Raw genomic sequence first — 576,716 nt, 5'->3', positions numbered from 1 at the left:
AAGAGGAAGCCGTATACCAAATTTGGTGGTCCTAGCTCTTATAGTTTAGGAGGGGTTCTTGAATAAATGGACTTACAGATGGACAGACAGACAGATACATATTTCTAAAATATATAGATAGATTTGTACATATATATAGTGACATTCAGTTCAAAACCTTCTATACAATTAGGGCCTTATTTTTCACTGGCTTGCACATTGCACAATTATTCACATTAGCCAAAATGGGTTAAAAAAGCTACCAAATCACAATTCAACCTTCAGTTACATTGATAGTAATAGCTCATAAACAAAAAGTTAAAATGCATGGGAGAGTCAGATCTTTCAACTGGTATAAAAGCTACATACAGGTATGAGTTCAACAATTACTCAAGTGCAGCAACCTCCTTAGTGAAATATAGCAGATGCTTAACAGTGCACAACACTACACAATGTTTAGGACAGGAAATACAGAATACAGAATACGCTACCTAAAAACACCACAAAATATTTAGGCCTGATAGTTAGTAATAGTCTGAATCTGTTGATGATAAAAATATAGCTATATATCTACTAGTCAAAAAATAACTAATGAGAGGAGTTAATTTTAACATAGGAGTGATTGTTATGCTAGGTGTTAATGGCTATCATCAAGTAAACCTTTGATCTACAGACAGTCACAGAGCAGGTTAAACCTGATGGGTGCACTAAACACCTTTCTTTCAGACTAAATAGAAGGTGCAATTAAGCCCATTATGGCGTGAGAGCTGTAAATTGCAGAAGTCACTATCCAAGGCTATGAGCAGTATGATGAGGTCTGACCAGCTGCCAAGCCATGTGGGCTGAGGGTCTTATCCCCACCTCCTTCAGTATGGGGTATGCCCTCCCCATCACACATGCCTTTTACTGATGTGGCTATGAATTTCATACATACATTTCATATACGTTGGTTCACAACCATACACAATTTACAGCAGCTAATGCAGTAGCAATGATCCTTCAGTGAAAAGATTCTTTGCACCCTTTAAAAGTAGCATTAGTGATTATTTTGAGAGCATTATGATTTATTCCGGGAGTATGGTTCTTGACATCTGTGCATTCATTTTAATCCACCCGAGAGATTTGCCTTGGATGTAATGTTTAGAGAATGGTTTTTAGGTTTGAAATCATAGCTTTAAAACAAAAGAAAAACACCAGACTCCAGCAGACATCAGATTTTATTTGCAATTTGTGCAGAATACTTCTGCTGTCCCTGCTGTTTCTTTTCAGAACTCTATGTCATCACATATAAAAAAGCTTGTTTACATCACTGTTTGTAGAAAAAGAAAATCTTTGGTCCCTACTGTAAAGTGTTTCTGCACATCTTTATCTGATAAATCAGCCATACAAAGTCTTCATATTGGATTCTCATCCTACTTAGACAGGTGTATATTTGGAGTAACTCCAGAGAGTCAGTGTAGTTACTTTAGATTTACAACAGTGTAAATGTAATACAAAGATGGCTCTTTGAGAGTTTTTTTTAAAGTCCTGAATGAAACTAGTGTGAAGGTGACAAAAAAAATCAAAAAGTGTCAGTTCAGAAGAAAAAAGGCACCATTTCTGAGGCAGAAGTTAATCCTAATTCTACATTATTATCCCAGCCAATTTTGTAATCCAGTTAACAGACCTTTTGGTACAGAGGCCATCCTCACACTGCTGGGGATTTGTCTTAATGCCGACCAATAGTATAGCTCAAACCCCCAGTGAACATTTTGTACCAGTGGATCTTGTCCCTCTTTAAACTCTGGGTAAATTGTGCAGATGCAAGGCAGGGCTTAGAGCAGTTTACCCTCTCTCTGCTAGGCATTTGCACTGGTATCCTGCCACTGATAGCTGACAAATCCCCAGGTAGGACAAAGCTCAAGAGGACTATGATATTTGGAATGTTCTTAATTGGTGAAATTTGCCCCTTTGGAGAGGACTAGCAAGTAGGCTATGAATGACTTAAGTCTCACTGAGAGCATAACACATGGCATAAGTGGTGCATTGACCTTTTGCTGCCTCTTTGCACAGGGGTAAATTGCACTCAGTGTCTAATCATGAGTAAAGCTATAATTTAGTCACGGGTATTTTTAGTTCAAGTCATAGACAGGTCATGGGCAATAAATAAAAATTCATAGGCCTGTGACCTATCCATGACTTGTACTAAAAATACCCCTAACTAAATCTTAGCTGGGGGAGAGCAGGCTGCTCGAGGGCTGCTTTGTTGCTACTTGAGGGACCCCAAGGAGATACTGATGAGGGGAGGCCCTGGGACCAGTGGCACCAGCTCCTGGGAGCTGTCAAGTATCAGATGCTCCAGCCACCTCTAGGGCTGCCTACCCACCGCTGCTCCTATCGCCCCTGTGAATGCAGTTCAGGTGGTCCCTGGGACCAGCCCCACCACTGCTCAGGAAGGCCCCAGGGCTAGCAGCATCAACTGCTGTGTGAGTGCGTCTCTGGGCCTGCTGCCCAGGACCACCCAACAGTGGCTAGTGTGGCTGGCCTTGAGGTCACTCCAGCAATGGCGGGTGCAGCTGGCCGTGGGATTGCTTGAATAGCTGTTCTGAGGACCAGCTGCTTTGGTGGCCTTGGGACCAGCCACACTAGCTGCTACAGAAGTCATTAAAGTCACGGAAAGTCACAGAATCTGCCATATACATATCCACAATGGAAGTAAAAGTTCTCCAAGTTATATTTCAAAACATGACTATACAATATATTCAGTGGGTTTTTTAATGTCTCACTAGTTCACTATTTTCCATTTTCAGTGTGGTCCCCCTGGAGTTTATACCAGTCTACATAGAAGCTGTATATTGTCATAATATGAAAGGCATAAACATCATGCTAAATGTTCCAATGTGAGGGGCAATGATACTTTTCTAACGGAGACAGACAGCAGTTTTCTTATTTATGTAAATAGGACTCAAATTCTGCAAAAGAACTACAAAAATAGTCAAGTATCAGAGGGGTAGCCGTGTTAGTCTGAATCTGCAAAAGCAACGAGGAGTCCTGTGGCACCTTATAGACTAACTGAAGTGTAGGAGCATAAGCTTTCGTGGGCAAAGACCCACTTCGTCAGATGCATGCATCTGACGAAGTGGGTCTTTGCCCACGAAAGCTTATGCTCCTACACTTCAGTTAGTCTATAAGGTGCCACAGGACTCCTCGTCGCTTTTACAAAAATAGTGTTTCTCTTGTGTCTCCAGTGGTTGGCTCTAAACCAGCTCTTATTAGCTAGTCAAACAATAATTGCATGTGTCTAAAGAAGGGATAGATTGACCCATTTTATTTGGAAATAATAATAGTAAAAAAAAAAATAGCAAGCCACCAGAGCTAATAATTTCCAGATCAGTTTTGCTTGGTCTTATTAACAAATTAGCTTAAAACACACGATGAATAATGGATAAGTCTCAAAATAATTAGGTAATAACTATAAAAATATGTAATGAATTCCATGTGCTTAATAAAATGTTCAAAAATGGAAAGGCAAAGAAGTAACCTGAAAGAATTAAGACAGTGTGTGTATTTGCCTGGAATGGCATAAAAGGCCAAGATAGGATCAGGATTTAATCTTCTGAATGTTTCACTGCACAGATGAGAAGCCAATTTAACAATATGTCTCTCAGTACTTAATCCTGTTCTAATAAGTTAATAGCAAAACTCCCATTGATTACCCTGAAAATAGGCTCAAAACTTTAAAGAAGCACATTGCAAAATGAAATTATATTTCCAGGGCTCTAACCTCCTGCACACAAAGACATGGGCAGAAAAACTGTAAGGAATTCCCTACTGCATTTCTTTTAAATAACTCCATGTACAGCAGGGCTGCCCATGCTCGTCCAAGTCATATTTCTACCCCCTACTGATCCCCAGATTATGTGTTTGAACCAGCCAGAATTCCAGACCTTCATAATAGAGCTCAATTTATGCCAGGGTTTAACAGGGCTGAGCCCTGGTATCTCTAGGGTTGGCGATTTATAGCCCTAGCACCTCTGGACTTGCTGCATCAGATATAAATGTAAAAAAAATTACTTGAGCCTCACTACTTCTTTCCTTATGGGCTAGGGATTGTTTATCTGAAAAAGACTTTGTTACCTCCTGCCTTGGATGGGGAAACTGTGTAGTGACCTGGTAAGGGGGCTGAGTTCTGAAGAGGAGGCTGCATGGTTCCTGGAGTGAAAGGATGGTGGGAATGACACTGCCAGAGGAGGCTGGCCAGAGCTAATCCAGCAGGAAGTGCCACCCGCAGTGAGTGAACCCCGTGTCAGATAGGTTGGTAGCAGAGTTGAGGCAGGAACCTGCCCAGGGAGAAAGGATGGAGATTGTGGATTGGCTGGGAGTTCTTTCCCCTGGTAGAAGGGAACAAGATTAAGAAGAGATCAAGAGGCTGTGGGATAGAGAATAAGAGACAGAACAGGGAAAGGGAGGACTGAAGAATTCGAATCAAGTTTACTTGTCATCATAGTTCTCTAGAGATTGGTTCATTCAGCCTCAGTGTTGTAAGGGTTAGATTAAGTACCTATTACAGACTCAGAGCCTCTCTGGAGTCTAGATACCTTGTTAGGTTCCCTGCAGAAAAGTTTAAACTTCAGAGTGCTTCTAGTGCCTAGTTTCTTCCTCATTCCTTCTACAAAATGATCATGTTTCCTCTCCAACTACGTGACTTTATGTGACATTTGTAGAGTGGATAGTATTATGAATTTGAGCAGTTCGCATGACTACATGAAATTGAAGAGCATTTGGGACTTTCAGATGAGCAGTCCCAGTACCTGATGTTTGACATATTTTGTGGCTGAATATTTCTGAAAGTTATTGCCTATGAAATGTGACAGTTATAAATACCAAAATTTTTGTCCACATTCTGAACAACCTATATTTTTCAAAGCTTTTCCCAGGGGAAGAAGACAGCAATGCATACCCATAATTACCATAAAAAGATAAGAGGTTCATTAAAGTAATCACTGATTCAGGAAAAGTGATGAATTCATTAACAAGATAAAACAAGGATCCTAATTTGTTACTATTGTTGTTTTAGAACAGTGGCCTCTATCATTGTCCTATTATTAGAAAGCTTTCTATGGCTCTGTGTTTATAACAAGTATCTAAATGAGACAAAACACCCAGATAATTTAAGGAGTGGAAGATAATGGTTTGTTTATTTTACTTCTACACTTGTTAGTGATGGTAATTATTTCTTACTGTTTCACAGCTTTAGTTAGTTATAGTATTCAATGTGCTTTAGTATAATTTCTTATTCAAATGAGGCATTCTTCCAGAAGGAAAAAAAACCACTTCAAAATACTTCTATTTTGTTTACTTAGATTAAGCTTGTTTTTAGGGAGAAAGAAAATGTAAACGAACATACTAATGTTACAAAAGATTACAGAATAAGCCATCTAATCAGACAAATTTACTCTAGTAAATTTACTCCACACTCTTCAATGGATTTACAAGTATCAAAGTCAGGTCTAGTTTTTTTTTTAAATCCCACTATTTGTTTTGGAAAATAGTACCCTCCCCCCCAAATAAAAACAAAATATCTAAAAAAGAATCTCTTTCAAGTTGTATAACTGCCTCAGTTATAATTTGTTTGTTGAAAGTGTTGGTTATTTTCCATACTTTAGTGTTTGTGTCAGGTAAGTGAAGGTGTTAACATGCCTCTGTCCAATTGCTTTTGATCAATTAGTTATCTTAGGCCAGGTCCACACTAAATAGATAGGTTGACCCAGCTAGGAAAAATCCATATCCTAGTTAATCTTTCCTAACTCCTGGCGTAGATAGCTGTAGATTGGCAGAATTCTTTCCGCAACCTAGCTACTGCCTGTCAGGGAGGTGGATTAACTACAGCGATGGGAGAAATCCTAGTCTGATCTCCTGTATAACACAGGAAAAGAACCTCACAGTAATTTCTTCATAATTTCTGTTTGAAATATAGGTGAACACATCCCTTGCAAATAGTACAAACTAGACATACAAATGTGAGCATGTGTGACCACATATCACTGCTTTCCCTCGGAGATAGTTAAAAATATATACACAGAATACATTGCTGTGAAACTGGACTATTCCTTTTTGAATATCCTACAGACAACAAATTATTTAGTAGACTGTAAAAGGGAACAAAATTGCCAATCTGTGTACAGCTAGAATGCTGTGACACTCTCCCCACCAAAAAGAAACATTCCAAGCAACAATAGCATAACAGCAATATTTCAAGATGGCCCTCTAAAGTAGGTTTAACACAACACTGAATTGTCACAGAAGAAAAGTATCTGTCAAATGCTGGCTGGGAAGGCAGAAGTGGTGTCATTTTTCTGATTCTGTAGTGGAAATAAAGCAGCTGTGTGGCATAACTGTGGTACTTTCTGAGGAGGACAGCACTAGTGTGCACTGAAGAGTGAGATAGTAAAGCTGTTCTCCTAATTAGCCAGGTACATTACTAAAGCTAAAAGGGCTACACTCTCTTTTGTCCCTTTCTCATCGGTTAGAAATGTGGCAAGTTTGACAACCTTATAATAATCCTGTCTACTCCTAATGCCAGAGAAAAAGCTTGGGTGATAACAAAAACCTGTATGTGGTTGGTAGCTGCAGGAATTATATCAGAGGTTCATTTGAATGTGTCAAGAGTACCTTAAAGAGCTGCCATAAAATATTGGTGATTATGTTTAAGCATTACCTCTAGTCATAATATGATTAGAGAGAGTCACAGAATACTATATTCCAACCTAGATTGTGAGGTTAGTGACAGGGACTGTGTTTTTATTAGGTATCTATACACAAAACTAGCACAACAGGACTCTGATCCTTGATTGGTGTCCCTCGATACTTGTGCAGCACATAAAATAAATTATTGTAAAGAATGATAATCTCTTTTAAGAGATAGCATGGAAAGTGTGCTTATTTGCTTTTTAGCATATTCCTTTTCCTCAAAAATTGGTGTTGGTAGATAAGGGAGAAAAAAATAGGAGTGATTTGCAGAGAGATGCTTAATCTCCTTCCCTCTTTTCTTTTTGGTAGACAGAAGTGAATTAGATGGTGTTTCTTCTTGCTCATTACAAATGCAATGTAAGGATTTGTTCCCACTGATGTTAATAGGAGCATTTCTTTAATGAGAGCAAATCAGACCCAAATTCATGACTTTTTAGGATATGCCTATTCTGCAGAAATGAAGTGTGATTGCCAATTGTGTAGACATACCTGAGCTAGTTCTAATCTATACAAGCCTGCCCAGAGCCCTTTTTGTTAGGATTGACTTTCTCTCTCACATACTGTGGGCCAGATTGGTCCTGGACCTTGTGTGACTAGTACAGAGGTGAGCAAAAGGGCATCCGCGTACTGGATCCGGCCCATCAAGCAGGTGAATCTGGCCCACAGAGGCCCTGCGGCTCCCCCACCCCTAGGCCAACTAGGGCCTGGGGGCGGGGGGAGCTCACAAAGTTTTCTCCACCCTCCCAGGAGCACGCATCACTTGAAAGTGCCAGGTGCTCCTGACAGGGCTGGAGGAAGCTTTGTGTGCCACCCCCCAATCTCCAGCCTAGTTATGGTCTAGGGGTGGGAAACACGGAAGTATCCCACTCCTGCACCTTCCGCTCAAGGCCCCTCCGCTTCCAATGCGGCTTGGGGCAACTTCAGAAATTTTTGAAGTAGCCCCCCCAAAAAAATTATTGCGCATCCCTGGGATAGGATGAGTGGTGCAAGGAACCTTTTTCACCATCCACATGTTGTCTACAGGCCAGATAGTTGCAGAATTGTGGGAAATGTTCTTGTCCCCTCTGGTAGTATCAGACTTAGTATGAGTATGTCTCCTCACACACAGGGAATCACCCCTACTCCCTCCAGCACGAAACACAGACATAACCTGGGTTCACATCTCCAGCATTTGCACAATTAAATCATAAATCTCTTCACATGGCTGGGACCCCACACTAGCTCAAATTTTCAAACTATTTGCAGTAGACTGCTTGTTTGAGGGGAGAGGGTTCTGCCTTTAAAATACCCAGCCAGGCTGGCCAGAAACTAAGGACTCCTTTTTGCAAAAAATTGTGATGTTTACAGTTTGGTTTTGTTCCACACTGGAACAAAATGAAAATTATTATGAAAAAAAAATTAGTCAGAGAGAGTAACAGTCCAGGATTGCCAGATCCATAGTGGTTAAGGCCAGGCCGAAGTCTCCATTCCAAATCAGAGAATTGAACCTGGCTTATCTACATCAGAATGTCTTAACCATTAGGCAATCATTGAAAACACCCCTCCAGCTCTAGCACCTAATTTTAATAGTTATCTAGATAAGTTTACAGCTCTCACCAGCTTAGTATTTGAGCCTCTTTTCCTCTCCTTTCTCATCACTCCAGAGTCTGCCATTTATGCAAATATACTATCATGACTACATCAAGCTCATCAAATTCATCTTGGCTTGTGGCTTTGCAAAAGAACTGGTTTATTTTAAACAGTAGCACAATATTCAAGCTGAAACAAAATACAGGACTATGTAGCACTTTAAAGACTAACAAGATAGTTTATTAGATGATGAGCTTCCGTGGGCCAGACCCACTTCCTCAGATCAAATAGTGGAAGAAAATAGTCACAACCATATACAATTTTAAAAAATGAACACATATGAAAAGGACAAATCACATTTCAGAACAGAAGGGAGATGCGGGGGGAGGGGGAGGTAAATGTCTGTGAGCTAATGGTATTAGAGGTGATAATTGGGGAAGCTATCTTTGTAATGGATAAGATAGCTAGAGTCTTTGTTGAGACCCCCGCGTAGAGTGTCGAATTTTAGCATGAATGACAGTTCAGAGGATTCCCTTTCAAGTGCAGATTTAAAAGGCTTCTGAAGCAGGATGCATTGAGTCATTAAGTCATTGAGATAGTGTCCTTTCTGGTTGAAATGGCAAGAAACTGTTTTTTCTTTGTGATCCTGTCTAAGGGTACGTCTAGACTACATGCCTCTGGCGACAGAGGCATGTAGATTAGGCTACCGAACATAGTAAAATGAAGCGGCGATTTAAATAATCGCCGCTTCATTTAAATTTACATGGCTGCCGCGCTGAGTCTGGACGCTCCCCTGCCGACATCAAAGGTATCTGTTGACCACCCAGGTATGCCTCCTGGGATGAGGTTTACCTGGGTGGTCGACAAATACCTTTGATGTCGGCAGGGGAGCGTCCAGACTATTGCGCTGAGCCGACAAACAGCTGATTAGCTGTTTGTCGGCTCAGCGCAGCAGCCATGTAAATTTAAATGAAGCGGCTATTATTTAAATCGCCGCTTCATTTTACTATGTCCGGTAGCCTAATCTACATGCCTCTGTCGCCAGAGGCATGTAGTCTAGACGTATCCTAATATCTAGTTTGTGGGCATTGATCCTTTGGCGAAGTGTCTGAGATGTTTGTCCAATGTACAAAGCAGATGGACACTTTCGGCACATGATAGCATAAATTATATTTCTGGATGCGCAGGAATATGGGTTCTTGATCTTATAACTCACTTCGTTAGGTCCAATAATGGCATCAGCAGAGTGAATATGTGGACAAAGCTGGCAATGGGGTTTGTTGCAAGGGAAGGTACCAGGGTTGGTATTAGTGTGGTATGTCCTGTGGTTGTTGGTAAGAATCATCTTGAAGTTAGGTGGTTGTCTATAGGAGACTATGGGTCTGTCTCCCAGAGCCTCTTGGAATTTAATATCCTGTTCCAGTATAGGCTGTAGTTTATTGATAATGTGTTGGACAGGTTTAAGTTGGGGGCTGTAGGTGATGACAAGTGGTATTCTATTGTTGGTTTTCTTGGGGCTGTCTTGAAGTAAATGGTTTCTAGGTATTCATCTGGCTCTTTCAATTTGCTTTTTTATTTCTCCGGGTGGGTAGTTGAGGTTTATAAATGCTTGGTAGGGATCCTGAAGTTTCTGGTCTCTGTCAGTGGGATTAGAGCAGATGCGGTTGTATCGAAGGGCTTTTCTATAGATGATGGATCGTATGGTGTGTGATGGATGGGAGCTAGAAGCATGTAGGTAACTGTATGAGTCAGTGGGTTTTCTGTAGAGGGTGGTGTCTAATTTTCCATTGTTGATTTGTCCTGTGGTGTCCAAGAAATGAATCTTTCGTGTAGAATGGAGCAAATTGAAAGCAAATTGAAAGAGCCAGATGAATACCTAGAAACCATCTACTTCAAGACAGCCCCAAAAAAACCAACAATAGAACACCACTTGTCATCACCTACAGCCCCTAACTTAAACCTATCCAAAGTTACTCAAAAGGCATCAGAGCCAGAATTGAAACTCAGAAGTTGCTGAAAGCAAGTTCTGTGCTTAAACCCTGGTGCACCCGTCTCCCCAGTAATGGCTGGTAGATTTCCTGCCAAACAATGGCCTTGCCATGGATAGGTGTGATACAATAGTTTTATCCTTTATAGCACTCTCTGCTGATGATCATCATTCCACTTCTGCACATCAGCCTTCTGGCCAAGTCACATTTTCATCCCACCCCTTCTGAGGCAACAAAAAGTCCAAAAGAAAATCCAGAAACCTCATGTCTAGTTTTCAGTCACATGGGCCTGACATCGTTTGCTCAGGGTTGTAAACTATCCTTATGCCACTATTGTCCATCTTAGAAATTACCAAATATAAGAACTGAGGAAACCAAGAGAGTCCAAATGGAGTATTTGAACCTGATTGTCTCAGCCTCCAAGTGACAAAACCTTTTCTTTTTAGGTGCATAGCAGTTTAATGGTTTTTTTGCTTCCTGGTAATAAAATCTGTGAGACAACTGCAAATAAAATTACTTCTGATTTTCCTTTTTTCATTTATTATATATTGATTTTCTTCACTCTTCTGTTCCTAATGTAACTCTAAATTAATGGAACTTATTTTATGTTTCCATAGACTTGTTCCTCATGCACAATTTGGGATTAGAGATAATTACAAAAGATCACAAAATGCTGCCTGGTCTTTTTCCTACCACAAGACTTCCTTAATGTTATTTTAAAAATTATAACAAAAATGATTCAAATTATAGTCTCTAGAAATTATAGTAATTTAAAAACGTACTAAATTTTCAGACAGTCAACTCAATACTTTTTCTTTACAGTTGCAATATAACTGTACCTTTGAAATATAATGGGAGTCCTGGTATCCGGGGCTATGTCTACACTACAATGCTATTTTGGCATACCACAGTATCCCAAAATAACTATCCTGCATCTTCACAGCAAGCCTGTTATTTTGGGTTCTCTAGCCCAACATCCCCGTAAACCTCATTCCACGGGGAGTAAGGAAAAGTGGGTTATTTTGAAATTTGGCGCTGTGTAGACAGTGCCAAATTATGAAATAAGCTATTTTGGAATAAGATTGAAATAAGATATGCAACTTGCATAGCTCAAATTGTGTAACTTATTTCAAGCTCCAGTGCAGTGTAGACGCATTCCGAGTGGGGACTGTAAGTGCTAATGCAAATAATAAACACCAATATGTTTAACCTGGCTACTGAATAAAAAAATATTATATATATAGAGAGAGACAAGAAGAAATGAAGACATGAAGGTTAGAAAAATCTATATGCCCTACACCAGGCACGTCCAAAGTCCGGCCTGCGGGCCAATTGCGGCCCGTGTTCTGGTTTAATAAGGCCCCACAGGTAATTTGGCAATATCTATCTTTTATGGCCCCCAACGAATCCATATGTATTGAGATGAATACATTGTAAAATCTCAGTTAATGTCAGTTGGTCTAAATCAGTTATAAATATATTTGGACACAACATGTATACTTGGTGTTATGTTCCTGTTCATATTTTTTGAACTTAAAAGTTGACAGACAATCTTTATTACCAATAATATGTAATGTACTTTACAATGTTCCTGACATATATTTCAGCTTCCTGGATTTTTTTTTCATCTGGCCTTCAGATATGAAAGGCAGAGTGATTTAACACCTGTTTAGATTTGTCATCCATGTGACAAAATGAAAAGTATGCCGTTTGCAATAAACTTTGCATAAAATAGTTAATTTGCGTTTAATTTTAATGGTTCAAAGAATGTCAGGCAAAATGGTCGGCCCTCATGCATGTTCACTTCATAAAATCTGGCCCTCTTTGAAAAAAGTTTGGACACCCCTGCCCTACACAGTACCATCCTTATTGTATTTCATATAATTTTAAAACCAGATGATTGCCTATTCAATAAAACCTTGTAGAACTTACTCCCCTCCTTACCCATGCCTCATCAGGGGTTATGTTTAGGACTGAGGCTCTCCTGTGTGCCCATTGGGTCCAACCCTTTTCCTCCCAGAAGTACGTGTTTTATGCAGTAGAGAAGGGATAGTGAGTAGGAAAATACTGACTGAGTATGTGATTTTTTTTTTGCCAGGCTATGGCCTGAGGCAACCCTTAAAAAGGCAACAATCAGCAGTCGGAAGGGAGAAGGAGGATTAAAACTCAACTTTGGAAGCCTGGGGGCCACAATGATACTCAGAGCACATGCCGAGGGCCACAACTTAAGTGTAGTTGCATATACATGCAAATATATATGCAAATATATGAAAATAGCTTCTTTCACACTGACAGGCATGAGTACAAAGATTAAGGCAAGACTACACAACACACAGGCCCCATTTAAGTCTGTTCTGCTGATATTAATAAAACGCAACATTTACCTGATTTCCACCCAAATGACGGTGCTTTTAATGAGCAATGACTGTCCAGGAATGTAACTACTAAAACGCATAGCAACAGAAGACCATTATATTGACTCACCGTTGTGGAGTGTGTTCCTAGTGGAGGCCATGTTCAAAGGATCCCACCTGCGGGCTGAGTAGCCCTGGATTTTGACTTTCCAGAGTCATTCTGATATAATTCTGTTGGGTTGTTTCGTGGTGGCTGTTTGATTCCTTGAATACTGTAACTAGGGCTCCTTAGAAAACAAGAACTGGTTCATGAAAAATGTCAAGGTTTTAACATTCAGTTTCATTCTGCATTGGAGGGGGAGGGAAGAAGGGAGACATCCACCCCTGAATACCCAGTATAGCTCAGTGATTGCAGTACTTAGCTGCGAGGAAAACACCAAACATTATTCCAAAATAGCCCAATGGCCATGTCATTAGGGCACTCACTTTGGTCTGGAGGAGAGATTAAGATTCAAGTCCTTGTTCTTCCTGATTTGGAGCAGGGACTTGACCGTGGATTTGCCTCATCTCAGGTGAACGCCCCCAACTGTTCGGCTAATCGGGATTATCACTTTACTTTCTCTGCTTTTGACTAGATAGAAATTCCATCCTGCACCAGAAAAATGGTTTCAATGAATTGTATTTGTAGGGGAAAAAAATCATGAAATATTTCCCAACCAGCTTTAAGCATCACTGATTTATTATTTAAATAAGGCACTTTTCTTTTTGTCTCTGGCAACCAGCTGAAGTGGGGTCCTTTAGATTTTCAATTTATACTTAAAATATTCCCTCCTTATAGACCGGAGTGTCCTTAGTTAAAAGTTTTAACTATCTTTGAATAAGAACCAATATTACTCCAATGTGCGTGAATATCCAGCAAAAATCCTTTTTAAAAACCGAATGCATCACTTATTCCAACATTGACTCCCATGACAAACATATTTATATGTGCAGAAAAGGAGCATTCATTTTTGGGTATAGAAGATCCAAAGTCACATGCAGTTTTTGGATATTTAACTCTACACAGATTTCCTACCAATTGTTTTAATTGGTAATGTATATTATAGAAAATATTTATCTTAAGCAGTATCACCGCTATTATTACTTCCTTTGGAATCCAGTATAGTAGAAACATTTATCACAATGCATGGATGTGGCAAGAAGGAAGCTGAAATGTACTTTTTCAAAATTGCCATTAAAAATTTGCCATTAATTATATCAGCTGATGACATTTTGCTGTCCAAAGCCTGGCTAAACATTATTATTATTAGTGACTGATGCTGGCATCCCTGCTAAGCTATTTAACTTCAGAAGGGTTATAACAAAGCCAATAAACATACATATTCTTATGCAATATATGGGAACAGCACTAAAGATTTTGTCTCATCCTGTTAACATCACAAGTATCTTTGCTTGTAGTAAGGATGCCATTATACTCATTGAAAGCAAGTTGCCTTTAGCCATGAGATTAAGTAACTTCCATTCATAAACTCAGTTTCTGTTTAGTTTTTTCAACAAATTAATTTCTGCAGTGCACAGATTAATTTTTTCGTTGACGCAAAGCCTGAAATTAATGTAACAATTATCCACCTAGCATACAAAAATAAAGTATTTTAAATATGTCATCTAATATTATTTTAATACTATGAAATTTACGTAGAGTTTCATAAAGCAATTACAGGAATGATTTGAGAATTCTAATTGTAATGTATGACAGACAGGATTTTTTTTTCAAAACCAACTTTCTAACTAGTAAAATAAAGTCAAATGTAGACAACTTTGACAAACATAACTGTAATATTTACTAGTTAAAGATTTGACATATTTTAGAAAAGATTATGAATGACAAAACTGAAGTGCACATACAATGTCAAGATTTGTCAGTCCTGGCTTTCTACTGTATTTATAATGGTACATCAATAAACAAACAAACAAATAAATAACATACTGTGACACTGAGCCAAAAAGAGCTAAGCAACCAACAGGCTAAAGTGCCCAAGCTCAACCTTTAAAAATATATTAGGAAAGTATGGAAATTGTAAACAGGGCCATCTCTTGTAAATAGCTAACAATCATGTTAGATAGACCAGTGTCTGAAATGTTAGCCTGTATGCTCAGAGAATTAGAAGTAAATACTAATTATATTTGTGTTTACCCGTATCTGTTAGAAGCTTCACAATGTGATCTCATTAGCTGGTAGATGATAAACCTCTTTTCCTGTCTGTTACTACATTCTATGGATTGAGAGATCAAAAGGGAATATTAGCAATTAGATTAAATGTGTGATATAATAATATCATAGTCTTTATTTCTCTTTGAAGTTTATAGTAAACTACTGTGTGAACTTTTAAATTGCCAATACACTGTGTCCCATAAAACAGGTTTAGGGGAATTCTTCAGTCTCCTCACAGTCTTCTCTAATCTTGTTTAACCTAAATTGTACATCATTTGCAAATGTTGACACCTAACTGTTCACTCCATTCCAGGTCATGAATAAATATAGCAAACAGCACTGGTCCCACTAAGAAATGCCAAAGCACTCCATGGCTACTCTTTGCTATGTTGAAATTGACCATTTGCTTCTACTCTTTGTTTTCTATCTTGATCAGCAGTGGAAAGGTTAAGGTAAAAGTAAAATACTTCCTTCTCCAACACCAGCCTGCCCGATTCATTCAGAGATGGCTCCACGTAGTGCTGGAGGTAAAGCCACTTACCATGGCAGCAAAGCCACTGCTTCCCTCTGCTTAGCTCACTTATACCATATGATTGGCAATGGTTTCTCAGGCTTTGAAGAAACTTTCCTCTTGGAAAGCATGTGACATGACAGCCTAGAAAGACAAGGGTTAGAAAGCCCTTTTGAGTCCAATAGTGCCACTCCTTGGTTATCCATAGTGACTAAGACTACGTCTCCCCTTAAAAAACATAATGTGTGTTTTCACAGAGCTAACCCAAGATTAATGTAAAGTCCTAGTAAAGACAAGGCACAGGTGGTAAGTAGTTTTAACCTCAGTATATACATACAGTATCATGAACTTTCCTGGACAAAATCCATTTCTTCAGATTAGATGATCTTGAGGGGGAGAGGTACGCTGTTTAATTCAACTATCTACACATCAAAGTAAAAACTAGCCTCATCTTCAGCTGGATTCTACACTAAGGATACGTCTACACTACGCAGCTATTTTGGAATTATTCCAAAAAAGTTACCCCGCATCTTAACAAGCTGCCCATTATTTCGAAATATTTTTCAAAATTACAGGCACACTATTTCAGCATTCCTGTAACCCTCGTTTCACGAGGGCTAAGGGATGTCTTGAAATATTGCATTATTTCAAAATTTGGTGGTGTGTAGACGCACCAAATTTCAAAATAGAATTGAAATAAGATATGCAATTTGCATAGCACAAATTATGTATCTTATTTTGACTTTAGGGTGCAGTGTAGATGTACCCTGAGGGAGCTGCTAACTCTTCTTTTGTTACTGAAGATGTAGCCTGATACTGAGTTTTGCAAGGCATTCCCTACAGGTATATCTACACTGCAATAAGAGACCTGCCCCAGGGCTGCAACTAGCCTGGATCAGTTGACTTAGTGGGGCTGTAAAATTGCATTGTAGATGTTTGGGTTCTAGATGGAGCCTGGGCATTGAAACCCTGCGAGGAGGCTCTGGCCTGAGCTGGAACATCTACACTGCAATTTTTAGCCCAGGTCAGCTGACCTGGGCTATGAGACTTGGTGTCTTGGGTTTTTATTGCACGGCCTTTGAGGACTTCCAACTTGTTTTATTCTTCTTGATAGCCCCTTAAAAGGCAACATCCAAGAACAATAAGCCCTTCAGTTTAGCTGCACACAGCAACATTTAGGACAATGAAGCAAATTGTGTTTTATAGCACTTGAGAGCTCCCCAAAATCAAGAAAGCTGCTTTTATGTTCAAGGAGTAAATCTTGCAGAATAACTATTAAAAATACTGAAGATGAATAACTGTAGATGACTGTAAACTAGAAAGCTCACAGGGTAATAAATTCATCTTATATGAGAATTAAGTCAATTCAAAGCAGTAGTTCTTTTCAATTAATTTTTAGTGCTTACGAAAAGTGCTGAATTGGCAGTGCTGGAAACTGAACTGGAACTGCAGAATCTAGTAAGCTGTCCCATTAGCATCTTAGTTTTTATCTGGAAAGGCCACAGCCAGGGGGTGAGGGAGTTCCCTCTCCAGGTTCATCCAGCATTGGCTTTGCTGCTCGGGCGTTGGATAAATGGTGCCAGTAATGACATGGATGTGGAACCTTGGCTAGGAACTGGATGCAAACACATTAAATCCACATAAGTGACCAAAGAGGCTCATATGGTAACCACTGGGGACTCAAATAGTGACTTAGAAGTGAAGTGCATCATTTCCCATTCTTTGAGCCATCCACTGCTCATGTCACTCACTGGGGTTTCCAGTTTATTGTTAACCACCCTTCTTCATTATAACATATTGGACATAGTTTCTATATATCCTATTTTTCTCAAGAGAAGTACAAAATAACAGTAAAGAGATATGATACTCAAAGTTACCCTTTCTTATTGTACAAATAGCTGATCTGAAAGACTCAGCTATAAGAAGGCGATCCATGGGGAGGAAAAAAAAGAAACAGATGAAATGAACAGGAGAAAATAACAAAAATGGGGGTGAGGTGGGGAAATGGGAGGAAGAAAAGGATTACAGAAATTAATATGGTAGCAACTAAGAGACTTAATCATGTAGAAAACCTCTCAAATGGAAACTGAAAATGGAATTTGTGTGTGTCACAAAATTATGCTAACTCTTTTTCTTCTAAGAGGAGACCCCTTTCAACTAAGTGGAGACATTAACTTCAGTATTATTGAAGCTGGATCTGGAAAAGGCCACCTTAATGAGTTGAAATCACAAGAAAAAAATTATTTAAAATAATTTCTGGAGTGTCTGCGGTATAGAAAGGAGTGTTGTAGCTTTGATGTTCTCTCTCTCTTTTTGAGGTAGCCAGGCTATTTGTAACTGTCCTGGCAAAAGACACATGTGATGCTCCTCCATGGGGAAGGGGCCAGTAAAGGGGGCAATTGTCCAGGGACCCAAGTGATTTAGAAGGGCCCAGCAGCCCCTCAGCCACCACCACCAAGCACATTGGGACTCAGGCAATCTTGTTCCATTTCACTCCCAGAAGTGGATGGTATCATTCCTACAGCCACAGAAGGAGGGGATAGGGTGTCTCTGTGCTCTGACCCCACCCCAAGCACTGACTCCACAGCTCCCAATGGCTGGAAACTGACCAATTAAAACTGTGGGGGCAGTATCTGTGTACAGCAGAGCACAGAGACCCCACATAGGAGCTACTGCCAGAGGGGTGTGCTAGTCACTTTTGGGAGTCATCCGGGGTACACACCATCCTTCGATTCCCTCCTGCACCTCAACCCCATTCCCCAGCCCAGAGCCAGCACCAAAACTACCTCACAGAGCCTGCACCTTGTATCCAATCTCCCTTCCCAGCTTATTGAAAATGAGTGGTGAGGGGAGAGTGAGCAAGGGAAAGAGGGGGGAATAGAATGAGTGGGGGTGGGGCTTTGAAGAAGGGGCAGGACAGGGCATGGCCTCAGGAAAGGGGTGCAGCCAGGGTCTTTGGGTTTGTGGCAATTAGACAATTGGCAACCCTATCGGGTGGGCATATGATAGCCCTGGCTGTGCCAGAAGAGTGCACCGAACAGCGCAACCCAGCCAGTACAGACACAGCACCAGCCAAATGTCACATAGAGCATATCCACAGGAGCTTGTGCGTGTGTGGGGGTTGATTGACTGTTCTCACCTGGGGCCCGGAATTGCTGTCAGTGGGCCTGCATATGTATATTGCATATCTAACCTGTGGACTGTGTTGCAAATGTGCTTGTGAAAGTGAACAAATGAACAGTCATGTGAGTGACAGGAACGTATACAGGTCAAAACAGAAAGAAACTCATAAAAAAGTGCTGTTCCATTGCAACCTAATACACACAAAACTACTGAAGAGTTCCAATACTTCTCTGAGGCAGGAACAGTCTCCTCATTCTATTTGCCCAGCACCCAGCACAGTGTGGTCCATGTCTGTGCCAGGTGCTACAGCAAGACAAAAAAAATAATACTGTTTTGACATATGTCTTATCAAAGAGAGTTCACCTCTCTCTATAAGGGCCTGCAGTCCTGGTAGGGCCAGTGTGTTTTGAGAAGATTAACATCTGAGGCGGTGTGTCTACACAGTACCCAAAACTCGAAATAAGATATGCAATTTGAGCAATGCAAATTGTGTATCGTATCTTGAATCTATTTTGAAATAGCTTATTTTGAAATTTGGCACATATACACAGTGCCAAATTTTGAAATAATGTGCTATTTCAAGCCATCCCTTATCCCTCATGCAACAAGGTTTACCAGCATGGTGAAATAGCATGCCAGTTATTTTGAAAAATATTTTGAAATAATGGGTGGCTTGTGTAGACATGGAGTAGCTCCAGTATCCCAAAATAGCTATGCAGTGTAGATGTCCCCAGGGCAGGCATATGGTGTTTACAACACTGCCTCCCATCCGTCTCTCCCCACAACATCAATCATACAAGGAAAAATGCAGACTAATGACTAGCTGTGTCGTGCCTATCCTGTCATCTGGGGTATCCTTTACAATGTCTTGCTGCTATAGCCTTTATCCTGAACTGTTCACAAAATAGCCTCCAGCATGAAAGTGATTCCCAGTTGTGTTTATGTGCTGCAACCAGCCAGACCTTAGTTTTTACTAGCCTTGGTTATGTTGCTGGGTCACCCCAACACACCACCAGTACTAGATGTCTGCCAGAAACATGCCCTACACAGCCCAGCCTTCTCTGGACAGCACAAATATACTGACTACATTATTCCTTTAAAAGAATAATATGGTTACAACTGGATACCCCAAATGGAGTTACTCAGACACTTCAATCTGAAAACACTGGATTTGATAAAACATGTTTAACTACAGAAAGAGATTTTAAAAGAGTACAAGTAATAAGACGTAAAAAAGTCAGAAATGATCAGAAGAACAATGAAGGTAAGAACGTAAGACTGGCAATACAGGGTCAGACCAAAGGTCCATCTAGCCCAATATTCTGCCTTTCGATAGTGGCCAGTGCTAGGTGCCCCAGAAAGAATGAACAGAACAAGTAATCATCAAGTGATCCATCTCATGTCACCCATTCCCAGCTTCTGGCAAACTGAGATCAGGGACAACATCACTGTCCACCCTGGCTAATAGTCATTGATGGACCTTCCAAGATTGCATCTTCCAAGATTGCATCCAGTTCTTTTTTTAACTCTGTTGTAGATGAAATACTTGATGGTGTTTAACTTAAACCACATTGGATTCAAAGCAAAGTTTTCTAGCCACATGCTTAGAGCATCTTACTGACTCAACTCTGCAGAACAGGAGCCCCTTCTCCACAGTCCAATGGCTGCATCCTTTTTCTCTTCAGATTCAGTGAAAGTGATGGACAGGGACAGAAAGGAGGGGTGCCTTGGTGTCTGTCCCTCTTATTTATAGTGTCAGTCCCCCTCTTGAAAAACATTTTCAGCTGGGACCCAGGAAACAAAGAACATAATAAGAACATAAGAATGGCCATACTAGGGGCAATACTATGTAGAGGCAATAAGATATTCTGTGTCTTATTCTCTATCCTTTTTTTAATGATTCCTTGCTGTTGGCTTTTTTGACTGCTGCTGCACACTGAGTGGATGTTTTCAGAGAACTATCCACAATGACTCCAAGGTCTCTCTCTCGAGTAGTTGTGGCCAAAAAAGTCCCCATCATATTGTATGTATAGTTGGGATTATTTTTTCCAACGTGCATTACTTTAGATTTATCAACATTAAATTTCATTCACCATTTTGTTGCCCAATCACTTAGTTTGATGAGATCTTTTTTAAGCTATTCACAGTCTGCTTTGATCTTAATTACCTTGAGCAGTTTGGTATCATCTGCAAATTTTGCTACCTAAATGTTTACCCCTTTCTCCAGATCATTTATAAATAAGTGGAATAGGATTGGTCCCAGCACAGACCCTTAGGGGACACTACTAGTTTCCTCTCTCCGTTCTGAAATATTACCATTTATTCTACCCTTTTTTCCTGTCTTTTAACCAGTTATCAGTCTATGAAAGGACCTTTCCTCTTCTCCCATGAGAACTTACTTTACTTAAGAGCCTTTCATGAGGGACCTTGTCAAAGACTTTCTGGAAATCTAAGGATACTATATCCACTGGATCCCCCGTGTCCCCATGTTTGTTGACCCCCTCAAAGAACTCTAGTAGATTAGTAAAGCATGATTTCCCTTTACAAAAACCTTGTTGATTTCCCCCCCACAAATCAAGTTCATCTATGTGTCTGACAATTTTATTCTTTACTATAGTTTCAACTAATTTGCCTACACAAGGACGGGAACAAATCGACACACCCTTAGAGCCCCGACCAGGGTTGTTCTATCTATTACCCAAGATCCACAAACCTGGAAATCCCAGACGCCCCATCATCTCGGGCATTGGCACTCTCACTGAAGGACTGTCTGGATATGTGGACTCTCTACTCAGACCCTATGCCACTAGCACTCCCAGTTACCTCCGTGACACTACTGATTTCCTGAGAAAACTAGAATGCATTGGTGATCTTCCAGAAAACACCATCCTAGCCACCATGGATGTAGAGGCTCTCTACACAAACATCCCACATGCAGACGGAATACAAGCTGTCAGGAACAGTATCCCTGATGATGCCACAGCACAAATGGTGGCTAAACTCTGAGAATTTATCCTCTCACACAACTATTTCAGATTTGGTGACAATATAGATCTCCAGACCAGTGGTGCTGCTATGGGCACCCGCATGGCCCCACAATACGCCAACATTTTTATGGCTGACCTGGAACAACACTTTCTCAATCTCGTCCACTTACGCCTCTTCTCTACCTATGCTACATCGATGACATCTTCATCATCTGGACCCATGGGAAGGAGACTCTGGAAGAGTTTCACCACGATTTCAACAGCTTTCACCCCACCATCAACTTCAGCATGGACCAGTCTACACGGGAGGTCCATTTCCTGGACACCATGGTGCAAATAAGTGACAGTCGCATAAACACCACCCTATACCGAAAGCCTACTGACCGCTATGTTTACCTGCATGCCTCCAGCTTCCATTCCGGACACACCACACGATCCATCGTTTACAGCCAAGCACGGAGGTACAACCGCATATGCTCCAACCCCTCAGACAGAGACCTACACCTACAAGATCTTCAAAAGTCATTCTGCAAACTACGATACGCACACGAGGAAGTGAGGAGATGGATTGACAGAGTCAGACGTGTACCCAGAAGCCTCCTGCTATGGGACAAGCCCAAGAAAGAAACCAACAGAACATCACTGGCCATCACCTACAGTCCTTAGCTAAAACCTCTCCAACTCATCATTAGTGATCTACAACCCATCCTGGACAATGATCCCTCGCTTTCACAGGCCTTGAGAGGCAGACCAGTCCTTGCCCATAGACAACCCTCCAACCTGAAGCATATTCTTACCAGCAACTATACACCGCACCATAATAACTAAATCAGGAACCAATCCATGCAATAAACCTCGGTGCCAAATCTGCCCACATATATACACCAGCAACACCATCACAGGACCTAACCAGATCAGCCATACTGTCACTGGTTCATTCTCCTGCACATCTACTAATGTTATATATGCCATCATGTGTCAACAATGCCCCACTGCTATATACATCGGCCAAACTGGAGAGTCCCTACATAAAAGAATCAATGGACACAAATCAGATATTAGGAATGGCAACATACAAAAACCTGTAGGGAAACACTTCAATCTCCCTGGACACACAATTGCAGATCTAAAGGTAGCCATCCTGCAGCAAAAAAACTTCAGAACCCGACTTCAAAGAGAAACTGCTGAGCTGTGGTTCATCTTCAAGTTTGACACAATCAACTCAGGATTAAACAAAGACTGTGAATGGCTAGCTAACTACAAAAGCAGCTTCTCCTGTCTTGGAATTCACACCTCCTGATCAGCTACTAGAAGTGGGCCTCATCCTCCCTGATTGGATCCACGTCATCATCTCCAGCCTGGTTCTGACCTGCATATTTATACCTGCCTCTGGAAATTTCCACTACATGCATCTGACGAAGTGGGTCTTTGCCCACGAAAGCTTATGCTCCAACACTTCGGTTAGTCTATAAGGTGCCACAGGACTCCTTGCCGCTTTTGCAGATTCAGACTAACATGGCTACCCCTCTGATACTGGCCTGGTACTGACATTATACTTAAAAGTCTGTAATTGCCAGGATCACCTCTAGAGCCCTTTTTAAATATTGGCATCATGTTATCTATCTTCCAGTCATTAGGTACAGAAGCTGATTTAAACGATAGCTTACAAACCACAGTTAATAGTTCCACAATTTCACATTTGAGTTCTTTCAGAACTCTTGGGTGAACGCCATCTGGTACCGAGTGACTTGTTACTGTTAAGTTTATCCATTTGTTCCAGTATCTCCTCTAATGACATCTCATCTGGGACAATTCCTCAGATTTGTCACCTAAAAATTGTCTCAGGTTTGGGAATCTCCCTAATATTCTCAACCCTGAAGACGGAAGCAAAGAATTCATTTAGCTTCTCCTGAATGACTTTATCATCTCTGAGTGCTCCTTTAGCATCTCGATCGTCCAAGGGCCCCCACTGGTTGTTTAGTAGGCTTCCTGCTTCTGATGTACTTAAAAACATTTTGCTCTTACTTTTTGAGTTTTTGGATAGCTGCTCTGAAAACTTCTTTTTGGCTTTTCTTATTATATTTTTAAACTTAATTTGACAAAGTTTATGCTATTTTCTATTTTCCTCACTAGAATTTGACTTCCACTTTTTAAAAGATGTCTTTCTCTCTCACTACTTCTTTTATTTGGTTGTTAAGCCATGGTGGCACTTCTTTGGTTCTCTTACTGTGTTTTTTAATTTGGGGTGTACATTTAAGTTGTTGAGCTTCTATTATGGTGTCTTTAAAAAATTTTCATGCAGCTTGCAGGGAATTTACTTTTGTCACTGTGCCTTTTAATTTCTATTCAACTAACCTCATTTTTGTGTAGTTCCCCTTTCTAAAATTAAATGCCACAGTGTTAGCTGTTGAGGTGTTTTCCCCACCACAGGGATGTTAAATTTTATTACATTATGATCACTATTTCTAAGTGGACCAGTTACATTTACCTCTTGGACCAAATCCTGCGCTCCATTTAGAACTCCTCTTGTGGGTTCCAGAACCAGTTGCTTCAAGAAGCAGTCATTTAAGGTACCAAGAAATTTTATCTCTGCGTCCCGTCCTGACATGACGTGTACCTAGTCAATATGGGGACAGTTGAAATCATCTTCTATTATTGAGTTCTTCATTTTGATAGCCTCTCTAATCTCCCTTAGCATTTACATAAGAACATAAGAACAGCCGTACTGGGTCAGACCAAAGGTCCATCTAGCCCAGTATCCTGTCTGCTGACAGTGGCCAGCACCAGGTGCCCCAGAGAGGGTGGACCGAAGACAATGTTCAAGCGATTTGTCTCCTGCCATTCCTCTCCAGCCTCTGACAAACAGAGGCCAAGGACACCATTTTATCCCCTGGCTAATAGCCTTTTATGGATCTAACCTCCATGAAATTATCTAGCTTCTCTTTAAACTCTATTATAGTCCTAGCCTTCACAGCCTCCTCTGGCAAGGAGTTCCACAGGTTGACTACACGCTGTGTGAAGAAGAACTTTCTTTTATTAGTTTTAAACCTGCTACCCATTAATTTCATAGTCACTATTACTGTCCTGGTCAGGTGATTGATAATATATCCCTACTGCTGTATTTTTTATTAGTAAAGCTTGGAATTACTATCCACAGAGATTCTATGGAACATTTTGGCTCATTTAAGATTTTTACTTCATTTGATTCTACATTTTCTGTCACGTATAGTGCCACTCCCCCAACAGCACAGCCTGTTCTACCCTTGCCACTCCCCCACCAGCATGACCCCTTCTGTCCTGTCCAAATCAGTTCCCCCCTCCCACCTTTCTAGACTTCTTCACCCCTTTCAGGAGTCTGATTTGCCTTGCATGTCCCATTTAAAAACTACTTGCTTACAAAATCAGATTTAAAAATACAGAATTGTCATAGCACATTAGTACTGAAACAGTGTATAGTATATGGCACAGTATAAACAAGTTATTGTCTATATGAAGGTTTAGTTTGTAATGACATCACTAGTGCTTTTTATGTAGCCTGTTGTAAAACTGTAAATATCTAAATAAGCTGATGTAGACCTTTGTGTATTCTCTTCCCCCCTCTCCCCCAAGAGTACACATACCCCTGGTTGAGAACCACTAGTATCTAGTTGAAAGGATAGTTGTTTTTTTATATATATTAAACTTCCTTTTTTCCCCCACCCTGCCTGAAGACTGTTAACCGTTTAAATGCAAATTAAGGCAAACACATATTCTCTGTTAGGACAAATCTGTCTGCCAACCTCTGTTTGGACAGAGCTGTGTGGTTTGGAACATGTAGTAATGACAACATATGGGGGAATCTCGATTTCATGTATATTGTTGACACACATTTTACTACACAATACAAATGAACAAGTTATGAGTTTTGAAATAACATTTTACAAGGAATACCTTGTACCAACATTTTTAAATAGTGTTGTGGGCCTTCACAATAAAAGCATAATCTAGAATGAGAAAGGATACGTATGCTTACACATCTAGTTCATATTCATGAGGTATATATTTACCTAGCAGTGCAGAGGAGCTGCATGACAAAAAACTCTCAATTCAGCTGCAACAATCCTTTTAAAAAAATCTTTCCTAATGAAAATGCAGTCATATAAATTTTGTGAAATAAATTGCTCCTGGAAAGGGAATGTAAGAGCCAAATTTCAACCGTGAAAATATATATTTTAATGTAGGCAATCATCAACAACAAAAAAGATACTGTTGAGAAAACAAGCTGATCACTAAATACAAAATAATGACAAGGGCTGTACCTTTGCATACACTGATCTTATTTTTCATTTATACATTAATCTTGTACGTGTTAATATTTTGTTTTGCTATGTATTTATAGTGAGTAGTGCTAAACAAAAACTGAAAACATGCAGTGCTATTTCTCTTTCTTCTGAGCTAAGTATTCATTTTCTTGAAAACCCTATTAAAAAACTAATTTAGAAAAATCATATTAATTCTCATAGATATGGTATAAACTGAACAATATCATTTGAGTGAAGCAAAAGCTTCTGAGCAACACTGCAATGTGTGGAAGACACTGGAGCAAATTGTACAAAGACAAGGCAATATCTCCATAGGCAAAACACTCACAGTATCTTGATTACTGCTCAACTATTCCTCCTGAAGAGAAAAACACTCTGCCTGTAGTAAACTGTTAATCGATATCTGCTACAGTATAAATAAAGATGATGTTATCAAAAACTATACTTTAAGAACCATGCAAAGTGGATCTCAGAGCATAATTTGATCTAAACCCACTTTAAGTAATCAACTGTAATATAATTAGAATTCAGACATTACAATAAATACTTCTGTTTAGTTGCAATACAACTGTAGTAGGCTAATTAAATTGCTTGATTAAAAACATTTAAGGGTTAAGAACTGTCACAAATTATGTATTTTATAATTCTTATTCCTCAATGAGTTTGCAAATCAGTTGGTATTTAATTAATCTTGCACTGCTGTCCCATTACATCAAAAACTAAATGTACTTAGAATATTTAAGTCAATGTCTTAACACACGTTACACCTCCAAGTCTATATTTACTAGCAGAAGTTCCTAGAAACACATTTTATTCCTAAACTGGATACTTATGTTATGAAATTGTTCCAGTATTGACCATGTTAAAGTTACTGTTGATCTGCATTTGTTTTCATCTTTACAGAATCTCTCTGGCACAGAAAGAGAATTTTCAACACTGTTTTTCACTGTTGCAGGGACCCAATTCACCTGTAATGAACCATCTCATTCTCTCTACTGAAAAGTAAAAACATGCAAATTAAGCAGTTGGAATTCACCTTCTGAATAAAATAGCATCACAGTACAACATTAAACAACAACTTGTAACACTGATAAATCAATGCCAGGAACTATATCGGCATACACTTTCATATATGGGCCAATTAGGAACACCTTTGCAGCACAACATATAGCTATGAATTGCAAAGCCAGTTTCAAGTAAGGTAGGAATCACTATCTCAGGAATAATCTTAATATGCAACACCAGGCATCAGTATGATTCAGTATCATCAGCTAAAGCTTTTCAGCGGGAATTTGAGAAGGTTAGTGCAATACATGAGATATTAGACTGAAGCGTCTCATGTGAGGGGTGTCCTCTGTGAGTGACTCACTTCATGTATTTTCCCTTAACTCACCACACTCCCTATATTCCACATAAAAATTGGATCATGGACGTATCTGGCAATTCCTAATGTATTGCCTCATCTCAAAATCCTTAAAAAAATCCCTAGAAAAGGGCTGGGGCTTACAGTACCCATCAGGAGCAAGTTTCATATAGCTTAAAGATGTACAAATATATAAATAAAAATGTCCTGACTTCAAGTACAAGCCACTTTTGCAACAGTAACAGCCATCCTCTCACAATCTATTTTTTCTCTCAGTTACGAAGAACAATTCAAACTGCAAAAATAAAACTGGGAATGTAAATTCACATGAACCAGATGTTGTCGCTGCTGACCAAAGGCTGATGATGTGAGGACCTATGCTCAGTCTGCAGCTAGCTTGTTAGGGGATGGAGGCACTCTATAAACACAGCCAAAGAATTAAAAAAAACAGACTTTTGTTTTATTTTCTTGAGGAAAATGTTTATAAATAGCCCCAAGACATAATAAGTGGAGGCTATAAAATCAGACCATTATGTTTGGAATAAGTAAATTTCAAAAAATGTTGAGGACTGTGTCTCTGTATATGATTGGGGGAGTGACTACACTCAGAGGCAACTGGTCAGCGGGAATCCCAGAGGTCATCAGCCACACGAACCCCACCCCCAGAGTGGGAAAGGGCCAGGACAACCCCCCCCCCCTGCCCAGTCCCCGCCTCTCCCCCGTCATGTCCCTTCCCCGCCCTTGCTCCGCCAATACTCTGCTTTCTTCTTGCCCTTACTCCATCCCCTGCCCACTCTTGGGGTACGTCTAGACTACATGCCTCTGGCGACAGAGGCATGTAGATTAGGCTACCCGACAGAGTAAAATGAAGCGGCGATTTAAATAATCGCCGCTTCATTTAAATTTACATGGCTGCCGCTTTGAGCCGACAAACAGCTGATCAGCTGTTTGTCGGCTCAGCGCGATAGTCTGGACGCTCCCCTGCCGACATCAAAGGGAGTTGTCGACAACCCAGGTATGCCTACTGGGATGAGGCATACCTGGGTTGTCGACAACTCCCTTTGATGTCGGCAGGGGAGCGTCCAGACTATCGCGCTGAGCCGACAAACAGCTGATCAGCTGTTTGTCGGCTCAACGCGGCAGCCATGTAAATTTAAATGAAGCGGCGATTATTTAAATCGCCGCTTCATTTTACTCTGTCGGGTAGCCTAATCTACATGCCTCTGTCGCCAGAGGCATGTAGTCTAGACGTACCCTTGCTCTGCCCGCATCCCACCTTGTCTCCCAGGGTCCACCCCCTCACTCACCAGCAGGGCCATGGGAACTGGAGTAAGGTTCTGCTCCCCCAGCTGTGTTCCTCCACTACACACCAGGGAGCATAAGGATGGGTGGTCCCACCCCATCCCCATTCCGGCGCAGCTGGGAGAGTGAAGCAACTAGGACTGCCTTGCTCTGCTTCCCCTGCCACTGCTGGTGAGTGTGTGGAGGGGCAGATTCCTGCTGCCAGCGCTTGGTGCCCTATTTCCCCCCGCCCCCAACCGCTAGTCTTCCTGCAAGCTGCTAGCCAGCCCCTCCTACCCACAGCACTCCTGCCAATGCCAGTACTCCACTGGAGCAAGACGTGCAAGGGGAGTCCATGGGAGAGCATCTCCTGTCGATACACTGCAGTGAAGACACTGCAGGAAGTAGATCTGAGTACATGGACTTCAGCTACACTTTTTACACAGCTGAAGTTGCATAACTGAGCTCATCTCCCCTTCCCCCCTCCCCGAATGTACACCAGGCCTGGAAAGAAAGATTAACCCAGGCTACATCTAGACTGCAGGCTTCTTTGGAAGAAACTTTTCCGGAAGAGATCTTCCAAAAAAAACTTCTGAAAGAGAGCGTCCACACTGCCAGAGCGCATTGAAAAAGCCATCTGCTTTTTTGAAAGATAGTATCCACACTCAATGGACGTTCTCTCACATTTAGGCTGTGATTGCTATGAATGGAATGGCCATGAGGGCATCTGTGCTTTTTCCTCTTTCCTCTTCTTCCAAAAGAATTCCCTCTTCCCCGTCCACTTACGCCTTTTTGAGAAAAAGCTCTTTCGGAAAAAGGCTTTTTCTACATAGAAAGAGGTTTACCAATGTCAGAAAATCTCCTCTGGGTGGACATAAATGAATTTTTTTCAGGAAAATGGCCGTTTTTCAAAAAAAATTCTGTAATGTAGACATAGCCTCAGTGATAGTGTACAGCATTGGGTCTCCTTTTGACACTATTTCCTGTGGATATGCTGACCATACATCCCAAATTTTCTGGGACAGACCCGATTTTAAGGACTCTGTCCTGGTGTCTCCATCAAGCAGTGAAATGTCCTGGGAAGCCTCACTGGACATTTCACTACTTAATGTGGACACCAGCTTGCAGGAAGAAGTGACTGAGTCCATGCACTGCCATTGCTCCTTGCATGGTGCAGCAGCAACAGTGACCTCCCTCGCCCCACTGGTCCCCCCTGCAGAGTGTGTAGGCGGCTCCATTGGAGTTTTGCCTGCTGGGACGGGCTTCTGGTGACATGTGGTTTCTGGCCACTCTGCCACCCACTGCCCCACCACTGAGCACTTCACTGTCCCCTTCCTCCCCCATGAGGCCCCCCCTTCCTCCTGGCCAGAGACCCTACCCCCACCCTGCCTCTGCACCCTACCTCCCACCCAGACCTTGCAACATCTACCCCTTTTGCACTCCACCTCCCACCCAGATCCTGCACTCCATCCCTATCCCACACATTGGCAGCCCTATCACACTGAACCTCTCTTTTTTCTCCCCACACCAGAGCCTAAGGGGGTCCATAAAATCCACTAACTCTGAAACCCCAGAAAAGTAAATCTGGTCTATGGGAAGCTCTGAACTAGGGATGTTAGGGAGTAGTTGACTACCCAATAAGCAAAAGTTTATTGGATCGTTGGGCAGAGTATCGACTACTTGCTTACCCCCCCTCCCCCCATCTAATTTTTCCTTGCTCTCCTTTCTCAGTGATACTTGCTGCCAATTAGACAATCATATATCAATACATTCCTGTCCTAGGCTGGATGTTTCATTTTCATCAGTCCTCCTGAGCAGCAGTAACTACAGTCACTGGTGAAGAGCCTCTCTTTACAGTGCACTAGGAACCTGAGAAACCTACTACGAATATATGGGTTGTGAAAGTGACAATATGTGCCTCAGGTACTGCTTGTATTTAGTGTAAGAAGGTAAGGCAATAGCAGACTGACAGTATTAGTCAGTCTGATGCATGGGGATGGGGGAACCCTATATACTTACTCTGAGAACCAGGCAAAGAGCCAAAGGCTCAAAACCCCATAACTTGTCAACAATGTTCTTTTACCCAAGAAGGCCACTCAGAACCAAATCTTTTACCTGTTCTGTGGTTTATGAAATACGAGTAAAGATTAGGCCAGGAAGATAAAGCAGCTGGCTTTTAGATTCAATCAGATAATGGAGCAAAAGTAGGAAGACAACCTTCTGTTACCATCATAACACAGAATATGTACCAGCAGAACCATAACCATAACTGGCTGTTACATAAAGTCCTGCATTTCCTGCTTAGACCAACTAGCTAAAGGGCTGTTATCAGTCTGCCACTACATACCTTTTCTCCTCATTAGAGCCCTCATATTGTCTGACACACTTTCTATGTTTACCCAATGGGGCTTCATCTTCCATAAGGGTACGTCCATACTGTGCGACTATTTAGGATACTGGAGGAATCACAAAAAGGCTACCCCATATCTTAACAAGCCGCCCATTATTTCAAAATATTTTTCGAAATAATGGGCGTGCTATTTCAGCATTCCTTTAACCCTCATTCCACGAGGGTTAAGGGAAGTCTCGAAATAGTGTGTTATTCTGAAATTTGACACTGTGTAGATGTGCCAAATTTCAAATTTCAAAATAGAATCGAAATAGGATATGCAATTTGCATAGATGCACCCCAAGAGTCCAAGGCTGTCTGCAAAGACAAGAGCTTAGTACAAATATAATTGTTATCCTTGAATTTCAGTTCCAGACTTTTGTGGCAGCCGAACCAAGGAATCCTACAGAACTTCTACAGCTAGATTCTTGGCGTTGCAGTTTTTAATAAAATGTTCCAAATTACCCAGTTTCAGTATATACCAATTTAATTTAATATCTGGTGTAAACTATACTACTTACCTAAGCACCAATGTGTCACAAATATCCAGCCTGCTAGAGCACTAGCCCTAATAAAAAGACAGACTTTCAGGAATTTGATCCCACATGACTTTATTCCTTCATGTCCCTGGAATATGCCAAAGAGAAAACATGCTTTTTTGCTTGCCTTCATTTTTTTCTTACTTTATCTGAGGTTTATTGTCATGTAGGCAGATTTTTTTTATTTAACTTAAAATACTTGCATTTGCTTTGAGTATTTTAATTTATAAGGTTGAGATAGAGTTTCTTATAAATGGTATACAATTGGATTCAGGAAACCATATATATTTAAGAATTCCAACCAATGTATTTTCATTGGAATCTGACTATATTTAGGTGATTATCTATCATTAGTGAAACACTGACCGTATGCTTTCTGCTGTACAAAGTACAAACAACACATGGACCCTACAGTCCTACAAAACCTTATGCATAAATTTAAATTTGAGCACAAGTGTTTGCAGGATCAGTAGTTTACAATCCAAACATCCAATCCTTCAATTAACAGTCCACTCATACACAGTCAATTGCAGGATAGGTGCCTGAAATGTATTTCTAAAAATCAGACAAGACTAGAGAACTCAGAAAATAATGATGACACTTCCTTAGTATTTCATATATACACACACAATATATTAGGTTCTGATGACATTACAGTGATATATGCTAGTGTATATGGGCTTCATAGCTGAATAGATTTTCTGGAAAGATTAACAGAGCGGGAGACAGATGCACTAGTATAAGCAATTTGTTCCAGGCATGAGTCAGCACGAAAGAAGACCTACATGACCTTATCCTGCGCTACTGATGGGACCTGTGACATTGACTTCCCCAAGTGGGAGAGAAAGAGAGAGAAAGAAACAAAGAGAGAGATGAGGTGACATCACTAGTAGAGTGAAGGCATTATTATTTTCAGCTGATTAGCCCTAGTACATGGTTTAAAAGGAAAAAGTTCAGGTTAGTCAGTAACTAGTTTGTGCCCATAGGACAAAATTAATTACTTCTAATGAAATTCAAAGCACACACTGGATAAGTCTCACCTGGCAGTATCACATTAGCACAACCAGCCTAAAATTCAAATATAATTCCCACACATCAAAACTAAAGGTAAAGCCAGTTAGCTCAGACTGTGAAGCACACACAGATCCTTTAGGCTTCTCATCTTTTGCAATGGTTGAAGGGACTTGCTCATGCAATTATCCTTTCTCCAATAATTTGGGGGCCGAGTTACATCTTAATTTAGATGGAGTATATAGGTCAAAGGTACTAACATATCCCAGTCACTGTCCAACATTAAGCAATTTTAATCATGTATACTGAGGTTTGGTATACACAGACCTTAGCCTTCCTAGTATCACAATCACACTGTTAAACATGCTTTTTGCCTAGTAAAATAACAGGAAAGAAGAACAAACAGTTAAAGCATTTGAAATCTAAAATAAGATTTTCATTTTAACATCCCTTGTTCCTTCCCTCTTTAGATGGAGAGTATTAGAAGGAAAAACCCCCTTGTTTAACAGTCTTTTAGATGGTATCAAAGATGGAAATAGCTGTCCAGTTAGTTGAGCTGGGCTGGGGACTCCTTTGTTGCCATTGTTAAAAGCTAGTTTCATTTCCTAGAAGACAAATCGGGGAGGGAGGGGGAGAGGGGGAAGAGAGAAACACACACAAAATGGGGAGAGAAAAGAACAGTCAAGATAGAAAATGCAGCTTCTCCCTCTTGTGCAGAGTCTCACTTGTGACCTTGCTGCTGGGGAAATTAACACAGGCAGAGCACACCTTCTTAGCAGCCACTCAGAGATCTAGAAAACTTACACCAGCATTAGGTTTCTTGAGGCATTGCTTCAGTTATCTCTTCCTGGTCACAGGCTTACGTCAGAGTTGCAAATATACAGTCTTGGTCGGGTAAGCCAGAAGTTTGTTAGACAGAAGGAACAAGGACAGGAATGGGAAAAAGGAAGGAATAAAGTGGTGTAGGAAAAGGACACACCGGGGCTGGGAGAAAGAAAGAGAGATTGGGAATAAGCCAGAGCTAGTGGAGATGGTGGTGTGATCTCCATCTCTCTCTCTCTCACTCTCTTTCTGGTCTGATCTGATCAGGACAAGACTATCAGAAGGCTCAGTGTCCTAAGGGAAGCTTGATCCAGTAACCAATTTCTCACCCTTCCCCCTAAAAATTTAAGGACACCAGAAGGGAGCAATGGGTAGCCCACCCCTGTTATTTTGTCCACCAACTAGGACTGGTTTCTGACACATCAATTTTGATTCACTGATTTCTGGTTCCATGCTTCTCCTGTATCTCAGGCATGATTTCAATACAGTCCTTCAATTATATCAGCAGGTTTTGTTTGAACTAATTTAGCCTGTCTTCCTTTTGCAACTTTTCTCAATAAACTTTTGTTGTGACAGATAACAGCAACACCTTATGATTTACCCTCACTTCTTACAGTTGAACTCAGAAATAGGGTAAAGTTTTAGACCCAGTTAGCTCAACAATCATCACCCTCAAAAAAATACTCTGTGATATTTTACAGAAAGTTTGCCTCAGAAGAAAACTGCTGCTTCTATTCCCTCACATTGAACATTATTTTGAGTGGCACAAGAAACCAACATTTTGCTCAGGACCAGAGCAAGTAGAATCTTATGAGTCCTTCTTTAAATTCTAGGAGAAGGCGTGGGGGAGCTTGCTCTAGGTTATGCTGGCATTTGCAACTCTCAGAACTCTGGTAACTAGGAGCTCCTGCCAGCAAATTCCACACATTCAACTAAGAAGAACAATAAGTAAGTGTCATATTGGCAATATAATTTGTGTTTTACCTACTGGTGTAGCACCATAATCTAAACTATGCTAATCAAAATGTAATCTGTTATGCCTGAAATATAAAGTTAAAAAGGGGAAATGTAGTTCCAGTTGGGATCATATATCAAATCCCAGCAGAGTAAGTCCTTGAATCGCAAAGGACAAATTTACAACAATGCTACTAGACTATTGCCGCATCTTCAGTCTTGGCCAGTCAAAACTATACATTTCATCTCTATCAGTATATATATACGCAGTAAAAGTTCTGTTATCTGGCACTTAATTAACTAGAAAGCTCAATTAACAGGCATTTCTGATATTCCCCAATACAAATCTTTGATCTGGTAACCAGGACTAGTATACTGCCCAGCACATTAAGTAAGCACATAGTCTTCCCTCTACTTTTATGTAAAAGAGGCACAAGATAAGTAATCTAGCTGATATCAGAGTTTTTATTCAAAAATGTGTCATAAGGTCATTGCAGATTCAGCGTAGTCTCTTACACTTTCTATATATACAATGATAATGGATGTTGATAATGATGACCCTGAAGCACTTCAAGATACTGAAGTGCCTTCTGAATCAAAGGAAGATTAAATCATGTGCAGTATAGTTTTAGTGTGAAATATATTTTTAGTGATCTGGGTGTACGCCCCTAGTGATATTTAGTATCATAAGATAAGCTACTATGTAGAAAACTTTACCAGGATACACCTCAGTGCTTTAAAAAACCAGCTACTCTGCAGTGCAGTACTACTACTGGATTGGTGAGTGCCTGCAAAATATTTTATACTGTATTTATTTGTATTGTATTCTAATTTTATGAAAATTGGTATTTCATCAATAAAATATAACTAAGATAACCAGAATATTGGGCATCCCCCATTCTTCCAACATGCAGTAGAGCACATGATTTCAGAAAGGAAAAAATAATTATGCTACATTTCAGGTAGGACAAACTCTGGGGCTGAATTTTTAGTTAGAAAAAGATACATGACTAGTGGGAAAATTAAACATTGAGGGAATATTATATACTGTCTACAGCAAATGACAGGAAAGGCTACTGGGTTTTATTCCCAGCTCTACCATTGACCTTTTACCTTCAGCAAATCACTCTCAGTTAAGCCATCTGTAAATTTAGCTACAACATCCCATGAAAAGAATTGTTAATGCTCAATGAATTTTTAAAGTGAATGTTAAACCAGATTGCTTTTAAAAAGGAATTTGTTTTAATAGTAAATAACAATAACAATAAAATAGTATTTTAAGTGTTGAATTTCAGTGTAGAAAAATAATAGTTATTTTGTGCTACAAAAAATCCTAATAGGAAAAAAGACAAATAATATGGAATCCAAATGTCTGAAGGACATACATAGGAGTGGGTGTTGATTTTTTAAATACAATGCTAGCAAAGTATATGATTTTAAGCAGCAAAATATTCATCTTTTGTCAAGATAAATCTCACAAAAGTGTCCTGATAGGATACACATGGAATTGATTTCACAGTGGGAACAATATCCATGAATCATTTTGCTAGTTAAATAGAACACACACAATTTATCTAGCTGATCCTATTACTTCACTACCAATTTTCTATCAGAGCTGACTCAAAACACAAGGAAGTCAGATGTTTACTAAAGGTTACTCAGTGTGCAAATATTTCAGTGCAGATTAGTACCCAGAATCCTTTGTGGTCCTGGAAACCTTTGAGTTAGACAACATGGTATCTTCTTGACAGTGCAAACATATAGCATGGCTTACATCTTACCTAGATATACTTACCATATGTGATTCCTGGCAGCATGCAATTCATAAGAGGGAAAGCTTGTTTTTAATTCCAAGTGAACAAAAGTAAATTATTCCTGGCAGGATATAGAAGATGGATGTTCATATACAGCACATGGATGTTCTATATAACTGTTTGTAGAGCTGTTGAGTAGCAGGACAAATGTAATGGAGAAAAAACTGATACAGGCAGTCCCCGAGTTACGCGGATCCGACTTATGTTGGATCCGCAGTTATGAACGGGGCCCGTCTCCCTGGTCTCCAGCAGACCAGGGAGAGGAAGCAAAGCGGCGGAGCACGCGGGCAGCGGACAGCCCAGACGCATCTGGGCTGCCCGCGTGTTCCGCGGCTTTGCTCCCCGTCCCCCTGGTCTGCAGACCAGGGAGACGGGGAACAAAGCAGAGCAAAGTCACGGAGCACGCGGGCAGCGGACAGCCCAGATGCGTCTGGGCTGTCCGCTGCCCGCGTGTTCCGCTGCTTTGCTCCCCGTCCCCCTGGTCTGCAGACCAGGGAGACGGCAAGCAAAGCAGAGCAAAGCCGTGGAGCCCGAGGGCAGCAGGACAGCCACGGCGTGTCTGGGCTGTCCCGCTGCCCCCGTGCTCTGCGGCTTTGCTCCGGACGCCTGTGGTACAGCAGCTGGGGCGCTGCCGGTTGGTCCCGTAGCGCCGCTCTGGGCGCTACTGGACCAACCCGGCAGCACCCCAGCTGCTCTGCCCCAGGCGTCCTGATTCAGCCACTGCTGGTCAGTTTCAGCAGCGGCTGAATCAGGACGCCTGGGGCAGAGCAGCTTGGGTGCTGCTGGGTTGGTCCAGTAGCGCCGAGGAGCGGCGGCGCTACTGGACCAACCCAGCAGCACCCCAGCTGCTCTGCCCCAGGCGTCCCCAAGTCAGCCGCTGCTGAAACTGACCAGTGGCTGACTACAGGAAGCCCCTGCCCCGGGCTTCCTGGAATCAGCCGCTGATCAGTTTCAGCAGCAGCTGACTTGGGGATGCCTGGGGTTCTTAAATTGAATCTGTATGTAAGTCAGAACTGGCGTCCAGATTCAGCCGCTGTTGAAACTGATCAGTTTCAGCAGCGGCTGAATCTGGATGCCAGTTCCAACTTACATACAGATTCAACTTAAGAACAAACCCACAGTCCCTATCTTGTACGTAACCCGGGGACTGCCTGTATTTAATAGAGATGAGGGCAGATATAGACAAGATAAAACTTCAGGAGATCTAACAATTTTTGGCAGGAACATGCTGAGTGTTGAATTACCATGTAGAAAGAAATATAGATTCCTAGAAGAAAAATCCTTCATGGCAATAATATCAGGTTAAATTTGTCAGCCTGTATATAATCTTGCTCCAGACAGAACTGACATTGGGCTGAAAAGTCCTTGTAGAGCAAATCCTTATAATTCCTGGAAGTGACTAAATACCATGACTATCCTAATAATGGTAACACAAAACAACAGGATTTGTGGTAAAGCATATATATGGAATAGCCCAGTGTGAATCTCACAGGGCAGAAACTAGACCCAGCAGTTGATTTGCAAAGGTTGATAGCGAACTCTACCATGCAACTCCACTTTTAAGTTCAAGTTTAAGCAGCAAGCAGGATCTCACAACCATCAGCTCTTATTCCCAAAGTTTCAATTTCTCTTCATACTGAATGTTGTCTTACATGTGTTCATGGAGATGAAACAAAGGAGGCCATCAATGATGAGGGAACTTTGCCAGCTTTCCATCTTTATGGAAAATTTTTGTCCACATTCCCTGAATTTTCATGAGCATGCAATGAGATTCTTGAACTCAGATCAGTTGCAAATCTCAGATGATTCTGTGCTTAAAAGTTCTGAAAGTCTGGAAGGTTCCCTGAAATTCTATAAAGATCCAGAATATTCTAGGAAGATAGTGAAAAATGAACCCATATATGGAATACTTTTACTATAGATATTTTCCCTTCTCTCAGTAACAATAGCAACAACAAAACAAACCAGCACTCCAAGCCTGGTGCCCCTCAAACCTGACACCCCAAGTGGTCATCTGGGTCACCTGCCCCTGCTCCTGACCCCTCATTTTTCTTGACAGTGTTGCCATCTCTTCCCCACTCCCCGATTTCTTGCTGCTCTCTTAAAAGGGCTAGCTAATTAAGTTCCAGCTCTTTTCTCACAATCAGCAGTTCGGGGCTAATCAGCTAGCTGCAGGCCTCTGACCTCAGAACAATGGCATCTCTTCCCTTCTACCTTCACACTATCCAGAGCTTCTCTTCTCAAATAGTCCTCTCAGTCTGCATGAGGCCTGTAGGAAAATGGAATCTGGGTGATGAAGAAAACTGAAACATCCTTTAAAATGACTCTAAAGAAGGTTGTACTGCATGGCCCTGATCCCATTCCCATTCAAGTCAGCGGCAAAACTTCCAGTAACTTCATTTTTGTGTAGGACCAAGCCAAATGTACATGTACATGGACAGCTAATTTAATTTAGTTGCTAACTGCTTTCCAGCCCTGAATTGCTGCTCAGGCTGGTTCTGCTGCTGGTTGAAACAAAATGCATAGTGCACAAGTACTTACAGAGAGTTATTCAAATGTACCCCTTTGAGAGAAGAGAACTGATTGTGAAGATTTACGTCTATGAAGATTAGCTACCATAATAAACTAGCATGTGTGTGCAAGTAGATATGAAACAAAAAATTTCAAGATATTATACCTGGCATATAAATTGTATATTAAACTATATTATGTGAGAAATTGTATGTGAATGAGCAGTTAACTAATGTAATACACGCAACTGGTCAAAATTAAAGTTGCGCATGCACCCCTAACTATTCCATTTTCTGTTGTGTTACCTTAACAGTATAACCTTAACAGTTAAGTTAATGGTCCCCATGGAATCACCACTCAAATGTACTTTTGATTCCTGCATAACTCCTTTTAGTGTTCAACTGAAAATATATTTGAGTGCTATTCCTTTAAGAGTAGCAGCAGTAACTCCCACTCCTGTTAATCGTAACAAATTTCACCTATGTTTGTCAGTCAGGTTCACAGATTGCAAAGGGAAGCAGCAATTGTACCTGGTAAGAGCAAGCCACTACACTGAAGAATAGTTTACAGATAGATTTGCTGAAGGGAAATGTGTTTCTTTTTGTTGAGGATGTTATGGAGAGTGTATAAGATGGAGAGAAGTGTCTCAGACAAATAGGGTACATCTAGACTACAAGCCTTTTTCGAAATAAGCTTTTTTGAAAGAGCTCTTTTGAAAGATCATGTAGACAGCCACAAGGGTTTCAAAAAAGTGATCTACTTTTTCAAAAGAGAGCACCCAGGCAATCTGGATGCTCTCTTTCGAAAAAGCCCTTTTTGTGTTCAAGAGCACCTTTTTTTGAAAGAGGCAAAAGTAGGTTTACCAATTTTGAAAAAACCACCACATTCTTTTGATTTAATTTTGAAAGAATGCGACAGCAGTCTAAATGCAAGTGAAGTATTTTTGAAAAAAAGGCCACTTTTTAAAAAAACTCAGTAGTCTAGACACACCCTTAGAAAAGCAATCTTCATGTGCATGAGCAAATCAGGACATCTAGACTGCAAGCTTCTTTCGAAAGAAGCTTTTTTTGGAAGAGATCTTCTGAAAAAACTTATTTCGAAAGAGAGCATCCACACTGCAAAAGCGCTTTGATTTCAAAAGATAATGTCCACACTTAATGGACACTATCTCACATTTAAGCTGTGATTACTATGGGCGGAGTGGCCACCAGAGCACCTGTGCTTTTTCCTGAAGGCCTCTTCTTTCAAAAAAAACCCTCCCTCTTCTGCATTCTCACATGCCTTTTTCCGAAAGAGTTCTTTCAGAAAAAGCATTCTTCCTCATAGAATTAGATTTACCAATGTCAGAAAAACCCCTGCGTTCTTTTGATTTTCTTTTGAAAGAACGCAATAGCAGTGTGGCTGTAAGTGAAGGTTTTTTTGAAAAAAGGCCATTTTTCAAAAAAAAAACCTGAAGTCTAGATACACCCTAAGACTGACACAGTAGGAGCACCAGGAAACAGACTTGTACATAGATATAAGGCTCAATTCCAGTTAAATCATTAAACAAGACACATGTTTAAATCGTAAGTATATATAGAGTTTTCCACAATGCTATTTTAAAACGCTTTATGTATATTTAATAATACTTACCTCTAGGGCTGTCAAACTATTTAAAAACTGACTAATTCCAGTTTTGATTGCACTGGTAAGCAATCATAAAATCAGAGGGTTGGAAGAGACTTCAAGGTGTCATTGAGTCCAACCCACTGCTCAAAGCAGGACCAACCCCAACTAAATAATCCTAGCCAGGACTTTGTCAAGCCAGGACTTAAAAACCTCTAGACAATAATAGAACACCATTTATTGTAATACTTTGAGATGTTTTTCTATATTCTCAAATATATTGATTTCAGTTACAACACAGAATACAAAGTGCACAGTGCTCACTTCATATTATTCTTTTTTATTACAAATATTTGCACTGTAAAAAGGATAAACAAAATAGTATATTTCAATTCACCTCACACAAAAAATGTAGTGCGATTTCTTTGTTGTGCAAGTGCAACTTACAAATGTCAAATTATTTGAGGTAAAATAATTATGTTGACTGGAGAGTGTTCTCCTGTTGACATAGTGTGTCTTCATGAGACGCACTACATTAGCAGAGCTGCATTGGTGTAGCATGATAATGAAGACAAGCCCTAATTCACAGTCCAGGGCTCTTTCTACTTGACTGTGATTCACTATAAGGAGTCAAAGGAAAAACTTGAATACCTGTTCTATGATGATAGATAATCAGGGTTACTTGAGTTCAGACAAAGCCCTGAACTTACACACTTAAGTGCATGCATGATTTTACTGAAGTTAGTAATTTCATTGCCTCGTTGGGACTGTTCACAAGGTAAAGTTACACTCTAGGTTTAATTCTTGAAATTTTGAGTTCTGTGAAAACTTTAAACAATTACATTTCGGGATTTGTTAAACTCTGGAGTTTTACAAAATGCTTTTTCCCTTTAATCATTCTTTTTTCAAACGCTATTAAATAAATAAAACCATACTTTAACTACATTGAAGCTTGGAACATGTAAAGAAAGATTCTTGTTTGAAAATAACTCATGTGTAATGCAGCCCTCATCACACATTTGTTGTTTTTTAAAGTTTAACTGTTCAAAAGTAGGACCCTGAAAAAGGCACAGCTCAAAAAGGGAGGGAAAAACCCCATTAATACTGTTTTTATTACTTTGAACTTAAAACATTTGTTGAGAGAATTTACAGTCAATCAAAGATTCACATTTTCTTTAGACTATGGAAGTACTGGGCTAGAAATGTAAACAACTATTCTCCAAAAATTTTTCAAAATATAAGAGATTTCTTTAAAGGAGACTTGTGTTCTTCAGCTACATACAAGTTTTTAAAACCACCCCTTTAAGCCTACAGAGAATTTGGATGACCTGAACTCCTCTTTATCTGTAGGCTAATGGTGGAGATTTCTGTAATGGCTATTGAGTAGTCCCCACCATTACTGTAATGCAGCCTTATTTTCCCATGCTGTACTATGAGGGTTAGAGACCTAAGAATCAACTTTGAAAAATGTTTATATTTTATTATAAATGAAAATATAAATGAGCCTTATTGAGAATCATGTTGGAGCAGGAGCATTCCTGTAAATCTGCTATAAATGAAAGTCTTAAATTTTCAGTAAAACATACCTGACAGAGTCTTTTAACGGGATTAGGGAACCTGCTGTTATTCATTCAGGTAAAAAATTATATTTTAAGACACATCTGTGGTAGGTCAGGATAGCAAAGTAGTAAATTCAGGATTCACTGGTGTGGTGTCCTGACAGGTCTCCTGCTCTGTCAGTGATGATAAATGTTCAGCCGCTTGTATTTTTGTATGTTTCCTCAATATATCATGCCAGCTCTGCGCAGGTAGCTAGTACAATAGACTTCATGAGAGCCCCCAAAGACCACAGACTCAGATAAGATACAAAGGCACCCGAGTCAGGTTTATTGCCAAATGAAGTACATTAATAGTTGTCGGTAGCCAGACATCCCCCAAACCTCTATGCATTTGTACCTGTGACAATGGACACGGCTCAGTCAATAGTATGGATTTCCCTATTGTCCTCTATGCTGGACAAAGAGTTAAGTCTAGGTACTCCAACATTTATAGACAGAGACAATCAATCTATGATACACACCTTACACATCATCGTATGCATTAATGACATGTCCGGTACCTCCCCTTGTGCTTTTCTCCAAAGCACTTCTATTCACCACCTATTGTTATGCTTTCACTCCTGTTGTTTTCAGACACAATATCACTATTCAAACTATTTTATCATGTGCTAAGTTGGGGTGTCCTTGTACTGTCCCGAAAGAATGCATGTACATATTTCATGTGCTTTTAGCAGTGCTAGCAATTCTAGTGCCGAGTTCACATCCCAGACACTGACTTTTGTAATCAAACATCTGCTTTTGATAAGTCCTGTCTATAACTCATAGTCTAAGTCTTGATTACTTTGGTTCAGGGCTTATGTCTTACAGCAGGCCCATGCTTGAGGCTCTTTCTTTCGCCTACAATATAAAAACTCCCCCGCTCTTAAATCCAGAGTCTTCTTTATTCCAGGGACTTCTGAAGACTGTAACTTCAAACAGACATTAGTTGAACATTGTATTAATATGCTTTAGCACCATCTAGCTTGCATCTAAGGTAACAAAAGCCCATGTTTTCTTCTACCAATGCCTAGTTCCATATTTCTGTACAACTATGATTTATTATTAATAATTATTTGGGGAGGAGGGTTTACAACTTTTTATTAAGGCAGTATTATTACTTTACGAGACCAGTCCATTTTTATTAAACCATAGTTCCATAGGAAGAGGACAGATTTTTCTAATAAAGTGCAATACAAAGTCTTTTGGCTAACAATAATAAATAAATACATTTGTTGTTCTGTTTAAAATTTAGATTTTTCATTGGGGGCATTAAGTGACCAGGTCAAGGAATCTCTGGAATGCTGGCATTTTATTATAAAACGAATCCCTAATGAGTTCCTCCCAAAATTAGCTAATTCCTGGACACAACCACCATACTTGCAAGTATGTTCTCCTTTTCCTACAATCTTTCAAAAGGGTGCCTCCCTAGTAGCAAAAATATGATGGGATTTAACTAGAATCAAATGCAATCTGTACAGTAATTTATAACAATTGTAATTATGAGCTAAACTGGCTGAAGATGACTGTCCACTCATCCAGATCAGCTTCTTTGCCCAAATCTAGGATGACCAGATGTCCTATTTTTAAAGAGACAGTCCAGTATTTAAGCTTTCCTGCAGGTGTCCCTACTTTTTATTAAAAATGGGCAAATTGTCCCATATTTGTTGTCTTTCTCCTCCCATCAGTGCTGATGAGTTCTACTGTTTACCAGATCCTTGCTTGCCACCCACCCACCAGCAGTGAACAATGGGGGTCCAGTAGCTGACAATAGTGGTGGGTGTGCAAAGCCAGTTGTCAAGCAAAGCTGCAGCATGTGGGGCCGACCGCTCCCCCCGATAACCTATCAGTGCAGTCCCTGCTGTGTGCCAGCTCTTGGCCAGCAGGCCTCCCCCATCCGCTACCCCATTTCCAACCAGCACTGGCTGCTTAATGCAGTGACTGGTGACTGCAGGCAGGTAGTGGCCAATTATCTGTTACTTCTGCTGCCCACCCACTGACCCTTTACTTGCCCCCCTCACTGCCCTTCCCTGCTTTGCCCCTTCACCTCCATATCCCCCTTTCACTTCCATTGGGGCATGTCCCACTCCCAGCACTGTGCGGAGAATAGGCCTCTGGCAAGATCATTCAGCTCACTAATGCCCGGCTGGCAGGCTCCTTCCTTCCCCCATTGCCTCTGGCTGGGCAGGCGGCCATGGAAAGGTCAAGAACTTCAGGTGTGGGGAGAAGCCAAGCCCTGCACATGCCAAAGCCCCTCACAGTGCTGGCTTGGGAAAGCTTCTCTGTCCCTCCCCTAAGCTCTGGAGTGGTGGGGAGGAAGCTATTTCCAGCCTGTTAATGTCCCAATCCTGCAGCAGCCTCTTAGCAGGGGCACTTAGAACCCCACCCCCACAAAGTGCAGAGCTGCTAAATCCCCTAGGCACCCTCCTGTGGTGAACTGTCTAGTTCACCGAAGACCCTGCAGTCAGGTTCCCTGCATCCTTAGAGCTTATGTCATGGCTAGCAGCAGCTTGGAGGTATTAGCTGCCTTTCTATGAGCAGGAAGGGCCAAGCTGCTTCTAGGCACAGGAGATGGGTGTAAAGAGGGAAGAGATGACCTCTGCAAAGACATGGGCCAAGTCATCCCACCACCACTACCTCCGTCCCCTTGCAGCTGGAAGTCCTTCCCTCCAACACACACAGTGCTGTAAGGCTGCAGCTGGCCATGTTCTGGTGCGAACCCTCTGGGGCGAGGAACCTGTGACCCTGCATGCCCACCATATGTTGCCTCAAGAAAATGCAGAACCTGGTACTAGGAGAGCCAGGTCCAGCTTGGGAACCCAGTCAGGTTTGGACAGTGGAGAGCACTGGGCAGGGAAGGTTGGGTCAGGTTGTTCAGCCATCCCCATTCTCATGAAAGAGAGGTGAACTGTGTGTGTGTGTGTGTGTGTGTGTGTGTGCGCGCGCGCGTGCGCGTGCGAGAGAGAGAGAGAGAGAGAGAGGATGATGAAGAAGAAAAGACTCCAGCTACACAGTATTTCACAGGGGCTCAGTCAACTTGATGTTAACGTTTGAATATTTGTACTGGATAGTTCTAATTGCTGTTGAACTTGCTTGACTATGAGTAATTTTACCATTTATCCTGTATTCCACATAGGGAAATATGGCCACCAAAATCCCCCTCTCATTTTTTCATCGGGATTATTTTCTTATCAATATATTTTTCAATCAGAATTGTATAGATTTTAGAAATTAAAAACCTTTTGTTCCAGCTTGCTCGAATCAGCTCCTCCAATGTGCATTAAAGATCTGGAGAGAGTTATCTTGTATCCAGATTTCATAATGAAATGTTTGACTTGTACTTTTTGAAAATATGGGATCTTTATATTATTGTGAATTTTTTGGGCTGATTTCAATTCAGGGCCCAGGAACAGTTTATCTAAACTGAGGAACCTTGGCTCATACCCACAATGAATAGTCACTTTGCTGTTCCCCTGGGATAAATTCCTTATTAATGTAACTAGCCAAGGGAAAGATCATCAGCAACAGGAAATTTTATAAACTTATCCAAAGCTCCCCAGGTGGTTTGGAGGAATAGATTATTTCTTCTTTTTTAATATTAGGTAGACCTATATTTCTTTTTAGCCCTACAATTACTATAAATCTCTTTATTTGGGCTCTAGTCTTGTTTAAGTTTTACTGAGTGTTTGGATGGTAATTTGTTAACTCAGTGAGTCACATCTCTTGATAGTGATACATAATAACAAGATCCCAAATCAGGGAAAGCTATTTCTCTACCCCCACTTTGTAGACTTATGTAGAACTTAAAAAAAGGGGGTGAGTTCTAATGTTTCCATAAGAATTTTAATAGCACATCCTGCCATATTTTTGTGTCATGACAGGGATACCAACAGAGATTCACTAATGTGTTTTTAAAAGTATAGCTGTTATGTTGGCCATTCTGGATACCTTGAAACTATAATCCAAATTCCAATAAAAATAAATTAGATATTCTTCCACTCTCTCTTCACACGCAAATCCATCTTCAAAACCCACTCCTACCACTATGCCTCTGAAAAATAACAGGTAATAACAGCAGTATAAGGGAGCAATTGAGGACAATCTAATACACACTTTTAAATATTAGAGAGCTAACAAGACATGAGCCAATCATCATCTAATTCACTGTGCTTGTATGTCACATCCCTTTCCCTACCCTTTTTGTGTCTTTTTAGGCTTTGATCCTGCAAAGGTAGAGAGGGTGTGTGTGTGTGTGTGTGTGTGCGCGCGCGCACAATCCACACAGTCAAATAGATTTTCAAGCCCTTTATTTTTAAATAATGTTCTTTATAGGAAGTTAAGGAAAAGCAGTAGCTTGAGGTTAAGCACAAACTCTTGTTCTAGGTTAAAAGCAGACCAAGTGATAGGAAGTTTGTCAGTGGCAAACAACAGAGCTTCGCTGCACAATGGGTTACTTTTCAGCAAACTAGGGTATTTATATATGGAATACCAGTTTGCCATGCAATAACAACCCACATAGACACTGCTACTGTGCACTGAGCAGCCTAGAAAGCAGCGTGGCACACTGTGTAAGTAGTAGTAAGCCAGTCACACTCTGTGATTTCCACGGCACTGTCATGGGCTCCATATGGGACATTACTTCATAGCAACCAGTGCGCTGTAGATTTATGCCCTGGCTTGCCATGCAGTAATTTTCCCTGTAGACAAGTGCTGAGTTGTTACTAAAAGCTATAGAATACTTGGAGAAACTTTAAACCAGATTTAAACAGATTGGTCTGCAGAAAAGCTGATGATATAGTATTTGGATAAATGTATAATTAGCTCATACAAAGAGAGTCAGCCCATTAGATTTACTTCTTAGATACTAATAATATAGTGGTGGGATTTTAAAAAGAGCTAACAAATTTAATGATAAGTTGAATAACTACAAATATTGTCAGTGACAAAAAGAAAGGCAACTTTATAACATATATTTCAATAAGCAGATCATTTAGTATGTTGCCACGGATGCACAGGATCAGCGCTATGCCCCTAGCTTTGGAATTCTCTGTAATAGGAACAACTTCAATCCCTCTAGGATCAGCCACGCAAATTCACTGCTAGACCTGAACCTCTAGCCATTCAGCACTTGTGTGTCCACCATGAGCTCTGTCCAGTGAATCCAACTTATATAGACTGATGACAGAAACTTGGAGACTCGTAGGGGATTAAGACACCTCACAAAGCATTTGCAGTGATGCTCAAAGCATTGTCAAAATAGTAGGGTTTATAAGCTGAGGTGGGATTCATATTTCTCAGGTGAGGACACTGAACCAAAAGTTTTAAAAAGAAACTTGACACTTTTACTCTGGAGGAAGACAATGCGCTGGCTCAGTACTCTCAGAACACTGAGTCACGGCATTTTCTTTCTCCGATGTGTGAACTGTGTGTGTCTGTTTTACTTTGTCATGTGATGCTGATACTCTGTGCTGTTAAGGGAAGTAAAAAATGCTTTGTTAGCACATTTGAAAATGATAGATTCCCAGCGGAAGGCAATAATTGAAGAAATGACAGCTTTTAAAGCCTCTGAGAACCTACCAACTCCAAGCTAAATAGGTAGCAGAAGAGTTTGGAAGAAATGGACAGGTATCTCAGGAAGAAAAAGCAGAGTTTAAGAGATCAGAATATTAAAAGGTTATATGAACTCCTTCAATCCAAAATGAAGAATCTTGCAAATTGGAGTAACTCTTGCAAATTGGAGTAACTCCAACTTTCTATGGAGGCACAGAGAGGAGGGGCACAGATGTGTTGACTTGTCCTTTTTGACCTTAAGTAAGAGGAAGAAATCTAATAACTACGGTAAGCCTTATGGCTATTTTCTGACAGTAAATAACAACCTTGGTTGGTGAATGTACGTGCATGCTGCAGGGCACTAATCTTGCAGATAGCATGTGTGGTGCAGCCCTCACTCCGTACCTTTGGGTGGACTCCGCTGTGCCTTCACCAGTGAACATGCCAACAACCAGTCCATTAGCCTGCTGAGAAAAGATGCAAACCTACACTTTTTATTTCTTTAATTGGAACACACCATGCAGAAACTCAGCAGTCCTAGCCTAGTGACTTCATGAAAAGTTTGTGCAGACAAATAATGGTCAACGCTTTATTAATATGCTCAATTCTCCTTGCTTGGCAAGAGAGGAAATGAAGTTTACAGGATCTTGCACAAAAGGTTTTTTTTTAACAAAACGAACCCGTCTACACAGCTTTTTTTGTGCAAAAATCTCTTGCACAAAAAGCATCAGAAGAGAATATGCAAATAAGTGCAAGAAGTTGCTAACGAGCACTTCATTTGCTTTGCCTCTTCGGCAAAAAGGAGGCAGTGTAAACATAGCATAGGTGTGCAGGAGATCTGCTTCGTTACTCCTCCTCCTGCTCTTAGGGCCACTGGCTCTATGGAAAAAGCCACCGTTTAGGAACTACTCTTCTCTTCTCTCCCCCCTCTCCCCTCCATTTTGTGAACAATGTAATGGCTACAACCACTTTGCTTCTTGCTCCCCGTCTCCCCCAGCTCCTGCCAAAGATTAAGTGACTTTTAGGTCTCTGTTATCTCTCCTCTCAGAAAATGACTAGCAGGGTTTATATATGCATCTCCTTTCAGCTCTCTAAAGAAGGGTCTAAGTGACTGAACCAAGTCAAAATTTCAGATCATCTAAGTTTTTTTGCCCACACTTTTGAGAAGCATAAATATAACTAAGCCCAACCTGGGTGCCCATCATCACAGGTTTCATAGCTTGTGAAAATCATCCCAGGCTTTGGAAAAGGAGGTACATTTCCCTTCTGAGGCTAGGTCTACTCTACAGAGTTTTTGCGCAAAAACTCACGGAGCGTCCACACCTCAAGTGCATTTTTGCGCAAGTAAAATGAAAGTGGTTTTTCCAGTGTAGGTATTCCTCTTTCTATGAGGAATAACTCCTTTTTGTACACGAGTTCTTGCGCAAAACGGTGTGTGTGTGTACAGGGACCAGGGATTTTTTGCTCAAAAGAGGCAATCGAAAAAAGCACGGGTGTCCTGGTGGCTATTCTTTAAATAGCAATCAGAGTTTCCTTTCGAGAGAGCATTCAGGCAGTCTGGATGCTCTCTTTCACAAAAGTGCATCATTTTTTCGATGCGTTTTTGCAGTGTGGACACTCTCTTGCGCAAGAAGTTTTTGTGGAAGATCTCTTCTGCAAAAAATTTCTTGCACAAGAAGCCTGAAGTGTAGACATATCCTGAGATACAGTCAGTTAAACTCAAAACCTTCACATATACCTGCATGACTTGGTGTGACCCTAGCCGTCCCTGTAGTCACACTCTAGACACTTGCAGCAACTTTGTACAAAAAGTGTCTTGTGAGTGTGGCAAAGCTCCAACTGTGCCCCATGGGTCCTGCGCTTCTTAGGTGGTTATTATGTGCCTCAGAGGCTCACTGATCTTCTACACAGCCTGTTTTTCTAGAGGTCAGGATTACAGCTTATTGAGCCATTTTCATCATTGTCTAGATCAATAAATGGGGAGAGGGGATCTTTCCATAATTCCTGGACCTCCTTTTCACAGACTTAGGTCTCTCTGTGGTGCAGGGAGGTTGGGGGAAACCCGGCCCCACACATTATTCTGGATTCTGGCCCAGGGATGTAGGCAGCAGCAACTACTGGAGTTTTTCTCTCTAGCTCCAAGATAGCAGCCTTCTCCCAGGGCTACTTCCCCAAATGCTCCCCTAGTACCTTTCTTCTGGTATCTGACTGAATTTTTCCCTTCTCAGCTTCTCCACAAACCCACTTCCTCCTCTCAGTCTGTCCCTCTTCTTCCCCTGTTCTTACCTGAGGGAAAGCAGCACCCCAGGCTTAAATTGGCTGCAGGTGTCTGATTAACCTGCTCCCTCAGGCCAGCTATTAACTAGCTTCAGGATTTAATTACAGGGCAGCAGACTCTGGGAACTTATTCAGGGAACAGAAACATGTTTATCCTGTGCCCTTGTATGTCTGTCCTCCATTAGACTGTGGCAGCCATCTAGTCCGGGTCTGTCACATGAGGTATCATATGAAAGCGAATGCACAATGACCAAAAATATCATTGTGAAATGTGTGTGATAGTGCTGTATGTGGAATTAGCACTGCTCACCGATGTTATACTTCGAAGACTGACACTGAAAGGTGTGTAAATCAGCATGTCAGGGGAGATTATTTGTTCTCCACACAAAAGAAAGAGGCCAGCATCTCAAACCAGCTGTGGCCAAATTCATTATGCTATTTATTTATATCACAGGTTGCAGGAACAGAGCAGTGTTTAGCAGATCTTCACTAGAAGATTGACCCCGGGTAGATCTATAGCCACAACATCGATCCACCTTGTAGAGGAGACAAGCCCAGAGAGTCAAATCTCTGCTTCTCTTGTGTAAAATCAACATCCATTCAGAGTCTCTCTTTGTGCAGAAGTGCAGCTAGGTAGCCCATTTGTTTCAGACATGATGCCATTCAGCTCAGTGGAGACAAGAGGCTGAATGTATTCACTTTTAATAGCGTAGAAAAAGGCTTTCCATAAAACTTTACACATTGAAAAGAGTAAAAAGGTTCATTCTGGACTGATTTGCTGACTTTTACAGTACACAATTATACAAGTACTGAAGCATTTTGTGCTCTTAAAAGAAAATCAAGCCCAGAGAATGACATGCCCAATTAAGCCATCACATATAACCACAGCCCTGTAAATTGCATACTCTGCGGGATAGTGAAGTTAAGTAAGGTCAGGCAGAGTTGAAGCAGCTGGGCTTATTTATCAGTTCGGCAGAGAGTGCCTGTCCTCTAGAGGTGGCAAACTCAAGGAATTTTATTATTTACTAATGTATATAGTCCCTTTCACAAGCCTCAGAATACTCTGTGAAACTAAGTATGTAACTGTTCACCCACCATCAAAACACAGTCAGCCCACGACTAGATTGGGGGCAGCCATTACAAAAACATTGGCAGTGCTACACAAGAGTTTAGAGACAGGAAGAGAAGGAAGTCTCTTATCCATCTAAAGCATAAGAGGAATTTGTCTGCACTCCATAGAGACCTCAGGAACAGCACCTCTCAGATACTAAACCTAGCCGGTTTGCAAGCTAACACAACTGTGTGAAATAGCAGAACTTCTGTTGATGTAGGAGTCACGTAGTGCTTTAAACAGTCGTCCTTTCTCCATGGTCTCATCCACCAATAGGCATAGTGTTAGCAACTGTGCCTGGAGTTGCTGAGCAACACCTGAGCTCATCAGCCATCGATGATTCAGCATGGCACACAAGTGTCATAAAGTGAATTGTGGCAATTGAAACAGTAATCATGCCCACTATGGCTAAAAATAGGCTATGTGGTCCTGTGTGGAGAGGGCCTATATTGATTTGTTTCACCCTGCGGCCTCCCTGCCCTTACAGGACATTACCGATGGATGCTGGATAAGCTACAGCAATCCAGACAAATGCTATACAACAGGTGTATCTAGAGACCCAAGCAAGACCATATCCTATATTTCAGCCAACTAAACAGCTATGTAGCTGTCCTGTGTTAAGGTAACCCCCTAAGATGGTCAGCTAGTGACCTCAAATATCATTTTGTACAAATACAATACACCTCCAAGGTTTGATTCCTGAATCAAATGTGACAAAGTCATGGTGCCCTCCAACTTGATGGAAATCTTCCTTCATGACAATTAAAAAACCCTAATGTTTCTGCACAAACTATTTTTGAAAATGCATCTGAAGGCTGCAGGATGAGAGAAATTTAAAGCCTAAGCCCAAATGTCTTCACAGCTGTTTCTAGTGCCATACTGCAAGCTTCACAAATCTGAGAATGAAGACTTGGGCGTTGAGACTCATTGCTGGAGTCTTTAAAACACAATGTAAATGTACTGACAGTGGACCAGAGCTTATGATTGGCTCTTCTTTAAAGCCTATCCTCCCTAATTTCTTATCGTTATATAATATCCAGATAGGCAAAAACACACAGGCATGTACTTAGTGAGAATTCACACTCCCCTATGCTCCCTTCTGAACATTTCCTTCCTAAATAAACACACACACACACACACACACACACACACACACACACACACAGCTGACATTCATTGTTAATAGAGCACATGGTGGGAGCATGTGCAGGATGATAGACAGCTCATGTCCTGATGGCTTTTGGCAAAGCTGTGTTATTTCACATAGGACACTCCATCTGTCACTATATTCAGAAACAGAAACTGACCTCAGTAGCACTAAGGAAGCCCCAGCAGATTAACATTTAATGATGCTTTCAGCCCTTATAATTTTTCATCTTCCAGATGACGGACACAGAGGAGGACGGAATCTATGTACAGTATGTGAGTCTGAGCCATCTAATTTGATGCAGTTGACTTTGTAATGTTTTTTTGCTAATCCTATGGGAGGGAGCTATTCTATATATGCATTTAACCTGGACTGACAATCAGTCAAATGTATACACACAGCTTCTATTCTGACCTGTAGAACAGGCTTATCCAAACCAATTCCAATAATGAAAACCAAGGGGAAATGACTTTTGAAACCTACATAGAAGCAGCAAAGTACTGAAGTGCTTAAATGTGCAAACTGTTATTAAAATAAATTATCCTTGGCTTCCAAATAGAGGAATTAAGGGAGATCTGCAAAGCCCTAATATTTTTGTAGTATTGGTGAGCACTTAATTATCTTACTATATATTTTAGAAATTTTATGTCTGTCTGCCTGTCTGTCCATTAGTCAGTCTGTTCAAGAACAGCTCCTGAACAGTAAGAGAGAGAAGACCACCAAATTTGGCAGGCACCCACCTTTTAAGAACTTTAAGCAAAGTCAGGGTCTGCATCCTTTGCCTTAACTTGTCCCAGCACATTTATATGATTTGCTGAGTGTTACAGGTGTTGTCGGGGCTATGCAGTACACAGATATGAGTAGACCTGGCCCAGAGAAATTTCAGCTCAGATACTTATAGATATTTAAGTATCTAATGCCCATGAAATTGAAATCAATGGGAGCTAGGCATCTAAAAACCTTTGAGGATCTGGGCTTTGAAGCTTAAGGGCCAGATTCCAAAGCTGCATCTTAAGGAAGGACCTGATTGTCACATTAGAGCCTCAGAGAAGTCAACAAGCCTCCACACAGGCACAGCAGCCAGTTCGTACAGGTGCAGTTGTAGGATTAGGTTCTAAGAAAAACATCAGGTGTAAACCCACTTGGAGACCCAGGGGAAGCACTCTGTTAGCTTAGCATTTGTTGGCTAAATGTCGATGTGGATTACTGGGGGGTGGAGGGGAGGTGCTCAGGGACATAGAGGGTTTTAAAGAAGAGTTTACATGGAGATGGAAGAGGTTGGCACCTGGGAAATCTGTGCCTGAAAGAAGCCACAGATAAAAGTGAACTAATGGGCTAACAAGACCTGCCCATGAGGGTGAGGAAGGATGTTACGAAACAAGAGCAGATATGCAGGCAGAGGCACTACCATACGGTGCTGAAGAGTTCAATATTCCTGAATGTGGTTTGGAAGGAAATGAAGAGCTAGAAGAGAGATTGAAATGGGTGTGAACACATATGTCAGATGGATTCTGCAGGACCTATTGCAGAAAACATGGATTGAATTGCCATGCATGTGATGGAGCAGAGATGGGGAACCCCAGGCCCAGTGGCCGGATGCCTGACTTTCCTGGATCTGGCCTCTGACGCTCAGGCCTCCCCCAATATTGCCCAAACGAGGCTCGAGCACACAAAAGCTACTAGCCCGGGCACCCGGCCATGATGTAATGAGTGTCTTTCTCCTTCCCAGTCAGGTTAATATGGTCAGTGAGGGGTGGTTTTTTTGTGCTTCTCACTTGTGTGTGGCCCCCAATTGATTTTTCTGTGAGTCAGTGGCCCCCGATCCAAAAAAAGGTTCCCACCCCTGGACTAAAGTGAAACAAACTGGGAATTAAGTGGGCCACAGGGGATTCCAAATTGCAGGCAGTTCTGGGTAATGGACCAGATTATGATCCCCAAAATAGGTGGGTATGCTGATGCACATATACATCAGCTGAGATGTGAGATGACCCACTTGAAGTAACAGATACATAGCTCAATAGCTCTCTCTACTATTGATAGTCTGAGCAAAAATAGTGAGGCACTTGATATCTAGTAAGATAAAACTTGATATCTGGTAACATTTTTTTAATGAAAGGGGTACTCAGGCTCCTGTGGGATCCAGACAGTCAACACTCAGCAGCCAGTGAGATGGTTACCATGGCAACCCAGCTAATGCATGCTTCTGTGCCCAAAGAAATTAAACCTTTCAAAAATGATTATGGATAGATACTACTACAACTGAAATAAAAGAACTGGGAAAAGGAAAGCAGAAATGACTTCTCTGGTTCCAAGACTTCCTGAAATGGAGGAAAGAATGGGTGGAACAACTAAGATGCCACAGATTCCAGACCATTTTAGAAAATTAGATAAGGGGCCTAGAGAGCAGTGTTTCTCAACTACCAGTCTGGACTAGCACACATCCCTGATGTCTCCCTGACACAATTTAGGAAAGCAGCTTGCTGGACACTGGTATCAAAAATTTTGAGAAGCGTTGACCTATAGCACACATTGCAGCAACCTAAGGCACTGGCTGCAAAGAAATTCCACATCCAAAAGGTTGCATTTCCAAACTGGCAGAACAGGCATTTGACAAAAACTTTAGTTCTAATCATCGTACCATTCAAGTTTAACAAGAGGCATGTACCCCTGGCCCATTTCTACTTCTCCATTCCTTTCCAGGAAAAGATTAAACACTATTGCAAACAGACTGCTGAAAGACACTTCAAACTACCAAGTTCCTTGCAATGAGAGAAAATGCCAGTAAAAATTCTGAGGCCCAGGACTCATCACTCAGGGTTTCTCCTGAAGTTTCAAAAAGTCTTCCATGATCCAGAATCATTACAGTAATATATTTTGACTAATGAAAGAAAGGAAATGGAAACTTCATATTAATGCAGCCACAGAGAAAAAAAGAAGGGACAGATCTGGCTTCAACGTTCCATTATTAATATATATAAGTATCTATGTTGTAGGAGCATCCAAAGTCACAATCATAATTGTAGCCCCGTTGGGTTAGCTCCATCCAGTACAGTCCCTGCACAAAAGTATCTTGCCTTAAATTAGGCTGTAATCTAATTGGACTGTAAGTTAATGTGAGTGTAAAACAACAGAAGAGAAAGAGAGGAGAAGGGTGAGGAAAAAATAATTACATGTGGCTATATGGCCATAGGAAGAGCACGTGAGACGGTCTGAGGACTTTGTAATTTTTCCACTGAAAACAGCTAGAGTTTCACCATTCAATGAGAGCAGAATCAGAACCTTAGGCCAAAACAGAGGTGGTGGAACTACAACATTATGTTTATTCTAATGATCCCAGGGTATGTCTACACTAGAAAGTTAGTTCGAACTAACGGACGTTAGTTCGAACTAACTTTCCTATGCGCTACACTAGCGCTCCGCTAGTTCGAATTTGAATCGAACTAGCGGAGCGCTTAGTTCGAACTAGGAAAACCTCATTTTACGAGGACTAACGCCTAGTTCGAACTAGCTAGTTCGAACTAAGGGCTGTGTAGCCCTTTAGTTCGAACTAGTGGGAGGCTAGTCCTCCCCAGGTTTCCCTGGTGGCCACTCTGGCCAACACCAGGGAAACTCTATGCCCCCCTCCCGGCCCCGGACCCCTTAAAGGGGCACGGGCTGGCTACGGTGCCCGTGCCAGGTGCAAGCCTGCCAGCACCCAGCTAGCAGACCCTGCACCTGGCACGGCACAGAGCCACCCACCCGATGCCCCCCAGCCCACCCCCTCTTGCCGGGACCAGGCTGGCGGCTCCCGGGAGCTTGCCCTGGACCGCAAGAGGCGGGCACCTTCCTGGGCTAGTGTGGACATCGTGGACCTCGTCCACGATCTCCGCACTAGGCACAGGAAAGTGGCCGTCTAGGGCAGGAGAGCTGCCAGCCTGGCCACCCAGGAGCAGGTTGGCATGAAAATCAAGGGGGTCCACTGAGACCCCCGACACTGAGCCCTGAGCTTACAATGGCCATCCTGGGTCAGACCAAAGGTCCATCTAGCCCAGTAGCCTGTCTGCCGACAGAGGCCAACCCTAGGGACCCTGGAGGGGATGGACCGAAGACAATGACCAAGCCATTTGTCTCGTGCCATCCCTCTCCAGCCTTCCACAAACTTTGGGCAGGGACACCACTCCTACCCTCTGGCTAATAGGACTCCATGGACCCAACCTCCATCACTTTATCTCACTTCCCTTTAAACTCTGTTCTAGTTGTAGCCTTCACAGCCTCCTGCAGCAAGGAGTTCCACAGGTTAACTATTTGCTTTGTCAACAACAACAACTTTCTCTTACTAGTTTCAAGCCTGCTACCCATTCCTTTCCTTTGGTGTCCTCTAGTCCTTCTTGATGGGAACTCAGGAAGAACTTTTATGAATGCACCCTCTCCACCCAACCCCTGCTTTTAGAGACCTCTATCCTGTCCCCCCTCCGTCTCCTCTTTTCTAAGCTGAACAGTCCCAGTCTCTGTAGCCTCTCTTCATCTGGGACCTGTTCCCAACCCCTGATCATGTTAGTTGCCCTCCCCTCTCCCAGCCTTTCTCTTCCCCTCTCCCACCTCCTTTTCCCAGTCTCCCCCAGTTTTTTTCAATAAAGACAGAGTCAATGTTGGAAGAAACGTTATCTTTATTTTGTACATCAATAAGAAGGGGGGCTAGGGAAGGGTAAGTGGAAGGAGGTGAGGGAGGAATGGGGTACGAGCCCCCGATGGGGAGGACTGGGCTGGCTCTGCGGGCTTCTGGGGGTGGAAGCTCTCCTGCAGCCCCCCAATTACTCCCTCTCCCCAGATGGCAGCCTGCGGCAAGTGCAGCCGGGCTGATGGCCGAGTGGTGTGATGTGCCCAGTGTGAGCACTCAGGGCACTCCAAGCCAGAACTTCTTTGCAAGCGGGGCACCCCTTAGAACTGTGTGTCCGGGTCGGGACCCTTTAAGCGCAGCCCTCGGCTAGCCTGAGACAGCATCTCCATGCTCTAAGTCCTCCTTTTATGCCCTGCCGGCACTGCTTCCGGCCATCCTTAAGCCCTGTTCAGAGTCCACTCAATGTGGACTTGCTAGTTCGAACTAGCAAAACGCTAGTTCGAACTAGTTTTTAGTTCTAGACGCGTTAGTTCGAACTAGCTTAGTTCGAATTAACTAATTCGAACTAAGTTAGTTCGAACTAACTTTGTAGTGTAGACATACCCCCAGTTAGTCCAACAAATGTTAAGAGATAAATGACTCTAAATCACTATAAAAAAAAGTCTCGGGGTATAAATTATCCTTCATGAGAGACCAGGAAAATATAATTATGTTTAGCTAATGCCTTAATTTGTTTCTGGAAAAAACACACATTAAAATGATTGCCTATCACATCAAGTTAGGTGTTGAAATCAAATCACCACAATATAATGGGTTTTGCTGAAACATGACAGTATTGATATGGCAAAGATGCTCAGGATTCATTTAGGGTGAATTTTACCCTGCCTGTGCAAACTGCTTTTGTGCAGGGAACTTATCTGAGTTTGGATAGAATTCTTTCCTCAGCCTTTGGGCACCTCACAGGGCTTCTCTAGAGCTGCTTTGCAGTTTATGAACTAGAACAGTGGTTCCCAACCTTTTCGAGCATATGGACCCCTTTTCAATCTATTAACATTTCACAGAGAAATCCTTCACTGGGGAAGAAAAAAAGAAAAAAGAAAAAGCAAGCATTTAAAAATGCTTATTTTAAAATTTTCCACAGAGCCCCTGCAGTACCATTGCAGACCACCAGGGGTATGGGGACCACAGGTTGGGAACTACTCAAGGAGCAGAGCACCACCTACCTACAAATACACATTAGTAGAAGACTTACCCAGGCCACTCATTCGTTTGTCCCTCTGGCACTGGGGACCATGCTGCCCACCCACTGGTTTCTCCTCAGGGCCAGCCCAGGACAGGAGGGGCCACACAGGCTGCTCCAACTTCTTCCCAGGGCCAGCCCAGGGTCATGGGGGCTATGTGACAAAGTGGGTCACTGCTCCTCAGGGACAACCCAGTGCAGTGGGGGTTGTGCTGCCTGACATTGGCTGCTCCCCAGGGCTGGGGTTCTTGTTGCCCCCCTGTGGTCTTTCATGAGTATAATTGGCCCTGATGCTTGCTGACCCCTGTGGTCATTCAGGAGTATAACTGTCCCGGCTCTCACACTTGAACCTTGTCCCTGACCTTGGTTGTAACTTCTGATAAGAGGAAGCTACATACCAAATTTGATGGTTCTATCTCTTACTGTTTAGGAGTTCTTGAAAGAGAGGGATTCATAGATGGCTGGAGGGACACACAGATGCACCAACTTTCTAAAATATATAGTAGATTTGAGAATTTGGGGCAGTTGAACCTGCCCAACATCATGGCCCCCTCCATGCTAATGTTGCAGGAGAATTTAATATGATGGTAATCCATGCATAGAACTTACATGACCAGTCCCCCTGAGTAAGAATGGCAGGATTTGGCACATAGTCCAGAGAATGAAATTTTATCTGGCTCCTAATGGTGTTTCTTAATTTGTTTTCACCAATGAATATCAAGAGAATTGCCAAACAATGCATCAAGGAAGTACATGCAAATTGCTTTGAAATAATCTAGTCTGAGTGTTTTATCCCAGACATCTATGAATATAATGGAGCTATATCTCAGCCATCTATGGATACAACAGTGTGTTCACAAATCATCTTATTTTAGGAATCCGAAATATGCTTTAGGCAGAAGCCCTGACTTGTAAATACCATATTTTGCTTGAACACATTTTTCTCATAAACCATGACCACTTCATAATTATAGAATAGGACTATGAAGATTAATAAAAACACATATCAGGGTTATTAGTCAATACAGCCAGTTGCTCTACTATTTAGATTATTTTGTGGTGAGGCCTAGAAAGGCAAAGCGTTTACCCAGCTGCAACGTAAATTGACATGAAATGTGAAGCTGTAAATTCAGAGCTTGCAGTACAGTGTATCAGCACTGATTAATTATATTTTACATTAACTTAAAACTAAAGAATCTGCCCCTTAACAAAAGAAGTTTTGTGCCAAGCACCGTTCTTAAAAAGCAGTTTCCCTTATATACATCACTAAGATGACCTATTTTAAATCTCATCATATAAAAGCATTGTAACGATTCCATTCATTGGATGGGATAAAGCAGGAGCCAAGAATGATTAGGAAAGGCTCTGTCTGGTTAGAGGATGTGTAGTCAAATAAGTCCCAGAAGTAAGAGGCTAGCAGGTCGGAAGCCTTTCCTACTTAAAGATAAATAATCCAGAGAGAGGGTGGGTGGGTTTTAGGAGTATAAGAATGACTGCAATCAGAGGTACTGGAACTCAGGGTATGGGGGAGCTGCAGCATACCCTGGCTTGAAGTAGTTTCCATCGTACTCAGGGGTTACAGTTTGGTTCAACGGCTGTCTGCACTAGGGATGTTAAAGACTAGTTGGCTAGTCAACTATCCAATAAGCATTTGCTTATCAGATAGTCTTTTGACTAGTTGACTAGTCGATTCCCTGCCCCCTCCCTTGCTGCCTCTATAAAATAAGGGCAGCAAAGGGGGGAGAAGGGGTACTTCTAAGTGGCAGTGCTGCACAGCTGCGGCTTTGAAAACCCAAGGTCGGCGTTACAAAGGGGGCAGCTGCTGTGGAGCCCGGGGAGGGTTCTGGGGAAATGCTGCATGGAGGCCAGGGTCAGCTGAGGAGTCCTCAGCTGACCCTGGGCGCCTAGTGGTATGCAGCATAGCACGGAACCTGGGGTCAGCAGGGGACTCTGAGTCCTCCACTGACCCTGGACTCAATGGCTTTGAAATGCACAAGAGTCCTTGCTGGGAACTCTTATGCATTTCAAAGCAGGCATGCCTGTGTGCAGCCCGGAGTCAGTGAGACTTCCCACTGATGTGGAGTTCTGCATTCCTCCTTTGAAATGTACAAGAGCTCCAGCAGGGACTCTTGTACACTTCAAAGGAGGAATGTCGAAGTACCTATCGAAATTCCATCAACTGGTCAACTAGTCCATTAACCACATTTTAACATCCTTAGTCTGCATCCCCATCATACAAATTGTTTCAGCACCGTTAGCAGAAACCAGAAAAGATTCCTGATCTGAGGAACTGATCTTCTTGAAGAGCCAAGTGAGGATGTAACCCAGGGGTGGGCAAGATATGGCCCACAGGCTGGATTCAGCCCGCAAAGATATATGAGACCCACAGACAGGGGAGCACACGAAGTCTCCTACTCCTGCCAGGGCACGTGAGACCAGAGAGAACTGCCAGGTTTTCAAAAGGCTTGCAGTTCCCTCTAAGCACTGAACCCCACTGGCAGGACAGGGGTGGGTACGAGACACTTCGTGGTCCCCCATTCCCAGGCCCCAATTGACCAGGGGTGGGGAGCACACAAAGTCTCCTCCCGCCCGATCCTGAGCACATGGCACCTAAAGGGAACCGCCCCTTTTGCCCACAGGCCCCCACTTTCACCTGAGGCCCCACCCCTTCTGAGGGCTAGAGCAGGCCTGAGACCACTCCCAAAATTGGTCTCAAGTGGCCCCCCCTGCAAAAATTACTGCCCACCTCGATGTAACCTCAATTCCTTTCCAGCACTGTGGCTGTGGTCAGCTGTTAGGAGACAGGCTCTTCGAATGCAGGACAAATAGTAATAAGATGCTTATGTTCCATTGACTGGCCTTCTGTAGATTATTCTGCTTGTTCCAGGACTACAGCAAGGAAAGTTAAAACTGGGTCAGGATTTCTATTATCAGATCTATTATTTTAAATCAGCAGTCCTTTGATGGAAAATGCCAATTCGTATGAAATTTGGGCAAAGAAATCGAAAGCCAGAAAAACAAGCGATTTTTTTTTAGAGCTAGATGGAGAAAGAGAGATTATGTTTACAAAAGTCAGTTTGACTACTTTAAGCTATAGGAGAGCATTAAAAATGGTTATTTGTGTTTGAATCCATAGCAAATTGACTCATTTTATACTAGCCTGCCTTGTTGACATTTTTAAACTCACTGTCAGTCTAGTCACATATTAGCACCTATTGGACATTCTGACAGTTTGTTTAAGGTTATCAAGGCTGGGACCAGGACTCCCTGAATGTCTTGTATGGACTCAGACTGCCACTGGTCTGAGTGCTAAGAATGAAAGGGTTTTGGAATTCCCTGTTGCTTCGTTTGAGAGGCAGCAGCAATGTTTACCAGTGTGATAGGATTAATGAAAAATTGGGGGGGGGGGGGGAAATCCATAAAAAATATTTATTTTTATGTTTACATTGTACATTTTGAATGCTAAGTAAATAAAAAATAAAATTTCATTCTAGACTTCTCATTTTTTCCCTATATTGAATGGTGGGAGGTGCCAAAGTCATATTTCATGCAGTTCTGGGCCAGTTCTGCTGGGTTTGCATTAAACAAATTTTAAAAGTACATTTTATACAATAGACTGAAAGTGATACCGGGCAAATCGCAGGGCTTTGCTGCATCTTCCCAACCTGCCATTCCTATTTTGGATTCTTTCCTCTGAAAAGCAAGCCTCCCCTGGCCCTGTTGGAAGATAGAAGAATTTGGCTTTAGTTTTAACATGGTTCCAGTGCAGCTAGAATAGATACATGACATTCAATGGAGATAGTCCAAGATGGAAATCATAATCAGTATAAGAGACTTTCTATAATGTGAGTTTTCATGGTATGTCTGTACTGCTGCTTCGTAAGCACAGGACTCCACATTTTAAAAGAATTAGGTCATCAGATAAGGGAATAAATACCATGAAATTCAGCCACAAAATCTTGCATTGCACATGAAATGCAATTCTGATTTCTCATACCATTTTGCTGTTTACCTTGAAGCAGCAGCTACTGTAAAGAATAGCTGATCTGTTTTTAAGTTTCACTGATAAATACACAATTCAATAAGAAGACCAAAAAATAAACCCAATATAGATTAGATATTCGTGTCACAATTATCTTTTGGTCATTCAGAAGCACTTACTGTATTCCAATGATAATAGTACAGCTAACATAAAAAACAATGTTTACTGTGTTCATAGAGAAGTCCATAGAGCCAAATGCATGAAGCTTGAGACATACATAAGGCATATGTAAGAAACTGTGTTTACAGAAAATAGCCAAAAACCACCTCACAGCAGAAGAATAGTGCAGCACTTATTGTAAATTGCCATGGATTTCACAACCAGAGTGAGAAACCTGAGGCCTGATGTGAAAAGGTGGGAGGGAAAGTTACTCACCTGGGCACTAGACAGAGCTACTCTCCTATCCAGTCCTATCTGCTCTCTTATGTGAGTAAGTTCAGCTACTCCTGCTTTGGGTTACTCTTGCTGACAAATCCAATCTCCAAACTTGAGTAGAGCGGCCAGAACTGAGTACAAGCACTGGACTCATGCACATCATCTTCCTTGACACAGGGCAAGAGATTCAGAGGCATGAGTGAAACAGAATTATCATGCCCCACGGACATTCCTGTGCTCATGGACTAATATGCACAACCTCTACTCACCTGACTTCCATGTTGTGCAAAGTGATTATGCACTAATACGTACAGTATTCAAGTTCCACCTATAGAATGGAAAAATGAGGTGACATTTATAAGCTAAAATGTGGACAGTTCTCTCACATTTTTAAGTGCTGAGTTCAGTTTATTTTGATAATGATGCTCAATGGGAATCTTGTCTGAATCAGAACGGAGGAGCCTAAAAAATTTGATCAGGCATTAGCTTTTGGTACAGTCTTGTCTAATGTATGCAGGTGATGCCCACTAGCCCCCAATTCCAGAGGAATGTGTGTGAATGTTTCCAAGGGACCTACAATCTGCCTTCAGTTCTGTACAGAGCAGTTTGCCAAACACCACTTTGAAATCACACAGGGAGGGAAATCCTGACTTGTCCATAAGCAGATAAGACATCCAGTTTGGTGGTGCCACGTGAATATGTGCTTGTCCCAATTTTCCAGCTGTGGTCACCGTCCCTCAATCCAATTCATTTCATTGCTATAGCTGCAAGAACATTTCTCTGTATTCATTCTTGGTTTTCATGGATCATTGTGCCTGATTCTTCTTTTTAGTCCAACTAATTTTCAGTTAGTCTATATGCTAGACTACAGTGCTTAAATTACAGTGCTGCTGCTGCCACCAGACCTAGGCTGAGTCAGAACTGAGGCTATGCAATTTATGTCAAAGTCAAGTAAAAATGTAATTATGTAATGAGTGTTATGTATGAAAGTGACTTACTTGACTAGGGATTACAACCCCCTTGATACAGAGGGCTAAATGGGTGGAATGAACAGATCATCAATGACAAGCTGAACCTGACCCATATGTATGGAAGAAAAATAATGGTAACTCAATTAATACCTAACAACTGGAAACTCTGGCAGGTAGAATATGTGAACTTAGGAAAGGATCAGCAGCTGACCTTTGGAGACACACAGCAGGTCTGACCTGTGACTGACAGACAAAGGGACATAGCCAGACAGAAAGGAATCCAAGATGGTTCCTAGAGCATCATAGCTCAAAGAAATGCAGGCTAAGGCAATATCTTAACCCTGGCTTCTCTAAGCTAACCCAAAGCCTTCCTAATGCTGTATTCTAGTTGCCAAATAAACCCTACTCTGTTCTGAAAAGGTTTCATGGTGTCACTGCAAATAGTTGCTGACATGAATTGATCCCTGATGAGAACAAAATGTATATGAATGCAGAGTCTGTCTCAGTTGGATTCGCTGGCCAGTTCTCTCAGTGAAAACCATACAACTTAGCCTCTGAGGCATTGAGGCTTAGTGGCTTGCCCTGGCAAAAGAGGGGAAACTTTCGGGGGACATGGCACATTGAAGGAACAGTTTAAAAGCTGGGGCACAGCACAGATCTTGTGGATCCGTGACATGCTCCAAAAATATCCAAGGATATATTCTGCTGAACAGATCAAAACAAAATATCATGTCTAAAACATACACTCCATTCTAGTAATGACATCATTGTTAAAGTTGCACATTTGTTGCTGAGAGTGATGTTAGCAGGGTGTACTAGCCCATATGACACAGAAATGAGGATGCACCATGGAATGAGGGGTTCACTGACAATTTCCTAAACTTGTCGTTATTACATCAATGACATTTTGCACTTGTACAACCTTCACCATAACAAGGGTTTTGTTATGTAGAAATCATACACTCTATAAAGAAGGTGGCACACAATAGATAGATGTTTGTAGGACAAAAACAAGTCTTTATAGCAACTGATATTTTTATTATCTCAAAGTCTTCTGAACAGTCTAAAGCATATTAGAATGCCACTATTTTTTCTCCATCTATCGTATCTTATGATGTTACTAGAGCTGAACCCTTTAATATCTACACATCAAGCTCTCCATTGATTTTCAGAAATCATGTCCTTTTACAAGTAATGACCGGACATGCAGAGCCTGGACTACAGACAAATATTTATTTTTGCCCACTTGTCTAAAAGTCAATGGTAAAACAAAAACTAGGAAACATTCTGTACATCACATTTCATTTGCAAACTTTTACTAAGACAAAACTCTTTTTAGTACCATGAGTATTATCTTCTCTCCGCCTCCACACCCTCCCCTCAGCCCCCAATAAACAGAATGATCAGCAATATTTTAGTTACAGTGTCGATAGAAGTAGAAGTAGTAATCAGTAAAAAAGATCCCGGCATAATTTGGATCTGTGGAGCAATCCGCAAGATCCTGCAGGAGAAAAATAAAGCAGATTAATGTAAAAATTAATCAGAGCTATAATGTCATTTTTCTTTTGGTGTATTTCCCATTTGAAAAAGGCTTACCGGTGCAGCTACACGGAAATGATATGCACTGTCATACCACCAAGTCACAGGAAGAATCCAAATATGCTGATATCCCTAGACAATGAATTATAGAAAGAGATAAATTTGATAACCTCATTTTACATTCAGTTATAGAGGATAGGCAATGAAAGCATTTCACTGTCAGATGAAGTATAAGTCATTGTGATAACAAGGCTGGATAGCCACAGTAAAAGAATTCAATACTTTTTAAAGAAAAAAGGAAAGTGCTGACTTTTAATGATCTGAACGGATTTTGTTCCAATCAGCTCAGAACTGGAATTGACAGACATCTGGCTCCCAGCATTCTCAGATGACCGTGAATAACTGAGCTTCTCTAGACTCCTCTAGGATGCATCTGCACAGCAGGGATTAACTTGAAATAAGCTATACAAGTTGAGCTATGGCAATTACATAGCTTATATCGAAATAGCTAATTTCAAAATTGGGAGCATCTACACAGCACTTATTTCAAAATAGAGCACTCTTCCTCCGACTTCCCTTACTCCTCATACAATGAAGGTTACAGGAGTTGGAATAAGAAGTCCTCCAGCTTGACAGTATTTCGAAATAAGGCTAGTTATTTTGAAATAATGTTGCTGCCTAGACATACTTAAGGAGCTAGAATTGTTACAGATGTGCTAAAATGCTCTGCAACGTGTAAAGTGCAGTAGTGATAAACACTGTGATTCTGCTGACTAATAAGCCACAGCATGATTAATACTCTGGGTGTGCCCAAGCTTCTATGTATTCTTAACCCTGTGCTTCTATGAATAAGGCAGTTTCTTCATTCTAGACTTTTGCAAGAAGATGTTTTGATTTTACCTGTGATGTAACATTCCACCACATACAAACGCTAGTCACGTATTTTGGCTCTAACACTTTTACCTGAGATTGTACAGGGACAATTCCTTTCCAGCAAGAATAATGTAATGATCTGACTTGGCACTCACATGCTGTCTTTCATTCAAGGATCTAATAGACATTAAAAATATCAATAAAGTCCCAGCTTCCTCTCTTGCTCTGGTGCAGAGGTAGCACATTATGCACAATATAAATTTTAGGCAGAAATCATTCAAACTAACTGCTGGTCTACGAAGCACTGGGGAATAAAATCTTGCTACCTTCAGAAAAATAAGTTTAAAAGCAAATACTTTCAATGGCAGTATTTTTATTCTGACTCATGCCAACCTTGAATGACTCAATGTTACTGCTGCTAGAAGCAGTTTCTTACCTGAGGGTCAAACTAGTTAGCTTCAGTCCTATGATGTGAATGTCAAGTTGACACATGACGCCTGACTACCTTTGTTAGCAGTCAGTCTCAGTGACAGCCTTACATGGGCAGATTTGGAGACTCTCTAGGTCTGACTCAGAGATTCAGGGACTGCTGGAATTACAGCTGGAGGTCAAAAGATCTTCATTGCCAATGCCTGATGATCTTGCTGTGTAGTCACAGCAACCAACACTTTTTTCAATGATATTTGAAAGTCATCTTGGGCACATTTGGGAGGAGAAAGACAGGGCTCCAGATGATTAGCACAGCAGCCAGTATGCAATTTAATAACACTTAAGAATTCAGGATGTGAAGAGCATTTATGTTCCACCGGCTAAAATTAGATGTTCAGTAGGCCCACTATGACTCTTAAGTGTTCATTACATGTAGGTTTGCCCTTGAATTTTTTCCAAATTTTCTGTCCTTTATTCCCCCACACCCACCCTTTTTTAAGCTAGAAGACACACTTCCAAGCAAGTATAATGAAGACTATAAAACCATTCCTGCAAGGTATTCTAGCTATCTATTAGTCCTTTGGACTCTTAATGGAGCATAGGGTCTCCACAATCATTCTCCATCTCTTGCAATCCTTAGCGATAGTCTTGATTTGACCCCATGTTAAACCAGCTGCTTTTACTTCATCCAGGCAGCTTCGTCGCCCTATTGGTTTGGGATGTCCCCTTTTCCTCTTTCCCTTTGGATTCCATTCTAACACTTGTCTTGTGATACATTCCTGCAAGGTACTGAGCTGCCTCAATTCTCATGGAAGTTAATGGGAAGTTCAAGGTACTGTACTCTTTCCTGGATGTGAGTGCAGAATCAGATCTCCAACTGGCTGGAATGGTGGGAAAAGCCCCCAGAGAATACATGGAAATAATTCTTCCCTAGACACAGTAAACTTCTTTCCAGATTGCTTTATAAGTGAAATCCCGGCCGAGCTGAACTAAATGGCAGTTTTATCTTTGTTTTTAGTGGAGCCAGGATTTCAGCATAAAGCCATAATTCACTAGTAGTAGAAGCAGTAGCATGGACAGAGTCGGGGGAGAGGGTAGGGCTCACCACCATGTGGGACTCTGATTTGCTACCATGACCATCATGTTACATCTTCCTCCATAGGTATCTACCACTGACAGAGCTGCACCAGTGGTGAGTTATAGCTCAGATGCTGGTAGCTGGTAATATAATGTGCATTTCATGCAAGAGTGAGTCTACAGAGGCCAGAGGAAAAATGAAGACAGAAAAAAGCCACCCTCCCCAAAAGGCCAATGGAAGCTTTAAAGCATCATTAGTTTAGTTTTTGCAACAGGCCATAGCAAACCGATTCACCCTAAAGAGTTAAGTTCTACTCTCATTTACACCAGTGGAAATGCAAACTAACGCTATTAGATTTGTGAGCAGAATTTGACCTAATGTGTTTTCCAGAATCATTTGAGGGTGATGATCCTGTGAAATCAAGAAGCAATGAGACCACTGGGGAGAGCGAAGTCTGCTCTACAGCCTGAGCTAAGAGCCAGCTATCTTTTAGCTATTAAGTTTCCAGGTTTAATCCCACTTGCCAAGGGCCAGGGTCTGTTGGTTTACACTTATATCAGTTTTTCATTGGTATTTTTCAAGCACCACAAGTGGAGACTTGACTGAGCCTAGAGATTCATTGATTTGCATTTGTTGCCCTCCTCAACTCACTCTGGAGTTCCTAAGTGTAGGTCTTCCTGTCCCTGCCCCCACTACATGTCTCCATGCTTTGATCACCACAGGATGGCCTTCTGCTGGAGAAGGGAGGCAAGCACCCCACTTTCACAGAATTAGAACCCAAATATTCCCATCATCTGTACTGGGGAGAGACATCCAGGAGACACGTGAGTTATGACTAAGTTTTTCAAAGTTTTATTGTCTCATCTATAACATATACTGGCACTTCCTAAAGACATTTCTGAATGCATCACCGAGACCAGTAGTCTATGTGATTTTGGTATCAAGGTTGTCTCAGAAAGATGCATGCAGGGATGTCTGTAAGAAGTGCCAAATGATTTGACAGGGCTAAAACTAATTACAAATTATTTCTCTGCTTAACACCTCTCAGGATCAGGTTCACAAGGATATTCAACATGCATTCCTGAGTTTGCCTCAATTTTCATTTTAGCCTTACAATTCAGAAAAGCATTACCTGGCTGGTTTCCTGGAAAGCCTCCCTTTTGTTTCTGTTTCGTGACTGATGGGAACAAATATTTCCAAGAGTGACTTTGCATTCAAAGACTATTAATGGCTCCGTAGTGCTTCAAGAGAAAGAAAGAATCCAAGGTTCTACTCTTCTATTTTTACCGGTCACCCTCCACCCCCAGAAATATATCATTTAAGCTGTGACCCATGGCATAGAAAAGAACAAAGACTATTTTATAGTTAATTACAATTTTCTATATTAAAAATCACAATAAATTATTCTATTTATTCTCTCTGGGGCACCTGGCATTGGCCACTGCCAGAAAACAGGGTACTGGGCTAGATGGACTTTTTGTCTGACCAATATAGGCATTCTTATGTTCTTAAGAAGGTCCCAATCCTTCAAATGCTTATGTGCAGTGAGTAAAGTTATTCATATGCTTCAGTATCTATTGAATTTGGACCCAATGGTTGAAATTCAGCCTTGTGCGTAATGCCAGTACTAGTCTGATGAATATATCCCGCTGTTGTGCTATTTTAAAGACTAAGTTATGCCTTGCCTTTGTCCTAGCTTCCATACAGGTATGAGTTTCATCTGGGGTACAGAAAAATCAGGCAGAAGCAACTTCAATATAAAACGTAGAGCGCATTTTGTTACAAACACACTTCCATACACTGTACTCACTTGATTTCCAAGGAGAGTTTTACATTGATGGGTGTGTATTTGTTAACAGGAATAACATAGCTGTAATTTCCAGACCTAAATGTTGGCAACAGTAAAGGGACAATATTAACACCAAAGAGTTAATGAAGTTTGTCTGCATAAATTTGAACTTATATATGTATTAAGAAAAAAATCATAGATTATCTTGTAAAAGTCTCATTTAAACTATAATATTTGCAATGGATATTCATCAAAATACGTGAAAGGACAGGCAATCACCAACCTTAATGACCTTCATACCTCATTACACTAATAAAATGTAAAAAATGCTTTACACACCTGCACTGTAGACCTTTACTACAATAGCGACGGTCAATTTTTTGTTGTGTCTCCAAAATCTGCATAGAACTGACTGTTGTATCAATCCCTAAAAACATTGGGAACATTTTTTTCTGGATTACTTCAGGAGTTTGGAATAAGAGAGTAATAACATTGCAGTTAACTCAGTAGTTCCCAGCCCCTTATTATTCATGGTAGAAGTTCATGCAGGTCTCAGTTCACCAGCAATAGAAACCTTCAGCTGATGAGCTTTATCCTTGTTCTGCAGTTAAGAGGAAATTCCACGGGCAACAGAATTCCACAGGCAACATATTGGGCACCTCATATTAAAACATTTTCCTAGAACAGCATCTGAGGTAGAGTTGTTCAGGCAGTGCAAGTAATAAAAAAGTGAATCTGCATATTTATTTTCCCTTACAGGAACCGCTTATGCACAGATACAGCTGACACACACCAGCCCTTAATTTAAAAATCATTTCCTTTTCCTACAGAAATGATCCAGAATGGAATGGAATTTCTTTTCTAAGAATCCCCACAGAAAATGTTTCATTCTATAGTATCTGATACTATATTTAACCTATCTGACAGAACATAGGTACATATTCATTGAGGTCATGTCTACACTACACAGAAGATCGACATTGCTGCAGTCGATCTTCTGGAGTTCAATTTAGTAGGTCTAGTTAAGACCAGCTAATTCAAACTGAGAGGGCTTCTCTGTTGGCACTGGTAGTCCTGCTCCTCACGAGGAGTAAGGGATGTTAATGGGAGTGTTTGCTCCCATCGACCTCTCACTGTGTGGCTGGCGAGAAAATGTAATTTAAGATACGTTGACTCTAGCTATGTAATTAACAAAGCTGGAGTTGTGAATCTTTACCCTTTAGTGTAGACCTGGCCTGACATACTAATTAAACTGTGGTTCTAAAAACATATCAGCTAAAATTTAAAAATTTAGGACAAACTGGAACACTAAATCAACCCCTCCAGGTCTCACTCCTGAGATTTTGGGGAATTCACATCTCAGCTTTGTGACTCTTCCTCTTCTTTAGAATGTGTTGAACTGAAACATGTGGTCAAACCAACCTCCCCCGACTTTGTGGCAGTTTAAACTTGGTTAAGATTCTGGATCTGAATTGCATATTTTAGGGGTGACAGGCAATGTAGTAAGATCTTGAGACAGAATTTAAACAAAATTCTGGTCATTGAACAAACGTCAAAAATTACATCACATAAGCCATGACAGATATGACAATAACCTGCAATATCCTGGACAAAACTTTACTGAATTAAGTTAAACTATCTTAGAAGTTTATTGTACTAAAGATACAAGTATTTATGTATTATTATGGGATGGTATGTAACTTCTTTTAATTGCAAGGGAGGAGACCAGGACTAACGTAATATTGGGAAATATTATGTGCTTCCAAGAACTCTTTTAAAACAATAGACAAATCAAGTCCAATTTTTTGGTCAAGGGGGGGGTTCCTAGAAAACACTTGTGAAAACGGGGTGTACAAATTATTTACCTTCTGAGTCATCCTTTTTGAAGAAAAGCCTATTGTCTGTCTGATTACCTCTTCAAAAGCCACAGCTGGAAAAAGGAGGCACTTACCAACTCATAAGGGAGCTGAGTATTGAATGGTAGGGCTTGGCAATTGGTGATCACAAGAAAATCTCTTGTGTGGGGTTTGAAGGACTAATCACCAATCAGAGACCTTGTTGGAGTCAGGGGGTGATCTCAGGTGTGCTTATTAGCACACACGTAGGTTCTTTTATATTTTACAAGATGTTTTCTCTGTAATGCTTTGACCATAAGAATAAAGTGCTTACTTAGAGAGCCGTGGGTAATTTGTAACTGTGGCAATTACATTGTTTCCTGTCTCTCTGGAGTCTCTCTCACAGTCACTGACTGTGCTGGGGAGGAATAGGCAGGGAACAGTGTAGCCTGGAAAATATACCCAGATTCGGAGGGAGAGACATGCAGATCTCTATCAAAGAGAAGTGAAAGCTGAGGAGCCTTGAGCCTAGAGTGTGCGAGCTGTTGGGGGTGGGGAAGGGGAAACACAGGTGCTTTGTACTGTGACAACTGCCACTACCAGAAAGGTTGAGGAAGAAAGCCGATATCAGACAGGAGGGAAAGTCCATTGTCAGACCGCTAGCCTGAGACTTGGTATACGTGGGCTCAATTCCCTGCTCCACCATAGGGTTCCTGGAGGAAACTGAGGTAGTCATTTAGTGTCATCATGCCTCCGCTTCCCATCTGTAAAATGGGGATATCAGTACTTCCCTCACTCACAGGGGTGTCATGAGGACTAAGGACTGTGAGGTGTTCAGATACTATGGCAATAGATGGCATACGTAACTTAGCTAGATTGTCCAAGATTTTGCCTTAAAGAACTAGCGGAGTAGTAACCATCCCTTCATTATGATTTGTATTACAGCAGTGCTGGAGACCACAACCAAGATCAGGGTCTCAATTGTAGTAGGCACTGTACATACACGCATCACGCTGTCCATAACCCAAATAACTTACCACTAAGCAGACAAGTCACAGGATGGGAGGGGACAGCCTCAGAGAGGTGAAGGATTTGTCAAGGTCCCACAGTAAGTCTAGGAGAGACCAGGTCTCCTGACATGAATGTCAGTGCTTCCTCACACTGATTCCTATTTAAACAAGCTGTTGCTAGAAACAAAACACCATCTAACTTCAACACAAGTACTGATGCTCTTCATGCTTCACAAATGCCAGTGTGCAGTCTCATATTATTTGCCACTATGAGCTGCAAGCACAGGGATTCCTTCGTGGAGAATGGATCGATTGTGTTGTGCAACCATGAAAAAGGGGCATTAGTTACATTAAGAGATTTGACCTTTATCTTCATCATAAAGTTTTGCACAAATTCCCCAACTCTTTCAAACAGCAGTTAGTCTCCACTAGTGTTGGAGATGGGACACCAGCAGCAGCCAACCTAGCTCACCTACACTTCAGCAGGAATTTAACATAAGCATGATTGGTCCCTTTGCTGCAAATGAGCTTATTCAGTAGCTTATGTTCTTTGTTGCATTGGGCCCAGTGCTCAGGATCTCAGGGGATCAAGCCTCTATTAAGAGTAGTCATTTGCATTGTGGAGAGAGGGGAAAACAACTGCGTATAACACACATTTCATTAATTTGACTTGTCGTCAAGTCCTTTGCCTCCTTAAGTAAACGGAGAAAGCAATGCAAGAGAACTTCTGAAAAGAGTTCATCATATGCAGGCCTACCTTTATGCAAGTCATGCCCAGTGCTAAGATAAAGACATCATTAGAGGGGCTTTCATGGAGATCTGGAAAAGTCTAATGAATACTTCTACGCAATTTAATTCAATGAGAAAATTACAGTGGACTATAGATATTTTTACAGATTCCCAAGTGCCTATTTCCTATAATAACCTGCTATAAATACAAATCCCATAAACCAGGCCATCAGGAATTCAAACAAAAGCAGTCTAATTTTTTTAATTATGTATTTAAAGTATTTCTGTTAAATGGAGGACTTACAGTCAATTCCAAGGTCAGGTTTTTCCATCAATCTTCTCCCTTGTGGTGCGTTATTTTTGTTTCTTGTCAGAGAGGACAATATTACTGATTTCCCTGTACAAATGATTCTGATATTAAAAATGGATAGAAAAACATCAACACAAGACAGATAGCAACATTTTCCATCTCAAATGACAGACCACCAAAGTACATGTACCATGAATGACAGATTCATTTAAAATGCAAACCAGCTTCATTCAGAGCAAGGTGCATACAAAGGAAAAGGAACGGTAGACAGTAGAATGAAATGAGCTTTTGAAACTCTACAGTATGTAAGAAAAAAAATCAAACATAACCAAGTGGGAGAGATTTTCTCCACTAAGCATGGAATATTTTTGTAGGTTGTAGCAGAGAAAGTAGAAGATATTAATTCACTTCCCAACACAGTGCAACTGTGCAGATGTGATTAGCAAGGGTGCCCTCCTAGCTATTACGACAATTGGTACTGCAAGAGCATCACCTGTGGGTATGGGTAGCAGACATAGCCTTCTCGGCTGCTCCTGTGCCAAGCAGCCACAGGGACATGTCGCTGTTTCCTGGGAGCTGCCTGAGGTAAGTGCCACCCAGCACCTGAGGTTCCCCAAGCCTCTACCCCAATCCTGAGTCCCCTTCCAGATCTCACATTCCCCCTACCTCCTGCCTGTGGTCAAAACCCCCTTCCTCACTCAAACTCTTTCCTGAAATCCATACCCTGCACTTCCTCCTGCACCACATCCCAAAGCTCCCTCCTACAGTACAGCTCCTCATTCCCAGACCTACCTGCCGCCAGAGACTTCACCTCCTGCCTCATCCCAGAGCCTCCTCCTGCACCCTCATATCTGACCCCACCTCAGAGCCCATACCCCCTCCTACATGCCAACCTCCTGGCTCAGCACTACATAAGCTGGAACTCTGGAGCAGTTCCACCATGGACTGTGTAGGTAGGAGATGATGAAAGCATTAGATTTTTCAGTTAAGCAGGTGAATGATACATAGAATTAGGACAACGGTGAATTTATTTGCCTTAGTTTTCACTATTTTGAGGGGGTCCGTTTATGTTGTTGGGAACCTATGTCTTCTAGTTTTTTGGTGCTCTGCCTACATTATATACAGAAATGAGAAAGGGCCCCGTGTACCTCCGAAGCTTGTCTCTCTCTCCAACAGATGTTGGTTCAATACAAAGAAAAATTACCTCACCCACTGAAGTTACTGTTTTATTCTGTGTGTGGGTGGAATCAGAATGAAATGCAGAAAAAAGGATTCTAAAGTTACGTTTGGAGGCATAGAACATCATTCCAAAGAATCAGAAATTACCAAGAAGTGCATCTGCACTTGAAAGGGAATCCTCTGAACTGTCATTCATGTTAAAATTCGACACTTGCCAACAAGGACTTAAACATTTGAACTATCTCACCCATTACCAAGACAGTTTCCCCAATTATCACCCTAATACCATTAACTCACAAACATCCCACTCTCCCTACCTCTAATATCATCAATTCACAGACACTTACCTTCCTTCCTTCCCCCCCCCCCCCGCATCCCCCTCCTGTTCTGCAATGTGATTTGTCCTTTTCATATTTGTTCATTTTTTTTAATTGTATCCTTTGGTATATATGGTTGTGACTACTTTCTTCCACTATTTGATCTGAGGAAGTGGGTCTGGCCCACGAAAGCTCATCATCTAATAAACCATCTTGTTAGTCTTTAAAGTGCTACATTGTCCTGCATTTTGGTATTCACTGGGATTTCCAAAATCTTCTGATGTTCTGGGATATTCACTAAATTAATTCACAGAGCATGAAAAACATTATTATGGTGAGCTAATGCTGCCCATTGCTATGAATCCATAAATGACAACATTTGAAGGAAACTAATAGGGTCAGATACAGATAAAAATTGTGGTTCACCTTTTGCACAGACTGAGCTCTGTGAGGAGCAATTATCTTTTGATAAGAACAGAGGAAATGACAACATTATGTTAAAAAATAAGAACAGTCCCTCTTCCTGAGGAATAGTTAGCATGAATAGATATGCCATAGCAGCTGCTAGGCTGGAAACAATAAGGAACTACGGTCCTATTCGACTAAATGCACCAAAAAATAAATCAAGTTCAGCTAGAGAAGCAAATACCATAAAACATAATCTGTGAATATCTGCTGTCATTGTTTATGAATTGGTTTGGCTTTGCTTGGACATGCTTTTGTTTCTGCTGTCCACAAACATTCAAGGAATTGAATCTCACTAGCACAAATATTCATTTTAAGCAAATCTGAGATGTACATAGATAGTATATGTGTTGAAAGCATTTGTGCATTCAGCAGTGTATGCACTGCTGTTGGCACCCACAAAGTGTTGGTATACCTGTGGACCAGGGAAAGGCCCCACTGAAATGCACTCCAGATACGTTCAGTTCTACTGTTTTTGTAAACAGCTGTCACTTTCAGTGACTATTGTCTTACACTGCTGAAATATCTCCTTTTAAAATATACAATATTTGTTTTGATTATTTCCCCATGTTTAGTTTTCAGATGTTTGGTCTTTTCAACTTCTTCCTTCTAGTTTTGGATACAGCTACATTAAGCTGCTTGTTGATTTTCTCTACAGTTGGATGGATTATTGACATTATTACGATCCATTTGGGAAATCCATTCAGCCCCATTAAGTTAGCTGCAGATTTGAGATATTTGAGTAGCTTGTGTGCTGAGCAGATTTTCACTCTTGGAGCCACACTTCATGCTATTTAGAGCATGAGATTCCCACAGTAGGTATTGTTCTGTGCATCTTTTTTTTTTTTTTCCTGCGGTATGAATGTGATCTCATCACTTAATGTGAAAGATACCCAGATGGGGATGATAGTTTTTTCTTTTTCTCTCATTTTTAAATTAGATTTGTGTATTTTCATTAAGGAAATTTTGATACTCATTCAAGCTTCAAAGTAATACAAATCATTCAGAGTTGTCCTTCGGAATGTAGTGTTTTGAGCTAAGGCTTTTAGAGGACTTAGCCTAGCTGGAATCATAAGATCCAGAACCTTCTAGCAGCAATGATTTGAAAACAACAGGGCTGTCAAATGTCTAAAAAAATAATCTTGATTAACTGCAAAATTAAAAAAAAATCAAAATTAATCACACTGGTAAACAAAAATAGAATACAATTTATTTAAATATTTTGAATGTTTCCAAAATTTTCAAATATGCAGATTTCTGTTACAGCACAGAACAAAGAGCATACAATGCTCATTTTATATTATTTTTATTGCAAATATTTGTACTGTAAAAAGAAACAAAAGAATTAGTTTTTTCAATTCCTCTCAAACAAGTTCTGTATTGCAGTTTCGAAATCATGAAAGAGCAATTTACAAATGTAGATTTTTTTAATATAATTGCAGTCAAAAATAAAAAAAGGAAAATTTAATGGCTTACAAGTCCACTCAGTCCTACTTCTTTTTTAGCCAATCACTAAGACAAATAAGTTTCAGATCAGCAAAAGGGGAAGAAAGGAGAATGAATGTTTGGTTTAAAAGTACCAACATTCTCTTTTAAGTGTTGATGATTTTAAGGTCTGGAAGTAAAGAGAAAATCAAGTCTTCAAACTTTGCCAGGTTAAGGCCTTGTTTACATGTTACAGCGTCAGCAGCTACCAAATGCCACTTTTTCTTGCTACCTATCCTTCCAGGCTTTATTGCTTATATATAGTAGAAATCTATTTTAGTACCAAGCATTACTTCATTGTACAGCTCAGTGTCTCAGAATCCCAGCTCTGAGATGAGAGCTCATGGGAAACTCTGTCTGTGGAGTAAACTCTTTTGTTTTTATTACTTTACATTTCACTTTTGTGGCAGTGAAATTACTATCCATGCCCTGGGAAAAATATCACATTGGAACCGTATCAGTTCTGTATCAGTGAGTTACTTCACTCTCACCACCACATGCTGGTAATTCTTTGTCAAAAGTATCTGATGAACTTTTAAAAGTGAAACTGCTCTCAGCTTCACTTTGGGACATTAACTAAGTATAACTGGCTAGTAAGAAGTGTTCTCAGTTTGATGTTATAGATTAGCGCCTAAAGATGCAGACAGACAAGTCCACTGACGGAGAGGGGCAAACAGGGCAGTTGCCGTGGGGCCTAGGGCTCCCAGCCACTGCTGCAGTAGCAGCGGTGGTGCTAGAGCCCTGTTACCTTTAAATTGGTGCTGGAGCATTGAGGCAGGTGCTCCACACTGCTCTGAGAGCTGGGGGGGACGGGGGAGGAGGGGGATTCCGGATAGTACAGAGGACTGGCTGCACCTAGCCCAACCCCTTCCACTTGAGGCCTCCACCCCTTCCAGGAGCAAAGGCTGTCAGCTCCCCTGCAATTAGGTCATCCAGTAGGATTTTCAAATGAGCTAATCACAATTCATCTTAAGATAGGACAGGACATTGATTTTGAAATCTCAAAAAAAATGTACAAGAATAATTGTAATAAGAATTCACGTTTCAACTTACTTTCCTCCTTTGCGGTCATTGACTGATATCTCAGGTTTTTCCCATGTGTTTGATGAATTGGACAGCAATAGGTCTTGTCACAAGGCAAGATGTCACAGAAATTCACTTCGGGGATTGGAATGCTGGGTGTCATAGCTGAGGAAGCTGTGCTGTCACTGAGCGCTGCAAAGAACAACGAACTCCTCAGTTGTGCTGTTTGTCTCTTGACTTTTTGCAGCAGCACAGAAATTGCAGGCATAGCATATGTAAGAGTAACAGATACAGTACCTGCAGTGGTGGTGTAGAGAGGGTGTGTAATGGAACTTGTAGCATTGCTGGTGAAGAAGAAAGATGATTAGTTACAAAATATCTACAAATGCTGTTTATTGAAACAGAAATTCTAATAATTGGACTACTTGCCTGACAATGGGACTTGGGTTAACCTCTTGCTCTTCTATGCTAAGTATGTAAAGAGTGGATATTGCCATGGCACTGTGAAAAGATAATTAGTCAGTAGATTCATACCCATCACTTGATGCACACACAGTATTAACAGGATCTAAACAGCATGCACAACCTATTCCAAAGCCTACTGAAATTAATGGAAAGGTTCTCATTGACTCAATTTAGATCAGGCTTTTAGTTGGCATAAGAGACCCTGCACATTTTGATATGTTCCTTTCAGAATATGGGATGAAGGGTTGTAATGTGGGAAGATCACTTTTAAGGTAACAGTACGTTCATAAATGCAGTAGAACATCTGCTCAACTTCCCCTTGTCAAAAGTACTACAGCATAGGCTGAGCACACTGCAGTAATAATATTCTTATATTCTTGACCCTTTTCTAGGACTGTACAGTCAGAATACTTTTAGAATAAAAAAGCAGAAAGTTCAACCTTTATACAAGAGACAAATATGCTGATTTTGCCACACTGACAGTCACATGTATTATCAGCTTACTAAATTGAGTGTATTCTATACACTCAGTATTAGCAGGGAAGAGGAAGCATTTTTTACAACTGATCTTGCAAGAAGTTTCAAATTCTAATTGAAAATGTTTATTTCAACCCTCTGTTTATGGACAACCAGAATCTGATTTTACAGGGAGAAAAGAAGAAACAAAATGTATGATTAATATATTTCTTACCATAGTGCCATTACAGAAACCAAAGCTATTACAGTGATCTGGAAAATTCTGTTGGACCATGACTGTTTTTCCTTGGAAAAACAAACCTAGAGAAAAAGCACTCAGTTGATATAACATAGCCAGTAATTTGTTGGTTGATAAATAACTAATCAAGCTAATTTTGCCTAAAATGGTGTCCCATGGCTCCTGATGGACTGGTGGCAGGTATATCACAGAAGTCACTAGCTCAGGGAAATGAAAAGATGGAGAACGGGAAAGATGGTTGTCCCAATAAAGGATTAGCATTGGTAATAATCACAGAAAATGCCAATATCTTTGGCTGCTACCTTCATCTCTGGAGAAAATGCCTACAAAATCCCTTTGTTGAAACCAATGACATTAATTAGCGATGACCACATCTAAGGCAGCAGGAACCTCCAGTATGTGCCCAGGACTAGACTGAATGTGATATAAATACAGAAAGAAAGCACACTTGAGATAAATGGAAAAATGGTCTCAGAATATGGAGAGATTGAGGATTATCATTACTGGATACAGAATGTTTTGTCCCATCACCTGTGAGCACATTGTGGCACCCACAGTAGTGATAGGTGATATGAAATGGCAGGACCAAGAGGTATCAGCTTGGGAAGAATGCAGGAAAGTAGTTCAAGCCATGTATTTTAATCCTTTCAGTGCCAGTGCAAGGGAAGTTTCTTTTCTGTATCAGAATACAGTGAACTCTGCTGTTACAGAGGGATTCCCCAGGGCTATATCTGAGACTTCCTGTTGCATGTTCTAATTTTTCCACCCCAATAGTTTTGGAATCTGGAGGAGGAAACACAGTACAATACAGGTGTAACCCCTGAGCCATATAGAAATGGTAAGTAGGCATAAACTAAGGCTCAAATACATTGTCAGGATGTATTACAAGACTTCAGACAGACTTCTTCCTTATTAGAGCCACAAATTTCAGGCCTCAAGAGGAAGTTCCCTCATGTCTTGCTTGCCCTAGTGAACTATTCCTGATTTTCAAGGGGTGCCATTTTTCCCAAAAATTATCAATTGTTTTGTTACATTCATACATACTTTTGGTTAGATTTATTTTCTTGCTCCTCTGCTGCACTTTGGTCTGATTACAACCAATTCATATTGCACTAAACAAACATGGAAGTGGAATTCTGATTTCATGTAATTCTATTCATGAATATAATTTTTCATGCAATCTGAAAAAAATGCATTTCAACGGGGTTTAACATATAGTGGATATAACTATTTCCACCACATCTTATAGCATCTAAGAACCTAAGAATAGTCATACTGTATCAGACCAAAAGTCCATCTAGCCCCGTATTCTGTCTTTCAACAGTGGCAAATGCCGGGTGCCCCAGAGAGAATGAATTTACATTTAAGGGCAGAGCTTACTACAAAATGAAGTCTACCACTAATGCACAGTCACTGCAGTATTTCAGTTGGTTTTACATGTTCACACTACACTCCTTTGTTGGCAGTGTGCGTCCTTATCAGGAGCACTTGCACCAATTTAAGTGCCAGGGCTGGGCATTACGAGATGGTTTCTGAAAGGCAACAACAGTTAACATAAGTAACACAGTGTCTACGCTGACCCTGCATCAACCTAACTACATCAATTTAAGTACTACACCTTTTGTGGAGATAGTGGGCTAATGATATTGGTATGAGCTATATACTTTAGTGTGCATGTTTACAGAGTTAGGAGTATATAAGCTGCCTTACATCACCCTAACTCTGTAGTGTAGACCAGGCCTAACCCTTCCCCTCTCCCTCCCCCAATCCCTTTCCTTCTCGCATGCACAAACACACCCTTTATATATTACATTTCACTCACCTTACTGTGCTGTACAGGGGCTGGTTTTTTTGGTGGTAAAAGACTAGCAGCTCGACTACATTTGCTGTATAATTTAAAAAAAACTCATTACCACTCAAGTGTTTTAGCAATAATAAAAGGAAAGGGATATTTTCTGATTAGAATTTTAATGTTATATGCCTTTGGGATAGCAAAATTTTAAAAGAAAAAAAACAGAGGAGCAATAGCTTCTTTTTCAACAAGAAACAGCGCTAGTCAATTTGCTTAGGTAAAAGCTATTAAATGCTGCATTTATTTTCAAAGAAAATTTGAAAGGGAGATTTAGAAATATGAAATGCTCATCAATTTCATGCAGAAGTTGTAAAGAAGATTTTCTTCATCAAAGAGGTTTTTGTGGATTTCCCGTAACTTGGAAATTGCTGTTACATCCCTATAACTGGAGTCATTCAGGCCTTATTTTATTAGACTGCTGAGCTGCCTGAAGTGATTGCTACTGAACTGCTGTTTTTTAAACATGCATATATTAAATTCTGGGGAAAAAAGAAGTTACTTAAGAAATATGAAAGTTTTGTATTTATTATGCATGATTTTAATTAAGAAATTGTTACAAAATTCCCACATAAGAGTACCTGGAAATGAAAAGAACCCCCCAATAGACTAATGTGGAAGAAAACTGCCTCCACACTAACTTAGTTCCAACTTTTATCACACAGGCTGTTTCATCATTTCCTGTATCAGAATCATCAGATAGCTCTGGGATACCTGAATGTGCTCTTTTCACTGACTGTTGAATTTAAACTGCTTATCCGTTTGAGCCTGGCCAGCTTTCTATTCCACACTTCTAATTCTTCTATCCTGATTTCAAGGTTGTTAGTTAGTTTGCAGAGCTGCTTAACTGCACCAATATTCTCCATAAAGATCTGATCCTGAGGAGTGAAGGAGAAAAAACATACTGTATTAATCAATGAGCTTTGACAACCATGTATGTCTACCGAATTTACCCATCCAAAAATGGTTTGAGCATTAAAGATGCAAACACAAGTTAATCTTACTATATATTTTAGAAATGTGCATCTTCTGTCTGTCTATCTGTCCAACTATCTGCAAGTCTGTTTGTTCAAGAACTCCTCCTAAATGGCATGAGCTTAGACCACCAAATTTGGTTTGTAGCTTCCTCTTATAACTAAAAGGAAGGTCAGGGTTTTGTTGTGCCAAGATAATGGGATGTGCATGGAATTCGACTGTTTCTCATAAAAGGGAAAGGGAAAGGTCTGGTGGGAGGAGGTTATATTGCAGAATGACCACAGGGGTCAGCAAGGAGCCAGAGATGGGGACCCAGCTAGCTATAATCCCAGTGGACCAGAAGGGATCATGGTGGAGAAAGGGACAGCTATCTACTATATATTTCAGAGAGTTTGTCTGTGTGTCTGTTCCCCAGCTGGGGGATCATGCACTCCCCTCCTCCCCCCACCCCAAGTTGTGCCCGCTGCAGCTGCATTGGCCATGGACAGGAGTGTCTCACCTGGCCCCAAGGTGCTGCAATGAGAGAGAGCTGGGGTTGTCTTTTCTCCCTGGGGCAGCCTGCATACTGAACCCCTCATCTCCAGCCACCCCAGAACAATGATTTAAATGTAGAAAACAAAACTTATTTGAGTTAAGGAACCAAGCAACACCAGGTAAATCTTCTAATTTAAAATAAACGATAGGCCACTTGGGACTATAATATCCTTTTGCTGAATTGCTGACTGTTGAGAAAGTGCTTATTTTCAATTTGCAGTAAATTGGAAATAAGCACTTGTATAAGAAAGATAGTGACTGAACTGAAGAACTACGCAGACCAGAATCCAAAATCTGTTTTTAATTAACCCAGTGCTGAAATGTTAAGTACTAGAAGGGTCAAGGCAGGCATCTACATTTCATTTATACCATTGCAACTGAAAACAGTCTCAAGGATTTACATATTCATTGGATTGTATAGCTCTGGGATGGGTTAACTAGCTCAGATGCCAATCCCATGAACCAAACATGAACTTCCAAGGGAATGAGAGAGAGATGGAAAAGAGGGTCCCTAGTTCTGACACCCAGTTTATTTCATCTGAACTATTTTCACCCAGCACGAGGCCCACATAGTCATTGGTACCCAGCATGTATGTCACCATCTACAAATCTCATTTCTAATTGTCCATTTTTTGCCAAAGGGCGATGACTTACTCCAATGTGTTCAAGCCAGGCAGAAATGGAATATACACAGAGATTTATCTTTTTCACTGAAAATACCATGTACCACAGCTAGGATGGAGAAGGTAAGTCACACACTGAATTATTAGTATGTTTATTAATAAGTAGTTAAAATGCAACTCCACTGAGAATTCAATAGGAATCCTTTCTTATTAAAAAAAACCTCTTGCACATGGGGGATCAATTCAAATTTGAAAGACTGATATTTTCATCCTGACAAAAACAAAACATGTGGTCCAGCTGAAATTTCTTATTTATTTTTTAGGCTTAATAATCAGCAATCAAGTCAGTGTGATGAGATTTAATGCCCTTGGCTGACCAAAATATACCTGATTGATGGAAGTATATTAGGCCCTGCCTGAATATTAGCTCCATATGGGCGGACTCCTGTGCCTGTGTTGATCTCCACTGACTAGGTCCAGCGTATGGGCTGGGCTCCATAAGCATGCAACATTATGAAGGATCAGGGCCTTACTGTCCACATAGGCCTCTTGATGTCTCCTTACATAGAACCGAAGGTAGCAATTTTGAATCAGACAGCCGCAACTACCATTAACGAACAGACAATTATTTAAAGAATCCAAAAGAACTATTTACTTGTGACTGGCTTTAACTATATTATCTGTTCTAATGTATTTTGCCTCAAGACCCTAAAAAAATTTCTGCTCTATATTACTAAATTATTAAGTAAAGGAAATTAATTTTTGTTGGCCAGCAAACAGTTTAATTGGTACTGATTTACTAGACAGCCAGGATCTTCATAAAGTCTGATAGCTAGACTAGTAAAATAAAATATGGCTCAAGTGCACAGCTTCCATTCCCCCAAAAGGGGGGAAAAAAGCAAATTCGTTCTGAATGCCAAAACCTATGGGGCTGACCCCGGGCTGATTCTTGAATTTGCTACTGAAATTTTTCAAATCTAAAAGTGTTTCATGTCATAAGAACATAAGAATGGCCATACTGGGTCAGACCAAAGGTCCAGCTAGCCCAGTATCCTGTCTGCCAACAGTGGCCAATACCAGATGCCCAGAAGGAGGGAACACAACTGGTAATCATCACGTGATCTCTCGCCAGTCATCCATTTCCAGACAAACAGAGGCTAAAGACACCATTCATACTCATTCTGACTAATAGCCATTGATGGACCTAACCTCCATGAATTTATCTAGCTCTTTTTTTAACCCTGTTAAAGTCTTAGTCTTCACAACCTCCTCTGGCAAGGAGTTCCACAAGTTGACTGTGTGCTGCATGAAGAAAAACTTCCTTTTGTTTGTTTTAAACCTGCTATCTATTAATTTCATTTGGTGACCCCTAGTTCTTATATTATGGGAACAAGTAAATAACTTTTCCTTATTCACTTTTTCCACATCCATCATGATTTTATAGACCTCTCTCATATCTCCCCCTTAGTCTCATCTGTTCTAGGCTGAAAAGTCCAAGTCTTTTAAATCTCTCTTCATATGGGACCTGTTGCAAACCTCTATGTCCAGTACTATAACACTATCTGAGTGGCAGTAAACCAATAATATACCTTATCAACCATGAGGAAGTTCTCTACTTTTTCTCCATTTTCACAGGTAACATCTCCAACTTCTTTAACAGCTGCAGGTAAAAGCTCTTTCAGCTCCTGGGCAATTATTCCTGTTTTCAAAACAATGAAAACTAGTGTAAGGGAAACCGGCATAAGGGATGTGGGGTTCAGGATGCAGGCTGCCCGAGGAGAGAGGACAACCCCAGCCTTCTATCACCACAGCAGCTTGAGGTCAGGTGTGAGGTTCCTATCCATGGCTGCTGCAGCTCCAGCAAGCACAGGCCGAGGAGAGGGGATCATGTCTCCTGGCTGGGGCAAGTCCAGGTTTGTCTGCCCCTGCACTCCCCGGCCAGAGTAAGGAATGCAGCAAACTGTGCACTTTCGGGGGAACACACAGAAATGGTCCCATATGAATTGGGAGTAAAGAGCACTAAAGAGCACCTGGGAGTGGGAGGCTTGGAGTTGGGGCAATCCCCAACAGACAGTGGAGGCACGCCTCCAGCCAGCTGCCGCAGCCGGCCTCGAGCTACTCCTGCTACCTTGACAAAAAATCTCCAGTGACAGAGATTTCACAACCTCCTTAGGTAATTTATTCCAGTGCTTACTCACCCTGACAGCAAGTTTCCTCAGCAAATTCTAGGTATGCACAGTTAGCAAACTGCTCTATCCCAGGAGACCACCATGATTATGACAATCTTGCAGCCCACTAAGGGTATGTCCACACTACAGAGTTTTGTTGGAAAAACAGCCGACAAAACTTGAACGTCCACACTGCAATTACGTTCTTCGCAAGAAAATTGAAAGAACAGAGGGGTTTTTCCGGCATTGGTAATCCTCAATCTATGAGGAAGAAGCCTTTTTGCAAAAGAGCTCTTTTGCAAAAAGGCAAGTGTGGATAGTGAAGAGAGAGTTATTTCAGAAGAAGAGGAAAGAGGAAAAAGCACAGATGCCCTGGTGGCCATTCCGTCCATATCAATCACAGCTTACATGTGAGAGAGCATCCATTCAATCTGGACGCCCTCTTTTGAGGAAGCAGATCGCTTTTTCGATGCACTTTTGCAGTGTGGACGTGGTCTTTTGGAAGAAGTTTTTCTGGAAGATCTCTTCTGAAAAAAGTTTCTTCCGAAAGAAGCCTGTAGTCTAGATGTAGCCTAAAGTGAAGGAGGGCCATTCTTGTGGCTCACTCACTAGCCTAGGTTGCTCATTGCTGATCTAGGTTGTATTTCCCTAGTGTGTTAATGAGATCATGCAAGTCAATATCAAAAAACCTTACTGAAGTCAAGATATGCCACATCTACCACTTCCCATCCACTCGCATATCTTGTTACCCTGTCAAAGAAAGCTACTGAGCTTGTTTGACATGATTTGTTCTCAACAAATCCATGCTGACTGTTACTTATCATCTATAGACAAAGGGAAAAAAGACAAAGGTATTCAACCTGTCTTGGCCCTTTCATCTCCCAACATTTACAAAAGAAGCTGTGTCTCAATAGGTCTTTGTTTTGTTTTAAGCACAAATTTTCAGCCCACATGTTTAAGGCAGCATGCAGCACAATGAGATCCTGGTCCATGACGAAGGATCCTTGGCACCATGGTTATACTGATAAATAATAATATGGATTAATATTTTCAATGCTTGAATATACAAAAAATGGTTGAACCTATTTGGCTAAAGCTTTTTAAAAAAGTATTATATTTAGGCTGAGACCAATCATGGAAAATGTCGGCTGATTGCACCTACTAAAATGAAGACACAGTCAGATATCCACATATTTTCATACACATCCATTTTAACAAAAAACTTACCGCAGAGACCCTTAGGCTCCTCAAAATGAGATTGCAATGCCAAGGAATTAATCTTTATGATGCAACATGCAAATATAAAATGACAGACTACAGAGCAGAAGAAGAGTTGATTGAATACCTGTTTCATGGGTACTGTTTATTCCCATTACAGATGCAAATTCAGGCTTGTAGTCGTACTCAACCAGCCTCATTTGCGCTATTCTTCTCAGCTGCTCCGTTGTATCAACCTAATTGCACAAAGACCAGGTCATACAGGTTCCAGTATTAAAGATCAGAGTCATGTCAGGGGTTTAATTACCATATGGAGAAGGATGACACAGCTGCCTTCAAACATCTCCTTATTCATCATTAACCAGTTATTTTAACTTGTATTCCCAGCTACATTTGAGTCAAACCATTTCATTTATAGACACACATCTGCACCCAAGTTCAAAGTTCTCCCAATTTCAAATAAGATGGCTCTACAAAGCACGGCAGCGCATCCGTTTTCCTAAGGCCAACATTCCAATGTGTCTCGGGTAACAGCATCTATGCCCTGTGTGTCAGAATGATAATTTATACATATTCTGTGGTATAAATGTAAATGCCCTAAACACTCCACAGCACTCACCTCCTGGATATTCTGTTTTGCTCGACTGTCAGATGGATGCATGACTGTCCCCATCACTTTCACATTTCCACAGACAACCAGTGCTTCATCTGGTGCATCTGTGTTAATTCCTACTCGACCATGGCAGACTATGGTCTCCGGAACATGTCCTCGCTGCCACAACACATCAGTATCATTCTCAAACTGCCCAGGGTTAGATGCCTGAAAATATTTGTTACAGTCAAAGACACAGTAGCAAGGATTTACTATTGCTTTATCCAATTTACCAGAAGAATATGAAATGCCATACAAATCTTCCACCTTTAAACTACATTTTTGAACTTTTTTGACACATCAAAATGGATAACCTCTAAGCAAATGTTTTCCACCTAGAACATGTACAGCGCCCACAAAGCCTTTTCTTGTATTATATTTTACTATAATGTTGAGAAAGATGGTCAACTTCAAAGCTTTTCATGTTATCAGGTTTGCAATCAGACTCGCTTCTAATTTGCCAACAAACTGTCTTCTGGCCTGCTAGTGTAACCCACACACCTAGTGTGAGTACTGCAAGTGGCACTTAGACCACTGCAACAGTTAAGATCAAGAGACCTCTACAACATGGGCTAGGAGCCAGCTGGCTTTTAGTTCAGAGGGTAGAGGCTCCTATAGTCAGCTTCCGAGGTTCAAATCCGCCTTGGTGGCGGTTACACTAGCTCACTAAGGACAGACTGGATATTGGATAAGAGAAAGAAGGGCAGATTTTAACACGTCTCACACTAAAGATTTTTATTTGAAATCCATTGAACACACAGATTTCTCTCTTATTTTTTACCCATTTTCAGAGACTCTCCTTGTATTTTGTCCCTGAGGTTCACACTGGCCAGATAAGAGGTGGGTTAGGGCTTGAATACATGCATACTGCATTCCTAACATGCATACGCTCTGGACTTTAAATCAAATTTAAGGTACATTGTGTCCACATTGTGGCTGCCTAGGAATAGTTTTTGTATTTACAAAATTATCTTACAACTCTATTACCTGAAGTGGCCAATTACCACTTCTTTATTGTAAGCTGTGTGGGGCAAGGACTATCTTTTTGTTGTGTGTTTGTCCATTACTCAGCACAATGGGGTCCTAGCCCCACACTTTACTAAAAACATTGTGCCAATTTCTTCTTCCCTTTGTTTGTTTCAGTCTTTTAGGACAAAGGGTCTTTTGACTGAGATTCAGCCTTCTTTTAAGTTTCAAACACATTTAGCATCTTGAGCGTATTTCCAGAAACAAAAACTCAGCAATTAAGCAGTTTATTGAACCCAAGATCTTTATGTGCTTAGAACAACCTAAACCTTATTAAGATGCCTCAGGAAAAGAAAAGAACCATGACATTTTCTAATGGTTTAACTTTTCATTTTTTAAGGATAATAATATTGCTGACTAAAGTGCATATAGTTAAATTGACTTTGTAACTGCAGTTGCAACAAATCAAAGCTACTGGAAGAATTCCACTTTCATTTATCAACTGAGACATGGAAATTTCCATCATATTCAAAACATATTTGCACAGGTTCAGAGACATGCAAGGATTAAAACCAGCAGTTCCTGGAGAAGTGACCATCTTTAATACAAATACATTTTGCACTCTTAGGATAAGTCAGCTGTCATTTTCAGTGAGGAATCCCTAAATAAGCATGCCCATACATTCTACAAAATACTGCCCCTTGTCTGAACTCTATTACTTAACATTAGAGCCATCAAATGAAAATGATGAGAGGGAAGAAACTTAATAAACAAAAATCCTAATGCCTTTTTTGTTTAATTCTTTTTTATAAATGAACAATTAACACTGAATTCAAGCATAAAAAGGTGGAGCTAAACAAACTACCAATGACAGAAACTCAGCTTTCCTTTATGAGGTCTTGTGTTTTCATCAAGCTACACAATCTGTGATATGGAGAATTGTGCACTTATCACAATTATAGCATGATCTGATATGCCTGCTAACCACTATTCCATTTGTGGTTCTTTCTTCTTTCATTCTGCAGTATGGCAGACCAGAGTTTATGCTTTTCCTATCACAATGCATTCAGGAAGTTTTGCCACACTTCAGTAAATGATGTCATATATATATGACCCCGTCTTCCATTCCAAACATATCAGACCAGAACACCACTATAGTCCCATTTATTGGTATGATCACTGTTTAAATTCTCAGTCCTCTACTTTTGTCTATTCAATCATTTATTTATTTGACTGGTATCATGAGCACAAATGCTAAAAACTTTACTTCCATTCAGTAGTAGTAACTGATGTGCTTCCTCTAATGGGTATGGGAGCCTAAATCATTGACTTCTGCAGAACATAAGCTTTCATTTAAAACAAAAAGTAACTTACTTGCCCTTATGGTTCATAAGTCAATGATCTAAATGTGACTTGTATTCAAACATGCAGTTGTCTTCCTGAAACTGTAAAAAGCTCCAAGAGCTCAGCTTTACAGCAACAAAGTGAAATTATAGCACTGCGGTCAGTTTTACAGCTACTGTTCAAAATCATTTGGGCAATAGTAAAACTGCCAAGATTCAGATCAGTTTCATGATGCTGGTGCTTGGAAAAGCTATGAGCAGTAGTAGAGGGAGACATGGGAGTTATTCTTGGGAGCAGAAAACTAAAAATGGAGGCTGCAGTAGAGATAAAAAACTTCCTAACTGTCAGGATAGCCAGGCACTGGAATAAACTGCCTAAGAAGGTTATGGAATCTCCAGATTAGACAAACACCTGTCAGGGATGGTCTAGGTGGAACCTGACCGTGTCAGTTTAAAAATAAATAATTTCCAGATGAACCAAAACCACTTTTTGTTGTTGTTTTCTTGGCATTGCTAGGGAATTGCAAAATCTATTATTTATCAGTTCTACGTGTTAGTGCTATTTCACCTTATTTAACAACACAATATTTCTACAAAAAATACAAACTTTTCCTTTAAAGTGAAGTCCAATGATAATTTTTTAAAAATAGCTTATTTTTATTTAGCATATGTATTTGTTTGTGTAGTGAGAGTCAAATATATTTTACTACAATGAGAAAAATAAAAGTTTACTGTTTTTCACTCCTTTTAACCCTGCAGAGTCAACACAATTACAACAACATGGACTGTGGGCTCTATTTTACTGTGCACTTCATCAGCACAGTTGAGGTACGTCTATACGGCAGGGCTAAAGTCAAATTAAGCTACTCAATTGTGTAGCTTAAGTCAAAATAGCTTAACTCAGCTTTTGGCATTGTCTACACAGCAGGAAGTCGAAGGAAGAACACTCTTCCTTCGACTTCCCTCACTCTTCGTGAAATGAGGGTTACAGGAGTTGGAATAAGAAGTCCTCCAACTCTCCATTATTTCAGAATAACGGCTTGCTGTGTAGACGTGCTCTTTGTTATTTTGGAATAACATCAGTTACTCCAAAATAATGCTGTAGTGTAGACATAGGCTTGTTTACTAAGTTCCAGCACTAAGCTTGCTGAAAGCAATGGGATGACTTAAGGGTCATAAAGGTGACATAAAGGGCATAAATTGGCCTGCAGAATATTTGACATGGGTGATGAGACAAGCTCAGACAGTTTGCCAGCCTAGAAGTTAGAACTTATTACTGTATTTGTAAACTGAGCACAAAAATAATCAAGAGGTGGTAAGTATGGGCACTCAGAGTGCCATTTTAAGTTACTTTTCAGAAAATAGAACTGCACTGTAAAAATCATGGGGAGACTACTGTCCTGGGCCCAATCCTGTAAACATTTCTCACACAGATAGTCAATTTAGCGAGATTCCTTGCATGCATAAAAATAAACACATTTGGGTCCATTTGGCTCTGCCCTAAACATTGTATTCAAAAGAACAGCACAAAAGACCTCCCTTCATCTAAACTCCTTTCCCTAAATGTGATACACACATACTAATTCAAAAATTATCAGGTGCCTACAAACAATCCAAGAGCTTTATAAAATTTCCCATATTCTTGTAAGTCTTCTCTCTCCCCATATGCACCTCTCAAAATGTGTCCATCTTTCACACATGCACACACAGATATACAGAAATATTTATAGCCTTACAATAAGCCCTCAAAATATTAAGATCCTTAAATCACCATGGGAACTAAACATAATACAATCAATGCTACAAACAATAAAATATACACTGCCCAACAATTATCAGAAAGTTCCCTTGTGAAAAGAAAATATGAATATGGTTCAAACGAAAGTAATATAAACTTATACCTACCCTCACAATGATCCTTTCAGAGACTTGTGCCGACAATAAATAGTATTGGTCTTGACTGACAGCATGTAGTCCAACCACCAGCATGAAGTATCTGATATGAAATTAATATCAATGATTTAACAATGAAGCTGAAAAAATTTCCTCTCAGGCATAATGTACTTATAACTTTAGGACAATGATTCTCAAACTTTCTGCTCTGTGGTCCACATGGCTCAATGCAAACCTTTCTGCGGATCACCAGTAGCTAATGGAAACTCGCCATTAATTACATAATTATGCTCGAGCCATTTTGCTAGTGCTGCAACTAGGGAGAATGATTTAATTTAAATTATTACACAGATTAAGCATTTTAACTCTCTCATGTTAGTCCATCAAACTTCATTTTAAATAAAGTAAAATATTAATTGATGTCCAACAGAAAAGGTTTCAATGTTTTCTTTATTTATGGCAAGGGACCAATGTTTTATTTATTTATGGGGGACCTTTTTTGGAATGGGGGCCACTGACCCACACATAAAAATCAGTTGGGGACCACACAAGTGAAAAGCAAAAAAACTCCTCCCAAAACTCCCAACCCTCACTCATGTGGCTCCCAACAGAGAGACCTTACTCCTCTGGCACTTTATCCCCATGAGCTGAGGGGGAGGAAAAGGGAGAACTAAGGTTCAGGCTTCCCATAGCCCAGATTTACTCTTCTAGGGTTAGTTGATTTTGTGGACCCCTCAGACTCTGGGGTGGGGACAAAAATGAGGGGTTGAGTGTGGAAGACAGTGCTGATAGGGATGGGAGTGCAGAATCTGGGTGGGAGGTGAGGTGAAGGAGGGAGTGAGGATGCGAGGTTTGGGTCGAGGCTGGGTACAGGAGCAGGCTGGGAGTAGGGTGTCTGGGGCAAGAACAAGGGAAGGTGCAGTATATGGCCAGGAGGCAGGGTGCAAAAACAAGGGTAAGTGCAGGAGCAAGGTGGAGACGGGTGTCTAGCCAGGAGAGAGGGTGCAGGAGTTGGGTGGGGTTGGTGTCTGGTCAAGGAGGAGGGAACAGGAGCAGGTTGTCGGTGCAGGATCTTGGTGGGGCAGGGAGTGTGTGAGGGAGGGTGGTGGTTTCGGCATGAGAGGAAGGGGGGCACTTACTTGCTTTTGTGCCCTGAGCCATTCTCAGGCCCGGTGTCCCAGGCACGGCCTCCCGCTGCTCCCATTGGCTGGGTTCTGGCCAATGTGAACAGCAGGGAAAGCCTCTAGGATCTAAACTCTGACTATCACACTATTTCTCTGGCCAAATTATTCATACCGATAATAGTTATTGCATTTTAAACCTTGTATTTTAAACACAACTTATTTTGCATTATGGACAGAAAATTAACTCTTCTTACTCTGTTTCATTCACTGGTTATTAAATGTTCTTTGGATCCAAAGCTCACTGAAGGCAATAGAAATACTTTGGTATCACCCACTCCAACCATTCAGGAAATCATGCAACAGGCCCCCCCCCCCCCAAAAAAAATCAGGAATTTGGCCACAAACAAATAAGAGAAGGGTGTATGTGGGTGTGTTTCTCTATTTTTATTTACATTCTGGTTTCTGAGACATTAAGATACATTCTGGGTCATGTTTTCCAGCTTTGTGCTGCAACCATGAGAACTAGAGCCACTTTTTTTTTTTTTTTAGCGGGGAGGAGGAATGAAATTAACTCTCACATAATTCTAAAGTTTCAGGAGCTGGGTCTTTCAGAAAGACACCAAAGAAAACGCAAGATGAAATCAGGAGAATTGACAACACCAGCTTTCACTGACTTCAGCGCATCTGCCTCATTGTAAGCTAAATCACTTTCCCTTTACAGACACCCCCATTGCAATACCTTTGGTCAGGGTTAGGCTTCCCTTTTTTTCTCATGTTATTTGCTGTTGTTTCACTGAAATGTAATCTTCCCAGTGTCACTTTGGTTACCTGGTCTCCTGGTAGATCAAGTCTAAAACAGAAAAAGGAAACAAGTTAAAGGGCAAACAACCATGTTCCACCTGGACCACTTCTAATTTTCTAGTAGATTTCCTCAAGTTCATTAATATGCTTCACTCTTCTGATTTGATATACTGAGATGACCACAAAGGCATCTCAGTGCATGTGGAATGCTCCCCACTTAAAAGAAGAAAATGTGACTCTTCATATATGAGCCATTTCAACATAAGTTGCCAAAACATGTCAGCCTCCCATTAACCAATAGATCACAACATCCTGTCAGGAAGTTAAATAAGGGGGTGAATGTACTCAATCATATACTCTCATCCACACAAGAGTTGGAATATTTGGGTTTTTCATAACATTCATATACTCTATCTCCGCACCAAGAGCCATACATAGCTACACATGGTAGGCTCACTGACATATTAATTAGCTGCTAATTTAGGGCACTACCATGTCATTAATGCTACAGTAACACATTAACGAGCCTTAACCTCTCTCCTGTTTGTTTTTACCTATATCTAATTTATATTTCCGTGTCTACTGTGGTATGTAATGATTATCCGATAAAGCTTTTTTCCTTTTTCATAGACAAAAACAGTTCAACCATCCACTTTTCATTTGGTATAAATCAGTGTTACTCCCTGAGGATATTTTTTACCCTGGTATCCAGAAAAAAAAAACACAGCAGAAAAGATTTAGGACTAATCTGTTCCTGCTTCCCAATTCAGAGTTCACTTCTGTGGATTTTTGAATAGGATACGTAACCTTTTCTGAAACATAAGATGGCAATTTTTCTCTGTGTCATTTATATATATATATATATATATATATGATATGCAGTGTTGTAGTAGCCACTTAGGTCATATATGATATGCAGTGTTGTAGTAGCCACTTAGGTCCCAGGATATTAGACACACAAAATGGGTGATGTAATATCTTGTACTGAACCAATGTCTGTTGATAAGAGACAGAAGCTTTTGAGCTACACAGAGTTCTTCTATATTATGGAATTTTGCTGCTTTTCTCTTGACATGTTGTACTTACAAAATGTTTTTAATCCAATGTTTCTTTCTATGTAGAAAATTGGTAAGAATTTACCTATAAATCTCACCAATGGGTGAAAGAGTTGTTTTAATCAAAATTTCTAACCCCACAAGCAAACAGGATAAAATTGTTGAGTATTAAATATTTACGTTAATAACAAAAGAGGAGTGTTTAACAGACATCAACCTACTAAGGTGCATGTGATATAATCAGACTGATCCCTGGGCAATATTTTCTATAGAATTTTTTGTTTAGTTTTGCTGTACATTATATTTTGCTTCTACCATTAAACAGGATTTGTATTTTATTTTTACTTATTCAAAATGTACATACAAATGTTTAGTGATCCATCTGACAGAGAAAAATTTTGAGCAAACGCAGACAATAGGATCTAAACTGAAAAATAAAGCAGATTGTGTATTCACTAGGCCTACACATTAGATTAATATTATGGAACCAGATTTTTCTGCCTTTCATTATTCTAAAAAAATAAAATTAAACAAATAACAACTGGACATACAGGAGGAAGCCAGAGGAAAGGAAATCCTTGCAGAACTTCCTCCACATTAGAACTTAGGGTTCGACACGCACACTTCCCCTAGCCCTTTTTCTTAACCATCCCCCTGTACGTCAGATGGGACAGGCAGTTCTGAGTGCTTGGAACATGCAGACCTTTCAGAGCCCTGGAGCTTTCACAGCCATCTGTGCCCTATATTTCTGAATCAACTCCATTGCCCTCTTTTCTGCTACTGGTTCTCTAGTGTTTTGGGGTTCTACTGGAGCCCTGCTGCCAGGGTTTCATTTAAGCACTGTTGTTCTTATTGAGCTCTCAGAGTTGGGGAGTTCAGCATATAAATTAAAAGTCTCAGGGTCTCTCTGCTTTTTGTTGGACAGGTTGATGATATGGAATGTGCACATCTGTACAATCATTGACACCTGCTGCAATAAAGACATATATGTTGTTAAAATTCAAGGAATTCTCTAGCAAACATCGTCTAGCAAAAAAAAAAAAAAGCCAAAAAAATAATTTCTTACTTAACAGGATTGAAAGATTTTTTGCTTCGATCCGACTGAGACTGTTCAATGGCGATTATCTGATTTGGGGCATCCACCTATAATTAAAGGGCAATACATGTTTCAAATACAAGTCTGAAAGCATGACAGGTTAATCTTTGAAAATGTTAATTTTTTCATAAATAAACATAAAGGGTTGTAATGAAAATAGAGCCAGAGTCAATATGCAAATTAGCTAGAAACCAAACTCTCTCTCAATTGCTGTGAAACCACATATAGCAACATAGGAATTGCCACCTGTTCAGAGCAGTGTTTCACTAGTACATAACTGACATTTCAAAAGAAAGTGCAAAGCCTCCATCATGGACAATTACGCTATAATATGTCAAGGGGAAAGTTTCTTCCTGATCCCAAGTTGTTAAAGGTTAATTTATGTCCTGTAGCATGAGTGTGGAGATCTTTTAGGAATATTTATACTAACTAGGGAATTCCAGAAGTTATTTTTAGACATGTATATACATGTCAAGCTTTTTTTCAATACCCCGTGATGAAGTTCCACCTGTTAACTATGCATTAGAATTCTAAGAACATGAAGCAAAGCAAAGTTCTTAACAATGCTGTAAAAATACCTATACAAATATTTCAAGCCACTACCCTTTTCTGGTAAATAAAACCTAGAGCTAATCTTTCTGATGGAGAGGAAGTTGAATATAAAAGCATTGCTACACACAAAAGGCATCAGAGGATGAAAGATGAAATTTTGGGTCCCACTTTTTACTGGCTGGAGAGAGTTTAGTTAAATTTCATAGATCCTGAATTACGGCAGATGCCTAAGATGACTTCCACTTCTGCTTTGCAGAAATCCCCATTTAAACTATCATTCCACATCCAAACCACGAACCTTCTCTTACCACCCTACACTGTTTACATATACAGTAAGCCTGATTAGGTCATTCTGAAACTCAGCATGGCTTGTTAGCCTTTCTCTTTTTGTGGATTGTATGGGAATAAAATTAGATTTTTACCACTTCTGTAAACTACAGTGTACTTGTTTCAATTATTCCGTATTCATGATATGTGATTGACCACCTAAGTCACATAGTCCCACCTGCATTTTCTGATTGGATGACAATCTTTAATAGGAGGGAAATCTGTGTCAACATGATAGCGGTGCAAATTTTATGCCCTTCATCATACAACTGCACAAGGATGCACAAAAATCTTACTATTTGCACACATCCCAATGAACAAAAATGTTGCTCATTCTATCATTCATCAAAAAACTAACAAAAAGCATGATCAGTAATTACATGAATTATGTTTTTATTAGGATGACAAAGGTTTTTTGCTCTATTCCTCTGGCTCTGTTGATAATCATGTACTTATAATGAAGTAGAATTAAAAGCACTGGGAGACTTACCTTAATTCCAAAAGTTTTCAAGTAAAACTTTTCAATGGGTTTCAATCCCAGGTGAGTTTTGACATATTTTGGATTCCCAACAACACTAATATGGACTGAGATCTGGAAATGGTTCTTCTTCTGGCATACAAAAGCATCATCTGTTGCTGAAAAATTAAATCCTTTGTCTGTGACAATGTGGTATCCTACATCAGGGCTATGGAAACAAGAGTAAAAAGCAGCAGCAGTAAGCAACCATACATTCAGTGACAAATGATGTTTATGTTCCTTTGGATAAAGTTAAATAAATTTGATTCCTACTAATGAAATCTAAGTGGGAATATATACAATCTCAAGCAATGGATCTATATATGTACTGCTTTTATCGTCACAGGACAAGAATAGGGAATTCTTTAAAAATTGACTTATAATTCCACTCTGGCACCTTACTCATATGGAGGTTAAGAGTGGGGGAAGCTTACACAATTCTTGCTTACAAATCATATAAAAAGCACTCCCCAAATTACAGCAATTTATTCTCAGAGCTCAAAAAGCACTACTATAAGTAACTGAGCTGAAAATGCATTGTGTTCAGTGATGTGCAAATGAGTCATGTTCACTTCTTGCTTTGTTCCAGAATTATTATAGCCAATCACTTCCTCAGTAGCTGTTGAGGTGGAGCAAGGTTTTAATCAGGATAAACATACAACATATGCATTCTAGAATGAACGATCACTGTTTTAAAGCACTGTTTTTGAATGATGTTCTTCATCTACAAAGTAATGGAATCTTATTTTGTCTCCCTTTATAATTGGGTTTTGAAAATCTTTTGTAGAAGAATGGCTACCTTTAAATACATTGTTGAATGTCCAGGAAGGTTAAAGTGTTCTCCTACAGGTTTATGAATGTTACCATTCCTGATGTATGATTTGTGTCCATTTATCCTTTAGCATAGAGACTGTCTGGTTGGCAGAGGGGCACTGGTATTAAATGGCATAGATCACATTAGTAGAGGCAGATGAACCCCTTACACCCTGACTTGATTAACCTAATTTACACTAGTACCCTCTTTCTTTTGTTGTCCTTATATATACCCATGCCTTTGTAAACCTCAACACATCTGATGAAGTGGATTTTACCCACAAAAAGGTATGTCCTATTAAATCAATTCATCTTTAAGATTCCATAAGACTCCTCGTTTTTCCTCATTAATGAGGGATTTGATTATAATGATCAAATTCCAATATGGAATCCCTCAGTAGCATAGCCCTTAATGACAGCTTCTCAAGACTAATCTATTCATTTATCCTTGTAAGTTGGAAGGATTTAGTATAAAGATTTTACAAAAGATTTATAAAGACAAAATTATTTTTGAACAAACTTTAAATCATGATTTTTGGCAAAGAGAGCAAAGCTAAATAGACTTCATAAACTACCATATTGCTTCTGAATTCACTTATTTTTAATGATGATCATAATAATGAGTAGGTCAGGTGTTAAAAGCATCATCGCTGAAGAAACTCCTTACGTCTCTATATAAATCTAGAGATTTCTTCTCTGTAAGGGCAATGCCAATTTATAAACTGATGATTTAAAAGCAGTTTCTGAACATTTGCTTAAATGCAGACATGTGGGTCAAGAAAGAGACATACAGTGCTGCCTGTCCCAAGAGGAATGATTTGGGTTGAAGGTTATTCTGAAGAGTACTGTCATGTTTGGATTCTTACCCACTGTACATCTGCATAAAGCAATTAAGAAACAAAATCTAGGACTGATTTTACAAGGAGCTTCTCTGGGAGTGTTCTCCGCTTTTTCCTTTACTTAGCTAATCTAACTAGACCATCTAGGGCTCAGTTATGTTTCTTATGAGTCTGAGCCATGGTGCAGCTGGGAAGGAAGCAGACCACTGGTGTGCCGGAATGAGACAACAGCATGCTTCACTTATCTATCTCTGATGTTGACAGTGCTTCTTCAGTGCAACTCTCCTAGAATACAGGAGAGGAGGGGAGGAGTCTGTTTCTTTCATAACACTGGGAGGGTACGTCTAAACGACACTAAACTTTCGAAAGAGGATATGCAAATTCTGTGGGAATTTGCATATCTTCTTCTGATCGCATTTTCAAAAATGAAAGTAGTCTAGGTGCAGGGGCTTTTGGAGAAAAACCATTTTTTTAAAGAACTGTGTAAACCTCGCATAGCAGGTTTTTTTTGAAAAGGGGTATTTTTCGAAAAAAATGCATCTAGACTACTTTCATTTTCGAAAGATCATCTTTCGAATATGCGATTGGAAGAAGATATGCAAATTCCTGAAGAGACTTAGTGTGTGGACTCTATGCTGCAGCCCAAGGTGTATGGGAAGAGAAGAGAAAAGCTCTCTCATGCCTTTCTTCCTACTCCTATAGGGGCAGGTGTAATTTGATCCACAGAGTTAAATCACAGACTGAGAGCCCCAATCCTTCAAACTCTTCACACAAGAAGGTGCCACTGAAATCAATATCAGTTCTCTGGTCAGCGGTGTTGCAGGATTGGACCCTTCAGGGTCCAAACATTTGTGCACATATGGTCCAACTGATGTCAGTAAGGCTGCTCACATTAAAAGGATAATCATGTCCATAAAATATGAGAGGATCATGCCCTACAAGTGTTCTATGAAAGCAGCCAATCATGGTATGAAGCCATTTCTTCTGCACTGATTAACCGTGCTTTACACATCTCTTTAAAATGTAGCTATAGATAAATCTGTTAGCAGCAGCAGAAAATTAAATAGATACAGGGCAAGTGGGGGAGAGTTTAACCTATGGATTTAAATGTTTAAAGTGTGTAAAACATAAAATAAACAGAGTAGGACTTTTAAAAAATAAATACATAATTCTGTTTCTCCTAAATAAATACTGAATTACTTTTTCCCCCTTCTAATTTTTGTACTTGTAGCTAGGAATTACAAATACATTTATTCTCATTTTCTTGATGTAAAGTTTCCACAGGCAGCTTCATAATGATGGTAAAGAAGAATCAAAATATTAATTTCACAGAACATAAGATTTTAAGATTACATGAACTAGGTTGCAGCAGTCAGGACTGATTTCTCATAAATATACATTGGCCATGATCCTAGAAAAATGCATGCACGTGTTTACATTTATGCATACAAATAGCTCCATTGATCTTAATGTGACTTCTAATGCGTATAACATTAAGAACATGCCTAAGTGTTTGCACATGCCTGATTTTAATTAGTATTTATGTTCTGACTGCAGAAGGCTGAAAAAACACTCAATAGCCAGAATTTTCAGAAATAACTAACAATTTTGGGTGTCCAAATTGAGATACCATAAAGGAGCCTGCTTTTCTGAAAGTGCTAAGTATCCACTCTCAAAAACTTGGGCCCTTTTAACGAGTTTAACGAGATATGGTAAAACCGGGCCCCCCCAAAAATCAGCCATTACTTTTGAAAATTTTAATCCATAACTTAAGAGTTTGCAGAAATTTGAGAAGTTTTTATATTGAAACAGGACTAAGCCACACAGATCAGATTTAAACTTTCCCAGAAATGAGAAATTTTCAAATCTAGAATTTTAGTTTCATCTCCTCTTAGCTTTTATAACTAGAACAGACTGGCACTTGAGACAACAGGCTTCAGAATGGAATTCCTCTCCCTCCCCTCCGGTTTACACTGTGACAATGAAAACACTAAAGATTAAAAAGAAAACGATATTTTTTCTTAGAAACAAAATTACAGCATTCTAAAAAGGAAGAAATGACTTAGCAGACTTAGACTTAGCAGTAATGTTCTTTTGACACACATAGGAGATAATATAATCAAGTAGAGAAATTCTGTACTATGATCATAACTACAATGCATCATACAATGGTACTCAAAGCCATTTCCCAAATAATGGTCATAATTTATCTATTGAGGTACTTTTATGGCAATCTCATAGAATCCGTTCTTTGATACAATGCACGAAAAAAAGAACATCAGATTTAAGTTTTGAACAAAAGGAGGATTCAATTGCTCATAGGCTCTGTATTCTGTCACCTCTAATTGACAGCTGAAATGTAGCCATTGACCAAAAGTTGTTGTGCAGTATATTGGAGGAGGCAGGCCACTTCCTCATGGAGAGGTATCCAGGACACAATCACCTCTCTAAGCTGGCTGGGAAGCTTGCTGACTTTCCCAGCAAAGACATAAAGATTTGAAAAGCAGAGACATTGAACTATTGGCTCACCCGGAAGAAAGTCTTTTTAGAGGTGGGTTGGAGGGGATGGGGGGACGACCAAAACAAATACTAAAATCACCTCATTCTGCTGCTCCAGTATTGTCTATGCATAAATGGGAGACATTAATGTTCAGATCTGAACATGATGCACACGAATTAGCCTTTTTTGGAAAGTGTTCTTTTTGCTGAGTGGTGGTGGTGTTTTTTGTTTGTTTGTTTGTTTAAATATTGAGGGTCAGAAGAATGTGGAGGAAAGTACAAATTAACCCTATAACTGAAAAGGCTTCTCTACTGCTCACAGTGAGTAATTTCTTACTTCAGCTCTATGGGATAAACAAGCCAACATGGAAGATCTCTGTTAAAAAATATTAAGCATAGAAAACTGTGTGATGGAAAGGTGGATTGAACTTGGAGTGATCTTTTCCAAGGTAGTGTGTTGATTTTGAGGAGATTTTTTTTCCCCTCTTTTGTTATTGCTGCTGCATAAGTTCTATTTCACAACTGTGTGTCTGTATAGGCAAACCTCTAAGGCAAGGACACTGTTGTATTACACTGTATAGCCTAAGCAGCAATGACAAGAGGCCTTTATAAGCCATGGGAGGGTGATGTGCAGAATGTACAATAGTTACTTGTTCCCATCTGAAACAAAGACAGAACTATGTAGCACTTTAAAGACTAACAAGATGGTTTATTAGGTGATGAGCTTTTGCGGACCAGACCCACTTCCTCAGATCAATATGTGGAAGAAAATCGGCACAACCATATATACCAAAGTGATACAATCACACATTCATTTTTTTGATTGTATCACTTTGGTATATATGGTTGTGCCGATTTTCTTCCACATATTGATCTGAGGAAGTGGGTCTGGCCCACGAAAGCTCATCACCTAATAAACCATCTTGTTAGTCTTTAAAGTGCTACATAGTTCTGTCTTTTGTTTCAGCTAGACCAGACTAACACGGCTGCATCTCTATCATTGTTCCCATCTGTTTTGCCAAAAGGAGAAAAAAATCAAATAGATGTAAGTTAGCTTGGAAGTGTTCTCATGCCTGAGTCTCCTGATTGAGAGACCATCTGCTGTGGGTTTTGTTGTTTGTTTGTTTTTTTAATACCAGAATGCTTGGCATGAAAATCCAGCAATTCCTTAAAATTTGGTTATCAGATCTCTCTGCAACTTCATCCTCACATCTCTCTGTCACATTTTGCCTCCTCCAGTTTCAATGTACCATGGATTTCAGCAGCTTAATGCAAACAAACAAAAATAAATCCAAGTGCAAACATTTGTGCTTACAGCTTTTCATAATTATAGTTAAATAAGCTGCTCCAGTGAGAAGTTTGGTATGGCTGCCACGTTAGCGCCTGATAACATTTGTCCACAGCAGCTATGTTCTGTCCGTCACTGTCATAGTCCTGCATTTCAGTGGCACAGTCCTTCGCTGTCACTGTGAAGAGACAAAATCGACAGCTTATTTGCTACATACCAAGCTAGCTAGTAACACTGCAGAAAACCAGCAAATAAAAATGTTGGCTACCTTTGTAGCTATTCCAAAAATATTTCCTGCCTTATTTTATTGTCACAGAGCATTTGTTTTTGTTTTACTTTTCATGCTCTGCAAGGTACCACTTAGTTAATATTGCTTTTTAATTCCTCTACCAACCCCTCTCCCCTTTTACATGGCAAAAAAATCATTTGTCAGCTAAACGCTTTAATTTTTGAAACAATTATTTTGTGATGAGATCTAGCAAAGAAAGAAGAAATACCAGAATTATCAATTCCCTTCTCCCACATGTAATAAGCTTAAAATAAAACAACCCACCAATCCAAATGAACAAGTATTTAGTTCTATAATCAAAAAAGCAATGTTGAGCCTGATTGGCTGAACACTGTTTAATGCTTTATAATGAGAAACATCCCACAATACTGATTACAACAGCTTGAAGTAGCTAGGGTCAGTGGTGATGCTTGAGATACTACACGTCATAAAGGCTGAAGGAGCATTTCATATAGGAGACAAACAAATGGAGTGCAGTGTGGGAAAATACACTACACAACAGTAAGCAAGAAATCTAAGAATCCTTACATGGCTTGAGGCTGAGTACAGCACTGTTGAAATAATTGCAGCCCAGAACCCCTAGCTGCAGTAACTGTGTTTCTGACAGACAGCAATGTGAATACTACAAACAACTTCTCTGGTTACTCATTTTGATTTTTAAACTAATTTCCTTCTGCCATGTTTGAGCCCCTTGCATGTTCACAGTCCACTAATGTTAAGCCACTGAGTTTTACTGATGTAAATGTTTGCACAGAGCAAATTTCAAAGCTGTATCACCATTATTAAACCCCAACACTTCACATTCATGAGGCAAGCATCCATAACCAACTGCACGTTTATCCATTCCGTGAGGGACGGTGGCAATACCATGTGACCCATCTAACCAATCACAATTTACCAACACAGCTTAAATCACAGATACTCAAAGAAAGGTTTCTGGACAATCCATATGCTATTTGATTTTTTAAAAACCTACAAAAATCCATCTAATACTTTCAAATAACTTGTTAGTCTGAAGGAGTGACAGGCTTCTCACTCTGTAGAGATGTTGTAGTCATTTCAGTCCCAGGATATTAGAAAGACAAAGAGGCTGAGGCAATATTTTTTATTGGATTAAATTTGTGTTGGAGAGAGAAACAAGATTTCACGCTATCCAGAGCTCTTCTTCAGGTCTGGGAAATGTACACAATGTGTCACAGTTCACAAGTTTCTCACTGACGATATGCCAACAGAAAAAAAGGCTTTAATTAATCAGATAAATTGTTCATTGTGAACTAACTATTCAGTCTCATGCAACCTTTTGTTATACAGGCAGTCCCCGGGTTACGTACAAGATAGGAACTGTAGGTTTGTTCTTAAGTTGAATTTGTATGTAAGTCGGAACTGGCGTCCAGATTCAGCCGCTGTTGAAACTGACCAGCAGTGGCTGAATCGGACACGCCTGGGGCAGAGCAGCTGGGGTGCTGCTGGATTGGTCCTGCAGCACCACTCCTCGGCGCTATTGGACCAACCCGGCAGCATCCCAGCTGCTCTGCCCCAGGTGTTCCCAAGTCAGCCGCTGCTGAAACTGACCAGCGGCTGACTACAGGAAGCCCGAGGCAGAGCTGCTCTGCCCCGGGCTTCCTTGAATCAGCCGCTGATCAGTTTCAACAGTGGCTGAATCTGGATGCGTGGGACAGAGCAGCTGGGGTGCTGCTGGGTTGGTTCAGTAGCGCCACAACTCGGTGCTGTGGGACCAACCCGGAAGCCCCCCAGCTGCTCTACCCCAGGCGTCGGCGAGAAAAGCTGCTCTGCGTCTCCCTGGTCTGCTGGGGGCGGGGCGCTAGCTCCACGTCTCCCTGGTCTGCTGGGGGGAAGCATCCCCCACGCCGCCGGAGGCGACAACAGTGGGGGAGGCACCCCGCACTAGCGGGCCCCCCCACGGTTCGTAACTAGGGGTCCGACTTAAGTCGGATTGACGTAACTCGGGGACTGCCTGTATATGGAATATTATAGACTCAGCATTTTCTTCTTAATAAAACCTTGAATTACATTAATATTGGGGGGAGGGAACAATAAAGACCTTTTTTTTCCAGACCTTCATATGGATACTGAGCTGTCAGATCAGATGGTTAGAGAAGCTGAAATGTGTTCTCTTCCTTCCTTCCTTCCCCAACATTAATCAACAGTTAAGATGACCCAAGATGGTTGTGTCAATTAGGTCAGCAGAGAACAAAATTCCCTATGTTCCACAGGCTCATGCATGTAAGGGCAGAACTCTTTGGCTGAAGAGTACACTCAGTCAGTGTGAACACTTAATGCTGGATATGTTACCTGAAATATTAGAGTTTCTTCCTTTTGAAAAGCCAGAGAATTGTTTGAAGGTACCTGCCCTGTCCTAGCAGGTTTAATACTGATATCTTTTCTGAGCCAGCGCTAGCGTGACTGTCAAAATATCCTGGCAGTCAACAATATGAAACACGTACCCTGCTGAGAGGAGTTAGTCCATGCTGGAGAATCAATGGTATCTTCTAACAATTGTGAGTGTCTTCTCTTTTTAGCTGATGCCAGGGAAATGCTTTAAAACATAACGTTGTACATTATTACGCCACAGAATATAAAGCTTAAGTGCCTGATTTCTAACAGATTTTTACTTCAAGTTCTGGTTTTGTTTTATTTTAACTGAATGAAATGGTTTATGCTTTTGAGTCTTAAATACCAGCATCCTTTTTATTCCACGTGACTAAGGAATTCACCTTTTTTAAAGCAAGTTTTACACAGTCAGCATATTATAGAGATAGCATTAATTTTGACTCAGTAGTACTAAAATCCCAGCTTTATTCTTGAATGGGTTTAGTCAGACATGATGAACTCTGTTCCTTCCTTCATGGATAAGAGAAAAAGCCATTTAAAGTGATGTTGCAGTGTGAGGAGGGGAGACCCCTGTAGGGTGTTTGCATCTCTTAAGCAGCATGGAGTCTAGTTCAACATGGGTGAAGGGACAGGACTGGAGGACCTACTATTATACAGATCCTTGAGGTCTTTTATTTACCAGACAGCTGTAGGGGAGAGAGTTATAAATAAAAATAGGATCCAATCCACAACCTGGGAGATGTTTAGCTTTTTCCTTTGCCTGTCAAGGTATTTAGATTAGGCACTGTAGGTAAAGGGTTTTGCCTTTTATCTCTATTTGTTTTATTAAATACCCAATACCTTTTGGTGGCTGAAAACTATATGAAATATATAGTGAACATTTTGTTTTATCACTTGAGTAAAAGAAACTTATTTTTCTCATGCCTTATGTCAGACTGCTCACTCATGAAAACAAAGTCCCTTGAAATGGGTGTTATAAAATATCATGGATATTTCTACCATCCCAGTTACTCTTTAGTAACTCTAACTTTAGTAATCTCTCTAACCATGTAACTTTTTTATTGAATTGATTTGCTTTTGATTTTAACCTGACTTTTAATCTTTAAAATATGGTGCTTAAAGAACAATAGCTGATAACGATCCCATAAATGTCTAAACAGAGCCACCATGTGGAGAAATGTGCACCCACAGGTATTTTTCTACACCTGGTTCTTTCCATTCTGAACCATATAGCTCTTAAGAGCAGCTGCCACCTTCCCTTTCTGTATCTTCCTTTCTTCCTTCCTACATAATAGAATTATACCTTACCCAGAACTATGGGAGATCCGAGGCTGAAGGTACGGATAATTTAAATCCAAACAGCTGGAGGATGTAGAAGTATTCCAGGGAGACATGGCATTATCTGTCTTGAGACAGCAGTCTTGGAAAATACTGCAGGGATGTCCATTGGTGTTCATGTCAGAGAAACTCTCAGGGTATCTAAAAGGAAATGTATCGGGAGCCCCTGCTGTAGGGAAGGAAAGTGACGGCCGCAGTCCAGTGGACCCTGCAGCATCATAATGTAAAGCTGTCAGGAACAACAAATGAAACAGTTTGGTCATAAACAGAATAAGAAGAATGCTAATAGTACAGTAAGATTAGAACTCACACAACCCACCCTTCAGCTTCGGTGGAGAATATGGTTCTGAGCCCGAGTCTGGTGGGGACTCTGGTAACTGGCTTTGCCTGGAGATGAAAAGGATAATTTCATTTCACTATGAAAAAAAATGTATAATAACCATAAGCCAATCTTTACCTCAAACCACATGAGCGAGTGGACCCAGTTGTCTTAAAAGCTTGCTCTGCCTATAAGACTTTTTAATTCCCCACTTGCTAGACTCCGGATGGGAGAGTCAGTATCTTTAGCAGCAGAAGGTGCCAGCTGGAGACAGATTGTTCCGGCTAATGCTTTGGCCTCTAGAACTTCAGCACTGTGGAGCCCAAGAGACACAAGGTAGGAATAGTGGCGAGGAAGGGGGTGGGACACAATGGACGAGGATTGAATTTGCATTGGTCTAATTCAAACAGAACCTAGAGCTAGGCCCTTGCAAGCTCACCAGGAAAGGGGGAATTCACAGAAGGGTTTCCAGGTAAGACTTGGGCTTCCTCAGTGCCCCCAGGCAGTGCATTTTGACTCATTTTTCATCCCTGTGAATTTTTTCAGCTCAGTCTGGAACCCCTTAAGAGGGGAACAATATCTGAATTTTTTATAGCTAACTCCCAAAATGCAGAGGATTGGTAGACTTTTTTTGAAGCACACAGCCCTGTTGAAGTACAACCACAAAAGCCTTATCATTTAAGACCGTCTATTCATTCCATGCACTAACCTCACTCCCACTTCTTTGTTCAATATATGGGGTAGCTGCCCAGAGCAGTCTTGGAACCTATTCTTGTCTTTTAGAAATCTGAACGAACAACTAAAATACATTGTAGATGAAGTTTTCATTAGGCTCATAGACATGCAAGGTGGTCTCTGACATCACACTACATTAAAATGTATCTTTTACTGTGTGGACACAAAGCTATGTCACCTAATGGATAACTCACAGTAAATATATGTTTACTGATAATTAGATGCACCTTTCTTTCCACAGGTAAATCCCACACTCACTAATGCACAGCATAAGTCAATCAATTTTTGTTCTAATTCTGTTTAGAGAAGCACCTTTTAAACCCCATGAGGTTTCCCATTTAGAGTGATGAGTTCAGCACAGTTGTACAATGACTGTACGGAAACAAACAATTATGCACTCAGTAGTGATTGTAAATATTTAGGACGTCAGAGCCTTGAGAGTAATGCTGGCTAGAAGCCAAAGAGAAAGCCCTGGAATGTATAATTTCCTATTAGACAGGCATCATAGATAAGCAGAAGGGAATTCTGTTGTATCTTGCCGTTTGTAGAGGGGCCCGAGAAAGTCTGGTAAGTTCCATGCAGAACTTTGTGATTTGAAATGTTGCCACAGAGATGTTTGTGGACTGTCTCCTATTAGTAACAAACTTTTATTTTATTGATGATGTTATTTGATTTACTTCTAGTTTCATTTCAAGTTCAGAACAATTTTTAAGGGAGTGCTACATAACAGAGTGCAAAACATGGCTCAGAGTTTAGGAAAGAAGCCATCCATCTCTCTTCTGTGAGACAGAGCCTCATAGCTCACTTACAAACCCAGTTTCTCCTCACTAAAGGAAGAAAGAACTTCATGTGTAACCTGCTGGTCAGTGTATTGTGTGTCCACTCCCGGCGTAGTCAACACTAAGAGGTTGGCTCTTCAAACTGCAGTGATTGGAGACCTGCCCTCTCTCCGCTCACCCCCACCTTCATTCAATTCCTGATGTTGGCCGAGAGGCAGCCCTCATGTATACACTCCAGCTGGCACTTTCAAAGGAGCCCCAGGAAGGGAATTGCCTATGTAGTGACATTAACAAATTGTCCAGAACTGGAAGAAACCCTCAGTTCAAGGTTGGAATTATTTAAACCCAAATGGAAATGGAAATTCAGTCAGAACACACTTTTGTAAATTTCAGCCTCCAGGTCTGATTTGAAACACTGCCTGAAGAATTGATGCTTAGGATTTATAATGAGACAGATTAATAACAAAACGCTAATGGCAAAGGATTTTTTTGGGCGGGGGAGGGGTCGAGCACAATTTGCTTGTATGACACCCGCTGCCCTGCTACAAGGTTAAACTGAAAACAATTATTTAAAGGGATGCTGTTAAGTTAAAAATATAAACACAAAATGACCTTACCTTCGTTGCAAAGACTTTTATGATTAAACTACAGTTTAATCTATTATTTAAACTATTTAATTTTATATGTCTTAGATTGCACTCTGTGAAAGACAAGTCAGTTTCACTTTTGTTTGTAACCCATTCCATACATGTTCTGGTACATTTCAACATTCTGGGCTTTAAGAAGTTAGTGTATGAACAACGTTTAAAGTTTTCTTCAGAGTAATGATATATTTCTACAGCTTTTCAAACTACGTTTAAGATTTTAAATGTTGTTTTTTGAGAAACTAAACTTAGGAAAGTGATTTGCCTCAAAATTTGAACTGTACATCTATAAAAACCTGCAACTTCCTTTCAATACACTATATGCATATTTCCTGGTTTCAAACACTGCCTCAGATACCCTCTTGGTTTCAGTTTAAATTAAGATATTTCAAATAAAAGTCCAACAACGTATTTTAAACACTACTATAGAAAGAAAATAAATGTTCATTGAAAGGAGAAAAACTAGATTCATGTTGGAAAAATACCATTGTTTGTGTTTTAAGAAAGTAAAGTATAAGTTTGAATTAAAACTTGGTACATCCACTAATTAGCAACTTGAAGAACAAAAATTTCAACATTTTACTTTTCATTCATCCCCTCCTCTCCCCCCCACCCCCAAACACTTTTAGCCTTTACTTTGGGAAGAAGTAGGGGAAACTACATATTGCTTCAGCTTCACTGTGTAAAAGAAATGCAGATGTGTTCCATACCACTCACAGTTAAATATATAATAGCAACACAGTGAGATTCTACTCTGTGTTTGTGCCTGCAGCATAATATGCTTTCTTTCTAAATAGCATTTAAAATATAATTCCAGTTTTTATATACACTACACCACGGATGATATCTGCTGTATTAGTGATGTATACTTGTCCCTTCTTATTAATATGAGTATCTTCATTTGAAGAAAATTAATTTTCTTGTATCTGTACTTTAAATATAGCAGGGTTCTTTATGTGGATTTATCCATAAGATTTTTTTTCCTGCTTGTTATGCTTCAATACAGATAATTGTAATTTTAGTTATATAATTTTGACATGAATAGTTATTTAACTGTTAATCGAATAATAAAATATCACTATACTTCATTACAATTGAAATCAGTTAAGCCTCAAAAATAGGACACATTTTATTGTGATACATCTGGTATTTTGCATGTATCTAAGAATTACATAATTATACAGCAATTACCTACAGGTTTACAGTACTATATATCCTGTAAATTAATAGTGATAGATGTGTTGTAGGTTTTTTTCTATTTAACAAGTTAACTGTCAAGACAATATTGTCACAAGAAGTGAAGCCTCATCTTGAAGGAGGTTTAATAATCTGAAATCTGGTTCTTTTTATATGCTTAGTGATACTGAAAACTAAGACCATAAGTATCCAAGTAAATCATTGCTTAGATTCTTATTTTTCTTTTCCTGTGAACTGAGATCTAGCTTTTCATAATTCATGAATGAAAAAGGGTCAGTAATAGTTCCCTTAACCCATTGTAAATAAGTTCAGTGCATGCATACGTCCAGAGTGAGAAGTGCTGTGAGGTTTTATACACATATATACCCACACATTCTTTCACCAGGTGTTGGCAGGTTTCCAGTTTTGAACAATAATCTTTTGTATTTAATGATAGTCATCTGGAAGTTAGAATGAATTATCTGTGTTTTATGGTCTGATGGATTTGTGGTTCATAGTAAGTTGTCCTCGATTATGCCCTGTTTGATGGTATATCACTGTAATTTATACTTTTTTTTAAACGGAGATAAGTGCTTCGTTTCTTAATTATTAAAGGGACACGAGGATGAAAGAGGTAGATTTTAATCAACAAAGAGTAATAGGTTTGATATCTTTAAACTGACCACAATAACTAATGTGAAATTTGTAAATAAACCTCCCGCTCTTTTAAACCTACTGGATCTTATTAGAAAATCATGTTTCAATTGCCATCTCCTAACTCTTTCTTCAAGCCACATAGCTTCCAGGAAGGATCAGGGCTTCTGTCTGATCAAATTACTTTCTGCAGAACACAGATGTGAATGGAACTTGAGGCGTGATTCCTGTGTTCAGACAGTAGTAATGTCATGATAACATAACCCAGGAAATGTGCTAACTAGTTCTGTTCTATTGCTAATACTTACAGTGCTCCAAATTCCAAGTCACTGCCAAGGAATTCTTCCAACATACTTGTATCCACCATCGCATTCTCCAGAGCTCCATGCACATCTTGCCCTTCAATTCAAAACAAAGGAAGCTTGAAATTCAGATCACGGCTACCCCAAACCCTAATACTCCAGACTGCGGCACATGAAAATACCTGCTTTCTCATGTGTACAAAAGACCACCACATTCCCCCTCCTTTCAGATAAAACCCTCCTTAGGTGGGCTACATTTTCATGTGCAAATCTAGCCCCAGTATAAGAGAAGGGATGGGAAATGGAGGAAGTAGTGGACAGCATGCAAGAGGTAATGAGAGGTGACAAAGCAGCTGTAGACGTGAGACGTTTTCCTCACATCACAGTTTGAGAACCAAAGGTTGTGTGCATTATTCAATGAAACAAATGTAAAGCAGGTAGATGTAGGTCTATATTTTGCATCCTATAAATTAAGGTCTAGAAGACTATTTCATTTCCTAGTCATCTGCTTGCTGGGATCAGTACAAAGCACTAGTTTAGAAGTGAGGTGTTCTGTTTACCAGACTTGGGCTGTCAAACTGGATTTGAAACCCTTTGAAACACATAAAATCTGCTTTCCTTTTAATTGGTTTAACTTCTTAGAACAGAACAAAATATTAGAAATCTGATGCTAGATGTTGTCTTGCTGATATTTTCTTTACAAGATCAGAGCACTAACACATAGAATTTAGTAATGAGTAAAAAGGTTCAGTACTTTGTCCTTCGTTGCTTAGTAACTAAAGGCTATAAATGGATTTTATGATTAAAAGGTCTATAGCATTAACAAGGACTTTTGAAAAAGTCAGCGGGAACTCCCCAGAAAGATAAACAATCTTACTTTTAAAAAAATACTTTGTGGCCTTTCTAGTTTTATAATAAATCTATTATATATTTGAGAGAGTTTGTTCATCTGTTTGTCCATCCATCCGTGAGTTACCTAAATGGTAAGAACTAGGATCACCAAATTTGGTATGCAGTTTCCTCTTATCATAACTTAAAGCAAGGTCAAGGTTTGGTTGTACAGGACAATGGAATGTGCATGGAATGCAATTGTCTCTCATCAAACAGAATGTTAGGGCTATGATAGCAAGGACAGTTATTCTCCAGAATGACCACGGGAGCAGTAAGTGCCCCAGTCCCAGAGAGCAGCCACTAGCCAGATCCTGAGCTTCACCACACCCATCTCCATCCTCTTCCCTGAGCTCCTCCTAATCCCTTCCCTGACTTCTGCATCCCATGCCCTTTGGCCTGAGCCCCTGATTCTGCACCCCCCACACCTCCAGTCTGCTGCCCTGATTCCCTCCTCATCCCCCAATCCAGACTCCTACACCCGCACGGCTCCCAGCTCCCTAGGATCCAAGCAACAACAAGTACATCTTCTAATACACTATAAGTAAGGCTGCATGGAGAACACTTGATAGGCATCTGCATGTGTAAATGGCTATGTGTCCTTAAGTTCCATTCTGCTCTACTCTGTTCTCTTCTCAGCCTGAGATGACTCACTGCTTGTAGCTTTGGACATCATTTAACTGCAAACACCATCCAAATCTGCATATGTCAGTTTACACAGCTTCTTTCTATGTACCTGCCAGCACCTTCATGCAGCATAACTTCCCACTGCTAATATGTTTAGAGATCTCAAAACAATTTATGGTGTGTGTATTTAGGAATTACTCACCCATTACCAAAATGGCATTACCTCTGTTTGCTATTGAATCCCAACTTGACTGCCCTCAACACAAAAGATAACAATAGGGAAGAGTTTGAAGAGGTCTGATCAGCATTCCTTTTCACCACAGTCAAATTTTTAAAAACAAAACCCAATGGAAATCATGAGCATTTCAATCAAGTAAGGTAAACACACAGAACAAAAAACTTTTGCAACTACTTCATTGTACAGGTTTAACTTGGACTTTTAAAAATGACAGTCAAGGTCTTAAAGGTGCCTATTCCCAGACTTACTGTACAATCAAGATTTGTTCTCAGAGAGCAAATTTGGTATCTACCTTTTCTAAAGTATCCCAAATACGATTTTCCAGTTTAAGGAAAATATTTACCTCAGTCATCTTTCTGTTGTTGGTGGGTTTTTGTTTTTTTGTGGGGTTTTTTTTTCCATTTTCCAATCTCTCATTCAAGTAGAAATTGTGCTTTATTCCACCTGCAAAGACTGATTTTTTTTTTTGTAACTAGCAAAAGTGTGCTACAAATGTCTGCAACTCCACCCTCATAGCAATCTAGAAATATAGCACTCATCTGAAGAGATCCAAGAATGGGAAACGCACACACTTTTAATAAGTGTTTGGAATAATATCTGCCTACATTAAAGAGAAAAACAAATTTGTCTTTGACGGAAACACCCTGGTATTTACACCCTACATGCTACTGTAATAAGCCTTGTACAAAGTATGCCTTGTAAAGCATCATCTGAAAACTCAATTTTCTGGTTAGTATTGCCCTGGTAAAATTTGTATGTCAATACTGTTTGTGGTGACAAAGTTTGCTTTGCAACTAAGATCGTTTTTTAAAGTAGATGCTTAAAAAGCATCTACTTTCATGCTGGAAGGGCATAACAAATGGGGTCCCGCAGAGCCAGTTTTGGGGCCAGTTCTGTTCAATATCTTCATCAATGATCTAGATGATGGCATAGAGAGTATGATTATTAAGTTTGCAGATGATACCAAGCTAGGAAGGGTTGCAAGTGCTTTGGAGGATAGGGTCAAAATTCAAAATGATCTGGACAAACTAGAGAAATGGTCTGAGGTAAATAGGATGAAGTTTAATAAGGACAAATGCAAAGTGCTCCACTTGGGAAGGAACAATCAGTTTCACACATTCAGAATAGGAAAAGACTGTCTAGGAAGAGGAACTGAAGAAAAGGATTTAGGGGTCATAGTGGACCACAAGTTAAACATGAGTCAACAGTGTGAAAGTGGTGCAAAAAAAAAAAAAAAAAAAAAGCAAACATGATTCTGGGATGCATTAACAGGAGTGTTGTGAGCAAGACATGAGAAGTCACGTCTACTCTGCGCTGATTAGGCCTCAATTGGAGTATTGTGTCCAGTTCTGGGCACCACATTTCAAGAAAGATGTGGAGAAATTGGAAAAGGTCCAGAGAAGAGCAAGAAAATGATTAAAGGACTAGAAAACATGAGCTATGAGGGAAGACTGAAAGAATTGGGCTTGTTTAGTTTAGAAAAGAGAAAACTGAGAGGGGACATAATAGCGGTTTTCAAGTATCTAAAAGGGTGTTATAAGGAGGAGTGAGAAAAATTGTTCTCTTGGGCCTCTGAGGATAGGGCCAGAAGCAATGGGCTTAAATTGCAGCAGGGAGGTTTAGGTTGGACATTAGGAAAAACTTTCTGTCAGGGTGGTTAAACACTAGAATAAATTGCCTAGGTTAGACAGACACCCATCAGGGATGATCTAGACCAGGGGTGTCCAAACTTTTTTCAAAGAGGGCCAGATTTGATGAAGTGAACATGCGTGAGGGCCGACCATTTTGCCTGACATTCTTTGAACCATTAAAATTAAATGCAAATTAACTATTTTATGCAAAGTTTATTGCAAACGGCAAACGACATAACACCAACTATACATGTTGTGTCCAAATATATTTATAACTGATTTAGACCAACTGACATTAACTGAGATTTTACAATGTATTCATCTCAATTGAAAAAAAAAAACTTGCCTACACTAATGTGAAGGGTGAAACTGAGATCTGGACTGCAGTACATAGGCTAGGTCTGGTTCAAAGGCAGTGGTTTTGATGCGCAAAATGTCACGCAGGTGAGAGTCACTTAGTCTTGTCCTCACGCAGTTCTTGTTAAAGTTCATAGCAGAGAATGTCTTCTCACACATATATGTTGAGCCAAACAAGCTCAGCATTTTCTTAGCCAATGTTCGAATCTCTTGAAACTGGCTCTTATCCAGTTGGCGGTAAAAGTTCACAAGAGAGAGCTGTTGGTGACGACTGCGTAACTCGCTGTCACAATGCAGCTCAATGAGCTCGAGCTGCAGCTGATCTGGAGCATCCTCGGGGTCAACAGAGAATGGAGAGGAGAAAAGGCTGATCTCCTTTTCAATAGCTGCAAAGTCCTGAAAGCGCCGTTTAAACTCCCCAGCCGGAGATGCAATGTCTGCTGCATACCTGCTCGTTTGCGCACTGATATTGTCCTGTGGAAAACTGTTCATTATTTCCTGCAACGCTGAAAAATGTATGGTATTGGGCTGTGTTTGTGACAACTGCCTTATGAAAAGTTGCAGCTTTGTCCCAAAGGCTTTGAGGTGTGAATAAAGCTGGTTCACCGCTGCATCTTTCCCCTGAAGACTCGTGTTCAGTACATTCAGATGCTTTGTTATGTCAACTAGAAACCCCAAATCAGCCAGCCAAATAGGATCAGATAGTTCTCGCATTGGTTGTCCCTTTGTTTCCAAGAATTCTCCGATTTCCTTTCTGAGAGAGTAGAAACGCTGCAGTGCAGACCCCCGACTGAGCCATCTTACATCGTTGTGATATAAAACATCTTCGTATTCAGCCTGGATGTCCAGTAGAAACTGTTTAAACTGGCGGTGGCACAGGGCTTTAGAGCGAATAAAATTAATAGTCTTTAGCACCGGTTTCATAACATGATCATATTTGAGATGTTTAGCACAGAGAACTTGTTGATGAATGATACAATGGAGTTTAATAGCTTTGCCTCCTTCTTCGATCACCTTGTTACAGATTAGGGTTGATAATCCACTTCGTTCACCAACCATGGCAGGTGCCCCATCAGTAATAATCCCAGTAACTTTGTTCCAAGGCAGTTTCATGTCATCTATGGCGGAACTAACAGAAACAAATAAATCTTTTCCTCTTGTTTGGTCCGAAAGGCTCTGGAGGTCAAGTAGCTCTTCAGTCACATTCATTTCATCGTCCACCCCTCTCATAAAAATCAGCAACTGAGCTGTGTCAGATAGGTCCGTGCTTTCATCACAGGCTATTGAAAAGAAGTCAAAATCCACTCCTTTGGATGTCAACTGTCTCTTAATATCTGATGAAATCTCTTCAATTCTCCGTGCTACAGTGTTACGAGCCAGGCAAATGTTGGAAAACTCTTGCTTCTTCTCGGGACAGATATTCTCAACCATTTTCATAACGCATTCTTTGATAAAGTCACCCTCAGCAAAAGATTTGCAATTTTTAGCAATTAACGTTGCCACCTCATAGCTCGCCCTTCTGGCATTTTCATTTGACTCACGGGCTCTTATGAAAAATTTCTGTTGTGACATTAAAACAGCTTCAAGTTGCTTCAACTTTTCACTGCGGTCGTGCCCTGTAAGCTTGTCGTATGTGCTATGTTTCGACTGGTAGTGTCTCTTGACATTAAATTCCTTATAAACAGCCACAGTCTCTTGGCATATCAGACAAACACAGTGATTCTCTATTTCAGTGAAGAAATATTCCACTTTCCACCTGTCCTGGAAGCAGCGGCCCCTCACTGTCAACTTTCCTTCTCTTATTTACAGTCGCCATTTTTTTAAATTGACCAGAAGGGGAAGGGATCATGTGAGCGCAGTGCCAGAGGTTTAATACACTGCCCAAGTAATACACTGCACTAATACACTGCCCAACAAGAATTCTCTTGCCTTTGTGGCTGTTTGTGGCGAAGTCTCTAATGATGAGCTCCACGTGCCTGAGCCCGTTTGTGGCGAAGTCTCTAATGTTCGCAGCTCCACGTGCCTGAGCCCGCCAGGAAGCTGACAGTGCGCAGGGCCAATCACAGATACTGAGCTTGAGCAGCTGCGGAGTCCGTCCCTGATCTCAGCAGCTGCGGAGTCTGTCCCTGCACTCTCAGCCCCAAGGTAGAGGGCTTGCAGGGTCAGAGGCGGGCGGAGAGCGCAGGGCACGCTGGCCTCACGGCGGCCCGGGGGCAGGGCGAACCCGTAGCCAAGCGGGGGAGCGGGGCTGTGGACGTGCCCTACATGGAGGGCTTTAGGACCGCAGCGGCTGCCATGGACGGCGGCGGCGCGGCCGGAAGCGGCGCCAGTCAGAGGAGCTCCGGGGAGCCAGGAGAGGGGGAGGAAGCGGGGGCTGTCCCTGCACTCTCAGCCCCAAAGCGGAGTGCAGGGGCAGGGTTTGGGACCGCGGCGGCGGCGGCGGCCCGAAGCGGCGCGCTGAGCGCGCCAGTTAAAAAAGCACCGGGGAGCCGGGAGAAGCGGGGGGCCGTATTAAATCCGACCGCGGGCCGCATTTGGCCCGCGGGCCGGACTTTGGACATGCCTGATCTAGACAGTGCTTGGTCCTGCTGTGAGGGCAGGGGACTGGACTCAATGACCTCTCGAGGTCCCTTCCAGTTCTAGTGTTCTGTGAATCTATGATTCCAGATGCTAATAAGCATTTTCTCTTTGTATTTCTTGTAACTGTTTCTGATTTTTATACGCCTCATTACTTATACTAATTTAAAATCTCTCTCTGCAGTTAATAAAGTTGTTTCCCTGTTTTATTGAATTCAGTGGGTTTAAACTGAAGTGTCTGGGTAATACTAATAAGACAATATTATTCCCTTAGGAATAACAGACGTAATACATTTGTACCGTGCAGAAGAGGGCTGGGCAGCACAAGACATACATTTCTTGAGGAAGACCTGAGACTGTGATTATGTGGGGGTCACCCTGAAGTATAACCAAGAATGGTAAGAGCCAGGATGTGGTTGGCAGGCTGTAGTTACATGCAGACATTGGTGTGGCTTGCATGTGGAAAGTCTGTTTGTGAGCATATTGTGAGAGAGGTACAACAGCAAGGGATTGAAAAGCACCCACAGATTCAGGACAGAGGTGACACAATCCCTGCCTGGTCTGGATTATGCCCCAGTATATCACAGTACTACTTTTTAACTCAGTGAGAAGCTAATACAACTGTGGAATAAGAAGTTGGACTCTTCTCAAGAATTCCTAACCAAGTTCCAACTGCAGAATCTTTACTGCAGATGATGATGTGCAAACCAGAACACAGCTTGGACTTCAGATTCGTCGTTGAGTGCCAGGTCCAACTAACCCTTTGTTCCACTGGTTAACTACCCTCACTGTTAAAAATTTATACCCTATTTCCATTCTGAATTTGCCTAGTCATTGGATCATGTCATACCTTTACTCTGCTAGACTGAAGAGTCCATTGCTAAATATTTGTTCCCCATACAAGTACTCTTTGTTAAGCTATATCAATGGAGCTCTTTGACACTATCCCTATAAGATATATTTTCTAATTCTCTAATCATTTTTGTGGGTCTTCTCTATATTCTCCCCACTTACCAACATCCCTTTTGAATTGTGGGCACCAGAACCAGACAGAGCATACAGGCGCAGTCTCACCACTGCCAATCAGAGAGAGGCATAAATGTCTCTCTACACCCTTTCGAGATTCCCATTTAATGCATCCCAGAATCACGCTAGGCCTTTTGGCCACAGCATTGCACCAGGAGTTCATGTTTAGCATCTTTCTTCAGAGTCCCCCATCCTATAAGTATGACCTAAGGTCTTTGTTCTGAGATATGGCCAAATGTAAATGTACCTATTAAAAACATATTAATGGTGGTAAAGAAGACAAACAGTGGAGACTATGGTGGCGTCTGGCTGATGATGAGATCAGCATGAAATCTGGCAAGACATTTTTACAGAAGGAAAATTAGACAGAGTTGAAGATCAGATTGCAGCCTTTGAGAGGAGTAAAAACACCAAGAAAATGGTGTTCTGTCAGCTTCAATAGCTGAGCAGGGTTAGACTCTCACTCTGATAGGGAGGAACGGTTCTCAAGCTCCATGACATTGCCATATCCTGGGAATTTTCTTAAAAGAGCTCTGGAGATGTACTAGGAGACCCAGCCAATCCCTGGTACTTTCCTCCCTGTCATTCATCACTGGGAACTCCTGGGAATTATGGTTTCCTTTATTCCTATCTCTGCTGTACAAAGGAGAGCATAAAGGAATCCTTCCAGGGCTCTTATGTCTTAGCCCTCATTTACTCTTGCATTCTGTTCCTTGGAACTACTGTGTAAATACCAGAGTATTTACCATTTCCATGTATTTTTTACCCAAACTAAAAATTCACATTAAAAAATACTAAGTATGCCTTAAGACACACATGCCATCGGCAATAGTTTCACTTTCTAAAATCGTTTAGTCGCTTTAGGAACTATACTCTTACCTTCAAAGAACTGCTGCAGGGCCTCATTTTCTCCCACCACATCCATGGCAAAAGTAGAAGTTATTTTTCTCTTCACAAGCTTAGGAACATCAGATTATGAAACAGTTGCACCGTCCTCTCTTTTCCAGCTGATGTATTTTTGAATACGTTCATTTTCATGTCATCATGTTCTCAACCAACTGATTGCCTTTGCTCCACGGAGGAGGATTCTTTCAAAACTAATGCCAAGCAATGGACTCAAAGCTTCTACCACATATAGGGAAGAACTTGACAAGATTTTAGGAGGAAAATTGTAGAAGGCATATTTTTCTTACTTCATGTGGAAAACTGTAAAATATGTCTATCATCTTCCTTGTTTTAAGAACCTTTGCCCCCAAGTAAGGCCCATAGCCACACATGCGCAAACAAGAAGGCAATAAAAATTACTTATCTTGTATTTGGCCTTCCACACTGGTATACTGTGTGTAAATGAGTAAGTACTATAGATGAAAATTGATGTGGATGATTAAATATAACAGAAAAACACCACTAATTACTAGAATTGTGCATTATCTAGGGGTTTTTTGCGGATCCCTGCATTATACTCGAGTGTTCCATACATATGAATTTAACCTCAAAATATGCCTTTGGGTAGCAATCCTATTTAACAGTCATGAAATTAAGGCACAGAGAGATATTGCTTTTTTCTATCTCAAAGTTTATCATGCAGGTTTTCTTTGCCAGAGAGGGGGGAGGAGAGGAAGGGGAAGAGAGGGATTTTTTTTGCAGTCAGGGATTACAAAGCTTTATACTGTGGGCTCTGCTCCAAGAGGCAGTGACCATGGCTGTTATTCTGGTCTTAATAAATCACCACCTTTAAGACTGATTTGCTATTCTCTTGTAATTTCCCTTCAGTCCCTTAAAATCTATTTCCTCTCTAAGCAGCTGTTATATTATACATTTTATGGTTAAGAGACCAACCTCTTAGGAGACACTATGCAGCTCTGTGACTGGATGTAAACGGAGTACATAATAGCAATTAAACAATTGTTGCTTCTACAGTGATGTTGACTTCTCCACATCTAGTCTTCTTGCAGGATTATTGAGTTTGCATTCAAACCTCGATATTCCAAGTCAAATGCTTCTTGGAGGTACCCCCCATTTGTGGATATGACAGATTTCTCCATCTCACCCTAAGGACAAATAGAAAACTACTTGGAGCGTATATAGTGTTTTCATTTCAAATGAAGGAAGGTGGACTGATGGTAATGCACTGGATTCAGGAGATCTTAGGTCAGCTCCCAGCTCTGATGCAGACATCATGTGACCTTCAGCATGTTTAATTCTGTGCCAGATACCAAACCAACTTCTCTGCTGGGATGAGCATTATAATCAATTCGTAAATTGTAGAGCATTATCAGGTATCATTCAGTTACAGAAAAAGTAACTCTGAAAATGGTTTGATTTTAACCACAGAGAAGTTTAATCTTTCAAATGCTCAAAATAAGAAGTAATGTAAGATCTTTAGCAAGCATTTATGCGTATTATCGAGAAAGAGAACCATAAATATATTGTCATTTTCCACTGAAAATAGCAGGTAAATGAAATACACCTTTAGACTATATTGCTTTAACAGATTATTAACCTTTTGACCCTGGATGCCAAAATTCAGCTTTCTACAGTGGAATCCATTGAATTAATGGTAGGATATAAAAAAATCCTTTCACACAATTGTTTCAAAGAATACACTGCAGGCAACAGAGTTTTACTGGGGAGAAATGGACGTTTCTAACATACTGTGTGTTTGTGATGGGATACACCAACCCTGCACTGGGCCAGCAAGAGTTAACCAGGCCTATATGGCCAAGAGAGCCCTACCCCCACAGCCCCACTGGATATGCACCAACTGGAAGACCCGTATAAAAGCCAGGGGAGCAGCTCAGTCAGAGCTGACCACCGCAGGGGAAGGAGCTGCCACCAGAGCTCTGAAGCAGGAACAGCAGTTGGATGCCGTGGCAGAGACCAGCCAGCAGAGACCAGTCAGGGAAGGGCCCAGCTTGGAGGACACAGGTGGGGAAGATGCTGGCAATCCTGAACAGGGTAGGAAGTAGCCCAGGGCGGGAAATTGGACTCGCCAAGAGCTCAGCATGTTTCAGGCAGACTCTCTGCTGAGCTAGTGGTGAGACATGCCCACCACTGACTGGGCCCTGGGCTGGACCTGACGGAGAGGGAGGGCTCAGGCCCCCTTGACCCATCTCCATTAGCTCCCCAAAGGGGACACTACACCTGGACTGCTGATTTGTCAGCGGGGCAAGAGTCCAGCTGCCAGGTGCTGCTACTGGCCTGGGGATGGTAACAATTACATGTTGAAGCAACCCAGATGGGGCCTAAGAGGCTCTGTGCCCTGCCTCTGGGGGTGGGGGAGCTGGGCTTGTCACCCGGTGACATTACACACATTTGTTCCATTAAATCTTGCAGCTCATTCCATTTACTACTGTAAAAAAGAAGTGAGGCATCTACCTTTTTGCAAAAATAAACTTAGTGGTTCAAAGACATAACCTGGAAATTATGTTTGTTTGGAATCTTTGGTAAAAATTATTATTAGATCAACAGTGTACTTTTGTCTCTACATTTTAATTTGATAAGACTATTGGTGGATAAATCAATAATGATATCTGTAAAGAAAAGCTGCTGTCAGGATCAAAGACAAGCTAGTTGTCCCCCCCCCCCAAAGTGCTTGTGTGAGAAATCTGTTACGCACTTCTGGCTCTGTTTCATATATCCTGATCAGCTGGTCTGCCTCTAGAGCAGGCAAAGTGCCACTTGAGCAAGGAAACATTTTTCTTAAGGAGCCATGATCATCTTTCTTCAGTTTCCCTTTGCAAGCAGTTCTACATGTGAGGAGATCAACAGCAATTAACTGATTAATCTTAGTTTTCCATCCAGGAAGGCATGCAGAAGTGATTGAATGTTCAATAGCAGTTGACAGAAACTGGTGTATAAAAAATTACTGATTGGATGCTCTTAATATAATATAGAAGACTAAAACAGATAAATGCAAACAGAATGCATTTGCCATGGCTGCATCCCCTGGCTTGCCTGAATCCAGCCCTCAAGGCTCAGGGCTCTGCCCCAAGCATTGGGGAGACCACGCTGGCACTCTAGTCCCCCTGCCACCCTTCCACTGGGCTGGAATACACAAAATGTACTAGCCTAGTGCATAGGCGTGCGCAGCACATTTCATTAGGTTGTGCACCCAAAGAATTTTTTTAAAATGTACTCTTTGACCCACATTAGCCACACCTCTGACCACCCCCCCTCATTAGCCACGCCTCTGAAGGCAACACTCAAGGCAAGATGGACACATGACCAGAAGTAAAAGGTGTCACGTGACACCCGCCCGCCCCCAGGACTTTTCCCACCATCCTACCACAAACTGGGATTAGTTTGGCCACCACCAAACCCCCAACGTGCAACTATCCTGCAATTGCATTAACCCAGTGTGTGAGACATTAACTCAGGGCGGAGAGGCTGGGGGAAGTGTTCCCTCTAAGAGTTTCCTCCCATGAGCAGAATGAATTTTGTGTTGTGCACCAGTACTGAGTTCATGTGGCTTGTTTGGATGTTCCACTGTGGTGTGGCCAGACAGACTATAACCCCATATCATCCATCTTATTTGCCTCTCTGAAGCACAGGGCAGAGAAGGAGCAATAATATCAGCATAGTCTATGCTGGCTCATCTGATCCTGAGAAGCTGAAACACAGATATGTGGATAGAGAAGCAGCTAAGTCAATAAGCTGGCCTCGAGGCTGCGGCTGGCATCTATGTTGATTCGAACACACACAGTCCCAGGAAGAGGAATTTCCCACTGAGAAAACAATGTCCTGTACTTCAAAATTTAATCACCTCAAATCTCTCTTACAAGTGTAAATTAAGTTCACAACTCCCTTGTAAGAACTGGTCTCACAGCAGACAGACCAGCATCAATTGGCAATTAAGATAAGAAAGAGAAATACGTGACCCCATGATTATAAAAGATGGGCCCAGCACACACTCACTTTGAGTGTCATTCTACCCTCTACCTGCTGGTCAGGTTAGGTGTTTGACCTCCCGAGGTTCTATGGGGACGCCCACCTCGTATTTTCGTCTTTCCTAGGAATTGAGGGACCGGCCCTGGCCTGACATGCTGGAGTCGAGAGGCACAGAAGGGGGTAAAAATGGTACCTGGATGTGGTCCTCTGTCTTAAGTGTACACATAGAAAGAGTAAGCTGTTACTTGGTACCATTATTTCTATTTTTCTATCTTTATCTTCTTTGTAACCATTTTTAAGACCTATATTTTGCTAATAGTTAAGAAATAGAGCAATAGCCATTGTAACCATATGATTTATAAGCTTCTTTAATAAACCTGTAACTGTTTAAGCTTTAACCTGACTCCTTCAGTTGCTGTAACAGAACCAAGCACAATTTAAAAGAACTTCAGCCGGTCATAAAGGGACAGTTATAGGAAGAGCTTGGGCGTTTGGATTTGTGTCACACCCAGGTGGCAAAATTCAGTTGGGGCGCTTCTCAGTCTCCCCGAGGCTGCCCGCTGCGAAGGAATTATGAAATTCTAGCAGCTAAAATCTGAAGCGTAATAAGCTCTTCCTATAAACTCGGGGCGTCTGTTGGCCTGCTGGCCACCCTCTGCGATGGGACCCCGGTCCTAGCAGTAAAGGCACGGACGTTAAACCTTTTCTCGGAAACATACACACACACACTGCCCTGACCGTCGGCTGACATGTGGCACCCATTATTAATGAATATCTTATAAAAGTCTACTTTTCCCTCTGCTGCCATGTCTCCTCCCCTTCCTCCATCAGCTCCCCTGGTGCCTGCTGCCCCCAACCCCTCACCATCCTCTGCTGTCCTGACTCCTGCCCTTCTCACTGCCCTCAGCCTTCCTGAGACCTGCCCCCCTCCACCAGCCCTTCTCTCCCTCCTGTGCCCACTGCTCCAGTAGCCCCACTCTGATCATGTGAGCTACCCCTCCTAATCCCCTCTCAACACCTCCCTCTACACACCTGCCCTGCCTCTCTCCTCTGGTGCTGGTCCCTCCCTTGCAGGTGTCTGCCCTTCTGCTTCACCCCTAGAATGCCCTGGCACCTGCACCTTCCCTTACTCCTGCATTCTCCTGGTGCCTCCCCCTTCCCTCACTGCCCCTGCCCCCTTTGCCCTCTTTTCCCGATGCCCACCCCCTCACCACCCTTTGCCCCCGTTCCCCTCATGCCCCTATGCCCTCACACATGCCTTGCTCCATCCCCACCTCTCTCATGCCCACCCCTTCTTTCAAGCCTTCTCCCAGCACCCCCCCCCCCGCTCTAGCCCCCAATGCCCCTACCCTCTCCTCTCCAGGCATCACCCTGTCCCCCCTTCCACTGACACCTCCCCTCCTGGCTCCTGCCCTTTTCCTCATTGTCTCCACTTACCACCCTCCCCCCGCATTTGTCTCTCCTCCACCCTATCCCTTGGTGCCTTCCCCTTTCTTTTCCTGACCTGCCCCCCTCCCATCAGCACAAGCCCCTTCCTCTCCCACCCCTTCTCCCTATCTTTCCCCCATCCCCTCCCCTCCTCTCCTCACCTACCTTCTGCCTTCCAATTTGCAGGGCTGGAGTCTGCTGCGATCGGACCCCAGAAGTCCCCACAGCTCAGGCTCCAGACAACGTACCAGACCCAGAGCTGGGCCGCTTGGCATTTACAGCCCCGGCCCAGCCGCCATTCTGCCTCTAGCCAGGCTGTGCTCCCCCGCGCGTCTTCTTCCACAATCCGCGGCTTGGCCATTTTAAAAAATGGAGCTGCAATGCCACGCCAGTGTGGCACTGCCCCCTCCAGCGCACTGCATGTGACGCCACCTCCTGCGCAGCCCCGGCTCCTCCCGATGCTGCCGCCTGGGTTGACGGCTTCCCTTCCCTCGGCCTGGTACCTTCCCCAGCCGGAGTCAACTTGCTGGCCTCCTTGCCGGCACCCCTACCGGCTCTGGTGCAGGGGTGCGGAGCTCGGTGGCTCCGTCCCACCGGGCCAGTCCGCCTCTGTATTAGGGTGTGCCTAGGCACACCCGGCCCACCCTGTGCATGCCTATGGCCTAGTGTGCAAGGGGAATGTGGGTAGTGTTTTTCTAATTCTCATTTAGGGTCATCAGTGAGGGTTTGTTTTGGCTTCTCATTTGTGTGTGGCCCCCCGACTGGATTTTCTGTGGGTCAGCGGCCTCTGATGCCAAAAAGGTTGCTCACCTTGGATTAGGACAAGATTAGAAATAGCAGCAGTGTTCTAACACTGAAAACCATAGCATTGTCTCTTTGAGCACAGTAGTGTGGAGCACCAAGGTTTAAAGGTGAGCTACCTGAACATACATCACATTAGAATACTACACCGTACAATTGTTTTTCCATATCAACTAGTCTTAAGAACAAGTAATTCAATGCGAGAGCCCAAGTGCAATGCTGTGGTAAAAGGGACTAATGTGATCCTTAGATGTATAAACAGGGGGGAATGAGAAGAAGGGCGTTGATTTTACCTTTGTATATTCAGGATGGGGAAGACAGATCCTAGAATACTGCATAAAGTTCTGGTGTCCATATTTATAAAAGGAGGTGAAAAACTTAGAGGAGGGTTTAGAAGAGAAGCACAAAAATGATGTGAAGACCGGAATAAACGCTTTATGTGGGAACCTGAAATCTCAATCTGTTTAGTTTATCAAAATGAAGATTGAGAACTGACTAGATTAGTGTCCAAGTACCTTCTCAAGGAATAAATATTGGGTATTAAGAAGTCTCTTTAGGAGAGAAAGCATAATCTCTTACCTCTTCATATCAAGACTGAATGCCTTTCTGTGAGATTTGCTTTAGCAAAAATACAAGTTGGGATTTAATCAACAAGTGACTTGGCTCAGTGAAGAGTCACTGGATGAAATGTAAGGGTCTGCTATACATAGGTCAGACTAGATGATCCTTTCTGGCCTTAAACTCAACAAATTTATAAATGAGGAAAGTAGGGAGATAGCAAAGTATTTGAGAACCCCAAACCTTCCTAGATATTTCCTGCTGTGCTGATGATCAAGCATCTAGATTCTGCACTAAGGTGACCATTAGCAGTGTCTAAGATACTTAATCTTGCCTGTTAATAAAATTCTGAGGTGTACTTCAAACCAATTTTTTTAAATGGGTCAATGCTATGCTGTTACAGAGTTTAGAGTGACTATTGTGAAGGGGTTCACACAGCATTCTGCATCGTAACAAACAGACAATAAAACATCTTCAATCCAACATTTATTTAATCAGAGGTTTTGTTCTCAACTGTAAATTACAATAACAAGTACTTGCCACATTTTGGTTCAACTAAAGTATTGTATCTAAGCATACACAGCATAGGAGAATTTAAAACAATCACAGTACTTTTTAGTGCAATTTGCAAAAAGGAGAAAATCTTGGACCCACTTGTAGGAAATAAATATTAAGTGACAAAAAATTTCAGCCAGTTTAGAATTATCTTTACTGAAAGTCACACATGCACCAGAGTGTAAAGAATTAGAGTTCTTCCTTGTAATATCCAAGTTTTGCCAGTGACATCTCTTTTCTCAGCTGCATAACTTCCCAGAACATCTGATCCACTACAAAATAGAAAAGGTATAGAAAAGTTACTGTAACTAAATCACCATCCTCCTTTATTCGGGGTATTTAACTGAGAAATGTAGGCTACCTCATTCAAACAGTAGTTTTACACCTTTTAGAAACATTTTACAAAGTGGTATGATTTCAAAGCTAATTTTCCCAATTTCAAAGACCCATCCTTGTATTTTGTGCAAAGGAACATGCAATATTTATGATTTTTTTTAAACATCCCTTCAAAAGACTGAAATCATCCCAGTTCCAGGAGTGGGTACTCTATTCACTTTTAAAGCTGTAAAAAAGTAAGAATTTAAAATACCATCTACGGGCAGTATCTAGTCCAGAGGTCCTGCCACTGATATGCAATACTAGTGTATTAAAGAAACCTTCAATCATCACAAATGAATTAAGCTATTAAATCTTCTTAATCCTTGATTGCTGGTGTGCCTGTTGTCAAAAATGGATTTCCTCCAGGGTAATCCATAGCAATCTTGCTGGCATCACTGCATCTAACCAGATCATTAACACATGGAAGTTTGGCAGTCAGATGCATAGTTGTTAGTCGCTTTACTGCATGTTTGCAATGCGGTTGCTGTATGAGGATATGAGACACATGGGTGGAAGACAGACTAGTTTTGGAACTACACAGACTGCCAAAGAAAAGCTCTATGTAGCTTAAAATCTTGTTTCCCATTTCTAACAGAAGTTGGTCCAACGAAAGATTGGTCCTACCGTCTTTATTGCTCTAATTTTACTGGATGTTAGTTTAAATTTTCCATATGAAAATATCTTCACACTAAACATGGCCTTTAAAAATTAGAAATGTTCATAAAAATATTGGGAGGGCTAATCACCTCCCCCCTTTCTCCACCCCGCCCCTCCCCCAGATTAGGGAACAAGAACTAAGCTGCTTTTTCAGTTCAATCAATTTTCATCTCTCCCATTTCTTCTGACTTTTTTCAGTAGTAAAAAAAGAAGGGGAAAAAGAAAAAGATTTTTGGATATTGAAAAAGAGTTCCATTTCAAAATCTGGGAATGAAGACTAAACTGTAACTTTTCATACACCTCTACCACCACACTCACTTTCACAACCAGTTACAGTAATTGCCTGCTTAACACATTTTCTCAATAGCACAATTTTTTTTAGGGAACTTTATCGAATAACATGACTGTCCCCGAAATAACACAAAAATAATCAAGTGGCAGACTACTTCATGCAGCAGTATAAGTTGGTGAAAACAGTGGTAATACGCATGAGCGGATGAATACACACGGTCACAGCGCTCCTCTGCTCACTCACTTATCTTTGTGTTTTAACAAACCATGATGACTTGTGTTGCTAGTTATCTAATGTTGACGTTGATGACACAGCAACAACAAAAAACTGATTTTGCCACCACCACCTAAAACGCAACCCCCACCTTTTCCATTATTTTTAAGGGAAAAATTGACCCCGCATAGCACGTTTTCACTTAGCACGAACATTTTCAGAAACGCATCTATAGTGTAAATGAGGAATTACTGTATACTATAAACAGTAATCAAATTACACCAAAGATTCATGATTTTATGTAAGAAAAATATTAGCAAAGAAGAGTCTTTGTTCTATGTTTGTATAGCCCCTAGCACAAGATGGTTAATGTAATGACTTGAGTGCCTATGCATTATAGTAATACATGTCATAAGCATAATGGATTACATGGTTAAACAATTAAGATAACAATAGATAAAAGTAGTGTATGTCATACGTTTTCCTTAGGATCACAGTCCTGGCTGTAAGTGATTTGAAAGGAATTGCTCAAATTAAAACTAAAAACTCAGTAAAATGTTTTTTTTCCACTGGGTTTCAGAAGTTCTTGAAGAAATCTAAGATCTACAGGGTATATCTAAAATAAAAGATAGCACCAGTGCAAACAAACGTAGAATACAATATATGGATGACCTCTGTAAAAGCCTATATCATCCTAACTCATAATTACTTTATATAAGCATTTTCTCAGATAATTTAAAAGGTCCAATTTACATTACAACACCCACCCCCACACACACCCCCACATACCCCACACCCCTTTTCCTAAAAGTGTCATGTATCTGAAAAAAGCCAAAATACTGAGTTCAGAGAAGTGTTTTTAAACATTAACAATTCTGGTAAATAGGAAATGTTTCCAATTTTTATCTATGATAATCTCTCAGTCTTTTAATCTTCATAGTATTGTGGCAAATATTATATCACAAACTGGGATAAATATAAACATTTCTAAACACAACAATACCCACTCTCTACACAACCCCTTATTTTGATATAACTAGTGTCATTGAGGGCTGTGAATAAGCACCCCCAATGGCAAGTTACACCACCATAAGTGCCGGTGCAGAAAGTACTATGTTTGTGGGAGAGCTTCTCTTGCCAACTTAACTACCACCGCTCATTGGGGACTGATTAAGTTGACAAGTGAGCTCTCTCCTGCTTTCTTAGAGTTGTTACACTAGAGCACTTACTTACTGCAGTGCCACTAAGATCTCTAAAACAGCCAAATAACCATAGCCTCAAATGGAAGCTGTCTTCATGTCAATTTACTAAAAATAACTCAATTTGCCAGGTAGAGATTAGAAATGTTGGATTTATTTGGGGAATTTTGAGCTAGACTCCAAGTCCACTTTCATTACTTTCACTATTTGTTTCAAAATGCTCGTATCTGCAGGAGCCATTCCCTTTAAAAACTAGCTCCTTGAACAGACCGACTTCCACCCGGCGCCCAGTGCTGCTGCCTCTCTGACATAGAGGCAGCAGCGCAGGGTGAGAAGGAGCTCCCCGGGAGTGGGGCTGGGAGCACGCTGCTTGCTGACCCCACCCCTGGGGACTAGCAAATAGTTGTATAACTGCTAAAATTTGATGAGGTTACACGATTATTCAATCAACATCTAACATTTCTACTTTGAGCCTCTCTAATCTAGTACTCTCAGAATTTGACTGGTTCTGAACAAGAGATTTTTCCAGACAACGGGAGGTCAATTTTGTTTAGCAGTATTACCTAACACTTTCACTGTTTACTGGGCTGTTATAGAACATTTAGGGGTAAATTAGAGCTGAATAACAGCACAGAACATTGAGAACTAGGACTGGTGATTGTAAACAAACTTTATGGAACTCCAGGAAACTTGGCCACACCCATGAAATGTGGACATCCGGCTAGATAACACCATTCCGGATGAAGAATGTTTCCAGACCAGAGAGTTCTGGACTATACATATTCAACCTGTATATGATTAGCTATGAAAATCTGGCAGCTGAAGCACAAGGCAAAGTTTACTCTGATAATAGAAAGAAAATTAATAGATGGTGAAAGATGTAGGATCTCCCTGTAATATTTTATGGTTATTTTACATTCCAATCTATTGATTTGCTACATGATTACTAAGCTCTGAGAGTTAGTTTGCTTCTAGACAGGAAAGCAGACAAACATTTTGATATCCCTCTATTCACTGATACTTAAACAATGCAGAAATCAATTCCCCTGAAGTTTCACCTCCACCATGCTGGGATCACCAGTCTGGATGGTGGGGAGGGGATCAGCTTGAAACTTCAGGGAAACTCCAATGCTCTCTCTACACTGCCCAGTATAAGGTGCTGCCACAGAAAAGCTTTAAGCAGCAGGGTTGAGTGTGTTCTCCTAGCACTCCAAGTAAACCCCTAAGGAGATCTCAGTGCTGGGAGCCTGTTCACACTGCTGTTTTACAGTGCAGTAACTTCTTGCGACTGGGGAGGTGTTTTTTCACACCCAAGTAAGAAAGTTACAGTGTAGTAAAGTGGCAATGTAGATAAGCCCCAGTGAAAAAGAGAAACAAAGCTATTGGGAGTGGTTACAAATCTTGAGCCTCTGAAGTTCAAGAAGAGGGCGACAGACTGCAAAGGTGCAGCCAGCGATAGTTATGTCTGAGTAAGACAGGCCTACCAAGGCATCAGATAAAACAGATGCATGTAGACTTGTCTTGAAAATCCTTTTTCTTGTTATGTTTCATTACTGCTGTTAAGATTAAACAATGTTTTGTTTTAAACAAGCTGTTTTGTGTATTTCAACACTAGTTATAGTTCCCAAAGGGAGAATCACTAGGGCTCAAATCCAGTCAGGCTGCTGTGGAATCAGAAACAAGTCTGAATGTAGGAAAATTGCAAGACTCCACCCTGAGAGAGGTGAAGGCAAGAGCCAGTCTCCTAAAGAGAACACTAAGACGAGAAGTGACAATATTATTTTATTCTTCCATAAAAAAATGTCATTTGCCTCAAACATGTCAGCAAAACATAACAGTGAGGATAATCAATAACTGGAGGTTACCAAGGGTATGTCTACACTAGCCCCCTCGTTCGAACTACGGAAGCTAATGTAGGCATTCGAAGTTGCAAATCAAGCCCGGGATTTAAATATCCCGCGCTTGATTTGCATCTTCCCGGCCAGTCGCTATTTTTGAAATTTACAAGTCCGGACTAACGGCCCGCGTCTACACGTGGCAGGGACCCGGTAGTTCGAATTAAAGCCGTAGTTTGAACTACCTGTTAAACCTCATTCCAGGAGGAATAGCAGGTAGTTTGAACTAGGGCCTTAATTTGAACTACAGGGTCCCTGCCGCGTGTAGACGCAGGCCGTTAGTCCGGACTTGTAAATTTCAAAAATAGCGACTGGCCGGGAAGATGCAAATCAAGCGCGGGATATTTAAATCCCGGGCTTGATTTGCAACTTCGAATGCCTACATTAGCCTCCCTAGTTTGAACTAGGGGGCTAGTGTAGACATACCCTAAGGGATTTAGTACATTATCCATCACCTGAAATCTTTCAATACAGTCTATATGGCTTTCTAAGGCAATGGTCCCCAAACTTTTTTTGTCTGTGTGTCTTACTCCCTTTGATCTGTGCACCCTGACCCCAGGAGCCATGATCAGAATCATGACCGACAGCAGGTCCAGCACTGCAGCTGGGGCCTTCATCCCAGAGTGGGGCCATGGTCAGATCAGGGGCCTCAAGTCAAGAGCAGGCCCATGGTCAGGGCTGGGGAGCAGGTTGCTGCAGCTGGTGCTGATGTGGAGCTGGAGGCAGAGCAAGGTTGGGTATCACTCCCGCTATACCCCTGTGAGAGCTGGCCCAGGTCCCGTCACACTCCCCAAAATGCTCCTGTATTTAATAGGACGTGCCCCATAGCTTGGGGACCAATGCTGAAGGGATATGCTCTAATTCAATCGCAAATTTACTTGTCTGGAGGCAAACACTGCTGGGTGCTATTATGTGATATTTCTGGGATATACAAGTCAGAATACATCAACATAATGGTCCCTCCAACTAAAACAAAACTTTGCAAGGCTAGTGCACTTAAACATTGAAGTTCAAGGCATACTCCAAAAGCAGTAAGTTTATAAAATGTCTCAAATTTTATAAATCTAAATTGTGGGCTGCAGTGTCTTCAAAGACAGCTCTGTGTATCCATTTTATCGTAATGAAACAATAAAAGGATTGTTAGGAAGAGATGAGATCTACCTAACCACAAGAGGAAAGAGCATCTTCGCGGGCAGGCTTGCAAACCTAGTGAGGAGGGCTTTAAACTAGATTTTTTGGAGGATGGCGAACAAAGCCCTAAGTTAAGTAGGGAAGCTGGATACCGGGAAGAAACACAAGGAGAAATGAGCAACAAAGGAGGATGCCTGATTTGAATGGAGAAAGTAGGGCAATCAACTGGTTATTTAAGGTGTTTGTACACAAATGAAAGAAGCCTGGGAAACAAACAGGAAGAATTAGAAGACCTGGCCCAGTCAAAGAACTATGATTTGATTGGAATTACAGAGACTTCGTGGGATGACTCATATGACTGGAGCACTGTCATGGAAGGGTATAAACTGTTCAGGAGGAACAGGTGGGGGTGAAAAAGACAAGGCGTTTCACTGTATGTAAGAGAGCAGTATAATTGCTCAGAGCTCCAGTATATAGAGGGAGAAAAGCCTGTTGAGAGTCTATGGGTTAAGTTTAGAGGTGGAAGCAACAGGGTGATGTTGTGGTTGGTGTCTGCTATAGACCGGTGGATGAGGTAGATGAGGCTTTCTTCAGAAGCTTCCAGATCACAGGCCCTGGTTCTCACAGGGGACTTTAATCACCCTGACATCTGTTGGGAGACCAATACAGCAGTACACAGACAATCCAGGACGTTTTTGGAGAATGCTGAGGATAACTTCTTGGTACAAGTGCTGAAGGAACCGACCAGGGACTATGCGCAGCTTGACCTGCTGCTCATAAACAGTAAGGAGGAACCAGTAAGGGAAGTAGAGGTGGGTGACAACTATGAAGAAGTGATCATGAGATGGTAGATTTCATGATCCTGACAAAAGGAAGAAAGAAGAGTAGCAAAATACACACCCTGGACTTGAGAAAAGCAGACTTGGACTCCCTCAGAGAACTGATGGGCAGGATCCCCTGGGATGCTTACATGAAGGGGAAAGGAGTCCAGGACAGCTGGCAGTATTTTAAAGAAGCCTTATTAAAGCCACAGGAACAAACCATTCCGATGCACAGTAAGAAAAGCAAACATGGTAGGCGAACAGATTGGCTTACCGGGGAAATCCTTGGTGAGCTTAAACACAAAAAGGAAGCTTACAAGAAGTGGAAACTTGGACCGATAACTAGGGAGGAGTATAAATATATTGCTCGAGAATTCACGGGAGTTTTCAGGAAGATGAAAGCACAATTGGAACTGCAGCTAGCAAGGAATGTGAAGGGTAACAAGAAAAGTTTCCACAGACATGTTAGCAATAAGAGGGTGATCAGAGAGGGCGTGGAGCCCTTACTGGATGAGGGAGATAACCAAGTGACACATGATGTGGGAAAAGCTGAAGTACTCAATGCTTCCTTTGCCTCTGTTTTCACAGACAAGGTCACCTCTCAGACTACTGCACTAGGCAATGCACTATGGGTTGGAGGTAGACAGCCCTTGCTGGAGAAAGAACAGGTTAGGAACTATTTAGAAAAGCTAAACAAACAAATCCATGGGTCCGGATTTAATGCATCCGAGGGTACTGGGGGAGATAGTAAATGTCATTGCAGGGTCTTTGGCCATTATCTTTGAAAACTCGTGGAGATCGGGAGATATCCTGGATGACTGGAAAAAGGCAAATGTAGTGACCATCTTTAAAAAAAAGGGAAGAAAGAATCCTTGGAGCTACAGACCAGACAGCCTTACCTCAGTCCCTGGAAATATCACGGAGGGGATCCTCAAGGAATCTATTTTGATGCACTTGGAAGAGAGGAAGTGATCAGGAATAGTCAACAAGGATTCACCAAGGGCAAGCCATGCCTGACCAATATCATTAGCTTCTATGATGAGGTAACTGGCTCTGTGGATATGGGAAAGTAGGTGGATGTGATACACCTTGACTTTAGCAAAGATTTTGATATGGTCTTCCACAATATTCTTGCCAGCAAGTTAAGGAAGAATAGACTGGATAAATGGACTGTAAGACAGACAGAAACCTGGCTAGACTGTAGGGTCCAACAGGTAGTGATCAACGGCTCAATGTCAGGTTGGCGGTCGGTTTCTAGTGGAGTGCTCCAAGGATCGGTTCCAGGGCCGGTTTTGTTCAACATCGTTATTAATAACCTGAATGAAGGGATGAATTGCACCCTCAGCAAGTCTGCAGATGACACTAATCTAGGGGGAGATGTAGATATGCTGGACGGCAGGGATAAGGTCCAGAGTGACTTAGACTGATTAGAGGATTGGGCCAAAAGAAATCTGATGAGGTTCAACAAGGACAACTGTAGAATCCTGCACTTGGGATGGAAGAATCCCAAGCATTGTTACAGGCTGGGGACTGACTGGTTAAGTAACAGTTCAGCAGAAAAGGACCTGGGGATTACAGTGGATGAGAAGCTGGATATGAGTCAACAGTGTGCCCTCGGATATTTACATCTGTGCCAAACTACAATTCTCCACTTACCATCCTGCTGCTTCACAAGTCCTTGTTGGATATATCGAATGTATGTAAAGAAGTTACACACAGAAGTGATCTAAACCAATGAAAAAAACTGTTATTCTCATGCATTACATATCTGCATGGAAACAGTGAGGTCAAAATGAAATCAAGATAAAAGTAGATACTTACTCTGTATCGGCAAAAAGGAGAAATATAGTAATAACTACTTGAGTCCCCTAACTTGATTCTATGCTTGCATGATTTACTTTGACCACTGAGAGCACATTTCCTGGAAAACATAACATTTGCTTATTTTGCTTTAAAAATGGCATTTCAAAAATTCAATAAGGACATAAGATGCTATTTCAGTTGCTTTAAACAAAATGAATACTAATAGCTACTTGAATTCCTCTTCTAGCCTCTCAATTTGTATTTTGCAATTACTATTCTATGTTGCCAACTATTCTCATTTATAGTAAGTATTCTGCTTTTACATTCATGCTTCATTAAATTTTACTAATTGTAACATCTTCTTCAAGACCATTAAGGCAGAAGCTAAACAAAGTTGATCATCTTTAGCCTGATATTCCCTCATTTACTAAATCTCAAGTTGGTTGATTATAACTTGAAACAATGAGCTAGGGATTTGTCCAAAAGCAGTCCTCATCTGTGGAATACACTATTATATTTTGAGATGTCAATTATTTTAAAATCGGTTAAAGAATTATGCTTGAAGGTACAGGTTTGTCCTAACACACCAATATTTTATGCTATACTGCTCAAGCCTGAAACATGTGTGTAAGCTGTATTTCTGTAAGATTAATTTCACTTTTATGATGAAGAAGTTTATATTGCATTTTGTACTTGAGATACTATAAAAATCCTAAATAGAGGGACTGAGGTAAAAGCCTGGTAGCAATGTTTTGGACTATCTTATAGAAAATGACAGTTAAATGGACAGGTCCATTCCTCTTCCCTTCTTGCCCTCCCCGCCCTCCGAGTTGTGTGCATCTAAGTATAACCATGCTGGCAGATAGAATACATTCTGTCCTGAGGAAGAGTCAAGGTAGCCAATGATGTAACCTAAACAATAACAGGTAGGCACTAAGTTAAAAGGGATTTTCTCCTACATTCCTTAACAGCAGAAATGTGGGTGTTTACAATTTGGAATAATTCATCTTCTTTATCTAATGGAAGTAAAATATGAAAAGTGTAATAAAACACAGAAATCAATATGGAATATTTTATTCTGATTACTTGTGAGTTAAGGAACTAAACTTTTTTGGGGGAAAATAAATGAAAGCAGGTAGGGGACATCTTTTTATTCTGTTTGCACCATGTCTAACATTGTTTTAGGATTTTGTATCTTGGTCGATGATTAAGGATCCTACTTACAATGGTAATACTACTACTAATTACAGGTAGAGTAACACTGCAAAAAATCCTAGAAGAGGAATTTCATAAACTTTTCGTACTGTACTAAAGTAAAGCACATAAGAGTGAGTAACATTTAAGTCATTAAAATGATCCAGTCATTAACTTAAGGCTTCAATTTTCTCTGCTGCTCTTTTGGGTTCTAAAGTGACATACTTAAAAATAAACCCTCACAAGGTCTCCTTCCTGAAGAGTGTTTGATATAACATCAGATAGGTAAGTTACATGCAATAAGTTAAAATTCAAGAGCATCTGAATGTGGACACTGTCTGAGGGGACGCTATCCATTTAAAAACTTCATGAAAGAAATAGGTATGATAAAATGGAGAGTGAGTATAGAATAGAATGAGTCATGTCCCCAGGGAAGGAGTGGGAGGGAAGTAATAGGAGAGATTCTTATAGTACAGAGAATGCTCTGATGTGCCCCATCCAGGACTGCAATAAAGCGGCAGACAGCTTGATTACTCCCCACAGGATTCAAATAATTATCAGCACAAGGTACTCAGTACTAAGCAACATGTATTCTATACCACACAGCACTGACGTAAATATAACACCAGCAATTAACATGGTATAGTGGAACCCATTGATTTGTGCGGTCTTGTGAGTCCTGGTAGTAATAATACAGTTATGGTTGAGGGAATAAAAGTCCATGCTGAAGAATAAGCAAACCCTTTAATGATTTTCAGGTTTTATATGCATGGTTATTAGTAGTAGCATTACCCTAGTACCTAAGAACCTTAATCACACCTCAGGACACCATTATGTTAAATGCTGTGAAAATAGAACACAAAGATTATCCATATCCTCGTTTATTTTTCCCCTAACAAAGTTCAGCACAGCTTCCTAATATTTAGAGCTGTGGTGGGGAACCTCTGGCCCATAGCCTGCATGCACTTCATCAGGGTTAGCTGCTGGCGGGCTGCAAGATGGTTTGTTTACTGAGTATCCACAGACACAGAGCTTTGTAGCTCTCAGTTGGTGTTGTTCAATATTGCCAGCCAATGGGAACTGTGGGAAGTGGTAGCCTGGCCTGCAGGTTCCTCTTTCCTGATTTAGATGCAGAGGCTATAAATAAAAGGTTAACACACACCCATTTTTCTAGGGTCATGTGACAGTTACAAGGGTTCTACCAAATCAAGAACCATTCAAATGCCCAACGAAAAATAATATGCCTCTCGTATGACTGAGAGGTTTAACTTACTTTGGTCCCCCACATTCAACTGCAGAAGCTTTCACAAATCGAACAGGTTGCAGGCCAACTGGTTCAATGCTCAGGGTGTTATTTTCAACAGCCTCCAGAACAGCTGAAGCTAGCTACAAAAGGATTGCAAAGAAAGTAATAAGTAGTTTGGCATTATCTATTGCGCTTGAGTACAAGGTTCACATTAATGAAAGTATGAGGTTCACATTAATGAAAGCAAGGTCTAAACTTGAAAACTCAACTCCCCAGGTCAGTACACTGAATTACAGATGGGTTAAGAATTTGCTCTCTATGTCAATGTAAATAAAACCAAAAGGTCCTAGCTCCGAGGCACCTCTCCAAATAACCCTGAACTTCAAGCTGTGAGGAAACTACATTTAGAACAAAACAAAAAAATTGAGTCGTTTGTTTTCTTTTTAGTAATTGACAAATAGTGAAATTATTCTTAAGCTGAAATCAAATATGCTTTTAAGCAAAGAGTGTTTCAGTTCAACTATCTGGATACTGATTTCAACTTTTTTAAGCCAATTATTTAAAAGATGCTCAGGAAGGAATAAAACTGATTCACGTATAGAATATCTAAAAATAGTACATCATTATCAATGTTGCCAAAGTAGGATTGGTTATATTGGAGATATGCTATCCAAGATGGGTGTAACTCAAGCCCATATAACATTTAAATAGACTCAACAGCTCTATTTGACTAATACAGTCCATTAAATGATTATATTATTCAATAGTTTCCACTAAACTCCTAATTGCATCATTAAAATTATTCTGTACTAATAAAAAATTAACGCATTAATCCTGCCTTGTGTTAATCGCAGGTGTTAACACAGATCAGTTGATATCCCTAGTTTAAATAGAATATTCCTTGTTTGCCCTTCCCCCAAGGAAAAAAAGAAATCAATTCACTTTCACAACATAGTTACACAAGCAAGAATTTATAGAACACAACTAATCAAGTATGTGCAATTTTCAATTAAATCAAATAAATAGCACAAGTACAACTTAAACTAGTTACTATTTAGTTTCCATATTTAGTTAGTATAGTTATGCTCAAGGGAAAATAAATATTGGTCATTCCATGTATGGTGTCATTTATGCACAGACACATGGTAGTGCTGTGTTCTGGCCTTTTCAGACAACAGGTAAGTCTACAGTAACAATTTAACAGAAGAAGGGGGCTACAGGAGGAAAACAATAAGATGGCCTAGTCTCATAAATTAGAGACAAACACAACTACAGGAGCATAAAAATGAAACATTGCATTTGAAGACGTTATTACATTGGAAATATCCAAATAGCTACCCAGACTGTGTGCCAATGGCCATTTGAAAGAGGAAATTATAAATTATGATAGCGTGATACACCAATCAAGTGAAGGCAGGAGACTGCTGCATGAAGAAGAAAAATGTAGCTCTCTACTAGGGCTGTGTCTAGACTGCAGGGTTATTTCGAAAAAGTGTAGCCTTTTTTCGAAAAAACTTCACCTGCATCTAGACTACAACCGCGTTCTTTCGAAATTAAATCGAAAGAATGCGGCTTTTCTTTCAACGGCGGTACTCCTCATATCATGAGGAATAACGCCTTTTTTCGAAAGTGCTCTTTCGAAAAAAGACTTTCTTGAATGCAAACAGGGCTTTTTCGAAAGAGAGCATCCAGACTACCTGGGTGCTCTCTTTCAAAAAAACGGCTTGCTTTTTCAAAAGTACTGCTTGCAGTCTAGACTCTCTTTTTTGAAATAGGCTTTTTCAAAAGTATCTTTCGAAAAAGCCTCTTTCGAAAGAGGCTTGCAGTCTAGACGTAGCCTAGGAGAAGCTGTCAATGCTTACATTCTTCAAACAAATTAATCTCTGAAGGCTTAAAAGAATAGAATCTTCCTAATATACAAGAAGCAAGATTAAGAATACATTTCTTTTACTGTACTCTTAGGACTGAATCTTCAACTGTATCATACCCAGTAAGTACTGTGTGCAGCTGACAGGGGGAAAGCTCACAAAGAAGGAAAGACCAGGTAGGGCCAGTTCTGTGCTATCCCTAACATATCTTAGGACACTCTTAGAGCTGCTTTAAACAATGGAGGTATATAATGAGCTCTCATGCTGATAGTGATCCTAGGAGAGTAGCATGCTCCAACCATACCTCTTCCTGATCCCACAGCACCACTGGCAAACCTGGGGTTGGGAGTGGTGTAGAGCTAACCATAAATTCCCCCCGTGATAGCAACTACACAAGTATCAGAGGGGTAGCCGTGTTAGTCTGAACACGGCTACCCCTCTGATACTTGACACCATGCAAGGCACTGCATTTAGCCGTATGGAGTGGAAATCTATCAACCTCATGAAGAAACTTGCACAAGTACAAACTGATATCATCTTTCTCTCCAAATGCAAACGGATGGACATTACACCAAATGGACTGAAGGTGAAAAATCCATTGCTATCTACATACTGCACAGACTACAGTGAGAGATTATGCCATATACTATCCAAAAAACTGAGGAACCACCTGATCAGCATCCTGTACAGCAAACAGGAAAACATCAAAAAAGAGCTCTCCAATCTGGAGTCTCTCATAAAACACCAACCTTCTGCACAAGTGGACTTTACTAAAACAAGACAGGAGATCTACATTACACACTTCACTTCTCTACAGAGGAAAAAGGACTGTAAGCTGTCTAAAATCCTACCTGCCACATGGGGCCACAACAATGGTACCCCTAACTCACCCATCAATATCGTCAATCTCTCCAACTACACACTCAGCTCGGCAGAAGAATCTGTTCTATCTCCGGGACTCTCTTTTTGCCCCGCCACCCCCACTAACATGATACAGTTCTGCGGTGATCTGGAAGCCTACTTTCGCCGTCTCCGTCTCAAGGAATACTTCCAACACGACACTGAACAGTGCACTGACACATAGATACCTTCCCACCAACAGCACAAGAAGAAGAACTCCACATGGACTCCTCCTGAGGGCCGAAATGACAGTCTGGACCTCTACATAGAATGCTTCCGCCGACGTGCACAGGCAGAAATTGTGGAAAAACAGCATCGCTTGCCTGGTAACCTCAGTCGTGCAGAACGCAATGCCATCCACAGCCTCCGGAACAACTCTGACATTATAATCAAAGAGACTGACAAAGGAGGTGCTGTTGTCATCATGAACAGGCCTGACTACCTAAAGGAGGCTGCCAGACAACTCTCCAATACCAAATTCTACAGGCCACTTTCCTCAGATCCCACTAAGGAATATACTAAGAAACTGCACCATCTGCTCAGGACACTCCCTAAACAAACACAGGAACAAATCGACACACCTTTAGAGCCCCGACCAGGGTTGTTCTATTACCCAAGATCCACAAACCTGGAAATCCCGGACGCCCCATCATCTCGGGCATTGGCTCTCTTACTGAAGGACTGTCTGGCTATGTGGACTCTCTGCTCAGACCCTACGCCACCAGCACTCCCAGTTACCTTCGTGACACTACGGATTTCCTGAGAAAACTACAATGCATAGGTGATCTTCCAGAAAACACCATCCTAGCCACCATGGATGTAGAGGCTCTCTACACAAACATCCCACATGCAGATGGAGTACAAGCTGTCAGGAACAGTATTCCTGATGATGCCACAGCACAACTGGTGGCTGAACTCTGTGAATTTATCCCCTCACACAACTATTTCAGATTTGGTGACAACATATACCTCCAGACCAGTGGCACTGCTATGGGCACCCGCATGGCCCCACAATACGCCAACATTTTTATGGCTGACCTGGAACAACGCTTCCTCAGCTCTCGTCCACTTACACCCCTTCTCTACCTACGCTACATCGATGACATCTTCATCATCTGGACCCATGGGAAGGAGACTCTGGAAGAATTTCACCATGATTTCAACAGCTTCCACCCCACCATCAACCTCAGCATGGACCAATCTACACGGGAGGTCCATTTCCTGGACACCACGATACAAATAAGTGACGGTCATATCAATACCACCCTATACCGAAAACCTACCGACCGCTATACTTACCTGCATGCCTCCAGTTTCCATCCCGGACACACCACACGATCCATTGTTTACAGCCAAGCACTGAGGTACATCTGCATATGCTCCAACCCCTCAGACAGAGACCTACACCTACAAGACCTTCAACAAGCATTCTGTAAACTGCGATACCCACACAAGGAAGTGAGGAGACAGATTGACAGAGCCAGACGTGTACCCAGAAGCCTCCTGCTATGGGACAAGCCCAAGAAAGAAACCAACAGAACACCACTGGCCATCACCTACAGTCCCCAGCTAAAACCTCTCCAACGCATCATTAGTGACCTTCAACCCATCCTGGACAATGATCCCTCGCTTTCACAAGCCTTGGGAGGTAGGCCGGTCCTTGCCCACAGACAACCCACCAACCTGAAGCATATTCTCACCAGCAACTACACACCGCACCATAATAACTCGAATTCAGGAACCAATCCTTGCAACAAACCTCGGTGCCAACTCTGCCCACATATATACACCAGCAACACCATCACAGGACCTAACCAGATCAGCCATACTGTCACTGGTACATTCTCCTGCACATCCACCAACGTAATATATGCCATCATGTGCCAACAATGCCCCACTGCTATATACATCGGCCAAACAGGACAGTCCCTACGTAAAAGAATCAATGGACACAAATCTGATATTAGGAATGGCAACATACAAAAACCTGTAGGGGAACACTTCAATCTGCCTGGACACACAATTGCAGATCTAAAAGTAGCCATCCTGCAGCAAAAAAACTTCAGGACCAGACTTCAAAGAGAAACTGCTGAGCTACAGTTCATCTTTAAGTTTGACACAATCAACTCTGGATTAAACAAAGACTGTGAATGGCTTGCTAACTACAAAAGCAGCTTCTATTCTCTTGGAATTCACACCTCCAGATCAGCTGCTAGAAGTGGGCCTCATCCTCCTTGATTGGATCCACCTGGTCATCTCCAGCCTGATCCTGGCCTGTATATTTATTCCTGCCTCTGGAAATTTCCACTACATGCATCTGACGAAGTGGGTCTTTGCCCACGAAAGCTTATGCTCCTACACTTCAGTTAGTCTATAAGGTGCCACAGGACTCCTCGTCGCAACTACACAACTGGCTGCTTACCAGCTGCAACAGCTTCCCATCCCTTTTATCCCACCAGAGGACTTGATCTCATTTACAATTTAAGTAGAAAGTTATGTTTCTTCCGTCAGGGTTGGGGCAGGAAGAAGTTAGGAATCAAAATGAATATCCCCTTTCATTTCTTCACCCAAACAATACCTCTCCTATTGGAAAGATAAGACTTCTTCCTGTTTTTTAAATTCTGAATCTCACCATACTCATTTGGAACTTTTTTGCATCTTACTGTAAAATTGATAGGCAAGACTTGGGGTGGGAAGTAATGCACATTTAAGCCCTGTAGAATATTCTCTAACCAGTTAATCACCTAGGGGATGTCTACACTAGCTACCCTAGTTCGAACGAGGGTGGTTAATGTTGTCATTCGAACTTTCAAATGACGCCCGGGATTAAAATATCCCGGGCTTTATTTGCATGTTCCCGGGAGCCGCCATTTTTAAATGCCCGGTAGTTCGGACTCCCTGCCCGTGGCTACACGCGGTATGGGCTAGGTAGTTCAAACTAAAGCCCCTAATTCGGACTACCGTTACTCCTCCTGCTTTAGTTTGAACTACCTAGCCCGTGCCGCGTGCAGCCACGGTCAGGGAGTCTGAACTACCAGGCATTTAAAAATGGCGGCGCCCGGGAACATGGAAATAAAGCCCAGGATGTTTTAATCCCGGGCTTCATTTGAAAGTTTGAATGACTACATTATCTACCCTAGTTCCAACTACCGGGCATACCCCTATAGGGGAACCTTGATGGCCCTGCCTTGAAAATAAATAGTGATGTCTGTTTTGACTACAGTGCAGATCTCCAAAAATCACAAAACCCAGGTCTCTCTCAAGTCTGGTGCATGTAAACACAAGAATGTTTTGCATAATAATGCAGATGGCACAGCAAGACTGTGTCAAGAACACATGACAATCAACTTTGTACTGGTACTTTTCTTTCTGATAAGCAAAAGTTATAGATGCAGCCATAAAACTTTTAACTATGCACATAGTTTTTGCAACATCCTGAGTAGCAGGATATACCCCAAATAAGGGTTTCGGGCATTTTACATATCCTACACAATACGTAATCAATTGGTAAATATTATTAGAACAACCAAGTCTCGCTTTGCTATAAAATGGGCTTAGTAAGAGCAATTGATTGGAGGGAAGGGGCAGGATTGACCCACAGGTCCTGCTCAAGGTAACTAGAAGTAAATAGGCCCTTCACACTGGCGACCCAGTGCATGGCTTCCCATTGCATGGGAAGAAAAGGAACCACAACTTTCTGCCTGGTACTGTAGGTAGCATATGGGTGAAGTGTAAGTGAATTAGGCTTTATTATTGTATTATAGATTTATTAATTGCTTTTGCATTGCTTTGCACTGTATTAATTGCTTTAGAATTTATAGTATTTAAGGTTTAAACTGTATAGTAATTGTTTTCAAGACTTGTAAAACTTGAACAACTGTATTAACTGCTTAAAGCTTGCAATAAATAAGGAAGTGGTTAAGTATCCCTGGAGTATCCTGGTTTTCCTTGGATCTAAAATAAATCAAATCACACGACAAACAGTAAAATGACATTACACACATTTATAGGGAACACACCCTAAGTATATGGGGCAGGATGGGAGAAAGCACAAAAATGAAAATTTAACAGGTGAGCTATTTATTTAACAAAGGTTGGCATCATGGACCAATCAAAAGTATCAACAGCTTGGTAGTGAATAATAATAGATAGGGTGGGCACAGGCCATTGGCGAACCTTGAAAGTGCTGACAAATACATTAGGTTTGATATATAGAAAAGAGAGGACAGCAGAAAGATGACATGGTGAAAGCAACAGACTAGAAAAATACTGACACTAACAAATGAAAATTCAAAATGCAGAAAACCAAGGAGAAATACACACTGTTTTAATCTAAAGTCAATTATGTTCTCAGCTCTTTTACCTGTCTCTCAGCCTAGTCTTTCCATCTAAGGCGTCCATCCTCAAAGAAAATAGACTGCATCAATGCTTAAGTTGCCTGCTCCCAAGACTGACCTTATATGCTGCTCTGATAGTCTGGGAGAGGAGAAGACAATGTGTCTGCTGAGTAAAGGGTGTTATTCCTTTATGTAGATGGCCACAAAGGTCACAAGTAAGAGAGACAGTACATGGACAGTATGTCCCTCCCAAAAGGTCCCATGAGAGGATAAGAGAACTAAGCTCAACCATCACCAATCCCCAATTCCTGAGGATACCAGAGTCTGAAGGAGGGAAGAGAAAAAATGAAAGTATCTAATGGAAATGGTCATGTCTGGAATTGTAAGAGAACTGCAAGTTAGTACTGGATATAGTGACAGACATAGGGAAAGGAGATTCTGGACATCTCAGCATTCTAAATTCAGCTTCAGACCTTCACTTTGGCTAATGCAAATTTTTTTATAATGAGGCAAATAGCTAAATATTACGTAATTTTGTGAAGAAATAATTTTTATAGCCTTCAGGTGCTGCGTAAAACATATGGAAACAACGATTCTTAACGTTTCTATGTACATTACATAAAGACAGCATAAACATTACCTCACTTTTCGAGAAGGTTAAACATGGGAAGATATCTTCCTGATAGATTTTGTCTAAGAAAGGGCATGTTCTGTCCATAGTTGGTTCATCCTTCCAGGATCTGAATTCATTATACAGAGATAAGTCAGCCTAACAAACAAACCCAGAAAGATACTTTTTAAACAAAAAAAAGTTATATTCTAATGATAAACTTTACGGATTACAGCAATTGTGCTAAAATTTAATGGTTTATAACACTTGCATTTCAAATAAAAATAATTAGAACTACCACTATTACACATTATTTTAAAACTAGCAGCTGCACATTAATCACACTTTTATTTTTCATCTCTATTTTGCCTAAGTAGACAAAAATAAGCAATTTAAGTTGTTTTTTTATGTACCTTGACTTACTGCAGTATTAGGGCTCTGAGATATTAAAAAAATAAGACAAGAGGAAATTACCACATCACTGAAGTCAGTATACCCTTGGCAACGTAAGAGCAACCGTTTAATTGGAAGAAGTTTCTAATGCTTTTATATCTTTGCATTTGTTATATCCTTTTTGTCTGCCCACTGCTTGTTTTTTTTTTTTTTTGAATTTGAAAAAGCTTATAAGGCAACCAAACCTAAGTGATCTGTTAATATTTTTATTTTATTTCCTGGCATCACATTTTGGTGCATGCTGGATGCCACAGCAGGACAAGCCAGCCAAGCAGATGGACTTCACATCATCAGTCACCTTTAAAGTCATGATGAAAGCAGAGTTCTGCATGTTCTGAGAACCCAGTCTGGCTTTTAAAACGTATCTTTCCAGAGATCTTAAAGTGCAACTCATGAAGCTAACTTTCTCTAGTATATTTTATTATTTAGAAGCTATAACAATGCATAAAACAAGAACAGAAACCCTCCCTAACAAGCTTACCATTTAAGAGAAAGAAAAGAAACAGAGCATGGGAAAGTGTGAATGGGAAATGATTGATAGGGTTTTGGGGAAAGGGTGGAAGTTGATGCAGTTTTCATTATTAATTCACTTCTTGATTAAACTGATTGAGCACATGCTTAGAAGAGTGCTGAATGAGAGAGACTGTCTTGATGAAATGGGATTGGAATGGTATTCTATTCGTAGGCAACAGGACTAAAGGATACAGAAGCAGGAGAAAGAGAAACAAATAAATGGGATGTCAAGGATGGATCACAAATTTGTTCTATTGTCCTACAAACCTCCCTGAAATGATTCACAAGACAACTACCCTCTCCTGACAATCATTCAAGATCCACACATGCCTACAGAAAAATAAAATAAAAATAGCTACATAGAGTTCCAATGAGGACTAACATCCATCTACTTATTTAATTTGAAAAGGAAAAAAAGGTTTTAGATTTGAAGTTATGATGTCATTAACTAGTCTAACTGAGTGACCTTATTACCATTACAACCCTCATCCTCTTTCCTGCTGTTTTGTACACTCATAGGTATCATATTAAGAGTATAAATTCAACCATGTCTTTCTTGATAGGTTGGTGTACTATCAAGCACCAAAGGGCCCTTGCACACTACTGCCATAATGTAAATGAAGATTTAGGAAATGGTCTTGGTTTTGTATGTAAATTAATCCACAGTCAAAGGTCAAATGAGAAGGTATGTGTAAGGGAAGCAGGAGAGAAAGAGGTGGATAGGTAGGTCAACGTGAAAGCTGAAGACGACAGAGGACTGTGTAGTGAGAAAAGCTGAAAACCATTTAAGTAAGTAAGGGTATGTCTACACTACCCCGCTAGTTCGAACTAGCGGTGGTAATGTAGTCATCCGCAATTGCAAATGAAGCCCGGGATTTGAATTTCCCGGGCTTCATTTGCATGAAGCCGGCCGGCGCCATTTTTAAATGCCGGCTAGTTCGAACCCCGTGCCGCGCGGCTACGGAGTAACTAGTTCGGATTAGGCTTCCTCCATTCCACGAGGAGTACAGCTAGTTCGAACTAGCTACTCCGTGCCGCGTGTAGCCGCGCGGCACAGGGTTCGAACTAGCCGGCATTTAAAAATGGCGCCGGCTGGCTTCATGCAAATGAAGCCCGGGAAATTCAAATCCCGGGCTTCATTTGCAATTGCGGATGACTACATTGCCCCCGCTAGTTCGAACTAGCGGGGTAGTGTAAACATACCCTAAGAAATGGGAGAGATGTGGCCATCTAGGGGATGGCAGACGATAGTTATGGAGTGAGAAAAAAACAGAAGTTCATTAACTTAAAATTTGAAGGTAACTGAAACCAGGAAGAGCGGGATATGGGGGGGGGGGGGGGGGGGGGGGGGGGGGGGGAAGAGAAGCTGGACTTTCTGGGCCACCTCACAATTAAGGAGTATTAAAGAAAAAAAACTTTTATTGAGATGGAAGAAGCAAGAATTCAGAAATAATGAATGGAGGAAGAGACTATATTTTTGTTTTGTTTTAAAGATATACAGTGGATATTCTTGAAGAAAGCAACATTGGACAAGCAGACACACCCAACTGAGAATTGGTTGCTTATTTTACAATGTGTTTGTTAGAAAGCAAATGTGATTTTTAAACCTTAAGTCAAACCTTATTTTAAAATATTCTATGTAAATGAATCACTGCAGATAGAAAGTAATTCACATTAGAGCAACTGTGACAATGCAAAAATTCACTTTCTCCATATTACCCTTCTGTATACTATTCTAGTCCAAGTTTTCTTTGATCTTTAAGCACTTTAACTGTTTTCCTATAATTCATTTTAAAACAACAGAATTTAGGCAGGCCGATTTATTTTCCATTAGATCCACCTGACTTTCACACGGTATAATCAAAGTCAGCGATCTCAATTAAATTGGTTGTAAATGCTCTGGTTGCTAAGCCACCAATCTCATTGTGCAAATGAAACTCAACTCAATAAGTATACTCTGTTCCTAGAGGAACATTCCCCATAGCCTCAATTAAAAGATTTTCAGGCACGAGAAAATTAATAGTTTATCAATTTTATAGAGAGTCACCCACAGGAAAAAAGTAAGGCAAAAACTGTGTATGTATTTACTCAATTGTAAAAATCTAACTGTCATTATTTACATTGCATTTATTTTTCATATTTTGCTCAGTTTCCCCTTTCATCCAATATTTAAAAGAAGCCCAGCTGTTGCCCACTGTAAGCCAGAGGAACCTCCTGTGGGCATACAATGATATATGAAAGCATGCATCTTGAAGGTCGAGGGCTGAGAACCAGTCCCCCTTGTCCAGTGCAGGTATGATGGTTCCTAAGATCACCACCCCGAATTTGTGGCTGTGGACAAACTTACTGAGTTTCCTGAAATCTAAGATGAGCCTCCATCCTCCTATCTTTTTGGAAGTAAGGAAATAGTTGGAATAAAACCGTCTTCTGTGAAATTCAGGTGGAACCTGCTCAGTGGCCCCCAGTCTGAGTAGTTTTTGTGGCTCTGCCTGTAGAAGGGGCTCGTGAGAGGGGTCCCTGAAGGGGAGGGAGGGGAGGTAGAGGGCGTATATATTAAGGAGATCTATAGCCGGTTCTTATGATCTCAAGGATGCATTGGTCCACAGTAATGAGGGTCCATTGGTAAAAGGGCCTCAGAAGGTGATAGAAAATGTGGATGGTGTGCACTGGTTCCATAGATTGGTTGCTCAGGGCCTTGACCACACCTTCAAATATGCTGCTTAGATGCTGCCAATTGAGAGACGAATGATTGGGTATGCTGGGCTCTTCTCCTATAAGACCATTGTTTAGATCTGTTATCGAAAGGTCTTCAGTGTAGTCTTCGATAGGAGGTATCTCCTTCTCTTACTAGGCAGCGTCTACACAACAAGTGTTCAAAAAGGGTTCTACATGAGTTCTTCATTGAATGAAGTACTTTGTCAGTTTTGGCCACGAAAAGCTGATTCCTGTCAAACGGCAGGTCCTCTACCTTGGTCAGCATTTCACAAGGGACACCCAAAGACTGCAGCCATGATGTGCAATGCACGACTATTGCAGTTGTGGTAGCTCTGGCCACTGTGTCTGCTATAACCAGGGCTCGACAAATGCGCTTATCTACTCGCCTGTGGTGAGTATATTTCAGCCGGTCACCCCGTTCACCGGCGGGTCACGCATGTGCAGTGCAGGTCTCGTGCATGCGCAGTGCGGGGCTGGCGAGTAGTTTTCGCCGTGATCGTCGAGCCCTGGCTATAACTATAGATGCCTGGAATGCCATTCGGGTGGTGAATTGGCCCTCTTTCATAATGGACTGTAGCTGCAGTCTCTTTTGTTGACGGAGAATGTTGACAAGCTCCTGCACCCACACACTCAAAATTGGTGAGTTGAGCTGTATAATTGGATATTCTAAACTACAGGGTTGCAGAAGAATAGGTTTTCCTTCCAAACAGGTCAAGTCTTTTATGCTCTTTATCCTGGGGCATCAATTTGAATTGAGGCTGTCTGGAACGGTGGCGCACTGAATCTACCACCAGAGAGTTCGACTGGGAGATGGGAGAAGAGGAAATCCATTCCCCTAGCTGGAACATAATACTTTGTCAGTCATGTGATTAGTCAGGGGAATAGAGGCCAATGTCTGCAATATAGCTTCAGATGGCTCCATGATAGCCTTACCAGTAGATAAGGCTATCTTTGAAGCTGTGGTGTCAAGGCTGATTCCCCACTCTGGCATAATGAATGCAGAAGTGGGGGCTCGCAAAAGTACACCAAAACCTTATCTTCCCAGGCTTTAGTATAAAACTTCCCCCCAAAATCCTAAAGACATAGATTTTGAGGATAAAAATCCGCTGCCACCACCCAAGTAATGGTAAGAAAACCAGGGAAGAGATCACTTGGGAAATCTCAGCCCTAAAGTAAAACCAGGACACAAAAATTAACCAATACCACCAAATTTTTAAGCCTCATCTCCCAGTCTTTTCTGGCCCTGGCAGCATGGGCATTTCTGCGTCACATGGCCTTCTCCGAGGAACTTTATACATAAGGCATGTCCGTCTGAGGCAGGCATTGAGTCTCTGTTCGAGTCACATTTTTTTTAAACCAGGGGATGGTGACATATTGAAGAACTGGGGTGCAAACAAGCTGAATAAAGGAAAAATTGGGGATCAATGAGAGGGAGGAGTTAAAGAAAAAAATAAATAGAACAACTAAGAATACTAAAAACCACCAACTAATTTTTCCAATGAGGAGAGCACTGCTCAAAACTCTCTTCTACCGAGAATGGTAGAAAAGGAACTGAGAGGACCTGCACCGCACACGCAGCTAACGGACTAAAACAGTACAAGATGGTGACTGCTCATGCACAATGCGGAAAGGCATTGCTAGGCTAAACATCTCCAATCACCAGCATGAGGACACACCGACTCCAAAGTGGAGCCCCCAGAGGGACACCACTCGAAGGAGAACTCATTATTGCTCCTGCTTTGTTTCTTTTTATCGGCATTCTACTTTGTACTGTTAGCCCTGGTCGACACTAGAAAGTTATTGCAAAATAACTCTCCTTATTTCAAAACAACAAGTAGAGCATCCACATTACTAAGCCTGTTATTTCTAAATAAGGGGTTGTTATTTCAAAATAATACCTCCTACTTTCCACAAGGAATGCTTATTTTGAAATAGTGGCACTGTGGACCCTCCACTGCTGCTATATCAAAATAACTACTCCCCAGAGTCATTCAAAGTAATTACTCCTCAGTGATTCCTGGGACTCTAAGTCGAGGTAGCATGTCCACATTAAGAGCCTTCTTCGGATTAATTTTGAGGCTTCCCTATAGCCTGGACACGCTATTTCAAAATACTTATTTCGGGAGTTACTTATAAATAAGTTATTTTGAAATAATTTCCTAGTGTAGACATGCCCTCACTGCCCCATTCATTTCCCTTCTAGGTGCTGAGTATGTGTGTGTCTTCTATCTTCATTCTTTCCTTCATTTGCTCAGGAGTGAATTATAAAAGGAACAAAATATTTAAATTACACTTTTCTGAATATTTTCCCCATCTTTACAACAGTACCTAAGATTACTAATGAATAAAACATTAAAGAAATACATTACATCTTTTAAAAAAAATACTGGTGCAATAACAGCATTTTGTATGTAACTGCTTTCTTCTATGCTGTCAAATTTCCTATGTGTTTGTCGTCTTTGCACAGAAAAAAAGGGAAAGAAAAACATTTTTTATGTAATTGCAGAACAATTAAAATTAGCAAGTACACTAAGAAGCAAGTGTAGGAAACTACTTTTATTTTATTATTTTTTGTTAAAATTAACTAGATTTCAGTTATAGTGTGATTTTATCATGTCTTAATTAGGGATGTAAAATCCTGGTTAATCAGTTAACCAGTTAAACCTTAGGTTAACCGATTACGTGGGATCTCAGGGGGAACCGCTGCAGCCTCCAGCCCAGGGGCTGCTGGCTTCAGTTCCCAGTTCCTCCCACATGCAGGGCAGCTGCCTCCAAACTTCTGCAAGCCTGGAGCAGCCCTCCACCAGCGATGGGCCGCAGGTTGCTCCCAGGTATTGACTAACCAGTACCCAGTAAGCATTACCTAGTAAAGGTGATGCTTACCAGGTAACTGGTTAACCAGTTACCCCTTCACACTGTCTTAGACTGTTTCCCGTTTTATGCCCAGTAGTGCAGAAAGGACTTAAATTAACTATGTCGCTTCTATTTTCCAAATGTATAACAAAAAAGCTGACAGTCTAAAAGCTCTTGAAGGAAATATCCAAAATTCTACAGGTAACTATCTTTAAATATTTGAAATATTTAGACTTCTCTTCCAAATACAGCATTTAAAGGTAAACAGGAAGATTCAGAAATTCAGCAGCTATTGATATGCAATTCCAAGATGAAACCGAAGTTAAAAGAAAACTTCTGCTACATAAAGATTTTATACATATGGATAACCATACAAAATGTTACAGGGAATGAATATAAAATGTATTTTAATGCAATGAACATTAATGAACATCCTACTAGCCAAGAATACCACAGTCTTTGAAATGTTACCTCTTTGCAGTCTTTCACAATTGGTTGCACTGTGGTGAGGTCTTGATGACTGCCACCCATAGCACTACTTGTACTTTTGTTTCTTGCATGCCCTTTTTTAAATGGAGTTTTTCCACTAGACTGAAGTTCCTTAGTTGGTGATGTTGGTGAAGTGGACAGTACTAGTGTTTTCAAAGCTGCTACTTCAGCCTGAAGGACATCAATCTTGAAAATGAGAAAATAAATTAGGCACTTGCAGCCTAGGCACAAAGGATGGAATGATATAAATGTTAATTGGCATTTCTGTTAGATACATTCTCTATCCATATTTGAAAAGTAACTGTCTTGATTTGAACAAAGAACAGCAACATGTACATCTTTAGAACACCGTACACAGTGGCACTGTTGTTTTGCTGTGTTCCCTTCCAACTATTGAACACAATACTGGAAAAATCCAGTGCCAAGCCCAAATAGACAGTATATATAGATGGCAACACACAATAATAATTACTGATTTGTATGTATCAGGTTTAAACAAGTGAGGATCCTTTTTACACTTTTACCCACAAACAATTCTGGATTTAAACACTGTAATACAGTACACACTCACCTTTCCCTGTGCTTCTTTTAATTGTTTTTCTGCAGTAGCTTGTTTGATATTAGCTTCTCTGACCATTTTGTGTGCTTCCTATAAAACAAATGTTTTTGTAGTGTTCATGTTTCAAAATAAAATAGCCACCCTATAAAATCCAGGAAAAGATCTTTTAAAATAAATACTATAATACCCATTTCATAGACTCATAGAACACTAGAACTAGAAGGGACCTCAAGAGGTCATCAAGTTCAGTCGCCGGCTCTCACACCAGGACCCAGTACCATCTAGACCATCCCTAATAGATGTCTATCTAACCTATTCTTAAAGATCACCAGAAATGGAGATTCTACAACCTCCCTGGCAATTTATTCTAGTGTTTAACAATTCTGACAGTTAGGAAGTTTTTCCTAATGTCCAACCTAAACCTCCCTCGCTGCAATTTAAGCCCATTGCTTCTTGTCCTAGCCTCAGAGGCCAAGGAGAACAATTTTTCTCCCTCTTCCTTGTGATACCCTTTTAGATACAGGCAGTCCCCGGGTTACGTACAAGATAGGGACTGTAGGTTTGTTCTTAAGTTGAATCTGTATGTAAGTCGGAACTGGCGTCCAGATTCAGACGCTGCTGAAACTGACCGCCTGTTCCGACTTACATACAGAATCAACTTAAGAACCCCAAGCGTCCAAGTCAGCTGCTGCTGAAACTGATCAGCGGCTGATTCCAGGAAGCCCGGGGCAGAGCAACTCTGCCTCGGGCTTCCTGTAGTCAGCGCTGGTCAGTTTCAGCAGCAGCTGACTTGGGGACGCCTGGGGCAGAGCAGCTGGGGTGCTGCTGGGTTGCTCCAGTAGCGCAGCTCCTCGGCGCTACTGGACCAACCCAGCAGCACCCCAGCTGCTCTGCCCCAGGCGTCCTGATTCAGCCACTGCTGAAACTGACCAGCAGCGGCTGAATCAGGACACCTGTGGCAGAGCAGCTGGGGTGCTGCCGGGTTGGTCCAGTAGCGCCCAGAGTGGCGCTGCGGGACCAACCGACAGCGCCCCAGCTGCTCTGCCACAGGCGTCCGGAGAAAAGCCTAGTCTGCTGGGGGGGGGGGGCGTACTAGCTGCGCCCCCCCACCCCCAGCAGACCAGGAAGATGCGGGCGGCGGACCGGGTCCTCTGCGGCTTTGCTCCCAGTCTCCCTAGTCTGCTGGTCTCCAGCAGACCAGGGAGACGGGGAGCAAAGCCTCTGAGGACGCCGGCAGCGGGACAGCCGTGGCGCGTCTGGGCTGCCCCGCTGCCGAGTCCCTCCGCGGCTTTGCTCCGCGTCTTCCTGGTCTGCAGACCAGGGAGACGCGGAGCAGCTTTTCTCGCCCCGGAGTACACGGGCGGCGGGACCGCGAGGTCCCGCAGTCCGTGTCCTCCGGGGCGAGAAAAGCCCCGTTCGTAACTGCAGATCCAACATAAGTCGGATCCGCGTAAGTCGGGGACTGCCTGTACTTGAAAACTGCTATCATTACCCCTCAGACTTCTCCTTTCCAAACTAAACAAGCCCAATTCTTTCAGTCTTCCCTCAAAGCTCATGTTCTCTAGGCCTTTAATCATTCTTGTTCTCCAATTTCTCTACATCTTCCTTGAAATGCGGTGCCCAGAACTGGACACAATACTCCAAATGAAGCCTAATCAGCACAGAGTAGACCGGAAGAATGGCTTCTCATGTCTTGTTCACAACACTCCTGTTAATGCATCCCAGAATCATGTTTGCTTTTTTTTTTTTTTTTTTTGGCAACAGTGTCATACTGTTGACTCATATTTAGCTTGTGATCCACTATAACCCCTAAATCCCTTTTAGCAGTACTCCTTCCTAGACAGTCTCTTCCCATTCTGTATGTGTGAAACTGATTGTTCCTTCTTAAGTGGAGCACTTTGCATTTGTCCTTATTAGACTTCATCCTATTCACCTCACACCATTTCTCTAGTTTGTCCAGATCTTTTTGAATTTTGACCCTATCCTCCAAAGCACTTGCAACCCCTCCCAGTTTGGTAAGATCAGGGATGTGTCTTTGAATTGAAATAAAGTAGTTATAACTCAGAAATCTACAAACCTATTACTTTGGCAATGGCAATAGAAAGGGGAGCAATGAGCCCCTATATCATTAGCCCTGATCACAGACACTGCACAACTGAAACCCCTAGCAACTAACCACTCAGCACCAGAGCTGGAACGACTCCAAACACCAATCAAGTTCTGGTGACTACCAACTGAAGATCCACTCCTCTCTTGAGAAAGACAACCAGCAGCAAGAGAAGCAACATGAGCACACTTTCATACATTTCAAAAAATTAAATAGTAACACGTTAAAAACAATCCAGGTAAGGAAGCAAGTTTCAGCTAATAAAGAAAAAGAGAAAAGAGTAAATATTTTAAGACTAAAAAAAATACTTTTCTATTCCTCCTATCTTTTTGCCTGTATGATACATCTATTTATGTCCTGACTCAGCAATTTATAGAATTTATAGAATTTGGGTAAACTGCTGTGACTAGTTGGTGCCAAGGGAAGTCAGCACAAAGGATTTAGGTTATATATTATTTGAGACATGGACCTAGCTTGTATCTGTAGAGCAACTAGCATATTTTTTGAATGCTATATAAATTTAAAAAATAAAATAAACCATTAATGCAAGAGTAACTTAGTGAGTTGTACTAGTTTACAACAGTGTTTCTCAATTTTTTTTTTTAATAAAGTACCTCTTTTTCAAAACAAAACAAAAAAATTATAAGTACCTCTAGTCTAACCCAAATGCCCTCACCCCTCCCACAACAGCCAGGGATCCCCAACGTCCCGCTCTAATCGAATGCCCTCCCCCAGAGCCAGGCAGCCCCAGATTCTCTTAACACCACTCTGAGTCTCACTGGAGCCGCCGCCTCAGCCACACACTTCTCCTGCAAGGCGCTGGGGCGCATGCACAGAGCGGCCATGAACTGTGCAGGCACGCGGCTCTGAAAGATAGTCGAACATTCCCTTGAAGGCAGGTGCCGCTGCCCTCTCTCTCAATCCTGAACATTTTCTGTGTTTTAAAAAAAGCCAGATGCAACAGCAATTTAACATTGAAAAACGAGGACATGTCCAGGAAAAAACGGACGTAGGGAAACCCTACCTTTGAAGTGCCTGCTCCTGCCACCCAACCCTGCCTCGGCGGCTTGTCTGCAGGAAGCAAGTGGCCGGGCAGCACCAGGCTCACCACGTGGGGCTGTGTGCTCCCACCTCAGCCCGGCACCCACTTAGTGTGGCGACCAGAGGCAACCAAACCAAGAGAGGAAAGAGTATCTTCATGGGCAGGCTTCCAAACCTAGAGAGGAGGGCTTTAAACAAGGTTCGTTGGGGGACAGTGACCAAAGCCCTAAGGTAAGTAGGGAAGCTGGATACCGGGAAGAAACACAAGGAGGAACGAGCAACAAAAGAGGACCCTTGATTTGAATGGAGAAGGTAGGACAATCTAAGGTTAGGTAAGGTGTTTGTACACAAATGCAAGAAGCCTGGGAAACAAACAGGAAGAATTAGAAGACCTGGCCCAGTCAAAGAACTATGATTTGATTGGAATTACAGAGACTTCGTGGGATGACTCACATGACTAGAGCACTGTCATGGAAGGGTATAAACTGTTCAGAAAGAACAGGCGGGGCAAAAAGGACAAGGCGTTTCACTGTATGTAAGAGAGCAGTATAATTGCTCAGAGCTCCAGTATATAGAGGGAGAAAAGCCTGTTGAGAGTCTATGGGTTAAGTTTAGAGGTGGAAGCAACGGGTAATGTTGTGGTTGGTGTCTGCTATAGACCGGTGGATGAGGTAGATGAGGCTTTCTTCAAAAGCTTCCAGATCACAGGCCCTGGTTCTCACAGGGGACTTTTAATCATCCTGACATCTGTTGGGAGACCAATACAGCAGTACACAGACAATCCAGGACGTTTTTGGAAAATGTTGGGGATGACTTCTTGGTACAAATGCTGAAGGAACCGACCAGGGGCTATGCGCAGCTTGACCTGCTGCTCATAAACAGTAAGGAGGAATTAGTAAGGGAAACAGAGGTGGGTGACAACTGTGAAGCAGTGATCATGAGATGGTAGATTTCATGATCCTGACAAAAGGAAGAAAGGAGAGTAGCAAAATACACACCCTGGACTTGAGAAAAGCAGACTTGGACTCCCTCAAAGAACTGATGGGCAGGACCCCCTGGGATGCTTACATGAAGGGGAAAGGAGTCCAGGACAGCTAGCAGTATTTTAAAGAAGCCTTATTAAAGCCACAGGAACAAACCATTCCGATGCACAGTAAGAAAAGCAAACATGGTAGGCGAACAGATTGGCTTACCGGGGAAATCCTTGGTGAGCTTAAACACAAAAAGGAAGCTTACAAGAAGTGGAAACTTGGACCGATAACTAGGGAGGAGTATAAATATATTGCTCGAGAATTCACGGGAGTTATCAGGAAGACGAAAGCACAATTGGAACTGCAGCTAGCAAGGAATGTGAAGGGTAACAAGAAAAGTTTCCACAGACATGTTAGCAATAAGAGGGTGATCAGAGAGGGCGTGGAGCCCTTACTGGATGAGGGAGATAACCAAGTGACACATGATGTGGGAAAAGCTGAAGTACTCAATGCTTCCTTTGCCTCTGTTTTCACAGACAAGGTCACCTCTCAGACTATTGCACTAGGCAACGCAGTAGGGGAAGGAAAGGAGAAGCCCTTTGTGGAGAAAGAACAGGTTAGGAACTATTTAGAAAAGCTAGACACACACAAATCCACGGGTCCCGATTTAATGCATCTGAGGGTACTAAGGGAGTTGCCAAATTTCATTGTAGAGCCTTTGGTTGTTATCTTCAAAAGTCGTAGTGATTGGGAGAGATCCTGAATGACTGGAAAAAGGCAAATGTAGTGACCATCTTTAAAAAAAGGAAGAAGGACAAGCCAGGGAGCCATAGACCAGACAGCCTTACCTCAGTCCCTAGAAATATCATGGACGGAATCCTCAAGGAATCCATTTTGATGCACTTGGAAGAGAGGAAGTGATCAGGAATAGTCAACATGGATTCACCAAGGCAAGTCATGCCTGACCAATCTCATTAGCTTTTATGATGAGGTAACTGGCTCTGTGGATATGGGAAAGTTGATGGATGTGATACACCTTGACTTTAGCAAAGATTTTGATATGGTCTCCCACAATATTCTTGCCAGCAAGTTAAGGAAGTATGGATTAATAAATGGTCTGTAAGACCGACAAAAAGTTGGCTAGACTGTCGGGCCCAACGGGTAGTGATCAACGGCTCGATGTCAGGTTGGCAGTCAGTTTCTAGTGGAGTGCCCCGAGGATCGGTTCCAGGGCCAGTTTTGTTCAACATCTTTATTAATGACCTGGATGAGGGGACTGATTGCACCCTCAGCAAGTTTGCGGATGACACTAAGCTAGAGGGAGAGGTAGATAAGCTGGAGGGTAGGGATAGGGTCCAGAGTGACCTAGACAGATTAGAGGATTGGGTCAAAAGAAGTCTGATGAGGTTCAACAAGGATAAGTGTAGAGTCCTGCACTTTGAATGGAAGAATCCCAAGTATTGGTACAGGCTTGGGACCAAATGGCTAAGTAGCAGTTCAGCAGAAAAGGACCTGGGGATTACAGTGAGAGAGAAGCTGGATAGGAGTCAACAGTGTGCCCTTGTAGCCAAGGCAGCAAATGGAATATTAGGTTGCATTAGGAGGAGCATTGCCAGCAGATTTAAAGACGTGATTATTCCCCTTTATTCAGCTCTGGTGAGGCCACAGCTGGAGTACTGCGTCCTGTTTCTAGGGCCCCCACTATAGAAAGGATGTGGACACACTGGAGAAGGTCCAGTGGAGGGCAACTAAAATGATTAGGGCGCTGGAGCACATGACCTATGAGGATTGGCTGAGGGATTTCGGCTTATTTAGTCTTCAGAAGAGAAGAGAGTGAGGGGGGAAATTAATAGCAACCTTCAACTTCCTTAAGGGAGGTTCCGAAGAGGAGGGGGAGAGGCTGTTCTCAGTAATGATGGATTGCAGAAGAAGGAGCAATGGTCTTCTCAAGTTACAGTGGGGCAGGTCTAGGTTGGATATTAGGAAAAATTATTTTACTAGGAGGGTGGTGAAGTACTGGAATGGGTTACCGAAGGAGGTGGTGGAATCTCCATCCCTAGAAGTTTTTAAAGTTTCAGCTTGAGAAGCCCTGGCTGGGTTGATTTAGTTGGGATTAGTCCTACTTTGGGCAGGGGGCTGGACTTGATGACCTCCTGAGGTCTCTTCCGGCCCTATGATTCTAACTGCCCCCCTTGTTATGCTACTGGCCAAAGCCACACCCCAACTTGGAACTGCCCTGAGTTTCACTGGAGCCGCCGCTGCCACACGCTTTTCCCACCAGGCGCTGGGGCGTATGCACAGAGCGGCTGTTAGCATCCGGGCGCACAGCTCCGATCAATTTGACAGGCATGTGCCACCGCCCCCTTCCCGATTCCCTTTGCAGGGCAAAATCCCAGACATTTTTGCCAAATTTCACTTGTGTTGACATACCCTCCAGTCTTTTCTCACATAAGGGTATGTGTACTACTGGTTGAGAAACACTGGTTTACAAGACAGCTCTAAATTATGGATATATAACATTACCTTAAATCACAGCAGATACATGAAGGAAAGAGAACACACACATTTATACAATCTGTATAGGTACATTTAACATTGACCATGCAGTTTCCAAGCAGGAATGCATTTCACAAAACAAAGTGTCTTATATTATTACAATTAAGTATTTGGGATGTAAAACACATACCCAACTATACAAAATAAATCCTACATCCTGCACTGGGATATACTAGTATAACTTCCATTTCTTTTTCTTATGCCATAGTGTTCAGTCAACCACTTTCATTGCTGTAATTAAAGCTGCTTTTTCTACTTGCCCTTAGTTGATATAGAAACATTCCCACATAAGGTGGCAGGCCAATCAGTAGTGAGTTCTGTCAGGGGTACAAAAGTCTGTCAGCCATTTTGTAGCACCAATCAGATCCAGCCCAGCCCTGCAGGGAGAAGACAGAGCTAACCCAGACTGCATCTGTGGGTTGAATCTCAGTGTCATTTCCTGAAATTTTACAGCAGTCACTATGATTTAGATCAGAGAACACTACTAAGAAGCAATTACAGACTGGAGGCCAAATGTCTTCAGGAAGTGTACTACATCACTGAACCAAAGACAGCGAGTGAGTCTAACAGTTGTGGTAATTATCAAGTTTTCTTTTCTCTCATTTGAAATTTATGCGCTCAACAGCAAAACGTTTTACTTATTTATCAATACAACACTTGGGATGAACCTATGTGAAAGCAGAAGTTCTCCAATTTTCAGAGTCCCAATCCCTGTATTTCAGGGGTGGGCAAAAGGGCCTCTGTGGGCCAGATCTGGCCCGCCAAGTGGGTGGATCCGACCTGTGGAAGCCCTGCCACTCCCCTCCACCCCCCAGGCCAATTAGGGACTGGGGGCAGGGAAGTGCGCAAAGTTTCCTCCACTCTGCCAGGAGCATGTGCCGCTTAGAAGCACCAGGTGCTCCTGACAAGGCTAGTGGAGGCTTTGCACGCTCCCCCTCTCCCAGGCCAATCAGGGCCTGGGAGTAGGGGGAGCGAACAAAGTTTCCTCAGCTCTGTCCTCACCCTGTGAGGAGCATGCAGCACTTAGAAGTGCCACACGCTCCTGGCAGGGTGGGAGAAGACTTCATGCACTCCCCTGCCCCTAGGCCCTACTTGGCCTGGGGAGAGGAGGAGTGTGTGAAGCCTCCTCCCACCCTGCCAGAAGCGCATGGCGCTTTTAAGCTCCATGCAGTGAAGGGACAGAGCAAAGGAAACTTCACATGCTTACCCGCCCCTCGCCCTGATAGGCCAGGGGGCAGGACAACATAGGAAGTCTTCTCCCAGCAAGGGGCCTGGGCACCTAGGAGGAAGGGGGGCAGGCAAAGGCACTTCCCTACCCCCAGACCGATCATGGTCTGAAGGTGCGAAACCCAAAAGTATCCTGGCCCCACCCCTACTACTCGAGGCCCTGCCCCTTCTGGTGTGGCCCGGGGACACTTCAGAAATTTTTGAAGTGGCCACAGGCAAAAAATTATTGCTCACTCTTGCTATATTTACATAAGACAGCAGCGGGCAAGATACAGGCCACATCTGGCCCGCGAAGCCTTTCAATAGGGCCTACAGCACACTGGGAACCTCAGACACAGAACAGCCCCATCACTTTCAAAATAGCTGGCTGCTCCATGTGGCTTTCTGTGCTGCATGCTGGAAGTGTGGGGGAGGCTTTGCATGCTGCCCCCCTCACACACAAAAGCACACACAAAATCTCTTGGCTCATATTGGCCGAAACCACATGGAGCAGCCAACTGCTTTGAGTTTGCCTGAAGGTCGCCCACCTGGGCTGCTGACCAAAAGCTGCCTAAGTAAGTGCCTCTATTAATTGCTGTAACACTTTATGTTTGGAGTGTTACTCATAAAAAGGAATCTGAAATTATATATTGTGTGCACTCGCTCATGGTAAAAACTGGTAGTGGATTCCTAAGGTGAGAAAGAAAATGAATCCCATAATTTCCACTTTTACTATTTAGAAGGACCTACAGAAAATTAAGCTGTAGTCTCTTGCAATGATGGGAATTCATTGGTCTGTGTAAATACTTTAAGTCAGAGAGAAGAACTCTGTAGCACAGAATTGGCAAGTAGATTGACTTACCTCCCCACTACATAGATTAAACTAGTGCAAGCCCCTGTGCCCATTCAATGACCCAAAGAAGCAAATGAGACTCTGCACAGACACAAAGTATTTACGCGGTATTTCTCATTTTTTCCCGCTCCTCCTTGTTTCTTATTACTACACACTTAAATTTTACTCATTCTAGGCTTCTCTTCATTCTTTTCCACTTATATGCTTTTGAACTCAATTTGTTTAAAATAATACTGCTCACTGCAGAAGGACTGGGATGTAAACGTATCATCCACAGGGAAGTTTAAGTTTTAACGCCTTCCTAATTTTGGTTATTAATCACTGGAAATTTTGACAACCCTTCTCTACTGACAACTATTTTATAGTTTTAAATGACTGTTTTCAAAAAGGCCTACAAGATTACATACTTACTTTCTAGTATTAATCATATTGTAACTCAGCAGATACTGAAACTCACTTTTAAACTGTGATAAGTGTCTAAAATTCCCGTTTCATGCAATTAATTTTGAAAATTATGTCAAAGATTCTAGACTTACCATAATAAAAATGACAACTAGTCCTCTGGCTACTGCCCTCTTTAAATATGAAAATATCTTTAAAATGGTTTCTTGAGATCGTATTAATTCATTCTCTTTATGATGGCACCACTGTCCTTTTCCTAACTTTAAAGATCCCCTTTGACAGCTATGCTTCTGCGCTTGAACAACCAGACTCTATATAGACTTGTTACACAAATGCACATAACTAGCTATTGTGTGTATTTAATAGGTTTATTGCAATGTTTTGGGCAGCAATATGCCTGGCCCCAAATCTAAAAGCTGTAAGTATGAAAAGTTACACTGCACTTCCACCAAGAATATTAATTTTTCTGTCCCTTTCATTGTGGCCCCAAATTAATGTATTTTCTATATGACCTTTCAACAGATAATCTAGCTTTGACATAAAATGATTATGCAGAAGAGAAGAATGACACATCTTAAGTCTGGTCAATTTGTTCTTACATCCCTCTATTTTGGGTGCATAGGCAGACTAACACGGCTAATCAGGTCTCTCTCTGACATACAAAGCTACATTATTTCTTGTTCTCAAGCCTTGTTTCTTGTTCTCAACAGGCCTTAAGATCACAAATTTATGTATGATTTTTCACTTGATTTTTCTTTATCAGAGTACAAGGTATTGAGGCTTCTTAACACACCTCACCCACTTTCCTTTAATTATATCATACCAATGATTCAAACAAACCTCAAACAGACTAGCAGTAAGTTCTTCCAATTCCTGTCCAAGTTGATCTCGCACTTTAGAAAGTCTTTCACATTCTTCATCTTTTAATTTCAGCTCCTACGGAAAATTGAAAATTATTTATTCTAACAATGTAATAGATTGTGGGCTTTAAAAGCTCTTACACAGGTAAACCAGTGAAACGGATAACCTTTGCTAAATAAAACCTTTCAAAACAGGCATTAACATTAATGCTACATATGAATACCTACTACTTCCTTCTATAGGGCAACCTGTTAGGATGTCAGCTAACCTAAATATGTTTCCAAAATTCTCTGAAGTACAAAAAGCTTCTTTCCTGAAATGCAGTAGACTTCATTCACTGAAATAAAATACAGAAATAAAAAAAAGAATATATAAAAGAATTCTATATAAGTTTGGTGTTTATTGACTTTGGCTACCAAATTGTGCTGTCCTGAGTTAAAGGACCCTCCCACGCTGACTTTGGCTAGTAGGCCATGCTCCCCTGAATTAAAGGGCTGACCCCCATTGACTTAGGTTACCCAGCCCTGCTGCTCTCCGTTAAAAAGCCATCCCATATTGACTTTGGCTACTAGAGCAGGCTACCCTGAGTTAGAAGGCCACCTCTCATTGATTCTAGCCATTTGGCTGTACTACTCTGGAGCAAGGGTTGCTGCTCATAGACAGAGAGACTGCCAATGATTCAACAGCTGACTAGTTAACATTCACGCCCCCGTATACTCTTCCCCAAGAGACAGGGTGTGCATATGGCACAACATGTGGTGGAAAATGTGGGCAACATCCAGGACCTGCTGAGAGGTCTAGGTCAATAGCGGGACAGGGGAGTCACCTTTTTGTCCCAGTAGCGTGGTGGAGAGATGAAGAAATTCCTACAGTGAATGGTGGAAAACCAGCAGCAACAAGTGATCCAGCACCAATAGCAGCAGGCACAGCTGATACAGCAGCTAACCTACCACCACCAGCAGCTGATGACAGAAAAACAGGAATAGCAACAACAGCTGCTGCATGAGCTCACCATCCAGCACCAGACCCAACAGGAAGGCCTGCTGCAACAGGTAGCTATATTGCTACAGCCAAGGGGTCCAACAAGCCCCAGGGCCATGGGGACAGGGACAGGAAACACCGGACTAGGGCTGCCCATTTGGCTAACAAAGATGGGGGCAGGAGATGACCCCCCAGGCATTTTTAGTTATATGGGTCGCTACAGCCGCTCACTGGCTCCAGGAACACTGGGCTACCATATTGGCCCCTTACCTAACAGGACCAGCACAGACCACATACCACAATCTAGACTACCGGGATGCACTGAAGTATCCCTGGGTGAAGGTGGCCATTTTAGACAATACTTGTATCAGCTCAGAGACTTGACTTAGTAGAGGCTGTGTAAGGAAGGATACCCTACTGGGGCCAGCCATGCGCAGGGGCTCTTGTACATTTCAAAAGCAGAATCGCAGCAGAAGTGGCACAAGCGAGATTGCTTCAGTCCCCGCTCACGCCGTTTCCGCTGTGCCTCTACCTTCCCTGCCTCCTGTGGAGATGATGCTTGGGGAACCAGCTTTTACTAAATTACCAGCAATTACTAAAGATGGAAAACAAACAAAAGCAACTCCCTCATAACCATTTTCTGGAATTCTCCAACAGATCAAGGAATGCTGTACATCAAGACAGTCACTATTCATTTGGATGTCATCTAAAATGTGGTTGGCTTACATTCCTAACTTATCACAAACACCTAAATGTAAGGTTGGTAGATAAAGTGATATAAATGAATAAAGACTTGAGTGGAAAAGATCTTAGGTACAAGTATAATAAGTCAATGAACTGTATTAGTTTCCTGATATTTACTTTAGTCAAGGAACACAGCTGATGAGTTGCAATTTTGAACAGGTCACTCAAGACACCATTATGGGTGGAAGTGAAAATTTATGTGCGCTGACAGACTAAAGTGGACCAAGAAAAAAAGCAATCTTGTTTTGAAAACTTGCAATAACTTATAGTGAAGAGAAGAGGGACAGAGTCATTCTTGGCTAACCTTCTGGATATGCTGCAAAGTAGTTGTGTTATTTTAACCAGGCTTTTGGAAAGGGGTAAGTTTGAGGGATTTATGTGTATATAATTCTTGCTAGTGATTATCTGTCATGGAGGGGTGGGCTATCCTTCATACTGCTATGTTATGCGTTATTTATGGACTGCACATTCACAGCACTTAATCATTTAAATCTTAAGAAAGAAAGTTTAGTTCCAATAAATAGAGAACTTGAATCAACCTTTCTACCAATTCTAACACTCTTATCAGGAGACAGACACTAGGAATAACATTAAGGATTAGAAAGAGAAAATGGGAACAGCAGAAACAAGTTCTAAAGGAGGTTCACAAAGAGCTCACACAAAGTAAGCTTGAGTGAAATTATGTGCACTGGAGAAAGCATTTTGAAGTCTGAATTCAAGAAATGACTAATATAAAATTGAATGTAGTCCTCACTCTTATACCAGACCTAAACTTTCTCCTAATCTTATGATATGATTTGTATCAGAAAAAAGCAAACTGGTCACTGAGACTCCCTTCCACTCCCCCCCGAGAAATTCTAGGATATGTTTTTTGAAACATTGCTGATAATGAAAGTCATCTTGAGAAGCAAGTAAAATGTCTGGCCTCTGAGGGAAGAAGTGAGTTTTCCATCACAGTCCAAATCATTAGCATAATATTTATGGCCAGAAACATTACTACTGTTGTACATGCCTTGTTCCATCTGATACTGCTGAACAATGTTCTCAGAAAGATGAGAGAGAAGGTATATTCAAATACATATATGAATATTGGACCCTATTAGGTAGTTAGGATTGATGTTACTTTTCCATTGTAAGATCCCAATTCAAATATATTTAAATACGTGCATGAATATTGGGCCCCCCATTACATAGTTAAAGTTGATAATTTTCCATTGTAAGATCCCAATTTCAAACTTCCTAGAAAAGGTTCTCAGACTTTCTAGTTGATTTCATGATAATACCAGGGCTATGTTGAAATTGTTTAGGTAACCGTAGCTATGCAGCTATGTGCTTTCAAGTGTTTGGTTTTTTTCTGTAAAGTGGAACTTTAAATTTAGAAAACTACAATGAATTAAGAACTTGCTAATGGCAGTGATTGACTTTCCCAAAAGCTCAACCACAGGTTTGGTTTTGTTTGCCAAATTTCAAAATAAAGCACCATAGCAAAGAATTGAAGTTGGCTAAGAGTGATTATTTAGTGACAAAATAGCAGTATCAGGAACAGTAAGAGAACCCATACTTAAAATTGACATTAACAATCATAATGAAGTAAATTCAGCCATGACAGAACTAATGACAACATCCAACATGAGTGGGGAAAAGCATACAGGAAGCTTGATCCAAACATGTGGCAAGATAGGTTAAATCAGGGGTGGAGGACTAAAGCCTAGGGGCCAGATGCAACCCCTGGCTTGCCTACATCCAGCCCCCGTGTCTCCAGTATTGGGGAGCCCACGTTAGTGAGAGGTGGGTTTTTTTGTTTCTCGCTTGTATGCAGCCTCTAACGGATTTTTCTGAGAGTCAGTAACCCACGGCCCAAAAAAGGTCCCCCATCCCTGAGTTAAATACAAATCAATGTGAAGTAATGTGTAGATAGAGAAAAGACAGCACATCCATAAACTAGGTAACATCCACCAGGAAACTAGCAAAGTGGTGATAATGCAATAAATAATAATGCTTTGCATGTATATAATGCACCTTCCATCTAAGGAAGGCAAAGCACTTTACAAATTTCAGTAAATTAAACCTCTGCATACTTGCAAGGTAAAGTATTACTTCCATTTTACATATAGAAACAGAAGCAGAGTTTAAAGGATTTAGGAGCTTGTCTACACTGGAAAGTTACAGGGCAGTAAATCACTTCAGTGCTGTAACTCCCAAGATAACCACACCAACAAGGCAATTGGAGCACAGCAACTGTGCAGTTAGTGCGCATTAGGTAAGCCACTTTGACGAAGTGTAGAGCTTGCTACACTGTGGTTACAGTGCTGAGGTGCAAACGTGGATGCCGTGGTGTACTATAGTTCCAGGACAGATCTCTGGTACCAGTCCCACAATGCCAATTCTCACCTCCCTGATCATCAGTTTGAACTCAACTTCCTTCCCTTCAAGTGACCAACCCTCAGGCCCTCCCTATACATTCCTTTGGATCTTTAAAAATCCTTTCTCTTTGCTAGGAAATGCATGGAGTGCTTTCAGTACATATTTTCAGGTGAACATGCCTGCATCATGCACCAGGCGACCTTCTGTGTAGAGCAATGCCAAAATGCTGGACCTCATCAGCATTTGGGGAGAGGAGGCTGTCCAGTCCCAGCTGTGTGGCAGCCATAAGAATTAGGCTATCTATTGGAAAATACTGAGATGCATGACCAAAAAGGGCCATGACCAGGACACACTGCAGTGTTGAATCAAAGTTAAGGAGCTGCGAAACACCTACCACAAAGCAGGGGAAGTAAACCGCAGCTCTAGTGCTGCCACTACGATCTGCTGGGTTCTACAAAGAGCTAGCGGACATGTTTGGGGCAACCCCACTTCTGCTCCAAAGCCCTCTAGTCCAGCAAGATTTTAGTTAGCCAGATGTCTACTTATCATGGGTGTGGCCAAAGTTTCTGGTGGTCCCATAAAGTTTGTTTACAACCACCAGTCCTGGCTCTTAAGGTTCTATGCTGTTATTTAGCTCTAATTTACCCTTAAATGTCTTCTAAGAGTCCAATAAGAAGCGCAAGTGTCGATAATGCTGTTAAACAATATTGACCTCCCATGATTCAGCAGGTTCTCTGGTTCAGCATCGGTCAGGTCCCATGCATGCCGGACTAAAGAGGCTCAACATGTAGTACCAACACGGATGTGGAACAGGGTGTTGATGGACTCTGACACTGCAGATATTCGAGAACAGGTTCCATAAATTAATAATGTAGTGATAATCCTGCAAAACCCAGGAAGCCCGGACAGTTTGCGTTCTAACTTATCTATAGGCTGATGGCTGTACAAATCTCTCTCTATTCTGCAAGCAGAGGTCATTAGAGAATACAACAAAACAAATCTTACCCTCTGAGCTTTCGCAAGTTCTTCTTTCAATCTTTCATAGCCTTTCTCTCTTACTTCCAGTACAGATGGGCTCCGTAAGTGCGATAGACTGTCTGTACTCAGCCCAAAAATATCTTCCTTCCCTTCAGAAACATCTGTTAGTGTAGCACCCTGCAAAAACTCTCTCTCTGCATTATTGCTCTCCTTTCTGGAATTACTGTATTTGGATGACCCATTCGGGGGTCCAGAGGTAGAACAAGGAACCGTGTCTGTAACATTGATGCTGGAAAGAAATTACATTTCTTTATTTAAACAAGAACACACATTAATAGGAATAAGTCTTTTAGAAATGCCAGTTTTGCTGTTAAATGTGCCACAGAAAAGATAATTTAACATAAGATGTTAAATATATTAATAATGTTTTATGACACGCTAAAGACATGCTATGTAAACTGTTTAAATACATTAACAACATTTGCATTTAAATAAATTAGATATTAGTCTTCATCAACAACCTACCTTATGCCTGATGTTTCCCCACAATTTAGATGCCTTGGGGACGAATAAACAGGTTGTGTGGGAAGGTCAGAAACATTTAATGCATTAGGTTGAATGGGTGTAGAGCACACGGCAGAAGGATGTGGGCGGTAGATTACACTGGGTGAGGTAGTTGGTTCCTGAGTCCCTGGCTCATGCACTCCAAGAAGATCTGGTGTAGTGGGAGAAGCTAGGTTCACTTCATGAAAGCCTTCCAATGGGTCACTTGCCATAATAAAAGCTTCATCATATGAAACCCTGAATTAAATAAGCAAATTATTAGAACGTTTAGTAAAGAACACATTTATATGTTACAACATTAACTTCAAACATGAGCAATCCATTTCTTACTCAAACATTGGACAGCATGACTGACAAAGCAGGTGGATTAGGAGTAAGCTTTAGGTGCCTGCTTACCAGAGTGCTGGGAACTGAATGTACTGCCATTAATGTGTGAGCTGTTTTATATAGTGAAGGCAGCTTATATTATTAAGTTGTTTAAAAAAAATACACCAATTTTTCTATTCAGAAATCTCTGCTTCTTCCTCCACGCTCACTTTAAGGTGAAAATTCAACTTAGGGTTTTAACACAATTTCTTTATTTTCATAATAAAATCAGGAGACTATGTGCCCTTTACAATAAGTTACCCTGTGAAACTTCCATAGAATTGGGTATCCAATCTGTCTGTATAAGTCAGGATTCTACATTTCAGGGTTTAGAATCCTGGATGAAAAATTAATCACTGTGAATTTGTGTGACCACCTGTAAACAGTTGTGTGTGACCATCGCAAACAGGTTTTTCCATGTTTTATAAGTATAAATGCAAAATAAATATGAAGTGCATCTCTTCATTTCCCATAGTACCATAGGAAAGCATTATAACAGTTAAACAACAAGCATGTATGATATTTTACATACAAAAATGTGCCATATGCTTACAATTTAAAAAGACATAGCACGACAGATGACAACAAGGGTGTGTGTGCGTGCACAAGAGAGGAGACTCAGGGCAATAAGGGTTCTAACAAAGATCATGTGATATACTTACTATTACAATTGCAGCCAATTGGGGGGCGGGGGAGAACCCTTGGGGTCTTTTGTAAGCTGTCTTGAATATTTTAAATAGAAAGGTAGGGTAAAACTATTTTTAAATAAATAAAACAAAAATACATTTTTTATCCATTTAATAAAAATAGAATTAGTAAAAAAAGAGAGGAAAGATTACATATTACAGAAAAACTTAAAGCTTCAAAACAAACTAATTTCTACCTGTTTTCCCCGCTGCGCTTCTACCTTTGAAATGTAGAGCCACGGGTGGCTCTTACTACATTTAAAAGGCAGCACAGCCAAGATAGCAAGCATCCCACCTTCCCCTTAACTAATTAGTGGATGGAAATTCCATAAACTACTTGATTAGCTGATTAATTGAAATGTAACATCCCTAATACATTTTTTTCCTAATATGACTGGCTATGTAAGTACACTGCTAACTAAGCTTTCAAAAGAATCCTGAAAATCCTAAAATGTTCCTTCAACTGAACACAATGGCTTCACTGTGCTGTATCTGAGTTAAGTATGCCCTTGCCATTTTACTGAAAGGTCTTGCAGGAAGTCCCAGACAGAAGGCACACTAAGGACTATGTGTGGCTTAAAAGGGACCTTTTTGCACTCTTACTTTCTGCAGAAATGTGTTATTTAGAACCATCTAAAGTAGTGTCCCCTCCACTTACACATTTCTTTTGTGAGCAGAGTAAACTCTGAATCTACAGTTTGTTTACTATACCACAAACATGCAGATTTTTAAGTCGCCATGCAAGCAATTTCTTGAGCAATTTTTTTTTCACCCTATGCTTACCTATAATTAATATTCAAACAACAAATTTTGAGGATAAAGCCTGTGAAATTAACAAGTGAAAAGATGGGGAGGAGCAAGCTGACAAAAGCACAGACTTCAAGGTTAAACTTCAACAATACATTTTCAGGTTTTTTCTACTGCAATTGCTAGATTGGATTTTTTGGGAGTATTTTCTAAACATTTTAGAAGCTCAAACATAAGTACTGAAATAGTGTCCCAGCACTTATTAGATCAGTTGATACATGTCCCCATCATACCCAAGGCCACTGCCTCTCACCCTGATAAGTCAATTCAGTTTCTCCTACAAACCACTTCTGTTCTCCCTTTCCTCAATAAATTTCACACAGCCTCTCCACTTCTCATTTGCATTCCAATTCCTTCTCTGACTTCCATTTCACCAAGTAAGAAAAACTTTAATGTGAAGGCACTAGTATCACACATACCAGCAGATCGCTAAAAAGTTGGCATCTCTGCAGATGATCAAGACAGGAGCAAATTAAGAAGCTGAGGACTGGAATACCAGAAGACCAGGGACAGGAACTGCACTTCAAGCAACTCGCCAACAACATGGCCATTTTATGTTCTTCATGACAATCTAGTCAGCTGATATGGTGTCCTGCTGGCCACTGAATCCAGCATAGGGACTGATGGGAGCAGGCACATGAAGTGACTCTTTTAATGAAACCAGTCCCAGAGCAAACATGGATCAGGACCAACAATAAATTCTCTGTCCCCCTTGAAGAGCTGTTTGACACACACACAGAGCCCAAGGAACAGTCAGCTGCCAAGTCTACAGAGAATTCAGAGGAGACAGAAGCCACACCAGAGCCCAGGTAAGTGTATAACTCAAATGTTATTATTACAGTACTAAGTGGGATTCCTGCTGTAAGTAGTAAAGCAAACATGGTAAGCCATGACTACCAGCATTTGACCACTAACAACAGATTGTATCACAGCACCTAGGCATTGCTCTCCCCTTTCCTTCCTTCCCACCACCTGGAGCTCAAATTAGTGATTTGGAATTTCAAACAAACAGCTATAAAGGTTATTATAATTGTCAAGTCACAGAGATTTGTTATGATCAATCTTGTTTTCCTTTCATTATTTAAAGACTTGCCACTCTGCAATCACACCTCTGGGGTCCATGCAGTTGCCTATAATCAGTGAAGTGAGTGTGTGTTTGGGAAATAGAATTCTATTTCCAAATTTATTTTCAAGTCTATTTCACTTAGAAATAATCCATGCAGGCTGCATGTCACAGCGTTTCTCCAAAGTACAAGTGTGGTGGCAGTATTCTGTGGTGGGTTTATTTTGAGATGGAGTAAAGCTGCAGATTTTGATGTGTTTACATCAAGCAATAACAGGATAAACCATGTTAATTCCCTCATGAAGTCTGACCAAATCCTGGCTGCTGGTAGCTATGAACTTTTCCTGAAGCAGCAACTCCAGATACCCTTCTGTCTGCAGTGTGGCTATTTTTCAGACCATCCATATAAACTGACTAGCCTACTCCACTCATAAACATGCTGTTCAGTTACTATTCATTTGAATACTTCAGCTGCATACACTGCAGGTTTCCCTCCAGCAGCTTAAAATAAGATCTACCACTGCCAGCAGGATACCACAAGAACATAAAGGCCTGAAATGAAAAAAGGCACTTTTGGCAGAAAGGGCACTACACACACAGACACACACCAAATGGCAATTAGTTATGAAACTTTTATAAAACAGAATGGAGGCTAAAATTACCACTGTCTCTGCCCTTTTATAACTGCAATTAACATCAGTGTGTCCAGAGACAATGTGAGGTCTGGGGCATCCCTTCTCAATATGTGTTGGTTCATTTTAGAACAGTTACATTTTAGGCCCTGGAAACTTAAAATTTAGAGGCAGCAAAGGGGGAAGAAGTGACTAGACAAGTAGTGACTTGACTACCTGATAAGCATATGCTTATTGGGGGTAGTCAACTACTCAACTAGTCGCTTACATCCCTAACTTTCATTGCCAAGATACAATCAGCCCCCACAGTAATAATGGGCAGGGCTGATTAAGCAGTTGTGGGGAGATTACAGGCAACTTTGGTTACACCGGGGTAGCACTCAGCTCTCCAGGAGCCAGTGCACAGAGAGCCAGTTTTTAAGCCACCTCCCCGCATGTACCAGTTCCCATATCCCAGCACAGGGCAGCAGGCAGCTTCCTGGGAGCCGGTGCATGCTGGGAGCTGGCTTTTAAGCCCTGCGCGTACTAGCAGCCTGTATATAACCATGAACGTTAACTGATAAACTCGTGCTTATTGGTTAAACTTGTATACAGTTAAGCTTCCACATCCCTAGTTAACATACAGCAGCCCAAGATTTAAGAAACCTCTACACTGTGAATACTCATCTATTTTAAGTAATGTGACTGATTTCCAATATGTTTCTCCTCTCAGATTTACACTGCTTTGTAGATTTTAGATCTGATACCACTGACTTCAACAGGTCATTCTTCCCTTTCATCTTTGGTTTTGTGGTTCATTACAACATTTCTGCTGTTAAGACAAAGTTCATGATTAAGAAACAGATATTTTAATTAAAGATTTTATCTTTTCTTGTTTTTTTTTTAATGGAAAACAGGGTTAACATATGAACAGAAGTATGATCCAGAATTTAGTTATTACTGAAACTGACAGTTTTAAATTTCAGAATTTTGAATATTATTATAGTATGCAATTTGAAATAAAAATCCAAAAATATAAATGCCAAAATTGCTTCTTTGACAGACATAAGCATTAAGGCAACTATAAAAGTAGTTAACAAAACTTTTAAAATTATTAAAAACAGAATTATAAATAAAATGAATACAAGCTGCAAGAGTACTAATTACATTATTCTACTTCAATGAAAAATAGGTCCTTTTATTGAAAAGGACAATCCTAACAATTCTACAGGAAATGTTTCCCTTTTTAAATATATTGTAACAAGATTTAAGAGTGCTGGGTATTACAATGTCAGCTGCAAGGTGTGTGCACATTATTTATTAAAAGCGAAAGGCAATGGTAAATTATTTAGTCTACTTTGCTCACAAGGTAACATTAACCTAGTGCAATGGAAGCGTAACCTTGCTAAATGAAACAATAATAATGAAAGGAATGATGTTGCCACGCTCACAATACCTACAGTATGTGTAATGTAATAAAATGCAACATAATATTAAAAGGATATTCATGCTTAATCAGGCTTCAGATTTTTCCCCCCTCATATTCCCAAACTCCCACTTTGTTAAAGAGTATGGATACAGTTGAGCAGATGACATCAATACAAGTTTCTAAATAAACAAAGTTTACTTCTACTTCTAAAAAGAGGCCGATTATCAATTTCATAATTACTTCAAATTGTAGAGCTGGTTTGGCATTTAAGCTACCATACATACTTAAGACTGTGTAGAGACTAGAGTATGCATGGGACTAGAGTAAACAAATCAAATACAAAGCAAAGGTAAGTGAACAAATATGTCAACTGTGAACTAAAGATGACAATGCTTTGAAACGGAGTAAAATATTATTGTAGTTATGTATTTTATGGCTACAGAATTGTTCAGGATTTTGCCCCTTAGGGTGATTGTTTTCCAATTAACATCTGTTTATATTTCTTTTGAAACTAGTACGGTATCATAAAAAATGTTTATAATGGTTTCCTGTAATATCTGATCACAAGTGGTCAGCTCCACGATCATCATAACCAAAATCTGTGTCTTTTTCTTGATCCAGCTCAACTGCATTATGAAATTGAGGTTAACTGAAATCCTCACTACTTAACAAACTTAACAGTGCTAAGAAGTGATCTGGCATTAACCTCTATATCAGGTTTAGCTATTCTTCTGTAAATAAAAATACTTTATAAACAACTCAACAACCTTTATTACAACATGCAATGAAAATGTCAAGAAAGCTGAAATGCACTTTTTAAATATCTCAAGATAGTCACTTCAGGCCAGAGGATGCTTCAAACCAGAATTTCAAGGACGTTTTAGTATCAAATTGAATAGCTACAAGCCTCGTTTTCTCTCAACATGGTCAAGCCTTTTCCCTCCCACTTTTTAACAGCAGCACCTCTCTTTTCATATTTACTTCAATTCCAGATACAGATGAGGAACCTAATGCTTCAGAACAACTACAATATGCACATCTCATCAGCCTTTAAAACAACAACAATTAAGCCTCTAATTTCACTCATTTTCCCCACTGTCTTGATTTTGTTGTTCTGCTGAAATGTTAAACAATATGCAGGAATTTAAAAGAACACCATCAACTTAAAGATATCTGGCTGTTTGGTTTCATGCTAAATGTAGCATGATTAGAGAAAACCATTATTTTCAGGTTATTTACTCTGTGCATCTGACAGCTCTTTCTGTAGTGAGTTTGAGTTTTTCTTTCTTGTTTGATCTTTTATTCAACAGATGCGTAAAAGTTTCACGTACATCCCCTGAAACTAATTTGGATTTCCACTTGACAATCTCTCTTTACTCATCAACTAACATCTCAGCAAAGGTACAGATGACACCAAAAAGGAATCTAAAGAGGTAAAGAATATACAGCTGTAGAGAATAGTTACCCCACCTCACCCCAAATACATACATACACACACACACACACACACAAAACCATTTCATTGCAAGACTTGACCTATAGGCTATGTATCATGCCATCAGTATTTAAACAGCATTCCTCACAGATTTTCAGCAAAAAAAATTCTGCTGAATAAGTGATAGCACAATAGAGGCAAACATGAAACATTCCAACTGAGGGTGGAGAAAAGGTATTTGTATAAACTGTAATTTTCTGCCCAGAAGCAATCTTCATGGGCAGAAAGAGGCTTCTGTTGTCGCTGTTGTCACGTGAGTGCTGAGTCTGCAAGTGGTTGCATAGGAAGAAAGGAAAGGCTCTGTTTGGGTCACAAGGAAGGGATAAAGTGGGAGCATAAGCAGGGTCAAAGCCTCCCTTCTGAGACCAAGAGTCACGTAAACTGCTGGGGGAGAAGTTACATGGGTGCTAAAGAGAGCAAGACACGGCACTCACTACAAACCCTGCGGGGCCCGGCTGCAGAGGCTGAGTTGGGGTGTAAGGGGGAGCTGTACAGGTACAGGACGTTGGTGGTGCCCAGGGTGCTGAGGGGGGCCGAGGAGCTGTGTGCGAAGGCCAGGATAGAGGGGGCTGGCTGCGGGTGCCTGGGGCGGGCGCCGGGGGACTCTGTGCCAGAAGCTCCGTAGCAGGAGTCTAGACTCTCACGAGCGTGGGGAGGACACTGCGGGGGGGGGGGCGGGGCTCCACAGGCGCGCTGTGGGCGGGAGAGGCCAGGGCTCTGCAGAGGGGCTGGCGAAGGGAGCTCGCTGCCTGAGGGGCACGGGGCTGGGTGCCCGTGAGCGGGGCTTGCCGGTGCGCCTAGCTGGCGGGTGCTGGGGACGCAGAGGGGGGTGGAGTTGCGGGAGCGGGGGGCCGGTCCCCTCTCCACTCCCGCCCAGGGACCAGCCGCCCCCGCCTCTTACCTGCCGAGCCCCGCCAGGCCGTCCACAGGCGTCCGCGCCGCAGCTTCCCCACAGGCTGGCGCGGGGCGGGGCTCCGCCGAGTCCGCGTGGGGGGCGCATGCGCACAACACTCCCGTCCTCCCATCCCCCCCGCGCGCACGCCCCCGCCGGGTTGGGCAGTGACTGGCCAGGTGGGCGCCCCTCCCCCTGCGCCTCCAGGCGTTCTGGCCCTGCCTGGCCACTGGGAGCCCCGAGGGGTGGGGGCTGTGCCGGGCACGGCCAGGGCTCGAGGCAGCTGAACCGGGTCGGGAACCGAGGGTGGAGCCTCTCCGCTGATTTTTAACCCTGCGTTATGCTTCTCCCCCGGGCTCTTCTAGTGCTCCGGCGGGAAGGTGTCCACACGCTGCAAGGTGTTCAGCTTCATTCGGCTGCCGTTTTGACCTTGCCCCCTCCAGGTCCACACGTTTTCAAAGGTGCTGCCCATTGGGGGGCGCGCACACACAGAGGGACCTACACCATCTTCCTCTTAAAATCTAGCTCGGGAGAGAGCTCTGTGAGTGATTTTCCCGCTAAGTCGAGCACACGGGGCCAATTCTGCAGCGAGCCACATGTTGGCAACTGGGTCTTAACCTGTCACTTACCAAAACTGCAGAGGAGGCTCCACTTGATCCCTAGGATCTGCCTGATCTCGGAAGCAGAAAGCATCTATCCGCTGAGGGCTTTGGGCTGATGGGGGCGGAACCTCCTGGAGAATGGGACTAGTGGGAGAGGGCATGGGATCTGGGAGGTCTGTGCTGCTGGGGGGCTGCGGTAGCATAGGTTGCTTCAGGAGAGTAAAGTTGATGGGAGGGCAGAGGCTCTGGAAAGGTAGGATGGGGCTGTGGCTGGGGTTTTATAAGAGTTGGGCTGTTGGATGGGTTCACCCGCACACTCTGGCAATCCTTTTGGCACCAGTGCATGGCATCCACACTGAAGCAGCCAAATTTTCGTAAAATCAGCTATATCCCAAAGTCCCTAGCACCTTCCTGAAATGTATCTCCTCTAGCCCTTTGACTGTGTAGTGCACTGTGGGAGATCTTAACTGTTCACCTTGCACATGATAGGGAGTTTGAACAGCCTCCTTTCAGGAAACAGACTTGGAGGCAGCAGAGAAGAGGAAACAGGCAGAGCTTCAATGAGATGCGCTGGTGGGCATTTTGGAGGAATTTCCTGACCCGTTGAAGGTACCTGACAAAGCTTACAATCGAGCAGGAAGAGAAGAACACCCTGACATGGCAGACTCCTACTTGCTAATGCTACTTGGACATTCGGTATAACCACTGATGCCCTCTCAATAGACCAGGGATGGGCAATAATTTTAGACCAGGGGCCACTTCAGAAATTTTTGAAGTGGACCCGGGCCACCCAAGAAGGGGTGGGGCCAGGACACTTTCGTGCTTCCCCACCCACACGTAATTGGTTGCAGGGGGGGTACAAGTCTTTGCCCCTCCCAGAGAGAACCACCCGCTGTTCTAAACAACTGGTGGTTCCCTGTAGGTGCCCAGGCCCCTGGCAGTGGGAGGAGACTTAGCATTCTTCTCTGCTGCCCCCAAGTCAATCACAGCCTGGGGAGGGGGAGCATGTGAAGGCTCTCGTTTCCTGTCCCTGCCCTGCAAAGGAGCATGGCATTTGGAGTCAACCGCCAGCTGAGCAGTTGACTTTAACTGCTGAGCCCCTTGCAGGGCCAGAGGAGACTTCATATGCAACCCCTGCCCCCAAGCCCTGATTGGCCTGGGAGCAGAGGGAGCGCACGAAGTCTCCTCCCATCCTTTCCCTGTTCTGCGAGGAGTATTCAGTGCTTAGAAGTGCTGTGCCCCTTGCAGGGTGGGAGGAGGCTTCGTGCACGTCCCCACCCCCAGGCCAATCAGGGCTTGGGGGCAGGAGGAAGCGAGCAGTCTCTTCCTGCCCTGCCAGGACCATGAAGTGCTTCTAAGCACTGTGCACTCCTTGCAAGGCGGGGGCAGGGTAGGAGGAGACTTTGCGTGCTTCCCACTGCCCCCAAGTCTTGATTGGCTTGGGGGTGGGAGTAGTGATCAACTTGCTTGGCAGGCCAGATTCTGCCTGCAGAGGCCCTTTTGCCCACCCCTAACATAGACTGATACAGGTCCAAAAGCACAGACTGGTGGGATCACATTGTCAAATGGAGTTGCGATGACCAGAAGTGTGTCCAGAATTTTCTTATGAAGAAAGCCATATTTCTAGAGCTTTATGGATAGATTGCCTTCACTCTGCAGTGTAAAGACACCTGCAGCAGGTCACCCTTGCTGATCCAGAAGTGTCTTGCTATAGCTGTTAAGTAACTGGCTATCTCTGACTGCTGCAGACCTGTTGCTAACTAGTTTGGGGTTGGGAAATCAACCCTGGGGAAAAGAGGGGTAGAGGTTTCTGAGTCAATCAGATATCTGGTTTCCCCCAGGCGAGGAGTATAAATTTTATTCCTGCAATACTTATTGGTTTGAGGTTTCCACACTGTGTTGGGGCTATTGATGTGACTCATGTGCCCATAATTTGTCCTCTTCAAGGAGCAAAAGTACATATACCACAAAGGTTTCTGTTCCATTGTTAGGCAGACATTCATGGATGACAGTGGTTGATTCCTGAACATTAAAATAGGCTGCACTAGGGAAAATGATGTCATGGTTTTTTGCTGCTCAGAAGTGAAAAGTTATTCTGGAAGACGCCAACATACCAACCTTTGCCATGGCTTATGAAACTATACTCTCATCTAAGAGGCCCTGGTAAAAGTTTAATTAACAGTCTCAGCCATTGGTTGTCACCTATGGACTACTTCTGTCTGAAATGGACTAGATTTTTAAATGAAACACATTTTTACTTCATTCCCACCCCACACATGGTTCACTATTTCCAGGCAGCTCGATGACAATTTAGTGGTTACAGAGCAAAATATTTACAGGCATTGCAATGCAAGGTTATTACATTTAAGAAACTGGAATGGCCCTAGCTAAATCTGTACCTTTCCAACAAAAATACACTTTCAAAGTGTTCTTTTACTGTTTATATTTCCCAGTCACCTTTTTTAATTTCATGTGGGGTGAGGGAGGAAGAAGGAGATGCCAATATGGTGGCATACAAACTGCCATTAGTTGGTACATGCTGCTAGCTGGGATTTCTCAGAAATTTTTCATTGGTTCACAGAGCAGAAGAATCCCTCCAACTACTGAATGAATAAACATTTAAATGGAGCCAGAAACTTGCTGGGCTTGGGCAGCTTTTGTCCCTTTTGTGTCTGCTGCAAACTGTTCCTCTGGGGTGAAAGGAGGCATTAAATAGCACTGCTAATGGGCCCAAAATGTGCTGCTGTGTCTACTTGTCCTGTTCCAAAACTTACTCCAGGACAAGTTTCAGCAACTGAGTGACTTCATTGTTGTCTTCTTTCAGTGCTGGCTCCCATCAGTCCCCATGCTGGATTCTGGAATCAGCAGGGCCCCATCCCAGCAGACCAGGTGGTTCTGCACAACTCTTGGCTCCAGACTGGGAGTAGTGCACACACAAACTCCTCATAAAACTGGCATAATGTTGGTGAGTTGCCCAGTGTGTGACTCTAGTCCCTGGATTTTTCTATACTAGTTCTTGAGATGCTTAATTCTCTCCCTGTGCTGGTCACCAATCCAGTAAGGTTGAAACAGTGCCAGCTTTTTCACAGTCTGTTTGTATGTGTAGTCATTGCTGATGTTCTTAATTTGACTGGCCTCTTTTAACAAAATCTGGCTTTGTTCCCACAACCATAAAGCAATGCATTTTGTAAGAAGCTGCTTCTGTTCAGTCTCTATTGCATACACTAATGCCTCTCTGATGGTGAATTTGCAATGTGGTGGTCAGAATTCAATGGAAGGTTTCGAGCTTACTCACCATACCGTTGTTGTATGCCGAGGGCAGGTCGCTTCTGTTTTCACTAGAGTCAAATGGAAATAGTTGGGATGCAGAAGACAAAGAAAGTTGGTCCACAGGATTGTGGGATACCTTTGGTGGACTCTTAAAACCTGATCAGAGTGGGTCAGGCTGTGTCTTTACAGCAAAGCAATAGGGTGTGATCTCTGGATCATAGCTTGTTTGGGATTTGGACCATCCAGTCCTGCAGAATCCTAGGACCCTAAATCTGAGCCCCAGTCTGATATATTTGTGGGTATATCTACACAGCAAATTAAGCCCAGCCTAACACCCTTTCTGCCTACACACAAATCATGCTAACCCAGTACTAGGAGCCAAGGGTGGAGATTCAGAGCAGGAGGGTTCATGCCCTATTGCATTGTAGTGTAGATCCTACTGGATTGCTGCTCTGGCAGACTGCCAAATGTATCCCACAATCTCCTGGGCTGACTTTCTATGTCATCTGGTCAGTCAAGCTTTCCCACCCTAGACTTTTATTTGTGGTGCACAGTGACCTCATTTTGAGAGGACACTAGGAAGTCTGGAATATGGGTGGTTGGTGGTAGGCCCTCATAATGCAGTGTGGATGCTGGAGCATCCAGTTGAAACCCAAGGCTCAACAATTCCTAACCTGGGGTTACGATTACTATAGATGCTCAAGCTATAGGTTAACAAATGGCATGGTCTGCTAACTTAAATACTATTAATCTTGGGCTCGCAGTGTAGACATACCCCATGAAGAGGGGCTTGGGTTCTAGCTTGTGTTCAGCGTGCATTTAAATTGCAATCTCAATATATCCTTACTGACTGAAGAGTTAAAGCTCCCTGGAGAGCCAGTGCCAAAGGCGAACTGCCAGCCCATACACACATTGTGAGCCAAGGCCTCCCCTGTGAGGCTACACATATTGTTGCAGAGCCCACAATCAGGGAACATACCAGTTCAAAGTATATTGTTAAACAGGTTCCTGTCAAGGATGTTAGCTGCACTATCATTTTCCCAGCAGCCATGACTTTGCTTATGTCTATTTACAATTAAATGTGTCTTTTTCAATGAACGTTCATCTTTCTAAATGTGTCTGAGACTCAGCCTATAAAAATCATCTATCACATAAGATCTGTTTTTAAATAGATGTTTAAAGCAGTTAATTTTAATTAGATAATGCATCAAGAAATGTATTTTTAGTAGTGTCACTTTGAACCACATGCATTTCATACTCTGCAGTATGTAACTATCTGATAGTTTCTGAAGTGTGTATAGATAGCAAAGTATGAGATTTAATTATTTTGACAATATAATTCTGTTAGTGATCAATATTTGCTCAGCCAAATGTCTTCAAAACTGCATTGTCTTTTATTCTATTTCGCTGTTTGCAAACTAATTAATCTGGTTCAGACTTCAGATTGTGGTGCCAATTATAGACATTTCAAAGGATTAATGACTAGAGGTAATCCTATAGTCCATAGATGGGAATGTATAATTAAGAGGAGGTTTGTACTTTCTACTCAGTATTCTACTTCCACTTGTAATATCTGTTATACACCCATACTTTTTATAATCTACTTTTCCTCTAATGCACTCTCTATTTTGGCTATCTTCATGCAGCATTGATTGGATGTTGTTCTAATTCATTAATATCAGTGAATGATACTACTTGGTAAAAGGTTGCAGGATCAAGGAAAGAAACCTAACCTCTTAAAATCTACTATTGCTTTCTTTGAGGTCCACCTTTTTGTAACCCTTACACTCATTTGAAGTCTATTGCCTAGCAAAACCATGTTTCCTGCCTTGAAGGATTTCAACAATTTGTAGATTAGAAAAGCTTGACCCAATATGTGATCCAAGTAGAGCCTAAAGACTGAAAAAACACAAGGCAGTAAAAAAGGCCCCAAACCTATTTTTCTTTGCTTAATTCAGTGAATTTAAAGTCTTGTCTTGATCTGCTCGACAAAACTGCACAGCCCCTAATATCTGTTTTCTTTTCTCACAAATTGCAGTACTCGTGTAACTCTTCTGCAGTACTCCTATAACTCTCCTGACTCCATATTAGCTATGAAGTAGAACAAAATCTGAGAGCACAACTCAGTGCGCACACACTCTCTCTCAGACAATCAAAGCAAATATAAGGGCACTTAGTTGAATGCCTTTGATCAGATAAATCACAATTCAACAATATCTGCTGTATTTCACAAAAACATAATGATGCCAGACACAGTACAACAGCAGTGAATAGCACAGGAGTGCACCATCTCATTGTTAGCACTCCTGTACTACCCTCTCTATCAAAGATACTCCGGAGAAAATGAAGTAAAAGAGTTAATAATTGCTAGTTTTGCCTCTGTGGCCCTTTAACATTACAAGCTCAATTTTATTGTTATTTCTGTTGTAAATTATTAGGAGTTTCCACAAGATGAACAAGCTGTCAATATTGGTTTTTCTCAATGATTAAAAAGTACCCCCTAAAAACTAAGGATGTTCGATATTGGGTAGTTGAATAGTCAAGTAACCACAGGAATTTTTATCAGTTATTCAATTATTCTATAGTCCCCAGGGACAGGGCTGGCAGCCAGTAAGCTCTGGCCCCACTCCTGGGAAGCTCCCTGCCACCCTTCGCTTAGGGTTGCCAGTTGTCCGGTATTGAACCAGACAATCCGGTATTTTAATTTTGTGTCCGGTAAACAAATTGAGAAAATACTGGATATACAAATGTCCGGTATTTTCTAAGTAAGTAAGTTTTTCTGCTTTTCCCGGGCCTGGCTCAGCGCCCAACGGAAGCCCGGTCGGGACACGCAGCAATTAAAGGGGCCATGACCGCATTTCAGCCCAACCTCCCGAACCCCGCCTCCCCCCTCCCCCCGGTCTCCCTGGTGGGTTTTTTTTTTTTTTGCTCAACTAATTTTTATCAAATTTTTGTCCGGTATTTTTTTGAAACCATCTGGCAACCCTATCTGAGCTACTGCCTCTGTATCAAAGGCAGCAGCGTGGGATGCCAGGCAGGAGCTGGCCCGCAAGGGGAGCCAGTTTAAAAACCAGTTTCCCATGTAGACCATCTGCCTGCTGCCCTGCGCTGCTGCCTCTGACACAGAGGCAACCAGGCAGGGTGGCAGCAGTTCCCGTCCCCGGGGGATCTGAGCTCCCTGCAGACAAAGGCCGCTGCAGAGGGGGGAAGGGACCAGGGGAGGTTGCCATGAAGTAAACTCTGGAGCCTGGGCTGGCTGTGGACAGAGGCTGGTTCAGAAGCAGGCCCTGTCCACAGGGGTCCAATCTCCCAGTGGACAGAGACTGCTCCATGAAAGGCATGCTTTGCGGCAGCCTCTCCTGCTCCTCCCCATGCTGTTGCCTCTGCTGCTGTTGCCTCTTAAGCCGGCTCCCCCCGTGGCTCCTGCTTCCCACCCCCTTTGCTGCTTCTGATACAGAGACAGCTGGGGGCAGGGGAAATGCAAGTAGTCGACAAGATTAACTGATAAGCCTAGGCTTATCAGTTAATCATATAGTTGACTATACATTGACATCCCTACTAAAAACCTAACATCCTAGATGATCAATTTATGGTTCTGTTGGACTTCTCGCCCCAATAAATATACACTGGTAGTATTCATAATACAGAATTATATCAGTACAAATTTTATTACATGAAAAAATATTCCATTCTAACCCAGTTTACTGAATCATAAAGAGAATATCAGGTAAATGTTAGTATATATTCGGAGCCCAAACAATAATTATCAAAGTTCAATATAGTTCAATGTCTACTGTAGTACAAAATACTGTCAACAGAATTTCATCAATAAATACTAGTAGATTTAAGATTTTGCAAGGTTCAGTGTGAAAATAAGTAACATTAAGCCAATAAGTATATAGCTGTATTTTTATTAAAGCGAATGCTTTTCATAAATAACAATTTTTGAAATCCTGGTTGTCATGCAAAGTCAGACTCCACTGATTTAATCAAAGCTACTCCCTATCGACACCAGTGTAAATGAGAGCAGAATCAAGCCCTTGCTGCAGTACAGTTCCTCACAGTGCCCTGTTTCAAGCTTAGTCTAGAACAGACTAAGTGGTGTGTTGTTATCTCATGTGAGGTACCTAACATGGTCAAAGTGTAACATAGACAAGATAAAATGCAAATATGCTAAAGTGGACACCTTAAAACAGTGGCCTCCAACCTTTTTACAGCCAAGATCACTTTTTAAATGACAGAACAATCCAAGATCTACCGCCCCGCCCGTTCCTTGAAGCCCCGTCTTCTCTATTCTTCTCCTCTCCATCACTTGCTATCCCCAACCCTTATACTGCTGCTTTTTTTCCCAATTCTTCTGTAGGAAGAGGTTTTTCCAACATTTGGCCTGTCTAGACTGGACCAAATGTCAGAAAAAACCCTTCTTTTGGAAGCCCCCTTATTCCTCGTGGAACGAGGAATATAGGGGTGACCAAAAGAGCAGTTTGCTCTTCCACTAAAAAAAGCGGAAGAACAAATGCATCTCTGGATGCAGAAGATATCTCCGGAATCCTGAAAAACTCCTGCAGTCTAGCCGTACCCTCGCTGGGTTAAGACAGGATGTATAGGCTCTGGGGTGGGAATGAGGGATTTGGATGCGGGAAGGGGTGAGAGGCAAGCTCTGCGAAGAAATCTGGATGCAGGAGGAAGTGGAGAAGGGGACGCCAGCTCAGGGAGGGGGCTCCAGGCCAGGCAGTGTTGGGGTCAGATGTAGGGTTAGGGTACTAAGCAAGCCACAGACTTGTGGATGTGAGGGTTCAGGAATTTGGGTTGGGGTATGTGAGGGGCTCAGGGCAGGAGGTTCCAGTGTATGATAGGCTCAGATCTAGGGTCTGGGGGAAGGGATGCCCTGATGCTGTGGGAGAGGGGGGCTTGGCCCCAATTGGGGGTTTGTTGTCCAGGCTTCATTTTTAAATAAAATGACAAACAGAAAAAGTTTCTGCGTTGTCTTTATTTATGGGAAGGGCAGGAAACCTGTTTTGAGTCAGGAGTCACTGACCCACAGAAAAGTCAGTCGGGGCCACACAAATGAGACGCAAAAAAAAACTCTCCTCCAAACCTTCCCTCCCCACAAGCCTCACTAATGTGGCCCCAACTGTGCTGGTGGGAGCAGGGGACATGGTACTGGGGAAGGGTGCTAGCAGGTGCTGGGCAGAGGACAGGGTGCCAGTGGGGGCAAGGTTCTGCAGCTGGGGACAGGGAAGAGAGAACAGGATGCCGGGAGGGCAGGGGACGGGGTTCTGTGGCAGGAGGCCAGTGGGGGCAGAGAGTCCCCTGCACCAGCCTCCTCCCAGGATTCTCCACCCCTCAGAGGAGGCAATCCTTGTCGCACGCCTCCTCCAGGCCCAACTCCTCCCTTCCGCAGAGCAGGGAAGCCTGCGCACACACCCCCTCGTGGCCGACCCCCCTCTCCTGTGGAGGAAGGAAGCCCCGTCACGCGCCTCCCCCCAGGACTCCTCCCTCATATCCCACAGAGGAGGAAAGCCCTGGCATGCATCTCCCCCTGGGACTCCTCCCCCATCCCTGGCAGAGGAGGGAAGCTCCGGTGCACGCCTCCTCTGGGAACTCCTAACTCCTCTCCCCACTCCCAGAGGAGGGAAGCCCCAGCATGCGCCTCCCACCAGGATTCCTCTCTCCTTCCCCTGCAGAGGAGGGAAGCCCCAGCGCGTGTCTTCCCCTAGGACTCCTACCTCCTCCCCCTGCACAGCAAGTCCTGGTGCGCCACAGACCTGGAGGAGGGGAGCAGGCAGCGCACTTCCGGAAACCGCGGAAGTGGCGCACAGCTGCCGGACTTCCATCCACCCCGCAGGAAGGCGGCACTACCTCCATTATTTCTGGAAGTAGGTAGTGGGGCTTCTTGGGGGTGGGGAAAATTGGGAGGGCCCTGAACGCCTCACAATCAACTGGTTGAGCCCTCCCAATCGACCAGCTGATCGCGATCGACGGGTTAGTGACCACAGCCTTAAAATCTACCTGCACTTTAACTTTCCCAATCTCACTCCTGTTAAGGTGGTGTATCTTCTCTACACTAGACCTAAAGCATGTTAGCACAAATTAGCTAATGTGCTTATTTCACACCTTTACATCCTAATCTGGACAAGACCTTAAGGGTAAATGTCATCTGGAATTTGTGTTTGATGTTCCTGATATACAATATGAAGGGGACTAATTTAGCTACAACTACTCCAGAGAGAGATCTTGGAGTCACTGTGGATAGTTCTCTGAAAACATCTACTCAGGCTGATCTATTGGGACAAGGTATGCAAATTTCACACCTTTTTCCAATAGTTTCTTCGGAAGTGGCTTTTCCAAAATTTGGCCCACCTACACTGTGCCAAATTTTGGAAAAGCCTCCTGTTTCAGAAGAGCCCTTCTTCCTCATGGAAGGAGGGAAACAGGGCTTCCAAAAGAGCGTGGCTGCTCTTCCACAAAAAAAAGTGGAAGAGCAGACGCATTCCCTGATGAGGCAGAATTTTTCCGGGATATCTCCAGTATCCCAGAAAAACCATGTAGTGTAGACATAGTCCCAGTGTGCTGTGGCAGTCAAAAAAAGCAAATAGAATGTTAGGAATCGTTTAAAAAGGGATAGAAACTAAGACAGAGATTATCTTATTACCTCTATATAAAACCATGGTACACCCACATCTTGAATACTGCATACAGATGTGGTTACCGCATCTCAAAAAAGATATATTGGCATTGGAAAAGGTTCAGAAAAGGGCAACAAAAATGATTAGGAGTTTTGAACGGGTCCCATATGAAGAGAGATTAAAAAGACTTGGACTTTTCATCTTAGAAAAGAAGAGACTAAAAAGGGATATGATAGAGGTCTATAAAATCATGACTAGTGTGGAAAAAGTGAATAAGGAAAAGTTATTGACTTATTCTGACAGTATAAGAACTAAGGGTCACCAAATGAAATTAATAGGCAGCAGGTTTAAAACAAACAAAAATAAGTTTTTCTTCATGCAGCACGCTGTCAACCTGTGGAACTCCTTGCCAGAGGATGTGGTGAAAACTAGGACTTTAACAGGGTTCAAAAAAGAACTAGATAGATTCATGGAAGTTAGGTCCATCAATGGCTATTAGCCAGGATGGGTAAGAATGGTGTCCCTAACTTCTGTTTATCTAGAAATAGGTGACAGGAGAGGGATCACATGAGGATTACCTGTTATGTTCCCTCCCTCTGGCACCTGGTATTTGCCACTGCCGGCAGACAGGATTACTGGGCTAGATGGACCTTTTGTTTGACCCAGTATGGCTGTTCTTATGTTTTTCACAGGTGGACTTATGTTATTTCTATCAGTGTACAAATAAGCACTGTTAATAATATTTTGAATATTCTCAAAACACATAGGCTGAAATCCTGGCACTATTGAAATCAAGGGGAGTTTAACCATTATCTTCACTGGGACTAGGATTTCCCCCTCAAGGTCCTCATTTATTTTGTTTAGATGCAAAATCGCCCTTGAAAAGTCATTATGATGTATGACTTTGGTGCAGATGGTAAAGCTGTTACCTTGGCTGGATGCCCACCATTTTCTCGACAGAATCAAACATTCTCTCCCACTTGCAATCATGAGGCTCCTGGGGACAGCCCTGCAAACAATTACAGTGTAAACAATTGAGACAGACCAGCTGAGTCAATGTCTAACTGGGCACCCTGACAAACCATCTTTGCCTTGCTGGACTCCTATGGGCCATAACAAAAGGATAAGTTAAAGGGGAACAGACAGTGAGGTTACCAAAGGGGGTAGTATACTCACCAGAAGTAAAAATCTTCTCTAATGTGATTCATTTATTTATATAAGAATTTTAGTAGAAGTAACATGTTTCCACACTATGTGGAAAATATATTGGGTGGGCACAGAGGGCATGGTACTCCATTACTCCAGTTTACACTGATTTTGTACAGGTCCAGTCAATCCTGAGGACTGATGTACCTAGAGAGAGGAGGCACCAGCAGTGAAATCTTGACCCCACTGAAGTCAAAATCAAAACACATATTTCATGTTAACAGGGCCAGGATTCTCCCTACATTTGGAGCCAATGGGCAAATTGAATAAGCCCATGTAACCTCACACACAGTGCCATCTCTTAGCTCCAGAACAGTAATAACCCCTGTGCTATAACTGTACAGTAAGAGAGACACTAGTGAGACCTTGGCCATGTGGGATCTACAGAGAGCAATAGCCTAGAGGCAAATTTCAGTCCAAAGGGATGCTGTCCTCTCCCCAGAAAATACTTCATTTAGGAGCTTTCAGCTGATAGGGAAGTGTCTTGGAGCTGGTCAGTCTCTCTCCAGCAATTAGACAAAGCACCTTGTCCCTCCCTCTGGGGCAGAGGGGAGCCACTGCCTCCTCTGATGCCAACCCCTCTAAGGTGTGTCTAGACTACTGGGTTTTTTGGAAAAAAGTTGCCTTTTTTCAAAAAAATTTCCCCTGCATCTAGACTGCTGTCACATTCTTTCAAAATTAAATCGAAAGAATGCAGCGGTTTTTTCGACCACGGTAAACCTCATTTTACAAGGAATAATGCCTTTTTTCGAAAGCGCTCTTTTGAAAAAAGGCATTCTGGAATGCAAAGAGGGCTTTTTCGAAAGAGAGTATCCAGACTGCCTGGGTGCTCTCTTTCAAAAAAGTGGCTTGCTTTTTCAAACTAAGTGGTTGCAGTCTAGATGCTCTCTTTCGAAAGAGGCTTGTAGTCTAGACGTAGCCCTAGTGCTTTGGCTACCAGGAGTGTCAGCTGGATGACTCTCTCCACTGCAGTTCCCCACCTGCTTTCCACTGGGACGAATCACACAAAGACAGAAGGAGTCTTTCTGGTACCACATTCCATATGTCAGCTTCTTGCACCTGAGTAGCAGTTTTCCTGTGTGGGTGTCCTAGGATAAAAAAGGCACTGTCATGATGGACAACAGTACTATCGGCTAAAAGCATAATGTTCACCAACCCACCAAAGTCAGCCCCAGTGGCTAGAAAATGAAGTATATTTTGTTCAAAGAACATCACACATCAACGTGTTTCTTTATATGGAGTTACAGCCCCCTGACAATTAATCTGTTGAGGCAGCAGGTTTTATCCTGCAGACAGAGTGCAGTTGTGATCCTCTGACATTTTACCATATGACTTCTGGAGATAAAGCAGCCCACTTTAAAGCATACTCTGCAACCCACCGTGAATGGTGCTAAGCAGTATCTCTTACTGGAATTAATTGCTTCAATCCTTCTCACTGAAGAGACTACTAGACTTCATGGCAGCTCTTTACATACTCATTTTACAGAGTCAGTGGACAGCTTAATCATGTAGCAGTTTCATTCCCATTTTAATTTGTTTAAGAGTTCTATAAGACCACTAATCCCAATAGCAAGTAATAGTAAGTTAAAAACTCAAATGTTTTATTCAGAGAAAAATCAATAGCAGCTGTTCTTCTCTGCTGCTGTAATTTACCCAATATTTTAGTCATGTTGTTTCTTTTTCAGGTTTCTCAAACCTCTGATACTTAGAAACCCACTGACCTTGTTTATACGGGGATGAATTAGGATATTATTGCAATTATAATAGTTGGGGGTCTATTGAGGTATATCAGAGAACGAACAAAGTGATGTAGTTAAACATCCTGTCACATCCTGATTTTGTATTCATTTGTACTAACATTCCCTAAACTCTGGATGTTTAATTGGCTACAAGATATTCTGCTCATAATACTTGAGACATTTTGGACATTTTAGTTTGGAAAGAAGAAGACTGAGAGGGATAGCAGTTTTCAAGTATCTAAAAGGGTGCCACAGGGAAGAGGGGGGGAAGTTGTTTTTCTTGGCCTCTGATTACAGGACAAAAAGCAATGGGCTTGAATTGCAGCAAAGGAGGTTAAGATTGGACATTAGAAAAAACTTCATGTCAGGGTGGTTAAACACTGGAATAAATTGCCTAGGGAGGTTGTGGAATCTCCATCACTGGAGATATTTAAGAGCAGGTTAGACAGACATCTATCAGGGATTATATAGAATTATAGACCATGCTTGGTCCTGCCATGAGGGCAGGGGACTGGACTTCGTGATTTCTCGAGGCCCCTTCCAGTTCTAGTATTCTATGATTCTATGATTTATTTCAGCCCTTACTTACCAAGACAAAGGTATTTATGTGTTTTATTATAGTGTTACAGTGTAGAGGGCAGCAGTTTGCAGGTGTTTTTCCTTTATTGTTGGATTTTGAGAGTTTACTATACATTTTGGTTTAATACAATAATATTTTGACCACCCGCATTTCAGGGTATAAGTAAATTGCTATAGATACTATTCACATTCCACCCAGAAATGAAGCACTGTGTTCTGCAGCCTTACCTGGACTCAGCACTGTTTTCATTGAATAAATGGCACCTTCACTCTTATTCAGACAAAACACCCATTGAAGCCCCAGGCTTTGTCCTTTGCCCATTGAAAGCTGAAGGTATTTCCTAACATGGAATAAAAAAATGCTTTTTGTGAATTTCAATAACAAGTCTTTAGTGGGAACTGCTTCAGTATGTGAGCTTTTAGCAAACACTGAAATCTATTGCTAATAATGTAAGTACAAAACACTGGGATAAATCTAAAGCAGAAAACCTGTATCCAAATACAAAGATATTTTCAAATTTATCTCAATAGGGCTAAAATCACACAGGGTCTATGCTCATTTCTGGTGGAGGTCACTAGGCAGGATTTTGGAGTGACCTCTATCTGGCACAATCTTCTATGAACCAGGAAGGCATTAGGGGACCAACCCAGCTTAAAGTGTGAGTAGTTGTGTCTGGGAAAGGAAATGACCAACTTGGCCAGAGGATGCACTGAATCATTGTATCTTCTCAGCAGCCTCTGCTAGCAGGGTTCCTGCAGTTCTTTTTGCCTCCCCCAGATGGGAGGAGCAGGTAGGGGCATGGGAAGGTACCCCTAAAGAAAAGCAATTGTGAAAAACCTCGTTCCTTTGCAGTGAATATAGCAGCTGCCAGTGGTACAGTGAGATGCATTTTACAGCTCTCCCTGGCAGTTTCAGTGGATCTGCACTATGGAACCTTTATTTGATTTCTGCCTCCAAAATTGTAAGGTTCTGAGTCTGTGTCTTAGGAGAAATTGCTCAAAGTTAATGGAGCAGTCTCAGATGCTCATTTAATTATATGAAAATATTGAAGGACATCCTGGAAAACCATCTTACACCGCCTGTCCCTTATTAGTTATACAGTGGTGTCACTTGTATTCTGTGCTTAATTTGTAATGAAAGAGGTGCAGGGGCTCAAGCAATTAGGAAATGAAGATCAAGCACTTTTTTACATTTATAACTGACGCAGCAAGTCCAGAGGTCCTAGGACTACGAGCTGAGTAGACTAGAGGTGCCAGGGCCAAGCTTCGCTTTAAGATGAATTCACATGAAGCGTTGGACACATTGAGCATTTACAGCATTACCAACGTTGAATCCGGAAAACAATTCACTTTGGATGCAGTGGTTTTTCAATGCCCGTGCATGAGAATATGCTGTCAACACACTCAACGTCACGTCAAGTATTGAAGATATTTTGGTGCTGATGCTTGGCATAGGTATTTGATCTCCTACCATGTTTTTGCATTCATAAATATTATAAATAGGTTGGTTTACTTCAAATTCCCTAAACAAATGACATATTCAGAAACTTCACTTACCTGTCAAAAATAACTTTCAAAATTCTAAAAAAGTTTAAAATAATATAAATTAGATAATATTTTTGGCAACTTGTGTCTAAATTTGATATCTTTTCTATTAAAACACTTATAAAGCATAATGTGTAGCTATATACTGAAATTTAACAATTTATATTTTATTAATAATGTGTAATAATTATATTTTATTAAAATATCTCACAGACCGATCATGTCAAAGCATCCATCTGGAGCTGAGTTTTGAAGGAGAAAAAGAGCAGAGGAAGAAGAAAGTAAAAAAAATATCAAAACAGCGGACAAAACAGTTGACTAATAATGCAAGTACTAGTCAGCAACAGAGTGAAAATCAAAATATGCAACAGCTTCAAGTAATTGTATTTGCTGAAGATAAAGATCCTGAGGTATGTTTGGAAGAAGAAACTGAAGATTGTTTAGAAAACAACTTGTAATACAATAGAGATAAAAAAATGTTTGCAACACCAACAGGAAAACACAGATTAAAAAACCCAACATGTTATTACTCCAAATTTTTATTTCAACGATCTCACATCCTGGCCCAACATAAGTGATAAAATAAGATGTTGGCTTCTTGGTCACGGTCCCGATCAAGGGAAAGATGCTGATTTTCAAAATTCAGTGTCTGAAGATAGATGGCATTTTTCACTAGACTGGTTTTCGAAATAGCTATCAAATGGAGAGTCTGTAGAGCAAAACTTGTTAATATATTAAAAAACTCAGAATTCCCTCTTTTGCTTTTCTTGTATATTTGGTAAATTGTTTTGTCAAAAATTGCTAATTCTAAAAAAGGTTTTACAGACTGGAAACATTTATATAGCTTGGAAGAGCATGAAAATTCATCTGATCATAAGATAATGTATTTATAATGGAAATTATTCTATTTTAAAAACAGTATAAAATTGGTGGAAACATAGATGAGCTTTAGAAAAAGCCATACAATTGGAAAAACAAAATTGGAGAGAGATTTTTGAAAATAGTTCTGGGTGCTATCCTTTTTTGTGCCAGGAATAATAATGTACTTATAGGAACTGAGACAATTGGTCACCTACAAGCTGGCCTCTTCCTAAATTTAATTGAATTAATCACTACAAACCACAACTGAAAAAACACGACGACACATATAAAAAAGGTTCCACGAGATATTTTGCTCCTGCAGTTCAAAATGAATTAATTGCTTTATTAGGAAATAAAGTTTGTTTAGAAATCATTAGTAGGATAAAAAAAATCAAAATATTGTTCATTGATGTTTGATTGTACATAAAGAACAAATGTCACAAGTTATGTTTATGTATGTGAAGGAAAGATTAGGATTGAAGAAAGTTTTGTAGATTTTATAGTATCATATAAAAAAATGGACTTGGTTTGTCAACTCAAATTTTGAATAAAATCAAATAAGATGGACTTGATATAAAAATGTGCACTGTCAGGCATGTGATAATGGCATCAATATGTCAGAGATATATAAGGGAGTACAGGCCAAAGTACTAGAGATAAATAATTTAGCTAAATGTACCATATTTTCCGGCGTATAAGACGACTTTTTATGCTAAAAAACATCCCCCAAAAATCGGGGGTCGTCTTATGCGCTGGGGCTTTTCTCGCCCCGGAGGACACAGACTGCGGGACCTCGCGGTCCCGCCGCCCGTGTACTCCGGGGCGAGAAAAGCTGCTCCGCGTCTCCCTGGCCTGCAGACCAGGAAGATGCGGAGCAAAGCCGCGGAGGGGCTCCGGCAGCAGGGCAGCCCAGACGCGCCGCGGCTGTCCCGCTGCTGGCATCCTCAGAGGCTTTGCTCCCGATGTCCCTGGTCTGCTGGGGACTGTCTCCAGCAGACCAGGGACACCGGGAGCAAAGCCGAGGAGGCGGAGGGGCGCTGGGGCGCTGCCGGTTGGCCTCTTAAGGGGGGGTAGTCTTATACGGCGAGTATAAGACGAAAACCTATCTTTTAACTAGAAAATTAGGGGGTCGTCTTATACGCCCAGTCGCCTTATACGCCGGAAAATACGGTATACCATGTTTGGTGCATTCCTTAAATTTAGCTTGCTGTCACGCTGCCTAAATATCTGCTGACATGATTATATTTTTGGCACAATCCAAAGAATTTTTTTGTATTTTTTTTTTCAAGTTCTACTGCTAGATGGGATATTTTAATGAATTCTGTAGATGTTACTTTAAAACAACGTTGTGATACTTGGTGGTCATCAAAATATATGGTTATACAATTTATGCATGATCAGCTACCAAAAATAAAATGTGTTCTGCAAAAAATTTCCAAAGACTCTTTAGACCCCAAAACAATTTCTGCAGTTGAGAGTTTTGTCAAACATATAAATTATAAATGTATTAGTAATTTATGTGTTTGGAATAAAATTCTCCTGCACATATAAGTTACTAATTTAGCTCTTCAAAAGAAAGATACAACCATTTGTCAAGCTGCTAAATTAATTGCTGGTTTAAAAAATACAATTCAAGAAATCAGAGATTGTACTATTAAAGATATATTAGAAACAGAAGCACCTGAACTAGCCAATAAATTACAAATTTTACCTAAGATTAGATCCCGGGGAGTCAGATGATGAAAATATTAATTTGACCTCAAATCAAGTTTACATAATAGAGATAAACCAAGTATTTGATGCCCTGATTGCCCACTTAAATTGGAGATATAAAGCATTCAATTAAATCGCCAGTGATTATTCATTTTTAACCGGATCAGTTATCCAAGAAATGGATGTTTCTGAATTGAAAAATCATGCTATTAATTTGGCAATGAAATATAAAAATGATTTTAATAGTAACAAATTCTGTATTGAAATTGAAAGTTTCAAACATACCGCACCTTCAATTTCAAATAATCTATCATCAGCCTCATTTCTTAATACTGTATACTACAATTATGACAACTCACTTGTAGAGTCATATCCACATTTATCAGTTGGTTTTAGGCTATTCCTCACTTTGCCAGTAACTATGGCTAGCAATTAATGAAGCTTCAGTAAATTAAAGCTTGTAAAAAATTACTTACGTTATGGTATTGGGGAGCAAGACTGTCAATTCTCTCCATCAAGCATGAAATATCCAAAATATTTTTCAGTGATATAATTGATGAATTTGCCACACTAAAGGCACATAAAGTAACTTTATAATAAGTATTAGAAATATGTTGTCATTTATTATATGTTCCTTTATTTATATTATTGTTTGTTATGACATTTTATTTATTTAATGTTATTTTTAAATTATCTATGCAAAATATGTTCCTAATATTATTGAAAACATATTTTGGTTATATTACTATACTAATTAATAATGTGTTGATTTTTCTTGAAGTAAAGATAAATAAAAATTAGTAAACTAGGCACATTTTTTAATTTGGAGGAGAGGAGGAGCATCATTAATATTTTGTCCCAGGTGCAAAAATACTTAGTTACGGCGCTGCTACAAAAAGGCTTGTTCCTCAAGCAAACTTATGCCTAAGCAATCATTAGAAACAGAGCTCTTTAATATCCCTTCACTTAGAAGATACCCTATGAAAAACAGTCACTGTAATAGGATTGGACATTATGGTTTTTTCCATGCCATTGTTAAAATGCTTTCTTATATTTCACTATAGCCCATTGCCTGTTCACAAATGCACAGCATGCAGTAACACCTTTCATGTTTTGACATCTACATGTCTTCTGTCTGCTACTGTCAATGAGGAAAAAGCAGATGATCACAAATCATTTCCTTCCGAGACAAGCTGAATTAACAAAACTTGCGTCTCAATCACTTTGTACATAATGAGATGGGACTCAAACATGAAAAATCTCATCAGAAAATACAGCTTTCCCCTCTGGTCTACACAGCATCTTACTCACCCCCTCTGCTATATTTTATTTCACTTAGCAATCCCTTGCTTCATTCATTTTGTGACAGATTTTATGAAAAATCATGGTACATTGAATGGCATCCTCCTAACCTCTCATAGCCTGCCATGTCTCTCAGTTTCCTGTTAACACCATGATTTCTGAAAGACAGAATTCATCTGATCTTAGGAGTGGAGAGAGAAGCTCCAGTCATGCAAAGATGTAAGCTCATTGTCATGAGTAGATGGAACTGCTCCTGGAAGTAATACACATGTTGGTAAGAATTTGCAGGATTGAAGCAAGACTACTTCTCTTTTCTGAGTTTCAGAGGAAAATATTTCCCTGTTATTTGCCCCTTTTGGGGGACAAAAGGAAAGAGGTAAAAGGTTTTAGTGCCACCCAAACCATTACAGTAGCTCTTCATTCAACTCAAAGGGCTTGCTGGATGATAAGTGGAGTTATAATTATAGATTAGAAAAGAGCAAAATCAGCAGCTGCTGTTGCTTGCGTCTGTGCCCTCCTGTAACTGACAGCAGTGAGGGACTTGGCAAAAACAGGCTTCCAGAAGTGGAAAGACATTTTAACCCCTGTGCTTGTCAGTCCACTCTTCCGGGAGCTCAGTAGAAAGCAAGCCCCCAGTAGCCTATGTTCCTAAGGTAAAGAAGGAACAAAGTCACTATTTCAGACCTAAAGGCTTCTTCACTAGAGACACTGGAGGGAAAGAAAGGGTCTGGTATTTTCCTTCATGTTTGGGCTGCCACATCAGAATAGCAGGTTAGTGTACACAGAACATGGTTAATGTATTTGTATTGGACTTAATCTGTACATTTGAACCCCTATATCCAACATAATACAAAAGTGGAAATAAAACAATAGAAAATTAATGGTTAATTTTAGATGTTGGCATTATTTATTTGTATATACAGTAATGTATCTACAATGTTATTAGCTGCTGACTTTTTATATGGTGGTTTCTATTTTAATTGTAATGCTTTGAATCCTGAAGTCCATGCTTGGACAAAATTCCCATTAACTTTGGGTGTAATATTAGTAAAACAATATTCTTTATTTTTAGGCACCAGTGTCAAAGGACTGCTGGTTGCCTTTGAAAAAGTAAAATAAAAAAGTAACCGTAACCGAGTAAATTCCAGAGAGGTAACCAATACTGAAGGAAAGGAAAAACAGGATTACAGATATGGGTCAAATTCTCCAGTGATGTAAATTATTGCAGCTGCAGTTATGTCAGTGGAGCTGTGCGAATTTACACCAGAAAAGAATTTAGTCCTATATCTACAAATGAGGTTAATGATAATAGAATATATAGTATTTTATAGCACCAGTCACCACAGTATCTGGTGCCTAATATCTGTAAGAGTAAAGCCATATATCATATGAATATAGGTCTTATACCACATCTTTCTCATTGCTGTGTATTGTATTTTATTTATATATAACAGAGATTACAAACATGTTCCCAGAGAAAAAACACAAGTACAGCACCAAATCTATGCTTCTTGTGTTATGAAACATGTATTTCCATATGAAGGGAAAGAAAATAGAAATACTGTGATCATTCTCTTGCCACTGGTCCTAAAAGCAATTATACTTAGTTTTACAAATACAAAAATAACGTAATAGCAATTCTTAACTTAGATAATGCCCCTGAACTGATTGTGGTACTTGCAGCACAAATCCTCTAGGGGATATTCAGCATTTTGGCTCTAGCTAAGGCTATTCGTGTGCTAACTTGGATTTCACAATACCAGTAGAATTTCACTGAGGGTTCCCATTAGAAAGATTTGTTGCCTCATTCATACCACATCTCCTGTCATCATAGCCATTTGGTGAAGCTACCTCTTAGCCTGTTTTGTTTCCACTAAAACTGAACTAGAATTCAGGCTGTTGACTTCTAATCTATACTCCCTAAACTAACCCCAAGTATTTGGGCATAAAAGATGATAATAGAATATATCTGATAATAGAATACCTCTGATCACTGTGATGTGACCCCATAGTTGCACTTATCAGACTTCAATCGAAAAACATATGTGGAAAAATATTAGCAATAGCACATCTCTCATTTGGAAGCCAAGGAATAACCACCATATATTCCAAGATTTTACAATCCGCCAGGCCTAAGGCAGAGATTATCCACACAAATCAGAATACTCAGGAGAGAGAATTGGTCAGAAATGGGATTCTTCTAGGACTCCCTTCCCCTGGTTTACTTCACCTATGAAAAAAAGGAGAAATTAGCTGTGACATTACTAAATTTCCATCCCTTATTTTTATGCTCAGCACCAGAGACCTAGCCAAGTTGTCACCTATCAGGCTGCCCTTATGTTATACAAAGTTCTCCTCCCCATATTTGTAGCTAATGTACACTTCTCACCAATATCCCTCCGTACCAAAACAAAGAAAAAGATGTATACAAACACTTTCCACAAAGTCAACAGGAAAATATTTTTACCACCACCAAATGTACGTTACATTTCTTCTTCACCACTCAGCTTGCTAGGGTTCCCAATTTTGGTTAGACATATTCCTGGAGGTTTCGTCACATGACATATCTTTAATTAAATATTAATTTTTAATTCCCTGGGGCTTCAGATCAATCCTGGAGGGTTGGCAAACCTACAACATGCTCTGGTAAAGACGTGAGAAAACAGCTAGGTCTTGGACTCTGATCTAACTTGGGCACTGCACTTTTGGAGTAGAAGAAGGTACGAAAAGCCACCAATAAGACCGTTCTACTCAAATATCAGGGCTGTTACAAGAGTTCCCAAGATGATCTCCCTTGCTGCAATGACACATTATGGGAGAGATAGTCCCTGGATCACATTTCATACCAGAGCCAGCTGCAGGGACATTCATGATTTTGTTCCTCTGTTTTTTCTATTTGAATTTTGAACAAAAAAATTAACAAAATTACAACATTTGAAAAATGTGCAATCCTTGTCAGTCACTTGAGTGTTAGCTTGGAACAAGTCGGAAACTAGTAGACTCTTTGAAGAATAGGTACTGTATGCTTCATGTAGTTGACACTGCCAAGCAGGCAGGCCAAAAGACCATCTGCACTAGCTGGAGATTCTGGATGGTCTTCAAGAGTAACCTTACATAGCTAACATTGCAGGAATGCAATGTGCAAGTCACAAAGACATTGCTAACTATCGCTATCTATATGGGTATAGTCAAATTAAGATGCATTCTAAAATGTTGTCAATTTCCTGCTTGTTTTTACTTTTCTAGAAACAACTTGCCAAGACAATGACAGTCACATACTCCAGTAAAGTAGCAAATGCCACCTTCTTTGGATTTCACAGATTGCTCATCAAGTGGAAAGGCAGCATCTACAAATTGCTGTACAGGGAATTTATTGTCTTTGCTAGTCTTTACACAGCAATAAGTGTGTTGTACAGGTACATCTATTTCCATGTGACATACATATTCCTGTCGCTTTCTTAATCAGAATCAAATGCTATGTAGAAGGGCAGTCTCACATTTCAAATCTTTTAGCTGATGACTGATTTTGTACAAAATAACATGACGTTTTGCTTAGATCTTTTTATTTATATCTCACATGAGTTTTGGAATGTTAAATTACTGTTTAACCATCATCTTCCAGTGATTCTAATTTCAGCCACTTGCTAGCTGATGATTGCTGTGTATATGTCATGTTCCAAAAATGTTATGCCATATAAACATCTGCAGGACTCCTCCATCATTACATGTTTTTTGCCACTAACTCTTCACTGACTAAATAACTTGTTTTGAACTGTGAGTCTAGACATATTGTCATACTTATGCGTCTCTGTCATCACCAGTTAAGAGAGGGCAATTTAATTGGAAATGCTGAAAGTTAGTTATTTTGTCAGCCAGTTATATAGTCTTTTCTCAGGAAATAGAAAGTCAAGTATTGCCCGAGTAAGGACTGTAATAAGAGCCCACCGTTTTTAAGAGCCCGGTCTTGCAAAGTGCCAAGTTTCAACTCAGTAGAAAGTGGAAGCACTTATGCTGGGATCCATGGAGAGACTTAGGCTTTGCAACGTCGAGTGTCATGACACCTAACTTTTAGGCACGAAGAAATTCCAGGAGCACCATTCTCTGAAGTAGGCACGTAGTCTCCCTATGCAATAAATAGGGAGTGACAAATGCTTAAGAATGTGATCCACAAAAGCTCACACACCTGACCATGAACCACTGGCCTAGCCAACGGGAAATAGCAGGGCCATCCTTAGGATTTATGGGGCCCTACACAATACTGTTTAACTGGTGCTCCTATGCCCGATGGCAGCCAAGGGATGATAATTTTTTAGCAAAGTGATTTTATAACCTTCAGCAACACACCAATGAAATATTTTTAAAACAAATTTTAAACTAAGGCTCTGTTGACTAACAGTAAATTCAGACGCTGACAGTATATACCTAGGGTTGACAAATGCCTGTTAAATGGCTTCATTGCCATCTGAATGGCTCTTTCACAGGTTCAGTGTACTGCTAATCGCTCTGGCAGGCTTTTTCACTTTTAACTACACCATCTCCGAAGGAAGCAGAGCCACAGAACAGGGATAGGAAGAGATAGAAGGGTGGACATTAAGAACCAGTGTTGCCCAAAATTTCTGGGTGCTGCAACTGCATATTCTGCATACGAGTAGGGAGTGCTCTGGGAAATGCTGTGTGCTAAGTCCTGCCCTCCTGGAGATAGGCGCCTAAATCTAAGCTGTAGGGAAGTGCCTATCTCTGCTTAGTGATTCACAAATGGGCATTTGTCCCCCAGAATCAGACAATTTAGGTGTCTAACTTAAGGCATTTCTTGCAGGAAGTGAGGCACCTGCCTTGCTCTGCACAGAACAGCTGGAGAAGGAAGTGGTGATGGTGCTACATCCCAGAGTGACCAGCCTAAGCCCAGGTATAGACAACTTCCCCTCCCAGAGAAGTATGTCGATGGGAGGAGTACTTACACTTACAGCATAGTGCTGTAGACAAGCCCTAAGTTTGGGGTTAAGGCACCTAAGTTCTTTCATGGCTCCCTTCCTCTCTGCGTCACAGAAGAGGCTCAACAGCAGCACCTCGCAGGATCAGTGCATAAGTCAGGGTGAAACTTATCCCTGTTCAAAGGGCCAGCACAAAACCCATGTGACACTCAAGTTCCAATTAATTCCTCTAGTGTGACATAAACGGGGGGTAAGTCTCATGCTAGTCCTTGGAACATTATGAATTTCACCTCAGTGAAAACAAGATTTCTTAATGGACTTTCACCGATAAAATAAATGGGAGGAGTTTCAGTTACATTTCTGGCCCTCTTTAGAGCTATAATTGGAGCTCCACGTTTTTCCTTTTTGGTGTAAAACAAGTTCTTTGGACTTACTTTGTCTGTATAAGCAATTACTAGTCTTCCAAGATATACTGGCATACAGCATGGTCCAGCTGGTAGCAAGGCCACATCATTGCCATTTATAGAAACAGGAACAAAAACAGTCAAATTTTAAAAAGTCTATTTTTACTTTATAACTGTAAATAAAAACTCTCTCCTTTATTCAGTGTACACTGTGGAAAGCATTCTATGTGAATAGCAGATTTTATTTTACAATTGTAAAACCACCCCAAATATTTGCCATGTATATCTTTTATATGGAATAACAATTGTAACATTTTATATATAAATAAAATAATTGCATATGTTTAAGAATGTTGTTATTTGATTAGAAATCATTCTACATGGGAATCAATCATTGGGCTCCATTTTTCCCCTATCATATGGCTTGTAGTTGCCTTAATTTAAATATTTGTTGTGCATTTTAAGTTATGGCCAAGATGAATTTTTTAATAGTAAATGAGATATACACCCTGCTGTGGAAAGAAAAGAGTTTTCACGTAACAGCAAGTACAGATTAGTGCCCCTTTCCAGTTTCAGAAGATCCGATCTGATCACTTTTATGAAGTAGACCAGTTGAAAAATGGGAGAAAGATCCATTTGCTGAAGTAGCTTACCTCATTGGTCTGTAGTAGGTGGCATACTACAGGTGAATAGCACAAATGTATTTTGTCTCTTCAGTAATGAGAAAAATTTAATGACTAGCAAATAATAGTCCTCCACATCAGCTCCCTTATTACATGCTACAAATATTAACACCTTAAATGTTCATCAGTTTAACTCCTTTAAAGTTTCATCTGTACACATTATCCTAGTTTCATTTATCTGATTGTGTATACTTACTTGCCTGCACTTTATCGCAAAGGTGTAGTGGTATTACAAAGGGGTATGTACATTTTATTTTTGCTACAGATATTTTCTTACAGGAAGCCAAAAACGGTTCTTTGAAAAATTATCAATTTACTGTGACAAATATGCTGAACAAATCCCAGTCACCTTTGTGCTTGGTAAGTAGAGCTTACATGTGGAAAGACTCCACAAAGCTGCCTCCATTAGGATGACACAAATGGCAATGCATGGAACTATTTCAGAACTGAAAGGCATGTTGGAAAGCTGTCCCAATAAAATCACCACCTCTCCCTTTAAAGTCACCCTAAAGTCAGTTTGCTTTTGTCAAGACAACACCACATATGCTTGCATTATTACTGCACTATTGGAAGATTAAACATTTATTCACTAACCGTGTTTGTTTAAGTAACTTTTCTGGCTGGAGCCAGTGACATGAATAATATTCACTCTCATTTAAGTGAACGGGAGAAGTGGTTGCTTAACATGCTGCATGAGGCACTTAGAAGATTGCAGGATTTGGTCTTGAGAATGGAATAGCTACTTAATAGGCTTAACTGTATCATATTGTGCATATTTTACAACAATTATTCTGGCAAATGAAGTGTCCTTATAGCCTGGATAACATCCCACAGAATGAACCTCAGCATGCACTGGTTTTGCAACAAGATGAGTGATGCTGATATACTTTTTTACTTCACAGGATTCTACGTTACTTTGGTGGTGAACCGCTGGTGGAATCAGTTTGTGAATCTGCCATGGCCAGACAGACTTATGTTCTTGATCTCTAGCAGCATTCAGGGAAGAGATGAATATGGGCGCTTACTTAGGAGGACTCTTATGCGCTATGTGAATTTAACTTCCCTGCTCATATTCCGCTCAGTGAGCACAGCTGTGTACAAAAGATTTCCAACCATGGACCATGTGGTAGAAGCAGGTATTGTCTATTTGCTTTCCCCAGTAAGTTCTTCCCTTCCTCCTACAGATGCTGGGGATCTGCCTTGTATTTTCTTCTCTTTAACCCCTTCTCCCTCTCATAGCCAGCCACTGTCAGAGAAGGATTAGATAAAATTACAGTTGTCAACTGTCTAATCACACAAACCCAAATGACTTGCTCCACGCTGGCCTGAGGCCCTACGCAGCCTCTCAGGCCCGCTGACATGGGGGGTAGAAGAAGGGAGCAACAGCACAGGGGCTTGGCCTTTCAAAGGAGCCCACAGCTCCCCAGCCATAGCCACAGCTACTACAGCTGTGGTGGCAGACATAGCCCCAGGCCTTTTTGAATTGCCAGAGGAGTGCTGCTCTGCTGTGCCACATGGCTCTGAGAGCTGGGGGGAAGGGCCCAGTGCTGCACTCTGGGCAGTGCTAAGGAGTGACCACCCTCTGCCCCACCCCTTCCACCCACAGCTTCCCCCCCTTCTAGGAGTGTGAAGCCGGAACCTCACACACCTTGCTCCAAGGCCTACAGTGGCTGTCAGTCCTGCCACAGACCCTTCACTCTAGCCTGTCTCCCACCATCACTCACTCTCTCTCATGCTCAGTCTCTTTCACTAGTCTGGGGCAGGGGAGTTGGGTGTGAGTTCTGAGCCAGGGCTGAGGAGTTCGGAGTATGGGAAAGGGCTCAGAGCTGAGCCAGGGGCATGAGTAGGTGTGCAGGAGGTGTTGTGGGGTGCAGGCTCTGGGAAGGAGATTGGATGTAAGAGGGGACTCAGAGCTGGGGAAGGGAGTTGTGGTGTCATCTCCAGGAGGGGCTCAGGGCTTGAGGTTGGGGTGTAGGACATGGTGCGGGGTGACATGCCCTGGGAAGGAGTTGGGTGTAGGGGACAAAACGGTAGTCACCACCCTTGCATTCTCCAGCCCCACCTACAGCCCCTGCTTAGGCCCCACCGTCCATGGGGACAAGGTAGAGCAGTGCACCAAGCATGTTCCAGCCTCCCTGGAGCACTGGAGAGGGGCAGAGAAGTGGGGCAGCGTGCTGAGTGCTCCCCAGCTTTCCTGGAGTACCGGGGAGGGGCAAAGAGGTGAGAGGTGCATGCACGCAGCGCAGCTCCCAGAGCAAAGGGGAAGGAAGGAGGTGGGGCAGCCTGCTGAGTGCTCCCCAGAGCACTGGGGGAAGGCAAAGAGGGGAGCGTGCACGCAGCGCAGCTCCTGGGACACCGTGGCTACGTCTACACTGGCCCCTTTTCCGGAAGGGGCATGTTAATTTCAGCTATCGTAATAGGGAAATCCGCGGGGGATTTAAATATCCCCCGCGGCATTTAAATAAAAATGTCCGCCGCTTTTTTCCGGCTTTTAGAAAAGCCGGAAAAGAGCGTCTACACTGGCCCCGATCCTCCGGGAAAAGCACCCTTTTCCGGAGGATCTTATTCCTACTTTGAAGTAGGAATAAGATCCTCCGGAAAAGGGCGCTTTTTCCGGAGGATCGGGACCAGTGTAGACGCTCTTTTCCGGCTTTTCTAAAAGCCGGAAAAAAGCGGCGGACATTTTTATTTAAATCCCCCGCGGATTTCCCTATTACGATAGCTGAAATTAACATGCCCCTTCCGGAAAAGGGGCCAGTGTAGACGTAGCCCATGGGAACAGAGGCAGTCGCATGGTTCCAGCCTCCCCAGCCATGAGCATGGAGAGTGCAGGCGCTGGGGACAGCCACACTCTACCCTTAGAATGCCTATAGTAGTCACTGTGGGGCTGGAGCCAGGCTAGTACAGAGCCTTCTCCCGCCTAAGCCACTGGATGCCCATGCCCTTGTAGCTCCTGTTGTCCGTAGTCCCTGGCCAATGGGAGCTGCAGAATCAGTGTTTGGGGTGGGGACAACACATGTAGACACTCGTACAACCTCTTGGGACAGTGGAGATGTGTCAGCCACTTCTGGGAGTAGCATGGAGCCAGGGCAGACAGGGAGCCTGCCTTAGTCCTGTCGTGCCACCGGACTTTTACCAGCCTAAAGTCTCCGGATTTAGCCTCTGGGAGAAAGAGTCTGATTCTGGAAGACTCCCAGCAAAACTGAGAGGATTGGAAACCGTGCATAAAATGCCCTTAAGAGTTCACCATTGCTAAATTATTCATCGAGGTCCATTTTAGAGCAAGATGAGGCCCTTATCACTGAACATGCTGCATCTCCTCTGCACTCATCCTTTGACAGCCAGGATAGTGAGAAGATAACAGGGAATTTAAAAAAAATACAAAAATGTTTAAAAGATTTTTTACATAGAATTAAATACAAGTTTATTTTCAATAAACAACTCAATTTAAAATTAAATTTGAAATTGATAGCCTATATTAAGGTGAAAGCTTACTATACTCTAATAAAAGTATTTCAATTAAGTGAATAATATTAAATAGTGCATGCTTGCTGCCAAAGTTTCAAAGAAAGTTAAACCACTGAAGTGATGGAAGTCACAGGCTAAGCACCTGGAACCAGAGTTTGCTGATCTGCCAAATCTTTTGACAGCCTCATTTCAATTTATTCACTTGTACAGTTCATTAACTAATTCTTTCAGCATTAAGGAACAAGTTGGGACTCAAAATAGCAGGAAAGCATGATTTTTCTTCCAAACTATGACTAAAAATGAGGTGTGAAAAGAGATCTATTCATTCTAAAATCTTGAAGGACATGGGGACCATAAACAGTCAGTTCATGTCACCAAATTAGTTTTAAATGCAAAATAGATTTTTCCTTAAGTATCCAGAATACTTAAGGCAGTTCTATTTAACTAACCAAAAAAAATAATTCCAATGTCCATCCAAAAAAAAGATTAACAAATAATGAGTAAACAATCATCTATTAGATAAAAAAAAAATATATCATTCAGCATTTTCTAACACAATAAATCTAATATATAAAAGAGAATGTTTGTATGTTTTTAGTGTGATGTGTATTATCTGGGAGGTCTAGCTTTGTGTGTGTACCTGGAATTTTATTTAAGTAAATGTTGCAAGGAGATAGATGCACTATATTGAGACGTTGAGTCAAGCAGCAAGAAGAAAAGAAGATGGAGACTAGCAGGAAAAGCTACGAGTAATGTTCAGTATACTTTTATATAAAATATTCTCTCACACACAAAATATTCAGAATCATTCTGGTGCATGGAAATTAATGTTCCATAAAAATCTATTTCAGTACTTGAGCTCTCAACATAGAACCCAATAATTTGCAAACTGCATCTTGGGACACTATAAACTGACTCTTTTTCTTTGCAAACAGGTTTTATGACCATAGATGAAAGAAAAAACTTTGATCGTCTTAAATCTCCCCATCTTAAATACTGGATTCCATTTGTCTGGTTTGGAAATCTAGCAACTAAGGCACGAAAAGAGGGTAGAATTAGAGACAGTGTAGACCTGCAGACACTGATGAATGTAAGTAGGAAAAATTAATCTACAGAAACAGATACTGAAAACACTATGCATTGTCTGTTCATTATTATAACTTTTATCTATCACATGCAACTTTCCAATCGATTTCTCCCCGCCTCAGTGCACGTTTGTATGTGCACATATATATGCACATAGCCAACTACTACACCTGATGTTTAATGTGACAATATTTATATAAATGAGGGAGAACAGACAAACATCAAGTTGGTGAGCAAAAATCTGCTCTCACTTTCAATGCTATAAACTGAAAGTAGCTCCACTGTACTTAAAAGCAATGAAAGATGGAAAATGTGTTCATGTGTAGGGACTTATTTTAAGGAAAACAATCTGCCAAATATATCATGAGACAATCCTTCTTTGGTTATATAAAACATATCTTCTTGCCAGTGTCCCTTGATAGCATCCAGTTTTGAAACAATGGAACAAGAAATAATTTATTAAGAAACTAAGCATTGAACCAAGCATCCTAAATCCATTGTACAACTGAATTTTTAAATGTGTTGACAATCTTCAGCATATATTTATCACAGCAGTTTCTAATTTATTAACTTTGGTGCGGACAGAGTATATTGTTTTATAGCCTTTCATTTATGTGAAATGAATAGTGACAAATCCATTATTATTTTGGAGCAACTATCACTCTTTTTGTTTCCTATTTAGGAAATGAATAGGTACCGGTCTTGGTGTAGCCTTCTGTTTGGTTATGACTGGGTTGGAATTCCACTGGTCTACACCCAGGTACTGAGATATTACCTTTTCCAAATGTTGGACCAAGATTTTCAAAAATAGAAGCCTATAGTTACCTTCCTATGTCTATATTTACACACCCACATACTTGATCTGACCACACAGCAACTTCCATTGTGGACTTGGTCTCTAGGATGATTGTCTGCCCCAGGCATTTTAAGTTATATTTGATGTGAAGGACCTGGGAGATTTGGTATGTTGGATTGGAGAGGGTTATAAATTATTGTTTTGTGTTTCTGCTATCCTCATTTGCTCACTACCAATAGATATTGTTGTCATTTTATTTGCAATATCTATCTATAGTATTTAAAATAATACTGTGTTAAGCATCCAGAGGCCCTTGTGAATGTGGGGCCCTATACATAAATGATTATATTATTTAATGATGTTTTTGTTTGTTGCAGGTTGTCACGCTTGCGGTTTACACCTTCTTCTTTGCATGTCTGATAGGACGTCAGTTTTTGGATCCTGACCAAGGCTATACAGGACATGACTTGGATCTTTACATTCCAATCTTCACACTGTTACAATTCTTCTTCTACGCAGGATGGCTCAAGGTAAACTATATTTGACAGCTACACCAACAAATAATTTGATTTTGATTTGGTGCTATCTTTGGGAAAAGATAGTAAGTGAAATCCTCCAAAGTAAACTGAAGTCAAAGCACCAGATTAATAGTTGCTGTAAATTCATTGAAGCTTAATGGAGTTATATCATAGTGGGTGTGGGTTACAACAGCATGAATTTAGCATAAAATGTCCAGCGATTTATCTTTAGAGAGAACTTAAAAAATCATCCATTACATTTTCTATCCACCCAAGGCTGACCTCGTTCCCACACTTATTGTAAGAAAAGGTTAGGCTTCTGAAAGTTCCTCCTGCCTGGAGGTAAGCAGTGAAAACTCCCAGTGACACATGCCCTGCATCCACAGAGAGACAGGTATGGCAACATTCACTTTCAGGCACTTGGAAAATCACAGGGTCAACAATGTGATCCACGAAGTCTGAGTGAGATGCCTCCAGGCCCTATACAATGAATGGAAAAAGACAGGCATCTAAGAATGCTAACCACAAAACTATCATGTTAGGTGAATCCCTACATTAACTAGCCAATGGGAGATGCTGGTTAGAGGAGTGTGTCCTGAGCCATGTCCCTCTAAGGCAGGGGTTCCCAAACTTTTTGACAGGGGAACCAGTAAATCCATTCACGAACTTTTGGAGGACTAGTAATGTTCATTTGCATATTCGCATATTCATTAATCAAATGATGAATATTCAAATAAGTTGTTTCTGGTCCTCGCAAAACCCCCAGTGCCAGCTTTAGCAAAGCTTTTGATATGGTCGCCCACAATATTCTTGCCAGCAAGTTAAGGAATATGGATTGGATAAATGGACTGTAAGACAGACAGAAAGCTGGTTAGACCAGGGTTTCCCAAACTTTTTACTTTAGTTGGAACCCTTTTTTTTTTCCAATACTGCTTTTTGCAGCCCAAAAATATAAACACATAAAAAACAAACTGAGAAAATACCAGACATATAACATGTCTGGTATTTTCTCATTAGGTAAGTTGTATCAGTTTGTAGTTTCGAACTGCCTGGCTGGTAAATGTGCTCAGGCTGCATGAATGTGTTTACCAGCCAGACAGTTGGCAACTACTCGAGGGGGAGTGTGTATGGGGGGGACAATAGAATCCCCAGGCTGGACTAACTCATGCGGGAGGTAAGGAGGGAACAGGGGCAGCGTCCCAAGATCTACATATGGCCAGGTCAGTCCCACTCCCCGCAGGCGGATTCATTCCTCCCCCCTGCTCTCCCTGCTGTGCCACTGGCCAGCCCCACTTCCCTCAACCCCCTCCCGGGCAGCCAGGTCCACTTCTCCTCCCAATCTCCCTTGGCCAGCCCCACTGCCTGTATCCAGCCCTCGGTCCAGAGGCCGCTTCTTCTCCCCGCCCCCATCTTCCCCGGCCAGCTCCCTGCCCCCAACCTCGCACCCCCCGGCAGTCCTGCTTCCACCGGCCTCCCAGTCTCCCCAGCCTGCCCCAATTGCCCTGTCCAGTGCTGCTTCCGGTGGCCAGCTCTCCCCTCCTCCTCACCTGGCACCTGCACCTTCCCTTAGCCCTGAACCCTCCTGGTGCCTCCCCCTTCCCTTACTGCCCCTGCCGCCTTTGCCCTCTCTTTCCCTGATACCCACCCCCTCAGCACTCTCTGCCCCATCCCCTCCTGCCCCTCTGTGCCCTCACACATCACTTGCTCCATCCCCACCTCTCTCATGCCCACCCCTTCTTTCAAGCCTTCTCCAGCACCTCCCCCTCCAGCCCCCAATGCCCTTCCCCTCTTCTCTCCTCTCCCAGCATCACCCTGTCCCCCTCCCACTGACACCTCCCCTCCTGCCCTTTCCCTCCTTGTCTGCACTTGGCCCCCTGCCATTTGTCTCTCCTGCACCCCTGTCCCTTGGTGCCTTCCCCACCCAAGCCCCTTTTCCTTCCACTCCTCCCCCTCCGCGCAAGCCCGCCGCTGCCGCCTCCTCGCCTCCGCCCAAGCCCGTTCCCTACCTTCTGCCTTCCACATTGCGGGGCCGGAGGCCGCCAGAGCCAGCGTGGCCCCGCCACGTGCCTCCGAAGACTTAAAATCTCAGGCCGTGACGTCACGTCAAGCCCGGGCATGCTCCCCACCCACATGCAACGCCGCACATGGGCAGCAGCAGGCGGTGAGGAGGAGCCGCGCACGGTGGGGACGCTCGGGTGGGAGGACACGCGGGGGGGCCCGCGCCAGGCAGAACCGGGGGAGAGACCCAGCTGGCACTTCCGGGTTTAGGGGTGCGGGGCCCGAATTGGCCTGAGGCCGGCCCTGCCGGCAGTCACCAGGCACGCTGAGGTCCGGTATTTTTTTCCCGAGGCCCGGTAGCGGGCCGCAGCCCATATTTTGGGAAACGCTGCTCTAAGGAGTTTCATGCCTAAGTCTGGGTTGCAGGGAGGTGTCTTCCTTAGCTAGCAAGCCCCAGCTGGGAGCTCCCTCTCCCAGAGTCAAGTGGCTTAGATGCCTGTGCCATTTCTTGTGGGCATAAATTAGGCCCCTATCTTGCTCCAATAAAATAGCATGAGAGGAAGGCGGTACTGTTGCTGACATTGCAAGTTTCAGCCCAGTTCTCACCTGGGATGTCAGCCTGAGGGAGAGAAAGAGTCTTGAAGAGGGATCAAGAGAATGCTCTAAATCACTGAGCTATTCTGGTGCAGGATTCTCTCAGTCTCACTTATGTTCGTCCATGTGTAAATAAGGAAAGAGTAATTGGGGCAGGAGGACTGGCCCTGGGATCTCCCACCTTACAGATTTGTGGCCTAACCACTGGACTATAGTCATTTTCTCACTCTCTGACCCAATGTCTATTTAAGTATTAATCCAAATTAGAAAAACTGCAACAGGAGACACTGAGGGAGCCCCAGATCAGAATATGCCATAGCTCAGTGGTTAGCACATGCTCCTAAATGGGTGGAGGCAAATCCCTGTTCACTTTCTTCCCTCTGCCTGGTGGGGGGGGGGGGGGGGGGGGGGGGGAGTGAACCCAGGTCTCTCACATTACAGATGAGTTTGCTAACTACTGGGCTAAAAGTTATATCGTAGTGGCACAAGCTGCCACTGATTTAGACTAGGACGTGATCCAGTAGATGGCCTCTAAGCACCCTTATGTGGCAAGACAGGTGGAGGAATGCTTAGTTTTTCTCAATTCATGGATCACTGTGGGATTGAGGTGGGAGACAGATGTCCAGACACCAAGAGGGAGGAATCAGTGCACATATCCAGAAGCAGAAATTTCTGCATCAATAGAACTTTTGCCCCAAAAATTTAGGCACTGAGTAAATTTGAGCATCTTCAGGGTTAGGCAACAGCCAAGCAGGGTTTTGTGGATCATAGTGATGTCTAAAACTAGGACTTAAAGTCCAAATCCACAGAAGTATTTAAATTCCTAGGTGCCACTGAAATCGACGAGAATTAGGTGACTAAATACTTCTGAGGATCTGGGCCTAATATGGGGATCTGGTTCCTATACACACCTTTGAAGATGTGGGCCTGTTATCCTTGAATCATAGAATCAGGATCTGGGAGAAGGACAATAAGAAGGGTGAAAATTTAGGCCCTGAATTTCCTCCCTCTCCAATTTTGTGTCCAGATGAGATGATGTTGTCAAATTGGAATGGGGCCCAAGGCTGTAAACCACTTATTTTGCTTATGATCAAGGTCAGCCTACCTATAAGCCAAATGGAGTTACCCTCTCATAAATGAGTATGAAACCGCTACAGTTAATATTGAAAACAGTACTGGAACCATATGAAGAAGTTCATTTTAAAGATCAGGGATGCAAAAGAAGTTATTTTTTGTTTTTTAACAGATCCATTAATCTCTCTTCATCAGATGTGTAATTAACAATCAAGCGATATTCTCCCTATTGATTGTTGCCCCTGCAATTAATAACAAACTAGATCAATTTGAAAAGGAAAAAAGGGGAATGAAAACTCCAACAAGCCCAGCATTTATATAAACCTCACTCTTACGTCAATCAATCATTACAGCATGCTTTGAAAAGCTAGTTGACATTACCATTATGATAAAAGTGCAAAATCAACTAGTTTGGGGGCCTAATACGGGCAGCCCTTCGGTGGAATTTTGTAAGGGGGGGAAGTAAAGAGTCAGGCCTTTTGTCTACAAGCATTTTCTTTGGTTTTGATTCATGCCGCTACTGCGTATCAGGTTCATAAGGACTCTGAAACAGAGTGAAAGTCAGTCAGAATTGCCATGTTGTACCTGGTTTCGTGTTGAAACCATGTGACACTGAATCTTTCCATAAATCATCCCAGGTTCACTCCAAAGATTTGCAAACAGATTGTAACCAAACCAAGCCAAGTATTTGCAGTTTCATGTCTGTTCTGCACATTTTGTGCAATTTCATGATAACACATATGCTATACAGCATTGTAATAATATTAAGTACAAACAATATGTTCTGACACAACTCAGCAAAACTCTGAAAATTCAGAATTAAATCTTACATCATTCTTGGAAAAAATGACCAAGCAGTGAGTTTTTTTTGGGGGGGGATGTATAATCTTAATTTAATAACAGAGTAATCAAAAAGAGGGGCTTTTATAATGTAAACAAAGCTGCCACTGAGTTTCCAGTCTGCTGCCCCAAGAGTATCCAGGAGTTTGGCCAAATGTAAATCCTGTTTGCCACAAATTCCCTAGGGCCTTTATACAGCATTTCAAATAGAAACTCACCCACTATTTTGCAGTTCAATAACATAAATTCAGTTAAACTGCATCCATTCTTAGGCTGTGCATCTGATTCGTTACACATACCATGCACAGGACAAGGTTTCCCATCACATGACACGCTTGTCCCAGATTAATTTATAAATCAGACAGTTGTAATACCCAGCAAGCCAAAAATAGATCTTTGCTGTATTGCACAGGATTCATGTTCAGAGGATGATCTCATGGGCTGCACACCAGAGGCAGGTCAGTCAGTCAAAAGGCCATGGCTGAGGTTTGCCCTGCTGTTGCCCCCAAGTGTGCCTATCAACCTTTATTAGGTGTCCTTCATGCTGTGGGTCCCTGACCTAGACCTAGCTGAGACAGTGGCTCCTCTTAGAATCCCTTACATATCCCAACTTTGTAAGTAGAGCATTCCAAAGAAAACAAAGGCCACACTGGAATTCTTTCCAAAGTTAATACAAAACCGTCCCCTGCCAGGAGCTTCCTGGGATTAATACAATGAGTTCCCACTGGGATTGTTCACACAGACTTTTCCGAGTTAAAGCCAGATGTTTGAAAAGAAAGAGCAAACATAAGGGGGAAATGAAGTTAGTTAGCTTCCAGGAGAAACCCATCTGGTTCTCTCTTTGTGCTGATGGAAGGAAGCATTAAATGTACCCCGTCACCTTCCCAGCAAAGCTGCCTATTGCCTTGTACTGCACTCCTGACTCCTGTGGGCTACAAGAGTCTGTTTTGCTTTCATGGGCTGTTGAGGGAGAGGCTGGCAGGAACCACCCAGTTTCAGGGCAAGTTCCAGCCCATTCTATTCTTAACATGTCAGTCTCAAGCCCTAAACCCAGAGACCAGCCTGAGTTTCCCCACACATTTCTAACACTCTCCAGAAATCTCTTCCTCTCCCTGTGACCACGTGCCCCATCCTACAGATACATCTTTTTTCAGAAAAACATGGAGAAGCCTATTGCTAGCTCAAGTAGGTTCCTTTACCAGCTCCACTGCAAAGCCCTTTGTCCCAGCCCCCAATTCCCCGAGTTAGCATCAACACAGAATGGGATCCCCTTGCTTCTGTGAAGGCCGAGGCTCCGTCTCCACTTTTCCACTGCATTCCATCTTTAAGGAAGTTTCCTTTTCTCAACTAGCCCAGGCTGGAGAGAAACATTCAGCCTGACGGCGGTGTGGCTAAGAGCTCAGCAAGAGCTACCCCATCACAGGGCCAAGCCAACCAGACTTCAGAATGGAAAGATCAGCTGATAGATTCCCAGTTGTGCTGTTTGGAGTAGGGTAAACAGCTATTGTAGATGGTTGACAGGGCTGGTCCCTTGAGTTGCTTTTTAGACAGTAAGGCCATCAGTCAGCATTTAGTCACCATGTTGATAGCATTGGTTGTGGCAAAGCATGTAAGAGAGGGCTGCATGAAGGATGCCATTGGCCTCCCCTTGAGAAAGCTAATGATAGGACACAAAGCCTTCAGCTGTGAAATCCCCAATTCAAATCCAGACGGGGTTACCACTAATCAAATGTTATTACCATCGTGGGTGTTGGGTGATTGTGTGGGGGCACTCACCCACCCCAACATGGAGAAGGCAAACAAGCCACTCTGGGTTCAGCTGCTACCAGACAGGCACACCTGCAGACCAGCTGGAGGAAGCAAGTTTAAAAGGAGCCCCGCAAGAGTGGAAACAGCTAAGTGTGCCTCCGCTACCCACAAGGACAAACCTTTATAAGGAAACCAAGAGACTGAACAACCCCTTAAATGGGACCTAGAAAGGCTGGAATAAAGCTCCCAAGTGTGGAGAGCACATTTAATGGGAAAGAGACTAACTGCCTGCCTGTGACCTGAGGGAGAGACCCAGCTTATCACAGTGACCTATATGGAACTAATGGATGCTCTCAGTTCCTAGGGCATTGGTGTTTGCTTTATAAGCACCACCACTGTGCCTGACAGGACTGAAAGGAGAGAATAACTCAGTCTCTAACCATGGACCCTCCAGTACAGTTTGAGATACAGTCCGAGGAAAGCGTCCACTAGCCCTGCCTAGGTACTGTGTACTTATTGTGCAGCTACACAGATGATTCTAGCAACACAAGGTGCATGAGGTAAGATCTTTTATTGGACCAACTTCTGTCGATGAGAGAGACCAGCTTTTGAGCTTACATGGGGCTCTTCTTCAGATGCTGAGGTAAGTATGCTGTTTAACCTTGAAAGCGTGTCTATCTCAAATTACTTACTTCAGCATCTGAAGAAGAGCCCTGTGTAAGCTGAAAAGCGGGTCTCTCATCAACAGAAATTGGTCCAATAAAAGCTATTACCTCACCTATCTTGTCTCTATAGTATCCTGGGGCTGACATAGCTATTACTTCATGAACCAGGACCGTCACTCAACAGCTCTCATGAGTACTAAATTAAAAGCTGGGATCCAGGGCTGAACTTACCTGGTGTTCACAAGAGACACTGATTTTCTTAAAGGTACCTCCTGAAGATGCAGTGACTTATGACCAACTCTGCTGCCATCTAGGAATAACTTTACTAGTTATTTGAAGTAGAAGCCTGAGTTGTTAATTCTATCACTGCAGTTTCATATACACCAGCATCTGCATTATCTGTGACCAAACCAAAGAAGGACCAAAATTAATATGCTGACATTACCTAAAATGCCAAAACACCTATACAACTTAGTGCAGCTAGAATGGCAAACCATCACAGCAGAAGGGGCATGGGAGACAGAGAGAAAATGAAATCTTAACTATCAATTCTAAACCATTCTAAGGCAACAGCATTAAGTTTTGCATATTGGCATTTATTCAGTTGGATTTTAATTGTAGGTTGCTGAGCAGCTGATTAATCCATTTGGGGAAGATGATGATGATTTTGAAACAAATTGGTGCATTGATAGGAATTTGCAGGTCAGTATTGTTTCTCTACTTCCCTCTCTTCTGCTTCATTGCAGTGTATTAAATGTATTCCTTCTAGCACTGACAAAGTAGCTAGTGTAACAGAGTTACACAAAGTGATTCTTTACGCAAAGGGGATCATATATCCAGATTCCCCATGTTTTTGTTTTTAGAAGTGATATATTATTAATTCCCCATTTCATATGCCTTGTCTGCTGTGAAAAAGATGCAAAGTGAAGACACCCTGAGCTGCCCTCAAACCAGAAGGTAACTTCATGTAAGCCTGCCTAAAATAAACAAATAAATAACTCATTCAGTTGCAGCTGGATGGCTGTCCATCCTATGTGGGTGCAGAAAGGTTCTGATAACTTACATATACAGACGGGTTAATGTGTTAAACTAATCACCCCTTTTAAAAACCTTAACAAGGAAAGTTAATAAACTGAACAATACCTGGACCAGTGCTCAGAGTTTTTATTCACAGCTACACACTGCAATTCATGGCAGAGCTGTGAGCCATATGCAGCCTCTGTGAGGAGGGGAAGGTTAATGCATTTATGGTGACTAGCAGTGTCCTCACCAGTTCTACCACATGGGAGATCCTGGAAAGGCAACTCTGAATCAAATTCTGTTCTCATTGACACCCTTGCAAACTCATTGAAGTCAGCTAGGTTGCACCAGTGTAATAGGTAGCAGATTTTGGCCCTATATTTGTACAAAGCAGGTAAATAACTTACAGGATAAGTCAGCACTGCCAAATTTTGCTGTTGAAATTATTCTGAGATTGCTTACCATGGGCGGCAGGTTTGTATAATTTTTGGTGGTGCTCCATTAGCCACACACCCTGGCCCCCGTTAGCCATGCCCCCTGCCCCCCCCTGTTAGCCACACCCCCTGTCCCCCCTCCCTTAGCCACACCTCTGGAGGTAACACACTCGGGGCAAGATGGACACATGACCAGAAGCAAACGGTGTCATGTAACCCCTCTCCAAGGGCTTTTCCCACCATCCGCCTACCAACCGGGATTAGTTTGGCCTCCATCAAACCCCCCTCATGCAACTATCCTGCAGTTGCATTAACCAATGTGTGTGACATTAATTCAGAGCATCCACACTGCTTGCCTGCTCTTGTGCAAAGAAATTTACAGTATGGTGTGGTAAAAGAGGGCATCTTGCGCAAGAGCTATGCTCTTTTCTAACAGGTGTAAGCTCTCTTGCACAAGAGGGCAGTGTGATGCTCAGCAGGGATTTCTTGCGCAAAAAACCCCTATGGCTAAAATGGCCATTGGAGCTTTCTTGGGCAAGAGAGCGTCCATGCTGCCACAGATGCTCTTGTACAAAAGCACAGCTTGCACATGGCAGTGTGGATGTGTTCTTGCACAAGAACTCTTGCACAAGAAACCGCCCGTGTAGACATGGGCTAAGGGTTTCCCCCCCCCCCATGAGCAAAATGAACTCACACCAGTACTGAGTTCATTTGGGTTGTTTGGATGTGCCACTGTGGCACCCAAATAATTAATAAATATTTTATAAACCTTTACCTTTTCTCTCTGCTGCCATGTCTCCTTCCCTTGTTCCATCAGCTCCCCTGGTGCCTGCTGCCTCCCCAACTCCTCACCCTCCTCTGATGTCCTGACTCCTGCCCTTCTCACTGCCCTCAGCCCTCCTGCGACCTGCCCCCTCCACCAGCCCTTCTCTCTTTCCCGTGCCCACTCCTCCAGTAGCCCCATTCTGATCATGTGAACTACCCCTCCTCATCCCCTCTTCAAACACCTCCCTCTACACACCTACCCTGCCTCTCTCCTCTGGTGCTGGTCCCTCCCCTGCAGGTGTCTCCCCTTCTGCTTCACCCCCAGAATTCCCTGACACCTGCACCTTCCCTTACTCCTGCATTCTTCTGGTGCCTCCCCCATCCCTCAATGCCCCTGCCCCCTTTGCCCTCTTTTCCCTGATGCCCAGCCCTTCACCATCTTCTGCCCCCGTTTCCCTCATGCCCCTCTGTGCCCTCACACATGACTTGCTCCATCCCGGCCTTCCTCATGCCCACCCCTCTTTCAAGCCTTCTCCCAGTACCTCCTCCTCCAGCCCCCAACGCCCTTACCTTCTCCTCTCCCGGCATCACCCTGTCCCCCTCCCACTGACATCTCCCCTCCTGCCTTTTTCCTCATTGTCTGCATTTGGCCCCTTGGCATTTCTCTCTCCTCTACCCTTTCCCTTTGGTGCCTTCCCCTTTCTTTCCCCTCTCCCCACTCCTTCTGCATAAGCCCCTTCCTCTCCCAGCCGTTTTCCTTCCCCTACCTTCTGCCTTCCAGTTTGCGGGTCCGGAGTCTGTGCTCTGTCCCCCGACTCCAAACCCTCAATTCAGCCGCATGGCGCAACACAGCACCCAGCAGTTTCAAAATCCGGAGCCGTGACGTTACGTCACACCCGGGTGTCTCCCCTCCCACCGGTTTGAGCTACCCCTCAACAGCTGACAAGGGGGATGTGACCGCGCACGTCCGGGTTGGCCCGGTGCCCCGGGTGCCAGGTTTCTAGTTCTGGGTGTATCGCCCTCCTTTGCCCGCAGATCAGTTGCTGGCTTTGTCGGTTGGCTCTGGCCAGAGTCTTCCTCCATCACTCCTCGACATAAGTGAGAGGAGAGAGGGGGTCCTGGGCCCGCCCTCACTCACGGGCCCCAGTCCAGAGCTCTAAGGAATCGAACCACGTTGTGGTCCAGCTGGCGGGGCTGCCTGTCTAAACTCACCAGCCCACAGGCCTTAATCACAGCCCTGCCCTAGGCCACTTCCTCTCTCCTCCCCCTCCAGTCACCTCGGTTGGGGTGTGGGTCCTGCTTGCCTCCGAGGGGCGCATCCCTCCGGCCGCTCAAGCAGCTCTTTCCCTCCCGTTATTTCACGGGTGGGGGGGGATGACAGCCCGGATCCCGCTTGCCCCAACTGGGGCCCCACATGCCATTCGGGGGAACCTCCCCGAGCTCCTTCCCGCTTCGGCATTCCGCGTCCTCCCTTTCCCCTGGCCGGGCGGCGTTTAAATCCCCCACCACTTCTGGCGCCAGGCGGGGCGCCACAGGGGTAGCTCCGCCCCTCCTGCCTCCGTAGTGTGGGGCCGTCTCCTCCATGCCCCTCCCAGCTGCTGTGCCGCAGGCTGCCAGCTGAGCTGCAGCCACGGCGCATGGCCAGCAAGGGTTCCCCCGCAGCTCCAGCAGAGCGCTTCCCACGCGGGATCCAGTGCAGGGTCATGGGCCCCCGTCACAGGGGAGCTCAATGGAGGTTGTGCACTGCAGGGATGGGCAGGTGACGCTCTGGGGCCGGTGTGGGAGGACGCGCATGAGGGGGCGGGGCCCACTCCAGCTCCAAATATTGGTGGAGCTTGGGCACCACGAGCCCATACAACTCACCGCCCATGCTTAGGACACAGTTGTGACTCCGCCACCCAGGATGAAAGGGCACATGAAGAGCTCCCTTACTTCCCTGAATGGGTTACTCACATTGCCGGTAGCAGAACAGGAAGGATGTAGTCTCCATGGGGTCACCACTCCAGGGCAGATGTGTAGAAGGAGAAGGCACCGGGAGCATGGGCAACCTTAACTCCACCCCTAACAGTATGCTGGCTTGCTCAGCTGAGTCAGCATCATAAGAGAAGCATCTGTACCGGCTATGGTGCTCTGAGTCACAGGCTTGGCCATTCCTGGAAGAATGCAGTTAAATGCAACTTGTCTCACACACACACAGTACAAGGCTGCTCTGTTGTGAATATTTTTTAAACTATGAACAAAGTTTGCTTAAAAGTTTCTCTCTGTGAACTTCTACATAAGAAACATCTCTGCAAATAGAGCAATAATAGCCTACAAACATTTTCTGAAAATATGGCACACAAGAGACTCACCTGACCGTTTAGTTAATAATCTGCTTAATAAGAATGCTTGCTGGTAAATTTAATACTTTAACATTTTCAATTAATTGTGATGGAATATGAAGGGAATTGTTTTGCAAGCATATGGAGTTCTAGCCCATTCTAATTAAAGTCAAATAAATGTATTGCCATGATGGGAGCAGAAATAATCTATTTTAGCTTTTTATATAGTGCTTATTAACATGGATCAGACTTCTAGCCACTATGTACATCTTCCATAATTTCATAAAATGTATTTCCTAAAGAATATTTCCCATATAGCAGGAAATGGCATATTATAGGACTGTTACAATGTGTTTATTTTGGTAAACGTGTAACTGCTGAAATTTTCAGTGGTTACATATTTATGCGTGGGAGGCGGGGGAAGATGGCTCCCCCCACATACCAGCTCCTGCCTCTCCTCCCCCCTGGAGGGGCAGGCAGTTACCCAGGAGCTGGTGCTCACAGGAAGCGTGCTTCAAGCTGGCTCACCGTGAGCACCAGCTCTCACCTCCTCCTCCCCCACAGTGGGGTGGGGCTGCATGTAACCATGAAGGTTAATGGATGAGCTCAGGCAATACTAATTAATTTGCTTGTTTCTTTTATAAGCCAGGCTCATCAGTTAACCATTTACACTATCACATCCCTAGTATATTATACACAAAATCATATTTAAAGAAGTTTAATAACAGCTATGATCCCAGGTGTCACTTCTGGCTGTGGATGAAATGCACATGAACTTACCAAAGTTGGACAAAGATATTTACTGGGATGATTCAGCTGCTCAGCCACCATATACACTGGCAGCTGCCGATTACTGTATTCCATCTTTCCTTGGGTCAACTATTGAAATGGGGTAAGTAAGGCTGCCATCTTTTCATGACGTCACTAAAGATGTAAAAATGTGAATCCAAGCATCTTAATGGCCTATGGATCTTTAAATGTATATCTTGCATGAATGTGACTTCAAAGCTGAAGTTCAACATTTAAAGATAAATAGGTTTAAAATACAGGCAGTCCCCAAGTTATGTGGATCCGACTTATGTCGGATCCCTACATACGAATGGGGCTTTTCTCGCCGCAGTGGACGCAGGTGGCGGGACCGCCCAGATGCGCCGCGGTCCCGCCGCCCGCGTCCGACGCGGTGAGAAAAGCTGCTCCGCGTCTCCCTGGTCTCGGCGGTCCCACCGCCCGCATCTCCCTGGTCTGCTGGGGGGGGCGCAGCTAGTGCGTCCCTCCCCCCCCCTCAGCAGACCAGGCTTTTCTTGCTGCAGAGGACGCGGGCGGCGGGACCGCGATGCGTCTGGGCGGTCCCGCTGCCAGCGTCCTCTATGGCGAGAAAAGCCGCTCGGCATCTCCCTGGTCTGCTGGGGGGGCCACCCCAGCAGACCAGGGAGACGCGGAGAAAAGCCGCGGAGGACGCGGGCGGCGGGACCGCCCAGACGCACCGCAGTCCCGGTGCCCGCGTCCTCCACGGCTTTGCTCCGCGTCTCCCTGGTCTGCTGGGGGGGGGGGGGGCGCAGCTAGTGCGCCCCCCCCCCCAGACCAGGCTTTCTCGCCGATACCTGGGGTAGAGCAGCTGGGGTGCTGCCGGGTTGGTCCCGCAGCGCCGCTCCTCGGTGCTACTGGACCAATCCAGCAGCACCCCAGCTGCTCTGCCCCAGGTGTCCCCAAGTCAGCCGCTGCTGAAACTGACCAGCCGCTGACTACAGGAAGCCCGAGGCAGAGCTGCTCTGCCTCGGGCTTCCTGTAGTCAGCGGCTGGTCAGTTTCAGCAGCAGCTGACTTGGGAACACCTGGGGTAGAGCAGCTGGGGTGCTGCCGGGTTGGTCCCCGCAGCACCGAGGTGCGGCGCTGCGGGGACCTACCCGGCAGCGCCCCAGCTGCTCTGTCCCAGGCGTTCAGATTCAGCCGCTGTTGAAACTGATCAGCGGCTGATTCCAGGAAGCCCGGGGCAGAGCAGCTCTGCCTCGGGCTTCCTGTAGTCATCCGCTGGTCAGTTTCAACAGCGCTGAATCTGGATGCCAGTTCCTGCTTACATACAAATTCAACTTAAGAACAAACCTACAGTCCCTATCTTGTACGTAACCCGGGGACTGCCTGTATGTGATGGGCTCTTTTCATATGCACAGAAGTATAAAACTCAACACCTGGGAAAGCTTAGTGGCCATTAGAAACTAGTGATTTAAATGATCCTTTTGGGAGAGTGACACAAACTTAGCTTTTTGGATTATTTTTGTTTTGTTTTATAGGCATATAAAATGGCATAAATCCAAGAAGCCACAAAGTTTTTCACAGAAATTTTCAAAGTAAATCCTCTGTGTACATGATAGAACCATTAGCACAATCCTCATTAATTAGCTTGTTTCTTATACAGACACTCCCTTTCTTCTTGCTGGGTAAGATCATTCCAGGCCTTTGGGAGATAAAGTATAGAAACGGTTTTATGACTTTTCAATCAATAATAAACCAGAATTGTTTTCTTGCATATATATCAACCCTATTGCAAAGAACCAGCCACAGTATGTAACATTGGTCATTGATCTAGTACTTACTGTCTACACCTCTAGAGGCACCATGTAGTGTATGTGCAGTTACCTGCCTAAGTGAAAATTGGGCTGTATCCATATAGCAGCGTGTAGCTACATGAGTCAATGAGGCTCTGGAATTGAAGGGTGGCAGCAGAGAGAGGCTGTTACCCCTTCAGCTAGACCTTTTCCCTACAAGTGGAGTCTTATATTGTGAAGGAAAAAGGTTCTGACTGTGTTACACTACTGATATTTTTAGCAGTACAGATGGGGGTGTCATGCCTTGAGTAAGTAGAACACTGTGCAAGGTGTGTATTCACACACATACTCACTTCCATCAGGAGTGTTTATACTTTACTCCCCTAAACTGTGCCCCTCCATCTACAGGCAGTCCCCGGGTTACATGGATCCGACTTACATCGGATCCCTACTTACAAACGGGGTGAGGCAACCCCGCACTAGCTGCTTCCCCCCAGCAGACCAGGGAGACGCGAAGCTAGCGCCCCCCCTCCCTCCCCAGCAGACCAGGGAGACGCGGAGCGGCTTTTCTCAGCAGACACCTCAGCTTGAGAATAAAGGACTGAGGGAAGTGAGGTGTGGGAGAATAAAACTGAGCTCTGGAGAAATGTTTGGCTAGAGTTTCCCCTACAATATGTACCAGTTCTGACTTACATACAAATTCAACTTAAGAACAAACCTACAGTCCCTATCTTGTACGTAACCCGGGGACTGCCTGTACACAACTATTTATACCCATGCTGGGCAGTATGTACACTATATACTGCCAAAATGAACATGCTATAGAGATGTACCCTCATAAAATATAGTGACATAGCAGACAGAGCATGACAGGCTGAGCTAAAACCCATATGATATGCTCTAGTGTAAAATAGGTTAGTGAACATAAGGATTAGCCTGTCCCTTTAAGAACCAAACAAATATGAGAGCTGGTAGAAAGTTTGCATTTGAAACTTTAAAAAAAAACACCCTAAAGTGGCTATCTCAAAATCCAACACCTTTGATAAAAACAACAAGGATCTGGTGGCACCATAAGGACAAACAAATTTATTAGGGCATCAGCTTTTTTGAGTGGCAGCTTACTTTGTCATATGCATGAAGTAAAAGAAGCAGATGGCAGAGATTTATATATATGTACAAAAGCTTCAGAGGGGTAGCCGAGTTAGTCTGTAATAGGAAAAACTTAAAAAACAGTTTAGTAGCACCTTAAAGATTAACAAAACATGTAGATGGTATCATGAGCTTTTGTGGGCAAAACCCACTTCTTCAGATGGCTGGAGTATTAGAAGTCCAGATCAGATTAGAGTGTTACATCAGTGAGAATACCTACATAAGAAGGTGAGAATACCTAACGGGTAAAATTACTTATTGCAATGAGAGTGCCATTCCCAGTGTCTTTTCAGACTCATTCTGATGGTGTCAAATTTGTGGATATATTCCAGCTCAGCAATTCCACATTGCAATAGCAATTTCAAGTCTGTAACTGTGTGTCCAGGAAGGTTAAAGTGCTCTCCTACTGGCTTTTATATGTTACCATTCTTGATGTCTGATTTATGTCCATTTATTCTTTTAGTTGTTTTCAAAATTTTCCACCTTTTCACTGAATCCAGAAAGGTTGAAATGTTTAGAGAGGTTAGATTTTTCTTAATCCTCTTTCTCATTCTGCCCACTTCTTTGTCACAAAATACAAAAGAAAGCATGATGTTCAGGATTTTTTTCCCTCTACTTTTCTTTTTGCTACATAGTAACTTTTCCAACTTTTTCTTCAACTTTGGAAAAAGTTACAGAGTAGCAAAAAGAAAAATTGGCCATCATTTGTTTTATTGCATTCTGTGAAAGGAAAGGGGTAAGGAACCAAAATTCTGACATTTTTATAAAAATATGTAATGGAAAAAAATTGTTCCATTTTTAAATCCTTTGATATGGCAACAGTTTTGAAATTCTATATTTTCCCCCAAATTGTTTCTCCATTTTTTCAACCAGTTGTAGTGAGTATAACAAAAGTACCCTACAGCCAGAGCACAAAATTAAAGTCTAAAAGTAAAGCTTGCTTCAGCCAGGTCCAAAACATATATCCATAGCACAGTTCACATCAAACAAATTCTATTAAGGAAAGAGATTTACCATCCTCCTTCATTCTATCTCTCCTCCTAGGGACCAGTCTGTCATCTGCTCTCTACCAAATTAAATCCTCTGGTGTCACAGAGCATCCCATATATAAGTACTGAAAGGAATTAATCAATCCCATACCTGAAATCCCCACTCTCAGAACAGTCAATAGTGACTCTTCTAGTGTTCCCTCCCATTGTCTTTACACCCCATGACAAGGACTAAACATGCGTTGTTCTCCAAATGGTGTGGCTGCAGGAACACATCATTAACCTCAGAAGCCAAGCACAAAAGCAGAAACTAATCGATGCAGTTTTCAAAGGGGCCTGAGAGAGTTGGGGCACGAGGCCCATTGACTTTCAGTGGCACTTCTGCTGCTAAATCCCTTAAGCACTTTTAACAATCCTACCCCATAGCCAGTGCTTAGTTTGAAATGAGAGAGGTGTCAGGTCTCAAACATTTAGGTGCTGGGGCTCAAGCAGGTTTCTTGGTTTGATTTTTGTTTGTGTTTTGTTTTTTACTTTCACAACTGATGCGGCTAGCCCAAAGGTGCCCAGCCTATAGGTGCCAGGGCTCATCCCTGGCAAACCCTGACACAGATTAAGTACCGTCCATACTTCCAGGAACACCATTAACTTTTGTGTGGTTAACTCTTCCTGATATACTAAGAAATACACGTCACAGAGCAATTGTTCTTCTGCCCCTGCAAAGCCCTGAACAGGTAGACCTGCCATCAAGGAATGTTCCACTGATACAAGATAAGAGGAGGAACAAATTAGAACTGCCTGTGCTGCTCACCCTTTTCAGTGCATTTGGAGATTTTCAACCCCATTTTCCTCTTATTTGCCTCCTCCTCTACCTCATGGAGGTCCTTGTTAGGAACACATTTGCTCTTTTAGTTCTCTCACGCACTGTTCCACTAATGACAGGCAGAGAGAAAATGGATCATTATGTAAACCATATTGTCCATTTAATGTCAGGCCTTACTGCAAATGGTACACTCCTTGTGACTCTAGAATAAAAGAAAGACAGAGTGACACATGCTCCATCACTTTATTTTACAGGCTGTCGGATATAGAGTTCCTCCATAAAGAGAAGTGGCCCTGGGATGATGAGAAATACAAGCGACAGCCCTCAGTGCTGAGAAGAGTTAAGCGATTTCTGAGTGTCCATGAAAGCTCTTCCTCGCCAACTAGGAGGCGCTACAGCAGACAGTCAAGTGAGAACTCGATATTTTTCCCTGCCCACGAAACGGGGCACATCAGCAGCTTGCAAGAAATGCATTCTAGAGGGAGACATTTTCCCTCAAATGCCAAGAAGAAATATGAGCTGGCTGATAGGAATTCCCGACTGCATGCTAGCATAGATCTGGCAACTATTAATGAAATCAGCAGAAACAACATTTTAGAGAGCTACCAATCTAGTGACAATGACGCAACAACTAGGGTAGTTCTGCCAGTCCCTGAAGTGGTTGTGGCTGAAACAGAGGACAGAACACCCAACGCAGCAGACTACCAGACTTTAAAGGCAGACCCCTCCACCAGCATGCCAACAGAACAGGAGCCCATAGGCAGTCTGATTGAACCATGCTCTGAGCCAGGGTTTGTGCCGTTCCCTCATTCAGAAATGGCCATGTGTTTTAGGGATGCTGGGCAACATAAACCATCCTCAGTTATTACTGAGGAACCAAAACCGGATTTACCCAAAAGCATGCCAGCAGGCGATAGCAAAGAGCAAGACGGGATCTCTGAAAGGTGTTCCCCAGACTTCCACACACTCAGCATTACACTACATACAGATGCTGCACCTTTTTTCCTGGAATCTGGAACATCCTCTGGACAAAGCACCATTAGCAGTGAAAGTAATATTGCTCCTACCTCTGCTGCTAGAGATACAGTTGATATGCATCACTTACTGGAGCATTTGGATACTAAAGAAACAGCCATACTAGAATGTATTAATGAAAAGAATGAAGGAAATCTGTGACAAGGTTGTCAGAACCTTCTAGATTCCAGTTCTAGATTATATTATTTATTGAGGGGGAAAATATTTAAGAGCCTCGGCAGCCATTTGGGGGTTCCCCAAATGCAGGACACTTTCATTTTTGAAAAACAATTCAAACTTTCCGCCTGTTTTGAACCCTATTTTTATTCAGATTTTCTGAAAATACAGAAACACAAACATATTGCTCAGACTAGATGTACAGTATGTAATACAGTTGATCTTATTCCCAACGGAAACTACTCAGATCACGATGTTAAAGATTTCCTCTCTCTCAGGATTCGGGCAATATTAAATTTTAAAAAAGCTCAGCCAGCCAGGATCCCCACTTCCTGGATAGATTTAATCAGCCACTCTCCAGCTTTGGCACTGTTCTTTGGCCTTTCTCTAAGCACGGACTCCGCCTTTGAACGTGGCTTGGGGAAGGGAGTTCATATTGACTATGACCATGATGGAAAAGGGTGTACTGATTTCCCTCTCCCTTTGCAGAGGAAAAGGGGATTTCTCTCCAGCAAATACATACCCAGCCTTTCTCTCTTGGCAGCCACCCTTTTGCAAATCATATTTGCTTTTATAACATAGGCATGTAAGGATTTTCCCTTCAACTCTCATTCAAATACCAAGAAATAGTAATGGTAAATGTTATGGACTCCTATTGATGTCATGTCAGTACAGCCACATCCCTCCTCCACCATCCTGGGGTAAGGAAGGCTCCAAAGGCATCTAAACTAATGCAATTATACTACTCATGGCACGAGGCAGAGCACTGCAGCCTCCCTGGGCGTGCACCGCTCCCCCAGTGCCTGAAGCACTGCTGTGTGGGGCTTGCGCTGTGGTAGCCTAGGAAGGGAAGGTAAGACGAGCCTTAGAAGTGTGAGGTGTGACCAGCATTTCCACAGCTCTGTAGCTTCACTGGCCAAACTCCCCCTAGTCCCTCAGAAGGCGAGGGATCGATTGCTGTAGCTGCAGGGGGACCATAACAGCAGCCACCAGGCAGTTTCACCATTTGGATAAGAGGGTTCCATAGCCAGCCCCAGACAGAGCACACAGCTGGGGAAATGGGATTCTGAGCCAGGGATCCCAGGCTACTGTGTCTTTTGTCTTTTTTTCTGTCTCTGTCATTTCTGATGCAGAGAACTCACTTAATCTGCCTCCAGGGTCCAATCACCACCTTGCCACCATCCTCAACCTCCTTTTTCTCGGCTTCCAAAAGGCTTGGAGTTGTATTGGAACAGAGCAATTATCTGTTCCATCCCAGTCTCCCAAAGTTGTGCAAAAGGTCACAAGACTTCCTGTGTTGAATAACCTCATACTGGGCTAGTAAACAGGAGGGGCTACACAAGTATTTCACAAACAGCAACTAGCGACAGGGATAAATATAAATATTCTGTCCATTATCTATCTGTACAGAATGGGACTTCATCTGGGTTTTTTTTACTAAGTTATCTTTTGGACTAAGTTGGTCACCTAAAGCACCTGTTGCTATAATTTTTTAAACATTAGTTTAGTCAATTGACTAATTATAATACTAGCTGCCCAACAATGAATGGTTCTTCTTTACCAGAATAAACAATGTAATTTATTTATTACATGAAATGCTTTTTTAAAAATCAGGTTGCTTTGGTTGTATTAAACTATGTCAAGATAGGTCCTTGCCGGGACCTAACCAATAGCGTAGGCCACTTTGGAGTACAAGAGCATCAATGGGTGGAAGCTATAGATGTTGGTAAAGCTGGAAAAAACTGGGGAGAGAGGAAGGCCAGAATAGAGACATATTTCAAAGCAACAGTTTGTTACCATCCCATAGAGTTAATCTTCAACAAGGTGGGCTATATGACCGTAATGTCTCTAATGAGCTGACCAATACTGTGGCTTTCTAGATGTTCATATTCTAAGTCAGAATTCAAAGAACCAGACCACAGAATGTTCACATTTTATGGAATTTTCTGGGAACCCTCATTCGTATGTGACAGAAAAGTGAGTTGACTAATTTTCTGATACAATAACAATGTTATGTATATCTATATGGAAATGCACAAAATGTCATTCAATTACTTGCCCAAGGAAGCAAAAATATCCAGATTGCTGCTAAATAAATAATACAGTTTTATAATATCTTATTGTAGGACCAAATAAAGTTTATCTAGACAGGCAAGTTTGCTTATGAGCACTGCACACTTTAAAAACGAAATTGAGAAAAAAAAAGCATACACACAAAGTAGACATGGAGGGAGGGAGGGCCTGTAGGGGAGAGGAGGAACAGGGGGAGGGACCCCATGGCAAGGAGGGGGCTAAGGCCCACCTCATCCCCCCACCAGGAAGAAACTGGCACCCCTAGCAGGGGCTATGCTTCATGACAAGGATGCTGATCACTTTATGAGCTCCCCCATTGTGGACGTGCAGCCTCTGTTACTGCTGCTCCTAGCCTGCCCGAGGCTACTATGCCCAAGTTGAAAAGTGGGAGGGTCATTGTCTATCTCTCCCAGGAGTGCCAGTGCCATTGTGCCTCCAAAGTCTGGGATCCCAAATGTTCTTTAATCCCAGAGACCCAATAAATCTTAATGCACCTCAGCCAGCAGCTGCTGTGCTACCTCCCTTCAGCATGCTTCCCACATGGGGTGTGATATTAGTGGGTGCAGCAATTAGAGAGAAGATGTCCCAGCCATGTCAGGTGGCAGATGAGAAAGAGAAATCAATGTATGAGAGTACTCCATGCTTCCTGATCAAGTGGGAGCCAGAGCACATTTAGGGGATGTCTACACTATGGGGAAATGTCCACTTACGGTGTGCAGCTTCAGCTATTCCAGCTGGAATCCATGGACATTGGATCAAGGGTCTCCACTGCAGGGGTCAACAGAAGAAACTCACCTATTGACTTCCCTTACACTTCTTGTTCCAGTGGAGTACCAGAGTTGATGAGAGTATGATCAGTAGTGGATTTAGCAGGTCTTCACTAGACCCAGTAAATAGATCCCTGTGAGATTGATCGCCACAGCGCCAATCTCCCAGTAAGTATAGACATGCCCTTAGAACCCACATAAATCAGCCTTTCACAATACTTCATTTTCTAGACCAATAGCTATGTTTCATATCGGGTTACTAAAGTCACCAAGCTTTTCCTGGGCATGTGCTGCAGACAGAAAAATGCTGAATGTAATCCTTGCCAATTTCCTTGGGGCCAGGCATCCTTCTGCCTGTGTGAGTAATACGCTACCTACAACAGCTGTTCCTCCCTATAATCTGCCCCCACAGAGTCCTGATCATCTCCAGTAGAGACCTGGCATGTGACATTGCCAAAATGGACATTTAATGACTTATGGGAGAGAAAAGGCCATTTGGTGCAAGTGGCTTGGCTGTGCACTTTCCTCCCCCCATTTTGGTGTCTTTGGGATTTTTCTTTCCCTTTTTTCATTCATTTCCTTGCTGCCATGTCTCACAGCCATGAGCAGCTGCTTCTATATCACAAACAATAACCCAAGTTCTGCATAACGCCTTGCAGAACTTGGCTCTTGTTGACTTCATTTTCCATTGAAAGAAAATGCATAATGAAGTGAAAAAGCACCTCCAATCAGGTTTTCTTGTTCCAGTTTTATTTGTTTATATGTCAATGTACAGAATCAGCTCCAATGAGCAAGATGAATATTCAGATAGGTAAAAATCAGATACATTCAATATTGTTCAATCCCTTACACAACAGAGGAGAGCTTGGCTACCTGTGGCTTGGAACTATTTTGCATCTCAGTCGAAACTGCTGCTAACAATGCCTCTCAAAATGGGGAACAGCATGGATCTACATTGGGGTCCTATTTCTGTGTCTTTCATGGAACAGGGTGATGCTTTTGTGTCATTCATACATTTCTGTCTTTGCAAGGGTTGTGCAATACAAGCTTCACTGTCCAATGTCTTGCCCTGCAAGGAGATGCCAATCCCAGCTGTTTCAATCCATTAAAGGTATGGAGATGTCAGGCACTAAAGACAGGATCTGACTGAAGACCCAATAATTGTAAAATATTAACTAAATAAGGAAAAGGCAAGCACAGAAAAAGAGAGTGTACCTGAGGAAAAAGCAGGTCAGAGAGAATAAGTAAGAAGTAAGAAATAGCATTTAAGTGATGGAAGTGAAAAGATTATCTTTAAAGGAGAGAGGGAGAGAGGGCTGAACAAGACCCAATAAAGAATGAGGTAAATAAAAGCTACAAATAATAACAAGAAAAATTATTTAATCAGGAAATAGAAAGCTGAAACTGACAATCAAGGAAAGAGAAATACCCAATGCTAGTTGGATTGGGTTCCCATAACTACAATTGAGGCACCGTCATCTTTGCATTAGTTAGCTGGCTTCTCCAAAGCACACTTTCCCTTCCACCTCAATGCAAATTCTACAGACAAGTTGTTTTAAACATTTCTAGGTATTTTTGACATAGCCCTTCTTAGGACTTTCGGACTTTCAATCATTGGTTTTGAAATAAATGTGTCTGTAGCAAATGAATACAAATGGGAACAAGCTTCAAAATTTGGATTCAGAATTGAATTTCAAATCCACCCTAAAATGGTATAACATTTTTGGGAGCAATATTCAGATCCAGGGTTTTAGTTCAGGTCCACTAAGAAGATGTGTTTAAAGCAGAAAGGATGCCATTCGAATCTCACTAGTAATGTTCCTTTCTATGAGAGGCTTTTGCAAATCCCACTCTATCATTTCCACGGTCAAAAACACAGTAAAACACAGACATGAATACGTCTCCTAAAATCCACAGCTCTCCAGAATGAGTGGCAATATCGAGAGCCTGAAAGCCACTGATGCACATGGTATTTTCTTCCATGGTTTCCTGAAATTAAAAACACATTTCTATGTAGAATTGCATATTACTGTTTCATAATATGGTAGATACCATTTTTAGAACTTATATACATACCTTTATTATATAATCTTGTGCTTTTAACATGTATTCTCTGTGTCCAATGGTGAAACTTACATGTGGCAGGCTTGACAGTCTCCTGCAATCTACAACAAACTACAACACAACATATTGGTTGACTTGGGAATTGTTTGTTTGAGTTTTTTTTACATTACCCTTTTACTCAGAATTTCTGTCTATCACTCTATGAATCAATCTAACAACCAGAGCATCAATCTCTGCAGGCTGGTTTGGTGTTGCCATTTATTTTTTTCATACCTAATAGCCACAACATACATTATAATAGTATGGCCCTGCATAGAGGTGCAAGTGGTGAGAACGTATGAGGAGACCTCCTGCTCTGTGAGCTAACAGAGTCAAACACAGATTACTCAGACTCCTTGGCTGTGTCTAGACTACATGCCTCTGTCGTCAGAGGCATGTAGATTAGACACATAGGCAAAGGCAAATGAAGCCGCGATTTAAATGATCGCGGCTTCATTTAAATTTACATGGCTGCCGCACTGAGCCGACAAACAGCTGATCAGCTGTTTGTCTGCTCAGCGCGCTAGTCTGGACGCTCCCCTGCCGACATCAAAGCCCTTTGTCGGCAGCCCCGATAAACCTCATCCCACGAGGAATAACGGGGCTGCCGACAAAGGGCTTTGATGTCGACAGGGAGCGTCCAGACTAGTGCGCTGAGCGGACAAACAGCTGATCAGCTGTTTGTCGGCTCAGCGCGGCAGCCATGTAAATTTAAATGAAGCCGTGATCATTTAAATCGCGGCTTCATTTGACTTTGCCTATGTGTCTAATGTGCCTATGTGACTACAGAGGCATGTAGTCTAGACACAGCCATAGTGCAATAACATCACAGTTTCCGATGGAGAGAACCTATCCAGAAGGTCTATGGGGCATATTGAGTGTTAGAGCGCACTACACTAGAATTCCAAGAAGGGAGAGAGTACAATCTGGAATGGCCATGCAGTGCTATAAATATTACACTAATTCACGGTACACATATAAGAGGAGGGTTGTTTTGTGTTTATGGTGGGGGGGGTTGTTTGTTTGTTTGTTTGTTATTGGTTTGTTCTATGTATTTGTTTGCCTCTCCAGTTGCTCTGTTCATTAAAAAAAACTGGTTTGGCTTATTGTTTTACAAGAGGAAGAATTTTTTTTTAAATCTAGTTTATGGAACTATATTCCCCGAGTATTTTGAGTGTCCATTGAGTGTATTCTGGGAAAGAGAAGCCAAGCAGAGCTGCAAAGTATATTGTGGGACAACAGAGTCCGGATAATGCATTGTGGAATATGACAAGTAACAGATATTTTTCAGTTCATTGTCAATTTTAAAAAACATTTTTTACAGTTTGAATGAATTAAAAAGTCTAAAACAGGATGTGTGGGGTCAAACAAAACATTTCATTTGACTCAAAATATTTCATTTATTTCATTTCAATTTTGAGCCTTTTTTAATGTTTTAATTTTTTTAAAAAGGGGATGTACTTTCAAAACAAAAAGACATTTTGATCCAAAAAATCTAAATGCTTCCTTTTGATATTTTTGGAATCTTCCCTGCCCGAACACAAACAATTCATCGAAACCAATACAAATTCACAAAACCTGGTATGAATCTGATTTTTTTAAAAGATTTTTAGCTGAAATATTTCACCCAGTTCAGCCATTATGTAGCTCCACTTAAACAACAAATGTGTCTAGAACAAGTTTGTCTGTGGTATAAAAGGTTAAACAGCCCATTGAAGTCAGTAGCATTTGCAAAACACTTATGCCAGAATGCACATGGCCAATTGTATTTTGGGAGCAGCCAGGCAACCACCACCAGCTTCCCCAGGGGTGGAGCTAACAGGGGCGTAGCGGGCGGCTTGCTCTACGGCTGTGCTCGATGGGAGCAGCCAGGCAGCCACCACCAGGAGCAGCTGGGCAGCCACTACAATATTTTGCAGTAAATATACAGAGCACTATATGAAGTAGTATGTCCATGCTACTTTGAAAGAGGAATTGCATCCCTGGCTAAATATTGTGTTTTAACATTGTTTAACGGTATACTCCACATTGTTAAAATAAAAAAAGTAAATGAGGTTTGGTTGATAAAGTCTCCCTCTCATGCCTTTGTTTCTTCATTTATTTTACCTTAATACAACTAAGTTTGAATGAAAATTCTTAATGCTGCCTCTTACATAGGTAAATGAAAATAAAGTCTTTATGCAATGACATAATCTTATACATATACAGGCAGTCCCCGGGTTACATGGATCCGACTTACATCGGATCCCTACTTACAAACGGGGTGAGGCAACCCCGCACTAGGTTCTTCCCCCCAGCAGACCAGGGAGACGCGAAGCTAGCGCCCCCCCCCCCCAGCAGACCAAGGAGACGCGGAGCGGCTTTTCTCAGCAGACACCTCAGCTTGAGAATAAAGGACTGAGGGAAGTGAGGTGTGGGAGAATAAAACTGAGCTCTGGAGAAATGTTTGGCTAGAGTTTCCCCTACAATATGTACCAGTTCCGACTTACATACAAATTCAACTTAAGAACAAACCTACAGTCCCTATCTTGTACGTAACCTGGGGACTGCCTGTATCTGTATCTAACATTGGAAATAAAATTGGTTTATCTGAGAACTGAATAAATAGGAAGTCACTGGATTTACACAGCAGGATTAAAACTGCAGTAACCCAGTTGTGAATCAGGGCCTATATCTCATCATATATATGCAGAAAAGGGGGCTGAGTTAAAACTGCGCTTTCTACATTATCTTTGACAGTGCCTGATTTTCAGGTACTGTAACACTGAGCAATCTTGATGTTACTTTCAAATGTGGTTTGGAAGGCTTCACTAAAATCGATGCAGATACAAAAGCGAATAAGAATCACATGTGTTTGCTTTACTTGGGATTCTGAAGCTAGGGCAATGTAGTAATTAAATCAACATGTCAGCCAAAGGTCCACATTAACACACTGGTAAAAGTAATAGAGATGTAGCCGTGTTAGTCTGGTCTTGCTGAAACAAAAGACAGGACTATGCAGCACTTTAAAGACTAACAAGATGAGGAAGTGGGTCTAACCATCTTATTAGTTTTTAAAGTGCTGCATAGTCCTGTCTTTTGTTTTGGTAAAAGTAAGTGAGACTGTCTCTAGAGAGGAGTAGGAGTCAACTACTTTATTACCTCAGAACTTTAGAAGTTGCAGGAGTTAGGCCCCGTGAGCTCATAGTTCTGTTTTACCCCGGAAGCACAAGGGAAGTGTGAAACGCAGCAGAGAGAGAAGCTGAAGCACTGAACTAGACTTGACTTTAGAGCCTTGCTGTAATGTGCTAATCAATTTGCTGGCATTATAGTCTATTTACAAAAGACCTCAAGGGGGCAGTGTTTTCATACACCACTCTGTGCTTGGCAGCTCAGCAATATTAGTCTGGAAACACAATGTAGCGTGGGCAAGTTAGTGACTAACTGGTAAGGGAACATCATTTGGTTCATAAAATCTACAGAATCATCATTTCAGTGGTGTCACATTCTGCACTGGAGTAGAGAGGATTCCCTGCCCCACAGCCTCGCAGCTCGAGGTCCTCCAGTTGGTGGAAATTTTGATAATACAAGGTCATTGGAAAAGGTTCAAGTTGGGTGTATTTCGAAAGCCCTTTCTCCCCACAGACATAATAGTATTACATATGACAAACCTAGAATAAATTGTGCGTGAGTGTGTGTGGGTTTTTAAAAGTCGATGCTTTTAAAATTATACTTTAAAGCCAAAAAAAAATAATCTTTGTAGTCCTATGGAAGTTGCCATGAAAACCTTTATTCCTCAAGGCAGGTTCACTGACAGAAGGTGGCAAAGAGGGCAGTTGCCGTGGGAACCAGCAATTCAAAAAGGCCTTGGGTGCCCAGTCACTGCTACTGCAGGAGCAGTAGTGGCCAGGCCATTTAAAGCACTGCTGGAGCACTGCATGGCACACTCTGGGCAACTCTAAGGGCTGGCTGGAGGTGGGGAGACCAGCGCCACATAATCTGAACAGTGCTGAGGGCTGGCTGCCTCAGCCCTGCCTCTTTTGCCCAACACCTTGCCCCTCCTGGAAATGAGGTGCTGACACCTCCCACCTTGCCCTGATCCTCTCCATGCTACATTTCTATACCTCTTAGTTCATCGAGGTACCAGGCAATCACCACAGAATACTTGGTTAAATCTTAAGCAAAAAGATATTTCAACAAGTCTTTCGGTGCTGTGAGGAGCAAATTCCAATTAGTTGCCCTGACCAATCAAATAAAGGGCAACTAAGACTCAACTTCCTTTATATATAACACGTCTCCATCAATGGAGTATCTGGAGCTGCAAACTGGGGAGATGGGTGGATTGGCAGGGGCACCCTAATCACTGCAGAAGGTGATACTAGTGAAATTATGATTCTATAGATTATTACAAATCAAATGACAGCTCCATGACCTTTCCATCATTCATTTGCCCATGGAATTACACATGCTCCCAGACTACATGAGACTACCATTTAAATGTATATAGGAAACAATATGGCTACGTCTAGACTAGCATGATTTTCCGGAAATGCTTTTAACCAAAAAGTTTTCCGTTAAAAGCATTTCCGGAACAGAGCGCCTAGATTGGCACGGACGGTTTTCCACAAAAGCACTTTTTGCGGAAAAGCATCCGTGCCAATCTAGATGCGCTTTTCCACAAAAAAGCCCCAGTCGCCATTTTCGCGATCGGGGCTTTTTTGCGGAAAACAAATCTGGGCTCTCTACACTGGCCCTTTTGTGCCAGATCTTACATGAGATCGTCAGTGCTTTTGCGGAAATTCAAGCGGCCAGTGTAGACAGCTGGCAAGTTTTTCCGGAAAAGCAGCTGATTTTCCGGAAAAACTGGTCAGTCTAGACACAGCCTATGGTTGCAAGCAGGCAGACTGACAAGCCATGAAGTGAAGAAGCAAAGCTGTTTGGGCATCAATGGAGAGGTTCCTGAAGAACATGGTGAAGTTACTCCCTGAGCAAATAGGAGTGAAAGCATTAGGCTTCCCAGAAATCTGGTTTTCAACCAGAAAGCCCAGTTGAAAACAGCACCTATCTGGTCAGAATCACTGACTGGACACCAAAAGTCTGGTTGTCACCTGCTGCAGCAGGGATAATGTATAAGGGGGACATGCTGGGGCAAGTGCCTCCCTTCCCCTCCCGCCCCCCCGCCCCACCATGTTGGCCTGCCGGAGTGGAGAGAGGGAGGTTTTGTCCTTCACCCACTGCCATCACTGCCTCCCCCAGCCAGGCTCTCTCCCTCATAGGCAGCCATTGCACGGGCTGAGTGGCTGGGCTCTCACGCTGACCCAGGGAGGAGCGGCCAGCAGAAGTAGGTGGCCTTGCCCCTTCCACTTAGGGTGGTAACCCTACCAAATTGGCTAGGATTCTCCCAGAATCAATTTCAACCTCCAAGTAGCTATTGAAAGCGATCAGGAAGATTTTAATATGCCAAAAGTTCAGTTAGCAGGGGGCAACACAGTGGGCCAAACGCAGGGTCCCTATTTTCCCTGGCTCTGAGTGGCTCCCAGAAGTCCCTGTGGCTCCAAGGCACAGGCAGGGGTGGCCAGAAGGGCTCTGTGTGCAGTCTCTGCCTGACAGCTGACTCTGCAGACCCCATTGGCTGTGGTTCCTGGCCAATGGGAGCTGCAGGGGTAATTCCTGCAGGCAGGGGCAGTACAGGAAGCTATCTGGCCGCACCTTCCTGGGCTTAAGAGCAGCAGAGACATGCATGATAGGGACAAAGCTAGCTCTTAGATGATCCATATGTTACATTAATGTGAATTAGAATATTTTTAATTCTAGAACTGTGTCCTCCCTCTAGTGGCTCTGGTAACAAGAACGTTAGCTCTCGTAAGCTCAGCAGATACCTGTGCCCTTCAATGGAATTATTACACATCTGTCATTTTGGAATCTTTTTATCTTAATTTCCTGATTCTGACCGACAGCCAGCCTGGAACTGTTTTGGACTTTAAGGAGTTAACAGCCTTGTGACCTTGGAAAGGTAATCTTCTCTTGTTTTACAAGGTGATAGATCTGTCATAAGCTATCATGATTGTTTGAGGAACCTTTTAACAGAACATTTCCTTAAACAGACGCTTCTCCTTGATCAATACGGACATTAATGAGGGTGGGAAGAGATACCTGGGAAGCAGATAATGGGAAAGGATGAAAAACTCTACAAATCACATATCTTGCCCTGATTTCAGTTCTGTTCAAGCAACAAACTTTTTCCTAATCCCTACTTTGTACCTAATTTTGATCATTTTATCTCTTTTCCTGTCCCCCCAAAACATCAGCATTTGTATCAAATCACTACTTTGCTTCCTCTGAGGTTTTTTCCCCCACTCTGTGGTTTTTACCTCTCCAGTTGGTGTTGGACTGGCCCCAATATACTCCTGTAGTTGTCTTATTTGTAAAGAGGGGCCCGTAATAAGAGAAGTGCCTGAATCAACAATGGCTTCACAACCATGGGTGCAAAGTGCAACCCGTCCCTGGATTTTCACACTGCATGTGGAAAAAACAAAGCATATACACTTTAAATAGAGGGCAGATACACTAAGAGTGATGACATAGTTAGTAGGGAATTTAAGCAAGGCTATGCTGCCAGATAGAATACAAGCAACTGGTTCAAACTTTATACTGACTCTTAAAGATGTTCTCTTGCTTATAAAAGAAGGGGGACAGTGTTCACAGAACACTAGGGCAAAAGAGCTCTAGAAATAATACTTATGTGTGTCACCTGCTCTTCTGAACATGTAGAAATTTACAGTCCAACATGGATCTGAGTATTTCTCTGACCCCAATCAATACGTCCATGAAGCATCTCACAAACACTGATGAAAGTATCCAAGGCTGGGAACTATTATTATCACAATCATTTGAAATAGTAGGAGCTAAGGCACAGCAAGGCTAAGGCTAAGTCTGCACTACCACTTACATCAAGAGATGTTATGCTACTTGGGGGTGAAAAAACATCCCTTGAGCAATGTAAGTTACATTGACATAAGTGCTGGTCTGGAAAGTGCTATGTGTATATAAGAGCTTCTCCTGCCAACATAGCTATGGCTGCTTGTTGGGGATGAAATAATTATGTCGATGGGAGAACTCTCTCCCGCTGGCACAGAACATCTACCCTAGAGATCTTACAGCAGCGCAGGGGCATAGGTACAGCTACACTGCTGTAACCTCCCTACTGCACACATGGCCTAAGTGACTAGACCACTGTCTCACTGGAAAGCTGTGGCAATCCATTGAACTCAGTGCTTTCGGATTATGAGAATAGCCCACACCCAGGAAAGTAAGGATCACAGGCACCATCTTTCTTAAGCATTGTCCCCACTTACTAGGAGATTGACACTGTGGAAATTGATCTCTGGGGGGTTGATTTAGCAAGTCTAGTAAGGATCTGCTAAATCAACTGCTGGTTGGCCCCTGTTGATTCCAGGACTTCTCCAGGTCATAAGAAATCAGGGAAGTCTACGGGAGAGTTTCTCCCGTTGACCTCCCACATGGGACACCACAGAAATTTGAACTAAGGTATGTTGACTCCAGCTAAGCTATTCACATAGCTGGAATTACATACCTTGGTTCGATTTCTCCTTTTGTGTAGACCTGGTCTATGACACCAAAGAGATGCTCAACCCCTGCTCCATCAAGGCCCTGCCCCCACTCTACTCCTTTCCCCAAATCTCCACTCCCACTCTGTCCCTTCTTTCCCCAGCTCCACCCAATCTCCAATGCACCCCTTCCCCCGGGCACCCACCCTGCCTCTACCCACCCTGCCTCTTCCCACCCTAGCTCTGCCCCTTCCTACCATATTCTGCTTCTTCCACCCAAGCACTTACTGCACTCCGCAGAACAGCTGGTTGCGGTAGACAGGAAGTGCTGGGAAGGAGAGGGAGAGGCTGATTGGTGGGGCTGCTGGTGGGTGGGAGGCACTGGGGGTAGAAGGACATGATGACCAGGAGGGAGGGAGCTGCTAATGGGTTCTAAGCACTCTTTAGCAGCCAAAGAGTTGGTGCCTATGGTGAGGATTCCCAAAACTCCCACTGTGACCTGTTAATAAAGGACATTCCTCTGAGTATCAGCAGCCAAAGTTAGTGCTTCTAGAAAATATTGCAGCACTGGACACTCTAATTAACTTTGTATCTTTCCCAGAAGCACTCTTTTGGGAAGCAGTACGTCCACGGTGGCCAATTGCACCACAAATTTACTGGGCTTTTAATAGGCCTACACAGAGAGACGGTTTCATCAGATTTTTAGACATACATACGTACTTGTTAACGTGAATTTGCCAGTAGTTTTTTTCAGTAACTGGGACCCAGTGAATTGAACCTTTGTAGAGAGAATGGTCTATACCTCCCAGTATCAATTCACCACCATTTTCAATGTCTTCTCCTCTAAAAATGTAAAACAAATATATAAACTGGATGATGTAACATTTAAGCAGGACATTAGGTGTGGGGAGGGAGAAATTAGCTTTCCATTCCAACCCTTTCATGTCTTTTTCAAATGTGTATTTTGTAATGGAAATCTTGTGATTTTTATAATTATACCTAGAGATGGCCCCAAATCAGAATTTACAATCTAAACCCCTTACTAAAAATGTTAGCAGTTGTAAAGGGTTTAGGAGTGAGATTAGAAGCAAATGGCCTTAGGCTAGTTTCCATTCTGGTTTACCCCAGTTTAAATCCAGGGTACATGTACTGATTGAAATAGAGATTAGAACAAAGCCCCTTTCCTTCTGAAATACTCTCATTTGTCTGCAGCCCCAGGGTGTGTCTAAATTATACCTCTGTGTCGACAGAGAGATGTAGATTAGGCACATCGAAATTGCTAATGAAGCCAGGATTTAAATATCCCTCACCTCATTAGCATAAACATGGCCACTGCTTTTTTCTGATATGGAGTTTTTTCAGAAAAAAAACGGTAGTCTAGATGCGGCTCTGTCGAAAATAAACCCTTTTTCAACAGATCCTGTTAACCTCATTTTTTGAGGAATACAGGATCTATCGAAAAAGGGTTTATTTTCAACAGATCCGCATCTAAACTGCCGAGTTTTTAAAAAAAACCTCCGTTTTGAAAAAAAGCAGCAGCTATGTTTATGCTAATGAGGCACAGGATATTTCAATCCCAGCTTCTTTAGTAATTTTGACGTGCTTGATTTGCATCCCTCTGTCAACAGAGGGATGCAGTCTAGACGTAGCTCTAGAGTCCTGTTTTGTCTCCTACTTTTTCTCCTTTCCCTCTCATCCCACGTTTTCAGTGACAAAATGCAAAAAAATAAGAGAAGTGGTAAAATTCTTAAAATATTAAACTGACCTTTTGTATTGCTTTTTTCAAACAAAAAAAGGTGGATTTTTAAAAATTAATCCAATAATTGGAAATTTTCAAAATAATAAAAAGGTTCCTTTTACACATCTTTTTTTTTAAAGTCCGTTGTTCATTTTTAAAAAGTTATAAATGTAGGCCATTTATCAGATTAATGAAGCAACACACTTCTTTGGAGTTCTCAGAGCTTTGCATTCATCATTCATATGCACAATAGAAGTATTTTTTAAAGATATAAGTTTAATAGCATTTCTGTAAATTTGATTATATGTTGCCCCACTAGTACGTATGTATCTAGACACACTCCTGAAAATATCCTTTTTTAGATATGAAAAAATATACGAGGTAGTTTCTTATTCTACAGTTAAAAAATGTGCTTCTTTGACAGTGTCCCCTTTATTCAGTATTGAAAACTGACCTGTTCAAGTGGAAGGAAAACACTGGCTCCTTTACCAGATGTTGTTCGATTATGCTGTCAAATACTGGAAGAGCACTGCCAACTGTTAAAGAAGGGTATCCTAAGCCCAGCACTCCATCAAAACGTGCAAGAGCAAAAGTCATGCCTGGCTCAAAGATGGACTCTCCAAAGTCCTGTCCATGGATGGAAATATTGCTAATCTGTGATTGTAAAAGGAAACAAATGAAAAGTAAAGTATTCCAAGTAGACTACATGAAATAATCACATTGTTTATACATATTGGGTTTCTAGTTCTAGTAGTTTTATCAAATGTGATGTGAAGAAAGTTCAGGTAAGTGTGATAGTTACATTAACATCAGCACCCCAGAAACCATCTGATGGACAAAGGGGAAAGGCAAGGTGCAAGGCATTTGCCCTAATTACAGTCAATCCATAGGCCTTCTAAAACAGGAGCCATGAAGGGTCATGGTGGAACCAGATGCAATTGTTCCAGGACTACAGATTGTGCATTTCTCTTTATGTCATACTGCAACAGTGCGGCATGGTTCAGTGCTCTCAGGAGGAAGTCTAACAATAGTCAGTAACATACCTTCTTCCAATGTCAAGGTCATTTCTTTATATTTATTATAATAGGCTGGCAGCTCCGCTAGCGTGAGCCAGGAGCTTTGTGAGAGTTAAGGTTGAATCACTAGTTAAAAGACAATTTAACTAGTGCTCTAAAATCCACTTCCTAACACAGATTGTCTTGACATTTCCTGAGCCGTGTGGGAATATGGGGTAGTGTTATCAGTCCAAATTTGGAGTAATTAGAGCCAGAGGTTCCCAAGATACAGCTCAATTACTTGGTTCTTCTAAATTTTTCCCCACAGTTGGGGCTCATGCTATGGCTCTGATGAGGGTTGCCAGGCATCCAGTTTTTGGCCAGAATGCCCAGTCAAAAAGGGACCTGGTGGTTCCATTTGATACTGGTCTAGTCATAAGCACAGTAGGAGCCTGGGGCTAAGGCAGGTTCCCTTTCTGCCCTGGCTCCATGTGGCTCGCAAAAGCAACTGCCAGGTCCCTGTGGCTCCTAAGTGCAGAGAGCCTTTGTGCACTGCCCCTGCCCTGAGTGCTGGGTTTACAGCGCCATTGGCTGGGAACCATGACCAATGAGAGCTGCAGGGATGGCACCTGCAGGCACAAGGGTAGCATGTGGAGCTTCCCAGAGTCTATGAGCCACTGAGACCTGGCACCCTGCACCCAACCTCCTGCCCCAGCCTGGAGCCCCCTCCTACATCTTTGTACCCTCCTGGGCTCGTACCACACATGCTCAGGGCCGGATTAAGGCATGGGCTAGCCAGGCAGCTGCCCGGGGTGCCAACCTATGAGGGGCACCTGATGGCAGCTGACAGCTGCCATCAGGTGCCGTGCGCCCAGCTCCCAGATCATGGGCTGCAGCAGCTCCCAGCAGCCACCCTGCAGCGGCCGCCCAGGGCGGGGGCCGCTTTAACCCCTGAAGCACCGGCCAACAGCGCCCTTGCCCCCGTGGCCACGGGGCCCTGCATGGCCAGGCTCGGCCCGCCCCGGGCTGCGCACCAGCAGCGGTAGCCAGGCTGGGCCAGGCCGGGCACGTGCGTCCTGCTGCCGCCAGCTCCATACACCCTCCCCCACGCGCCGGGTGGGGACGGGGCTGCGCATGCGTCCTTCCCCAACCCAGGGCACAATTAAACTGTCTGCCCGGGACGCCGGAATGGCTCAGTCCTGCCCTGCATGTGATCACCACATTTCAATCATCGCCAGGGATCCAGCAACAGCAGAAGGGAGAGTTGGGCTGAGATTCATGTGAATACGGAAAAATTATTTTTAAAAGCTCAAGGAAATTACATGCCCAGAAGTGAAGGTTCCTGGGTGGAGTGACCCTTTCAGAATGCTGTGTTCAGCTGCACCCAGACCCCTGAAAGCCAGGAACGACAGAGTTAAGGTACATACTCCCCTCCCTGGCAACGCAACCTTCATGCTGTCCTTTTTGAGCAACATATCAACAACACATACAAGTGCTCTACAGATGCTTTACAATATTCTGGGATCAGAGCACAGGTGCTCAGGTTAGGCCTAAACACAAACTCTGAGCCAACTTCATACAAACCACCTCAGACTTGCCAAATGTTACCTCCCTTTCACCGTGGCCTAAGGATCCCTTCTGAGACATTGCCTTCACTAGCCCCTCACAAGGCCCCAAAGACCCATGCCATGTGTGCCACCACAACTGACAACCCATATGGCAAGATCACCCCATGCATTGCCACTGACACCATAGACAGGAGTCAGCACTTAAATGAGGCACTTATGAGCCTCTGAGAGACTCAAACACCTCCCATAGTACCACAGGCTGCGTCTACCCTACAGCTCATGTTGGCCTAACATGTCACTCAGGGGAGTCAATAAATTCACCCCTGAGTGAAAAAATGTACACCAACATAAGCGCCAACGTGAACAGCGCTATGTCAATGGGAGACGCTCCCCTAACGACATAGCTACTGCTGCTTGCAGGAGCTGAAGGAAGAACATTTTCCCATCCGCTTAGTGTAGCTATATTAGAGAGCTTACAGCTGCACCACTGTAAACTCTCCAATGTAGCCGAGCCTACAGTAACAAATATGTCAACTTGTGCCAGTGTAAGACCTTCACCATTCAATACAACCATGCCTAACACAGTGAACACAGCTGACATGAATGCAGATAAATGCAGGAATTCAAATCTGTGGAACACAACACAAGTAATGGTACAGCCTCTTGGAATTTCCTGGTGGCTTCTTACAATGGCATCTCATTTACTGAACCATTACTTGTGCTATTACTAGCTCCAGAGGGGCAGAGTTAAGGTTGCCTTCAAGGAGTGGCTCGCATCTTCCCTTTTCATTTCCTTGTTTTCAGAGGCTGGCATTTTGTCAAACACGATGTTCTGGAAGGCTGTGAGGCACCATCAAACAACTCTGCATTAATGCAGTTTTGAGGCATTTCATCTATAATACATGAAAAGGCGCCTTTTCATATAGGCATATTTGCTATAAACTGACAATACAGTTGGTCAGATTAAACTGGCAGCTTGCTCCTCACCTCAAAACCAAACCTACAATCAAACCCAAGCAAAATCAGTTCTTATCTTCAAAACCCTGGACACAGAGTTAAGCTGTGGTCAAGGTCAGCAGATTTGTGCTGTTTTGGACCAGGAATGGAGGAATTTGTGAGGCCCAGGCCTCTCACAGAGAACACCATGATGACAGCTCCCTACTTCCCTCTCCCAACTCCAACCCCACCAGTCTCCAGCTCAAGCATCTACGTTGATAGCATCAGTGGCAATATGTCACTCTCCCCATGGAAGGCAGGCCCAACTATTCAGGGTTCCATAGTTCAATACCAACAACTGAACCACCTAGAAAACAATAAACAACCAATATAGAGAGTGATGATGATGATGATGATGATGTTAGGGTTTCACTCACCCGTAGTGTGTCTTTGCCAGCGATGCCTAGAAGCTGCCCAGTACCGTACTGGAGAGCAAAGGCCTGCCCTCCATGCTGATAGGAGGCTGATAGAAATGATTTGAATTTTTGATGCATATCTGTGGAGATAAACCTCAGCATTAACACTGGAGATGAGGTCATCAGAAGTGTAAATTTCTGAAACACAGGCCTAGCTAATAGGCAAACAAAACACATTGTCTAGAGGAACAGAATAATATGTGAAGGGAAGCAGGCAAGAGTCCCTGCGTCCTGTAAGTTTTCCCCGTGTTCTGAAAATATCTCAACAATTGATTGATTTTCCTTTCTGCATCACAATAAACATCATGACCCACTTTTAAATGTTTCAAAAATCCAGCTTTTCCCGATTTTTTTAACTTTCTCGTGTTTCTTTTGCCTCGATTTTTCACAAGATTCGACTGTCCATTAACAGCTGTTGCAGCAGTAGGTGCATACCATGGCTATGATGAGGCACGGGACAACTAGAATTTAAAATAGTAACTCAATGACAGCGTCAGTGAGGGTCTTCAAACCTCTCCTCCCCTGCCATCTTCCTGACATACATAGAGGGAAGAATCTCTCCTTCTCTCTTTTCTCTTGTTTCTTTAGAGGGTGTACAGCAAAGTCTGTCTACTCCTTCCACCACTCTGCCAAATATTCCTCCAGCCCAGTGAACTCTGAGACATCTTTCAACTCCAGAGTCAAAAGAACCGTGTAGCAGCAGCTGCAGTGGAGAAGGAGCCTTTCCACTTCTACGGCTGCATAACAGAGAGAGGACGCCCACCCTAAGATCTGGATATCGTGCCCACGGTTACTGAGAACACTTTGTCCCAATACAGATATAAATAAGAGCATGCTCGCAGTACCTCCTCCCCACCCATTGTAGTAGCAGGATGAAGGCATGAGCTGGTTGCCATCTCAAGATGTCAGGAAGGGGAAAAAAATGAGAGATTAAAAATCCTCTCCCAGAAGATTGCACCAGCTCAGAGAATACCCAGACAATGAGATGGAGGCAACCAGACATTCCATCCAGACTGAGATCCATATCTGAGGTTCTGACAGTTATCCAGATGCTTGTGCCCTTAGATACAGATGCTTCTCAAACATTAATCTATTCATTTCTCATCTATAGCTTTTAGATTCTACCCTGAAATGTTCTCTCTGTTTTCTCTTACCTCAGATGTCTCTGGCAGCACACTGAATGCTGTTTCTAAGGCTTATCCACCACAACATAGGTTGTGTGGGGTATAACGGACATATTAGTGTAGCTGAGGCAGATACACAACACAGACATTCTTTGTATTGACTCCTTTTTCTTGCGCACTTCACCTGTATAATGGAAATGGACTAATCCTTACACCTCCCCCTTTGTGTCTCTCATCTTTGTTGTACCAGTGACAAATTCTAGAGCATGCAAAACTGGAATTAGCCTGTATATTATGGGAGAGTATCAACTCCCTCCACTGTTGCACAACAAGAATAAAACTGCAAGTGAGTCTCTGAGTATAACTGTTGTAACCTTGGGTTGTGAAGTGCATTCATAGCAGGGGCACTGCGTTAAAAGGTGAATTAAACCACTAGAAGCTCAAAGAAACAAAACATCTCTTACGGCAGGCTTCGCTGATGCAATAAGCTGAAGGGACCCAAAAATTAGATGATCCTGTGTCGAACACCACTGTGAATTTCTGAGGTGGGGTGCCAACACTCACCACCCCATAGTATTGGGCCTGGGGAAATAAAATACAGCCAGTTATTTCAGTACTACATCAATGCAGACTATCCTTAAAGAAAAGACAGACAAAGATCTAATGTAAAATATCCTAAGGGTTTCCAATCTAATTTGATTTGACTGTTAATTAAATGCTACCTCTACCAAGCAATACATTCTTTCTGGTGCCATGAGTGGCCACTTAAGACAGATTTCGGAATGCAGCATAGCTTTTAAGTACTTCAAGAGCAAGAAGTCAATCCTGGAGTTTTTCCATTGACTTAAATGGAAGCAAAATCAAGCTCCAAACTCTTAGGAACAATAGGCAAAGTCCTGCAGTAATTCCAGGAAAATTCCTATTGAAGGCCACAGGAAGGTCTAGGAGCTTTATCCTAGAAAAAACAAATAATCCTGTGGCACCTTAGAAACTAACAAATATGTAGGATCATGAGCTTTCGCAGGTAAAAGCTCGTGATCCCAATATATTTGTTAGTCTCGGTGTCACAGGACTACTTGTCATTTTTAAAGCTACAGACTGACTTGGCTACCCCATGAGACACTCATCCTAGACACTAATGCATGATATAGTCCTATGAATTTAGAAATTAATTAAACTGGCAATGTAACTATCACCTTGCTGGGGAGCACAGCTGTATATTTTTGTTTGAACTTAGGGGCACACAGTTGTATATTTTTGCTTTATTATTATTTTAGTCAGTAGTAATAAGTCAATTAAAACAAGTCTGATTAAATTCAGTCTCTGGTTAAGACTCCACCTGATGTGCCACACAAAACATATCAGATGGATATAGAAAATGCAGAAGGCTCTTTTGTACAAAAGGCATATGGAGATCGTCTGTGAACATGTGAACTCCAAAGTAGCTTATCAGCTTTTAGACGCCACGTGCTTAGTGCCCATATCAGCCTATGGAATAGCACTGCAGCATAAGGAGATTTATTTTTAGGCACAGGCATTTCTGGCATCCGATAAAGACAGAAAAGCTCATCCGGTGCCAAAAGATTCTGTATTGAGGCAAATATTTGACCATTTACTAAGACTATATTAATTTACATGAATGGGCTCAGCATGGTCTTTGCCCCCCAAGAACTTACATTCTAAATTAGACAAGTCAGTGAAAACAACAGCATGAGTTATGCGTAACAGGAGAACACCCAAATGAGCATGTACCACAACTAATCGCTATACGTATGTATGTATTACTGTAACCCTTTTCCTCCCCCACTACAATCTATCACCTAATTGCATCATCGGTAAAATTAGATTGTAAGCTCTTCAGAGCAGGACCTTCTCGTCATATCATTTTCTATATGGCCCCTAGTGCCTGAGTTAATAATAATAGATAAATAATGAATACATTATTAATTATTATTATTATTATTAAAATAATAATAATAATAAATGGTTAAATGGAAAAAACATGCAACATTTTGAGATTAAATTCGCTAGTGTGTTATTTGGATGAAGTACGCTATTGCCTGTGAGTTTACAACTGAAATTCCTTTTGCAGTATAATCCAGAACTTCAGCTGCAATGACAAGCAGTCAGTCAGAGCTAAGCAAGCCCTTCCAACCACTTCACTCAATGAGGGGATTAATATTTAAAAATGTTTTCTGTAGTAAAGTTAAGATTCACAGCAGTCATCCCCTACGCGTCTGTTCTTTTAACTTCACTGTGAGGATCACCATTTCCAATTAGCTTTTCCCTCCTCATAGTAGGTGGAAGTGGGGGCCCTACTTTTCCTACCGCAGAGTATTATTTATTTATTATATGCTACAAAACTAAAAGGGTGACCACCCCAGGCTGCCTTTGGTACTAGATGCAGCCATATCATTATGCAAAGCTGGAGAGGCCCAGGGATGTTAATTCAAAAGCAGGGAAGCTTTGTTTAAATTAAGTAGGCCCTCTGCTTACAAATGCAATAGCAAGGATATAAATCATTCTACTAGCAGCTGGTTTTCTAATATTCATATCTTCGCAAAATGCTCAATAGTTAAAGACCTAGGAGCAAATCAGAAATGCTGTAGTTTAGGGGCTTTTACTTTCAGTGGTGGGTGTAAGAGTGTGTGGAATATGTAAAATTCATTTTAGGGCAGTGGCCTCTACAGAGCCAGTGCTAGGCATAAGCAAACTAAGCAATTGCTTAGGGACCCAGTTCAACAGAGCCCCCTATTCAATTCTTATTATCTGAGGAGGGGCAAAAATATTCTTGCTTGAGACACCCAATGGGCAAGCACCACCTCTGGGTCTGTTCACTGGAAGAGAGCTGGATTTTCGATACAATCTGTTCTGATAGTCAAATTGCCAGTCCTGAGAGGAGTTGGGAATGATCGACTCGTGCATTTGCCACTTTGGGAAAAACTAAATCATTGATCATTTACATTTTTAAAACAGTAAGAAGTGAGAAAAAGATTGAGCAATTCACGGGGTGACCTCAGCTCTGTGCATCCCCCTTAGACCCAGGCAGGGCTTTCCTCAAGGCCACCCCCACTTCTACCTCCCCTCAGGCCAGGCCAGGCCCCTCCTCATGGGCACACCTTTTGCTTCAAGGGCTGCAAAGCACTCTTGCTATCTCTCCCCAGGGCAGGGCTCACCCAAGGGCCCTCTAGTCACTACCTACATTTCCCTCTGACTAGAGTGTGTGTGTTCTTGATTGGTTCTAAGTAGAGCGGGTCAAAACACCAGTCAAAGGTTTCACAGACATTTTCAACTTTTGTGATTGGGTTTTTTGGCCAATTCAACTACTAGTTAAAAAAAAAAGTAGTCTCAACAAACAATTTCAGGGTGTTTCTGTCCAAATTCAAACAGCCAACAAAAAGGTTTTCAGAAATTCTGACTTTTGAAGAATTCTGGCTAGCTCTAGTTCAAAAAGGAGTGGTTTTTAACTCTTCATGTTCTTCTTCCATGCTCACCTCTGAGCCTTTTTCCTTCTGGCTCCCTATGTTACAAGTCTTCCCCCCCCCCCCCCCCCCCCCGACCCAAACTGCCATGCCTCCACCTTCTTACATACAAACAATCTCCTCCAAGGAACCCATATAAGCTTGTCCTCTCCTTTGATAAGTGTTCAAAAAAAATCAATTAGAAACCCAAACAAAACTCTAAAAGAAACCTGCTGTTCACAAGCTCAAATCAAGGGTGGGCTATAATATCCCACCCAACCCCTGGCCTTCATCTCTGAGATCTGCCTAGATAGATAATTCTTCAGGCTCAGGCAGGTTTGATATTTATATCTGTGAAGCGCCTCTTGTTCTTTAGGCACAATAAATAATCATTACAAAAACTCTATTCTTGTTACCTACGTGTCTTTATGAACGCAGATTTTTACAGGAATTTATTTGTGACCTAACATGTTCAAACAAGATGAGATTTTGGTTCATTTTGTGACATGTCAACAAACAGATTTCTGATCTATGTTACTGAGCCTCCCACATGGATGTGAGCCCCAGTGAAGTCAGTAGTGGTTCAGGTGACTGCTCGCAGGGCCATGCTAAAGGGAAATTCGAGATCAGTTCCATGTTTATCCTAATTTTACTTATGTTATTTGCTCAGTCTTTCGCAAACTAAGAAGCTCATCTATAAGGATTCACAAAATCTAGTTTAAATAGATACACAATCTCAAACTTTATACAAGAGAATAGAACTAATGTGCTGAACAAAATCTGCCTTCAGTATAATAAATAACCCTTTTTATTGCATTACACACATGAACATACTCACATTCATGTAATCATAGAGCCTTTCTGAAGCAGATCCAGCTGGTAGAAAAACATCTGAAGGGAAGCAATGCAGATATCTTCGAGCAAAAATGTCAGGCTCATGATTTTTCAAAAATTCCTTCAGTTCTCCCTTTTCTCGAAGTTGCTTCTTGATGGACTTAAATTGAAATAACTGGATCCTAAGCAAGCAAAATAAATACAAGCCATTGCAGTTGGACTTTCTTTCTATGTCACTCAAATGCTGGTTTTTTAAAACAGCTTTTGCAATAACACACAGAGATCATGCCAGGAAATCAGCTGAGAACAAAATGCACTATAAGGACCATTTTATGATACCTGAAATGCCTTCTTACCTTTGCAGAGCTAAGGCGAATGGCATATAAACCAGAGCCACTAACAGCACCCTCATGGTTTCAAGTGGTTGGGAATCTATACGACATTCATAATACTTCGCATTGTCTTTTATACTTCATTAGCCAACAAAGGGCTGTTAGCCAGGTCAATCAATTCCAGGAGGTCAGTGGTTTGGCAGAGCCTTTATTAATGAATTCTAGGACAGACTATTGCTTTGTGTAAATATTGACATCCACTGAAGATATTAAAGCACATTCAGCATGGGCATAGTCTATATGAAAAGATACACGTTAACATATATATCTCTATGTTTAGGCAAAGTTCTGCTCATGTTGTAGGAGTGAGAGGAAGAAAGCAAAACACAAAGCAACATGAGTACATGTCTGGATACCTTTGTATACAAAGATGCTGGAAAATCAGCATAAGAGACAGGTATTTCTAATAGTGATAGAAATGTAGCCGTGTTAGTCTGGTGTAGCTGAAACAAAATACAGGACTATGTAGCACTTTAAAGACTAACAAGATGGTTTATTAGATGATGAGCTTTCGTGGCCAGACCCACTTCCTCAGATCAAATAGTGGAAGAAAATAATCACAACCATATATACCAAAGGATACAATTAAAAAAATGAACAAATATGAAAAGGACAAATCAAATTTCAGAACAGAAGGGGGCATTCAACCAGAAAGGACCTTGTCTCAACGACTTAATTACCTGCATCCTGCTTCAAAATCCTTTTAAAACTGCACTTGAAAGAGAATCCTCTGAACTGTTATTCATGTTAAAATTCGACACTTTACGCCGGGGTCTTAACAAAGACTCTAGTTATCTTACCCATTACAAAGATAGCTTCCCCAATTATCACCTCTAATATCATTAGCTCACAGACATTTACCTTTCCCCCCTCCCCCTTCTGTTCTGAAATTTGATTTGTCCTTTTCATATGTGTTCATTTTTTAAATTGTATCCTTTGGTAAATATGGTTGTGACTATTTTCTTCCACTATTTGATCTGAGGAAGTGGGTCTGGCCCACGAAAGCTCATCATCTAATAAACCATCCTGTTAGTTTTTAAAGTGCTACATAGTTCTGCATTTTGTTTCAGGTATTTCTAAATGACTAAGACAGCTAAGTAGGATTTAGTTTAGCTTAGTTTTTATATGGAGCTTGCTACAGGAGGATAACACAAGGGGGTCCAAATGTGTTGTGAACAACTGAAGATAAATGCTCCATCTAAAACTAAGCTATGTGTATTCTTTATGTGAGAGCTAAAGATACCAGCAGATTCCCTCCTGATCATGATCAGAAATGATGTTTCAATTACTTGCAACTTGTTTTATTTTGAATTTTTTCCTCCACAAGGAAAAGAAGTATGTCTGAGCATAGGATAGTGCATACCTTAGGGTGAACTTTACCAAGGGTAACTTTCAAATATCAGTCATTTTTTCTGTACGTTTGTTCAAAAGTATATGGTTAGAAGGCGGCAAAAATGTATTTTTCCACACTTTCCTAAACTCAAAGCAAGCTAAATAACAGGTTGAAATCAGCATGAAAATGAATTTATACTAAATAAATAATCCACCTTTGAACAGGCATAAGAGATTAAATAACAAAGAATTGGTGTTTAGGTACATGGTATAGCAGTAGATTATCATATCTGGCAATCTTAATATTTTGTTTAAAAAATTATAGCAGGCATGTGGTGGAAAATGGCCAATATATCGGCTACTCATTTATCAAAAATATTTGGTACCCTATTTAAAACAAATGGTCATCTGTATTGTCAACCCAAATATTCACAGTCATGGGTAAGACACACTCAAAGTCATGAGATTGGCTTAAAAAACACAAGATCCTTAAAATAATACATTTGGAGTTCTCTTTACTTAACTTCTGACCTTTGATCCTTGATGGCTTATGGTTTTTCAGCCAAAAAGGTTACAAACTTACCTTTAAAAAAAAAAAAAGGAAAGGTCTGGTGAAAATAAATGTGGTGTGTTTGCTTCTCTCCAGGGTCTACAGCTTTATGAAAATGACAAATTTTAAAATTCTCATAATAGAATTGCAGGAGTTGGCAACATTGTGGTAAATTTAAAGTGCAATTTTCTACTTACAGAAGCATTGAGAAGCTTACTAGACTTTTTGTAGTTTGTAGCATTTTAAAAAATGTTTATGACATCTTTGGTTGCTTGTATGTATAAAAGAAATTAATGTTCTCTCTAGGCTTAGCTCATTAGTGCCAAGGTGCAATAAGCTACTACACATTAAACTTCTTTAGTCTGGGACCCTTGGGGCCTGACTAGTTCTGAACAAGAGAATTTTCTGAACCACGAGAGGTCTATCAGCATTACCAACACTGCCACTGCTTACTGGGCTGTTAGAGGACATTGAAGGGTAAAGGCACAAAACACTGAGAACCAGGACTGGTGGCTGTAAACAAACTTTATGGGACTGCGGGAAACTTGGCCACATCCATGAAAAGTGGACATCTGGCTAACTAAAATCACATGATGTTTCTGGACGAGAGAGTTCTGGATTAGAGAGGTTCAGCCTGCACTAGCTAGTAGCTGCTGCCCGGCAATCTCACTCACCAGGTACCGTTGTGAACTCTAAGGCCTTAAATCTCCTTTTGGATAGAGATGTAACTGATTAACCAGTAAGCCTCACCCATGAGCTGGGGGTTCATTAGCCCAGCTGGGCCTCCCGTTCTGTGGGTGGGAGGCACTCCAGACTGGCTGGGCTGAAGCAGCTCCCTCCCCCCCTCGGTATGGCATGGTGTGCCTGGCCCAGCCGAAGCAGCCTCCCACCCCAGCACAGTGAGGCAAGGCCAGCTTCAGAAGCCCAAGCCCATGGCACACTCTGCCTGGCCCAGCTAGAGCAGCTCACAGACCAGCAGGGTCGGCCAGCCGGCCTTGAGCAGCTCCCCCGCCCATGCTGTCCAGCCTGGCTGGAGCAACCCCCTTCCCCAGTGCAGTGGGCCTGTCCTGAGCAGCCCCTGCCTATAGCAGGCTCAGCCCAGCCTAGCTGGGGCAACCTGGGGCACAGGTGAGAGGCTGCTTCAGACCAGGCAGGCCTGCCACGCCATGCCATGGGCCAGGCTGAAGTGGCTCCCTGCCCGCAGGATCCCAGTTAAGCAGTAAACCAATTAAACATAACATTTAACCATGCTTAACGGATTAAATGAGATTTTACACTTCTCTGAGTTCAGGATGGTTCCTTTAGCCATTGAGTAGTCTCCTGGATTATAGCATGGGCTAGTGAATTTAGCACCCACTCTTCCTCCCGTTCTATGAAATGCAGTAATTCATGGAATTCTCACTTCCGATATGATGATGAGAGGAATACTTCTTTCTTCAAATGTATGCAACACAGAGTGATTCAGAAGCAAATACAAATCTGATTCTATTCTTGAGGGAATAAACAGCATATACTATCAGAACCTCATATCTACTCAGACATACATTGATGGGAGATAGATGATAGATAAGGAAGATGTACACATCTGAATTGCAGTATATGTCCTCTGCAATGCACCCCTGCAGATACCTCATTTCAAAGTACATCACTCATTTTAGTCCCAAAGTTGCTTACATTCCACATAAATGTAGTATAACACTGGCAAGCAAAATCGTACCTGGGACCTCTGGAGCTGAGAACATGAGTCTCCACCACATGAGCTAAAAGCCAGCTAGCTGTTAGCTAATGTTGCAAAGCAGATTCATTCTCTCTGTAAGGGTTCTCAGTGCCATTCGATGGGACGGTACAGCACACCCAGAAAGTGTTTGGGTTACAGTAGCATTCCCTCACTTTTATTACTAACCATTATTACATCAGAAATAAACAATTATGAAGTTCACATTATAATAAGAGTGATGGAATGAATCCCACTGCATTTGTATTTTATGGCATTAATATTTTTGCACTCTGCCATTGGGTCTTCGGCATACATTACATTCCACATCTGAGCCTTGGCCAGTATGGACAGGTGTACCTCAGTGCTAGGAGTCATGAAACCATTTAGAAAGCGATGGCTAGCTGAGCTGCATTCACACCCTCTCACAGTTCCAAACACTTCATGAAAGGCTATGTAAAGGAAAGGTAGCCACTTCCAGATATTCACCATTTTAACAGAGGACTTCATAGACATCAGAAAGGAGAATGGGCTGTTGAATATAACCAAAGAAAATTGAATGTGATTCTGCATGGGCAATACATTCACAGTAGTTATGATCTAGGTGAGCAGTCTTCCTTTTGCCCTCAAAAATCACCTCTGCAGTTACCAAACTTGGAAGCCGGACTAGCAGTAATAACTGCTCTGGAAGAAAGCGAGGAGAACTTAAAGTGTGGTTCCGTTCTGAAAAATTATTATGTAAAAATGGTACTGTCTTAATGCAGATCTGTTCTCAAGATGAAATCCTAGGCCTCATACTATAAAATTATTTATTATTTATATTACCAAGCACGTATAAGCCCTACTCATGCACTGGAATCCACTGGTTCTAGGCATTGAACAAACACAAAGCAAAAAAGATTGTCCCTTCCCCAAAAAGACAATGGGAGTTTTACCATTGACTTCCATGGGACAAAATGTGACTCTAGGTTTGGTATCCATCATATCTGCTAACATCAGCATCTACATTTTTTCTGCTTCTTTGTGCTTTTAATACTATGGAGCCAATACAGCCAGTAGGGAATGCAATGAATTCTACTTCTTGCTCAGAACCAATAAAACTGTCCTCTAAGCCAGTGTTTCTCAACCAGTGATATGAGTACCCTTAGGGATACTCTAGAGAAGTCTGGGGGGTACGTCAACACAACTGAAATTTGGAGAAAACTGAATTTTTGTTTTAAGTTTTACAGCGCTTTATTTTTTGTACTTTTTACACCCAAAAATGTCATCACCTGCCCAGCTACAATTAAGTTGTTTAAACAAATGTGATGCAATGGTAGAAAAAATTTTTGTGTGTCTGAAAACTGTAGGTACTGGGGGTACTTATAATTTTTGTAAAGAGGTAATTTATAAAAAAAAGATTGAGAAACACTGCTCTAAGCTTCAGTTGCAAGGTTAAGCAGTTACATGAGTGCACATCCAGTCCCACTGAAGGCCATTGGTCTATATTATTTTTATTGCTGGTCGTGATCTGCGAGAAGAAAAGAAACCAGCTTGACTTTCAGATCCCAGCTAGAGTTTGCAGGGCTGGTATTGGATGGCTATAAAGACTTTTTATTATGCATTGAACCTACCTGATTTAGAAGAATCAAACACGATAAACATGGAGGCCTTTGTGGCCATATTTACAAAGCCACTTTTCAGAATTGTTTAAATAAGGTTAAAAGGAATGCTCTCCTGAAACAAGCAACCAAACTGGCTTTAAAGTTGAAAGAACAATACAGAGTAAAGGTCTGAATACAGCAGCAAGTATGGTATTCAGATATGGAATGTTTCTGAAGAATCCATCTGCAGCTGCCTTACTCACACCTAGCAGAATGAGTGTTGGACCTTCTTGTACACCACCACCACTACCAGTTTAATGTCAGAGGCAAGACAACCTCTGAACTGAGACTGATCCTCCCTTTGACTTATCCCCAAAAGCCACAAACAACTTTCAAGATTCATAACATATTTTGCTCTACTCACATCAATACTCTTTTGATGTCCAGTTCATGAAGACTCACTTTTCTAGGTAAGTTTAGAGATACAGGGAAGAAGATGGGTGATGGAAGGAAGAAAGAAGATGAAATTCAGAAACCACCTTTGAGGAGAGAGTGAAAGAAACACCACCTATTTTTATGTAAAATAATAAAAAAAGGATAAGCCATCATGTTTGGAGGAAACTAAGGCTATAGCTACATATAGATTTTATACCGATTCAACTGTTGGTTTAGAAACAAATATAGTTACTCTTGGTGCAGCCTCTAGCGTTGATGCATTTATACCCTTTCCAGTTAAGTAGTTACCAGCATAAACTCTGTCAATATCAAGGTATTTGTATCTGTATACTTGCATCCACATGAGAGGTTTGCACCAATTTAACTGTACTTGTTAATAAATACAGTTACAGACCAGACCTAAGAATGTGACTTTGAGAGATAGCTGGTAAAGAGAACACTACCCTGCCTATTCAAAGAGCGATTTCATGAGTCTTGTCCATATTACAGTTAGGCTTGATCCAGTGTCCACTGTATTCAATGAGAATCCTTCCATGGATATTTGATTAGGCTCTTAAAATGTCATGAATCTACCTGTCTATCAAGGTGTAGTACTGGTCACCATGATATCTTCCAAGTATTTCAAATTATAATAAAAATCAGTCTCAACACTGAGGTATTTGTATCAGTATACCTGCATCCACACAAGAGGCTTGCACCAATTTAACTGTACTCGATAACAAATACAGTTAAATATTTACAAACACTGTGTATAGACCTGACCTAAGAATGTAACTTCCTTTCCCTCTCTGTCTTCTACTCTATCCCATAGAAAAAATAGCTTGATTAGTTTGGCTGTAGGTCTATAGACTTTCTCCAGGTAAAGCTAAGTTGAAGGGATGAGTTTGGTGTTTAGTTTTGAACTTGGTGTGTCCAAAGTGATTTTTATCTCACTTGTGAGCGCATGATATAGTCTTGGTCCAGCACCAGTGAAGTTCTGTCTCCTGCACTCACAATCTCCAGTTGTGGACATTCTCACACTCTACTGGCAGGCGGTTATTGTGGGAGGTCAGTCAGAGAAAGAAGTGATCTCTCACAAAGCTAAGTTCAATAACAATCAAGAGTCCAGTTTTCTGCACTGATCTGCATTTCTCATTTCACATTAAGAATTAACCTCTTCCGGATAGTTCCTTTGTTCTTGTAAAAAAAAGAAACTGAAGTCAGATGCCAGCATCACCTTCTGTGGTGTGCAAAAATAAAAACATTAGTCTCATTGGCTCTTAGAGCTTTTTTAAGTAACCCAGGGAAATAACTGAGAATGTAGTCCTGAGTCCTTATTTGCGATTGCACTGCTTCTTAAGGACCCTAGCCTGCTCCCATTGAAGTGAAAGGGGTTTTCCCACCAAATTCAGTTAAATAAGTTGTAGGGACTAACTGTGAAGAGCAACAGAACACCAGGCCCATGATAATGTCCAGTTAACATTTGTTCTTAATATTTTCATTTTTGTGGGACAGATACGCCTGATTATACAAAACCAAAGAACACAACAGAGCTGTAATGGCAATGACCGCAATCCCATAATGAGGTCCAGGTGGGACCCTGTAATATAGCGGACCCCCAATGAAATATCAGGGCCAATAAGATTACCTGTTAAGCTATGAAAAGTGACTTCAATTTCTAGCATTAGGCATAACCATGTCCAGTAATTCCTGACTGGCTGAGTATTTGATAATTTGCCTCATACCCTCAGTTTCTCTACTCAGTCATTAGCTGCCAAGAAATGCCCTCCCTCCTTATCATTTCTGCTTAAATAAATCAGGAATTTTATTATATTTCTTATGTCCCCAAAAGCCCATTTTTCTGTGGATGAGCTGTTCCCCCCCAAATACTCTGATTTCATTAGCTTGTTCCAAACAAACTTTAGCTTTGCCAACAAAAGCACAAAATGCAGCAACAAAAGGTCATTCTGACTTTTTTTGATAAGCTATAATAATGATTAATCTATAACCTAGAGTTTTCCTGAAATATATTTAGTTAAAACGAAAAGAAAAACAATCTTTCTGAATTATGCTCCAGAAATATATAATCACAGTCTCTCACATACAAATGCCAACCTGATAAGACAAAAATGTATAGATATATTTTTCTTTTCTACACACTACGTAGATAATAGGGCAATTACACTTTAAACAAACTATACTAATAACCTAAAAACTTATTACCAAGTATTTGTACCACACTGGTCACCATAGTATCTGAACCCGTTATATTACTAAGGAAATATTTATATCATGGGTGTGTTCTTTGTCATTCACACAGAATAAGCTCACACCCATAAAAAGTACCTTATGCTAACCACTGCAATGCACACTCTATTCTATGTCTGTTTTGATAGGATCAAATCAATTGGAAGAGGGTAAGTTTGAAAGCCTCAAATCTTTCAGAAAAATTGTGTGTGAGTGGGTGTGTGGGGGGGTGATTCATAAAACAGATTAAAATATAAATGGTAGGCTAAGTACATCAAAAGATTTCAGATTAAGGGGATTAAATCAAAGTACTTACATGTTCCACAACAATTGTTTAGAAAGGGAGAGATGATGAAAGCATGGTGCTGACATGCCAGTTGTATCATTTCTCTGAAATACTGCTCAGCATTGCATTATAAAAAATGTAGCAACCATGTGAAGGTTACTCAGTGGAAACCTCACAGTTATTGTGGTGCTGCCATATGTATGGTACATCACTTGCTTTGCCATTGTCCAGTGTTCTAATCCAAGAGAATATTTTCAATACTGATCCTTCCAGCACACAACAGACACTTGCAATAGCCTTGCCTTCAAGATCCTAATAACTCTGCCCATTCCTGCTTATCAGTCTCAATCTCATTTCATGTCACCCCAATCCTCTAGCAGCCACTCTGCCCTATCAGAAAAGCCATCCTCAGCCTGCCACTTACCTGTATCTCCCATCAACATCTTCAGGCCTCCTTTCATAACACCCAGTCTGCATGGACCATACCTCAAGAACTGGTCCTCCACATCACTGCCCTCTCCTCATTCAAATCCCTGCTACAGACTGACTTCCACAATGACAGATGTACAAGTAACTATAATTGCATTTGTGTAGGATGATTTGGAATTGCCAGAACAGCACATTTAAAAACAACCAGTATCAATGAGCATGTGTATGACCAGAATGTAAACATCCATCATGATGAGACCACTTTAACTGTTGCTGTTCCCAAATTCTGTTTGTTCTGTCTTTCCTTACCCTCACAAAAAGTAGCTGTTCAAGGCAGTGACCATAACTTCTTTTGAGTTTGCACAGCACCTAGCACATTTAAGATCCTACTGGAAACAAGTTGTCCACAATTTAAATAAAGTATCCATCCTTACTCACAGATGATGCAGATAAAGTGTCAAATTTTGCCATTTGATGTGTGTACTAAAAGCAAACCAAACAGCCAACTCCATCTGTTGGAAATGCTCTTGTACATTAAGCATCGACATTTTTTCAAATCTCCGATTTGAAGATTTTCAAAAGTCCTGTAGAAAGACCCACCCAAGAAGCCAAAGCATCCATAGAGATGCCCTCTGAAGACTGGAAGCCCTCTACAAATGAATGCATGCTATGCACCAAAGATTGCAGACTTAGTATCATTGAACAGCATCAAAATTAGTGAGCACAGTGAACATACCACAGGAAAACCTGCTAAGAGCGACCACCCATCAGAATTAGTAAAAGTGGTTGTTTGTATAACGTGGTCTATCTTCAAACGTTGCCATAGCAGACACTGGTAATTCTGGGACCTCTGCAAGTAGTCTCTTGTGACAGGTGATCAATCTTCAGAGGAAGTCTCTAAAGCAGCTTTTACTGCTTATAAAACATTCAATAACTGGCTACATTTAAATGAGAGAAAACCTTGTCACTGATTTAATTGTAAAGTCTTTTACCAGACCAAAGGGCAGCTAGTAATTCTGACACTGGGAATCAGCAGCAGGGTCACTAGAATGGAGGAGGTTAACCTTGGCACAATGTGACAGCCAATGTGTTGCATATGGGATTCAGACAGTGCAAGCAAAATGCAATGTAATGAAAAGGCTGCACACAGTTAAGACTCCTAGCAGCTCTAGTAATGCGGTTAAATTAAAAAAGCAAATACTTAGGCCGCTAAAGAGCACTTTGCCAGGTATTTGTGTTAAATGTGTGAGATAACTATTGGGTGGCAGGTCACACTGTTAAAATGTATATTTGGCACCTCACAAAGTAACTCCATAAAAGTGCCACTGGTCTGGAAAGTTAGCTGAGTCTTGACAGGTATTCTAAACAAGAATCAGATTACATCTGACATTCCCACTCAGTCTGCTGCAAGATTAAATGTTTAGTTTAAATTAAGTTTAAAAATTCACTCTTCAGCGATGTTTACTTTCCGTAGCCAATCCCCGGAGCTGGTAGCAGCCGCGCAGACAGGGTGGCTATACCTCCAGGGGGGCAGAGAGCAGTTGAGAAACTATTTTTGGTCAAGTGTCATGCAATGTTAGAACTTTTACAGTCTTCCCAGGGAAGATGGCCTCTTTTCTGTGTGTGTGTGTGTGAGAGAGACCTGTTCACCAAAAGTCATGCTGTCTGCACTTCCCATCACCAAGCACTCATTTGGTTATCAGCAACATTTCAGACCTCTTGAGATTAATGACTGTTGCCATGTAAACAGTGTTTTATAATGGGAAGAAGGAAATACCAGCAGGACAGTGCACAAAGTAGAAACCAGGGAGAGTTCCCGATGCTGCGGGTGCCACATGATAGCGGTGGTTTTCAGCGCAGTTTCAGTATGGGCAACACCCTGAGAGCAGTCATTGCCTTCATCCCTTCTGACGGCTGCCAGAAATACCTTCTGGGCAACCTGGAAGAGATGCCAGTTGACCGAATGGTGGATCTGAGCGGCAGGCAGCTGAGGAGATTTCCTTTGCACGTTTGTTCTTTCCGGGAGCTCGTCAAGCTGTACCTGAGCGACAATAACCTGCACCAGCTGCCGCCGGAGCTAGAACAGCTGCAGAACCTCCAGATCTTGGCCTTAGATTTCAACAACTTCAAAGCACTGCCCCCGGTGGTGTGCACCCTGAGGCAGCTGTGCATCCTCTACCTGGGCAACAACAGGCTCTGTGACCTGCCCCAGGAGCTCAGCCTCCTGCAGAATCTCAAAACCTTGTGGCTCGAGTCCAACTGCCTGCACCACTTGCCCGAGGTGGTGTGTGAGCTAAGCCTCCTCAAGACCCTGCACGCCGGCTCCAACGCCCTGCGCACGCTGCCTGCGCAGCTGTGCGACCTGCAGGAGCTGCGCACCATCTGGCTCTCCAGCAACCTGCTGGCCGACTTTCCTCCAGTGCTGCTGCACATGCCCTTCCTGGAGGTGATCGACGTGGATCGCAACACCATCCGGTCCTTCCCCAGCCTGGCTCACCTCCCCGGCCTCAAGCTGGTAATCTATGACCACAACCCCTGCCGGAACGCACCCAAGGTGGCCAAAGGGGTGCGCAGAGTGGGGCGGTGGGCAGAGGAGACCCCCGAGCCCAGGAAGCGCTCTGAGCTCGGCAGAGAGGAGGAGACTGACAGCAAGGAACTGCCACCTCCTGCTGAGAAGCAACCCCAGGCCTGCTAAGGATCAGCCAAGCAGCTCTTGCGGGTGCTAACAATTTGCCATCTGTGCCCATCTCCTCTGGATCTGTGGGAATTGCGCATCTCTGGCTGTTTACAACAAAACTGCCATTTAAATAGAGCGTTTCTTCACTTCCTGGTACCTCGGCTGTTAAATGCACACAATAGTGCCTAGACTGGTCTTCATCACTGTATTTTGAGAGACCTGTATGCGCTCAGCTAGTAGGTGTAAAGCTATTTAAATAGATGTGCCATCAAATTCCTCCCTCTTATCCCGAAAGCCTCCTTACCTAGGGCTAAAGACCAGCATGTCCTTTGTACAATGAGCAGGTGAAAAATACTGTATAAAGCTGACCCGTTGAAGTGACACTACGGATGTGCATCTAGCAAAATCCCTTTTATTCCAAATGCCACCTGAGGAAGCATGACTGAGCTTTTCCTTCCGCGATCACACTGCAGCCTCCCGAGTGAGCACTCGCTGCTGTGCCCGGATGGAGCACAAGAAGTATTTCTCACGCAAGTGGTAAAAGGAGCCTCACAGCTTGTCAAGATCCCCTCTTCTGCCTGGAACGAGGGTGTAGGAAATATCACTGGACTGTCCCCAGCTAACACTGAACATGACTAGACTAGCCAGAGAGAGAATGAGGTTTTTTTGGTTTTGTTTTGCCAGCACTTTATGCAGAGTCATTTCTCCCTTCAGCGGGGTGGCTTTTCAAAGCTGCAAAAGGATTTGCTTTCATTTGGACGCTTTGATTGTAAAACTACAAGAATCGGCAGGGTGACTTGCAGGTGTAAAACCGCAATAGGCCCCAACTCTGTAAACATACCAATGTTCACCTAGAGCTAGCCCTTGCCTTCCACAGGGCTACTCCCTTCCTAATGTTTGTGCAGCTGAGGCCTGTGCTTCTGCCACCACACTTGGAAATTTACTCAATTGCAGGCTGATTGTGCCCCTTTAAATTAAAAGGCACGTTTTGCACAAATGTGCCCTAGGTAACAATAATTGACTCAAAATGGGTGGAAGTGATGTCTACTAAGGAGTCACTTGCCATGACTGTTCTTTTGAATTCATAGTGCCTTTTGTACTCAGCACCAAGCTTGCTATGTTAATGGGAGCGTCACTGGACCTGAACAGCTGCCTGTCTTAATCTCCTTATCAGCACAATATGCAAAAATCATAGTTAACTTTCCATAAAGCAGTTGATTTAGTGATTAATGCCATTTACATTCTTAAAAGAATATTTGGGAAGTAGAGAACCAGTTCGTACTTTCTGTCTTATTAAAGTTAAGTCTGGATTTGGATCTGGCTAGTACCCGCCTAGTGTGCTTCGTATTTATTATACTAACTGTATTAGAGTTGTTCTCAAGTGCCTTTAACAGAGAGCAAGTGCATTGCTCTGGATTATTTTTCCTCAAAGGTTTTACCAAATCTTGCTCTGCCAAACTAACAATTATTTCTTTAGTGAAATAAAGGGTGTAATGTTTGGATTTTATATGTGAGGATAGATCCATTTGAATGAATGTGAGTCTCTCCTCTTTGGTTTAGCTGAGGCTTCTTTCCTTTGCTACAAACATGACATCTTATATCTGGGAAAGAAACAGGAATTCTTTTGTTGTATATATCTGGCTAATGTTGGAATAAGCCCAGGCAGTGCTGATAGTCTACTATAGCATTCTATAGTAGCCCTCTCACTAATGCTGGGCACTGAAGCTGGGATTCACAAGAGTTATTTATAGAAGTTAGAGCCTTCCCTATATTTATGACTCCTATTGAAAATGATCAAAATCACTCAATGTACAAATAGCTGCAGTGGGGCTTTGGGGACATTGAGGCTACGTCTACACTGGCCCCTTTTCCGGAAGGGGCATGTAAATTTCACTAGTCGTCGTAGGGAAATCCGCGGGGGATTTAAATATCCCCCGCGGCATTTAAATAAAAATGTCCGCCGCTTTTTTCCGGCTTTTAAAAAAGCCGGAAAAGAGCGTCTAGACTGGCCCCGATCCTCCGGAAAAAGTGCCCTTTTCCGGAGGCTCTTATTCTTACTTTAATAAGAGAATAAGAATAAGAGCCTCCGGAAAAGGGCACTTTTTCCGGAGGATCGGGGCCAGTCTAGACGCTCTTTTCCGGCTTTTTTAAAAGCCGGAAAAAAGCGGCGGACATTTTTATTTAAATGCCGCTGGGGATATTTAAATCCCCCGCGGATTTCCCTACGACGACTAGTGAAATTTACATGCCCCTTCCGGAAAAGGGGCCAGTGTAGACGTAGCCTGATTGTTACTGTGAACACTCCCCAGTCACTGCTGGTGAAAGTAATGTCGGTATTTTGACTCATTTAACCCCTTGAAATGCTGTACAAGTTGAACCTCTAATCGGGCACTTTCTGATCCAGTAACATCCATGGTCTGGAATGATTCTAGTTAGCCAGATGTCCACTTTTCATGGATATAGCCAAGTTTCCTGCAGTCCCATAAAGTTTGTTTACAGCCACCAGTCCTTGTTCTCAGTGTTCTGGGCTATTATTTAGAAGATATTTGGGGTAAATTAGAGCTAAGAGCCCAGTGAGAAGTGGAAGTATTAATAAAGCTGCCAGACAGTATTGATCTCATGTGGTTTGGCAACTACTTTGGTTCGGCACTGGTCAGGTCCTGATGGAACCAAACTAGACAGGTTCAACCTATATTGTAAATAGACTGGTGGTTTTAATACAAACATCAGCAAATGGGACTTCATATACTCATGTAAAGTTACTGGAACCACAACCTAATTGTCAGTCACTTATTTTTCTATCATATTTTGATATGCTGATAAATTCACACTAAATAAGTAAATCAGAAAACTGGACTAAAACCAAGCTTTACAGCTTCAATAGTTACATAAGGGAGCTTTATGCAGAACATTGCACCATTTTTTTCCTATAAAAGTAATTATGGAAGTCCAAGGCTGGTTCTAGGCAGTGACAACGGCAACTTTATCATGTTAGTATTCAGTATACATATTTAAAACATGAATGCACATACACACAACCTTGCACTTCAGCATATCGTTTCATTTCATTATTTTTCTTAGAGTAGGATAAACCAAATCAATGCAGATTTCTAAACAGTGGAAAAAAAATCTATGTAATGTATATTTATATTACATCAGGCAGAAGTACCAAGCAGGATATGCTGATTTCTCACAGGTTATAAAAGAGATCGAGCTGAGACCTTTCATGAGATCAATTCAGTTTTATATGGAAGAGAGCGATGAAGGCTCCTGCTCTGATAGATATGAAAAGGAAAGCAGCATCAGGCCCTAATGGAATAGAATAGAAATTCCATCATCATCATTAATTTCCATATTTATATTAGACAAGTTTGAGGATTGAAGCTCCATCTTAAGCTAGCTGATTGGGATTCTACTTTAGTTTTGGTAGCCTGCAGCTATGCAGTGAGAACAAAGGTGTCCAGAAGAGCACGCTGCTACCTTTTGGTACCAGTCTTAAATTTTTATCACATGGCTTACACTTAAAACAGAGTGAGAACTGAACAGACATTACAAACAAAGCAGGTCAACTGTTGAAGTACCTTAGTTTTAAATATTGCAAGCATTATTTTTCTTTCTAGCAGTAATGGATGTACCAGATCTTAACCCCGTGGCAACTCCAAGAGAGCATTCTCCATAGAACTGTGCAGGAAAATATTACTTATGGGGGGGAGGGGAGAATAAACATTTATCTAGGAAGCAGTTAGAAGATCTGCAGAGTTTGAAAGACCAGACAGCTTATGGTGGAGATAGAATAAGGGGCAGAGTACAAATGCAACAGTCATAAGTGCATGATAAATGCAATTACCACATCAAGGTCATCACACAGAGTGTACTGACAGGCTGTGTCTACACTGGGCCACTTATTCTGGAAAAGCAGCTGCTTTTCCGGAATAAGCTGTGAGCTGTCTACACTGGCCGCTTGCTTTTCCGGAAAAGTAATGATGATCTAATGTAAAATCGTCATTGTTTTTCCGTAAAAACTATGCTGCTCCCATTTGGGCAAAAGTCCTTTTCCGGAAAAACTGTTCTGGAAAAGGGCCAGTGTAGACAGCACAGTAGTCTTTTCCGCAAAAAAGCCCTGATCGCAAAAATGACGATCGGGGCTTTTTTGCGGAATAGTGCGTCTACATTGGCACGGACGCTTTTCTGGAAAAGCATCCTGTCAATGTAGACGCGCTTTTCCGGAAATACTTATAACGGAAAAACTGTTCCGTTTTAAGCATTTCCGGAAAAGGGTGCTAGTGTAGACGTAGCCACATTGTTTTGAAATACTGTATCTGTAACAGAGTAAGATAGTTCACTCTATTTAAACAATTGTCTTATTGGTCTATCATATCTTTCCAGAGGATGCTGCATTAGAACTCTTAAACTACAGTGCAATATATGTCTCAGAAGACTGGTAAATTTCAGGTAAACATTGCTCTATTTTAAACACCTGTCCCTTAAATGAAGATAACCACCCTGAGCAAAATGATTTTGAACAAGTTCCAAAGTGTCCTTTTCTAGAAAACATCAACATTTGTCTTGTAGCGTTAATCCCACAGGGCATGTGCCTCATGGGGACAATTCTGGGTGGGACTAGCACTGAGACCAGAGACAGACCACAGTACACAGCTCTGGCAGGAGGGGGACATGTCCAGACTGACAGATCCCAAGCTGGGGTAGGGCAAAGTGGGCAGAGCCCCTCTCTGCTCCATTGGCATGCCAGGCAGCCCATGTGCCTCGGGTTCCATCAGGACCTGACCAGTGCCAAACCAAAGTAGTTGCCAAACCACAGGAGGTCAATACTGTCTGGCAGCTTCACCAACACTTCCACTTCTCACTGGGCTCTTAGCTCTAATTTACCCCAAATGTCTTCTAAGTAATAGCCCAGAGCACTGGGCTGCTGAGCAGTAATGGGGGTGGGGAGAAGCAGGACTCCCCATTCTTTTGCTTCCCTCTGCCGGGAACCGGATCCCTCCTGTGCCCCTCCCCCTGCCATTGCCCACTCACTCAAAAGCTGAAGCCCACCTGTTTTACTGTCCTAACCACACACCACTGCTACTCTCACATTATAGCAGCTTCTGAGCAAACCATTGCCTTTCCTCCCTTCTGTGCCAGAGTAGCAGGAAAGCTTCCTTCAGCACCTAAGGCATTTTTGAAGTTCACTGAACAAGATGCTCTAACCTGGTACCTGAGTTCGGAACTGCTAACCGAGTTATCAATCAATAAGGCACAATTTCCTTAGGCTCCTTCCCCTACTGTACAAATTGAAAGTGTCTTTTGTCTAGGCCAAATATTTGTGAAGAAAACCTTAAAAATAGAACTGAGAGCAACCATTCCAATATTGGAGAAACGTAAGAAAACAATGAATAGTCTAGCAGCACCTTAAAAGACTAACATGTAGTTGGTATCAATCTTTCATGGGCACAATCCACTTCAGAACTTGTACAGTAACTGGTGAGCCTCCCAGGTATGTGTATGTGTACTCAGTGCATATAATTTGGAATCTTTTGCCAGTAGTAGAATTAGGTGGTACACGTGCCCATTTTCTTCATGATGTCAGTGTAAGGCATGAAAGAGGCCACAGCTGCCTCCTCTTCCTTCGCATCACTACACATCACAGCTGAAAAATACTGGGAAGGAGGGCCATGGAATATAGCTGCACAACATATAGCTTGAAGAACAACAGTTACTTTACAGGTAAGTAACCATTTCTCTTATTCAGATTCTTGTGCATTTCACTGCAGGTGGCCAATCAGCAGTTCCCTTACAGCTGGGACTTCGGATCATCTGAGCAGAGACTAACACCAAAGTTGACATTGTTATAAGCAGAGATCCTAGTTTCCCATTATAAAAAACAAAACAGGTTTTTGTTTTTTTTTCATAAAATGTGAAACTAAAGGTTCTCCATAAAAACGCAGATTGTTTTTCTGTGGCAAACTTGATTTCTAGGATGTCCCATCATGAGATGGCTGTGACATTCTGCACTCCACATTCACCATAGTGATATTATAATGTAATTATGTTACATTTTGTACAAAATATGCCCTGTGAGGTGTCAGTGGAAAGTTATTATTGCTGAATATGATTAGCCTATGTGTAATATATATCATTTTTGTATCTAGTTATGAACATTGATCTGCATTTAAAATCTGCTTGTTGCTGGTAACTCAGTTACTTTACATGCAGCACATTATGAAGATCTATTCATGGCAATGGCCATTGAGCAAAAACAATTGGCCATGGAAAAAAGCTTAGTTTCACCTGATGAGCCTTAACACTTTAGTCAGTGTGTAAGAACGAACTGCTATGACTCAAAAGCATGAAAGGAGAGGTAATTAGATCATGTGATACTGAACTCTGTTCTTGTGCATGTGTCTTTCCCCACTAATTGTGCTGGGGACTTTGCTTGGGACAATGAAATTCCCTCCATATGGAAGCAATGAAGGCAGTAGTGACATCAATTAGACTCAATCTTCTTATAATTCAACACCTGGAAACACCTCAGGAACAAAGACTGAATGGGGGAAGGAGGTCCCAGATGGGAAAGGAGCCCTGCCTACGTATGGAAGATTGTGCAGATTGCTTGTACCATCAGGGTGAGACATTGCTTGACTGGTTTCACAGAAATAATTTAAAAAGATCTCTTCCTCCAATGCTCAGTCATGCCTAAAAAAAATTATAGTACTACTCGCAATTACGAAAAAAAAGCAGCTTTATAAAATTAAAATTTTCTAGGAGAAAAATACAGATTTTGCCCATGAGAAATCTTGCTGCAACCAACCATTGCATTTTCTGCTTTGGTATTCTGTAAATTTCAGTGCTAAAAGAATAATGATAAAAAAGCTTAACAGCAATAGATTTTTTTCAACATTCAAATTATACCTAGTCTTTTTCTAATTGCCAAAAATGCAGTACACATCTAGTATCTGTTATGAAGCAAAACCCACATCTGGAAATACACAGCCTGCACAGCATGTTTTGAATTACGGTGCACAAAAACATTATTTTCAAGTTAAAAGTAATAATGTAACAAACTGGGAGAGGATAGTTATTAGTATTCACTTCCTTTGTCACAATATTAACTTATTTTTCTGCACCCAATGCTGAGTAAGTCCACTGCAATCCTCTCTAGATATCAAGATCATGTTTATTCTTTATTAAGCAGAAAACCATCAGCTATGAACTTGAAACTTTATTTCAGTGAACTATAGGGAGAAATACAAAAGGAACTAGGAAAGGAACAGAAGGACTACAGATGTTGCGTACAACCCATGTTTTATTTGAATGTAAAATGCCTTTTTTCAAGCACAAAAACTAAATAAGTTAAATCTGCAGTACATGCAATGACAACATACACTCTATCACTGTCAGCTTCTGTTCCATAACCTTTCAGGAGGTTCTCTTTTCTTTTTCTTTTCTTGTGTGTGTGTTTTGCTTTAAGTATTTGGCGAGATCTGGTCCTCAAGTCTTTATGGGTTGAATAGTTAACATGGGTGATGGTCTGGTACACGTTTCCTGAAAGAAAGTCACATTATTGAAAATGGTATCTTTCCATTGAAGTCTAGCAGACTTTTTTTTAAGTAACAAGTTTTTTCCACATTACTATAAATTCAATGCCAATTATTTCCATGAGCACAAAAGATAAGAATTGCCTTGCTGGGTGAGCCCCTGACCCCTCAAATCCAGTATCTTGTCTGACACTGCCCAGCACTACATGCTTCTTGAGAAGATGCAAGCAATCCAAATGATAAACTGATAGAGATGATCTGTCCAGTAAGACTCTTTTCTTAATAGCTAAACACACAGGTGAAACCCCAAAGCATTAGATTTCATACCCCCTTCTAAAACTTTTAGTATTTATCAATATACTTTTATCAACTGGAGGTTATTTACTAAAATTCCAATTTTTAAATCTTTCCTGCTGGTGGCTATTTTAAAATTCAGTAAGGTATATAAAACAGTTCAAAATTTTCCCTCCACTATGCATTATTCATATTTATAAAAAACATTTATGGCCCATCCACCTAACTTTCGTTATTTTCTTCTGAAGTTTCTTAGAATCCTCTATGGACTTCATTAATCTAAATGTTTGCCTTCTTTGCAAATTTTGCCACCTCCATGTTCATTCCATTTTCCACTTCATTAGCAATCAGCCCATTTAGTAGAGATTTGTGGCACCCCACTATGAACTTTTCCCATGACAATCTGCTACTATTTTCTAACATCTGTTTCTATGAAGTTAAAATTAAGGATGAAATTCACCAATGTGGAATCCATGTGAGCAATGACATGAAGAAATGTGGGTTACACATTTAAGATTGGAGTGCTAGAAGTAAATATAATCTACCAATCAGCTGAAATAGGCAAAGTAATAGAAACAGACAGCAATAAGCAGTAGCAGATTACATTTCGGATATATTTTGGGCATCCAGATCATTTTTAAATCCCTAAAAGCTAAAATTGTAAGAGAATCAAAACTTGCCCTCGCCATTTAAACTGACAACAGATTTTTCCAATGAACTCCATTTAGCTCTATACACTGATCCAATGTTACGTCAACTATGGATATTCATTTTAACTAGATAGTGCTTGAACACTCTAATTTAAACATCACAATGATTTTGGAGAGTCAATTGCTTCTGCTACTGCAATCCTACTGTGGGAACAAATGTTAGAATTGAATAGTTTTATCATCAGGAAAAACAACCACCAAACTTATCTTCTGAGTTCAGAATACCTTGGTGCTGCTTTAATAATGTCATCCACACGAAGAATCATTTCTGCTGCTTCCGCTGCACTCAGCAGAACTTGTCTCTTGACTTGGAAGCTTTCAGTTATTCCCAGGGTAGCCATGTCTCCAATGACACCATCCTTCATATCTTTAAAAAGAAAGATATTTTGCCAGAAGGATGTTTTTAAAAGAAAAAGCTCGCTAATAATCTGCATTATACACAAAGCTGTCTAAAACAAGTTTAGATAAAAACTGCTAATCTCAACCACATATTATCCATGTCATATTCTACAGACATTATGTATTTTAAAAAAAGAGTTTATATTTATTACCTGTATTCCTCCACTTGTAAAGCCAGGTGCTTTAATGACTATAGGTATGTCTACACAGCAGCGTTATTTTGGAATAACTGATGTTATTCCAAAACAACATAATGCGTGTCTAAACTACAAGGCTTTAATTTCAAAATAATGTCGAACTGGAGGACTTCTTACTCCGAATCATGGTAACCCTCATTTTACGAGGCGCAAGGGAAGTCGAAGGAAGAGTGTTCTTCCTTCAACTTCCTGCTGTGTAAACAGCGTCAAAAAGCTGAAATAAACTATTTCGACTTAAGCTACACAATTGCCATAGCTGAAGTGGTGTAGCTTATTCCGACTTCAGCCCTGCTGTGTAGATGTACCCTATGAGTCCAACTATGCAGGGCTAAAAAGGAGATAATGTAAAATATTTCCAGAAGTAACCTAAAATAATTTCCTACATACAGAAATGTCAACTCCAAAATTCACCACCCTGGAACATTCCTGGATAAAGAGAGTATGCTAGGTTCCCTTGGGAAGCTGTGAATATCCCCTTTCCAACAGTATGAAACTTCTATTATTAAATGCCATACTGAGCTGCAATATGGTGTTAAAACTATGAAATTTTAAGTACATACTAGGGATATTAGCTATTGGTTAACTGAAAAGTCATCTAACAGCAAGAATTCTTAGTGGTTAGTCAACTATTCTATAGTCCCTGCGGGCAGGACCAGCAGCAAGTGCAATCCAGTCCCACTCCCAGGGAGCCCCCTGCCACCACATCCTGCTGCCTCCATATCAGAAGCATGGGGTGCAAAGCAGGAGCCAGTCTGTGAGGGCAGCCAGTTTAAAAACCAAGTTTCCTTCATGGACCGGCTGCCAGTATCAGAGGCAACAGCATGGGGTTACTGCAGCCTCCGTCTGTGTGGGGTCCGAGCAACTCATGAACATAGGCTGCTGGAGATGGGGGAAAATGTGGGGAAGGCTGCTACAGCAGCAGCCCGGACTGAGGGGAACCCCCGCTGACAGGGGTTGCTGCCGTGAAGCCATTCAGCCTGTGGCAAGCCAGGGCTCATTGAAGGCAGAGGCTGCTTCACAGCAGACTCTCTCACCCCACCCACTGCCACCTCTGATACAGAGGCAGCAAGGGGGGGTAGGGGACGAGAGAGAGAGAGAGAGAGAGAGAGAGAAATGTGAGTAGTTGACTATATTAGCCGCATATCATTTAATCAACTAGATGACTACTTGTTCACATCCCTAGTACATACAAGCTGTTAGAGCGCTTGCATGTATGAAGCTAATTTGTGGCAAGTTGGGGTGTAAGCCTACCTCACACTACGGATGTTAAATATCTGTTAAATGAATAGTCGATTAACCTCATGAATTCTCATCCGTTACCCGACTATTCTATAGTCCCAAGGGGTGGGGTCAGTGTGCTGTAGCCCCAACTCCTGAGAAGCCCCCTGCCACTCCGCACTGCTGCCTCTGTATCCGAGGCAGCATTGCGGGGGTGGCAGCTGCTCCTGTCTGGGATGGCGGGGGCAGCGCTGAGTTCCCAGACCCAGCACAAGCCAGAATTGAGCCAGGCTGCCTGCTCGCCTGGCTCCTAATATATTCTAAATGCAGAGATGCAGCAGTTCCCAGACCCAGCATGAGCCAGGATTGAGTTGGGCTGCTGGCCAGTCCACTAAAAAAAAATTACTGGGGGAGGGGGAAGGGAAATGTAATCTATAGCATTAACCTATGAGCTTTTTCTTAGTGGTTAACTCGACTACACTATTACATCCCTACCTCACACTAGACTGCCACTAGGGATGTGAATGGTTAATCAGTGAGGGCTGGAACAGCTCCATCCTTGTGGCAGGCAGGGGGCTGTTCCAGTCCTTCAGGGCCCACCACAGCAGCCCCTGTGGTTGCAGGCACTCCAGCTCACCTGCCTTCCCTTTATTCGGTTAACCAATTAAACAGGATTTTACATCCTTAACTGACATCCTAACTGTCCATGGAAACATGCACACTAAAAGTTCCACAGTGCAGACAAATCAACAAAAAACTTCCATCACATCATCATGCTTTCTTTCTATGCATGTGTGTACGTATTTGATATGCAAACACATGCATGAGGATATTAATGGCTAAAATTTTCAGGATACATTTACTAATTCTTTGCACTATTAGCTAACAAGTTGAAGTTACCATTTACGTATTATAGAACAAGTGTAGTCTTCTAATTTATAAATAAGTAGGTAGTAAGTTCTGACTATAACCATCATTCATATTACAACCATGTCAAAGTGGGTTTTTTCAACCTTATGTTACTCATCACTTTCTTTCAAATTCTTTATCTATTTATTAGATTTACCTGGTGTTGCTTGGGTCCTGGAGGACATGTGGAAGGGCCCCTCAGGGCAGGGGTCTCAGGATACATGGGGAGTGCAGGAGTCAGGGTTGGAGTGTGAGGAGGGGCTCAGGGCAGAGGTTTGGAGATGTAGGAGTTAGGGTTAGAGCAGTGTTTCTTAAACTGTGTTCCATGGCACACCGGTGTGCCGTGGAGAAGAGAATTCAAAATGGCCACCCTAAAAGGGGCAGGCGACCTTTTTTTTGGCTAAGTAACTTTCACCTGACCCTTCCCCCCCCAACCTTTTTTTTGAAGGGGGGGGGGGGGGGAGAATCAACAAAAAAATCCTTTGTGTTTCAGATTAAAAAAAATTATTGTTTGGTGTTCCTCGGTCCGGGTTAGAGGGTACGAGGGACTCAGGGTAGTGCAATGGGGTGCAGGAGCTGGTGGGGGCCACAGTGCGAACTGAGTTCTGTAGGGTTTTATGACAAGCAATCCCAATCCAGGCACATCCTATTGTCCAGGTAAAAGCAAACCCTTACTTTTCTTTAAGTAATGATAAGAGAAAAGCTGCATACTAAATTTGGTGGTCCTTAGCTCTTACAGTTTAGGAATTCTTGAAAAAAAAGACGGAGAGAAGCTCAAATATATAGTAGATTTTCACTGCCTAATGCTGCAACTCAGTCCTGATTGAACAACATTAACACTCCCTGATGCAATGTTTATACTTTAACCAGGAAGGTAAGAGAATAGCTTACAGTCATCTCATTTCCAAACAGTCGAAATAAACCATGAATTTATCTTCTAGCATAATAACCACAAAGCACTGGCACAACTACATTTTAAGACAGTATTGGAGAAAGCTAGTATTTTTATTCAGTGTATGAAAACATGATTCACATCTATCCAACTGAATATCTATTGATACAAGTAAGTGTAACTACTTTTCAAGCATAGATGTTAAGATTATACAGTGAAACCTTTGTTATCTGACACTGTTAATCAGAAAACTGTGTTAACCAGCATTGCCCCCAGCCGCAATACTGTCACAGGGGCCCAGGCCTGGCTTGGCTTACCATAATTAGCTTAAATAAAAAATTAAGTACTACTAATCATCTTTAACTCAAAATAGAAATGTGAGACCAACTGCCTCACAGTACAAAACTACCAATATTAAAAACGTGAGTTTTACTATTATTGGCCATTAGTTTTTTTTAGGTTGATGGGACCTTCAGATAACCGGGATTTTTAGATAACTGGAATGCCCTAATCCCCAAATGTGCCAGATAACACAGGTTTTACTGTACTTTACATCCTAATTACTTAAGGCAATACGATCCTGCCCTGACTTTATCACAAAGTTAAGTTTGATCCCAGTAAATCACAACAATGCAAAAACATGCATTCCATGTTATAAAAAGGACAAAAAAATTCAGTACAATACATATGGCTATAAATTTTCTCACCAAGTCCATACGTTGTTTTCCCTTCACTGTGAGCAGCTCTGAGTTGTGACACTAGATCTGCACTGTCATAGCCAGCATTATCAGCTAAAATGGTCGGGATCTAAAATAATAAATATGCATGACACCAGATCAAAAGATGTTTTAATTTCTCAAGCAAATCAGCCTACACAAACTTAAGGTTGCTTATTCACTCTTCAGTTACAAAGACAGTCGTGTATATGTACCTATATCTATATATAAAAAATAAAAGCAGAAGTTATCCAGTTGGAATTATCAACTAATGTTTTTCATTAATGTATCGATATACAAAATTATACTATGTGAACACTGGAAACAAAATATATTTATCTGCAATTAAACGGTTTGCAGTGATTTCCTGTGATCTGTGCAAAATAATTCTATACACTGAGAATACACGTTAATTTGCAGGCCAAAAGGAGATAGCTAGATTGGCTCAAAATATAGCTTAGAAAAGGTCCTCACCTGCAAGCTTAATTGATAGAGATATTAAACAATTATAACTTAATAGGATTTATTAAATGTACATATTTCAGTAAGAAAAAAAATTAGAAAATATAGGCTAGAACATGTATTATGAGGATATCATTCACTCAGGCTTGAGACCTCTGCAGGCAATACTAGAGGGAACATTAACTACGGTATTTTGGTAAGTTTTTTCCAATTTACATGAACTTGAGTACATTTTCTCATTAATCATTTCAAAACTGGTCTTATGGCACTTGTTCCATTTTAGGAATGTAAACTTGCTGATGAGCATTTATCAACATAACATTCTTCTACTCAATGAATCCAAGTGATGCTGCTACAAACTGTGTGTGGCCACTAGAGACAGTATTTTCTAAACTATACATTACCTGACTTTCTGAAAAACATTTTAACGTTTAAAATGTGGTACTGAAATCAGGTTTCCTAACTTTGTGTTCCAATATAAGCCAAGTTAGCATTTAATGAGCATTTTATTCACTTTCCATGGTAGTGTCTCATTTTTAACAAGTTGAAGCACAAGTTTTAAGTTTTTATGTAGGAAAGTTGAGAAAGTGATAGAGAATTTTTACTTTTGAAGCATTACTATAAACTCCCTGAATCAGCCACCTAAATCAGCTGGAAATATTGTGTGCTGCCTCTTCTACTGTTCTTTTCTGCCTTTAGCCTTAGGGCATGTTCACACAGCTAAGAAAAAACCCATAGCTGGCCCATGCCTATGATTCCAGTATGCAGGGCTTGAGCTGCAGGGTTGTTTCATTGCTGTGTAGATTTCCAGGCATGTGTTGGCCAAACAGACCCTGCTATCAAAGTTCCCACATCAGCAGTACAGGAATGCAGGAGCACCCTTAGGGACACTATTTGAAGAAAAACATTAACTTACCATTCTCAAGGCCTTCGCAAAAGACTCCATTGCAACAGATTCTTTGCCTGGTGTTCTGTTGGCAAGCTCTGTGACACCATGAGCCATCAGCATCTCTGAGCAACCTGTATATTAAAAGGATGTAAGCACCTTACGACCTGCCTTGAATGAGAATAAGAACTCACACAGTGCTGAACAGAAAAAAATGCAGAAGATAACTTGAATATTCACCTCCACCATAGACAGTTCGGGTATCTTTCACAGTTTGAGCAAGAACACAGAGAGCATCATGCAAAGATCTTTCAGCTTCATCTATAATCTGCTGGGTTGCTCCACGCAGAACTATGGTGCAAGCTTCACCTAAGAAGGTCAAAAACAGAAAAAACAAAGAGCTAAGAATATACCCAATTACAACAAAAAATAACTGACAATGAAAAACAAAGAGTCTCAAAGCATTTATGTTAGTTTTACATCATCCTGAGGAAGTTTTAAACTACTGGGAAAAAAATGCAGTAGTTGGCATTTCAGCGTACAAATGAAAATTTCTAACAAACCTCATTTATAATGTCATTTTCATCCATGCTCTGCTATAGAATAGGTGGTATTTATTGGCAAATTAATTATCTTGCTAGCATCAGATAAACCAGTAATTTAATAAGCTACATATAGATTAGAAATATTGACACTTTCTGGTTAATTAAAGTTAATGAAATCTATTCTAGAAAATTCCTAAAGGGTTGTCACTTGCCTCACCACTGTTTCATTAACCAAAACGGGGATGGAAAGGAGGGGAGACTTAAGTCTTAGGTCCCAATCTTGCAACACATATAAATGTACATAATGTAATATAATAAAATTAAACACACATACATATCTTTGCAGGATCAGGGCCTTAGCGTTGGCCAAGCTTTTAAGACAAAATGAAGCATCTAAAGCAGTGTTTCTTATACTATGTTCCGTGGAACACTGGTGTTCTGTGAAAAACTCGCAGGTGGGCCGTGACCGCCTCTTTGTTTGTGTCTTTTTTTGTCTGAATTTTTTTTTTTTTTGAAGAAAATTTTCATAGTTGTTCTGCATAAAAAAATTATTATTGTTTGGTGTTCCGTGGTCTCAAAAAGTTTAAGAAACACTGATCGAAAGTATCTAACCTTTAACAACCATTTAATGAACAGTTTAAATACAATGGTTAGTGATAAATGAATAAAGTTAATGGTTGCTTAGTGGTAAAACACTTACCCATAGCTACACCAGAGAAGTGAATGAGCTTATCTTCTCCAATCATAACCTCTTCAATGAGCTTACAGCTTCCTAGTTTTACCAGCTCTGGGTGATCAAAGGTTGAGGCAATTTCACCACCTATGAATATAAGTTAATGTTAAAGTACTTTTTTGGTTACAATCTAGGTCAACTTAGAAGATTTGAAGCTTCCTTTAACTAATACTTACACTACAGCTGATTCCCAGAGTCTCTAGTTTCATACCTTTTTTTTTTTTTTTAAAAGCTAGACTTTTTTGTAGTTGCAAAGCAAGGCTTTAAAGGGGGCATGTTTTCACTAAATTAAAAAAAGGTGGAGTCTAACTGTAGTTACCTAACATGAGGCAAAATCCTACTGAAAACAAGGCATTTGATAGTTTTTATATACAAGTCAGGAGGTCAAACAATGCTCTCTCAAATCTTTAGTGTGGCCTAATAATTCCCATGAAACAACAAACTCTCTTGTTTCCACCACGATTTTTGCCTTGTTGGACAACTAGTTACCTAACTTGAACTGAGAATAGACCTTTTATCTGTAACACCACCACCAATCTATTAAACAACTGAAACCAATGCCAAATAGTCTGAGTTTACAGAGAGCCTGAAACAATACCCCCACAGTTTAGACTGTTCCATCCTTTTCTATAGGTACTGAGATACCAATGATGACAAGAATGTTGTTATTTAAAGTATTTCACTACTCAAAGAGTACAAAAACGACTACAAAGTTTCCACCATTTCCCTGAGCATGTGTGGAGTGGTGAAGATGTATACATTAAACATGAAGGACCCTACTGGTTTCATTTTCTGAAGCAGGGACTCAGCTCAAGAGTTTGGGAAATTCAACCTTATACATTCTTCTGTTTCAAAACTCCATGCTTCTGGCACTAAAATATTAAGGGGGCCTAGATGTATATAATGGTTGTTTCATCTCTACAAAGCATTTTGAGATCTACCAATTAAGACTACATTACTTTAAATTTTGAATTAAATCCAATTATTTCATTAAAAAAAGATCTGCTAGATGGAAAAACACATCGAATAACCAACTATTTCTTATTTCACGCTAATGCTTGATTAAAATGAGGGTAGCTCCTTTTAGACTATAGAGTCACTTCACTGATTAACAGCATACTAAATAAGTTATATAGAGCTACAGTATGATCACTGCACACAAACATATGACTTTTAAACAATACAGTCTTAAAAATCATATATGTATTCAGACATTTAATTTATATACTATTATAACAAGATTTCTTACACTCCCCAAAAACCAAACAATACTATACTGAGGCACGTCTTTTCTGCAGCAGATCTATCCCATTTTTCTTTCATTCTCTCTATTTTGGTTACTTAGGCTCCTGAATACATAGTTCTGAAGGTTATTTTAAGTTATTCACAGGTAACCTTTAAAATACAGCCTCTTCCCTGTCAAATCTGAAAAGCCTAAATAAGCATATTTATCAGCATGCAACACTGCAAGGCTCATGAGTTTGTGCCAAATGACAACAGTAAGTTTAAACTTAAAACAGGAAACTTAAGAAAGTTTAGCTCAGTTTCCATCTCTTCTCTGCTCACAATAGTACTATCTGGGATGTCGATACCTGTCCAATAGCAAATTTTACAGAGGCCAAAAGCCATCAAGAATATAAGCATAGCCATATTTGGTCAGAACAATGGTTCATCTAACTCAGTATCCTGTCTTCTGACAGTAGCCAGGAGAACAGGGCAGAACATGACAGTTATTGAGTGATCCATCCCGTTGTCCAGCCCCAGTTTATTATAAGATTGGCTATCAACATTGTATTTGGTGTGAGATCTCAGGTCAGGTCAAAATTGATCTAGGGTGAAAGACTGGTCTGAGCGGAAAAAACGCAAATATTTTATAATTTTTGGTGTAGTGACACCAAGAGCATAAGGTTTCATCCCTCATGAATGGTAATTAGTTTTGGGTGGATTTCACCTTAGAAGAATAATTCTTAGCACTTTGTGTTTAATTCCTGCCCCATCCTCCCACATAAAATATTTGACTCCTCCCACTTTTTACATTGTTTCATTTTAAGAAAAGCAGTTAAAATCAAATTCATTTATGGAATCACACATTAACATGTACCAGAACTATTCAAATGTCAACACCCAAGACATACTACAATGCAAGATTCATCTCTATACCTGTGACGAGTGCCAGACGTTCCACGCCTGCAAAGTCTGCATGTTCAATGGCCATAACACCAGCAGCACCAAACAACTGTTCAGGGTAGTTATAAATCAGTTGCCTATAATTAAAGCACACACATACACATATGCTACAGAAAGACTGCATCTTTCAAAATTGTATCATAGCAACAGAAGTAAACCTACTTCAACATGAACATAATTGAATATTTATACTTAAGACTGCAAAAGCACTCAGCATGCAAGGCACTTCCCAAAGATAGAAAATATCCTTGCACAAAGAGCATACAGCATGAGAAGAGTAAAACAAGTTCTAAGGTTGTAAGTGGAAACTAAAGATGTTAATAAACAAATTGACTACTCAAATAGTCGATATGGGGGTTAGCTCTCAGGGGCGGCGCAAGCTGGGACTAAGTAGTCCCAGCTTACATCACTTCTGGGACCGCTGCGGCTCTACTTCTAAATGTAGTAAGAGCGTACTACATTTAAAAAGCAGAGTCGTAGCAGGGGACCCAGATCTGGCGGCTCTTTCTACATTTTAAAAAGCAGAGTTGCAGTGGTCTGGGACCCACTGCAAGCGGTGACTGCTCAGTCACGGCTCACGATGGATCCCCCGCTACACCTCTGCCTCCCTTGTTCCCCTCTCTCTTCCTTACGGAGACGGTGCTGGGGGGAAAATGGCTTTTAAGTGCCAGCTCCTGCTCACCCCCCCTTGCTGCCTCTCATACAGGGCTCATCTAGACTATGAGGAATGGTTGAAAGAAAAACATATTTCACTGATTAACTGGCTGAAGGGGGGTGGGGCAAGGGCTGCTCCAGCTCTGCCAGAGCAGCCACCATCTGCAACACACCCAGGTCTTTCACAAATGATCATGAATGATCTGTTAACTGCCTTATGAGGCAGCCTGCCAGAACAGCCGGCAAGCCTGGTAAATGGAGGGCAACCACAAAGCAGTTGGCATGTTTGGCACAAAATCAGAGTCGGAAATCTTACTGAACAAAAGCAAAAGGATCGTGCTCCTTCCTGCCTGTTTCTACAGGACGTTACTGTCATGTCACCCATTATATCTAGACCATCAGTTCTCTCATTATGGGAGGGAATGCTGTGTGTGTCCAAAAACTGCTTTCAACCCCAGTATATTTATGTAAAGGCAGGTTTCCAGGAGGATGAGGTAGGGAAATTATATAGAATATGCCACCTGAATGACTTCTAAGGTTCAATGACTTGTAGAGATGAGGTCCCAGGCTCCACAAAAGTATATAGTCTCCACAAAAGGGGGAGGGGAGCACAAAGAGCCTTCAGATGGTGTAAACTGCTCTCAACCAAGATCACAAAGTAATTGCTCTGATGTAATCACAGGTTGATTAGCCAATGAAGGAATGGTAGAGGATCTCCTTATTACCTCTGTTTAGGCTACATTTGTGGTCTGGCCTGCTTCCTTTGTGGTGCAGGCAGATCTTTGAGCCACTTGTGAATCTGTCAGTAAGAGTGTAGCCTCATTTCATCAGTCAAAAGATCACAGCCTTCAAATGGCAGGTCCTCAGCAACAGTAGTAAGTATATGAGATTAATAAATAAAGAGATCAACTTAAGAGTTTATTGTAGGAATCCCAAAAGCAGGTCTTAAGGAACATTAAAAAACAGGGCTCTGCAGACTAGCTCCAAAAAATGTTTTATATGTAGCAAGTGACATAGTATGTTCCATGAGGAGAGATTAGCAATATGAGTCGTAAGAAGTGTTATGGCTAACAATGAAAAGGATGGCAGTGACAGTAAGAAATAAAGGCTTAGGCACATAATGCCCAATGAAATCAATGGAAGTTAGGTCTCTAAATAGCTTTGAAGATCTGGGCCACAGATGATTCAGAACATGAGGGTAGATGTAAATAGATTCTTGTACTCAATTACAAGTAGCAGCAAAGGGACAAGGGAGAGCATGGAAGGATTTAAAAGGAACGGGACTGAGAATGGTCATAACGACATGTAAGAAAATAACTTTGTGGTTGTGTTTTACATGGAGTGAAATGGAGTGGATAAGAAGAGATACTGGACTCAGTGAAGAGGATATAATAAATTGATCATAAAGGACTGGATGAATGTTATATATGTGGGTAAAAAGAGCTGGGTCTTAAAAATGTTATGAAGCAGTAAGCTTTTAACAATATACAGTAGACTTCTAATAATCCGGAACCTTTGGGACCTAGGTGGTGCCAGATTATTCGATATGCCGGACTATCAGGAGGTACTATAAAATGGTACAGACTATCAGGAGGTACTATAAGATCGTATATACTGTATATAAAATGTTTTTAACCTTTTTATCATAGCACTAGCACTGTCCAACGTGTCACAATGCCAGTTGCAGACTGACTCGGTCCCATCCAGTTTCGCTCAGTTCAGCTGCTGCCTTGTGACTCGTTTTTTGCCGAAGCTCACTCACTAGGCTCTTGCTATTTTGATGCCAGACTATCGGGAGTGCCATATAACTAGATGCTGGACTATTGCGAGTTTTACTGTAGAATGTGGAGGACATAGTCACCTACTTTATTCCTTACACATTAAACACATACCTGTTAATAAAGCAATTTATTCCATGCTTAAGAATGCGTTCAACCTTCTCTTTCATTTTTTCTTTTTCGGCTTGTTCTATTTCTGCTACCTTTGCTGTCGAATCCACTCTTACACGAGAGCCAAAGACCTAAATTAAAAACAAATACAGTAAGACTCCAACTGTCCGGCATCCAGTGGTCCAGCTTTCCCAATAGTCCAGCAACAACTGGAACCCGGAAATGCTACGGCCAGCCAAACAACTGGAGCTGCTGTGGGCCCCATGGGTGCTCGCGGCTGGGAAAGGGAAGGGGAGAAAAAGGAAAGGGGATTATACCCCTGTGATGGGTCTGCCGGGTCCTGCATTGCGACCGGCCAGGGGGTGGGGGTAGGCAGGGAATGGCTTTGGCAAAGGGCAAACCCTCCTCCGTTTTGCAGGAAGGCAGGGGAAGCCCCACGCCGCCATCAAACGTAACCAGGAGGGGAGCGGGCTCTCCACCCCCCAGACTGCAGTAATTATTGCAGAGCAGGGGGGTGAGGGGCAGCGCTGCAGGACCAACTCGGCAGCACCCCAACTGCTCTGCAGCTTCCCCAAGTCCGCCACTCGTCAGTTTCAGCAGCGGCGGACTTGGGGAAGCAGCGCCGAGCAGAGCAGCTGGGGTGCTGCCCGGGTGGTACCGCAGTGCCGCCCCTCACCCCCCTGCTCGGCGATAACTACTGCAGTCTGGTGGATAGGGAGCCCACTCCCCTCCCGGAAACTCTCAGGGGCGGCGTGGGGCTTCCCCTGCCATCCTGCAAAATGGCGGAGGGTTCGCCCCTCGCCGTGCCATTCCCCGCCCACCCTCCTGGACGCAGTGCGGGTCCCCACAGACCCGTCACAGCCCCCCGCCGGAGTATCTCCCAATACTCCAGTATATCCGATAATCCGGCACCACCTAGCTTCCAAAGGTGCCGGATTATCGGAAGTCTAGTGTATATAAGATTTGAAAATTAACTTAATTTACAAAGAAGATTTCTACTACATTAATTACCTACCTTAATTTTATCTGTATCCATGCCAGTGTTTGCAATAAGTATCTTTGCATTTTCAATTCTTTTGGGCTGGTTGACGCCAATCTTTTTGTCTAGCAGAAAGCCTAAAATGAAAGAGAAAGTAGCAGAATCTCAGCAGGCCTTAAAATATTAAAAGGACACCTTCTGAAATGTGTCAAACATTTATAAAGATTCACCTAAATCTAATAGCAATGCTTCCCGGAAGCAAATACAGAGAGATGTATATAACTCACGTATAAGATTAAATTTCAATACTCATATAAATCTCTGAATAAAACATACCTTCATCTAAGTAAGAGTCCACCAGACTTCCACCTAGTTTCTTGATAATATGGATAGCTTCCAAATTACCAGATCCTTTCAGTCTAAGAACAGCTTCCACTGCTAGTTTAGTAAAGTGGTCTTTATGATGAGTAAGTAGTTTTGAGGATAATGTGGTTCCTGCAATGTTCATTAAGTCTTCACGGAACTTTATTTCATCATCTCTAAAGTAAACACAATGTAGCCAAGTGAATAAAATTAAATAGACAGGCCTGGAGCAGTAATTTAACTGACAATGACAACCACTACACTCATATATACACATTTATATAATACATTTTTCCTCATCATTCTTGAAGTGATGAGCAAATATTTCACCACAGAACACACTCACTACTTAGGACATGAATCTGAATAAAAACACCTCTTGAAAAGGAGTTGGTGCTCAATGAAAAACAAACCACTACATGGCATGCTGAACTTCTTCATGCACATATTGACGCTTCGCACTTATCTAGTGCTTTCACCTATGCAGCTCAAAGCACTTAATGGCGTGTAAGAATCATCATCCCCATCTTGCAGATGGAGAAAGGCACAACTAGAAACAGTACTCTGACCTGGTTTGACATAAGGCAAGTTGCTTATTTCTTAATGGGCATGACTGGGAAGATACATGGAAGGTTAAGTTGTCATAAAGAACATGCTGGAGTCAAGGTGGCTAGTTAAGATCAGCAGTAATATCCTGATATTAGTAAAAAAGCACAAATATGAGAAAAACTGAAGGTCAGATTACACAAACAGCACATGCTGTACAGAGATTTGGGCTGGAAAAGTAACCAAGTAAATAATCACAAAGTGCACGATGCAACATATAGTTAGGAGCTAGTGTTTTAAAGAAGTGTTACTGTATTTAAATCCTGAGCTTCATTTGCAACTTCGAATGCCTACATTAGCCACCCTAATTTGAACTAGGATGGCAGTGTAGACATACCCTTACTGAGCTCAATTCTCAGTTAAAATAAAGCCTCATACCACCATCTTGGCTGTGTAAAGAGGTCTTTAAATTAGCAGAAATGACCCAGAAAATGCCCCTTGTGCAGATGCCTAGCAATGGCAAATATTCTATATGGCCATTTGCAGCCTACTACTTGCAAATTTTGTTGAAGGGGACCATATTATTTTTGGACAAATTATACTCTGGTTAAACGGCTATATTTTTTAGTATTTTAAAATAATTTGTTTTTTTAAATGTCTTTACAGGTTTTTTTATTTAAAATATTGCCTATACCATATTATATTTGAAAGTAAAGAAATAAAGAAAATCAAAACATCAGTTTTTCTTCCACTGACTAATTTTCATCTACATTTAACAACACTAGTCATGACAACCAAAGAAGGTTATTAGTGTACATTTAAGGTATTTACTAACCCATGATCCACTGCAGATTTCAAGAGGGCCTCTCTTGCTGTTTTTGTAGCTTCTCTCCAACCTGCAATGATCGTTTGAGGATGAATCTTCTTAGAAATCAATGATTCTGCCTCCTATTAACATAAAAAGTGTAATTTATTTCAACATCAAATTTGAAGTGAAGAGACCAATATATTCTGAAAGATAATTTAGTCTTTTCAACATTAAAAAGGAGACATTTGATTAACAACATAACTAAAATGATCAGAATAACTTTAACATGAATGATTTAGGAAATATATATATTTATCTTCTAATCCTGCAAATACAGATGTTGTCATTCATGCTGCTACTAATTCCAACATAAGCAACAAATATGATTCAAGGACCACCCTGAATAAAGATCATCTGGAAGCTTTGTCTAGTGCAAGCCATACCTATATTTTGAACAAGGAAGGATTTAGTCTAAAAATATGCAATTCTGCATTGGCTTCCTGTTCACATAAAGGTGCAATATAGGGTACTGGTAAGAAATCTTCAAAGCATTGGTTGGCCTGGGATTCAGTTAGCATGGAGATGACCTATCACCTTAAGCCCTGTCATTTCAGTTAAAATCAACAGATGTTCTTGCTGTCCGTTCCCCAAGCTAAAATCTCTAAGCCTAGTGGCAGTCTCTGTTAGCAGGAGATCCTTGCCTTTGAAATTCCCTCCACTGGTATCCCAGAGTCAAAGCTCAATAACCTTCAGAGTCAGGATGACAGTTAACTGGTTCAATGGATGCTACCAAATCAATTTAGGTCTTCCAAAAATTAAACATTTACAAAGCCTCTCAAAAATGTTTTTCTGAATTCACTGGGGAAAAAAATATTTACTGGGAGTCTTTTCCTAAAGTGCTTGCAATCAAACTCCGTATCATTCTGCTAACCGCAAGAGCCAGAAAATGAAACTGATAATGAAACTGTTTTACTTTTTGCATATCAGGGAGGAAGACAACATAAATGAAGTAAGTTTATTTTAAAAATCCTTTCAATTATAATAATGTAAGATGTTATACAATAAATACCAACAGAACAGTGATCCTCAAGGACCTCTTAATGCCAACTGACATAAGGTAAGGGTACATAAGGATTTTGGGGATCCTCTGGGTCTGGTGCCTACATGCTAGTCAACCAAATACCACCATGTAAGGTCTTTAATGATAATCCATGTCACACCGGTCACCATAATTATGATGTGCATGTACACACAATATGTAAGAAAAAGTTAGGTTCTCTAGGTCTGCGAGTTAGGGGAGGCCCTCAAAAGATGATCCAAGCAGGGATGATAAAATGCTCCTCTCTCTGAGCCTGATCATGTGCACTGAGTGCTTTAGGGTTCATACTGGATGCCAATTTACACTGAGCAAAATGTTAATAAAAGATTGTGGGGACTGCGGGAAAATATAGCAAATGTTAATTGGTTTAGGACTAAAAAGCATATAACAAACAGCTTTGGGTTTGTTTTTGTGAAATTGGGAGACGGTTTCCATGCAACTGTACCCATAGTTCCTTTCCAGGATGTATTCCTCCCCTTAAACTATCCTCTGTTCAGGATATTGACACCATGATGCAAACTGCTGGCCCCTTGCTGTGTCTGTCTCTCTCAATCAGGTTTATTTTAGGGTAGTTTTCCTGGCAACCTGTACAGATGACCCCAACTATCCTTTAATTTGTGGAGGCAAGCCTCCAATAGGCGTATCTTATGAAGCAGGAATCTCATCCAATTTGGTTCAAACACTGGAAACGGACTTGGGGCAAGCTATCATGTAAAACACAAGTCCTGTAAGTTAAGTTTAGGCTCTAGAATACACGTTATGAATGTTTTAAATACAACCATTTGTTTCCAATATTCTTACTTTCTATCACTTGAATCTTTGTTCTTTTGATAGATTTATTCATCGCTTCACTCTCTCTGCCCTATAAGTGCTACATATAAAGTAAGGTAGTGACCCTGAGTTTGATCTTGTAAATTGATTTTTGAGTAGCAAATCTGAGAGTTCTCCAGGTGTTCAGTAGAATGGGGATGGGTACTCCAGAAGGATGCTTGGTAAATTACTATTGCTACCCTGAACAAAGAGGGAGGATTGGTAGAGGCCTGGAAGATAGTATAGTAGACACAAACACCAGAGTTACAGACTGACCAGTCAAAAGGACACCCTATGGAACTAGAAGTAACTAGTCAGCAGCAGAGACAAAAAGAAGGAAATACCATACTGTGCCTCTATTGCATCTTAAATGTAAGCATATCTGGGCTACCTGTCCCCACCCCTATGGGAGGGGCAGCCACTTAAGGTGAAGATGCTGATGTTCACAGGCACAGCTGTGGTGGGTCTGTTGGCCATTCCCTGCCACTGGATTGCTGCAGGGACAGGACAGTGGGGAGAAGCACCGAGAGCTGAAACTCCAAGGGTGCAGGGCAATCTCCTCCAGCTTAACCCAAAGGAAAGAAACAGGAATAGGTGAGGGAGCTGCTTGTAAACTAGGCAGTGCTGCAGGTTCTTTAGTGCCAGGGGCTGCCTTTGCACAGATCTCTCCCAGCCTTAGCTGGAAGAGACAGGCTGTAGGGTATATGAGAATACCATAACTTTTGTGCAGATTTACAAATGTTTCCCATGGTGTCCATAACTCTGAGGTTGCACAGTATTTGTGTTGCCAAAAGCTGGAGGAGTCACAGAGCTGATCCACAGAAGGAACAGACAAGACATCCTCACATTAGGGCAGGTGGTAACAAAATGCCTGACAACCCCCAGTACCTCCAAGAAGCAACACAGATAGCATCTAAAAGTTTTGTTCCTATTTCTACCAATTTGATAAGTAATATACTAATGCTTAATGCACTGGTGGCACCCTCTGCAGTGTTCCCTGTAAGCTTTGCACTTGTGTGGATGCTCAGGAGAGATTAAAATGCTGTCCAACTAATTAGCAGAATACCTACTGTTAAGTTATTTGTTTCTACTAAAGGTGCACACACAGACATGCTGAGGTGCACATAAAAAAGTTATTCCACACATGGATGAAAAAGATTATGCTGTCTATGGTATTTGGTATCAGAGCACTAAAATGCCAGATACAGAAAACAATGTTTAAAAACAAAACTTAAATTACCCTAAGTAATTCAGCTGCTAGTACAGTTACAGATGTAGTTCCATCACCAACCTCGTCATCTTGAACCATTGACATGTCTAAAAGAGAATACCACTATGTTAGTTTATTGAGTCAAGTATCCTGTACTGCTCAGTACTAACTACAAATATTTATATACATACACAATAGTTTGGAAATCAAACACTTTTTTTTAAAAAGTACATAGGGTAGGATTCCCTGCAGTAACAGTCATATTATCAACATGCTTTTTCATCAAAAGTAAAGAAACTAGCAAACAAACATCCTCTGAGCAAAAGTGGTATTTAATAATTAACCTATAAGGAGATTTCAAATATTCATCAAACTTACCAACCAAAACCTTGGCAGCTGGGTTGTCAACTCCAATAGATTTAAGGATGGTTGCACCATCATTGGTTACTGTTACTGTGCCATCTCTTCCAGAACTTAGAAGAATCTTGTCCTGTTAGGATGTAAGATTAAGGACACCAATTGAATATGTACTTCATGTTAACAGTGGTAAAGACAGCTAAAACTATGGTATCAGAACCAGCAGATAACTTACCATGCCTTTAGGTCCCAGAGTGCTCTTAACCAGGTCTCCAATGGCAATGGCACCAATGAAGGATGACTGGAATAAAAGTGAACAAGCATCAGGTAAGGGATCATTACTTCTTTAGTAAGAGTAAGCATCAGAAGGTTAAACCATAACACCAGGGATTACAAGAACGTGCCCTCTTAAGGGCAAGCTACACAGCAGGACTAAAGCCAAAATAAGATAAGTCCGGGTTCGGCACTGCGCATGTGCCACGCACCTGGGAGCAGGGCCAGCCCAGATTGTTCGGCGGGCGCACATAAATGGCCCGGCGGGCGCCATGGTGCCCAAGGGCACAGCATTGGGGACCACTGAGTCAGAGCATAAGAGACGTTGCTCTGCCTGTCCATTATATAACCAGCACCTCAACAGCACTCATCAGCTGGGAGAGAAACTCCATGGAAATGCCTGCTTAATCCCTACAAATTTAGGTTAGAGCAGTCTCTGTACAGATGAAATCTTCAAAAAAGTTATATGTCAACAAGTCTGTATTACTGAGCAAATTAAAAAAAAGGGGTCAAATTTGGCAGTTTTATTTCACATGAATGGGAACTTAAAAGAAACCCTGCTCCAAAACTTTGATCCTTGGTCCAAAAACCTGGAAGAAGCAGACCATCTCAACAAAACAGATGCAGCCTGAACAGGTAAAGTTAAATGCAACTGAAAAAAGGCTCTTGTAATTAGGGCTCTGTGTAAACATGTATTTTAAAGAAAATTCACTATTGTACATTGGCAAAAAATTTCTAGGAAGTTTGCATGGAATTAATTTTACACATACATGCTCACAGCACTCCATTCTTCCATACAAGCACTCAAGCAGCCTTATTCTTTTGATTACACAGAAAATTCTATTCTTCTGGATGCCCACAATATAATGCAAATTACCACATACGCTCGTAGTAGACTTGATTGAAAACATTTTCTTTAAAATATATTTAAAAGATCACCATTTTGGGGAAGGGAGGCAATGTCATTGTTTCAATGCCCACCATTACCATGCGATTTACACAGGCTCTTTCTTATAATGGAAATTATCAAGCAACCTTAGCTATAGAAGGTGCTACCAATTCTGCTGATAATTCAACTCACCAATCGAGCAGTTTCTGCTTTTTCTTCATCAGCTCCTGCCTTGAAAATATTCACAGGTGCTAGGGAAAGGGATGCCTAAAATAAAAGTTATCATAATGTAACTTAGCTCCATCATTTCATCTTTAAAACCCTTCAAAAACATTAGTTGCTTTGTTATTGTTGAATTCCAGTGCTTCATATCCCTTATTCCTAGGTAAATTTTAATGAATGAATCTTTACATCACCATCTAAATCTTTAAAAAAAAAATCTTCTCTTCACTGACACTCTATAGAGTCTCTTAAGCTCAGGGGCACCAAAAAGACTCAAAGTGCTGTCTCCAGAAGAACAAATATAAGATTTTCTGCCCAAGACTGCCAACAGAATCACCAGCCCCCTAGGCAAGGTGATGGGGGCCCAGTTCCAGAAGGGGTGAGGTCATGCCCTTTAATGCTACCCAGCCCTCACCATTCTTGGCTCAGGTGGCAATTTAAAGGGTCCAGGGTTCTGGCCACTCCTGTGATAGCACCAGCCAGGAGTGTCCAGCTTGTTAATTGCTGGGCCCCAGGAAAGCTCATCCACACCCACTCCCTGTTTCTGCTCTGCAGAGCACAAGTGACAGATTTACTGGAAACTGACCAGATCTCTCTGGCTGAGATGTCTTCTGTGCAGAAAGTTAAGTAGCTCCTGAAGGGAATGCAGCTATTCTCTGCTAGCCAACAGCCCTAGAGGACCATTACCACTTGGCATAGTTTAGAGGAGCCAGCTTTTAATTACAGCAAAGTCCAGACCAGCCTATCAGAAAATTTGGAAACCAGAACCTTTCTTTCTCCACTGCTCTGCTGTACCCAGCAGAGAACTGGAGCCAGTAATTTCTACTTTTTCTGAAATTACTGAAAAGGACCAAACATTTTTAAATCAACAGTATCACAATTTTATTTCCTTACCTTTCCCAGGTCACTTTACACCATACTAGTAGTCAGTATCTTTCAGCCCATTAAAATCAGAAATCTAAACTTAATCATGGCCCCCACCACATCAGCATAAAACTGGAACGAAGTTGTGCACCACCCTAAAATGCTTTCTAAAGCAAACTGGGGATTCTTCGGAACCAGGTGCAAAGGAATATACAATGGTAACAGGATGGTCAGATATTCATAGTGTATTCAATTCAACAAAGCTGCAAGCTTTTCACATAGTGGACTGTTTGACAAAGAGTTGAGACAATGCAAGAAGAGCTCTCTCAGGGAGGAAGTTTAGCAGTTCTCAGTTAGCAGCTGCCTTATGTGCAGACACACAGACACTTCGAGCCCTAACGTATTTCTCCTTGCTCGAGATGGATGATCCCGTTACCCAGGTAAAGCCAAACCCTGGAGTCCCGCAGCAAAGCAGCTGCTGAGCTGTCCCCGCCTCTCTCGCCAGCAGGCGCGTTGGGCGTCGGCCCCCAGCCCGAGAGCATCGGCGAGGCCGGGCCTCAGCCTCTCTACACCCACGAGGGGGGGGGGGGGGGGGGAGGGCGGCGGTGCCCAGGCACAGGCCAGGCGGCGGCCGCACATGGCGGGCCTGCGGGGACTCGGCCCGCGGCAGGAAGCCGCTCTAGAAACTTCTAGGCCTGCGCCCGGTGACTAACGGTCCCGGGCGGGACCAGCGGCCCATTTGGAGCCCCCGGCTCGCTCCCCGGGGCCCACAGGCCGGGCCGCGCCACCCGCCTTACCATGGCGACGGTGAATCGGCTACCAGCGTCCTGCCTGCCGCGAGCCCGTCCCCAGACCACGAGTTACCCCCAGCAGCCACCGGAAATGGCGTCGTCTCCAGCGCCGCGCGCCCACCCTCTCTGCCGGGAGGAAGCGGAAAGGCGGCCTCGGCCTCCCCAGTGGCGGAGCGCGTCCGCGCCGTTGGACGTTGCATTCTGGGAGTTGCAGTCCTAGGCGGGCCAAAGGGGTCCGACCGCAGGGGATCCCGAGCAGCTCGGAGAGGGCCCGCCGGGAGCAGGGGGCTGTCCCGTAATGCGATCGCTGGGGACCACCCCCCGCAGCAGCGGCCTCCACCCCGCGCCTTCCCGAAAGCGTGTGGGTGGAGGGGCTAGGACGCAAAAAGATTCCCTGGGCCTCCCTGCTGAAGGCAGGTCCCCGGTAAAGTGACGCCTCCCTCAGCCAGGTCGCAGGCAGGTGAGGGAGGACTGGGTGCATGGGGGAGGCTGTCAGGGAATAGGTAAAGGAGCCCATGGGCCGGGGAGGGGCTGGGAGATGTCTAGAAGTCCCATTCAGAATCTCCACCTCTCTCCTCATCCTTAACTAAATCTGCTTTTCCTCACCCACGTTAAATAAACTTTCTGCTGTACATTATTTCAGCTACATTACAAGTTAAACAGGCTGGGGGGGGGGGGCGTCTGGGCATAACTACCATTTAACACGTTTCTATGGAAAACAAAGTAGTCCCGGGGCATTCTACACTAGGGTGTCTGCACTACAAAGTAAGATCGAAGCTGCCACTGGTCAATCTTCCAGGGTTCAAATTAGCAGTCTAGTTAAGACAGCCAGTTTCAGTGAGAGGGGCACTCTAGGCAATGCTAGTAACCTTGCTTTCAGAAGGAATAAAGGGAAGGCGAGGGGAGAGTGTTCTTTCTTCAACTTCCTGCAGCATAGACAGAGTCAAAACCATGTTAAGCTACTTTGATTTCAGCTATGCAACTAGCATAGCTGAAGTTGTATCTCTTAATTCAACTTTGTCCCATAGTGTAGACATACCCTCAGAGACAAATCAAAATATATAGAATCATGAGCTTTCATGAGTAAAACTTGTTTTTAAAGTTACAGACTAACACAGCTACCCCTTTGAGATCGGAACTAAGAATGCATTTTCCTATGGAAACAAACGGCTGACAAACAAACCTTTTCAAATGCAACCCATTTGTAAGTTGAGAACTTCCTGCATTTCTATCTGTAGCTTCATCAATACAGTCCTGTGACCTATGCTTATTGTTGAACCAGTAGTTCATTTTGTATGTTGAGTTAATGCAGATTCAAATTTACAGTCCTGGCCACTGTAATTTTACAAGGCTGTTTTAATACTTTTGCTGGTGCTGTTAATTCAGTCACGACACACTAACTTCTTGTGAGTAAGGGGACGACAACTAATTTTGCTATCAGTCTTGAAGAAGACTTCAGTTCTATGGAAAATATCCCATATTTCTTAATTAGTGTATCAATTTAAATGACACCACACAAAAAGTAATGTTTTTCTATATATTACGAAGATGTAACACCTCAAAAATACTTACAAATATTTTTATGGCCACCAAGGAAAAATTCAAAACTTAAAAAATTATATAAACTCATGGAGGATAGGTCCTTCAATGTCTATTAACCCTGTGGGCGGGATGGTATCCCTTACCTCTGCTTGTCAGGACTGGGAATGGGCAGCAGGGGATGGATTACTATGTCCTAGTAATACTACAAAAATAGAACAGAGGCATCTTTGTGATAATCAGAATCCAAAAAATACAGCAAACATACGACAGCTAATAAGGCTATGGGTATGCCAGAGACAACAGTGAAAAAAAGGACGAATATTTTCTATTGGATTGAAGGTACAACACACCCAATATTGAATAACGAAAATAATAACTTAGTCACAAGCAAGAAAGCCACATGCTCACTACAATGTAAAATCATTTTTATTGCCATGCTACAATTTTTTTTTTTAAATGAAGTTGGCACTGATGAAGGTGGAGAACAATGTTGGCAACATTACACAATACATTTTTTAAATGAACATTTTGGTAAGCTATCAGTAATGGAAATGCAAACCAAAATTAAATTAAAATTCTAATATGCTGATTTCAAACAGCATAAAAATACTGTATTTATGCAGAAAAACACGGAATGTTTGTAAAAGATTAACCATACGGGGCAAAGTTCATGACAATTTTATAAACAATTTGGCAATGGTACTCCCACTATTTAGACTTTTTTTTATAAAGAAATAAAAATCTAGAAAGCTACCTTTATACAAAGTTGTTATATTTATGCCTTTAAAGTAGGAAAAAACATTTTATAATGCAAATTAGAACATAAAATAATCTTACAATATCATACAATATAATGACAGTAAAGGAACATAAAACGTGATTTTGGCCTTTATAGAAATATATATTTTTGCATTTAATAAATGCATTTGTGGCACAATGGTGACTGCTGTACTATAACTACCACTCAGCTTTCATGCTAGAGCTGTATTCAGTTTTACTGTAATTGCAAATTTGAAGTTTAGGTTAAGATGAAGACAATGGTTCGGAAGTAACAGCCCTAGGTGATGCAACAATGGAATGAGATGTTATACACTGTATTGTGGGATACCATACAATACTTTTCAAACCAGAAGCATTTCCTATACATCCAGTAATTAAGTACCAATATCTTACTAGTAATAATGTCTGTGTTACGATTTGGCAAACTTCAGGGAAAACACGTTAGTACCAAATATATAGTAAACTTTATGTGTGTATACACGCACACACGTACAATCTAAAACTTGCATTAAATTTGGAGTCAAGGCTGCTGATGCCCATTCCTAGCATTAAAAATACAAGCAATCCTGAGCTGTTTCTTTCACACTTATAATTTTCTTTCATACATAACAGCTCAATCAATTACATTTTTACAGTATTTTTAGGTCATTCCTGGATAGCATGATCAGCCAGATACTCTGGGATAGTGCAGTCATTTTGCACTCATTGCCAGCAGAATCTGATCAGATAGCACCTGGTTCAACAGATGTTGAAATTAACAGAAATCTCTCTGTGGGTTGCAGTGGTGAATGAATATTTCTGTTGGCTTCAATGACACTGTTTCCAGCTTAAGATCACCACAGAAAGGCTCCTACCTCACACCCCCCCTCTGCTGCAGTAGAGAGGATATCATAGCTGCTATATACTCCTATGCTTGTCACCTGCTGTGATTTTCGACTGGTTTACAGTTGGTGGGGGGAACATACCTGGAAAATAGCGCCAGACTCAAGGAAAGGAAAGGTAAGCTTCATGACAACTTTGTACTCATGCTTTAAAGGTGAAGATCTGGCCCTGAATCTCTGTCATCGTCTCCAAAATTTATCATTGTCATTTTCAGACACCAACCAGCTTTGGGGTCCCATTTTTCTAGGTGCTTTACAAACACAAAGGAAGACTTAGTCCCTGCCCCGAGGAGCATACAATCTAATTCTTAATTATATTTTTACATCATCTCATTTGTATATACATGTATTTGCTACATTAAATAGAAATACAGCAAAGTAATGGATATATCAGAAAACTTTGTCACAATGTGTATTATCACACTAGATAATTATTAAAGCTGAAAGAAAAAATTTAAATGCCCTTTGTAAATATATAAAACAAAATATAGAGAAGTCCAATATTTGTTTCATGATTTTTAAAGATCTCTCAGACATATTTCCACCTATATACCTACATATTTCCACACAAAAGACTGCATTAAACTGGAGTAAACACTAGGATAATGTCCTAATAATACATCTGACAAATGTCTTAGTCATACTTGAAGTACAATTACAAGAAATATTAACAGAGGCATGGTCAGAGTTAAGTCTGCTATGTAAATTTTAATATCCTATTAATTTTCTATGCCTATTGTCTGGAAGAAGATAATTTCTAAAGACGGTAAAAATTTTAAATCAAGTTTTCCTGTCTCTTTACTGAGTACTATTTAAAAATGGACACCAGCAACCTTAACTCCATGTTAACACAGCTTTTTGTGCTAGAATTAATTTCTCCCCAGGCCTTTTTTTTTTTTTTTTTTTGAGAATGTAAAATAATTTAATGTGAGCACTCCTTAAATGAGTTTGATAAAATATTGTTATGAATAAATCTGTTAAATTTGAATGCCTAAGCTGTTATTCATGGGGAAAAAAACTATTTAAATGCCAAAATCAGTTTCTATCAGTCAACAAACAGGCTTAAACTTTTCTTGGCTTCTTCTAGTGACAGGCAAGAGAAATGAAATTTTCCCATAAGAGATCAATTAGGTGCACTACAAGTTTCTACGGTATGGTTCCTCAAAATCATCTTTATTTGCAACCATAAGTAACAGTACAGTGCAGAAATAGAGTTCTGCTAGAGATTCCAGCTTATATGAAGCAGACAGTTCTGTTACCAAACAGAGCTCCAAATCATCACACACTCAATGTAGTAACTCAACTAAGTGAAAACCTGTTCACTCTTCATTGAAGAAGTGAAAGATGACAAAGGCAAATTGCCCTCTATTGATACTGCATTTTCCTGGACTAAATATATCTACCCTGGTACCGAAATGAATATTGTGGACTGGATAGTCAGTGGATGTAAGTTGGCTAACTTCACTGAAACCAATGCTCTGTCTCACACTTAGATACCACTTTCAGGTTGTCATGCCATGAAAGTATTATTTAATTTACCTTAAGTTGAATGAATTGAGTGTAGATGCCTCCAATTTTTTCAGTGCCTATCTGGGTTGTGAGTGAATATGAAAGCTTGACTGGGTTGAAGGGTGATGGATTATCATAAACACTAGGGAGGGTGAAACTAGCTCTTCAACAAGAGGAGATGAGGCTCCAAGGAACATTATTAGTGTAGATGCTCATGCAGTTGTTGTAGAGAGCAGGGCCACAAAGTGGTCCTGCTTTGAAATTTTGACCTGAGCCCTGTGTATGCTACTGGTGGCTCAGAATAACTGCACTCTATGTTGCAATAAAATGCTTTGTGTCAGATCTGAACACACTGATAGTCAAATGTCTTAGCATGTTTAAGGAGTAAGTGCAAAATGTAAAGAAATCCTTGGGAGTCTGATGCTTTATTACTGAATAGTTTTGTCATTTATTGAAATGAAAGCAAGAATAGGGCCATATTGTATAAATACTGTACCATATACTGAATATATTATCAGTAAATGTGTAATTTTTTTTATTTAGAAACTGCAGAGAAGAAACCAAAATAATGTTATAAAACTAGTTAAAGTTTTCAGAATTATTCATTTTAAAATCTATTTGATGCAATCACTAAAAAACTGTAATATAATTTTGGATCTCTGAAGTATGTATTTGTTTTTCTTTGTGTAACTGACATGCTACCAGGAAAGGGTTAAGCAGCTTACAGAAATAAATGACCCAAATTCAATCTTGGTGTTTGTATTTTTATTGTTAGAGGTTAACATTGTAATCAAATGGGTCCTTTCTATGCTGTAGTCTGTTAATTCAGAGATCAAAAGGAGATCTTAACATTTAAATAAACTATAAATATAATAATGTCACTGTATTGATTTCTCTTTGAAGTATATAGCAAATTACCTATGAACCAGTGATACTTAGGAAATAAGTGTACAAGATTGCACTTTGAAGAGAAGTCTGGGGCTGTAGAAGTATGAAGATATTTGTAACCAGATCCTTTTAACCTCAGATCAGCTTGATGCTTTATCAGGGAAAACTTTATGTTAAGAGTGAAATCTCCAGACCCATCTGGATCACCCTGAATATGAATACTGGATTATAATCTATGGACTAATTCTGGAAGAACTCTTTGCAACTACAAAATTCAACATATCTATTATGAATCTGAACTCCATAGTCCATATTCATATCAATGTATATTGCTCTTAACCAATACTCACTTTTCTACAAAATCTTAGTTTAGTTAGTAAGAATTGGCTGTAAGTATGTTTGGATAAGTTCTGGAATATTCATTAATTTGGCAGGTAACGTGTTCAATCCTTTGGGATTGGTAGATTTTTTTTATATGATGTGTAAGATTTTGATGAATCTGCATCATATTTTACTTGGGTATTTAGATGGAGGCCTGAGGTTGGTTATTTTAAGGGAACTGTGTTGTTGACTCCTGAGTATCTAGTAATATATTATAGAAGCTGTTTTGTGCTGGTTTGGTAAATCTAAATATTGGACTATCCACCAGCTTTGAGGATTGTTTGTCCTATTCTTTGCAATTCACTCTAATTGAATGAGTGTGGCTCCCTAGGATCCCAGTCACAGTAACCAACGGATTAAAAGCCAGCTTTAATGACATTTTCAATGCAACAATAACAATGCAGTCTTGGACAGTGCCTCATATCTTATATGCTGCAAAGAAGAATTCATTAGAGCAGTTCTTTGAAAAGTAGTATAATTCATTAACACACTGCATGTTTCACTAGCTGTGGCATATGGGGAAACTATTTCTAGCTTAAAGATCTTATACACTGGAGGATCAGTAGTGTGGAAGAGGTCTGTGCCTGAAAGGCACGGGCCAACTGCACATAGTTGAAATGTAGCAGAATTAGAAGAAATATTGCCACTTTATGTAGGCATTGGTTAGGTAATCTTCACATATTATGCCAGTTATTTTCCAATAAACTGTTACACATCTATTGCATCTTGCTCTGTGCTCCTGTGGGTCCACAAATAAATATGCTTAAGAATACAGTTGGGAAATTTCAGCTCAAACTGAACCACCAGGCCTACAGATAGAGAGTCTAACGCAGTGGTTCCCAACCTTTTCCAGATGGAGACCCATTTTGACAAGTCAGGAAGACTTGGTGACCCAGGGCAATTCAAAAAAAATGTGTGAATGGCTCCTTAAGAGCCACCTAGCGACCCTTTTGAAATGTAATGGCGACTCATATTTGGGTCCTGACCCATAGGTCAGGAAATCCTGGTCTAACATCACAACAGGGGTGGGGAGCAAAACACACGCAAAAAAAATACACAAAAACCTCATGGATGTGGCCCCCAACTGAGAAAGACACTCTCCACATTCCCTTCCCACACTAGAGCCTAAAGGGACATAGCCAAGAAAAATTGTGTATGCTCCAGCCCTGCGGTGGAGCAGCAGGGGAGCTGGAGTGCCAGCACGGGCTCCCCAATGCTGGGGGGGGCCTGAGCCTCAGGGGCCAGATCCAGGCCACCCCTGCTCTAAAAAGACCAAGTCTCCAAGGGTAAAGTGCAACTACTTCATGGAAAAAATTAAATAAAACAATTCCATAAACGAATTGAGTAGTTCCTATCTCTATCCAGCTTAATCAACGTCATTACCTGCTTAGGGAAATGGAAGAGGTTTAGGGATGTTCTTAAAAGAATGTGTGAAAGGAGGTAACAGTCTGAACCTAAACACCATACTTAACATCTTTAATGCTAAAATGCACTCTGTATGTTAGCGATATGCTGCACCTAAAGGGAAAGTGATTTATTCTACATTTGTCTTATTAAAAGTACTGCCAACAACAAGCATTCAAATATCATTAATCGGATTTTAGCTTATTTTTAGACATCTCCTGGTTTTTGATCCTTTAGGAATCACATTTTCAAGCTTTTTTTCCCAGAAGATAATAAATGTAGCTTTATTTAGAAAAAATAAAAGGAAAAAAATGAGATTTTTCAGTATTCACAACTCCAGGATCTAAAGTTAAGAAAAATGCTAAATATTACAACACTCAAAACTGCAAGAGTTTGAAACAACATTATTTTGAATGGTCCACAGTAGGTCTTGGCTAGGAAGCATGATGTAGTGGCTAGGGCACTGGACTAAAACTCAGGAGAGCTGGATTGAATTCCTGGTCAACCATAAACTGTGTGTGACCTTCAGCAAGCTATGTATAGTCCAACTGTGCCTCAGTTTCCCTCATCTGTAAATTGGGGATGGTACTTCCCTACTCTACTGGACCATTTCAGGATAAAATCCATTAATGATTAAGACACTCAGATACTATAAGGATAAGGGCCATAAAAGTCTCCAGATAAGCTAGTTGGTGAGTTAAGCATCCTAACCTTTTAAGAGCAGGAAATATGCTGAAATTTTGCCTTAGCTCACAAAATTGGCAAGAACGTGTTGGTTTCATTCTAGTTCTTGCCCACTTCACACATCCACCACATCATTTGCAACAATTGGCAATCATAGTTCAAGACAGATCCAGGATTAATATATGTGTGATGTATTGCAAATCAAAACAGAGGTGCAATGTCAGGGCTGAGCAAGGAGTAATTATAGCACCCTATACATCTGCACTGTCTGTTTCTAATTAATGCTACTAGTCCCTCACTTTTTTGAGCACCTAATTCATGCAAAAAAAATGTATACAAGTGCATAGACTAATAGTGAAACGATTATGAAAAAGTTTCTTGATTTCAGTGAGTTTTTCTTACATTTTCCCCAGCTAAATCTCCCCTTCCCTTGCTTCTGTGAAGTGTACTGATTGTGCATCCAGATGCATTTCAGTATTGAAGTTTGTAAAGAACACTGGAAATCCTTCCTGAAGAAAAAAGGCCTGGCAGATATAAGTGAGGTTACCATTCTCTCTCACTGGCGTGAACAGGAAAAATGTATTGGAAATATCACTCCTACTGCTATTATCTGGCTGAAGAAAAAAGAAAATGTAATAGAGAGCAGGAACGTCCTTCATAGTATTCAAAGGACCGGAAACAGTGTTTTAAATGAAAGTTCAATTTAAATATTGCATGAGGACCCTAAGGATTTTTTCAGGACCCTTTCCATGGTTTCTTGAACGTGATTTTTTTCTTACCCACAGCTCAAGGATTATTATACATCACACAAGTTCACATATTAGTCAGTTTCTTTGAAATCACATGCTCAAGCTTAATCTCTTTTCTTTCTGGTCCTGTGCTGCAGCTTCTGTACTGCTATCAATTCTATTAATATAGAGAGTAGTGACTGTCAAGGGTATACCTGGCATGTTCAGCAGATGGATTCTACCTGGATGTCTTATAACATTGAGCAGCAATTAAGCCATTAGAGGTACTGAGTTTACTACATGCAAAAGGAAAATATGTATGCTCATAGATATTACCTTCAGAAAATTCTTTACATATTTTAAGTCACTAATTCTCTCTAAACCCAAGTACATCATCTATAGCTCCACAATGCTAGAATTTAATAATTGCTGCATTGAACTACCAGATGCAGTTCTTTGCTTCCTGTGGTGAACTATATTTGATGCTTCAGAGGAAGACACAAATACATAATACACTTTTCAACTTGCTGTAGGCTGCTGGACACTTACACTTTTGAGATGTAAATCAAACAATAATACACTGGAAAAAGGCAACCCTTTTAAGAACAAAAGTTCCCACTGGACCTTCAAGAGTGTTTTTTTTTTACCATGTGCAAACTGAATAGGAGCAACACACACAAAAACCTGAAACAGTTATAATTATGCACAAAAACCTAACTCTTCTTAATTTACAGACATTACAGAATCAGTTAAAGAAGCTATCTCGCACATGAACATGGAAAAGTGAGCAGAACTGTGAAACTGAAGAAAACCTTATTCACAGATACAACCAACCTGTGTATTCCTTCAGAAAACTCAGATTAAAATTCTGCAAAACTCTTTTGGAAGCTTGATATGGCCACTTGGAAATCTTTTCTAGCAGAAATGACTTACGGCTGATTTCAGATGCAATTACAGCTCTGACGAAGTGAACTTGATGTCACCCCTCAGTGTTACAGAAATTAAGAAAACTTTAAATCTGAAGCTTGTCCAAATGATACAAAAAATGAACTGACATATACAAAGAAGCATGGTGTTTATACCCCTTCACATGAGCCAAAATATATCAGGTAAGTCTAACTGACTGGATAATGAATTACTCACACTCCTCATACTGGAGTAGGCAAAATGAATGAAGAGTGAAGGTCCAAATATCAACTTTGCAAAATTAGGGCTACCAGCTAGTAATGTACATCACAAGGCTTTATAAAATGTTATAAATGCCATTAATGACTATAGGCACATGGCCAGAATATTGATAACTTCAGAACTGGCATGTCACTCCAACTCTAATCAAGTAAAGAGGCACTGTGAAAAGTGGCAATGCTTCTAGTTAGCAATTACTACTACATAGAATGAAATAGTGTTATTTAATGAGTACCTGCTCTACATTATTTCCCTTTAGTTAAACAAGCTCATGAAGTATTCAGAAAAAAGTCTATTAGTCTATAAAAGGCATTAGTGTTAAGAAATGCAAATGAACTATTTGCATCTTCAATTTTATAAACTTCACAAAAGGTGCAAATGATTTAATGCTTCCCAGGCTCACATAGGCAGGTCAGTACTGTTATGTCTAGTTTTTCTAGATGTACCATCATCTCGTGGCAGTGCTTTCTGCAAGCTTGACATAGCAGCAGTTCTTTCAATGTCTATCACAGCATACAGCTCTGTGCGCCTGGTTGGAGTTTGTGGAAGTGGAGTGGTAGGAGTTTTTGGAGTCTGAGGGTTGTCGGAGTCACTGCCACCTTCCAAGTCAACCTGTATATAATTGAGCTGCCTGTGTTCTAAACTTGGACGTCTAATATCAAAGTTAAAGACTGTTGGTGTACAGTCCCGACGTCGTGTAAATTCTACTTTATGAGCACTTGCTGGCACAGTTACATTCTCTGTATTTACGTAATTATGCATTGGATCTAGGTTATTGTGGTAACCATTCAGAGATGGGGTCTTTGGTCCTAAATTGTCATCTTCATCTCTACTTAGCTTGCGGGCTTCCCAAACAGGAGGCAAAGATGGCAAATTTTCATAGTTTAATAATGCAGTTCTTCTTTGAGCAGAGTTGTTGATATTCTGGGTATCTGAGGTACTTGTTGATGTCAAACGACCTCTCCTGACTCCTGAGGCAGTAGGGATTGATAATCTATTTAGATTTTCATACACGAGTTTATTACCAGAAGGTGTTTCTTTACGTTCATCGCTGTCATACCCAGTGTCCCATTCAGAGTTGTTCATACTACTGCCACTAACTTGGTCTCTCCCAAGTTGCTCCAGTTGCTCTCTTTCCATTAATTGTCTTTGAACAGGTGTTGGTCCTAAAACAAATTTGACTCCTCCAGGCTCCAAGAGAACCTGAGCATCTCTATCATCAATGCAATTGTGATCTTCTGTTGTCTTGCTTGTTTCAACATTGGAAAGCCTTAATTCCAGTGGTGCATGCACACTTGACCTATTTTTTCTTTCCTCTTGTACACCAGTAGTGTTGACATAAGTGTGCACCTGTAAAAGACACGTTCAAACATTAGTTGCACTTTTTTTTTTTTTAATCTCCTTACTCCTTTCCTTCCCTCAAAACTTGAAATCTTTCTCTCTGGCTATCTGAAGAGTGAAGAAGACTATTTATGGGTGACAGAGTTTTTGTGATAAAAACCCAACCAGTTGGGTTGTGTTGAGCATGGAGCTTTGCTACTGGTCTTATTTTTGCAGTGCTGTTTAAAATAATGTCAGAAGTGCCCAGACCAACCAATGAGAACATTTTCTAAGCTCAATTCTACCCTCTCTCTGAAGTCTGGTCAGGGTACAGCTCCATGATCCAGTGGCAGGCTAGCCCCAACAATGGTCACAGCAGCTTTAGGGCAGCTCTGACTAAAGCCACCGATATATGTGGAGAGACAGGAGAGCTAGCTAGCTAGCTCTCGCTCTCTCTCACACACACACGACTTTGCTTAGTTTACATGAGCAGATGTCCACTCTGAAAGGAAAATTTCTCTGCTGGCCACTTAAAGACTAAATCCACCCTCTTGTACCAACTGAGTGATGGAAAAAGTGTCGGCTCATACCAAAGAATCTGTCTCCTTATTATGGGACAGCACTTTCCACCAAAAAGGCATTTAATCTATTAGTTATCAAATTATAAAACTGTATCAGAGGCAGCAGTGTGGGGCAGTAGGCAGCTCCCCAGGAACTAATGGAGATGACTTTTAAGATGACTTCCCACACGAACCAGGAGCCTATGTGTAACCGTGAATGTTACCAATTAGTTCATCAGTTAGCCATTTACACTTTCACATCCCTAGAGACACCCTGTTTTCCCCTCAGCTGAGCAGTCATGCAGCTACCCATGAGTGAATTAAATGCCGCACACTTGATTAAGGAAGATGTATACAGTGGCATGTGTTCAGGTACCCCTCTCCTAGTGCTCCGCAGTTGCACTGTTTGGAGCTCCTGGCCAGCTGCTCCAAGGACCCTCTTGCTTACTGTGCAGAGTCCAGGCAGGGGGGTGCTGATGTCAGGCTATCCCCCTGTAGCCAGACACGAACCCCATCTTGGTTTCAGCCCCCCCCAGAGAGCAAGAGAAAGGCAGTCAGCCTTTGATGCCCTGGGAACACAGGTGTGCTGCCTGTCCCTGACTCTACCATAAACAGAAACCAGACAGTAAATGGGCTAGCTGACGACCCCGGGCCTCCTGCTGTCCTGATGGCTAGTACCAGTAATTGACACGCCTGCACTGTCCCAGGAGAGGAATCTTCGCCCATCACATACCAGAGGTGCCCATTGTCTGCATTTTCCCAGGTGTGAATTATGCTTTGCACCCTTCGTGGGAAACTTGGCGTTCAAAGCCATTTTTCCTAATTGGCCACTTGAGACCAGGAAGAAGCCTACGTGACCCAAAGGGTATAAAGAGGGGTATAGTAGCCCACCCCATTTGAGCTCCAATCATCTACACCTACTGGCAGGTATTGATTGTCTCCCGAGGTCTGTGGGATGCCCAACCTCGCCCTCCTTCTTCCCGAGGGAGTGAGAGAAAGACACTGGCCACGCCAAGTCTGGAACGCAGGGGTGAGAATATATACCTGCTAGATGTCTATTTTGCATGCATTTAATAAGAGCTCAGAGAACCAAAAGGGTTTCATGGTACCTGTAAGTGACCTTATTAGTGTAATTTCTGTCCTGTCCTTTGTAGTGGCTGTGTTATCTGTAACACAGCAGTAGCATTTAACAGCTAAGTTTACCCTGTAACAATAAAATAGTAACTGTTTAAGCTTTAACCTGACTCCTTCAGTTGCTGTAACAGAACCAAGCACAATTTAAAAGAACTTCAGCCAGTCATAAGGGACTCACTGCCCTGACCGTTGGCTGACACCCCCTCCCTCTACTTGCCCCCCAACCATCTTCGCACAGCAGGAGAGGCAGGACTGGGCTCAGCAACAGGAGAGCTCAGCTGCTGCGTCTGAGCCTTTTGGTGTGATTGCCTTAAAGATACAGGATGCAGTATCTTGGACTTCCCCAACAGCTGACTCTCAGACACACACATGCTGTCTCTTTCATGCTCACCTCTCAACAACATACTTGTTGTGATGTTGTTACTTCTTGGTAGTATGAGCAATTCACATATAGTCTCTGTAATTTTATTTTTGCAAAGTGCTGTTTGACTGATCTATGCATTTCATAATTGTATTTTCCCCTTGTGCTTAAATTTAATTATTTGAGTAGTGAGTTCTAAAATGCCTAACCTTTCCTGGCTGGAGTAATTATCCCAATGCTAACTTTTAAAAATGTGTATACTATAATTAAGTTTTTTGTTTTTCCTGAGGCACACATCTCCTCAACATCAGTGCACATAAAATTCATCCCACACACGGATGAAAAAAATAAGAGGAAACACCAGTGACAACTATTGCTCTTCTGGGTTGCCTCATACATCAACAGCCACATGGGTCTTAATTTCCCCCACAGTGGTTAATTTCCCCCACAGGGTTCCCCCACATGCTGAAAAAGCCATAGCGAGATACTTGGTTTCTTTCCCACTCTATACCCTCTCAACCCCTCTCCTCCCTCACTTCATTCATTCTTCTTTGAACACTCCAGCTACTGGTTCCCTCCTCTTTCCTCCATATTATGTTCTCACTCATCTCCATCCACCTCCCTGATTTTCACATCTGCCTCTTTCTCCACCCAATCTCATCATCACCCTCAGTTACTTTTCCATTACTCCCTCTCATCTGGCTCTTATTATACCCACATTTGTTTTCTCAGCGCTTTAGCTCATTTTTCCTTCCAGTACCTGTTTCTTATTACATGCTAAGATTGTTATACTGTCATGGGACAGGAACTGTCATAATATGAGTATTCACAGCACTCATCACAAGAGGGACTTAAGTTCCTGATTGGGAACTGTTGGCATAATTATTATGTATTTATTTGTATCATAATGTTTATTTTAAATCAAGCAGCTAAGAAAACAAAGTTGTTCTTTTGCCAGATTTTTTCTCTTTCTCTCTTTCTCTCTCTCCTTCCCCCCCCCACCACCCCAAACATTCTACATCAATACAACATATTGTGCAGATATGCACAGCCAAAATCATGGGAAAAAAACCCACATTTTTCCACCATGGAAACAAAGCTAGGAAAACAGGTGCAAATACAAATATACAGAATATGTACAAGAACAGTAGAATTAATGCTGAACCCAAAATGCATGAAAATAAAGACTATGCTTACTTGTTCTTCTGCTACAAGCAATGGATGTGTTGACTCTTCACCTACAGAAGGAAGCCGTGCACTTCCAACAGAGGGATGTCTGCTAGAAGGATGTGATGAAGCATCTCCAAAGGAGGGATATCTGGGATACCCATTAGGTAAACTTTGTGCACTGAACCCAGGAGCTAATTCAATTTAAAAAAAGATAGATTAAAAAGCTATCCATGGTGACTCCTTATGTATCATTCAGATGTTTTGCTTTTTTCTGGAAAGTGTTTTGTGGGCACTATCAAAATAAATCTATTTAACAAATCCCAAAAGGTCACAGGACCAGACATGTGCCTAAAAATGTCTCAGATTCCCTCAACATTTAACTGAGGAATCATGTGCAGTTTTTTTATTTTTTTAAATCTGGAAAGCAACCATCACTGAATAAAAGAAAGTGAATTGACATCAAGCATTTTCTTAAATTCAGCCTTTTGCATGCATAAACAAGGAAATAATCTAGCAAAATGTAAAATACATACAAATGCCATTGAAAATTTGTTTTTCAAAATTGCATTGAACTGCAATAAATGCTAAGCTAAATATAAAATGGGACAATAAGTGCCATAGATTACAAGTATTTTGTAAGAAAAAAAATTGCAAAAATCAATGGATTTTTCTGGACTATTTCAGTGGTTCTATATACTGCCAAATTTCAACACTTTTTTTTTCAGTTAAAATAAGTATATAAGATTGTCAGAAGAAATATTCCTGTAATGTCATAAGAGTTTATACTGCTGAAAATTTCATTCAACCACTTTTTAAATTCAGTTTTAAAGTTCTAGGTTACCATCTGAAATGAATTCAAGGACGACACAGATGGATAAACTGTAACCCTCTGATAGCACTTAGTTTTTATCAAACTTCTTTTCATCAGTATTACCAACATGAAGTTGTCTCCATGAGGAAAAGACAACTATTTGTCTGTAGTAACATTTGTCTGTAATATCATCATCACAAGATCCTGACTTTTAGGCCTCAAGCATCCAGCCTCAGGCCATATCTACACTACAGTGGGAGTTGATGATCTGTCATCGATGCACCAGGGGGTCAATTTAGCAGGTCTAATAAAGACCTGCCAAATTAACAACAGATTAGAGGTGTTAAAAAGCAGGTAATTGAGTAACTGTGTAACCGCTCAAAATTCCAGCTGGGGGGCCGGGGAAGAAGGAGTTATTTGCATAATGGAGTAGCGTACCTTAGATAAAATTTCTGTGGTAGTGTAGACATAAGCTCAGATTGGCCAGAACTCCCCAAATGGAGTTTTGGAGGACTTTGTGTACAATCTCCAACCCTACAGTTCAAAAGGTACAACTACCAATTCCCCCTTTTTCGGGGAAAGAGGTGAAAGGCTGGAATACTGACTAGTAGCAATATACCATTAACTGCAGAGATAAAGGGTGAGTGCGTATAAAAAAAACCCACTCACCTCAGGCAGACAGTGTTATTTTTGAAGATTATATATAGACATATATATACACACACACATATACACACACACACACACACACACACACACACACACACACACACACACAAATAAAAGCACAAATATACAATCATCACAAGGCAGAGCACACCTCTTTCTAAGTAGAATCCCCAAACTCTGAAAGGAGATGCATGGAAAAATGAGATTTATGATTTCTTCAAAAGATTTAGAAGTAATTTTTTCTTCTTTGAAGATACCATCATAATGGAATTCTCACGCTTAATAAATAAGTAGCTTAAGGGATGTGATGTTTCAGAATAAAAAGGCACTGCATCAGGCAATGATTTACATGTACTTCAGGAAAGCAGCTCCTAACCAAGATACATATACATTTGCTAAAGATCATGCAAATCTCAGACTGGACTATTCAGTCACATGAGATTTTGCAAACCCTTTACATCATAGGCTGCAATTGTCACCATCTCTTGCAGACAAAAGGATGCCAACAGACAAGATGCAAAGTAGCTCTTTTTTCTTAAAGAAAGGGAGGCTGAGCTACCACCTACTAATCAAGAAGCAACTATGCAGAGGGATTTGAGAATGAGCCATCAATAAGCAAGAATTATCCACAAATATACCCAGTTAAAGATATTCTGAGAAACAAAACTCATGGGGGGACAGGGAAGAATTTGGGCTTCCCTACTATAAAATATGTTCTGCAGACATGAGAAATGGAAGGTAACTGCAAACCATGATGCATATATCCATACCACGACATTTGTGAAATACAAGTCTTCTAAAATGCCAGAAGTCAAATAATTTGTTCAGCTCTACAGGCCATGTCTTCAGAACTACATCCTGTCAAAAACAAAGGTGTCATAGGAGAGCTCAATTTGGCTGCAGCAAAACCTTTTCTTTGAAAAACATTGAAGGAAGGATTTGACAGTAAAGATACCAGTTTTCCAACCCTCTAAGCCAGGGGTGTCCAAACTTTTTTCAAAGAGGGCCAGATTTTATGAAGTGAACATGCGTGAGGGCCGACCATTTTGCCTGACATTCTTTGAACCATTAAAATTAAACGCAAATTAACTATTTTATGCAAAGTTTATTGCAAACGGCATACTTTTCATTTCATCACATGGATGACAAATCTAAACAGGTGTTAAATCACTCTGCCTTTCATATCAGAAGGCCAGATGAAAAAAAAAATCCAGGAAGCTGAAATATATGTCAGGAACATCGTAAAGTACATTACATATTATTGGTAATAAAGGTTGTCTGTCAACTTTTAAGTTCAAAAAATATGAACAGGAACATAACACCAAGTATACATGTTGTGTCCAAATATATTTATAACTGATTTAGACCAACTGACATTAACTGAGATCTTACAATGTATTCATCTCAATACATATGGATTCGTTGGGGGCCATAAAAGATAGATACAGGCAGTCCCCGGGTTACGTACAAGATAGGGACTGTAGGTTTGTTCTTAAGTTGAATCTGTATGTAAGTCGGAACTGGCGTCCAGATTCAGCCGCTGCTGAAACTGACCGCCAGTTCTGACTTACATACAGATTCAACTTAAGAACCCCAAGTCAGCCGCTGCTGAAACTGATCAGCAGCTGATTCCAGGAAGCCCGGGGCAGCTGATTCCAGGAAGCCCGGGGCAGAGCAACTGTAGTCAGCGCTGGTCAGTTTCAGCAACGGCTGACTTGGGGACGTCTGGGGCAGAGCAGCTAGGGTGCTGCTGGGTTGCTCCAGTAGCACCGCTCCTCGGCGCTACTGGACCAACCCAGCAGCGCCCCAGCTGCTCTGCCCCAGGGTCCACAACAAAAGCCTGGTCTGCTGGGGGGGCACACTAGCTGCGCCCCTCCCCCCCCCCCCAGCAGACCAGGGACACAGGGAGCAAAGCGGGAGCGGGGGGGGGGGGGGTTGAGGGGTGCCTCGCCTCTGAGGCTTTGCTCTGGCACCGGACCACTTTGCTCCCGGTGCCCCTGGTTTGCTGGAGACGGTCCCCAGCAGACCAGGGGCACCGGGAGCAGCTTTTCTCGCCCCGGAGCTCGAGGTGGCTGACCGCTGCCTGTGAGCTCCGGGGCGAGAAAGCCCTGTTCGTAAGTGCGGATCCGACATAAGTCGGATCCGCATAAGTCGGGGACTGCCTGTATTGCCAAATTACCTGTGGGGCCGTATTAAACCGGAACACGGGCCGCAATTGGCCCGCGGGCCGGACTTTGGACATGCCTGCTCTAAGCAGAAGTGAGGGCCGCTAAAATAAACAATTTTCATGGAGAGGTGAAATAAAGAACACATGATTAATAGTTCAAAGGGATATTTTGTAAGACAAGAATGAAGTTCAAGTCCCATGTTGGGGTTTAACCTGTGAATTTAAAAAAAAAAAAAAAAAAAAGACAGTCCTCTGAGGAATCTTGATGTTGCCACTGAGTGGGTCTCTCGGGTATGGGAGAAGACATCCATCTGCGGTACTAAGGGAATGGGAGTCAAGGTCATTTCCCCACCCTCCATCCCCATTCTCCTCCTCAGTATAAGTTCTAGAAGAGTAAATGTCTTGTAGTGTAGCGAGGGGATTCCTGGACAGAAATCTGAGAATCGGATTCATCCTTAACATAATCCATTGGAGGTGGTTATTGCTCATCCTGAATGGTACGTATGAGAACATTAGGAAATCTGGGCAAGACGTGATCTCAGTACAGGTAATTGTCCAGTATTAGAGACTCTCATCCAACACAAAAAATATCTCCTGAACAGCTGTAGTACCGATGGAATGGGAGTAGAAGTTAATTGGTATGCTGCAGAAACTGTCATCAGTACCAAGAGAGGTATTCCTCTAGAATGTGCTGGCACCGAGGACATGAAACACTTTGAATGAATACATCTAGTAAGCTCGGGTGACACCAAAGTAGCACTCTGGGATGCTGATATCGGTCTCAAAGGAGGTATGCAGGAGTCTAATTGCATTGACTGCTTCAAAGTTTATCTGGAATGGACATGACCACTTGAAATTAAGATATCAGTTCTAGACAGGAAGATTAGATTACTTCAGTACTAGAGCCACTCAGTCTCCATGGTACTGCTGTTGGGAGAGGTCTCCATAACACTTCCTTTAAATCAGTGACCAAGGGTTTCATTTAAAAAAAAAAAAAAACCTCTCAGGTAGGAGATTTAGTACTCTTCTTGCTGGAACCTAGTCTTGTTCCGTGAGTCTCTTGGTGATATAAGCCAGAGGAAGATGGAGCCATTAAGTATGCTCAGAAGCTAGTATAAAGGGGGAGGTTTCTCAGTCTTAGGGCTTGTTCCATCAGCACTCTAAACTCTTACTCTATTCTTAATGAGTGCCCTTTTAAAATAAATGCAGAACTTATACTTTGCCAGGATAAGGATGTTTCCCATACAGAAGAAGCACCGAGAATGGCCATCACTAACAGAGATTACTTCCTGGCAGAAGAGAGAATGTATGAAGCCTAAGAATGCCCATGTACCTCAGAGATGATGATCTTCAAAATAACCCCTTAAATGAGGAAAGAAGAGATGAGAAAATAAAACAAACAGAACCCCCAAAATCAAATACTAAGAACTAAACTTAAGAAAACTAAATGAACAACAAACCAAATTAAGTACTCCTAAAGTGAACCAGTCTCAGGCCTTCGAGTAGCTGAGAAGGAACGAAGGGCATTTTGCTTTTGCACCTCTATGTCTTGGGTAAGGCCTCAAGGATGTCTGGAATGCATGCGGAAGCCAAATGGGCACCGTTACAGAAAGCCTCCAGTCAGAAGTGCATGCATACCAAAGGGACAACATTAAGAGAATTCAAACTTTGCCAAGCAATTTGCTGCTACAGAGTGGCAGAAATGCTTTCAAGAACCTTGCCTATAGAAGAAAAAAAATCAGCAATATTTTGTTTAGCTCATAGAAACAGAGATCCAAGTCTGCTGTTTTACCTTTTTTCAGCCCTTCAGGAACCAATGACACTCTTTAAACGTGAACATTTTGGACAATGATTCTGGTGCTTATAATTTTCAATGGTTGCAATTAGGCAACCCTTAGAAAAGATCTCAAAGTGACCCACATGTACACATACTACAGTGGTACTTGTGTACTGCTGTTAGCCCCTACTAGAGCCGAGCCTAGCCAAATTCTTCAGTTTTGGGAATTCTGGTTTCTCCTGTCCCAGAGCAAGAAGATCCAGAAGTGAGAATTCAGCAATGGTACTTAAAGAAACAAAATACCTACAGCAAACACTTTAGCTGGCAATAGTATTTAAACCTGTATTCATTCTTTAACTAAGTTACTTGCATGCTGCCAACTGAAGAGCTATATGCAACTGAAATCAAGGTTTCACATTACATGCAGAAATCATGCTTACTGGTTGGTGTTCGAGGGGTTCTTGGAACTTCCAACTCCGTTTGATGATTATTCCTTTCTACTACTGGTTCTTCTACCACATTTATGCTATTGTTCTGCATGATTTCTTGTAGCATATTAAATAATTCTTCTGCACGAGCACACTTGAAGGCAAAGATTCCTATGAACACACAAAAATTGTTATAGGTCCCTTTAAGTGGAAACAAGAACTGCTTCTAAAAACAGTTATGTAATTAAGTAACTCATTGGGAGTCCACTTAACGAATACCTGTTAAAGGAACTGAGCTATTATAATTTTGTTTTGGTTGTTACACAAAAAATTTATCATGAGACCCCTTTAAAGGAGTACCTGATAAATTAATAAGCTTCCAATGCACCAAAAAGACAGTCTGGAAAATAACAGACCCAATAAGAGAAAAATCAGTTACATTTCTGGGTGCTAAATGAAAAAAACACTTCATGAAACAGAAGTTTTAAAATGAATAATCAGATAAATCTTTCTATTAAAAAACCCCATTTCCTGTGGGATGACAGAGTGATGCCAAGCACCCTTCCCCTTTGCGGGGGTGGGGGAAGGTTAGGAACCACTTGGCCTCCCTCTCTCATGCGTGCGTGTCCATATGCCCCCCTCCTCCCCCCCCGGTGGCTGGAGGGAGCTTGATTTGACAAGGCCTCGTCCTGGCTCAACCCACCGCCCAGCAGCCAGAGGGAGAGAGCCAGGTCTGCCACGGCCTCAGCTTGGCCCTACCCCTCAGTGGCAGAAGGATGAGAACCAGGCAAGCCGCAGCCTTGACCCAGCCCAACATCCTCAACTAGGGGGGCGGGGAGAGCAGGAGCAGGCCAGCAGCTGTGGGGAGAGCCAGGGCTGCCTACTCCCAAGGAGGGGGGTTGCGAGTATAGTGAGCAGGAGGCGCAGCCCCTAGCAGACCATTACAAAGAACAGAACTTTGGTGCTGCAAGGTTATATGTTTATCAGGTTTATATTGAGTTACCATAAAAAAATTCCTGCAAAATAAGGAAGAAGGGTTTTGACATAGGGTAAAAGTCCAGGTTCTTAAAGAAGGTTCAAATGAAGGGCTAGAGACAGATTGTGTGGAACAAACAGCAACAAACCAAGTTATTTTTCTGCCTTAGGGATAGACAAAAATACAAAGCTGGCAGCAATACTATATATACAGTACTGCCCAAGTATTGTGCCACTTTGTGTTTGAACAGTAGAGGGAGCCCAACTTACCATCCCAAGCAAAGAGACACCAGGGAAGACGCAGCTTTGGTTTATTCATTCCATTGAAAGCATTAATTTAAAGTTGACATTCTTGTTAAAAGAATAGAGTGTGTATGTGGTTTTATTTTTTCAGAAGACTGGATTACACTTAAAAAAGTATCTTTATTTTAAGATACGTATATCTTTCTACGTTTTGACAATGCAATTATGTTTATATATCATGTAGATAACAGGAAGTGAATGTCAAGCTTCTGATTGCTTTTCGAGTAACACAGAATGAGGATAGATCTAACATACTGACTATATTTTGGTGTTAATTATTTTAAAAAGTCTGCACATGGTAGAAGCTTACAAAGACATGTAGTACTCTAGGTTTAAACAATTTGTGTGAAGCTCTTCAGAATTTTTTTATTTAACATTTTGCCTGATATAGTATTAATACTTCAGAAAATAACAGTGTACTTTTAAGAAATTTAAATCTGCCCTTTTATTTTTTAAAAGGAATACAATATATTCAATTCCCAAACTGTTAGTTCTTCCAAACATGCAATACACTAAATTGCATAGGCAGGGAGAAAGTAAATAAACAAGACTTTTTATTACAGCAATTTCTCAAATATTTTCATATTAAAATCCAAATTACCTGTAGCTAAGTCACACAAAGAAAAGTAAATTCCTGCACTGTGATACCAGGGTTTGGGGGTTTTTTTCTTCCATATAATGTAATACTATACCCAGTTTACCACCACAGAAACAATGCTGGTTGGTTAGTGAAGTTCTGAAGTGGGCCTCAAGTTTAGAAGGTCGACAAATAATCTGGTTCTTGTTTACACATATAGCGGTGCAGCGGTACCAATTCAGTGGTGCTATAGTAGTGCTTAATAAAGACGCTACCTTACTGACTGGATAACCTCTCTTGTCAGCATAAATTCTCCACCTCCCCAACTGGCTGCAACTATATTGACAGAAAAAAGCCCTCCTTACAGCAGAAGTTCAGTTGGTACAATTATCATTCAGGGATGTGGATTTTCCACACCCCCTGAGCAAGGTAGTTATACTGATCTAAAGTCTGAAAATTCAAAAGAGAAAATTCTTTCAATGACATTGAAAATAAAGTTAGGGTGGTTGTTTTGGTGGTGGGTTTTTTTTGGGAGGGGGGGAGCGCATAATTTACTTCCAGTGACAGCCATACTGCTAAAAAGTGAAATTTGACCATGGTAGAGCCAAATATGAGTAAAACCATTTTCCAAATTATTTTAAATCTTACATTAAGAAAAGGTGTTATATATAATGAGATTTATTTTAAAGTTTTTTCAATTCTTTGTGTTAGAGTGCCACTTTAAACATCACAAATAGTAAACAAATGTAATTACCTTTGTTCTTAATAAAAGTTTAGATAATTAAAAACAAGGAATTTTTAAAATCCAAATAACCTTTCATTATTTATGCTTTTAACTTACTGCACTTCTCAACTTTCTAGGTCAGTTTTTCTTTTTTCCATGATTAGATTCATTTTCATATGCTCAGCGCTGTCATCTTTAGGATGCAAACATTGCAGGGGAATATCTGTTTAGAATAGGCCTGGGCAAAATAAGGTGCATGGGCTGGATCCAGCCCACAGTCACAGCAGGAAGCCTTAGGCAGACTCTCTGCCTGCCTCTCCCACCCCGCATGCTGCTCAGAAAAGAGGCAGCTGGGCCATTTCTCTTTCGCAGCTGTGGGAGCGAAGGGGGGAGAGGCTTCATGCACTGTCCCCGCCCCAGCACAATCCCATTGACCGGTTTCTGGCCAATGGGAGCTTCCTGTTTGAATAACAGGCAGAGCACAAAGCACCCTCCCCCTTCGGGCTCTTATTCACTGACACACATGGCCCCACAGTCTGTGCAGGAGTAAAGCAGGCAGGGAGGCTGCCTGAGAACCCTGCTGAGCTGCTAGCTGGGAGTTGCCCAGATAAGTCTCCCAGCCAGAGCCTGCCTCTGGCACCCCTGCCCCTTCCTCCCCTTCCGCAAGCCTCTGCCACCCCACATAACCCAAACTCTCTGCCCCCCTCTTGAATCCATACCCCCCCTCTCCCAGATCCTACATCCCAATTCCCTAGCCCAGATCACAACCCCTTACTGCCCTAGGTCACAACCCAATCCCTGGACCTCCTCCTGCACTCCAATCCCCTATCCTAGGTCACAACCCAAACCCCTGCAAACCAATCTCTTGCCCCAGGTCACAATCCCTTCCTGCCCTAGGTCACAACCCAAAACCTTGCACCTCCCTCCTGCACCCCAGGTCATAACTGCTTCCTTCACCCAAACTCCCTCCCAGACCCCATATGCCCTCCTGCACTCAACCTCCATCCCAGACCCGGCACTTCCTCCACTAATATCATGAAAGAGCACGGCCCTTGACCACGTTCCAAAATCTTGCCCACCCCTGATTTAGAAACTGCTAGTCTACTCTTGTTACTCTGGAGTTCAAATTTGCAAATACTACTACTATGGCTACTAGTATTGCTGTGGCAATTAGGGGCTCTAATTAGTATTATTTTACCAACCTCATAATAAAAAACAACAAGTGCACATTGTTAAGGGCAATTAAGAATGCAACTTAATCTAACAAAAAATAAAAATGGGTGACTAATTACTCAGATCTACTTTAATTTTTTTTAAAAGCTAGCACTCTTTAATCACACTAAGCCAGATCTCCAGCCTCAATGTGGCTGCACTGTGCTGCAGGAAGCTTGACACAGAGGAATCCTTGAAGTAGTCACCACTTCCCCAACACCATTATGAAGGTGGTACATCATGATAGAGAAGCACAGAAAGGGTGTCATAGAACACACAGTACTTCATCTGTTTCTTGGCTAGTGCAGCTGCCACATAGGTACTGCTGCACTGGGTGTAACTTACAATAGCTCTTTGCCCATTTTGACTTCCTGGTCAGCTCAGGATTAAGGGTAAGAAAGAGTAGCAGAAGCCACTTTTCATTTTGACAAGAACAATGTGCTGCAATTAACTTATTTCATATTTTAAAAAGGCAGAATTTAGGAAAAAGTATAATTTCACTGATGTTTTGGGGTTTTTTATAAAAAGATGTGATTTTTTTTGGGAGAAAGATAGAAAATAAGTGTTTTAAATACTATGTTTAAAAATAAACAAGGCAGACAGACCTGATCACACAAGTCAAGGTTTATTGTACCTTCCTCCCTCCCTCCCCCCATCTGCTGCCCTCGTAACAGATGTAGTGATGAATTCAGCTAAAATAATTTGTTAGTTTTCAGAAAGGCTTCTCTGAAATCTTAATTTTTACATTTCTCCTTCCCCAAAAAGAGAACACCAGGAGAGTCAACCCTCCAAACCAGGCAAGTTGGATGCAACTCTCTACAAAAGCCATTAAATCAACTCTGAAAATATTAGTGATGACACTGCAAAAAAGTACGAAATATTACAAGTCTCTGGTGATTTGGAAACTGGAAGTCTCCCAGATCTTTTTATGCAACGCAGACAAATTGCTCCAGAGCAATCAAACCCACCCTATTTAAAATGCTGGACATTTATCAGAATTGTTCCCTAAAAGCCACTTGTTAGATTTTTCTATGAAGCTGACGTTAAAAGCTGACGCCCACTCTCTTTCCACTCTTGTTCTCTGGAACGCAGAACTCAATGAGTTGTTGTATTTCATTTACAGAATTGTAAAACAGGTTGCTAAAATACTTCTATACACATATAGCTGCTACCTACCTTGTCCAGTTTGACATCTTCGACCACTTTCAAAAGAAAAGAGATTTGAATCATAGCCGTAGCGACGAAGACAGAGGTAGTGCCATTTTACGGAATCCCGTTTACGGGTGTATAAAATTAGTTCTGTATCTGTAAGTTCCATTATGCCAGAACCCAGTTCGTTTCCATCATCATCTACATTAATGACCTTGAAAATAAGAGTTATATACCATTACATAAGCTTCTTGAACATTTCATTAACATACAGCACCTGACCCATTAAATACAAAATTGAAATGCTTATCTATCGGGATGGGCAATAATTTTTAGAAGTGGACCACTTCACAAATTTCTGAAGTGGACTGGGCTGCCCCAGAAGACATGGGGCCTTCGGCAGAAGGGGTAGGGCCAGGAGACTTCTCGTGCTCCCCTGGCCATAGACCCTGATTGGCTTGGGGGGGGGGGGTCCTCTGTCCCCACCCCTAGTGCCTAGAGAAAATCGACAGGTGTTTTAAAACTTCACACACTCCCCCTGCCCCTAGGCCAATCAGGTCCTGGAAAGTAGGGGGAGCATGCGAAGTCCCTTGCCTCCTGCCTCTGCCCCCTCAGAGCCGAGCAGCAGCAGCTAGAGAGAACCACTGGCTATTTTAAAACAGCTGATGGTTGCCTTTGTTGCCCCATGCCCCTGGCAGGGGAGGAAACTTTGCATGCTCTCCTGGTGGCGGGAGAGAGGCAGGGTGGCTGCAGACAGGATCCACCAGCCAGATGCAGCCCACAGAGGCTATCTTGCCCACCTCTGTTATAGCTGCTGCTGAGATACATGAAAGTGTTTTGTTTTCAAAAATAGTTAAACCTGTAATGTTTTGTAAAAGCTAGGTCAGGAAGTGCTAAGTCTCTAGATGAAAATATTTGCTTATCTTTAAAAAAAATGGGTATATTTAAATCAATGTGAATCAAAGGACACAGGTCATTACTATAATTTGTTACTTCAACACTACAAAAGTTTGAAGCAGAAAGATAAGTCCAATAAATCTAAGTGGCTGGTTTTTTTAAATATCTGCATTAAAACTGTCACCACATCCTCTTTTGGTTCCACTTTGTCTCTGATAGAATTTGGACAATCCCCACTTATTCAAAATGTAACAGCCCCTACTTTGGTGCCTTTTGTCCCAACCAATAGAAAGACTGGTTACAATGAACTTTTCCTCTTAAAGAGGGACGTTGTCCAACTGAAATCCAGTAATTTTTTTAAAAAGTAGTATTTGAAATTGCCACTATGGCACCTAATATTTCTATGGTTTCAAATAGTCGTCCCCCTCCCCCCCGCCCCCCCGTTTTTAAATAAAAGATCATACAAACAACAGGGGAGTTAAATATACTGAGGGAAAAGAGAAATTGAGTATCAAACAAAAGGATGTCAAAACATGCTTATTAGGTTCTATTTATAACACTATGTAAAACTATCTTAACATTAATATGGCACTTAAGAGAACAGCATCCCCTTTTGTTCATGATGGAAAACACAGCTGTTCTCCTTGGCATTTCAATAAGACAATCTGGTTCAGAAAATCAAATATTAATCTTTCATAACTGGACAAAATGAAGTCACTGGGACTACTTATGGTTAAGCACATACATAAAAGTATCTGTGGACTTAAAACTCCTAGGAATTTTTTTGAATGTAACAACAAGCACTTGGAAATAGCACTTCTTCAAGCAAAGCAAGTTCTCAAAAATGCTACATTAAGACAGAACTTCTGTTTAAATGGAGACACGCTAATCAAGAATTACATTAGACACATGGCTTAACACCCTTATACAAGACCAGAGATCTATGAATGTTCAAAAACAGACCTGTTTAAAATATTCCTTTTACTGAACCTAATATAGCACTATTCAGGGATAAAGAAGAATTTATAGCCACACAAAGTGGTAAGTTTCTGATGGCTTGATTTTCATAAACTTTACAAACACTTTCTTCATTCCAATTCTTATAGCTAGATTGTATTTGCAAGGGAATGACAAAAGTTTTCAACATAACAAATCAATTGCTTACCTTAAATTTGTTTCGATGGTTGTCTGGGACTGTCTCTTTATCTGGACAGCTACAACAGCTACCCATGACTTCTTTAGAAGACCATGTAATCTCTAGAGCCAAAAAGAAAGTGGTAATTTAATAGGGGAAAGGAGCACAATAATTCCCAGCATGGATTGATTTAAATCAGAGATATCAACAATTTTAATCATGATTTAAATCAGCAAACTTTGACTTAAGTCATTGAGGGTTTTTTTGCATTTGTTAATTTCCTAACAAAGATTATTTAATGATATAATCATTAAACATGTTCATTTTCAACGACAAATATAGCCTTTATACTAAATGTGGTACTTGCTGCTTATCCGGAGTATACATTATATCTGTTCACATTTATTTAAGCGATATAGCGTAACAATGTAAAAATGAGTAATCTGAAATATTATGTTAGAAAACAGTTAATGGTAAATGTATTTACTAAAATAATATTTTAGTCATTGTTTGAATCAAGTTGTACTTACATGGAAACTGAAATTCAGTTAATTTTAAAATTCTGTTTTTAAATTAAACAAAAAAACCTTAAATATGCTAGCTATATAAGGGAAAAAGTAAGTTTACTTAAACGTGTTATGTACTGTATTTAAAACTGATTGATTAAACAAAAGAAATATTTGTAGTTAATTGAACTGGTAGTGCAATATTAGTGATCAGAAACTAATACACTGACATTGCTCCTTGAGATGACAAATGTCTGACATATTTTGCAGCACCCAGATAAGCTATTATAAAAATATTTAAAAGTTACATAATTATAACATTCCTTTTTAAAATTGTATTTTCTAACAATATGACTTAAAAAAAGAACGTCTGTAGGAAGTTGTGAGAATCCTGCTACAAGTAAAAATTACAGTAACCAATAGACTCATTTGAGCTGTGAATTGAATTCACATTGAATTCTCATTTGCAAACATTTCCTGATGAGATCCTTACCCATCTCTCTACCCTTTTTACTGAGCTAAAAGGCTCTAAAAACCCCACTTCTCGCTCAGGGAGAATTTCCCCAGCACAGGCACACAGACTCCAGCTACAGGGAGTGTTCAGCAGGATAGGGTTCCAGTAGGCAACACTCAAGTCCCTTGAGCATCTCTGGAACGCTGTCCTAAACGTTAGGCACGCCCCAGTGTTGTCTGAGTTACATCAAGGACTTCTCCAGCATTCAAAGCATCCTAGTATTGGCAGTGCCTTGGAAATAGAGCACAGAATCTCATTCAAGAATGCTGGAGCTCGAGAGGGCGTAGGCCGTGGAGTCTATCGATGCAGCTCATTTATTTTGAGGAAGTATTCTTGAAAACAACAATTATGAAAGGTAGCTATAATGCAGACGGATATTAAAGTTAATACAAATTAGGACATTTTGCAACAGAAATTCTCATAATTTATTGAAATTTTCTTGCAAATTTTCTTGAAATCATGTGCTCCACAGAGCGCTTCCAGATGGGTACAGAGCTACAAGGATACTGTAGCTTCCTATGCCAAATCTTAGAGATTCCTTCAAGCTCTTTGACAAACGGACAACAAAATTAGGCAGCAGTGATACATTCACTCAGTGTCTTTCTCCGGTGTAAAGATTACATTAATCAAGGTTGTTAACAGCAAATTTGAAGGATGCAAAAATAAACTGCAAAATAAATTGCAAGAGCAGTGGTTAAAAGGCCAACAGTATGGAAATTTGAGAACTGGTGGAACTCAACTTAATTCACTCACCTAGATTTGGCCATTAATATTCCTAGCCTCTGTTGCAGCATCAGGACTTCTGTCATACTTCAAAATGGCATGCTGTCTTCTCACATAAACAACCACTTGAACTAAAAAAAAAAAGGGGGGGGGGGAGGGGAGTTTAACCACTTGCCTTTATACATACAGTACTTTCCTTCAGCAGAAACTTACTATTAATGTGCATTTATACATAGTCAACACTGTATTTTGGAGACATTGTACAGGCAGTCCCCGGGTTACGTGGATCCGACTTACGTTGGATCCCTACTTACGAACGGGGTGAGGGAACCCCAAACTAGCTGCGCCTTCCCCCCTCCCCAGCAGACCAGGCTTTTCTCGCCGTGGAGGACGCGGGCGGCGGGACCGCCGAGACACGCCGCGGTCCTACCGCCCGCGTCCTCCGCGGCGAGAAAAGCCACTCCACGTCTCCCTGGTCTGCTGGGGGGAGGGTGGCGCAGCTAGTGCCCCCCCCCCCCAGCAGACCAGGCTTTTCTCGCCGACGCCTGGGATAGAGCAGCTGGGGGGCTGCCGGGTTGGTCCCCGCAGCGCCAAGGTGCGGCGCTGCGGGGGACCTACCCGGCAGCGCCCCAGCTGCTCTGTCCCAGGCGTCCAGATTCAGCCGCTGTTGAAACTGATCAGCGGCTGATTCCAGGAAGCCCAGGGCAGAGCAGCTCTTCCTCGGGATTCCTGTAGTCAGCCGCTGGTCAGTTTCAGCAGCGGCTGACTTGGGAACACCTGGGGCAGAGCAGCTGGGGTGCTGCCGGGTTGGTCCAGTAGCACCGAGGAGCGGCGCTGCGGGACCAACCCAGCAGCACCCCAGCTGCTCTGCCCCAGGCGTGTCTGATTCAGCCACTGCTGGTCAGTTTCAACAGCGGCTGAATCTGGATGACAGTTCCGACTTACATACAAATTCAACTTAAGAACAAACCTACAGTCCCTATCTTGTATGTAACCCGGGGACTGCCTGTATAGAGCTAGCCCGCTTAGGCAAAGCTTTGTGTCAGAGACAAATCTTACCGAGGGCATTCTGCATCAAAAAATTAAAAATTGTGCACATGATACTTGAACATTTTGCAATATTATAACAAATTGTGTCAAATAAATTATTCCAGCATGGCATTGTGGAGCACAAGCCACTGGCTCCACAGAGATGGAAGATAACTCCCCACCACCTCTGGACACAGACTCAGCAGTGAGACTGCACCCAATCTGAAGACAGTGTAAAGACACAGCCATTCCCAGAAACACTCCACAGCTTTGCCCCTCCATGCCAAGTGCACCAAGTATGGGCAGCAAAATCCAAGAGTGAAGGGGATCCAGATGTGGGTTGAGAGTTCTGTGTGGGGCAATCTGGGTGCAAGCATCTCAGTGGGGGATCTGGATGCACAGACTTTTACTGGAGGATTCTAGGTGCAATGCAGGGGGTCACGGTGAAGGTGGCTGGGACCCAGCAGAGGGGAGTAGGTACAAGAAGCTCAGGTATTGGGGCTCAGCAAGGTGAGGATCTAGGTACAGTTGATTTGGGATCCAGGTGGCTATCAGTGTGATCCAGGTGCAGGATGAATGGGGCTAATCAGGGGGCTTCTGAGTGCAGGGTCGGGGAGTTAAGCTTGGTGGGAAAGTCTAGGTATGAGGAAGGTCTGGATGCTCGGGGTTGTGCAGGTTGAGAGCAGCTTCCCATACAAGGATCCCTGCAGCTGAGAAGCAGTAAGTGCAAGAAGTGGAATGGGGAAGAATTTGCAGAACTTCCTGAAGCTGTGGGAAACATGTGGGGAGGTCAGTTGGACCTGGACCTGAATGTCATGCTGGGAAAGAGAAAGTCCTGCCCTCCTCAGCCCAGCCAGCACTAACAGCTAGGCCCAGCATAGTATAGGAGTCATAAACTGGGTCTTCCCAAATCCCTCCTCGTAGCCCATCGTGATTTACCTTTCTGCCAGCTGCCCTGAGCATCTGAAACCTACTGCTGGGAAGGACTGTATATGACTGCTTCTATGGCTTCTCTTTGCTTCCCTGTCAAAGTCATTTTTGAAAGAAATTAGAAGAGGGAGGAGCACACAAATTCCGCACATGTGTTATCTAATCTATTAGTCCTTTGGGCTCCTAATGGAGCATAGGGCCTCCACAGTCATTCTCCATCTCTTGCGATCCTTAGCAATAGTCTTGATTTGATCCCATGTTAAGCCAGCTGTGTTTACTTCATCCAGGCAGCTTCATCGCCATGTTTGTTTGGGACGTCCCCTTTTCCTCTTCCCCTTTTGATTCCATTCTAAAACTTGTCTCGTGATACATTCCTCACAGTCCTTACGCAGAATGTGGCCTGCCCATCGCTATTTTCTTCTCTTAATCTGGACCTTCATTGGTTTCTGATTTGTGTTGGTCCACAAGGTTTCATTTGGCACTCTATTGTACCACTTTAGCTGGAGAATGTGTAAGGCATTTATTGACAAATGTCTGGATTCTCTTAGTGTTGCTCAGGACAACATGCCACGCCTCTGAGCCATACAGTAGCACTGATTTCACATTGGAAGTGAAAGTACATAGTTTAGTTCTTGTACGCCAGACTCGTAGTATGGCAAAAGCTTTTGTTGCGCCTTTCTTATTCTTGCACTGATGTCCTCTTCAGTTCCCCCATTCTTGCTAACAACACTCCCCAAATATACAAACAGATCTACCTCTTTCACTGCTTTTCTTTCAATTGTAATTTCAGCTTCCTGTCTGTTGTTAATGTGCATCAATTTGGTCTTCTCTGACTAATCTTGAGGCCCAGTCGCTCAGCTGTTTCCTGTAGGGCATCTGTCTTCTCTTGCATATGCTCTAATTTGTCTGCAAGCAGGGTTAAGTCATCTGCAAACTCTAGAGCTTCAAGGTTCCTAGTTTGAGTCCACTGGAGTCCCCTTCCTGAGTCAGCATATGCTGTTTTTGTGACCCAGTCTAGGACAATCAGGAAGAGTAATAGAGCAAGAAGGCAGCCTTGGCATACACCTGTTGTGACCTGAAATTTTTCTGACAATTTTCCATCCTGGATGACTTGGCAAGAGTATTCTTAATACAGTTTCTTGATGATGGTAATCAGTTTGCCTGGAACACCGTAATGTTGCATGATGGTCCAGATGGACTGCCTGTCCACATTATTGAAGGCTTTCATAAAGGTTATGAAGTTGATATAGGGTGGTGCTTGCCATTCAATGCATTGTTCTACGATGATCCAAAGTGTTACTATCTGGTCTGTGCAAGATCGTCCTCTTCTAAAACCTGCCTGTTCTTCTCTTAGTTTGTGGTCTCTGGCATCTTTCATTTGTTCCAGGATGACTCTGGTTAATACTTTGCTTAGGATGGACAGGCGAGTAATCCCCCTCCACTTTTCACAGTGACAGATTACCATATTTAGGGAGTTTCACTAGCAGCCGTTTTCTCCAATCCTTTGGAATCTCCTCTGTTGTCCATATCAGATTTATCAAACTGTGTAGCTGGTCCACTATAGGAGCTCCTCCTTCTTTTAGTACTTCAGGTGGAATATTATCAGGTCCTGCTGCCTTGCCATTCTTTAGGTTTCTTATTGCCTTGCAGACTTCCTCTTTTGTAATTGCCTCAGTGTTGCTGTTTCAGAACAGGCTTCTTGCTCCAACTTTTGTAACCCTGATTTCATGAGGAGTAAGGGTACATCTAGACTGCATGGAGTTTTCCAGAAGTATCCCCGAAAAACTCCACCATGTCCAGGGAATGCATTTGCTCTTCCACTTTTTTTTTGCAGAAGAGCAAATGCACTCTTCCGGGGAGCCCTGTATACCTCGTTCTACAAGGAATAAGGGCTCCTCCAAAAGAGGAGGCTTTTCCGCCATTTGGCCCCATCTAGACTAAAAGTCTATAGTGCAGACCTAGCCTAAGGGAAGTCGAAGGAAAAGTGTTCTTCCTCTGACTTCCTGCTATGTAGACAGCATCTAAAGCCGAGTTAATGTAGCTGAAGTTGCATATGCAATTAACATAGCTGAAGTTGCGTATCTTAGCTCTACTTTAGCCCACAGTGTGGATGTACCTTAAGGATGTTAAATTGCAGTTATCTGGCTAATTGTGATACAATTTGTATCGACTACACAATTGGTCAATAAGGGCCCCTCTGCAGAGCTGTAGCAGGGGTCGCTCCCGAAGCCAGCTCGAGCCATGACAGAGTAGTTCTGACTTGAGCTGGCTCTAGGAGCCACTTGCACTGCAGCTCTGCATTGTAAATGTAGTTAGAGCCACCGGGTTCTTGCTACATTTAAAATGCAGAGGTAGTGTCCAGAACCAGGGCGAGCTGGGACTGCTTGGTCCTGGCTCACGCCGAATCTAGCAGCTCCTATCGTAGGGGGGCCCAGCTCCACATTGGGACCCCTGCAGACAGGGACTGCTGCCAGAGCAGTCTCCCCTATTCCCCTCAACTCCCTCTGACAGAGGCAGGGGGGGGGGAGGGGGAGGGGAGAGAGAGAGGCAGGTGACACCACAGAGGCAGTGCTGGGGGGAACTGGTTTTTAAGCCAGCTCTCGCCAGCATCGTTGCCTCTCCTCCCTCCCCTTGTTGCCTCATATACAGGGGCAGCAAGGGAGGAAGGGAAGCAAACAGTCAAGTACTCCACTCGACTGCCCAATAAGCATATGCTTATTGGGTAATCTACAGAGGCGCATGTATATTTCTTACTTCTCCTACAGAAGGTGTAGGAAAGTATCAATGTGGATTCTTAGCACGTCAACCCTCCTTGCAACCCTCCACTGGCTTCTCCTTCTCTATCACAACATAAGCCATTTGTCTTCGCTTACAAGGCCCTTCAGAAACTTCCATTTCAAAGACTGAAAAATTAACTCCTGCCTTCAAGTGGGCCATGATGCCAACTTCCACTGCCCACCTGCTTTCAAACGAGAGCCTTTGTTTTCTCCCATCTTGTCCTTCCCCCTTCAGAGGTACCCCCTGTGAAGACCTGCAAAGCTACCCCATTAACTATCTTCAGATTCTCTCCTTGAAACTCTTTTGATGTGATGCCTACAAAACCTTAACAATTAGACTGTTACCACCACTGCTTATGAAGCTGGCCAATGCTGTCTCATTGTTTCCTTGTACTCCTTATTGTATGGACATCTGTTGTCTTATGCTTAGACTGTAAGCCCTTTGGGGCAGGGACTGTCTTTGTACTGTATTTTTACAACACCTAGCACAACAGGATCCTGATCCATGGCAAGGATCCTAGAGTGTCATGGTAACACAAATTAATAATTAGGGATAGTATGTATGGCCCCATCTTCAGAGTATAGATTAAAATAAAATACCACAGTGACATTCAAAAGCAGACTATCATATGCTAACACTGTTTAAGTTTTTCAATGGACTATTAAAAACGTGAGTGGTCACATTTAATGCACTACAATTACATACAAAACTGCACAAACTTTGCTAAACTTTAATCCAAATGGAGTTGTGCAGAGATATAGAATGATCATTGTTCATATACAGTGCATTTACGTGTATACATCACTGTGATGGGGCTTCTGCTCCGCACTGGCCCTTTAAGGGTAAAACCAAGCCCTGGGAGAAGGTTGAGAGCAAAGCCCTACAGCTGAGTGGAGTATAAATAAAGGCTCTTGGTGGGAGAGAGAGATACAGAGAAATTCTTGCTCTAGCTGGGGAGTAGGAGGGACCTGGCTGCCAGGGAATCTGGAGGATTCCTGAGACAGAGCAGTGCTGGGAAAAGCAGGCAAGCTGGGAAGCTCTGGCCTGACCTCACTCCCAGGCTGCAGGATCTGAGGCAAGGTCTGAGAGTGTTATGGCTTCAAGGGACAACCAGGCTAGAAAGAGGCAGCAGGTTCCTCTTGCCAATGATGATCAATCGTTTCAGACCTACAGTTTGACCCTGAGGTAAGGGGCTAGATAAAGACTGGCAGTGGGTCACTGAGGCAAGGTGAGCATAGGGCAATTGTGGCTCCCCGATGGGGACTACCCCAGAGTGCAGGGGGCACCACCGTGATAGGGCAGTGCTCAGAAGTGGAGAAAATAGGTAACCAGGAGTGAAACACCAGCCAGAAGGGGACACTCCAGCACCAAAAAGCTAATTCCCAGAGTGTCCAGCAGGAGGTGCCCGTGGCAGTGAGGCCCCCACACACCCACAAAGGAATTTATAAGGCACAAACATGTTTAACCTGGCTGTGGTGTTGCATCTATAACAACTGGTACTCAATATCAATGCACTGCAGCAGGTAAGGATGGGCAAATGATTTATATAATTGCATTACATTTTCCAGTCAAATTGCTTTTTCAGGGACAACTGCCTGACATCAAACCTGAAATTTTCCTACTCTTGTTTCACTGTAACTTAGTTATTTGTAAACTTATGTCCTCCTCACAATCTTCTTTACTAGACTATATAAACTTCACTACCTCTGCTCCCCGGGAGTCTCATCTTCCAATCTTGATGTCATTTTATCCTAATACAGGGGTGGGAAATCATTTTTGATGGGGGATCACGTCAAGATTTTTGAAAATGGTCAAAGGCCACACTCTTCTGGGCTATTAATGGAGGAATTCCAGGTTCTGGGATGGAGGTTGAGTGCAGAAGGGAGACTGGTGGTGCAGGAGGGATAATGGGGTTTGGGAGGGAGTTTAGGGGAAGGAGGCAGTTGTGACCTAGGGCAGGGAACTGGGATGCAGGATTTTGGGATGTGACCTAGGGTAGAAGGGGATTGTGATCTGGGGCAGAAGATTGGAGTGCCACATCTGGGAGGGGACATGGGTGCGGGAGAGGACAGGATTTGGGTATGTGGGAGGCGGAGGGGGCAGAAGGTCGGGGAAGGGAGGGGCTGGGATGCCAGAGGGAGGCTCTGGCTGGGACGTGCTAACCAGCAGAAGCCTGAGGCAGACTAACTGGTGCAGGCTGCTCACTGCTTCACGTGAAGGGTGAAGAAGGAAGGGAAAAGGCTTCCTAACTGCCCCTGCTCCCAGCAAAAATTCTCAGCTCCTATTAGCTGTGAGATTGGCCAATGGGAGCTAAGAGATTTTGCTGAGAGGTGGGAACAGCATGAGAAGTCTCCTTCTTCCTTCCCCAGCCATGTGGAGTGGAGAAGAGCTGGCTTTTTAAAGTGTGAGCTGTTCTTTGCCTAAGGGTTCTATCAAGGTGGCCATGGGCTGGATCTGGTGGCTTGGAGGGCCAGATCAGACCCGCTGGCAGCCTCTAGCCTGCCCCATCCTAATGCCTTGCATTATGATACAGTTTTAAATTATACTGCCACCTTTTTTCACAGTGCTTCTCTCCCCCTCCCCTCTCCCCCCCATTCAGTGAACAAAACAGATGCACAAGGGGGAGAAGTTGGATGGACAACTGACAGTTCCTAATTTTTGATTGCTTGACTGTATCCTGTTAATATGGTGGGAGATGGGGGGAGGGAAGCTATATGTAATAAAAGATGTGAAGTGTGCAAACATCCAAGTAAAAAGCCTGGAATGATTAGTATGGGAAGGAAAAGAAAAGGAGCTTTCTTTTTCTAGCCCTCATGCCTTTGCAAGCTCTCACATTATCTGGGAGTTAGTTAAGGAAAGTATTGCTCTTCAGACCCAAGAGCTATAACATGCGTAGGTCCATTTGCTTGTGGCTTGCTTAATATCTCAAATGTAAGTTACTGCATTGAAAAATATGTTTACAAATTATTATTATTTCAATCAGAAGACATTGAAATATATCTTTTCCCTGTCTAGCACATTCTTTTACCTCAAGGAAGTGTAGCCTTTTTGTAACTCTGGAAGATTTTTAGTGCTCAGTCATGGAATAATGCTTGGTCACAGCTACACTACATATATGTACACGCACCCACACGTACGCGCACACGCACACTTCCCCGAATCTGGTTTTCTACTTCATATTTTTCTTCTTTAAGAAGAGGGTTAACCCTGAGTCCTGAAACTACAACATAGAACTGGTGTGCTTTTATGTTAATGGTTACTTGAAATTCTAACATTACATATCATACATATTTGATTTTTTAAAAGGTAGAGAAGATATAGGATAGTCATATTAAATTGGTTTTGAACATAACATTATCTAGCACCAGAAAGCAGAATAGGTAGGAAAGAAATCAATGTAAGCAATTCAATTATTCCATTGTTCTTGAGATGCATTCATTCAATTTTATCTTAAAGCTATGTGTGATGTGAGATTATTTTTGTTGGTTGGTTTTTAAATTTAAGAATTTCATTAGGACTGCAAATTTGTGGCAAAAAAGGAGTGAAGAGAATGAAACTAACAAATTATCTTTTTACTTGTGCATTTTTAACTAATTTACATTGCAGTACTCGTTTAAAAATATTACTAATGCTGGGATACCTGGGCACTAAAATCTTAGAAAATACAAATGTAACAGGACAAGGACCAAATCCTCTAAAACATTAATTTGTCCCATTCCTAAATATTGTTTCTCAAAATAAGTGTGATATTAAAAAAGTAAAATGAAAGTCACGGTCTGTCTAAACTCTGTTAGCCAGCCAACAATTAATTTAATACATTTGTACCAGAGTTGAAAGCAAACATTTAACGTATAATACCAAAAAGCTTACAAGCACTTGCTGAATCTTATAATTAAGAATTTTCAGCTGCAGTAGTATAGCCATGTTCAAAGGCTTCAGAAACATTTAACTGGGTTTTCACAGCTGCCTTCTGTGAAAACAAGAAAAGGACTACATTCAATTTGGAACTTTATGAAGACATTCTTAAAATACCTGAAATATTAAAGGTTTCACCATTAGTAAATCCAGTTTCTGTTTGTCCCCTCACTTAAACTCCATAGTTCAAGTCTAGGGTCAGCTCATTAAACAAAAATTTGGAAATGAGCTGCATTTGAGGCTTCAGGATAAATCCTTGAGATTTTGAAGGAGGAAAGCTGAACAACAAGAAAAGCATATTATGTTTGTGATGTGGATTGAATGTGAAATAGAATTCTTCCCAGGGTGCCCCCTCCCATCAGTGTATTCAAATCACAGTTTGCTGGACAGTTACTCTACGTAAACCGAAATCCAACAATCCCTCAAATAATTTTCAAACTCACTTTATGAAATTGGTCTTCCGGCTACAGAACTTACTGCCATTTAATCACATTTTTATTAGGTGCTTGGTTTGCTTACTTTTCAGGTTAAATTAAATATACTTCTGTTGCACCATCACAAAGCAATTGGCTAAATGTTCTTCTGCTTTCAGAATCTTCTTGGTAAAAGTGTAACTTGACTTTTAAAACTAGATATCATTTAAAAACCCAGGGCTAGCCTGAGGAAAAAAACACTTTGTTAATTATTTCGGCAGAATGTTTACGTTAAAAGAGGGCCGTCCATACCAATGCTGGTGCCCTACACAGCCCAGCACTGGCACCATACACCCCCTCCACATGGTAACTCCATGTATGGATAGGAGAGCTGAAGGGGGCAGAAGCTGTTGAGAGCCAGAGCAGGGTTGCCAAGTCTCCCAGACCAGACAGTACTGCCTCAAATGGCACCCAGTCAAAAGAGTTGGCAACCCTACGTAGGGCAGGGAGGGACAGAGAGCAGTGAAGGCGTGAGCAGGGGACTCAGGAGCAGAGGGCAGCTGTGCTATGGGTCAGAGAGAAGCGGCACTTTGAAGGGGTAACTGCTGCTTCTCTCAAACAGCTGGCTGCACAGCTGGCCCTTGCCTCTCCTGAGTCCTCCAATCCACACTCATGCTGCTTACTGCCACCTGATAACCAGGAGCTGGCGATGGGGCTGGCTGGGGCCTGGAGGCCACTTGAGCCCATACACAGCATCCATCTGTATAGGGTTCCATGGTATTTGGGGCAACCTGAGTGCCCCAAATTCCATGGTACTCCATGCAACTGTGTGTTTTGCATACCAGGAGGGACAGCCCTGGTCAAAAATACCAGATATAACACCAACACCGGATTATGTTCAGAAAAAAACAAAATGACTGGTTATTTTTTTCTAAATTCTTGAAACAAGAATAATCGAGATTTTGAGTCTGCAACCTATTCAGACTCCAAATTAGTGTACAATATTTCAAGCCCCTTTACTGGAAAGGAAAAATTCTGTCTTACCTTTGTGTTTTCCTTCTAGAACACTCCATAACAAATAATCTTCACAGTATCACAATCCCCATCTCTATGTCACGGGGAAACACATCAATTCTCTTCCCTGAGCCTGGGCTTCAGCACACCTCAGGAAGAGCTAGTGATCATTCGGGAGTGTATTCAATACAACTTTGCAAGCTCTCTACAATTTGTAAGTGCTAGTCAACACAAACCATTAGCAGCAGAGCCTTGACAAGAAATTTAGGAATTTTGCCAGAATCTGGGAAAGGGCAATAGGAGATGGATCAGCACCTGGCATTGGCCACTGTTGGAAAACAGGATACAGGGTTAGTTGGATCTTTAACTTATCCAGTATGACCATTCTTATGTTCTTTCAGGAACATCCTACCCTCTTCCCTTTCAAACTACTTAAGCAAGTAAATAATAGTTTGAGGGAAGGGAGGGAGGGAGAAGAGAAGAGACTAGACATAAACCAATCCTCTGAGGGATGGTCAGACTGCAACAGAGTTTCCTGGAATGAAAATTCTCAGATAAGATAGAAATTTCCCTTTCAGTCCCCTCCATGTCAAACTCTTCACAGTGGGAAGCAGTAAATCATCCCTCCAGTGGAATGATTCAATTTACTCCTATAGCACTGAAAGGAATTTACGTAACAGGGTAACACAAGTAATCCTTAACATCATTCTACCAAATGCTTCCATAATCAGCTCTTTAGAGGCACAAAATTGGTTTGCTATTCTTGACCTTCAATATATTTTCAAGCATCATCACTGCCACTTATCTGAGACAGCCTGCCTGTCTACAACCTAAGAGTTTTCACAAGATATCAGATAGTAGTGGCAGCACATCCAAAATGACAAGAAATACACTTCTATTGTACTTGGATGATTAGCACGTGAAATCCTCGCCACTGTTCCACCTTAACATGCTCCTCCTCACATATTTTTGAATTCGACTTTGTAACACAGTAAACTAGCTCTGATGTCAAGAATATGCAATGTCACATCACTTAACACAGCAGCATTTATGATTCAAATCACCACTAGCTGACTTCTTTCTACAACACAGTCATTAAGCTGAGAATAAGAAAAGTGGGGGATTTGTTTTTAGACCCAACCTATTTCATAGTGATTTTGGAAAAACTTATCTATAGATTAGTTATCATTGTAACTGATTTCCTTTCAGTTTTAACAGGTGTCTTATTTTTATCCGTAACTGTCTTCAAGAGAGAAACTTGTCCTGTGGGATGACGGAGTGACATCATCATATCACTGCATCTCACCTGCTGCCTCCTCCTCTCTTCTCCCAGGGGCTTGTGGGGGGGAGGGGAGAAGGGTGAGTGCCACATGGCCTCTCTCCTCTTCAGTGCTCCCCACAGGCTGGGGGGAGAGAGCCAGGGCTGTCAAGGCAGGAGAGATTGGGGGGGGAGGGAGGAAGGAAGGGAGTGGTAGAGCCAGGGCTCGCACAGCCTCAGTCATCCCGAGCAGCCAGGGGGGCGGAGAGGAAGGGGGTGGGTTAGGGCTGCCACACCTCAGCCTGGCCCTCCCCGGGCACTGTGGGGACAATAGGGGCTGCCTACCCTCCGTGAGTGGAGTGAGTTTTGTCTTGTGCATCAATATTGACATCATGTGAGCTTTTTCTATGTATGCCACCATGGCACCCATCAGTTACTACCGTATTTTCCGGCGTCTAAGACGACTTTTTATACTAAAAAGCATCCCCCAAAAATCGGTGGTCGTCTTATACGCCGGGTATAAACATACAGGCAGTCCCCGACTTGCAGGTACGAACGGGGCTTTTCTCGCCCCGGAGGACACGGACTGCGGGACCTCGCAGTCCCGCCGCCCGTGTACTCCGGGGCGAGAAAAGCTGCTCCGCGTCTCCCTGGTCTGCAGACCAGGAAGACGCGGAGCAAAGCCGCGGAGGGGCTCCGGAAGCGGGGCAGGCCCAGGCGCGCCTGGGCTGCCACGCTGCCAGAGACCCTCCACGGCTTTGCAAAGCCTCGGGGGAAGCCGGCAGCGGGGCAGCCCAGGCGCGCCTGGGCTGCCCGAGCCCCTCCGCGGCTTTGCAGAGTCTCGGGGGAAGCCGGCAGCAGGACAGCTTAGCCAACGCTTCGGTTTTGCTCCTGGTGCCCCTGGTCTGCTGGGGACCGTCTCCAGAAGACCAGGGATGCTGGGAGCAAAGCCGTGGAGACGGAGGGGTCCCGCGTCTCTGAGGCTTTGCTCTGGCAAAGCCTCAGTGGCGCGGGACCCCGCCGCAGCTGCGGCTTTGCTACCAGTGTCCCTGGTCTGCTGGAGACGGTCCCCAGCAGACCAGGGGCACCGGGAGCAAAGCCGCAGCAGCAGCAGGGTCCCGCGCCTCTGAGGCTTTGCCAGAGCAAAGCCTCAGAGGCACGGCACCCCGCTGCGGCTTTGCTCCCCGTGTCCCTGGTCTGCTGGGGGGGGGGCGCAGCTAGTGCGCCCCCCTCCCAGCAGACCAGGCTTTTGTTGTGGACCCTGGGGCAGAGCAGCTGGGGCGCTGCCGGTTGGCCTCTTAAGGGGGGGGTAGTCTTATACGGCGAGTATAGGCGAAAACCTATGTTTTAACTAGAAAATTAGGGGGTCGTCTTATACGCCCAGTCGCCTTATACGCCGGAAAATACGGTAAATTAAAATATATAAAATTTTGTGGATGAAAAAATACTAAAACAAAGGATAATTAACAAGGTGCAGGACCCCACACACACACACACACACACACACACACACACACACCCCTCCCCCCAGATTGGCATCCTGGCTCACTCCTACCAAGCCTTGCTCCCACTGTTCCTGCGCACCCTTTATCACTAACCCTGCACTTCTGCACTTGCCCCTTTCATCCCACCCCCTGCACTTTCCTCCCAGCCCCATCCGGTCAAAAAAAGCGTAGAAATTTGTAACGCATAAAAAATGAATGCACTGTCCCTCACCATAGACTTTAAAAGCTCATTCTGCAGTGCAAATTAACGACATTCAGAAAATGAATTTAGGGATATCACCAGAAAATTCCATCCAGCTCTTTTTCTTCAGTTCACATTATTATACAGTATATGATTAATTATTTATTATAGAATCTGCATGCTTAAGACACTCTGTGAATCATAGAAAAGCCTCTTTAATATGTCATCACGAACTGCATATTGATTTAGCATCAATATAAAATAATCAATATTCATTAAGAAAATTTTAGTTGCCTATAACACTCTATGTGTATGTGCACGCGTGAGAGAGAAATTCTGTGTTTGCGCATTTGGTTTTTCTTCCTTAAGTGCAGCGACTTACATTTGTCCTTGTTGAATTTCTGATAAATTAGAGAATTGGAATATATCAAAATCCCTTTGAATTTTAGTCCTATCCTTCACAGTATTTGCAACCCCCTCCCCAGGCCAGCTTTGTATCACCTGCAAATTTGATTAATATGCTCTCATTCCTACATCCAGGGTCATTACTAAAGATAGCAAACACCATCAGACCGAGAGTAAACCACTGTGGAACTCCACTAGAGACCTCCTTCCAATCTGACATTGGAAAAAGTAGCTATTAATGGGCCAAACGCTAAAAAAAAAAATACAGCAGTTACCATCCGTTAGCACATAGTGTTATCTAAGGTAGCAGAGTCACCTCATGCCCTATGGTAGCTTTTTGCAAATGTTGATTGTTTTAAATGGGAAACACTGCAGACACAAAAGATGTGTCTTCTCCACCAACAGAGGCAAATGACATGAGACTATCAACAGAAAATTCATGCAAGTGGTTTAAGTAAATTGGCATTTCATCAAACTGAATGAAACAAAGCACCTTCTTCTATAATGACGACTAAGCTTATGGTGGGTCAGTGAGTTGCGCCCCTTTCTCCTTGAGGCTCTGTGTTATGTTCCAGAACTTCAACTTTCATTAAAAAAAAAAAAAATCTAGCCTTAATTTTTGCAAAGAAACCCTTCAAAAATAAACTACAGGTTGAACTTCCCCGGTTTGGCACCCTTGAGAACTAAGTGGTCCCAGCCCAGGGGAGGTCAATGCACCCAGGGCCTCCACATTTCCTACTGGCTGCCTGCTGCTATGGCGAGAGCAGAGCCCCAGGCAGGAGGGGGAGACTCCACTACCCCCCATCCTCCCACTGCTCTGCTGTCACCCAGGGCTCCTTTTTTTTCCCAGGCACGCGCTGCCTGGTGGCCCTGTTGCTGACAGGGTTTCTCACCAGTGGTCCTCACGCCCATGCCCAGAGCTCTGCATTCTGTACAATAGCTCCGCTGCTGCCAGTGGCTCTGTGTTCTGCCCAGCAGCTCCGCTGCCACCAGGAACTCTCCTCAGCAGACCTGCTGCAGCTCGGGACTCCCATGCTCCCTCCACCTGGGTTATTTGATGGCTGCACCGTAGCCCTGGCCCTGGAGCAGTGGCACCATTGGCCGGACTCAGGCGGAGACTGCAGTGCTATTTTTAGTCCCAGTACCTGCACACAGCTGGGGCCATAGCCGTGTGGGCAGGTGGCTGCTCCGTTTTTTGGGGCCACTGTAGCAGAGGCCATGGTGCTATTTTTAGTACCACAGCCCAGGATCCAGCTCCAGTAGCTGCTATGTGGGCCGCTCAGTAGCTGGCCAGCTGCTCCTGAGATGGGGCAACCAGACACCATGCAGCCCCACCTCCGGGAGCAGCTGCAGCTGCGGCTCTGCTGAGGAGGTGGGCAGGACTGAAATTTTTGATGTGCATTCATACAGGCGCACACCTTAGAGGAAATCCTAGTTGGCAAGTGTAGCAAGCTGGGGGCACAGCCCCCTAGTACTTTTAATCATTAAGATTACCTTGTATTTAATTACATATTTACTGAACCTTGTTTAAAACTGAATTATTTTGTGTTGCAAAAATACTTAAGTAGCACATAAGGAGTGTATTGTATTTTATCAATTTATATGTGTAATGAAAAATACTTGAGTACTGGGTGCTTCTACAGATATGGGGGGGGACATGTTTTTAAAGGATATAGTTCATGTTCATTTCAATCATTGCTCTTTTAAGGAACATTCTGTTTGTCACAACAGATGCCATGGAACAAATTTACAGTTGCACCATTTTCACATGCTGCATTTTTTATCCTAGGATAACCTTGCATCAGCAACACATGATCGCATGACCATAAAGCTCAATTGCAATTCCCTGTCCACTGAGTTTCTACAGACCTTGCAGTTTGTTCAGTATGCAACAAAACACATTTCTTTTCAGTAATTTATATCAGTCCTGCCTTCTTTACATTGCCCTAAAATTGATGGGACTGTGAATTGACGTTGCTGGTTTTCCAAACTCTTAATGCCACAGGCCCAAACTATATTGGAGGCCAAGGCATCATTCTGATAGGTATCTACTGCTGTCTAGCAAACCATCTTTGCATCTTAAGTTGGCAAAACAAGCATGCCTTGGTTTTACTGAGGTTCCAGGGCATGAAACCCACTATAATCTGAAACTGATCCCAGTACTTATTTCACAACTTTTTAAAAGTGCCTCGAATATTTTATCTGCCTGCAAAGATGATAAGAAGTCTCCTCCTTCCTACCAAAAGAAAAATCACAACTGGCCCCATGTTATATTTCTCTCATTCCTTTCCCTCCCTCAACTTTTTTTTAATTGCCTGATTTGCTGTTTTTTTTCCTGTTTGAATTTTAAGATAGCAGTTAATAAATCCATCTCATGAAACCTAGATGGGACAGATTTATATCCAGAACTTATGTGCTTTAAAAGACTATCATCAAAAATAGTGAAAATACAGCCAGGTTTCTATGTAATATAAAATACATCTTGCAAGTTTTCTGACTTCCACCTAAAATCACTGTTCAACTGTGGCCTTTATCAATATTCAGTGAAGCACAAGGTTTCCACTGAGATACTGACACCTCAAAGACAGTTTCCAAAACGAGGGACTGTATTGTGTGACTACATTATGTCAGATTCCTGCTAAGTAATGCAGCAGATAGGCCACATGGGAATTCACTCCTTTCTCTGGGCAAGAAACAAGTACTCTGAATGTTGGCTTTGGGTGGCCTACACAGAACACAGATTTGTGATTAGATAGAGATGGAAAGCCCTCCAGACACTAAGTTAGTGTTAGCAAATGGATAAATAGAAGCAGATGGAAACCTTCCCAAAAGAAAAAATGCACTGAGCAAAACAAAGGGACAGTCTTAAAAAAAACTTACCAGAAGATAAGGAGCATAAGGTCACAATGCAGTCCACTCTGTGAATATAGCTGATAGCTATCTTACATTTAGGCACTAGATTTGTTTCTCCAGGCTTCCTCTGAATAATGCAGTAGTGGCCACTGTGGTAGAAAACAGTGTGGAAGAAGAGAGGAACCACTGGTTGCTCAGGTGTAGCAAATCCTATTTCATCTAAGCAGCCTGGTATCCTATTTAGACTTAATTTACTTTTACTTTGTCCTGTGTCATTTTTCTGTCTAGCGTGTCTTCTCCCTAGGAAGTCAAATCCTTTACATTATGCCAGCTTTTGTTATAAGAGCTTGAAATATCAAGCAAGTCAGTTTATAGTCCATTCTCCAGTTCAGGGCAATATAAAAAAAAAAGGCAAGGTTGGTGTAAATGCTGAAATAAGTGAGTGTGCTGTCACATATTGCACAAGCTGCATGCTCTGGAGAAGTTTACAGTCATGAGAGCATGTGTTGCTGCTACAAGGTTATCCTGGGATAAGGTGTCATGTGCAACATTTTCAGCTACATCAAAAATTAAATTTTTGCTTCAAAACCATACAGTAATTACTAGCTGTGTTAGCAAGCCTCTTGGAACCGGCCCATAGGGTGAATTTCTTAAGTATCTGAAGAAAAACCATAATTGTGCATATTAGCCAAGACTGGAAAATTCAGTAGGATTTTGGAAACAGAACAAAGAAAAAAAGTGAAAGGTTTCTGAGAAGGAAATTTCTCCCATGAAAAAGGTAATTTAAAGAGGCAGTTGAGTGTTTAAAAAGGCAAAAAGTCAGGAAGGAAGATGTTCTTTCCCATACATCCCCAAATATGCAACCTTTCTTCAAATTAACTCCTTCAGGATGACCTGCTGAGCCCTTGCCTTGCATTCTCTGGCACATGAAGATCTAACTCTAACTACCTTCCCATTTTGTCTATTTTAGAGACAACAGGGGCATTTTAACAATTAAGAAAGCAAAGTGGGGTCACTGAGCATAATCCTGCAGTTTCATCTGTTTGGCATAAGTAACAACAAAAGACAATAAGTACTTGGGAGGGGGAAGTAGTGTTGCTCATATCAAACAAAAAATAAACCCCAAACTAGAGTGAAGCAGATGCAAGTGGGAACTAAAGATACTATGAACTGTTTTGATGGGTACTGTGACCTAACTATGAAAGATGAAACTTCAGGGGTAGCGGAGTTAGTCTGTACAGGATAAACTTAAAAACAACAAATGGTCTGGTAGCACTTTATAAACTAACAAAACATATAGATGGTATCATGAGTTTTCGTGGGCATGAAAAGTTTATGAAAGATGAGTATGCTCTAAAATTGTGAACGGTGGAGTTGAAGGTATTAAAAAAGTGTATTTCATATCTTTGTCTATGATAAGTGTAAGAATTTTTAAAACAAGTATTTTAACAGACTAATTATTAAATTCAATGTTATTTGAAACTCCTGTTTTCCTCTATCCCTACCCAAAACAAAAGCATGACATCTTCATGATTAAGCTAATAAATCTGTCTCCTAGAAAAACAAAATTATTGTAACCACACACAACTGCCAGCACACAGAACTGCAGTTTCTATGTATCGCCCACACAGCATTTTTGAACATATGATTAGGAGAGCTGATGCATGATCACACCAAATTCCTTCCCTCAGCTCACACATCAAGAACTTGCCCCCTCAGCTGCATTCTTCTTCAAACAGCCACTGTAACCTTAGCAACCCTCTGCTCCTAATATGGACAGCTGGTCCATTTAAAGACAGCCCTAGTTGGCAACTGAAATAGTTATTCCCTCAAATTCAGAAGAGCTTGTCCTCTTAATACCGAAACTACTGATCACAGGGGTTGATTTAAAATTCTGAAACTTGGTCTGCACTTTTTATCTCACAGAAATTCGCACAGCATTTTAATTATTTGAGCTAAAAATAATTGGCTACTTCCTATGTGTTTTTCAAATACAGGCAGTCCCCGGGTTATGTACAAGATAGGGACTGTAGGTTTGATCTTAAGTTGAATCTGTATGTAAGTCGGAACTGGCGTCCAGATTCAGCCGCTGCTGAAACTGATCAGTTTCAACAGCGGCTGAATCTGGACGCCAGTTCTGACTTACATACAGATTCAACTTAAGAACCCCAGGCGTCCCCAAGTCAGCTGCTGCTGAAACTGGTCAGCAGCTCATTCCAGGAAGCCCGGGGCAGGGGCTTCCTGTAGTCAGCCACTGGTCAGTTTCAGCAGCGGCTGACTTGGGGACGCCTGGGGCAGAGCAGCTGGGGTGCTACTGGGTTGGCCCAGTAGCGCTGCTGCTCCTCAGCGCTACTGGACCAACCCAGCAGCACCCAAGCTGCTCTGCCCCAGGCGTCCTGATTCAGCCGCTGCTGAAACTGACCAGCAGTGGCTGAATCAGGACGCCTGGGGCAGAGCAGCTGGGGTGCTGCCAGGTTGGTCCAGTAGCGCCCAGAGCAGTGCTACGGGACCAACCGGCAGCGCCCCAGCTGCTGTACCACAGGCGTCCGGAGCAAAGCCGCGGAGCACGGGGGCAGCGGGACAGCCCAGACGCGCCGTGGCTGTCCTGCTGCCCTCGGGCTCCGCGGCTTTGCTCTGCTTTGCTCCCCGTCTCCCTGGTCTGCAGACCAGGGAGACGGGGAGCAAAGCAGAGCAAAGCGGCGGAGCACGCGGGCAGCGGACAGCCCAGACGTGTCTGGGCTGTCCGCTGCTCGCGTGCTCCGCTGCTTTGCTTCCTCTCCCTGGTCTGCTGGAGACCAGGGAGACGGCCCCGTTCGTAACTGCGGATCCGACATAAGTCGGATACGCGTAACTCGGGGACTGCCTGTATTATTAATCAAAGTAAAAGCTGTCATTCATAAAACAACACACTTTGAGAAAATATTCGGGGAAAGGAAGGAAGGAAGAAAGGAAGGAGAGAAAGCAGACCAAGCTTTAAGAAAATATCTCTGAAAACCCTACTGTCAAAATAAACAGAAAATCTTGAAGTACTAGTATATCAAACTGTAAAACTGCAAACACCTATTCCCAGAAAGCTCACTTGTCTTGATATCAAAAGCACAGCATTTCTCTCAAGACTGAGAATAATGATTTTAGGAAATTGCAAGAAGCTATCTACATTTTGTTCAGCAAGTATTCCAGACTAATGGTCATTCACAAACACACACAAACTATGCAAGGGCAATCACTGAGTGTGCCTTTGTGCTCTTGTATTCAATGACAGTAAAGGGGAGGGAGAGCCTCAAGAAGGTGGAGGATAGCTGGCTATTGATGACAAAAACTTAATCTTAAAATATTTAAGGATTAATAAAGACCAAGATTTATGCACTGCTGAGCCTACCAAATATATGACATCTCTTTCATATCTGTTATGGTTCTTTTTTCCCCCACTCTAAGCATATCATTTAAAGATACACTCCCTTAATTCTACCACTAAGAATATATATATTAAAGTAAGGTAAATACATTGTGGCTTATCTTCAGGTGGTAAGCAAGATATCCATACTTTTCATTTCAGAATTCCAAGGATTTGAGGGGAAACTGAATATAAATTATTCTATTCAATAGCAATGCAGAAGTTTCTATATGTTAGCCACAATTTTCAACCCTCACCTTCCCATTTGTTAAAAATTTTAATTAAATACACACTGTATTAAAATCCTCAGATGATAGCACTCATTTAGTTCATCATATTTCAGTACAATATAAGCAATAAACTACTAGGGATGTTAACTAATGTGTATTTGTGTCAATGTGTAACTGCTGGATTTTTTAGCGATTACACATTTATACGGGGGGGGGAGGGCAGTGCTCACAGGGAGTCAGCTTAAAGAGGTAGCAGCACGAGGGGCAGGCACTTCCATGGGAACCAATACATGTGGGGAGCTGGTCTGAAAGCTGGCATTCTGTGTATACTGTCTCCCACCAGCCCCCTCCAACCTCTCAGAGGCAACAGCATGGGGATAAGTGGACATGGGGAGCTGGCTTCCCTCCACCCTGTGCACTGCCTCCATGGGAGCCAAATCGGTATGTGCAAGGAGCTGGCTTAAAAGCCGGCTTCCCACATGTGTACCAGCTCTCGCCTGCCCCCTCTCTTCCCCTGTGCTGCTCCAGCCCTACTGGTTAACTGGAACCGGTAAGCCTCACATGTTTTACATCCCTACTATGTACATCCTGAAGCAATCTATCAGTTAATCCAGGCTAACATGATATTTTATTACATCATTACATTTTTTTTCATTTTAGTGAAAGAATTAATTCTAAATACAGCATAACCATGCAGTTAAAAGAGAATGCTGGTGAGAAATGTAAGGCCATCCGTATGCAGGAGAATTTAATCAGAGAAAACAAATGTAATTAAATAGATTGTGTCCCTAAGTGGACACAATTATTCTATCAAAACTGTTCTTTCAGTTTAGTTTAAACTCTCTCTCTCAAGCAAAAAAACAAACGGTACACTGAAAAAAGCCACTCGTATACCAGAAGATTATACACACAAAGGATTATACCAGTATATCCGTTTAAATTCAAAACAGATTATAAAAGGGGAAAAACCACCTTCCTGATGTAGGGAAGGGCTGATGTGACTTCATGGGAGAATGTGGTTTTAAGAAGGGATAAGGAAAAGAGAAAAGGCATTTGGCAGACTTTTCTAAATATGAGCTAGCAGAAATGAACTCAAAACCAAATGGAGTGGGAGAGAGAAAAGGAGGAAGCAGTGAGGAGACTACTTGGAGAATGGTAAGGAGGAGAAAGTTATAGTGGAGGTATGAGCATGAATATTCAGCAGTAAGAGAAGCAGTAATTGGATTCAACTAGTGAGAGAGATATGGATGGAGAAGGGGTAGTAGTATATTATACTTCAGAAGCAGCATTTTGAGTAAATTATGAGGGAGGAGAGGCAAGAAGTAGAAAGAATGGAGTAGGTTACACTAATCAAGGCAAACCACAGAGCCTAAAAGAGGAACCAGCATTAAATCTTGAAAAGAAACCATGGCCTGCAAATATTTAAACAGAGTTAGATTTCCAAATCTTTTTCCAAAAATAACTCTCAAACGTGAGTTTACAGCCCATGCAGATTCTCCAAGGCCACTTGAATGCCAAATTGTATAATGAAAGAGGCATTCATTTTTGTAATATTCTAACAGATTAATTTTACTCAAACATTTTATAAAGATTCTTTGAACTGTTTTAATTTTTAAAAAGTCTGAACAATCTTTTCAAGCTGCAGTAGATCTTAGTTCTATACTCGTTATACGATTCCGTAAATGCAACAGAATTTACCAAGAATAAGGCAGTGTAATTTTGATATGTACAAAAAATACAATATCTATATGCATTCTCTGAGCATGTCACCCTTCAGTCCACTGCTACCCCCTTATCTGACAAATGAGAGTTGCTGCTGATTTTACCTCAGCAGCCTGTACTCATTTTACAGCTTGCAGAGTGGTCTTTTCTCTTGTGTACTTCAGAGACAATTTCAACTACCTATATTTACATGATTTCTTTCCATAGAGTCTGACAGCAGCCAAAATTGTAACAGTCATTTCCAATTACTGTGAGTAGTGTCAGCTTTCCATGAAGTTTCCCATTGTGGCACTGGGACTTGGAAACTGTTTTGCCTGAATGCCTAATCTGAAGGTTCAAAGTCCCATATATTTGCATAAAACAAATTTGTAAGCCACGTGGATTTTCCCTGGGAAACCTGTTGGACCACAGGATCTTTACGCTGAGAGAGACCATACCTGCAATACTATTCTTCCTTTTGAAAGCATACAGAGGCACTTACTGTGTCAGATATCAGTTAAGATTTTTTTTTAAATTGGGTTAGTATGCTGTCACTTCAGAGCTTTCATACCCAAAAGAAGAGGGCCCAGGAGACACCTGCCTGGTCTTGGTTGCCTATGAAGGGCCTATACAACAGGCTTTCAGAGGAAAGTCTCCCCTCACTTAAATGGTGAATCCCTTGTCACCAGGAAAGATAGCCATCTTGAATTCCATTAGTGATACCAAACTGAATATGGATTGGTGCACACAGAGGAATTTTCTTGCCTTATAAAATGGTGTACAGTTAGAGTTGCCAGATGGTACCAACAAAAATACTGGACACACTTGATCTCAGATGGGGGGGGGGGGGGGGAGGACCGGCCTGGGGGGAGTGGGGCTGGTCAGGAGGGAGGTCGGGGGGAGCGGGGCTGGCCAGGAGGAGGAGGAACCAGCTGGCGGGAAGTGAGGCCAGCTGGAAGGGAGCTGGACTGGCCAGGATAGTGTCGGAGGGAGCAGGGGGAACCAGCCAGTGGGGAGCAGAGCTGGCCCGAGTGCACGCAGATCCCGGGGTGCTGCCCATCCCACGCACAGGCAAGTTCAGCCCCAGGGATTCCATTCCATCCCATCCCACCCCCTTCCTCTCTACGGTGTAATTGCGTATTGCTTGGCTGGTAGACACACTCACGCAGTGTGAGCATGTCTACCAGCCAGGCAGTACACAACTACGTACTAATACTCATGATAATAATAAAACTTAATTAGAAAATACCGGACATTTATGTGTCAAGTATTTTCTCAATTTGTTTCCTGGACAGAAAGCTCAAATTCCAGACTGTCTGGTTCAAAACCGGACCCTGACAACCCTATGTACAGTGGGACTAAAAAGATACATGGTGGGCCCCAAACTGCCTGCTTGTTCTTCCACATCTGGAATGCTGGGCTTCTTGGTACATCATGGCCAGATCCCTAGAAGGGAAAGCGGAAGCTAGGAACCATATCCTAGACATTAAAGTGTAGTAACCCACAGTTGGAAATGGCAGCCCAATTGTTAGCCCCTGGCAACCACAGAAGTAGCTGGTGATGACAGCCCAATATTCCCCCCAACCTCTCTATTACATTTTACTAGAGAAAATGAGACTGGGTATATAAATAGAGCTCTGCACGGATACAGATGTCTATCTGTGGATACAGATATCTGGACAGACATCAGTATCTGCTGATCCACTGGGTTCTTCTACTCCCAAGAGACACTGTGGCAAACTGAGAGGAACATGGTCCCTTCACTCACAAGGAAGCAGTGCCTATGCTGGCAGCTCCTCCTGGCAGTGCGGCTGTACAACCCCCAGCTGTGGCGTCTCCTGGCTGGGATCGTACAGCCCCACTGGCAGTGGGACTAGAGGTGATACAGCTGGTAACGGTCCTTCAAAAAGTGTCAAAAATTGCAAATTAAGACAAGCTTTCATTTGTTGCTTATTCACTTGAACAGATGCTATGTTCTTGAACTAAAATAACCTTGCCAGTCTAACTGACCCAACTTTAATCTTGGCAAGAAGAATTTCTGTATTTACTACTAGAAGATTTACCCAGCATTCCTCAGGTCCTTGAGGACAGGGGACTGAAGATGTGGGGTGTGCAGGAGTCAGGGCGGGGGCTTGGATGTGGGGTTTTCAGGGCAGGAGGCTGTGGGTGTGGGGTGAAGAGGGGCTCAGGGCAGGGAGGTGGGGGGGTGCAGGAGTCAGGGCAATGGGTAAGAGAGGCTCAAGACAGGGCCGCCCTGCTAGCTGCTCCTTGTGGCTGGCCCAAGGCAGCAGGGCAGGTGCAGCGCTAGGTGGCCCACCTGCCAGCTCTTCTCTGGGGCTGCTCCCTGGGGCTGGGCACTTGCTGCCTCCCCGTGGTCATTTGTGAATATAGCTATCCTTGCTATCCTATCCCTCCCTTTTCATGTGATGAGAAACAATAGCATTCCACGCACATCCCATTGTCCTGGCACAATAAAACCCTGAGCTTACTTTAAATTATAAGAGGAAGCTACATACCAAATTGAATGGTCCTAGCTATAACTGTTTAGGAAGAGTTCTTGATCATCAAACAGACAAACTCTCTAAAATATATAGTAAATTTAACTCAAGAATGTATCTTATCAAATGTTTTATTTACTCAAACCATTTATTTACCAAACCGCGTATAAACATGCTTTCTGTACAATAGTTCTGTATGGGGTAATGTAGGTCAGAATTAAAACAGAGGTACACATGAAAATGTGATCAGTGATTGTAATGTAATGTAATTAACAAAATATAATCAAGATGCCAAATAGTAACAGAAAGATAAGGTGGGGGGGAGGTAATATTTTTATTGGACCAAATTCTATAGGTGAAAGACAAACTTTTGAAATTCACAGAACTCTTTTTTGGGTCTGGGAAAGATACTCAGACCTGGTCTACAATACAGAGTTAGGTTGAGGTATGGCAGCTTGCTCAATCCAACTATGTAAGTGTCCACACTACACTACACTATGTAAGTGTCTACACTGTCAATGTAAGCTGCCCACTACATCAATTTAAGTCTGCAAGAGGCTAGTACTTAGGTCCATATAATTAGGGTGACACAGTGTCTGTGTAGTCACTCTACTTGCATCATGAGCTCTGCTGCTGCCTCCTGGTGAGGGATGTGGGGAGGGGAGAATGCTACCTGCCCAGGGAGCAGGGCTCAAAATGCGACATCTCCATCCCACTCTTTAGCGGACAGCCCAGTCGATGAGCCCAGCACCAGGCAGAGCTCAGTTTCACAACAGGGAGCCAACCAGCAGTTGAAACTGACATTCCTGTCAGTTTTGTGACTGCTATTTCACATTTGTTCTCTGGCTCCTGTTGTCAGTCCCTGGCTTGAGGTAAAAGAGAGGTGTCCGGTAGCTGTAAGCCCCATGCAGGCTGCCAGCCAGCGAGAAAGCCCATGCAGGCTGCCAGCCAGCGAGAACATGTGAACTAATGGCAGCTGTGAAACTAACAAGAATGTGAATCTCCTGCTATAAAATTGAGTCCTCTGCTTGGCTCAGAACTGGGGATGTTAGCCCAGGCAGAGGGGCCTTCCAGCTGTGAGTCCCTGCATGAATTCAACTAGTGCCCCACTTCAGTCAGTGCAAATGCTCTTGGTGAGAATGCACAGCACTGTCAAACCCAGGGTAGTGTGGATACCAACACCCAATTTAATCACTGTGATGGCTTATTTCAATTTAAGAGGACCTAAATCTATAGTGTAGACAAGCCCTTAATTTCACAGTTAAATATAAGATAGAACAGACTGTTTAGCATAAGTAATAAACTCATATTCTAGGGCAGGGCTACTCAACACACGGCCCATGGGCCGTGTCTATGCGGCCCGCGGTGCCTTGAGCCACTTCCCGGGCTGCCTGCCTGCCTCGTCACTGTGGGCTTCAGTAGCAGCGTCTCCCCGTGAACCAAGCCATGCAGCGCCGCATTGAACCAAGCTGTGTGCACAGGAGCTGCTGGCTGTTGGGAGGGCAGCAAGAGGTGGCAAAAAATGTCTGGGATTTTTTGCCCTGCAAATGGGATCCGGGAGTGGGCAGCAACATGTGCCTTCAATGGAATATTTAGAGCCGTGTGCCCGGACCATTCAGAGTCACTCTGTGCACAGGCCCCAGTGCCTGGAGGGAAAAGGGCATGGTTCTGGTGAGACCCAGAGTGTTACCCTCCACCCCACTAGATTTATGTCCCCAACTCTGCAGGAGGGAAAGGGTATTGGGTTAGAGCAGACAGGCTAAGGTTGTCTGGCTCAGAGAGGGGTGGGGCATTGGAGCAGGGGGTGGTACCTAGCTCTAGGAGAGGAGAAGGACATTGGAGCAGGAGTTTGGGGGGGGGGAGGAGGTAACCTGGCTCTAGGGGAGGGGAAGGGCATTGGGTTGGAGCAGGGGAGAGGTTGAGGTGCTTGGCTCTGGGGCGGGGGTGGGTGCACTGGGTTAGAGCAGGGAACGGTGTTAAAATTTCTGTCTTCTTACTTTTCCTATAGGTGGGCAATGGGTCTGTTGGTTAGATTTGGGGGTTCCAGTCTCTGCTCTGTGAGGACTGTGGGAGCTGGTGCTTGGTGGGGTGGGGAGGGGAAAGGAAGGGATTCTGGGAAGCAGGATTCCTGGGTTCCTTTTCTAGCCATGCCACTTGTCCACTCAGTGCCTTTCACTTCACATTAATTGTACTTCTAGTTCAGTAAACATTGTATTGGCAGTTTTTGTTTGATTTGTTAAAATTATGAAGCCAAAACAAAAAAAGTAGTCAATATAATGGTCTTCTGTTGATATGTGTTTTAGTAGTTAAATTCCCGGACTGTCATTGCTCAATAAAAGTGTTGTCATTTGGGTGGAAATCGGGTAAATATTGCATTTTATTAATAACAGCAGAACTGACTTAAACAGAGCCTGTGTGTTATGTAGTCTTGCCTTAATCTTTGTATTCATGCCTGTCAGTGTGAAAGAAGCTATTTGCATATATTTATATGCAATTGAAGTTGGCCCAATAAAAGATATTATTTCACTCACTTGTTTCTCTAATATCTTAAGACAAACACAACTACAGGAACACTTTGTATTAAAAAAAAACAAAAAAAAAACACAAACCCTCTCCTGTGATAAGACAAAAAAGGGATTACTAGATTTCAGACTGTTGGAACAAGCTGTAAATTCAGTGTCTTGAGACCATGATTTTTAGCTTCAGAAGGGTAGCGGAGTTAGGGTGTAACAGGAAAAACTTAAAAAACAACCAATAGTCTAGTAGCACCTTAAAGGCTAACAAAACATGTACCTGGCATCGTGAGCTTTTGTGAGCACAACCCACTTCTTCAGATGACTGGAGTAATCATCTAATGAAGTGGGTTGTGCCCATAAAAGCTACATGTATTGTTAGTCTTTAAGGTGCTACTAGGCTATTCGTTGTTTTTCATGATTTTTAATGTCTTACTATATTATGAATTTAAGCTATTTCTCATTAAAATTGAGGAGTCAAAAAAGACTAAGTGTCTGCATTGTCAAAACTATGAGCTTTCTTTTAGAAAAATGCAAAAATGCACCCATGATGTAGGTATCTGGACCATATACATTTTTGTCAAAATAATACAAACATGAATTTACAAGTACTGTATCAGCTAAATAATATAGCCAACCTTCAGGCCGATGTTATATCCATTTAGTACAAGTAAGAAAAGAGACAACTAACTGCATTCTGTGCCAGCTGTAATATCTAAGTTATCTTCAAATGGTAGCTGCAGGTAGAATACATTAGTCTGGATGATGTAAAAGCAAGGATGATTACAGCATGATTGACATCAGCCAATCAGTTATTGCAAAACACAAAAAAGGGAACTTCTGGCTATCAGCACCATTTGAAATTCCACGAACTATCAGGGATCCAGAAATACCCTCTAGTATGCTCTTTATTGACTAGGAGCAGGCAACTGTTACAGTCATGAAGGCAGTCACCACTGATACCTCCTCACTATTTCTCTCAAACAACCAGCATAACCTCAGTCTTATCAGGACTGACTCCCAGCCAGCTCGTTGATACCCAAGTTCCAATTAAACCTAGTATCTTACACTAGCCATGAGTGCGATGCAGCTAGTTCTTAAATACCTGACTAAGCACTGTGAGAGCAGAACTAATTTGTTCCTTCCTGACTTATATTTATAACATCCAGCCTAAAATAAACAAAACCACTATGTTCATTCTAAGGAGTACCCCGCCACACAACATTGTAACAGTAGTATTTCAAGCTCAATACATAACAAAGACGTATGAGAGCAACTATCACAACATCTTATATCACTACGAAAGACCCATTCACTGTGGCACACGAGATCTAGGTTGTACAGAGCTATTAAGGAAACTGGGAGGTGGGGAGAATGAGACATTTTCCACAGCAGTTCCTGATTTACAAGAACATTTAAATGTTTACATTTAAGCCAATAAGAGAAGACTTTTTGGACGTGCATATTTGCTTGTGTACAGAGCAGCTGTTCTATGATTTTGGCTTCTAAAACAAAACAGAGAGTCTGAAAAAAAAAATCTAGATCATGGGACAGGCAACACTTAGAAACACAGTGAAGTACAGTTTTCTAGTTAGAACAGCACTTATATTCACATCCAATCTAATTAGATTGCAAATGGCTAAAAACAGCTTCTTTAAGTATGATTATGATTCCAAAATAGCTTTTAAACATACTCAACCATACAACCAATTTAGGCTGTGCCGAAGGATTGAAGAAAACTCTTATAGTTCCAAGCATAAAAGAAAAAATCATGCTCATTTTGTTCAGTCCAGCAGTTTGAAAGTTCAAAAGGTAAGCAAAGTTATGCATGAATAAACTGAAATTACTTTGAAAAAAAATAAACTTTAATTACAACTGGCATTTCTAAAGCTACCACTCGGAGCAATTCTATGGCTAACATGTGAGAAATCATTCATGTGTCTGGTTGCATAATGGCCCAGAATCAAAATTTAGGCCAGATTCCAACATCTCAATCCTGGTTTAATAATAAATTATTATTAATCATATTTACTAAGGCACTGCCTAAGGGCCACTCAAAAATAGGGGACCATGGTGCTAGGCACTGTAGAAATACAGAGTATTAAAATACACTCCCTTACCCCAAAGAGCTTAGATGAGAGCCCCATATCCTACCAGCTGCAGTCTCCAGCTGGCTCCTCTCTACACCCCCTCACCAATCATGATAGTAGGGTGGAGGGGAAGCACCACTTTGGTCTTAGAACCATCACAGTATGTTAGAACAAAAAACAGGACAATGTAGCACTTTAAAGACTAACAAGATGGTTTATTAGGTGATGAGGTTTTGTGGGCCAGACCCACTTCCTCAGATCAAATAGGGGGAAGAAAATTGGCACAACCATATATACCAAAGGATACAATAAAAAAAAATTAACACATATGAAAAGGACAAATCAAATTTCAGAACAGAAGGGGGATGGGAGGCAGAGGGGAGAGGTACATGCCACAGGACATACCACACGAATACCAACCCTGGAACCTTCCCTTGCAACAAACCCCGTTGCCAGCTTTGTCCACATATTCACTCTGCTGATACCATTATTGGACCTAACCAATTGAGTTATAAGATCAAGAACACATATTCCTGCTCATCCAGAAATATAATTTATGCTACCATGTGCCGAAAGTGTCCGTCTGCTATGTATATTGGACAAACGTCTCAGACACTTCGCCAAAGGATCAATGCCCACAAAACAGATATTAGACAGGATCACAAAGAAAAAACAGTTTCTTGCCATTTCAACCAGAAAGTGCACTGTCTCAACAACTTGATTACCTGCATCCTGCTTCAAAGACCTTTTCACACCAGACTTGAAAGAGAATCCTCTGAACTGTCATTCATGCTTAAATTCGACACCTTCCGCCTCGGTCTAAACTAAGACATTAATTATCTTACCCATTACAAAGATAGCCTCCCCAATTATCACCTCTAATATCATTATCTCACAGACATTTACCTACCTCCCTCATCCCCCTTCTGTTCTGAAATGTGATTTGTGTTCATTTTTTTAATTGTATCCTTTGGTATATATGGTTGTGCCAATTATCTTCCACTATTTGATATGAGGAAGTGGGTCTGGCCCACGAAAGCTCATCACCTAATAAATCATCTTGTTAGTCTTTAAAGTGCTACATAGTCCTGATTTTTGTTTCAGCTACACCAGACTAACACGGCTACATTCCTATCAGTATGTTGGAAGGTCTCCTCAATATTGGTCTGGGAGAAAAGATGGGTCCAAATTAACCAAAAGAAAAAAAATCCTAAAATAATTTAAATATCAAGTCATTTGTATGATGTATATAGATTAGAGACACTCAATTCACTAATTTGCCTCTTCAAATCCCCTTGTATTTTACATAAAATTGAAGCTTCGCGCTTCATATTTCTAACCCCAAAAAGATACTAAAAATCTCACATTAGTGCTCCTTTCAAGTTATGATATTGGATTAAAACATAATAAAATTTGGGTTTTTTGTTCTTACCATCTGTTTTTTTAAGCCTTTAAGGTCACATTTTCAAGTTTTTCTTCTGCATTTATGCTATCATGAATGCTAGAAACTTATATTTTAAATGTATACAGGCAGTCCCCGAGTTACGGGGATCCGACTTACGTCGGATCCGCAGTTACGAACGGGGCCGTTCCTCTCCCTGGTCTCCGAGGCTTGGCTCTGCTTTGCCCCTCCCCCCTCCCCCTGGTCTGCAGACCAGGAGGACGGGGGGGGGGGGGGGGGGCAAAGCAGAGCAAAGCAGAGCCAAGCCGCGGAGCGCGCGGTCAGCTGACAGCCCATTCCAGTTTACTTTCTCCCTCTATTTGGGTACTGTGATAGTGAATGCAAGCAACATAAACATGGAGAAATCACAAGAGATATACAGATCTTTAATAATAATAATAATAATAATAATCAATCATCATCATCAAAAAAGAGAGAGAGAGAGAGAGAGAGAGAGAGAGAGAGAGAGAGAAATTGAGCTAGGGTTAACAATTCCAACAGCCCTTTGGGATATGGTAGTGGCTTTTCAGGGATTCCATATTATTCCTCTATTCCTGCTCACCTTGACTGCTTCTGATATGCTCACTTCTCTCGCTGAAGTGTGCAGTGAGAATGCCTCCCTTTATAAAGCTGCAGTTCCTTTTGTAAGATGACAACTTTCAGTGAATCCCAATTCCTCACCATGGCTTGATTAGCCACCTTACTTGGAAAAACTACTTATGCTGAGCATTCACTATTTGTCCTACTATGTCAAAATTAGAGAGAGAAGGTTGGTGAAGTAATACTGGAATAGCTTCTGCTGGTGAGAGAGGCAAGCTTTTAAGCTATACAGAGCTTTTCCTAGGGTCTACAGCAAGTTTATTCAGTTGCTGATGGCCCTTCACCCTTGTCCCATTCAGGAGCAGGTATCACATACCAATACTCTGCCTTTATTACAATGGTTTCCAAACTGTGGTTAATGAAATCTTTGGGGTTCATGAAAGGTTACAGAAGGTTCTTGGGAAAAAATCCATAATGGCAGAAGAAAAAAAAAAGTTTGTGCACCCAAACCAGAACCAACGTTATTGTAGCCAATGTACTAGTGATAACGACCCTCAGTCAATAATCAGTCATTCTCTGTGGTGTACTATTTTGCTCCAGTGCGATATGAGTAAATTCTCTTATTTACTAATTTGCTTGTTAGCATCCTCAGTGTTATTTTTGACTATTGTACATCCAATAACGGACAAGTGGCTGAAGACAGAAAGTGTAACGACATAAGAAAATGAATATTTAACAGCAGCTAGTGTTTTGTCAAGTCCAAAGTATGGAAAATCTAAGTCAAATGACATGACGATCCTGAAAAGCTGCTTATGAAGAAATGAAAACATGATTATATAAAATATGGCTTTACATTCATTGTTGATGAAGAGTGTCCAAAACCACAGTGCATAATTTGTGGTGATGTTCTAGCAAACAGCAGCCTCAGACCTTTGCTGCTTCGGCGCCACTTAGAAACGAGGCACCCTGAAGAACTCAACAAGCCTGTTGACCTTTTCAAGTGAAAATTAACCAACCAACATTACTATTTTTGTATCCAAAGCAAGTACTAATAATGAAAACATACCTGAAGCATCATTCCAAGTTGAGTTATCAAGTATCAAAAGCAGTATAAGCTCATATCATAGCAGAGAGCTTGATTTGTCCATGTATAAAAGATGTAGTTCACTGCATGTTCAGAGAAAAGGCTGCAAAAAGGATTCATATAGTACCTTTGTCCAATAATATGTTGAAGAATTAGTGACATGTCAAGTAGAGACCACAGTAGTACACCGAGTGAAAAATAGTCCATTTTATGCTATATAGTTTGATGAATTCAATTATTAACAGATGTTACTAATCTATTTTTCTAGTGTTTGTTTGTAGGAAGCATACCAGATTTGTAGCTCAAACAAAAAAGGTTGCATCAAGTTGGAGATGTAAGCGATTAATCGACTAACCAATAAGCCTAGGCTTATAGGTTAGTTGAGACAACTACTTGACTACTCTCATTTCTCTCCCCCCACCCTTTGCTGCCTCTGTATCAGAAATTCTATCAACTACATGATTAGCTAATTACTTGCTTCCTAACATCCCAACATCAAGGCTACGTCTAGACTTCAGAGTGTTATCGGAAAAAGATACGCAAATTGTGAACCACAATTTGCATATCTTTTTCTGCTTTTTTACCCCTAAAGAGGCTTTTCCGAAATTTGTACCATCTAAATGGGGCCAAATTTCAGAAAAACCTCCTCTTTTGGAACATCCCTTATTCCTCTCACCAAGAGGAATACAGGGACGCCAAAAGAATGTGCCTGCTTTTTTGGAAAACTGTTCCGAAAAAGCGGACGCATTCTCTGGACATGGCAGAGCAGATACCTCTGCTATCCTGGAAAAAATGCAGGCTAGATGTAGCCTGCTCTAACTCATTGCAGTATCTATAGATAAACCCTTATGGCAAAATGCTTGCCTAAAGGACTGAAGGAAGTCCTGGACAATGCAGTGAAACGACAAATTTCATAAAATCATGCCAACAAATTCCAGAATATTTTCACATTCTTTGTGAAGAAATGGAGTGTATACAATTTTCTGTTTACACACACTAAAGTTAGATGGCTCGTTCAAGATAAAATCTTTATATACTTGTTTGAGCTTAGAATGGAAATCCTATTTCTTTTCCCCTCAACAGCCATCTTTTCCACCTCACCAACTGTATGGAAAATCACGTCTGGCTCCAGAGCCCTAGCTTAATTAGCAGACATTATTTCAAGGATTATGATCTAAATTTTATCTCTAAGGACTCAATATGACAGTTTTCAATGTGCAAAACTGAGCTGAATTGACAACAGAGAAGTTGCAGTTCTGGGAAAGGTGTTTGGAAAACAAACTGAGTGTGTCTGCATTCTTCATGACGTCCTGGCAGAACATAAACTTCAGTTGGATCAGTGCAGGCAAACCAATATAATTGCATACCTAAAAAGGATTTTGCAGAAGGTTCAGGGAATACTTTCTGTGATGGATGGGAGGAGTACTGCTTATAAAGGGCTGAACTCAGAGAATCCCTGAAAAAAATCCAGTAAGTGTTGACAGGAAACCAGGAGACCCAATGAAATGAAAGTGTTGAGATTTGAACTGAAAATCTGCTTGCTGTATTTTTTTTTTTGGGGGGGGGGATTAATCAGGAGCTGGGGTGAAAAGATTAATTGAAGCCAGCAGGAATATTCATGCCAAGAAATGGACTGGACCTTGAAGCTACAGATGTGTTACAGGGAATGTTTTTAGACAGATGTGATCAGGATCTTTTCTTTGTAATGGTCAAATTCCTTTGTGCTGTGTCCATGTGCCTCCTCCTCCTTACTTTGTAACTAAAGCTGAATCTCGGGGAGGCAATTCTCTGTGCTTTAATCTGTTTATTTTTTCCTGCAACATCTAGCAACCAACTATGCTTCACCAAGTATATCATTTTATTTTGTTAATAAAATCACTTTTTATTAAGACTGATGTTACTCTTGTGTCCTGGAAGGTAATAGGAGGTCTGCATATGCATGCCTAAAACGGAAAGGTCAGATATCAGAGATTACAGTTTGTTTGTTTTCTCCCCCCCCCCCTTCCCCCTCCCCCAAAAAAACCACCTTGTGATAAAAGAGCCTGGGATACCCCTCTGGAAGAAGTTCCCAAGAGATTTCTTCCTAAGTTCAAGAAGAAAGGGTTGGTTTTTTTCCATTTGGGTAGTGGCAGCTACCTCCCAAGATCAGGGAATCTGTGACTTTGGGGAGTTTTTAAGTAAACGGCAATGGAGTGCAAGGTATTTTTAAGACCTCTTGCAGGCTCCCACCTTCTGCACTCAAAGTGCCAAACTGGGGAACTATGTCAGGTGAAAATGACTTGATTTGGCAACCCCTTTGATGACACCACTTTTTCAACACAGATATTAAGCACTGAGGAAAAATTAATTAAAAACTCCTAAGATTACCAACTGAAAAGAAGTTTCAGAAGTCAGTAATTGATTTTGACTGAGTTTAAAGAACTAGTACCTTGTGCTGGCAGAAAAAACTATAATTTTGTTACCATTTTCAACAACATATTTATATTAGAAAGCATTTTCCTTGTACCGTATATTCCGGCGTACAAGACGACCTCTGAAGTTAAAAAACATCCCCCAAAAATCGGGGGTCGTCTTGTACGCCGGATGCCCCGCCGCCGGAGCCCCTCCGCGGCTTTGAAAGCCTCGGGGGAAGCCGGCGGGGGGGCATCCCAGGCGCGCATGGGCTGCCCCCCCGCCGGAGCCCCTCCGCGGCTTTGAAAGCCTCGGGGAAAGCCAGCGGCGGGGCATCCCAGGCGTGCATGGGCTGCCCCCCCTCCGGAGCCCTGCCGCCGGCTTCCCCCGAGGCTTTCAAAGCCGCGGAGGGGCTCCGGCGGGGGGGGGGCAGCCCAGGCGCTCCTGGCGGCTTTGCTCCCGGTGCCTCTGGTCTGCTGGGGACCATCTCCAGCAGACCAGGGACACCGGGAGCAAAGGAGGCGGAGGGGCGCTGGGGTATAAGATGAAACCCTATCTTTTAATTAAAAAGATAGGGGGTCGTCTTATACACCCAGTCGCCCTATACGCCGGAAAATACGGTATGTACATCTGAAAAATCAAGTATCAAAGCAGACTCAGAACTCAACCAGACCTGGGACTTTATGTTTCTCCAGTCGTTCCAGACTTCCAAGAGCTATGCAGACCAAAAGAACTGCACCCACCACATTGAGGTGGTTTAAAAAACGTCAAGAGTCCTTCTGAGAAACGGAAAGGGAGGTGGATATTTTTGCTGTTTTTAACATTAATTAGGCTGTTAAACTTGTTCCTCATAATGTTTTAAAAACAATACTAAGCTCTGTTGTTATGCCTTGTTTGCCTGGACCATTCAAGACCCAAATGCTTGTGATATGAGGAACTCTGATTTGGTTTCTTAAATATCTTTATGGTGTTTCATCACTGGTACTCCTTGATGAAACATGCAGAAGTCTTAATCAAGATTTAACTAGGATTTATCAAAGTAATATGAGCTACAAAAGTGAAATCTTGGAAAAGTCTTTCCATTTCCATAATGCAACAAAATAATAATGTAACAATAAACAATGTGTAATATGGCTGTCAATTTTTATATTTTCAAGATCATTGCTTTTATAATTTTTGCTGCACAGGTAAGGGAGAAAATCCCTGGAAATATTCACTTATCAGACAGGATTTCCCATACTTGAAATTTTTGTGAAAGGGGTTTGCAAGTTGTTAAAATTTGGGAACTACTGTTTTATTACTATCGGTATATGCAAGGGATATAGAGAAAGAACCATTAGGCACAAAATACTGTACACAGAGACCAACTGGAATTAATGAATTCACAGATTCCAAAACTATCACAGGAGGTTCATAAGGCTAAAGGAGCGATAAATTTTACAGTAAGAAAAGCAGAGTATCATTGCTGCTCTCTTACTATTTGTTCATGGTCCTGAGCTAAGCTATGCAACTGCCTATTAAGCCCACATACTGTCTATTAAGCTCCACACAAGGACTCAGGGCCCCAAATAAGGATGTTAAGGAGCAGGTATATTTGGTTAATCATGTAAGTCGATACAATTTGTATCAACTACACAATTAGTCGATAAAGGGAGGTGCTCTGCAGAGCCGAAGCGGGGATAGCTCCCAGAGCCAGTGAAAGCCAGGACTGAGTAGTCCCGGCTCGTGCTGGGTCACGGACTACTCTGCATCCCCTCCCCCCGCACTGAAGAGATGTTGCTGTGGGGGACCAAATTTCAAGCCAGTTCCCCCCAGCACCTGCTCCTGCATTCCCCCCTTGCTGCCTCTGTCTCGACTACCCTATGAGCCTAAGCTTATCGGGTAACTGTCTACTTGAGTACTTACATCCCTAGCCTCAACCCAGAAATGCTGTGATCAAGGGAGGGTGCCTCTTTCTACTGGACCCCACTAAACCTAGGAAACAGGTGCCCCTCCCCTAGCAGGGCCCACTGGAGCTGCGGGGGCAGTAGAGAGGCACGTCTCACCAGGCCCTGAGCTGCTGTCGTGAGAGAGCTAAGGGTAGTCCTCTCTATCCAGGGTAGCCTGCACCCCAAATCCTTCAGCCCCACCACACACTACACATCCCCAACTCTCTACCCAAGCCCTGAGCCCCTCATCCTCAGCTCTACCCCAAATTCTGTCCCTTCAGCTGGAGCCCTCCCCCTTCTGCACCCCAACACTCTGCCCCAGTCTTGTGCCTTCTCCTCATTGCAACCCTTTGCCCCAATCCCAACCACACACTGTCCAAATGCAGAATGACTTATGTGCACCAACATAGGGGGGCTTCACCTCCATATTGGTGTATATAAAAAGTCATTCCACACCTGGACATAAAAAATTAGGGGAAATGCTGGTCCTGAGGAGCAGTGGAAGAGGTGGGAAGACAGAGACATTGCCCAGTTTTGGAAAGTTCATTCAATTCCTGGCATCCAAGTTCCTGACATAGAGAGACCACAGGACACTTCACTGCTATTTCCAGATGTAAAGTAGTCAGTCATCAACCTATCAAATTGATTTATAAGTGAGGTTGTTACTGGGTGCAGGTTCCACAGTGCTTAATCTAACTTCTGCCACATAAACCTTGGTATTCAGTGTGTCTTTTGATGGGCAATGTACAGAGAAAGGAAACTTCTGTCCTGGTAAAGTAGAGCTGATAGTTTCTTTTCTCTGGCCAATCATGTTCTTATTTGCTCATTTATGGTAACTACACCAAACATACTGTCTGCCAGCAACAAATCAAATCCACTATGCCCACGGAAAGAAAAGTGCTTGTAGCTCTCTAATCATATAATCATAGAAACGTAGACGTGGAAGGGACCTCAATAGCTCATCTAATCCATTCTCCTGCAGTGAGGCAGGACTAAGTATTATGTACATTAGATCATCCCTGAAAAGTTTATCTAACCTGTCCTTAAAAGCCTCCAATGACAGATATTCCGCAAGCAACCTAAATAATTTGCTTCAGGGCTTAACTACCCTTATGGTTTAACTATCCTTACAATTAGGAAGTTTCACCAAATGCCTAGCCCAGTGGTTCCCCCAGCCTGGCTGATGTGTGAGAGGCATGCATGGAATGCAAGCACTTTCCCCTCACTCCTTTAGCTTCTGGGGAACGGAATGAAAAGCAAGCCCCCATCCCAGAGCACATGGCTACTGCCCCCCCTTCCCGTCCGAAATTCTACCCTTGTGCCATATCCTGTGGATGGGCAGGGGACAGAGGGGCTGGGAGCTGAGGAAGCAGCACAGGCCAAGGGACATGCTGGCCACCACTTCCCGCCACTCCCTTTGACCCAGAACAGCAAAAGGCAGGGACTGAGAGCTGACTGGCTCCAAGCCTGCGGATGTTCCACATAAATAAAAAGTCCCAGAGAGCTAGCAGTTTGCCCTGCTGGGCTGGGAAGTGGACCCTGGGAAGTGCTGCAGACTCTGCTGGGACATTTGTATGCTTGCAGAGTCTGAGTCTGTTTGCTTGCAGGCACAGAGCCTGTAGGGATAACATATCAATGTATTAAAAATAATTCTCCCAAATGGAAGAGACTCCCCATAATTTGTTCCCCACAACTTAAAGTGTTTAGATTTATTATTATCATCAGTATTATTATTTATTATTATTATTATTATTATTTGTTAAGATTGTTAAATGTTTAGATTTATAATTATTGCCCCTCTAGAATATAATTTGTTAGGAATATAATATTAGGACTACGTAGCCAGAAATAGCTCCACCCCCCCTTGTGTCCCAGGGCATGCTCAAGCTTGTGCAAGGGGCTGCTTGAAATTGACATTTGCAGAGATACATTGTAACAATGCATTGTCAAGCCACTAACTCTGCTCTGGGAGCCAAGCCCTGTAATTGACTAAGGGCATTGTTACATAATTGATGCCTGTTCTCTTCAAAACAACTGTAACTAACTCAGCACTCAGAGAACATTTCAAGAAATGCCACCCAGAAACTTGACTTTTTTTGTAACTACAACTCTTGAATATGTAAAGTTGTTATTATACGAAATACTGTATGGGAAACATTAATTAGGTAATGTATGTAAGAGAGAGAGTGCTTGAATGATAAATGAATGGTTCTAAGAGGTGCCAGCCTGAGAATACAGCAACAAAGGGCTGAAGAAGGCGTCAGGTGCCAGTGCAACCAAAAGGTGTCAAGTGGAGAAAACCAAGTACTGGAGGTCCACCGATGAGATCACTGACGAGCACCTGGCAGCCACCCTGAAGACATCAGCATGATGCAGCAATTTCCATAGACTGGCATAGGAAGAAATTCCTATAAGAACTGGACTAAAAAACTATGGAATTAGAGTCCAAGGTTCTGCTGCCAGCCCACCAGGAGCTTCAGATGCGCATCTGATCAGGACTTCGCTCCCCACTACCATCACTTGTGTACAGAGTACCTGGCCAGTATTCTGTCACAAGCAACTTCCAGGCTGGTAACTATACACAGAACTTGAATGAATGGATGTATATATATAAATAAAAGTGTATAAGGGTAGCCTCTCAGCTCCCATTGGCTGTGAACAGCAAACAGCAGCCAATGGGAACTGAGAAGCTCTGTGCCCTGCAGCCTGCATATCCCTCAGCTTGCGCTCAAGATGACAATCTGTGACTGTCCTCTGGAGTCAGCTTATAAATGGACTAGTCACTTTTTACTATTTTTTTAAAATCTTTTTCGAAACAGTCATGTTACATGAATACATCACCCCGCTCTAATCGTTCAAAAATTATTAGAGTGGTGGGAAGGGTTTAGTTGGGCTAGCAAAAATGTATTGGTGGATCAAGACAGGGATACTGCAAAGAAAGGAACCGGGAGATCATTGTGGAATGTCAACTTCCTCTTCAAAACAAAGAAAGGGAAAAACAAAAATACAGCAATGTATACTTGAGTTAGGGTTGATGTGGACTGGTAATGAATCTGAACCACGTCCGTTATGGTTACTCTATAAGGAGATGCTGTCAAATGAGAGTTTAAAACCAGCTAATCTTTGATGTCACATGAAATGAAACATGGCGAATATGTTTCTCAGCCAACTGAATTTTTTGAGAATAAACACAAAGAATTTAAGGAAAGTAAGAAATTAATCAAGCACATAGCCACAGGCAGTGAAAATGCTAAGGCAGTGGAAGCCTATCGGGTGACTTAATTCAGAGCCAGGACAGGAAAGCCACATGCCATTAGAGAGGAATTAGAGATGGCGAGTACAAAATTCAGAGGCTGGCAAACAGATTGGTTTAATTTCTCTCTCAAACAACAGTTTGGCACAGAAATGACAAAATGGCTCAGAATGTTAAGGAACAAGTGACAGACTGCAGAAAAGTTGCTTCTATTCTTTGCAAATTGATGAGTCAACGGATATCGCCAACCAGTCAAACCTGTCAGTCACCAGATATGAATAGAATGGAGACAGCCAAGAGGACTTTCTCTTTTGCAAATCTTTGCCCACACAGGCAACTAGCAAGGCTATTTTTGATGTGTTGAGCAATTTAATGAGAGCATGATACTGACTAGTCCAAATGTGTGGGGATCATTACTGATGAAGCTTGTGCAATGGACAGCCAGTACACCAGCGTAGTCACTCACGTTAAAGCAGTGGCACATTTTGCTATATTCATTCACTGCAGCATTCACAGGGAAGTGCTAGCTGCTTAAAAAATGCCTCCTGACCTAAGGATGGTTTTGGATGAGTTGCTGAAGAGCATCTATTTCATCAAGGCCCGTTCACTGAATTCAAGACTATTTGCTGCTTTGTGTGACAAGATAAGCAGTGATCACGGCTGACTTTCGAAAGGAAAGGTTCTCTCACGCCTGTTTGAACTGCATGATGAAATGAGGATTTTTTTTTTTTGGACCATCATTTTGAATGCTCTCACCTCGTTGAGTTTCCTTGGCTAGCTAAACTGGCTTACTTAGCCAATATCTTCAGCTACCTAAATGGACTTAATCTAAATCTACAGGAAAATGGTCACAGCTTTTACCATGTCCATGGCAAAATTGATGCTATGCTGAAGAAATTGGGCCTGTGGACATCTCGACTTGAAGATCAGTCCAACTATGATTGTTTCCCAAATCGGTCTGATTTTTTGGCCTGCTCAGAAATGCAAGTCACAGATCATGTAAAATGTGAAATCAGAGAGTACATGCAAAATCTTCAAGTACAGCTGCGTGAGTACTTTCCTGTTACCAGCTGGAATGACAAATGACAACTGGATCAGAAACCCATTTGAGGACCTTGCTACTGACAAACACAAGTTTGACATCCCAAGAACAATACAGTCTCGCTGAACTATCATGTGACAACTCATTGAAGCGTGTCCAAAAGCCCCTGACTGACTTTTGGCTACAAGTTGTTATGAGTATCCAGAACTTTCTTACAAGACTGCAAAATACTTGTTGCCTTTTCCAATAACTTTTGCTTGTTGAACTGCATTTTCCATGCTGGCTGCATTAAAATCGAAGTACCGGAGCCGACAATGTGAAATCAGATCTAAGGCTGAGACTGTCATGAATCCAACCAGACATCCGCACTCTGTCATCTGCTCTATAGCACCACCCATCTCATTAAATAAAGTACAAGGTGTCCACACTGAAATGTAACAACTTTGAAGCATTATAATTTTTTATGTATGACTGTGAGAACTTTGAATCTTGCACAGATAACATATATATCTATGTTTCTGTCCTTTTGTTCTTCCGTGTTTCAGATTGATACCTTCAGTGTTAGACAATACATGGACGGAAATTGAAGATCGGTGTGACAGTCCATGTTATGAATGGTGCACATGTCAAATTTGTGTGCCCTAATGTACCCTAATAATGTGTACCCATTTGCCCAATGTAACTTAAGCATATTACCTATGAATTGTGTACATATTCCTCTGTTCACATTATTCAATAAAAATATATGGCACCTCAAAGTTGTTACATTTCAATTTGGACATCCTGTATTATCTATCAATACTACTATATTTGTTTAGATAACATTTACTATACATTTCAAATGATTATCAAGTAATGGAATGTTTGAAAACACCTATATTGTTTTGGGGGGGGGGGGGGGGCTATGACATTTTAATAGCTTGAAAATGGGTCCATATGCTCAAAAAGGTTGCAAAGCACTGGCCTAGCCTAAATCTCCCATACTACAATTTAAGACCACTGATTTTTGCCCGGTCCTCAGTGGATAAGGAAAACAATTTATCACCATCCTCTTTATAACAAGTCTTCAGGTACATAAAAGGTTACCCTCCCCCTCGTGCATTTCTCCTGCAGATGAAAGAAACCCAACTCTTCCGCGCCCCCCCACCCCCCATCTTTCCTCAGAGTGTATTTTCTAGACTCCGCCATTTGTGTTGCTCTCCTCAGGGCTCTCTCCAAATTGTTCACATCTTTCCCAAAGTGTGGTGCCCAGAATTAAATAAAGTATTCCAACTGTTGGATGCCACACACTCACGCTCTCGGTTACCTAGTCCCTGGACTGAACTGGGATTTGATTGGGCCTCTCCGTTATGCCCATCTGACATAAGGATCATTCTGCTTGGTTCACCAATAGTTTATAAGATGAGTGAGCAGAGATCACGCAATACAACCTTGACCTCTGCTAAGAGGAAGTCTTTAAAAAAAACAACAACAAGAAAACATGATTACAAGCTGCATGATCTTTCATACATCAAGGTAGAAGATCTATTTTGCACAGATGCCTAATGTTTATCCATAGGAAAAATCTGTCATATTGAGGTGAGAGGGAAAGACAGAAACAAGTTCATTTCTCTCTTGCACAAAGAATTTAGCTGAGCAGCTTGCATATTTTATATCCCTGCCACAGAGATTTTATTCATGTGAAGTTAATATTACAAGCACACATAACCTTTCAATAATGTGAGATTAGGCAAAAGGTTAAATCCCCATAAGTTTAAACAAAACTCAAAACTTTTGAAACTGCGGAACTTCTCAGTTAAGGGAGACAAACTACCTTAAATCTGGTCCTGTAACCATATGTGATGGTGGTGGTTTGAAGCCAGGAGGCAGGGACCAAAATCAAGTTATCTGCTATTCTTTTATAATACCCACTACTATGTAATCTGTATATTTCAACAGCAGCAGCTGATATTATTGAATAAAAGCAATACTGGCCCTGTATATTAAGCTGAAAATGTCAGTCATTTCTAACCTTGCCAAAAAAAATATTGTGTATATCCAGAAACAACTCAACTTTATTTTATAAAAGATTAGGACATCTGAATCCTTAAGGAGAGACTCAGGACAGGGGGCTAGGTGAAAGGGGTGCAGGAGTCAGGGTTGGGGGGGTGAGGAGCAGCTCTGAACAGGGGATTCTGTGTGGGCAGATGGAAGGGGCAAAGGCTCCTCCCCCCAAGACTGGTACCAGGACTGCTTCTTCTTCCCCTTCCTATCCCTTTCAGGGAGCAAGAGCAAAGTGCATATTTCGTCTGCCCACTGTTCTCCCTAGCCAGAGGGAGGAATGCAGCAAATTGTGCAGTTTCACCTCATTCCCTGACAAAGGGGAACAGCCAGCAATGTCCTCATACAAATCTGGGGGGGGGGGGAGAAGAGCTTAAGTGCCCCTAAAGGTTGCCTGTGAGTGGGAGGCTCAGGGCTAAGGCAATCATGGATGGGGAGGAGGTGCAGGGAGGGGAGCATCCCCAGCCAGCCCTTTCACCTTCCTGGTGATTCTGTCTCTTTCTGTATGGTTTTATGAGAAGCACTCTCATTCCGGGCACATTCCATTTTCCTGGCACTACCAAACCTTACATTTACGGTAAGTTATGATAAGAGGAAGCTACATAACAAATTTCGTGTCCCTGCTCTTACTGTTTAGGAGGAATTCTTGAACAGACAAATTCTTTCAAATATATAGTAGACCAGGGGTGGGAAACCTTTTTTGGGTCAGGGCTGCTGACCCACAGAAAAAAAAAAAAAAAAAAAAAAAATCAGTCAGGGGCTGCACACAAGTGACAAAAAAAATCAATCCATACTGATATGGCCCCTGACTGAGAAGACGACAGACAGAAAACCCATTCCCACATTCCCCTCACACATCAGAACCTAGGTGGACCCAGCCTAGTAGATTTTGTGAATGGTGATGGGGGGGTGGGGGGAGATGGAGCACTAGCATGTGCTCCCCACTGCTGAGAGGGGGCTGAGGCTCAAGAGCCTAATCCAGGCAAGCCAGGGCACATCCAGCCCATGGGCCTTAGGTTCCCCACCCCTGTAATAGATAAAAGGCTCAATAGAGCTGACAGACTAAATACTGCAGAGGGCTACTGTGCAAACTTACTATCAGCTCTCTTTTCCTATCTCAACTTCAGAGTAGTTTTCCTGCTATGATATTCAATACTTCAAAAGAAATCCATGTGATTCAGGACTAACATTTACATACTTTAACCACACACAAACAATTCGCTTGGGGTATGGGACGTGTTGTGTCAGCACTGACTTGCTTTAAAAGTCAGTACACCAAAATAATATTGAAACTTTTGTAAGATACACAAGCTTCAGTAATTATCAGCATTCACATATCAAAAGTTAAACCTTTCTATTCCCATTATAATGCAAATTAATTTTATAACAAATCTATAGCCAAGGTTGTGGGGCTGAGGTTTGATACTCCAGCCATAACAGAAAATATCAAGTGAATGACAAAAGGGTTGAACGAAAGTAAATGTTAAAAAGCTGAACACTCAAGTAGTTAAAAACTTAAGTTAGAAAATTCAGCATTAAGAATCTCTTTCCTTAATCCCACTATGATTTTTAAGGTAGTGCATGCAACTGCCAAAAATGTATGATCTTACATCCTGTTTTTACTGCACCTAATAAAAGACTGGAGCATCTGAAACGGCTTCCTTATAGATTTGTCAAAATCTGAAATATTTTAAAATAGATTTTGTAGTTTCTCTCTTAATACGGACAGTTATATGGAACACAGTATACACACCTTGGTCTATAATAGAGGGGTGTTATTAAGCAGACCTAAGATGACGTATCTTAACAGTTCCAGAGGATCTGTTAAAATGTTTTGTGTTGATGATTCATCTATTGCTGGTCAACTGCCAATAAGAATAAAATCAAGACTTTATTCCCCTTCCCCAAAAGTTGTTTTATTTTTAAAAGTTACTAAATGTTCAATAGCTCATTTTATAACAAATCAACAAGTCACTAGACTGTTTAGAAAGATATTAAGAGGTATGTAATGAAATAAAAGACAGACTAGGGCTTTTTCCTCATTTAGACTTTTCAGTTTTAACAAAATACATTAAGCTTACGGCAAAATAAATAAAGCTAGCTTGGTAGACTAGCTTAATAAGATGTGTCTATGATGTTTACATAAAAAACTCAAGTCTCATAAGAAAAGTTTCACTTCAAATATAAATTAAGTTTCAATATATGAACTCCTGAAAAATAAGGCTTGTGGCAGAAATTTAAATTCTGGTAACAGAAATGTTATTTATAAATATTTTTTAAAATTTATCAAATCGAGACATGTGAACAGCATACTGCCCTTCAAACTGTGACATACGTTTTAAATTATATTTATGCTGCATTTAGAAGCATAAAAAAGTATTGCTTTCAAAAACAAAGTTCCAAATATCTAGGAATGATAGCCCACTTAACTAGCATGGAAAAGTTGGAAAATAAAAATACCAGTAATTACTCCAGACTATTTCTTCTTTGAAGTAAGAGGAGATGTAGTCTCACCTACACAGAAAGTACTGGTCAAACCTCTGCCCATCAAAACAAAACTACAGGCCAGATTTTCAGATATGCTGTGTACTCCTAGCATCATTCAAAAGTCAATGGGAACTGTTGGTGCTCAACGTCTTTGAAATTAAAGCCAGACCATTAGAGGGCTGCCTTCAAAAACGTTGACTTGACTCAGTCAAAATTACATTTATATAAAACTTTGCATTAATGAACAGAACATTTCTTTGGAAGTTCTGTATTTGTTATATTTGTCTAATTATGGCCAATACAAAGGAGGTCACAAAAATTGGGAAGATTTTCATCACTCTGCTCTTCCTTCTTTCAAGCACACAACATGAAGTGCTAGGTGTTACTATACACAGAGAAACTTGAGCCTTAATACTAAAACCACACATTTCACATACTTCACAATAGCAAACAAGCATATTTTTATTTTAGACGAATAATATAATGGATTAAACAGAATTGTTCCTACACTAGGACTGCACTTGAGTGAAGGTAAATTTTACAAAAATAGATCTTGACATAAACGAGATTCAGACTAACACGGCTACCCCTCTGATCTTGACATAAAGCTCTCTGTATTGCACAGGACTATAAAGCTGTATAAATTACAGCCATTACAGCCATCATGCCAATATAGGTACACAGTTGACAACTTTTTCCCCTTGCATTCATAAGAATTTAATATTTTAAATCCTTACTGTAACTTTTGTATTGTAGCTCATTTTCAGAGACTTTTCAACATCTTATTTACACAGCACCATTCATCCAAACAGATATCAAACAGACATTACAAATTGTATTGTGATTATGTTGTTCACTATTGAAAGACAGCTGCCTCCAAAATGGAGCACAACAGCCATTAAACAGTACATAGCAAAATGTTAAAAAGATAAAGTAGTTTAGAACAGCAACTTTAAAATACAGTGGCCAGCTGCTAACAGAGGATAATCAGAATTCTGTCCCATCTGCTTCTCAGTTACACCAGACTAAAATTAGTTAGATGAGCATTTATCATCTACAATTGAAAGATAGCAGAACCAGTGCCTATGAAAGGTTTGATCACCTAGAAATGTTCACTTGATCAGACACGGCCGTTTTCATAATATATTTAAGAAATATCAAACTGGGAATAAATTTCAACTATGAGGAAATTCTCAAAAATCCTTTCTTCACAAAAAATGATAGAAAAACGTAGATTTCCTTCCTTCCACTCCTGCCCAAAAAACCTTCAACACAGAAATAGGGCACCAGTTTGGCGAATGCAAAGTACAAAAAGGAAAAAATTCTACCTGCTTGATTACTTCATCTTAACCAATCTAAATTGAAGAATGGGCTACTCTCTTCTCATATGGCAAAGTAGTTATTCCAAGTATTTCCAGATCCATTTAGCCCCAACTTAGGCTATCTTTACACTGCTGGGGTGGGGGGAGGTGTTTGGCAGAAGATACAAAAATAGCGCTCTCATTTGCATATCTTCTGTGGATGCTTTTTTACAGGATCTTGCGAAAAAAGGGTTTTTTTCCTGACAAATTGTCCCATCTACACGGGGCTTTTTAGCAGCAAAACCTCTTCCGCAAAAAGCATCAGCAGAAGATATGCAAATGAAAGCGTGATTTGCATATCTTCTGCCAAAAACAAACAAACCCGGCAGTGTAAACATAGACTCATAGGCCTATCATTGGGGGAAAGTAATAAAGAGGAAGGATAGAAATATTTTTGGGAGAAGATGGCAGACAGCATACCAATACCAAGGATCCTCAAAATATCCTTTTTCATGTACAGTGCCACAGGAATATCAGATGGTCATGTTCAAGGTGTATGAGAGGCTGCTAGAATTAGTGAGTTGGTATGACCTACAGGACATTTAGTACAGTAATCCCTAGATTTAGCTCTCAATCTCATCAGAACTTGTGGAAACAGTTTAGTTACTTACCTATTTTATGAGAGCAAGGGGTGAAGAAGTGCTCACTGAAACTCAATGAAGACTGAGATGAGTTGCAGAAAACAAGTGAGCAGTGCTTCATACAGACATTATATCAGCATGCTCCAAGAGCTGCACGGGCTTGAGATTAATCTCTACAGGAAATTTAAAGCATTAATTATGCACTGTTAAACATAAGTGAATTAGATGCCCAAATTACAATTAGTTTTGGGTTCCTAGCTCCCATATGCTCTTTCAAAAATCCCTGCCCAAATGTTTGGACTTGGTTACTAAAGGATTGCATTGCTCCAGCGGCTGCAATCAGAGGCAACAAGCTCACAGCCACTTCATTTTAAATGCTAACTGCTACTGAGAATGTATTCTTGACTCTGGAACTTAATTCTCTTGTTGGTCCAAGAGACTTCCCAAATGTGGTGAAAGATGCATTTATTCTTCTAGGCTTTCCTAGGAAGTATACAATGAGAGATTTGGAGATTGTATGGTGCCTATTTCTAAAGGTCTGCTTCACTTTATTTGGGCACAGTGAGGGTATAGCAGACCTTATCTGAGACTGTGCCATGTCTTGGTTTCCCCACCAGTCCCAGGTTCCCTGCAGCACCAACCAAACCAAAAAGTTCCTTTCTGGAGTAAACAAAAGACCCACAAAAATCAACAAAGCCTTCCACAAATAAGTGTTTTGCCGTCTCTGGGCCACAACTTCCTTGTCTCCTCTTAAACCTTCTCACCAGGTACAGTAAACGTCCGATAATCTGGCACTTTAGGACCCAGGGGGTGCCGGATTTCAGATATGCCGGACTATTGAAAGGGGGGCTATGAGGGGTCAGGGGTGGGGGATGCCACCCTGGACCCCTCATAGCCCCCCCTTCCGATAGTCCGGCTCTGCCCCAGGCAACCCCGATTCAGCCGCTGCTGGTCAGTTTCAGCAGCGGCTGAATCGGGGACACCTGGGGCACAGTAGCTGGGGTGCTGCCGGGTGGTCCGGTAGCGCCGCACTTTGGCGCTGCGAGACCAACCCGGCAGCACTCCAGCTGCTCTTCCCCAGGCGTCCCCAAGAGCAACTGGGGTGCTGCCAGGTTGGTCCCACAGCCCCGAGGGGCAGAGTGCTATGGGACCAACCCGGCAGCACCCCAACTATTCTGCCCTTGGCTTCCACGATTCAGCTGCTGGTCAGATTCAGCAGCGGCTGAATTGGGGAAGCTGGGCACAGAGCAGCTCCAATTGTCTGGCAGCCTGAGCACTTCCGGGTTCCCGATGGTGCTGGACCATCAGGAGTGCCGGAGCATTGGATGCCGGACTAATGGAGTTTTACTGTACTTCTAAACATTTTTAGTGCAGACCTCTAAGGCTCCTTCTATAGCTCCCTCTTAGGACACCAGTCTTAGCTCAATATTTCTTGCTACAAGAGTACTAACAGCAAGAAGCAAGAGGGAGATCTTTTCTAGCTGAGAACAGACTTTGCTGAGGCCAACAGTCATATGGATCTGGGAGGAACATTTTCATTAAAAACTGAGTGCATAAAAATCACCTCAAAACAAAATTGCTTAAGTTACATATAGAAATTGTTGTATAGTGGATCTAAGTACAACTCAATGTTAACAAAAAACAGGAGCCTAAAATGAGCCCCTAAACTCATATTTAGATATTCAGTAAGATTTTTTCAAAATCTCTTAAGTAACTTAGGAGCACAAATTTTATTGACTTCAGCTATAAACCCTGATTCAGGAATATAGCCTGATCAAAGTATTTTAGCTTTCCTGAATTGTGAAAGTTCACTATTTTGGAAGGTGGTGGTTGAATTTCTAGATTTAATCTCAATACATGAGCATTTTAAATCTGAAATTTCTTAAAACAAAAATTCAGCAAAATCTGAACATTAAGAAACAAACGGAATAACATATCCATGTTAACAATTTAAGGCTATAAAATGGGAAGAAAAGAACTAGCAAAATTTAAATTAAAAAAAGATTTAAATAAACATATTGATTTTTTTTAAATCATGATTTGTATTCATCCCACTCCATACAAAACAGAACGCATACAAGCTGCTCATCACCACTTGTTTGTTTCTTCCCCACCAACAAATCAAAAGTTGGTATTCTACCTCACTGTTACCCTTGACCAGACAGTGTCAGTTTCTATCCCAATACTGACTTGCAGTCTCCAAATTCCATGGGATACTGGTCTGTCCAGTAGCATGATAGCTTCTACAACTTCTATTTTAAATGCAGAGCCACAGCAGGGGTAGGTTCCTGGCCCAGCACAAGCCAGGACTGAGCTATACTGCCTGCCCAGCTCTAAAACACTTTAAATGAAGAGCCACAGCAGGGGTAGGTCCAGCCAGGACTGAGCCAGCCTGCTAGCCAGCCTGCCTGCTAAAAAAAATTTACTGGAGGGGAGGAAGGGGGAAGAAATGCATGTAGTCTATAGCATTAACCAATAAGCTTTTGCTTATCGATTAATCAGCTAAACTATTACATTCCTAGTGTACAGCACTATTATTAATATTGTATCTTCCATTAATGGGAATTCTAAAAGGCACCAAGGTATTGCAATTGGGAATATTCTACTATAATACTGAATACAGTCATTTAGAACTACTGAAACTCCAAAGACTTTAAAACAGCCAACTTCAAGTAGTTTATACCATGTCCTTCCTACCAATGATGATCAAATGAATTATATTTTAAGTACACAAATATCATTCTGTAAATATAAGAACAACAGAAAAGTCACTTTTCAAGTCAGAAACCTACATCTGAGTCTATCCTAGAAAAACTCAGCATGACAATCAGCAATTCATTCCTAAAGCATACTTGTAACACCCCCAGTCAAGATATAGGGTTGATGTAAACTGTTGTCATTCCACTAAAGTTAATGCTAAGGATCTAATTTATTTTCATTCACATAAAATATTCTAGTAGCAAAAAGGCAGTCATACTATTTCAAAATTTCTTCAAGCATGTAGTTCTTTACCATTCTAATATCTACCAGCGTAGAGCCAATCTGACTGAAAACCAATGATGTAAAATAACCCTTCCACTATTTTACTACATGTGCATTTATCCCAGACGGCTGAGGGAGTCTAAAATCCAATTTTGCCACTCCACTATAGTGGGGCCGAGTTAGGTAAAAGATATTTCCCTGTACAAATTAAGTTTGCAAACACATTTAAAGAGTGACTGATTTCTTCAGCGGCATTAGATTTTGTTCTGCTTCATTCCTATTTAGTGTAGTGTCAGTTGGCCTATGGAACACACTGAAACTGCTGACTGACCATCGAGGGAGTTAGGAGATCCAGGCTGACCTGAATTTCATCATTTGCAGTATTTTGGTTTATGACTGGTTGTCAATGGAACTAGCAGGGGTAAATGCTACAGAGTGGCCATGATATTACAGAAGTTTCCCTCAAGAATCATGGGAGGTTGACATCTTCCACAATTTTCCCAAAAAGCCTTTCAAACTCTGAGGTCACTGTTTCAGAATCCTATGCAGAAATTATGGCATAGGTACCCCAAAAAACCAATGTAACTGCAATGGAGTAATTAAGTGAAAGTGAGAACTTAGGCCAAAGCTACACTTAAAATGCCATAGCTGACATGATAGCTATACAGCCGCTCCCCAAGTTGCGAACGGTCGAGTTACGACCGTTCACACTTACAACCAAAGCTCCCATGGAGCAGTTGTAAAAGCGGTCCCCAAGTTACGAATGCGACCCGCGCTTACGAACAGCGTGGTCACGTGTAACTCAGGGGGGTCCGAATTACCAATAGCTCGAGTTATGGCCAAGTGTTTGGTCCGTAACTCAGAGAGAGATTGTAGTACAATTATCCCATTCGCTCATTCAATTCTCTATGGAACATGCACAATCGGGCAATTCAAATGCCATTTCCTCTGAGCCAAACTGAGGTTCCAGGAAATAACTCCTGGTATAATTGGAGATCTAATCAAGATGTTGCCCATCATATCGCTAAGAGATGGCATCTGAAAATCCTTTTCTGCTTCACCCCTTTTCATAGAACAGCTGCTAATACTACAAGGGTGTTGGACAAAAGATTAACTTCTCCAGAACACAAACACGCACATCTAGCGAAAGCATGAGTGGGACTAATCTTGCAGTGATACCCTACAAAAAATTAAACACAGAGTTAGGAAACTTCAAAGTTCAGTTCTAACTTGAGCCCTTGGACTTAAACCAGAGTAGTAAATGACAGAACTGCAAACTGTTCTAACGAAAGCTCAGTTTGATAAGATTTTATCATAGACACGGAAGGCTGGATGGGACCTTGATAAGTCATCAAGTCATTGCTCTGCACTGAGGCAAGACCAAGTATATCAAGACCATCCCTCACTGGCCATCCTTCATCCTCATATGATAAGGATTTCCACAACAGCCCTTGGAAGCCAATTCCAGAGATTAACAGCCCTTATATAGTTAATAATTTTTTCCTAACATGTAATCTAACTCTGTCTTGCTGCAGATTAAACCCATTACTTCTTGTCCTACCTTCAGTGCATGTGGACTTCAACTAATTACAATGTTCATTATAACAACCCTATTAGGAAGGTGGGGTGACGTTGACCTGAGAACATATTTCATTCTCAAGACTCAACATGTTGTTTTTTTCCCCTCCATTCTGAAAATAAAAATGTGAAGGGGCAGCAGTATGATGCCACTGTCTCCTGAGGCTCTGGAAATCAGGGTGGATAAAAATCAATTATTTTTAAAAAATTGGATTTTTTTAATAAAAATGATTTGGGGAAAAAAAACCTACCTAAAAATTGTTTTAATTAAGATACAGTATAGCTCAATGATATCTCCTCATGGAATAGGGATTATAAATGCTAATTCTAAAGTCTAAGTCAATATATTCATATAATGTTTTAAAAAAAAGTTTTGTAAATGGGTTCCAATAGGTCATGGATTAGGGACCCAATGTTATAGTGTTCCAGAGGCTTCTGCACACATTATTTAGGTTAATCTTTTTATCTACCCAATGGAACTCAGTGTTCCAGCTAGATTCTAGAACAGAGTTCCTAAAACTTTTTAAGACTGAAGAACAGCAAGGATTTTTTGTTGTTGTGGAGAAGAAAAAAATGTGTGAGTGAGTGAGTGAGTGAGTGAGTGAGGTTATTGACCAAAAAAGGGTCGGGGGGAGATTAGAGGGAGGGGAAGTCACCAGCCACTTTAAGGGTGGCCATTTTGAACACTGTTGTTCGCCGCAGCACACCTCCAACTACTTAAGAAACACTGTTCTAGAAGATACTATCAAAGATGCTTAGCTTTTCAGTTTTCAAAGTGTGGATGTGTATCTCCACAGATAACATGCTTGTTAACAGCAAACAGAGGTGAGAAATAACAGTACTCAACCCTATTGTCCCTCTGTAAATTTGTGTACACAAATTCAACCCCTCACCTCTCTCTAAAAGTGCAAAGTTTAAAAAATGAATAGAAGACTAATGGGGACAGAATAGAGCTAGACAAGGAGAAGTCTGGAGATAAATGGGAGAAGGAAGGGATAAGCAGGAGAAACAAAAGTAAAACTGTTTGACAGCAGCATATTCCAGAAGTCTTGAGTGTAGCCTTAATTGATTTGAGATCTACCATTCCATTCTCTCGCTAAAAGGGAAAACCTATAATGATAGCAAGCCATAAAAGAGACCCAGTTTGAGAATATTTTAATGACATTCCTTTACCTGTGGCTAAGTCAGGAATGCATGCAAAATGCAAACAGTGCAACAAAGAAACGTAAAGCCTGGTTGACATCATTAGAAGTATTCTCTCTCAGGAGGAAGGTGCATTGAAGATAATGAACGAAACTTTTTATTTTCATTTTTTTTATGAGCTGCCTGTCTTACTTTTGGACTACAGTAATGACTCGCTTAACACATGCCTGCTTAACACATTTTTGCAATAGCATGATTTTTTTTGGGGGGGGGGGACGTTTTTTGAACAACACAACCATCCCCGAAATAACATGGTTTCCCCAGCTGGCAGGTGGCCGGCAGCTGCGCAGGGCTTTCCCTGCCTCCCTGCAAAGTGGCGGAGGGTTTCCCGCACCGTTTCCCAGCCACCCCCCCTCTCGCCAGATGCCTTGCTCCTTCTCCTCCAATCCAGTTTGCAGGCCAGCGGCTGGGTTTCCCCATTCACCACCACTTGAAACGCAACCCCCACCATTTCCATTATTTTCAATAGGAAAATTGACCCTGCATAACACGTTTTCACTTAACACGATCAATTTCTGAAACCTACCTACCATGTTAAGTGAGGAATTACTGTAGTCTTGAATTCTCATCTTTGAACAAAAAAATATAGTTGTTACTCTATGGTAATAACATTTTTGATGCATTTGTGATAAAATATACTCAAAATTCAGTACCAGGGTCAAAATTTAACTGAAGAAAAGGAATTGGCTATAACACAGCATCCAGCAATCAACCCTCTATAATGGCAACTAAAATAAACTTCAAAGCTGACGGTGAACCATTCAAGAAATATTTGCTGATGTTTTAAAGAAAGTCATACCAGCGAACAGATAGAAGTCACTTAAGCACTTTGATTCACTTAGCAGCAGTAGCTTCTTCTGCCAGTGTAGAAAAAATATTTTTTTCCTTTCGAATAATTCATTCCAAATTGAGAAATTGTTTGGGACCTGAACAAGCAGGACAGCTTCTTTCTCTTTTCCAGATTATGAGCAAACAAGAAAATGAAGGTGAAGATTAGCTGCAGAAGCCAATATTTTAACTCTCTCATATTGACCGAGCTGATAGGTCAATGTAATTTTTTTTAAAATATTTCATTTAACTATTTTAGTTAACAAATGTTAACAAAAATTTTATTTTAAAAAACTCGAATGTTTAACTAAACTCGAAAATTCATATACTTGTTTTTTTTTAATATTATAAAAAAATTGATAGGTTTGCTTGAGGGAAAAAAAAAATCAAGAATACATAACATTTTTGTTTAATTAAATAAAATAATTTCAATGTCTTCTGATGTTCTCCTCCTATGCAACATGGAAAAAAATCCTCCAAATATTAATGATTAATCTGTTGAACTAGAGATAGTTTCACCTCTCAATAACTTCCTAAATATTTGGTTGAGTTACCTTTGATAAATGAAATTGCCAAACAATCATCCATTTTCTGATACAGCTGTAAAACTAATCTGAAGAGTTTTAAAAATAAATCCTTGTTTAAAAACATATAGGGTGAACCTCCTAAAAATGACACCTACATCTCTGAGGTGTGAAGAATATGTATTAAGGTTATAACAACCAACAAGAATGCACTTTTATGTAGAAAACTATTATTAAATTGAGTCTTCCTGACTAGTGATTTAAATCAAATCCACCCTTGCTGGGGATCTGAGAATGAAGTTGAGCAAAAACTCTTGAGATTACCAATAGCTGCTCCCTGTCAGAACAATGGTTCCCAACTATTGATCCGTAGACCGATGGCAGGCTGCAAACCCCCGCTTGCCAGACTGTGGCACTCTGCCAGGCCGTGCCTGTGGCGCAGCAGTGAGGCTGTCCTAGTAGGACAGCCTCACCGTGGCCCTGGTTCCAGATCTGGCAGCAGCCACACGGCCCAGCCAGTGGTGCTTTGTGACCTGTAATAGTCTTTACTATTGTTTTATTTACTGCAACTGTAGGTTCATGAAGAAAGAGGACATCTGATTCCTTCCATTACTATAATCTTCCTAAATGTCACTATGTTAAATATGGTCACTTTATAATTTGAAGTTTCATACGTGTCTAGCTACCTCAAATAGAGTGTTCATAATGGAAGGAAATCTGATTGAAAAAAATCTCTTTCTTTGGTGCTGGATTTGATTGATATTAGAGATGTTAAGGACTAGTTGCTCCCTCTACCCTTGCTGCCTCTATCAGATAGAGGCAGCAAGGGGGGGGGGGGGGAGGGTACTCCAAAGTAGCAGCACTGCATGGACCCCAGGATCAGCTGTGCAGCACTGCCCCTTTGAAATGCCACCAGGGCGTTTCAAAGCAGCAGCACCGAGGTGAGCCAGGGAGTACTGGCATTTCAAAGGGGCAGCTTTGCCGTATTAACTAATGACATGCTACTTAACATCCTTAATTCATATCAAACAAAGTAGCAGTGCATTTTCAAAGCACTCTAACCGACAGCTCAGAATGTATCCCGTTAGTGGCAGAAACACAGAAATACTCCAGCTTTTCACCATAAATTGATAGTTTTTAATGTTCCATCATTTTTTTCAAAGTATTCTGCTATGTTTCCATGGTAAATCTTAAAAACTCAAGAAAAAAAAATCAATACCACCAAATGGCTTTGCAGCTACATTTCTTTAATTGGTACAGTATGCAATACACTTGAGAAATACATTTGGCACATAACTCTAAAGCCTAACTGTTTAAATAACCTCATAAATACAGTATCTCACTTATCCCCCTCTGCTAGGAAGGCTTAATATCTTTCAATACATGAAAGCTTACATTCTTTTCAGCTCCTGGGTTGCATCCAAATTTTGACATTTTGAATGACTAGCATTTGTATGCTCTTGTAATGGAATAGTTGAATTTATTTAAGCCTGAATGCACCCATATGATGAAGCAGAGAAAGTTGAAAATCTGTTTTACAGAAAAAAAAAATACAGTTAACTACTGGCATTATCAAGAAAGCAGTATATAATTTGTCACCTAAATTATAGCAAATTGCCTCCTCTTTTGCCTCATAATTTTATGTATAAATCTACGTAAGACTGAATTATCTTTCATAACTAGAATCAAGCATCTCTCTGGAAAAAAGCCACACGGTTTTATGTAGAATATTTGAGACTGCAAGTAAAAATATGAACATCCCTCTCTTAGATTTTCTGGCATGAAGAAGAAAGAACAGCATTTAGAATAAAATGTTGACTTATTTTAAGAAAAGAATTATGCAACTGTATATGGTTGTCAAACATTACAGCACTCCGCGGGGACTTCATCTATCATGTTTTTATAAGATTAGCACCTAAAAATATAGCAAAGGGAACAAAAATAACTTTCAGAATTTCCATGAAGCAGAAGACATTCTTAATAAAGAGAAGAACTACTTGATTTATACATAAACTATTGCATTCATTAGAATTTTAACAACTTATATACCTAGGACTTAACATTTCAGAAATGCACTGCATTCAGTTCTAATCTGACTTCCCTAAAGAAGCCAGTTCTCATTTCATCCATTCACCTTATATAATTAACAGAAGAGCACTTAATATTATAACACACAGAAGAGAAAACAAGTTGGTTAACGTGACCACACTTGTTAGCATAAATATATACTGTCCTTGTCGATCCTCAGTTTTAATTCAACTACTTTCCTTATTTAGTATTAAACAGTATATAATATCTGCCAATATCAGGTTACCCACGACATACAGATTTGGTACAGAAATGGGCAATGCAAAAACCCATTCCAGAAATGGGACCCACAAATACCCTAAGCCACAGCCTAGCTAGACCCAAACATCATTATCACTTTGAAATTCCAACTTAAAATCACAATTATTTAAGATGAGAAGTCTCTATACCTCAGTTCCTATCATTAATGAATAAGACTAATACAGTGTTATCTGTCCCACAAAAGCCCTATCTACAGGGGGTATGGAGGGGCAGGAACTGGGATATCATAACTTTTAGGGGGAAAGCAAAACACAAACACTGTGAAATAAAAGCTTCGGTCCTTTATTATGGCCAAGTCCCTTAAAGAACTAAAAGCTGGCACTCTCTTACATTAGCCACGTATGATAAAATACTTTTTAAAAATTTAAAGCAGAGAAAAAATTACTTGTTTTAGCTATAAGCCACTGTACCAAAATGAGTATTGTGTAGGTTGATGAGCACCATTCAGTTTACCATATTAATCCAATCAGATTGTTTTGATCATGTTTTGTGCACATAGGTTGAACTTCTCTAGTTCAGGACCCTTGGAATCTGACTGGTTCTGGACCAGAGAATTTGCCAAACCACAGGTCAATATTAGCTAGCAGCATTACCAACACTTCCACTGCTTACTGAGCTCTTAAGACATTTAGGGGTAAATCAGAACTACCTAACATCACAGAACACAGAGCAAGGATTGGTGGCTATAAACAAACTTTATGGGCCCGCAGGAAACTTGGCCATGATCATGGTAAGTGGACATCCAACTAACAAAAATCATGCCAGACCACAGATGTTGCTGGGCCAGAGAGTACTGAACTAGAGAGGTTCATCCTGTACTAAGAAAACTAAAATTCAAATGACCAATGTCTTATAGTCTTGCAATATATTATCTGGAAACTCCCAAACCAGTGGCTAGTCTAAATTCTATACCATAAAAAGATAAGATATTAAGTGCCATCCTAACTGATTAAAGCAGGGTGGGGAATGTAAGGCCCTGGGGCTCGATGTGGCCCTTGGCTTGCCTAGATCCGGTCCCGAAACTTGGGGCTCCCTCTAAGTATTGGGGAGCCTATGCAGGCACTCCAGCCCCACCGTTGCCCCCACCATGGGGGGCTAGAGAACACAAAATACAGTAGCCTGGGCCCGCCTAGTTCTGGTGTGCAAGGGAAATGTATATCTACATTCCCCTTTTCTCCTTCTTTGTTGGGGCCTATGTTAGTGAGGGCATTGTGCTTCTCACTTGTGTGCAGCCCTCAACTGATTTTTCTGTGGGTCAGCAGCCCCCAACTCAAAAAGATTCCCCACCCCAGATTTAAGATTTTAAGCATCTAGAAGGCAAACACTTAGGGCCAAAAAAGCAGTGGTTAAGTCAGTGGTTCTTAACCTTACTGCAGACTGCACTCCTTTGGTTCTCAAAATATGTTCTTGTACCTCTTATTTAAAAAAAAAAAAAAAAGAAACGATGAAGTAGGTCGGTTCTTTAAACCTAAGATATATCATAAAAATCTGGCATGTCTCGCACCCCTGAAAGGGCATCTTGCACCCAAAGGGGGAGCATGTACCCCAGGTTAAGAACCATTGCTTTAAGTTATAAAATTCTACAAATTGTGCATGGTAGAAACAATAGTAGTAAGATTGTTAGATGTGATGATGAATATCACCGCCAGCCAACCAATCAGAATGCCAACAAAATGAAAATTCCTGAAGGAAGAGGCAATGAAGACATGGTCAAAAGCTACCGATGGGCTAACTTTTGTAGCATTTGCCTCTTATTTACAACCCCATGAATAAAGGACCTTTAACCGTCTTTAATTTTATTTTAAAGTACTGGTAGTTCTTGTTTCTAACCTTTTGACCTCCTACCGTACAGACAACCGAACTGATTTAAAATTAGTTTAGAAATGTAACTATTAGAGATATCAACCCAGGGGAGAAGGTTACATGTTTACAAAAATAAATGTTTTTAACATTCCTAGTAACTATGCTTCAGCTGACAGATAGATGTAAGTTAACATAGTTGAGATATTAACAGTAAATTAATCTTTTCACTATCAGTGAGCTACAAACATTTGAAACATGAAGGCCTTAAATGCTTCAGGCTTCAATAATTGCAAAAATTGGAATAGATTTAAATCTTTAAAAAAAATTCTGATGTTTTTATTTGCCTTTTAGGTTTATGTTCAAGCTCTTCTCCATAAATTTGAGGGCTAGAGACTTTAAAAGACAGATACAAAAGAGTTAAACACACGCACTTAGCTCCAAGAGCTCAGAGATTTAAGAAAACACACCAAATATTACAAGACTTGTAATTAAATCATGAAGTTGGCAACACTGCATGTGACCAAAATATCCACTTAACCTTCCCAATTTCAAAAAATTATTTCCTTCATTAATCCTGCAGTAAGACCATTTTAAAGACAACCTGCTGAATATTAATTCTGTTAAAGTTTTAAACAAATATTTTGGTCATTTTCATAGCAGATTAGTGATGACAACCTACTGTATTTTCTTCTCCCACCAGATCATACACCCTGGGCTCAAAAGTATTTCAAAGAGACTGACCACTTGCAAGAAATCAACATCTGCAATCCATCAATATTTACTTATGGCTATCAAAAGCAATCTTCCCCGCCCACAAGACCCTTATTGTATGGCATGTCATTAGGGATGTAAAGGTTTAACCAGTAAGCCTCACCCTTAACAAGTGAAGCTTGTGGGTTAAGGTTAACCAATGGGGCCCTGCAGTAGCTCCCGACCTAACACTTATATTAATTAGTGTTTAATAATCCTCAAACTAGTTCCCTATGGTAAGTACTGTGCAACAGATATTAAGCCAAAGTCCCTATTCTGAAGGTATGGTATGTGGGCATGAAAGTGGAAGAAACTGAGACAAATGGCAGAGGAGAGGGATTGGATGTAAACACAAAAAGGGCAAGGGCAGAGAAGTAGGGAGGATAAGAATTAGACAATGCTTTCAAGGTAAAGACAAAGAGCTCTAACTTGATGCAGTAGACGAGGGGGACCAAACAACTACTGAAGTAATTCTTAGCATCTTTCCTCTGTAGGACTGTAGCAATATGGATGTTACAAAGATTGGGGAAAAGACTCTTACAGTAGTTGGGGTAGTAATAAGGTGAGACACTGTATGAAATATGGGTTATCTTTTACAATATTATAGATTCCAATATTATGGATCAAAATTGCAGTGAATCTTACAAGATATGCCATGAAAGATATCAGTGGAAAAGTTATTTGCTTAACATGATATGTTTGTTTTTATGTATGTATTATCTGTGTATCATGTGTGATACATAAATGCGTGAGATATATTGATCTCAAACTTTTGCTCAGTATCTGGGTGATGCACCAAAACAGATTGGCATCAGCATTATCCAGCCTGCTTAACGGCCCATCAAGGACAATCAGCTGTACAATGAACCCACTGAGAGAAGCCAGGACTACAACTGTGAGTCTGTAGGATACTGAGGGGCATGCCTGTGGACGGAGGACTCCAAGGCTCTGTCTATACTCCCGGCTTCTTGCCCAAGTAATATGCAAATGAGGCTAAGCATGGAATATCGCCGAGCCTCATTTGCATACCTAATGAGCCACCATTTTTTTCAGAAGAGGCTCTTGCGCAAGGAGTGTCTACACTGCCCCTTCTTGCGCAAGAAAAACCCTCTTGCGCAATGCCGTTCTTCCTGAAAAGTAATAGGTGTAATGGCATTGTGCAAGAGGGCTTTTCTTGCGCAAGAAGGGGCAGTGTAGTTGCTCTTTCTTACTCAACAGCCTCTTCTGAAAAAAAATGGTGGTTCCTACGTATGCAAATGAGGCTCGGTGATATTCCATGCTTAGCCTCATTTGCATATTACTCGGGCAAGAAGCCGAGAGTGTAGACATAGCCCAAGTGCTTTTCCATGTCCTCATGCTGTGAGCTTGTGGGACAGTGGAAAGATGCACAAGCCACAAAGCAAAGGATATAAAAAGGCAGATACATCTTCTCCAGTTTGTCTTGAATCCTGCTTCTGACCTCTAGAGAAACTTCTCTACAAACTGAAGCTATGAAGAAAGGAATAATAGACCAATCCAAACTTTGGATGTGTTCCAGAGGGACTTGACAAAACAGCAAACTCACCAATGCTACTAAGAACCTGACGTGACTTCAAAATCTATGTATGTGATTATGTTGACCATTTAACAAGTATCTTCACTTTTCTTTATAATCAAACCCTTAGTTTTAGATACTAAAGGATTAGCTAGCAACATGGTATTTTAGGTAAGATCCAAACTAGTATTGATCTAGTAATGTAGTTGGTCCTTTGGGGACCAGAACATTTGTGTAGTGACTAGAGTTTTAAATAACTTCTCACTTTACTGGACCTATTTGCTGTTTGGGAGCCAGACACTGGATAGCAATAATGGGGGCTGCTGTGGCTTTTGTTTTAAGCTTCTTCATAACCATTGTGGGAGATCAGAAGCTCAGTTTGTGATTGATTATTAATCTAACTACAGTGTTAGCCATGACTTTTGGAAGACACTCTTCTCATTTTTGCAGCCTGTCCTGACCTTGGCATTTTCAGTGTGAGCTTCACTGGCACTTCAGGTCACATAAAGGTCTGAAAGAGAATTTTAGCAATGAAGATAAGAAACTGACTCATATTGGAAACATTTTGGAGAAAGAGGCAGCTTTATTTGAACAAAACATGGATGCAAAGAACCAGGGAGAGGATGTAACCAAAGTCCACTCCAAGGTTATTGGCACAACTAACACAGAGGATGGTGGTATTTGTCAGCAGTAACTGAGAATGAGGAGAGAATGAGCAAAAATTGGAAGAAAGGAAGAGTTCAGATTAGGCCACATTATTGCTTGATTTCTTGCTGTATTCTTAAGATTAGACTGGAAGGTGGCACACAAATCAGGGTCTGAAGCTAAGATACAGTCACTATAAAAAGCACCCCAATACTGTATAAGCAATCCATAGATATTCTAGTCTTTTGAGGTGTATGGAAGGAAGTAAGACTAAGGATGATGGCTGCAGTGGGCAACAATACCGCTGCTGAAGGTGTAAATGGTGCATGAAGTAGTGGGGAGAGGGACAGTTAGTGGTTTCTTCCCCATTGAAAAGTTTCCTGGCTCTAATCTTCACAGACTGAATGCATTTAAACTGTTTTCAATATATTTTGGACTGGAGTATTTCACTGGTTAGTAGTTGTACAGTTCATGCTACTGAGGAGGGTTAGATTTGTTTTTCAGTTACTGGATTTGCTGTAACTTAAAAATAATGTAATTATTTCTTTAATCTATAGCATGACATCTGTTAATCAATATTTGAAATAATATTTAATATAGTCCAGGGCTACTCAATACACGGCACGCAGCCTGTTTGTTTGTGGTCCGTGGTATGGATTGGGTTTACACAGGGCTCTCAACATGTGGCCCACAAGTGGGATCCTATGAACATGACCTCCACTGGGAACACATTGCATAATGGCGAGTCAATATAATGGTCTTCTGTTGCTATGCGTTTTAGTAGTTACATTCCTGGACTGTCATTACTCATTAAAAGTGCTGTCATGTGGGTGGAAATCGGGTAAATATTGCATTTTATTAATATCAGCAGGACTTAAATGGGGCCTGCGTGTTGGGAAGTCCTGCCTTAATCTTTGTATTCATACCTAGCAGTGTGAAAGAAGCTATTTGTATATATATTTGCCTGTACATTCAACCACGATAAAGTTGCGGCCCTTGACACGTGATGGGAGTGTTATTGTGGCCCCCGGAGCTTCCAAAGTTGAGTAGCCCTGATATAGTCCATCATAGAAAAATCTAAAAAGTGTGAAATACTCTGTAGCCTTAATGGATGGATGAAAAGACCTAACACCAAAGTGACACTGACAAGAGCTAGACGATTTGTTTTTAAAACAATTATAATATTTACATTTTCTCTTTTAAACACTTATTTTTAAAAAAGTGTTTTAATATAAATATGACTGACTCTAAAATGTCAGAAGAATTTTAACATTCTTCTCTGAAGTAGCCCTAGTCCTCACTGTGTTGCTTGGTATCTTAGTTTGCCTTTGCTTTCAAAACTCTAGGCTTGCCAAGAACTATTCCTTTCAAAACCTCAGGAATTCCATTACTAGTTTTAAGCTAAATTAAAGGAAAATAGAAGCATTCAACGCATGGTAAAACTATGTACAAAGTGTTTGTTGATAGTCATAAATAGACTGAAAAATTTAGACATGTCTGAAAGACAACTGCTGTATAGTCAGCTCTGTTTTGCTCTGCTCTGCAATTAAATAAAGAGCTACTGCTGTCATTTCAAGTAAGCTCAGCGTAAGATTCATTTGTACTGAACTGGAATATAGAAAACACTAGATCATTCATTCTTCACTTGAAACCATTTATATATAAAACCATAGTTTGCATTTCTATGAAGTATAGTGGGAGTTCCTCTTAAAAAGTATTGCTTCAATGTCTCTACATGGGGCAAAGATGTCAATAATTTCTAAAAACATAGAAAAACCAGCCAACTCTCCATCACACTGAAGATTTCCTCTAGAACACTCATTTACCCCCACAAAAATAAAATAAAGCCATTCCATACAAGGAATGCTTGTAAAATTAAGAAAATGTTGTCAACTACATTAAGCGCAAAGGTGAAAATGCAACTGTCAGGTTCTTAAACTAGTATTGTATTGATTACTGACATCCTTCTTTTAACATTTGACTACAATCATCAAACTGTTTAAGGAATTCATTATGACCATTATTAGCAATTGCATAGCAGTAATGCTAAAATGTTTCAGTCCAAAGTAGGACAACATTGTATTAGATGCAGTACAAACATGTGGGAAGGCATGGTCTCTCCTCCAAAAGTATTTACTGACCAGTTTGCCTGAAAAATAGAATTTGCAACTATAGGATCAATCAAAGATGAGAAATTTGGCAAAGTTTGTTGATCACACCATGGTAATCACCAGAATTTATTTGCAAGGCAATGCAATTTCAATTCCAGCTCTGAAGACAATTTAAAAGCTAACTGTTGCAAACTACAGAATTCCAGCTACCAGCATACCAGGATAGAGGGTACATTTTCTCTTTGAAAGAGAGGCAGGAAATTACAGCAACTTTTCACCACTGAGGCAGCACACAGTAATGGATCAGTGATTTACACTAACCGTCATCCTCTGTATGAATGACTGCAGCAGTATCTCAGCTCTGCCAATACCAATACCACCATGAAGAAAAACCAATGGAGAGGAGTCAAGGAAAAAGAAGGTCTTCTCTTAGAACTAAGAATGTAATGATCAAACCTCTCCTGAATTTGAGTAGTTGTCCAAAAAATTTGCAATATTACAAACATGCCAACTATCACATAGTACATTCATTGGTTTTTTATTTCAGGTAAAGATACTTTAAAAAAAAAAAGTAGTGGCTCTGAAGTACACATTTTCTTGAATACAGAAGACACAAAATCAAGTTTACACAGGAAGAAATCTGAATATCTGAAAAAAACCAAATGCTTACTGAAAAGTAAGTTTAAAAAAAGAGGCTTACATCCAAACTAATTCACCTGCAGTACAGAATATTTCCTCTTCGACTTACTACATGGAAAGAGAAGTAGATAAAGCCTAAAACCATACTTGAAACATTGATTTCCCTCTTCCCCCTATTACAAAACTGTACTGTAATAGGACTGTTTCCACACAAACTAGACATCCCTATCTTAAAAGCACACTGTTATTTGAGTAACTAGAAGGGAAAACTAATGCAACATCAGACTCCTACCAAAAATTTGCTCCAAATTACAGGCAACAACTTAGAGAAACTAACTGTGATGCTACAATATTTTGCAGTGCTGCCATCACCACTTAGTAGTGCACAAAAGATCTCAAAGTTCTATAAAGGTGAGTTTCCCCACTATTTTGCAGATTGGGAATCAGGCACAGAAAGATGTAAGGGACCACAAGGCAAATCAGTAACACATGGGAACAAAACCCAAGTCTTGACTCCCAATTCTCTGCTCCAAGCATTGAACCTTGCTCACAGAGCTGACATCCCCTTGGGTAAAGGCTAAATTGTGTGGGTAATATATGTCATGTCATGGACAAAAAGGAAGCAGTCGGTCACAACAATGTGTGATGTGGAAGCACAATTGTCCTCAACAAGCAGCATGTAGACACAACATTGTCAAGGCCAAGTATGCAAAAATCATGAGCCAAGCCCCCATACCAACCACAAGAGTTGCTTAAAATCATGAGAAAATTTAAAAAAAAAGAAAAAAAAAAAGGAGAGTTCTTTTTATTTACCCTTCAGTTTTTGAGTCATTTGCATTCATGTTTTCAACTCTTCTCTCCAACCATGACAACTAGAAACTTTTTTAAACTGAATTTTTCATGTAATCCCATCCCTCCAGAAGCTGGAGCTTTAAGAAAAACATAAAAAATCATGAGAGTTAGCAACAAAAGATATAGCACTGGAAACTGTCTTAAGTAACCACATGTTTTCCAACTCAGCTAGAGGCAATGAAGTGGTAAGAACAAAAATGGTAGTATGCCAGAGAATACATCACAGATCCAAGCATAAAGAGGAGTTTGTATACACTGATTACTACAGAAAGAGTATATTAACAGAAAGTTTAAAATCCATTCCCCTTAAATATTTTTTATTGTGGAAGGGTTCAAAGCTACTGTCTTGCAACTCCCAAAAGTCAGAATATTAACCATTGTTAACTACCATATTTCTGTGTGTGAAAGAGTTAAGTCGATAAAAAAGTTTATTTATTTCAGAAAGCACGACTGAAACTTCAAGTGGCTTAAGAAAACAGTCACTGCTCATGCAAGGAAAAGTTTCAAATAAACATAAATGACACCTTGAAAATAATGTTGCTGAAATGTAAATGTGATCAATTTTACTGAGAGTATACACCAAATCCACCGCTTTATCACTTATTGTAGAGTCTTACCATTTTCTTGGCAGACATTTTAATTCACTGCTTCATTCTTCATAAATGCTAAACTAAGAGTCAGACTCATTGGTTCAGAAGCCTATTTGAATTATGAATGATCACTGCCAAAATATAAATACATAGAAAATTACAGCAAATGTAAAACACACTAAAGAGGTCAACTTATACTTATTAAATTTGGGAGATAAGGATGGTGTAATACTTCCTGACTTTGAGAACATGCATATATATTCAGTAGATTTGTCCATCGAAATCTAACCTCATCACCAAGAGTCACTCAGTTAAACTAATGAAAACTGGAGTATCAAATATGGATATGATCTGCTTGATGTATTTATGTTTCCCAAAGGACATGTTCATACCATGTAGAATTTCAGGTTTCTTCTTTAAAAAATGTCCCTAACCCTAATAGCTTTAAAAGAAGAAGAGTCTGAATATGAACTGAGTTAAACTATTGCAGTGAGGAATGCCTGCATTGGCATATACAGGCAGTCCCCGAGTTACGCGGATCCGACTTATGTCGGATCCGCAGTTATGAACGGGGCCCGTCTCCCTGGTCTCCAGCAGACCAGGGAGAGGAAGCAAAGCCGCGGAGCCCGAGGGCAGCAGGACAGCCACGGCGCGTCTGGGCTGTCCCGCTGCCCCCGTGCTCCGCGGCTTTGCTCCGGACGCCTGTGGTACAGCAGCTGGGGCGCTGCCGGTTGGTCCCGTAGCGCCACTCCTCGGCGCTACTGGACCAACCCGGCAGCACCCCAGCTGCTCTGCCCCAGGCGTCCTGATTCAGCCACTGCTGGTCAGTTTCAGCAGCGGCTGAATCAGGACACCTGGGGCATAGCAGCTTGGGTGCTGCTAGGTTGGTCCAGTAGCGCTGAGGAGTGGCGGCGCTACTGCACCAGCCCAGCAGCACCCCAGCTGCTCTGCCCCAGGCATCCCCAAGTCAGCCGCTGCTAAAACTGACCAGTGGCTGACTACAGGAAGCCCCTGCCCCGGGCTTCCTGGAATCAGCCACTGATCAGTTTCAGCAGCAGCTGACTTGGGGATGCCTGGGGTTCTTAAGTTGAATCTGTATGTAAGTCAGAACTGGCATCCAGATTCAGCCGCTGTTGAAACTGATCAGTTTCAGCAGCGGCTGAATCTGGATGCCAGTTCCGACTTACATACAGATTCAACTTAAGAACGAACCTACAGTCCCTATCTTGTACGTAACCCGGGGACTGCCTGTAGCTGGAAGCAGTGACTGAGGAACATGACCTCCCTCCCCTTCTTTCTATTAAACTCACAGGGGAAACAGGATGTTTCAGATTTAAAATCCAGTGACAACATTTCGGTGTCAAAATCCACTATTTTACAGCTGATCATTTTCATGGATAATGGAGAAGAGAGAAGCTTACAAGAATGTGGGAAATGGGAGTTGCTTCAGGTAAGGAAATTGTTTTCTCTGTTCATCTCTCTCATACTGGGAAGATAAAGACAGGATACTGGGGGAAAGAAGCAGAGGGCAGGAATAAGAGTGGCTCAAAAGTGGGGGGCATATTTTTCCCACTGAATGTGACAATAAATGAAGAATACCTACATTTAGTTACTACACAAAGATCCTTCCCTTGATCTCACTGCAAAGTTCCTAATGACACAATGTCAAACTGCTATGGATTGAGAGGAGTCTTAAGTCCTCTATTTATGTCCTAGACCATGAACCATAATTAACATGCAATTATGCAACTCCAAGCCAAATGAGTGTTTGTCACTCCAGAGTTAAAGAGATGTAGTATTTTTCAGTCAAATGTTGCCAAAAAGTTTACCACCAACAAGCTGAAAAATAAAAAAATGTCAATTACATGTTAAGTGTTGTTGTAAATATTTGGAAACTTCAGAACACCTGCTGGTGTGCAAAACCCAGAAAATAAAATCATCTACAAACTGACCAACTTCATGGTGTTGTTTTTCATTTTATTCAACCTAGAGAATAAAATTAGCAATAGTGTAAGTGCTGGTTTAACAATTATATTCTAACAGAGAGCTAAAGAGTCATAGCTCAAATTGACTGCAGTTTTTTAACATACTGAACAGCCACACAAGGCCCTATGTGCCATGTATGCCAACTTCAAAAAATCCCATGTAAATTTTAATTTGGAGTTGAAGTGTCTTGTTAAGTGGCCTCTTTAATCAGGCATAATTTTCATCCACTATTTTAAGAGCCGCCTTTTCTAAACTAATGGACTTGACCCATAGCTTCCAACTGTCGCTGAGAATGCACTGATTTCAACAAGTTTTGCATTTAACCCATCATGAACATTAATGCAATTGTATTCATAATTTAGTTAGGAACCGCAATGAAACCTCTAATAATACTGAATGAAAGTAAAGAATATATACAGCAAGATTAAATTATGTTACAAAAAGTAACTTATTTTTAGAGCATCAGATTGAATAAGGTATAGTTTCCAGGTAGTATACTGACTGAGAACTAACAGTACAGAACACATAATAAACATGTATAATCACATCAGTTCAAACAATTTATTTCAAATTTACATTCTTCATTTCACATATGCAAATATCCTGATTAACTACAAAGTAATTGTGTAAAATTAAGCACGCATGTAGCAGGACAGATCACACACAAATTTTAATATGTTAATTATCAAATATTTTATTTTTCATGATAAAAAAATATTGCCATAGGATTGGCATGTAATTTTTAGAGTTTAATATTAAAATAAAAATGGCAAACATGAATCATCAGTAGACAATCTATGAAGACAAAGAAATGAGGTAGCTGAACATAGTCAAAAGAAGGAAGAATTATTTAAAGAATGACAGACAATTTGACACCACAAATAAATTTCAGTTAGGTATCTTTTCATACATATGTACATTCAGGATTACTTTTGGGTACATCTTGAAAATCCTCTCGCTATCTATGTATGTCAGATGACACTGTTATGTGTCACTTATCAGTCTTAGTACTGAATTACTTTTGGTTTCAAAGTAGTAACTGCGGCAGCTGTGCAGAAGGATGACCCTGGGAAGGATCACGCTGTCCTTTTCTAAAAAGATACATAATTCCACCAAGCGCAGAAAATTTTCAGGTAAAACTAAATTAAACTTCTTCCCACCACCCTTATTTCAAATCTTTAGTCTTGATGACCTTACAAAGTGATGGTCAATAGAAAGACGGCAGTATAATCTTAAACAACTAAATTGACCACTTTGTGTTTAAATTAAACAATGAATGTGAAAATAAGCAAACATAAAGAGAAGTTTAGCTAAATTAATATATTTGTAAAAATGTTATTACAATAAGTGTTTTCAACTTTTCTTGACACAATCATACAAACTAAGGGGTTGCTAGTTAAGGAGTATCAGAGGGGTAGTCGTGTTAGTCTGGATCTGCAAAAGCGATAGTTAAGGAGTGACATCCATATCAAAAGCCAAATAAGGAAGGGAATGAAATGTATTAGTATTAGCACTGAAGTGGTAATTTCTTTTTAAACAAAAGTCAATATATGTATAAAGTGCTGTATGTTTTCAGTGCAGTATTCAGCTAAGGAAAATAGAGAGAGTCAAGCTGCATAATTCCTGATGATTTCAGTAAGAATACAGGACAGGTATTGGATCTAAACTCACATTTCTTTATACCAGAGCATCTCAAACCACCACAAAAACATGTAATAATGTGTACAGCTCATCATCTCTCACAAAGAAAAAATGACTACATAGTAATCATCAGATCACAAAAACAGGATTTTAATGTACCATGACAATATTTTAAGGATATTTAAAATCAAAATAAGTCACTCAGGAAAAAATTTATATGCACATTAAGCTAGATATCACTTCTATATCAGCATTCAGTCAAGAGACTTGAGAAGTTTTAGAAGAGCATATTCACAAAAGTCATTCATTAGGAGATGAAAATCAAAGAAAACCACTACTACAAAACATTGTGGTCACACCAGAGAAAATGTCAAATCCAAATTCTTCCCACTATTAACCTACAGTTGAAAAGTATATTAGTCTATGATTAAGTGCCAAATACAATTCTAAGTGATACTTGAATATGATAATCAATTTCTATGGATTGTCAATGAAAGGAAGGATTAAAATTAGCCAATCTGTTTCTCAAGAGGTTAAAACTCAGTGTTTCAGACATAGCACTTACCAAATTACAAAAGTGAATCAAGTCATACAGCTGATTTAAAGAAAAAGTTGATCTAAACCTTAGCCATAGCACACCTGATGGTCTACTATAATTCATCAAGATATGAGGCACCCATTTGCTCTGTTTAACTTTCTGAGGCCAATCCCCAGCAAACTAATCCTAGCAGAAGATTACAAAAAGGGAATTTTCTACTTGAAATATATTCAATTAGTATAACTTTTCACATTTTCACTCACAGGCGATTGTTTTTGGGAACATTTTCAAAATCCCCTCCCTAACTGCATCTATCATATAATTTTGCTATTTCGTCACTAACTCTTCAATCCATTTGAGTTCAGAATTAGTTTTGTTCAAGACCAATAATTTAAAAGTTGCAGGACTACTGAGTATCCTGGATTAAAAACACCGCAGTCAGGAACATGCAGTAACTAATGCACATTTCAGAAGCAGTAATAGGTACACAGGCAAGCAAGTGCTTGACTAGACACACGGGATGAGGTTGACCAAACAGGCAAATCAACTGGTGAATATAAATGGTCATCAAATCCAGACACAGGAGCTGCCTCCAGCAAACCCAAACTCATGACAGCTTTCAAGACTCACTTAAAAAAAATTCTCAAATACACAACATCCCATCCCAACTAGTAACACACGCAATAGCAGATTAGGCGCCCCTCCTCTCACAAACCTCTAATTCCCGCAGGGCGGTGCTCTCCAGCCCCAAGCCCGACCCCCAAATACAAGGTCCCATCAGCTCCCCCTACCCCCAGTGACAGGAGCACGTCCCCCGCTCGGCACATCTCTCCCCTAGGGCCGCCCAACACAGGACCAATAGGGAGTGGAAGCTCCCGTAGCCCAAGACTCTCCCGCTGGCCCCAGAAGAGCCAAGCCGGACCAGGCCCCGGGACGCTGCGCCCCCCGCCCCCAGAAACAGCTGCGGACACCCCCAGGAAGGGGCCGGGCCGGACGCTGCCCAGCACTTACATTCTCCATGAGCCCAGGACCGGCCGCGACACCGGCAGGGATGGGGCCGCGCCGAGCCGCCGGGGACCAGGGAGACCGCGGCGCTGGGTCCTTCCACCCCCGGGAACAACTGCAACTCTCGATAGCGGCAGCAGCAGGGCCTCGCTCTGGGCCGGACTCTGCCCGGGACAACTTCCGGGGCAAGCCACACAACTCCTTCCGGGCTGGGGAGGGGAAGTGGGTGAGTGACCCTGGGAAGGAGTCGGGGGTACCGCTGGCGTGGAGGGGGGGGACACGCGCTGGTAGATGCGGCCTCGTTCCCAGGCCAACAGTTTGCCCCGACCTAATTTGCATATTCTCACGTAACCCCGGGCTGAGGCCGTTATGCGGAGCGAGCCTGCCCGCTGCAGTCATCGCTTCCCCTCCCCCCTCGTCCGCCGGGCGCTGCTGCAGGGCGGCGGGGCTCGGGCAGGCTCCCGGCGCAGCCTGAGGAGCGAGATGCGGCGAGGCGCTGGGCAGTGCCAGGCTCAGCTCTCGCGGCTTATCAGGGGCGGGCGGTGGCTGCGATGGTGCGAAGGGCGCAGCCCGTAGCTCGCGGAAACTCAGAGAAGCGGCAGAGGGAGGAAGAGCTCGGACTTCTTTTCGCGTGAGTTGCGGTGCGCTGCGGGGCACCAGAGCGCCGTGTGGCCGCGCCAGGCCCCTGCCCGGGCAGGGAGCCCGAAGGTGATCCTGATCCAGCTCTTTGCAGGGACTTTTCTGATCTCACACGTTTGAAACGATGGGGGCAGTCGGGGTTTCGTTTGCCTTCCCATGGCTCGTAAACGGGCACCAAGAAGATTTAGTAGTTAATCTTCAAAGCCTGTAAAAATAGAACTTTTTAAGATCTTTTTTTAAACGGCGATGGGAAGAAAATAAGGAACAATGTAGATGATGATGGAAGAGAAGCTGTAAAATGGAGACCCAAGGAATGGTGAAAATGGATGTCTACGGTGCAATTGAACACCTGCAACTACCTTCTAGGTTGTTTGTTTGTGCTGTACAGCAGTGGTTTTCATCTGAGGTATGCATACCTTTGTGGGTACATATTGGTTCTCAGAGAACATCAACGCCTCTAGATATGTGCCTAGTTTTACAACAAGCTATATAAAAAGCACTAGCACAGTCAGTACAAACTAAAATTTCATGCAGCTTGTTTATACTGCTCTCTATTATATTCAATTTAGATTAATCAGCTAATCGAATAGTTGATGTAATTTGCATCTACTATTCGATTAGTCGATAAGGGCCCCTCTGCCATTGAAATGTAGCAACACCACAGGGAGCATGGCGCGTGGCGGAATCAATTATCCCCCTCCAGCTCTTGTACGTTTCAAAAGCAGGGAGCGCGGGGAACAACTAGTCAAGTCACTAGTCAACTGTTGGATAAGCATTTGCTTATTGAATAGTCGACTAGTCACTTATATCCCTCTACTATAGTAGGGTGCATCTACACTGCACCGTAACTCAAAATAAGATGTGCAATTTGAGCTACGTAAATTACATTTGATACTATTTCAAAATAGCTTATTTCATCATTTGATGCTGTCTACACAACACCAAATTTCAAAATAAAGCACTACTTTGAAATGTCCCTTACTTCTTATAGAATGATGTTTACAGGGACTTTGGAATAGCAAGCACAAAATAATAGGCTTGCTGTGAAGATGCAGGATAGCTATTTTGGGATACCCTGGTATCCTGAAATAGTGTTGCAGTGTAGATGTACCCTTACATGGTAAGACAATGCGTGTGCATATTAAGGATTTTAGAAAGTGGTTATTTTAATAATAGTGTAACCACTAAATTTCTTAGCAGTTACATGGTTACTTAATGCCCCCTGGGGGTGGGGCCAGAAGCCAGTTTGTTCCTGGCTCCACTCCTGGGGAGCCTTCTGCTACCCTGTGCTGCTGCTAGGGATGTTAAGAAGTAGATAATTTGCTAACTGTGTAGTCAATAGATTTTTTTTTTTTTTTAATCCACCACATGATTAGTCAATAAGGGAAAGCAACCTGACTCAGTCCCAGCTCATGGCAGGTCCAGGATCAAACCATGCACCATCTATGCCTTTAAAAGGCGGTAGGAGCAAGGCGGATAGGCAGCCTGGGTCCTACTGCCTTTTAAATGCAGAGCCACACTGGTTTTGGTCCTGGACCCGGCACAATCCAGGCTGCCTGCCTGCCTGTCCGCCCACCCAGCTCCTGCTACATTTTAAATGCAAAGCCACAGTGGGAGTAGTTCCCCTGCTGTGGCTCTGCATTTAAATGTGTATAGTCAGTAGCATTATTTATTATTCGACTATACTGTTACATCCCTAGCTGCTGACTCTGGTATAGAGACAGCAGCACAGTGTGGCAAGTGGAAGCCGGTCCACGAGGGGAAATTGGGCCCGCCGTGGATAGAGGCTGCTCTGCAGCAGCAGCCCCTGTCTGTGGGGGGCCCAAGCTCCCTGTGGACAAAGGCTGCTCTGGCAATCTTCCCCTCCATGTTCTTAATTGAAAACTCAGACTGGTTGGCTGGGACTGAGCCAGCCTGCCGGTCCAAGTTTTAAATGCATAGCAAGTGGGGGGAGGAGGGGTTGTTGTGGTTTACCAGGACCATTAACCAATAAGTAATCATTTATCAGTTAAATGGTTAGCCGACTAGCTACTAACATCCCTAGTACATATACTCCAATAGACGTGTATTCTGTGTAATTTACTTGTGCATACAAGCATGTTAATGAGACTGAAGTTGTCATGTGCATTTGCAATATAAAAATGGATAGATATTTTTAAATGAAGAGTTGATAGGAGCAAAAGTGGCCACACAAAATAGTAGAATTGAAAATGACTGGGATAAAACAAATTGCCACTTCTGCAAGGAATTTTGGATTTATATCTACAAATAGCAATCCATCTCATGTGGGGGTTTTTTCCTTTGTGGAGAAACTATCAAGTATCCGTATGAAGCTGGCATAGTTGCAATGACATTGGAAGACAAAACTTAGGGTAAGAGGCAAATCAGACTCCTGAAAGGGATACGCTAGTCTGGAAAAATTGAGAACCATTGATATAGGTTCTGATTTCAGCAGGATCTCTTAAGACCTTCCCACCTTGCAGTGTACTAGAACTTGGGTACCAAGCTGAATTCTGCAATAGTCCCTTAGCCCAAGCCTGCATAAAACAGCCATGAGTTTAATTGCAGTTGTAGACATACCCTCCAAAAAAAGAATCAAATGCATATGCACACCACCATCTCATGTGCTTGCCTGCAGCCTCATGCCTCTGGCTGCATTACTGAAGTCCTCAACTCTTGTTTTAAAGACTTCCAGCTACAGAGATTTCACCCTTTACTCTAGTTCAGAGCAGCAAATGATCTGTGCCCTATGCTGCAGATGAAGGTGGAAAAAAAACTTAGGGTCTCTGCCGATATTACCTGGAGGAAAATTCCTTCCAGACCTCAAAAATGGTGATTTATTAGACCCATAGTACATGAGCAAGACCCACTAGGTAGACACCTACACATGCGGCCCTGGCCTGGGAGCAGCCACCATGCAGCCCTGGCTGCAAGCTTTAGCCCTTCCCCAGGCTGTCTCCACTGGGACTGCTGCACCATGATCCCAGCCCCAGGAGCAGCCGTGCCCTGGCCCCAGGAGCAGCCATCCACCATGTGTTACCTCCCCAGAAGCAGTTAGGCAGCCATCACACAGCTCTGGCCCCAGCTCCAGTCCTGGAAACAGCAGAGAGCTGCCTGGTTCAGCCCCCATAGCCTACCAAGACCTCCACCACTAGCTTACCTTTTTCCACCCCCAGGAGGTAGGGCTGTAGGCATGCTGCTGTGTGGCTCTGCTAAAGAGGTGGGTGGGACTTAAATTCTTTCTGCACACACCATACAGGGAACTATGCCCCTTCCCCGAAGCTCTTGCCCTGGACTCCTTTTCTATCCCTACTGTATTTCCTAAATAAAACCATATGATTTCTGAACAACGGTCTCTATTGCTTGTGTTGAAGGGAATGGGAACACACTGAATGCAGGGACACCTCACTGAGAGCAACATGCATGACTCTCAAATTGCTGTGTGGCCATTCATACAGCTGTTTTTCAAAGCCTCTCTGACTTGCAGTGCCCCTTGCTGTGCTTTCCTTATTGCCTTGGTGTCTGGCTGCTCATAATTACTGGATAAGGGCTGTGCCTTGACCCCCTTCCCAACTTAACTTTCCCCCTTACTTTCACATATTTTGTAGCACACAGCAGGTACCTCAACAATGGGAATGTTGCTTTTGCTGAGGTCTAACCTAGTCAGACAGGTGGCTCCATGGGAGCTGGTATGCACAGCAACCACACAACCTGGGCTCCCACCTTCCCCCACCACTGCCTCTGATACAGAAGCAGTAAGTGCTGCCTGCCCAGACTCATCAGTTAATTGTGTGCACGGTACATGTTCACATTCCTAGTTCCTAAAGAAGTGCATGTCCTGCACCTTTCCTGAGCATCCCATGTTGATTTTGGTGAAACGGCCCTTGTGATCCATGAGCTCCTTCCTTGGCTACTTGGATCATGACAGCTCCTATTCTGAGTTGCTTCTAAACTGACCAGTAGATGGCTGGCATTGCAAGCATCCACAGGACAATTGCCATTTGCTTCTCTAATGTCAGAACAGGTCTAATTCTGGTATTCTTGTGCTTCAGGCCCAGAGAAAACAGTTCATAAACTTTCATCAAAGTGGCCTTACATATGTGAAAGTTTTGCAGCTACTGCTGATCATCTCATAGCTGCATCACTGTTGTCCCACCAGTCTGCTTGTCTCTCAACCAGAACCAGTGTTTCACGGTGTTCAAAGGATCAAATGCTGGCAGCATTTGCCAGTCACTCATCTCAAGTTCTGTGCAGAAGAGTATGTTCATGGTTTCCCCAGATTCTTCCTTGTTCCAGCATACCCTGAATATACTCCAGATATACTCTACCATGGTTAATATGATTGCTGTAATGCTCTGATGCTCAATGGAATCTATGATGGGTTTTTGCAGATGCCATAATAGCATAAGCATAAGATAAGCCGGAGAAAAAAGGGTGCAAAATGACTGTTTGCCATTATTTTCGAAGAGGGGAAGGAGGAGAAAGGTACATTATGGAACACTGATGACATGTATCTAGAACCAACCCCCTGCACAGTTTTGGTCATAGTGTGCACTGGGAGCATAATCCAGAATGCAAAGAGGTGCAAGAACTGTGGGATAGCTACCCATGGTGTATTGCTCTCAAAAACAACAGCAGCCAACCTACCAGGGATGTGCTATTTCAGACTGTGTCAAATACTTGCATACAGTGAGGACATGCAACTTTGACTTCACAAAATCGGGTGCTAAAAGATTGACCATAATAAATTCAACCTTCTCTCTCAGTGTAGACAAGGCCTCTATCTGGCTATTAACAACTGCAAGGCTGTCCCTACCAATATGCAAAATACGCAGCTGTGTAGGGTACCATGAAATTTCGGGCACTAAAATACCCTAGCCAGCTGTGTGCTAAGGTATGGAATGTTATGGGGGCTACAGCCAGCAGGGCCATCTTTAGGAGAGTGCAGAGCCTGGACACCTTCACTCATTTCCCCAAACCTCCTCCCATACGTAACATAACCTAGAGAATCAGTGGACAGTTTGGTGCTGGCAACAAGGGTTGGGCCTGCCCCCATACTCACCAGCAGCAGCAAGAAGTGGGACAACTGATTCCTAGCCCACTCTGCTCCGCTCGCGCCCAGCCACATTTCTCTGCTTCCCATCATCGTTGAGTGTGGGGCAGGTCCAGCTTTTTTCCCAAACTCCCTCCCTCTGAGTTACGCAGCTGGGAGCCAAAAGAGTGGAGCAGGCTGGGGCCGGGTCACCCTGCTTCCCACTGCCACCAGTGAGTACAAGGTCAGGCCCTATCTCCGCTGCCTCCCTGCTCGCCTGCACTGCTCCTGCCTCTGCCTCTGCAGCCCCAGAACACCAGAACTGTTAGGGATGACCATGCAAACAATATCCATCCCACTGTGTTTGCATTCAGCCCCCAGCAAAATCCCTCCACTCACCTAACTCTGTATCTTACTGGCCTTGCACATAGCCTGCATTTCAGGCACTAACTCTTATTGTTTCAGCGATCTTACTAAAAAATGGAGCTTAAGTGCTACTCTTATCCTGAGTGAAGAGCAACTATATCCCTCCCCAACTCCAGTAACATTTTTCCCAGTTTCCTTCATAATGTTATGTTTCCTTCTTTTTAAAAATTGCACTGAAAGTGTACATGAATGAGTGTAATGGTCAGATCTTGCTCTGAAGTCACACCGAGAAATTATATTTGCAGATGTATACATTCTATAAGTTTTGGTTTGGCCAGGTCTCCCATTCATTTTCCATAGAAGCCTGTGGAAGTATGCATGATCTGTGAAATGTTAAGATTAAGTACTCTAATTTGCCTTTTGAAGTAGCATTTTACTAGCTGTACAGAAGCAATTAAGCTTATGCATTAAGTTATCATATACATAAAGCTCTTAAATGACTAGCTAGTATGTTTGCATGATGGACTCTAATAAATAATGCAAAACAGCCAGCTGACTAACTCTGGAAGCCAAAGTTATATTAATCAAATACTTGTCATTGTACACTTGCATTATTCACTTTTATTTGTTCAGCAATATAGTAAAATATCTCTTATTTCACTAAATTATTCTCAAACCATAGAGTTGAATTTTGTAATAGCCAGAAGGAAAAGACTGTAAATTGTTGGTACCAACTGACCACAAATTTAATGTGTGGAAATCTTGAAAACTAATAGATTTCCACAGCACTGAATCAAGTGTTTATGCATTGTCCCTGACAAAAAGAAAGAAATCACTGTCTCTTCTAAACATGGGCCTAATTCTGCATGCTTAAAATTAGTAGTTTTTCTACTCACTAGAAAACTGCATACAAGCTCTTGATAGTATTGAAAGTATGAGATGCCATTTTTTAAAATGTACATGGTTTAATTCAAAAAATTTTACAATTACTTTAGTTTTAAAAATATGTACATTATTTAAATATAAAATTATTTCTAGAGAGGCAAGAAGTTGCTATCTTGTATCTGCTAATAGTTTTTGAAGTACTTCTCACTATTTGAATTTGAGAGAGTCACATTTTTTAAGGTAAATTTTGAACTTCTCTAGTCCGGCACCATTGATGTCCAGCATGATTTTAGTTGGCCATGTGTATGGCCAAGTTTCCCACAGTCCCATAAAGTTTGTTTACAGCCCCCGATCCTGGTTCTCATTATTCTGTGTCGTTACTTAGCTCTAATTGATCCCAAAATGTCTTCTAAGTGTTGAAAAGTCTCAGAGGGGTAGCCATGTTAGTCTGTAACTGGAAAAAACAAACAACGAATGGTCCTGCAGCACCTTAGAGACTAACAAAAAATATAGTGTCATGAGGTTTCATGGGCACAACCCACTTCTTAATCTGATAGCTGTTTCATCTGAATAAGTAGGTTGTGCCCACGAAAGCCCACGATGCCATCTACATTTTTTGTTAGTCTCCAAGGTGCTGCAGGGCTATTTGGCAAGTTTTTCTTAAGTGTTGGTAATGCTGCTAGACAATATGGACCTCTCGAGGTTCAGCAAATACTCTGGTTCAGCACAGTCAGATCCCCGGGGATGCCAAACTAGAGAGGTTCAACCTATACTTACTAGAAATATTTTTGTTAAAATTGGCTTAGTATGAAAAAATAATTGTATGTGATTCACTTAGATTTTTCTAACCAAAATAGAACTTGTGTTAAAACAAATGTGAAAGTCTCCAGTTACTAATATAATCATGCTGCATAGTAATTTTTTTGTCAGAGACTTACAAATCAGAAGACAGAATTTCAGGATGGCAAGTACTGGTAACAGCAAAATGGCATTTCCCATTGATACACACCAAAGCCATTAAGTTATCAGTATACTAATTCCCTTGTAACAGAAATAAACTGCAGCCTTGTGGTTACAATTATGTCTATTAGAAGTTTGGTGCTGCATTTGGCCAAAACAATTAAACAAAAAAGGATATCTGAAAAAGGTTTAAAATTATTTTTTAAACATAATTTTAGTAGCTATCCACTTACCTATTCTAAGTCCCAATACATTAAAGACCTGTTTTCTTGGGGCTGATACCCCTCCCCCAAAAGTTGATGGAATGTAAAGGGGCATTACAGCTTTGCAGCTGAATTTGAATGACCTCTCCTAGACTTGATGCTAATGTTTGGGGCCTGTCAAGTTTGTCCTATACTAGGCTGCATGGCTTAATGACAAGAGTCAATATAACTACCCTATCAGGGCTACGTGGCCTAGCAATGCGAGCTAATAGGGTTGAAGAGATTAGCAGCATAAGGTTGGGGGACTCAACCTTCCCTTTTCTACCAGGTCCCCAACACGGGGTCCTGGCAGTGGTGGGGTTGCCCACCACCAGGTTGATGGGAATCCTACCAAAACACATGGAACTAATCTCTGGTTCTACAACTAATGCCCCATGAAGTTTCTTTGGGTCACTTCTTAGCCATCTTCTGCAGTTTGCCATCTCACGGTTACCACAGTCTCTTCTCCCCTGTGGTATCAGGAGCCAGGGGTTCATGGGTCATCATAATCTTAACTAGCAACTACATCCTGGAGTGTCAGCAATCCTTCTATCACAGCCTGCAGCACACCTCCACTATCTCCAGGAGTCAGCCCAGATTGCTCTTTAATATCCTGGGTTCAGCTGGAGCATGCTCAGCAGAACCAGGGGCGATGGGGGAATGGCCAGGGGTAATTGGTGAGGAAAGACATAGGGATGGAGGGGAGGACACCAGACACATAACCTCCCTCTATATGACTCTTCTCTGCACCACTCCTAACTCAGGGGAGGGTCAGAACACCACCACCTATGCCCCAAGCTCTGTCCCCACCCCACTTCTTCCCCCTGCTTCTCCTCCAAGCAACACAGACATAGACTAGCAGGGGCAGAAGCTTAAGAAATTATCCCCATTTCTTCCCCTTTTCTTGTCTGGGATCTGAGGAAGATGGGAATGGGGTTTCATGCAGCTTACTGCTGTTTAGGTAGTGCAGAGATGGGGGGCGGGAACCTATGGTTCGTGAGCCAGATCTTTCCCATTGTTTTATTTTGTGTCATCTCTCCCTAGTGCAGCGGGAAAGCCCTGAGCCGTCCCACGCCCTGCCCCCCAGGGTGAGTGGCCTGCAAATGTTTTTTTTTTCTGCGGATCAATGGCCAGTGACAGAAAAAAAGATTCCCCACCGATGGCTTTGGGATTCCAGAGAGCAGAACTCCTAAAGGGGAAGGAGTGGGAGAGATGAAGGAATACCAAGAACTTCCCTTTGTTTTTATACAGGCAGTCCCCGACTTACGCGGATCCGACTTATGTCGGATCCGCAGTTACGAACGGGGCTGCCCCAGAGTACACGGACTGCGGGACCTCGCGGTCCTGCCGCCCGTGTACTCTGGGGCTTTCACTGCGTCTCCCTGGTCTGCGAGCCCCCCCCCGCCCTCTCCCCCCGCGGCTTTGCAAAGCCGCGGGGGGGCTCAGGCAGCGAGGCAGCCCAGGCGCGCCTGGGCTGCTCCGCTGCCGGCTTCCCCGCGACTCTGGCAAAGCCTCAGAAGCGCGGGAACCCGCCGCTGCTGCGGCTTCAGTCCCGGTGCCCCTGGTCTGCTGGAGACGGTCTCCAGCAGACCAGGGGCACCGGGAGCAGCTTACGAATGGGGCTCTCTCACCCCAGAGCTCACAGGCAGCAATCCGCCACCTCGACCTCCGGGGCAAGAAAGTCCCGTTCGTAAGTGCGGGGACTGCCTGTACACACTTCTATTCCCTACAACAAAGAAAAGACAATAAACTTTCTAAACTGCTCCACCCCACAGGCCACAACAGCAACTACCTCAACCCACTGGATAATATTGTTAACCTCTCCAGCTACAAACTCAACCCAGCAGAAAAGTCTGTCTTATTCAGGGGTCTTTCTTTCTGCCCCACCTCCCCCACAAACTGGATACAATTTTGTGGTGACCTAGAGGCTTTTTTCACCACCTCCGCCTCCAAGAATATTTCCAAACCACCAATGAACATCAATCTGATCTATCAGATCCCCCCTATCAACACCAAAGGAAAAATAATTCTATGTGGAACCCCCCCCCCCCCCGACGGTCGGAATTACAATCTGGATTTCTATATACAAAGCTTCCGCAACAACGCACAGACTGACATTATTCACAAGCGACAACAAGCGACACACAATCACAGCCGTGCTGAACACTATGCCATCCAGAGTCTCAAAAACAACCCAGGCGTTATAATCAAACCAGCTGACAAAGGGAGTGCAGTGGTCATTATAAATAAGGCCGACTATAACCAGGAAGCAACCAGACAACTCTCCAACACCACATTTTACAAACCTCTCTCCTCTGATCCCACCTCGGAATACCAAAAGAAATTACACTATCTCCTAAAAAGCCTCGGGAACAAATCCACACAGAAACACCTTCTGAACCCCGACCAGGATTGTTCTATCTGCTTCCCAAAATCCATAAACCTGACACCCCGAACGTCCCATCATCTCAGGTATCGGCACGCTCAATACTGGTTTATCTAGCTATGTAGACTCTCTTCCCAAACCCTACGCAACCAACACCCCCAGCTATCTCCAAGATACTACTGACTTCCGAAGGAAACTACAAAACATCGATAACCTCCCCGATAACACCATCCTTGCCACCATGGACGTAGAAGCTCTATACACCAACATCCCACATGAAGACGGATTACAAGCAATTAGAAACACTATCTCAGAGGACACCACTGCCAATCTGACAGCAGACCTATGTAACTTTGTTCTCACCCACAATTATTTCCAGTTTGAGAACAACTTATACCTCCAGATCAGTGGCATAGCCATGGGTACATGCATGGCCCCACAGTATGCTAACATCGTTATGGCTGACTTAGAACGTTTCCTCAGCTCCCGTGCCCTTTTACCCCTTCTCTACTTATGCTACATTGATGACATCTTTATGATCTAGACACATGGCCAAGAAACACTGGAGACATTCCACAGAGCAGTGGTCCCCAACCATTAGAGGTTGCCAGGCGTCAGGGGGCGTGGCCATTCGCCCGCCGGGCGCCAGAGGGCAGGGACACTTGTGCGCCCGGGAGCTGGGGCCCCCCCATAGCCACGTGCTCGGGGCCGGTGACCCCTCCAAGCGCCACGCGCCCGGAGCCGGTGCGCCCCCCTCCCTCAAGCATCGCGCGCCCAGGGCTGGTGCCCCCTCCAAGGGCTGCACACCCAGGGCCGGTGCGTCCCCCCCTCCAAGTGCCTCAAACTAAATAGATTGAGTTTTTATATTGTTGGTATAATGCAGTGTTTCTGGTCTCTGATCATTCATGTAGCACTTTTCTGAACCCTTTCCAATTTCTCAATATATTTTATCAAGTGTGAACATAAAACTGGACACAGTAGTTCAATAACAGCCTCATTAATACTGTATGCCACCTCCCAGTTCCTACCTGATAGTCTTCATGCATCCAAGGATTGCATATACCCTGTTAGCTACAACATCATTTTGGGAGCTCATGTTCTTTCTGCAATCCTCCGGCTGCTCACTATACATTTTCCAAATTGTAGAACAAACAAAGCAGAGATCCTACAAACAACCTCATTCACTACACAACCCTGATTAATTTTTTTAGCACAATCTATGTCCAAATCCTGTTGAAAAAATAGCATATTATAATGAAATTGAAGACTCTGTCATAATGCCATACATACAATGCAGAATGGAGGTTGTTACTCCTGGGAGAATTCTTCAGATGTGCAGAATTCATCAGTTCCTCATAGTTTAGTTTTTGTTTCTGCAGCATGAGCCTGCACAAGCCCTCCCCCGTCTCCCCCCCCCCCCCCAAAAATAAATTTTACCTAAGTGCTGCAGTTCCAGTTTTGCCCACCAGAGGCTGCTGTGGTACTAGAACAGACAGCTGCATGAACACAGCCAGCTAATTTGGCACCAGAGCAGCACTTCTAGGATAGGAGTATAGCTTCCGTGGCGGGGAGGGATTCTATGCATGGCCAGTGCTTCAGAATTCTCCCACGGTGCTGTTGGGGGTGTCTTGGACTGGGGCTCAAAATGGCTAGTGGGGGAGTGGAGATAAACTGGAGCATGGGCTCGGGAGCTGGTAAGGTGATGCTACAGTGACTCATGGGGATGGAGGAGGAGGCTGCAGGGACACATGAGTGTAGGGGCTATGAGGACAGTGTCAGATGCACCTGACTGAATGGGAGAGGCTTATGGTCAGTCAGGGTCTGAATGGGAAGGCTTCCCAATGCCTTAATAATCCCCCCCCCCAAAAAAAAAAAACTCTTTTCCCACCTACACCTCCAGGCTCACTCCCAGGATCCATCTCTCTCCCTCTGCTCTTGTTACTCCTGACACCCAACTCCAAAGCCTTTGCACTGCTTTCGACGGGGGCAGGTCTGTATTGTAATGTAAATGAATTACTCAAAAGTTTGATATTAATATGACTAGTAAAGAATCTACTTGTCAAAAAATATTATCAGAATCTATTTTTCGTCTATATTGTTAGAGACCTACTTTCTGATATATTTTGAAATAAATTACCAAAATAATTGAAACTGAATAGAGACATAAAAAATGAATAAAATATTAACTGTGTAACTAATCAAAATGTTATCATTTACACAGTTCACTGTGGAGCAGCAGGCCCAGCTCGGCTGGCGCACCCTCCATCTGTGGTGTGTTGAGTCTGGCCTGGCTGGAGTGGCATGACATGAGTGGAGGACTGCTCTTGCTCGGCCAGTTGTCCAGTAACTGGATAATGGTAAGCATCACTCACTAAGGGTGACGCTTACCAGGAAACCAGTTACCCATTTACATCCCTAAAACTGACATGATTCTATTGTGTTATTTTGGCAAAATAAAATAAGCAGAATTTTTAATTTTTTGGCACAGAATTCCCCCAGGTATAAGGTTGAATCTGCAACCTTAGATCTGATGTTTCCTAACTGCTGAATGCTTGACTTTCCAATGCGTATTTTCATTTGTTTTTAATTCCCTAGATTTTTTTTAAAAGGAAAAGGGTAATACATCTTATTATGTTCTGCTGTAATCAAATCCTTCCCCCAAACACATAATTGAGTAGGATTTGATTCCTACGTATTCAGCACAGCTGGCACAGGGAAAAAACTTATCCCAGGGAGAAGTGAGTTACTGGCACGAGGTGCTAGGTCTTGGACATGTATTTTGGAAATGCATGGTCCATATCACTGTCTTCTTTCAGGCCCAAGAAAGTGGAGAGAATTCTTTCCTCATAAGGTGGCTTCAGAGAAGAGGATGGGATACTGGTACCATTTGCTGAATCTGTGGATAAGGTTATCACAGGAAGCCCAATCTCTAGTTCTCCCCCTCTACTTCCTGGAAAGGCTGTGTGGGCCTCTCAGAATGTTCATGCTCAGTTACTGTTGTGGCATGTTGCCAAAGTTTTGCTGACACTTGATAGAAGGAAAATGGCATTTCAGAAGAAATAGACGTGCTGTAATTCTTTTTTTAAAAAAAGCTCTAAGATCTTTTATAAGGGAAAGTATAAGGCAACAAACTTAGGAGTCCCTTAATGGTGCTGTTACATAAATTCTTTTTCTGAACAAGAGCTCAGTGTAGACTTTGAAGAAAAGTGGAGGTTTTTTTAATGCATGTACTTTGGAGAAAGCTGGTAAGAGATTGGCTTAATTTCTTTAACTGGAAGCAAATCATAGTGCAAAGTTGCTTCTTGGGAAGTTGGGATTTGGGCTGAGATTTCTGAACAGGAATCACCTATGCATTGTTGAGGTCCTCCTCTGTTCAAGGATGGGCATAAATCGTGTAATAAATAAGTGCATTAAGGAAACACCCATACTTCACCTCACTGATTTCTCCTCCAAAAATGAAACCAACTTGCAAGGCCTGGAATAAGTTACTGCTCAGTTGAGACACAGCAGTACACTCACACAAAATACTCTGGGAACATATACATATGTAATTTCCATCTCAAGGACACACATCCATGCTCTCCTCTGACCCATGGCACTATAAATGGAAATAGCCAGTTTGTTGGGCAGCAGGACTTGCCTCCTCAAGTATGAACTTGTCTGAGAAGGTAGGTATGTCCAGCCACAGTGGACAAAGTCCTGCAGTCTTTACTTCATATAGAGTAAGGACTGAATAAAGAGGACAGAAGTTATGTGTCTGCTAGTCTGCAAGTAAACAGGTAGTGGGGTTAAGAGGACAGGCTAGGTATTCAAAGAAAGGAGGAAGGTGTAGTTCTATGCAAAAATACTTATTTGAAACAGCAATTTTGTGCAACTGGCACTGAAAGATTTGTATGGGCAATTACATGCTTTAACATGATCCAAAATCTGATTAGGCATAAGAAGTTTGCTTATGGGGAAAAAATTATGACAAATGTAAAACTAATCATATTTAAGATTTTCTGTATTTAAATTTTTTGTAGTCATAAAATGTATTTCCCTCCACTTCCTTTTCCCTATTCCCTTATGAATAAGAAGTGCTACCAAGGGTAACAATCCACTGCATACTAGGATAGCTCTCTACTAGCAGGAATTCAATCCTAGCACAGCTCCCCTTTACATCTGAGAAAGCAAAGAAAACTTTTACTGAAATACCCATTATTGACGTATATTTTGCATTTGGTTATATATGGAATTCTTATGTTTGTTTTTAAAAAATGTTGTAGGCAGATTGCTGATATTTACCCTCTGAAACTGGATTTACTGTTCCAGAATCCAAGAGCACATTAAACATACTCTCCGGTCCAGGGGGTAGGGATGTTAAATTTTGATTAATCAGCTAATCGAGTAGGCAGTGGAATTTGTCAATAAGGGGAGGGGCAGGGCACTCACTATCCCGGCTGCGCCTCTGCCTTTTAAATGTAGGAAGAGCTGTCTGTGGCTCATAGTACATTTAAAAGGGAGAGGTGGCAAACCGGGTTCCTGCTGCCACCCTGTCTTTTGAAATATAGCAAGAGTCCATTTCAAAGGCAGAGGCACAGCAGTTAAGAGTTGCAGCAAAAAGCAGTCTGTCTCCCCTGCTGCCCCTCCCCCCCGCAGAAATGGTGCTGGGAGGAACCGGCTTTTAAGTTGGTTTCCTCCAGCACTGGCTCCTGCTCCCCCCCACCACTACCTCTGCTACAGCGGAAGCAAGGGGGGGGATTGTAAGCGACCAGTCAACTTGACTACCCAATAAGCCTATGTTTATCAGATAGTCAACTAGTTGCTTACATCCCTATCCAAAAGGTGGGCAATGATTTTTGATGGGGGAGGCCCACTCAAAGATTTTTGAAAGTGATCAAGAACTGCATTTTTCCATTATATTAATGGAGGAGGTGTGGGATCTGAGATGGAGGTTAGATGCAGAAGGGAGTTTTCAGTAAGGGAGTGGAGTGCAGAGTCTAGGAGGGAGTTGAGTGAGGGAGGTGGTTGTGACCTGAGGCAGAGGACTGGGGTGCAGGATCGGGGAGGAGGTATAGATGCAGGAAGGAGGGCAGAGGGATGGGGAGAAGGAGAGATTGGGTGTCAGAGGTAGGTTTTGGCTGGGAGACTTACCTGGATGATGCCCAGCTAGCATCCCAGCAGGTTTCGCAGGCAGGACCCCAGCCTGCAACAGCCCCGCCCTCACCCCAGCTGCAGGGACCATGTGGGTCTGTTAATAGCTGCAAGCATGAGCAAAAGGGGTGCTTTGCACACTGCCTGGTCTTCAAACTGGCAGCTCCAATTGGCCAGAAGTCAGCCAATGGGATTATGTTAGTGGTAGGGGCCGTGTGCAAAGCCCCCTCTCCCCCGGTCTCACAGCTGAAGACAAACAGGGCCCCACAGCTGCTTTTCTAAGCAGTATGTGGGAAAGAGGGAGGGGCAGGGAGCCTGCCTGAGGCTCCATGATGTGTACACAGGACAGATCTGGCAGCTTAGTGGGACATATCAGGCCCCTAAGCCATATTTCACCCAACCCTGCTCTAGTCCTTGTGGATTATTAAAGTAATCAAAAGTGTCAGGAAACTATGGACAAAGGTTTGGGGGGGAGAGGGGGAAAGGATAATGGATGTGCCCACAAAAATGCATACAACTCCATTATGGTGACTGGAACATGCATTTGGGGGTTGGTGTGTTTAAAGCAGTGTGATACTTGGTCAGAAAGGGTTAAGCATCCTGCAGGATAAATGACCCAAATTCGAGTTTAGGGGCATATTAGTAGTAAGGTTTTGTTTTTGTATGTTTACATACATTGATAGGTTAACAATGTGACCATCTATACTATATTCATCTCTTTGAAGCATCTAGCAAGTTACTTGTGAATGATAGGCGATTGTCTCACATTAATCCACATAGCTAATTACTGGTGATGTCTGGGAGTCTCCATGTTTGCCTATCATTCACTTAGGAATCAATGGTCAAGAGGCTGCTAGGAAACTGTACTAAAGACTCTTAGAATCTGATCCTTTTTATCTCAGATCTGTTTATGCTAAAAATCTCATCTTCCTGAATTTCTACCAGTTCACTCTAATACCAATACCAGAAAACAGAAGAAATTCTGATATAATTTTGAACAGGCAGGCTTAATCTACCTGCATATCAAAACTTCTAACCTCTCCCTTCAACTTGACTCATCATACTAGATGTGGAGACAAAAACAACAAAACAAAAAACAGGCAGAGACTTTTCAAATTCCCAACAATGAAAAAGCTACTACTATGTTAGTATTCAGTTTTAAAGATCAACTACAATCATTTAGAAAGAATAAATGGAGTAGGAAAACTGATAAACTACATTTGGTAAACCACAGTAACCTGAGATTTATTACAAAGTTACCATATAGTACTCAATGCAATTTTTAAAAAAGTTTGATCTCAAAGAATCACTCTTTAAAATAATAGAAAAATAAAAACTGCACATATTTCTGTAGTTTAAACACTAGACAGTTTTCACCTACAAATCTGGCCTCACAAGAATTTTTTTAAATGAAATTCATGGATGAAACTATGTAGTCCCCTCTATGAGATTTGAGGGAATATTTTAACATTTGTTCCATGATCCAAGTCCCTTTATTTACATTAGTCCATCAAATTGGTACTTGTTAGATATCTTTGGACTGGTCATCTTCTTCAAGTTTCCTGATTTCACTCTTTAAACAGTTAATAGTCTCACGGCTTGCTTTTAATCTCTCTTTAAGCTCAGCAATCTCAAAACTGGTTTTCTTTTTGGCAGCTTCCAGCTTTTCCCTGGTTTTCACTTCAAGATCTGCAACTGGGACAGTGACAAAGAAAAAAAAAATCTTAGTGCACTAAAAAACTGCAATTACTCAATATAATATTCAAAATGTCAAGGCAGATGACAGCTGGCAGAACCTGTTTTCACAGAACCTTCACTATTGGTAATATACGGGCCCTAAAAGAATCCAGGACTTTCATAACCCATTTTGGAATTTGCATGGCTGGATATTGGGCTCTTACTGCCTTCTAAGTTATTCTACATGTCTCTGAGATACAGGGGCACAGAATCTGTCTTTACAAGTGTCCTTCAGAAACCGCAATACTGAAATCCCCTGAAATCCAGATCTTTAGCTTATGCACAAAAAACACTGGTAGAACTTACTTTCCCCACTTCTCTCTTTTTTGGACTGGTGGGGCAATCGAAATCTGAATAGAACACTGGATCTCCACTCCATCGCAAACACATCACCCTCTCCTATTTGTGGACTATTAAACAGCTTGTACCCCCAAGAAAGTTCTACTCTATCTGCTTCTACAAGTATTTGTGAGAAATGCAAATAAGGAAACATCTCTAATACTAGGTCTGTACAGCAATAAATCACTCATATGCATGCCTAGTAGAAACAAGTGATCCTTTTTTAGTTAAAGTGTCAAAATCCGACATGCTCAAAAGTAAAATAAAAAAACATTTTCTATTATCCAACTAAGCAGGGATGGAAGGTATCATAAGCAGGGGAAGGCATTGCCTTCCCAAACCACCAGGAATGCGCTCACCCTCGTTCCACCCCCTGAATGCCTACTGTAAATAAATAATCCTCACTACTCTTGTGAGATAATTTTATCTTATGTATGGTGGAAATAAAGTCTTAATAAGTTTCCTCTTCTGTAAAATACCTAAGGCAGGAAAGTTAAAATACCACTAGAAGGGGAATGCTGATATTAGAATCCAGCATTTTCTGATTTTCAGTTTTATGTACTCTCTCAAAAGTATCTGAAATGTAATTTGCTGTCAATTTTTAAAAGACAGACAGGAGGACAGAATCAAAGTGTTAGTGGCCTGGAGAGATCAGAGCAGTAGAGTTGTAGACAGTAAGATGAGATTTTGACTTATATGCTCTGTGTATGGGAAGGAAATAGGAAATCAGAGTCAAAATCTGAAGGAGACAATAGAAGACAAATAGCTGTATTAATATTGTCTAGCATAGTTTATTTTCACTTTAGCTCCATAATACTCTCAACCACTTGCTTCATGTAAAGTAAGCATTGTAGGCTGTAAAGGAAACAAAAAATTAGGAAAGAGACTGGATAGGGAAGTCACTCATGAAGGTTTGTTCTCTTAAAGTGCTCAGAGCATGAAAGTTTAAGAACTTTATTTAGAAAATAAGTAATGGTAATTATCAGGGCTCGACAAATAGTACAATCTACTCGCCTATGGCGAGTAGATTGTAACCTGGAAGAGCCGGGTTCGGGCAATCTGCGCATGCAGTTCGGCGAGTCCTGGTGATTATTCACTCCATCCAAAAACAGCTGCTGGCGTCTGATAAATGGGTAAGTATTACAATATTTAATGTTACTATTTCAAGTTTCATCTGAGTTCAGTTAATATCTCATTTATATGAAGGAGGGATGTTCACACCTCAACTCTATTGGCAACTTAATTCCTTGTGTTACTCTCTTGACTTTACAGGAATTACATGAAGGATTCAATTTCTATCAGCCCCCATACAGAATTTATCAGAAGTAAATAATCATGAAAAAAGGGCAAATCTGAAATCTTTAGATCTTAAAAATTAGTATATTACTCGCATTAATAAATAAGTCTCTAGATATTCAGCGATGTTTAAAAAAAAACAGCTTTTCCCACATAGAAATTTCACTTTACAGCAGCAGAAAAGGACAATTAAAAATGATTAACAGTTAATCTTAACTTCTAAAACTCACGTGTAACATTAGAATTGTTATTTGGCACTTACACTCTGTTTCATGCTTATAAGCTCCCAGCGTTAGCTGACGAGATGTTGTCAAGAGCTGCTGCATCATAGCAGTAGGATCTTGAAATATCTAATAGAGGAGAAAAATACACAGCTGTCATCAATCCCACTATTTAAAAACAAAACCTTTAACATGTTTTCTTTTCTTACCATCTCATCATAAAACTCAGAAACTACAGTTTTCTTTCCCAGTATTGCATTGGTGTCAGACTGAAACAGCTTCAGCAAATGATACAAAGTTACCTGTGCAAGGAAAACAGACCGAAATAAATAAAATATAATATGACCACTCTGATGGGAAAAAAAACCAAGTGATACACTAGAATGGAATTAAACATGCAGTGCTCTTTTTTCTGCGCACAAATATAGGATTTTTAAAAATCTGTAAGAATACAAGAACTTAACCTGTCTTCTGATATTGTTTAAGCTTTGACAGAATAATTGAAGTTAGTATTAACTGTTAAAACTACTTAAGCATCCTGAAGGCAAGTGATTAGCTGGATTTGGAAAGGATCTAGGAAAATAGAATGTAAGATTAACTAAGTTTGATCTACAGTAATTATCTTCCGCACAGCAACATCACATGTAGACATAATTATAGCATAACAGCAGTAAGTCAAAGCACCATACAGCACTTTACAGCATGATATAGACATGTCTACAAAGGATGTTGCAGCACAGCTAGCTAATATGCTATAGTTTCACATGCTAGCTTACTGTACTCTAGCTTACCACGCAGACAAGCCCTGAACACAAAAAAAGATCATGCGATTAATGTAGAACTCTATGCATACTAATGCCTACCAAATCACAGTTAGGAAGTGCTTCTCAATTCTGACCTACATTACCCCTTCTCATGGTAAAAGGGAAGAGGACCTCATAACAAGATCTTAATTAAGTTCTCCTTTAAAAATTTCTTTTCTAATGGCCTAGTCGGTTACCTGTCACCTCCCACAGAACAGGTTGTGAGCATATCTATATACCTTTGGCAAGGGTTATCCATGTGGAGAGAACAAGGAGTTGATTGAAATGATGTGAGTGCCATTAGCTAAGATCTTTGAAGAGTCATTGAAGACAGGCGAGAGAGTCCAGAAGATTGGAAAAAGGCAAATAAGGACAACCCAGGATACAACAGACAAGTCATCTTAACTTGTGTTTCAAGAAAGATAACGTAGCAAATAATTAAGGAATCTATTTGCAAACATCTAGAGGATAAGGTGATAAGTAACAACATGGACGTGCAAAGAATACATCATGTCAAACCAACCTAATAGCTTTCTTTTATCAGATAACAAGACTTGTGGATAAGGGAGAAGCAGCAGATGTGGAATATCTAGACTTTAGTAAAGCATTTGATACAGTCATGCACGACCTTCTCATTAATAAACAACAGAAATACAAGTTAGATAGGGATACTATAAGACAAGCGCATAACTGGATGGATTCTCAGAAAATAGTTATCAATGGTTCACAGTCATGCTATAAGGACACAATAAGTGGGGTTTCACAAGGATAAATTTTGGGACCGGTTCTGTTCAGTATATTTATGCTAGTAAACTGCTGATGGAGAGTATACTTAAAGTTTGCAGATGATACTAAACTAGGAAGGGGGTTGCAAGTGCTTTGGAGGCTAGGGTCATAACTCAAAATTATCTGGATAAACTGGAGAAATCATCTGAGGTAAATAGGATGAAATTCAACAAGGACAAATGCAAATTACTCCACTTGGGGAGGAACAATCTCTTTCACATACACAAAATGGGAAATAACCATTTAGGAACGAGTACTGCAGAAAGAGATCTAGGAGTCATAGTGGACCACAAGCTGAACATGAGTCCACTGTGACAATGGTGGGGGGGGGGGGGTGAGAAGCAAGTCTCATTCTGGGATGTAATATCAAGAAGTAATTCTTCCACTCTGTGCTGATTAGGCCTCAATTGTGTCCAGTTCTGGGCACCATATTTCAGGGAAAGATGGAGAATTGGAGACGGTCCAGAGAAAAGCAATCGACAATGATTAAAGTTTTAAAAAACATGACCTATGAGGGAACAATAAAAGAATTAGGTTTGCTTGATCTGGAAAAAAAGACTGAGGGGGGACATGATCACAGCTTTCAAGTACTTAAAAGGCTGTTAAAATGAAGAGGGAGGAAAAAAAAAGCTCTCAAAAGGTAAAGGGAGAAAAGATATCCTATCATCAGAATGTAAGGTAAGCAGCAATGGGCTTAAATTACAGTGAGAAGTTTAGGTTAGAATTTAGGATAAACTTCCTGTCACGGTAGCTAAGCACTGGAATATATTGGTTATAGAAGTTGTACAATCTTCATCATTGGAGATTTTTAATAACAGATGAGAAAAGCACCTGTTAAGGATGATTAAGATGGGCTTGATCCTGCTAAAAGTGCAAGGTTGGATGGATGACCTTTTGAGGTTCCTTCCAATTCTACTGATTCACAATGGCAGTGGCTCTAACCAACAAATCCCAACAACTCTGTCCCTTTCACTCCTTCCCTTAAGCAAATCTGTTAAGTACCATAGAGATGGCCGATTCCTGCTTCCAACTGGCAGCGTACATAATGTGGGACAGGGAAGGAAGAGAAAGACAATCCAGGTCATCTACTTTGATCTTAGTACTCCTAAAGACATTAGCCCACGTTTCAGCATGTTTATCTCTACTACCAGCTTTTAGTGACAGGGCTAAAAAGCCACTGTTTGTCAGCTCTCCTGTGGACCAAAAAAAGCCAAGAAAACCAAAACAAACAAACAAAAAAACAACCCACCCCCATGCTTTCACCCCTAATGAGTTAGCTTTGTCAGCAGGAGAGTGCTCCTGCATGTGTTCACCCTGGCATTTGTTGTCAAACATTTGTCTTTTGGGGGCAGGATAGTGGTGGTGTTTTAAACCACTCTGAAAGACAAAAATGTCCTCCTTTTGTTACCAGCATAGACAGTCTTAGTAGTAGAACTTTTTCTGGTCAGATGCATCCCATGTCCAAGTTTTATAAATGCATAGTACACTACACATAAAAGTTAGTTAAAAGCCAAAAATATATACTTACAGGTCTTTCATTGGGATCAATAAAAAATATTTTAATGATGATTTCAAATTCACCCCAACCTGTTTCAGTGATTTCATATGGTGGTTTAGTAACAACTGCAGGGGGGGAAAAAAACACACAGTGGCAGGAACACCGATGACTTAGCTTCCACATAATGAGAATATATGTGCAAGCCATAAAAACAAAAAACAAGCTTACCTCTTAAAGGATTACCATAGCTTTCATGTAATTTAAATTGAATTTTCTTCACATAAGCAGACATATCCTAAAATATAAACAATGTAGCCAATTATTTCCAAATATTAAAAACACACTGCACAGTCTCTCTCCTTATTTCTTTGCCTCCACCTACCTATCATGTTAGTTAAATGTTTACCTCATTAGTAATCTGCCAAAAGCAGACTCAGTACTAAAAAAAGCCCCATCATCTTTTGCTACATCTTGGATATCAATCTAATTTCTCCCCTGTAAGATCCTTGCAGCAACCGATTTTTTTCTACCTACCAGTCTATACAATTCACTTTTTATTCAACACTTACGTACACTTTTTTCCCCAATGGCAACTCTACATTTGTACATATTATCGCTACTGTATTATACGACAGATGAATAAGTTATTCTAGTTGTGCCTCTATTTTCTTCTTACACTGATACAGTGCTTAAGACCTTTGGTGGCACGTCTCCAATGACATTGTCATTATAATGTTTGCTACATTTTATCAGGTGAAGCCCCAATCTTGCAATTGTGCATGTGCTTAGGCATGCAGTCACTGTGATTACGAACATACTGAAATATGTTAAATATGAGTGTGTTTGCAGGATTGAGGCCTACAGAAAGCCAAGTAATTAATGGTAAACATTGTAGTTCAGTTTCGCATCTTTTGGTCGATCAGCAATTTTTGTCTACCTCATTTCTGTAAGGCTTTACATAAACGGTCCACTGATGCGTGTGTCCATCTTCCTCTCTCTTCTTTCCAAAGTATCGTGCAACATTTCCATAAACTATAGGTTTCACAATAGTAACACCCTTTAAAAAAGAAAAAAATATCAGCATCTCAGAAGCCATTGGAAACCAATCATGTTGAGAAACAACACGATATACAACAGCTGTTATTTTTACTTCAATCTAAGGTATTCTACTACCATTTATATTCACTTTTGTTAAACTGGTATTTTTTCCATCGTGAAATCGGTGATTCTCCATCTGCTAGAGAAATTAAAGTTTCAGATCTGCACAGTTTCCCAGTGTTGAAGCTAGCGGTGGTAAAGGGGGGCAAAAATGAGGAGGGTGAAAATGTAGTTTCCTCCAGCCCAGCAGTTATGAAGAGTTTGAAACCTGCTGAACCAATCCGGTTGCTACTCGAGGGACGCCAAACGTCAGAGGAAGCAGGGCGCCCGAGTTACCCTCCAGCTGAAGCCGCCGGGCACTACAGAGCCCTGTCCCCGCTGAGCAGGCCTGGCGGGGCTGCTCCCGCCGGAGCTGCTCTGGGGTGGCAACAGGGCACCCGGGTGCCCGGCAGGAGCAAGCGCCTGAGGCGGGCTCCACGCCCACGCGCTCAGAGAGCCGCTGCCCGCGGCCCCGTCGAAGCTCACCCCGGCGCTAGCCGGGCCCGCGTGGCTGCTGCGCTGGCCCTTGGGGAGCGCGCTGTGGAGCGGTGAACGCGCCAGGGCCGCCGGCGGGCGGGGAGCGCGGTCAGGGCGGAGCTACGCAGGCCCCCGCCGGCCGAGCGCGCCCGCGGCGGAGTAAGGAACCCGCCCCCGGGCCCCGTCCCGCCCCGCCCCCGGCGGCACCTTCACTCTGCCCCCGGAGTCAGGCCCGAACTCAGCCATTCTCTTGAACATATTGCAGCGCGGGCAACCGCCCGGGGCCGCGCCGGCCGCTCGCGCTCAGCCCCCGGCGCCGCGGCAGCGAGGCCAGGCCCACGCGCAGCTCCGGCCGGCTCCCCCCAGAGCGGGCGAGTGGGGGGCGGGGAGGGTTGCCCGCCGGACCCCGTTTCCGGGTGACGCTGCTACGTCACCAGGCCGGCCACCGTGCAGCGCGAGGTCAGCCCGGCTTCCCCAGAGCTAGAAGTCACGGGGCCATGACGTCATGTCGCCTCACCCACTGGGAGGGGGGTGCCGAGTGGCACCGAACCAGGCTGTCAGGCCTGTGCCTGAGGAGCCACTTCAAGCCAGGGGCACTGCAGCCCCCCTCTCCCGCGCTACTAGGTCCAGCACCTGTGGGGCGGTGCAGCAAGGGGGCAGTGGAAGAGGCTGGAGATGGGAGGGGGGAGAGCAGGGGAGTGAGTGCTTGGAGGCCACACGCTGATGAGGGGTAATTTGGCCATTGGTGTCTGGTTTTAAACCGCACGATGCTGGTGGGGGTGGCTTGCCCTGCCCTATCTGGGTGTGTTGTCCCTGGAGGATGCCGTTTTGAAGAGCACAGCACTTAGGGTTGCCAGGTGTCTGGTTTTGAACCAAGCAGTTCGGTATTTGAGGGTTCTGTCTGGGAAAAAAATTAAGAAAATACTGGACACATAAAATGTCCCGTATTTTCTAATTAGGTACATTTAATTATTATTCGGAGTATCAGAACGTAGTTGGTACTGCCTGGCTGGTACACACGCACATGCTGCGTAAGCGTGTCTACCAGCCAAGCAGTACAAAACAATGCAAGGAGGAGGGTGGGAGGGAATCCCCGGGGCCAGACTTGCTCGTGCTTCACCAGGACCGTGTACAGGACAGGCAGTGCTCCGGGATCTGCATGCGCCTGGGTCAATCCCACTCTTCGCCAGCCAATTCTCTCCCCCGGCTCCCAGCCCCGCTCCTAGCCCCGCTCGCCCGCATCCCTCCCGGCCAGCCCCACTTCCAATCTGCTGGTCCACTCCCTCCCCCCCCCCCCCCCCGCACCCAATCTCCCCTAGCTAGCCCTGCTTCCCGCCAGTCGGTTCTCACCTCCTTCTCCTCCTGATTTCCTCCAGCCAGCTCTGCTCCCCCCGAGCTCCTCCTGGCCAGACCTGCTTCCCGCCAGCCACTCCCCCCCCCCCGCCCCGATCTGCCCCAGCCATCCCTGCTGCTCCTGACCCCCCTCCCTCCACTAGCCCTGCTTCCTGCCAGCCAGTTCTGGCCCCCACACATCCTCCTGGCCAGCCCTGCTCCCCTCCTGGCCGGTGTGTGTCCCCCCTTCCCCATCTGAAACCAAGTGTGTCCAGTATTTTTTTTAAGCCACCTGGTAACCCTAACACCACTCTGTCTTTCCAGGTCGCAGAGTGGAGTATGGTTTTCAAAGTGGCATCTGGACAGTATGCTGCATGTTCCCTGAAGTACCAGATAGTACTATTTGCTGGGAATGCATAAGTGGCCATTCTATGGGTAGTGCAAGCTGTAGAAAATAAATCACCAGGATAGGATTGACTTAGGTACCCATGGTGCTGTTTCCCACTACCCCAAATTTGGAGGTACTCATTTGTGCTGGGTAGAGACATCGCCAAGATGAAGATCCCAATGGATATCTTCACTCTTGTGCCACAATGAAATTTTCTATAATAAGGACAAAGATCACCTGTGCTTGAGACAGAGCTTTCTCAGAAATTGGGCCAAGACTGCAGTATATTCCCCCAGATATTAAGGACCAAAATAAACCTCGCCACTTTTGGCTCTAACCCATGGTCTACTCTAGGGCAGTGTTTCTCAACTTTTTTAAAAATAAAGTACCCCCCTTTTCAAAAAAAATATAAATGCCCCCAGTACAGTAAAACTCCAATAGTCCGGCATCCAATAGTCCAGCACTCCTGATAGTCCGACATCAAAATGGCAAGAGCCTAGTGAGTGAGCTTCGGCAAAAAATGAGTTACAAGGTAACAGTGGCAGCAGCTGAACTGAGCAAAAAGGGTAAAAAAAGGCTTAAAAACACTAAAACATTACAGTATACTGTATACAGTATGTACAATAAAAAGGGTTAAGAACACTTTATATACAGTATATAATGTATAAAGTGTATATATATAACCATCTTATAGTACCTCCTGATAGTCCGGGATATTTGATAATCCGGCACCACCTAGGTCCCATAGGTTCCGGATTATCGGAAGTCTACTGTACCTACAGTTTTCAGACACATGAATTTTTTTTCTACAATTGCAACACATTTGTTTGAACAACTTAATTGTAGCCAGGCAGGTGATGAAATGTTTGGGTGTAAAAAGTACAAAAATAATAAAGTGTTGTAAAACTTAAAACAAAAATTCAATATTCTCCAAATTTCAGTTGTGTTGATGTACCCCTCCCAGACATCTCTCGAGTACCCCAAGAGTACTTGTACCACTGGTTGAGAAACACTGCTCTAGGGGATAATTTCAAATTAAGATATGCAACTTCAGCTATGCTAATTGCATAGATGAAGTCGAAGTATCTTAACTTGAATTTTGGTGCCGTCCACACTGTAGGAAGTCAAAGGGAGCACACTCGCCTTTCAACTTCCCTTATTCCTCATAGAAGCAGGACTACCAGCATCGATGGGAGCACCCTTTCAGTTTGAATTAGCATGTCTTGTCTAGACCTGCTAATTTCAACCCTAGATGGTGGACTGCGGCTGCTTCGATCTTATCTGTATTGTAGAAATGGCCTAAGTGGAAAGTTCATTTTCACCTACCTTCTGTGACATACACAGATAATTATGGGGATTCATGTTTGTACATTTTTAAAAATCAGCAGCAAAATAGTTGTCGTGCACATTTCTACACCTGTGAGGAGGATGAGGGAGCCAACATCATATGTTAGTAATGTTGCTTAGTTAATGGTGCTTAGGGATAATATGGTGATGAGTGCAAATTGAGAACCTATTTAGAATAAAACAGACATGACCACGAAATAAACGAAGTGTTTGTTTAGATAATATAAGATAGGCTGCTTTGTAAGGCTATTCAGAATATAAAAATTACAAACAGTGTCACACTAGATGATCCTTAAAAACCTTTTTATTTTATCTGTAGCATATTAAAAGCTCCTTATTTGATACATCTCACAAGCCATCAGCCAACAAATAAGAGATGTTCAGTGAGTTTTTGCTCAGAAATGCAGGAGAGTAACAGGACCAAAATAATTAGGGAGCATCATGTTGCAGCACCCTAGTACTTGATGATGCAATGACACCAGACTTTAGCTACCATTACAGATAGACAAGGGAGGAGGGAGGAGATATATTTTATTGGACTTATGGTTGGTGAAAGTTCTTTTTCAGGTTACCTATATTGCCCACATATACAGAGAAGCAGGAGTTAGACTCCAATGATCTTTTGTTAATAGAAGGCAAATCTAATAAGAGTCTAATTAGAAGTACATAGTGTCATTGAGGTAGCCATTTTAGTCTGTATCTGCAAAAACAATTAGGCATCCTGTGGCACTTTAAAGACTAGCAGATTTATGTGGTCATAAATTTTCATGGGTAAAAAACACTTCATCAGCTGCATCTGTCAAAAACTTATGCCAAAATAAATCTACTAGTCTTTAAGGTGCTACAGGACTCCTTATTTTTTTTATTACGTGCATAGTATAACTCCCAGTTTTTACATGGCCCCTTGTCTAGGAATGATGCTTCTTTTGCTCCCAAGCCACAGGTATGCTACTTCAGCACCAGTAGTCAGATTGCACTAAACCCAAGGAAATTGCTAAGTGCCAAGCACAGGATGCTTCTTTCCTCTGGCTCCTTAAAGGCTCAGGAAAAAAACGCACATATGCATCTTTGTGCCTTACAAATGATGAGAAAGAGAGGTCCCTCTCAAATGCACAAAGGGTAATCCAACTTCCTGTCATGCAGCCAGATATGGAGAGAGGAGACCACTTTACACTGTGAGCCTACATGGTATTTTTTTCCATCTTAGTTTAGTATAGACTGAATGAAGTATATGTGGTTTTGGTGAGATGGGATGTACTCTTATTTTTTTCCCCTTCACAACTGGAAAGGGGCACTGAGAGGTGATAGCAATTGGTCAGATTCTCAGATGGCATAAAATGTACAGAAAGGGAATGTCTATTTGCTTTATTCAGACTAGAGGAAGATTTGTTTGTATTGTGTAAGCTGGTGATGTAAGAACAGGGATAGAAAAACAAAGATCATTTTCATCAACTTTCATGACTCTTAGGGTACGTCTACACTGCACAGTTATTTCAGAATAAGCTCTTCTGGAATAGTTATTCCAAAATAGCTTATTTTGAAATAGCACATCTACACTGAGGGGAAGCCTCAAAATGAGTCTAAGGCTGGCTTCCCTAATGTAGACGTGCTATCTCAATTTAGAGCCCCAAGAGGAATAACTTAGGATGGCTCCAGCGAGGGGCTATTTTGAAATAGCAGGAGTGGAGTGTCAACACACGCCTTATTTCAAAATAGATATTTTGGAATAGGCATTATTCTTCATGGAATGACGTTTACAGAAGTTGGAACAAGCCATCCGTTATTTCGAAATTATTTTGAAATAACAATATGGCTGTGTAGATGCTCGCATTGTTATTTCGGAATAACTACCATTATTCTGGAATAACTTTGCCATGTAGACACACCCGAGACAACCAATTGTTAAGGATCCATGGAAAAACATTCACACATATATTACAAAATGATAGGGTACAGAATAAGATGAACCACTAGCATGTTAACTCCTCAATTAGATAAATACAAAATAAAGGGAAAGAATTTTCTCTAAGAATTACTTACTGTGAGGGACTGCTTCAGAATATCTTAAAGATATATAGGACAATATGGTTTGCCCTTTAATTAAACCAGGCTCTGGTAGGCAACCAATACATACTTGTGGCATTGATGGTCTCTTAAAACAGGTTTTGCAATAATTATTACTCTTGATGTATATTCATTCACAATTATAAAATAGTTAACTGGACAATAATGTCCACATGAAGTAATCAAACTAAAAGGAAAAAAATCCTATGATAATAAAAACTTTCTAAAGTTCATTTCTTACAGCAGAACTCAAAAGTTTACTTGAAAATAAGCATAGAAAGCCAAGTCTCTATTTGTCCACGTGAAATAGCTTAGAGTGATGCTAAATCTGCTCTAATGAAAAAATGAAAACTTGGTGTCATTGGATAGATTGGCAATTTTAATACTATACTTGAAAAAAGATTAATCAGTTTTGCTATCAAGACTTAATATAACATGTCTCAGTTCTAGAGATATGAAACTAACCATAGATCTGTTGTAACATTGGGATTGCTAAATAGTTGCCTTTTTTACTTGTAAGCAAGTCAGTTTAACATGACTACCTTACTACATAGTTAAGTGAAACTCATTCAGGAAATGTTGCAATGTTTCAACTATTGCTTTATTTAAGGAACTAAACAATATGGTTTGCTTCTCCCCACACTATTACAATAATCCACATTTTAAATGTGAATTAAATGTGTCATTTATAGATTACTACCTGAGAAATAATCCAACAAAGCTAATTCAAACTTGTTTTATAAATATTAATTCAATAATTATTTAAGGCAAATCTCTTTCGCTGCAATTCTGGATCACTGATGCTTTATTTATTATTATTTGTGTTGTAATAGCATCTTGTGCTGTTCTAACCCCACATTACTAGTTGTGCAGGGTCCAGGTGGGGTTATGGATACAGGAAAGAATTCTGGCCTGGGGGAAGGATGTGGGAGGGGATGCAGGGTCTGGGAAGGAGTTGTGACCTAGGAGAAGGGGGCAAAGGAGGTGCAGAGGGTTTGGATGGTGACATGTAGCAGGGGAATGGGGTGCAGACTCAGGGAGGGTATGTGTGCAGGAAAGAATTCTGGCCTGAGAGAAGGGCTTCTGAAGTGCCCAGAGCAGCGATCGTGGCCCTGCCTCCCCGCTGGGACTTCCAGCCACGCCCCCCACCCCCACCAGGCTTCTACGCAATCACAGGCTTCTAGCACCGATCGTGGCCCCACCTTCCAGCCGCTCCCCCCGCCCACGCCAGGCTTCCTCCGGTGCACAACTGGAAAAATCAGAGAATATCGGACATTGCACATGTCCGGTATTCTCTGGTTTTTTTACCGGACAAAGAGCGCAAATACCGGACTGTCCGGTAGAATACCGGACATCTGGCAACCCTGCGCGAGTGCCAACAGCAAAATTTCTAAGTACCTATTGGATGGAAACTGGCCAATGGGAGCTGGGGAATTTTGCAAGAAGGCGGGGACAGCGTGCAAAGCTTTCTCCTCCCTGCCCACACAGCATAGCAATTATCAGCTTGCTGTTGAAAGCAGCTGCCACTGCTCTGTAGTAAGCCTGTTGGGAGAAGCAGCTGCTGGATCTGGCCTGCTAGCCGCCTTTTGCCCACCCGTGGATTCTGATGTTGGGGAGGGAAACATATTTTCAGGGCCCACCATTTAACACAGCTCTCAATTATTTCAACTGTTAGGGTATGTCTAGACTACATGGCTCTGTTGCTAGAGCCATGTAAATGAGTTTACTAGACATACCCAAATGAAGCAGCGATTTAAATAATCGCTGCTTCATTTAAATTAAAATGGCTGCCACGCTGTGCCGATCAGCTGTTTGGCAGCACAGTGCTGTAGTCTGGATGCTCCGCGGTCGACATCAAAGGCATTTGTCGACCTCCCCGGTAAACCTCATCCCACAAGCCATTTTAATTTAAATGAAGCGGCAATTATTTAAATCACCGCTTCATTTGGGCATGTCTAGTAAACTAATCTACATGGCTCTGGCGACAGAGCTATGTAGTCTAGACATACTCTTAGTGGGGGAGCCTCACTGCGGCTATGTCTACACTGGCGGGTTCTCGCGCAAGAACCCGCAGAGCATCCACACTGCCTGCTGGCTCTCGTGCAAGAAGATTTACAGTACAGCGTGGTAAGAGAGGGCTTCTTGCGCACGAGCTTCTCTCTTTTCTAACAAGTGTAAGCCCTCTTGTGCGAGAGGGCAGTGTGCACGTACGGCAAAGGCTTCTTGCGCAAGAACTGACCTCCGGGAAAAAACACAGGTGGCCTCTCCGACACTCCGTATGTGCAGTCACCACTCGCTGGTTCCCCCTAGCCAGCCTCCCCTTATAGGCACAGGCACCCAGTGGAGCCACGTGGCACATGCAGCCTGGGTAGCAGCCATGGGGAGCGATGGCAGCCACCCAGCCACCGCAACGTCCCGCAGGCCTCACCTAGGAGCCACCCCAGAGCACCCAGCAGGCCCACAGGGGCACCAAGTGGCGGGCTCCATGCTGGGGCACTGCTGAGGTCAAGGACCTCTGGGGCCAGGAGGATGCCCTCTGGGACCCCAAATCCAGGAGGAGCAATGTACAGATCTTCGCCTGGATGGCCCAGGTGCTGGCCACAGAAAGACACCCAGCCCGGACCCTGGAACAGGTCCGGGCCAAGGTGAAAGACCTGCGGCTCAGCTATGTGCAGACCAGCGAGAGTGGGGGGTGGCGGAGCCACTGCCTGCCCCCACTACCAATGCCTGCACAGCATCCTGGGGGACATGGGAGCTGAGGCCCTGCAGGCATGGGTCAACTCATTGGTGGCCACCCCAGTGGTCTGGCTAATGGAAGCAGAGGAGGAGGAAAAGGGTGACTGGTCTATCAAGGAGGAGGAGGAGGATGGCAGCCAGACCCTATCAGCCTGGCCCAGCAGACAGGACATAGAATCATAGAATTATAGGACTGGAAGGGACCTCGAGAGGTCATCGAGTCCAGCCCCCCGCCCTCAAGGCAGGATCAAGCTCCGTCTACACCATCCCTGACAGATGTCTATCTAACCTGTTCTTAAATATCTCCAGAGAGGGAGATTCCACCACCTCCCTTGGCAATTTATTCCAATATTTGACCACCCTGACAGTTAGGAATTTTTTCCTAATGTCCAATCTAAACCTCCCCTGCTGCACTTTAAGCCCATTACTCCTTGTCCTGTCCTCAGAAACCAAGAGGAACAAATTTTCTCCTTCCTCCTTGTGACACCCTTTTAGATATTTGAAAACCGCTATCATGTCCCCCCTTAATCTTCTTTTTTCCAAACTAAACAAGCCCAGTTCATGAAGCCTGGCTTCATAGGTCATGTTCTCTAGACCTTTAATCATTCTTGTTGCTCTTCTCTGTACCCTTTCCAATTTCTCCACATCTTTCTTGAAATGTGGCACCCAGAACTGGACACAGTATTCCAGCTGAGGCCTAACTAGTGCAGAGTAGAGCGGCAGAATGACGTCACGAGTTTTGCTTACAACACACCTGTTGATACAACCTAGAATCATATTTGCTTTTTTTGCAACAGCATCACACTGTTGACTCATATTCAACTTGTGGTCCACTATGACCCCTAGATCCCTTTCCGCCATGCTCCTTCCTAGACAGTCGCTTCCCATCTTGTATGTATGGAACTGATTGTTCCTTCCTAAGTGGAGCACTTTGCATTTCTCTTTATTAAACTTCATCCTGTTTACCTCTGACCATTTCTCTAACTTGCTAAAGTCATTTTGAATTATGTCCCTATCCTCCAAAGAAGTTGCAACCCCACCCAGTTTGGTATCATCTGCAAACTTAATAAGCGTACTCTCTATCCCAATATCTACATCATTGATGAAGATATTGAACAGTACGGGTCCCAAAACAGACCCTTGCGGAACTCCACTTGTTATCCCTTTCCAGCAGGATTTAGCACCGTTAACAACAACTCTCAGACTATGGTTATCCAGCCAATTATGCACCCACCTTATCGTGGCCCTATCTAAGTTATATTTGCCTAGTTTATCAATAAGAATATCACGCGAGACCGTATCAAATGCCTTACTAAAGTATAGGTATATGACATCCACCGCTTCTCCCTTATCCACAAGGCTCGTTATCCTATCAAAGAAAGCTATCAGATTAGTTTGGCATGACTTGTTCTTCACAAACCCATGCTGGCTATTCCCTGTCACTTTATTACCTTCCAAGTGTTTGCATATGATTTCCTTAATTACCTGCTCCATTATCTTCCCTGGGACATGTCCCGGGCCTCCTCAGAGGCTGGTGAGGGATCCTCCGGTAAGTGTCGCAGCTGCTACTCACAAGTGTGCAGGGTGCAGGGGGGCCACAGGGTGGGGGAGAGGGAGCAGCACACGGCTCTGCCTGGCCAGATGCCACGCAGTGACACACAGCACGTGCAACCTCGTGCAGCCAGACCAAGTGGCACACGGAGGCGGCAGCCAGCCCCAACACACGCCTGGGATCCCGGGGCTCATGCACACCCAGCCCAGGGCGGGGGGGGGCTGGTCTCGTCAGGAGCAGCCCATCTCCAAGGGCACAGCCCTGACCCCATACAGCCCAAAGGGTGCAACCACAGCACGCAACCACGGCCGCCCATGGGACACAGTTGCTGCCCCAGGGGAAGATACAATGGGTCCCCCACAGCACCCAGGGGTCCCCAGGCCACCTCGGGCCCCCCTGCTACCTCCAGGGGAATCCCCCCACGCTGGCTGCACCTGTCCCCAGGTGTTGTGGCACATGAGGTGCTGGGAGGAGGGCATGGGGTGCCCGGAAAACCATGGGGCAGGGCTCACTGACCACCTCGCTGTCATCTGCTTCTCCCACAGCAGGACCCCATGCCAGCAAGGGATCCTCCAGCCCTGTCCTGCCGGCACATAGGAGCCAGGGCCTGTCGCAGTGCTCCCAGGACCACCACCATCTGCTCTGTCATCACGTCTGCATGATTGTGTGTATTGAGCGCTCACTCACTGCCAAGAGCCACGCAGACGAGGAGTGGGGGGAGCAGGTGTGGGCCAGTATGTGGAGCACTGTGACTGCGTGTGCACCCTCCTGGGCACAGTTGCAGAGTGTATAGGCCCTGCGTCACAGCGTGGCCAGGCCCCCCTGCTGCCCCTCTGCTGTGCCCAGCCCTCCCCCTGCCAGCTTCCCTGCCATGCCCATGCGCCCTCCCGTAGCCCCCTGATCTCAGCACCTCTTGGTGCAGCCCACCCTGCCCCGGCACGAGGGGGACCGCGGCCCCCGCAACCATGGGGTGAAAGAGGCCACCCCTCCCACCCATGAGGCTCTCCCTGTTAGGAGCCCCCCTTCTCCTCTTGTAAATAAACCTGCATTACCTGTTAACCAAGTGCATGCTATTTATTGAGAGGTGAGGGAAGGGTGGGGGGAAGGGGTGGCGATGAGGGAGTGGGAAGTGGGTGCAAGGGGGGAGCCCTGCAGTTGGAGGCATAGGTGCGGCCTACTATGGGGCCTGGTCGAGCAGCACCCGGAGGGCTTCACGGATCTGCACCCCATCGCAGTTGGCCTTCTGGGTGGCAGCTGTCTGAGGCTGCTAGAAGGCCTAGCTCTCACCTGCCATCCACCTTGGGAGCAAGGCCTTCCCCTTCATATTGTGCAGCATGCAGCACGCTGCGATGACCTCCAGGACATGCTGCACCCCCATATCCAGGCGGGTCAGGAGGCACCTGAAGCATGCTTTCAGATGCCCAAAGGCGCACTCCACAGGGTTACAGGCCCAGTCCAGATGTAGGGTTGCCAGATGGCTGAAACAAAAATACTGAACACCTCTCCTCCCCCTCGAAAAAAACCCACCGGGACAAAATGTTGTTGAAGGGGGAAAGAAAAGGGGTAGGGGAACCAAAGTTGTTGGGCAAAAAAACCCCCAAAACTCCGGACATGCTTCATGGGGGGATGGAGAACTGGCCAGAAAGGGAGCAGTGCTGGCCAGGAAGGAGGGGGCCTGGAAACAGCTAACGGGGGGGCAACAGGGCTGGCCGGGAGAAATGGGCCAACAGGAACCAGGGCTGTCATGGGCGGAGGGGAGGAGGGCGGAACAGGGCTGGCTGCGGGATATCGGGGGAGGGGGGACTGGCCGGGAGGGGGCGGGGCTGGCCGGGAGTAAAGGGGGGCGGGAAGCACAGCTGGGGAGGAGGGGGGCGGTGCAGCGGTGCTGGCCGGGCAGATCAGGAAGAGGAACGGGCCAGCAGGAAGCAGAGCTGCGGGGGGGCGGAAAGGGGGTCGCGGAGCTGGCCAGGAGGAAGGAGAGGCCAGGAGAGAGGGGAGGTGGGAAGCAGAGCTGGGGAGGTGCAAGGGGGCTGGCCGGGGAAGTGAGGGAGGGGAAGTGAGGGAGAACTGGCCGGCCAGGAAGGCAGGGGATGAGCAAATTGGCCGGCGGGGAGCGGAACTGACCTGGGCACTTGCTGCCTGTTCCGCGCAGGCTCCCAGCGACACACGAGCAAGGAGAAGGCTTCCCCTCCTCCTCACACTCAACCAACCGAGGGCTCTTGGCGGCAATCGCAGCCCCTTTTCCCAGCTGAGACTCACAGTCGCTCCTTCCTCCCCTCCTCCTCCCCGGCCAGGCTTCCGTCCGGTGTGCAGCTGGAAAAATCAGAAAATACTGGACATTGCACATGTCCGGTATTTTCTGATTTTTTTACCAGACAGAGCATGCATATACCAGACTGTCCAGTACAATACCCAACACCTGGCAACCCTATCCAGGTGGGCACTGAAGGCAGGCATCCACATGAGCCAAGCTATTGGGGGTAGGCCGCGCCCCCACAATGCAGACTGGCATGTGATGGACCCAACGGTGAGGTCCTGCTGGGGGAATTAGGTTACCACCCCCAGCCTGTGGCACAGGCCCAAGTGCCAGAAGATGCAGGAGTCATGGGCTCGACTGGACTGCCCCACATAAATGTCTTAGAACTGGCCCCGGAGATCCACGAGGGCCGGGAGCACCACTGAGCAGTAGCCCTTCCAGTTGATGAACTGAGGCCCCCAGTGCTCCGGCGCCCGGATGGGGATGTGAGTCTCGTCCATGGCTCCCCCGCAGTTTGGAAACCCTAAGGTGGCGAGGGTGGCGTCCAGGTCGCGGGGGTGGATGACTCTCTGGAGCAGCACATCATTGATGGCACAGACGACCTGCAGAGAGGCACATGGGAGCACAGGGGATGCACAGAATGAGACGCGGTGGATACATGGGCCCTTGGGGCGTACCTGCCCCCTTTCATGCCCCCTCTCCCCACGCATGCCAGGGTCCCCTTCCCTGGAGGTTCTCTCCCCCCCCCCCCCGCCTGTGGGGCTACATGAGGGAGGGACGGCATGAACCCCTGGGTGCGGGGCTTCCCCCTGCCCCCGCGTTCCCCCCAGCCTGGCTTCTTCCATCCACTGGGGCAGGCCCATGATCCCCTGGGTGCCTTACCTGCTGGAGAACCGCGCCAACAGTGGACCTGCTCACCCCAAACTGGTTCCCCATAGAGCGGTAGCTGTCCAGGGTGGCCAGTTTCCAGAGGGTGATCGCGACCCTGTTGTCCACAGGGATGGTGGGGCGCAGGCGGGTGCCTGCCTCCGGAGCGCAGGGGCGAGCCAGGTGCAGAGCTCACGGAAGTCCCACTGCACATCCGGAAGTTCTGCACCCAGTGCTGGTCGCCCCATTGTCCCAGCCCCAGGTGATCCCACTAGTCCCCGCTGGTGTTGTGCCTCCACAGGCACCTGTCAGTGGTGGGGTGGGGGTGCCGGAGTACAGCTGCGGCATTGATCACAAGAGCCTGCAGGTGCTGCCCAGTCTCCAGCTCACGCTGGAGCAGTGTAGCTCCTTGGTGCAGCTGCTCCTCGGCCTTAATGATGGCCGTGGGGGGACACTGCTGGCCGGGGTCCTCCTCCGGCTCTATGGCTGTAATGGCGGTGGGGGGGGCGAGGGTGCCCAAGGGCACTTGTCAGGGGCTGAGGTGGCGGGTGTGGCTGTGGCTCTCGGTCCCTCCAAGAGGTGCCTAAGCACGCAGCCGCAGGGAAACGGCTGTCCAGGGGTCTCTTTAAGCGTGTTTCCCAGGGGGGGTCCGGCACACGCCCACAGACGCTGCTGGTGACCTCTTGACATGGCCGAAGTGGTTCCGGGGCCATGTTCTTGCACAAGGACATCCTGCCAGTATGGACACTTTCTTGCGCAAGAACTCAGCATTCTGGTGCTGCACTTCTGGCCAGTATGGACACTCTCTTGCACAAGAGCTTTTGCACAAGAACCCTTGCACAAGATATTCTTGCATAAGAAGCTGCCAGGGTAGACATAGCCTGCTGGTGCACACTGGGCAGACTTTCGCCTCAGAGACATTTCCCCCAATAGGTCTACTCTAATATTTACACCTATGTGTTGCTGATTTCCATTCTACAGCGTGTAACAAGACTCTCACTTGACTCTAAACTATCTCTTTTATTACACAGCGGAGAAAGAAAAAGAATCAGTTATAGCTAGACAGCACACAAATACCTGCTCTAATCCCAACACTCTTATCGCAGGGGACTTTGGAACCCGTGTTCCCTGCCTAGGGAGTTCCATTAATTGAGGGAGAGAGACCATCCAGGTACTGCCCTGGATTCACACAACAAGGATAACAACTCCTTATTACTCCTGCCCCAATAACAAGGCACCTGGGGCTCCAACACCAGCCAAAAAGTGACAATTTGGGCAAGCAATGACATTATGCTGAGCACCTAGGCAGGGTGGTGTGCTCATGCAAATGAGATCAGCTCCTGAAATCCTCTTCCACATTTCACCACTAGATGTCAGTGAAGAGCTCATTTAGAGTGGACTCTGCTGATATGTAGATCATGAATATGTGTTTCACACTCTGTGTTTTTTTGTACACATACACACACACACAGAGTCATTTATAGATGCAGACTTTAAGGCCAGAAGGCATTATCATAATCATCTAGTCTGGCCTCCTGCACATTGCAGAACCTCACCCATCCACTCCTGTAATAGAATGGACCCATAACCTCAGACTGAGTTATGAAGTCCTCAGATAATGATTTAAACACTTCAAGTTACAGAGAATTTACCACTTACACATGCAAGTGACCTGTGTCTCATGGTACAGCGGAAAGTGGAAAAATCTTAGGGTTTCAACCAGAGGTGACTGCTGAGGAATAACACAGGGATGGCACTGGCAACATGCCTACCTCCTTCTACATGACTCCTCCCTGTGACACCTGTAGCCTGCCCCTCATCTTCACCTCCCCACTCCTGCTCTGCTTCCTCCCCCAAGTGACATGGCCTGGGGGACTAGCGCTGGTCTGACATCAGCAGCAGTTCAGCAGTTGGTTCTCCCCCCACCCCCAATAACTGGCAGTAGTGGGATGAAGTGGAGTGATGCGGCCCCAGCTCACTTTGCTCCCACGACTCCTGGCCATGTCACTCTGCTTTCCACCCTGTGAGTGTAGGGTACCATTCCACCTTTCCCCTGAGCAATGTGACCGGGAGCTGGGAGAACAGAGCAGACTAGGGTCATGTCACTCTGCTTCCCTCTGCTAGCTGCTGCTAGTGAGTACAGGGAAACACTATTCCTGCTTCTGGCCCCTCGCTCCTCCTGCCCATGGCATTTGGGGCCACATGCCCTCTTGTGCCTCCAGTGCACTGCCCCTGGTCTCTACCAATCTGATCGAGGGGAAAATTCATCCCCATCTCCAAAACTAGAAATCAGACCCTGACCATGCGGGCAAGGCCCATGAGACAGAAACCTGGGAATTAGTTTTTTGTGGTAACTCACAGCCCTTGCTATCTATTGTCTCATCACAGCCACTGGAGACATTTGCTGCTAGCAGTTGCAGAGCAGTTGCAATTTTATCATATCATCCACTCTAGAAACGTATCAAGCTCAGCCTTGAGGCTGGTTAGATTTTTTTGCCCCCATTTTCCCCATAGAAGGCTGTTCAGAACTTCAGCCCTATGATGGTTAAAAAACTATCTAATTTCAAATTTAAACTTATATCAGTTTATATCCAGCTGCATCTGTATTTTCCCTCTGTGGTTCAAAAATATTCCCTTTCCAGTCTGTTGGGAAATCAGAGACGGATGATCCTAGCCTGAGTTATTGTGGCCCTTCTCTGCCTGTTTCAGCTTGTGCTCCAGTGAAAGTCTCTGCATATGCTGATGACCATGTCCCAGTTTTAAGGGAATGTCAGCATTATTTCGAGCAGTCTTTATTTCATGGAGTGTTATAGGTTGGAATACAGAGATCCCTAGATCAGCCCATGAAGTGACAGTCTCAAGGGATCTCTGAGGGTATGTCTAGACTGCATCCCTCTGTTGGCAGAGGGATGCAGATTAGGCAGGTTCACATTGCAAATGAGGCAGGGATTTAAATATCCCGCACCTAATTTGCATAAAAATGGCCACCGCGTTTTGCCGACTCAGCACTTTGTCGGCAAAAAGCGGCAGTCTAGGGGGTTCTGTCGAGAAAGAAAGCCTTTTTCGACAGATCCTGTAAACCTCCTTGCAAGAGGCATAAGGGCTCTGTCGAAAAAGGCTTTCTTTCTCGACAGATCCCCCTCTAGACTTCTGCTTTTTGCCGACAAAGTGCTGAGTCGGCAAAATGTGGTGGCCATTTTATGCAAATTAGGCATAGGATATTTAAATCCCTGCCTCATTTGCAATGTGAGCCTGCCTAATCTGCATCCCTCTGCCGACAGAGGGATGCAGTCTAGACATACCCTGAGACACAACCCAACACACTCCCTCTTTCCACACACCGACACACCTCTACCCAAAATAATAGTCCAAAAGGCTCCTGTGCAGGGTCATCTATTCCTTTTATGTTAAGTGGGGTTTGTTATGTAAATTGCAGGGTGCATTCACATATCAGCCTCAGTTCCATAAGCCATAACAAGGCTGCCTCCAGCTCATAATATTTTGCACTCTGCATGATGTCATCTTTCAACAAGTCTGAAAAAGGAAACATGGTGGGGCAGGAGAGGAGGAAATCAATGTTTTACTTTTACCTTTGGACTCTGTCATCTCAAAAATGCTATTCATATGTAGCTGGCTCCCTCCTCCCCCCCCCCCCCCAGCACTGGCTCCTGCTCCCCCCCTTGCTGCATCTCTCTGATAAAGGCAGCCACTGTGTGTGTGTGGGGGGGGGGAAGCAACTAGTCGAGTCATTACTCAACTGTCCAATAGCTTATGCATATCAGATAGTCGACTAGTCACTTACATCTCTAATTAGCCAATGTACCATTATTTTTTAAATGAAGTTGAATGATCTTAAGACACAATGTTGCCAAGTTATCAGTTTTGTGGCACAAGGCATTGCTCTGTAGATTTTACCATTGTAGCAGTGGCAACATCACCTTACTTCTCTCCTTATCAGGTGAATCCTCAGTATCACTGTAGTATACAACAAAATGGCTGTTATTTTAGACTGAAGTACCATGCATTTCTCACACAGTGTGCCACTTTCAAGAGCAAACATTGAAGTGGGTGATATTAGGTATATAGGGGATAAGGCATTTCTCCCTTATATATCTCTGTATAGGTTATGTCTAGTCTGCAGGCTTCTTTCAAAAGAAGCTTTTCTGGAAGAGATCTTCTAAAAAAACTTCTTTAGAAAAAGAGCATTTACACAGCAAAATCTCATTGAAAAAATGATCTGCTTTTTTGAAAGATAGTGTCCACACTGATTGGACGCTATCTCGTATATAAGTCCACCTGGAACCAGTTCAGGCAGGGCATTAGGTCAACTGTTGTCTCCCAGTGCTGTTGCCCAAGGCTATCTGAGATGAATGCTTATAGGGACCCCCCTGGACACCCATCTCTCAGCTTCTCCTGCATGCTTGCTACGTTTTGGAGAGACCGCAAAGCTTTCGCAGTGCGTGCTCTGGTTGCACATTTTTTGGACGCCACAGCTTACTCCTTGCCATGGAGCCGGAGCTGCCCTTGTGCATGCAATGGCCCCACACTGCCATGCTGCAGTTTCTGCAGGCTGCCTTCCTGGACCTGCATGAGCTCAACACCAAGCTCATCATTGAGAACCTCTCCCTATGTGAAGGAGCAAGACTCTTGCAACTGCAGCCCACAGTGGAGAGATGCTTTTGGAGGCTGGACACTTCGACTGGTGGAACCGGCTGTTCATGGAGTGGTGGGATGACCATCAGTGGCTCCAAAACTTCCACATGTGGAAGGTCACCTTTTGGGAGCTGTGTGCCTGGCTTGCCCCTGTCCTCTTCCAATGCGACACCCACCTGCTGCCCACCATCCCCTGGAAAAGTGGGTCACCATCACCATCTGGAAGCTTGTCACCCCCAGACAGCTACCGGTCAGTGAGCCACCACTTTGGCATGGGGAAGTCCACCGTCAGGTCCTCCTCATGGAGGTAAGGCACTCTCTGGCTGCAGTCCCTGTGTGTGTGTGTGGGGGGGGGGAATCCTGGAAAGGGGAACCCTGGGAAAAAGTGGGGGTGTGAGGGTGGGCTGGGAGTGGGGGTAAAGCCCTGTCCTCAGGGGGTTTTGCCATCTCTCCCTCACACAGCCCTGCTGCTGGGGGGCAGCCTCATAGGGGGTGGTTCCTGGGGGTTTTGGGGGCAGGGAGGAGGGCAGGCATCTCCCAAGGGCTCAGGCACTTCCTCTCATTCTCTGTTTTGTGTGTTTCTTTGTCCCCGTCTGCAGGTTGTGAGGGCCATCAACTCCATCCTGCTGGGCAGGGTCATCCGCCTGGGAGACCTGGACCCCATCATTGCCGGATTTGCTGCCCTGGGGTTTCCCAACTGCGGGGAGCCAGCAATGGAACCCACATCCCAGTCCATGCACTACATCATTGAGTGGCCCAATACATAAACCACAAGGGCTATTTCTCCCTGGTGCTGCAGGCCCTGGTCGATCACCATAGATAGTTCACAGACAGTTTCATTGGGTGGTCGGGCAGGGTGCATAATGCCTGCATATTCCAAAACTCCAGGCTCTACCACAAGCTGGAGGCTGGGACATTCTTTCCCCAGCAGGACTTTTGTGTGCGGGACCTGCAGGTGCCACTGTGCATCATCAGGGATGTGGCCTACCTTCTAATGCCTTGGCTCATGCAGCTCTACACTGGCCACCTGGACCCCAGCAGGGAACAATCAAATACGAAACCTCAGCCAGGCCCAAATGCAGGTTGAATGACCATTTTGGGTGCTTCTTGTCCTGCCTGGATGTGGGGAGCACAACATCCCCGAGGTGGTCACAACGTGTTGTGTTCTCCACAACATTGTGGAGAGAAACGGGTAGGCCTTCCTACCTGAGTGGGGGGCAGAGGCCGCCACCTCTGCAGTGTAGACATACCCATAGTCTAATTTAAGGACCTACAATTATGAGAGTGCATAGGGCCTATGAAGAGCTTAATATAGCTCTGGTCTTGGTTGCCCATGGCTGTTTTAAGTGCTTGAGTTGTGTAAATGCTGTGATGAGTAACATCTGTGCATTTCTTTAAGAACTTTAACAGTTTTTTAAACTCAAATTTGTGGGTTCAGAACATAATTATATATTACAGATTACAATTGCCAGTCACATTTTTACAAACTATAATTTTCAAGATAAAATGAACATGTTTTCCAAATGACATGCTTCATTCACACTTTATCTCATACAGTCAGGCTCAGTTCTTCAAAGATATTTAGGCTCCTAAATTTCCATTGATTTCATACCTTTGTGGGGCTGGCCTCAAGTTCATAATCTCATATTCAGTTGCTCCTGTACATTAACCAATAATCATAAAAACTATGTGCTAAGTAAGCAATTTTATTGATTATAATGTATGTAAGCTCGTAAGCAAGACGACATAATACTACATATTAGCAGAACATAGTAGTAGCAAGATCTCACAGGAAAAACAGATTTGGCATATTTTGATATGCATTTGTAATATAGAGATAATAGATCTTTTACACTGTGTAGAACACAAAAATAAGTCACTGCAGATGGTCACATGGAAAGATCCACCATCTTACCAGCAAGGAGTAAAATATTTGCATTTCACGTCAGTTGACCTGTAAATCTTTCTCCTGACATTATTTTATTTTGAACTTGAATAATTGTAAAAAGTAAGCAAGAAGAGGGAACATTTTGCTCTCTGTGAAAAGCTGTTTTCTAGCAAAAAAAGAAAAGAAAAAAAGGCTGAAATAAACCCCAACACTTTACAGCTTGCAGTCTTTGATCCACTGGGAGACATCTTTTCCTTTGCAGTACTTTGTCCAAGCCACCCTGTGTGAGTTAAAAATCATGTTAATTGATTATGGCAAACTCATCCATTAATGTAAAGCCCCCAGGGAAACATGACTTTCAAATTATGTACATTCAATTTTTCAGCAGACAGCTAAGCTAACAAATAATTTTCTACTGGACCAATCCTGGCAGCACCTTGTTAGTCTGAATGGCCCAGCTGGATCATGGAGGTATGCCTGCCTGAATAAATTCTATCAACACATCTAAAAAATTGCCACATGGTTGTCAAAATACCCACTAATCAGTTGCTATTTCTGCCTCAGAAGGTAGTTGTGTTTGTACCACTGCTCCCTACTGGATACAATCCAATTTGCTCAGTTTTGTGCAATAAGCTCTATCTTGCTAGACAGAGCAAATGAACATCCCTCTTAGCTCCAGCGAGGGAGAGCTACGTTTCTTGGGAAACGTGATTTAAGTTCTGTCCCCACTCAAGCGGCCTGGTGTGTAGCACAGACGTAATCTTGAAGTCCATGGTGATTCTGGATGTGTTACACTGGTGTTTTTAAACTTGAATTTGAACTCCTGGAAATCTCAGATGTTCAATAAATACATTCCTCTAAGTAGCAGACAGTGTGTGCTTGTGGTGCGGTGGACAAGTACCCATGAACCTGAGCAGGAAGGGGTTAATTATCTGTCCAAAGACAGCAACTGAATCCAGTCTGAAGAGAACCAAGGGAGGAAGCAAGCTTCAGAGTTAGTCTCCTAATAGAGAAACCTTGGGTCCAAGACCGACTAGGAGTGGAGTGACGACCTAAAGGAGTGGACTGAGCCATCTTCAAGGAAGTGTCAGGTTAGCCAAGTCTGTGGTGAAGGTTTAGACCAGTTTTTGTGCTGTTTTATTATTCATTAGAAAAGTCAAACCCTAGAAGTAGGTGAGTTGTGAATTTAAACCGGGCACTGGCCTGTTGTTTAGAGCAGATGGGAAAGTCTCCCCTTCATAATTCCAGTGCTCTATATTGGATAGAATCAAAACCAGTCAACCATCATAGACCCTATATCTTTAACAACTAATAGAGAGTCTTTTTCAGTACAAGAGGTAGGAGATTTTGGAGGAGGAAGATCTGTGTGTTATCCCTGCTGTTGCTGTAAACATCCTAGTGGCTTTGATGTGTGTCAAAGCTACAACTGAGAAGTTCTCAATGTCCATAAATGCATTGTACTATGAACCCTTAGTTTACGAGTTCTGAATTCAAATATGTTTATAAATAAGCATGAATAAGCAAAATCCTTGTCTCTTCTATACAACTTGTTTATCCAAAAAAAGATTGTAGTCTCTCTTTTTTAACTAGCCTCCTCCTAATCATGCTAGTAATCATGTAATTGTTATAATTGTGACACTTTACTCCTATGTTTTATGGAAATATGTTTATGAATATGGATATGCATAACTTAAATATGCTTTATCCAAAACAGATCAAGTAACTTATTGTTCAAGAGCCTGTGATCCCAAATATGTATATTCTATTTGTATGCATGTAACATTCTTGTTTGTGAAATTAGAAATATGAAGTATAAACCTGTTTATTAATTTAGAATTTCTAGTGAGAACCATTAGTGGTATTTAAAGGACTTAATGACCCAGTGCTCAAAAGAATGATCTGTTTAATGGTTTTGTTAGTCCTGTAAGCCCAAATTGTAGTTAGTCCTATAAAGACATGTAACCATGCCATCTGGTGCTGAAATCCATCTTGAATCTGGTACTTTTCTTTTGAGATGGGGAGAAGATAACAAAGATTTCCCGCCCTGGGAAAATTCTGTTTTAAGGGATGGGAAGTTATAAACAATTGTCTTCAGCTGACTTTTGAAACTGCATCCTTTTAAGAGGACACACATGAAGAAACCTGAAAACAAAAAACTCTAAATACCCAAGAAGTTGTTAGACCCAGGCCAGAGAAAAGATCAGTTCTGACTTGAAGATTTTACCTGGAATAAGGACTACGGTAAAAAATAAATTTGTAACTATTTCTCCTCGGCTATGTCTACACAACGAGTTTTCTCAACAAAAAATACGCAAATGAGGGACTCATTTGCATGAGTCACAATCTCATTTGCATATTTTCTGCTGATCCATTTTTGCGCTGCCATTTGTGAGCAAAAACAAGCAGTGTAGATGTTTTCTTTTTGCGCAAAACCCCCTTTTTCCACAGGATTGGTAAACATCCTTCTTTGGGGCATAAGGTCTTGCAGAAAAAGGGGTTTTGCGCAAAAAGAAAACGTCCGCACTGTTTGTTTTTGCTTAAAAACCCCAGCGCAAAAACAGAACGGCAGAAAATATGCAAATGAGATAATGACTCACGCAAATGAATCCCTCATTTGCATATTTTTTGCCGAGAAAACTCATAGTGTAGATGAAGCCTTAGTGTATTAGGCTTAGCTGGCATGTTTTGTTTCTTTTAGATTAGTAACTTGTTTTGATTTGTCTGTTTTCACTTCTAGTCACTTCAATTCAATTTTTTTTCTCAGTAAAAACACTTTTTGGTTATTATCAAATCCAGTGTACATAATTGTTACCTGGGGTTGGGGGAGCAACCACCATGCATATCTTTCTTTCATTGATAAAGAGGGTGAATTTATCAGCCTTTTTTGTGTAAAACTTTTATACAGAGTAAGATGGATTTTGAGCGGGTTTTGATCCCTTTTAAAGGCTGTGTGCTTGGATGCTGCCAAGTCCCTATAGCTGAGTCCTCCCAGAGCTATCATCAGTGTTTGTATTACTCTGGTGGAGCAGTCACCCCCATCTCTTTGCCTTTATAGGGGAGAACAGAGCTTCTGGCCCAGCAGGATAGGTGGTGGGGCACCCCAGGGGGCAGATAGGCAGGCTCAGTGGTATGATCAGCACACCAGATGACAGTCTCAATGGGATCTCTGTGATCCAATCTGTCACAATTAGTTCTTATAAAAGTGGTAAACGTACCATGCACCCATGCCATTGGGATCACGAACTATTCTCTTTGCACAGTTGACAGCTGCTGTAATGTCTGCTTTCAGTAATTCTAAAAAAAAAGAGAGAAATATAATGGTAACAAGGAGAAAAAAAACTCCATTTCCCTTTTCATTTTCTTGAATCAGTCATCTTAAAACTGGTGCTGAGATTATTTTTATGATTTATTATTCGAGTTTATTACGGTATCATCCAAGGACCAACCAAGAAGAAGGCCCCGTAGTGCTGGGCACTGTACAAACATAGAATAGCAGGGGGTCAGTGTTCTGAGGAGCTTACAATCTGAATAGAAAGACAGACTCAAGGTAGAGGAAAGGTAGATAACACACAACCAGAGTGAACGATATGATGGTGGCAAGCAGCGTGTTTGTTCCTCAGTTAGTCGTAACTTTAGAATGCTGTCAATCTGTGGGCTAGTTGTACCATAACCAACTACCGTACGGTGTCTTGCACCTTCCTCTGAGTATGTGGTAGCAGCCCTTGCTATTGGAAATACTACATAGAACTAGAAGGATCACTGATCTTATCCAGTATGGCAATTTTGGTGTTCCTCTTGTTATAGTTTCTATGGGCTTGTCTACACTACAAAGAAGATCAAAGCAGCTGCAGTCGATCTTCCAGGGTTCAGATTAGCCGGTCTAGTGAAGACACACTAATTCAAACTGAAAGGGCACTTCCATTGGAGATGGTATTCCTGCTCCTACGAGGAGTAAGGGAAGTTGATGGGAGAGACTGCTGCCATCAACCTCCCATTCTGTGGACAACACCAATATGTGATTTAGGATACTTCAGCTCCAGCTACGTAATCAATGTAGCTGGAGTAGTGTATCTTAAGTCAACTTTCTCCTTTAGTGTAGACAAGGCTTATTTCTATTTGACTATCTTTGTTGAATTCTATATAATAATCTAGTATCACACTGTCTTATCTGACCATTTTAAACCAAATAATACCACAAATACCACTTATGAGCCACTTGCAATAGAAACAAATGAGATAAACATATTGTTTTGTATTTTTTCCAACTTCTTTATTTGGTGCCCTGAACAGCTTTTTGGGTGAAATATGTTAAATGAGACCATAAGTCCTTGCTAACCCCTCTCCAAAAGGATTGCTTGTGCCCTTTGGTGAATGGCTATTTTGCTGGTTTTGCATGTAGTCAGACAGACAGTTACCTATGTTGTTTGTGTGAGTCTCTCACACAGTACATGAGTAGACAAGTCAAAAAAATAGTGATTGTAAAAGTATAAAAACTGGCAGGTAGAGAGAGGAGAAATTGCAATATTTAAAATCACTTTTAATTCTTTAAGAAAATAGACTAGATTTCAATGTGATTGAGTCTCTTTACATTAGAAACTTTTAAGTGTTTCTTTTTGAAAAGAAGCAAAGCCAGGAATTGGCATTTGTGCTGGCCTTGCAAACAGGGATGAATTTTACTTTCTGAGAACAAAGTTCAGTGTTATCAGATCAACATAACTGGTAAGTAATACATGCATCTCCGAAATAGAATTATTTTTACTTAAAAAAACCTAAAAAAGAAAGTTTGAAAATCCCCTGGCTTTTAGCCCTTTTATAGCATATACACATACCCAGCCATTACAACCCTGTCCTATTATCTTTAGAATAAGAGGTTGTTGGGGGTTTTTAAATGTAAGGCCACTAGGGACAAAATCTGTCTTTAGTTCTAACTCTACAATGCCATAGTCTCATACTCGTGTAAGAGGATGGAAGTAGCTCCTTAAAGTGTTACTCATAGGAACATTATAGTGTACCTACCGCTACACTCGATGCCACATGCGTTCTTGGCTTTTGGGGTCTTGCCATCATTGCACCACCAGCGGCTGTTGATTTGTAAAATCCCATAGTCGGTACTTTGGTCACCTCGGTTATAGTTTGTGGCCGCTGTGTTAAAGTTGCTCTCGTGTTTTGCAGTGCACACCCCTGTGAAGGTTTCATTAAACACACACACACATACACACACACAAAATGATGTATTTTCTCCAGTGATGAAGGTTAAGTGTACACAGAAAACATTAAAGTGAAAGTATGGCCATAGCACCAGCACTGGTGCTTTACAGCACTGAAACTTGCTGCACTCAGGGGGCGTGTTTTATCACACACCTGAGGGAGAAAGTTACAGCACAGGAACTTGCCAGTCTAGAGATGCCCAAAACTCTTCATAGGTTATTTTACAGGAATAGGGATCTAAATGCCCTCATTTGTAGATGCTGCAAATGATTGTTTAATACAAATCCCACATAGGCAGTTTGATTCCTTTTAATCTAATCAGATTCACAACCCTTATTCAATAGGCATAGCAAGAAAAGCCATTCTTCCTGTAAAACTTTTGATCGTCATATGCACACCACATAGGGCCTGTCTCTTTGAAGGAAACCCCAGGGGTTTGGTGTTAGAGGGTTGCCAACTTCCTCATTGCTGCAAAACAAAGTCCTGAGACACCAGGGTTCTGCCCCCGACCCACTACTCTCGTTCATTGCTCTCCATCCTCCCTGTTGCTGGATTGTCTCCACCTCCCTGCTCCTGCAGGAGCTAACAGCTGACTCAGAGCCTGCTGCCTGCCTTTCGACAGATATGCAGTGACCTGGGCTATGCAGTGGCTGGCACAATTTGATAATCCAGCACCTCATTCCTCCCAGCTCTCCCCTACCACCCATGGCCCCTTCCAGTAACCAGACACTTGGTATCTGGGTCACTACATCTGATTGGACACTATCAGGTTCGGTTTTTTTTCTGGACTTTCCAGTCAAGAACCGGGCACTTGGCAACTTATTCCATTTCTCTCCCCGTCCCTGTTAACTGAACCACATGGACATTTTCGAGTCAGACTTACAGTCTCCCAGGCTGTAGCCATGGTATCCATCCATTCCATGCCTTTTGAATTCTCTTGCCAGTTCACACTGTTCATAGATCTTCCCAGGAGCAGCCAGAGGCAGGAGGACAAGCCCCAGGATTAGCAAAATCTTCATGCTGGCAGTGTAGCGAACCCAAGTTCCTACTTCTGAGACCAGAGAGGAAATGTGCCTCTTGATCCCGGGGAGGCACAACCTAGAAAAAATGGAGCCCCTCCCTGCCGCTCCCCTGGGAGTGGCTTCTCCCTACAGCACTTGGCAGACTTTAACATGTCACGTTCCCTTTGACCTGTACATAAAAAACTGTGACATTTTTTGGTGTAAAAACTATAAACCTGAATCCTAAGATTTCAGTTTCTGAAGCTTCAGGAGGTAGCCGAGTTAGTCTCTATGGGAAAAAACAACAAATGGTCTGGTAGCACTTCATAGACTAACAAAACATGTAGATGGTATCATGAGCTTTCGTGGGCACAGCCCACCTCTTCAGATGACCGGAGTTTTGAGTTTAGGATGTGCAGACCCAAAATAAATAGGAGAGAAGAGGGGAGAAAAAACAGGAGAGGGTGGGAGACAGGGTAGAAAATCAAAGGGAAAAACAGGAAGGTAGAGCTGGGAGTCATTAAAAGAATCTGAAGATTGGGCAGTTAAAATTAAGCAGATAAGAATTAAAGTCAATAGATAGTATCCTTCCTAACATGGGAATCTACACAAAGAGCTGTTTGCACCGTCAGTGAATGTTAGGTCGATAGTGTCCCAACCATCCCTCATTATGATTGAGTTCATTAGCATAAGAATTGAATTTGCGGATGAATTCTAAATCCAATGCTTCTCTGTGCATCTTGCTAGTAGAATTGGTTTGTGACAAGACAGCCACTTGAAAATCTTTTAAACAGATATATGTAAAGAGAACATACAAAAATCTGTTGGGGAACCACTTTAATCTTCATAATCCCTGTTTAAAAGATTTTCAAGTGACTTGACTTTGATTCTTATCTGTTTCGTTTTAAAATCCTAACATCTAAAACTAAAACTCTTCAAATGGACCAGAAGCTCTTGTTCTTTATTACTATAACTATTATGGGCCAACGGTTCAGGCACTGGCTTGGGAGAAAAAGTTTTAATTCCCTATTTGACACAGATTTCCTCTGTCCTTTGGTCTCTGTGCCTTTGTTATGATGCAGTTGGTGTTCAGTGCACACACTTTGATGATGGGAGCCATTTACTACAGATGATTGTATGTGCTATGGGCTTCAGTTTCCCCATAACAAACAGAGCTAAAATGCTTAAAATGCTACATTCTTAACTTGCAGGCCAAATATGTACTTCACTACACATGCAATTTATAGATGTTATAAACAAACTATGCCCCAGCATGGCACATTTTAAAATCTTACAAGAACTAATAACTATGACACACTTGCATGCATACTGAGGGGGAGGCTAGTTAAAAGAGAGAGACTAGGAACTTCTTTTGGATAAACAAGCTTGTATAGAAGCAATAAGCAGGTTGCTAATATATTCATGCACATCTATTAAAATATCTGAACTCAGAACTTGTAAATGAAGGGTTCACAGCACACTGCATTTACAGACACCGAGAATTCCTCAGTTACAGTTGTATTCAGTGTCACCTGGCCCTTTGCAACAGCAGTTGAGATAACACTCAGATCTTCCTGTTCCAAAAATCTCCTACCACTTGGACGGAAAGAGAGTCTCTATTAGTTGTTAAAGGTCCATGACATACAGATGACTGGGTTTGATTCCATCCAGTACGGGCCACTGGCTCTGTGAATGGGACACCTTCCCATTTGCTCCAAACAATAGCCCAGGTGCCCTGTGAAGGGTCACAACTCCCCTATTTCTGGGGTTTGACTTTGCCAATGAACAGCAGGACAGCACAAATGCTGCTGCAACCTTTCCAGCAGACTTGGTGCACCTGACAGTTCCTCGCTCAGGATGGCTCAGTCCAGCCCTGGGGTCCTACAGCCTCAACCCCAAGATCTCTCTCTGAAGCCTGCTTCTTCTCTCTTAGTTCCCTGCAGACTTGCTACATTCTGGCAAGTGAAATGGGATTAGCTTCAACTTCTGTCTTCAAGATAGACAATTAAACCCGCCCTGGTCATGTTCAGTGGAGCACTTGTCCACCACACCACAAGCTCCTCAATTATTCTACTAAGAAGAAAGTCTTTCTTGAGCATCTGAGGCTTCCCCAGGACTTCAAACACCAATGTAACAAATCTATAACCAGCAAGGACTGCAAGATGCTGCCCACCAGGAACTTGATACTTTCTGTGGCAGTGGGGACAGAGCTTAACTCGTCTTTCTCCAGAAGCTTTTCCCCCTTCAGCTGGAGCTAAGAGGGAATGTGCAGCAGTTCTGCTTAGCAGGACAGCGCTTATTGCATCAAACTGAGCAAGAAAGCAAAGGTGCAAATACAACAATCTTCTGTGGCAGGCACAGCAGCTGATTAGTGGGCCTTTTGACAATCACTGTGGCAATATTTTAGACACTGTTGATAGACTCAGGATTTATTGAGGCAGGTTCCAGGATGCAGGATTCAGGATTCAGGATCCAGCTGGGCCATGCAGAGCAGGCAGGCACTGTGCCAGAATTGGGCCAGGGGCCATTAATTTTGTTCTCTGCAGTGATATTAACTATGTACATATATTAAAAGTGGTTGTTTTTCCCCTCAGGAACTCTTGCACTAATTGATGAGTTTGCCCTAATCAATTAACATGATTTTAACTCACACAAAGTGTCATGGTAAAAGTCCTACAGACAACACCATCATCTCCCAGTCAATCAAGGACTGCAAGCTATAAAATGTTGGGGTTTATACCAGACTGGTTTGCTTGTGAATAAGCAGGATTTCACACGAATCATGTTGAAAATAAAACAAACTCAACAAAAAGGGCTAGTGCAACTGATGGATGAAATGCAAATATTCTACCCCTTGTTGATAAGACTGTGGCTCTTTCCATTTGACCAGCTCCAGTAGTTTATTTTTGTTCTACACAGGTTAGAAGATCTCTTATTACCACTATATTATACCCACACATCAAAATAAGTCAAATCTTTTTTTCCTGTGAGATCCTGCTACTATTTTGTTTTTCTAATAATTGTTTTCCTAATAATTCCTTGCAAGCTTACATTCATTATAACCAATGAAACTACATTGTGCATTGTTTTTGTGATTATTGGTTACTGTTGAAGAGAAACTGAACATGAAATTATGAAATTTGGGCCCAGGTCCTCAAAGATATTTAGGTTCCTAGCTTCTGCTGTAATGAATGGAAATTAGGTACCTAAATGACTTTGAAGAGTTGAAACTAGCACTATGAAATAAGAGTATAAAAGAAGCACGTCATTGGGGAGACCCAAAAGTTTTATGGTGACAATCATAGTTTGTAAAAACATGGTGGGGATTGCAATCTGTAATATATAATTATGTTCCAACCCCACAAATTTGAGTTTAAAAAATCTAATCAGGTTCGTAAGCAAACACACTGATATTACTCATGACAGAAGGTAACCATAAGTCCAGCCCCATAGATTTCAATGGGAGTTAGATACCTAAGTATCGCCCAGAATCTGGGCCTACTCTTTAGGTTAGTTGATAGAAAAGAAAAGGTAAAAGTAGGAAAAATCTTGTGGCTGCAAAAAAGGCTTGAAGGATCCCTCCATTCCCCATTAAGGAAAAACCTGTGATTTATAATGCAGATATTTATAGATCTGATATTACACTGACACAAATGGCCCTCATCACGTACATTTACAAACCCAGTTTCGAAAGCTTCTGCAGTGCTCTCTTAAAAGAAAACTGTTAGCAGATGAACAAAGAAGTGAAACAATATTTGTTTCTTTTTTCCTTTTTTAACAAGGAGTTAGAAATATTTAATTTGGGATTTTCCAATAGGGCTTTCTTCATAGTGCTGTTTTCTTTCCTGCCTGTTTTTGCACAACCATAAAGGAGGCCCAGTTAGGTTGGGAACTGTACTAGCATGGAATACCAGGGGTTCTGGTTCAGAAGAATAATGTGAGGGGGATAAGCATCAAGCTATTTTCACAGCTTACTCCTAGCTTTACAATGGTGCCAGTTTGTGGGCTAGTGGCACCATAGCCAGCTCCTGCAAAGAGTCTTCTCCCTTCCTCTGGAGCATGTGATATTTCCCACTGCAAATGGAGAAATTCCATAGGACTCAAGCAGGGTTGGGGAACCCTGGGCCCCATGGGCTCTGCCACTGTGTTCCTGCACCCTACATCCCAACCCACCCTGCAATCCCAGCCTGCTCCTTCTCCTTACCTCCATTCCAGACCCACCAATCCCCAACCCACTCCTGCATCCACCCAGACCCCACCCCACAAGCCCACTTCCCAGCAGTCCCCTCCCACAAACTGCACTCCTCATTTTTGCCCCATCCCAGAAACAAGGGGGATCACAAAATCTACTAGCTCAGACCCTCTTAGGCTCTGGTATGCAAAGGAAATGTCTGAAAATTAGAAACCAAATAGTACTACCTGTAGCACCTCAGAGCCACTAGAAATTGAAAGCAATGAGAGAAAACCCTTGTTTGCGATTTTTTCCATATTCTTCACTTGGTCTCTTGCCAGGAGACATGCCTTATGTAAGACATGCTTTAGTCATTTGAGTTACAGTTTGTGGCACCTGTGTTATAATTACTTACATACATTGCTGTAAATGTAACCCACACACTTAGTGAACCACAGTAAGTGTGCGGGTTCCATAAACACCCTTGTAAAGGTTCTATTTAAAAGAAACAAGCACAGGCTTAGAGACGTATTTTCTCTGGTGATAAAAATTCCTCCTAGGTTGATATTTTACAGAAATAGGGATCCAGATGCCCGTTTGAATCAGCCGTTTGTAGAGGATGTGGATCGTTATTTATCACAAATTGTACACATGCATTTTTCCTTCCTTTTGATTTGATCAGATTCACAACCCTAATTAAATATGCCTAGTAAGAAAAACCATCCTACATGGAAGTCTTTTGACTGTCACATGCGCACTGCATGGGGCCTATCTCTTTGAAGGAAACACCAGGACTTGGGGGTATAGAGTTGCTAATTTGTAATTGCTGAAAACGTTGCTTCTGAGGCCCCATTTTTCCTCATCCTCCTAAAGCCCCTCCCCAACTCACCCCTGTCTCCTCATATCCCATCTCTCACTGCTCCCCACCCTCCTTGTCACCCTCTCCATATCCTCCCTCTCCCAACAGCTGGGCTCTTTGCTCCGAGGCTGGTTTGTAGGCTGCAGTCTGACTCCGAGCCTACCGCCTGCCCATCTGCAGGTAGGCGGTGTCCTTGGCTGCCCAGAGGCTGGTGCAAGTTAATGACCCAGCAACTCTGCTTCCCCTGTAGTAAGGGGACTTACTCCAGACCTAGATTTGTATCTTATTACGCATGTAATTTCTAGACGTTGAAAACAAAGTCCACCCCAGAACACGGCTTATTGATTTGCATCTTAATGGAGAATTCTTAAAGGAGAATTGCTCAACTACATGCTGAGATAAAAAGCAACACTATTAAGAAAGGCCTCTTGGGAAATCCCAAATTACTATTTCTAGCTACTTGTAAAGGCAAAACAAACATTGTTTCATTTCCTTGTTCATCTGCCAACAGTTGCATGATAACAGAGCACTGCCGACGTTTGCTGAACTTGTGTGTATTAGTAAATATGCCCAGTGCAGCGGTGAGCAATCTGCAGCCTATAGGCCGCATGCAGCCCACTAGGGTTTCACCTGTAGCCTGCGCACTTCCTGTCTGTCCCCTGCCCACATGTTTCTCACGCACTGGGGCAGTGGAGTCTAGTGATGCCAATGTGTAGACAACTATACGATTAACCAATTAGCCTGGGCTTCTTGATTAATCCTGTTGAATACATGCATTCCAACCCCTTGCTGCCTCTGTATCAGAGGCAGTGGGGGGAAGGTGGGATCCACTGCCTATGGGGATCTGGTCTGGGCTCACTGCAGACAGAGGCTGCTCAGTGGGATGCTGAGCTTGGGCCCCTCATGGACAGGGGCTCCTTCCACCCCAAGCGGCTGCCTCTGTATCAGATGCAGCAGAGCAGGATGGCAGGGGGCTCCCCAGGAGTGGAACTGGGAGTGCACTGGCTTCTGGCCCACCCCGGAGCTATCGAATAATCGTGTAACTGATTGTATTTTGTGCTGTTACACGCTGCCTAACATCCCTGCACTTCCTATTCCTCCTCCTCCCTTCCAGCATTTTTGGGACACCATGAATCCACTGATTCACACTCTGTCCCTGCTCTTCCCCCCTTTCTCCCAGAACTGCAACACTGCAGATCCACTGTTTGCTGTTCAAACTCAGGCAGGAGAGCAGAGGCCAGATCAGTGAACTCCCCATGGTCAGAGGTGGACTAGGAGATATCCTGAGAGGAGGGCATTGGCTCCAGCATCATGAACAGCTCCTGGCTCACAGGGATCACTGGCTGACCAGCCTCCTCCTTCACTTCCCACTCTATCATCAGCAGGTATGTCTTGGCAAGACCATGGTCAGAAGGGGAAATACAATTCAACTTATCCCGGGGCTTTTTCTGATCACCTGGAGAGCAGTAGTGGTGTAAGTTGTGGCCAGAGCAGTCAAAGCAAGGAACTGTGGGAGGCCTCAACTTTCACCCAGTGCTGCATCTACACTACTGTAAACTTGACCATGCAAGGTCCGAAATAGCGTTATGCCTCATGAAAAGCAGGAACATTGAAATCAACTTCCATGGGCCTTAAAGTTGTTGTGATAGGCTTGGAAGTGTGGCCGCATCAATTAGAAAATTGACCACGTGCTACTACATTTAGTGTAAAATCCTAATGAAGACAAGGCCTTAAAGTCCATTAAATGAATATCAATGAAAGTTAGGAGACTAAATATATATGAGGACTTGGGCCCAGGTGCAGAGTCTCTTATTTAGTTTCTCCTGTTTATTAACCAATAAACACAAAACTATGCACAAATGAAGCATTTTGATTGATTATAATGAATGTGAACACTCAAGCAATAATACATAACATTAACTGGCAGAACAAAGCAATAGCAGGATCTCATAGGAAAAATTTATCTGGCTTATTTTTATGTGTATATAGAATAGAGAGATAATAAGCAATATTTTAAACTGTGTAGAACTGAGAATACGTTACTGCAGCTGGTCACATGGAAAGATCTAGCATGCAGTAAAATATTTGCATTTCCCCAGTCAGTTGCCCTGCAAATCTTTCTCCTGAGTTTGTGTTATTGTGAACATGATTAATTGTAAAAGGGTATGTCTACACTACCCCGCTATTTCGAACTAGCGGGGTAATGTAGGCATACCGCACTTGCTAATGAAGCCCGGGATTTGAATTTCCCGGGCTTCATTAGCATAAGCGGGGAGCCGCCATTTTTAAATCCCCGCTGCTTCGAACCCCGTGCAGCGCGGCTACACGGGGCTCGAACTAGGTAGTTCGGACTAGGTGCCTATTCCGAACTACCGTTACTCCTCGTGAAACGAGGTGTACCGGTAGTTCGGAATAGGCACGCTAGTCCGAACTACGTAGTTCGAGCCCCGTGTAGCTGCGCTGCACGGGGTTCGAAGCAGCGGGGATTTAAAAATGGCGGCTCCCCGCTTATGCTAATGAAGCCCGGGAAATTCAAATCCCGGGCTTCATTAGCAAGTACGGTATGCATACATTACCCTCCTAGTTCGAACTAGGAGGGTAGTGTAGACATACCCAAAGGGAAGCAAGTGAAGGGAATCATTTGCTCTACGTGAAAAGCTCCTTATTTATAACGGAACCAGGCTGGGATAAACCGTAACACTTTAGACCCCACAGGCTCTGATCCATTGGGCGATCGGCTGCTTTTGCGGAAAAACTTGCCAGCTGTCTACACTGGCCGCTTGAATTTGTGCAAGAACACTGACGATCTCATGTAAGATTGTCAGTGTTCTTCCGCAAATACTATGCTGCTCCCGTTCGGGAAAAAGCCCTCTTGCGCAAATGTATTTGTGCAAGAGGGCCAGTGTAGACAGCTAAAAACTGTTTTACACAAAAAAGCTCGGAATGTGAAAATGGCGATTAGGGCTTTCTTGCGCAAAACCGCGTCTAGATTGGCACGGACGCTTTTCCGCAAAAAGTACTCTTCCATTAAAAGTATTTGCGGAAAATCATGCCAGTCTAGACATAGCCTCTGAATTCAAATATGTTAATAAATAAACTTATCTATATCAGCAAAATCCTTATCACTTCAATAATAGCCTGTTTATCCAAAAGTTTATTGTAGTTTCTCACTTTTTTTAACTAGCCTGTCACTAAGTATACATGCAAATATGTCACTATCAGTTCTAGTAACAGGCTTCATACATACCATGCAGCCATGCCTTTTGGATCATGAACAATTCTCTTTGCACAATTTACACTATGGCTGGGTATTTCTACACTACAGCGCTAATTCGAACTAACTTAGTTCGAATTATTCATAGATTCATAGATTCATAGACTTTAAGGTCAGAAGGGACCATTATGACCATCTAGTCTGACCCCCTGCACAGTGCAGGCCACAGAATCTCAACCACCCCTCTTAGAATAATCCTCTCACCTATATCAAAGATATTGAAGCATTCAAATACTTTGAAGGACCCAACATGCAGAGAGTCCTTCAGCTGTGATCTGTGCCCAATGCTACAGAGGAAGGCGAAAAACCTCCAGGGCCTCTGCCAATCTACCCTGGAGGAAAATTCCTTCCCGACCCCAAATATGGCGATCAGCCAAACCCTGAGCATGTGGGCAAGACTCACCAGCCAGACACCCAGAAAGTTCCCTATAGCAACTCCTATCATCCCTCCATTGACCTATTTCCAACTGATAATGAATGGTCAATTAGTTACCAAGATCATGTTATTTCATCCAACCATCCCCTAATCATAGAACTGAAAGAGACCCCAGAAGGTCGTCAAGTCCAGCCCCCCGCTCTAGGCAGGACCAATCCCATCTAAAACAACCCGGCCAGGGCTTTGTCAAGCTGAGACTTAAATACCTCTAGGGATGGAGACTCCACTACCTCCCTAGGTAACCCATTCCAATGCTTCACTACCCTTCTAGTAAAATAGTTTTTCCTAATATCCAATCTGGACCTCTCCCACCACAACTTGAGACCATTGCTCCTTGTTCTGCCATCTGTCACTACTGAGAACAGCCTCTCTCCATCCTCTTTGGAACCTCCCTTCAGGAAGTTGAAGGCTGCTATCAAATCCCCCCTCACTCTTCGCTTCTGCAGACTAAACAGACCCAAGTCCCTCAGCCTCTCCTCGTAGGTCATCTCTCACTACTCCCCACCCTCCTTGTCACCCTCCCCATATCCTTCCTCCCCCAACAGCAAAGGGTTTGTGCTGGCGGTGTAGCAAACCCAGGCTCCTGTCGCTGAGACCAGAGACAACCCGGCCTGCTCTTAGTGGAGAGGCAGAACCTGGAACATCTAGAACTCAATACTTCCTGGAAAGATCTTACCTAGTAATTATACAGAGCATCTAGGCCACAGGAGAGATGTCATTATCCCCTTGCTGCACTGTAGTTCAGTTGCAAAGGTTGGACTAGATTGTAAGTCACATGCACAACTTTTTTTCTCTGGAATAATTCTTTTGAATGAGGGGCTAGATGTTGTAAAATCCCAACACTTAAAACTAAAGCTCTATCCAAATGGGTAGAGACTCCTTCCTTCAGATTTTTTTTGTTACTACAAAAGCAAGAATGTCCCAGAGGTTGGGGAATTGGCTTGGGAACCCACTGCCATCTTCAGCCACAGATTTCCTCCGTCATTTGGTCTCTGTGTGACATTGTTCCTGATCTCATGGAGGCGGCATGCAACACTCGCATACATCAATGGTAGGAGCCATATAAATGCCATAGATGGCTTGTATGTGGCATGGGTTCCAGTTTCCACAAAACAAATACAGCTACAATGTTCCATTCTCTCCAGACCTAGAGTTGTATCTTATTACACCAGTAATTTCTAGATGTTGAAAACAAAGTCCACCCCAGAACACGGGTTATTGATTTGCATCTTAATCAGGAGAATTGTGCAACTACATGCTGGGAAAAAAAGCGACACTATTAAGAAAGGCCTCTTGGGAAATCCCAAATTACTATTTCTAACTACTTGTAAAGGCAAAACAAACATAGTTCCATTTCCTTGTTTATCTGCTACCAGTTGCATAACAGAGCACTGCCGACGTTTGCTGAACTTGTGTATATTAGTAAATATGCCTAGTGCAGTGGTGAGCAACCTGCAGCCTATAGGCCGCATGCAGCTCACTAGGGTTTCACCTGTAGCCTGTGCACTTCCTGTCTGTCCCCTGCCCACATGTTTCTCACGCACTGGGGCAGTGGAGTCTAGTGATGCCAATGTGTAGACGACTATACGATTAACCAATTAGCCTGGATTTATTGATTAATCCTGTTGAATACATGCATTCCAACCCCTTGCTGCCTCTGTATCAGTGGGGGGGAAGGTGGGATCCACTGCCTCTGGGGATCTGACTTTTAAGCCTGCTCCTCACGAGCACCAGATCCATGGGCATCCGGTGGTTTGGGCAAGGGATAAACCACCAGCCTGGCCACATCCACACTCCACCCCCAGAGCACCTATTGTAGGCATTCTGGGGGCAGAAAGTTGCTGTTCCCAGTGCCCAGCCCCCCTGTGCTCTTGGCCGGGGAATCTGGAACCACCTCCTCCCCTACCCTTCTGCTATGGGAACCGTGATTCGCGCACACACCCCTTCCCTCTCTTCCTCTCTCCAGTGCTCCGGGGAGTCTGGGGAGTGCTCAGCACGCTGCCCTGCTTCTTTGCCCCTCTGTGGTCCTCTGGGGAGGCTGGGGAGTGCTTGGCATGCTGCCCTGCCTCCTTGCCTCCCAGGAGGGTGGGGCCTCAGCAGAGGGGACAAGGCTGCAGGTGGGGCTGGGGACCTGCATCCCCCAGCCCCAGCCGCACCAACTTCCCATGACCAGATCCCATGGAGCCATCTTCCCTTCCTCCGTGTGGCTGTCTGTGATAGGGAGGCGGCAGCACAGAGGGTGAAGGGAGCCTGGGCTCACTGCAGACAGAGGCTGCTCAGTGGGATGCTGAGCTTGGGCCCCTCATGGACAGGAGCTGCAGCCACCCCAAGCGGCTACCTCTGTATCAGAGGCAGCAGAGCAGGATGGCAGGGGGCTCCCCAGGAGTGGAACTGGGAGTGCACTGGCTTCTGGCCCACCCCGGGGCTATCGAATAATCGTGTAACTGATTGTATTTTGTGTGGTTACACGCTGCCTAACATTCCTGCACTTCCTATTCCTCCTCCTCCCTTCCAGCACTTTTGGGACACCATGAATCCACTGATTCACACTCTGTCCCTGCTCTTCCCCCCTTTCTCCCAGAACTGCAACACTGCAGATCCACTGTTTGCTGTTCAAACTCGGGCAGGAGAGCAAAGGCCAGATCAGTGAACTCCCCATGGTCAGTGGTGGACTAGGAGATATCCTGAGAGGAGGGTATTGGCTCCAGCATCATGAACAGCTCCTGGCTCATTGGGATCACTGGCTGACCAGCCTCCTCCTTCATCTCCCACTCTGCCATCAGCAGGTATGTGGGCAGGGGATAGACAGGAAGTACACAGGCTACAGGTGGAACCCTAGTGGGCTGCATGCGGCCTATAGTCTTGGCAAGACCATGGTCATGCTGGGGGAAGCTGGCTTCCCCCACCCCCCTCCACCGCCATAGCATCCAGCTACTTATAGTAGCAGCATGCATGAGGTGCTGCACCAGACCATCCACTTGCCTCCTTTGCCTTGTGGTAGGACTGCCTCAGCTCTTTGATTTTGACTTGGCACTGCTGGGCATCCCTGTAATAGCCTTTAGCCACCAGGCAGCTTGTGATTTTGCTGTAAATTTCCTCATCCCTCTTGCTGGCTCAGAGCTCAGTAAGGATGGATTCCTCTGCCCATGCCTTGATGAACTCCAAGATCTCCTGAACACTCCATGTTGGCACTCTTCTGCACCCTGGGAATTGGAGCCAATGGGAGTAGAATTATTTGAACTCATTGCAGAGTTACTAGAATTAGTCGAAGTCATGTCCACATGTGCCACTCACTCTGAGGGATGCTCACATCGCTGGCCGGAAGGGGAAATACAATTCAACTTTTCCTGGGGCTTTTTCTGATCACCTGGAGAGCAGTAGTGGTGCAAGTTGTAGCCAGAGCAGTCAAAGCAAGGAACTGTGGGAGGCCTCAACTTTCACCCAGTGCTGCATCTACACTACTGTAAACTTGACCATACAAGGTCCGAAACAGCGTTACTGCTTGTGAAAAGCAGGAACATTGAAATAACTTCTGTGGGCTGTAAAGTCGATGCAACAGGCTTGGAAGTGTGGCCGCATCAATTAGAAAATTGACCATGTGTAACTACATTTAGGGTAAAATCCTAATGAAGACAAGGCCTTAAAGTCCATTGAATGAACATCAATGAAAATTAGGAGACTAAATATATATGAGGACTTGGGCCCAAGTGCAGAGTCTCTTATTTAGTTTCTCCTCTTTATTATCCAATAATCACAAAACTTTGCACAAATGAAGCATTTTTATTGATTATAGTGAATGTGAACACTCAAGCAATAATACATAACATTAACTGGCAGAACAAAGTACTAGCAGGATTTCATAGGAAAAATTGATCTGGCTTATTTTTATGTGTATATAGAATAGAGAGATAATAAGCAATATTTTAAACTGTGTAGAACTGAAAATACGTTACTGCAGCTGGTCACATGGAAAGATCTAGCATGCAGTAAAATATCTGCATTTCCCCAGTCAGTTGCCCCGAGTTTGTGTTATTGTGAACATGATTAATTGTAAAAGGGAAGCAAGTGAAGGGAATCATTTGCTCTATGTGAAAAGCTCCTTATTTATAAAGGAACCAGGCTGGGATAAACCCCAACACTTTAGACTCCACAGCCCCTGATCCATTGGGAGACATCTCGTCCTTTGCAGTTCCTTGTCCATGCCACCCTACGTGAGTAAAAAATCATGTTAGCTGATTATGGCAAACTCACCCACTGTCCCCTCACCCAAGAACAAAACCAGCCACTTCACATTTATGTACATTTGACTTTTCTGTGGAGTGCTAAGCTAATATAACAAGTAATTTGCTACTGGCCAATCCCAGAAGAGCACCTGGCTAGTCTGAAGGGCCCAGCTGGATCCCAGAGCTATGCCCGACTGGAGAAATCCTGAGTCTTCCAACACTTCCTAAAAGGTTGCCAATAGGTTGTCAAAACGACCATTTACCAATTGGTATTCCTGCCACAGAAACGTGCTGAGTTTGTGACACTGCTCATAGGGACCAACTCGGTGGGCCCTGGAGCACAAATGGAAAAAAATAGAAGCTTTTCCCTCCTTCCAAACGTCCAATCTGTGAACACCGCTGCGGATCAACTCCTCCCAGTCACTCCCAGCACCTCCTGCCCACAACAGCTCAGCTCTTCTGCTGCATGCAGGAGGCACTGGGAGGGAGGCAGAGGAGCAGGGATAGGGCACACTGGGTGAGGTGGGGACAGCAGAAAGAGAAGGGGGAAAAGGGAAGTGGAGGTGGAGCAGGAGTAGGAAGAGGTGGCCAGACTGGAGCTATGAGGTAAAGGGTAGAATGGGGGCGGGGGTGGAGCTGGAGAAGGGGTGGGAAGAAGCAGGGTGGGATTTGGGGATCAGGGGAAGGGATGGAGAGGGGACAGGGCCTGAGGCTGAGCAGGGTTTGAACACCCCAAAGGAAAATCGGAAGCTGCAGCCTGGGACATTGCTTTCTGCTGGATGGAATCACATTCGTTCAATTTTGTGCCATAAGCGCTATCCTGCCCGAATAGAACTAATGCGGATTCCATTTTAGCTCCAGCTGGAGGGGGTAAAGCTGCTAGAGAACCGTGATTAAGTTGAGTCCTCACTGCCACATGAAGTGTTTGAACTGGGTCTTTGAACTCCTGGGAACCTCAGATACTCAGCAAATACATTTCCCTCAGTAGAAGATTGTCTATGCTGCTGTAGTGGAGCAAATCCCCCACTGAATCTGGGCAGGGAGGTGTTAATTGTCTGTCCTGAAGACTGAGGCTACGTCTACACTACAGAGTTTTGTGAGAAAAATGGCCGTTTTTCCTACAAAACCTGAGTAACGTCCACACTGCAATTGCGTTCTTTCGAAAATAAATGGAAAGAACAGAGGGTTTTTTTCCGGCATTGGTAAACCTCATTCTATGAGAAAGAAGCCTTTTTCCAAAAGAGCCTTTTCGAAAAAAGGCATGTGTGGACAGGGAAGAGGGAGTTCTTTCGAAAGAAGGGAAAAGAGGAAAAAGTACAGGTGCCCTGGTGTCCATTCCACCCATAGCTATCACAGCTTACCTGCGAGATAGTGTCCATTCAGTGTGCCCCGATCTGCCGACAAATAGCTGATCATCAGCTGGTTGGCAGAGCGCGGCAGCCATTTAAATTTAAATTAAGCCGCGATTATTTAAATCGTGGCTTCATTTCCCTCTGCCGATCAGCCTAATCTACATGGCTCCATCGACAGAGTCATGTAGTTTAGACACACCCTATCTGTTGAAAAAGCAGAGCGCTTTTTTGATGCGTTTTGCAGTGTGGTCGCTTTCTTTTGGAATAAGTTTTTTCAGAAGATCCTTTCCGGAAAAGCTTTTTCCAAAAGAAGCCTGCAGTCTAGACGTAGCCTGAAGCTGAAGCTGGTCCCATTTCACCCGTTAGCAGTAGTAAGTCTGGAGGGAATTAAAAGGAAGGAAGCAGATTTCAGAGCCCATCTCAGGAGGGATCTTGGATCTGAGGCTGCAGGGACCTAAGTGGTCCTGAATAGGAGCTCTCAGGTCGGCCAAGGTTTAGTCCAGAGAGGGTTTAGTCCAGTCTATTGGTTGGTTTGTGCCATTTTACTTTTCTTTGGACAAGTCAGACCCCAGAAGTGCCTGAGTTGTGAACCTACACAGGGTACCTGGACTGTTGCTTATAGCAGATGGCAAAGATGCCCATTCACAGTGCCAATGCCCTACACTGGATGGAATCAAAACTGGTCAATTGCATGTCCTGTACCCTATACCTTTAATAACTCTCTCAGGGTATGTCTACACTACCCTCCTAGTTCAAACTAGTTTGAACTAGGAGGGTAGTGTAGACATACCCTCAGTCTCTTTTGGTCAGTGTGTTGGGAGTTTTTGGAGGAGAAAGATCTGAGTTCTATCTTCACTGCTGCTATAAAGGTCCAAAGGCCTTTAACTATAGCTATAACTGAGACTCCTCAATGTACATAAATATATTGTTCTGTGAACCCTTAATTTACTCATTCTGAGTTTAAATATGTTAATGATAAACATATCTCTATTAGCAAAATCTTCATTATTTCAATGATAGCCTGTTTATCCAAAAGATTATTGTAGTTTCTCTCTTTTTTTAACTAGCCTGCCACTAAGTATACATGCAAATGTGTGTCTATCAGTTCTAGTAAGAGGTTTCATACGTACCATGCAGCCATGCCATTTGGATCGCGAACAACTCTCTTTGCACAGTTTACACTATTTGTAATGTCAGCTGTCAGTAAATCTAAAAAAGAAATATAGAGCTATGAGACAGGGAAAAACATTTTCCTCTTTGTTATTTTAAATGAGTCATCTTTAAATGGGAACTGAAATTAAACTTTATTATTTATTAATCTTTCTTTTAAGGTAATATATAAGGACCAACTTAGAATAGGGCCCCCTGGTGTTAGGCACTATATCTACATAGACTAGCCAATGCCATTGTGTTGAAGATCTTAGAATCTAAATAGAAAGGTGGGGTGGGGAAAAGGGATATAATCCACAAGCAGAATAAACAATGTGGTGCTGTCAAACATCATGATAGTTACACAATTTGGTTTTAGCTTTAGAATGCTGTCAATCTGTGGGCTAGTTGTACCGTAAATGACTATCAAAAGGTGTCTTGTATCTTCCACTGAACCACGTGGTACTGGCCAGAGCTAATACACACTTCTGAGGGAAACCTGCATCACTACGCATGCACATAATTAATGCAGAAAATAGCTTCTGCTGGAAAGTTATTGCACTTCTGCCTTTTAACTCACCAAAGGGCAATGTGGTGGAAGAACTGAGCTGCTTCTCCTGGCCAAGTAGGTAGGAGAAATAGCCTCTTGAACCTTCTTCACAAAGCCTGTCGGGCCAGGTCAGGAGACAGGGGACATGGGGGGAGTGACAGCATGGCGCTGCTGAGGAGTCACTGACAAGGGCTCATGGCTGGTGGAGGAGGACAGACTTGAGCAAGGGCTCAAGGAGAGTGAAGGTGCCTGGTCACAGGGGGAAGAGACAAGCAGAACCACATGGGGACATGGAGGTAGGTGTAGAGCCACCCGAGGATGGGATGGGGGGATGCCGGGACACATGAGACAGGAGGAAAGGGTTGCAGGGCTACATTGGGAATAGAGTGGCTGAATGGAGCACAGACACACAGACAGTGGGTTTAGGACCACATGAGAGTTCGGGGAGAAGCTGGTGAGTGGGGGGGTGGAGGGACACACGTGGACGAAGGTTCCCTCTAAGCTGCACAGCAGCACAGATCTGCAGCTATTTAATCAGAAACAACTTTTAATTATTTTTAAAAATAGACTAGATTTCAGGTTGATTGCGTCTCTTTACAGTAGAAACTTTGAAATGTGTTTTTAAAATGGAGCATGCCCCCAAACTGACGTTTGTGCTGGCCTTCCACACAGCAGGGACTGTCATCGTCTCATAATAAAAAAGTGTCCTCATACCAACATAGGGGTGAATTAGAAATGCTTCTCCAAAAGGGACTTTTTTAAACTAAAGAAACCTACAAGAAAAAGTCTGATAAACAAGGAACACAATTCCGCTTGAAAAAATCTTTTGAAACTCCCCTCCCCCTTTATAGTAAACATACATCCCCACACATTGCAAATCTGGCCTTCTGTCTACAGATTAAGGCGTTTTTAACCTAGAGCTACTAAGGGGAAAAACCTGGCTGCTGTTATAACTTTGCAATGCTAAGGCCTCACACAAAACGGCAAAATTAGTCCATCTTAGTGTACCTTATAGGAACATTATATTGCACCTACCGCTACACTGGATGCCACATGCGTTCTTGGCTCCTGGGGTCTTGCCATCATTGCACCACCAGTGGCTGTTGATTTGTAAAATCCCATAGTCGGTGCTTTGGTCACCTCGGTTATAGTTCGTGGCGCTCGTGTTAAACTGGCTCTCGAATCTTGCTGTGCACACCCCTGTGAAAGTTCCATTAAAAACATAAGAGTGATGTATTGTCTCCGGTGATAAAAACTCCTCATAGGTTGATAGTTAACAGAAATAGGGATCTAAATGCCCCTGTATCTCCTGTTTGTAGCTGATGCAAATGATTGTTTAATACAAAGCCCACACAGGCCGTTTTGCTTCCATTTAGATTCACAACCCTTATTCAATAGGCATAGCAAGAAAAGCCATTCTTCCTGTACAAATTTATATTGTCGTATGCACACCACAGGGGGCCTGTCTCTCTGAAGGAAACACCAGAGTTTTTGGGGTAAGGATGCCAACGTTTTTATTGCTAAAAACCAGGTCTCCGAGGTCCTGTCCCATCTCTTCTCCCAAATCCGCATCACTTACTCTTCTCCCTCCCTCTGTCATCTCCCGGTTACTGGAGACTCTCATCCTCCATCCCCAACCCTCCAGGTGGGCTCCCTCTGCACCAGGGCGGGGCCAGAAGCTATGGTCTGACTCGGATCCTGCTGCCTGTCTGGAACAGGTTGATTGCCTTAGTCTCCAGTGACTACATCTCACTGGACATTGCCATGTCCCATTTCTGACCGGACATTCCGGTCAAAGACCAGATGCCTGGCAGCTTATCCCCCTTCTCTCCCCGTGCCCGCCCTCCGAGACACATGGATATCTCCAAGGCAGCAGACTTACAGTTTCCCAGGCTGTAGCCCCAGTATCCATCCAGCCCAAGACGTTTCATTGCTCTTGCCAGCTCACACCTCTCGTAGATCTTCCCATGAGCAGCCAGAGGCAGGAGGAAAAGCCCCAAGATTAGCAAAGCCTTCATGCTGGCAGTGTAGCAACCCAGGGACCTACCACTGGCACTAGAGATGACCTGTGTCTGCTGATGGAGGGGAAGAACAACTCAGAGCACTTCAAGACACACCCTTCCCAGAACTGAGCAACGCCCCTTGCAGCTCTCAGCTGCTCTTCCTGCCAGTCTCAGCAGCTAAATAGCAGCCCCTCTCTGCAGCTCCCAGCTTTGAATGGCAAAGATTGTCTAGTTCACTGTGGCACCTCTGACTTCTGCTATGTCTTTGGAGATGGTGTGTGTCCACAAGGATGGGACACGGGCCTGGGATCCAACAGACTTACAGTCTAGTCCATGCTTTACCACTGGGCTGCAAGGTGACCTTGGACAAAATGTTTCATCCCTGCCTTGGTTTCCCTATATGCAATAAGGGAATAATGACACTTCTCCTGTGGCCTATATGCTCTGGATAAGTGCTAAGTATTATTATTCTGATCAAGGGCTATTTTGTGACTCTCAGTACTTTGTTGCTCCTGACTTGTTACTAGGGATGTTATCTTCACTCAATTTCCATAGTTAATATTTTGCATACTTCATGAAAGTAGGCAATCCTGAACAACACTGTTTCAGGCTCTCCTGATTGGCCATGCAGGGTATGGGGGAAGAAAAACCTTTTCAACTTTGGATGCAATCCTCAGTGGATGTAAATTATGTTAGAAAAGAAACATGCGACCCAGAGGCGGATGAGGTAAAAGAAACTACTTTATTGCCTACAAACTTTTATCTCGGATATTCAACACGATGTCCGAGTGGCAACAAATTGGCATTAGTCAGATGCTTTTATCTATTTTAATGTGTTAATTCACACATCTATCACTACTTTTCCTAAAACCTTATTTAGTAATGTTAACTACCATATAATCAATATTAATTCGCAAATAAGAAACACAATTATACCCACCATTAATTACTATTTATGCAATTTCTAATTGAATCAACAGTTTCTTATACTACAAACTAACAGGTCACATGCATTAAAAGGAATTTGACCCTGAAAACGTATTATGCAGAGCCAATGAGGATAAGCCAAAGACAAAGTAGAGCAGCTGCATGCTTATCTATTATTCTAGGCTGCAAAAATGAAGGGAAAGAGTATGTCCATGGGTAATGCCTACTGTGGCTGAACTCCTGAACAACTAATATAGATCCATTTCAGACCTATTGATTTTTTACACAACCCAACAAACTAGTGTAGCTCTACTGAAATCACTGATTTATTCCAGCTGGGTATCTGGTCCTTAATCTTCAGCTTTCGGACTAGCCTGGGAAAGGAATAGCACTGGAGAGCAATGGTATAGGTGGAGACCAGCCCTTATCCCCTGCTCACAGAGACTTGAGGAGAGGGAAAAGTATCTCGTATCAGCAATCCTTCTGGCTGTACTGGCATTGATGGCCTCTGCTGAGAACAAATGTCCAGCCCCAAAGATCTCAGTGGGAGTTAGACACCTAAGTACCTAGCAGGGTCTGGCCCTAGGATTCCCAAGTCTTTAGGCTAGTAGGTAGAAAGGAAAATGTGAAAGTAGGAAAAATCTTGCGGTACCAAAAATGGCTTGAAGGATCCCTCCATTCCAAGTGAAGGAAAAACATGTGATTTATAATACAGATATTAAGGAACCTGATATTACACTGACACAAAGGGTCTTAGTCACATACATTTATACACCCAGCTTTGCAAACTTCTGCAGTGCTCTCTTATAAGCCAACTGTTGGGGGATGAACGAGGAACTGAAACACCCCTCCCCCATTTGTTTCTTTTCTCTTTTTTAACAAGGAGTTAGAAATACTTAATTTGGGATTTCCCAACAGAGCTTTCTTCATAGGGCTGTTTTCTTCCCTGCCTGTGTTTGCACAAGCAAGAAAGGGGCCCAGTTGTGTTGGGAACTGTACTAGCATAGAACACCAAGCGTCCTGGTTCAGAAGGACAATGTTAGAGGGACAAAGATCCTGCTATTTTCACAGCTTGTTCCTAGCTTTAGAATGGTGCCAGTCTGTGGGCTAGTTGCACCATAGCCAGCTCCTGCAAGGGACCTTGTCTCTTCCTCTGGAGCATGTGATACTGCCCACTGCAAATGGAGACATTCCATAGGACTTGAGCAGGGGTGGGGAGCCTATGGCCCCATGGGCTCTGCCACTGTGTTCCTGCACCCTACATCCCAACCCACCCTGCAATCCCAGACTGCTCCTTCGCCTTACCTCCATTCCAGACCCACCAATCCCCAACCCACTCCTGCAACCACCCTCCCACCCAGACCCCACCCCACAAGCCCACTTCCCAGCAGCCCCCTTCTACCAACTGAACCCCTCATTTTTGCCCCATCCCAGAAGCAAGGGGAACCGCAAACTCTACTAGCTCAGACCCACCTAGGCTCTGGTATGTGAGGGGAATGTCTGAAAATGTGAAACAAAATACTACTACCTGTAGCACCTCAGAGCCACTAGGAATTGAAAGCAATGAGAGAAAACCCTTGTTTGCAATTTTTTCCATATTCTTCTCTTGGTGCTCTTGCCTGGAGGTATGCTTTGGTAAGACTTGCATTAATCATTTGAGTTATAGTTTGTGGCACCTGTGTTATAATTACTCACATATATTGCTGTAAATGTAACTATGGTGAACCACACTAGGTGTGCGGGTTCCATAAACACCCTTGTAAAGGTTCTATTTAAAAGAAACAAGCCCACAGAGAGACATGTTTTCTCTAGTGATAAAAATTCTTCTTATGTTGATATTTTAAAGAAATAGGGATCTAGATGCCCATTTCTAAACAGCTGATTCAGATTATGTGGATCATTATTTAACACTGTTGAGGGCACATCCCCCTTGTGTGGGGGGTCTCAGTTGAAATCCCACACAGATCCACCTATCAGGATCTGCGTGGCCCAACGGCCGGCATCCGAGTCTCCAACACTCCTCTGTCAGAGTTAATATGGTCCTGCAGCTCAGTTTTTGCCAGAGGCCCCTCTCTTGGGGGTAAATACGGCCCTGCCACCTAGTCCTTGCGATGTCTCCTTTATGGTGTAAATACAGCCCTGGGGCTTAGTCTTTGCGTTGCTCCCCTATTGGGGTGAATACAGCCCTGAGGTCTAGTCCACCAGCTCCCCCTATTGGGGTGAATACACGGCCCTGAGGCCTAGTCCTTGTCAGGCTCTCCTATTGGGGTGGATACAGCCCTGAGGCCTTGTTCTTGCAGTGCTGCCCCCCATATTGGGATAAATATGGCCCTGAGGCCTAGTCCACAGGCCTCTGGACTTCCTCTGCTCCAGAGGACGCCACCAGGTCCCAGCCAGGGCCTATTGGCAGTGGGTCGGTCCACTGCTTGCTCAGCCAGGGGTTCGTCCCCCTCAACATGCCAAACACTCGGTCTACGTCTACACTGCAGGCTTCTTGCACAAGAACTGTTTTGTGCAAGAGTTCTTGTGCAAAAGGTCTTTCACAAGAGCACGTCCACACTGCCATGTGTTTTTGCGCAAGAGATGAGCTTTTGCGCAAGAGCATCCATGGCAGTGCTGATGCTCTCTTGGGCAAGAAAGCTCTGATGGCCATTTTAACCATAGGGGCTTCTTGTGCAAGAAAATCATGTTGCCTGTCTACACTGCCCTCTTGTGGAAGAGCTCTTGTACAAGAGGGCTTTTTCATCATGGGGAGTGGAATAACTCTTCTGGAAGAAGCTCTGTTTTCCGACACTATACTGTAAATGTACTTGCACAAGAACGTGAGTGCAGTGTAGACACCTGGTGAGTTTTTGTGCAAGAACAGCTGTTCTCTAGCCTCTGGGTTTTCAATTTCCCGCCCTGGGCCACTTCCTACCATCCCACCTCTCTCCGCTGCTGTAACTCCAGCCCACCTCCAGGGCCGTGGCTGGGGCTACAATAGTTGTGGCTGGGGCTGACGCTGTAGCATCAGGTTCTGGCTGTGTTGGCTCATCTCACTCTGGAGCTCACTCTGCAGGTCCTTCCCCTTCAGCAGTCAGCCCTGAGTGAGCTGTCTCAGGGCCTTTTATACTCCTGCTCACCAATGAGCATGCCTGGCAAGGCCATGGGGACGGAGTGCTCTCAGCCAGCTGGGCCCAGCCGACAGTCTGTTCTATAGTGCGGAGCCAAAGCGCCCCGTCATAAACACAAAGGCTGCGTCTAGACTGGCATGATTTTGCAGAAATACTTTTAACGGAAAAGTTTTTCCGTTAAAAGTATTTCCGCAAAAGCGTGTCTAGATTGGCACGGATGCTTTTGCACGAAAAGTGCTTTTGCGCAAAAGCATCCGTGGCCAGTCTAGACATGATTTTGTGCAAGAAAGCCCCAATTGCCATTTTAGCCATCGGGGCTTTTTTGCGCAAAACAATTCTTCCCTGTCTACACTGGCCCTCTTGTGCAAGTATTCTTGCGCAAGAGGGCTTTTTACTGAGCGGGAGCATGAAAGTGTTTGCGCAAGAAGCACTGATTTTGTACATTGCAAAGTCAGTGCTCTTGCATAAATTCAAGCGGCCAGTGTAGACAGCTGGCAAGTTTTTGCATAAAAGCGGCCGCTTTTGGGCAAAATCTTGCCAGTCTAGACGCACCCAAACTGTACACAGGCAGTTTTTCTTCCTTTTGATTTGATCAGATTCACAACTCTTATTAAAGATGCATAATAAGAAAAACCATTCTACACAGAAGTCTTTTGACTGTCACATGCGCACTGCATGAGGCCTATCTCTTTGAAGGAAACACCAGTGTTTTGGGGTACAGAGTTGCTAATTTCTAGTTGTTGAAAACCTTACACTTGATGCCATGCAGTTCCTCAGCATCCTGAAGCCCCTTCCCAACTCATGCCTCTCTCCTCATATCCCATCTCTCACTGCTCCCCACACTCTTTGTCACCCTCCCCATATCCTCCCTCTCCCAACAGCTGAGCTCTCTGCTCTGAGGCTGGGTTGATCCCCCGAAGCATCTGCAGGTAGGTGGTGTCCTTAGCTGTGCAGGGGCTGGTGCTGGTTAATGACCCAGCATCTCTGCTTCCCCCATAGTTTGTGATGGCAGCGTAGCAAACCCAGGCTCCAGTCTCTGAGACCAGACACAACTTGGCCTGCTCCTAATGGAGAGGCAGAACCTGGAACATCTCATATAACTTTGTATTAAGATCTTGTCCTTTTAGATATATCTTTGTTAAGTGTTCTTTTAGAATCTCTGTAACATTTCTCCTATAACTTAGTATTAAGATAAACTTTCCTTTTTATATATGTAGATCTTGTAAGAAAAAATGTCTTTTGAGCTCTCCCCTTTCCTTGATTGTCTTGTTGAAATGAATGAGGTGTGAATGGAGAATGAAAGGTGAGCACCTCCAGCAGAAGTTGCAAGGGTGGAGAAGGTCTGGGAGCCAGATCCAAGACAATACCTGTAATGTGAGCTCATTAAGAAGACTGGACATACAGAAGCCTTGGGAGTCAAGCAGCAAGTGCCTGCCCTTGGAAGAACTCTCTTTGAAGCAGCATTAAGAAAGGCAAGGTGATGACTAATTGGCTGCATGAGAGGATAAATATGAGGCATCTTGCAGAGGGACCCCGGGTTTTCATCTTGTCAACATGGGAGCATGGATCCAGATCTGCAGAAGTCCAGCTCCACCCCTCCCCCATCTAACTCACCTGGCCAGTGCAGTTAGGGAGAGCAACTTTTGGTGACAACAAGACGGAGTGTGCTTGTATGTGTGAGAGAGTGCATGAGTGTAATGTATCATATGCAGGGCTCGACAAATTATACAATCTACTCACCCGTCGCGAGTAGATTGTAACCCAGAAGAGCCGGGTTCGGGCGATCTGCGCATGCGCAGATCGCCAGACAGCACGGCTGGCGAGCGGGGCTCACCGCGGTTCGGTGAGCCCTGATCATATGCATATGATAAGTATTGACTGATCTACGTACGTTCAATAAATGTGGCATGTTGCCTTATCCCCCTGAAAAAGATCCCGGGTGCTTCTTTTAAGCACAACACTGATGTTATATACACCTGTTCCAATGTGCCTTGCTCATCAGACCTAAAATCATGTGAGCAGTGTGCTGCTCCTCACTTGTTACTTCTCATATGGACTATAAATTATTAAATAAGAATAAGAATGTGAAATTTTTCAGTGTAAAAGTATAAACTCAGATCCTAACATTTCACTGCAGAATAACAACAACCGCCCTGTAGTTAATGTTCCTGAGTTGGGCCATTCCATCTAAAATGCCCAATGACAGGAATGTGAGCTTCAAAACTTTTAGCATAGGCCTGGCAGACTTTACTAAAAAACCTGAAATGAATTAGACACCCTATAGGCAGAAGTTCAGAAATAAATATTCTTCCTGAGAGAGAGAGCGAGAGAGAGAGAGAGAGAGTATACATTTATTTATCAGTCTGTACTAAAGTAATGTGAACAGAGATCACATTTAGGTTACCAAGTACATCTGTGCACTACTCTGCAGGTCCAGAGATGAATCTAGTTTATATGTCTTAATGTTGATTTTCCACACTTATCAGTGTCTGAATTTCCCAAGTTTCTTTTAGCTAGTGACAAGGTTTTTGTGGAGATTGATTGCACTGGAATTGCTGATGTGTATGATCAGCATTAACATCACATGAACAATGTTTTTTTCCTGGAATAATTCTTTTGAAAGAGAAGATAATAGACTCTGACCAGATGTTGTAAACTCCCAACACCTAAAGTTAAAGATCTGGCCAATTTTGTTCTTTGTTATTACAAAAGCAAGAATGGCCCAGAGGTTGGGGCATTGGCTTGGGACGCACCTCATGGAGGTGGCATAGAGCACTCGCATACATCAATGGTAGGAGCCATATAAATGCCATAGATTGCTTGTATGTGGCATGGGCTCCAGTTTCCACAAAACAAATACAGCTACAATGTTCCATTATTAGCCTCCAGACCTAGAGTTATATCTTATTACACATGTAATTTCTAGATATTGAAAACAAAATCCACCCCAGAACATGGCTTATTGATTTGCATCTTAATCAGGAGAATTGTGCAACTACATGCTGGGAAAAAAAGCGACACTATTAAGAAAGGCCTCTTGGGAAATCCCAAATTACTATTTCTAACTACTTGTAAAGGCAAAACAAACATAGTTTCATTTCTTTGTTCATCTGCCACCAGTTACATGATAACAGAGCACTGCCGACGTTTGCTGAACTTGTGTGTATTAATAAATATGCCCAGTGCAGTGGTGAGCAACCTGCAGCCTTATGGACCACATGCGGCCCACTGGGTTTCATCTGTGGCCTGCGCATAGGATTGCCAGGTGTCTGGTATTGACCTGGACAGTCTGGTATTTTCGCCTCCTGTCTGGTACAAAAAATTCAGAAAATACCAGACACCTAAAATGTCCGGTATTTTCTGATTTTTTTCCTGGCCAGGAGGTGAAAATACCAGACACCTGGCAATCCTAGCGCCCAGGACCTACCCCAGACTCCCCCGCCCACCTGGGCCCTGAGACCCCTAGGTCCCTGGCCCCGGACCCCATGCTCACCTGGTTCCTCAGGGAAGCTACGTTATGACTTGGACAAGAACACAAAATGGCTGCCAGCAAAAACCCTAAAGACCAACGGGAAGCCATGCCTTCCCTGGGTCTTAGTGTTCAACCGCTCCCTTGTTCCTATCCCTATTCTAACGCACTCACTCTGAAAGGGGCCATGCTGTTTTATTATTTACTTTTTTTTTGTTCAACAGTTTTGGTCTCCTCCTTCCCCCCTTTTTTCTTCCCTCAGCAGAATTTTTTCCCCAGTATCTTTTTTTTTTGGGGGGGGGGGGTCGATATATTTGATTCAACCATTTGGCAACCCTACCTGCGCACTCCCTGTCTGTCCCCTGCCCACATATTTTTTGCACGCTAGCCATTGACGCCCCACACTTTCTGTTCCTTCTCCTCTCTTCCAGCATTTTTGGAGCACCATGAATCTGCTGATTCACATTCCATTCCTGTCCTCCCCCTTCCTCCCTGAGCTGGAACACCATGAATCAGCTGTTTGTGTCTGTTAAAAGTTCTGGGAAGGAGCATGGATAGAACATGGCTCAGCGGATTCATGGTGCTCTGAAAGTGCTGGCGGGAAGGGGGGAGGTGAGGGGAGGAGTAGGAAGTGTGGATTTCCAGTGTTCCAGTGTGTAAGAGGCACATGAGGGAGGGGGACAGACAGGAGGTGCATGAGCAGCAGGTGGAACCCCAGTGGGCTACAGGCATCAGGTTGCCCACAACTGGTCATGTTGCCCAGTGAGGCGATGGAAAGCCATCTCTGTGACCCCCTCACTAGTCGTGGCTGTCTATCTTTGGCCTAGTGTCATTTGACCCAGTGTAATGCCAGGTCCATTACAGTCTCCCTTAGAAATCACAGGTTTTTCCTTAATGGGGAGGGAAGAGACTCTTTCAAGCCATTTTTGAAGCTACAAGATCTTTCTTCGTTCCACATTTTCTTCTCTAACTGCTGTCCTAAAGACTTGGGAGTCCTAGGCCCAGATCCTTTTTTACACTAGATAGTTGCCTAATTGCCATTGCAATCTCTGGGGGGATGTTCTGACCTGAGGGGTGGAATGTTGCAGCCGTCCCTTCCTACCAGCCCCAGAGAGAGGCCAGGCTCCCTTGCTCCCACATTTCTGAAAAGACCGATTCAAAGGAGGATTAACAGTCTCCATGGTCACAGTTGCCAGTGCAGGAGTCAGGCAACAAATAGTCCAGGGCTCAGGCCTTCAGGCAGGGTGGACGAGCAAGTTCTCCACGGGGAGAGCTGAAAGCACTGGAGGGGCTCTAGTAGTTCGAGAGCAGAGCTGCAGGTAGTCTAGAGCATGAGGTCCTGCATCAAGGAAATGGCAGACTAAGGCTTTGTCTAGACTGCAGAGTTTTTCTGGGATACCATCCCTGAAAAACTCTGCCACGTCCAGGGAACGCGTTCGCTTTTTTGGAACAGTTTCCAAAAAAGCATGAATGTTCTTTTGGCATCTCTGTATTCCTCTCGGTGAGAGGGATAAGGGATGTTCTGAAAGAGGAGGGTTTTCCAAAATTTGGCTCCATGTAGACAGGCCTAGTTTTGGAAAAGCCTCTTCCAAAAAAAAAAAAAAAGCAGAAAAAGATATGCAAATTGCAGTTCACAATCTGCGTAACTTTTTCTGGACCCGCCCCCCTCCGCCATCTAAACATAGTCAAAGGCAGGTCTCTTGGCCTGTGGTGGGGAGGTTGCCCCCCCCCCAGAGATGGGGTTGGCAGCAGAGAATAAGGGGGCCTTGGCTCATCCACCTCTACCAGGTCCCAGCTGACAGCCCTAACAGTGGCAGAGGGTTCCAACCCTGGATCAACAGGGATCCCATCACAACAGATGGGAACAGAACTCTGGCAACACAGCTGAAGTGTTGTCTGGTATGCTGGAGCTCCTTCCTAGAATCCCCTTTCTGTGTACCTGCCCTTCATGGATACATCTCCCCAGGACACACTAATGGCAGTCCCAACAGTTCCTCACCATCTTCCTTATCTCCCTGAAATCCCTTACCTGATATGTGCCAGTGAAGAGCTCCAAAGGAGCATGTGCTAGCTGGCATTTGCAGGAGTTCTGGGTGGACATTTCCTCTCCCATTTGCTGCAGTAGACAGCTCATGTGCTTCAATGTCTTGTTAAACTGAGACCAGCATCTGTGTTTCTTGTGTGAACAGTGTAAAAACTCCAGAGTTCTTCACTATAGATTTGGTTGCTTGTATGTGCTTGGGTTGTATAAATGATGTGATGAGTGACATCAGTGTATTTGATTAAGAACCTTGGACAGATTTTTTTTAAATCCAAATTTATACTTTTTAGGAATATGTATATATTGGAGATTTGCATGTGTCCATGAGTCTGTTTGTTCAAGAATTCCTCATAAATGATAAGGGCTAGGACCACCAAACTTGGTATGCAGTTCCTTTTTTCCTAATTTAAATCAAGGTCAAGGTTTGGTTTGTGGCAAGGGCCCCTCTCACCCAGGCCATCACTGGGCTGGTATCTTGCTCCTAACCCCAGAGTTTGGAGTTCACACCAGGTCTCTGTGGTAGGGAGCCCAGCCATACCTCCTCAGACTCCCTCCCTAGCTGCCTCCACTTAATGCTGTTATGAGCTTGTTCTCTCAAACCTCTTTCTATCTCTTGCCCTCACCCTGTTTCTCCACCACCTCCCTTCCATCCTCTCTCTCCAGCTTCCAACTGCTGAGGCTTTTGAAGGTCCTCAATCAGCCAATAGAGGAGTCAGCTGGCCCCCATCAGCCTGAGCCAGCTCCCTCCCAGCTGCATCTAATTGGCCTGACAGGGTTGTTTTTTTTTACCCTTTTGGGGCTGCCTTTTCCCCTCTCTGCAGCAGCTCGCTGGCCTGACCCTGCCACAGGTTGTTCCAGGACAACTGAAAGCCCCAGGACAGGGACTGTTTTCCCAGGAAAAGGACTGCGGTTCGCAGAGGGACACAATATGAGAGTGACCACAGGAGGCAGCAAGCCCTCCTAGGAGAGCTATTTAGCCGAACCACCAAGGGCATGGCCAATAGGGCAGGGGCTCTGCCAACTTGCCTGCCAGCACACCAGGTAAGTAGCCCCCACCCCAAACCCTTTCCCCCTCTCCTAGACCTTGACAAGCGAGGGAAGCTAGGGGAGAAAAAAGGCCCCTGGTGGCCAAGGGTGAGTGTGAGAAAAGACCCCTGGTGGCTGGGGAGGGGCTGAGGGGAAAGAAATGGCCCCTGGCATCTGGGGAGGTATCTGGGGGAAGAGAAAAGGCCCATGCCAGGTGGAACCACCCATCTGAGCCCCTCCTCACTCTCCCAGCCCTCTTTTTCACACCCCTCCCACCATCAGCCTCCTACACTGTCCCCCCATATCCCTGCTCTGACTCCTGCACCCCCCACGCTGCCAGTCCCCTGCCCTGAAGGACACAGGAAATGCCAGGTAAGTCTTCTAATAATTATATATTACAGATTACAATTCAATAGCTTATTTTTATGAACTATGATAGTTGAGAAAAAACGTTTTGGTCTCCCTAATTATGTGCTTCTCCCACAACCTTAATATCATAATACCAGGCCCTACTCTTCAGAAGTATTTATACTCTTGGGGCACACCTATACTATGCAGAAGATTGATGCTGCTGCAGTCGATCTTCTGGGGTTTGATTTAGCAAGACTAGCATAGACCCACTGGATCGAACTGAAACGGTGCCTCCGTTTGCACTGGTACTCCTGCTCCTCACAAGGAGTAAGGGGAATCAATGGGACTGTTTACTCCCATCGGCTCTCCACTGTATGGACGGAACAGAAACGTAATGTAAGATACATTGACTCTAGCTCCGTAACTGATGTAGCTGAACTTGCGTATCTTACTTCGACCTTCCGATGTAGGGTAGACCAGACCTTAGACTCCATTCGATGAACATCAATGGAAGTTAGGAGACTAAATATATCGGAGGTCGTGGGCCCAAGCTCAGAATCTCATATTTAGTTTCTCCTGTTTATTAACCAATAAAGCTATGCACAAATGAAGCATTTTTATTGGTTATAATGAAGGTGAACATTCAAGCAATAATACATAACATTAACTGGCCGAACAAAATAGTAGCAGAATCTCATAGGAAAAAAGTGATCTGGCTTTATTCTATATACACATAAGAAAGAGATAATAAGCAATATTTTAAACAGTGTACAAGGCAAAATACGTTACTGCAGCTGGTCACATGGAAAGATCTAGCATGCAGTAAAATATTTGCATTTCCCCAGTCAGTTGCCCTGCAAATCTTTCTCCTGAGTTTGTGTTATTGTGAACATGATTAATTGTAAAGGGGAAGCAAGTGAAGGGAATAGTTTGCTCTATGTGAAAAGCTCCTTATTTATAAAGGAACCAGGCTGGGATAAACCCCAACACTTTAGACCCCACAGCCCCTGATCCATTGGGAGACATCTCGTCCTTCACAGTTCCTTGTCCATGCCACCCTGCGTGAGTAAAAAATCATGTTAGCTGATTATGGCAAACTCACCCAATGTCCCCTCACCCAAGAACAAAACCAGCCACTTCACATTTATGTATATTTGACTTTTCTGTGGAGCACTAAGCTAATATAACAAGTAGTTTGCTACTGGCTGTGACGGACCGGGCCGTGTCTGGGCACAGCTGAGGGCGTCCGCTCAGGGCAAATTGCTCAAATCCGGGGCTCCTTACAGCCCCCAGACTGGTGACCTCTCCAAACAGGCCACAAACCAGTCCCACAGAGCACTTCAGCTGCCTGCCTGAAGCCTCACGAGCAAAACCCCTCCAACACCCCAGCAATATCCGTGCCCCAGATGGCCCCGGGCCTCATACACAGGTGGGGGGGTCCTAGCACCCAATCCCACCTACCCCAAACAAGTTCTGTCGGGTTCCAAGAAACCAGCCACAGATCCCTGGTCAATTTACCCTCTGGACCGTACCCACAAATCACGCTGGGCCAATCCTTTAGCATCTAACATCTAAAGGTTTATTATTACAATAAAGAAACGCCTGAGAGTAAGGTTGTTAAAGAATAGTACATTACATGCATCGAATCTCCCAGTCCTCGATGAAGGCTCTAGCAGAGATGTCACAGCTGCTGGTTTAAAAGTCCTTGTTGCACACCCTAGAATCAGGATGGGTTCACAGGTCTTTCCGGCTCTTCGATCCCTGCACTGCTGCCTCTGGGATGAAGTGCTGAGCTGAGAACCAAGATGGAGACCACCACATGGCCTATTTATCCCTCCTTCCTAGTATCTTCTTGGCTACAGCAGGTCACCTGGTCCACCTTATTCCTGTGTTGCCTGCTGGTAGCCCTTAGATATGAGTCACCACTCATTCTTTAGGTGAGTCCTTGGCCCATTGAGTGCCATTGTCCCACAGGGCCATGCTGATTAGCATGTCCATAGGCCAGGCCCTGCCCAATGCTCAACCACATGCAGGGAAATATTCAGTATCCATACAAGTACATGCTAATAATTGTACACACAGACATTATACAAACACATGAATAGCGTACATAGGATTAGCAGACCGTGAGCTTCTATTCAACACCTCACATGGCCCCCTTTTATACCATTTTTGGGGCCAACACCCCCCCATGGGTGCATCAGTGATCTGGCTGCTCCCCTCAAAATCCAGTAACGTGACACAGGCCAATCCCAGAAGAGCACCTGGCTAGTCTGAAGGGCCCAGCTGGATCCCAGAGCTATGCCCGACTGGAGAAATCCTGAGTCTTCCAACACTTCTAAAAGGTTGCCAATAGGTTGTCAAAACGCCCATTTACCAATTGGTATTCCTGCCACAGAAATGTGCTGAGTTTGTGACACTGCTCATAGGGACCAACTCAGTGGGCCCTGGAGCACCAATGGAAAAAAATAGAAGCTTTTCCCTCCTTCCCAACGTCCAATCTATGAACACCGCTGCAGATCAACTCCTCCCAGTCACTCCCAGCATCTCCTCCCCACAACAGCTCAGCTCTTCTGCTGCATTCAGGAGGCACTAGGAGGGAGGCAGAGGAGCAGGGATAGGGCACACTGGGTGAGGTGGGGACAGCAGAAAGAGAAGGGGGAAAAGGGAAGTGGAGGTGGAGCAGGAGTAGGAAGAGGTGGCCAGACTGGAGCTATGAGGTAAAGGGTAGAATGGGGGCGGGGGTAGAGCTGGAGAAGGGGTGGGAAGAAGCAGGGTGGGATTTGGGGGTCAGGGGAAGGGATGGAGAGGGGACAGGGCCTGAGGCTGAGCAGGGTTTGAACACCCCAATGGAAAATCGGAAGCTGCAGCCTGGGACATTGCTTTCTGCTGGATGGAATCACATTCGTTCAATTTTGTGCCATAAGCGCTATCCTGCCCGAATAGAACTAATGCGGATTCCATTTTAGCTCCAGCTGGAGGGGGCTAAGCTTTTAGAGAACCATGATTTAAGTTGTGTCCTCACTGCCACATGAAGTGTTTGAACTGGGCTTTGAACTCAGATACTCAGCAAATACATTTCCCTGAGTAGAAGAGTGTCTATGCTGCTGTAGTGGACAAGTCCCCCACTGAACCTTGGCAGGAAGGGGTTAATTGTCTGTCCTGAAGACTGAAGCTGGTCCCATTTCACCTCCTAGCAGTAGTAAGTCTGGAGGGAATTAAAAGGGAGGAAGCAGGTTTCAGAGCCAGCCTTTAACAGAGGGATCTTGGGTCTGGGCTGCAGGGACCTAAGTGGTCCTGAGCTAGGAGATGTCAGGTCAACCAACTCTGTGAAGAATGTGTAAATCAAATTTTGCACCATCTCACTTTTCATTAGAAATGTCAAATCCCAGAAGTACCTGAGTTGTGAACCTATACAGGGTACCTGGACTGTGGCTTATAGCAGGTGGCAAAGATTTCCCTTCACAGTTCTAGTACCCTATACTAGTCAATTCTATGTCATAGACCCTATACCTTTAATAACTAATAGCGAGTCTCTTTCAATCCAAGTGGTGGGAGTTTTTGGAGGAGAAAGATCTGTTGCTATAAAGGTCCAAGAGGCCTATATCGTAGCTATAACTGAGAGTCCTCAGTGTCCATAAATGTATTTTTCTGTGAACCCTTCGAGACACCAATGACTTCCTGAGGAATCTACAGAACATCAAAAATCTTCCTGAAAACACCATCCTGGCCACCGTGGATGTAGAAGCTCTTTACACTAACATTCCTATCAAGGATGGATTACTGGCTCCCAGGAACACTATCCCCAATGGCGCCACAGCATTCCTGGTTACAGAGCTCTGCGACTTTGTCCTCACCCACAACTATTTCCAATTTGGGGACAATTTATATCTTCAAGTTACCAACACACTTATGGGCACCCACATAGCCCACAATAGGCCAACATCTTTATGGCTGACCTTGAACGTTTTATCAGCTCTCACCCCCAGCACCTTTCTTCTACTTACGCTACATTGATGACATTTTCATCACATGGACCCATGGGACACAGACCCTTGAAGAATTTCACAGGAATTTAAACAACTTCCAACCCACCATCAACCTTAGCCTGGACCAGTCCACACAAGAAATCCACTTCCTTGACATTACAGTACAATTACACGGTGGCCACATTTCCACCAACTTATATTGGAAACCTACTGACAGTTACACTTACCTACATACCTCTAGCTTCCATCCAAGACACATTTACCAATCAACTGCCTATAGCCAGGCCCTCAGATACAACTGGATTTGCTCCAATCCCACAGACAGACAAAAACACCTACAACAAAGGATTAATGGACACAAATCAGATATTCAAAAAAGTAACACACAAACCTGTTGGGAACATATTAACTTGCCCAGGTACTCATTAATGAATCTTGAAGTTGCCATATTATTACAATTCAATTTTAAAAAACAGCATGAAAGGGAAGCTGCAGAACTTAATTTCATTTACAAGTTTGATATCTACACGAGGGTATGTCTACACTACCACCCTAGTTCGAACTAGGGTGGTAATGTAGTCAACCGGAGTTGCAAATGAAGCCTGGGATTTGAATTTCCCGGGCTTCATTTGCATGTTGCCGGGCGCTGCCATTTTTAAATGTCCGCTAGTTCGGACTCCGTGCCCCGCGGCTACACGCGGCACGAACTAGGTAGTTCAGACTAGATAGTTCGAACTAGGTAGTTTGGAACGAGGAGTAACGGTAGTTCAGAATAGGAAGCCTAGTCCGAACTACCTAGTTCGTGCCGCGTGTAGCCGTGGGGCACGGAGTTCAAACTAGCGGACATTTTAAAATGGCGGCGCCCGGCAACATGCAAATGAAGCCCAGGAAATTCAAATCCCGGGCTTCATTTGCAACACCGGTTGACTACATTACCACCCTAGTTCGAACTAGGGTGGTAGTGTAGACATACTCCTAGAGATTTAAACAAAGACCTTAACTGGATTATCTGCTACATTATACACCCTAATGACATAAAAAGCCAAGCACTACTACCTAAGAGTACTTAGCTTCATTAGCATGGACCACTCTAATTGACAATTTTTTCCCATTTTTTTCCTTCTCTTTCCCTCCCCATCCCCTTTTTTTCTCTGCTATTGATTTTGAAACCTGGCCCCCTTAACTCCATTCATCTGAAAAAGTGGGTTGTGCCCACGAAAGCTCAAGATACCATCTACATTTTTTGTTAGTCTCTAAGGTGCTGCAGGGCTATTTATTGTTTTTTAAGTTTTTTCAGTTACAGACTAACACGGCTACCCCTCCGAAAATTTCAAATATGTTAATAAATAAACTTTATATAGGCAAAATCCTCATTAACTTCTATACAAACCTGTTCATCCAAAAGATTAGTATAGTTTCTTTTAACTAGCCTTCGGCTAAGTACAGGCAGTCCCCGAGTTACGCGGATCCGACTTATGTCGGATCCGCACTTACGAACGGGGCTTTCTCGCCCCAGAGCTCACAGGCAGCGGGACCGCCCAGAGCGTAGCGGTCCTGCCACCTCGACCTCCGGGGCGAGAAAAGCTGCTCCGAGTAACCTCTGAGGCTTTGCCAGAGCAAAGCTGGGGAGGCGCAGGACCCCTCCGCCGCTGCCGCTTTGCTCCTGGTGCCTTTGGTCTGCTGGGGACCATCTCCAGCAGACCAGGGACACCCGGAGCAAAGCCGGGGAGGCGGACAGCCCAGACGCGCCGCAGCTGTCCCGCTGTCGGCGTTTTCCGCGGCTTTGCTCCCGGTGTCCCTGGTCTGCTGGAGACGGTCCCCAGCAGACCAGGGTCACCCAGAGCAAAGCCGGGGAGGCGGACAACCCAGACGCGCCGCGGCTGTCCCGCTGTCGGCGTTTTCCGCGGCTTTGCTCCCGGTCTCCCTGGTCTGCTGCAGACCAACAGACCAGGGAGACGGGGAGAAAAGCGGAGCAAAGCCGTGGAGGACCCGGGCGGCGGGACCGCGGTGCGTCTCAGTCCCCCTCCTGCGTCTCCCTGGTCTGCTGGGGGGGGGGGCACAGCTAGTACACCCCCCCCCCCCCAGCAGTCCAGGGTTTTCTCCGGACGCCTGTGGTAGAGTAGCTGGGGCGCTGCCGGTTGGTCCCGCAGCGCCGCTCTGGGCACTACTGGACCAACCCGGCAGCACCCCAGCTGCTCTGCCCCAGGCGTTCCCAAGTCAGCCGCTGCTGAAACTGACCAGCGCTGACTACAGGAAGCCCGAGGCAGAGTTGCTCTGCCCCGGGCTTCCTGGAATCAGCCACTGATCAGTTTCAGCAGCAGCTGACTTGGGGACGCCTGGGGTTCTTAAATTGAATCTGTATGTAAGTCGGAACTGGCGTCCAGATTCAGCCTGTTGAAACTGATCAGTGGCTGATTCCAGGGAGCCCGGGGCAGAGCAACTCTGCCTCGGGCTTCCTGTAGTCAGCCGCTGGTCAGTTTCAGCAGCGGCTGAATCTGGATGCCAGTTCCGACTTACATACAGATTCAACTTAAGAACAAACCTACAGTCCCTATCTTGTACGTAACCCGGGGACTGCCTGTATACATGCAAATGTGTCATTATCAGTTCTAGTAAGAGGTTTCATATGTACCATGCAGCCATGCCTTTTGGATCGCAAACAATTCTCTTTGCACAATTTACACTACTTGTAATGTCAGCTGTCAGTAAATCTAAAAAAGAAATATAGTGCTATGAAACAGGGGACAAACATTTTCCTCTTTGTTTTAAATGAGTCATCTTAAAATGGGCACTGAAATTAAACTTTATTTATTATTTATTAATCTTGCTTTAAGGTAATATATAAGGACCAATCTAGAATGGGGGCCTCTGGTGTTAGGCACTATATCTACACAGACTAGCCAATGCCTTTGTGTTGAAGATCTTAGAATCTAAATAGGAAGGTGCAGTGGGGAAAAGGGATATAATCTACAAGCACAATGTGGTGTTGTCAAGCATCATGATAGTTACACAATTTGGTCTTAGCATTAGCATGCTGTCAATCTGTGGGCTAGTTATACAATAACTGACTATTGTATTGTGTTCTGTATCTTCCTCTGAATCATGTGGTACTGGCCAGTGCTAATACACACTTCTGGGGGAAATCTACGCAACTGTGCATGCACAAAATTAACGTGTCATTCAGAGAATAGCTTCTGCTGGAAAGTTACTGCAGTTCTGCCTTTTAGCCACCAGAGGACAATGTAATGCTAGAACAGAGCTGCTTCTCCATGCCAAATAGGTAAGGCTATGTCTACACTGGCAGCTTCTTGCACAAGAACTGTTTTGCGGAAGAGTTCTTGCTCAAAAGTCTTCCACAAGAACGCGTCTACATTGGCATGTGCTTTTGTGCAAGAGATGAGCTTTTGCGCAAGAGCGTCTATGGCAGTGTGGACGCTCTCTTGCGCAAGAAAGCTCTGATGGCCATTTTAGCCATAGGGATTTCTTGCACAAGAAATTCATATTGTCTGTCTATTCTGCCCTCTTACGCAAGAGGGCTTATTCCTCATGGGGAGAGGAATACGTCTTCCAGAAGAAGCCCTGTTTTCTGACGCTATACTGTAAATTTCCTTGCGCAAGAACACGTGTGCACTGTAGATACCCAGCAAGTTTTTGGGCAAGAAAAGCTGTTCTTGTGCAAGAAGCTGCCAGTGTAGACATAGCCTAAGAGAAATAGCTTCTAGTGCAGGAGTGAACAAGATATAGCCCCCGGCCAGATCTGGCCTGACAAGCCATTTGATCTGGCTCGTAGCCAACCCTGCTGCACTCCAGTCTCCAGACCAATTGGGACTGGGGGCAGGGGAGCACGTGAAGTCTCCTACCCTGCCAGGGGCTCACGGCACCAGACTGTTCAAAATGACTTGTAGTTCTCTCTAGGTGTTGTGTGCCCAGATGAGAAGGAGCGGGAGACGTCACATGCTCCCCCACCTCCTGGCTCTGATTGGCCTGGGGGCAAGAGAGCACACAAAGTCTCCTATCCCCTCCAGGGGTTCATGGCACCAGAGGGAACCACCAGCTGTTCAAAAGGGCTGGTGGTTCCCTCCGGCCACCGCACAACCCTGGCAGAGCAGGGTAGGGTGACAGACCTCATGTGCTTCCCCATCCCACGGGCGAATGCATGAAGTACCCCCCCTCGCAAGGGGTACTATAAAGGAATACTACATCATCTGCTTCAATATCACACGCTTGTCTAAAAATTTCAAACCAACTATTACCACAAGTAGCACCTAAGAGCCACGAGAAATTGAAAGAAATGAGAAAAAAATATTGTTTGGTATTTTTCCCATCTTCTTTACTGAGTTCCCTGACAGCAACTGGGGTGAAATATGAATAAAATAGTGATAGTAAAAAATACAAAAACTGGTATTTGGAATAAGAGGAAGTTGTAGCACTTGAAACTACTTTTAATCCTTTTTTAAAATGTACTAGATTTCAATGATTGTGTCTGTTTACATTAGAAACTTTGAAAAATGTATTTTTAAAATGAACCATGCCCCAAAATTGGCATTTGTGCTGGCCTTCCACACAGCATGGACTTTCATCCTCTCATAACAAAATGTTCTCACACCAACATAACTGGTTAAGTTAGAAATGCTTCTCAAACAGGGAATTTTTTTTTTTTTTTTTTTAACTTAGAAACCTAAAAGTAGAAAGTCTGAAAAACAAGGAACACAAATCTATTTGGAAAAATCTTTTGGAACCTTTCCCTCCCTCTCTTTTTATAGCACACATACATCCTCACGCACTGCAACACTGCCCTTCTGTCTGTAGATTAAGGGCATGTCTACACAGCAGGGCTAAAGCCAAAATAAGCTATACAACTTCAGCTATGTCAATTGCATAGCTTAAGTCGAAATAGCTTAATTTGGCTTTTGGCGCTGTCTACACAGCAGGCAGTCCGAGGAAGAGCACACTTCCTCCGACTTCCCTTACTCCTCGTGAAATGAGGATTACAGGAATTGGACTAAAAAGTCCTCCAGCTCAACATTATTTTGACATTATGTCAAATAACTGCATGTAGCATAAACGCGCACTATGTTAGTTAAGATAACGTCAGTTATTCCGAAATAGCATTGCTGTGTAGACATACCCTTAGGGATTGTTTTTTTTAATGTAGGGCTACTAAGGGCAAAACCTGTCTGCTGTTATAACTTGGCAATGCTACAGCATCACACAAAAAGGCAGAATTAGCCCATCATAGGCTATGTCTACACTACCGGCTTTTGCCAGCAGAGAGTATGCTAATGAAGAGCTCATTAGCATTTGTTGCGCTGTCATTTGCATATCTCTGCTGATGCTTTTTGCGCAAGAGGTTTTTGCACATAAACAAGCAGTATAGACGGGTCCGTTTTGGCCAAAAAAGCCCTTTTGCGCAGGATCCCTTATGCCTCAAAAAAGGAGGCGTCAGGCAAAAAATGCTAAGGCCTCACACAAAAAGGCAAAATTAGCCCATCAGAGTGTAACTTATAGGAACATTATGTTGCACCTACCATGACATTGGATGCCACATGTTCTTGGCTCTTGGGGTCTTGCCATCTTTCAACCACCAGCAGCTGTTGATTTGTAAAATCCCATAATCGGTGCTTTCATAGAATAATAGGACTGGAAGGGACCTCGAGAGGTCATTGAGTCCAGCCCACCGCCCTCAAGGCAGGACCAAGCTCTGTCTACACCATCCCTGACAGATGTCTGTCTAATATGTTCTTAAATATCTCCAGAGAGGGAGATTCCACCACCTCCCTTGGCAATTTATTCCAATATTTGACCACCCTGACAGTTAGGAATTTTTTCCTAATGTCCAATCTAAACCTCCCCTGCTGCACTTTAAGCCCATTACTCCTTGTCCTGTCCTCAGTAACCAAGAGGAACAAATTTTCTCCTTCCTCCTTGTGACATCCTTTTAGATATTTGAAAACCGCTATCATGTCCCCCCTTAATCTTCTTTTTTCCAAACTAAACAAGCCCAGTTCATGAAGCCTGGCTTCATAGGTCATGTTCTCTAAACCTTTAATCATTCTTGTTGCTCTTCTCTGTACCCTTTCCAATTTCTCCACATCTTTCTTGAAATGTGGCGCCCAGAACTGGACACAGTACTCCAGCTGAGGCCTAACTAGTGCAGAGTAGAGCGGCAGAATGACTTCACGAGTTTTGCTTTTTTTGCAACAGCATCACACTGTTGACTCATATTCAACTTGTGGTCCACTATGACCCCTAGATCCCTTTCCGCCATGCTCCTTCCTAGACAGTTGCTTCCCATCTTGTATGTATGGAACTGATTGTTCCTTCCTAAGTGGAGCACTTTGCATTTCTCTTTATTAAACCTCATCCTGTTTACCTCTGACCATTTCTCTAACTTGCTAAGGTCATTTTGAATTATGTCCCTATCCTCCAAAGAAGTTGCAACCCCACCCAGTTTGGTATCAACTGCAAACTTAATAAGCGTACTCTCTATCCCAATATCTACATCATTGATGAAGATATTGAACAGTACGGGTCCCAAAACAGACCCTTGAGGAACTCCACTTGTTATCCCTTTCCAGCAGGATTTAGCACCGTTAACAACAACTCTCTGACTACGCTTATTCAGCCAATTATGCACCCACCTTATCGTGGCCCTATCTAAGTTATATTTGCCTAGTTTATCAATAAGAATATCATGCAAGACCGTATCAAATGCCTTACTAAAGTCTAGGTATATGACAACCACTGCTTCTCCCTTATCCACAAGGCTCGTTATCCTATCAAAGAAAGCTATCAGATTAGTTTGGCATGACTTGTTCTTCACAAACCCATGCTGGCTATTCCCTATCACTTTATTACCTTCCAAGTGTTTGCATATGATTTCCTTAATTACCTGCTCCATTATCTTCCCTGGGACAGACGTTAAACTGACCGGTCTGTAGTTTCCTGGGTTGTTCTTATTCCCCATTTTATAGATGGGCACAATATTTGCCCTTTTCCAGTCTTCTGGAATCTCCCCTGTCTGCCATGATTTTTCAAAGATCATAGCTAAGGGCTCAGATACCTCCTCTATCAGCTCCTTGAGTATCCTGGGATGCATTTCATCAGGACCTGATGACTTGCTGACATCTAACTTTCCTAAGTGATTTTTAACTTGTTCTTTGTGTATCCTATCTTCTAAACTTACCCTCTCTCTGCTTGTATTCACTACGTTAGGCACACCTCCAGACTTCTCGGTAAAGACCGAAACAAAGAAGTCATTGAGCATCTCTGCCATTTCCAAGTTTCCTGTTACTGCTTCTCCCTCCTCACTAAGCAGTGGGCCTACCCTGTCCTTGGTCTTCCTCTTGCTTTTAATGTATTTATTAAAGGTCTTCTTGTTTCCCTTTATGCCTGTAGCTAGTTTGATCTCATTTTGTGCCTTTGCCTTTCTAATCTTGCCCCTGCATTCCCGTGTTGCTTGCCTATATTCATCCTTTGTTATTTGTCCTAGTTTCCATTTTTTATGACTCCTTTTTTATTTTGAGATCATGCAAGATCTCCTTGTTAAGCCAAGCTGGTCTTTTGCCATATTTTCTATTTTTCCTACACAGCGGAATTGTTTGCTTTTGGGCCCTTAACAACGTCCCTTTAAAATACTTCCGACTCTCCTCAGTTGTTTTTCCCTTAAGTCTTGCTTCCCGTGGGACCTTACCTACAAGTTCTCTGAGCTTATCAAAATCTGCCTTCCTGAAATCCATTACCTCAATTGTGCTGGTCTCCCTTCTACCTTTCCTGAAGATCATGAACTCTATTATTTCATGATCACTGTCCCCCATACTGTCTTCCACTTTCAAGTTCTCAACTAGTTCTTCCCTATTTGTTAAAACCAAATCCAGAACAGCTTCTCCTCTGGTAGCTTTTTCAACCTTCTGAAAGGTGCTTTGGTCACCTCGGTTATAGTTCATGGCGCTCGTGTTAAACTGGCTCTCGAATCTTGCTGTGCACACCCCTGTGAAAGTTCCGTTAAAAACATAAGAGTGACGTATTGTCTCCGGTGATAAAAACTCCTCATAGGTTGATAGTTAACAGAAATAGGGATCTAAATGCCCCTGTATCACCTGTTTGTAACTGATGCAAATGATTGTTTAATACAAAGCCCACACAGGCCGTTTTGCTTCCATTTAGATTCACAACCCTTATTCAATAGGCATAGCAAGAAAAGCCATTCTTCCTGTACAACTTTGTATTGTCATATGCACACCACAGGGAGCCTGTCTCTCTGAAGGAAACACCAGGGTTTTTGGGGTAAGGATGCCAACGTTTTTATTGCTAAAAAACAGGTCTCCGAGGTCCTGTCCCATCTCTTCTCCCAAATCCGCACCACTTACTCTTCTCCCTCCCTCTGTCATCTCCCTGTTACTGGAGACTCTCATCCTCCATCCCCAACCCTCCAGGTGGGCTCCCTCTGCACCAGGGCAGGGCCAGGAGCTACAGTCTGACTCAGAGCCTGCCACCTGTCACTGGACATCTTACTGGACATTGCCATGTCCCATTTTTGACTGGACATTCCAGTCAAAGACCGGATGCCTGGCAGCTTATCCCCTTTCCCTCCCCGTGCCCACCCCTCCGAGCCACATGGATATCTCCAAGGCAGCAGACTTAGTGTCCCAGGCTGTAGCCCCAGTATCAATCCAGCCCAAGACGTTTCATTGCTCTTGCCAGCTCACACCTCTCGTAGATTTTCCCATGAGCAGCCAGAGGCAGGAGGAAAAGCCCCAAGATTAGCAAAGCCTTCATGCTGGCAGTGTAGCAACCCAGGGACTTACCACTGGCACTAGAGATGACCTGTGTCTGCTGATGGAGGGGAAGAACAACTCAGAGCACTTCAAGACACACCCTTCCTAGAACTGAGCAAACCCCCCTGCAGCTCTCAGCTGCTCTTCCTGCTAGTCCCAGCAGCTAAATAGCAGCCCCTCTCTGCAGCTCCCAGCTTTGAATGGCAATGTTTGTCTAGTCCACTGTGGCACCTCTGACTTCTGCTATGTCTTTGGAGATGCAATGTGTCCTCATGGATGGTACATGGGTCTGGGATCCAACAGACTTACAGTCTAGTCCATGCTTTGCCACTGGGCAGCAAGGTGGCCTTGGACAAAATATTTCACCTCTGCCTTAGTTTCCCCATATGCAATAAGGGAATAATGACACCTTTCCTGTGGCCTAGAGTCTCTGAATAAGTACTAGGTAGTATTATTCTGATCAAGGGCTATTTTGTGACTTACAGTAATAAGTCTCAGTAATAAGGGAACAGCTTATTCTTTTTTCTGCAATGGTGGAATAAACACTTTTATTACAGGGATGTGTGCTAAATTAGGGCCTGGGGATACACTTCCAATTTATGCCACAGATTTCTGCTGTCATTTCATCTCTGTGTGCTTTTGTTTCCTATTTTGTCATACAGTGCTCACATACTTCTATGATAGGAATCAATTAAATACCATGGATTTTCTGTACTATCGGCTTCAGTTTCTCCATAACAAATACAGGTAACATGCTCCATTCCTGATCTCCAGGCTTAGATTTGTATGTTACTATACTGCAATGTATAGCTATGAAGGGGGAAAACACCCCAGAATACTACAGTTTTGATTTTCATCGTAATCAGGGTAATTCTGCAAATACAAGCAAGAAAGGGAACAGCACTATGAAGAAAGCCTTATTGGGAAATCCAATGTTAAAAACATTTCCGGAAAATCATGCCAGTCTAGACACATCCATGCTGTTTCATTTGTCAACAACTTTATTTTGACAAAGCACTGCAGAAGTTTGCCAAGCTGGGTGTCTAAATGTCTCTAGTTCCATTTTTAACAGTGTAATACCAAATCCAGCACTGTCTCCATTCTAAATCACAGGTTATTCCTTGATGGGGAGAGAAGGGAATCCTTAAAGCCATTTTTGGAGTCACAAGATCTTTCCTACTTTCACATTTTATTCGCTACCTGGTATCCTAAAGACTTGGGAATCCTAGACCCTGATGCTCAAAAGTATTTAGGCATCTAACACGAGAGCTACGTCTACACTCGCATGATTTTCCGAAAATGCTTTTAACAGAAAAGTTTTCCATTAAAAGCATTTTTGGAAAAGCACATCTAGATTGGCAGGATGCTTTTCTGCAAAAGCACTTTTTGTGGAAAAGCGTCCGTGGCCAATCTAGATGCACTTTTCCGCAAAAAAGCCCCAATCGCCATTTTCGTGATCGGGGCTTTTTTGCAGAAAACACTACTGTGCTGTCTACACTGGCCCTTTTGCGCAAAAGTCTTTTGGAAAAAGACTTTTGCCCGAACGGGAGCAGCATAGTATTTCCGGAAAAGCACTGACAATCTTACATGAGATTGTCAGTGCTTTTGCGGAAATTCAAGCGGCCAGTGTAGACAGCTGGCAAGTTTTTCCGGAAAAGCAGATGATTTTCCGGAAAAACTTGCCAGTCTATACACAGCCCTACTGAAATCTATGGGACTTATGTGTCTAAATACTTTTGAAGATTTGGGTCCTAAAATGCCCCTCTCGTGGGCAGCAGGTAATGTAGGCAAGGGAAGGCATTGCCTTCCCAAAAATGCCTACGTTCCCCGGCCACAGGGGAAGACTGGTGCCTCAGCACAGCAGCCCCAGCCTTCAGATGGCCAGGAAGGATTGGGTTGGGGTTGGATGGGACTTAGCTCCACAGGAGTCGGGACGGGACGGGAGAGTGGGGGGAAGGAAGGTTGCTGAAAGGGCAGGACCTCAGGTGGAAGGGCCTTCCCCCACCTTCACCCGCTGCCCATGACCCCTCCCATCCAACAGCTGGTGGTTGCCCAAGTCATCAATGCCAGTGCAGATGGAAAGCTTGCTGGTACAAGAGGCCTTTCCTTTTCCCCGTGTCTCTTTCAGCTGGGGCTGAGTGTACATTCTACACAACATTGGTCTCCAGTGCTATTTCTTTCCCAGGCTGGCCCAACACCTGGAGATCAAAGGCCAGATTCTCAACTGGGAAAAATCAGTGACTTCAATGGAGTGGCACCAATTTACATACACTGAGGATGTGGCTCAAAGATGGAAAGTTCTTTTCCATACCCTGTATGGCCAATCCGGAGAGTCCTAAGGAGTGTTGTTCAGGATTCCTAACCTCATAAGATATGAAAAATGTCAACCATGGCATTTTAGTGAAGATAATACCCCAAATATATTGTTTTAAATGTTGTTTTGGAGGCAACATTAACAGGATCTCCGAGTCTTTGTGTGTGACAGACATTTACATAGTGTCCTTGTCTCCAAAAAGCCAACGCACCAGGATATAAAACTTCAATCAGAGAACCTTGCACTCAGCACCACAGCACTGACCCCCAACCTGCGGTACAAGGACACCAGAAAGTGAGTTGCCCTCTCGGTGGAGAAGTGTGTGGCAATTGCTGAGTGAAAGCTGGAGAACTCTACAATCTCTCTTTGCTGCAGGTCAGTTGCTAATCAGTTTGGAGTGGGGAAATCCACAGCTGGAACTGTGCTGCTTCAGGGCTCATGAAACCGCACATGGGGCACTTGCACAGCAGTAAGAAGTGGTTTATCAACAGGCTGACCAGGTGTCGCATGGTGGTCGACTGCATCTTTGGGAGATGGAAGGCAAAATGGGGGTGTCTCTATGGCAGGCTGGCCTTCACTGAGGACAATATTCCCATGGTTGTTGTGGCATGTTGTACTTTGCATCATCTGTGTGAAATCTGTGTTTGCTGAGGGTTGGGGCACTGAGGCATGGGGCTTAGCTGCAGAGTTTGAGCAGCCAGACACTTGAGGAGCTCAAAGGCCTGCTGTCAACATCAGGGAGGCTTAGAGGGTGCACTTGGAAAATGAGGAGCACTGAAGTAAACCTCTGTAACAATTGCTCCCACGCTCCTCACCTTCAGTGCCACACGTAATTGGGAACATGCCGTTAATGCCAGCAGCTGGGGTCACAGTGACTGGTACGTGACATTAAGCAGTAAATAAAAGTGTTGAATCATTCTGAAAGTGTGCCTTTATTCATTAGAAAGCAGTCCACTGAAACACGACACCTGCCCCACCCACAAGGTAAGGGAGATGCTGGCAAAAGGTTACAAATCACAAGTGCGCGTAGGTCTAGGCATCGTAGGCTATGTCTGGACTATAGGGGGTTTTTTGGAAAAAGATACGCAAATTGTGAACCACAACTTGTGAATCTTTTTCCGCTTCTTTTTTTTCAGAAGAGGTTTTGCCGAAATTTGGCCTGTCTACACAGGGCCAAATTTCGGAAAACCCGCCTGTTTCAGAACATTTCTTATTCCTCTCACTGAGAGGAATATAGGTGTGCCGAAAGAATGTGGCTGCTTTTTCAGAAACTGTTCCAAAAAAGCAAACACATTCCCTGGATGCGGCGGAGTTTTTCCGGAATACCGTATCCCTCTAACTTTTTTCATCCATGTGCAGAATAAATTTTATGTGCACTGAGGCATGTACACGTGTGCACCACCAGTAGAAATACATGCTGCTGGCTGTGGGTGCTGTGCTAATTAGCTGGGTGACATTTGAATCTTTCCTGGATGGCCACTGAAACTCTCAGCTCATTGAGGTAACACTGAGGAACAGTTAAGTTGTTCATTAGCTGCATCTATACTTACTCCTAAATACAGACAATTGCAAAGTGGGATTTGCACTGGGGGAGCTAATCAGGGATTATCCCAATGGAAAAAGGGTTAAATCTCATCTTAACTAGCCTAAATTCCTGGATGTGCTATTATTTAGCCTAAGGAGTCAGCACTGGAGCAGATGCATCAGCTGCCATCCAACAACTGCTGAATTATGGCTATTACAAAATGGAGCTAAGCTCTAATTCATTCAACCCATACTGCTGCCTCAGCCACCTAATGCATTTATTTATTAACTAGAAGACTTACCTAGTATTGCTGGAGTCCAGGGCCAGCCCAGGGCAGGAGAGGTTGTGCAAACTGTCCACCACCTGCTCCTCATGGCCGGCCTGAAGCAGCAGGGGTCGCACGGCACGGGGGGCAGCTGCTCCCTGCGGCAGTGGGAGCTGCTGCCAATGGCTGCTCCCCAGGTACTTGCTGCCAACATGTAGCTCTGGCCCCAACCGGGACTGCCGGAGCCTCTGCCACTCACCACACAGGGGCACATGTGGCTTCGGCTCTGGCTGCGACTGGGCCGCCAGAGGAACTGCTGCCCATCACCCGCAACGTGGCTCCAGCTATGGCCCCAGCTGGGCCGCCAGAGGAGCAACTTCTGGCCACCACACAGACCACAGCTCTAGCCCTGGGGAAGGGCTGAAGCTAGGGCTAGGGCCACATGGTGGTTGCCCTGCTGCTCCTGAGGCAGGGCAGCAGCCAGACACGCGGCCCCACCCAGAATAGCTGAGCCGCCACTGTATGCACCTTAGACCCTCAAGGCCCTTGTCTATCTTGACCTCCTTGTCTACAATTTCATCCTCACGTGAGGTCGTCCATGCACTGCCTCTGTGCCCTCTGGAGTACCTACGGGGCTCTTGGCAGGAGAGATGGGGTATCCTCTGAGGATTGTGCCCAGATCCTTATAAAAACAGCAGGTGTTCGGTGCAGCACTGAAGCATCAGTTTGCCTCACAGGCCTTACGATAGGCTTGTCTCAGTTTGTTAATCTTCACTCTGCACTACAGTGTGTCCCTCTAATACCCCTTTTCACGCATGGCTCACAAAATGTGCCCATACATTTCCCAGCACTCATCGATCACTCGCAGCTGGGACTGGACAGACTCCTCTCCCCATACACTGATCCAGTCCAAGCAGAGGAGCGTTTGGCGCGATGGCCAGGTGTGAGCACCTGGGAAGATGCCACAAGACCACTGCGCGCTGGCCCAGCACAAGAGTGGAGGAGATTCCAGGTGCTCAAATAGCATGAAAAGAGATTTAAACTTTGTGCAGCTTGCAAAGGGCGAATAGCTGGTCACCTGGCTGCAGGGCAGCGGAGTTGAAACCGCTTACCAGAGCGGCTACTTAGGAATTGTGGGCCATTTCCTGGAAGACAGACTCGGTGACAAAATGACTCAAGGTGTCCACAGTGCCATGTTTGTTGACAACACAAGGAGGGGGAAGGACAAAAGTCCCTCGTGGAGCAGGAAGTTTTTTGTCGACAAAAACTGCCATTTCTCATGACAAAAATCATGTTACAGTGTGAACTCTCATGCACTTTTGTTAACAAAAGGCTCTTTTCCTCAACAAAACTTGCCAGTGTAGACAGTGTATTTTGTATGTGGATGACATTCTGATTTGCACTCCGGCCCTATGGAAAACAATTTGAAAGCATTAGACAGGGAACTACAAAGGATTCAGGAAGCTGGGTTTAAAGTAAAGCCAAAGAAAGCCCAGGCATGGTCCCAACAAGTAAACTCTTTCGGAGAGATTTGGGGACAGAAGCTGCATTGCGTGAAGGTGTTTCTTAAACTACCTGTTCCCACTGATGTCCCAGCTCTTGGACTCTTTCTGGGAAAGGTTAATTTCTACTAAGATTTTATTTAAGGGAGTTTTAGAGAAGGCGTCAAATCGGAGATGAGATATTTTCTGGATTCCCATGATGTGCAGCAGTCGTAGGTTTCCTGTACTGGGGAATGGCCTGCAAAGGTAGGGGAATACAAGACGTTAGCAAAGTAGCAGCAGGGAAGCAGGCAGGATTGGCAGCAGGTAATGGGGGTACCTGGGTCAACCTATTCCACCAAGACCCAGCCAGGACTCTCACACCGACAGAGCCCTCACAGCGTGGCCAGCGGAGATCTCACCACAACACACTGCACAGAGTTCCAGCAGCACAGTGCAGAGCTAACTCTGCCGGCTGGTAACATTCTCTAGGGGAACATCTGCCAGCTGGGGATTGTAGGGTGCTGAGTGAACCTCCTCCCTCCCACTAGCTTCGGTGTATGACACATGTGCGTCAGTACCTTGTTAAATTGGACCAGTGTATGCGTTTGTCATGTGGACAACGAAGAGGTCGATGTTTTTTTAACTATTCATTTCTTTGTTTTTAAGTGTCCAGGTTGTGTAAATGACATGCTGAGTGATATCCGTGTATTTGCTTAAGAACCTTAACAGATTTTTTTTAAACCCAAATTTGTGGGGTTGGAACATAATTGTAGATTACAATCCCCACCACGTTTTTATAAAATATGATAACCAAGATAAAATATTTAGGTCTCTCCAATGAGCTGCTTCTCTCATACTCTTTACTAGGCCCAGCTTTTCTAAGGTATTTAGGTACCTGACTCCCACTCATTTCAGGGAAAGCGAGGCATCTAAATACCCTTAAGGAGCTGACCCAAGTTCATAATCTCATATTCAGTTTTTCTTCTGCATTAACCCAGAATCACAAAAGCTATGTGCAAAGTATGTAATTTTGTTGATTGTAATGAATGTAAGCTTGCAAGCAAGATGACCCAATGCTATAACAATGCAGAAGAAAATAATAGCAGGATCTCCCAGGGAAAACAGATTTGACTTATTCTGATGTGTATATGTAGAGAGAGATCTTCCAGAGAATAAGAGATCTTCTCTTCTAATAAGAGATCTTCTAAACTGTGCAGAACACAAAATTAGTTACTGGAGCTCATCACATGGAAAGATCCACAGTCTTATCTACAGGGAGTAGAATATTTGCATTTCACCCATCAGTTGCACTAAATCTTTCTCTTGAGATTGTTTTATTTTAAACATGAGTGCAGGGGACTGGACTCAATGACTTCTCAAGGTCCCTTCCAGTTTTAGTGTACTATGATTCTGTACTTAATTGTAAAAGGAAAGCAAGTGGAAGGAACATTTTGCTCTGGGCAAAACCCTGCTAATTTGCAAGGGAACCAAGCTGGGATAAGCCCCAACACTCACAGCTTGCAGCCCCCAAGTGACTGGGAGACATCTTTTCCTCTGCAGAGCTTCTACTCTGCCACTCTGTGTGAGTTAAAATCATGTTAATTGATTAGGGCAAACTCATCAATTAGTGCAAGGGCTCCTGAGGGGAAAAACAACCACTTTTAATATATGTACATAGTTAATATCACTGCAGAGAGTGTAATTAGTATAACAATTAATTGGCCCCTAGCCCAATTCTGGCACAGTGCCTGCCTGCTCTGCGTGGCCCAGCTGGATCCTGCATCCTGAATCCTGCATCCTGGAACCTGCCTCAATAAATCCTGAGTCTATCAACTGTGTCTAAAATATCGCCACAGTGATTGTCAAAAGGCCCACTAATCAGCTGCTGTGCCTGCCACAGAAGATTGATGCATTTGCACCATTGCTTTCTGCTCAGTTTGATGTCCTGCTAAGCAGAACTGCTGCACATTCCCTCTTAGCTCCAGCTGACGGGGACAAAGCTTCTGGTGAAAGATGAGTTAAGCTCTGTCCCCACTGCCACAGGAAGTATCAAGCTCCTGGTGGACAGCATCTTGAAGTCCTTGCTGGTTATAGATTTGTTACATTGGTGTTTGAAATCTTGGGGAAGCCTCAGATGCTCAAGAAAGTTACTCTACTTAGAGAAAAGTCTAGGGAGCTTGTGATGTGGTGGACAAGTGCTCCACTGAACATGACCAGGGCGAGGTTAATTGTCTCTCTTGAAGCTAATCCCATTTCACTTGCCAGCATGTAGCAAGTCTGCAAGGAACTAAGAGGGAAGAAGCAGGCTTCAGAGAGAGATCTTTGGTTTGAAGCTGAAAGGACCCCAGGGCTGGACTGAGCCATCCTGAGCTAGGAACTGTCAGGTGCACCAAGTCTGCTGGAAAGGTTGCAGCAGCATTTGTGCTGTCCTGCTGTTCATTGGCAAAGTCAAACCCCAGAAATAGGGGAGTTGTGACCCTACACAGGGCACCTGGGCTATTGTTTGGAGCAGATGGGAAGGTGTCCCATTCACAGAGCCAGTGGCCTGTACTGGATGGAATCAAACCCAGTCATCTGTATGTCATGGACCTTTAACAACTAATAGAGACTCTCTTTCCGTCCAAGTGGTAGGAGATTTTTGGAACAGGAAGATCTGAGTGTTATCTCAACTGCTGTTGCAAAGGGCCAGGTGACACTGAATACAATTGTAACTGAGGAATTCTCGGTGTCTGTAAATGCAGTGTGCTGTGAACCCTTCGTTTACAAGTTCTGAGTTCAGATATTTTAATAAATGTGCATGAATATATTAGCAACCTGCTTATTGCTTCTATACAAGCTTGTTTATCCAAAAGAAGATTGTAGTCTCTCTCTTTTAACTAGCCTCTTTCTAAGTGGACACGTATGTATGTGTCTGTTATTAATTCTGGTAAAACAGGGATGGGGAACTTATATCCCACAAGTTGGCAACTTACTTTGTTCCATTCCAAGAGACTTGGGGCTCCCATCACTTCTGCAGCAGGGTGAGCTGGTGCTGGTGCTTCAGCCATGTGGGGGACATTGTAGACCAGTGGTCCCCAACCTTTTGGGGCTGCTGGGCGCCTAGGGGCTGGGCCACTGATGCACCGGGCACCCGGGGGCTGGGCCGTGCACACACCACATGCCCGGTGCCAGCGCCACCCATGCGCCGCACTCCTGGGACCGGCGCCACTCCTGTGCTGCACACCCAGGGGTGGAGCTGCCCATACACTGTGCGCCCAGGGCCGGAACAGCCCATGCATTGCATGCCCAGGGCCGGCGCCACTCCTGTGCTGTGCGCCCAGGAGCCGGCAGCACCCATGCACCGTGTGCCTGGGGCCAGCGCTGCTTCTGTGCTGCATGCCCAGGGACAGAGATGCCCATAGGTCACGCTCCCAGGGCTGACACAGCCCATGCTCCGCACGCCCAGGGTGGGGCTGCCCATGTGCTATGCGCCCGGGGGCGGGGCTGGCCCTGATTAGTCGGAGGGCGCACAGAAATGGCCTGGCGAGCATCATGGCACCCACAGGCACTGCGTTGGGGACCACTGTTGTAGACTGTGTTTTATGTAACATCAATGGACACTGGTTACTGGCAAGCGGAATCAAACCTGAGACCTCAGCATATGAGCCTCTATTACAGGGGTTGGCAAGCTCTGGCTCACAAGCCATACATGGCTCACTTAGGAGCCAAATATGGCTCACAGCTCAGGCTCAGCCCCCCGCACTCCCCTCCCTCTGCAACAGGGAGCCTGGCATTGGCAATCCAGCCTCACACCTCCCCCCCCCCCAAGAGTGGAGCCATGCCTGGGTCAGGAAGCCTGAGGGCAGGGCAGGACACAAAAGCAGGCCAGGCCACCATCTCCCCATGAGGCACCCGCTGCTGCCAAGGCCGGGTCCCCACTGCTGTGCACATGGCTCTGCCCCTGCCTCATGCCGCTGTGTCTGCCGTGCACTTGCACCTGCCGGAAAGCCCCGAGGGCCACTGGAGTCCATCATCGGCCTGATCACCCTCTTCCTGGTGGGCTGGATCCTGGCCAGCCTGGAGAGCTACCAGAAGCATGACTGAGTGGGATGGTTCCCATCTGCACCCAGGCCCACCGGCCAGATTCCTTGCACTGTGCAGCCTCCATTCCACAGTTGGCCTCTGTGCCGCTAACCAATTCCACGACCCGTGTGGAGCAGTGGCTGGCTGCCACGTGGGAGTCACTTGCATCTGTTACAGTAAACCCTGTTACAGAAATTGGAAAAAAAAGTAAGTGCCACCCAGACCCTGCACCCCCATCCTCCTCCCATACCAAGATCCTGCACCCCCAGCCCACTCCTGCCCCCTTCCTCTGGCCAGACACCCACCTACACCCTGCTCCTGCCCCTTCCCCCCGGCTAGGCAGCCTACTCCCAGACTGCTCCTGTACCCTACCTCCCACCTAGATCCTGCACCCCATCTGTATCCCACTCACTGGCAACCCTGACCTGCACACTTAACCCCTCATTTTTGGCCCCAACCTAGAGACTAGGGGGCCCACAAAATCCACGAACCCTAGAATCCCAAAAGAGTTAACCTGGCCTGAGGCCTTGAACTTTACTCCTCCCTGCTCCTCCACCCACTATGGGGCTGGAGCACCAGGGGAGTGAGGTGTTTCAGTTGGGGGCCATATCAGTGAGGGTTGGAGTTTTTTGGAGAATTTTTTTTTTGTTCTCACTTGTGTGGTCCCTAGGGTCAGTGGCCCCTGACCCATAAAAGCTTCCCCTCCCTTTGCCATAAATAAAGAAAACATTGAAACCTTCTGTGTCGGACATAATATTTTACTTTATTTAAAAATAAAGCCTGGCCAACAAGTCCCCATTTAAGGCCCAGCCCCCATCTGGCCACAGTGTCATAACACTCCTGTACCCCACCACATCCGAGCCCTAAGCCCCTTATACACCTCAACCCAGACACATCCCAACCTCCCCGCTATAATATTCCTGCATCCCCTCACACCCCAACCTTGTGCCAAGTCCATCATACACCCAAACTCCCTGCCCTGAGCCCCTCATAGACCCCAACTCAGATTCCTGCGCCCTCACATCCCCAGAAAAACAGTAGTCCATTATCATTTTTTGAATGGTAGAAAAGTTGCACTGAGTTCTATAGGGATTAATATATATATTTAAAAAGTATAAAACAACCAATTTTATGTTATCATAAAAAACTTTATTGTAAACTATATTTCATCTCATTATTCTTAACAAATATGTACAAATTTTTTCCACTTCCAACTCTTGAACACACGACATAGAGTCCATGTGAAAAGCAAGATGTCTCCAAATCAGTTCCAACTACTTTAAGTGACTGTCCTTGCTCTTTGTCAGTATACATTATTGAAATATAAGTTGACAGTTATATCAACTGAGGTGAGGAGCCTGAAGGGAGGGAGGGGGAAGGGAGCCGCACGCCTGCTGCCAGCGCCCGAGCCTGCCCTCCGGTTCCTTGTCCCTCCGCCGGCCTTAGTGAGTGACTGGCCCCGCCGCTTTCCCTGGGAAGCCGTTTTTCCCTGCACTGCCAAGCTCTGTGCAGCCCCGGGGAGAGGTGTCGGTCTCTCATCTCTTCCCTCACACAGTACCTTAAAATCTTCTCCTGGATAAAAGGTTATCCCATGCAAAGTTTGGTTGCGGTAGGTCTTATAGTGTCCAAGGTATTAGCGCACAAACATAGAAACATTCTCCTTTATATATTAAATTAATCATTATGTCAATTATCAATAATATGAAGTTGTATATTTGAAGTCATGCAAATGGACATTCTTAATCGGCTCTTTGTTGATCACTTGTTCTGGATTTTGATGTAGTTTGGCTCTTTGGTTTGCTGACCCCTGCTCTATTACATGAGCCAAAAGCCACACATCTCTTAGCTAAGGCTACAGAGCAGACTTACTACTCTCTCTCCAAGTGGTGTTGGTGCCACTAGATGGGATGGAATACTATACCTACAAGATGTGTGGGGGCATATATACTTTTTATCATTCAAGGGAAGCAGTTGTGTTTTGCCAGAATCCTCCTGGGCTGGAACAATGCCCCAATTATTTGACATGTCCCAGTAGTTAAGATGTGGAATGGGATGCTGGAAAGAGAATGTGTGATTTCTTATGTGGATAACATCCTGGTTTACACTGAGACCCCAAGGAAGAGAATTTGGAAGCATTGGACAGGGAGTTATAAAGGATTCATGAAGCTGGATTTAAAGTAAAGCCCAGTCATGGTCCCAACAAGTAAACTCTTTTGGAGAGATCTGGGGACAGAAGAGGCATTCTCCTATCAACAGAGCATGGAAGTGATTCTTAAACCACCAGCTCCCACTGATGTCCCAGCTCATAGATCCCTTCTGGGAAAGGTTACTGTCTCCCAAGATTTTATTTAAGGGAGTCTTAGAGAAGGACATTGGAGAGGAGAAGTTTTCTGGATTACCATGTTGTAAGGTAGCTATAGGTTTCCTGTACTGGGGAATGGCCAGCAAAGATTGGGGAGTGCAAGGCTTTAGCAAAGTGCTGGAGGAAGCAAGAAGGGAATTCTCCTGAGCAGCACTCACATCAGTAGCCAGGTATTTGGAATGTGACAACACAGGGTAGCTAGGGGGTGGTTTGGTTTATTGTCAATTTTGAAAAGTAGGGGGGGAAAAACTTAGCTTGGGGTCAGATAGAAAATGAAAATTTTCTGCAAATTGAAAAGTAACAAATTTATTTCAAATGATTTGATTTCAACCATTTTCAAATGTTCTTGCATTTTTTTTAAATAAAATTGAAGAAAATTTTGAGTAAAAAAGGCATTGCAACCCAGGAAATTAAAAAAATGCCTTTTGAAAATGTGAAAATAAAACATTTATTCATGTCCCCTCCCCATTTTTTTAAATTCCAAATGAGCAATTTGGCAAAAAACACACAAATTTGCAAACCATTTTGGTGGCACTGAATTTACATTTTTTCCCCCAAAAAAGTTTTGGCTGAAAATTTTCACCCAACTTTAGGTATAACAGCATCCTGAGTGAACCTCATCATGAGTACCAGGTGCGATTCTAACTTGAAAGGGAGCTCAAACTTCATGAAGCAGTTTTATCATTCAGGAGGAGAAGCAGTGAAATAATGCCCTCCTGTGTTACTGAGTTTATCTTCATTACGAGCACAGGAGCAGGGCTGTTTTACTTCAAAAGCATGTGGAACAGAACTAAAGAATGTAGAGAAATGTTGATGAATTTGACTATTTTAGAACAGAGAAGAGAAGGCAAGGAAGGTATTCTGGGCCAGATTCTCTGTTGCATCAGAACTCCACTTGGCATAGCACAGAAGAGGAGGGAACCATCAATTAGTGATGACAGCTCCCTGCTTTCTCTTTCCTCTTATTGTGTCCCAGCTCCAGTGGAGAGTCAATTCTGCCCGCTGGGAATGGTCTCCACTCCAGGGAGCACCTGTTAGATTGTGTTTGCAGGCAGAGTACTGGGTGAACCTCTTCTCTCCCACTGGCTTCAGTGAATGACACAGGTGCTTAAATACCTTGCTAAACCGGGACCAGCATGTGTATGTTTGCCATGTAGACAATGTAAGAGGTCTGGTATTATGGACAATTCAGTTTCTTTGCTTTGAAGTGCTTGGGTGAGTAAATTATGTAATGAGGGATATTAGGTATTTGCTTAAGAAACTTAAATTTTATTAAACCCACACATTCATTTTTTGAATATAATTATATTATACATTACAATTCCCCACCATACTTTTACAAACTATGATATTCAAGAGATAAAATATTTAGGTCTCCCTAATGACATGCTTCTTTTACACTCTGTTTCATAGCACCAGACCCAGTTCTACTAAGGGCCCAAGTTCTTAAACTCATATTCAGTTTCTTTTGTATACTAACCAAAAAACAATCACAAAAACTATGTGCAAATTAAGTATTTTATTACTTGTAATGAATGTAAGCTCTCACGCAAGATGACATAATACTATTAGTTAGTACAATAAAACAGTAGTAGGAAAAACAGATCTGACTTAGCCTAATGTGTAGATATAATATAGAGCAGTCCTGGGCTACGTCTAGACTACATCCCTTTCGTAAAAGGGATGTAAATTAGACGTATCGCAATTGCTAATGAAGCGGGGATTTAAATCTCCCCCACTTCATTAGCATAAAAATGGCTGCCGCTTTTTTTCGGCACGGAGCTTTGCTGGAAAAATGCGCCAGTCTAGACGCTGATCTTGCAGAAAATAAAGCCTTTTCCGAAAGATCCCTTATTTCATAGAGATTTAAATACCCGCTTCATTAGCAATTGCGATACGTCTAATTTACATCCCTTTTACAAAAAAGGGATGTAATCTAGACGTAGCCCTGGTGGAATTATGTGACAAAAAAATTAAAGATACTGTGCCAAAAATTGAAAATTATGCACACAATATTTTAAAATTCTTCAAAATTCTGCATAGTTTATTTGTCAAAATAACACAATATAATCATACCACTTTCAATTAGTTTGGTAATTTAATTCTAAATCTTTGTCAGCAAGTATGTCTCTAGCAATAAAAACAACAAAAAAGATTCAGGAAATGTTTTTTGATAAATAGATTCCTTGCTAGGCATATTAATACAGAACTGAATATTAATTCATTTAAAGTACAGTACAGAACCAAATTTTCCATATCCCTCAGTAGCAATGCAAAGGCTTGGGGAAGTCAGGGATTGAGGAGGAGCGGAGGGAGAGGGAAATAATTACTGGGAAGGAGCCTGGCTGTGAATTTAGAGCAGGGTGGGGAACCTTTTTTGGGTTGGGGGCTGCTGACCCACAGAAAAATCAGTCAGGAGCCACATAAAAATGATGTGGTCCTCCAACTGAGGAGAAAGACACTCCTTACATTCCCCTTGTACACCAGAGCCGGGGGGTGGGGGACGGCTAGTAGATTTTGTGGCCTTCCCATGGCCCTGGGGTGGGGCCAAAATGAAGGGTTCACTGTGTGGGAGGGAGGGGGCTGCTGGGAAGCAGGCTTGGAGTGTGGGTAAGAAGAATAGTGCACAAGTGGGCTGGAAGGGGAGCCCCAAGCCTTGGGGGCCAGATCCAGGCAAGGGCTTTAGCTTTCCCACCTCTGATTCAGAGGGTTATTGGGTGCGGAAGGGAAAAGTGTGGACATGGGTTTTTTATGAGGAGGGGAGGGATTGTTAGTGAGCTTCCCTCATTCAGAGCCTGGCTGAATCCTAACCTCTCCCATTCAGTCAGTCACATCTGCGCTCATCCACGTGTCCCTCCACTCAGCCAGCCCACTCCCTCTACTCCTCTGTGGCCCTAAACGCCCTTCCCCCATGTGACAGTGCCCCACACAGCCACCCTTTCCCATGTACTACAGCACCCCTCTCTCCTGTCCTATGTGTCCCTGCACCATGTACCACATCACGTGGCCCTGCATCTCTCCCCCCTCTGTGGCTCAGTGCCTTCACTCCCGTTCAACCCCTGCCTTAGTCTGTTCTCCCCCACTAACCCTTAAGAGCCCCTGTCTCTGACCCCTCAGCAGCTCCATGCTGTCACTCTCCCCTTATCTCCTGTCTCCCGACCTTGGCCAACAGACACTGTGAAGAAGGCAGTAGAGGCTCTTTCTCCTCCCTAGTTGGCTGGAAGCAGCTGCTCTGTTCCAGCACCACAGTGTCCTCTGGTGAGCAAAAGGCAGAACAGCAGCAACTTTCCAACCAAGACGATAAGGAGTCCTGTGGCATGTTAAAGACTAACAGATTTATTTAGGTATAAACTTTTGTGGACAAAAACCCACTTTGTCAGATGTATCTGATGGGGGAGGAATTGTTAGTGATATGCGTCTGATTAAGCGGATTTTTGCCCACAAAAACTTAGGCCCAAATAAATCTGTTAGACTTTAAGATGCCACAGGACTCCTCATTGTTTCTGCAGATACAGACTAACACAGCTACCCTTCTGGAACTTGTTTCCAGAGATGATAATTGTCTTACACATTACAAAGACAGCCTCCCTACCTTTTGATATTCGTAGTGACCCCACATTAGCAACTTAATTGGCTCTTACAGTAAGCAATTTCCTCTTTCCTTGTCGCTTCCCCCCTAGGCCCCCACCTTCTGTTCTATGAACCTATTTGTTAGTTTGTAATTTTTTTTTACCTTCTTTCATTGTATCCCTCTATTATAAAATGGTCATTCTGAAAGTGAATAGACATATGAACTGAAGAAGTGGATCTGACCCACGAAAGCTCATCACCTAATAAAATATTTTGTTAGTCTTTAAAGTGCTACATGACTGCTTTTTTGTTTTTCCAGCCAAAGTTATTTTCTGTTGAGGTTGGTGAGAAGTAGCTGCTCTGTTCTAGAACCACAGTGTCCTCTGGTGGACAAAGGTCAAACTCCAACAACTTTCCAGCAGAAGTAGTTTCTGAACCAACCTCCCAGTCTCTGAAAATCGGAGTGGCACATTAATTATCTACATATGCAGTACCGCTGACTCCCCCCAGGAATAGAAATAATCATGCATCTTTTAAACTGTGGATAACACAAAAATAAGTTACTGTAACTTGTTACATGGAAAGCACAGTCTTATCAGCAGGGAGTACAGTATTTGCATTTCCCCACCCAGTTGCCCTACAAACCTCTCTCTTGAGTTTGTTTTGTTTTGAACATGATTCATTGTAAAAGAGATGCAAGCAGAGGGAACATTTGCTCTATGTAGAAAGCTGCTTATTGCAAGGGACCAACATTTTACAACTTGCAGTCCCTAACCCACTGAGAGACATCTTGCCCTCTGCAGTACTTTTTCCATGCCACCATGTGTGAGTTAAAAATCAAGTTAATTGATTATGGCAAGCACATCCATTAATGCAGAGACCCTCTCCCCTAGGAAAAAAACAACCACTTTACATTATCAGAGGGGTAGCTGTGTTCGTCTAATCTGCAAAAGTGGCGAGGAGTCCTGTGGCACCTTATAGACTAACTGAAGTGTTGGAGCATAAGCTTTCGTGGGCAAAGACCCTCTTTGTCAGATGCATGTAGTGGAAATTTCCAGAGGCAGGTATAAATATGCAGGCCAGAATTCTGATTCTAGTCTAATTCAGTTAGTCTATAAGGTGCCACAGGACTCCTCGCCACTTTACATTAATGTATGTTTAACTTTTCTGCAGACATCTAAGCTAATTTAATAGGTAATTTGCCACTGGCATGGTACCGGTAGTTGCTCAGCACCTGCCTGCTTTGCACAGCCCAGCTGGTCCCTGGAGCTATGCATGCCCGAATAAATCTTGAGTCTATGAACACTTTCTAAAAGGTTGCCACATAGTTGCCAGGGGCCCACTTATGAGCTGCTATTCCTGCCACAGAAAATTGAGATATTTGTACGACTGCCCTTTACTGGAGGGAATAGCATTTGCTCAGTTTTGCCTAAAGTTCTGTTATGCTAAAGACAGTTGCACATTCCCTTTTAGCTACAGCTGTAGGGGATTAAGGTGATGTAAGCCTTATCCCCACTGTCACCATGAAATATCAAGTAGCACAGACAATCTTGAAGCTCTTGATAGTTATGGATTCATGACACTGGTTTTGATCTGGGATTTGAACTCCTGGGAACCTAAGATACTCAAATATATTTCTCTAAGTAGTCTCTCCCCTACTTATACATACAGACACATACAAGTATGTCACTCTTATTAGTTCTCGTAATCGTTTGAAACATACCATGCACCCATGCCTTTGGAAGCACGAACAATTTTCTTTGCACAGTTGACACTTGCTGTAATGTCTGCTACCAGTAAAGCTAAAAAAGAAATATAGTGGGAGGGAAAAAACATTTTCCTCTTCATTTTATTGTCATCCTGAAACTGATAAAGAAATTACTTTTCATCATTATTATTTATCTATTAATCAAGTTTATTACTATGGCATCTAAGGAGCAACCAAGAATGAAGCCCAAGGTGTCAAGCACTGTGTAAGTAGAGTAGCACATGGTCCTTGTTTTGAAGCCCTTACAATATAACAGAAAGACAGCCCCTTGGTGTGAGAAAAGGAACCCACAAGCAGAGTGAACAATGTAACAGAGTCAAGCATGATGTTAATTCCACAATTTGGTCCTAACATTAGAATTGTGTCAGTCTGTGGGTTAGTTACACCATAACCGACTACGGTAAGGTGTCTTGGCCCTTCCTCTGAAGCATGTAGTACTGGCCACTGCTTTAGGAGACACTGTATAGTAGGGGTGGGGAACCATTTTTGGGTTGGGGGCCACTGACCCACAGAAAAACCAGTCAGGGGCTGAGGTTTCAGGGAGGTGTGTGGGGAGAGGGGAAATGGGGGGGAGGGGCTGGAGTGCCAGTGCGGGCTCCCCACTGCTGGGGGAAGCCCTAAGCCTCAGAGACCAGATCCTGGAAACCCAGGGGCCACATCTGGCCCCTGGGCCTTAGGTTCCCCACATCTGTGGTATAAGGCTAGAAGGATTACTGGTCTAATCCTCTCCATTACAGTTTCTGTTCTCCGTTGGTTTCTTTCCTAAATTCTACATAATGATTTTATGTCAAAGCAAATGTCTTTTAGTACAAGCAGTCCCCGGGTTACGTACAAGATAGGGACTGTAGGTTTGTTCTTAAGTTGAATCTGTATGTAAGTCGGAACTGGCGTCCAGATTCAGCCGCTGTTGAAACTGATCAGTTTCAACAGCGGCTGAATCTGGACGCCAGTTCTGACTTACATACAGATTCAACTTAAGAACCCCAGGCATCCCCAAGTCAGCTGCTGCTGAAACTGATCAGCGGCTGATTCCAGGAAGCCCGGGGCAGGGGCTTCCTGTAGTCAGCCACTGGTCAGTTTCAGCAGCGGCTGACTTGGGGACGCCTGGGGCAGAGCAGCTAGGGTGCTGCCAGGTTGGTCCTGTAGCGCCAAGGAGCGGTGCTGCGGGACCAACCGGCAGCACCCCACCTGCTCTACCACAGGCCCGTGGCTTTGCTCCACGTCTCCCTGGTCTGCTGGGGGGGGCCACTAGCTGCGCCCCCCCCCCCAGCAGACCAGGGACACAGGGAGCAAAGCCACAACGGCGGTGGGGTGCCACGCCTCTGAGGCTTTGCTCTGGCAAAGCCTCAGAGGCGTGGGACCCCTCCGCCTCCCGGCTTTGCTCCAGGTGTCCCTGGTCTGCTGGAGACGGTCCCCAGCAGACCAGAGGCACCGGGAGCGAAGCGGCAGCGGCGGCGGGGTTTGCTCTGGCAAAGCCTCAGAGGCGCGGGACTCCGCCGCCGCTGCCACTTTGCTCCCGGTGCCTCTAGTCTGCTGGGGACCGTCTCCAGCAGACCAGGGACACCGGGAGCAAAGCCGCAGCGGCGGTGGAGTCCCGCGCCTCCCCGGCTTTGCCAGAGCAAAGCCTCAGAGGCGCGGGACCCCTCCGCCTCCCCGGCTTTGCTCCAGGTGTCCCTGGTCTGCTGGAGACGGTCCCCAGCAGACCACGGGCACCCGGAGCAGCTTTTCTCGCCCCGGAGGTCGAGGTGGCGGGACCGCTGCACTCTGGGCGGTCCCGCTGCCTGCGAGCTCCGGGGTGAGAAAGCCCCGTTCGTAAGTGCGGATCCAACGTAAGTCGGATCCGCATAACTCGGGGACTGCCTGTACTGTAAAGGGATGCCACACCACTTGCTTGCATATCACATCCTTATCGGAACATTTAAAAACAATTATTACTATAAGTAGTACCTACGAGCCATTTAAGAAATGAGAACAAAATATTGTTTGGTATTTTTTCAACTTCTTTAGCTGGTGCCCTTGACAGCTTTTGGGGTGAAATATGTTTTCAGTAAAGGTACGTCTACTCTAGCCCCCTAGTTCAAACTAGGGAGGCTAATGATGGCGACCGAAATTGCAAATGAAGCGCGGGATTTAAATATCTTGCGCTTCATTACCATGTTCCTGGCCGGTCGCCATTTTTGGGAACTGACTAGCCCGGAATAACTGCCCACGTCTACATGTGGCAGAGAAGTGCGATTCCAAGATAAACCCCTTTGTTCGAATTAACAGTTAAATCTCATGGAATGAGGTTGGAATGAGGTTTAACTGTTAATTCAAACTAAGGGATTTATCTCGGAATTGCGCTTCTCTGTCGCGTGTAGACATGGGCAGTTATTCTGGGCTAGTCAGTTTCTAAAATGGCAACCGGACAGGAACATGCTAATGAAGTATGGGATATTTAAATCCCGTGCTTCATTTGCAATTTTGGTCGCCCTCATTAGCCTCCCTAGTTCAAACTAGGGTTCTAGTGTAGACGTACCCTAAGACTGTAAGTCCTGTGCTAACCCTCACCAAAAGGGTTGGATTTACTCCTTGTCATTAGTTATTTTGCTGCTTTTGTGTATATTCAGACAGTTTTCTGTATTGTTTGGGTCTCTCTCACAGCAACAGAGTAGAAATTTTTTTTAAAAAGTGATTGTAAAAATGCAAACGCTGGCAGGGGAGTGAGGAGAAATTGTGATACTTGAAACTACTCTTAATTCTTTCCCAGAAAGGGTTAGATTTCAAGTTATGTGTCTTTAAATTACAAAGATTAAAATGCTTATTTTTAAAATGAAGCAAGGCCAGGAATTAGCATTTCTGCTGGCCTTCTGCATAGCAGTGAATTTCACCATCTGAAAACAAAGTTGTGTGTCCTCAAATGCTTCTTTGAACGAGAATTGTTTTTGCTGAAGAAATGTAAAACCGAAAGTCTGAAAAACGAGGAACACAATTCCTACTGGAAAAATCCTTTGGGAACCCGTCTTTTATAGTACACATACATCCCCAAACATTGCAACCTCGTTCTTCTGTCTGTAGAGCTGAGGACTGGGTTTTCTATATGTAGGGATACTAGGTGCAAAACGTGGCTGCAGTTATAACTTTGTAATATAATCACCTCACAATGGCGTACAAAGGCAGAATTAAGCCTTCTTAGTGTTACTTGCAGGAACATTATATTGCACCTACCACGACACTGGATTCAACATTTATTCTTGGCTCTAGGCATCTTTCCATCATTGCACCACCAGTGACTATTAATTTGTAAAATCCCATAATCAGTGCTTCTGGAAGGTCTGTTATAGTTTGTGGCACGTGTGTTAAAGTTGCTCTCATATCTTGCTGTGCACATCCCTGTGAAGGTTCCGTTAAAAAAATAAATAACCACACACAGAGTGATGTATTTTCTCTAGTTATAAAAGTTCCTCATCTAGGGTGACATTTGAGAGAAGTATCAAATCTAAACACAATGTATCACCTGTTTGTAGCTGATGCAAATCATTATTTAACACAAAGCACACACACAAGCAGGATGCTTTCTTTTCTTCTGATCAAATTCACAATCCTTAAGAATTCTGCATGTAAAACCTTTGATTGTCATCAGAATACTGCACAGGCCTGGATCTTTGAAGGAAACACCCGTCTTTTGGGGTGCAAAGCTCTACAGACAGAACACCTTTCTAAAGAAAATATTAGAAACACGTCAATCAAAACCAACAAGTATTTCTAAGGAAAGATGGAGGAAATGTCAAAATTTCTCTGGCAGAGAATACCTCTGCATGTGATGAATAATTTAATATTTCCCCTTTTACCCTAGCACTCCAAAAGTGGATTTAAGTGAGATGGAACATTTCTTTCCTGCTGTTTCCAGCGGAGTGGGAGAGGATCAATGGTGAAAGATATCCTATAGGGAGGGCTCCAGGGAGCCACTGGCATTTTAATACTGTGTTGTCCAATCCTGCAGGAAAAAAGGTCCTGCTGAGATTCCATCTTTGTTTCCATGAATGGGGCTGCATACGCATTAGCAATGATGGGAAACTGTCAGCAAAGCACCCTTATTCTTTCCTCATTTATTGTAAATGGTTCTGAATTAGCCAGGTTAGAAGGAAGGGTTCTTTTGAGCTGAGATATTCAGGGCTGCACGAAGGGTCAGATTAAGGTCTTCATAGATCCTAGGCACTCTCATAATTGTAGGCCTTTAAATTAGACTATACATAAATATATAAGGGAGAAATGCCCTATTACCTATACATCTAATATTTAATTGTATGTTATACCTGTACGTTGTTTGTTGACTAAATACAGCAAATTATTAACTTTGATTTAGCAGTTTTATTTTAAAGTCAATTATGATTTTTTTTAGACCCTAAACTTTCTATAGGCCCTAAACCTTTTCGTAGGCCCTAAGCACTGTGCCCGTTGTGCCTAACAGATAATCCGGCCCTACTTGCGTGAACATCATGGCTACGTCTACACTGGCATGATTTTCCGGAAATGCTTTTAACGGAAAAGTTTTCTGTTGAAAGCATTTTCGGAAAAGCGCGTCTAGATTGGCAGGACGCTTCCACAAAAGCACTTTTTGCGGAAAAGCGTCCGTGGCCAATTAGACGCGCTTTTCCGCAAAAAAGCCCCGATCGCCATTTTCGCAATCGGGGCTTTTTTGCGGAAAACAAATCTCTGCTGTCTACACTGGCCCTTTTGCGCAAAAGTCTTTCGGAAAAATACTTTTGCTCGAACGGGAGCAGCATAGTATTTCCGCAAAAGCACTGACAATCTTACATGAGATTGTCAGTGCTTTTGCGGAAATTCAAGCGGCCAGTGTAGATAGCTGGCAAGTTTTTCCGCAAAAGCAGATGATTTTGTGGAAAAACTTGCCTGTCTAGACACAGCCCATGTGTTTAACTTTCTGTATTGCAGCTCAGGACACAGGTAAACAAACCTTACAAATAAACTGGGTTAATAATAATTTCCTATCGTCATTGCTAATCAATGAAGAAAAGCCTTCATCCTTCTCTCGCTCTTGGAGTTATACCTGGCTTTAGATGCTCTTCTATGACTCCAGATCCCCCCCCCCTTCTCCATGTCACTTTCTTCCTCACTCTAAAAGTTCCCTGCACTTTGCTCTCCTCCCAGACTCTCTAGGGATCCATCTCCTGCACCTCGTCATCTCTTATCTAATCACACAAGCTTGGATGCAGCTTTGAGATGCTGCTGATGATCCCCCCCCCCCCCAACCTGGCCTTCACCCTACGTTCTATTTCCCAAGTCCAGCACTGCCTTGCTGCTCTGCTGCATGAGGCTCCAAGAGTGGGGTGCAAGAGGGGTGCAGGCATCAAACATGGGATTGCACAAAGGGTAACTAGGAACAATGAGATGGGATTGGGGTAAGGTCTTTCAGGCAGGTTTCAGGAGAAGGTTCCTGATGGCACAAACCATTAATCTGTGGGAGGATTCAGGGGAGAAGTGATATTCCCAACACAAGAGATTTTAAAGAAGACTGAGCCCAGAAGTAGGCAAACACTGCAGGGAACCAGTCTGTGCCAGGAGAGGGACAGATTAGATGATTTAGGAGGTTTTTCCATCTCTAATGTCAAGGATAAACTCAATGCGTAAATCACCTTCCCACCCACAGAATCACACAGAAATCTCCAAGGCAGCAGATTTACAATGTCCCAGGCTGTAACCCATCCAGGCCAAGCTGTTTCATGGCTCCTGCCAGCTCGCACCTCTCATATTTCTTCCCGTGAGCAGCTAAGGGCAGGAGGAAAAGCCCCAGGATTAACAAAGCCTTCATGCTGACAAACCCAGGCTCCTTCCACTAAGACTACAGGCTCACCAGTGTCCCTTTCCTTTGAATCTCCTCCTCCATAGTTGGAGGCTCCACTTCCTGAGCTATGTGGAAACAGGACATGAGCATCCTGAACATTTCTCAATACTCTTGGGGTCACTGCTCAGAGGCTAAAATCACTTAGTCAAGGGGAGCCGGCTAGCTCTCTCACCTGGTATTTTATTGCTCAATCCCTGCTACAATTCTGATTCAAGACTTAACAGGCCAAAAATAGTAACCTGCAGGGGTTGCTACAGGGGCTTATAAAGAATTCATGATCTGATGGGCATTCATCCATGTGCCCCACACAAATCCCACTACCATATCTGGCTCACTTTTTGCAGTCTTGACAGAGGTAAAGGTTGGAATTAGGGATATTACATGGCGTTTAATCAGCTAATTGACTAGTAGATGGAATTTCCAACTAGTTGTTACGACGGGGAAACTGCAGAGTCACAATGGGGTTAGCTTCCAGCCCCAGGAACTAACCCCACTGTGGCTCTGTCTTTTAAATGTATCAAGAGCCACCAGGCTCTTGATACATTTAAAGGGCTGAAGTGCAGCAGGGAGGACTGGGCATGAGCCAGGAATCAGCTGTCCCTGTTTGCACTTGTGCTTTTTAAACGTAGTAAGAGCTGCTAAGTCCCCTGCTACACCACTGCTTCTCCTTCCCTCCTTCCCTCGGAGGTGGTGCTGTGGGGCGGAACTGGCTTTAAGCTGTCTCCCCCCAGCACCAGTTCCTGCTCTCTGCCCTTGCTGCCTCCCTCTGATTGTATTTGTTTTGGTGGAGGGACTGGGTGAAGGCTAGTTTCATAGAATCATAGAGTACTAGGACTGGGAGGGACTTCGAGAGGTCATCGAGTCCAGTCCCCTGCCCTCATGGCAGGACCAAATACTATCCAGAAGTCTCCTTTGAAGAAGTGGGCTTTGTAGTTAGCTCTTAAACTGATGCAGCATCTGTGGGATACTAAGGCTAGAGTGTGACCTTGGGCAAGTTACTTTACCCCGTCTCTGTTTCCCCATATACAGAAAAGGCATATTTATACTTACTATTTTTGCTAACTAAGGCAGGTATGTTCTGCATAGCTACTAGGTATGCTTATTCTGATCAAATGCGATTTTGTAACTTACAAAATCTTATAAGTCTAAATAATGATTGGCTTTCTACACCCTACAGGGACCTTTTATAATATCCTCCAGTGTTAGGAGAACACATTTATTTTAGGGATGTAGGTACATTAGGGTACTGACACCATCTACAGTGATACCAACAGACTATGTTTGTCACATCTGAAATCCCTATAGTGCTTTGCAGACTGTGCTCTGTAAACTTAAAAAAAAACGAATGGAAATTTTGTTTGTATAAACACTACAGGCTCAGATCCTGAGACTTGTGTTTCTGTAACACTGAGGAATGACAATAGCCGCTTTGTAGTTAATGCTATTAGTGTTTCTATTACAAGCCTGATTGGAGCCACTCCAGCTAAAATGCCCAAACACAGAGTATTGGCTTCAAAATTGATAAAATAGGTTTATGGGGAAAGATTTTACTAATACCCCTGAATTGAATTGGGCATCTTAAAAAGTTCAGAAACAAAACTTCTTGGACAGGAGAGGGAGAAGGATGAATATACATTTGTTACTTTGTAGTAAAATAATGTGAAGAGAGATCACATCACATTTAGGTTACTGAGTACATCTCTGTACTAGCCTACAAGCCCAGAGTTGAGTCTAGTATGGGCAGCTTAATGTTGAATTTACACACTTTCTCATGTATCAGTTACTCTGAATTTCCCATGTTTATCTATTTCATTTGGCTAGTGACAAGGTTCTTGTTGGGATTTATTGCACTGGAGTAGCTGACGTGTACAATCTGCATTCCTTTGAATATTTTGTTCACCTGAGAAATAATCCTTTCATATGAGGGACTATGGACTCTCCTCAGGTGGTATAAAATCCCAAAATCTAAAATTAAAACTATCTTCAACTGGAGAGAAAAAGGGGAGGCACTCCTTCACTTAGGATTTGTTCTTTGTTGTTATAAAAGCAAGAATGCCCAATGGTTGGACTTTGATTTAGGGACACGCTGCCCTTTTCTGCCACCCTTCCAGCAGGAGTGGCAGATTTGTACAATTTTTATTCTGGGTGGTACCCAAAAGAGGTTCAAGTTCAACCCCTTCCCCAACTGCCTAAGGCTCTGTGTGAGAGTTTGGGTGCAGGAGAGGTGTGGGCTGTGGGAAGGACTTTGGGTATGGGAGGGGTGAGACGTCAGGCTCTGGAAGAGTTTGGATGCTCTAGGCTGGGTCGGGGGTTGAGGTACAGGAAGGGGTGAGGAGTGTGCCGCTTACCTGGAGAGCTCCTGCAAGACACCTGCACCCCAGCTCTGGCAGCAGTTCCTAGGCAGTGTGATATGATGGGGCCTCCATGTGCATCTGTCTGGAGGCACTTCCTATGCAGCTCCCATTGGCTGCTGGGGTGCTCAGTGTGGAGGAAAATGCTGACACCCCCCCATCCCTCTCCCAGGGGCCACAGGGACATGCCAGCAGTTGCTTCTGAATTCGGAAGTGGCAAGAAGCAAGCAGGCAGGAAGCTGCATTAGCCCTATTGCAATGCCAGGGGTAGTAGTGGGGTCTCCAGGTCCTTTTAAATCACCCAGGGGTGAGGCAGGGTTGGGGGGGTGCACTGGGGAGAGACCTGGCTCCAAAACTTGGGTGGCACTAAGCCTCTGTGCTCTCATATTGGTGGAGCATACAACTCACTGCTTCTGTTTTCCAGTGTGACCATTCCACTTCCAGACCTTAGAGTGTGGCTGCCCACAGGTGTCAGTGCAATTTACCAAGCTCAACGGAAAGATCAAGCATGTGGGAGGCTCTCAGAACCAGAAGGTGGGGCTGATGGTTTACATAGAAGATGCTGCTGTTCCGCAGGATATTTCTGACATGTTAATTCATTTGCTCACAAATAAGCTCACCTCCCATAGCAACCATGACAGACCAGGGCACACCCATTAGGAGTGACAACCAAACATTTGTGCCTATGAGACCATGACAGGTGGACACTACACCATATTTCAGGGCAAAAACTGTAAATGCAGGCAGAGATTACCTTGAGGGCTCTGCAGCAGCACTTCCATTTCCCCCTTCTAATTTTCACTGATGTCTCCGTCTGCCCCTGCTAGCACTTGCTGGGAGGTTACTGCTCTTTACTCCGGCTTGCCTGTTCTAAAGAACATCATGCTCACCCCATCTCCCTTTGCTTAATGCCAAAAATATGGCCTCTCAGCTACTGCATGATCTCATGTATTAACAGAAGGAGGGATGAAGAAAGACCAATTCACCTCACAATAGCCACATAAACACAATTGTCAGGCCATTAAGAATCTAGCTGGGTGCTAACCCGCTTTGATCAGCTTGATGGAGGATACTCAGCCGCAGGGGGAACTGCAGTAGCATTCGGTAGAATGTTTTAATGTGCCTACACAATTTCAGAATCACTACAGTAACCGATGAAATCATTGTGTAAGCTGAGTGGTGGGTAAATTCCTCAGCCAGGCCTGGATCCATAGGCTAGTGTCAAACCACGGGGTCAATGTGGAGTATTACAGCAGGTGTGTCCCCAGACTCCAGGACAATCCAAGCTTCTGGCAACGGAGAGATCATCTGGTAGCAGAACTGATGCAGTTCAACTCCATGGGAGGGAAGGAGCTTTAGGGGTGGTACATCATGCTAGAGCAAAGCCCTGCTCTGCAGGGATGGGATCACAACATCCACTCTCTTATGGATCATCCCTAAGCCGGGGACAAAGAGAACATAAAAGGTAGGGGAGGCTCCACCACGCCTTGAGTTACAAGTAGCCACCACCGAGCAGCAAAAAGGAGAGAATTGCCAGTGTGTCTGATTGCTCCGGGTAGACACAGGAATTTCAGACTTCTGTTAAAAAAAATGTACCACTTCTCCTTGCAGTTCCTCATACACAGCTGTAAGTGCAGGGGACTTCATGCCTACTTCTGTGCACAGAACAGTCATTTCCCAAACAACGATTTAGGTCTGTATGTTTAATAATACTGTTTGGATATTAGCAATCAAGTATTTGAGCACATCATTCATGTATTAAATTGGAGCAGCTAAGCTTCTCTGTTAGCCACACAGCACCCTTCTACTCCCAGCGCGCTGCCTTAGAAAGGCTATATCACAGATGTATTCTCGCCATGTTGCGGGAAAAGGGTGTGGGGAGAAGTCTGATAGGAGACACAATTTTTTAAAAGCTCCTCACAGATCTTTGATAATTAAGATACAGTCCGTGAAATGAATGTATTGGTAGGTTTGAATGCTGTCTCCAGTGTGAAAACTCTTGGTAAAAAGCGGTTGATATGTAATATTTGAACCACACATGCTTCATGTGGACAGGGGTTAAAAATGGCAAGATTACATGAAATGCAATAGACTGCTCAGCCATAAGTATTGGGGAGCAATGGAGACAAGTATTGGGCTAATGAGATGAAAGAGAAAAGAAGACTCTTTAGAGAAACAAGGCCTTAATGAAATGGACATTTTGCATAATGAGACTGCAAAGTGCTGCAGGCTAGTGCACGATATGACAGGATGCGATTCTGTAACCATTACAGACCAGACTTCATCCGATATGCACAGCTCCATGGGCGCAGGTGGGATGAAGGATGTTAACTAATGATTAATTTATTAGTCAAGTAGTCAATGGAATTTCCATCAATACTTGACTAGTTGATAAGCCCTTCCGTGTTCCACCTTTGAAATGTATAAGAGCCCCAGCAGAGGCTCTTGTGCATTTCAAAGTTGGAACGCCGCCTGGAGCCCAGGGCCTGAGGGAAGTCCCACTGACTCCGGGCTCCACACAGGCACTTCCTCTTTCAAACATGCAAGAGCCCCTGCTGGGGACCCCCACTGGGGACTCTTGTACATTTCAAAGCTAGCACTCCGCACGGAGCCCAGGGTCAGCTGATCCCAGGCTCCAAGAGGCACTGCCACTTTGAAATGCCATGCAGGGCCCAGGATCAGCTGGGGACTCCCCAGCTGATCTCAGGCTCCACCCAGCATTTCAAAGCAGCAGTGCTGCACGGAGCCCAGGGTCAACTAGAGACTCCCCAGCTGACCCCGGCCCCTGTGCATTTCAAAGCGGCAGCGCCACTTGGAGCCCAAGATCAGCTGGGGGTTCCCCAACTGACCCTGGGCTCCGTGCAGTGCTGCTGCTTTTAAATACTACCATCTTCTTCCCCCCCCCCCCCTCGCTGCCTATCAGATAGAGGCAGTGGGGGGGGGAGGGAAAGGGAAGCGGAAGCGACTAGTCCACTCTCCTGTTGACTATCCAGTAAGTCCGATAAGAATATCTGATTACATCCCTAGGTGGGAGAGAGCGTAACTGTACCAGGGAGAATGGCAGGTGGTGCTTGGCCTTTCTGGCATGGTGGGAGATGTGCCCCCTTCCCAGAGAGGATCAGCTCACTCTTTCTGCAGCTAGTCAGATTAGTTTATCTAAAGCAGTGGTCTCCAACCTTTTTACACCCAAGATCACTTTTTAAATGACAGACCAAGTCAAGATCTACCGCCTCGCCCCTTCCTTGAAGCCCTGCCCTCTCTATTCTCCTCCTCTCCATCACTTGATATCCCCAATCCTTATACTGTTACTTTAAAAAAAAATTTTTGGAAAATCATGCCAGTGTAGACGTAGCTGTAGGGTTCTGATGTTCAGGGGTTGGATATCATTTTGGTTATCTGGTGAATAGGAAAACTGAAGACTGGGCTTCAGAATTATTTTACATTAACTGAAGCATTCTTGTATAATGGGCAGTAATAAGGATTGGATTTTTTTCAATAATGGAAGAAAATTTTAATTTGTGGGGGGGCATTATGAATAATCTCCCATGTGTTGATCTTGCCTGATAAGATCCACATAGGCAGACCACTGTATAGCTCATTGCAGGATCAGGACTGCAGAAAGAGAACCAACAGGAACAGGTCCAGGGCCTTCTCACAGCCAGGATTAGGCACAGCTAAAGAGATCATAACCATGGCTCTAGTACTGAACTTCAGGCTTCCAACTTTCCTGATAGGTGGTGATGCATTTTAGATTATTACTTTAATTCAAGGTGGGAGTGATTTTACCTTGCCTTGCTCTTCAATGACATATTAGAGCTGCCCACAAGTACTTACCCAAACTCGTAAATAGTATTATAACCATAAATGTTGAAGTAAAATGACAAGTTGGAAGTAACTCAAGTTTTATTTCCAGATTCAGCTGTAATAAAATGCATAAGTAGCTTTTCAAGTAAGGGGGGGGGGGGGGGCTGGACTCGATGACCTCTCGAGGTCCCTTCCAGTCCTATGATTCTATGATTCATTAAAAGGGGGCAGTGGTTAAAAGCAGGAGTTCATACTGGTGATCAAACACACACAATACTATTTTATCTGGTCTCCAAAATGCAGCACAACTGTTGCCAAACCACAGAAGGAATGCCTCCAATTCCAGAAAAAAATAGAGCTTTGTTTGTAGAGAAAAATGGTATAGATGGGAGATCTGCTTTATTTTTATGCCAGTAATTAGACATTGCACCTATCCTTTCATACATGGATTTCAAAGCAGTATTTAAAACCATTAGTTCACACATTATTTCCAAAATTTTATTCTAAGATGCTAAGTTGGCTATTTTGACTTTATTACTCTTTTTGTTACCTCTGCCCATACATGCTTTTGAAATGTAGTAGCTGTCAACTCTTGCCTTGTAAAAGATTCCAAGAATATTTTACAAAGGTGAGACTGCAGGGTTAATACATACAGGCACTAAGTAGCTTTTTGAGATGGGAGTCAGACTCACGTAGATTGACCCATGAAAGGTCTGCAGAGTGAAGAACTGTAACACACCTAGGTAAAGTCACACATTTAAGTAAAGCACGGTCTGCAATTTGTAAAGGGTGATGGTGGCTAGGTCTGTGTCTGTCACTAGTGGGTAGATGGTTAAACAAAGAAATGGGATGATTCAATGTTCTAAGCCTCAGGAACTTCACGAGTATATATCCTCAACTCTTTCAAAATAGAAGGACTGTGTCTACATAAATGTCTGCCAATCCCATCTCATTACCTGTAAAAGTAGGTATGTGCCACAGTGGCCATAGCCAAAAATGTAACTGCTTGCTGTCTATGCAGTTCTGTACCTCAGAAAGCTTTATTCAGTGCCAAAGTGATGCTTGTGTATCTAGTCTGCACATCTTTTCAGCAGGGCAGGCAGTATTTCAAACATACTCTAAAACATTGTGCAGATAAACCTGAAAGCCCCAAAGGAGACCTGCTTTTTACAATGTAGGTTAAGAAATAAGACCTTTGTAGGATGTATGAAGGCTTGAAAAGTTTTAACTTGGGGGTTTCTAAGGAAAGAGTGAAAGGGAGATTATCAGATTGGCTTCTTAAAATTGGCACAGAACCAGAGTACCACGGCCACGTCTACACCATGGGACTCCAGTGGTACAGCTACAGCACTGCAGCTAAGCTGTAGTGCCTTGCAATAGACACTTCCTGTAGCGAAAAATGGGATTTTTCTATTGCTGTAGGTCAGTGGTCTCCAACCTTTTTACACTCAAGATCACTTTTTAAATGACAGAACAAGCCAAGATCTACTGCCCTGCCCCTTCCTTGAAACTCCGCCCTCTATTCTCCTCCTCTCCATCACTAGCTATCCCCAACCCTTATACTGCTGCTTTTTCCCCCCAATTCTTCTGTAGGAACAGGTTTTTCCAACATTTGGCCTGTCTGGACAAACCCCTTCCATGGAAGCCCCCTTATTCCTCATGGAAAGAGGAATTATAGGGGTGACCAAAATAGCATGTTTGCTCTTCCACTAAAAGAAGTGGAAGAACAAATGCGTCCCTGGATGTAGAAGAGGTTTTCTGAGATATCTCCAGAATCCTGAAAAATTCCTGCAGTCTAGCCGTACCCTCGCTAGCTTGAGACAGGATGTGTAGGCTCTGGAGTGGGAATGAGGGATTTGGGTGTGGGAAGGGGTGAGAGGTGCAAGCTCTGGGAGGAAATCTGGACGCAGGAGGAAGTGGATAAGGGGACGATGGCTCAGGGAGGGGGCTCCAGGCCAGGCAGTGTTGGGGTCAGATGTAGGGTTAGGGTACTAAGCAAGCCACAGACTTCTGGATGTGAGGGTTCAGGAATTTGGGTTGGGGTATGTAAGGGGCTCAGGGCAGGGGATTCCAGTGTATGATAGGCTCAGATGTAGGGTCTGGGGGAAAGGGGAGTGCGGGAGTGTTTTGATGCTGTGGCCAGATGGGGGCTTGGCCCCAACTGGGGGTTTGTTGGCCAGGCTTCATTTTTAAATAAAATACTATGTCAAACACAAAAAGTTTCTGCATTGTCTTTATTTCTGAGAAGGGCAGGGAACCTGTTTTGACTCAGGGGTCACTGACCCACAGAAAAGTCAGTTGGGGGCCACACAAGAGATGCAGAAAGAACCTCCTCCAATCCCCACCCCCCAACCTTCACTAACGTGGCCCCAACTGTGTTGGTGGGAGCAGGAGACATAGTATTGGGAACAGGGTGTTAGTGGGTGCTTCAGCAGGGAACAGGGTGCCAGTGGGGACAGAGTTCTGCGGCTGGGGGCAGGGGAGAGGGAACAGGGTGCTAGGAGGGGAGAGGACAGGGTTCTGTAGCAGGGGACAAGAGTGCCAGTGGGGACAGGTTTCTGCAGCTGGGGACAGGGTGCCGCTGGGGACAGAGTTCTGGGGATGGGATGGGATGGGATGGGAGTGGGGACAGAGTTCTGGGGATGGGGAGTGGGAAGAGGGAACAGGAGGCAGGGAGGGAAGAGGGAAAAGGAGGGGGCAGGGTGCCAGTGGGGCCAGGGAGTCTCCTGCATCCGCCTCCTCCCAGGACTCCCCCCCCACCCCCGGAGGGAAGCCAGCACGCACCTCTTCCAGGTCCGACTCCCCCCTCCCGCAGCACAGCGAAACTCCCCCACACGTGCCTCCCCTGGGGCCGACACACCACAGACCTGTGGGAGGGGAGCAGCCAGCACGCTTCTGGAACCTCCGGAAGTGGTGCGAAGCTGCAGGACTTCCACCCACTCTGCGGGAAGCCGGCACTACCATTGTCGCTGGAGGTAGGTAGTGGGGCTTCTCGGGGGTGGGGGAGAAATGAGGGGGGCCAAACGCCTCTCGATCGACATCGACCAGTTGGTGACCATGGCTGTAGATAATCCACATCGCCATGCCACAGCAGAATTCTTTAGTTGGACTTGCAGTATCTAAGTCAGCTTAACTAGTGTTCCAAGTGGTGAATTTCTCACACCTAATTTTTTAAGTGCAGACTAGGGCCAAACCTGGTATTTGCTGTAGTAGCTCCTGAAACCTTATAGATGGTTGTCAAACCTGTAACTATGACAACAGTGCTATAACAAAAAGAAAAGCTATGTAGCACTTTAAAGACTAACAAGATGGTTTAGTAGGTGATGAGCTTTCGTGGGCCAGACCCACTTCCTCAGATCATATTCTGGAAGAGAACTGGCATGACCATATATACCAAAGGAATACAATGAAAAAAGTGAACATTAGTAAACTGACAAATCAGATTTAGTACAGAAGGTGGGGTGAGGGAGAGGGAAGAAGGGAATAGCTATTTATGAGTCAATGAATGGCTAATCAGGGGTGGTAAGTGGGAAAGATGTCTTTGTAATGGTTAAGGTAAATAGCATTTGTTAAGACTCATTCGTAAACTGTCAAATTTAAGCATGAAAGAAAGGTCTGAAGTTTCCCTCTGTAATCTGGAGTTAAAGTCTCTTTGAAGTAAGATGCATGTAGTAAGGTTGTTAAGATTATGTCCAAGTAGGCTGAAATGAAAAGCTACTGGTTTTTCCTTGTGAAGAAGTCTGATGTCTGATTTGTGGGCATTAATTCTTTGGAGAAGTGTCTGAGAAATCTGTCCAATATACATAGCAGAAGGACGCTGTTGGCATATGATGGCATAAATTATATTTCTGGGTGAACAGGAATATGTGTTCTTGATCATATAACTGACACGGTTAGGTCCAGTGATGGTGTCACCGAAGTAAATACGTGGACAAAGTTGGCAACAGGGTTTGTTACAAGGGAAAGTTCCAGGGTTGGTATTAGTGTGGTTGTTGGTAAGAATCCTCCTGAGCTTAGGTGGTTGTCTATAGGAGACTATGGGTCTGTCTCCCAGAGCCTCTCGGAGTGTAGTATCCTGTTCCAGTATAGGTTGTAGGTTACTGATAATGCGTTGGAGGGGTTTAAGTTGGGGGCTATAGGTGATGACAAGTGGTGTTCTATTGTTGGTTTTCTTGGGCCTATCTTGAAGTAGCTTTATGACTTAGAACGTTTCCTCAGATTCCGTCCTCTTTTACCCCTCCTTTATTTATGCTACATTGATGACATCTTTATGATCTGGACCCATGGCCAGGAAACACTGGACGCATTCCACAGAGACTAACAACCTACACCCTGCTATCAATCTCAGCCTGGACCATTCAACACGAGAGATCAATTTCCTGGACACCACAGTACAAATGACCAAGGCTCGCCGAGCCGCACAGTATTGCACTCTGCACATGCGCAGATTGTTCTGCACATGCGGAGATCGCTCCGCGCCGGCTCTTCCAGGGTGTAATCTACTCGCCACGGGCGAGTAGATTACACTATTTGTCGAGCCCAGCAAATCACTAATGGAAAATTAAATACCACTCTCTACAGAAAACCCACTGACTGACATACTTACCTACATGCCTCCAGCTTCCATCCAGGACACACCATACGATACATCGTCTATAGTCAAGCCCTTAGGTACAACCGCATCTGCTCTAATCCCATTGACAGAGACCAGAAACTTCAAGATCTCTACCAAGCATTTGTAAATCTCAATTATCCACTGGGGGAAATAAAAAAAACAAATTGAAAGAGTCAGACGAATACCCAGAAACCATCTACTTCAAGATAGGCCCAAGAAAACCAACAATGGCTTTTATTTTAAAGCAGTCTGAAAGAATGAATTATTTGGACTGCATTTTTCTTTATTCTGAAGAATATATGGGTCTTGTCTTTATTACGAAAATGATCTGGTGCTTAGTGGGGCAGAGCCACTGAAGAACAGAGTTTTTGGAAGTGGTGCAAAGATGTAGCAAAAATTGTATTTTAGTATAGGTTAGTATTGAGTTTAAGACTATAAGAATAATGCATAATGATTTCATGTATAATGACTTGCTTAGAAGTTCGGTATGCTTCTATTTCTCTCTCTCTCTCTCATGATTAGATGTTTACTTTAAGACCTTGCTCCCTGTTAGCATACAAATTAAGTTGTACTTCATGTCTGCATCACAAACTAAGATGTCTTCTAGTAACTATTGATCTTGTCTGAAACTTGATACAATTGTGTGGTGTACGTGGAAGGTGTGTATGAATGTGAAAGCCATCACAGATGCCCAGTGATCAAACAGAAGTGGAAACTTTGAAGATGAGGAAACATGCATTGTGTCTTGAGGCTGAACGAAACTGGCAGTACTGACAACCTTGGAGACAGGCAGAGACCCTCCCAAGAGTGACACACAAAGATGGGCAGCCTAACAATCACCTTCAAAGGGTAACTCCCAAAAACACAGATTAACACCTCCAAAGGGTAGATGACTGCAGCATGACACTGCAATATCCAAAGGCCCAAATGGGAACTTACATGAATAAGAAAGGAAGCTCTTGCCATGGGACTGTGGGTTCAGTCCTGCACGCCAAACCTCAGAGGAGAGAGTGAGTGAGTGAGTGAGTATGCTGCTTCTCTACTGTATTCTCAATAAACACAGTGTATTGCCTTTTCCCCTGAAAAAGAGCCTGTGTGCTTTTTATAAGCCTAACAGTGCTACACATCGTTTGACCTACAGTTGCTGCTAAACCAGCACTCAGCATAGGTTACACTCATTGGTACCATCATAGTAGGTCACCATCTGTAAATCAAGGGTGGGGTACCTCAGGACCTTGACTGGATCCTGTCCCCGAGCTTAGGCTACATCTAGACTGCAGGCTTTTTGTGCAAGAAGCTTTTGTCGGAAGAGATCTTCTGCAAAAACATATTGAGCAAAAGCACATCCATATTGCAAAATCGCATAGCTTTTTCGATGCGCTTTTGCAAAACAAAGCGTCCAGACTGCATGGATGCTCTCTCGAAAGTAAGCACTGACTGGTATGCACAGAATGGCCACCAGGGCACCTGTGCTTTTTCCTCTTTCCATGCAAAAACCCTCTCTTCCCCGTTCACACATGCCTTTTTGTGAAAGAACACTTTTGCAAAAAGGTGTTCTTCCTCGTAGAAAGAGTAGTATCAATTGCGCAAAAATCCCTGTTCTTTCGATTCTCTTGCACAAAAACACACTTGAGGTGTGGACGCTCCACGAGTTTTTGCAGAAAAACGGCTGTTTTTCTGCAAAAACTCTGTAGTGTAGAGACTGTCCCACTGCAGGGCTGGAGCACACAATAATCTACTAGGCTGGGCCCCTCCAGGCTCTGGTGGGCACAGGGAATGTCTTTCTTCACAGTTGGGGGCCATGTCAGCGAGAGGCTTTTTGCTTCTCACATGTTGGCCCCTGAATGATTTTTCTGTGGGGGGCAGGGCGTGGAACTGCCTCTCAGATCAGATCAAAGCCCTAGGCAGGCCAGATCTGCCCCACTGAGAAGCTCTTGCCCACCACTGCCCTATGTCCTGTAGAGTGGATAAGGCCAAACTGCAATATTGCTATTGCACATTCAATCACCTATTCCCCTCCGATATCAACAGTCTCAAGAGGCTCTGTGGGGAGGTGGACAGAGGAATACAAGTACAATGGAGCAGTTATGAGACTTAGGGACTCCACCTAAAAATAAATTAAGCCTCATATGCATCAGAGGGTGCGGGCAAGGGCACATCTGATAAAAACTGCAGAGCCTGAATCTATGAAATGGGGTTTGAAGCTCCCTCTTCTTTCCCTACCCTACTCTTCCAGTGACAAAAGAGGCAGGATGATAGCAACTCTGGAAGAGGGAGCTCAAAAGTGGTTTCATTGAAGCTGATCCTGAGGTCATTGGGAGTGACAGGGAGGGTTTTGCCTCTGCACACAGGCTGTCAGAAGATTTGTGAGGCCCCACTGTCACTGCAGAACAACATCTTCACAAAAGCATACAAATTGCTAGATTGGTAAATGCTTCATCCATTCCAGCATCCTGTTTTCAATAATAGCCAGCTTTCCACAGCTATTGCTGCTCAGAGAGCTACTAACGCAAGTTGAGAGAGTTCTCACTTTTAAAGAGTCCCATTCCTCTCAATACCCTGCATTTGCCATCCTTTTCTGAACTGAACTTTCTCTTTTTCTAGGAAAGTGAGCAGAGGATTAGATAAGTACATAAAGAGTTAAATAGTTTGGGTAACAAAAATGTGTCTTGCAGTTTGTGTAAAGTGAATGTGCTGTTAGCAGCTATGAGAAAACCATGTAGAATGTGGCTTAATTGTAAAAAAAAACAAAAACAAAACTGGACTTGGAAGGTAACTGATAAGATAAGAAGCCTTACAGAAAGGGGGCCCAGTTGTAAATCTTGTCTACTCCAGGCCTAAGAAAGGATCCAGCCTTAAACTTCCCCAAACTGATTCTTTAGCTAAAATTAGCAATTGGCAACATTTGTTAAAAGGGTACACTGTGAAAGAGTTTATTACTGGGTCAAGCAAGTCAACATGGGTTTGAGCAACCCTTGATCTAATCCTTTTATAAGTAGTGATCCAAAGTTTATTTATTGGTACAGTAACTATTTATTATTTAAGCTTTTAGACATGTTTAACACAAATATATACCATCCAACCTTTAGATTAAATAACAGAAGGTGTGGTTTTGATTGCTGTCTTGAGAATATTCTAGTAATAATTCCAAATGGGAGATTCAGTACAAAAAATGTAGAAGTTAAATTTCTGCATGTCCAGCAAAGCTTTAATTTAATCAGAAAATGAGAGGCTCTTTCTCAATTCTGCTTTTGCCTAAAAAGCCTTGAATTCCTTCTGGAACAGCTTTTCAAGGGGAACAGTAAGGGGGAAAAAAAACTAGCTTCAAGACTCAGTTTTAATAAGTTTATGAAGGGGATGGCATGAGATTGTTTAGAATGGTGTATAGCCACTTTGCAACTACAAGCAGCAGTGTCTAGTGACAGGACACTAGATAGGGAGGGCTCCGAGTTCTTAAAGAATCCTTTCCTATATGTCTTATCTTGTGGGTCTAGCCCACATCCTCAGGGTCTAAATGACTGCCATATTTGCGGCTGGGAAGTTTTGCCCAGGTCAGTTTGAAAGAGACCCTGGAGGTGTGTTGTTTTTGTTTGGGTTTGTTTTGCATTTTTCTACAGCATAGAGCACAGATCACTTGCAGTTTCAAACTAGTGTAAGGGGTGGATTTTCTGTAATTTGAGTCTTTAAATCATGATTTGAGGACTTCAGTAACTCAGAGGTTATTTGGTCTAGTAAAGGAGTGGGTTGGTGAGTGAGGTTCTGTGGCCTGCTATGTGAAGGAGGAGAGACTAAATGATCAAGACGGTCTCTTCTGACCTCAAAGTCTATGACTAATGCCACCATTGGCAGTGTCAAAGAAGGAGCTGCGTTTCAGTTACACAAGCCAACTGGGTGTCAGCCCAGAGCAGCTGATGATATTTTTCTGCCTTCAACTGTATTAGTTATGTGTGGGGTCAAGCCTGAAATTTTAACATACAAGCAATCATGTAATAGCTGCCCTTGGTGCATCTTTCATGACTCTATCCCATCCTAACTCTTAAGGGGAAAGCCCTGTCTGCACATCAATGAAAAAAAGAGAAAGGACACTATGGGGCTCTTCCCCATTCCTTTTTTAAAATTTGGAATCTCTATCCAATTCAGCCTTATTGTTAAAAAAAATCTCATTAAACACAAAAGAAGATATCTGTGTTATCACTTCCCAAATGCACATGTGATTAAACAGCAATTCATGCTCACAATGCCGCTGTGTGAACTCTGTTCCACTATACTCCATGTGTGACAATGCTAATAGTTAAAGATGCTTGGTTTAAACCAGAGGTGTCAAGCTACTTCTGTGGCAAGGGCCATTTACTCTTGTGGTTGGATTCCATAAGCTACACCGAATAGAGGCACAGGGTGGGTGAGGTAATATCTTTTATCAGATCAACTTCTAGTAGAGAGACACAAGCTTTCAAGCCACAGAGAGCATTTCTTTGCAGACCCAGGAAATATAAGTTCTAAGCCAGCCACAGTGCTGAGGCCCACATTTTTAGTACTGCCTCAGGGAAACACTCTCCTCTGATTGGCTGCTCTTACCTAGGAAAAGGGAAAGCAGTCAATCAGGGCTGCTGCAGAGGTAGGCAGTGTTCCCCTTCCTGCTACTCAGAAGTACGCATCAATCTCACTGCACAAGGGAACAGAAAGAGCCAGAAACTCAGGGCAGCTGCTCCACTTCCTCCTCCCCTCCAATGAGCAATGGAAGGGATGTCCTACTTCTCTCTCCCACCATGCAACACTGGACCTGAGAGGTGGGAGAAGGAACATCGGCTGCAGCTCTTAAAAAAAAAACCCACTACCCACACAGCAGAAGAACCAACCTCAGGAGCTGTAGAGATGAGGCTGGGACCAGGAGCAGAAATGACAGGAGGGTTGGGAGACAGGATTGATTTTGATAGGATGGAATTAACTGCAGGAGGAGAGGAGATGTGGGGAGAAGAGACCCTTTTCCCCACACAACACCAGAGGTAGCACTCTTCCCCCAAGTCTGAACTGCTCAAAGCAGCAGAAAAAGGCAAGAGGGAGTAAGAGGCAATTGCTTTTCTGGATGTCATGTTATATGGATCAACAGTGGCAGCAAGTGATGAGAAGTTGGGAAGCAACCCCGTTTCAGATCTGGTGAGTGCTTAGTTGACTATGGCAAGACAGGCACAATTTTGCTCCTCTGCAATGCAGCAGATGTCGGCTGGATACATTAGAGGAAAAGGTTGGGGGGGGGGGGGGGAAGACACGCAAAAAAGATCTTTTGAGCCCTATGTTCTTTGCAGAGCTAGCTTGAATATTTCAATTTGTCTCTTGTGACTATACACTACTTGAACTTCTGCAATCAGAAAAGTTATGCTCATTCATTTCATTATTACGCGTGTGGAGCTGTAAACATGAATGTATTAAGTAACTCATGTGGTTTTGAATGTATCTTGCCTGTATATGGCATCACAGTATTGCCAACCTCATGCATTCCCAACCTCCCGCCTCCAACTCCTCCCAAAACACTTTGGGGCTCATTTTACTTGACTTCTGAGCCTTTAGGTTGCATTCGGGTCACATTTTTAACCTTTTTTCCCCCATGAAGCCATAAGAGCTGGAATTTTTGATTTTTCCAAATGAAAGAAGAGATTCTCACACAATACTGTGACTGCAGCAGTTGGGGTGTTAAGAAAACACTATGTATCACAAGGCTCAAAAATAAAATAGAAGTTGGCAACATTGCAAAAGTGCAACTTCTGAACAGTGCTATATTAAATGAACCATGAAAAAACCCATCTCTTTCAGAACCACCACTACAAGCAAGACTCAAAAATCTCAATTTTAATGACAACTTTACTGTTCAACAGCAAAACTATACACAGGGATCTACAATTCTTCCCTTTCAAACTTCCGTGAGTTGGCTGAAACTGGTTAACAGATCCCCATCATTATACAGGATTGAGTTTAGTTTCTTTAGTGTATGCCAGGTAGCAGAGATTTTTTTGCTCCAAACTACAGTACATGACATATATAAAAGCAAAAGACTAATTAAAAAAAAAGAAAATGAACACTTTAACAAAGCAAGCTATGTAAAGCTCTGTTATCCTTTCTTCATAGTCTGAAACACAGCGAACCACTTTTTTCTTTAAACACTGATAAAATGAGTGCCTTCCATTATTAAAAATAGCCAGTATCAAATTGCTACACTAAACTAATGAATGTAGCACTTTTTCACTTTTTTTTCCTTCCAAAGCTGAGCAGAAAAATGTTTGCTATTTTAAAAATAAGAGGACAACATTAAAAGGGCAATAGTTGGTCAACGAATGAAAATATTTCAAGAAGAGAAATTAGTCACCTATTTCCAACACTATTATTTTTATATTTGCCTCAGTTGAATAGAAGCTGACATGCAGAATAACAGAAGATTAGACAAAATGACACAAGAGGCTTTTTTAATAAAAAAATATTTTTATTTCTTCGTTACAAGTTAAACTAGTATTTCAGTTTAAGACCAACAAAAAGGTTTTAGCAACTTGCTAAGTGGTCTCCTAAAGGCTGGAAGAAAGGTAATTAAATAAGAAAACCAATGAAAAATGAAAATTAATGCAAAATTCCAAGCATAACATGAAAAGGAATGAGTTATAATTAAGTTAATATAGAATCCTAGTGCTTTAATTGAAAATGTGTTCAGAAATTCTTGTTTGATGGGATACCACCTTACCTTGCTGAGAAATCTAGGTCTCCAGAGACTCAATACCTTAAGACACTCTTTGGCCTGCTGGTATTAGAAAGCTGTTACTATTTATAGAAACCCTTTTTGAATCAGGCATTCATACAGACACCAATCAGTTTACAATTTGCAATGTAATAATTCTGCATTTCTATTAATACAAAAATTTCCCAAGTCACACTTCAAACTTATTTCTTGAACAGCTGCACCTTTGAGTAGAGGGAGAATGGTCAGGAAGACCATATAACCTTAAAGGCTAAAAGGTGTAATCAGTGCTATTAACCCTTTGGAAATTTCCCCCAAAAGTAATTTATTTTCCTTTCAAACACTATCTGATTTTTTTTCAAGACGACATCAATAACAGTAAGCAAACTGAATTTGAGATCACTTATCCCTTATGACATAATGCATATCCCTTATTTTTTCAGCATTATAGAATGTCATGGGAACATATATTTAATAACTCAACATGTGACAATACGAACAGTTCAAAATCATCTCTACACAAAATACATTAAACAAGGGGCTATGCTACCAACAAGCTCTATTAGTTGGTCAGACTACATTTCTATTAATGATTAATTCTGTTTGGTTGGGAAATTTCAGATTCAATTTCACCTAATTTCAATGTGGTAAACTATAAATTATACTACCTTCAAATGTGTGTCTGCAAAAACACATGTCAAGAGATGGTCAGAAAGTCTTTAAAACAAGAAGGGTCTACTTCAGAACATAATATCCGCATTGAATAATTAAAGGTGAGGAAAGGACTCAAATGGCCTCAAAGCTTCAAAACCTTCGAGGGGCGCTTTACCATGTCTTATCCAATACAGGAAAAATCCTGTGAGAACGCATGACCACGGATATTTTTATCACAAAACTGAACTGCAGCTTTCATTCAGCAAAGCCTAAAAATTATCTGCATCTAAGATAACCCTTTAGGTCACATTATTTTTAAAAGATGCCATCTTATCAATATTGTAAACATTACAGAACCTCTAATATGCAATTTTTCAGTCCAAGTTACCCCACTGTAAAAAGTCCTAAATTGTAGGAGAGTACCAGAGGTTCTGAATAATGCACATCAAGTCTTCCCTTGTATGCTAAAATCATTTAACTACATTAAAAACATATATCACCTACTACCTACATATTGTTCATCATCCTAAAAATTCATGCTGTTGCTTCCAAAAGTCAAAAGACTGGTATAGTAAGGAATGCTGTCTGCTACAGGAAAATGTATATTCTGATCAATACTTTTCTTCTATGAGAATATGAAGTTTTTATTTCTGAATTTTAATGCAAAGGAATTTAGAGTCTTAAGTCCACATGAAATATTAAAACCTACATATTTTATATAATGCTATATGACACAGTGTACCTGCACTAGCAGAAAGCTAGAGAGATTTAAGGCCATAACCTAGTTTACACTAAACACATTGATAAACAGTAAATGCAAGGGACATAAGATTACATAAATAAACTAGTTAAATCAGTTAGTAAATTATACATTGGCAGGAGTAAGGAAAGGGAAAAAGAAATAAGGTATTTCTTTAAAATGCCCTGTATTTTTACTAGAAACACAAGTAACACACATATATACACATTTAAATCTGCTATTAACCACACACAGTTATGGGAAACATTTACAGGGACTTGGGTATGCAACTAAGCATAATCCGATCGAAAAAATATAGCTCTGAAAAAGCCACCAAAATCATGAGTCTCAACAAAAGAAACTAATTAGAACATCCACTCTTAATGATCAAACTAAAGCCTAAATTTAATGAGATATGTTTTTGTCTTACACATACAAATGCAATCGCCATGAGAGCCAATTTAATTTTTTTTAAATGTTTGACAAATGTTAGTTTTGTGTAATACAATCTGAATTTTAGGTTGGCACGTTAAAAAAAAACAGAGAAGGAATGAAAGCAAAAGGTGCTTCCAATATAGGCCACTGTTTTTCTGAAGTATTTTTGGCCTGCAAAAATACCTTTTCCAAAACCAAGCTAACTTTCTTAGCTAATCTGACTGTAATCTTATTTTTGTTGCTTTAAAAAATCCATTATTTTACATAACTGTTTAATCCTTTGGCCAAGCACCATATGAATGCCCACATACAAAATATCAAGTACTTCTTAACAGACTGTCCTTTCACAAACAGAAACAGATTAAATACAACTGGATACCAAAGAACACTTCAATAGCAATCAACACATTATCCAGGTGAAACATCACTGGCTGATAAACTAACAAACTCATCTCTCCTGAGAGGGCACAGGAAATGTTCAGAACTGCTTAAAAAACTGGAGCATGATACACATGAAATGTATCCTGGAACATATTCCTTTTTGGTTTCTAAATGGGCTTTTTGGATTCTTTTTAAACACACATGATCTTTTCACTTTAAACCAAAATAGAGTTGATAAAAATAAACTCACAATGAAAAGATAATCCATCTAATTACAAGACACATCAGGGAACTATCTAACCGCTCAAAATATATACAGTAAAACCTGTGTTACCCGGCATCCCTGAGGATTAGGGTGTGCCGGTAACCTACAAAATCTGGTTATCTGGGGAGGAGGGGGGCACGGAAGCCATGCGGGGGCCGAGATGTGGCCTGCTGGGAGGAAGGGGGGGAAAGGCCCACGAGCTGTGGGGAGTAAATGCGGGCTGGTGAGAGGGGGTGGTAACCACGAGGCGGAGGCAGCCTGCCGGAAGGAGGGGGCAGCAGGGGGGCTGGCCTGTCAGGGGTGCCAGAAGCCGAGATACTTGTTGCTTGCTTTTGGCTGTCATTCAACATTCCCCCAAGTACGTGCTGCACACTCGTCTGAGGAGCAGCCCGGAACTTAAAAGGCCAGTTTCCTTTTTGTTTTGCTTTTCCCAGCGTCAGAAATTTGCTCGTTTTTACAGTTCCGGTTAGTGCAGGTTTTACTGTACATATTGAGACTAGATAAAAATTAGAGGCCTTATATATTAGGATCTTACCAACAAGCCAAACAGATTTCTATTAAAAGTTTAACTTCTATGTTGGCTACTTTTGTGTCTCCACTGCCAGCAATGGAAATCTTTACCGAAGAATGAGAAGGCAAAGTAATGATACCCAGCGTGGAAAGAGTAACAATATAATTAATCAATTTCAAACAACTAATTGAGCAAAATCTTTGTTCCTGCTTAATTTTTTTTAATTTTAGTAATGAAATTTAAAAATACTTCTTTTCTGGGTTTAAGATTTCTAGCCATATGGACACATTACTTACCTGCTGCCCTTTCAGCATTATTTATTTCCCATGTAACAGGTATGTGCAGGTTATTTCTTCCTTTAAACTTATTACAAGTAACAGTAAATAAACAATGTTTGTTAAAAAAATGTAAGAAATTACATCAAAACTGATTAAAACCAACACCTATTCACGAACACAGGAAAAAGTCATGTGACATGTTTGATACAATGTTTAGTATACAAAGATTTAAAAATCAGTTTTCATTTTTAAACAGGGTTAAACATCTGAATTATTTTTCAAAAGTAAGTTTGACAAACAACAATGATCCCATGCATGAAAAACGGAGGTACTGAGGTACAGAAGTTAAGAAATAAAAATGCGCAGAGAAATATGGAAAAGTCCAATAGTATAAGCCATTCAGTAAATCTAGCATGATGATAGATGACAAAAATTAAAAGTTAAGATTCTCAGTGTTATGGAAAGCATTTGCAGTTGCACAGGATACAGGCCCAAGTTCAATATCCTTAATGGGGCCTTAATACTTAACATAAAATTCAGTTATAAAACAAACCAATGATTTGTTTTAAAGATTACCTTTTGAAGCCACTGAGGTCTTGAAACTTAGTTTAAAACATTTTAAAAAATCATGCTCAGCAAGCTATTTGTACAAGTGAAAACTCAGACTAATCTATTAAAGTGATTAAAAGTATGTTTCAAGAATGAATATCCACACCAGTCAGTAAAAGCAAATTGTAAATTTGTCAAGTGTTATACACGCTTCCTATTATTCAATATTTTATCCTTCATAAAATTTAGAACAAATTCTAGTAATTTGAAATTTGCTTTCACTCTTTAGTTCACGTTCTGATAGTTAATATATTTGAATTCCAGCCTCCAACAAATTGTTTTTAAGACAAGTTTGCAAAACCTCATGACTAAATTAGTCAATTTCACCGTTTTGCTAAGGCAGTAAAGTATTCCCCACCAGTGCACAAGGGATGTACAAATGTACCTTGCCCTTTTTACACGGATGCATGGATAAACCCGTGTTAAGAAAATACCAAGCCCACTGGAATCCATATTATCTGAAAAAGTGGAGTAATCATGACTGGTTTTGTCACTCACATTTTTCTAATATACAGCTTTGTACAGACTGCCTATGGCCTAGGGAAAAAGCTAAAACACAAACATTATTAACATAAAACCATAACTGTAGCTGTACTTCAAAAAGGCCAGCATTTTCCCAAAGTTAACAGTTTAAATGAAAATAATGTAAACTGTCGTGTCTTAGTCCAGCTGCATGTTGGAGGAGTTAGTTTTCAGTTTACTAAAATCATAAACCCAGGATTTCCTCTCCCCAAAACAATGACAGACTATGTGGATCACATAATATTAAACAAACTGCAGTTTATACAATTTTACATGCCTTTCAGCAAATTTACAAGTCATATATGTAAAAATTGCTAGAAAAGCAATTAAAGCCTTTGTGTAATAACCTAATTGTATATCAAAATCAAGTGTGAAAGAGTGGCATTCACATTTTTAACTCTCTGAATGCAAGATTAGGTAGATGCATATGCAAAAACTCTATTGCAATGCTTTTTAAACACAATATAAATGTTTTCATAGAATCATCATATTTAAATATTGCTGAACACAAGACTTTCCCTGAGGTGTAAACATCAAATAACTGGAACAGCTTTACACATCAGCCCCATTAAAGAGTTTATTACAACACTACATCTACTGTAATCAAAGTGGTGCTGTGTACAGACATCATCATATGAACATTTTTAACAAGAACAAACTACTATAAAAACAAGGATTTACTTGACTTTTTTTCCAATTGCTTGCACATTATAATTGCCAAATGTATATAACCAGTAATAAAGTTGCAAAAGCTATAAGTTTTAAATCACACAGGTTTCCCTCAAATAAAACAGTTAAGCAACATAAAAAAGTAAAAGAGCTACTGGTTACCATGTATGCAGATTTGCTTTATTCAGATCTATTCCTGTTCATTTTATCCATGAATCCTTATAGGCTCAGTTCAATCACAAGAAGCAAACCGCTGGACAAGCATCTTTCCATGAAGAATGTTTCTTGTCTTGCAAGGTGTTCCTCTTCCTTCAGCTGTAATGTGTCAAAATTTGTGATGTAGATTTTGCTAGTCCCCATAATACACAGAAAAATGTTGGCTTAACTATACATACACAAGTCGTGCACATACTTCACCATAGTGTAATCTAACACAAATAAAAGGTACTGAAGCAATAGCTAACTTGTTTGAGAATTCTCAAAGTGTAATTGTTTTATAAAATAGTAATCTATTTTTAATAAATTAGTAAGTGTACAAGTTGAAGAATGCAATTTAACAATGATATACACCAAATCACAAGAAACAAATAGCTACTGTTTCTGTGAAGGATGGAAACATTTATATAGAACATTTCCTGAAGTATGCATAGTCAATAAGAAAAGTGTGGATGCTGCTGCTACAACCAGATTTGTTCTTTACATTTTTACCCACCCATTTACAGTAATTTGAAACTAGCTCTCTCACAATTAAATATCTGCATTAAATGTTTAATAAAGTAGGCATTTTACAAATTAGTAATATATTTAACAGACCACACCTTTTTTTTTGGGGGGGGGGGCAATTTATCAGCTTGATGCCAATGTTACAAAATTTAGAAACTAAAATAAATGAATAGGGGCCCCAGATTTTTAAAAAATGTACCGTCACAAAATTACAAAAACCTGCTCTGTTTAAAATAAATACAATACAGATGAGAATTCAGGTTTCCCACACAAAAGCAAAACAAAAAAACCCTACTTCCTAGTAAGACTAATTCTATCAGCAGTCTAATAAAAGAACCATAACAACTCAATATTATAGAGTTCACATGGGCTGGTATAATTCCATTTACTGATGCTTCATTTAAATTCCATTACAAAACACAACTAGTTAGCTGTATTTTATCAGTAGATCACAATTTCCACATTCAACAACTTCATAAAAATTTAAATCAAGTTGCTTAAAGAACACAACACATTAATGGGTCATTTCAAAAAGTAGACATTTAGAGAAGCAATTTCATGAACACACACCAATGCACAGCTGTGAAAGGATTATTTCACTACTAAAATGGTTCAATTAGGAAGCAATGTAAATGTATAGAAATGATAATTAATCAGTTGCCCTTCCTTCTCCCACAATGACCGCTAATGGGGTTTTTTAAATAAAAACCAAATGAGTTTATTATTTATATACTACAGTCTGCAAACAGCAGAACCACTCAAATTTGAATAATGCCTGGAAGACCTTTTCAAATTTATGAACTTTGCTATCAAGAGATAAACGTATTCTTTAGTGATTTCCGTTGGGGAGTCTCTCCTCCAGTAGAGACTAGATCCCCATAGCTGCTTTTAAGACTTGATTTTTCAATAGCAAAGTGGAACTAAAGTGTCACCTGCATGCATAACAAACATTTGCAATTGAAAGCCAAGCCATTCAAGCAAACAGGGGATCTCAATATTTCAAAGAAGCAAATAAATGACAGATGTGAGACTGCATGTCAGAATTTGCTGCTCTAGCAATACAATTCTGTGCAGGAAGAGTGGATCTTTAAGCACTTCTACAGTGACAGTTAACAGATCCAAAAGTATAAATTTATTTACAGTACAGAATAAAAATTTTGGGTCCAATGGGAGAGTTTGCTAGATTTTCTAAAGAATCACAGGTACTTTTGAAGAACCTGTACAGGATGATCACCACTTTTTAATTTGGGAACTATGCAGATTTTAAGAGACTGTCAAGATTATGTTTATACTATATAAATTACAAATTGCAAAACACTAAAATTCCCCACTAGTAAATTCTCATTAAAAAACAACAAAAAAAACCCTGTCTACATGTCCTGTCTGGGTAATTAGCAAACTTAGATGTAAAGCTTCTTATGGAAGGAAATAAATCTGTATGCATTAAAATCTTCAACATTCTACTCTACAGAACCCTGAAGTACAAAATAGCTTATAAAAAGGGTAAAATGCAATATGTAACATATTAAAATATTTGTAGTTAATGCCATTTGGTAATACCACATCTCTCCTTGACTCAGAACTGCTTATTGCTATAAAGAGTTTCCCAATGTTCCTATTAACAAAACCAATTTTTTTTCACATTTTAAATGTCTCACTTATGAAAGAGCCCACTTAAGATAAAACTTTTGATTTTGGTGTATGCCCCTTAATCACACAAAAGTTGTCTCAAATACTTTGCTCACCTCTTAAGGCAATGGCTATCAAACATTTTGGCCCACAGCCCACCCTGCTCAACACAGACCTTTCCACAGATCACCAGCCAAGTACTCATAACAAAATGGATGCAGAGAGAGTGCGAGGTCTCAGTAGGAGGGTGTGTGTGAGGGTGATGGGGACATGGGGTGCTTACCTGGCTCCGAGCACCCCACCTCTCCCAGACACTTCCCGCCACTGCTCCCATTCGCCATGATTTTGGCCAATGGGAGCAGCAGAGAAAGCCTCTAAGGGTATGTCTACACTTCTGCCCTAGTTCGAACCAGGGTGTCTAATGTAGGCAATCGAACTTACAAATGAAGCCCGGGATTTAAATATCCCGGGCTTCATTTGCAAGTTCGAATGCCTATATTAGCCACCCTAGTTTGAACTAGGGTGGCAGTGTAGCCATAGCCTAAGTGAGTAGTTTCCTGCGCTGCTATCCCCCAGCTGGGCGAAGGGGGAGCTGCAGTGCACAGAACCACTTCCTTCCCCTGCAAACCAGATCCAGACTGCGAGGCTTGCCCTGACATCCCCTCCCGCAACGGGAAGCTGGTGCTGGCACTCCAATCTCGTTGAGACGGAGGTGCGGAACTGGAGTGCCAGCATAGTCTTTGCACCGTAACGAGAGGGTGATCTCCGAGACCAAGGCCCATCTGCAAGATGGTCACATACCACTATTTACCCATGGACCATATTTTGAGAACCACTGTCTTAAGGCATATTTATATAATGATTTAATTTGATACTATTGGGTACTTTTTGTTTTTCATATACAGAGTGAAATTTTCATTTGTAACATACTGTTTTTACATGGATCAAGGTTCTTTTGAGAACATGTGTATCTGTGCATGCAGTAGCAGTTTGCAATATTTGTAATAAAACATCTAGATAGCCATATAATTATTTTAACAGCTATGAAATGAAAGTCTGACATCTCTCTTCTATCATATTTTAAAAGGTTTTATGTGCATGTGCCTTTAAATAAATGCAATATCCTAAACAAATGTACCCATTTCAAGGAACAGTTACAGTCTATCACAGTATATTCACAATTGGGAAAAACAGTAAAAATACAGATTTATTCCACATACTAATGGTTCCTAAGGTGTTCATGTACTTCAATAAAATCTCCTTTTATCTCATTTTATACACAAACAAAAAATTAATACACAAAGGTAAAATCTTACAAAACTTCAGTTTCAAGGCTGAACTTTATTCCTCAACTCAACCTAGTATCCATAATATTACATAACTCATAACAGTGTCATTATATTTTTCAGTAACACTTAGATGCAACAGGATGAGGAGAGAACAATTTCAACCATGACTCTAAATTCATTTGTTCTTCTGTATTTAAATGAGAAGATACTGTGTGAATTCCATTTTGTTTATCATTAGTGTAAATGTTACTATGCTTTCATTACTACTCTTTAACATATTATGCTTCTTCACCTAATACTACTGTACTTACCTTGCACCTTTGTTCAACCTTAATGTTGACAAAAAAAACCACCTATCCCACTACAATAACTATTAAGAAAGGAAAATGTATTCCTAAACTCCACTTTCATGTCACTAAAACCCTATTCTATAAGGTCATAAATATGTTCAGCGGAGAACAGCCTAATAAATCAATTTACCTAACAAATTAGATTTTTAATGTTGCAGTGTTTTACCTATAATAAATCAGACTTTTAAAAATAGGACTTCATTTATACTGAAATATATACGCTTTTACAGAATACAAAACATATTCACAAGGATTTGTTAAAAAAATAAAATGCAATTTCTGTCCTTGAAAAGACAAAACTAAGTTTAGTTGACAAATTAAAAAGATGGTAAGTATCTTTCCGATTCGGGCATGAGGAACACACAGAGGCAGATAAAACTGCCACAGATAAACATAAAAAGAGATATACTGTATATGTTTGTTTAAAAAAAAAAAAATCAAACAATTTAGTTCTCAAACCACAGTAAGCAAAAAGAAAAAAAAACTAATGAAATGTATTTATTCATTGGACAATGCTACATCCAGTCAGCCCTTCAACAGTTTTCAAATGTAAAGCAGTGACCTTAGATACATTCCTCATGGAACTGCTTCAAAATGCAAATTTCAGTCTGTACTGTACAACTAAGGGGAATGAGAATGCAAGGTGTATGGAAGAGGGAAATATAATTAATCCTAGGTCCAGCAATAGGCAACATAAGATTGGCAGGAAAATTACAGTAATGTGTGCAGACAAAAAAAATGGTATCAGATACCAATAGGAATCAGAAACAGTAAGCAATTATACATTTGAAAAGCGTTAAACAGGGCAAGATTTTAGTTTTGCTTCCTAAAAAATCAAACATGGATTTCATCATAGGACCCCTGAAGGAGATGATGAAAGTGCAGAAATTGTGCAAAGGCATCATATTCTTTTAAACAATAGACTACCCGCTCCCGCTAAGAACTGAGGCAATCACAATCAATACAATAAAATTCATTCTATACAGCAGAAACAGTATACCACAGAGGTACAGATTCTTTTTTACATTCTCTTCTTCAGAATGAGTTTCATGTATTCAACCAAATGTACAAAAAGTATGATACCTCTTATACGTAATGCTAGCTCTACAAAAAAGGTCTATTCATTTGACAGAAATAAAAAGTTTCCATAGTATAAGGAAAGACATAATATTGCATATTCTATAGATGTTGCCATCTTTTTCAGTTTCCAAATTAGCATTGTATTTCCAGTATAATATTCTTTTAAAATAAGACACTAGCTGTATCTGAGAAAAATGACCCAATATTAACTACCACTGAAACAATGCCAAAGAGTACAGTTAGGCACTGAATGGTATTATTATTATTTGATAGAAGCCAATATTTAATAATAAAACAAATCTGCAAAATAAACATTTTTTATTAATTGCCAAGTTCTTAAAAAAAATAAAAAATAAAGAGGCTCATTTATCTGATATTTAACAAGGGAAGTGCTTGTCAGTCTTATGAGCATTCCATGGAAAACAGAAATCTATCTGTAACAATTTATTATGAAGTACAATATTCTTCTATACATAAAGGACAAATTGTGTGAATTTTTAGGAGACACTAATACTCAAGATTATTTGACTACCGATTGACAAAAGTACGTTATTTTGGGACTACATACTCCCAAAGCACACTAGAAGTCTTAAGGATTTTGCTTACAGTGGTCTGAGAACAAGAGGAATAAGTTATGAAAAATGGAGCACAAAGTCTACATACAATTGAAAATTACAATGCTTGTGTACTTCTCTTTGCAGTTCATTCCAAATTCAGATTGTGCAAAAATTATACAATTCAAAAACAGCTGTCCCAATAACAAAAAACATAAAATGAAATAATGTGTAACATTCAGAAGTTATTAAAATCCAGACAGTGAGAGTAAGATGGGACAATAATAGTTGAAATACATAATTAAACCACCAGTTAAACTAAAACCTTTCTAAAAAATCGGGAATGTTGATGGAAGTTACATTATTTTTCTGTTTGTACATATTCACTCCTCCTCTAAATCAAATTTCTCTGATTAACACCACCATTGGTTTTTGATTCTCTAGAAAATTACCTCACACCACAAAGGTAACCTTTTTTTAAAATCAAACACTGTTCTGCTCTTTTATATTAATAAATTATACCACCACACTACTACCAAAAGTTACAGCCTTCAGGAAAACATTCAAATTAAATAACTATTTGCCAAGATTACGCTGGCAATGCACATAAGGACCAACTGCCCAAGTGAAAGTGCATAAGTCAACTTGACAACTTAGGTTTTGATCACTAAATGTACAAACAGAAGTGTGAAATTTTGATATGTTACATTTGATTTTTTTCAATTTTTAAAAATAAAACATTTATTAAATTATTCAAATTTAATTCGACTATATGAATGCAAGTAGATACAAATGACAAAATGAGTAATAAAAATTGATTAATGTTTCACAGTATACAAAAATTTACAATGAACTTTTTAAAACCCTTCTAAAATGAGCATGTTTAACATTTTTGTTAAAATATGCCAGTAGGGTATCAAAGCATTACTAAATTTACATGGGAATTAAGAGAGGAAAACCATTGTCATTCATATCTTTTAAGCACAGACAAACTCGCATTATCTGATAAAACACGGAGATCAAGGGGGTAAAATGTTCCTCTCAGTATTTCTATTACTTTAGTAAGTGACTGGGAACCTTTGATTACTGCTCATGAACAAATCTAATACCTCCTCACACCCTCTCAAAAAAGGATGAAAAGATATATCCTGGCAAAAATGAAATACACATCAGAAGATTACTGAAACTAAGTACTTTACAAAAAACTACAAAAATTAAGCCCTTCTTTGAAAGGACAACAACCTTTTTACCATTTATCTTTTAAAATACTAATCTCTCATTTACATGTAGACCTCTAAATCTGTCCTTTAAATAAAGTTATTGCGGTTTGTTTTCCTCTTGATGAAGGGGAATGTATCTACTCTACTCAACTCCTCTGAATCTTAATTGAAGTTCTGGTATACAGCTTACAGATTTAAAGGAGGGGTTGCATATGTAAATCCCATGTGTACTGAGAGTTGAATAAACCAGATAATCTTACACAGCACGCTTAAATTGTGCAAGCATATAAATAAATTAGCATTATGACAACTACAAAATACAACAATGTCCCCTTAGACATTTTGTCTGAGAAAATATACCTATACTTAGTATAGAAGTTCCACGATGCAAACATCTAGTCTGAATACATGAAAATATAAATATTCAATGACCAAATGCATCTAAATTAACTCCCCACCTTACTGTTAATTTAGGGAACCTCAAATTAACAGTTTAATTCATTTACTCATCTCCCACTGAAGAAGTGAAAGCTTTTGAAATGCACCTTCTGGGGTTACCTCCGAAACAATACTACCTACAGGTAGCACAATACAGCAGAACCTCGAAGTTAGGAACACCAGAGTTACGAACTGACCAATTTACTTCTGATTTCAAATGAAGTGCAAGTCAGCAGAGACAAAAAACACCCCTAACAAACTTAGCAGCAAATACAGTACAGAACTGTGTTAAACAAAAACCACTAAAAAAAGGGAAAGCAACGTATTTTCTACATAATCAAGTATCAAAGTGGTATTATGTCAATGTTCATATGTAAACTACCAACCACAATGCTTTGTTCAGTTACAAACAACCTCCATTACTGAAGTGTTCATAACTTTGAGGTTCTGCGATATACTTAAAAACTAATCCATGGTAGCTGAAGAGAATCCAACTTTAATGAAAGAAACCACATTAAATCATGTGAATTTTGAAACTTTTTGTTTTGACATTTTATGCTTAGCAGACACGGGAGAATTCCAGGAAGGTTTGTACTAAAACAGGATACAGTAAAAAAGTAGCCACTGTCACTTAATGTATATGACTGCCAACTTCACTTCAGCGGCCTCTTTTCCGGACTCATTTATGCATTTAATTTCCCTTTCATAGGCCATTACAGTATGGATCAACCACTAAGTCATGTATGAATCAAGGACAATGCATATTGTCTCAATATCAAGTGGGCTCAGATATTCTGGGGTCAGACTCAGGTTTCTAGTGCACAGAAATGCTATAAGGCCTGCCAAGAAAAACAGACATTCATTGTAAATGGCTTATAAAACTCCTTTTACTTAAAGCTTCCTAAGATTTTCATGAGTCTCAAAATAATTTAGCTTCAACTAAATTAATGTCTCAAATGAATTTCTATGACTAAATGTCAAATTAAACTATGTTTCTTAAATTCATACAGTAAACATAAGAATGACTTTTAATGTAGCATATTAAGGAAGTGTTCTAAACCTGATGACTTCCAAATGACAGAGAGGTTTTGGTTTAAATTGTCAAATTCAAGAAAAGTCAAGCAATTTCAATTCAAGATCCTGAGACTGATTTGTGTATATATCCAAGTTATATATGCAATGAATATTTACATTGACTTTTTTCAATGGCTAACCAGAGTTCATTAAGTGTCTACCCAAAGTGCTACTCTACAGCTGATAAGATAGTTGGTGGACTTGTTTTTTTTAAATAAAGTTAAATGCATTAAAGGACTGTGAATGTCTAAACACTTTTTATAGTAAGTGTAAAATTACGGAAAAAGATCCCATTCCCAGTGTCGTACGTTTGTTTACCTATCCTGAGATTATAGGTAGAAATTCTTTCACCAACTGTGCAACACAGAAAGCTGACAGGAGACACCACCTGAATTTAGTTCAAGGACCAGAAAATATCAAGAAGTTAAATTTTATAAAATAAAGAGCCAAGTACTGTTGCAGTCCTTACTTGAGCAAAGCTTTCACTGCTACCAATAGAAAATTCATCTGTACAAGAAATGAGCTAGCTCTGTAAGACGTAGGCCTTTGGATTTTATATATATGAAAGTCCTGTCTACAATGAAATAATCACAATTTGAACATTTCTTAATATGAACCTGCAAAATGTGATTAAGAGATGTGGGTATTCTAATATCTATAGTTTAGATAAGCAAGAAAAGACTTTCTTTTGATTAGTGTTCTGAAAAGGCTATAGAAAATTAATGTGCTCAATCCTCCCATCCATAAAAATTGAAAAAGATTAACACTACACCACAGAAGTTACACATTCATGCAATTAGCAAAAGTAAAACAAAAAAAACACATCAAGTCCAGATAGTTACCTGTCATTACTTACCGAAGTTCACTTCACATTCTACAAGAAGGAAAGGATTCAGTACATACTGCTGGATCACACTTAAGTACACATATTTACTGTATAAATAATCCCAAACTCAAAGTAGTTACTGTTAATTCAAGCACCCATCAACCCCACAAAACCAAAATGCCCACCTTCTCTAACGATGACGATACTCTCGTTCTCTGTCACGCTCTCTATCACGATCTCTGTCACGATCACGATGTCTCTCTCGTTCACGGCTTCTTTCCCGGTAATAGTCATCATGGCGATCTCTGCTACGGGATTTGTGACGCCTGCTTTTTTCTCTTGATCTGCTGTGGTCCCTCTCTCTTGACCGTTCACGTCTTCTAAAAGAAATTATTTCATTAATTTTTACTCAAAACACAAACGTAACACTAGAAAATTAAGATGGGTAGAGTTCTGCTTGTTTAATAAAATAAAAATACTCAAGCAAGAACACTAATAAAGAAAAAAGATCTATTTGTTTTGATACAGAGATGTATATGTATATAGTGCAGAGAGGGGATGAATCTGTTTTTTATTTTAAGCAGACATCAAATACGTAATAGTGCAGACTTGGTATTCAAGTAGGGATATTAGCGTCTAATTGAAGAGTAGTGTAACCTCATCAAATTTTAATAGTTACATGATTATTCGATAGTCCCCAGGGGCAGGGCCAGCAGGTAGTGCATTCCCAGCCCCACTCTCAGACAGCCTCCTGCAACCCAGTGCTGCTACCGCTGATACAGAGGCAGAGGCTGTCGGCATCCCATGGAGCAGCCTTGGTCACAGTGAGCCTGGACCTGCCGTGGATAAAGACTGCTCTGCAGCAGCCACCCCTGCCCCTCTCCCACCGCACTGCCTCTGATAGAGGCAGCATCTTGTGTGTGTGGCGGGGAGGGAGTGGAGAACAGGCTCCTGCCTACCTCCTCTCCTCTGTGGGAGGCAGCGGGGGGGACGTCACAGATCCAGCTCCCCACACATACCAGGTCCCGCCTGCCCCCAGTGTTGCTGCCTCTGATAAAAAGGCAGCAGTCAGGGGGAGAAGGGGCCGAGGGGCCACGAGAGCCAGTATGTGCAGGCGGCTAGCTTGAAAGCTGGTTCCCTGCATGAACCGGCTCCTGCCTGCTACTCCCACCCTGCATGGTGCCTCTATCAGGGGCAGCAGCGTGGAGGGAAGGAGAGGGGAGCTCCACAGCACTGGTTCCCACCTCCTCCCCCCTTGCTGCCTCTGATACAGAAGGGGGCAGTTCATGTAGTCAATAGGATTAACCAATGAGCCCAGGCTCATCGGTTAATCATGTAGCCATCTACACCCTGATAACCCTAGAATGGAGCTGAATTACAGAATATGAATAGCTCTGATTAGTACTGGGTTAAGCCTGATGAACTCCAATCTGTGTTTCCCCCTCAGGTCTTCTCTTAGTAGCCTTAATACATAATTATTACGATAAGAAAAGAAAATTACCAATTTTCTTTCCATTTAAAATTCATTATTATCTCTACAGATACCTAGATATCCAGAAGAATACAGATAATTGTATCATAAAAATTAAAGGTCACTGTATGTAATTTAGATTAAGAGTACTTAATTTAATACATTCTTAATCATGACTAAGAATCAATCTGGTCACAAGTTTCGTATTAAGTGTCTTGATGTTTACGTGCTATTACTGCAGCACTTAAAGAAATGTAACTAATTAAATTACAGTTAACAAGAAACTAAAGAGGTCAATTTGTGGAAGGAAGGATGGCCTTGCATTTAAAACAACTGACTGAGCACCAGAAGATCTCGAATCAATTTCAGGCAAATCATTTAATTATTCTGTGCATCAGTTCCCCATTCGCAAAATGAGAATAAAACACCTTCTGCCTATTCCTTATAGGTCTTGTTTGTTTAGATTGTAGCTAGTTAATGAAACCGGAAAACTCTACCTTGATCCAGAACCATAAGATTTGGACTCAATTCCATGAAGGCAATCCTGAAGAGAGCTAATAAGTACTTTACAACGATCATCAGCAGACACTTTGGATTGCTTAATTAAGGAAATGGCAGTTACTAAAGTCTCTATAGCACTTCCATAGTCCCCTGAAAAGAAGTAAATTTGCTGTTAGTGGATTAAAAAGATGAACATGTAATAAAATCTATCTGTAAAGCTATTACCCTTTAACAGTTGGTCTGCAACAGCCATTGAGGCCACTGCTGTGGAACAGCTATTAAAAACATGGTCTATATCTGTAAGTCAATAAGTGTCCATATAAATCTAATTTGAGTATAATTGAAAGCAAGTCAGTCCTAAGATAGATCTACAATCAGAAGAGCATTTTAAAAAAATAATCAGAAAAGTGGCTTCACACCTCCAAGATTCTCATGGGGAAGTTATATACATTGCTTTTAGTTGGATGGAACAGGAGGGACACTAAAGATTTACTGACCAGCACTGGCATCTGACACAGCTCTTGAAATGGCACTGCTTGAGATGGCCCTATTTCTATTCATGATTTCTTCAAACTCGGCTTCACTTAAAGGTGTTCTTGCAGCATCCATTTCTCTGCAAGTAATAAAACCAAAGTTTAAAAAAAGTAACCCAAAGCTTACGAAGATAGCATTGCAGTTAACAACTCAAGTTTGCAACTTTAAGCAAAGTGACAAACAAGACAGAAAGCGGGTTTTTGGTTTTTTTGGTTTAAAAAAATGTTTTATGGTATAAAACTTGCAGAAAGAAAAAGTACAATACCATTAAAACATCTGCTGTGTAAATACGTTTAAGCCATCTTTGACCATCCATTTATACTGAAGATTTATAAGCAATTATATTGTGCTTTCCATCTTCAAAAATGCTTTACAAATATCAGCTTATCTTCACAACACCTCTGTGATACCAGCAGGTATTATCCTTATAGTATAGACAGGGACACTGAAGCAGGGGAGTCCAGTGACGTGCCCACAGTCAGAGATGGAATTTATACCAAAAATGGGATCAGAACTCACAAGTTCCTGGCTCCCAGGCCCCCACCCTAACTATCACAGCAGGACTTTAAATTATGCAGCAGATGAAGTAAATATGGTCTAGCATTATTAATGCTCCACTTCCTGAATGACATTTCAAAAATTTTACTTTTGTGTTAATTTCCAATTTTTTTTGGTCAAGTTCAAGGGTGCTCCAATTTACTGTTTAACGAGAAATCTTAAGAAGAAAGTGTCAAGCTTACACTTAGCACTGTAAAAGGGAATTCTTGTATTCACTAAGTGCTGTAAATATTTTATTGACCACCTGTATTTGGTTTCCACAGAAATGGAAATTAACCTATCCAAAATGAGGTTAAAAATTTCCCATCCAATTCTGCAGTGTTCTATCAGCCAGTCTCTGTTATACAGAATATCTGGAGGATGATGTTAAAGGACGAGACTGTTAAATTGGCTCACTGCTGGATAATATTACTAAAACAGTGTTAGTTATTCTGGTAGAAAGAAAATGCAGAATGATAAGCAATGCTATCAGAAGTGGAACAAGATCCTATAGCCAGTTTAGCATAAGAGGAAATGTCTAAAAATTCATACCTCCCTGAGTTTTGAGTATTATTTTTCGTATGCCTCCAATACAATGGAATATGTAATTGTTCTCTTATGGACATGTTATTTCCAGTGAAACGCCTATGATATATAATTAATGACAATTTAAATAGTTATGGATTATAATTTTGAAATTATTATAATGAAAATATTGGACAGCAAATGCAGTGGTTCTGTCCTGTTTTCCCACCCTTTTCCTCCCCCATCCTTCTACAAATTGTGGACAATCTCAATCTAGGATACCAGAAGAGACCTGGTGTTTATTATGATTATATATAAGGTAATTATGCCAAATGCTGCCCTAAATATACAATTTCTACATGAACATTACATTTATAAATAACTGATTGTTACTCTTGAATTCCATGAACAATTGGTAGAATCAGAATCAACTGCCCAAACAGAAACAGAAAAAATAAAATATTAAAGGACAGAATATACATGTCTTCCTCACACTGGAACCATGACCATTATAACTTAGAAGGTCTATATGTAAATATAATAAAACTTCATTTCGTACAGCGCCTTTCTTACATACTGTCCCCAAATGCTTTATAGGAGCTTAACACAAATACAACGGATAATAAACAACAGTGTAGTGATAAAGACACTAAAAGGTATAGGCAAAGGAGAAGAGATATTTCATATAAGATCTGAGACTCAGGAAGACTTTCAGATCGCCAGAGTTGCAGAGAAGGATTTTGCTTCAACTATAGTAAGAATGGTACAAGGTAAGCAGATGGAGCTGGGAGAGAAAGAAAGGTAAAAGTCCTAGAAACAGAAACAACAAACAAAAAACCAGATGTTTTTGTATAAGGATACCAATAGTGGCCAGTGCAGTTGCAAGAAAATGAGGGAGATATAGTCATGGTTCTTTGTACTATACTGTACATACAAATGTTAAGGAAAAGGACTGTAGTATTTTACACTTGGTGGAGTTTGCAGAGCTGGGATTTGGAAAGGCCATAAGACAAGACAGTTAGCAAATAGACAAATTATGAAAAGATGATGGTGAACATTTCTAGTGGTACTGCTGAGGCAAAAGCATAAATAAACCACTTCAGTGGTAGTGCCAGATAGAAACAGAAAATACTGGAGAATGACAATTATACCAAGATTACAAAAAGCAAAGGCAAATAGAGGTCTGAGTTGAAGAGGCAAAAAGAGGAGATGGATGTTGGATCTGAGGATATTTTTACACTTAGCAAAATAGTCTGACCGATGTTTTAGTGAAGAAACTGGAAAAGAAGCTACCTAAAAGCCAAAAGGAATCTGGTACCTCCTATGTGGAATAAGTGTGCTACCAACCACATAGCACTAAAAGCACTCACCTGCCAGGTGGACCATAGTCACCCCTGTCATAAGGTGGAGGTCGGCCATATGGATCTGTTGGTGGTGGACCACGACTATCTGAAGTAGGTATGCCACTATTGGCTGGTGGGGGGAAGAAAGCTGGATTCACGTGTGGAGCAGGTGGGGGAGCACCTGGAGGTGGCCCAGGAAGATGTGGAGGAGGAGCAAGTGTCAGGGGAGGCCCAAGTGGACCAGGTGGACGAGGGGGAAAAGGGCCGGGAGGTGGAGGTGGACCCTGCTGTGGTGGTGGTGGACCTGGAGGAGGGCCATAGCCTGGAACTGGAGGTGGAGGACCAGGAGGAAGTGGACCTAGAGGAGGCTGACCAAAGGGTTGTCCAGGAAACAGAACTGGTGGTGGTGGACGGTCACCACGATTAGGAGGACCAGCTAATGGAGGAGGAAGAACTTGACCAGGAGGAGGTGGACCTGGTGGGCCTGGGGGACCAGGAGGACCTAGAGGTGGACGTGGTGGAGTTTGTCCAGCTGAAAGAAAAATGGAAAAATAAAGTTATTTCCACAATTAAATCATTTTAACCAATACTTTCTCAAGTCTCTCAGAACAATTTTGATGTGCATGAGACAATATACATTCCCACCTTTGGAAAAAGCAAATTATCATCATTTGGTAAAGTTCAAACAGGCACTTGACTAGTAACTAGGAATGTTAGTAACCAGTCAGCCAGTACCCAGGTACGAGAGCGGAGGGCTGGTCCAGCCTCATTGGGGTCTGGAGTCCGTCCCGTGCAATGGAGGGGGGAGAATGCAGCTGCTCGCAGGCCCAAGTGGGCAGAGCTACGGGGAGCAGCCAGCAACCCCAAGCACAGGAGTCGGGGGGGGGGGGGGGGGGGCAGCTGGATCCTGCTTAATTGGTTAAACCTAAGGTTCAACTAGTTAACTGATTATTCCTACTGCTAACATTAAAGGGACATAATTAACATTTTTTTTTAAAGTTACACTGCTGTTTGAAAATCTGGTACCTATTACAGATACAAGAAAGACCAAAGGCTTCTAGTACTGGAAAAGTTTTAAGTCAAGGTAACCTTGCTGTTTGTGTGGGTCTTTCACAGAAAAAAGCATATATATTACATTCAAGTAAAGAAAAGCGATTGTAAACCACGAGTATTGTTAAAGAAAATTAACGCTGGGTGTAGCACTCAAATCTGCTTTCATTTCGTTTTTAACTTAATTTCAGTTAGAGGTGTTTATTTAAATCTGAATGTTACACTGAAATCAGCTGACTGTATGATCATTTTTAGAGATATTTATATTTGCCCCATATCACACACAGGGTTTCTCTTCACCACAGTATCAGCTCAAATTATAACTTGAGTGTTACCCCAGAACTTCACTCCACTTGAGCTAATGATTTTTGTGTGTGAACTGAAGTGTAGGGATGTGAACAGGTAACCTCAGTGGTACTTAGCAGGCTGGACCTATCATCCTCTGGAGTCATGCATTTATGCACCATTATAATGGCCACAACCCTTCTGAGTTTCTTCTTGAAGGTTAACTCTGACAGACGGGTTAAGGAGTGGGTCATGGAACGGACATGTAACCCTTTTTTCTTTGAATGCTTGCTCATGTCCACTCCATGTTAGATAGCTCACAAGCAATACCTCAGGAGGCGGGCTCAGAGTTCATAGACATGTAGACTGCATATTGGATTTGGACCTGCATAAGAAATCCTGCTGATAAAGTCTAACCTCCTGTTCAGTGACTGATTAAGATGCCCAGAGGCAAGACTTGCTCCTATTCATAGAAAGCCCAAATATAGACCGCTTTCCAGGAAGAGGTCCTTTGAAATGACACTGGAAGTCCTCTCATCCTTTCCACTACTGAAACAAAGAGTTGTGTGGACTTCAGGAAAGGTTTAATCCTCTCAATATAAAAAACGAAGACATGACTAAGATCCAACAAGTGGAGCTGCCATTTCTCAGAGCCCTTATGAGGTTTGGAAAGAAGATTGGTAGGAGTATATCTTGGTTGTTATGGAATTGTGACACCACCTTTGGTAGGAAGGTTGGATGGGGGTGCAGTTGGACCTTGTTCTTAAAGAATACTGTATAAAGCAAGTGTGACAAAGGCTTTAATTTAAAAAACCCTCTGGCCGAGGTGACCAGGAAGTCAACCTTCCAAGAGTAGCAAGTGCCCAGTGCTAACAGCTCAATGAGGAGAACCGAGAGTCTTAACAGAGCCAAGTTTAAGTCCCATAGGGGGTTAGCTTGTGACTAAGGACAGAGCATATCCAGCCCTAGGAGAAACAGTATCGTCATCTTGCTGGGTAATGATGACATGCTGTTCACCGAGGATGGAAGGCTGAGATGGATGCTAAGTGCACTCTGATAGATGTATGGGCCAGGTCCTGCTGCATTATTTGGAACAAACAATCCAGGATAGACGGGAGGGAAGACTGAGATGAAGAGAGACCATGTCAAGATGACCAAACTGAGAAGCACTTCCACTTAGCCAGGGAGGTAGCCCTGATGGAAGACTTTCTACTACAGCTAGCTAGATCTACTGGACCCATTTCAAACAAGCCTGTTCTTCTGGATTCAGCCATGCAAAATCCATGCAGTTAGGTGCAAGGAGGTCAGGTCTGGATAAGCAACCATCCATGGTCTTGTGAAATTAGGTCCAGATGGAGTGGGAGCGTAAGGGGAGCTGTTACCAACAGATCTAGGACCATGCCAAACCAGAGTTGACATAGTGTGACATTACTGAATTTTGATATGATACCATTGCCATATGTCTGCACCAAATCTTGTACAAAGTGGGCCAAGTGAAATGTCTATAGAAAGCGTATGAATTGCTGATTCTGTTTATACTATTCATATATATGCATCATTTTTATATTTGAAGTTATGAGTATTGGCTATGTACTTTTATTTCAAATCTTTGCTTCTGACACACATTAGGAAGCCTGGCCAATCTAAAACAGCACCATGGCCTGGCTCCAGGCCTGGCACGAGGCAGCTGCTCGCCTTGTGGCCCAGCCCTGGGAGCAGCTGAAGCCGTGGTTGCTGGGTTCAGGACTATGATACTAAAAATAACACTGCCACCCTGGCTCAGGTCCTGGCACAAAAAGCGTGTTGCCCTGTGTGCTAGGACTGGAGGGGAGAGCAACGGTGCTATTTTTAGTACCATGGTCCCAGCCCCAGCTGTCCTGGAGCTGGGCAATGGGGCAGGCAGCTGCCCTGTGGGCTGGGACTGGAGTCGGGCCACACTGCAGCCGTTCTTGGGCTGCGGCCACAGTACTAAAAATAGCACCGTGACCCTGGCTCACACAGGGCAGCCACCTATCATGCTGCCCCGCCAGGCAGGTGTAGATATCAGGATGGCAGAGCAGAATTTGGGGGAAGGGGGAAGTGAGGAAGGGGCTTGGGCAGAGCTAAGAGAGAAAAGTCAGGGCCTATGTCAGAAGGTCCTAATGGGTCTTGACATCATCCTGCAGAAGTAGGCTATGTAGTCCCATGACAACTTCATCTGGGGAGTAAGAGGCTTGCACTGGAGAAGGGGCTCCTTCCTCATCTACATCTGCAGCCATCTCCTGAATGTCAGTACCAGAGCTGAGGTCCAGTGCCAAGTGGAAGGAGCCCATCTTTTAGAAACCACCAAGTAGGAGCAATGGTAAGATGGACCAGGGGAAATCTCATGGGGTTCCAGTAAGGCCACTGCATAGGCTAATGACCCACTATCCAGGTGCTGGGCGACTGGCACTGAAGTTCACTGGCATATACGTTGGGTACTGGTGTTTAGGGATGTAAATAGTTAACCAGTGGGGGCTGGAGCATCCTCCTCTGCCACCCAGCCGCTGCCCAGCCAGAGCAGCTCCCATCCGCAGTAGGCCAGGTCCAGGCATGCTGTGGACAGGGGTACTCCAGCCCAGCTGAAGCAGCCCCCAGGAGCGCTACAGGCAGACACTCTCCAACCCAGCTTCAAAGGGTGCCACTCCAGCCTAGCCGGGCTAGAGAGGGCCCTCTGCCCACCCCGTTTAAGCAGTTAACAGGCTAATCTTAATCCTTAACTGACTGATTAATTCAATGGGATTTTACATCCCTACTGGTGGTGGGCTTTTAGTTGCATGTAAGGCTCTTCTTTGTACTCTGAGTCTTATCTAAGATCGCATTAGAGCAGTACTCACTTCTGCCTTCATGCGGTGTCAGGATTCTGGGGACTGACAGCAGACCAGATGTGATCGGAATGACGGGATCTGGGCAGCTTACCCCTAAGAAGGTGCTTGGAAGGAGTCTAATGCTCCTTAGTCTCTCTGCCTTCTAGTCACTGGAGCTGATAAGTGACCCACTACAGCTGGAGGGACTGAGAGTGAAAGCAGATCCATAGCCACTTGGAATGCGTCCTGGGTCAATGGAAAAGTCAAGGCTACTGGTACCATGGTGGAGTCCAGGTGTCAGCAGCAGGTTCCAGACTGTACTCAATGTTCTAAGTGGAGTTAACTGGGCTATCAGGGACCCAGCACAGATCTCACTGAATTGCCTCCTGCAAACTTGTCTATTTTTCTGCACTGGTGAGTGCCCCCAGTTAAAATGCTACTTTCTGTGCTTCTTCCTCAGAACCAAGATGCTGAATGGTGCTAGGGAGAGGTTGGTGCTAGGAGAGGACTTTGCACCAATGCCAAAGCACATGGTGCCGAATCAGAGTGGCTTGGCTCTGAGGTTGATCTGAAGGCAGATTCCATGAGGACTGCTTAATGTTTCTGTCTTTCTTAGAGTGGGGTCTGAAGCCCTGACAGATGTAGCAATTGTCCTTCACATGAGTCTCCCCCAAGTACTTCAAGCAGCTGAAGTGCAGATCACTCAGGGGCACAGGTTTGCCATAGGAGGGAGGCACAAGGCTTGAAGCCTGTGAAGTGGAGCATGTCCAGCCTCGGGGGAAAAGGAGTCCCTTGATGATAGGAACTAGCTATTTACACTATGTACACTAACACTAAATTACAAAAACCATACACTGAACCATGATCATTAAGAAGGAAGTTTAGAATCCAAAAGCCACAGGAAAGAAAGCTTTGCCAGAGCAAAGAGGGGTTGTTCCAGCAACCGTCATGGGTGATTAGATGGAACTGAGAAGGTGTGTGGCCAGCAGTGCTCCTTATACTAGCATATAAGCGCTCAGTTCCAGGGGGTGTTAGAGCCAACCTGATGTATGCTACTGAGGGGAAAATATCTCCAGAAATGGTGCACACAGTGTGCACACAACTAACATGGAATGGACATAAGCAAGTACTTAAAGAAAAACATAGTTACTCTATGATAACCTAGTTTGTAACATCAATAACTGCAGACTAACACTCAGGGTAACTAATAAAGCAGCAAAGACAAGGCCATCCAGAGTAGTGTGACATCTGTAATTCTTCTTTAATGCAACTATGGTTTTAAAATCTATCTTGTGACACTAAATAAAATTATCACTTTAAGGATTTCTGTTATAAGTATTATCAGGTTTGTTCATACTCACGCTCACACTTCTCTGGGGCCAGAAAACACCTTTGACGTCAAAAATTGCATTTCCCTATGCTGAAGTGATACACCGCCCCCCCAGAATCCCACAATCTAGTAACAATGTGAAGACTTATTGTAGATAAGCATCTTGAGTCCAATTCCCTAGATCTTTGTAACTCCCAAAACAAATTAGGAAGTGTGCTTTGGTTATTAAAAAAAACGGAAGAGGTAAAACTAGCAAATTCAACAACGGTTTTAATGTCTGTACCCGGGAAAGGAGGCGGTGGTCCTCCTGGTCCTGCTGGTCCCGGGAATCTGTCCCCACCTGGAATGCCACCTGGAAAACGGCCTCGGCCTCTGTTATTTGGCGGAAATGCTGCACGTGAGCCACCTCCTGGAGGGCCAGCTTTACCTTCTCCAGACATCTGGCCTGATTGTGTGGCTGCAAAGGAGAAGCAAAAGTATGTCATCACTCCATAATGTGAAAGATTTCCCCGCTAATTACTAACCTAGAGTTCACTTTTTTGCTTTGGTTTCTTTAGGGGGAGGAGGTAGCACTGCTCTGTGCTCCTCAATAGTTGCTGCAGCAAAGCTGAATACTTACCCTTCATATTTATATAGAAATTTCATGCATAAATCTCAAAGTACTTTATAAAACATCCTTTTCTCTATTTTACAGTTGGGGAAACAGAGAAGTTATGTGACTAGTCCAAATTCAGCAAATTACTGAAAGAGTTGGCAATTGTATTCAATCCCTTAATCATTTGTCCCATGCTCATGCCATAAACTAAGGATTCCTAAATGTGGTCTGCAAACAACTGGGCAGACAGAAATGTGAATCATCACATCGTGCTCTTATTGTGTCAAGATGCTTCTAGAACAGATATCTAGGCTCTTCACTAAACAGGGAAAAAGAAAGGGGAAAAAATGCCTGGGAGCCTGCAAAAGGACCTTGGAAACATGGAGGCACTTGCTTCACTAACTCTTTTAGGAACTTTATTGCTACATAAGTATGAGGGTAAACAGAAGCCATTCCTCTGCACCAGAGCCACAAGTAGACTTGAGCTGTCAGCTACCAGTGAGAGGCATGTCCCATCCAGAAAAGCAAGGAGTCAAGCACAGCCATTTTTATTCTGCCTCTATGCTTGGTTCCTTTTCTCCTTTCCTCCTGTATGTGGAGAAGGGAACCAAGCATAGCAACCAAATAAAAAGTATGATACAAAAAAAATCATTAATATTTTTACTCACTAAGTTCATTGATGATTTTTAAGTTCTTTGCTATGTGTAAAAATGTGTTGCCCATAGTGCAGATTTACTTCTTGATGATTTCCTTCCTTTCAAAAGGAACAAGGTAGATTTAATGGGCTAAATACTGACCCTGCTCTATTTACATTACAGTGGTCCACCAGCACAAAGCCATAGGAAAGCTCATTTATTCAAGGATTCCCCTGGCATGATCTTCCAGAATAGCCAGTGGCACATCAAACCTTCTTGTTTCCCATTTTCCGTCATAAGGAGTTCAGCTGAGGAATGGGGTTTGGCTGGAACACAGAAGCATTTCATGCTATGGAAGAGCACTTGGGCCCACTGCATTCAGAAGCAAGTTATACTAGCCCTGAGCAGGGATTAAAAAAAAGGTTAAAAAAAGTAACTGTGTAACGTTAAAAATCCTAGTGGTTCAACACAATGCAGGCTTTTACGTTTTATAGTGCAGAGCCCGCAGCAGGAGTAGGGCCAGCAGCCAGCGCACACCAGCAAAGACAGTAACCGTAACAGAAACCAATAAGCTGATGCTCATCAGTTAGCCATTTAAACGGTTACGCTCTTACATCCTTAGCCCTAAGGCAGCTTAATGCCAAGGCCCAACTGCTGTGTGAAACACAGAACAGTAGTGACATCCACCTCCCTCCAGATGTTACCAACAAGCAGAACTCAACCAGATATCAGGATCTAGTCCAAGTTGTCTGCAAATGTCCATCTTGCTAATGTATTCATTTTGTTCAGTCTGGTCATATAATTGCTTTCATGCATGTAGTGTTTTACAAAGAACTATAGGAAAAAAACACTAATGTATTGGGGAAACTTGTCAAAAGGTGATGGGACTAACTGTAAACATTTCATGATTATCTGGAGCCATATATGTTGTCATGGGCTGACTGTATATTGCAATACCTTTCCTGAAATGGACCTTTGCCCTTTGCTCTGTAAAGGTACAATGCAAATAAGAAAAGATGACTTACTTTTCCTTGACTGCATTTCAAATTGACTCAGGAACTGTTTATTGCATGGAGTTACAACAGGATTTTGTCCATGCAATTCTCTTTTAGGTAAGAGATCCATTAACTTTTTGGAGGATGCTTCAGATCCTACACCTACAAGGGCAAACCTTAAAAGAAGGGAGAAAAGTTACATCAATTCTTGCACCAGAAAAATCTGATTGCCTTCCAAAGAAATGATAAATAAATGGCAAGCAAAATAAATAAATAAAATAAAAATTGACCAAAAATCATCCATACAAAACCTAATTCACTCTTAAAGATACTTGAAAAAAATCATAACACAAACTCTGAAAACATAAGAAAAGAATGCTAAATGTAAAAGTGAACTTAGAATTACAATTTTTTCACCATTCAATTTCAAATGCCCATAAATAGGATGGAGATGGGAAAGTAAACTTGCTTCTATTAAACCCTACAATATTCACTTGTTTAGGTGGAATGTCCACAAAATTTACACCCTTTGCAGATTTCCAATTTTTCAACATATTTCTAGTAGGTTTAATCAATTAACTGGATAGAGGCTGCTCTAGCCTTGTGGAGGGCCCACTGTGGACAAGGACTGCTCCAGCATCCCAAACAGCACAGCCTCTGTCCACAGTGGGCTCGGATGCCCCTCAGGCAGGGGCTGCTCCAGCCCAATGGCGGGCCCCTTGCTCAGCCCCTTTTAATCAATTAACTGGTTAAACAAACAGGATTTTACATCCCTAATGAGTAGCAACTAAAGAACTTCATCAGGGATACAATCATTCCAGATATAAATTATGGAAAGAGGTCTCAGAGAATTTTAGAGCAGCTCAAAGGTAAAAAAAATGAGTATTTCTCCTTATAAATTAGGATTTCTTAAGGAAATATATTTTAAGTTTTGGATATCCAATTAACAAGCTAAATCAAATTTAATCAAGCTTAATAGGATTTTTTAAAATTACGTTTACCATGATTGCCATCGCCGAGCTGTATTTGATTAAGCTGGCATAAATCAACCTTTTTTCTCCAATGTAAATTAATCAAACCTGCATAATAAAAGCTCGTTTGGAACAGTAGGTTCTCTCTCTCACGGCAAGAAGGCTTAATTCAAAGAAGAGTTTGAGACACAACTGGTTCAATAAACTAACCTTGAACTCCTGAAGACCTTAAACCAGGGGTGAGCAGTAATTTTTGCACGGGGGCCACTTCAAAAATTTTTGAAGTAGTCCTGGGCCACCCTGGGAGGGGCGGGGCTACCATGATTGGTTTGGGGGTGGGGGAGTCCCTTTGCCCCCCCTTTCCCACTAGGCACCCATGCCCTGGAAGATACATGGCACACTCCCTGACCCCAATCAGGGCCTGGGGGCGGGGCAGCATGCGAAGCCTCCTCTGCTCTCCCCCCTCCCCCGCGAGCAACACGCGGGCGCTTCAAAGTGCCACACGCCGCTCACAGGGCGGGAGGAAGCTTTGCGCGCTCTCCTGCCCCCAGGCCAATTAAGGCTGCTTCCCTAATTGACCTGGGGGCAGGTAAGCAGCAGAGCCTCTGCAGGCCGGATCTGGCCCACGGAGGCCCTTTTGCCCACCCCACCTTAAACCAAATATTATTTACATAAGTGAAATAATCAGTTTGTCCACATCACAAAACACACAATTGATAATTTCTAGTCAGAAAAAGCCATGTACAGTAAAACTCCATTAGTCCGGCATCCAATGCTTCTCCAGCACCATCAGGAACCCGGAAGTGCTCGGGGCAGCCGGACAATTGGAGCTTTTCTGCGCCAGGCTTCCCCAATTCTGCAGCTGCCGAAACTGACCAGCAGCTGAATCGGGGAAGCTGGGGGCAGAGCAGCTGGGGTGCTGCCGGGTTGGTCCAGTAGCACTTCCCCTCGGGGCTGCAGGACCAACCCGGCAGCACCCCAGCTGCTCTTGGGGATGCTTGGAGCAGAGCAGCCTGAGTGCTGCCGGGTTGGTCCCGCAGCGCTGAGGGGCAGCACTACGGGACCAACCCAGCAGCCCCCCAGCTGCTCTGCCGCAGGTGTCCCCGATTCAGCCGCTGCTGAAACTGACCAGCAGTGGCTGAATCGCGGATGCCTGGGGCAGAGCCAGACTATTGGAAGGGGAAGCTATGAAGGGTCTGGGGTGGCACCCCCCCCACCCACCCCAGACTCCTCATAGCCCCCCCCTTCTGATAGTCCGGCATATCTGATAATCCGGCACCCCCGGGTCCTAAATGTGCCAGATTATCGGAAGTTTACTGTACTAAATTCTCAGATGTGTTATTAGTAAAAACTGAGAAGTAGTGGCAGAGTTATGTAAAACAAAAATGGAGAAATAAAAGCTAACTAATCAAGTTTAGAAAAAGAGATTTGATAAAAACTGTTATGAAAATGTATTCATGCTGATGAGGGGTTAAAAAAATTAGGAGCATATAGTTTGAAATTTAAGAAAATCTGCAAATAAAAGGAATAGCATTATAACAATCCTATTCAGGGAAAAAGGAAACTACAGTGTTGTCTTTAGAACTTATTTTTGTGATTGAATTAGTTAACGTGAAATAAAAGGGTACAAAATCATTTCTAGACATTAGCTCTCCATCAAAAGTGATCTCACTACTAGCTGTGAAAAACACAGACCAGCCATCCTCACTGTAGCAGATCAATGACCAATAGCAGAAAAGGTGAATTACAAATTCTTACCCCTTTGACTGGCCATTAGCACGGTTTTCAAAAAATTTTATCTCCAAAATATCATTTACTCCCAGTGAATGGACTGCTTCAGTTAAGTCTTCATCTGTTGTCCACTACAAAATATTTTTATATTCAACTGTCAAAACACATTAAGATACCAATTTTCACTATTAATACAGCGGCCTAATTTCGTACATTTGTACTACTGCTTTCTAATTTATTGTGAACATTTATCTAGCAGTGCACCTCACTAGATGCTTTCTGTGGCCGTTTGTAGAAAATGCCAGAAATCATTTTAAATGACTCTTTACAGTTAATTCTCAAAAAGTTCATTCTTAATATACATGAACAGACAAGTGTTAAAACAGTTACGGCACTAACGCCACCTGACGTGCATTATCAACCCTATTACCTAGTGCACGATCTTAACATATCTTCCAGCCTGCAAGATCTAATTTGTGAAATAGTCCCATTTTTTGTTTTATACCTCGAGGATTGCAAATTTTTCCTATTTAAGAGAGATTATTATTCAGCAGTTTCTGCTAGCCCTAAATCTTACATCTCTGATAAAGTCACATTTTGACACATTTCAATAGCACACTTCGCTTTCAGATGAGTTAGCACACTTATACTCCTTATACATGGTGCTCTCTACTAGTGCCACAAATGTCCCAAGTTAAATTAATTTACTAAAATTCCAAACTATGAACAGCTGGATTTTTGTTTGTTTATTTTGAAGCTTTAAGCAAGTTGTATTTTACTTTATGGTGGCACAGAAAAAGAAGAAGAAAAGAAGAGTTTATCAGCCTCTTCAATGGTCCATGGATATGTGGCTTCCATCAACATCTAACTCACTCTGCTATAAGCATAATATTAAATCAAACATTATCCCTTTCTGAAGTTAAACACTTTCACCCTATCTTAAGTGTGCACTGGTACTAAAGAAGTTGAAATAAGAAAACCTTTAACTCCAGGACCTCCCCCTAAATTTTAGAAGAGAATGGGAATAGGATGTGCAAGTTTTTAAACTTCTTATTTACCATCCCACCCATATACACCAGGCTCTAGAACAGAACCCTCAACACTTTTCAAGCTCACACTAAGCAAACTAAATTGCTGAATCTGAAGCCACTTTAAAAAAACAAAACAAAACACAACTTAACAATTGTCAAGTTTAGCACAAAATTTTGCAGACAGTTCTGTTTAATATGCCAAGTCAGCAGTATTGACATAAATTTAAAAGCTACATATGGATTTTCAAACACACTCAATATTGGCTTATTGGCCATTGTCTTCAATGGAAACAGAGTTACGCCAATATTGTGTTTTGAAAACCCCATCTCTACAAATAAGTTTTTAATGATAAATCAGTACCTCCTTTACTTACCTGGAAGGTGCCTGAAATCAGAATACTTCAATGCTTTACAACATCAAACACTTAAAAATATGAAGCCTCTTGTTTCATGCTTGGCACCAATATAGGTTTTAGCAGAGGAAACAAACTAGGGATATTAAGTAGCAATTAATAAGCTAATCGAGTAGTCGATGGAATTTCCATCGATTACTCGATTAGTTGATAAGGGGGTTAGCTCCTAAGCAGTCCCAGCTCGCACCCTGTCCCAGACTGCTACAGCTCTGATTTTAAAATGTAGTAAGAAGCAACAAGGGAGGAGGGGGGAGCGAGTAGTCAAATAGTGACTCGACTACTAGTTGACTACTTGACTAGTCGCTTACATCTCCATCACAAACTCAGAATTTTGCATGCTAGGAGATGGAAAAATTGGTTTTTAGCTTAACTGCCACTATAAAATATAATGTGAGTTCAACTACTGATTTAGCATCTTACATATTTATATTTTTAAATAGCACATGGCAGGTGGTCAACTGTTAGAGCCAACAGCAGAATACATTGTCTTCAGAGAAATACCAGTTTGGTTCCTAAGTGTGCAGCAGCTGAAAATACTGCAGATGCGACTCTTAAAACAGATGCTTGGAACAGTTTCCTGGAAAGTCCCTGCAAATCAGTCTTTATGGATGAATTCTCAGAGAAACCTCAAAGAACATTACAGTTCTGTTAAAAGTAAAAGTTTCAACAAGAGATTACACAAAATAGATCAGTTCATAGGCATAAAACAACAGATAGTATTAAGTATTCTGTTCCTTCCCTCCAGAGTTTCCTGAAATCCCTAACAGAGTCCAAACTTACTATGCTTTTTTCAGAAAGCTTCTTTCATGTTTAAATTATTCTACAATTAATACACAGCTGAACCTTTATATTTGTAAATATCCAATATCTCAAGACTGTGCCTTCCCCCAATTTTCACTAAAATGTTTTGATAACCTCCTTCTCTGTTCTAAGAAATCAGTAAATTACTTGTCTTCTATTGTGCCAAAAAAGTTAAATATTTTAATAAAATTCTTTCAACTACGAATGTGTGTGATCAGTGTAAGATTACTGGCCATAATAAAGAGTGTGTGTGTAGCTGTATTCCATGACTTACCCATGTAAGATTTCCAATGTACAATGCAATCCTCTTCCCAGTATATGTGTAGACAACATTTGGTGCTGTTCCTTTACCTACATCATCTCCAACTGATGGTGGGAGAGAGTCCATATAATCACGGTCCTCTGGGGCATCGCCATTATTTGCAGATGGAGAAATGACATCATCATACAAATCTATCTGGTCATGTCCACCATATTCAGCTTCCTAAAAATACAACAAAAATCTGTAGATTACATATCTAAAATACTCTTAATATTTATTCAAAATAAATACTGTCCTAAATGTCCAGAGAATTATCAAGCAAGACAGACACATCTGGGCATAAGTGCAACGGTATATCCCTCCCTTAAGAAATAGTTTACATCAATCTGATGTTACTGCTGTCTGGTTTCTACTTAAAAAGATCCCACCAAACTGACAGAAAGTTAACAAAAAAAAATCTTTAAATACTGCTTAATCCTACAATTATTTTGTTCTAGTGATAGAAACAAACCAGAGACCCAAACACTATTCTCAGAATGTTCCTGACATTAAATGATGCTGGTAAGCAAAATAGTAGCATGCTAACTTCAGCTTTTATGCAAACACAAAGCAAATATTTTCCCATATTAACAGAAATTGATAGGGAAAGTGGTCTGAGCTTTTGAGAGAGACCTGGCAGTGAATACAACATGCAGCCGCACTTTTCACAGACTGGATCCTAAACTTGATCCCTGATTCTCCGACAACGGGTCAAGAAGACAGCACTTCACACTCTAATGATCCCAATCAGTATAAAGGTGAAACACTGACTCGTTCCAAAGGAAGCTATAACCACTTTCTCGTGTCACCATGTCATCACAATATGAATTGGAATGGGAAATTACTAAGCCAGGAGCAAAACGAAATCAATTTTAATTTAGTTATCAGTCCACATTCTTTTTAAAATGTAGATATTTTAACATTAAAATGGCAACATGCTCTTTGTGCAAGCAGTGAGTATCACCTAAAAAAAAACAACAGCTATGGCTCCAGTAATAAATTAATAAAGATTTATTTAAAGAATATCTTCTCTAAATTGAAGGCTGTTCTTGTTGCAGCCATTTTCATTTTTTAATCTCCACTTACAGTCATATAAACAGACAACTTGGCAAATGAAGTTATCATCATCTGTCTTACTGGTTCCTCATCCACAAAATTAAAACAACACAAAATGATGTTTTTTTTCAGTGTTTTGTGATCTCTGATACCCTGCAAGCATGCATCCCTCCCCTTTCAAAGCTCAAATCATTGGAATGCTTCTGTTCTGCCCTGCACTAGGAACATAGTGGTAGGCAGGCTGCTGCTGCAGGGGGAGGGATGGAGAGACTGCTGTGCTGCTTTGACATTCCTCAACACAGAAAGTTCACAGAGCTATGAGAGAATCCCAAGAAGGGCAGGAAAAAGCTCTGTCTTCCCACAATACTGCAGTTTGGGATGCCTACCTACACTGATCTGCTCTATCAACAGGGGAGCTTGCAATGTGGCCATGAAATGTCAACAATGGGAGGCAGAAAAACCAATCTGACCGGTTTTCACTTTTGGTAACTTTTGCATGTTGACAGCACTTTCGTTGCCAAACCATCCCAATGTAGATATATTTTATGTGTCAGAGAAGTTCCTGTGTCAGCAAAAATAACAAGGAGTCCAGTGGCACTTTAAAGGCTTACAAAAGCATTAGGGTATTAGAGCATAAGTTTTTGTGAGATACAACTCACTTCCTCAGATGCTGAAGAGAAAAAGATGAGACAGGATAAAAAAGGATACAGAGATGCGAGTGTGACAACAGTGCTAATTAAATCAGAACAGATGTGGCTAATCTCCAACAGTGATGAGGTGAGATGAGAGTACCTGAATGGGAAATTACCTATTGTAATGCAAGAATCACTCAATGTGTTTATTTAGACTTTGGTTCAGGCTGTCAAATTTGCATATGAATTCCAGCTCAGAAGTTTCTCACTGCAGTCTGTTGCTGAAGCTTTTCTTTTTGAGAACTAGGGATATTAAATTTTGATTAACTGACTAATCAAATAGTCGATGCAATTTGCATTAGTCAATAAGGGCACCTTTGCCTTTGAGAAGTGTAGCAACAGCCCTGGCGAAAGCACTGCAGGCACAGGGCCAACAAGGGACTCAATGCCACGGGGAGCCACTGGTCTCAGGCTCCCTGTGGTGTTTCAAAGCAGCAGCGCCACATGAGTCCCCAGCTGATCCCGGGCTCCATGTGGCGCTGCTGAGAAAACACCTCTAAATCAGTTCCTGCCAATGTCATGCAGGGCACTGAGGACCCCAAATTTGACTCAGTTCAGTGAGCAGCCAGTGAAATAATCAGAACATTGGGGCAATATGCTGTTAGCAACCTATGTTATTATGTAGGTATGCTGTTTCATTTTGAACTAACTGGACAATTTGGCACAATCAGAATCAAGAGCTCAAGGCCAGAAGTGACCACCAGATCATCTAATCTGACCTTCTGTGCATAGCAAACCACCTACAATATCCAGCACCCGCACACTAAAAACAATTGAAATTAGACCAAAATATTACAGCTCACTGAAACTAAACTATTGCGTGCCACAGGCAGACAACCGGAGGGACCAACATGCATCAGTGCCCCACAATCTGGTATAATGTGGTTGCAGAATCATCGGACTGGATGGACATCAATTTACCACAAAAACATATAATTAAAAAAAACAAAAAAAACATTCGCACAAGTGAAGCTCCCAAAATAAGAAAATATGCTGCAGTTTTTCAAGGGGGCGAAGGGCTGGGAAGGGAGAAAACAGAGGCAAATATCTAAGTTTCCTCTATTGTTTTTGTTTCATTTAACTCACTATAGTGTGTAAGCAGACTATGTATGCACACACAATGTTGTTACTTTATGGAAAGGATTTGTGCGTCCTTAAAGATCTTAAATAAAAAGACTTACATAATCCTACACAACCAATACAGTGACAATTTTGCAGGGGCACATGCCAGCTCGGTGTGCAAAGCTCAATCCCCATGCTGGATGTTAAATTCCTCACACAAAAGCCAACATTGCTGGTGAATCCTAGCCCAGACCTGGACATAATTGATCAGCTGAACTGAGTCTGTCATCATATCATTTAGAAAACAAAACTTTGCAAATAATGCTTGCTAATGCACAGTACAAATGATACAAACAATATTCTCATTTGTTTTCAGCAAAGCAGAAGCTTCGTTTTTCTTTCCAAGTATAGCGAAAGCACCATCAGCTGTTATTGCTTTAATTTTTTCTAGCTGTCCGATGAACTTTTTCAAGGTATCCAATACAGTGATTTTAATTTCTCCTCCAGTTGTTCCATATCTAATAATTCTTCCATCACATCAAAATCAGCAGCTGTAGCTCTGATAAACTGCTGCAGCTTTGGGATGCCATTAATATCCAGGCTTTCATCCACAGAAAGGTTTGCATACTTGGAAGAAGACAATATTTTCCTGAGTAAGTCTTCAATGTGTTCTGAGATATCCAGCGCCCATCTCAACGCGGATGAATCAGAGCTTAAGTTTTTTCACCATTTTCTCAAGCGCCTAGAGCGCACTGTGTTATAGAATGCAGTGTTTTATCTCACCATTAAGATAAGGTTTTATTATTTCATATGTGATTTTGTATGATGCAGTAGTGACTTTCACTTATGTTAACATGAAACATGATTTGTTGCATTACTCTTTGCTGCTTGAGTTTTGTAAGTCTCTTTCCTGAGTTCACTTTCCACCACTACTGGGCTCAAAGAAATAATCACATTCCCACTCCTCTCCAAAGGCTCAGTACTTGTTTTCGTTCTTGCACTTTTTCATTGCTTTCACCATGTGTATTTTCCTGCCCATAGCAAGGGATACTAATGTCCATATGATTGCTCAAAGAATTCGAATTGTTTTTTTAACTGAGGTTGGGGGCCTCCTCCTTCAGGAGGGCCACAGATCAACTGTTTGTGGGCCCTTAGAGAGGAAGCCCTGAAGAGCTCCAAACTACACTTCACAAGTCACCTGTGGCTCATGAGCTTTAGACTGAGTTTCACTGTTTTAAATAACGTTCACACGAATAGCAATGTTTAGCAGATGTTAGTTTGCATTGTAAAACTTTTGTAGTTACTAAATATGCAACTCTGATTAGAATTCTAGTGCTTGAGTGGTTATTTGTGTCAACCACAGCAGTTCCCCTTTTCATACTCTCCCTCCCAAAATAACCCAACACATTACACAGCAGAAAACTCTTTAGAACAGCTTAAAGTTATAAAAGAACTCTGAAAAGGGAACCACAGTAACAACAAACAAACAAGATGAAGACATGCAATAAAGAATATCAGAAAGTACAAATGAGTGAGTACTTCTTTCCCAAAGCTGCCAAGAAAAACAGTCTGAATTGAATGCATTTTAGTTACTGTACTCAAAGTTTACAATTGGAGATTTTATCAAAGGGTTATGACGACAGGAGTATAGTAGAACCTCATAGTTATGAGCAACTAAGAAATGGAGGTTCTTCGTAATTCACGTGTTCGTAACTCTGAACAAAAGTTACAGTTCTTTCTAAAGTTTATAACAAAACATTGACTTACTACAGCTTTGAAACTTTACTATGCAGGAAAAAAACATTGTTTTTAACCATCTTAATTTAAATGAAACTAGGGAGCTGCTCCCCCTGCCTGCCAACCCCTCTGGTCCGAGGAGAACCCATCCTAGCTTGCTCCCACCCCTGTTGGCTCTCTTCCCCTCTCTGGCCCACTCCAGCCTCCAGCGGGCCCTGGCTCTCTCTCACCCCCACTGCTCCAGGTCTCTCTCTCTCTCTCTCCTCTGTCCCTCTCCCCCAGGCCCAGCTTTCTCTTGCCCCCTCCCCCCCGGCCCCTCTTGGCGCTCTCTCGCCCCACCCCTGGCTCTCTCTTGCCTCTCCTCCCCCAAGTCCACCTCAGCTCTCTCACCTCTCCTTCCCCCCCAAGCACACCCCGGCTCTCTCTCACCCCTCCTCATCCCCCCCAGCACACACCTTTCTCACTCTCCCCCCGGCCACGGTGCACTAGCCCTGGTTTTCTCCCCAACCTAGGGGGTGCACGAAGGGCCTGGGGAGGGAGCGCAACTCCCATCCACTGGAGCACCAGGAAGGGGGGAGGCTGCATGGCTTGCAGCTTCCCCCTGCCCCCGGCTCCAAGCACCAGGGATGGAAGAGGCTGAACAGCTCCCGGGGCCTCACAGCTCGCAGCTTCCGAAGCCTGAGCTGGAACATGGGAGAGGAAGGCTAAGGCAACACGCAGCCCCAGCCTCACACTTACTTTGAGGGCCATGGGGGTTGCTTTTGCACCACTCCCCCACTGCATACGGGCCAGCAGGGGCAGTGCAGGGCTGTGGGCAAAGAGGCCAGTCAGCAGGGAAGCCTGAGGGAAGAACTGGTAGTATGGTGAGAGGCCGTTTCCGGGTGGGAGGCCCTGTTCTGGGCTTGGAGATGGGCACGTGGCAATGCAGAGTGACAGATGTTGTCCCACAGGAACAATGGTTTTATATATAGAGATAAAAAACACAGACACAGTTTCCTTACTTTGTCAAATCTTTATTTAACTTTCTCTTTTGGGTCTTTTATGTTTAACTAGCACGCGGAGCAGTAGAGCTGCAGGTTTTTGCCCAGAGCTGGAGTGGAGCCGGAGCACAAAAAATCTTGACTGCTCCACTGCTCCAGTTTTTTTTTTCCAATTCAAAATGAATGGTATTTTAGCAAGAAAGTCCTAAAGGTGCCAAAAAGTTTCAGATTGTATAACAATTGATATTAACATCTACTTTACCACTTTACGTAATATGTCACAGTTATTCTCACTTCAGCCGAAATCAAGATTTAATGTACGGATACAAAATTACAACATTTTTTGGAGATATGTTTTATTAAAGAATCAGATTATCATCAGACATCCGGCAACACAGTAGACTGCTCCCACCCTTGTGTCAAGGTTAGGAGAGTACGTACTTGCGTAGATTAGTTAGATAAGTATGTGTTTATTTTCAACCTTGTAACATGTAGCCTCGTTACTTCCCAACAATTAATGTTGTAGAACAGCGATAGCACGCACTGACGCTACGGCACATACCAAATTTAACTGATATATCTATATTAAAGCATTTTTGAGATATTAATTAAAAACTTGGAAAATATTTTGAATATTTTTACCGCAAAATTTCCTAAGAAAAACTAACTTGCAATTTATAAATAAAAAATTATATTAATTATGTATATTAAAAATACTTCTTGCTTCATTAAAGTGGCAAGAAACATGTTAAAATATTAAAATATACTTTAATAATAATTTTGTGTAAAAAAAAAAAATGCGATCATTTTTGTCCAGAAAATCCAAAATAAATTCTAAGTACCTTAAGTAGTTAAGAGATCACAAGCAGGTACATTATAAAAAAATGTAATGCTTTTGTTCATTGCTTTTCGAAGATCATAACAAGAAACATTTGGATGCGGTAGTAGCATAAAAAGATTTGGCTATGGCTTCAACAAATAAATCAAATCTGCACCCCATGATTGATAGCCGATTTACGGAAAAGGATCTCAACAACGTCTTTACTTTTGAATCTGAAAAGCCCAAATTTGGGCTTTTGGGAAAAGCAAAGAAGAAATCGGCAATGTGCAAGGTGGAAAAGGAAGTGAATGGCGAGCTCAAGCCATGTAGCTTCAAGACAAGTGAAGCAAATGCCGTGAAAAGTTTCAACCTTTGGCAGCATGTAAAACGTAACCATCCTGAAAACAATGCGGCTCTGGTTACAAAAAAGGACCAGGAAGATGAGGCAAAACAGAAAGCTGATGCAGCTAAATGGCATTCATCTGGCTCTTTGAAAACTCCTGGAGAAAAGATTTTTTGCAGAACTTCATCTGAAAAGAAACCCAAAATTGAGCAAACAAAACTTGACTCATATTTGAAGTCCTCAAAGGTAACAGTCACCATGGATTACAATACTTTCCGTGACAGGCTGATGGAAATATTTTGCCCGAGTTCAACACCACTCGCTACCTTCAGGCTAAAGAACAAAGGATTCCAAAAAATTGCAGGTGAAATGGGTCGGCAGCTTGGCGTTTCAATGGGGCACGATGCAGTTTGTCATTTAGTTGTCAAAACAGCTGAGTCTGGTCGCGAAGAGCTCAAGAAAGCTTTGGAGAAAAAATTGTGCTACCTGAAAATGGATGCGGCAGAAATTTCCTTGCAATCAATGCTCAGTACTACGAAGAAGGAAAAGATAAAGCTGTGGTAAAAACCTTGGACATAATCAACACTGAAGGGCATCACAATTCTTCCTACATGAAAAGTCAAGTAAAAGCTATTTTAGAAAAATTTGGAATCAGTGAAACGCAAGTGCCGAGCATCTGTGTTGACAATGCAGCAAACATGACATGTGCCATCAAAAATTTCAGCAAGAACAATGAAACCATTTCTACCTCTGAGAACAGGGATGCGGACAGAACTGAAGCTATTTTGCCTGATGAAGGAACTGAAGGAATGGATGAAATCCAACTCTACATGGATGCTGCTGCACAATGGGTTAATGACCCTAGCCTCATACTTCCAACATGGCTTCATGAGGACGACTCAAAAGTCCAACTGATGAGGTGTGGTATGCCAACTGAAGAGTGTGAAATCTGGGATGGACTGAACAAAGAACATGCGAAGAAATTACTGGCAAAAATTCGACAACCCATTGTCAAACTACGAACCCCAAGTATTCGAAGCATTCTGCTTGATCTACACGGGGTAACTCAATCATTGGATACTCTGACTCGCTGGGGTTCACCATTTGTGATGATTGATCGGCTTCTCGTTTTTCAACCTTACTGTGAACAAGTGGCTGATGCTGGAACAAGAGAACTCAAGTTAACAAAAGCTGAATGGGACAAAGTGAAGAACCTGTGAGACCTCTTGGCAAAGCCACACCAAAAAACTGTGAATCTTCAAGCTGTCGATGTAACCCCGGAAGTTTTAATGAAGGAATGGCGAAAACTGTCAAAATTCTTGCAAAAAAATGGTGGACAAATTGCAGAAGGAATTCTATCCTCCATGCAGAAATGTGAAGAGAAGCTTTTTGACAAAATTCATTTCCTTGATGGAGTTTATGTTGACCCACGGTATCGGATTCTTCTTACTTCAAGGGAAATACCAAAGGCAAAGGAAGGGCTCCTTGATATTGTTCGCCGACTCGAAAAACAAAATCTATTGCTACATTTGAACTCAGTGGAAGAGGTTGAAGAAAACGAAACACAACAAAAGGAGTCATCAACAATTGAATCTGCTGTTTCGGAAAGTTCACATCCTTCAGAAATTGCAGGCTGTTCTCAAACTTCCGTCTCCACTCTGAACTTGTTTGAGCGTCCATCCCTGAGACATCTTCAACCATCACAGGGAAATGGAGATAATTCAAGCACCAATTCTTCAGAAGATGATGACTTCGAAAAGGAATTGGATAAAGAAGAAAGATGCTGGCGAGTTTCTGCAATTCATAATTGTAATGAAGTATTATTTGAGAGAAACTTTCAGGAAGATTGTGAGGCGACAGAGTCTATAGGTAGACTAAAAATTAAGTCTGTTTTTGAGGCTATTCATAGCTACCCACACCGTATTCAGGCTGCCTGTAGAATTGCTTCGAGCATGCCAACAACTCAAGCTAGTATAGAGTGACTGTTTTCGGCTTTAAAGTTAATTTTAAATGATCTGAGGCAAACTATGGAAGACGACTTGATTGCTGCAATAATTTTTTACAGATTGAATTATGAATGAATCTAGTTTGTATCATTCTTGATGACATTTAAATTGTTTTAAAACTGAATAAAAATAATGTTCTCTCAAAATTACTGTATGCACTCTTTTATTTAGTTAAAAATTAATTTGAGTCAGAGCGTGGAGCGGAGTTGGAACGGAGCTGGAGCAGTCACTATTAGTGCCAGAGCGGAGCCAGAGCAGAGCAATTCAAAAATTTGATTGCTCCAAATCCCTGTTTCCATCTATTCAATGGGACTCAGTGCTCAATCTAGAAGATACCACCAGAGATGCTTAATTTTGCAGTTCTTAAACTGTGGATTTGCATCTCCAGAGATAACATGCTTGTTAATAGCAAAAATATTATTTGAAAGGAAAAAGAAAAAGAGGTAACAAAATAACAGACCTCCACCCTACTGTCCCTCTTCACATTTACATACAGAGTCAATCCTTACCTCTCTGTAAAAGTACAAAGTTTCAAAAAGTTCAATGAATAGAAGCCAATATTGTAAGTTTCTCATGTTGGCTTAGCTGACACTGTCAATTTAATTGTTATTTTAAAAAACAATTTTAACAAAAACTTGATTTTAAAAAACGTGAATGTTTAACTAGATTTAAAAATTTATATGCTTATTTTTTGTGTATACATAACGTTGTTTTAGCTAAATAAAACAATTTAAATGACTGTCTGGTAGGGATGTGAAAGTGTACTTGTGTAGACGGTTAAACCGATGAGTCTGGGCTCATAAGTTAACATTCCCGGTTATACAGTTTCTCTTTCTCTTTCTCTCTCTCTCTCTCTCACTCACTCACACAGAGCTACCTCTGTATGTGAGGCAACAGCATTGGGGAGAAGTAGTAGGCAGGAGCCGGTACGCATGAGGAGCCAGTTCCGCCAGCCCCCCGCGCGTAATCACTGAAATTTTCAGCAGTTACATGATTACAAAATTAGGCATTTTAACATCCTAATGCAGTCTAGGGTGGAAGAAGAGATCTGACAACCAGAACAGGAAGTGGAGAGGGAGGACAAGGGAAAGTGATGTTGACTCACCATAACAGAAGTCTTAAAAGACACCTGTATGGGAATGTCACTGATAAAAATGCAAGTTATATAATGAAATAACATGTATATAGCACTTAATGAATTTGCAAACTCTTTCAGCATTTCTCAGTTCCCCATACTGAACTAGTTACTCCTGTAGCATTAGAGCTATGGTCACCAACCAGTCGATCGTGAGGTAATGTTCCCAGCACCCCTTGGTCCTCCCCCCTCCCCAACAAGGAGCCACCACTGGCACTACAGCCTCCCACAAAAACAGAGCTAGCTCCGGCTTCCTGCGGCAGTGGGAGGGGGGTCGTCCCACGTCTCCGCACAACAGTTCCCCACACACACACTGCAGGCAGGAAGGCAGGCAGCATGGGGAAGGAAGGGAAGACAAGGAAGCGCGCACTCCTCCCCTATCCACAACAGCGTGAACATTTTCTTGTCTTCCCTTCCTTCCCTGTGCACCGAGAAGGCGGGGGGTAGTTAAGATGGTGGCGCAGGATCCGAAGTGGCTGGATTTCTTAAAGGAGGCACATGTGCACTTCTTCCGGTGCTGCCTGCAGATCCTGCCCCAGAGATCCTCCTTCCTAGGTACCAATCAAGCTGCTCCTACCCCCCTCTCTCCTGGCCAGACACCTACCCCCAGCTTGCTCCTGTACCCTACTTTCCACCCAGATTCTGCAGCCTCATCCCTATCCCACACTAGCAGCCCTGTCCATCACACTGGATTCCTCATTTTTGGCCCCACCTCAGAGCGCAGAGGGGCCCATAAAATCCACTAACCCTGAATCCCCAGAAGAGTTAATCTGGCCTACGGCCTTGAACCTTAGTCCTACCTGCCCTCCCCATCGGGCTGGAGTGCCAAGGGAGTGAGGTGTCTCAGTTGGGGCCACATCAGTGAGGCATGGGGGGGTTTGGAGGGGTTTATTATTTGTATCTCACTTGTGTGATCCTCGACTGATTTTTCTGTGGGTCAGTGGCCCCTGCCCCAAAACAGTTTCCCTGCCCCTACCATAAATAAAGACAATGCTGAAATGTTTTGTGTTGGACATAATATTTTATTTAAAAATGAAGCCTGGTCAACAAGCCCCCCCATTGGGACCAAGCCTGCATCTAGCCACAGCATCATAACACTCCTGCGTCCCCACACACCCCAACCCTGAGCCTATCATACACCAGAACCTCCTGTTCTGAGCCTCTCACATCCCCAGTGTTGTGCCACAACACTCCTGCACCATTCACACAGCACAAACCTGTGCCCTAAACCCATCATACACCCAACCCTCCCTGCCCTGAGCCCCTCATGTATCCTAACCCAAACTCCTGCACCCCCACATCCACAAGCCTGCAGTTTACCCCAGCACCCCAACCCTCCACCTGACCCCAACACTCTCCAGCCTGGAGCATCCTCCCCCCCCCCCCCGAGCCAGTATACCCTTCTCCACCTCTTCCTGCACCCAAATTCCCTCCAAGAGCTTGCACACCTCACCCCTTCCTACACTCAAATCCCCCATTCCCATTCCATAGCCCGTGCCTCCTGTCTCAACCCAGTTAGAGTGAGTAAGGGCTGTGGACAGCAAATGATGAAGAGGAGGGGAATGGAAAGCGCAGGGCGTGGAGTCTTGGGGAAGGGAAGGGGTAGAATAGATCTTGGCTTGCCCTGACATTTAAAAAGTGACCTTGGGTGTAAAAAGGCTGGGGACCACAGAATTAGAGTGATCTCTAAACTGACAGCAGAAAAGCACTTTATACAACAGCAAGTTTCTCCCTTTGAAGATGGCTACTGTATAAAATGTTTGCTACAGAAGAGAACTGACTAATACTAATCACTTTGAGTTTGCAACAGATTTTCCAGTCATCATCCTAATCACTCCTTTTGTATACTTTCTGAGTCAGAGACCATCTCATATAAGATTCTACAGCACTTAGTACAATGAGGTAGCAATCCCAATTAGGACAACGGAGGCCCAATAGTAATAATGATAATCAGAACTACTTCCCACCTGGAAGAACTGAAATGGAAAATGAATAGGATGATGATCAGTATTTTCCTTGGCAGCTTTCCATCTTACACTATTATTGTTCTACTGCCACTGCCCACCTCATCAGAATAGCAGAATGGCAAAAAATGAGAAACGTCAAGGAAGTAAAATGAGCATTGTGACAAAGTTTAAAAAAAAAAAACGCAATGAAGAATGAATTAAAAGTTGTAATGAGATGAATAAAGCCCCAAAATGGGGATTAGCGAAAAATTACACAAAGACAACAATGAAAGGCATAGTACAAAGACACTCCAGAATGCTAAGTAGTCAATATAAGGCAGAATAACTAAACACCGTTGGTGAGAACCTCATTATCTCATGACCGCCCTCCATGGAGTTCTTCACTGAAACACTACATACAATGTCACAAAATGTCAAGTGCTTTTCTAGCGAGGTTCTGAAATGCATCACTTGGGTAAATCTACTATGGAAAATAGCATTTTGCAGCAAGGAAGAAAAAATGTGTCAAAGAAAGAAAGATGACAGTCAAAACTAATGCCTAGTCTACTACCCTTAAAAGTTTTGTTATCATAGCTACATTGGGGGTGGGGAGATCTACACTCCAATCAACATACATATGCTGGCAAAAGGCTACTGTAGAAGCAGTTGCACCAATAAAGTCCTTTTGCTGTTACAGATTATTTTGTTCAAGGAACTGACCGAAATGGTTTCAGCAAAAGAACTCTTGCTGGTATAAGCTGTGTCTTCACTAAGAAGGTTTGCTGAGACCCAGATGACTACACTGGCAAACTTTCTAAGAAAAGTGATGGCAAACTGGTATCCAAACAAGCAGCTTATACAAAGTATTTTTGGTGCCACTGTCCTGACAACCAAAATCATTATAGTGAATGCCAAGTACTAAGTAGACCTGGATCACATTGATATTGCAAGAGGCAAAATATTCTCAATCATCTCCCTTCTTGAAGTCATTCTTGCAGAGATGGCTTCCAAAGAGAAGTGAACACAGTAGGCATCTGCATCATATTTGTAACCAGACTTTAAAGGCTTGTCCACACAGTTACATAAGTACAAACCCTCTGTGGACTCTTTTTTCAGCATGAAAGTATTTCAGCTTAATTTAAATCAATTCCCAATCAACTTAACTATACTGAAGAAAGCATTCATGCTGAAATAGGAGTGTTTCTACAGAAGTTTGCACTGGTTTCACTGTATCAGTTTAAATTCACGCCTTATGTTATCCCTGGGCAACTTTCCCATATAGACAAGGCATAAGAGAACAAACCAGTCTTCTCCACCTGCTTACTTCATGGTATATCACTCCCATGTATTATATAATGTCACCAAAATGACTAAATGATTAAAGCATATGTCTAATGTTATCTAAATATTCTCTGATAAGCATTCTTCCGTTCCTTTTCTATCTACCACTCAAATAACATCTATTTTTTTACAAACACAATCACCTATTTCCTCTCCACCTATTTTGTTTCCCCTCTCTGGCACACATCAACCTCCCCCTGCTGAAAGATGTATTCAAGGACCTACTGCAGGGCATTAGTAGCTCTGCAGATCTGGAAGTGTTTGGGAGATGGCTGCTTTATTTAATTTCTCATGCTCTAGGTCAGGAAAAAAACCAACAATCTGGGGTATGGTGACAGGAAATTTGTCAGAGCCCATTTGATATAAATACAGCTAAGTTACAGAAAACTGGATTAAGAACATGACATGAATTTGGTAAGGGCACATACATAGGCTTTTTGAGATGAATGAAAAATGAGGAAAAGCAAGAACTATAAAAGTAAACAGATGAAAGCCAGTTGGCTGTATGCAATACAGGAAAAAAGGAGATGTGTCTCCATAAACAGGCAAAAGCAGTTGTTAAAGTATATGCCCCAAGTGTCTCAAGACTGGATCAACTCTCACCTTCAGGAGACCCATTGGTTTCTCTCTTAGTATTTAGTTATTCATTTTTGCATTCTGCAAGAAAATGCAGCGCATATTTTTACAGTTCTCTTCCCTCTGGATGATAAATTTGCCACATATTAATTTCTCCTACTAGATGACCTTGCACAGGGCAAGAAATTGTGCTTGCTCCCTGGTTTCTTTCTCTATCTGCAGACTGAGGATTTTCATGCATGTGTTACAGAATCTAAATTAGGCAGGGCTCGACAAACCATACAATCTACTTGCCCGTGGCAAATAGATTTCAGCCACGAGCCCTGTTCATTCGTGGCGTGCGCATGCGCAATGCGGCTCTTGCACATGCGCAGTACGGGGCTGGCAAGCAGTTTTCACCGCCGTTTGTCAAGCCCTGCTAACAAGGATATAAAGTCGGTTAAAAAAGATGAAATTTTTTAAAGTCTGAAAAATCTTAGTTACACACACAGCAGGCTCTGCAGTATAAACTTTAAATAAAGCCTTCTCCCCAAGCAAAGCCACTTCCCCGGGAGCAGAGTTGGCAAGAGCTGCTGGTGCCACTCCTGGGGAAGAGGCTTCCCTGCCACAGGGGTTGGTCCAGGGAATCAGCATGTAACCTGGGTCCAGGGAGTCAGCATGTGGCAGTGGGCTGGGCCCGCCATGGACAGGGGTTGCTCCAGTCATCCAGAGCAGCCCCTGCCTGTGGTGGGCCCCACAAGGATGGAGCAGCCCGCTGCCCATCCTCCAGTCCCTATAGTTAACTGGAAGTAAGCATTACCCATTTAGTGTGACGCTTATCAGTCAGCCAGTTATCTTTACACATCCCTGATCTCTAACTCTCTTAGATGCTGGTAGGATTCATGTGTTTTATAGAATTTCAAGGGATAAGGTGATTTCCAATATAGAGATGCGAGATATTTTCCTGTGTGTTAGTGTCTCTCTGGAGTTGCTCTTTGTGTGTCCATCGTTCTCCGGGGATACACAGATGGGAGTTAGTGGTGTGTGTCTCCTCAGGTTGTGAGTTGGTCGGGGTTTTGCCGTCTGTCACAGCCTCTATTCTCAAACAGGGCCATGCTCTGGGTGTTATACTCTTCAGCAGTGGTGGGCAATATGACGGTCACATACAGCCCACTGGAGTTCTATAAGTGGCCCGCTAGACATTTTGTTTCCTGTTGCCCACATACAGGGTTGTCAGATTCCACTGGTTTCCATTGGTGGCGGGGGTGGGAGGGTTGGTTGTGTGTGTTCTGTAGCAGTATTACTAAAGTGACATACACATAAAGTAACAGCATATGAATTGATGTGCATGCTGATTACAAGCTACGGATGTCAACATGTAGTCACCTATATGATTAACCAATTAGCCTAGGCATATTAGTTAATCTTGTTGACTACATGCATTTCCACCCACCCTCATTGCTGCCTCTTTGTTAGAGGCAGCAAGAGTGGGGGGAGAGGGATGACAGGAGCTGGTCCTGGGGGGAGCCAGATTAAAAGGCAGTTCACCCCAGCACAGTGCTGCCTTCCCCCTCACGCTGTTGCCTCTATCAGTGGCAGCGGGGGGAGAGGCAGCCACAAAGCAGTCTCTGTCCGTGAGGAGCTTGGACCCCCTATGGACAAGGGCTGCTTCCAACCCGTGCTGCTACCTCTGTATCAGAAGTAATGGAGAGGCAGGTAGCTGTTCTGCGCGGGGGGCTGGTTTTTAAGCTGGCTCTCCTTGCAGACCAGCTCCCCCAGCCACCTCTGATACAGAAGCAGTAGTGCAGAGTTGCAGGGGGCATCCCAGGAATGGGGCTGGGAGCACACTGGCTGCCAGCCCCACCCCTGGGGACTATCGAATAGTTGTGTAATCATTAAGATTTTATGCAATTACACAACTATTCAATTACCTGATATCTGACATCGCTAGTTTGCATGCAGGATTTTGAGCTGGAGCAAGGGTTGGGGTGCAAGAGGAGTTGCAGGGTCTGGAAGGGAGCTTTGGTCCAGGATCAGGTTCTGACCTGAGGTAGGGTATTGGGGTGCAGAAAGGGATGCGAGGTGCAGGCTTTGTTCCTGGTCGGGAGATACATACCACTGGTGGCTGCTGGATGACAAAACAAGAGGATGCTGGTGCCGCCCTAGACTGTGGCAGAGGAGGGAGGACCACTCCTCCCCCCCACCCGGTCTCAGCCTTTAACCAGTTAACTGGTTAAGCTGGACTTGGCCCGCAGGGTGTATATTGTTCATCCTGCTCCAGTGTGTTAGTCACTTCACGCTCTCCTCAGGGATATGGAAGAGTTGCTTTGTGTATAATCTCTCAGGAGATACAGAAATGGGACAAAATACTGGTTGTGCAATACTGTCTCTTCAGGGGGCTCTGGAGATGGGGGGGGAGTTGCTGGGTGTGTGCTACAGCACCTCAGCGTTATGCGGAGACGGGTGCTGCTCGGCGCGTCACAGTCTCTCCCTCGCAGCCACCCCCACCAGGCAGAGGCGGGCAGCGCTACGAGGATCGGGCCGCCGGGCTGCGGGTCTGCCACAGGCCGCTCCCGCTCTCCGGGCCGAGTCGTGTTGCCCCCGTCGGAGCGAGCGGCGCAACCCCCGCCCGCCGGGCCCCCAGCTGCCGGGCCCCGCGCATGCGGCCTGCACCAGCGGCCTAGTGCTCCGCGGGAAACCCGCGCCCGGGCGCCTGCCCCAACAATGGCGGCGGCAGCGCCGCCTCCTCCCCCCCGCGCGGCCCCGCGCCCGCCCCCCCGCGCGTACCTGGCTGAACTCCTCGCCCACATCGGCGTAGATGTCTATGTGGTCCACGCCGTCCGCCATGATGCCGCCCGCTCCTCGGGCCTCCGCTGCCCGCCGCGCCCGGGACTAGAGCCGCCGCCGCCGGGGAGGGGGAAGCCGACGTCACTTCCTGGAGGAGAAGGGAACTTCCGTTTGCTGCACCCGCTCGGTGCCGAATCCTCTCCCCCGGCTGCTGCTCTAGCCCACCCAGTGCGCCTGAGCCCGCCCCGGGCGGGGGTCTCACACAGGCTGCCGCCCCTCCCGCTGCTGGCAGCTTCTCAGCGCCGCAGGCCAGGGAGTAGGTGTCCCCCCCCCCCCCGCAGCGGGGTTGCTCTTTGGCCAGGCTCCCCCGCTCGTTGGGGGGTGCGACTGGGGCCCCATTAAAGGAGGATGTGTCCATTCAGCAGCACTCGCCGGCCCCAGCTTGGCACCCCATGGGCTGGAGGGGTGCCTCGGCTCCACAGCATGGATCGAGCTCGTCACAATCATAGAGCTGGAAGGGATCTCGAGGTCATCGAGTCCAGTCCCCTGCCCTCATGGCAGGACCATGCACTGTCTAAATAAGTGGTGATTTATATGAATCCATGGTTCATCAGCGTTCAGGACCAGGGGCCAGTTCCACCAGTGTTTGGGCCTATGTTTTTCAGAGCCATTCCATCCATAGGGCAGACTAGGGCACCAGCCCTGAGTTCTAGCCAGAGATCAGAGGCAAGGGCTTGCCCTGCTCTTTGCATGCTGTGGCTCCACATGGCTCTCGGGAGTAACAGCATGTCTCCCCTCTGGCTCTGATGCGCAGGGGCAGCCAGGGGGCTTCGCACACTGCCCCCACACACCATACTAAGGAAGTTAAAATGCAATTATTAATGTCCTTTCTTGCACAAGAATCCGCAGACCATCCACACTGCCCGCCCGCTCTTGCGGAAGAAGATTTAAAGTACAGCGTGGTACGAGAGCACTTCTTGCACAAGAGCTACACTCTTTTCTAACAGGTGTAGGCCCTCTTGCACAGGAGCTCTTGCGCAGGAGGGCAGTGTGGACGCACGGCAAGGATACCTTGCGCAAGAAAGCCCTATGGCTAAAATGGCCATCAGCTTTCTTGTGCAAGAGAGTATTCACACTGCCATGGATGCTTTTGTGCAAAAGCACATCTCGCACATGGCAGTATGGACGTGTTCTTGTGCAAGACTTCTTACACAAGAACCCTTGCGCAAGATGTTCTTGTGCAAGAACCCACCAGTGTAGACATAGCCTTGGAGGCTACCAGGGCAGGCCCATACATGAGGGAGGGGGGTGAAGGGTGCAGTCCCCCAAGTAAGCATACTCTGGCCAGCCAGGGGAAGGCTGAGGCTGATTTCCACGCTTACTTGTGGGACAATAGGGAGTGCGTTCACACCTTTGTGGTCCACATTTACAAAAAAAGCACACCTCACAGTTATTTCTGCATATGGGCCTGCAGGGGGCCTGGCACTAGCAGCTGAAAGTGACCCTTGCCACTCTACGACACTCAAGGAAGAAGACAGAAGACAGAAAGAGGCAAGGCGGAGGTTTGCAAGAGGGAATGGAACAGATGGGGGGGGCGGAGGGGAGGGACAGGAACCAGAATGGGCTGGGAATAGGTTGCTCACTGCTGCAGTGCCAGGATCCCTGCTAACTCCCAGGCATTCTGGACCCTGCATTCTCCTAAAGTGAAAGGCCTACAGTCCATTCTATGAATTGACATGAGCAATCACTTGAAGAAGAACATTCCCTGGCAATGAGTTTCTACTGCTTATTTCATAAGGTGACCGTTAGTTCTTGAGTTATGTGAAGGGCTAAATAACATTTCCCTATTCTCTTTCTCCATACCACCCTTAGGCTATATCTACACTTGCGGCTTCTTGCACGAGTAATATGCAAATGAGACTAAGCGTGGAATATTGCCGACCCTCATTTGCATACCTAATGAGCCACCATTTTTTTCAGAAGAGGCTCTTGCGCAAGAAGGAGCGTCCACATTGCCCCTTCTTGCGCAAGAAAAACCCTCTTGCGCAATGCCGTTCTTCCTGAAAAGTAATAGGTGTAATGGCATTGCGCAAGAGGGTTTTTCTTGCACAAGAAGGGGCAGTGTAGACGCTCCTTCTTGCGCAAGAGCCTCTTCTGAAAGAAATGGTGGCTCATTAGGTATGCATTGTATATGCAACATATGTATATTATGCAAATACAAATGTATACTATGCTGCATATTCAAAAAAAGGAGTCCTTTTTTCCCTTTTTACCTCTTACTGAAAACTCGTTAATATTCCTCAAGCAGTTGTAAAGTCATTGTTGGCTAGAGCCTCATTTCTAGAGTTGCTATCTGTCTTGTAGAATTCTTATATTAAGTGGAACAGCTAAAATATTTCAAATACATTCTAAACTATACCAGAGTTTCCTGTTTACAGGAACTTCCAGAAGGTCTACCCCATCCAAGAGCTCACAACTTTACCTGGAAAAAAAATTGATTGATATGAGTTTACAGATAGATAAAGACAAATAGAGACCTAAAAACATGCTCAATGGGATCCTAAGTAAATTTAGAGGATGGAAACATTATTGAATAAAATTACTCAGAAGTGTTGCAGTCAAATTTTCTCATCTTAAAATATATTTTGACCAAGTAGCAGGGGGAAAGTGAAGGATTTGCCATGACATTATATTTTAAGAAGTTCCTGAAGTATTACGATTCAAATGCAGTGAAGTAATTTATTTTTGTTTGATGAAAAGCAGATCTAATACCTGATATTTCATACAAAGACATAGGTGCAGCACTTCAACTCTTTTTAACCTTTTTTTCCATCAGGCCAAACTGGAGAGAGTGCAGAACTATAGAAAATACACCAGTTCCTGTGCTAATAAATTGACAAGCAAATCATCACAGATGCTGGGATTACATTTAGCAGAGTTTTAGATACATTTTGGCATTTTAAGTGTTGATTTTAATGATATTTGACTAGAAGAGCATGGAAATAAATGTGAATGGGAATGCCATTCTGCTCTCTTTAGGAACATGGCCCAGATAATTCTGCACACCATTGCAGTGCTTAACTCTGAGGTAGTTTGCTATCTAGTGGAATCCTCAGCCCCAAATTGGGCACTCAGGCTCCTCATTCAACTATTGGGGAAAGCAAGGTGTCTAGGAAAGAAAGCCTGAGAAATCACCAAGCTAAAGGGAGGGGGGCATTGGGGAACAGCCTAAACTAGTCAGAGGTGAAATTCTGAGAAAAGAGGTGGAGAGAGGAGACGTATATATGCTCCTAGCCAGGTTACCTGGGTACTTGTGGCTGATGGGCCAGAAATAGGCACTTCCCTCCACTCAGGCTCCTCAGCCAGAGACCCTCTGCTGGAGTTAGACACATAAGCCAAGTCAGCCAATTAGGTGGTTCTTGCCCTAGTAGCCAAAACCATCCCTTTCTCAGTCTGCTGTTCAGTATTTCTTTCATGATTTGTCCCATTTCCCTGTGCTCCCAACTTAGCCTTTTATGTGACTGCTGTGCTGTCTCTGACACCTAAAGGTAGACTGCAGCCCTCCTGCTGTGGGACTTGACAGGCATCAAGTCTTAGGCTACCCCAGAGAGTGCCTGTGGGATCAGGTCTTGCTGGCAAATACGCAATCCTCTGGCTAGTTTGAGAATCCTGCCTAGGGGCCTCCTGGGCTTCAGTGTAAACTAATCGTCAGAGCTGCTCATTAGCTGTGGGGTGGTGTCAAAACTTCGGTTGCTTAGCAAATGCCAACTGACAGAAACTTAGGCTCCTATGAGACTGAGATGCATATGGGGTTAGGCAGCAGCTAAACAAGGATTTTGAAAATATTAGTGGTGCCTAAACAGTGGATGAAGGCTCCTAAAGAGACAGACAGGCACCTAAATACTTATGAGGATCTGCATGCTTCTGATTGACAGGTGCCTCTGTAGAAATTGGAGAGCCCTAAAGTGGGTCTTTGAAGAATCAGGAAAAGTGATCTCCCTTCCTTTGGCCTATGCCATAAGGAAGATGGTTTAATAAGGCTCTCAGTGCCCTTTGTGCTGTGTTTTTATATTCCAGAGACATCCTATCTCTTTGTAATCTGGTAAACCTCTCAAAATTGTTCAGAGAGTAGGCTTACCGTTTATAATAGATATATGGTATGTGTAATACTTGTTTTGATTCTTGTATAAGTAATGTTATGTTGAAAGTTCATATTGTAAACTTACTTAATGTGAAAGACTCTACACATTATTCAAGCTCATCTATTAATTTCCTGTAGTAGTCTGTTTTTTCTTTAGTAGACACCATGAAGATTTTTTTACTGTACTGGAATATTTAAATTCATTGAGTTATACCATTATCCCTTCCATAAGGCACTCTTATTCGAGTGATTGAGGGAGGGGTATCTTAAACACCTTCCAAAGTAAGATGCACTAAGCATCAACATGGGGAGTTATATTGGTATAACTATCTCAGTTTAAATTCACACCTTAGCACTTAGCTTATACCTGTATGACATTCCTGTGTAGACAAGCCCTTGATTGCAATGTAAATCTTATTTTTTGAGGACAGCCATCCTCCATTCCTTGCACATTGCAACTTTCATTAATTTCATTTCAAGTTTGGGATGTGCAATTAAATAGATACAAGGCCCTTAAGGCAACAAGTATAAAACTTTATTTCCTTATAATGGAAACTCAAAATGGTTAATCACTTATGTGATATGATTTTTTTCATTCTCACCTTTCCACTTTGCAACTATGGTAACATTTCATCATATAACAGAAAACTAATAATAACACCTATATAGATGGCCAGTACAACGCAAAGAAAAAAGTCTTGAATTCTTTGTTGACCTATGGAGTTGCTATCAATTCATCTTAGTAATATATAAAAAATAATAGATCAGCCTCTTTCTATGAAAGAATAAAATAAAGACTTATTTTTAAGTTTCCCTTCAAAGCAGAATCTGGAAAAGATAAAATCTGAGGACACTCTCACTTACGATCTTTTTTCTGCTTAGAGAGCACTTGGCTAATTGTTCCAGCTTACATTTTAATCCAATTTTAAGTGATATAATAATTCATAACAAATAAAACAAACCAGTACTTTTATTGTTTGTGTAGCTCATCTAATAGTTTTATTTTCTTATTACATGATACTAGGAGATTTACCTGGTGTTGCTTGAGCCCTTAATTTTTGTTTTTCTTCGTTTAAATCATTGCTCAAGGACGGGGCTGGCTCTGAGGGGAAAGAAGACTACCCCAACCCCTTACACCACAGCAGCTTGGGGCCAGGTGAGAAGCACCTGTCCGTAGCTACTGCAGCTGCAGTGAGCACAGCCACAGGAGGGATGTATGTCCCCAGCTGGGGCAGATTCAGGTTCATCTGCCCCCTGTGCTCCCCAACCAGAGCAAGGAATTCAGTAAACTATGTACTTCCCTTGTTCTCTGCTGAAGGGGAACAGTGAGATATGTTCCTGTATGAATTGGGGGGAGAAGGGAGAGCTTTGGTCCCCTCCACCAGGTCTGGCCTTACCATGAGGCAAACTGAGGTGTCTGCCTCAGGTGCTAGACTGTGGGGGGGCGCCACTAGGACCCAGAGTGTAGAAAATTGCATCTGCTACTGGTAAATATGTATTCTCTCTGCTCTTGATGCACAGAGATGGTAGAGTGCCATGAGAGGAGTAGAACAGGAAGAAGGCAGAATTGAGACCTTTCAAAGTTTTGGCCCAAGCGAGGAGGCGTGGGGGCATCATTTGAGCTCCCTAATTCAGGTGCCAAAATGTTATGGGCCAGCCCTGCCTCCACCCTTTCTAAATGCCACATGAGGGGTAGGAGGCTTGGGGCTAGGGCAGTTCTGGATTCGGGTAGTGCATCCCCAGCTAGCCCTTTTCCTGTGCCCGGTGATACTGTCTCTTTTCTGTATAGTTTTATGAGAAGCAATCCCATTCCAAGCACATCCAATTTTCCTGGCCCAACCAAACCTTTATCTTGCTTTAAGTTCTGATAAGAGGAAGTTATACCGAATTTGGCGTTCCTGGCTCTTACTGTTTAGGATGAGTTCTCGGACTAACAGACAGATACATAGACAAACTCTCAAATATATAGTAAAGATAATATAATTGTATGATTTTCTTCTTATCTGCTCTGATATTGAAACCAGACAAAATATTTTAGTCCAAGATAAAAGGATACTGTTAACTATTCACCCAACAGAAATGGAATAATCAGAGAGTCCATATTTCTAGATACATTCAGGAAGTAACTCAAACTCAGAAATTTCAAACCAAATTTGAATAAATATCTATGGTCTCTGACCATCCATCTGCCTGCAATTGGATTGCTTCTCATAAAACCATACAGAAAGAGACAGACTCACCAGGCACATATAAGGGATTGGCTGGAGGTGCTCCCACACATGCATCCAAGACTGACTCAGCCTCAAACCTTCCACCTCCTAGCTGCCCTTTAGGGAGAGTGGGGGAGAGGTGATTGAAGATTTCCCTTCCCCAATTCATGCGGGAACATTGCTGGCTTTTGCCCTTCATCAGGGAGTGAGGGGAAAGTGCACAGTTTACTTCATTCCTCGCTCTGGCCAGAGGAGTGCAGGGGGCAGATAAACCTGGGCCTGCCCTACCTGGGGGACATGCACCCCTCCCCCAATTGTGCTTGCTGCAATGGCCATGGAGGGTCACTTCTGACCTAGCCCCAAGCTGCTGCAGTGAGAGAAGGATGGGGTAGTCCTCTCTCCCTGGGTCAGCCTACATACTGAACCTCTCATCCCCAGTGCTATCCCAGAGCAATGATTTAAATGAAGAGAAACAAAAATTGGACCCAAGCAAGACAGGATAAATCTTCTAGCACCTTATAGTTTATTATATTATATAACTAGCAAATAGATTCAATAAATGAAAGGCAAAACCGTAATATATGTCTTCTGAACTCTTCAAACACAGAAGAACATCATCTATTTACAGTGGCACATGTGCTTCTGTAAGGGTATGTCTACACTACAGCACTAATTCGAACTAACTTAGTTCGAATTAGTTAATTCGAACTAAGCTAATTTGAATTAGTGCATCTAGACCTAAAAACTAGTTTGAATTAGCATTTTGCTAATTCGAACTAGCATGTCCACATTGAGTGGACCCTGAACCAACGTTAAGGCTGGCCGGAAGCAGTGCCGGCAGGGCATCAGAGTAGGACTTAGAGCGTGGAGCTGCTGTCTCAGGTTAGCCGAGGGCTGTGCTTAAAGGGACCCGACCCCCAACCCGGACAGACAGTTCTCAGGGGTTCCCCACTTGCAAAGCAGTCCTGGCTTGGAGTGCCCTGAGTGCCCACACTCGGCACATCACAGCACTCGGCCATCAGCCCGGCTGCACTTGCCGCAGGCTGCCATACGGGGGGGGGGTCAATCGGGGGGCTGCAGGAGAGCTTCCACCCCAAGGAGCCCGCAGAGCCACATTAGTCCTCCCCATCAGGGTCTCGTGCCCCATTCCTCCCTCACCTCCTTCCACTTACCCCTCCCTAGCCCCCCTTCCTGATGTACAAAATAAAGGACACGTGTGTTCAAAAGTAGAAACTCTCTTTATTGAACAAAACTCGGGGAGACTGGGAAAAAGAGGTGGGAGAGGGGAAGAGAGAGGGTGGGAGAGGGGAGGGCAACTAAAATGAACAGGGGTTTGGAACAGGTCCCCTATGAAGAGAGGCTAAAGAGACCGGGACTTTTCAGCTTAGAAAAGAGGAGACGGAGGGGGGATATGATAGAGGTCTATGAAAGCATGAGTGGTGTGGAGAGGGTGCATAAAGAGAAGTTCTTCGTTAGTTCCCATAATATAAGGACTAAAGGACACCAAATGAAATGAATGGGTAGCAGGCTTCAAACTAACAGCAGAAAGTTCTTCTTCACAAAGCAAATAGTCATACCCCATTCCTCCCTCACTTCCTTCCACTTACCCTTCCCTAGCCCCCCTTCTTATTGATGTACAAAATAAAGATAACGTTTCTTCCAACATTGACTCTGTCTTTCTTGAACAAAACTGGGGGAGACTGGGAAAAGGAGGTGGGAGAGGGGAAGAGAGAGGCTGGGAGAGGGGAGGGCAACTAACATGATCAGGGGTTGGGAACAGGTCCCAGATGAAGAGAGGCTACAGAGACTGGGACTGTTCAGCTTAGAAAAGAGGAGAGGGAGCAGGGACAGGATAGAGGTCTCTAAAAGCAGGGGTTGGGT

General features: G+C 42.6%; 11 protein-coding genes and 1 long non-coding RNA gene across 27 annotated transcripts; 2 read left to right on the top strand and 10 right to left on the bottom strand.

Annotated features, from left to right (window-relative positions):
- Positions 1-63,880: 63,880 nt before the first annotated feature.
- On the bottom strand, positions 63,881-118,177 carry MYRFL (myelin regulatory factor like). Its single transcript, XM_006121596.4, has 25 exons — positions 118,132-118,177; positions 109,915-110,005; positions 105,619-105,686; positions 105,270-105,528; positions 104,075-104,166; positions 101,348-101,498; positions 95,855-96,050; positions 94,456-94,532; positions 92,273-92,383; positions 90,422-90,512; positions 86,175-86,375; positions 85,683-85,791; positions 83,759-83,868; positions 80,752-80,915; positions 80,011-80,074; positions 78,165-78,250; positions 77,438-77,509; positions 77,306-77,352; positions 77,039-77,200; positions 72,534-72,626; positions 68,995-69,082; positions 68,677-68,751; positions 67,999-68,107; positions 64,544-64,618; positions 63,881-64,448 (listed from the first exon to the last, which is right to left on the bottom strand). Exons 1-25 carry the CDS (start codon positions 118,175-118,177, stop codon positions 64,362-64,364), a joined length of 2,724 nt encoding a protein of 907 aa, XP_006121658.3. The 3' UTR covers positions 63,881-64,361.
- A 7,225-nt stretch (positions 118,178-125,402) lies between these two features.
- On the bottom strand, positions 125,403-174,717 carry RAB3IP (RAB3A interacting protein). 2 transcript variants are annotated; one of them, XM_075931704.1, is made up of 11 exons: positions 174,597-174,717; positions 167,200-167,475; positions 166,702-166,963; positions 161,587-161,682; positions 151,623-151,700; positions 151,034-151,237; positions 144,059-144,187; positions 136,341-136,453; positions 133,892-133,991; positions 133,727-133,796; positions 125,403-125,756 (listed from the first exon to the last, which is right to left on the bottom strand). In XM_075931704.1, the coding sequence occupies exons 2-11, from the start codon at positions 167,448-167,450 to the stop codon at positions 125,674-125,676; spliced, it is 1,386 nt and encodes a 461-aa protein (XP_075787819.1). In that variant the 5' UTR covers positions 167,451-167,475; positions 174,597-174,717; the 3' UTR covers positions 125,403-125,673. The 2 variants fall into 2 exon arrangements, with proteins under 2 accessions (XP_075787819.1, XP_006121633.1); XM_006121571.4 differs by lacking the exon at positions 174,597-174,717 and adding an exon at positions 168,267-168,322.
- A 9,284-nt stretch (positions 174,718-184,001) lies between these two features.
- Positions 184,002-189,440, bottom strand: LOC142829837 (uncharacterized). The gene is made up of 4 exons (XR_012904665.1): positions 188,841-189,440; positions 187,275-187,382; positions 186,265-186,441; positions 184,002-186,097 (listed from the first exon to the last, which is right to left on the bottom strand). It is a non-coding gene; the product is annotated as an uncharacterized LOC142829837 (long non-coding RNA).
- BEST3 (bestrophin 3) lies at positions 184,281-229,299 on the top strand. Of its 5 annotated transcripts, XM_006121597.4 has the most exons (11): positions 184,281-184,338; positions 190,371-190,567; positions 197,280-197,449; positions 200,317-200,411; positions 200,954-201,187; positions 204,455-204,609; positions 205,288-205,365; positions 205,779-205,931; positions 213,461-213,541; positions 218,120-218,271; positions 223,134-229,299. In XM_006121597.4, the coding sequence occupies exons 2-11, from the start codon at positions 190,520-190,522 to the stop codon at positions 224,053-224,055; spliced, it is 2,088 nt and encodes a 695-aa protein (XP_006121659.2). In that variant the 5' UTR covers positions 184,281-184,338; positions 190,371-190,519; the 3' UTR covers positions 224,056-229,299. The 5 variants fall into 5 exon arrangements, with proteins under 5 accessions (XP_006121659.2, XP_075787810.1, XP_075787788.1 ...); XM_075931695.1 differs by lacking the exon at positions 223,134-229,299 and having other exon boundaries at positions 218,120-218,275; XM_075931673.1 differs by lacking the exons at positions 184,281-184,338; positions 190,371-190,567 and adding an exon at positions 193,510-194,804.
- Positions 228,720-248,158, bottom strand: LOC102461548 (cathepsin E-like). The gene is made up of 9 exons (XM_025183869.2): positions 248,049-248,158; positions 247,697-247,874; positions 243,862-243,979; positions 242,235-242,353; positions 238,753-238,952; positions 237,281-237,403; positions 235,364-235,508; positions 228,987-229,085; positions 228,720-228,899 (listed from the first exon to the last, which is right to left on the bottom strand). Exons 1-9 carry the CDS (start codon positions 248,102-248,104, stop codon positions 228,720-228,722), a joined length of 1,218 nt encoding a protein of 405 aa, XP_025039654.2. The 5' UTR covers positions 248,105-248,158.
- Positions 248,159-258,471: 10,313 nt separating this feature from the next.
- On the top strand, positions 258,472-259,467 carry LRRC10 (leucine rich repeat containing 10). The gene has a single exon (XM_006121573.4). It carries the CDS (start codon positions 258,480-258,482, stop codon positions 259,353-259,355), a length of 876 nt encoding a protein of 291 aa, XP_006121635.2. The 5' UTR covers positions 258,472-258,479; the 3' UTR covers positions 259,356-259,467.
- A 7,155-nt stretch (positions 259,468-266,622) lies between these two features.
- On the bottom strand, positions 266,623-288,924 carry CCT2 (chaperonin containing TCP1 subunit 2). The gene is made up of 16 exons (XM_006121574.3): positions 288,781-288,924; positions 287,090-287,164; positions 285,971-286,036; positions 285,757-285,868; positions 285,409-285,485; positions 282,287-282,399; positions 280,879-281,081; positions 280,579-280,679; positions 279,567-279,694; positions 276,994-277,097; positions 274,801-274,920; positions 273,796-273,924; positions 273,586-273,689; positions 272,199-272,298; positions 268,102-268,243; positions 266,623-266,879 (listed from the first exon to the last, which is right to left on the bottom strand). Exons 1-16 carry the CDS (start codon positions 288,781-288,783, stop codon positions 266,849-266,851), a joined length of 1,608 nt encoding a protein of 535 aa, XP_006121636.1. The 5' UTR covers positions 288,784-288,924; the 3' UTR covers positions 266,623-266,848.
- Positions 288,925-290,724: 1,800 nt separating this feature from the next.
- FRS2 (fibroblast growth factor receptor substrate 2) lies at positions 290,725-388,540 on the bottom strand. 3 transcript variants are annotated; one of them, XM_075931660.1, is made up of 8 exons: positions 388,288-388,540; positions 382,483-382,598; positions 317,899-317,999; positions 316,156-316,247; positions 314,121-314,307; positions 309,166-309,324; positions 303,329-303,492; positions 290,725-300,106 (listed from the first exon to the last, which is right to left on the bottom strand). In XM_075931660.1, the coding sequence occupies exons 4-8, from the start codon at positions 316,219-316,221 to the stop codon at positions 299,156-299,158; spliced, it is 1,527 nt and encodes a 508-aa protein (XP_075787775.1). In that variant the 5' UTR covers positions 316,222-316,247; positions 317,899-317,999; positions 382,483-382,598; positions 388,288-388,540; the 3' UTR covers positions 290,725-299,155. The 3 variants fall into 3 exon arrangements, with proteins under 3 accessions (XP_075787775.1, XP_075787771.1, XP_075787765.1); XM_075931656.1 differs by lacking the exon at positions 382,483-382,598 and adding an exon at positions 326,476-326,575; XM_075931650.1 differs by lacking the exon at positions 382,483-382,598.
- A 16,599-nt stretch (positions 388,541-405,139) lies between these two features.
- YEATS4 (YEATS domain containing 4) lies at positions 405,140-412,700 on the bottom strand. Of its 3 annotated transcripts, none has more exons than XM_075931618.1 (7): positions 412,426-412,700; positions 411,542-411,661; positions 410,833-410,899; positions 410,635-410,729; positions 407,727-407,819; positions 407,559-407,646; positions 405,140-405,619 (listed from the first exon to the last, which is right to left on the bottom strand). In XM_075931618.1, exons 1-7 carry the CDS (start codon positions 412,474-412,476, stop codon positions 405,450-405,452), a joined length of 684 nt encoding a protein of 227 aa, XP_075787733.1. In that variant the 5' UTR covers positions 412,477-412,700; the 3' UTR covers positions 405,140-405,449. The 3 variants fall into 3 exon arrangements, with proteins under 3 accessions (XP_075787733.1, XP_006121639.1, XP_006121638.1); XM_006121577.4 differs by lacking the exon at positions 412,426-412,700 and adding an exon at positions 411,778-412,221; XM_006121576.4 differs by lacking the exon at positions 412,426-412,700 and adding an exon at positions 411,791-412,221.
- Positions 412,701-431,104: 18,404 nt separating this feature from the next.
- LOC102462908 (lysozyme C) lies at positions 431,105-437,594 on the bottom strand. Its single transcript, XM_006121578.4, has 4 exons — positions 437,394-437,594; positions 436,319-436,483; positions 434,518-434,596; positions 431,105-431,582 (listed from the first exon to the last, which is right to left on the bottom strand). The coding sequence occupies exons 1-4, from the start codon at positions 437,527-437,529 to the stop codon at positions 431,516-431,518; spliced, it is 447 nt and encodes a 148-aa protein (XP_006121640.2). The 5' UTR covers positions 437,530-437,594; the 3' UTR covers positions 431,105-431,515.
- A 12,417-nt stretch (positions 437,595-450,011) lies between these two features.
- On the bottom strand, positions 450,012-455,635 carry LOC102463153 (lysozyme C-like). The gene is made up of 4 exons (XM_006121579.4): positions 455,408-455,635; positions 454,561-454,725; positions 452,957-453,035; positions 450,012-450,458 (listed from the first exon to the last, which is right to left on the bottom strand). The coding sequence occupies exons 1-4, from the start codon at positions 455,541-455,543 to the stop codon at positions 450,392-450,394; spliced, it is 447 nt and encodes a 148-aa protein (XP_006121641.1). The 5' UTR covers positions 455,544-455,635; the 3' UTR covers positions 450,012-450,391.
- A 69,226-nt stretch (positions 455,636-524,861) lies between these two features.
- Positions 524,862-568,641, bottom strand: CPSF6 (cleavage and polyadenylation specific factor 6). Of its 7 annotated transcripts, none has more exons than XM_075931577.1 (12): positions 568,485-568,641; positions 551,998-552,207; positions 549,506-549,609; positions 546,807-546,952; positions 544,835-545,008; positions 539,089-539,593; positions 537,746-537,838; positions 536,620-536,735; positions 536,119-536,272; positions 534,336-534,530; positions 534,167-534,198; positions 529,376-533,089 (listed from the first exon to the last, which is right to left on the bottom strand). In XM_075931577.1, exons 1-10 carry the CDS (start codon positions 568,542-568,544, stop codon positions 534,341-534,343), a joined length of 1,752 nt encoding a protein of 583 aa, XP_075787692.1. In that variant the 5' UTR covers positions 568,545-568,641; the 3' UTR covers positions 529,376-533,089; positions 534,167-534,198; positions 534,336-534,340. The 7 variants fall into 7 exon arrangements, with proteins under 7 accessions (XP_075787671.1, XP_075787697.1, XP_075787698.1 ...); XM_075931570.1 differs by having other exon boundaries at positions 534,181-534,198; XM_075931556.1 differs by lacking the exons at positions 529,376-533,089; positions 534,167-534,198 and adding an exon at positions 524,862-525,282.
- Between the last annotated feature and the right edge of the window lie 8,075 nt (positions 568,642-576,716).

This window comes from Pelodiscus sinensis, chromosome 1 (assembly GCF_049634645.1).
Source record: "Pelodiscus sinensis isolate JC-2024 chromosome 1, ASM4963464v1, whole genome shotgun sequence".
Taxonomy (NCBI): Eukaryota; Metazoa; Chordata; order Testudines; family Trionychidae; genus Pelodiscus; species Pelodiscus sinensis.
Note: the sequence above shows the minus strand (reverse complement) of the source record. Positions and strands in the feature narration are given on the sequence as shown.

Coding starts and splice junctions, on each gene's coding strand:
- LOC102462908 (XM_006121578.4), bottom strand. CDS start 437,529: ATGAAGATTTTGCTAATCCTGGGGCTTGTCCTCCTGCCTCTGGCTGCT. Junction 436,484..437,393: donor TGGCTACAGCCTGGGAGACT/GTAAGTCTGACT, acceptor AAACCTTCACAG/GGGTGTGCACTGCAAAACAC. Junction 434,597..436,318: donor ATGTGGCATCGAGTGTAGCG/GTAGGTACACTA, acceptor CTTTTTTTTTAG/AATTACTGAAAGCAGACATT.
- LOC102461548 (XM_025183869.2), bottom strand. CDS start 248,104: ATGAGGGTGCTGTTAGTGGCTCTGGTTTATATGCCATTCGCCTTAGCT. Junction 242,354..243,861: donor TTGCATCAGCGAAGCCTGCC/GTAAGAGATGTT, acceptor TTATCTCCACAG/ATATGCATCAAAAATTCAAA. Junction 238,953..242,234: donor CTGGCAAAGACACACTACGG/GTGAGTGAAACC, acceptor TTACAATCACAG/ATTAGCAATATTTCCATCCA.
- MYRFL (XM_006121596.4), bottom strand. CDS start 118,177: ATGGATGTGGTGGGAGAAAATGAGGCCCTGCAGCAGTTCTTTGAAG. Junction 86,376..90,421: donor CTGAAAGGATCATTGTGAGG/GTAGGTATAAGT, acceptor AAATATTTTCAG/GCATCTAACCCTGGGCAGTT. Junction 68,108..68,676: donor AAACTCTCCTTGGAAATCAA/GTGAGTACAGTG, acceptor TTTCTCTTGAAG/CACTACGGAGCCATTAATAG.
- LRRC10 (XM_006121573.4), top strand. CDS start 258,480: ATGCTGCGGGTGCCACATGATAGCGGTGGTTTTCAGCGCAGTTTCAGT.
- CPSF6 (XM_075931556.1), bottom strand. CDS start 568,544: ATGGCGGACGGCGTGGACCACATAGACATCTACGCCGATGTGGGCGAG. Junction 545,009..546,806: donor TGAAATGCAGTCAAGGAAAA/GTAAGTCATCTT, acceptor TCTCCTTTGCAG/CCACACAATCAGGCCAGATG. Junction 537,839..539,088: donor GACTATGGTCCACCTGGCAG/GTGAGTGCTTTT, acceptor TATATATCATAG/GCGTTTCACTGGAAATAACA.
- BEST3 (XM_006121597.4), top strand. CDS start 190,520: ATGCAACAGCTTCAAGTAATTGTATTTGCTGAAGATAAAGATCCTGAG. Junction 204,610..205,287: donor ACCTGCAGACACTGATGAAT/GTAAGTAGGAAA, acceptor TTTCCTATTTAG/GAAATGAATAGGTACCGGTC. Junction 205,932..213,460: donor TCTACGCAGGATGGCTCAAG/GTAAACTATATT, acceptor TTTTAATTGTAG/GTTGCTGAGCAGCTGATTAA.
- CCT2 (XM_006121574.3), bottom strand. Junction 281,082..282,286: donor AAATCTGCAGTGGATCATGG/GTTAGTAAATAC, acceptor TGTTTACTTTAG/AGATGATGAAATAAAGTTCC. Junction 266,880..268,101: donor ATTATTAAAGCAGCACCAAG/GTATTCTGAACT, acceptor ACTTTCTTTCAG/GAAACGTGTACCAGACCATC.
- FRS2 (XM_075931660.1), bottom strand. CDS start 316,221: ATGGGTAGCTGTTGTAGCTGTCCAGATAAAGAGACAGTCCCAGACAAC. Junction 314,308..316,155: donor ACCATCGAAACAAATTTAAG/GTAAGCAATTGA, acceptor CTTATTTTCAAG/GTCATTAATGTAGATGATGA. Junction 309,325..314,120: donor AAGATGTCAAACTGGACAAG/GTAGGTAGCAGC, acceptor GTGTGTTCATAG/GAATCTTTGCCTTCAAGTGT.
- YEATS4 (XM_075931618.1), bottom strand. CDS start 412,476: ATGTTCAAGAGAATGGCTGAGTTCGGGCCTGACTCCGGGGGCAGAGTG. Junction 410,730..410,832: donor CTATGGTAATCCTTTAAGAG/GTAAGCTTGTTT, acceptor CCCCCCCTGCAG/TTGTTACTAAACCACCATAT. Junction 407,647..407,726: donor CTGAGTTTTATGATGAGATG/GTAAGAAAAGAA, acceptor CTCCTCTATTAG/ATATTTCAAGATCCTACTGC.
- RAB3IP (XM_075931704.1), bottom strand. CDS start 167,450: ATGGCAAGTGACCCATTGGAAGGCTTTCATGAAGTGAACCTAGCTTCT. Junction 161,683..166,701: donor AACTTGCGAAAGCTCAGAGG/GTAAGATTTGTT, acceptor AATTTTCCGTAG/GAGCTGAAATTAAAAGATGA. Junction 133,797..133,891: donor CTCCTTTTTGCCGATACAGA/GTAAGTATCTAC, acceptor TCATTGGTTTAG/ATCACTTCTGTGTGTAACTT.
- LOC102463153 (XM_006121579.4), bottom strand. CDS start 455,543: ATGAAGGCTTTGCTAATCTTGGGGCTTTTCCTCCTGCCTCTGGCTGCT. Junction 453,036..454,560: donor ATGTGGCATCCAGTGTAGCG/GTAGGTGCAATA, acceptor TTTCTTTTTTAG/ATTTACTGACAGCTGACATT. Junction 450,459..452,956: donor CCAAATGGCATGGCTGCATG/GTACGTATGAAA, acceptor TTACTCACGTAG/GGTGGCATGGACAAGGAACT.